Genomic DNA, 576,716 nt, shown 5'->3' on the forward strand with positions numbered 1-576,716 from the left:
TGCTAAACCAACAATAACACTGTCAGCTCTTGTCTGCATAAAATATAAGTACAACAAGCTCTACTTGCTTTTGAGAAAGGACAGAACTTTACCTGTCATGAAACCTACTGAAAAAATCCCTAGTACAATGAAAATTGTCACTGCATGTTCAATACCTGACCAACTGGTTCTCAACACACTTGCCAGATGCTTACCATCTCTGCTCAGCTAACTTGGATTTAATTCACAGCTACTTAGGCAATGCAAGATACTATTTAAAATTCCTTTGTTAAAAGTAGGATCTAAGAAGGAAAAATAAAACTCTTTGTTTGTCTTGAATACAAAACATAAGTAGGCACTAAATATCTAGATATTAGTTTTTAAAAGCCAAAAGGAATCTGCAACATATTTCACAATTGCAAACAATTTGATTGCTATGAGGGAAATACTTAGGGAGCATGGAAACCTACAAATTGTACATTTTTTAGTGCTTATTGGTTTCATCTTCCTGTGTTTAATAGAGAAATATTCTCTAACAAGATCTAAAACTGTCTTGATGTTCAAAAATACACTATTTCTAATTTCCTTGCTTGCCAAAATCAGTAAGAACATTGTCTGTAGAGTACACAGTATAGCTGAAGTGTATCACAGTCTGATGGCTTTTCTAGTTTGCAGCTGAACATTAAGCCATTTTTTTTACATCAGCATATTTTTTAGATGCTCCTATAGTTATCTTAAGTTGGACTTTTTTTACAAGACTATAACATAATTTAAGGTATCTGATCCTGACAAGATCACAACAGCTCCTTTGAAGACAGAAGAAGATACTTTTCCAGATTCCAATTAGAGGATTGACTGACTGTAATATGGTTTCCTAGTGAGATTTATACACAACGGTAAACAAGGATTGATTATTCTGCCATATTAGCATGGTGATATAACTAATCAAGCACTGAAGCTAATTTGCTTACTTTGTTGACTTTGACACGGACCGTATTTCACTATTAGTTATTACAAATTTTTCTAGCTCAGTTGAATAATGGGAGCTACTTAGTTTTAGTGACAAACTTTCTTGTTTTAGTGAAGATTGATAACCTGGAAGTTCTAAACAGAAGCTGATGTTTGCTTGTTTTTTGGAAGGCAGCATGTATCCATGTCTTCTGCCTGTGAATACCCAGGATAGATAGCAAGTGGTTGGCCTGACATTCTGAGCCTGCTAACGAGTTTGTTTCTCACTCCATGCTAACAGGAAAGCATCCAGCACACTAATCACACTGTTTTTTTCAGTAGCAGCTATTTTTTTCACAATCCTGCCTCTGGCTTTTATTTGAGTGCCTCTGAAGGGAAGGAGACAGGAAAGAAATAAGGAACATTTTCTCCTCAGAAAAGCTCATCCAAGATACTCTGAGCAGCAGCACTATTTTTAGAAGGGTAAAAAGCCCCCCAAAGAAAACACAAGCTATAGTATGTAATATCACAGTTCCCCATTATTTTTTTCTACCATAAATGTCACAAGACTGACCAACACTAGTACAAAATAAATTCATTTGAAAGAGCAATGATAATAACATTGCTCTAGATGATCTCAACTGATTTTCTGTGCAATAGCTCCAGAATCTTCCTTAACGCCATGGGTTACCATCCAGGTAAAAATTGTATTTTCAAGGTCTACCACTAGTGCCTGGGCTACAGCAATGCCACAGCTACGCCAATGATCCCTGGTAGATTTGCCATGTTGGGAGGGGGTAGGGAGAAGTCAAACCTTTGAACAACCTCTGGAACTCCATTTTGCCTCACTCAAGGTGACAACAGACAAGGAGCATTTTTCTGTATGACACTTGTACTCACTCGAGTAATTCCACTACACAAATTATCTGAAACATTTGGCACTTTTTTGTGCATTATTTCAGCTTGGCACCCTAATCACAGTCAGACCCTCACCCTTATGCATCCTTGGCAGGATCTGAAGAATGCTGCTTCCCAGAGCACCACTAGCCCTTCAGACAGGGTGAGTGTCAGGTTTGTTTCACGAAAAGCTCTGAGGGAAACCAGCTGTCTCTCAACAAGGATTACTTCTCAGGTGGAAATTTTCTGTATATCTATAAAGTAGCTGACCAAGGAAATGGATTTAATCTTATATAAGGCATATCAGGAGTCACAAAAAGAAAATTAGCTGCTATTCAAAACCTCCATATATAATCTTCTACATGGTATCCACATGATGCAAATGTGTGATTGTCATTGCATCCTTCAATTGTGAGGAGAGCAGCAATGCAATAAGCTTCTTTTCAAATCTGTACTCATTGGCACAGAGTAACCAAATCTTTATATAGGGAAAGTCTTAAAATTTTCATTCAAGCCTTGAGAACATGGGAAAACACAAACAGCAACCTAACAACCCTTTAAAAATAAATACAAACTAATTAGCTACTTACTGAGGTAGCCAATCTGCTATTTACATAATTCTCGTTTGAATAATTGTGACAGAAATGTCTGGTGGCACTACAAACTCTTTAAGACAAAATATTACATTCACATTTACTATAACCAATAAAGTTAGGACTTGTTTCTTCCCATGTGATTAGGGATAGGTCTTTAATAGCAGTAGCTAATTTGTAAGGAAATGAGGAAACATAACATTTTACAGCCTGAAAATGTTGCAAACATGTCCTCTTTCAGGACAAATCATACAGTGTCTCCCTTTACCCTGTGTCTGCAGGTACAGTGAGAAGAGCCAACTACATGTCTGGCATTTCATGGGAGAACAGGGCAGAGACCAAGGAAAGAGTCTCTTCCTTCACCTTCCAGTGCACTACACACTGCTGCTTTTCAGGCTAACATCACAGTGCTTTGTGTCCCAGGTACTCACTGTGGTTATTAATCCCTAAAACTCTCACTTGAGGGGGAAAGAGGAAAGACAGCCAAGCTGAATATGAAGAACTAGTTTTCATGCGCAGGTCTCTCCTCTCCTGCATATCCATGGGGCTCTCCCTCTGAACATGCCAGTCTGCTTTCATTACCAGCACTTTTCAAGAGCAAGAGAACAAATATTAAGAGAAAGAAAAGGGTAGAAAACATGGTTTAACATGTCATTTTTAGCTATCTCTGGAGTATGAATGCTCTGTTGAAGTCCTAGAGAGAAACTCCTACTTTTTTTAATGGAATGAAATTTTTATTTCATGAACATAGGTGATCTTTAACAAGTTAAAGATCCTACTGATTCATGCACAGTGGGAAAGACCTCTACATATGCCCCTGCCTACACACATATTATTACACATCAGAAAATCAAGTCTGAGGGTTTTGGAGGAGGTGGCAGGGAAACTGAAATGTGAAATATTGTTAATCAAATGCTGACAATGGGAAAATATAATTACAGAGCATTGCACTAATGAAGACAAATAATTCAAATGCACTTACAGCTAACAAATGCATTGTCTCCTGTTTTATTTCAACTAAACTGATTTTCAGCAGTGTCAGAGAAAAACAAACTCACATCCATACAGCATAGCTATGGAAGGATGATATGCTGCAATATTTAAAAGCAGCCCTGCTAAAAAAGAACAGAATGGTTACACATGACCATCTACAATAAAATGAAGACCTCAAAATTCAAGGTTGATTAGTGTTACCTGTCTTTGACATGCTGATATACCATATTAAAAATACCTTATTGACCTTTTTGGAGGCATATTGACTCAGTAACTGAAGAAATCTTTCAAATATTGAGTGGGTTAATTTTTTGCTCATCAGAGAACCTTAAAAGACTCCCATTACTTAAATACCTCCCACTAGAGCTTTTTTTTTTTTATTTTTTTGGTGGACTTTTGACTTTCATTCTATTTCAGAGACACAAAGCCTCTCAGATTAAATCACAGCACCAAGCAGTAAATGGTCCTTCAGTGAAAAGCCCTCTCAGGCTAGTCACAAGAATAAAGCAGGCTTGAGAACACTACATAGTGTTTGTAGGTTTTTTTAACAGTACTAGATGTAGATGAGGAAATTACAGTGTTGGATTATATGAGAATGCACTGTGGCTTTCCTGCAGCATTCATTTGCTGTGTGACTGACAGCTCCTGTATAGCTGGGAGGTGGCAGGAGAGGTGGGAAGTGAGGAAACCACAAACTAATGAGAGCCTTGTGGCTGTGGCACGTAGCAGGAGAAGCCATGAGGATAACTATCAGCCAGAGAATAGTGCTGCCTATACTAACAGCTATTTTACTATCAAATGAGACACTAGTTATAAAACAGATGTAATAGAAAACTCAGAATGTAGAAACCCAGACATAATGATAAGCATAAAAGACAGTTCCTCTGAAAAAGAGGGGATTTTAATTAGTACCAAGAGGAAGGACAGATTAATTTAATTTGTGAGTAGGTGGAAATAGCACAGAATTGTGCTGAGGAAGTAGTTTGATTCAAGTGAGAGAGACTTGAAAGATGTATGCCATATTTGACATGAATACGGGGGTATTAATTGGAAACAAATAGTAGCCTCTTCCTTCAATGGAACACTTCAAGAAAAGTAACCTGAAATATTGTATCAGAAGACATGAAAATAGATAATAGGTCAATCCTATACATTGTTTGAAAAAACAAATTCTACTTTACTAGCCTGTCCAGCAAACACAATTTAAAAGCAAAACCCATATAATAATACATTAATTTATTGGAAGCATGCACTGAAAAACTCTGTTGATCTGCCTTTGAGGAAAGAAATATCAACAGCAAAACTTTTCAAAATAACCATTAAGTAAGACAACTGTTTTAAGAATCAGAATCCACAAAACAATGTTGCCTATCATTGATTACTCAAATACAGAACCAATGATTAACCTCATGCAGCACAACTGGCACTCTCAGGGGCCACTAGGAAACATACTTGAAATTTCTATAGCTACCAGTTTTGTTATTAAAAATGAATTTTGCATTTAAACATACTGGTTACATTTTTCCTATGCAGTATCTTTGACCTGACCTGTTTTAAAGGAACACATTGATCCAGTGAATTTCATTTTCACAGAGCTTTGTTTTTAAACAGTACAGTTATTCCAAATAATGTGACTCAAAAATGAAAACTGAAAACCAATACCATCTACTGATAGCTTTATCTCACACTTCCAGCAAAAGAAGTTTTGTGGCTTAAGTACACAGTACTAGGTTATTTTGGTTTGGGGTCCACACTGGGGAAAACTGGGGAAATACGAAAGAGAGCAAAAGAGGACTGCAGAACTGCTGTTTTGCAGATTAAGAAGTTTAATCTATTCAGCCTATCAAAGTGAAGACTGAGAAGTAATTTGATCACTGTGTGCCAGTGCTTTCACTTGGTGAAAATGTTTAATGGCAGGGGACTTGATGACTGTGTTAATGATAATGTAAGAAAATTAAATTTGCTGTATGCTAGAGCTAAGTACATGGAAGCCTGAAAGATGATGCAGTCCCCCAGCAGCCAGGGCAATTGAACACTTCAATCAGGGATGCAACATCACAGGTTTTGATGCATAGCTGTGAAATTTTCATATTTTGTCCCATTTCAGTTCAAGACTTAAAATATCCTTTTGATTTCAGAAATTGCTCAAATCGATTTTAATTTTGAGCTGCAGTAATGCCATTGATCAAAGTTATATGTTTGTAAATGGGGCAGATTTACCACACCATAGTGGGAGAAAAGTTATTCTGCTTTAAAGGAAGAAAACACAACAGAACCAAGCTTTTGTAGGAAACCAGGCTGAGAGTATAAGGCAAGGAAACCTGCATCATCTCACTCATATTCTTGTGTCCTCATTAAGACCATAACACTAATAAAACATTAGTTTCTGTGCTTTAAACTGGCAACTCTGAGATTCAGGGGGAAAACTTTCCTTCAGGGAAGATGGTCAGCTTCTTGGAGAGCTGTGTGATCTTTCTTATTTTAGGCTCATTTATGCTTCCTTAGCAGAAGTAGAGCTCTGTCTGTCATCAGTCCTTGTCATAGAGCTCAGCTGTCTTGAGAGCTGAAGGATTTGCCAAAACAAAAATATTTGACTAAAAAAGGACCAGCTAAGGGAAAAAAAAAAAAAAAAAAAAAAAAAAGATTAAGGCAGTACAGCCCAAATTTGACAGTTTCCACATCTACCAGTTTTCATTACTTCCTTCCCCAGCAACAACACAATATGCTTCACAACACATGTAAACACCTACTATCTCCTTCCCTCCTGTGCCCACTGTGGGAGTTCAGACAGTTTCAAATGTATATCTGCTCTTACACAGCTTAATAACAGCAGCAAGACGTCTGCTCTCAATCAGACATTTTCTTGCATTCGTGAACCACACAAGCTGGAGACCTTCATTGTTGGTCTCTTGGATGATCAACAAAATCTTGGCTATTTTGGCTGGTTGAGAGACACTTTCTCCCCTGCAGCTGGGAAATATAAACAGGTGACCTAAAAATATCCTGAAAGTACACACTCTATTTCTTAGTCTATGATACCACTTTTGAGGGTGTGCCAGGATATGTCAAATTACCTGGTGAATATTTGCAAAATATAAGTTCATTTGTCAGCATCTTTACTGGTGGAAGCAAGGACTGAAAATCGTTTTCTGGGAGAAAAGTAAGTCTTGTATTCTCTTTGGTCTTATGTAATACTCATTGAGTTTGCAAGAAAATATGTATTCATCATCTCCTCAAATATTTTTTTACAGTTAACTGAACTAACTCTAATGAATAATGTTGAAACTGTGCATGCTCTGCTGCTCAAACTGATTTCAGGTGGCTTTTTTAAAAAAACTATCCACATACTGAGGATTGCTTCCCAAGTTAATGCCTCATTAACTCAAGGCATAAAAACCCCAAACAACAACAACAAATTCATGGTAAATACAAGATCCATAATTGCATAGGTTTCGTACACTACATTTAACTGATCTGTGAGAAAATACAACCTTAAAATGTTTTCATGAACTATCCCTTCCCTTTAGCTGTTCTTTATACATACACACACAGTTTTGGTTAAATTATTTTTGAATGGATATGAATGAACCAGACATTTGAAAATGTAGTTAGTTATCTGGGCTCAGGATAAACAAACAGAGGTCTAGCTACATTATGCAGGCAAAGCCTGAATAGTGCCAAACTCCATACAAAAATACATCATTTGTCCCCAGCACAAACTGAATAAGAGGGCCTCCAGTAATGTTTGAAGACTGGTCTGTAGTTTAATGACACTGAAGCTTATAGGATATGAAAAGACTACTTCTTATTTGGTTAGATGAGATGTGAACTACTCTTGTTGCATTTGTCAAGTGTTGGGAGTATTGTAGCCAGAATCAATTAACAGCAGAAAATAGATTTGGGAATGGTGCTGAACAGACACAATGGTGGGTGAGGCAGCCTGTGGGAAATATCAAGGGCTAGGACATGCCTCTGCATTGACAGGCTGGAAGGAAAGACACATCCAAAGAAACAGAGCATTTCCTAACTTCATAACTGAGATGACCACATGGAAATCGCAGAAAAGAGCAACCCATGTTTCCCAATGGAAAACAAATTCATCAAACTGCTTGGCATTTTCTTCTTTCTATTCTGTCACACATGCACATGAAGTAAACTAATAACTCCTTTCTCATCTCCTAGCTCGGCTCCCCAGTGAGAGGAGCCTAGCAAGGCTGGAAGAAACATGCCCACCTGGAGCACGTCCTTTGGCCAAACCCCAATTTCCACAAACCTACACGTCTTTGCATTCCTGAGCCAAAGCATGCTCAGGGCAGGGCAGGCACCAGTGTTGTGCTATTTGCAGCATGACTGGGGATGGCAGCTACAAGGAGAGCAGCAATGCCAAGAGACATCTCCACGCCTGACAAGAACAATGAGCACCCTGCAGTAAAGCACAATGACAACAAGAAAAGGAAAATAAATCTGTGCTAGACAGTGCTCTTATAATGTTCATAGATCAGGTAAAGCCCACAGGGGCTTTGGAAGAAGGGAGAAAGATAACCTGAGAAATTATTTCAGGGTCTGTGCATCTGGTCCCAGGAATAACAGAGATGGCATAGAATAGCTATATGCTAACAGATTCTCTTACTTCTTAGGCTTTTCTGCTTCCAGGCAAACTGGGAATGACAGTCTCCCTTTATACTACTCTGTTCCCATTTCCTGCCAAAATCAGGAAGTAGAGAAAATGATTTATTTCTTTGGAAACATCCAAGAAAACAAACAGAACCAACAAACCCCCAAATTAACTGTTGATTCTGTTTCAGCTTTTTATCCCAAAACAACCTTACAATTCTTTACATAAAAATAAAACATATTTACTTCACTTGGTTTTTATGTGCCTTGAGTGAAAATAAACAAACAAAAAGCATTCCAGGGACAGCAAAACCAAGGAAGTGACTATTCCAAGAGATGAATATTTCTGAGTGGCTATCCTCATGTTTGCTAACAGATGAATGCTGACTCCTTGTCCTCCATAAGAATGTTAACAGGGTTTCTCTCCATCACCCAGCTGTCAGTTTCTGTGCCATTTGCAGGAATGTTATTGTTTTCAAGACCTTTGCCCCTCTGCCAAATGCCACTGGAATTGACCAGTGGTTCAGAAGTTAAATGCAGCAATCAGACAGACATACAGAGAGGTAACAAAAGCCTCATTTCCTTAGGAAAATAAACAAAAACCCACTTAATTTTAATTTAGATACTCGAGGATAAATATACAATCTTGTGTAAAAGAAGACTAGGAACAAAACAAAAAAAGATTTCAAGAGTAATTCATGTTTAGCCTGGTAGCTGAAATGGACACACAACTGTAAGCCTAATAAATAATCTCTTTCACCTCAAAACAAGAAGTTTGCACCTCTGAGAGCTGCTTCCCCACCAACATAAGAAAGTATTGCTGGTTATTGATTCCATTAACCACAAATCCAGATTGTGAATAAAATGTCATATTGATGTGATGGCAGCTACTACTGAGCTTTGAAAAAGAGGGTTTAGAGGGAGACTTCAATCATGATAATGTAAGAACTGTATCAAGGACAACATGCAAGTACGGCCAGTGCTGAACTAAACTGCAAAATATGTCTCATGCTAGGAAATAGCTCCATCTCCTGTTCCACATACAGAAGTCCTCAAAATCCTAATTTAAACAAATAAGTAAGAAAAATCCTCTCCACAGCTGCTCTTTAAAAGTCTTCAAAGAGAAAATAAAATTGAAGCTTATGTCTACAAAACTAAATCCCTCTCATATACACATTTAAATACCCCTTTTATCTTGCTGGAATGAAGCATTAGCAAAAAAGATTTAAGTAACTGCTAAGAGCAAGATGTTTCTATTTGTCAAAGCATCTTAAGAAATGATGTGTGATGGCCTCAGCTCCCCCCCTAAAACGTGTCATGTAGTTGGAACATAAATCTGTCCTATGTACTGAGCACAGGTTTTGTTCACAATTTTGGAGCGTGTTTTAAAGCTTTTGCTCCACAATGTGGCCAAACTTGTTTGCTTTTCCAACCTCTCCAGTGACACAGCTATCCCACTGGATGCCTAGATGAAGTCAATAGGAGTGTTGTCATAAATCTTACTGCAAAGTTTTCCCTTGAAGTCAAGCAAAAAAAAGCTGGGCAACTAGGGTGTAATACTTACTCTCTTCCCAATATATATTTTTATACTAGCAAGTAGGGAGAGCTCTGCTACCCACCAAGCAGCCCGTGCTATATCAGTAACAAAATTGGCACAGAAGCCATGCAGGACAGCATCATTTCATTCTTCTACCAATTCAGCCCTCTAAGAGGACTTGTCCTGCCACAGAGAGCAGTGGGGAAATTCTCCTTCTACCCATGCAGGAAGGCAGAAAGGAGTCTCTATCCACAGCTCCAGCAAAGATAAAACAAGCATGTTTAGGCAAGACTAATTGACAGTCTACTTCCAGGAGTGGGAAGGTGAGAATCAAATCACATGCAGAATTCAAGACACTGATAGGAAACTGAGATTATACCAAAGGAACAAAGGGGCTCAAGTATATATTACAGAATGGCATGGCAACTGAGTTGGCTCAGAAGGATTCAGGTAGTCACTTGCACACCCATTAAGAAATTTTAAAGATGCACCCTTCCTTGAACAAGACAGTATTTTGCAGTGCTGCAAATGCAAGTGGAGAAGAAAAACCTCAATCTTTCCTATATTTCTGTGCTGTGGAGCCATCAGATTTATCATTCTTTGCAGTGCAGGAATTTGCAAGGAATTGTGAGCCTGTTCCTGTTCAGTACAAACTCTGCACTCCGCTGGGGCCTGTGAGACATCTTCACTTTCAGAGCATTAGGTAACAACTGTGACCTATGTTTCAAATATTGGCAGAAGCAAATTTACACAAGCAGGCTTTTATTGAAGTCTATTGATAAAGAAAAAGCTGCTTTGTCTCTGTACCTCATCACTTATTTTTGTCTACTTATTGAGAAAAAGTAAGAGTAAATACAACTTCCTCTAAGTGTGTAGGACCAAGCATAGACTTTCCTCCAGCTAACACCTAACCACAGAGGAGCACAAGCCCCAGCAGATACTTGACTTCCAAGATCACAGTGAAAGGTTTCACAGCTGTTGAATAGCTCTTTTTGCTACTTATTTATTAACTACCTTTATTTTTTGCCATTTACAGTCTCCTTGGATGTCTTTAAATCAACCTTTAACCTATACCAGAAGAACCTAGCATTCAAATAGAAGGCAGCTGACTTATGAATGGGAGAAGTTGGCAGAGGCTGGCAGAAAGAAAAAGAGCCCTAAAGGCTTAATTTATTTTTCCATAAATTGCAATGGAGATGGAGGCATTCCAGTCATTCTGCACCACTCCATCAGCCTGCTGGCAGAGGCAAGAAAACTTATGCTGAGCATCTTAAATCTTTCAAGAGAGGCAGGTGGTGCACTGCTTGGACTTGAATATTGGCAACCAAATATTCCCCTGCTGGGAGTTCATACCCTCTTGAGGAACTGTCTCAAGATACAGTCTGCTTGCTGGAGAAGAGGTAGACTTCTCATCTCCTCCTGGGAGTAATGCAGGCTGCAATCCTGCTTGCACCCTTACAGTACTCATACTGAAGTTCTGTATGTAGCATGGGATCACATATATATATATATATATATATATATGTGTGTATATATATGTGTATATATATGTATAGATATGTGTATGTATGTATATATGTATGTATGTATACATGTGGGAGACAACGAGTCTGTTCTGTACCTTTCTGTAAGGCTCAGCACCAGTGTCAGTCTGTTGTTTCATTTCAGATGAGTTAGCAAGGCAAAGATTCAACTCTGCAGAGCTAGGAGGTATGCAATCTTCATATATCATACAATTCAGTATTCAAACTTTGACACTGAAAATAGTTAAGATTATTTCATAGTCTGTGAAGGTAAAATACACTGTCGTCTACTTTTAAATCCCCAGCACCCAGCATAAGGATCTGCACCCAGCTGGTGGATCTGGAGTGAGAATATGTGGAAACCCAGAGCACCAGGAATATTTCTCTGTCTACTCTGGGGTGCCCTGACACCCAGGGGGCACTGACTTTGACCCTCATTCATGAAGAAAGTTTCCTAGACTTCAAGATAGACTAGAATCCACAGAAGTGTGAAGTAGATTATAGAGAGTAGTGTGGGTGTATCACTTGGTGAGAAATTTAAGTTTTGGGATTTTTAGTATTTAGTGGATGGAAGCAAGATGGAGGGCACAGGGTGTCGTCCTGGGTTTCTGCTTCATGCTGCTTCTTCCTTCTTCATGGGTTTGGGTGGCATTTTGTAATTGGGCAGAGAAGTCCTCATTGTAGCTCTTTGGGATCAGCTATTGGGTTAAAAGGGAAAATAATCTAGGTGTCAGTTCTTAATTGGATAGTTTAGTTTTAAAAGAGTTTGTAACAAGAGATTGTTGGCCATTTTGTGCCTTCTAATGAAAAGCTGCTGAACTCACAGTAGTGAGACTGTTTTACTTATAAGAAATAATAAACACCTGAGTCTGAATATGAACTACCATCGCAAGTTACTTCAATCCAGACCCAGAGAAACCAACGACTGGTACCCCCATAAGCATCAGTCAAGTATGTGCCCTCTGAAAACGTATGAAAACCCAGCAGTTTTGATCATCCACCTGTAAAACTGCAGTATTGCTTGATTGTATTCCACTGCAGAATGTAACATTTCTCCTCACTTTCTTTCTTTCTTTCTCAGCTAAGAGCTCCTCAGCAAGGAAATCAGAGCAGGACGACAGCAGTTTATGAGCTGTTGCAGGTTTTCCTGCAGGCTTGTGAAGGCAACACCCTGACAAGTGCTGCCTGCCTTAGCCTGTGCCATTCCAGATGTTACAGGGCCAGCAGGATATCTCCACACTGGGAGCTAGTCTCAGCGCAAATATCACTGCCCAAGATCTCTGGGAGCAAAAGAGTTTTAAGGACTGGATTTAGAGTGGATTAAAGGAGAAGGAAATATTTGCAGCTCCTGACAGCTTCCTCTAAGAGCGCTATAATAAAACAAATAGCTGTCTGAGAATTCCTTCAAACAAAAAGCATTGCAGCACATAAAGCAGAAGAATACATAAAATTAAGCCTGTTTAGAACAGCAGTGTGGCCTGTCTGGACTCCTTTCTGTTGAGGCATTGGTTTTCACATAATTTTGATGTCTCTTTTTGAAGACAGCAAGGCCAAACAAAGGCCAGTCAGGAATAAATCCAGGGAGAGGGGAAAGAAAAGGGCTGCAGCTGCATTGCTTGCTAATATTTCCCAGAGCAGCACAGAGAGATGTATTGCAGGAGAAGGAGGTCTATCTCCTGCGTGGTACAGCCCATGCCAAGGCAGAATAGGCAGATGTCAGGCTGAGCATCATCACATTGAGCTCGAACTAGCTTTCTTCTAGCACCTCCAAGCTCTGTAGTGTCATGGTCTTGTCCAAGGGGCTCATCCCACCTCTCCCATGTTGACTGTACTGCAATGTGTTATACTGATCCAAAATGAATGCTGAGCTTTTGTCAGAGACACTAACCCAAGATTCAACAGCTTGAGCTATAATTCCTAGTTCACATGCTTCCTACGAGATTTTGGGTAAATCACTTCATGCCTTTGGCTTTATCCTCTACTGTGATTATTTGCATTTCCTTTCTCTGCCCAAAAACTGCCCAAGCAGCAAGCATTCCTGACCTCTGTGACTGCTGCTGCCTCACAGCATGCACAGCACCAAACTGGCCCTGCACAAAGTGACAGTGTGCTCCTTATATCAATCCTGTAACAACACCCCTCCCTGCTGATTATCTATGCCTCTTCCTGGGCAGATCACTCAATTCTAGCAGGTGAAGCCTTCACTGTACACCAGTTATTCTCTTGCAGGTGAGATTTTGGAAGAGCTGCTATTAAGAGATGGTGCACAAAGCAGAGCAAGAGAAGAGATCACTTTGAATGACAGATGGGAACACACTGGGGTACAGCCCTATCCCAAAAGTGTGGTGAAAATGTTCTCACCTACAGAAATAACAATTCTTGCAGCTTCAGGTTTTTAAATATGAAATATATATATTAGAAGTAGAGTTGGTTAAGTAGTTCAAATAGCTAAACTCTCCAGTGTACAAAGCTATCATTTTAGATAATGAGACATTTCTCCATTTTCCAAAAGGTTAAAGACAGACTCTATAAATTCTGCATCTAGCAGCCCAGGGAGGCTTCTCCTAATGGCCCCCACAGATATAATTTCGTTGTCTGGAATGCATCAGGATCAGTTAATGCTGATGAAGTGCAAGGCTTTGTGTTCAGAATAAAAGTATGAGCAGGTAAAGCTTCATGACTTGAAACTGCAGAACAGCTTTTCTGCAAATAAACTGCATGAGGGGAGAAGAAATTAACTCTCACTAACTACAATGACACCAGAAAACAACTACTGCAAAAAAGTCACAGAGAGAGGAATGTACAAGGTCATCTTCGTACTCTGCACTGCATAAAAGTTGGTATCTGCAAACCAGACTCCCTGGGCCAACCTGTGTTTCACAGAGCAGGTGGCAGTGCTGCCCTTTAGGTACCAGCAAGCCAGAGGACGTGTCCCTCAGCCATCTGGAACTCTGTCAGCACACAGTCATGCTGGAAACAAAATGCACAAAGATTTGCATGACTGATTTTCTGCTCCATGCTCTGGTGAGGACAGCAGAGATGAGCAGCCTTGACCTGCTGACCACTTGTGACAAGAATTTACTTGGCAAACAGAGACCCTCAGGTAGCCAGATGAAACCAGCCATCTGTCTGCTGTGAATCTGCAGCCAGCCACTGCATGAAGAGATAAAAATCAAAAGGGAGGAAAAAAAAAAGAAAAAAAAATACAAAAGAAAAGGAGTCAAAGAAAGGACAGAGAAAGAACAGTACTAGCTGTGCTGCAGATATTTATTTTTCCTTACAACAACAGAGGGCGGCAATCCTCCATGCTGTCCACAGTCCTGGCCTGCTTCAAGCCCAATGTGATACCCTGGAGGTGCTCAGCTCTCCCTTCAGCAAAAAGCAGCAATTTTACTTCTAGGGAGCAACACATTTTTATGTGTTCTGACTTACCAGAAGCAAGAGGCAAGAGGACTAATGGTGGCTTCAGGCAGTAAAACAGACACCACTTCTCCCTTGTTAAATGATGAATTTTTGCAGATGGAAATGCAGAACTATTTTTACAGTGGCATACATTCACAGGAAAGCAATTTAAAAAAAGAACCCACTCCAGCCCTCTAAGCGGGCTTTGAGGTCTGCTGGAGTAGCAATCTTCTACCTTGGGACACGGAGGCTCTTTCAGCTCCCCTCCCTCTGGGCACTGAGCCCCTCCAGAGCCCCCTGCATGCTCCCTGCAGGAGGGACCTGCTTCTGCCAGGAGCACCAGGCACAGAGTCAGCCCTGGAGCACGGAAATTCCACACTGCTATAGCTGATCATCTCTATCTCAAATCCAGCTGGGCCCCCTAAGGGGAACCCAAGCACTGGCCTCAAGATGCCATCAGGATGGAACAAGGGAAAAGACACTATATTCTGAAAGTCTTTAGGGCTTATAAAAGGAGGTAAGACTTGGACATTCATGGTGCAGTGTTGGCACACAGCCCACCTTGAAGCCTTATTTCCTCATCTGGAAACAAAACCATCACCAGATCATGCACTGGAAGTTGCATGTAGTGTTGATGAAAAAAAAAGGGGAGAAGGGCAATAAATACAGACAGATCTCCTGCAGCCCCTCTGTTTAGAGGCACTCTGACACAAGTATGAGCACCTCCTACAATGCAGATCAGGCTATCTGTCCTCTGTAAGATGCACCTGGGGCCAGGAAGCAGAAAAGAAACAATCCTATGAAGTGCAGAAGGGCAGTGTGTATTGCCACATGTGCCATGTAAAGCCAGAGTCCACCTAAACAATCAGTGCAACAAAATAGCCATGTCAGACAGTCCCACTGGAGAGGTGGGTCTTCATATTCATTATGTAAAGGCTGTGGAGATCATGTAACTTGTCCAAAACCACAAGGTAAGTCCAGGACAACACCACAAACAAAACCTGCGCCCCCAGAGTCCCTGGAGTTAATGCCATACTGACACATCCACTGTCCAAGAGCTTCACCTCTGAGCCATGAAAGGATAATCAAACATTTCCTGCTCAAAGCATAGGCCACAATTCAGAGAATTTTTGTGGCTCAGATCTCCATATGGCCATTTCTGCCCCCCAAAAATTGACTCTGAATGACAGATTCATTAAAAAAGAGTGCTATACGTTAGTTCATGTTAGCCCCCCAGCTCAGATATTCAGGAAAATATTAAAAGACAACAGTCTGGATCTCAGTTTCAGCAACATTCACGTTTCCTCTGTGAGCTCCAGAAAATAGTCACAAATGCAGTCGAGCCTTGTCACTGTCAGGTGCTCAAGTTCTAGCTCAAGGGAAACAGGTTAAACACATACTCCTTGGAAAAGAAGAAACTTTGATTCAAAGTGGCTGAGGGACTGAGACTCACAATGAGCTCAGAATAGAAAAACACAACTCATGATCCTGTGTTGCATAAAGAGATCAGTAGCTGCTGAATTATACATATATAATTTATGCTGCTGAATCAGCCATGTACCAAATTTGCAGTTTTAACTATTAATGCAAATGCAAAAAACCCCCCCCACATTTAAACTACATGCATATATCTACAAACTATACCAGTCACTGAGTAAACAAATCACTTTGGCAAAGCTCTGAAATGGTCAGAATTATTAGGTCCTATATTTAATTTTTTTTTTCTGACAGAAATTGTATTTGAAATCAGCCAAAGTCTTGTTGAAATAACTGTCGTAGCTGTTTTCATTTTTCAGTTAGCAATCTAGTTATGAATAAATAATGAAGGTTCCATTTATTTAAAAACATATTCAGCAACTCCCCCTTGGAAGCCCCACAGGGTCAACATACAGCTCTACTTGTCTGTTCACCTTGCACTCAAAAACATGGTGCCAGAATATTAAGATTGGAGTGGTGAGTACATCTATACCCTCCCACCCCACCTTCCCCCTGCCAAAGACTTACCATGGCAACAGAAACTACCATTTATTCACATTGCCTTCACAAGATTAAGTGTGCTGAAACTTTCAATGTTGAAATCAAGCAACTACACAGAAAACATGATTTTTTTTTTCCCCAATCAAGTCTGCACCTTTGGATTTTGTTGACTCTAGGTTTTCAATGAACATGCAAGAAATGCTTTTGTAAGGAAAAAGTGTGCATCTTTTTTTTTATTACCTATTTGAAGAGAAAAATTCTGCCTATCTGTGCCAGACAAGGGGTGCCAATGCAGTGTGTCCATGTTTGCAGCTGGCCAATCTGGTTGCACAGCATGGCAGACATGACCCAAATGCTTCCTTTCTTGGTATTTCAAGACATTAGAGGAAATTACCATTACAGCTGTTCACAACCACTGCCTGATCTGAGCACTGTGTACTCTGTACATCATGGGAGGGGAGCAGATAGGAGCAGGAGAGCATCAGTTGTTTTCCTGGAAGCCACACAAGGGCCTTTGCAAGTAGTCTGACACACCTGAAGAATCAGATATGGCATCTTTTTATTTCTGCTCCCCATATCAGCTGATGCAGAAGCTAAATCTGACCATTGTATCAATGCAGAAAAGCAAAATCTGGAGTCTTCCTGTTCAACCTTGCTTTTAACCACGAATTACCACACAACATTGATTAGAACAGCAAAATAATATATTTGAAAATTATGCCCATATTTATACACAGAGAAAAATATTTTAAGGAAATGTATTTTCATACAGAGGGCATAACCTTATAATTAAGGTTGAGATTTCCCCTCATAAACAATTTTTTAAACGAGTTGTTTGAAGACGTTGCATAGTTTATTTCTGTACACCAGAGTCTGGCCCTCCTATAAGCAAGTCCAGGGCAGTTTTTGAAGCTGGCTGTGCCTGTTTCTGTGCACCTCACAAACCAGATTAGTGAGGACTACAGTATTCAGTTTCTACAATCCACAGGCTTTGCAAAAGCTTGTTATGCTAGTCTGGCAAAACTCTCTAGCAGCTCAGGATATATCCTGATCAGAAGGATAGAGACTGTTTGAAAACAACATCCAGGTTGAGGCCCTGTTCTTTGTGTCAAGGAAAGATATTCCCAAATTACAAAATAAGTAGGAGGGGCCATTAAAGGCCACCCAGTGATGTCACTGGAGAGAAGGACTGAAAGTTTAACTTAAGTGCTATTATCGTTATTATTACCACAATATCAAACTAATTTGTGGCCTTGTCACATAAATTGGAGAGTGCCAAAGCAGTCTGGGGGACAAAATAAATATATCAGGAGCAGGCACACCCATAGCTTCTAAAACCAGTGGAACTGAGGTAGAAAAGCACTCTGAGTGCAGGAGTGGCAGGACATCCCTGACAGCAGGAGGATCCCTGGAGCAGGAGGGGACAGCTCCTACCCAGGGACACAGAGAGTCACACCTGCCTGCCAGCGATCCTGTTAACTGCAGGGACAAGGAGAGATGGGCAAAAGCCTCGACCCACCCTAATTTTAGGAAATGTACATTCTCCTAAGCAAACAGCCGTGTGGAATCGATGAAAGCCTCTTTTGAAGATGGGATACTTCATTTCAGGATATAATACCAAATAATATTTTTACAGAATAACATCTTTGCTTCCATATGATTTTTTAATGGCTTTTCATTTATTTATTTTAAATTTGAAACAGATTTTGTTTCTTAAGGTCAAAAACACTCAGTTTACTCAGCTATTTTTAGCCGTGCTGGACAGATTCATTGAATTATTCTGCGAATTATTCATAGTGCCAAGAAACAACTTGGGCATTCCTGTGATATTGGAAGACAATGACAGCTTCTCACATTTTTTGCTGTGCAACTGCAAATCCAGGCTCCAGCAAGAGTCTCACAGGTTTGTCAAGGGAGGCCAGAATTAAGCCTGTGTGTTTTCCCCTGTGCTCAAGTGCTGGTAACATAGTGAAAATCAGTAAGGCCTATTACAATGAAGACAAAATATCCTGTTGCAGGGGCTTTTTAATTTTACTATGATTTACTGTGTCACTCTTACCTGACACTAGTTTTTATTTTTGTGGTTTCTGGGCTTAAAATAAAGCCACAGCTACCAAAACTGACAAAAGGTCCTCAGAGCAGAGAAAGGAATAGCAGAGAGGAAATTGCTGCTGATTGTTCTGGAAATATCCTCCACCCAACTTACTAATTACACACTCCGTTGATCACGTATAATTATGATCTGAAAAGAAATTCTACACCCTAGCAATTTAGCTGGTGTTTCTTTTTTAAAGTCAACCATTTCCACTCTAATGAACCTCAGTATGAAGCAGTAAAACCTTGGAGGGAAAGGCTACAGACATGAAAATGAGTGCTTGCTGTCTCATTAACATTTTACTTGCTTGGCTAGGAGTCCTTTTGTTACAGGAAGCTAAGTGGTTTTATGGCCAACTCTCCTGAATCTGTAATAATATCCAATATGTGTGTAAGTGATTTCTGCTTTTAAGCCACTGAGCCTCTAAATAATCTCCACTAAAGCTAATGTATCCACAGTCAATGTGCAGCTCTTGCTAAAATTCAAGTAATTGCTGCCTTGGCCAGCTCCACAGTACAACTCTAAACCTGTCATTTGGCAGCTGTTAATATTTATAAATGGATGGACCCAACCTGCCACATATGGTCTTCCTGAAAGCAAGTATATGTCTGGAGCTAAAATTTTCTTTCCAGTCAGTAAAAAGTTAATGCCAGGCTGAGATGCCCCAGCACAGATCTAAGTCCACAGGAACCACAGAAGAGAGATTCCCTGCATATATAGAACAAAAGATACCCATGACACACATTTCTGCTCTTTTCTTCAAGAAAACTAGTGCCTGGATTCAACACATCCTTTAAAGAAGAGTTGTAGGGGACCATAAGAAGTACTAAGCACTAAAACCTATATTTAATACAATTCTGCAAAATTAATATAGCAGATATTTAACTGAAATAAATTACAGTTAAAACTCCTAGTGCAGTGGGATCCTTCGTGACTGCAGAACCAGCCAAAACTGCTGCTTCATGGCACTAGAAATAATTCATGATATAAAACCAGGTCAAATATGAAAATGAAAAGAGAACTACCTCTCAGTGAACAACTATGTGTGAGAAATGTGCTTCTCCTGAGCCTGCTCTCACCTTGTCAGTGGGCAATCAGTTCTGAACAAGAACAGATTAAATGAGGGTGAAGAGTGTTGAAGAAAAATGGGGCTACCAATCCTCTTCCACTGCTGATGAAAGCTGTAAAGCAGGTGTATGAATAAAAACTATCAGTAGCAAGGACTCAGCCTTCTTCTGAAACTAAGACAAAGCAAAGACAAGCACAGAAGTTAAAACTATATAAGCCTATTCAAGCACAGAAGTTAAAACTATATAAGTAATTAATATTTCTAATTAGGACTGTTAGTTGTTATTTCTGTCCTTCCACAGAAACCAAGGCCAGTTTGTTTTTTAAAAGCTCTTTCAGCAGGCATTATTAGATTTCACAGACAAAAGCAGCATGGGACACATCTCTACAATGGATGCCTTTGGGCCACCTCCTCAGAGACCAGGGCTAGTCATGCTCAGAGCTCCTAAGAGGGTGAGGGCTATCCACTACAAGAATCTCTTAAAAAATTTCCTACCACCTTCAATGGTACTGAAAGCCACGTTTTCCTTAGAAAGATTTAATTTCTGATTTATTCTAAGACAGGAGTAAAAGATTTTGCAGTAGAGAATAATTTTTGCTCACATTAATGTACATTAGTTTATCTCATTTCCACCACTCCTTATGTTACTACCCCTTTGAAATCTTATTTCTTCTTCAGTTGTATTTATTCTTCATAGTCTCAAGACTCTGGTGTTTGAAAGTGTGATGTTTTATGGAAACACAACAGGAGACTGCCTGTCATAGATTCTTAACTGCTCAACTCAAACTTGCCTTATGAGCCTTGGGTTGAAGTGGATATTGATAGGCTACTAACACAAAAATATTGTCACTGTGAAAATTTATTTTGCTCAATAAAACCTTATTCAAATAACAGAGACTAGGTACCAGCTTGGTTCCATGTTCATTTCCCATAGGCCAGCCATTTGAAACATTGAATGGCATTGCGTGCATTGCTTCCAACAACAGCTGGGAAAACAAATAGTCTCACAGAGACCAAAGAAAAGACTAACTAGGAGCCTGGGATTGTTTCCAGCAGTAGCAAGTAGCAGAAGCTGGGAGAAAAGGTAAAAAACTGATGATAGAGAGCCAATTTGAGAAAGAAACATACCAGTCTGTGGCAGGGTTTTGAGAGCATTGGATGTTCAGAAAGGTTGAAAGATTTGTATAAAAAAGCAAATTTAATTTTCACTGTTTGAAAATTATGTCTCAAAGTGTAAGTCTCATTTGTTATCAAATTTTCAGTTTACTTTGTTTTACAAAAGTAAAAAATTAATGAGAAGCATTTTTCAAAATTTTGATTTTAGACATGCACAGGAACCTTGGCATTGTGGACAAAGTCATGCTGAGTCAAATGCAGAAGTGATGGCAAACATCATGCTGAAAAACACTCTTCCTCTATGAATGTTAGTGCATCTCTTTTCCAGTCTTAAACTGAGCCAAACACTCTTTTTATCATCCAGATAGTTTTCTAAAGTCTCTCCACATCTTCAAAAACAACTCTTAGATATTTCTCCAAGACAGACTGAGTAAGGCTCTCCTTCTGTATCTTGGCCATCTCAAGAGTGAGATGAGATCTCAAGAGATATGCCTTGTTGCTAGGGTGGGACAAGAGTCTCTCTTGAGGCCCACCTGCCATAGCTAGACTAGAGTTTTGAAATTTTTTTGCCAGATTATCCAGACCTTGGATTGTAGTTCAAGCAAACAGGTCTGAAGTTGTAAAAGAGTCCAGCTCTACAGAACAAGAGTGGAAAGGATTTTCAAGGAGTAGAATGCAGTCTTTGTTATTTGATTTCAGCTGTTTCCCTGACACATTAGGCAGCATTACATGAATATGACCTTACAAACACTGCATGAGAATATAATTCTAATTCACCCTGTGTCTGTTGGGAGCCAGGAACCTCAATTTCAAAAGCCTGACCACATAAAATTGTGCAGAAATCAATAAACACATCCAGAGCAGTTCTGATATGAGGTTTTATCAGAGGCCAAAAATTTGTCATTCACAGCCTATTGTCACATAGATCACATAGGAAGGGTCCCAATGCTGAAAGACCTTCTGTCACAGACATCCTACTACAGCATCCCAAGTGGTTCCAGCAGTTACATGCTGTAATAGAAACATTTGCGTCATTATTTGTTACTGATACTGACTAATTTCAGATTTGTCTTTGGCCTATCTTTCAGAAAACAACTTCTTGTTTAATCTGTTGTGGTTCAAACCACAAAAAATGTTGCAAAACTTAATCCTTCCCAGAGTGAAATCCATAACTGGGAGAAAATACATTAGCTTCCCTACACCATAGGGGTAGTCTCTTATCCCAGAATGATGGAGATGCTGGTATGCAATAGAAGGCTAGTCAGAGGAAATGCCGAGTACAGAGCCACACCTACATCTCTGAGAGCAGACAATTAGTCACCTCTGGCTTTTGATGATCCATAACCCCATGTTTATCAGGGGAGAATCATTCCCCTACAGGTACAAGTCAGTGTCTTTTCTGTGGAAGAGCTATGGAGGACTCAGCCTTTTTCTGAAATGAATGCAAGAGTGGTAATAACTGGCTTTTAAATCAGCTCACTGACAGAGCACCCACATGGTGCACCCACATGAAAATTCAAGTTTAAATCCATCCAGGGAGCAGAGAACAGAGGAGGTTCATATTCACAGCAATATTTTCATCTTTAAAATATGTGCCCAACACTGGTGTATATGAGGACCTATATTCCATTTTGTTTTCTCACTCCCTAGCATCTCAATTCTTGAATTGTTTCCTGCAGAGTGACAAAGTTTCAGAAACTTTTCCTTCTCCTTTATGTACCTCTTTTATGTACCTTACGTCTCTTTTTTTTTGTCAGAAACAAAGAAACCATTAAAGAATAGATACCACTGCCTCTAAAAGTATATAGAAGGACATATTTAGTGTTCTCTAGCTAAAAATCAAATGAGAACTCTTAAACACATCTAGTGATAAGAAATTCATTAAGTGTGTCATGTCCTCTGAAGTATTTCATCATTAACTTTGCTAAGATTTGCTATTTCTACCTTTTTTGTGCCATACACAAATAAAATGTGGTGACCCACAAGAGAATCCAAGCCTACTTTTCTGCTAAGACAATCAGCTTAATGAATAATTAGTAGAAGAATATTAGTAACATTAATGCTTAATGAGTGAAACCTTCTTTGCATCATATCCTCTAGTTTCCCCAGCTTACTAAATAAAAGTTTATTGTCCTAAATTAAAGGACATTTGTGAAATGAAAGATAATAAAATTGCAAAGAAGAAAAAGTTAATCAATATAATTAAAATGAAAAATTGTTAGAATCATTCACTTTCACCTGCATTTGCAGTATAGTTGGACTAAGTTTCTAATTAAATGAGAAAGTATGTGAAGTGCAGTTCAGCTGATTTGCATTTATGGAACTGGAAGAAAATATTACCTTATTAAAGTGAATTTCAGAGGAAATGTCATAGCACAGAGGTTGGCCTGACTTGACTTTCTAGTAGATTATGCAGTCCTTTATAAATTTGACTGCTTCACAGAGCCAGCTCCTCTGTGGCTCTAAATCAGCATGGTCTCACTGAAGTTAATGAAGCCACATCAATTTATACCAGGTAAGCATTTGCCCACTAACACTTTGAGTGTGTATGTTGCTGCACAGAGCAAAATTCAGCTACATCTACCGCTGTGTACACCTGAGAAGGGTGCCAATGAAAGGTGGTGTAATGCTGCTGTGCCCAAATAATCAATTTAACCAAATTCTGCTGCTTGGACAAGGGCTGTAGCACACTGTCTGCCTCTGAGGATAAATTCCTGCAGACACATACATGAAAACAAGCTAGGTGATATTTGCTGGCCTCGACCACCGCTGCTCACAGTGCTGTACACAGCACTTGTTAGAACTACCAATGACTCCAATTTGTGACAGACCTGAATCTGAGCTGGCCTCATATGCTCACAGCTGGGAAGGAGAAGGAGATTTTATTACCACTGCATAGTGTGATGCATGTTCTCCTTCATGGTGAGATCTCTGTGCTCTTCTACCTGCACTCCCAACAGTGAGGTTAACAGAACTGTGTGGTTGCAGTTAAAACAGGGAAACCAAGCCCTCTCTCTCTCTGTCAGGAAACAACAACTTGTTATTGCTTTAAAAAAGTAATGTAGCCTACGGCTAACCCTGTAATGCCCTTCTGCCTGTGTACATACTCCTGATGTAATACAATTGAGGGTATTCAAGATATTTCAATCTGATTAGGTTAATGTAAGACAAATCTCATATTTTCAATTCCTGAGGCAGGAGAAAAAATTTCAAGATTCTAATAATGTATTTCCTCTCACAGATGGAGCCAAGAAGAATTCTAACTATGGGCATCTGCTGCAACATCACAACTACATGTAGATTATAAAAAAGTAGTACTTGACATCAGTAGAGAATTTACCGTGTCTCTTTAAGAAACCAGGATTCAGTCTATTGAAGAATCAAATGCTATTTCAGCTATTTACACTTACATTCTCTACAAAAGAAAATGACCACTTCTGCCATCACTTTGCTGGGGAAACCACAGCTGGTTTTGGGATGCATTCTCTGGTCAATGATTCAGCTGTCAAGGTTGTGTTACATCAGAGACAAAAAACACCTGCTGGCAGAGATAATAAGTCAAGCCAATAGACGAGTAGCTTCAGAGAGAGAAGGCTCATTTCCAGCACTGCTTAATTCATTGCTGCTACAGGCCTGAATCACCCTTGCAACATTGTCAGGAAAACTTATCAGACCAAGCATGAAATTAATTCTACAAACTCACTGTTGGTGATGATCCCTAATGGTGATGACAAGAAATATTCATGGCGTTCAGTTCACCCGCCAAGTTGATTGCTCAGACCAGAAAAACAGCAACAGTTTTGTGGAGCAGTTTCAGCTGGTAAACCCAAATTACAGCTCCATCATAGCACCATATCAAACAATGCAGTCACACTTATTAGGGGCTGTTCAACCCAGGCTTTTTCTCAGCTGCCAGGGGTCAGCAGATAGCTAAATGGCCTAGAACCCTCACTGTTAAACACGTGTCACCAGCTCAAACGACCTTCTGGTCCTACTTGATTCCAAGTTCATTAATTTGGCTTCCTTTTATTTGTATTTTAAATAATAGGAGTTTAATTTGAGTTATTGTTAACTATGGAATTATATATGTATTTGGAAAACCCATTTTATAAAAACTATTTTTCTTTGATATTACGTATGCAAAACCTATAGTTGACTTCTCTGCTACTTGCCACAGGAATTCTTTTAAATGCTTTGAGCAACCTTGTTAAGATCAAAGATAATATTCAGTGCTACCAAACAGACTAATTACAAATAACATGCAGCAACTACCACAAAAATTATTTACTAAAGTGAAGATGGCAAAGAAACTCACAAGGCAGGTCACTTAGAAGCCATTCACCCCCAAAAATTAAGGAAGTTAGGCTGATAATTCTCCTTTTATCTGGCCAGCTGTATCACTGCTGTGCAGCAGCACTGCAAAGGTGTGGAGAGGAGAAAAGATAAACAACAAGAAGCAAGAAAAAGAGGCCAAGGAAGACACAGCACCTGGGCTGGGAACACATGTCTTGTCTTCGTCAGTGTCTCATTGTGTTACACAGGTTGCAGTTGACACAGAATGTACCAGCACAGAGAAATTGTTATAGGAGGAGATCAGCACAGGACACTTTTGGAGTTGTACTGGAGTTGGTAGTGAGGTGCTTGGCAGAGTGAGGAGGGGAGGAAGAAGTGAGAGATACAGCCCTATGAGCCTGGAGGAGATGCCACAGGCCACGGCTTCCTAAGGACTTGTCACCAGGATCGACACATCTGGGGATGCCAGAGGTGCACAACACACGTCTCCAGACATTGGAATGGGTGCTTGAAGATGGAGGTCAAGAGAAAGATTTGTCATCAGGGCTAGAGAAACTTTTTATCAGGTGGCAATTTTTTATTCATGTAGATTTGCACAGGTGGCCATTAAATCTGTGATTACAGTGCTTTGACAGCATCTTTCCATTTGCCCCAAGTGTTTATCAAAGCCACATGAAATGACTGCTACTATCACCGCTAAAAGAAGAAAAAGCACCAAAAAGCCTCAATTTCCTAAAGGTCCCAGGACCTGAGGTACTCAAACTTGTTGTTCTTGGAAAACCAACATCATATCAAAATCAGCTGAAACCTAGAAAGCGCACTGGAAATTGATATTACTATAAATGTGTATGCATACACTGAAATAAAATTATACCCACAGGAAGATGTTGAAGGAAGAGGATTCCTACAAGGAAAAAAATAAAAAAAGAGGAAGAATAAGAAAATGCTATATACACAGAAACAGGCAGAGCTGAAAAAAAAAATTCCATTCTTTACCCAAGATTGAAGTATCTTCTTTAAAATACAGTGCATTATCTTTTTCTAGTCTCCCCAGAGATGTTAAAAGAAAAGATATCTTGAGACCCTTTGTAGCATCATTCTCTATGAAACAAAGAGCCATTCTCCAAAAATGCACGTTATTTGGGTGTGTTCAGTCTGTGGAGAGGCTGGAAGGTAGTAGGATGCAAGCTGATTATGCATGGCCTTGGAGGCATGCAGAGAAGCCAAGAGGGCCAAGTTTAGCCTGTATTATTTAATCATGCAACCTCCCATTTGTGATCACCTGACAAGACGTGCTTCAACTATTTGATCATACCTAGTTATCCTTCTAGCTGCACCTCTAATGCTTTTCAACTGGCTTCACACAGCAGCACGATTCTTTAAAACTTATAGCACATTGTCATGCAGCCTGCTATGAAATGGAGGAGTTGGAAGAGGGAGGAGGTATAAACATATTCTTTCCTTGGCTTTTCTGTACTTCTCTAATCTATGATGATTACAAAACATTATGGCAATCTCTAAAAAAGACTTACTACTGAAAGACCATCATGCTGAAATGGGTGCTATATTCACAGCTGTGAGCTCAGGAGGGTTTTGTTTTTTTTTTTTTAAATCTCTTAAAGCATCAAGAAAACTGTACTATGGATCAGATTTAGTGAACTTCTAATTTTTACTGGAAATGGTTATTGCATAATTTAATCCTAAATGTAAGATTAAGGAAATCTGCAGTAAATTACTTAGTGTCAGGATTACATAAATCAATGGAATACTGCAGCACTTTAATAACTGTACTTAGTTTTGCTCTTGTTTTTTTTTTTTTTTTTCTTCTCTTACACAGACTCTGCTTTGGTTTCCCAGGGCATGTATCCAAATGTACATGAACTACACTGAATTTCCTTCTTCCAGAGACATCAGATGTTCATTCTCTTTCCCATCCCTTTTCAGTAGTTCAGCATTATGTGCTTGATCTTTTTATTTTACTCTTGTAAATACAATAGCAATGAAGGTAAAATTTGAATACAAGTAGGAAATATTCTGTTTCTAGTGTCTGATATTTCAGTGTGATTCATCTGAATGCACTTAGGTATGTACCTGTCTGTCAAGGAAAAGTTCTGTTGACAGGGTGCTACTTCTCATTTCTGAGCATTATCTGTTGAAGTTGAGTTTTAGCAGGACAAAGAAATAGACTTGATTCTATATCTACAAATGCAAGGCATGAGAAAGCAAGAAGAGGGGATTAGTTATATACACAAAGCAAATGCTATTAAGAGAACTTTTAGGGTGTCTTTTGGAAATAGCTTCCTGTTGGAAAGACACGTGGATGAAAAATAGAGATGTGGTCAAAAAAACCCCATCATTATAAAGGAATGTCTAGATAGAGACACATTATCCAACCCTGTTTTTAAAAGCCTTGCCAGGGATAATACTGCACTGATCACCAAGGTAGCTGGAAGGTTAGACACTTCCAGCCTCTGTTTAAAAGGTTCTGTGCTCTATTGCTGCTAAAAGCAACAGAAAAACATGCAGTGATGTCTTCTATGTGTCAGGGAGGCTGACTCTAGAAGGTAGGGGTGGTGGAAAGAAAACCTTCCAGCTGCAAGATCACATTGACAATTGTGAAGTCCAAGCCTTTGCATCACAATTCCAACCCCTCAGCTCTGCTGACGCCACTGTTTATGGATCCATGCTGGGAATCAGGTGGGGAAATCAGACTGTTCCTGGAGTGTAATGAAAATGCAGCTTTTCTGCATCACTCTGATCTTTTTCATTTGCCACAGGGAGGAAGAGAAAACTGCAGGGCAAAATATTGCAATGACAAGTTGAAAAAGAGCAGCAGGGAAAGATGGAAACTCTGAAAGATATCACCAAAAGTAGTCACATGGAAATTAGTGGAAAAATTGGAGGAGAGAGAAAAAAGGCATATAGATGGGGTGAGATAGATGTATGGATGCTTGTAACAACAAAGACAGAAAGATAACTGAAAAAAAAAAGATATTTAAAAAGAAACTTGAGACAATAGTGAGTAGATATGAAGGACACGAATGGACAAAATGTCCATGGACCTAGAATAAGGCTGGTGAGAGCTGAAATGAACCAGCAAAATTAAAATAAAAGGACATCCTGGAAATGGTTGAAGTAAATGATGTTATATATGTGTCTTCTATTGCACTAGGACATATCTTACGTGTACCACTATTTATTAAAATGAAAGTGTTAAAAGTCCTTATTCTTCAAACTGGTCCCTCTCTCCTCTGAACCTCTCTTTCTCTTCTGATTAGCTCTTTTAGATTATCTGTTCTTTGTTGTGCTCCAAGTCTTAGCATTTAATCCTGGTTTTAACAATAAATCATCTTTATTTGTTGTGGTCATCCGTGAAATTCTGAATTGTGGCTTAAAGTTTTGCCATCCAGCTATTTTGTGAAATACCTATATATGCTTATATATCAAATATATCAATGGTTCTAGGAAATTCTGAAAAGTCTAATGTTTGTGAATACTTACTGGTGGAAAAACACTGGCTAGAACTTCTTCCTTCTATCCACTACTCTCTGGTGGATTTCATCTTTATGAATGCCCATGGATAAATTATCATAACTGTCCAGGCAAATGGGAAATTATATTGAAACAGCCATAATACATTGAGTTGGCTGGAGTGCTGCAGCCAGGAAATTCAATCAGTACATGGCCTCTTGCTCACCATGAAAATATCATTGTAAATGCAGTAGCAGAAACACCTAACAGGATGGAATATGCTCCTAGAGACAACTTGTTAAATAAATTTGAATACCAGTGTCTTCAAACCAGAAGCATGTGCATCATCCAGACATTTAAAAAAACAGACCCAAAACCACCTTTGTCAGGTAAAGTTTGCATTAGGTGTCTGGCTCATGGAGGTTTCATTATGCTGTAGAGTTCAAAGGCTTACAGATTTAGCAAGATGCTAAAACTTCCTGAAGCAGCACCTAGTTCTTCCTAAGTGTCAAAAAGCCATAAAAGGAAGGTGTGGGAAAAACTCAGAAATCTGGCTATATCATGCTAATTACAGATTGAAGAGAGGTTAATGCTGGAGGTTTTTATTTAGTTCAAAACTTTGTTTCTAGCTCTGTGCTCAAGAGTACATTGACTTGAATAAAAATAAACTACAGTGTCCTAAAGGACAATAGGAGTTTAGGTGAGGCTGCCTGATCCTTCCTCAGAGATAAGAGACAGAAATAGCATGCAGGTACTCTACTCCTGTAAATCCAGGTCAGTCTGAAAGTGTTGAGAATTAGCATGTGCATCTTGATGAACTGAAAATTTGCAGGGAAAGTTGATGCTGCAAATGCCAACTTCTGAGAAAAAGCTCTTTGCAGATCCACCTAGGAGGGTGTGGGCAGCTAAGAAACAATCCACAGCTTATCTCCCAGATCCCCGCCCTGGTATCTTTCTACAACATTTATTTTGGTTGCAGAAAGAAACCCATCACTTCAAACATAGTAAAACCACCTAGAATTAAAAGATCACCTATCCTCAAAATCAAACTTTAGTACTAGTATAGAGTCTAGAATCACAAGTAGGGATGCATTTATGGAAGTTTGACAGTTTGAGCTAGTGATGCACCTGTTTCACCCTTTTTAATAAAATTTCATCATGTTGAACAAGAACATTTACATTTTCACCTAGGAAAACCTACATTGGCTGACTCCATGTGACAGCAGACCTTACCTAAAATTAATACTATCCCTATATGACCTCATAACCTGGTAAATGCTGTTGATATAATCTCCCTTGCTCAAATTAATTTACTCATTCTGAAGTAAGAGTACCTGTTGAGGTGGTTTTATCAACTGAAATTGCAGGAGAACATAATTAGCCAGGCTTTTCGTGGCAGTTTTTTATTGCCTTTGGAGACAGTGTTTCATTCTTTTTATGACTACCAACACAACATATCTTACATGACTGCCCTATTTGGTAATTGTCTGAGCAAATTGATTTCTTACTAGCAGTACTGCTCAAATGACACAGTTCTGAAGGATACTAAACAAAAACAAAACAAATCAAGACAGTTATTACACCAGCAGTGTAATTTGTTTATTATTCTTCCCACTTCCCCAATAGAAATAACATTCTTTTTTTTACAGACCAGTATGACTGCAGATAAGTGATTTTATATGCCAATTGATCAATTCTATTTTTTCTTACAATGTAAATAAAGAATAAAAGCTTTTGATATAAATACAGACCATGAAGAGAATGTGGTTCACAATATAAAAGAAGTCATACATGACAAAAGGTGCTGGATAACTGATGCTTAAGTTCCAGTTGACTGAAAAAGCAAAAAGCTGTTAGCATATTCCACAATAAACAGCAGGCAAAAGGACGAGAGCATTTACAAGGGAAAACAAGGTCATACTTGAGGCAAAAGAACTTGGTTAATTCTCAGGTTTTTAAATACCTAGATAAGCCTCAACGATCTTCAAATTGGTTAATTCAGTTGACTTTGTGGTGCCTCAAACATATAACCTTGCCCACTATCTCTAGCATATGACTCCAAATATATCTGTGAAATACACTGAAAAATTCCAAAACTTATTTCTGAGAATGAATGCATTTCCACACCACTGGGTTGATGGAAATACATTGGGAAGGCTGGACGTGGTCTTAAATGTTTCATAATCTGTATTTTTTTCTGAAAGAAATAGTTTCTAGGCAGTCATTCAGGGACTTCACAATGTACCATCAGATGAGCCATATAAATCAAGCAAAGTTTAAGATCTAAACCCTCAGAAATAAAATACAGTTCGAGCCATAAGAAGTGGCAGGACATCTTTCAAGTACTGATACGTTGTGTCTCAATTGTACTGAAGGATGATAACACATAATGGTGCAGGAATAATATAATTCATTAGCGTCGATACACACTAGTAGGTAATGAAATTATTCAGAGCTGCAGTGTCATTAATCTCTGCCAAGTGACACAAATGAAACCAAACATCTGAAGACAATATTGCAGGAAAAACCTAAATGGAGAGCATCCTGAAGAATATGATCTGCATGCAAAACACATTGTTGTTAGTCCCCTCAGCCAAGTAATACTGTCATTTTAATCATGGCACAGCATAGGTTTGTAAGCCAGTTTTATGAAGAAAAGGCTATAAATCCCACTGTAGCTGCCATTTAATCTTTTTCCATCTGAATTCCTCTAGAGGCAGGAAAGCACAAATGTGGTCAGATGAGCAGAGAGCAAGAGGTCACATTTCTCAGGTACAGGGATGCAATATTTGGAGCTTCAGTGAGTCCTGGGCAAAATTCTGCTTAGGCAGTGTCTGCTGGTGGTGAGCACAGAAGAAGAGCTGGTGGATGGGGTAGATTTCACCTTGGAAAGGTGGATCCATACAGAAACAGGTTTAGGTGTAAATGGGAAATATCAAAACAAGCTGGAAACTGGGAAGTGGAGAGTTGAGGTGGATCCATACTGATCTGCTGTGTGACAGAGATAGCAGGAGGACAAAAAGGGCAGAAAAACAGCACAAAAAGCATAAAATAAAAAAAAAACATAATAAGGTATCCAGAGAAAGAAAAGAGCAAGCAGAAACTACGTTCCAATTATACAGCATTGGGACCTCAAAGGGTAAATGGGCTTTTATTTCAACATGCCAAAATTTATTCTGTTGGCAGCAAAGAGATTAGCAACACAAAAGATAAATGTTAGACTGTCATTAGACTTTTGGAACTCATTGCACACATTCCTGCTGTCATATTTCAGCATCCCATTAGAAATCACTGGTATTAAAGGCCATTTCAAAGTGGGACCTTCCTGAAAGTGTTTTAGAGCAGTACTGATCTTTCATGATGACAGGGGAAAAACCTCAATTCGCTCAGGAGACTGCTCCTGCTTCAGCTTCTAAATTAATCTGGGACCAAATGCCCAGACAGACACACACTGCTAATGACAGAAGCCTCTTGCTTGTAAGAAACAGCATTTTTTTTTCTAATTAAAAAGAAATCTTGCACATGATATAAGGGAGAGTCTGATTACCTAAGAGACTGGCTCAATAGCTAGAGTTGTTGTTGTAGCAGCCATGGGATTCCCAGAAGTGATGCTGCAATGAACCCCAGTTCAGCATTGATTACTGTACACAGAAACACAGCTATACTACCATCCATCCCAGAAAGGGGAGCCTTAGCCAAGGAAATATCAGAAACTGGGATTTGATCACAATGACCATCACTCTTACTTTTGGTAAAAAGGTAAGTTCTGAAACCTGACTCCGTCTGGTTAGCTTCAAAAAGAACAGGAAAAAAGTGCTTTAGCAGAAAAAAAGTGATGAAGCACTCGCTACATTTGCACAATCTATGAACTCAAAAGTGATACTGAAAATGTGGATGTCCTATGCTTTTCTTCAGTGTTTTACATATCAATAAAATAGAAAACTATTGCTTTGGAAATTAGAAGCTATCTTTGACACAGAGTATGATCCAGTGACTTAAAGTGTCAGACTGACTGAGGCTTCTGGGCCTCCTCCAAATTCCTGACCCTTATATGACTGTAGGTCTGTTTCGTGATGGTGTTTATCCCAGGCATAAGGATGCATAGCAAAGTAGCTTCTATGCCTGTAAACCATGCAAGAAAGCACATCTGAACCTCAGTATTCTTCTTTGGAGATGCTGAATCAAGCAAGCATGGAGCCTGCCAGACAAGAAACATTAGTAATTATTTTCATTCCATAGTTGTGTTCAGACATTAAAAATGCCCTTTTTTTTTTTTTTTTTTTTTTTTTAAGTCTGCTTCCAGTGGAAATATCCTTTAAAACTTTTGTTGTGATGGGGTGATCCCAGTTTCAACTTCTTGTAGTTTCCCAATGCATAATCACTCTTCTGAATGTCTAAATTCCCACTACCATGAATGGGGCCAAGAGAGTCTGAAAGGTTCATTCAGTACTGGAGGTTGAACTGTGTGACTTTGTCAGTTCCGTTGGAAGTTATCTCACCAAACCCTTTCATTCTATTTCCTAGAATGCTGTCACTACTTTCTCCCAGAAGATTTATGTGCCCTTTAGGCGCTGCTCTTGGTAGAGATTTCAATTCCAGCCTGTGCACAGAGCTAGCACAAGCTCATGTACTGCATGAGTTTTAATTTCTAGGCAACCAAGGAGACTTACAGTACCCTCTCTACTATAGACTTATTTCTTCTTGGCAGCAAGAGACTATTTCCATTATTACACCCACCATTAGGGCATGAATACAGTTTCTAGGAAAGCACACTGGGCTCAGCCTTACATGGAATACTCTAGTATTTAACTACATAATCACTCTTGCTTAATAAAAACTGACATATTAAATTCTATTTCTGCTGAAGTACACTACAGTGATTCTCCTGGAGATTATTTGATTGTAATGTCAATAAATCAGTCACCAGGTTAGAAAAACCAAACAACAAATCCCCAACAAAACAATTAGTGTGAGAAAGCGTAGGAACCGTAACATAGGGAGGAAAGAAGCACATCAAAAGGCCTGGAAGGTAAGGTGTTGAGCCTTGTTTAGTAATGATTGCGCTCTTACTCTCATTTGCTCAACAACAACAAAGCAAGCCAACCTCTCCCACTACCAATCAAGACAAATATACCGGAAGGCATATTCCCACCCAGCAAGACACAAAACACCAAAGATTTTCAGCTGGTATAAAATCGCAAGTGACATACACCACTTTGTAGACTATTACAGCCAGGAAAGAAGCAGCCCTTTTCCCCCTGTGTTAGTGGCTTGCTGGCTTTCTGAGCTGCAGTTGCTACAATGGTGTATCAGGGTGAAGATGGATGAGACCCAGTCTTTGAAAGAAGACAAAATGTGTGTGAAGGATGTTGCCCCTTTAATTAGCAAAGGGTTAACCCTCTGTGGTTGCAGAGCAGAATTAAGTAATCAGACAACTCCAGGCTTTCTTCACAGTACAGAGCTACAAGATGAGAGCTTGGACTTGAGGTCAGTCTTGAGAGAAAGAACTCAGATTTCCCAAACTTGCAGCAAAATGATAATTTTTTCTGGAGTGTAATGGGAAATCTAATACTGTAATAATAGTCTATGCAAAAGAAGTGTTGATAAGAGGGCAAAGAAGAGCTATGATCAGGCCTCTGATCTTATATCTTCTAATGAGAAAATGAAGGGCACACATATGAGTAACCTACCTTGACCACACGCATCCCTGTAGTTTGAAGGAAAAATAAGGTCAAAAAATTTAAGACAAGGAAAAGACTTTCACAGAACCCAATTGTTATTCAGTTTCTCTTCAAATGGAAAGTTGCAGCTTTCAGTTTAGCAAAGATAAAGTATATTGTTTGTATGAAGGATTTTAATGCACAGCTACTCAAAGAAATTTATTTGGCCCCTGAGTAGAGCCCGATTTCCATCCACCAAGATTGCAGAAGAGCACTTAAAGCACTCAAGGTCAAGCAGAAGATGGAAACTCAAAGATGACAGTGAAAGGCTAAACAAAGCCTTCTTTCACCACCCAGTTGCTTTTTGTGTTGGGCTACAGATATGAACCAGTCTCACCAAGCATTGCCAGTCACACTAAATCCCCTGCAAGGAAGGGAGTTGACTCAGCTGTATTTTGTCTGGTCTAGCACATCACATCCTCCCAGAGTTTTCTAGCTGAAAATGCCACCACGGCACTTTTCCACTCTGAGCCTAAAGCCCACCTGGAACCACCTTGCACCATCTCATCCTGCCCTCATTGATGGCACGATCTAGTTCTGATTCTGCAGCTTCAAGGCCACTAAGCTGAGAGGGCAGCCACTCAAATAAATTTTCCCACAGCAGCCACCTTGTTACCCTAAGCCAAGTGGGACAATTGTCTGGGGTTCTACAGCAATATTTCCTATAGTCAGGAACATATGTTGTTCTGCAGCAACATTTGCTATGTTCAGATTTGTACTTGTCAGTCAAGAAAGTTTGCTTTGCAATCTTTGCTTTTGCTTAATAGCTGTTTTCTCAGAACCATCAAGACTTCCTCTAGGAACAAACCTGCAGCAGGTGCCACATCTGGCTCGCTCATTTATTTAATGCTTTAGTTCTAGTTTCTCTTTCCTGACAAATTCCAGTAGTGTAGTTTCTCCTTCCAAACATATATAACTGTCAACTGGCCTTTCTCAGCTTTCTTCTCCTCAAGAAGCATCATCTTACTAACAACTTCATCCAATGCACTCCTGTAGGTATTGCCTTGGCCTTCAGCTGAAACCTCAACAATAAAAGACTCCTGCACAGCCTTTACGACATCTTATTCACCTATTTCCCTTGCAGTAGACAACAAAATTATGTTTTAGACCAAGGGAAATAAAAAAACAAGTAGTCTTTCCCCGAGATCCATTTAATAATGTAGTACCAAACAGCATTTGGACAAGTCACTCACAGCACAGCAGGACACTTTCTGTACATCTACAGAAACAGCAGCCACCCTGCTTTGCAATGATGTTTGTTGACAGCTGGCTACTTCTCCTATGTCATCACGATTAACATATTCCCCAGTACTGTATGCCACTAGCTCTCCTTCTGCTGGATATCTTGCTGTACCTGGGGACTCACTGCAACACCCATCACATTTACAGCGTGGAGCTAAGGTTCCTCTGCCTTGGCTCTTAATGCCTCCTTCAATTATTGACTGTTGGCCATTTAGAGCTTGTTCATGAGGAAATATTGCAGGGACTACAGGAGCTTAAGACACATAGGCCACAAGAAACCACACAGATTGAGAAGTCTTGCTTGATCAGTGTCCTTGGTGCAGTCATCCTAAAGGAAAAGAGCCGGTTCAGCAATTTATGGTGACAGATGGTTATTAAGTTTTGCAACTTTACACCAAACTTCTGGTACAACCCCAAATTTCAGTGATCATATTTCTTCAGGTTCAACTTATGGGAAAATAACTTCTAGTACAACCCCAAATTTCAGTGATCATATTACATCAGGTTCAGCATTTGTCTAGCAATTTGTTCCTCTGATAGGGTGTTGGAACCACCTTTACAGATGCGTCTGTGATCTGTCACAAAAGCTCTCCAGACCCTCTCAAAAGCCTGACTGCTGCTTTGCAGACAACTTTATGCATCCCAGATGCACAGCAGACTATTTCTGTACCCTAGACAAATATCTGTCTGTTAGGGTTGTACTTTTGCCACTTCTGGTATGAAATCCATCCTTTTTGGTACAAGGGCAATGGTCTCTGAACTGCTTTTCATTGCATAAGCAAGCCCTGAAGAGATTTGTCCTCAGGACCTTTTCCCAGTAACAAACAGTATTTTAATGACAAAGCCTGAATAATTTAATGAATGTATTTTTATTTAATGACAATGACAATATTTTAATGACAAAGCTTGGCAAAATGAGGCTGGAAATAGTCATGCAGATAAGCCAACACTTTTTCTGAAGAAATTTAATGTGCAAGAGATTGAGACCAGTGAAGTATCAGACTGGTTATAACCCAGTAACAGAGGCTTGACACTGGCAGTCCCACCACTTGTCCATATGACAGAAATGAGCTGGCAGCTCCTATGACTGGGCTGCAATAGCATGCTCTGGATCTGGCTGGTTTTGAGTGCAACTTCCAGGGAGAGGGACAGCAGCACACATATACCTGCATTTCATATGGAAATAAGATGAAGCAAAAGATCTGCCTGCCCAAAACTCCTTGTGAAGAAAGAGCCTGAGAGCCTCTGTCAAACCTGATAAGTCTCTAAATTTTCCTCAGGAAGAATTGGTATAATTATTTAACTACATCCTTAAGTATGACATCAATGAACATGGAAAAGCCTGATCAGATAATAAGGCACTCTAAAACCTACGAGGAGGACAAGGAAAATCTCAAGACACCTTTAACTGTTTTGCATTAAAAAGGGCCTAGATAATTCTTAGGAAGGGAAAAACCTTTTTCATACAAGATCTGATAAGCTACACAGCTATCAGCCCATGGGAGAAGTGAGGTAATACAGCTTAACTATACACTCTTCCTTTGCAATTTAGGCAATAATAAATTACTTCACATTTCCTGGTGACCACAAGTGCACGTACAGAGAGTTGCAGTTATAACTCAGGCTGTACACACCAAGTGTTTAGTTAGAGCCCAGATGTCATTTGATATCTTAAGATGTTATGGACAGTGTGACATGCCCAAGAGCATTGAAAATCTCTTGCCATAAAGGGTGGCTCCTTTCCTTAGAACTTGCCCCATCTCCAGACAGGCAAATTTAAACCTCCCCTCGCCCTGAAACAAAAACCCCACAAGAAACCCAAAAAACCACACACACACACAAACCCAACCCAAAACCAAACAAAAACAAAATTAAACCAAAAAACCTGAAACTTTCTGTCTTCAAGAACAGATTTGGTAGCTTGCTCAGCATTATAAGCCTTACTTAAATCCTTTGCAAGCAGAAAATTTAATTCTCAAGCCAGTTATGCTGAAGCCATCAGTAATATTGGCCAGTGTGTGCATCATCACAAGCTAGCTTAAACTATAGCTGTGACACTTGGAAAGATAAGCAGGTTTGCACAAAGGAATGCTAATACATTTCTAAACCTGTGAGGGAAAAAAAAGGGAAGCAGAGCACCATCCTTTTCCAGTGGTTTTAAGAAAAAAATAAAAACAGAGCCTTTCAATATTTTTCCTTACTTTGTGTTCTGTAAGGTTTCTTTATTTTTCCAGGCATTAGATTTAACTCTAAGTTACCTCTAATTTTCTTTATGTAAGTGTGAAATAAGTGTTTCCATCTTATGAACACTCAAGATAAACATATTATAACAATTCATCATACTGTAATGTATGTTCCATAAATTCCAGGAAATACCATCATCTTAAATGCACTTTTCATTCAAGATCCCAGCTCATTTCCAACATAGGGAAAAAAAAAAAAAGATGAAATCATAAGAACTAATAATCAAAGACACTTTTATGAGTCTCAGTGCTCCTGACTCTCCAAGTTCTGTAACAACAATAGAAACTCACTTAGAGAATAATGATGTTCTCAATATTTTTTTCCTGTGGCTGCCATTTATACAGTCCTAAGGGTGCTGTCTGAGAAAATAACAAGAGCTACTACAGAACAGCTTGTTGTCAGCATTGAACATCAGCCTAAGTGAAATAGAGATCAACATGAAGTGCACTTTAAAAAGTTTATCTTCAGACCTCAGGTATATGCCTAATGGCAGAAATTCTTCAAACAGCTGGAGACATCCCATCCTTCCTGCTCCCACACCACCCCCTGCTTTCTGCAAACTGAATTGAGGCAGCAACACTTCAAGCAGGTGCTGCATCTGAACCATTAACACTTTCTTTACCTCTTTCTTTCTGATATTTGGAAGATGCAGAATTATTTTTAGAGATACCATGGCTAGAAGAGTAAGTGGGTAGTGGACACCTGTACCATAAGGCATCCTAGGTGAATGGGGAGATGATTTTTTTTTTCTCACGTCAGAGAAGTCAGACAACTTCACATTATATCTACTGTGTGGGAAGCTTTGTTGAGCATGTCAAGAAATAAGTATCCTGTCACTTCTTTTATTCAGATAAAACAGTTAAGTTTAGGGATATAGTAAAATTGCAGCACTGTACAACTGATACAATGGGAGGAAAAACATCCATTGTATGCTGCCATTGACCTGCTAACCACATGTAGTTAACAGCTATAATCACTATTATTCTGGGACATCTAATTCAGCTTTCCAAAATCCTGAAGTGAGCCTGCAAGAAAGGGAGAGAGACACTTGTCTGTCTTGGCACTACATGCTAGGACAAGCAAGAATGGGTTCAAACTGATAGTAGGATTAGGTTAGATATTTTGAAGAAATTCTTTACTGTAAGGGTGGTAAGGCACTGGAATAGGCTGTCCAAAGAATTTTGGATGCCCCATCCCTGGAAATGTTCAAGGCCAGGCTGGAGGAGGCTTTGAGTAAACTGGTCTACTGGAAGGTGTCCCTGCTCGTGGCAGAGGTATTGGAACTAGATTATCCTTTATGTCTCTTCCAACTCAAACCATTCCACGATTCCATTATTATTTTACAAGTGGTGTGATTTTTTTCTTCCACAGTCAACAAAGTGATATATTTCCCTGTGATAGGTATAACTCACCTGGCTTCAGACCTACAGATTTTTGTACAGTAAATGGGGGAAGCTGCTTACTACCACCAGGGGTATATTTTGGAGAACAAGCTGTTCTGCTATTCAGGAAGTGAGGTAAAAACAAAAAAGCCATTCCATTGAATCCCACCCCACAGCCCTCTCTACACAGAGGCAATGAATTGTTGCGCATGCCAGAGTCATTCTGATACTGCTCTGGCTTAATCGCTTGGGCACTTTCTGAAACTCTACATTAACCTTCAGGGGTCAGTTCATTTAATGAGTTGGATAAACTGTTTCATCAATTTGCTTTCAATTGATGAAAATACAAAAATAATCCTTGTGAATTCACGAGTCCTTCTGTGTTCCTCTTTATAAGCTGTAAAATAGATAATTTATGATGCACTTGATATGATAAGTTCCAGAATTGTTAAGGTACTGGATTGCTAAAGCACTAAGAAGGGAGGTGGATAAGCACAGAGGTGTGGACACAGCATTTTCAGGCAGTGCATTTTCCTCATGAAGAAAAAAGATAATAAAAAGACACAATCTCTGAAGAGCAATACAAGTAACTCCTATTGGCTTGTCTCCAGGGGAAATAATACCTCTCTTGACTGCAGTATTTACTCCTATAATTTGTGATTTAACTTTTCATCATCCAAGTGCTAGATGGGTTTTTTTGAGTTATAAACAATTCTGCTTGCATCTCATCTCTTCAATTCTGTCTTAAATTGTAATTCTTTCCAGTTAAATAGGACATCACTTTAAAGTGTACTGTTTCTGTTCCAAAGGTAATCACAGCCATCAGATCCACTAAAACTTAAAGATGTATATATATATAAAAATCAACTTTTCTGCCATTTCCACTTGACCAAAGTTCATCCACATAGACTTTTCTCTAGTACTCAATTATAGCCTTTTCTCTAGTACTCAAATGAGAAGTTTCCAGACAATTATCCTCTTTCATCATTAGCAGTGCAGTAAATTAAGATAAAACTATCACAGAATCAGAGAAAATGCTGAGTGGAAAGGACGCACAAGGATCAGCCAAGTCCAATGCCTCACCCTGCACAGGACAGCCCCAAGAATCACACCATGCACCTGAGAGCATTGTCCAAACACTTCTTGAACTTGTCAGGCTTAGAGCTGTGACCACATCCCTTGGGAGCCTGTTCCAGTGCCTGACACCCTCTGGGTGAAAAACTTTTTAAAATATCCAACCTAAATGTCTCCTGACACAATTTTAGGCCATTCCCTCAGGTCTGTCTTTCCTCCAGGTTTACTATGTTTCACTGTCTCAAGAAGACTGAATAAATTTCAGTTGAGTACTTCCAGTACATGCATTTCATGCTTGCTGCAAAAAATTGGAATGAAAAATTCATGTAAAACAACGGAACCCTTGAGTTCACTTGAAGTATAATATGAATACGACCTAAGATACCCCTAAAGAATTTTCCCATGCAGAATTTGTCACCTTAAACCTGTGGGCTACTATGGCATCCCATCTTAAGATAGGAACATGGAGCATGCACTGGTGTCATTTATTTATCTGTGTAAAACAGTGTTTACAGCCAAGCTACTGCCCAGACAGTCATTGGGCTGCATTAACACTCAGTAAAGAGTTTTATTTATTGCCTGACCAGAAGATGGCCCTATACAGCCATGTCTGGAGGACAGCGGCACTTTTTTCTTCATTCAAAATTAAGCAGGGACAAGAAGTACACCTAGGGACAAAAAAGTGCAAGAAGCAAGAAGTTTCCTCACTTCCCTCCTCCCGATGCCTTAATTAAATATTGCTTTCATGAATTGCAAACTCTGAAAGCTGAAGGTCTCTCCAAGGAGAAAACAGCAGAGGCTTCTCCCCAAACGTGGTCATGGAAAACATTACCTAAAACAATATCTGAAATTTTGCAACTAACATGGATCCTAACTAGAGAGATGGGTGAAACTAAAGATAACTTGCAGAACCATTTTACTATCAAACCTGCCTTTTTCCCATTGGCCTCTGCCTGCAGACCTAAGTTTTGTCAATTTTGCCTTACAGCAAATTAAATTTGTTCTTCTGTAGAACTAAGAAGTTGGTCCATTAATATGTTGTTACAAAAGAGCTGGTACCAACCACAGGACCTGAGGGAGGTCCCTGTTCCCAGGAAGGGCAGTCCATACAGAGGCTGGATTCACCATTCACACATTTCACAAACATCAAGAACGTGCCATGGCTCTTTCACTGAGCAGTTGCCGACCAGTTTGTGCTCTGAGATGTCTGAAAATTGGTATGGGCCAATGTTATTAGCCAGGCCATTGTTGATAGCAGCAGGTTATCATCAGAGTCCTTTAAGGAACTCCTTTGAATTGAGGACCTTTGCAAATCCTGGCTTCAGAAGCTGACTTGGCAAAGACAGGGAACTCTAAGAGAAGCACATCTGCATTAACATCTGGCTGGATTTTTTTTCCTCAAAGCAAGTCAATTGCCATTACACACGTTCAAAGTATTTGGGTGGAGTAAAGCTCTAAGCTGGGACACAGGTGCTACACAACACCTAGATGGGACTCAATTCCTAATTTAGTGCAACCTTGGGACAGCTTGTTCCTTTTGGCTTTCTTCTACAGCCATGGCCCAAACAAAAGTTTTCTTCTCCCCACCACATTCCATTTCAGATTAATGCTTTAAGTTTATGGCTTTATGTCTTACCTGCTTCCCGGGAGAAGAGAACTGTAGGAAGCATTGTACTCTCATGGGTCTCAACACAAAGGACAAGCCATAAACACATGCACACCACGTTCCACACAGGTTGAAACAAGCCATAATCAACAGGTCTTATGTGCTTTTCCAAAACATGAACATCATTGAGTCTACTACCACTAGCAGTTTGTTGGGATGGGGCAGAAGGGCTTCTATTGTGGAAACACTTATGCCTGCATTTTTTTATTAACAAAATAAAAGTAATGAAATCACCGTTATCAATGGGTTTCTAAACTTTACATTTGCTAGTCCACATGAATGCACCAAATCTAAGGACAATCTAACTTCTATTTCCATCATTTTCCCATTCCTTATAGAGTATTCTTTAAGCTTCTACAAAGGGTACTTTTCACACTTAAAGGCAATATTTCTTATAACAGTCAGAAGAAGAGAGGAGGCAGGAGAGCTCACATATTTCTTCAAAGATCATAACAAGAGGGAATAAAAAAAATCCTTCAGCTCCATTAAATACATAGCATATAAAAAAATAGCTAAGTTGGAAATGTCTGCCAATTACATGGCCAAATTAAATACATAGATAATTGGTACAAGATAATTGGCACTAAGTTAAACTCACATCTAAAGGATTGTGAAATCGCAGATGGGAGAAGTGAAATGAGGAGGTGCTGTAAAGTTAGCCCTGATTACACCTTGTTTGACTTGACCATTTGCACAGCTAATCCTTTGCTAACATATCTGTTCTCAGAGATATGAACTCATTTTTATAAGGCTGAATCAAGTTTTGTCTAATGTCATATGAAGGATGGTTTTGATTTGATCTCAGGTTTGGGAGGTGGTGGCAGGTTGTTTTACTGTGCTTCAGAATAATGAATCTTTAATCACATTGATGAGGAAAAGTTAATAGAAAAATTAATGAAAACACAACATCAGTGTCTGTGATGTGTAATGAATAATAATAAAGAGAACAACAGATGCAGTCTGGTTGATGGCCCAATTTAAAATACTTCATGCCCAATTACAGACACACTCATTTTCTATAAGGCAGACAGTTGGATAAGAAATAGACTATAATTTTCTGCTTTATGACTGCTGTATAGAATACCTAAGGTCATAACACGGATGATTCACAGAATGCAACACTTCTTATAGGTCAGAGGTGTGACATGGAGCTCCAGTTCTCACCAGACCTGGAAAGGTACAACCAGGAGAAACACTAGGGTAGCCTTGTGAAAGAAAAACTGCAAAAGTGGATCTACTTTTCTGAAAATCACCAAAACCAGAAGAGTTTGTCCTTGAACTGCATCACCCAGATACAGATTTCCTGGCTAAGAAAGAAGGTTGGGATACAACCATGTCCTGCTCAACTACAAACTCCACGTTTTTCACTCTTTCTTCCCATCCATGTCAACTATATCTGTCTTTGCTTCACCTTCACTGCTTTGCTTGCACAAGAGAAACTTATTGCCATAGAAGAGCCAGCAGAATGCCCTTAATTTTGGTGACATCCTCTCTGATCTCCTTGATAGCTATTCCTTTTCCCCAGGCAGAAATACAGGTCTCTTTTACCCAAAGAACTCAAAAAATCTACATTTTGTGTCTCCTTCACAAACCCCCTCTGATTTAAATATGAAAAAATAATCCACCCCAAAAGAGATCTGCACCAGTAGGAAAATCAAAAAAGTAATAAAATTAGTAATGACCGAAAAACCCCAACCACCTCATAATAAAAGGTCCAGACCAATTTGTTCAGTTCAAAATAGCTAAGTACAACGTTGTGATTTCAACTTCCTCAATCATAAGCCACACTTTGAAGGCCACATGTATCTGAAGACAAAATTCTGCGTGTTCCTAACTCCCATTTTCATAGGACTCTGTTGAGGCTTCGGAAGGATGGTTGTGGTGTTTGTTTTGGGGGTTTTATTGATCCTACTCAAACTGGGGCTTAGTTCAACCTCTGATTAATTGGTGTTTTTGAATGAGAGAAGAGTCTGTTGGGAAATTTCTGGCTGGATAGACTTCATAAAATCGTTTCAGTTGGAAAAGGCCTTTAAAGGTTATCAGGTTCAACCATTAACCTAACACTGCCAAGTCCACCAGCAAACCACATCCCTAAGTGCCACATCTACGCATCTTTTACTTGAGGCCTTTGCAAACCTGAAGTTCAATATTACTTTGGAAGTGATTTATGACAGGCTGAATGCTTTAAAACAAGTCCAAAAAATGGCAAAGATCCTACATATTAGTTTCATCCAGGACAAACTTGTATAAAGATGAGTTCAGATTGGCTCCTAGTATGTACTCCTTCTGCCTGTTGTGGTCACAGGTTCAAAACACCTTGGAGAAACAGTTGCTTGACTTATTAAACCCATCTGGATGGTACTGAAGTGCAAGGTCAGTTTTAACAGGATCTTGTTTAGTGATTCTGTCTCTTATTGATTTGGGTAGAACATAAAGGCTGGGAGTGAAGCTTAAAAAAAAGGCAATATGAAGTTAAACTAAATTACTTTTGTTTGCTGCCCAGGGCAAAGATACAGTGAGGTCTGAAATAAGTCCTATTTTATCAGTGGTTGCCTTAATTGGTCTGGATGTATAAAGATAACCATCCCTTATAGTTATTTTATCTAAGCTAAATATTCTGTATTATTGGGAAGATAATTTTCATATTCATGAACTTGTAAATAAACACTTTTGAAAGGACCAGGTTAAAAAGGGGGTTTCATATCTTTTTACTAGGTGTCCTACAGATACAGAAAATAAAAATAATAAAGTCTCAAAATTATACATTATCAAAAATAGGAGCATATCAAGAATCTTCTCATATTATCACACCTAGAACAAAGATCATACTGACAGTTAAACAATTATCTCCAGAGACCAAAGGAGAAAATAGGCTGTAGTGAATCAGAGCAAACTCAGTCCAGCATTTAGTTCATTCTCTGACTGAGCCCAAAAAGAAACATTTTAGGAAGAGTCTAAGACAGGGAAAACATATCCTGGTCTTTCCCCATGATACTCCTCAAGCCCCTTAGGATCTAAGGCTCAGAGGACTTTTCAAGCCAGAGACAATGCCTTTAGCTAAATATTATAAAATTTTTCTTCCAGAATTTTGCCTATAAATTGGGGCCATCAAAGGGAGCATATGGCAAAGAACGCCAGAATTTCAATTAATATGATCTTAAAAAAAAAAAAAAATCTTTCTGGACCAAACCAGAAATAAACTAAGCAAGTAACCCCCAAAAATTATTCCTAGACAGGAAGCTGTTTCCCATCCATGTCCCACTACATCATTGAGCTATGGAATTTCCTGCTGTGAAAAGCAATTACTAATTGCAAAGAGAAGACAATATTAACAAAAACATTGCCAAAATACCTCCTATTTGTGGGTTCTTGATATCTTTTACTGGTACTTGCCTGTAAGACACTGTGAAACATGCAGGGCTTGCATAATCAATCCTTAGATGCATAGCAGCAGAACATGCCATCCCATGCCACAATAGCACATGTGCAAGAAATAAGTGAATATAGATTTGCAGTCTCAATCTTGTAACCCTTCATGAATTCTAATGCATACAGGAACCAGTCAGCTATCTCAAGCAATATTATTTCAGCTGCTCCTGGGTGAGATGCCATCTCTGACATTAGCTTTGCACTGCTTCACTGCAGAAGCTTGTGCCCATCAGAAAAAGCTGAGATTCTCCAACAGTAGAGGCATGAGCTAGCAGGGCATAGGTGACAGGATGGCACTTGGTATGCCAAAGAGCAGCACAATTACTGTGAGGTCTTTATCAATAACAGAAGTGGGGCAGTGGTTGATGAGGAACACCCTACTTTCAGATGGAAGTGAACTCTTGTGTCATGGACAACACATTAAATTGAAATGATAAAAGTACAGCACAGAAAACAAACCCACAAGGTTTATTTGATCCCGATAATCTTTCCAACACTCTATCAGACAGGGCAGGGTGTACAACTGGCATACAGCCACTGCAGCATTCACTAAGCCATCTCAAGCAACAGCAGAGCTTTCCTACACTTAAAGGAAATATTTCTGCTTTCCCATGCTGCTCTTAAGGGAAGCAATACTTCCCTGAGCTAACATTACATTTAAGTGGTCTTGTTGAAGAAACAATGGTAAAGAAGTATTAATAATTTTTGTGTTGCCAAGTCTCTCAAAGCTACAGCATATTTACCCTCTGTGCAGATTTCATCAACCTTCTGCAGTGGGCTCTTCTGCCAAGCAGCTGGACTGAGGCAATACAAACGAGAGCAAGCACGTGGGGTGTGTATGAGGCAAGGACTTCAGTTTGTCACAGCTCAAGGCCTCAGGAAAGGAGCTGATCTGAGATTCAGGCTACACAGAAGTAGGGCTAGAACCTCTGTATTGAGGTGGCATGAAAATGTAATAGGAGGACTGGAGACCTGGGAGAAGGACGCAGGGGCACAACTTTGGGGAGATGCATAGAGGAACTTTGCAATATGCAGGAACTTCGTACCACTACTGCTCACACTTTGGTCTCCCCAGCACACATGTTATGCCCTTCAAAGCATTTCAGAACATTTATGAATAGATTTATGCATTTCCCCTGTTCATTGCAGTAGGAAATACATACCTCTGTTCACCAACATGGAAACCAATCCAAAAAAATCACCACTTCTCAGATACCAGAACTACATCATGCAGTAACAAGTAGAATTGGTACCAGAACTACATCATGCAGTAACAAGTAGAATTGGTACTCATCAGTAGTGACTCCCAGCAGTCTTTGCCCACCATTTTTTTCTTCCCAAGGAAGAAATGCAAGCCATCGGGAAGATCAATTATACTCAGCTGACCCAGCACTACCACCAATGACTGTAAGTAATTCACAGCTGGTTTTTAACAAAGCCAAGACTTAGTGAGAGAATATCATACCCCAGCCCCCCTGAATTAATAGCAAAACCCTTATGGATGTTTGTGGAATACAGGCTCTTTCTTTGTTTATTAGGGTTTATCTGTGAGGTACATCTGATCAAATTCTGGTTAGTGACCAAAAGCATGACAATAGAATAAGAAGTTTGCCCATCTCTTTTTTATTTTTGAGCATTCCTGTAGGACTGGACTGACAGTGACAGGCACACTGACACATTTGCTGCCAGCTAAATCTTTGTTCCCTCCCTTAGAACCCTGCAGAAGTGTTTGTGGAGCAGAAACCATTGAGAAAGCAACAGAGTGCTGCATAGAGGTCAGCTTTCAGCTTGGGAAAGGGGTTGTGACTTCTGGAAAGATCAAATACAGTGAATTTGGACAAACAAAACCATATGAAATAACTACAGGTTCCTGACCCTTTTTCAAGCCTCAAACTTGCCAGCTCAGTTACGAAAAAATGGTCTCTTCTAAGTAACTGAAATGCCCCCCACGAATCAGAAAAACAAATCTGGATCAATCCCTGTTGCTACAGGGGCCCCACGATGGGTGTATGATACCAGCCCAAATCTCTCCATGCTACAGTCACCTCAGAAAATCCTGCCAGGGGGTCTCAAGGGCCTTGATGGGCATAGCTCCAAAACATGCACACAGGGACAGGAGGACAATATTTCTATATAGTTTCACAGTCATCCATGAATGAAAACAACAGGCTGACACAGTTCTTTGAACACAGTTCCTTGACATGGAAGGTCCCTTTTGGGCTGTATTTCCTCTGTTTTCATGCTTAGGTTGGTTTTTACACAAGAAAACACTGATGCATCACGATGCTTAGCTATTCCACCTGCTTAAAATGTCCCTCAAGGACATTGACTTTGGTCACAAGCCCACAGAGACATTGAATGTGTGTGTCCAGGTGGGAGCACCATGGAAAGGTAAGATGAATGAGTTTTCAAAGACTGGCTTTAGCATAGAGGAAATCCCAGTGAGCCCACTCTCATGCTGGTAAACTACAGCAAACTGAGAACAGGATTCTCAAATACAGCCTCCCCAGGAGACTTCATGTGCTTTATGTTCTTCAAATCTTGCCTTGTTGAGGAAATTTAATTTCATGGTAGGTCTGATGCCAAGAGGAGTGGGGAAGAAACCTGAGATTTTTTATCCCTTCCTCAGGAGTCTACATTCATGTAACATCCTTGTTGGTCCTTTCCTTCCAGAGTGGAGTGCACTACATCTGGGCTCACAAACATGGAGTTATTTTGCTATGTCTTGCAAGAACCTGGCCAAAAATTGCCCTGTTTATGGTACGTCTATGAAAATCTCCACACTTGGTACAGGTAAAGCAGGAAACCTTGTTTCATTTTTAAGCCTGTTAAGTGACTATCTGCTTTTTTTACTCTGCAAAACTAGGAACCCGGGCAGCAGCTGCTGCTGACATGAACATTGGGGCATACAGAGAAAAAGTTATTGAGTCATGGACTTGGATCCACCAGCTCTTATCCCATTCCCCAGCAGCCATATAAGGGGTAGCAAGTCCTTCTTTGGAAATATGTCTTAGCACTATACTGTCTCTTGCCAACACTCAACCTTTTCCTTTAGCAAGCAAACCCTGATCAATGTTTAACATTTGTGTAATGGAACATCCACACTGGTTTAAAATGGAGCCACGCGCTCACCTAGGCTGGATTAGCTCCTCTGCTAGCATTAGTACCTCTTACCTCACTGCCCAGCATGTGCTCCTGTGCTCCAGCCATACCTGTCCAAAATACCAGTCCTGCTGCTCTAAAAATTATCACCAGCTGACATAGTTACTACATAGTAACTAACATAGTTACACTCCCCTACAGGGACGTCTCTTTCTCTCTTTTGTCTTATGTGAAGGGAAAGGAAGGCAAAAGAGCCTGCAACATGTACCATGCTGCATTTAAGCAGAAACATAAGAACAAACTCTCTGGAGGAGAGTCCCTTTCCAATGAAAGACATTGTCATTCTGCTTTCTGCATGTCATGTCTCAACTTACCACATATTTCAGAACTTCATAAATTCAGAATTCCTGTGATTTCATGGGAGCCAGGAGACCTAAAATTTGCTCCTATCCCTGCCACTGAACCAAGGCAGGTGGTTTGTTTCTTTTCTCTTTCTTCTCCTCTTTCCCTTTCTTTCTACGATTAAAATCCTTTTGAGGAGTAATTTCACAAATCAGCTCCTCTGCTGATTGGAACCACCATTCTCCCTTGCCTTACCCAAAAAAAAAAAAATATCTGTAAAGCTGTGAGCAAATTATGGTATTGACCAGGTTCAAAAGAATGAGACTTTTTTCTGGTTTTGGGACTACTAAGGGATAGTGCTGGGAGCAAGTAAGAGGGAGTGCTGGGAGAAGTAATAACAAGAGCAGAGGGAAAAAGACAGAAAGCTTGTCCTGCCCCTTGAAGTGTGTGAAAGGACATCTCACATATATGATCTGTAGAAAGAAGCAGCCTCCTAAGCTGCCTATTCTGAGCTGCTCTCAAACTGGCAAGAGCCCTGCACTCCCTGATTTATATGTGATGCACTCTCAGAAAAATTAAGGAGCCACATCTGTGTTCAGGATCCACCCTGAAAACATACCCTTACCCCATAATTTCTGGTGCCTTTCTAAATCCAGTCAGCAGCTGGAGAAAGCTGGCAGGCTGTTGAGGTACATAACACCCTCCCATCCTCCCCATTCACTGAAGCACTGTTGAAGAGGAGGATTCTGAACAAGCATAGGGCAAACATTCTAAAATTGGACAAACCCAAGGCATACTTCAAAGCCTTCACAATGCCAGACAGAAGCAGTACAATTCAGATGTATTTAACATCATGTTTCTACTCAGCCTTATACTCTAATGAGATGCAGTGTGACATTATTTATTCATTCTAAAATAATTTATTTCTGTGATGGTGAGACTGAACTATGGCTTCAGCAGAATATTATTTTTCTTACCAGCTGTAATGAAGTTGGTTTCATAGGAGCACTCTCCCTGTTGTAATGAGCTGCCTGTCTCCTGCCACTACAATCCAGTGAGAGAAATAAGACCAGCTGAGAAATACTTTATACTTTGATCTGTCTCAACAAATCAGTTCAAGAGCTCTAAAACAGAAACCCCAGGGAGACGGAAGGGAAGAGGAAAAGTTCAAGCAGGGAAGTTTTAAAGCTGTATTTGATTTGTTTCACTTGAGCTGTGGTAGTTAAAAAAAAATTCAAATCTGTCCATTTCTTCTTTGAGATTTGCCAGCTCTCTCAGGCCCTCTACACTACCAACTTTGGACAACTTTATTTCAGTGATAACCAAAAGAATATATATATATATATATAAGCCTCTGACACCTTGAAAAGTCAGATTCTATAATTCTATAATCTGCCCACATTGGATTTCTCCTGTTGCCAATATATCAACCACTTGTTATCCACCTCTTACGAGAAAAAATGAATTGAGGGAGAAAGAACAGTAGGAGGAGGCAGGAGTGGAACCACAGAGGTTTTACTCCTTGCCTTTGAAGTTAAGCTGCTCTGAATAAGCAAGGCATGAATCCTACCTCTGGGACTCATCCTGAACCTCCCTTTGCAACACTGGGGATAAGGAATTCATTACAGCCTTGAGTATTACCATGCTGATGTCTCCTAGTTTTAACGTCAGCTACATGGAGGAACTTTGTGTTTCTCTTGAACTCTTGTACTCTTTTTGTCTTCTGGTTGTTTTTTCTTTTGCTGTCTGCTAGCTTCCTGCATGATCTTGGTCAAACCCCTTCGCCCAAGTGGCTCCATCTGCTAAGAAATGATGAGGCTAATCTCCTCACACAGGGAGCATACAATGAAGCATCTGGGGAAAATTATTATCAAGAGTTTGGTACTACTGGAGAGGCTTTCCTAAAGGATCAGCATTTCCCTTGAAAGAGGGTAGAAACGTTAAGACTTTTAATGCGAGGGAACAGGAAAAAGCATATTTCAGTCAAGAAGCTCTACATTATCAACATCTGAAACTATCCTCATTTTCCTGTATATCATTGCCACCACTGCTATTTCTAGATACCAGCAGGCACTAGAGGTTGAATCTGTGCATATGGATGGTGACAGAAGTGCAAACTGGTGACAACTTAGTGCAAGTTCATGGCTCTGGCATCCACTAGAGCTACCTTGGGTAAAGGTAGTGGTTTAGATACTAGTGTTTTACCTTGGATAAAATAGGCAATTGTAAGGGCTTTGGAAATCTAGTCCCTGAGATCACGGTTTTCCTGCCCACCTGGGTTTTGTCATGTGTCAGTTTCTCTGGATCTGGATTGAAGGCACTTGAGGCAGTAATTCATGTTTGGATCAGCTGTTTATTATTTCTTATCAGTAAAACAGTCTCACTACTGTGAGTTCAGCAGCTTTTCATTAGAAGGCACAAAAAGGCCAACAATCTCCTGTTACAAGGTCTTTTAAGACTAAACTATCCAATTAAGAACTGACACCTAGATTATTTTCCCATTTAACCCAATAACAGATCCCAAAGAGCTGCAATGCAGACTTTTCTGCCCAATTACAAAATGCCACCCAAACCCATGAAGAAGAAGGAAGAAGAAATATGAAGAAGAAACCCAGGACAACACCCTGTGCCCTCCATCTTGCTTCCATCCACAACACACTAAAAATCCCAAAACCTAAATTCTCACCAAGTGATACACCCACACTACTCTCTATAATCTACTTCACACTTCTGTGGATTCTAGTCTATTTTGAGCTCTAGGAAATGTATGAGGGTCAAAGTCAGTTCTCCCTGGGGTCAGGGCTCCCCAGAGCAGACAGAGAAATATTCCCAGTGCCCTGGGTTTACATAGTCATGGGCAGCTCCACTGCACACATTCCACCAGAATGTTCTCTCCAAGAGAGGTGCCAGTTAAAGTCACATTTGGTGTCTTGTGTATTTAACCCAAAAGCTAGACACAGTGCTAACAGCAGGTGAGATAACCTATTTTATGGAAAAATATATTTTTCAGCATATTGGCTGCTTCTATACACTTAACAAGACGTTCTGTTTCCAAGAGCATTTTGTAGCTATGAAGACTGTTTCAAAAAAAAAAAAAAAATTAGGTTTAGGAGATTATGAATCTAAAATATAGAAAATTTAAGACAAAGGTCAGAGACAGTGTCAATGCTTAAAAAAATAAATCATTCCTTCTCTTCTAATCAATGTGCAATGCTGAACGGCATTTTAAGAAAAATACAGAACTGTGAAAGCACTAAGAAGGAACAAATAAAAAAGAGTGAATAACTAAAAAGCATTCAAATACACCACTAAATTAGCTGATTAATTACACTTTTCCACGTTGCTTTTGGTGTTTGCCACTCTCTCATGTGGTAGCAGAGACAACAAAATCAGAACACATAGCTAATTTTAATTAGCTATGTTGGCATAAACCAACCTCTATGTGTCCTACCTCTTTCTATAGAATTGTTATGGAAATTACAAGGATAAAAAATTATGCTACATCATAGATAGCAGAATGTGCTATCTATGGGGTACCATAGATATATGGTATATAGATATACACCACTGGTATATAGATATATACCAGTGCATTAAATTGAACCATATTCCAGCACCACTCTTACCCCCCAAACTCACAGTCTAACATTTCTGAGGGGAAATAAAGTTAGTGTTCTCTGAAAGGTGGACTGAGATTATGTTTAAGAGCAAAGAGAGGCATGACTGGACTCCATCCATTTTAGGATGCTGCTCCAGTTTCCAGGAGAGCACACATTTTTGGGGAGAATGTATCTACCCTGACTGAGATTGGGAAAAACCTGCTGGCTTAGTTGGCTGTCCATTCCCTGGAGTGCTCTTCCTCTCCTAAAAGCTGAGCATGTGCAATATTTATACAGGTCATATCGGCCCATTTCAGCGCCGGGCTTTGCCCAGCAGTTTTGAGTGCTGGCTGGGAGGAGACAGCACTGCTGCCTTGTGAAGCCCAGCTCCAGATTCCAGTGCCACTGACGCAGGGCGCTCTAAACGCCACTTTGGCTGCTGTAAGTCAGCAAGGAACAAATGCAGGATTAAGTGTGGCAGCCGATTGCTGGGCGGGATGCCTGTTTTACCGTGACTCTGAGCTTCACTGACACCAGCATGACTTGGTCCACACAAGTGGCCAGAAGGTCACATAGCTGCATGTCTGGGGCCATGGGCATTAGGCACAATTTGCAAGCTAAATGTGGATGTGAATCAAAGCTGACTGACAGGAATGTGCATCTGGTGAGGCAGTTGGGCCAACAGATGATATTTGTCATTATCTGAAAGCCACCAACAATGTGGATCTCTGCTGTGAGGGTTTTAACTCCTGCAGGACCCAGCTTCTCTTACAAGCTGACAGCCACCATTTCAATCTCAAATGCACCAGCTGAGAAGCCAGACACAGATAAATGACTTTTATAAGGAAATACAGTGGGTAACAGGCTGAGAGACAGAGCAGTTGTGACTCTTGGTTTTATGGGTCTCACGAACACACAGTGCTGAATGGAGAGCCCTTGCTCCGATATCTGTCAGCAGCAAAGATCACACCCCAGAACCTCCCTTCAGTCTTCCCTCAGCTCAAGATGTTACTATTTCTGGAGAAATAACTATTTCTGTGAGAGAGTATCCCATACCTCCAGGCCTTTTCTCCAGCTACTACCCATGACACACATTTCACAGATTCATTTCAGAAAGGCTGTGCTCCAGCTGGTGGTGGCAGTGTGTGTTCTAATGACAGCCATCACAGGGCACTGGCAATCCAGTAGTTGCTGTTGGTGTACCTGGAATGATTTCTGTGCCCTGGGTATCATTTTTCCCACATCCTGCTGTCTAGAAGCTAGAAGTCAAGCTGCACTAATTACCTTGGCTCCCCTAGAGAGAGGAATGGGAACTTGCACAGAGCAATTCATGCCACCCCAGAACATTGCATCCTCACAGATCTCTGTAAAGGATATGTCTTTATCACGAAAAACTGAGGATAATGGCTCTTCTTTTAAATGAAAGCAGCATCAGCAAAACGAATATTCTTTGCTGCTAGCACAGTTTGAGAATCTCAAATGGTGCCTTTTCTGCCTGCATTTCTCTGTGAGCTCAAAAGATCAGTTCTCTCCCACAGAACCAGTCCTGTAGTGTGGTTATTAGCATCTGTTTCATCTCCCCTCTGGATCTCAAGGGTGCCAGAGCATTATGCATCCTTTTTTTACTGATATTATACATATTGCTGATGTTAGAAATGCCTTCCCTGGCACCTTGTGTATGGCCACAGATGGCTTTTTCATGCTTCTGCTGTTCAAAGACCACTATCACACTGTCCATAATATGCACAGGGAACAGGCAGCCATGGAATGACTTCATTTGCAAGCCACGTTGGCATCAGGTCACACACATCTCTCACGCTGGTGCTGATGCACCCTCACAAACCATCACGAGTGCAGGCCCCTCATTTTGGCCAGCAGCTTCAGAGATTTTGCCATGCTAATATCCAGGGCCTCAGCTCATATTCCTGAAGCACACAGCAGCATTTTATCAGCTCTGAACCTCCTCATGGGCTCCCAAAAAACAGCTGCCATCACACCTCTCTCACCAAATCTGCAAGCCATTTGTTTCCTTTGTAAAATGTTTCAGAGACCACACCCTGCTCCCAGCAGTATGAGCTTATTTATCCAGAATAAAATTGGGCACGAAAAAAAAAAAGAAAGGAAAAAGAGAAATAAAATGCAGTAAAAATTCTGTTTCAGACACTGGTACCTGGCTCACAGCATCACACAGAGCTAAGTAAAATGGCCCTACCACTGCAGCTTGCTGTCAGCTATTTCTGATGTTTTTTAACGCAGAAGAACTTAGCAGTTCTCAAAAAAAAAAACAAACAAACAAAACAACCCAACAAAAAAGACTTATTTATTTGCACAAAAATATGTTTAAAAACCAGTGGAACCTTTGTAGTTAAACAACACCCCCTCTTTTATAAAAACCCCATGCTTTATAGATGAGAGGATGCTATACCAGCAGGGTCCTCTATTGGATGAGTGGTTTTAAAAAACTGCAGCTTCCCTTTACATACCTGTACTTGGACAATGCTTCTCTGACTAACAGACATTTTTTTGCTAAAGAGATTCTTATATCTGTGCAGAAAATTCACCTTTCCACTAAAAAAAAAACGAAACAAAACCCAAAACAAAACAATCAAACCAAAAGCCCAGAAAAACCAAGCAAACCAAAAATTGAGCCAAACACCAGGTTTTTCCTTAAGCAAAGAGGGGCAATGCTCCTAGCCCTGACCCATAGAACATCTGCTGTAGTGCAAGACAGCTTTCTAAAAAATGCAGCCCCAGTCCAGGGGAGCACAGAAGCGCATGAATAAATAATAGAACAACACTCAGATAGAATATTTTCCTGTGCTGTATGAATGCTTCATGTCCAGAGCTCATTCCACTGCTGTGTGACAGCTCTGATGTCTGCAACATCTTTATTCACACATCAGCAGTAACTCCTTCCACCACATGCCAACTGCATACAGTCTTCAATCCCAGTGGACTGGGAAGATATTATATGTACAAGAAATACTTAAACCAGTATTTTTTTTTATTCTCCTTTCTATCTCTATGACAGCACGAAAGATCCAGATTTATCCATGCATCCAGATTTACCCAAGTGTTTTCCATATAATTTGGACCCCTTTGTAGTTTCTGAAACACTCCCTGATAATTTCAGCTTCATGAAAGATGACAGCAAGCCCCATGCCATGTGGTTTTCTGATACCCATGCCAATAAAAGAAGCATCCAGCTGTGCCTAGCCCATAGTCATGGGAGCGTGTTGCCCAACAGGCTCAGGCACCCAGTAGGAAGCAGGAGAGTGGATGCCTGGAGCAGTTCTGAATTACAGCGTGCTGTCTGTCTCAGTGTTTCATCTGCAGAGATGAAACAAAATGAAAGGGTGGCCATCAGCACACACATGAGCTCGGTTCAAGTGCCACATGTGAGATTCATGCAAATGCAGCTCTGCCTGCTTCCCGTGAGAGGAGCCTTGCCTTAAGCTGAAGTGTAGCCAAGACTTGACCCTCACTGAATATTTGGGCCAGGGAGATTCTGGGTGCTTGCTGGCCTCCATTTTACTTACTGTTAATGAGATTAGCTGAGAATGTATGTGCAAATTGCTCTAAACTGTTATTTATAGGAAAGTTAAAAATATCCAGCACTTTGCTTTAAGGTCTCACCTCCTGGTCTTTACAATAGGCATTGAGACATTGAAAGCTTTTCTTTTTTTCCCCCTGTGGAGATATTCTCTAATGTGTTTTAGAAGGTTTTATCTCAAAGGCAAAATTTGTCCAGATTTTCCAATTAAGGCTTGATCTCAGTGTCAATTTGTTTCCTCCTCGATTCCTAGATAAGATCATTTTTTCCTGCCAGCATCTGCACGAAATGTCACATATCAAAGGACTACACTGTAACCACTCACCTCCTGACATTGTGTCCCATGTTTAATCATATCCTCAAAGAATCAATAACACTTAGCTTGGAAGACAGGAGTACAGTTCATGAGAAATTTTTTAAAATCTTGTTTCAATTGAAAGGCCTTAGAAAAATTCAAACAATTCATTTTTCTTAATCACAAAAATTTTTACTCACATGCACATACATGCACAGAATCCCTTTTTCCCTACAAGCTTCACTGGACATAGGAACCTGGTGAGATCAAAGTTAATGGGAACTAAGTAGAAAATTTCCTGTCTTGTCTACTATCAATTCACTTGTTCTTCCAGTCATACTGAGAAGACACTGCCTAAGAAGGAAAAAAAAAATACTAAAGAAGTTCATGTACATCTGTTTTCCATGCATATGAAAGCAGTTTTTCATGGTGGCAGAGATGATCTGGCACAAATTTGCATGCAAAGCCTAGCTATGGTGAGTGTTTTGATTCACACCCATATGATTTATCCTTAGGGTTAAAAAACCCATGTAGCCTTGGGTTTTTTTTAAAAACCCATGTAGCCTGTGAAACCTGCTTTTTATCTGAAGGAACACAGTACTCTTTGAGGGGATATTTTTCTAACATTTCTTTAGGGATATATTTAGTAGAGTTCAATGGGTATACTGTGCCATACATAGTTTTACATTTCCATTTCACAAATGCCTTTTGTAAAACTGTACCCATAGCATAAAAGGCAACTTTTTTTTTTGACCTATTTTCTAAAACTATTTCTTAACAACAACAAGGATAAACTGGAACATAGTGCTTCATTATGTGTAGTTTTGCAGCTGATCTCTGCAAATAAAAACCAAGGAAGAATTTAATATTGCTTTTCAACAAGATGTCCATAAGTCTGCCCTGAACACCTGCTATTCTTCAGTTTGAAAGCTAATCACAGTTCCTCTCTTCCAGTTTTTTCCTGTAATTCCTACATCAATTAAGCCCCTTTAAGTCAATGAAAAAATACTGTCAAACCCATTCTTAGTAGCAATTATACCTGATGCTCAGGAAAGCCAAGACTTTTGACATGAAATAAGAGATTATATACCAAAAGCCACCTAAAAAAATTCAATTATTACCAAGTGAAGCAAATCACTCTTAGCACAAAAGCATTGCTTGTAAATAATTAACCTTTACAACGGTAATGAACAAGTATATGCTACAAAGAAGAAATGAAAGATGAGGAAAAAACCATGAGGTGCTTCCCCCTGTAAGCTTTATTTCACTGTCAGTGCAGTAACACATCCTGCTCTGAATAGCAGAACAAAACAACTGTGTAAGGCCAGTCACAGTCACTCATGCAGTCAGGGCCATATGACACTAAACAAACTGAAGAAAATTAACCCAAGATTAGTCTCACCCCCTCCCTCTGTTCCTTTATTTTGTTACAGGATGGATTCTGAAGGGTGACACAACTGTTATTATTATTATTATTATTATTATTATTATTATTATTATTATTATTATTATTATTATTATTATTATTATTATTATTATTATTATTATTATTATTATTATTATTTTAAAAATACTGCTTTATGGAACTGCACTTTCCACCAGGTCAAAGCTTCATTCCCAATCCAATACTCATCTCTGACCGTGTCTGGAGAAAGGATTTATAGATGGGGCAATGATATGGTGACATTTCTCTGGGTTGTTTTCTGCCTCTGTGGACTAAACACTGGCTGGCTGTATTAAGCAGATTTCATTCTGTACAACATTCTTTTCTGACCATGTCCATCCATCTCTGAAATGGCACCTAGCATCCTGCTGCAAGGAATGCCACAGGTTGCCTAAATACTCTGTGTGGAAAAAAAGATTTCTCATGTTTCCTTTGTTTGGAGAGTTCTGGTTTAATAGGCAAAATTCCTCTTATGTCCCCTAGTCCTTTTATCAGGAGAGATAATGAGGAGTCATCCCCTTCCACAGCTGGTGAGATATTGTAAAAAGAGCCAGAAGCCTGGGGGTGGATTCCCCCTTCTGATGTGCACTGGAAAGGTGAATTTTCAGGAGTGTGTAATCCAGGGTCTGTAAAACATACAGGAGTATATCAATAGTTCACATCCCTCTCTGAATGCAGGGCCAACTGTCCTCAGGAACATTCCCTGGCATTAAATACTTAACCATCAATCCACTGCCCCAAAGGGTCATTATAAGCACTTTTCTTAAGAGTGAAAGGAACCAGCAGGGAAGGCAGTATATTCCTAAAGCAAACCAGGGGCAGAAATCCAGCTGGAAATGGTCTTCTTTTACCCTGATTTGGGAGCAGACACAGCCCAAAATGCTGCATCACCCATACTGTGTTAGATGCAGACAATGAGCATTAATTGAGGCTTTTTCTGCTCCAAAACACTGAAGGCATTTCTATATCCTGCTACAGAGATATGAATCATAGGATCATCAAGGTTGGAAAAGACCTTGAAGATCATTGAGTGCAACCATTAATCTAGCAGCAGCATATTCACCTCTAAACCCTATTCCTAAGTGCCATGTCCATATGCCTTTTGAATACTTTCAGGGATGATGTTTCCCCCAGTTCCATGGGCTGCCAATTTTAATGTCTGACCACCCTTTCAGTGAAGAAATTTCTCCTAATATCCACTCTAAACTTCGGTGCAATTTGAAGCCATTCCCTCTTGTCCTGCAGATTGTTACCTTGGAAAAGAGATTGACCCCCATCTCACTACCACCCCCTTGAAGCCTGTAGGGTTGCTGCTGAAGCACCAGTCTGAGCTTCCCTCATTGTTTTCCCAAAACTGGCCACTGCCCAAAAGGATGCTGATGCCCTACACCAGAAATGTGGTTTTAGGCAACCTGAGCTTAGCAGGTATTGAAGCTGTGAGCATTTCTGAAGCACGGTCCCTGGGCTAAGCATGAGTGGGACACTTTTGAGGGCTAAGGACTTCTCCCCCACCATTCAAGAGGAACTCTGAGGGACAGCATGCCAAAACCCCAAGCCTGGACTGGGAAGCATCTTCCATCAGAGCCTCTCCACTGAGCATTAAGGGAGAAAACTGTTTTGTCTGCTGTTGGCCCAAAGGGGAAACATGGGCCACAACTCAACAGACAGCTGAACAGAGGGGCTGAAAGGACACTGACCTGTGCACATTTCAGGGACACCAAGTGAAATATTTGTATTGAAACATTAAGTGGCCACATCAGGGCACATCCTCATGCTACAGAGCAGCTAAGAGGGCAGAAAGTAAGATTCTCTGGCTACTCTACATCCCCCTTGCACATTCTCATTCCTTGCTGCTGGGATAATTTGTGCAGCCTTGCCTCAGTACAGGAAGCTTTCCACCCAGAGTTAAACAGAAACATAAGGGAATACAGTTTTGGAAGGAAATCATTGACTTCTTGGGCAGCACAAAGGGCAAAACAATAGCAAATGGCATCTGGTTTCTGTCAGGATGTACAGTGTCTGCAAATTACAGCCCAAATGAATAAGAGCCATCCAAAAGGCTGATCAGTGTCATCTAACAGAGTCAGCTTAATTCAGGATATGCCTCTTTGGTTCTTCAGTGCAATACAAATTAGAAAAAAAGAGTGGCAAATTAAATATGTATGGGGCCTAGGCAGAACTTTCCATCAGCTATAGAATATAAAAAAGGAGGAGAAAGGAATATACAATTAACAAGGTGAATATGCAGTAGGCCAAGGAAAAATGCAACAAACAGTTCCTAGTACTACAATAGGGCTGCCACAGAGCAGCTGCCTGAGTCTGCCAAATTCCCATGGAAGACTAGAGAAAAACAAGCCCACAGGGACAGAGCATCCCCACAGGAGAGGCACACGTCCTGTAAACAATTTCACTGCTGTAAGCGCGACTCTGAACTCATAGTGACCAGTTCCTGAGTTGCTAAGTCTGGCCATGTGAATCCAACACCACTCTTTTTACAGAGATTACTTACAAATATTTCAAAGGACTGAGGAAAAAGCACTGAGATCCACCTATGCATTTTTGCTATATGTATTCACATCACTTCTTTTTTCCTCCTCATTCCCCTCCCCTTCTGATAATGCTGAAACATCTCTTTTTTAATAGCAGAAAAGGTGCTAAGCAATGCAGCTCAGGATATTTTTACTAATGAACAAAAAACAGGAAAAAGACTTGAAAATATAGTATAATTGAAAATTAGAGGATTTTTTTTTTGCTTCACTTGATATAGAAAATAACCTAATTGTCTTCAAATACAAATTCTTTCAGCATAAAGCAAATACAATGCACCACCACATGAGATGTCTCCCCCATGTGCATAATACTGTAATAATTGGGGCATTCTCCATAGCTGAGGGAGAACAGATTCAGTTTCCTCATATGCCTGTCACCGTCATATTTTCTGGAAAAATCCCTTTGCCAGGATTTTGCTCCTGGGAAGCTGGGAAGCCTCAGAGAAAAAGGAAAACAATAATTATCTGATTTGCTTCTCCTGTGTTTTGCTGCTTTGGAATGTGTTTGGACATTGTTTACCAACAGGTGATTTCACTGGTTTCATGTGAATTGTTTTGACTTAATGATCAATCAGGGTCAAGCTGTGTTGGGACTCTGGAAAGAGTCATGAGTTTTCGTTATTAATCTTTCTTCTTTCTAGCCTTCTGTAAGTATCCTTTCTGTATTCTTTAGTATAGTTTAGTATAGTATTCTTTAATATAATATAGTATCATAAATTAATAAATTAGAATTCTAAGAATGTGGAGTCAGGTGCATAATTCCATCCTTTTTCTGGGAACCCTGCAAAGACAAGATATGCCTAAGGAGATTCAAACTTTTTGGAGAGTGAGACAATTAGAGGATGTAGGCTATTTTGGGTGGGTGGCTGTGACTGTCTACCAAAACTGTAAATTAAATTTCACAGAAAAAGTCCAAGTCTCCTATCAGCAGGAAGGCACATTAACACGCAGGTACTCTGCCACCAGGCTGAGAGAAGTCAGTCAGTGGGATCCCTGCTCCCACAGCTCAGTGGGTGTTTTCCACCAGGTGGTCATTGTGCTAGCAGACAGGTAACACGGGGAAAGCATGGCCATGGTCACGCATGGGATATGCTGTCTGCCAAGAGGACATGACCTAGAGCAGCCTAAGGACATGAGGAAATCCTGTCTACAGAAGCAAGATTCCTAGGCTCTCCTTTTTGAGTCCCTGCCCCATTTCTACTGAGAGCACCTACAGCCCAGCTTGCCCTTGATCTATGACGCTGAGGGCAGATTTTTGTTTTACCAGGAAATTCATTCACTGTTTCCTGACAAGAGGGAAGATTTATAAGGTAACAGTAGTGCTTCAGAGATGAAATGGGTCTTAAATATAGTGATGACCAAAGGGTCTCTTTATTTCAGACACTGGGTTCATAGAGATTGCCCTTCCCTCCCCTCTCCTTCTGCCTGGGCACACAACCTGTCCCATACAAGACTTTTGACATGAAATTAGAGATTATATGCCAAAAAGTACCTAAAAAAATTCAATTATTACCAAGTGAAGCAAACCACTCTTAGCACAAAAGCATTGCTTGTGTCATGGGCTGGACAAGGTTCTTCCTGCTGGACTGTGGAGCCTTGACAGAGGACACCCATTCGTTCAGCTGTCAGTGATGCCACAGCAGCAAACACAGCATCAATTTTGTAATTACATCCATGCTAGGACAGAAACCTCTGTTGTATATGAAACTCTTAAAGGAAAAAAAAAACATAAAATGCAGGGAATCTGAAATGAGAGCTCAGGGTCACAGGCAAAATTCAAATGAAGTATCTTGATTTGAAAAAAAAAAAGAAAGAAAAAAATCAATCAGCAGTCTCTCCCAAGGCATTTCACCTCTAATTGAAGAGTGAATTGTGTTTACTTAACTGCTCATGCTCTTGACTGTCTCTCAGCAAATGAATCGTGATTACACTACATAAAATTCAGTATTTGGCTTTCCTATGATCCCACAGGACTGGATTCTACACTTTAAGACACATATGTAAAAAAAGAACTGAACTCTGAAAGATATCTTTTCATTTCATAGAAAATAAAAATGTTTCCTTCAAATACAGATTTGAAGCCACTCCAGCTCCTGTTTCCACAGCTGAAGTGGAAACCATAGGAAAGGCCACATATGCCAAAGGTAAAATTAAAGCTGTTTCACATTCAGATTACCATTGGTCAAGGGCTATGTAGGCTGCTGTAATCGTGGATACCTAAAATCATATTATGTCATAAACAGATTTTACACACAGATGGATCTTTGTTTTTTTCATTATGTGTATGCATTATTCTGGAGTGCTTAACTATTGTAAAGGTGCTCAAAATTTATCAAAAGTGAAGTTTAAGTGAAAAATTACTCAGACTTTTGTCTCAAATGTTGTCATCTGAAGCAAAATGAGGAACTACATGTAGCATTTATGAATCAAGAACAACTTATCAGAACAAGCTGGGAATTTGAGTTAAGACAGACATAATAATAAAACACCACCACAGGAACTGAAAAAAGCTCTAAAACTTTCTGGCAAACCACTATGTTTTAAAAGCCAACCTCCCATACAGACTGTTAATCCCCACTTACTTGAAAATGACAGATCTGATTTGTGGGTCATCTTCTTTTGTCAAAATGGCTTTACAGCTGGTGCACCAGTTACTGGGTAGAGCATCTCTATGTAGCAGGATTGCTGGGTACTGTGGTTGGCACATCAGTATTAACTGATGTTCCATCCAATGGATGGAATATCATGGGACAACTATGTCTTCTCATGTACTTCCTGGGTGGCTACACTACAATTCCAAAGTGGTCTTAGCTGTTATGGTACCTCATGCTGAGACACAGCTGTGTTGCCTTCTCATCAAACTCCTCTAAGCCCATTAAGCACCATTCCCCCATTAGCTTCACTTGATAAAAGACAATGCAGAAACTAAAGGAAATTCACTCAGAAACAGAGGAGATCAAGCAGGTGGTAGAAACATGACCTTCCTTCATGAGGTCAAATAGCTTTATTGTGATTAAGCACTACAATACAGTATATATCCATAAAAAAACTCTATAGTGTATATAAATTATTCCTTCCATTCAGTAATTCTCTTTTTGTTTTCAATTTTTTTTCATTTCCATTACAGCTTTGGTACAATGTGATTTTATTATATTTTTAAATACTTTTAGCTTCACAAACTCAACACAAAGTACAAAACTAATCCGAATCGGGGATATTACAATCTACACAGTGGTGTTCAGTGGTAGGAAAAAATCTTACCTCAATGAATTCATGTCACTAGCTAAGCTATAAAGGCATACCTAGCAGACATGACAAAAATATGCACCATTAACCAGCAAACATTTTTTTTCAAAATTTATTTTAGTTTTCTTTTTTTTTTTTTACAGGTTTTTCCAGCAGCAAATCACTTGAGCATTGTCAGTACTCGTGTCCTCAACTGATTATTCTGTTGTGTTCCTCTTCATTTGAAGGCCATGATTTATTTGTCAAATAATGCACCTCTATCCTCATAAATCTAAGCCACAGTGTCAGTACTTGACCTGCCACCCTGCATTGTTGATGCTTGCACAGTTTGTCCTGCAGCTGGCAGAAATAACTGGAACGTTATTGGAGGGGCAGTGTGGGGCAATCAACCGGAGGTTGTTCTGTGGGGCAGGAGGTATGACATTACAGTAGACAGGCATTCCAGTGGCTGTAAGTGTTCCTTGACCTGATTGATTAGGTAGCATGAGTGGTTGTTGATATGATTGTTGCGGCAATCCTTGAGAACCCTGGGTCATTGGCACCTGGGTAGGAATACGGAAAGACGTAGGGGGAAAAAAAGACAGCAATTACTAAGCAAGTTAAAGTAGGCTCCCAGTATCCCTACATTCCTTCTAGCTGAACTTGAGTATACTGTATGTTCTGCCAAAATGTGCTATTATCTGCTGCTCGGAACTGTTCTCATCTCTGAGGATTTTTTTGTTACAGAAGGTTTTAAAGAGAATTCCCTCTGCTTTTAGGCCTAGAAAGTGTCTCTGTCCTGACCTAGCAGAATATGAATTACTGTGATATGGGATCAGTGCAAACAGAAGACTCGACCCTGGTATATCTAGGCCATCTAAAAGGTCTAAACCTTTAACTTGATCATTAACCTTTAAAACACGTTTTCCAAATAGTAATTCTGAAGATGTAAGGGGAAAATTTTACCCATAAGCAATTCCCCCATTTCCATCTGTGTCGCTGAAGCATTTTCAAAGAAGCTGAGGGAAAAGGGGAATGGCTGCTCAATCAGTGCAATCTATTAAAAAGAATGAGATGTCATTTAGTTTCTTAACTTTCCAGAGGGACCAGTAGGAAGTGTAAGCACAGGCCACCTCTCACATGCGCTTGGCATATCTCACGGAAACTAGGTACAAAGGTTGGGAAATAAGTCTGGGTAACTTACGGACTTGGTAAAAATCAAGCCACTGCCTTCCCTCTCCCCAGAACCCAATAAACAATAATCCATCTGGCTACAGCTTGTTATAGAAGACATGGTGAGATCCTTGGCAGGAGTCTCCACAGATGAGTAATTTTTAACTGGATCAGGCAAAGCCCTCAACTTCATTACAGGAAACAGTACTGCACTGGCAAAAAAGAGAAGAAATGAACAATGTTCTTATATTTTTTAAAATTAATTTTCTTCACAGGAAGAAGTCTAATTCCTTCGTTCTTTGTGACATTACCCTCACTTCAGGCTGTAATAAATAGTTCATTTGAAGCATTCCGAAATCAGAACGAAAATCAGGAGTACTAAAACATGTAAATAGGAAGCAAAGAAACTGACTTAGAAGCGTTTTCATCAGAAGGCTTCCTGCCACACGCTACCCAAATGAAGTTATAAAGGCACTGTGTGATGCAAAAACTTAATTCAATTAAGCATTCTCCAAGAAAAAACATATTTCCTTACAGCTCCTAAATACCTGATAAGACGACATGGCTGGATACTGCACCATCATGCCTTGCACCTGATTCCCCTGTTGATTATTCATCAGGTTCTGGCTTTGGGGCGGCTGCTGCATTCCCATGAGACCCTGGAACCCCTGCTGCTGGTTCGGCAGGACAGGCTGGTAACCTGGAAGAGGAAAGGCATCTTCAAATACCCTCTTGCTTGTAGGGGCAAAATTGCAACAGTTCTAAGGTACAGCAAATGATCCTATCATTTATACCCAGTTAGTTAAAGCGTTACTCATTCCTGTAGAAATGTTGCTGGAAATGAAAACTAAAGTGCAATAAACAAGTGCCATGAGCTGGCAGCCCTAGCAAGCTGGCCTGAGTGGGCACCACACTTTCTTTATGCTTTTTGACACTGTGGCAGAGACCACCTGGAGGAGTGTCTGACTGCAGCACAGGGCTGTAAAGCCCTCAAGAGGCACAGGGTGCTACTGTCTTTTGGCTACTTCCTCAGAGGCAAAACTCCCAACAACATCAAGGACACCAGCATTTGGCCTTCATGGTCTAGCCTGACAATTTCTTTCAGGTCACATTTCTTACCTTATACTCTTACCTTCCTTGTAATGCAGCTCCCTATCTTAATATAAACAGAGAAGCCTTTATTTAATCAAGAAGAACACCTCTATACACACTGGCTCTCGCTTGCAAGATTTTTTTATCCAATTAGAATGTATTAAGGGTAATAATCCACCATGCTATTTTCACGTGCGTCAAAGTAAGGAAAAAAATTAGGGAGTATCCTCCCCATTGCTTGTTAGGAACACTGCACAAGGATGAGAAGCTGATGCTTCTGTTTTAACCTGTGATTAACTCTGTGGTCAAAGTGACCACAATATTGCAGATTTTCTGCTGGGATGGCTCCTCTAGGACTGACAGAGAAATGGGCAAAGATGGGATGATCTAGAGAGCCAAGTCGCTGATGAGGCAGCGGTGCGGATGGGAAGGCAAGCACAAATAAAAAATTGCTCAGCAGCAATGCAAATTTGCCTGGGAATGAGCCTAGACAGATGGAACTGGGCTGGTTGGGTGATGGTGATATTTAGCAATTAAGAACTTCACAGAAAAAGCAGGAAAGGAACGGACTATGCAGAAAGATACTGCCCTTGAAAAATGTGACCAGACATAGGTATTATAAATCTATGAATAATTTCTCCTTAACACATTTTGCATTCTTTAGCACTCATATTTTTAACATGCAGTTATGCAGTGCACTATTAACTCTGTAGTGATGCTTTTACAATATACATATTTCAGACAAAGAACTACCAGAAGGAACGACACTGTGTCATCTTTCTATGAAAAAAATTGTGTCTCATCTACTCAATTTATATTCATAAATACAGTACCTAGTTCAATATACTTCACAAGTGAAAACCATCATCTGGATATTTCTTCATTATGTAAGAGAAATAATGTAACAAATGTCTGTTTCTGCTGGTCTATTGTCAGTTGGTTGATAGCTTTCCTTCTAAGTCTGTTCTTATGCCAGGAAAACGTTGAGATTTCTGGTCAAGTATTTGGCATTAAAGATGCTATTCCAGAGATTAATGTCTCCAGTCAACTGAGCAAAATTAAAAAAAAAAATTCCATGAGCGATTAACTTGGCTGAGATATAGCATTAAACATCTCCCAAACTCACCAGATTATTATACATTCAGATTTGCTCTTTTCCTATGCCCAAACACTGTGTCAGCATATTTTTAGTCATAAAAATTACCAACATCAGGACTGCTGCAACTGAGTTTACAGAAGGCTTATACAGCAATAATAAAACTGCAAGTTCTCTTCTGCTCCCGTTCACCAATTATGGGGGGGAGGAGATAGAGGATAGAAATAAAAAATTTAGCATTGCTCTTCTGGTATTTGCAGGACTAGAAGTTAAGTAGAGGGGTGTCAACTGACAGCAGAAACAGTAACACAAAATTCATCTCCTCCCACCTCCAGTTGTTAAAGTTAAATCCCAGCAGTGTAAAGAACCATAGATGGATAGTGAGCCAGGGATCAAGTGACACTTTTGTGGAATGTAATCCAACACTGGATTTGGGCTCAGAGAACTGAATTGTAATGCACCAGCACAGGGTGGCAGACTGGTGCGCTGCAGAGACAGACAGACAGACACCACTGGGGCCAAGTAGAAAGCAGCTCTTCTGTTATCTCTAGTGGATATGATGGCATAAACATTACTTTTGTGAGCCTACTGCAAATGCCCTGCTGTGTGTTTAAATACACAGCTCTCTCTTCACCTCAGCTTTGTGTTCCATATTCTGCAAATATGACAGATTTATGACCCAGCGCAGACATGACTATCAAACTGAAACAAAAAATCATGGAAAAGCTGAAGTAGCTACCTGTATGATGAATGTATAGGCATGATCTCCTGGGGATATTACAAAAACAGAGTCATAGAATGGGCTTGGTTGGAAGGGACCTTAAAGACCATCTAGTTCCAATGACACACACACACATATAAACACCTAACCCTGAAAAAAAAATCTCCTCTGTACTGGGAAGCACTGCTTAGTACATAGCAAAAACACTCCAGGTTTTAGGTGCAGAAATATGAAAAGGAGACAGGCTGAAGAGCTGAGGTCCACTGGGCTATGCATTAATATTTCAACAATCTTATTCCAACACTCTTCAAAGACTTTAGTGATTTCTCCTGACCACAGGACATGTGCCTCCTCACCCCTGGCCCAACCTGCAGAGTACATCCCTGAAAGTGAGAATAAGACCTTTTTCCTACTCCTTGTCTAAGCCTTTTGCAATGCAGAAAAGCCCCAATACAAATACTTCACATGCACTCTAACATACTTCCATTTTGATTAGATAGGAACAAATAGGTTGTATCCTGAATCCTCTTAGAATTTACGAGAATGTAAGTCCCTTCTTTGTCCAGAAGGAGGTACTCTTGCATATTTAATACCCTGACGTGTGAGTAGAAATGGGGATGTTTTAGAAGGTTAATGGCCTGTGTGTATCTTTGCAAAGATGCTGATTGTCATCTCTTTACTTAATATTCATGGACTTTTTTTTTTCTAATGATCAGCACTGTCTGGAATTAAATGAAGCTATGGATATCAGACTGTGCTGTAGAACCCAGTATAGCATTTAGTCAAAACCCAGCATCTTCTATAAGGTTCTGCACCTCAATAAAGCCACTTCATTTTACCTGAAAGCCCTTTATTATGTTAAATACATGAGGCAACATGCAGGTTTGTCCATTCATTTGAACCTAAAAACATGACAAGGTACAAAAGTATAAAAGTATATTCCAACATTACAGAGGAGATAGAGAATATTAAAAAGTGGATCATTTTTTTTATCTACAACAAGCTTTATAAGCAAGAAAAAATGCTGTGACAAAATAAAAAAAATAATATCTGTTCTGCTATATGGCTTCTGTTTCAGCACAAATGGAAGTAGAACAATTGGCAGTCTAAGTGGCAATCCATTAGGAGAAGAAGTTGTTAATATCAGAAACCAGCTGTTCTGAATTTCCTATCAGTGCAGCCCACATTCTCCATGTAATATTTGAAACAGGTCCTCCACTCTTTACTGGATGTCAATATCTTTGTATGTTTTTGCACTCTGGCCAGGAAAAATAATGGAGGTGGGAGAATTGAGACTAACATCAACCTTTTAGCACTGTTTGTGAAACTATATACTTTTTTTTTTTCTTTTTCCTCAGGGACAGACTACCAGAGAATGCCATTCCAACAAAATTACTTACTTTGTACTCACACAGCACAGTCTTAAACTACACCATGATTTTCACGTGCTATTTACTTTTCAGTGACATGGAAATAATACTGTATTCTCAAAAGTCTTGAAAACTGACTGCAGTGCATGAGAAACCAGGCATTACTGGGCAGAGGTGGATATTTTGGAGCTACACAGGTATAAGAAAAGTGAGAACAGGAAGTGGCAACATGCTTATGCAGCAATAGTTCTCTTTGCACTTGCTCTTTTGCTCATTAGCTTTCATACTCCATGAAGAGTAATCCTTAAAAGCCTCTTTACAGTCCCCTGAGAACATACATACGTGGGTTATTTTCTAATGGCAGTACACATCAGATGAACCATCCTATTACTGCCAGCTCTAGGGCCTCTTTACAGCAATTATATCATCCTGCTCTATGTTATCTCTGCTACAAAGGAGGATTTTTTTAAATCAGGGCAAACATGAGAGACATTGTTAAACAACCAGGGGAACAAATCGTGCACAGAATTTCAACTAATGCCTCAGAGGAAAGGCGAGCCTTGGATTCCAGCTGAAATGGAAGAGGCCGTCATATCATCAAGGTCATTCTCTCAACCTTTCAGCCTGCCTCACCATGCTAAAAGTCATCTAACTTAAACATCCCAGGGGAGAAAGACTGCATGAAAGACCCACAAATGTTTCACTTTCCTAATGAGGCTATGCAGCTCAAAAGACAAAATGCAGTAGTTTTACACCTTTTCTGGTAGTGTCACCCAGAGCTGCAATTAAAGCATGTTTGGTGCTCTCCTGGCCTCAGCATACACCCTTCATAAATGGCACATTCATGTTGGGAGGGACTGCTTCATTGCTCATTTCAGATTTGAAGCATGTCTTACCAACGTTGGGAACATGTGTATCAGCAGTGTGGGTAAAGCGTGTGAGTCCCTGAACTGCAAATCTTATTGTACTCTTTCCATTTGAACAGCCTCCTTGCATCCATGCCCATCCAATGCAAACACATACACTCATAGTGCTTTTGATGTACATTATCTGAGAGCTCACCTGCTCCCTTCTTGCTTTACTCAGTGTAGTAACACCTGAAATTCAGATACCTCAGGAACACACTGCAATGGCTTAGGCAAGCAAAGTCCAAAAGAAGGTTAAAAGAGAAACCTCAAACAGAGGTAAGTGGGCTGGGTGGAATGCTGCACAGAATCTGGTCATGTTCCTGTCTGCTCTGCAACTAGTGCAGTGCCTTTCTGGTGCCCTATGCCATCCTCCCTTTCCTTTCTCCTCAATCCCCCTGTACAGACCAGTTCAGCCCCTGCAACAACTGCCAGGAGCACTGGGAATTTGAGCTCACATGAAAAAGCCAAGGAGAACAAGCACCAACTCTTGGTGTGGACCCTGTGAAGCACCTGAAAATATTTTAACAGCAAATTCTGCACACAGAAGGTGCTTACATTTGCAGAAGGCTCCTCAAAACTGATAAGAGCTGAGAACCAAGCTGAAAACATAATTCTTCTGGTCAGGAAGCACACCTCTTTTTGAAAGGCTTAATGAGCTCACTCTGCTCAACTTATTCAAAAGAAAAAGAAGTACCTGCAAATAGATAGTTGTGCTGGTTTTGGCCAGGGTAGAATTAATTTCCTTTCAAGTAGCTAGTATGGGATGAAGTTTTGGCTTTGTGCTGAAAAGGGGGTTGATAATTCAGGGATGTTTTAGTTACTGCTGAGTGGTGCTTACTCAGTCTCTCTGCTTCTCACACCATCCCATCAGCAAAGAGACTGGGAGTGAACAAAGAATTTGGGAGGAGACACAGGTGAACAAAGGAATATCCCATGCCATATGACAACATGCTCAGCATACAAAGCTGAGGCAAGGAGGGAGGGGGGAATGCTCAGAGTGTACATTTTTCTTCCTGAATAATTCTTAGGTGCGAAGGGTGCTGCTTTCCTGGGGGTGGCTGAACACCTGTCGGCCCATGGGAAGTGGTGAATGGTTTCTTTGTTTTGCTTTGCTTGCACACACAGCTTTTTGTTTCCCTATTAAACTGTCTTTATCTCAAGCCATGAGGTTTGCTCATTTTTAATTTTCTGATTCTCTTCTCTGTACAGCTGGGGAGTATGAATAAACAACTGCATGGAGCTGAGTTGTTGGCTGAGGTTAAACCATAACAATAGTTCTTGAACAGACCAGGAAATGGTCTAATAAAATTACTTGTCTTGAAGATAAACCTAGAACTTTATGGATTAGAAAAAAACCTCAAAGTTGCATCAGACCCTATAATTAACAAGGAGGCAACTTGCTGAGAGTGGAAGAACTTTTGTATCACTTAAAACCTCTAAAATGAGGATGGACATTTTGCTGGAAGATATTCATCAGTTTAATAAGTAGTTCTGGTAATAAAAATGATCAGAATGTGCTCATTGTCCAGTATTAGTCAGACCATTAAATTACACATTCCATATTTGAAATACTTAGGAAAATGTTAGCCAGTTAGCTCTTAACATTATTCCTGCCTCCTAAGCAGAAGGACTGATCTTTTGCATAGGAGAAATTATCTCCTCCCCAGCCTCTCCTCCCTTTAATCACAGGCTGGCAATGCCACACAGTTCATTCTTCCACAGGCAGAGTTCACCTGTGTATATTCTAAGGGATATTTCTGGCCTATTTATTTTACTTTGCCTGGGCTGAATTAGAGCTCAGTAGACTTTGTAAACTGTAAGAAGAACATAAAGAATATGGTTGGTATCTATTCCCACAATTTTACTAAGCTACATTCTCCTTTATTTTTGAAATAAGCTATGGGCAAAGTATTAAAAGTGGATGGATGTAGCTTTTACTTTCTAATAATACAAATTTACAATGCCCATGATTAAGTTATAATCAGAGAAGAAAAAATGTCATTGTAGAACTACAATTCACTCATAGATACATCAGTACATTTGGTAAAGTTTTTGACAGCTTTCTTTTTTACCAAAAGCTCTGAGCTGGTCCATTCCAAAGTATTTGCAGAACTGGAAGGAGGAAAAAACTGAAGTAAGGTGTTCAGCAAGACTGAACACTGTCTTAGAATCACAGAATGGAATCAGAGAATTGAATCACAGAATTGCTTAGGGTGGAAAAGACCTCTAAAATCATCAAGTCCACCCATTGCTCTAACACTGCCACATCCACCACCAAACCACACCCCTAGACATCCCAAAGAACCTTTGGATTCTTAAATAGACCCTAAAGGTTATCTGTAAAACAGGAGGAAAGCCAGCCTAGTTGGGGAATCTTGCATAGGACAGTTGGCCATGTTGTGGGAGCCATATAAGGAGCACAAGTGAGAGCAAGAATTCCAGGCAAGTGTTTTTGGTGGCCAGAACAAAGCCCTTCTTGTTTCAGAGGTCCATCAGTCCCTCCAGACTTTGTGTGAGATACTCAAGTACTGGACTGCATCCAGGTGTTTCACCTCCTACGAGGACATTGTAACACCATCCCTACGCACTGCTTCCTCTAGAGCAGGGCTGCTCCAAGGCACTGTGTTCTTGCTGCCTTCTCATGTCCAGGTGTGATGTGTTAGCATTGGGCGCCCAATCACCTGAGGAAAGGGTCTGGGGTTTTTTTCCCATTATGCAGTTGACCATTATCTGTTAAGTTTCACTGCAAATGATGGACTGAACTGCCGTGGAATGTAAAATTAATCTTTAAATTTAAGCTAATTTTGATTTTAGCCTCACTCTAAAGTGTCTGCAGTTTGGAAGACTCACACAGAAGACACATTAATTAAGGTCTACTCCTGGTGTTATTTTCTGTGTGAGTCTGAAGATTTAAACTGCATCTTGTGCAGCTGAAATTCAAACCACTTTGTAAATTGGTTTTCGTAGTTTAAGCCTGGATCTAGAATCCAAAGCACACTGCAAAGCAAATAGGCTGCAGTTGGTCTATCCATTCCTACTGTGCTTTTTCTCTGGAATACACAAAAAAATGTCTTGACCTAGTAAGATATTTCAGCTTTATATTCTACTTGAAGACATCACAGGTAATTTCTGAGTGTGAACTGGACACCATGTGAGCTAGAGGACAAGTACCTCATAGCTGAATGCTAAAATTCCATCCCTTTCCCCTCAAAACACAAGACCATGCAATTATTTTACTTAGTTTTCACACATATACAAAGAATACCTAGGCCTGAAGTAAGGAAGTCTTAAGAAGCAACAGAAAAGGTACAGAGGTACGAGGTAGCACATAAAACAGCACATGTCAAAAACAGCAGCAGACAGACTCATCTTGCCCATGGCACTTGGCAAGTTCAGACCCTCCAAAAACAAGAGAAGGCTTTTAACACAAGTTTGGCTTCTTTCATTTCAGGTAAAAGCACATCCCACTCCAACAGTACAGCTTGCAGGGGAAACCATGGGTTATTGTGTTAGATTTGTTTTCAAAATTTTATAATAATGAAATGGATTCTTTCAAGTTTGTGAGATCAAAACAATTTTTAGCTAATGGCACTCCAGCTACACTCACTGGAAACACATAATGCAGCAAATGTATTCCTAAAGTGATTACAATGACAGCGACTCAAATAATTCTCTGCAGACCTGAGGTTATAAAACTGCAGGATGTTGAACTTTGAGTCTTGAAACATAATTGCTGCCAGAACAGCAGCTCTGAGTCCCTAAATTGGCCATAGCTTTGCAAAAACACATTCATGCTTCCCAAACCTGGTAACAGACCAAGAGCCACATTTGTTGTCAGGCTCACACACAAAGAGCCATATTCAGCTGCATTAAGAAACTCAACAAGATGTATATACATCAAAGATATGAGCCAGTAAGATTTATTATCACAAGAACAAAAATCCTGGATAAAAGAAGTTGGACTGTCTCCCCCCCACTTCTTTCTCTCTCTAGTTTACAAAGCTAAAAATCCCCCAAAGGCAATAGGGCAAGAATGTAGTGATCCAGCTTCAGAAGAAGAAATAAAACTGCAGAAATAAATTTCCTGCAATTTCGAATTATTCCAGAGCAACCTATTTGTTGGATTTAGTAAAAACTGCTGATGAAAATACTGTGGTACAGTAGGTTGTTGGTTTGTTGGGTTTTTGGGTTTTTTTTGGGTTTTTTCCCTGTTTTTTGGTGGGTAACAGCTCTGAAATCACCCACATGGCAAGTTCTTCTAGGAACTAGCCAGATGAACTGCCCCTCCTTGTCCTCTTGCTTTATTCTTCCTCAAAAAGCTCTATGAAATCTTGGTTTTACTTGTTTTGCAGCCCCAGGGGCTGGAAGAAGCCCAAAGCACAGAGCATCTGATGCATTGATAGTTTCATGCGCTACTCAAGACAATGCTGCCAACTGGGGGCATTTCTCCACTGCTAACAAAACGGAAAAAAAAAATGTTAGGGAAATAACACAACTTCCCCAGCCAACCAAACCCTCCTGGTCCAAAAGATGGGCAGGTTCAGAGCCTCAAAAACATACTTTTTAACTCTGCTTTTCCTATATAAACTAAAAAAGGTACATTTTTACAAAAGCCAAGATAGAATGCTTTTTGCACAGTCTTTTTCTTGAGACTAGTCACTGAATAAAACAAATGAGTTCACCTGGGAGGTAGAAACCCTCCTGTTGTGGTGATTTAGACTATGGCAATGAGAAATGATGGAAATAACAACACATATCACAATGTAAGATTTAGCACTTCTTATATGTCAAAGAAATATCCATTACCTTTTACCCATTCTTTTACCTTTTTTCTATGATGCTAAGTTCCAACCTCAAAATGAGGAATAGCATTATCTTTTAAAAAACATTTATATGCATGCTCGCTGTCCCAAGGGTGAAAAAATTGGTTGCAAAGAGTGCTGAACTTTAATTTAGTGCCTTCTACTCCATAATCCAAGCAACTACCTTCAGGGCAAACACGCAAAATTGTGTGTAAATTGAATTTATGAATTACTTAGAGATGCATATCCACCCCTCAGTTACCTTTCCACACCTGAACAGAGTTGGTTTAAAACTCTGTGACTTCACTGCTGAGTAAAAAGGTCCAGACAAGTAAGAGGTATGATTAAATACTTTCATTATATACCTAATGAAATCACATACTGTAACATCTTCTGAGACTAAAATTTTAATTAAGGCAGGCTGGCATTTTGGGTTTCTTAGTCCCCCTTATATTCCAGGGGAACAGCAGGTAAGGTCAAAGAAAAAGCTTATGTGATAAAATTGTGTGAGAGTGCTCCTGGGAGACCTGGCATTATTAACGAGAACATGAAGAAGGGCACAGTTGAACAGTTCAAAGATAAATTACTGCATTCAGTTTACTTTTTGCTATAAACTGGAGAACCTGAGAGAGCTGTTATTTGACAAGACATGTATATAAACAGGCATCAAAAAGAGCTTGAATGGATACAAATACAGGAGACTTGAGGCTGGAGAAATGTTTTTGTCAGTTTAAAATCTGTATCTATTCCTATATTTCTCTATACAAAGGATTTTCAAATTATAGGGACAGCTTTAAGAAGAACTTGCTACTAGTAAGTGGCTTGATGCTGAAATAAACCTGTTCTTTCTGAAAATCTATAATTCATATAATTATATGACACTTTATTCACTTATTTTATTTCCTTTCCAATACACATTTATTTTATGTTTTGAGACCTTTTAGCACTCTTCCTGCTCTTCAAAAACTATGAAAAATATTTCTTGCTCTTCTCCTTAAAGATAAATTTAAACAGAGGGGCACATCCTACAGACATGGTATATTACTCAAAGCTTCTGAAAGATTCTGAAAATTCTATTTTTAAGACAAATCCTTTTATCTCACTTCAGTGAAAAAAATACAGGGAACAGCCAGCTGCAATCCAAAATAATTGCAACACAATAATGCAGGGCTCCATTACAGCAGCCTAATTCCGGTAAAGCAGCTGATCCAGGATCTTGGCACTTGCCCAGGCCCTGGAGCCTGACTTAAATGCATTAACCCAAAGCATGTGCAGCTGTTTTTGTAATCTGAGCCTTCTGCATTTTACTGGAGACCAAGAAAGAAGGGGGGGAAAAAAAAAAGAAAAAAGAAGTCACCAGCTAGCAAATGACAGGCTCAAAGGCTCACAAGCTTTGGATAGCATTTCCCCTTGGCCAGTACCACAAGCAAGGGTTTGCCAAAAATGCCCAAAGATGCCCAAAGCCAGCTGAGGTTCCTGCAGGGAGGCTACTACAGGACCTGGGAGGACACTATGTTATTCTGAGAAGGGTGAAATCTTCTCATCCCAACAGGGCTAAGCCTCTGGAGGCATGTATTGCAAGCTGGTGCACAGTGCTCACAACAGGGAGGTCCAAAATAGTGCTAAGGATTATCCAGGAATAATCCTGCTCTCAGCCCCTGCCCACCAATCCAAACAACCTTAAGGAGAGTCAACTGAGACCCATGGGCCGGCAAATAGATAATTTTGGAGAAAATATAGGATGCTCTTAATGGAGATTTACAGCTTAAAGACCAAAACAGATGCAAATCTGGTACTAGCCCTTACTGTAGACACAGTTACATTGATGAGGTCTGCTGCAATTCCTCTTTAGGAGATTTCTGAATAGCTAATGAACAACTAAAACATCATTGTGAGAACCCATTAGTGTTTACAGAATCCTTTGGCAGATGACATGCTCATTAGATGAAGAGCAATACTGCCCATATGTACCTGTGTCTATGTCTGCATTGTGCTACATAAAACAATTCATGGCCATAGAATAACTGTTACATGAAATATCTATTGACTTTGTTAGTAAATCTCCAAAGAACTGTGTGGGGGGACAGCTAATTACCAAAACAAAATTCAGTATGATTCAAAAAAAGCACAAATACAAGACTAGCAGGATCAGATTTTCCATGCCAGCTGCAAACCACAGATTCAGATTGACTGAATTTCAACAGATTCATTTCTTCTGGTTTGATTTTCTGGATTGACCCCTAATAAATAATGGCAGGTCAGAGTAAAAAAAATGTTAAGCCCTGTGTATTGATCTATCTATAACTTTGTTTGTTATCTTGGCATCAGCTCTTGATACTGATGAAATATCTACAAGCACAAGCCCAGAGTGAACCTCTGTGCCAGACACTGTGCAAACTTCAAGGAATAGCTGCAGTCACTACAGTGAAGATGATGCATTCCTGAAAAGACAACTGCAGGTAGAAAAATAAGCAGCCAAGCAAAATAATTTGCCCAGAGAAAAGGACAAGAACCACACGAACACTCTTCTGGAAGTACACCAAAATACGTGTGGAGTGCTTAGACCCCTATTCTGAGCAGGGACTGCTTGGGCAGGCTGCTTCTCACCAGCAGGGCTGTGGACATGGAAGGTCCCTGGGCTCTGGCTGCCCCTGCCAGGCTGTTGTTTTCCACACCACTCCAGGTACAGGTTCCTGCCCTGCCCACATCCTCTCCATTAAAGAAGACTGCAGTGTTCTGGTGATACCATTCACTGTACCGTATTCCATTTTACTGTGGGCAGACTGGGGTAAACAACTGCTAGCAGCATATCACTAACAAACCCTGCTTTTTCACCTTCACAAGCTGGGTTCTGCTCTGTGTCAGCCTCAGGAAGAGCTCTCATAAACACAACATCAACTGTAAATACTGCCAGCAACAAAGACACAGCCACTGCCTGATGGCACTCTTCCTCCCCACGGCTTCTGCATGCACCAAGAGGTACCAAATCACAGAAAGCTGTGAGTTTTGTTTGTTTACCTATAACATAAGGACACAGCAAGCTGCAGACTACAGCCCTCAGCTCGATGCAAACAGGCACAGGGACGTTACTGAAGCCAACAGGACTTTGATGGAGCATATGTCTGTCCATATGGGTCCAACTGCAAAAATCTCATCTTTTCCAAGTTCACCCATGCAGAATGCAATCCAAAGACTACTGGGGTTAGCAATCAACCTTAACCAGCTCTGTACCATATTAGAAGCACTTGCCTGCAACACAGTGATTACTCTGGCCCCTATGCAGCAGAGCCCTTGAGAATTTGCCTTACTTTTAAGCATATAAGGTAATTTCTTGATTTCAGAGCAATGATTTTCAGGCTTGAATACACTTCTGTACCAGGGAACTCAACCTTTTGAAGGAGAGGCTCTCCAGTGGGAAAGACACAGGCACATTTATTCACACTACATCCTCATCATTGCTTTAACAGGTTTCTGAGAAACTTGACCAGGCAGGTAGCAATCAAATAAAGGAGAGGTCCTGTTCCAATAAAATTCAGTTCTATAATATATTAAACAAATTAATTTCTCAAATCCTTCTGCGTAACCATTGCTTAACCCACAAGAGAAAAATTAGGGCAAGGTGGGACTGAGCCTGCATTAATGCATGGCCCTTGCACCTGTTCGTGCCTGTATGAAAGAGCCACCAGACCAAGCAGTGGCAATGTAGCAAGAGATACTGGCAAATAATAAACCAAATGGCACTCAGGGACGAGTCTACCTTACTTCACTTCTGTGGCACAGACACAGGGAGCTCCTACTCATGTCTGCTTTGCCATTACCAACTCTTCTAGTTTACTGCAGACACTAGTTACATTTCCTGTTTTTCTTGACTAAACATGCCTTAATGAAACTGGGTTAAGCCTTTGCTAAAGCAATTGCTGACATTGAGACCCTCCCTTCCCTTTAGCCCTTGAAGTATGAAGTAAAATACCTGTAAAGTGCCTATAAGTACTTTGTATCGGTGTATTCTGGGCATCCCCTCCATTCCATATCACTGCAGAAATATATAAACACTCGCTGCGATTCTGACATAGGTACAAAAGCAATACATTCAATTACTGCACCACAACTGGGCTGTATCTTCCAGCTAAAGCTTTTTCTCTGAAGGAGGGGAAGAGTGGAATCTATAGGTGTGGTCATCCCAGTGCCCGGTTAGCTTCACCTGCAGCCAAACTGTGCATCTTACAAAGAAAGGAATAAATTTTTAAAAGAAAAAAACTCTGGAAAAGGCAAAAACATTCCCCTTTGAGACCCCAAATAGAACACCACCAATTTCCAAAACTCTTTTTTTTTTTTTTTTTTTGTTGTTTGATTTAGTATCTACAGGCAGTTTCATTTTATATTTTAGTTTGCCTTGGGTGTAGAGGATGTGTGGGGTATGAGTCTCATTTCAGAGGAATTTGAGTTTTTGTTTCAATTGTCCAAGGAGTGTGCAAAATAACTCGTTCATACAGTTTTACAAACTCTTTTGATTAATCGGGCACCTAAATTCACAATGCCTGCCTATCCCCACATTACAGGCAAATGCATTCTCAACTCTTGCAGAATAATATAAACATCAAAAAAAAAAAAAAGGAAAAAAAAGAAAACAGGGAATTCATTGTGAAAGTAAACTTTCACCTTTGACTTTTCTAACAAGGGTTTAGTGTCACTTTTGAAAACAAGAGGATTAACACCTGGACTCACAAATTCTTTGCATAATTCACAAAAGAATTTGATAGAAATGACACTCAGCAGCAAGCTTTCCTGAACATCTGTGCCAAGAAATCTTGGCTCAAAGAGAGCTGAAGAAAGAGTAAAGGAGAGGGAGGATGAAGCTGACTTTATCAGTTATTTTCTGCATTGATTCCCAAGTCTCTACCAAGCTGGACAACAGGCTGACAGCAGTGCCTGGGAAAGGGGCAGGCATCACTGCCCCAGTCCCTGCCTCACTCATGCTAGGGGCACTCGTTCTGCAGGCTTGAAAAAGCTTGGAACCAGGCCCCTGGTCAACAGATGTCATAATGGCCAGCCAGAACATGGTTCAATTCAGCTCCACGAACCAAAACCTCCCCTCTATCCCCAGCTTCCACTGCACAGCACGTTAGCTGGAAAACTCCCACCACAGCTGGTCCAGTGTTATTGCTGAGAAGAGGACGTTGGTTAACTCCACCCGTGCAACAGCCTGAGAGGGCTGATCTGCCAAGCAAGAGCATTTTATGCAGACTTCTTCTGCAAAACCCACAGGATCAGTCCTGGTCCCCTTTATCTCCTCGCAAGGTATCTGCAACTGCGCAACTGTAAATAATGCAAAATATACTTTCATTAGCAAAATCCCCCATAGCATAGCACAAATTTAAATGTAGGAGAGTCCTCTGAATATTTGTGCTTTGTCTGCTGTGGGTCTCTCCAGGGTGAAGTGCGCCCTCAGAAATCACTGGGACAGACCTGCCATAGCGCATTTGCTGCCACACAGCACACTTAATATTTTGCAACCCCAGCAAGGCTGTGTTTACAATCTTCATGGCCAAAAGTATTTGCAAAGTCTGAATTCCTGATGGATGCCAGCTAAGCAATCAGAGTGATGGAAAATGCACAATAAAGACCATAAACATATGGAGTCCTCAACTCAGCATAAATACTGAAGATCAACCTGGGTGTGTTGTCAAGGTAGATTTGAGAGCCAGCAGCAGCAGAACTTTTTTTCCTTGCATACATCATAAATTTTGATAGCTTTTTTTTCTTGCCTGGGACCTAGTACACTCTGAGTGCATTACTTCTTTCTGCTTATTAGTTTTCTCATCTGTAAAATAAGGTTTTGAGGAGTGGCATCTTCGTAAAACATTTTGAAATCCAGCAGTGCTGAAAAGTGCTATATGTTCAATTTATAAAGTCAATGGAAAAATATCTGATATTCAATATAATCTATAATAAGGAGAGATCTTTAAGTGCTGAATTAACTAAGAGTTACACACAGAGCTCTGCAAAATTTACAGTTAGATGAAAAATGCTTCTTTGACCCCAAAAAAAGTCTGTTTTTTTTTATTTTTTTCTGGCAGTGCCTGCGGGGGTAGGGCCACATTCCCAGAGCTCTGAGTCTGTCAATACTGGCAGGAAGGTGAGGAAGAGGGCATAGTAAGAGTCAGCTGCCAAAGCAAAATCTTAACTACAGGTCTCTGTGAATCAGAAATTTGTCAGCAAAGCAATACAAATGGATGTTTCCAAATTAAACTGGAAGGGTTTACAGAGGCTTTACAATGCTTGCTAAAAGCATCTGCCAGCTCCCCAGGCTCAGCTAAGGTGGGACAGATGTTTTCTCTGGGAAAAACGGGTTTCTTTGTGCTTTTTGTTTTTCACATAAATTGGGACTATCCTCCACCCTTAGTTCCTCTCATCCTATGAAACAATCTATGTATCTGGGCAGAATAATATACAAATTATATATCAATTCCTCCATGTGCAATCATTGAATTTCATACAGTACCATCCCCCAAATCATCCTTAGGCTAAAATCCTTGTTTCTTGCTTACGTGGTCTGGATGGGGTAACTGATTTCACATACCCTTTCTGGGGTTGCTCAAAGTCAAAGCACAAAGCAGCTGCCAAAAATGTCTCTTCATGTAAAATTTACAACATGCATTTCTGAAGTGGTAGCTGATGTGCCTAGTCAATCTGCTGAAAATGTTTGTGTAGCTAAAATTTTTGAAAAGAGAAAATCACAGGATCTGCAAATACATCTGCAGAACATTCTTTAGCAACCACTGCTCATTCTGAGTGCAAACCTTGAGAATAAACACTAACTTCTGTAAAAGGACAAACCTAAGTCATACCTTTAGATTACTGCCCATGACAAAGAACTTGATCTACACCTAAAAAATTCCATCAGAGATACTGCTCATTTTTAAACAATTAGCATATCTTTTTCACATTAAAAAAACAGAGGACTGCAATCTTCACATTTTAGCAAATATATCGGCTGCAAATAAATAATTTTCTAATTATAAAACTGACTACTTTATAGACCTTATTCTCATATTCTGGAATGAGCTATTGCATCAATTAAAAAAAAAACAAACATACTTTTTTTTTCCCATCACAGGAAAAGCCATGGCAAATTGGTTCATAAATATTCACTGGTATTTTAAGCATGGCTGTAAAAAAAGGAGATATTTGACTGTTCTTGAAACAGTGCATTTGATGTCAGAGCATCTCTGAGAAAGAAGAGCTGAGGAGAGTCTCTTATTGCAGTGAAGTCCTAAACCAGCCACAGGTGCCACTCACAAGCAGATGTCAATCTATGGCAGAAGAAGTCAAACCTGATGGACGAGCCTGCAGCTGTGCAGAGTTTCAGTGGCGCTGGCAGAGGCTGCCTGCTGGGGAGGCTGGGCTGGCAGATGGGAGCAGCCCCGCTCCGCACGCCCGCCCGGGGCAGGGATGGGGCAGGCACAGCTGGTCCCTGCCCAGGTGGGTGGCTCTGGCTGCTGAGGCACAAGTGTCCCGCTGCCCAGCCCTGCCTGAGCCCGGCACAGCTCTGAGTCTCAGTTCTCAGGCTGCTCATGCTCCCAGCTGCTCGCTGCGGCTCAGGGGAAGCACTCCCAGATGAAGGCACTCACTACGCCCTAGGCACAAATAACTACTCGTGACCTCCCTGCTACACCATCCTTGAGCTCTCTCTCCCTGAGTTCTTGCCTGCAAGTGCTTTCTGGATTTCACAAGGCTTTTTATTTTAAATCCACACAATTGATTAATTTGGTGGATATTCTGCACAGATAGCAAATAAAATCTATGAGGCAATGAGGCTCCTCCTCCCCATCTCCAACTCCATGGCTCATGACTGCCATGTAGCTGCTCTTCCTGCTACACAGCAGAGTAGGAGAGGAAATGAGCTGCAAAAACAAAGCTGCCCCAGCTGCATGAACTTAGAAGAATGAAAATTAACAAATAGAAAGCAAACTGCTAGAGATCTTAGAGCTAATTAGTAATAAAAAGTAATAATTAAAACTATAAAGCATGTCCCATAAAAATGCTCTTCTTTACAGTGTTTCCATGTAAAAAATAGAATAATAATAAAAAACCTGGGGCTGCTCCAATTTGTTTGATAACATAAGTCATGATGCATTACAATTTAGACAAACAGAAGTTCAGAATAGTACCAAGGCTATAAAGCATGAGCATAACATATTGTTCTGGCAAGTGATAAAACTGCTCACAATGACAGCTGTGATTTATGGAAGCAATTCAAATACACTTTGAAAGTATATTAGCTTTGCCTCTGCCCACAAAGGGTGCATATTAGCAGGGTAGGCCACGCTGGTGATAAATTACATACCAGCAAGAAGTGAAGGCAATTGGCAACATCAGATGCCCAAAGGCCCTAAGTAACTGTGATAATGTGGTTTTCAGGATAATACCTCACATGCCATGGCATCTGAGCACCAAAAGAAACACATCAAAGCTGTATTTTCATTGGCTCTTTGGAAGATAATGTTACAATGGTGAGAGTTGACTGGGACTTCCCAGCTAAAACTGACATACAAAGCATTTACAAATTGGCTCTGGAGCAAAGTCTGCCTCAGAGGGTCACAATTTAGATGCCACCTCTTGGGTGGAAGCTGGAAAATAACTGCCTCCTGCTTCCAGGCTGTAGGACTGAAGCAAGCTGCAGGCTGTGGACCTAGAGCACACCTACTGCATGGCTTCAGCACGGTGGGCAAAGGGACCCAAGAGCTGCTGTGGTTTAGCTCTGCAAACACCCAGAATGGGATGGGGACGCTGCAACCCCACCTGCAGCACCCCTTCTGCGAGGGAATCAAGTTTCTGGGCACTCTTGTTCACGGCTCACAGCAGCTCAATCTTGCAGAAAAAGCCACGCTCTTCCCAGGGCTCAGAGCAGCACTGGCAAAGGAGCACACAAAAAGCATGATGACAATGCCTTAACCCACAGCAGGGTTTTGCTAACATAAAGCACTGAAAAATTATTTTAAGACACTTTGGGCTAAATTCTGCCCTCTGATGTACCAGCATAGATGAACACTGACTTCAGAGTCAACCTGGACTTCAGGGGGTGTCCTTTGAAGAGCACACAGCCCTGGGCAGTGCTGTGGAGAGCCATGTCTCAGGCTCTTCTCATATTACTAGGGGAAAGTTTAATAAATTATATCTGCCTCCAATTATTGCAGTCCTCCCATTCTGACACACTGGCAAGCTCATCTTTGTGTCCTGAATTAATGGCTGGGCCAAAGCAGTTACATCTTGCCATAGATCAAAAGAAGTTTATCAGCAGTTATACTGTAATGAGCTCATCTGCAAAAAATAAAGCACATTTAACAAAGACTTCCTGCCTGGTGGGAATTTTTAACTTATTTAATCCAAAACACTCCCTTGGGAAGTGATAATGAGTATCTATCCTATTTCTATGATACCCATTACTGCATAACCTGAGGACCTCAGGCATATGGCATGCTAACAGAATGAGTCTGTGAGTAACTTTTTAGTGGAAGTTGGCCATTTCTGGAGTTTTTCTGTATTTATTGGCTCTGAATGAAAAATGGCCCAGTGACACCGTAACTGAAAGGATATAAAACACCTATACATAGATTGATACTTTAAAAGTAAATGAGCTAAATGCTTTCCCTACAGGTGGGGGCTTGGAGAAAATGCAAAAGTGATAAAACTGATTTTCCTAATTTTCCTAAAACATATAGGAAAAAAGAGCTCAGTACCTCTTTGAACCTTTCACCTCCGTACTTCTAATCTAACAGAAGAAAAAATATTTTTTCTTGAATTGAAATTTTAGGTAGCACTAATACTACAGCACATTTCAGGGTATTCCATTTATTTACAGCTCTGCAGCACCACGCTTCTGTAGAAACATTTGCAGGAATTGAACTGATTGTGTGTTATGCCTTAGCCTTAATAGCTTTTTCATTGCTTGCTAATGGAAATATGGATTCAACATTATTTTAAACTTAATTCAGCGTAGAAGAATTAGCTTCATACAGTGCAATTACAATTTTTTTCTACAGCACTTCATAGAAATACAAGGCATAAATAGATTACTTCAAGCAAGGGAAAGAAATGAGAGCATTTTTGTTCCTTCAACAACAACTTGGATATGGAAACTGGAACAAGGAATGCACTCCCCCCTTTCTTTTTCTAGTCTATACATTTCAGATTCATGTTTTTCACTTTAAATAAAGGAATGTCCACAGCATTCCTCAAATTCTACTTTACCAAAAAACCAGAAATATTCTGCTAAACTTTACCTCTGAGCAGGGGAGGGATAATCCCCCTCTACTGCAAATTGGGTAGGAGGCAGCAGTCATTGCTATAGCCTGTTGTCTTTATTTAGAAGAAACAGCAGTACCCCTCCCTGTTCCATCACCTCCTTGTGACTTGATCTCCTGAAGCAATGAAATAACCCTCACAGCATTCCAGCAGTCACAGTAAAAGTGACCAGAAAATGTTTATTTATACTCCTCCCACATACTCTAACCCAGAAAACATTCACTTTATCCCCTGTTCCCTGAAGATTTCACTCTTAAATACGTTCCAAATCCACCTTCTTCCCAAAACCCCATTTCTGCACTGCAGGCTTTGAAATGTCTTTCAGGACACTTCCCTGGAAGGATAACTTCTCTTTATGGGCACAGATGTTATTTTGTCTAAAGAGCCAAAATTACTGGAAACCTATTGCTCCATCTCCAGCTCCTCTGACAGCTTCCCAGCCTCCCTGGCCACAGCAGCCAGCCAAGCTGCTGCAGCTGCAGCTCATTTTTCTTCCCAAGGGAGAGCAGGAATGGTGTCCTGGGCCTCTGAGATTTCATTACAGAACAAAACCCAGCATCTTTTAATAGTGTGATGGACTTATGATTTCATTATTCTCTTTGCAAGGGAAGATTCCACAGAAAGCACCATCAAAAGGAAAGCAGAAAATGTGGTCTCTGAAACTTGCTGAGGTATATTGTCCCCACCACTCCCTTCATTTATACTAGGTATTCAATAATATCCTAGCCATGACATTACATGTGGGCTCAGCAACACAAACAAATTAACACAAAAACTAGAAATGCTCCATACATGTCAGGTCCCTTAGGTCTACAAGAAAATAGCAGCAGGATTCCCAGGCCTAAGACTTTGTTCTGGAAAGCTGTCATGGAAGGTAAATATAGTATAAAAGCTGAGAGTATTTAGCCACATGCTTTTACAGCCTAGTAACTAAAAAGAATGTTTTTGCAGTGCTGTCCTTCAAATGAAAGGAAAATTCCCCACTACATTATGTTCAATTTTTCAGTTTCTGTTATGTCAATATTACAATCTTTTGTAACAAGAAGACAAAAGCTTCTTCATCTTCTTGAAATCAATATTACTTCTCAGGCAAGGGCAACTGGTGTCTCTTTGCTAAGGCTCTATTTTAACATACTGCCAAAATACAAATGCAATTCTTACTCAATAGATAATAATCTGCTTTTCAAGACCAAAGGTTGAAGTACCCAGGATGAAAAGCCTGCACATATTTTAGTATGCAGCACCATTCTTTCCCAACCCTGCAAGCAAATCAGAATTCTGATGGTGCAGGATGGTCTGTGCAGATGCACCTGTCCAAATGTCAGCTCACACCAGCAGAAGGTTAAGGTCCAAACTAAAGAGAAATCTTACACTCCCCAAGATTCCCTTCATGCCAGCCCTGCTCTTCCAAAGTGTCATCACAGCAGCTTCACTACTGAAGGACACTTCAGCAGAGAACTGCATCATTCCTAAAGTTAGGGATGCATGAATGTAAGAAAAAGCTTGATGAATAAATCTGCATCAAACCACACACACTGACAACTATACAGAGACAAACAGATCCCTGAAATGAAAAGCAAGCACTGAAAACTGGAAGAAATTTGTCATTGCTTGGTTATAGCTGCAATCTCTTTAGAGGTCATATTTCCAGCTTTCAAAAATGGGAATACAGGTCGATGCATTTGTGTCTGAATGGCCTTGGAGAGCACCAGGGAGCAGGGTTAAGCATTTAGAAATCAGAAAAAAGGCAATGCAAAAGTAGTCCCTACAACCTTAATTCCAGTGACATAGGCACATATGAATGAGATCCAGTATTTAATTACCTAACAATCATGTATACTACAACAGAATTTGCCCTAAAAATTGCTGAAGAATTGGAATTAATGTGAGAAATGCTTCAGCAGAATTTCTAATCTTTACATTTCCTATGCGAACCCCAGGAGGACTGATTCAAAACAGTATTCAGCATGACAGCTTATAAAGACTTTACCTCAGCCCTTACACAGGTCTAGACATTCAAGAGCACAGATGGATTGGTAAACATTGCTTAGCAGTTTTCTCCAGATGGATCCTTTGTGAGCTGTGGGAAAAATCCTGTGAGAAGTTGGCTGAGTAGGCAAAGTGAATTTCAAAAGATCAAGCCTCGATGAAATCTGCATCTGCTTTTGCTGGTGCTCTTCAAAAGGGCAAACATCTTGTCAAATGTTAACCTCCTGCCCCGGGGAGAGTGGTGCTGGAAGCCACAATTTTTCTTTTCCCCTTGTTTAGTCACATGGGGGAGAACAGACGTACCTAAGCACGTTCTCCTCTTTCTCAGAAGACACACATGTAGGGCTTTTGTGAATTTTGTAAAGAGGTTCATCTTTGGAAAGAAACAGATGGACACAAGGCAGACTAAAGAAAAAAAAAAAGGAACAAACTCCACACAAACTTGTCTTGGGGTCATTACAAAGTATTTGTATTAAAGGTGTTAAAAAACCAGGTGCTGGCCAGTCAGGATCCAAGAAGAATTCACTGTTCCTAAGGAAACACACAGTTCTGCCCAGGAAGACCCCAACATTCATGCAACAAAGGACAGCTCTTGGGCCCGACACAAATCTTCCCAAGGACACCAGCAGTCCACAGGCTGTGTTCCTAGTAGGACAGATACAGTGAGTTGTAGAAATTACGGGTGTTCAGATAAACTAGGTTTTAAAAAGACAGATTCAGCATCTTAATTCAGTCCTTCTTGAGACACTAGAAAGCAAGAGAAAATGCTTGGATAGCCAATTTCTGAGCAAAGGTAAACATTCAGCTAATACACTGAATCCGTGCTTTTACTATCTTCATTGTACATCAAGATTAAGGGAGTTTCTTAAGCAATTCATAGGCATATTTGGAAAATTAATCTAAAGTTATACCTAGCTTCAAAACCACTAGAAAGATGCGACACCTGACCTTTTCCTAAGGAACTGAATAACAATTTTGATTATGGCTTTTCCTCATTTACAGCACAACCTAATTATGAAACTACATGCATGACCTCACCTAACTGCTGGACTTTTTGGATTCATGCCAACAAGCTAGTTCTTCAGATTTTGGAAAGTCCTGCAAATTAAGCAGGTGGTTTTCTGACGGCTGATTCCTGCCATGGACACTCAAACTCTCCCCCCTTTTCCACATCCAGAAAGCTTCCACCTTCCCTGAATATTCTTTAATCATTAAGCTCTATGGACCTTACCCTAAATGAAGGATAGCTGGGAGTTCTTTGACTTTTAGGTATTATAAAGTGACTTTAATTCCCAAACTGTTGAACAAGAAGATGAATGACATATTCTTGCATCTACTAAAGAAAAATCAGAAATCGACCATCTGCATGGCAGATCCACCAACATCCACCCCTGCTCCATGGCCAGCACAGTGTGCAGTGCAAGCCCTACCTCTCAGCATTACAGATCTCTCACAGCACAAAACAGACATAAACCAAGTGAAATCACATTTACAGTTAACAAAACTTACTGAGATTTTCAGATTACTAGAGTATAGCATAAAAACTAGGCTACCACTTGTTTCATCTCCAGATCAAACATCTCCACACCTAAAGCTTTTGAAAGCACTGTGACAAAGCTGCTTTAAACCAGACAATCAACAGAAGTTTTTGACATTTACTTTTGTGCTTAGTGAGCTCAGCATGATTAGAGCTCCCTAAGTAACTACTGATAGACTTGCACACCACAACACAATGAAAAGAAGATGAAAGAAAAGGTGTGAGGCCACTTCAGGGGAAATCAGAGAAAGCTTTTGGTTTATCAGCCCATTTTCTGTGCCATTGTTCACCTTCTTGGTCTGCAGCAGCCACCAGAAGTATATTAAAATTTAAAAAAACCTATAAAAATAAGAAATTCAGGATTTGTTTTCGAAGCCAATTTTGCAGTCACTCAGCAAAGCACCCTGCTGGGATTCTTTCTAAGAAATACAACTGCTTTGCTAACGGGAGACTCAGGCTGTTTCCCCCTCATTCTCTCAGTTTCAATTTGATGGATGTCCTCAGTCTGTTTACCTACAGGAGGAAACTCAGGAAAAGACTTCTTGCTGATTAATTATGGCCTACTTGGAATCAACATTTTTCTAGTCATCTAGAAATAACTCTCTAAGACAAATTGGTTTTCCATGTGCCCACACCTGTTTCTCCAATAAATCATACCTTTCTAAATACACAATGGGCCACATTATAGCAAAAAAAGCAGTCTAATGCATTCCAAACACCACCCTAAACTTATGCAATGTAGCAATCAGGACCAAGCAGACTGAGCAGACAGATACTGAACTAAATGTCCCCTTCCTCTGGGTTTCAAATTGGTCAGACAACTGATTTAAGACCACACACAGCCTTAAATAAAAAATGGTTAGCTTTGCACTTCTACACTTTTCCTTATAATGTAACAAATAAATACATCAAAGGGGGGGAAAGTGTGTGTGTGGGTGAAGGTATCTAGTTCCATATCTTCTATTCCATACCTTCTTCAATTTCATAAATTTGACATACCACATCAGCCTTTGTAGCTATTTGGTTGGTCTCAAATTTCCAGAGAAGAAATTATGAGTGTATGAGCAACTGTACATCCCATTTATTTAAATTTTATAAAAGAAAGAAATCTTCAGTTTAGTTTGTAAGTGCTCCACAGCACACTATCAACATCTAGAAGAAATGGGTGAAACTAGATGAGTCTTAATCACTGTGACGTGTCCACCAGGGAAGTACAAATATGGTTCACTCCAGACATACATTATCTCCATGAAATTAGGGTGCAGACTCAACAGTGTCCCACAAACCCACTGCCATTGCTAGCTGTGTTTTCTAGGAACAAACTTCTTGTTCCTCATACTGCAAAGACAGATTTCTGGGAAACAGAGATGAACAATTCAAAGAAAAGCAGAATAATATTTGCTTTATTATATTTAGGAATACTTTCTTCCTGAACAGAAACCGACATAAACTCATGGCTTCCCATTTTTATGGAATGAGCCTGGGGCTTGAATAGATCCTGCCTATTGCTCTAGTGGAGCAGTATGCTGAGGCAGGGTTCTGCACTAAAAAGATACAGCTCTTTTTACTCCTGCATTTATTTTTTTCCTCACATCCTTTGCCTCTCCTTCCCAGAGTATCCTGTGCACTGCTCCATGACATGAACTGCTGACCCATTCACACATGCTTCATTGATCCTTTCACTGGCCAGCTTCCACTGACTTGGCTGCAAAGTCCCAAGGTGAAGCGAGGTTAACAACACTGCTTTGGGACCTGCAAGGCATGCATGGGAGCTCTGAGGAATGGCACTGTGGGCAGCAGAGAAGCTCAGGATGAAGCAGCTCTCTGTTGTATCCCCAGTCTCCTAAGCAGCACTCCACAGTGGAACAGAAACTTTATATGAAGGGACCCACTGAAAATTTTGTGGAAGGCAGTACTGACAATAGGGAGCCCTTAGTGAAGAGCAGGAAACTCTTTGACAGATGTTAATGCACCCATGCACCTTGGACATTACCTTCTCCCTCTGTTAAACATATCCTCTCATCAGAGGCTCTATGTGAGCTATAGCTGAGAGAGCACAAGAGCATTTGCCTATGTCAACATTGCAATATAAATCATCTTGTGTTAGCTTGGGTATAAAATCCACTCTGTAAAACCCCAGCTCCACTCTCTTATGCACAAATCACAATCAAATTCATACTCTTCTGGAACAAAGAACATCAGGAAACCTAATTCAAGTTTCTTATTCCTGCATTAGATGATAATTCTATTTCCCCAAATTACTTTTGCCTTGCGACATAGCTGCATTTATAATTATTTATTGCCCAGCTCAAGGTTAAGTGAAGGAACAGCTTCACTGAGATCCTGTAGAAGCCCTTATTTTTCACAATGTGCTACAGAAGATTAATTGCTTTCTATTTCTCCAATTGAGAGAGAATGAAAATTGCCATTTGATACAAACTATTAATCCAGCAATAATTTTGAAGCTGCACATTGCTCCTTATAATTTAATACATTTCCTCTCTTTTTCTTATTCTATAAAGTAGTGCTTGGGAACCTTAAAAATTCAATTTGTGGAGGTTCATTTGTAGGACCTGTAAAAAGGTCTGCACTCCTGCAGACTCAGTACCTGATGAAGGTAGCTCTCAACAAAGAGAAAGCTGGAAATGCAGCAATGTTGAGCAGATGCTATTGAAGATGTTCTGTTTTACCAGCATGCTACTTGGAAGCCCTGAGGACAGTGCTGAAGCACATAGCAAAATGTTTTGATAATGCAGAGTGACAGAAAGAGAAGGAATACATACATACATACATATATATATACACACACACACATACACATAGCCTAAATATTTGCTTGCTCGGAAATGGCTGGGGTTTTTTTTTTTCCTTCTTTTTTTTCCCTTAAGCAATGCCACAGGGCCAAGATCCTTCAGAAAGAGATTATTTGCTACAAGAAAAAAACTGCTGGTGTTTTCAGGCAAAGTCCACTGCCCATGTCTCATGACGGCTGTGGGTTTTCATTCTGTGAGCAAATCTAAGGAACACCAAGAATGAAGACAGTGAGAAACTCAAACAGCAGCAAATCCACAAATTACTCCAAACACTAACATTTAGGAAAACACACTTGGGGACTCTATATGTACAATATAAAAAATATGCTTCCTGTCTTCAGCACTCATTAGGAGCTTTGGATGCCCAACTTTTTACAGGTGTGAATGAATAAACAGTTGCCACAGTAAAAGCTTTTTCTTTCTTTTTCTGATTTACCTAAGCTAAGGAACATTTTTGAGAGATGGAAAACAGCCCTGAACTGGATGGCCACCATAGCAGATGCCTTAACATTCTTTCAGCCTGGATTGCAAGCTCTCTGCCTGGTCCCACGAGTGAAAAAGAAAATTTCTTCATATTTGTATTTCTTCATACCTAGTTCTTAGTTAAAAGGTGTCTTAAGATTTGCTGTAGCTCCTTGGTATGACTATGGCATTGGTATGACATTGTTGCACAGGATGGCTTCTTTTTCTTTCCTTGTCCTTAAGCACTTACATGACAGTAATCAAAAGATCATTTGTAATCAAAAGACCACATTTGTAACCAACACACTAGGATCCTGGGAAGTGCATTGAAAAGAAAAGTTAAATTAAATATGTAAAAATGCAGAATGAAAATCTGTGTTGAAGCACTTTTAATCTCAGCTCTTCTCAGAAAAACTGGGATAAAAGCTTATCTAACTTCCCATTACTTGCTGCACTAGGGATTAAAACTTCTCAAAAAGGCACTGTGGAACAAGGAACTGCAGTTCAACATATTGAGTAGTGTTGCTTGTTTGTCTCTCCATCCTGAAAATAACATTCCTGATCGGGTCATAGTCATGTCTTGCCACCAACACATAAGCAGAAGCAGAAATAGCAGCTTTATTTTTCCATTCTGGAGTGAATTAACATAAAATTAGTCTCATTTACAGCAAAGTTCTAGGATTGGCAACCAAGGCCAAATAAAGAAGCATCTCTTTCCTTCCTCAATCTACATCCCATCAGACATGAAAGAACCCTCACCAGGGTCTGCAGCAAGAAAACCTGTGTTTATCCTTATCATTCATCATGACAAATGCCAGAGATACCCACTGGAAGTGAAACCTCAGCAGGGGCTATGTATTACTAGTAATAACAGAAATAATCAAGCTGTTGTTAGAGCCAGACACTCAGACAGCAAATTCAATTTTTTTTTTTATTTTCTGTTCAATACCAATGACAGCCACCAGCCATCATGCACTACAATTAGCTCATGCTGCAGGAATGCTTTCTTCTCTGGTGCATAACGAGTGAGCTGCAACAGAGAGCAGGACCTGGGGAAGAGGCGAAGAACTTTTTGGAGGGGTATCACATATCCTTGCCAGCTGCTAAGGAAACCAGCTGCTTTCTTTGGGAAGACTCAAGGGCTGCCTCTTTTACACAGCCATACTATGAGCATCATTTCACTTGCAAACTAACAGAGGAGAACTTTCAAAAAATGCTCATTTGCTATATAAATTCATACATTCTATATAACTACCATTGGTGAGTGCAAATAAAAATGTCCTTGCATTTGCAGAGGGATGCTGTTCCTGTGGGTAGTTTAGGTAAACAATAAGAGCCTCTGACAAAGGCTGAACAAAATTCAGGTAAAGACACTGTGACTTTATAATATATCAGGACTGGTTAGCAGAGCACTGCTTCAGTTACTGTGACATCATTCTTGAGCTCCTCTGCCCTAACTCTGAACACACACTGTGACCCCTTCCTCCAGCATACTCACACATGATTCTTTTACTGCCTCCCAATCTAAATATGTGTCCTGTTCTATGGAGTTTTACAACTGCAAAGTGTGCTTCAATTCTTAAACCCTCAATCAATAGCAACTGTGAGGCAAAAGCTCTCCCTGCTCTTCCTTCCCGCAGTGCAGATCTCTGCTGTACATTCAGAGTTTTTCCATTATTAGCTGAGACCCATAAGCCCTCCACTTCTGCATTCCACTGCATGCTTTCATCTGCAGAATAGCTACAGAGAAGTGAGCCCTAAAGTCTACAGACCCCCTGTGTGCAGCGTGCCTGAAGCAGAGCTGGAGATGGCCTCTGTCCCTGCAGAAAGGCTTTCTAGCATGTCTGTCAATGGTGGGGCTCCACTAGTTCTGCCAATGGCAGGATGGTATCAGAACACGAAAAAAAAAAAAAAGATGAAATCTGCCTTTGCTCTCAAGGACTACAATATAAACCTCTCAATTATTCAGTGCTGGAAAATTCCACCGCAAGAAGTGGGAGCGCTGCACATTGATCCAACACAGAATTAGCAGCAGAGATGATGTATGACTCTTTTTGGCAAAGAAAAGCCAGAAATACAAAGATTCTTTGTAGACATTGTTGAATACCTTAGTGTGTTATTTTCATTATCTCTGTAATTTTTATAAAGGCTATTTGAAGTTCTGTCTACTGTACAACACTGTTAGAAATATTCCTCTCTCTCTGTTGCTCCTGTGTATTAACTAACATGAGACTAACACATTCTCTACAACAAAATTAAAATTAAAAAAAATTTGTATTTTACTTTGAAACACTAGAAATGCTGTCAGAAATGGCTTAAACTCCAATTAGCATTAGAGAAGTTGAATACAACTTGTGATGCCTTGAAAGAAAACCAGAAATAAGTGCCTGTCTTAAGACCATTGTAGCTGCTGAACCTACCAGTGTTCTCTTCACTCAATACTTCCCCTCTCCTGGTGTGAATGCTGAATAATTAAACAAGTCATTTGAGGACTAACAAAGCTTTCTGACAAAAGTAATTTCATCTTTTAATTTTCAGAGTCAGGTATGCTGTAGGAAGTGTGATAGTATTAATTCTGCTATTAATTTAAATTACAGATATTCTATAAAGTTGAATGCTGGTTCAGTACTGGTGCAGCATTATTGCATAAAGTCAGGAAGACAAAAGGATTAGTGGTTTTAAGATTAGAAATTGAAAAAAATTTAAGCCTGAATCCTGACTCATTCAGGAACCTTCTGAAAAAGTCTTGAATGAACTATTTGTTCACAGCATCCTCCTCAGGCAGTAAGAAGAATGAAATCCAGAGCACAAAATTTCAGGTAGCATGGGCTACCTGACATCCTCCCAGGATGAGACATCCTGTCTAAATGGAAGCATGCTTGTAGGTAAAGCTCTAAGCTTCTGGATAATTTAAACATAAAATACTTGAACAGAAACTAATAACATCAGTGTGGATCACTTCAAGATCACAATTTTTAACTTAGTCCAACTGAAATTGCTCCAAACTCCTTCTTGATCTGGTCATACTATTTCACTAAATTCTTATAAATTTCAAAGCCTTCCATCAACATTAATGAGCACAGCACTACATTTATGTATCTAGAACAGTAGGACTCTGTGCCTCCTATTCCTGTCAAGCCTCTGTGAAAATGAGATTCACCCCCCTTGTGATTCACTGCTTTTTAGGAGCAGCAGTATCTGCTGAAAAGAATAGCACTGAACACAGATGGACACCTTCCCCACAAATCCATTTCAATAACACAGTGAGCAATTACTGTTAGAGAAACAGTTTCTTCAGATAATTAGATACTTAAAAATTGAAGTTGTTTATGTTTATATAAGCAGTGAAATTATAGACAGAATTATGCAAACAAATCCATCATGGACCATGAGCTCCTGTCAGGTTGCTAATGAAGGTAGAAAGCAGCAATCTTTCTTTATAAGGTTCTCTAGTGACCATGATAACAAACCAATTTTGTTTTTAGTGCTGCACATTTCCCTTCCCCCATTTTTTTTTCCCACTAAGTATCAGCTTATAGTGACAAATGCTTTCAGAAGACAAAGAGGATAAAAGAGGCTTGAAGTTAACACTCTTCAATTATGCTGACACTGAAATGATTAAATTAAGCAAAAATTCAGTATTTCATTGTCTATTTGACTCTGATGCCTACCTAAAAAAATTTATGGACTCTGTTAAGTATATTTTGTCTTAAAATTTGTTTCAGAGGTGCATTTAAGCGACAATTACCTCTTCTACTTTACTGGAAGCTGTAAAGGCTTTTAATACTGCTCTCCATCAGGAACCTTTTCTTCAAGACAAACACTTGCTGTTTACAGAAAATCCATGAACACTGGTTAAGAAAGGACTGTACACCCAAACAATGTTCAGATATATATTTTTCTCATATTAGGACTTTCTTTGCCTACTGTACACAAGCAAATGTGTTGCTTTTAGGAAAAAAATAGAGAGATTTCCTATTCTCTCTGAGTCTTTTCCTGATATTGGGGACCTGAAACAGGTTATAATGGCATTATTTGTTGATCCTTGAATATATGAGAAATCCTAACATCATTACATTAATCGCCAGAAATTACAGAAAAAAAAATTATGTCAAATACCATCTTATTTTGTTTGCAAATATTATAGTGTAAGGTTTTGGCAGGAAAACTTATTATCAAAGTACTATAGCTACATAAAGATCTACTAAAAATCTCAGTTTTAATCTCCTCAAAAGATTATTTCATTGCTGATGCAAAACACACTCCACAGACATTTACCTTACAAGTGCATGATGAATCAAGCTTACAGCCTCTTAGAACTAGGCCCAAGCAAGAAGATAAATATTATTTTATCCATAAAATTTCTGTTGCACTCTGAAATTATCTGGAACATGAGGCAAACACACAACAATGAACTAGAGAAGGAAAAAAATAATGTAATTTGTTGCAGCTTGTTCATTTGTGAACAGCAATAAGAGTTGCATATCCGAAGATAATACTCATGTATTTATCCAGCTCATACTTATGAAGCACTTCAGAGATGAAAAATCCTCCAAGTGCTCAGCATTTGCTAAAATAGGAGAAAATAGAGACACAGATATAAAATAAAACATTGCTGACTTCTTCTGTCATGACAAAATAGAAATAATTACTGATTTATCATCAATACATCTCTATTTTTCTACTCAGACAGTAACTAGGATCAGTCTATCAAAATAGAGATAATTACTGAAGAATGAAATACTGATGATGCCAGACATGCAATTTACAGAGCACTGCTAGATGCAAATACAGAAATAATATTTTCTTCCATGTGCTCCCAAAACTGGGCTCTTCACAGTATCACCTGTTACAGAGGGCAGAAAGGGTTTAAACAGCAACATACCCAAATGGTTTGAAAAATGAGCATACTGTTTTTGGGAATACCTGCCTGAACACACCTTAAGAATCCACCTATCACATCGTACGTATGACATGGTGTGACAGACACCAGCTCAAACCTGGCCCCACCCAAATGGCAACACTTTGCACTGACCAGTTCAGAACATGAAAATGGTGCAGAAAAAGCATAACGAAGAAGAGCAGCAATGGCATGAGTGAAACAAAAGTATTTCTGTTTACACTGATACCACATTTTGGCTCAAACAGAAATGAACATAATTCAAATGGCGGACATTTGCACAAAAATCTTCATGGAGGACACTGTGCTAGGCTGCTGCCAGAAATGGGTCACTCAGGTTCTCACGTAAGCCAGCACTTAGGCAAATAAAAATAAAAAGGGTAAATAAACACACAAAATGTTTTCAGCCTTCTCTCCAAATGATTTATTGCTGCCAGAGCTCTAATCTAATTTTAGGTGAGCTCATCCTTTTTTCTGCCCTGGAGCCATTTTAACTCAATATTGCTCTTCTTCCAGAGCCACGAGAGAGTACAGGCTCCCTCAGGCACCATAGATGCTGTGCAGATATTTTGCTTTAGCTGTCTGTTGTAAAAGTCATCAATATCGCTTCATCCTGAAGAGACCTTTTCTAACAAAAATGAAAACAAATCGCTAACATTAGATGAAACTTTGACCTCTGCATCCCAAAGTAGGGGAAGTAAGATCTGAACTCCTTGTTGTTGCTTTGAAAGCTTCCACAAGCTCCTCCAAGCAGGCAAATTTTTAATTTTAATAAAGTATTTCCTGAGCTGTCAGGCTGAGGTTGCCTCCTTGCTCGCCCTGCATAGGAGCCATGCGGCAGGTCCAGCTGGGCTCCCCTGGGCCTGCCTGCACCGCAGCCATCCTCTCTCCAAAGCAGCAGCAAGTGATGTGAGGTCTTTGGGGAAACCATCTCAGAAATCATCGTTTCATCTGCCTCCTTCCCATCTGTTCACCCTTCCCATCCTGAGTATTCCCATACTACACTCTGTTTCACAAACACTATTTTCCATCATAGCTTCTTGTTCGGGCCCCTCGCTATCCCTGGCTCCTCATGTGCTGATCTGAAGCTAAGTCTGTGTGGGAAGGAAAATGGAAGTCTGAAACACTTGCTTGTGGATTGCTATTTTCTGGTCATACACAGCTATTTGTTTCCCAAATACCAAGAGATGCAGTAAATCTGAACGATTCTTACACCACCTCCAAAACAAGACCTGTAGAGAACTGCAATCTGCTTCCTGTCACACTTACCACACGCTGGGACCGTGACTAGGGAAAAGGATGTATCAGAGGCCAAAGGGATGAACTAGTGTGCAAAATTGTTCTCAGATATGTCTCAAGATCTGAGAATAGCTAAACACTTAAAATCATCACCACAGCAGGGAGTCTAAACTGTAGACACAATGTTTTCATTTTTAAACAAGAGATAAAAATAATACTTCCAACTGAGCAGGCAGCTCAAAGAGCAGATTGCAGGGAAAGACCGATGCGCTAGAGATTTTACACAAACTCCTTGACTCGTGTTTTCCAAACATGTAAGGAAAACAATGCAGTAAACACTGAAACAAAATTAGCATTTGCATCTCTGCATTTGTCTGCACTCAACAGCTCCTGTGCTACAGTATATCTTTAAAACTAGGATTTTCACACAGCTGGATCTTCTCCGGAACATCACTCATACGTCAGACCATCTCTTGTGCATATCACTTACCATATTCTCCACTAGGCTATAGATGTAGCATTAAACTGATAAATATGGTTTTATAACAACACAGTAGATCTAGATAATGTCATCTAAGTTGATTTGCACTTTGTTTCAAGGATCTACTATATAGAGATAATAAATATGGTACCAGACTGTCAGGCAGGAGAAGCTAGAAGAGACAGATGACCTTTGTGCAATACTTCACCCTCTTCTCTCTCAGGAATGTATAATATAAAGGTATGAAAGCAGACACAGTCAGTCAACACTGACACTGACCAAAATGTCACCAATTTTATTAGAACACAGAACAGCATTAAAAAAAAGTAATGAATTGCTTAGTTATAGCTGTGTTTGCCATGTCTTTGTCTCCCTGAGTGCCTGAGAGAGTGGAACAAAATTGCCAGCAGTCACATTACGGAGATAGGTAGACAAGCTGGATGACCCCATAAGTCTTGTTCACATCTCATGTCTGGGCTCTTGACTTGCATCTTAAATGACTTCCATATCAAGGATATTGCAGGGAATCTGCTTTGCCATTCTAAAGGGTTTCTGCCAAACTGAGATGGAATGATGAATGCTTTGTTCTACCTGGCACATCTGGAAAAACAAAACCCACCCCTCCACCTCCTCCCCTTATGCCTGGAGTTACTGTTTGAGACACCCTATGAGGGAAGGTGTGCACTAAAGAAACAGACAGGAAATAAATAAATTTAAAAAATCTCCAACACCAGAACTGTTTATTCCCTTGACATGCGACGACTCCTTGACAACCACAATTCCTGCTCTCTCCCAGCACGTGCCAGCCCAGCTCCCCCTCTGTCCCTGTCACTCTGGAGCGATGCGGGGTGGCGTGACACAGCAGGAAAAGAGACCGGTTCACTGTGAGACCTGCTACTCACTCTCTTACAGTGTAACGGCCCCCCTTCCAGCCGCACTGCTGCGGGCAGCCGCTCCCCGCGGCGCCAACCGCGCACAGCCCTGCCGCTCCTTGGCACAGGCACAGCACAGGCTGTGGAGAACCACCGGCCCCTTCTGCCTCACTGCAGGCCTGCCCACCTCAAAGGGCAGTACAGACACTTGAGGAGCTCCCGTGGCAGAGGGCAAGCACAATGGGTGGCTTGAAGGTGCATTGTGACTGCTCACATCAGCTCCCTCTCAGCTCTCTCTGTGTCCAGCACTTGGAGCATGGACACTGAGGACACTGCATGCAGGGCAGCAGGGATGGAGGATGCAACCCCTGCTCTTCCATTGCTCGGGATGTCCAAGCAAAAGGTTTCTCAATTTCTAATTTCCACTGTATTTTCAAACAGAACAGCAATCAGGTTTCTCCTCTGCTGTTCAGTTAGAGCACAACCAACAGGTTTCACCTGCAAAGGCACTGTGAGCAGCTGAAGAAATGAGTACCAGATGTACATACCTGCTTGCTGGGCAGTCTGGGGGATCTGTTGACTCCGCTGTGCGTTGTACTGAACTGAGGCAATGGGTCTGTACTGCTGAGTTGTTGAGGTAGGGTACTGACCAGATGGGTAATAATACACTGGCATCTGCAAAGAAAGAGAACAGTTAACTCTAGAGATCAAAGATTCATAAAGTAAAACAAAACAGGGAGGGGGAGCAGAAATTCAAATCAAGCATATTAGTGGTAATGGCATTCAAGAGAAGAGGTTTGCCTCCTGTCTCTTCAAGAATTGCTGCTTGCTTTCAGCTGTGCTAGGAAAAGGACTAGAAGTGCCCACATTTATTTTCAGATACTTTAAGAAATAAAAAAAAAAAAAAAAAAGAATGCTAATTTAAAGAGAAAAAAACATAGGATTCATAAAAAACTACATATATATACACCAAAGAAAAAAATATCACAGTAACATTTTATCATAGTAACATACCGAAAGCTGCAGAAAAATAGATGCAAACAACACCTTCCATATCAACATAACATATACAGACAGCATGTTGAACCATTAAAGGAACCCCGGAGAAAATGGTCCAATCAAAGCAAGGAATGGCTTGGAGCACAAATACATAGAAACATGGTGGAGAGCAAGATGGAGTGTGTGCGCCCCTAACACTTGTAAGGAAATGATCAGATTGATGCTTCTGTTTAACATGTACATCCCTCCTTACATGAACATTTCCCTCTAAAGCCTTTCTTGCTCTTGTTGTGAAAACAATCACAGTTCAAAAAATAATCATAGCTGTTTTCTTGCAGGAGCTGAGGATAGGCATTAAGTCAGGAAGTTCTGCTAAATGGACATCTTTTTTCTTCTATTATTACTGTCATTACAGAGAAACAGGTACTACATCTCCTTATCACACAGGTGAGATGATGGTGACTGCAGGAAAAGATTTTTTCCTATATATGCCACACCACTGTTACAGAAACATTTGAGTTAAACAGCTTCCAATTGACCCTTCACAAGTTCCAACTGACTCTTCACAAGTTCAAAGCACTCAAAATTTTTCATTTTCAGCTGTCAGGGATACTTTAGACATCTGATAGAGTTTGGCAATATATGGTATGAACAGACTGCAGAGGGATACAGGCTTGGGAGAACATTGCTTCTCTCTCAACTCATGCCACAGCAGTCAGCATTTCTTAATAAAATTTTTTTCTCACTTTGTGCATAGCATTTATCCTACATAGACATATGCACAGAGTCAGACCAAGTGCTTTTATTTTTTTCATGCAAAACCAAGAACTATTTTTGCCACTTTTATCTGCATGGAAGAAATATTCCTGATACAGATCATTCAATTTGATCATCCATAAAGTTAGCAGAGTAAAGAAAACGACTGCTAGAACATCTTAAGAGAGATCAGAAATTCTCCTTGGAAAATATCCAGTCTCAGATGAGGAAAAAAAATGGCATAGACACAAAAGACTAGACAAGAATAGGCTATGGATTGCTATTTGGGCAAATAGAAGCCTACTGAATGGGTAACTGTGGTGGGAGAAGGGTTAGGATTAACAAAGCTGGACTGGGCGGTGTCAGTGAAGTTAACCCCGCAGACCAAGTGACAGTCAACAGCATCTGTCAATCAAGAGGCTGAACACCCATCCATTCTTCAAGGATGGGTGTTAATTTCTTTTTCTATTAATTTTCTTTTCAAACAATTGATTTTTTCCCCCCCTCTCTCTGCTTATATCAGCCAAGTCAAACAAGTATGAGAAAAACAAGGTTTTGACTGGCAAATGCTGTAAGCTACCCTCCCTCCAGACAATACCAAGTGACACCTAATGGATAGTGCCTGCCATTTGTTTTGTCAGTGACTAATGTAACAAAACCAAAATGCCTTTGTAGAATGGACACCACCATTAAGAATTTGTTTCTCTGCAAAGAAAAGCCACAAGGAATAGGAAGGTGGGCCCACACATTTAAGGCACAAAATCATTCTTTAAGCAGCATAAACTGTGGATCAGAAAAGTTTAGTGTGATAAACTCATCTCGTGGACAGCTGATTGCTCTCAGCAACACTCTGCTACAAGAGGCTTAAAAGAAATGAGGAGACCCACTCTAAGTCAAGTCAATGCAGATATTTGATCCAGCCTTGGAGCAGGGGAACAGAACAGATATTCTTTCAAATATTCTTTATTTTCTATTAACATATTCTACAAACCAAAGAATATTAAACCCCTGTGGAAATGCTCTCACTTATCCTGCCAGCAGCTTAATATCACTTAAAGGATTTATTTTATCTACCCTCCACTTCCTCATTTCCAGTGCAGACAAGCCCCTAGATATTTGAAACAACATGAGCATTTGGCAACAATAAGAATTATCTCTTTGGAAATGATTCAGTTGGTATTAACCTTAAAACATAACCTGAAGAGTCTAAGTTTTGAAGTCAGGTTTATAGTTGAACCAGCTGAGCAAAAAAATATATATACTGAAGCATACACTCCTTTATTTTTACCTCAGCATTAGTCAAAAGGTTCTTTCCCTTGCTCTCATTTTCTCGATTCATTGGAGTACATTTGTTATGCAACCCACTTAAAAGTTTATGAGAGCACAATCTATCAGCATGAAAAAAATGTTAGTAGTAGAAGGGTAAAAACAAAAATTTCACTTATAAAGATTAATTAAAGAATTGGACAGTAGTTATGCACACATGACATGGAAACAAGAGGTTTGGCTTTTGATGGGATTTGTTCTTTTGGTTTTGTGTCTATGTGTGTTTTGTTGTTGTTTTTGCTTTTGTTAGCTTCGTTTTTGTTGGGTGAGGGGGCAGGTTTGTTTTTTAAAAGCTCACACATTAAAAGAAGGGCTTGGTGTAAAATACAGACATGATCTAAAATAGGTCTTTTATGCTTGAGGGGCTTGGAAGGATCCATTCTCATTTATCTTGAGTACATCTCTGTGTCAGTAGTTGAAATGTCATTTTTCCTTTCTGATTCTACTTTGGTGAACAGTGGAATTAGAGGGATCAGAGATAACAAGTATCACTTACATCATCTGCTCTGATCCTCTTGAATTTTTTACCTTCTCATCACATCAGTGTTACTAAAACATTTACTTATGTGCTCTTCAACAAAAAACATTACATTTCTGTAGCAGCCAGCCAACATGCCAAATTATACTTGAGTTGAATTCCCATGTGAAATGCACAATCCAACCTTCAACCTTTTGCTTGTAAAACATTTTATTTACAGAACCAGAAGGTTTCCATGGCACTAACAAGCATGCCAGTGAAGCTGTATGGTTACCCTAAAACTAAAATAAATTTACCAAAAAAATGCACTTCTAAGACTATAACTGAAATAAATGCCACCTCTTTTAGTCTAAAAGCACAAATTTTGGTCTTAACCCTAGACACTGTGAAAAATAATTTTTAGTATGATTTTTAATAATTACCTTGTTTGTAGGCTGACCATTCCCCTGCATTCTAGTTTTTCTTTCCTATACAACACTTTAACTTAAATTGCAACAGGACTGGGCGTGTCATTTCAGAGACACTCATGAAATGGCACAGTCAGACATTACTTTCTCCTCTTTCTAATGCGCTTAGTCCCTAGATGACGTGCAGAGACTCAGTGCAGCATTGGTTTCCTGCTTTGTTCTGTCCATACAGAACAGCCTGGAGCCATTATGGGGCTGGGTGTCTCCCTGGCTGCTCTCCAGCAGCGCCCATGAAATTCACCGGTACTCTGTTTATTTTTTGTTTATTTCCTCATGGCAGGGTCAGGAGTCTAGACACACTTCAGGATGATTTTACTTTCATAAACTGCCCCTCTACTGGCTTACAGTTCGATTCAGCCACTGGACTGGTACTCTACCCTCTCTTAACAGTGCTGATATCCAGACAGGTCTGGACTAGCACCTCCACCCAGCTGCTGACACCATAGCTAATGCCACTGATACAGCCACACAAATGGGAGTGAAGAAAAGAGAAACCCCAGTGATGCACGGATACATGAAGGTGCCATTTCTTCCCAATATCTAACTGACAGGGATCAGTCATTCTTCAAGGTCTTTTCCCTTCCTCCCTGCACCCTCCATAATAATTACAGTAGCAGGTAACAAAAAAAAAAAAAAAAAAAAAAAAAGCCTTGTAAGATGTTCTCCATTATAATTTTCAAAGATCATCAAGGAAAGCCCTGCTCATTTGCAGTGACTCCCCAACCTTCTTCATAACAAGTTTCCTAGAGGAGATATGCTATGAATACAGATTTTGTCTTCGGGTCATTACAGACTCTCAAGGAGAAGGCTTCTGCAAAGAGTCAGATGATTAAAGATGACACAAAATTAATGATGACACAAAACTAATTCAAGTGAAAAATCCTTCAACATGTTAATTACATCTCCAGGCCTCTCCAAGAATTCCTGCCATCTGACTTTTGGATATCATTTTGCCAGTATACCTTCCAGAATGAGTCAGAGGTGAAAATAACTTTTCAGGGAGGATATCCCTTTTCCATTGACATAATATTCATATTTTTTTCCACTTCTTCATTTGCAGAGGCGAAGACAGGCACCATTGATAAAGTACTACAAAGCAGAATGTGGACCCTTGTTAAAGTATTTGGTCCATAAGTGCTACAGAAAAACTATCAGGAAGAGAAGAAAACTGAAAATAAAGAATGACAGAAAGCAAACTGGCATTTGCTGCTAAAAATCCCTTTCAGAAAACCCTGGGTAATATTTGGGATTTGGGTTGGTTTCTTTGTTGTTGTTGGGGGGTTTTTTTGGGTTTTTTTTGGTCTTTTTTTTTTGTTTTTTTTTTTTTTTTGTTTTTTTTTTCCTAATTGGCTGAACAAGCAGAAATCCTTATTTTCAGTTTATTAAATGATGACTTTGTTGTCAAGCTGGGGGATACCTGTGATGAAATAAGAAGCAAAAAAGAAACCCAAAGGCTTAAAGGCTTCTTTCACCACTTCTTAGGCAGGTCATTTTAAATGCAGTCTGCTTCTGCTTTAATACAGACTGCGAGAAAGAATCTTGGGGAGCAGCTGTAGACCCACATTTAACTGAACTTTAATAGAAAAGCTACTAATTTAAATTAGTACTATTGGATGTGTAGGCTTGAAGCATTTTTTTCTCCTCCTTTCAGCTCCCACAGGAAATTATCACACTCACAGAATCTCCACCCAAATTTTCACTGCTATTTTCCAACAGCATTCAGGGTATCACAGCCAACCTTATCAGCAGAGCATTTACAGGAACTAATTAGCCATTAAAGTCATGCCACTTTTATACTGGTATAAATTCAATAGCAACATTTAAGATATAAAAGTGCTTTTACATTGATTGCATTGCATTGATTAATGCATCATATAATGTTTTGCTTCCATTACCGTCTTTAATGCTTTCTTTTTTCTCAGAGCCTGCCTCAGACCACCTGCTATGGTGTCTGAGAGCAGCCTTGCTATTGCATCTAAGCCCCAAAGAGTAACAAAGCTGACTCAGACTGACAAAGCCACTGCCACAGAGAAGCTGTGCCACGGGCAGGACGAGGATTTGGGATCTATCTGCCCATGTACAGAAAGCTAAGCTCCCAGGGCAGAAGATCTACTATTTCCCAGGGATTCCCTCTTATTTTTTTATAGGATGGATTCCCTATTTGCCCTACATGTACTTAATGTGTATCCAAACCACCTTCTAGGACTGAAGTGAATGAATAAAAAGTTGAAATGCGAATCAGAAGCTCCCATCTGTGCATGCAGATGCAGAGAGTTGTTGCCCTCTCTCCCTTCTGGCAGAACAAGGCCACTGTGCTTTCAAGGGATAGGGGCATGGGCAGCAGACACTAAACCCTGCCATGCCCTCCTCCACAGGGATGTGACAAGGATTTTTTGAAACGGCAACAAGCTGGAGATGGATGTTATCTGCAGAACTAGAGGAACCTGACAGCACTGAATTTCTCACCTTTCTACACTTCCCCCCGAGGACAAACCATTCCACAGTGAAATAACTGAAGCTGTTGCAAAGCCAAAAGATATTTTTCTCCTGTCAATTAACTTTCCACTGTGTTAAACTATAGGAGGAAAACAGCTGGAGAATGGACAGAGACATGGTGACCATTAGACACACCAGCACTGGTCCTAGAGCAGCCTGCACATGAAAAGGCACCTCCGCATCACTTGGCCTGTGGAAAAGTTAATCTGCCTCTAAGTAACACCAGTATAAGGATTAATTTGGTAAAGAGCTTCACCAAGTAACACTGCACTGTGCTGAGTGAAAACCCTGTGCCCTGCTGTGCGTGCAGGGGTGAAACACAGTGCTCCCACAGCAAGGCTCAGCCAGGGGCAGGAGCAGGGGGCAAACCCACCCAAAGCAGCCTATGCAAGGCCAGCCAAGGCAGGTCTAGCAGAGACCCCAGGGTGAACTGGGGGGGTCACCTGAGGGGGTGAGGAGCTGCTGTGGTGTCCCTGTCAGGACAGGCAGCACCATCCTGCAGCCCACTCCACTCCACAGCAATCCCTGGCTGGCAGAGCTGGGAAACATCAATGCCTGCTGTGGTGGCAGCCTGTAACATGGAGGTGCTCACAGTGACCTGGTTCACTGGAAGTGTCCTGAGGCTGGATTAAATGATGCTGGAAAACACTGAGGGCACCTGGGGGTTGTACATGAGGACTAAAGCCTGGACAGGCTATACTTAGGACACACAATGTAGATGGATTCATTAGAAAATTTTGCTCTTTAGGTCATGTATTTCTCCCAAATTTTAAAAAAACCACCAAACCTGCTACATTTGGCAAACTGTGAAATATTTTCCTCATGATATTTTTCTAGCAGTATTTTCAATTTTTTGTAAAAGAAATCACATTATATTGAACTTCATCTCCTTCAAACTTGTTTTTGCCAAGCCTTCTTTCAGAAAAAATAGCTGCACATTTTTTAACCACAGAAATTATGGATTGCACAGTCAGCATCCAATAGTCCTCAGATTTCTTTTACTGTTAATTAGTGATCTAATTAACTAGATCCTTAGCCCACTTAAAACACTGTAACAGTAAAAATTCTTCATTCCTATGTCAATATCAAATTACATTAATAAACATAAGTGGAAATTTTCAGTGAGAAGCAGTAAGCAAAAACCAACCAACCAACTAACCACTTCCAAGAAGGTTTATAATGAAGTTACATTAAAAGAAATGGTGAAGTTTTTTACTTCATTTTTACATTTTTTCTTCCAAAGGATAATATGAAAACAAGAGAAATGCTATTAATACCATTTAAAGTAGAATTTAAATGAAGTTATTTATAATTGGATAAAGAAATTTGTCTTTTTAATGTGTATGCCTTGAAAATTGGCCAGAAAGTCATCTGTGCATTTTACTTCTTGACAGTAATCACTTTCAATATTCTGTAAGGGTACCCAGGAGACAAGCAGAGATGTTTGGTAGTGAACAGTAAAACATAATCAGTCTTCAGGAAGACAGTTAAAATTACTGATCTGTGACACCTCACATGTTCAAGTCAATTAAATATGATTAACAACTACCTGGGCTGATGTGCATTTTGCTCTTTTGGTACCTGCACAGGGAAGGAGGAGTGTGGGCATTTACTCACCCTCCTCCTTCACATTCATGTGCAGATGTGTCACGGACTACGAACATATGCTCAGAAAGCGTTTTGCAGAGAGGGAAGGAAACGATGGAACCCAGGAAACAACAGAGTCCCCTGCTGCCTCAAGATCTGCTAAACTTTTAGCAGGGGAAAAATAGGAAACGATCTGTAATTTCTGTTCCCTCCCTGGTGCTGTGAAGGGCAGGGTTCCCCGGGGCAGCGGGGCTTTGCCTACCTGAGCAGGTGGCGGTGGCTGCTGCACGAAGCCCTGCGGCGGCGGCTGCAGCACCTGCTGGGACACCGGAGCTCCTGATCCCGTGAAGCCGCCGGGGGGAAGCTGCTGGCTCGGGGAGGCCATGATGTAGCCCGTCTGCTGGGCAGGCTGCTGCAGCATGGGCGAGGGGTACACGGGGCCGGAGGGCGACTCGGGGTTGTCTCCCGACGACTGACGGCTCAAGCTCATCTGGCCAAACTGCGCTGTCATGTCATCGCGCTGCGGGGCACAAGGCAGGAGAAGGGGACACAGATGTGATGCCTGCAGCAGGCACATGAGTTAGCAAAACAAAATAGGCTCAGAGAGTGAGGGGGGGAAGCAATCGCTCGGCTCCGACCCATGCCAAACTTTGCAAGAACCTCAGCAAAAATGGAGGCAATTAAAATGAAAATCACTCTAAATGCTTTGACGAAGACTTCCAGACTGCAAGGTGAATGGCATCATTTGGCAAAAAAGCCAATTATTTTGGCTCTTTCCCCCTGCCACCCTCACCTTTAATTCCAAAATGACAAGTGAACTTTACAGTGTTCAAAAGAAGACATTTTAAATGTAAAGGGCATGGAAATAACATTATGGATACCTCTATCCTCAAATACAGAATTTGTCAGCCAAACACATGCTGGTAATTTCATCTGTGTTTCAAACTGATCCCAAGAGGAATTCAGTAGAATTCAGCTGCAGATCTTTCCCTTTTTGGACTGCTTTGAAAAGCCAAGGTTGTAAACATAGAGAAAGTTAAAAGAAAAGCTAAGCCTAATGTTACTGTTTCAAGGCTTTTTATTCAGTGTTGAAGAGAAACAAGTTCTACTATTTGATTGAAGGGGAAAAGAAAAAAAAAAATCTGTGGTAGGATAAACGTACCATAGAAAGTTAATGGACCTAAGCTTCATTACATGCTAGTAATAATACATGCATTCTGAACTGTATCTGTTCATTCTTGCAAAAAGATTAATACTATTCTATGCTCTCAAGTTCATTCTGTGAAGGTCAAAGATTTACAAGTGTGGGTGTGGTTCTAGGCATCTTTTGTGCCCATATCATAAGACTCAAGTCAAACTCCATTGTGTATTAATATGCCAATTACAGATAGGAAATAAGCACCACAAAAATGCTCTTTTTTCAAAAGAAACCTCTTAATATCATTAGCAGCCCTGTGATATTTATTCTCCAAAACCATCCTGCACATGCATTTAATGTCTGGATATGTCAAAATGTGTTAAAAACAAAACAAACAAAATAAAAAATTTGCTTGTGGAAAGCACTTCTGGGACTCACCCTCACACAGAGAGACTCACACTCACAACTGAGAGCAGATGTCATGGATCAATGTTTAAAACACTACTGACAGATCATCAGGTGGTCTATGGAAGTAATGCCGTTAACTTTTCTGTCATTCTACATTCATACTCAGACACACGAGTTGTCTCTGTGAAGTTGTTCCTTTAGAAAGCTAGGATATTCATTATCAGAATGACAAATGACTGCACACAGATTCTGCAAGAGACCTCATTGAGCCAGGAATGCCTCTAGATTGTCACAAAAGAGAAAAACACCTTCAAACACATATAATCTATGTAGCGTTTGTAATGTGTATTGAAGATAGTCATTCAGATGAAGCTTCCCTATTAAATTAACCAATAAAAATATTAGCTTTCTTGTGACTGTAACTAGGGCAACCTGATATTCCTGCAACACACTTTTCAAGAGAATTAGCGCTAAGATATGCAACTTTTGTTCAGCATGGAATATTTCTTTTCCTTCAAATGATATCACTAGTTATTTGTAACATTATTTTATCTGCAAGGACCCATTCAGCTTTGTTTACGTATCTTACTATAACTATGTGATATTGGGAGGAAAAAAAAATCAATCTTAAACAAGATTACTAGACAAAGAGTGAAAAACCACAGAAAAAAATCTTGTGGTGCCTCTTTAAAAGGTCAGTTTCATTTCAGAACAGTATAATCTTAGCCCTGTAAGCACCAAGCCAGAATCAGACTCCAGAAGAACACTCTATTTATTTTCATTATACATGTCCATTGGTGCATTGTCATGATGTACAGCACACCACACCTTCTGCAGCTGGTTCAGTGCTACTCTCCTTCCCAAGTCCTCTGATATCACCAAGGAATAAATCCAGGCAGTGGATTTAGTATATGGGTAAAAGAATATAAAATAAAAATAAGTGTTTTCTTGAGGTCTCTTCTCCTGTCTTTGCGGACACAAAAGAGGAATAACTCAAATCTCAACTATTCAAGTTAGCAATTTAAGGTCACTTGGCATTAAGTGAGGAGACATAAGCTCCTACCAGCAGGCAGAACAAAATATTTTTCTGGAGGGTCTGCTAAGCAGGTAGAGAGCCTTGCTGTAGCATCACCCTTCGGGTTAGGGAACCAGAACCAGTGGGAATGCTCGTACAAAATGCCTGTCAGTACCCAAGCATAAAGGTGAGCAGCTATTTAGACAGGGCTGTCATGTGGGGCACCTGTTGCAGTGCTCCCCAGAGGCTCTTGGACACACATACTCACACCTCCAACTTCAAAGAAAAAAAAAAGAAGTAAGAAATATTTAGTACCACAGAAAACTGCTGTGTTGGAGAGACTGGCAGGAGATGCTGGGGAGGATAAGAAACTGCTGGATATTGGACTGACTGAGAAGATGGCTGCATTGTCTGAACAGGCTGCAAAACAAGCAAAGGGAAAGAGAATAAATTCCACCAGAGAAAGATAACAAGCACCATCATCACCACCTTTGTTATTGAGAACAAAGACCTCAAACACAGCTCTGAAAATACAGGTGACTCATCACCAGCCTGAGTACAAGAGGTCAAGTACTGAGATTTTAGTCTTCATTTTAGCCTTATACCAAACAACTATTTATTACTGATATTTCTGCCTCTTTTTGTGGATTTGGTGGCTGTTAGATTAAATATAGCCAGAGCTATCCCCTCTTACTCGTAATATGAGGCAAAGCCAAATTATGATTCCACGTTTGATTTGCAGAGATAAAAATGGAAAGCAGCATAGCATAAGTGTCTATTTGAATTTCGCTGTTAGTGACTGATTTAACTCCAAGTGTGTCACAGGCAAAGGAATAATGATTGTAAAGCTGCTTTGGGAGAACACAAGAGTTTAAAAAATGACAAAGAACAGACTGTGAATTACCAACAGACAGGCCATCAGCTTGGAGCAGATGTTTATCTAAGCGAAAAAAACAATTTTCCACAGCACTATTACCTTGGAATAGCTTTAGTATTCCTGTCATTTTAACCTTTCATATAACTTCTTACAGGTTTGCTACTATCTCTGTCTTCTAAAACTGTGAAGACCAGATCAAGAAATAAGAGCCATAACCATATAAGTCCAAACCCAGTAAAATCAAAGCAACTTCACTGAATTTAAACACTGTATTTCTGCACAAGCTGGGATGAAGCTGTGCCAAATTATAAAGCTACACAAGAACCAAAGTAGATCTTGGCTGCTCTGTGACTAATCAGGATATAGGATTCTTGCTGGAGTAGTTCCCTCTGCCTGCTCTGCCCTGGGAGAACAGGCATGCAATCCACAAAATTAAGTTTGAACCAGACCCAAACCCTGCTGCCCATGCTCAGCCATGTCTGGTCATGTGCCACAGCCAGCACAGGGACCAGAGAACCAACATTGCACCGTGCTCAAACAAAATTGCTCTTCCTGCTGCAGCTTCACAACTTCTAGCTGAGAGCAGGATCACAGCCAGAATATTGGTGCAGGCAGAAAACCACCAAACTGGAGCAAAAGTGCTTGGAGAGCACCCATAGACTGGGCCCAAGACAACTGGGCATGAAAGGGTTTGTAGAGCTCTTGTACCTTATTCTTTGACTCAACTCATTGCTGTCAAAGGAGAAATGTCCCTAGATCTTTGGAGAGAATTACAGACTGCACTTGTTTTGAGAATGAATGGTTCAGCTTCCACTAATGGGTGAATTTTTCAAACTAATTTTATGTAGACATGCACCAACACGCTTAACAGTACTTTTGGAAATGAAATTATCCTTCAGATAAAATTGAAGATGTAATCTTCCCTCTCCATCTGCTTTATCCACGTTGAAAAGAACATCCTGACATTTGGTTTAGCTGTATTCCTCCCTTCTTTCCTCTAGATCATTCTTCATATCCCCAAGAGCTCCTTCTTTTTTCCAGTGACACCACACCTACCTGTGTGACAAGGTGACTTGCCATTTGCTGCTGTGGCTGTTGAACCTGCTGAGGCTGCTGGGGTGAAGGCTGCTGCTGAGACTGTCCCACCACCTGGCTCCTCATTGTCTGCTGGCCACTGGGAGGATTGTATATTGCCGGCGTCCCATCAGGATTTACAAACGGTTGACCTGAAACAAAACGCCCGGCTCTTGCTGGACACTTTTAAGAAAATACTGTTTGCTGTGTGAAAGCAAACAATCTTGCTTTAACTAATCGCTTTTTAGCTGACCTGCTACGGGAGTAAAGGGTTCATCACTCACAATATCTCATTACAGTAATTACAGAATCAGACAGCTTTTATTTTTTTTTCAGGCAAGACTGCAGATATTTGTTTCAGCAGCATGATTTTCCAAGGAATGGGTGGAAAGTTACCATGGCTATAAGATGATTCAGATGCTATGGTTACTTGAAATCATTCAGTGATGAATCAATTAACATTAAAATTGAACTTTGGAGCAAACACTGAAAGTAGAGAACATTCCCTTACATTTTCATCTAACACAACAGCAGTCAAATGTACACAACTACTTCTGAAACAATACGGTTTGTAGGAAAGGGGAAAAAACCAAACCCACTCTTGTTACTGATTTACTTACACATGCTAATAACACAGAGCTGTGCCTTATGCTTAGAGGAGTTAGCACTCCAGTTTTCAAGGAAGCAACACTTATGGTGTATTTAAGAATCTCTTATATACAAGACAAATTCTTTTCAGAGTTCTACTAAAGCTATTGAACTCATTTTGCTTCAGGTAATTAAGCTGGGGGGAATAATCTTGCAAAAACAATGTTTGTTTAAAAGAAAAATTTTACCCAAGTCATTGCCTTGAAAACAAAAAAGAAATGGTATTTCTCAGTAGGAAAAATGTTTTCCATTGCCTCAGTTCTCTTCTTACTTCCATCATAAATCTGTAAATCAAAGGAATTATGAATACTTCCAAGAGGAAAAAAAAAAAGTAATTTTAGCAATGATGTTATAATCTTTGAAGTAGGTAACTAATGTATGAATATCTGAGATAAAAAGAGAGATCTGGAGGAGTTCAGTAACTTGGAGTAATAGTAATGAACTTCTGATTTGTATCCTACAAAGCATCTCTATCTGCCCTATCTACTCCTCAGCCTTCTAGTTTCTCCTTCCAATGAATCATGGTCAGAGATGCATTAGAGCACCAGCCAAAGAACCTTGCTTTCTGTCTCTCTAAAGCATCAAGTTTCTGGATGAACCCAACACCACATTCATGCTGAGAAAGGTCATGAGTGAGTGGAAAAGAAGCATGGCTAGTTCTGTTTACTGATTTCCTGATTCTTGCTGTGAACCCCCTGGGTGACTATGGCATGGACTTCAAGCTTTGGGAATCTCAAGCCCCAGAAGTACTTCAGAAGACAGAGTAAGCAGGATAACACAATCCCAAAGCCTGTGTCAGATGCTCAAGGGAAGCTAATAAAGAGCATTTCCTGTGGCTTAATGAAAGATGGCAGAACTGAGAGTCTAAAGTCCCAGCAACACTTTTAAAGATAAAAAAAAAAAAAAAGAGGAGACTTCTCATGAAGAAATCTTGAAATCAGAAATGAAAAGGAGACATCAGAAGGTAACAGGGAAGACATTTGTAAGTTATGAACTGTGGCCCTGATAGAAGGGCGAAGATTGCAATGTCACTTCAAGGAGTACCAATGAAAAGAAAATGCTCTTAAATTGTCAGAGGGGTTAAGGAAGAATGTGTCAAGAAGAATCCTTTAAAGGGTAAAGCAGGTTGGTGAAGTAAGTGAAATGGAGAGCACAGCCACATAAATGGCTCTTTCCCAAAGCAAGTAAGAAGCTTGACTATCTGGGGAAGGAGAAGGGTAAAGCAGAGGAGAGAAAATAAAGGAAACTGCAGATATGGAAAAGAAAGTGTGTATTCCCAACATCTGGTAAGGAGCAGAGTTATCCTCAGAGCAGGAAGAAATTGACTGCAGCTCTGGATGCCATTAGAGGCTTGCACAGTCAATGACTATGTAGTGTGAAAGGAAGGAAAGATCTTTGAAGGACATGGTGTTATGATCAAAAAGAGAGAAAAAGACTGGAAGTAGCCACTCTGCAAGAGGAGAAGAAAGAGCTAAAGAACGGTATGACACAGGGAAAGAAAATCTATTCATTACAGGAAACAAAGATCTTTTTTCCTTTTCTTTCAACTGTCTTCTCTTCATCTCTGTTTCTGACAGCATCCATCACTTTGATAGTCGATCACAGCATCCAGCAATCTAAATTTCCTCCCCATGGAGCTCCTTTTGTAATGTTTCCCTAATAAGATGCAAAGATTCTGAGCCCAAAGAGTGACAATTCTGCAGCATGTATTTTGCTGCATGTGAAAAACACAGCAGATGCCGAAGTACAGTCTGACTTCCAGCACAAAGTATCAGCATGAAGCTAGGAGTGTGAGACAAGAATTTCAGGTTTTTAAAGAAATCTGCTCTCTCCATTACTTTATTATGTATATATTTACATGGGAGCTGCAGAAACGGAACACAAGGTTTGAAAGAAACACAAAATAATACGTACACAAAAATACTTGCTCCCTGAATGTTAACCATACAAACATGCATGGGTTTCCCAATGATGCACCTGCAGACAGAGGCACACAGGGAGGGAAGATAAGGTGCTCTGGTCTAGAGACAGTATTGAAATGCATTATATCTATAGCAGAAAAAAAAAAAAGACTCCCTGTGTACCAAGCAAAAATCTGAACTAGCTGCTGCGATTTGCTAAATTGACAAGATAGATGTAGGAGATGTTCCTCTTACAGGGCTCTTTCAAGTGTGGTGAACTCCAGTCTCTGTCCCTGCCAAAGAACAATCCTGGCCAGGAACAAGCAGCATCTCTCAGCTGTTTGAGGGCTCCATGCAGCAAAATTTCCTTTCATTTGTTTCTCAGTCCTGTCACCTGAATTACAGTTGACTCCTGCCTAGGCCTGATGAGTTTTGTATGGAAATGGACCATATGGTGGAACAAAAAATGCTGTCATCTGTATTGACCAAGAAATTTCAGTGCTGCAGACAGAACTGTCATCTACCAGAACAGGAATGAGTAGATGAATATAATGATGGATGTTTTCCTTGCTGACTGTATTAGGCTGTCATGTCAATATTGGTTTGGAAAAAAGTACTCTTAAAGAGTAAAGGCTCTGAAAGAGTAAAGGTTGTGCAAGTTACTAAGTCACCTCTCTGGACAGAACTTATCAAACTTACAACATTCAAATCTAAACAAACAAGAACTCCTCTTTGATTTTAAATACGCTGATACATATTGATCAGCCCCAGACATCACCACCTATAAATATCTGTGGTAAAACTGGCTGAAGAATTTACCAAGGCTGCATTTTGCTTAAAGGCTGCAACTTTCTTGACTGAACTATGGCCAAAAATTGATTCTTGGTAGTGGGCACACAAGTAAGCTTTAGGCATTTCCACCAAAATAGTGGAACATAGGGATGTAATACACAAAATACAAGTTATAAACAAAAATCCCCAAAGAAGAAGTTCCTGAATGTTCTTTTAGGGACTTAGAAAAAAATATTTTGGAGTTTAACCCTCAGCTCTCAGTATAATGGAAGCTACATTTCACTACAAGCTTTCTTGTCTTAAACCCAGCATAACTCAGCTAAGGCTGACAGCACAGCTAGCCGTGGTCACTGGAAGAGTCTAAATTACCAAGGAAGCACCACACCCTCAAACTCCCTGAACCTTCTTAACACTGATAGTACAATATGGTGGGGAGCAACAGCATAACATGATCCAGACTTCATCCAGACCAAGGAGGTAACAAATTGCCTTAAGCTTTCATCAAGCACTCAAGTTCAAACTGAAGAGTTTCTGAAATGCCCACAGCACTTTGGTGCTTGCAAGTGCCTCGTTTGTGAGCTGCAATGATGAAACTATCAGGAATTTAAGAGTTACATCTTTGTCTTATCACAAACTTCACAATTTAAATACAATTGCTAATCATATAGCTCACATAAAATTAATTCTGAAGTGCAGATTCAAATGCAGCCTTTAAGCCTTTTGAAGTTCTGCTGTTAAGCAAAATCTCTAAGAGTGTGACTTTATATTTTGGTTGCACCATATCTCAGCATGCTTGATATAGAAGAGCATTTGTCCTTATTGATGCTAACAGGATCTTAGAGGATTCACTGAGAGCCAGGGAGCACCAGGACTGCTGAATGATGAATATCCTGTCTGGGATGGAGCAAGAGTGTTTTGTATCATTTCCCACCAGCTAAGCCACAACAGCCTCAGAAATCAAATCTAGCTCTGCCTGTACATTTGAAAACAACAATTTGCCAAACATCATTTCAATGTATATTTGCTCATAAAGTGCCTCCAGAAAAACATGTTTGGAAGCAAGACACCTGCCGATTCACGAGCTGACATCAGAAACCCCAAAGGGCAGAATCAGGCACGAGGGAGCTGTACTGACCTGTGTGAGGGTTGAGAAGGATACTGCCAGGAGGGATCCCTGCAGCTTCAAGTGGAAGAATGATATAGCTGGTGTTGCTGGGGGCCACCTGGCCACTCATCCCGTTCTCAGGGTAGGACACGCTGCCTGAAGAATTGGCTGTCACCCCAGGGACGAGAGATGCACTTTGGAGAGGCTGATGTATTCGTGACAGGGATCCTGAGGAGCCAGCACTGCTGGAAGACTCTGAGCCTAACAGGGAGACACAAGCACAGCAGGAATGGGGGGTTATAAGGGACAGGCATGCACCACTCCATGCCCAGCTGGTAGGAACAGGATTTTCACTCCCTACCGAACCCAGTAGCCAGTGGTAATTTTCACAACTCAAAAACCCACTTTCCTCATGCAACATCAGCTTCCACCCAGTCAATGAACAGATTTACCAAAGAGGAAGACAAAATCCTCAGCATGTACTTATAATACCAAGGTATCAGTTCATAAGGCATAAAAACTAAACACAGTGTTTATAAATGAAAAAAAAAAAAAACCCAAAAATGGAACACAAAAAAAAAAATCACCTAACATTCTCTGCAAAGCAACAGCAACTGAGTTATCGGTCCTGTCACGAGGTAGCTGTGTAATATCCATATTAACTTAAAGCTACCTAAGATACTACCTAAGACTTTTGCCACTTTAGTTTTTCAGCATCAAACCTATTAAAACTGAACAATCAAGATAAATCAACTGTGCTAAAGCACATTTGTGCCTGGAAGAATGGGAAGACACATTGTTTTAACCCCCCAAAATAATATTCAGACTTCTGAGATACTACTTGATTAGACTGTAATTTGCTACACATAAAAAAAAGACAAGAATTTCTGAGAGCATCAGGTGATCAGCTTCCTTAAAGTAGGATGGTATGGATGCTTACTCCACAGAGCAAAGTATGTTTTAATAGCAATTTCTTTCCTTTTACTTGAGCCCACTGTCTATGCATCTAACCTCCACAGTGTTTATCTGCAGGTATAGACTAAAAGCAAGGACAGAATTCAGACTTCAGTTTAGCAAACCTCTTTGAGGCAAATTATATCCTTTCAGATATGGGATACAGCAGGTGGACCCTGTAATGGACTGCTTAGAGGTTCAAATTAATTTTCAGTCATATGTCCTTGAAATTAATTTATTTTCTCATATTTAGAGAAACAAGAGCATAAGAGGTTTCTTCTGAAGAAATCACACCACCATCCTGTTACTTAACAGAGGATTTTTTCCACAGATTACTGCAGGTTGCTATGTAACACATATTTTTTTATCCATCTTCTTCAAACTTTGGGTCCATACAGCAATCACTACAGACACAGTTCTCTCTATGAGCAGTGCACTATTTGCCATAAGTAGGACCCTACATCTGCTTCTCTGGTATATAATCAAGAAAGTAATAGAGATTTCCAAATAATTTTTTCATTTCATTAAATAAGTCTTTCAATAAAACATCAAAGTTGTACTAGTTGCTATATTTTTCCTTTCCTCGCAGACTGAGTTTAGAAATTTAGAAATATTATTCCTGCAGAAATAGTTTTATTTCATTTCAGATTCCTGTGTTTCTACAAATTGCAGTTATTCCTGGAGGCCATCCTCATCAAGATGCAAGTAGTATTTGGCATCTTCCTTGCATCTGCAAACGCAACTGCTGGAGTTCAATTTTCCTTCCACATCAGTTACAAGGTCCTTTGCTGTATTTCCCTGGCCTTCCTACATGCACTTCATGTTGTTTCGCTGAGTTCTCTCTTTACTTTCTCCTCTTTTCCTTCACCTTTTGAATTCACTGGGTCAGGAAGCTGCCTGGAGATGGTAGTGGTGATGAGATTTCTTAAACCTCTCATTACTTCTAAGCGTGTGTGTGAGTAGTACCAAGCCTGAGTTCAGACTCTCTCCGCTTTTTGTGCCATTCCAATGAAACGCTGTCGGCACAAAAGAAGATTGCAGCTCTGACATTCAATTGTTTTGGTTTTTTCTTTCCTCCCTTTCTGCTGTTCTTATGGCAGAATTATGTATTGATCTACACCGGCTTCTGAATGATAAAAGCCAGAGGACTGCAATGAATTCAGGTGTACTCATCACATGGCATGGAAGCAGTGGAAAACACTTTGAGGCTATCCCCACACATTGGTCAAGCTCATAGCTTTGAAATGTCTGCCTTAGAAGATGCAAGATCTGCTCTCCCATGTCAGCAGATCAAGTTAGTGATTTTGAAATAACACAAATAAGTCACAAAACCATATCAAGAATTTTCTGAATTTAAAAAAGAAAAAAAAAATCCAGAAATTACTGCTGCATCAATTTCCCCCCATTTACACCATATAAGAATGATCTACTTTATTTAGATCCATTATTGTAACTTATTTCCTATCATTTTAAGTCTAGACCTATTAAGCCAAGTAAATTCCAACGTTAATATTTGGAATTAACACCAATTAATCTTGTCTTTGTAGCTCTGATTAGCTGTTTTCACGCTGCCTGAATTTGGAATGGGAAATCACTTTATAATGAATTCAGTACTGTAAAAAGGGGAAAAAAATAAACTATCTGACTTTATTCAGATTCATATTAAAAGATGTCTTGCAAAAGACTTCTGAAAGGAACTTGGACTAAATGAGATTTTTGCCCCCATTACATAATCTAACCTCTTTTTTCAGCATGTAATGATGGATAGTTCTTCTAGATTATTCTATAATTTTCTTGCTGCTTCACAGTTGAGATAATAATAACCTTCACATTTTCATCACTTCCCATTAATATATTTTTAAATATTCTGAGAGATACAGAAGTTCAAAGAGCTGTAAAGAAAAAGAGACAGAAAAACCACCAAAAATGCTTAATAGCTTAGAGGGTTTGCAGAGGGAGAGCATGGAAATACCATTGATTTTCTAATATTCTAAGCAAAAGTGAATGATGCAACATGTCCTGCTCTATATTCCTTGGATCAGCATTCAGTATCTGATGACTTTGAACATCTCTGCTCATCTCAACTTTCAAGTCCAAGGCAAATTTCTCCTTTCTTATCAACTACACTCTCAAATCTATCCACTATCACTGCTTACTCGAGACCATCATCATTTTCAGGATGGTGAAAATGATGATGCTCTAGAGGAAGCAGTGGAATGGAATACTGGAAGTATTTTTGTCTTGGATATAGATTCCTGGATTAGAAATATTTACTTGCTACTTCTGTAAGTCACTTGCCTTTCTCTATGCAACAATGTATTTTGTGATCTTTTAATGAAATGGCACGTGCTCATGTGAACATGACTATTTCTCTCTAAGCTGCACTTCTAAAAATAAAACTGATGCTTCAGCACTGTCAGTGGGGAAGATTATGACTGGAAGCAGTTGGCTCGTGACCTGCTGCCCATACATCAATATTCTGACAGTTTCTGCTGGACTTACAAGATTCATCAGGCTAATGCCTAATTCAAGTAAATTATAAAGAAGGAAAAATCCAGTTCCAAAACTCAAGAGGAAAAATATAATATACAGGACACTTTATTTAAGAAACCCCAAAGCCTAAACAACAAACCAACCAAACGAACCAGCAAAGGAAGGTTAAGGTATTAAAATGCCTGCAGTAATGTATTGAAATGCCTTTCTCAACAGGAGTAGCAATGAGCACCTAACAGGAGAGATTAGACTGGGTCTCAGATTACTTGGAGCCCTGCCAAGGAAGCTAATGATCCCTACAGATCTGTATCAACACAGCTAATACCCCAATGCAACCAGCTTTTTGCAGCTAAAGGGGAAAGAAATACACTCTGACAGATGTGCATTCCACTGAATGGAAAATGCATTAAGAGAAGCTAAAGGTGCAATAGCTACAACTTTTAAGCCTCCCAACAATTATCTAACTAGAGATGTAGATACACATAGAACATTTATGTGAAACACATATTTTCTCATGATGTTAAAACCTGTTGCAATGTCAGTGACAATAACATGGTAGTTGATAGGCTGGATTTTGTCTTTTTGGGTGTTACAGGGTGAACATGTACATCATTGTGCCCCTACAGTGACAATCATTTCACTTACCACTCATAGACAACCCTGGAAAGTTTACTGTATTACTAGAAAGCTAAACAAATTTCAATTGGATTGCCTTCCTACTATTTAGGACATTTTGCATGATGCCCTAAATAGTAGGAAGGCAATCCAATTGAAATTTGTTAAATTATTAGCTTCCCATTTGATATTGAATTATAGCTTAGAACATCTCCTTGTACCTACAGAACTACAGAATAACAGAGAAAGAAATTTTATTTGCATTGTACAATCTGTGCTTTTCAGTAGAACAGGGTTTTCTAAACGATCAACAGGTGCATGAAAATAACCATCAGAACCAATAGGACAACCATGCAATGGTTTTCAAACACCCCCTTTTGTGAAGTTTGCAAAAATAAAGTAACATAATTCCTTTGCTAAGCTCCAATTCCTGTGCAGCTGAAAACAATAAAGTCTAAGACTAATTGACACTACTGGACTCAACAGCAGAGAACAGCATGCTCTGTGATCTCTCTGTGAGCCTGAGGGGAAGCTAACATCTTTGTGAGCTTCAGCTCCTGCTTGTTTGCTGTGTACCAATAATTACTGATTTATCACAGGTTAGGGGCAGAACATTTAATTTTGGTGACAATACGAAAAGCGATCCAGAAAGGCTACCATGTTAATACTGCATCACTGTGTCTGTTGAAGGCAGCTGGAAGCCTTCTGTAAAAATCCTGAAAATTTTATTACTCCTATGCTCAGGAAGAGTGTTTAACAATGCTTCTGGATGACTGCCATATATATCGAGAATAATTTTCACATTTGAAGAGACCATAAATATTTTCCATCATTTAGCCAATGAAGAACATTTTGACCAACTAATGATTTCACACTGATTCAATACAAATTTTATGCAAGACAAAAATATTTTAAATTTATTACTGTGAACCATAAAGCTCTTCAGAGAAAAGTCTTTCTGTAGGAGAACTGGGACAGAATTGGTGCCTAGCAGACTCTGGCATGCTACCAGGACAGCATGTCTAATGTGGGTAGCAACACCTCTGCAATTCCATTTCAACTACTGTAGTGAACACAAGGGAAAAAAACCCAAAACAAAACAAAATCACCCAAAATAAAAACATGATCAACCTTTAAATGTTTACTGAACTACAGAACACCAGGGCTGCCTATGGCAAAAGTAGAAAGTAATGAAGATAGTATGCAAAACATTCACTATCAAGTATCACTTGGTACCTAACACACCTTAGAAAATGCAAGTATCACATTGACTACTGTATGAATGCACTTAGCATTTTTTTGGTGAAGGGGAAACATTTTACCAAGACATATTTCCCCATTGTTTTTTGAATTGTTATTCTTTTCTGCTTTAATGCCATTCAATAGCATTTCAGAGAGAAGGACAGAAATAGTGATTAGGATAGTAGTTCTTATGACTTTTTTCAGGCTGACTGTTTGACTTCGTGTCCTGGCTTTGAAGTTTTGTTTTGATATCCAGCCTTGCTCCTCTTCCCCATTTCTTCCTTTTATCTTGCTTCTCTTTTATTCTTTTTGTGCCTTGGCTAGCTTTCCAGTTAAATGCATTCCTTAAAAAAGTCAAAGCATTTAAAAAAGAACATGGAATTTTAATATCACTGATGTTTTAAAAATGTATTATAAGAGCTTTCATTTGAAAGCAATTTGGGGTTTGGCGTCTACAGGGTGCAGATGCATTTACAAGTATTGGCATGCTTCACAAGTCTCTTCTTTAATACATTTCCTGAGTGCATCCTTTTTACTGTGCTTGATTTTAACACTAAAATGGCTTCTTAAAAATATTGCCCTTGCAATTAGATGTCTCCTCCAAACTGGATTTCCCTGACACCATTTTAAATGCTCTGCACTTCTGCAACACAATGTTGCGGAGAAATACATTTACCTGCACTTTACTTAAGGTAGAATGATTAAAAAAAAAGTATAGCAGGATTTTGTGCCTCCTCCTTAATTCTTGCACAACAAATTAAGTTTTGATGCTATTCAAATATTCATGGGAGGCAAAGAAATCTGGAAGTGAAACCATGCTCTATTCCCTAATTCAAGCCCCACTGTATGGGCTATTTAGTCTATATTCAAATAAAAAACACACTGGAGTGTAGTTTCAGAACTACATACACACTGAAATTGCACCTTGCCTTCCTGGGGCACATCCCATAGGCAGACAGAACATATGACAGGAAGGATTCTGTCATCTCTCCATCTGGCTGAACACAGGGATGAAGAGACAGGGGGCAATGGCAGCACAGCACAGCAGGCAGGTCTCCTGTGTGATTATCTCACTGTCTCAGGGGCCCTGGGATAACAGCTGTGAGCCTCTGCAAGTGGAACCAAACAGCAGCAAGGATGGCGGTTCACTTGGCTGGAGGTTAATTCAGATTGCTCCCCGCATCGAAATTGCTTCCATAGAGAAAAAAGGATGGGTCATGGGAGACTCGCTTCTGGAGGGAACAGAACACCCAATTTGCTGATTAGACTCATTTCTTGCGGTTGTCCTCTGCCTCCTCAGTGACAGAGTTAAAGATATGAAAATAAAACTTTTCACTCTGACACAGCTCTCACTTCATTACTGATTTTTCAGTTAGGTACCAATGAAATCCCAAGAAGATGTCTGTGGGCAATCAAGAGACTTCAAGGCCTTGGGATGACTGATTAAGGTATCAGGAGAAAAAGTAGTGCTCTCCTCTGCCCTTCCAGTTGCAGGGATTGAGGAAGGAAGAGACAGCAGATTAAGAACACACTCTGAGCATGCTGTCATTGACAGAACTTTTGGGGTTTTAACCACAGGTTGGTTTATAGAATACCAAGCCTAGACAGACAGGTTACACCTGTCTGTCAAAAGGGGAGAAAGTATCTTTGCAGAGGAGTTATCAGGTCTTTAAACTAGATTTGAAAAGCAAAAGGGATGTTATGCAGCATGCCAGTGTTTAAGGGACGGTGTTCCAGTAAGGTTCTTTGTTCTGACATCCCAGTGGAGGCAGGGGATGGAGATTCATGAGGCAGTGAAGACACAAAGGTTACTGATATGTTAGAAATTAAAGAAGTGCCTGAGAACGATCACTAGGAATTACAGCTTCTTCCCACAAAAAGGGGGCAGGATCAGTAACTCAATTTAAGGGCATCTACAGCAATGCACACAGCATGGGTAACAAAAGAGGAGGAGGTGGAAGTACCTGCATTGCAGGATAGCTGTGACACAGCTACCATCCTAGGGTGGGATGACTCCCACAAGGGGAGGGCTACAGAGGATGGCTGGAAATGCCTCTGAAGGCATACACAAGGAAGGACAGATGGTGGGATACACCTTTTATGTTAAGAGAGTGCTTTGATTGTCTAGAGCTTGACAGTGGTGATGAAAGGGTTGAGTGTTTATGAGTAGAAATCAGACAAAATGCCAACAAAGTAGGTGTCAGGGTGGGAGTTTGTTATAGACCAGCCAAGCAAGATGAAGAAGCAGATGCAATATTCTAAGGGCAGACAGGAGAAGTCTCACAATCACTGGCCCTTGCTCTTACACATGACTTTGACTTACCAGACAACTGCTGGAAATCGGACACCGTTTAAGACGTTCCTGGAGTGTGTGGAAGATAACTTCCAGGCACAGCTGGTGAGGGACCCAGCTAGGGAAGGTGCCCCAGTGGGCCCGTTTTTGTGAACAAAGGACTTTTGGGTGATGTGATGGCAGGACGTTTTATTGGGCACAGTGATCACAAAAAAGACAGTTTTCAATTCTCAGAGAAGTAGGGAGAGGGGTCTGCAGATTGGCTACCTTGGACTTTCAGAGGGAGATTTTGGCCTTGGGAGGAAGTCCTGATAGACAAATGAGTCGAGGAAGACTGGACATTCTGCAAGAAGGATGTCTTAATAGCAGGAGTAGGTTGTAACCATGTGCTAAAAGACAACCCAGCATGGAACACAGCCACCCTGGCTCAGGGTAAAAAATGGCTATGAAGGGAGAAAATTAGAAAGACCAAAGCTCAGCTAGAATTTAATCTGGCTACTGCTGTAAAAGACAACAAGAAATGTTTTTATAAACATATTAGCAACAAAAGGAAGGGTAACTATGATCTCCATCCTTCATTGGTTGGAGGGGGAAACAGTCACAAAGATTAAGAAAAAGGCTAAGGTACTTAATCCTCCTTTGCCTCAGTCTGTAATATCCAGACCTGTTCTCTGGGTACCCAGAGCCAGAAGACAGAGACAGGGAGCAGAACAAGGCCCCCAAAATCCAAGGACAAAGGTAGTGATGTGCTGTATCACTTAGACCCACACAAGTCCGTGAGGTCAGATGGGATCCACCAAGGGTTCCGAGGGAGAGGATGGAAGTGCTCACTGAGCCACTTTCATTACCTATCAGCAGTCCCACTGGCATCTCCCAGCTAAGTGGAAGCTAGAAAATGTGGCACCCACCCACAAGAAAAGCCACAAGGAGCATGTGGGGAACTGAAGGCCTATCAGTCTGACTTTGGTGTAAGAAAACTTACAGAGCAAATCCTCTTCAGTGCCATTATGTGGCATGTTCAGGACAGTCAGGCAACAGGGCCCAGCCAGCATGAGTTTATGAAAGGCAGGTCCTACTTAACCAACCCAATCTCCTATGACAAGGTGACCCACTTAGTGGATGAGGGAAAGGCTATGGTTGCTGTCTACCTGGACTTCAGAAAAGCCATTTTTCAACACTGTTTTTCACAGCAGTCTCCTGAAAAATCTAGCTGTTCACTGCCAGGATGGGTGTACAGTTCCCCCTGGCTGATGGCCAGGTCTAGAGTGGTTGTGAATGGAGTTACACATAGCTGGAAGCTGATCACAGGTGGAATTCCCTAGGGTTGGTGCTGTTTAATGTCTTTATCTATAATCTGGACGAAGGGATCAAATGTATCCTCTCAGGAAATCTTCAGATGATACCAAGCTGGGAGGGAGCGTTGATCTGCTGCAGGTAAGACAGTTTTACAGAAGGATCTGAGCAAGCTGGAGCAATGGGTTGAGGCTAATTTTGTCATTCAATGAGACAAAGTGCCAGATCCTGCCCTTGGGTCATAACAACCCTATGCAGTGCTACAGGCTTGGGAAAGAATGGCCAGTGGAAAACGACCTGAAGGTGTTGGTCATCAGCCAGGGAACAAGTGACAGGATGAGAGGTAATGGCCTCAAGTTTCTAGAGGTGACGTTTAGGCTGGATACCAGGAAAAAATGTTTTCACTGAAAAAATTGTCAAGCATTCTAACAGACTGTCCAGGGAAGTGGCTGAGTCACCATCCCTGGAGGTACTTAAAACACATGTAAGTGTGACCCTTGGGAGCATGATTTAGGGGTGCACTTGACCATGTTATGTTAATTCTTGGACTTGATTACCTTAAAGGTCTTTTCAACTCAAGTGACTTTATGACTGACTAAAATTTTAAACTATGTTCAACATCCAGAGATTAAAATGTAATTACTATGTCAATGGCTTTATTTATTTATTCTAAAAACTCCATTCCCCAGCATCCTGAACCACACAAAAGCTACTGCAAGATTTGGGGGATAGGAGTGAAATTTGACCAAGTCAGGTTTGATAAACTGGGTGTAAATTAAGTACCATCCATAAAACACGCTCAAGCTGAAAGAGCACTAAGTGCTACATATTGATTACCATTTGTCCTGTACTATAGGTATCAAATGAACCAATCTGATGGAATCATCTGATGGCCTCGTTATTTATTATGCACTTTCAACCTCAAGTATAATAGAATAGCTTAATGGCATAGCTTGAAATTACTTAGATCCAGACCCTGCGACTCACTCATATGTTAATGTACTTGTAAAGTTAATGCAAATAAATCCAGAATTCCCACCAGATTCATAGTCCCCTTAAAGGATGTTTTTGTTTAATGGGAACTAAAGAAGAAAATGGAGAGATTGTGGGACCTCTGTGAGTCCATGGCCTCAACTGGCACCACCAAGGCAGAAGCTGTACTGTAAAATACAGATGGGGTGCACTTTAGGAATGACAACAAAATGTTCTTCTATTTCTCCTCGGATATCTGACATTTAATTATTCACAACTCATAAATATTAATAAAAAGGTAAAATCTGTGCTTTCTCTGGAAGGAGAACCACCTTTCCAGGCTACAAGTGCAGTACGTGTATGGTGTGTGCACATTATACCCCAGGGAAAGCCTACCTCTCCTATGATTTGCAAACCTCACGCACTGCATTTTTTCTTGATTCCTAAAAACTCAGGAGCAGGCACCCACATACCAGCATCCACAGAGGGACATACACATTTCCTTTGTACAGGAAACACAACTGTTGATGTATTTTTCCATCTACAGAACCAACCATGAGGGTCAGACTACCTGGTGTCTGAAGGTCCCTTCCGACCCAAACCATCGTGTGACAGACCATACTCAGACAAGCACCAGCACAGACATTTATCACCACACAGCAAGAGACACTGTGAATCCAATACAGTACTAGCTACCTGTTTTAGACAGTTTGCCGGTACTTCTGTTGCTTGATGAGCTATCTCCTCTTGTCAGGACGGTTATCCCACCAAAACTGGCTGTCTTTGTTATGGCTGGCTTCAAATTTCGGTTTGAGCTGTCCGAGTCTGTGCTGCTCCATGGCCTCTGGTGGTCTGCCCACTTCAATTCGTTCTCTGTACTGCTCTGTCGACTGCCAGATGTCTTCCCAATGCTGTCTCTGTTGCCCCTGCAGATATCATGAAACAAAGATTTATACACAAATAAAACCATGTCAAGGCAAAGTCTATCTTCAGGTACCCTGCAGCAACCCAAATAATGAAAAAGGAGATACTCTGCCTTCACAAAAGCAGGTCTGAAATGGAATTTGACCCCTAGACTTATCTGCCTTCAGCATGTAAACACTGCTATAACCTTTTTACATCCATGGCACTTACCACCCTCCCCTTTTGGATGTCTCCAAAGAGCACTTTACCAGATGGGGCTGACACAGCAGTCTTATGCAGCACTGGTGCAGCATTTCTGTGCCCATTGAGTGTTCTCTTCCCTCAGTAAGCCCCTCACCACTTCTCACTTTGCTGTCCATCCACTGTGATGTTTTTGTCACCAACTTCACCTGCACTCTACCTTATTTCTATAGGAGCTTGCCCCCAGCCATTATCAGCTTTGTGAGCTCACCCAAAGCCTTTCCTAAACATGTGTCCTCTCAGTGTGACCCCAATCTCTTCACTGTTAGTGCTTCACTCATAGACCCACAAGTCAGTTTACTTTGTTTCCACTCTGCACAAAATAATACTAAAATTTCCTGGGTAGAAATGCTGCCTGTCCTTGAACAGTTGCAGAGCACCCAGTGTACTGTGAGTAATAACACAGTAAATCCTGTGATCAGAATTTGGCTTATTTATGGTAAACTACCTGCACTGTGCTGCTAAAATGACAGAACCAAAATGCGTACCACGGCTTAGCGCACCATGACCGTTATCCCAAGTGGTGCTCATAACACTGTATTTGGAAGGATTTTAAAAGACTCCTTTTAAAATTTCCACTCCTCTGTCGTATATTACAGTATAATAGCTTGCAGGCTCAAAACTCTTTCTACAGATCAAAATGATGGGACTGTATCAATTTAATTTTTTTTGGTCCCCTTTTTCCTTGTGAACTTGGCTCCTGCTTTTTATTTGGAGAACCTGCTGAGCTGTGTCACTTGGGACATGAAGGAGGCAGCGTGTCAAAGATGGGATCAGGCTGTTGCATTCCTCGCCTGTAACAGAGCCTCTCTCAGATGTGATCAGCAGTATAAACCTGTTGACCTTTGCTAGACCCACAAAGGGGGAAAGCATCAAGAGAAACAGCACAGAAGCAACAACACAAAAAAGGGGAAAGGATTTTAAAAATAAATAATCCTTTAAGATTTAATCAGAAAGAAAAAAACCCCGAAGTATATTATTTACAGACTCTTTTGTACTCTTGTGCTTAGAAATTAACAATTCCCTTCCATTTATATGCTAGAGAAAAGGAGGGATAGAAACAGAATGCTATTGTATCCCCATTATCTGTGGCTTTGGGTTACAAAAAAATCTCTTTTAGCTCCCCAAACTCAGACATGAGTTATTAAGAGCGTGTGTGCAGACACCTCCTAAGTCCTGCATGCCCAATCCAAGACTCTCAGGTCATCAAGGCTAACCCAAAGCAAGAAGGAAGCTTTTTTGTGCCTGCTGCCTGTGGTCATGGGGCGCAGAAGCAGATGCTCCAGCACTGCTCCTCATCTGGTGCAATCTCTCCATCTCCTCTGTGGCTGCTGTGATGGCATGCAGACTCAGCAACCACACATCAAATTTTCTCCTCACACATCCATTTCTCCTCACAGTGAAAAATTATGTAATATAAATGATATAGGTTTGAAGTGACATATGCAAACCCCAATGCACACAGACATCTAGTGAATATCTGCCTTGCTGTCCATGTGCCTTAATAGATGAAGGGCACACTTCTGAAAGCACCCATTTCTTCTGCCTCCTCTGCTTAAGACTTGTGGCAGCTGACTGACTCTTAAAGGAGCCTGGCTGATGTGAACTGAATGTGTGAGAGCTCATGGTGGGTGAAGACAACCTTTCTAAAACTCTCAGAGAAACACTGTCATCACCAGTTTCAGACTTCCACTGATTCAGTGTGTCAATTGGTAGAACTGCTCTCCATGAAAATAGGGACTGAATTTTAATGATTTCCTGTTGGCCTGGGATGCTCTTTGGGATATGGAATGCATCTGAATGTGTGGAAGGAATTGGAGTTGAGAAAACAAAGTTAACAGAAAAAAGTTTCAAAACAGATACTTCAGATAAGAGAGCTTCAATCGTTTTTGCCTCAATGCACTTTTACTTCAGCTTTTAACAAACCAACAAAAGGAAAAAAGGTCAGTCTGGGCACCAGTCTATGAAACGTGCCTGTCATATATGTTCCAGGAAAAATGGAGCCTCTCCAGTCTCTCCCAAACAGTCACAGTCTGAACAGCCAGGCAGCCAAAAATCTCATGGGGTTCCTGAGGCAGTTACCCAAAGAAAAGGGTCCTCTTGTTACCTCTTCATTCAGAGAACATGGGAAGAGTGGGGTCGGAGTCTGTTCTCCATGCTCCTTTCCAACCAGCAAACCGACATACCCACACATGTCAAGGTGTGCCTTGGCAAGGACACAGACAGAATCACAAGTGGGATACACTGGGAAATAAACATTAAATAAAATTCATACAAACCTAAACAGCTGTCTCTTCTTATGCATATCATTGCATATGCTACTGTCTTCCAACAGCCTACTGAAAAATGAAAAGAAAGATTATGCTAAAAAACATGGTAATTCAAATTTATCCGATCTGCAAAGTTTTATTTGATTTCTAGATACCTTTTTCAATTTGTGCTAGATTCAGTTTAAAGAACCAAGGCTAAAAATGCCCCCTCCTCCCTCTCCCTTAGCTGTACACAGTCAACTGAACATAAAAAATATCATCCAGCGAGGCTGAGGGCCAATTTAGCATTTCCTGTTACTGAGAAAGGTAATTCTCAGAAGCTAAGGAATCATTCCATCCAAAGGAAAATTCATAAAAATATCACTTAATAAGAACATAAAAAAAAATGCAAGCCAGCAAAATACTGCATATGTAATTTTAAGTACTTGCTAAGTCGCTTGGAAGTCTTTGCAGCTCAGAGAAAGGCTCAGATCCTCTGACAAAAAAGAAAGGCAAAGCACTTAAACACACACCTAACTTCCAACACAGCAAATCAACAGGATTGCTCATGTGCACGGAGCTAAGTATAAGTTTAAGTGCTTCACCTAATCAAAGGCTGCAGGGAATGCAGCAAGAAAAGAAGGCAGCTGAAGTCTGCCTCAGGACAGCAACAGTGCAGGCTGTGCAATTCCCATGCTGGCCTTTTAGTGGTCCCCACTTGGGTGTGCATCCTCACACTGGGCTGGTCAGTCAGCTCCCAGGTTCAAGGACAGCAAACCACGTGTAAATACCAGGGCTGCCCACATTCTCTGGCACACAGGTGTGGGATAGGGTGCATAAACCAGGGGAGGCCGGGCCATGGAGTCCATGGTTTATCCCATAAAGGTACCCACCCTACCCTTGGCAGTACAGCCTCTGAGTGCTTTCCAAGCTGACTTGGAAGTGTCAACAACTGTGTCATCCTTGTTGCCCCAATCTCCCGACAGGAAAAAACAGGTTTAAGGGAGCGTCTGCTTTTGGCTTTACGGGTTCCTTTGCTGGAATTTTGATTTGTTTTGATAAAACGTATCTCCATTGTCACGACACAGAAGCAGCAGCTGAGGAAATACCCTTGGCCCTCAGAACATGAGGTGGTTAGATGACAGTGGCCATGATCTCCTGAGGGCCTTCCCTCATTCCACTTACAGAAGTGTCCACTGGAAAAGCTGGTTTGTACCATTACTGTGGAGTCATTTTCTATGGGAACAGCTTCACCCATAAACGCATCTGACAGATGTCAGGATGGACAGAGAATAAAATACTGTGAGAGAGAGCCTCCCCTTATTCAAGGGCGGGTGATAAACAGTTTTTAAACCTGTGCAGGACAGACTTGGGTCAGCACTGCTCAAACACTCACCAATTAAATTCCCCCCTTTTGGTTAAAATCCTTATCTGCCATAAAGATGCACAATTTTTTCAGATTTTCAACACAGTTAAGCTACTTTACGGCTGTTATGGAGCCAACATTTCATATTCAACATTTCAAACACAGTTTACTCTTCCCTTTTGTTTTGAGTAGGTAACAAAAATAACATTCACAAGGACTATCATGCAGTAATGCAAAGTAACAGTGAGCTCAAATATCACCAACTCACTACTACACTGCAGCAATAAAGCAGGAACTTGTGTGGAACTTGTGAGCCTTCACAAGCAACAAGTGATGCCAATGCTGCTGCTCAGTCCCGCGGGAGAGCAGGTTAAACAACAGACACCCAAGCCTGGTGTTTCATAAATGCTGTCATCCAGCCACCGCTAGAGTGCTTTTTAAAGATCAATAAGTTAAATCCTAAGAGCACTCCAGAGACAGAATGGTCACTTGAAATGAAAGCTTAGGTGCCCCCCCCCCCACCCTCTCTCCCACAATCTGCTTTTTAAACTGAAATGCAAAAGCCCCAGGGAAGCAGCAGTAATACTTTATCTCCTCAGATACCATAGTGCAAGGCAAGCTCCATTACCCCTCTTAAAGCACAAAACCAATGCAGATAATACAGACTGCAAATTTGCTCAACAGTCTTCACATTAGGAAAAATAACTATAGAACTACAGATAGACAATAAGAGAAACAGCTAAGTTTAGCACACACACACAAAATAAAGCTATTTTTTACCTGTTTTCCACAAAAAGGTTTTCCTGGGAGCAAACTGACTGAAAAATAAAAAAGGCATTGTATCAGACGTTCTAGATATGCTCTGCTGTTCCAATTTCTTCCTTGATTTTAGAATTACCTCCCCTGCTCAGGCTTAAGGGGATTTTAATTCATGCATCATTTGCATTTGCAGAAGACAAGAGGGGAAAAAAGGTCAAGAATAAGGTCAGGCCAGTAAAATAAATTCCATGCATTACAACACATTGCCAATAAGGTGTCTCAGTTTGGGAACAAACTGAAACTTCTCAGTTAAGAGATCTGAAGAAGGCACTATGTGCAAAATACTGGCAATTTGAAGGGAAAAAAAATGTTTTTTCTGCATAATATAAGGTTCCACTGGTCTGGCCTACCACCTCAAAATAAAACTGCAGGATGGCATAGAGTTCTAGGTAGGAAGGACAAACAGAAGGAAAGCATGCAGAATTTACAAAGTTCCTCAAAGGGAGAGAAGATACTGCAGTTCTTAGAAATAGTGTGTGACTTCACATTTTACGGCTGGAGAGGGAATACTGAGATATAAAATGATAATAACCTTCTTAATGATAATATTAACAACAATCATAGCAACAAGGCTCTCTGCTGGAGCACTTAGATCCCAAAAAAGGTGAAGGGCTCAGAAGAAATAAATCCTATGGACAAGTGTATATCTCTTTCAGAATTACTTAATTTTTTATGCAGAGAAATGAAGCTGTGCTCAATTTCCCATGAATAATTCTCCCTCTTTGATTTTTTCATTTCCCTCCTATTTCATGTTCGCTACACAAAAAGCCTCATAGCTGTCACTGGATTATATCTTGATGAGGTGCAGAAGAAAGAATAGTCAGCATTTGCACTGAATTTAAACAAAAGGCAGGTAAAGGAAGGACAACACCAGAGATTATGGCCATTAGTTCTGTAGCAATAGGGCTCAGCCCAAAGAATCATAAAATGCCATCATTAATTGTGTCAAATTCTAACAGTATGGAATGTTAGAGCACAGATTTTGGATGTCTGTGTTTTGTAAAGGGTGAGCCAAGACTCAAAAGAGTCTTGGCCAGCACCAGAAGCAACACCCTGCTCATTCTTAATGCTCCAGCTGATGCCTGGACGAAATTTTTCCTTGACACCACAGCTAGTGCTGCCCCATCAACCTACAAAAGGAAGAAATTTATCCCTCAGATGGCACTACAATTTCTCATTAGAGTGTAATTCACGCACCCAGAATCCACACTAGGGAACATTTGACAGTTCTGTGGGCTTCCCAAGTGAGCTCCCACCCTGCACTCCTGCTAAATTTGCAAGGCACTGGGCTGCATCAGGGGCAATCGGTTTCTCCTTAGCATGAAGCCTCAGGAGATCAGAAACAAGTTCTCCATTGCCAGGAATCAGATTCCCACCAGCTACAGCAGACCCAGGCCTTCACCTCAGGCTAAGAGAAGGTACAAACTGCTTCACCTAAAACCAGTGGGATCCTTTGTACAACTACAACACTGTGTCTTCTCTCATTTTATGTATCTTACTCGGGCACCAGGTTTCATTAAAAAAATGTGCAAAATTCAGCACAGTCTAACTATGCTGAAGCAAAAAGCCCCAGAAAAGCATACTGAAATCACCCCACGGGCTTGTACAACCTCAGCTGTGGGGTCATCATCTCGAACTTCATGATGGACATCTGTGCATTGACTTCTGTGCAGTCACATTCCAAAGCACAGGATTACAGCTATTCTTACAGAAAAACCTTGGCTCAGACCAGAGTACTGGACGGTGTACCCACCAAGTTACAAAAGCAAAGGGGCCTGTAATGCACTTGTCTGTATTTATTTTATTTTATTAAAGTTTTTTAAGAGACTGGGGCATAAAGCAGAATAAATATCTGGGATTTATATTTTATCAAGCAAGCAGAAAGGTCTGCTTCCTTCTCAGTGTCTTGATGGGAACCACTATCAAGTGTATTACAGACTTTAAGCAGAGTCCATAATAACTCAATTTGTCTTCTTGGTTGATGATGTTAGCACAGTGCCACACTGTGCCAACACATTTCCAATCCCTGGAAATTATTCTTCAATACAGGTGTGAGGCTGAGAGGCAGAGAAGACAGGCACTTTTGTATTATTTTATTCTTACTGTTAAAAATCAAGTGGCTAAGCAGCTCTGGATAGAAATTTAGCTACTACAAGGTCAGGACTCACCTTCCTGATGTATTGCACTTAAAGCACCAGGAAAGCTTAAATACCCAGCACAGATGTTGTCAAAAAAATCCTTAGAACACTTGACTCTTGTTTACCCTTTAAACAGACGGGCAACAAACCTATCAGATAAAAAAATTATGTAAGATTATCTACAAGTTAGTGTCCTTGGAGATCTCTGCGTGCAAGATTTCCATTAGGATGCTCTGTATGACTGATTGTTATTTATGAACTGAGTATTTCACTTTTCCGATTTCCAAGAACCTTTTAAAGTCTCAACTGGAAAATGTGCATCAGTTCTGCCAGTGTACTAGATACACTGGGAGCTGCTGCTCTTGTTTTTAATTACATTAGCAAACAGAGATAACTATTAACATGCAGCAATATCCTGCAATGGGTACTATCAGGTAATAATTTTCATGTCAGTTAACAAGATGTGATAGATCTCAGGCTTCCAACTAATGCTTGCTATTTCATCCTCAGCCACAAAGAAAGTCTCTGTACACCAGTACAGGAGTTTGAGTACCTACAGGTTTATGGTGGCAAGAATGAGGTGTGCCTTTGATTTGTTTTTATTAATTTTAAGCCCTCTTCTTCCTAATCTTTTCACACTAGAGGGGTAGAACAGGCTGAAGACAGGTCTACAGGTATTTCTTTTGTTCCTCTCTTTCATCAGAGACTGATAAAGATCCTCTGAGTTTTCTTAAGTAGAGGAATTGTGACCAACTGTACCTAAAGGATCTGGTTCTTTAGAATACACTCCTTGGTGAAAAACAGCCACTACAGCTGACAACAGAAAATAAAGAGCATGGTGTATTTCCTTTAATAAGTTCCATGTGTATCATGGGCAATTCTAGCATTTGTGTAAGTAAGAAAACATCTACATTTTTTTAGTGAATTAGAATGATTCCCAGAGAATGCATTTATGAGCACTGAATGGTCCTAGCGTGACTCTGGCTCATGAGGTTATACATTGCACTAACCTTGAAGGATGAAATTTCCCCCATGTAATTTGATTGCTGGTCTTTACAGTCAATTTTCTGCATGCTTCAAAGCCAAACATCATGTATTATTTATGCAAGCATTTGGGATTCTCTACATACAGGGAAATAACATTTTTTTTATTCCTGTATGTTGTTCTTTGTCCTTCTTGGACAATAACTCTTCAACTTCCCAAATGCAACTAAAGCAGTTCAGACAAGGAACTTCTCTGCAAGACCCAGACAGTGCAGGTCCTCTGCTCCAGTGTGTGTGGCTGTAAAATTCACACTTTGTTTTAAAACTAAGTTTCCAATAAAATAAGTTTTGCAATAAAAAAAAAAACAAACTTGAAATAGTTTTGAGCATAACAGAGCTCAAACTGTGCTTTTTAAACTTTTTTTAGCAGCCTGAAAAATTGGAGGTGCACTTTGCAGTTCTTGTTTCAGAGAGCTGGAATGATAATGGTTTTAGCTATTTATTTCTTCACCAATCCTTTTATTAAAATATCAAACTAACATGCTTCTCAATCTTGCTGAGACAGAAGTCATTAAAGCTTCCAGCTCTCCTTGTCAAAATTTGTGATAGCCAACACAGCAGATGGAAAACTTGCCAGAAAGTATAATTTAAACTGACTAATACTAGAGTAATCATCATAAGGACTATCATAGACATGGCATTACTCATGAACATACTTATTTTGTTAAAACCTTCCCATTTGGAAGTGAAGAGATCTGGTGCACTAGAGTTCTGCAAGATCAAAGGAAGAACAGAAAGGCTTTATATGGTTATGTGGGGTTCAGGTTAAGACATTTTTCACAGCACTCAAAACATGCATGGAATTTTTTGGCCCTGCAACCAGACTGCCTTTTCCTTATGAATTTCATTTAAAGTTCTGACTCTTGGGCTGTTATCTAAAGGGTTTGGGTGTCTCAAACATCTTTGGCGGGGGGGGGGGTGCTGCTGGATGCAACAAGTTATAGCAGTACTCTTGACCTTCATGGCTGCGCTTTGAAGACTTCCCATGCAAGATCTCTTCATGCATACTCTAACTAGAAGAGATGTATCTGTGATCCATTTGTTAAGATTCACAAGCAAGGCATTCATAAAGGCTTGACTACAACAGTGTAAACAGTACAGAGGTAATAAAAATACCACATCAGTAATCCATCTTTGACTCTCTGTATCTGTAATTTGCAGAGTAACAAGGCTTAGGTACCTACCTCACACAAACCTGGGGAGAATTGGATTAATTAATGACTGCAGAGGGCCTTAAAACTTCACAGTCTTACATGCAGTAAGTGACTATCTATAACAGGAAGCCATTTCTCTCTTTCCTAAAATTGAAAAAATACATTGTCCACCACCACAACCACTGACATCATCCTAAAAACACCTTGTATCTGGCAAGGAACGCTCCACCCAAAAAAGCTCAGATAAAACACAGATTGCCTTTGACATTAAACATACAGCTTGCTGAAATTCACTGCACTATGATGCTCACTAACACCTGCAATAGCTGTGAGAGAGAGAGCAAAGGAGTGGATATGAGAGAGAGAGGGAGAGATATCTAATATTGCTGATCTTTAAAAATGCTCCCTCCCAATTCCATTTAAAATGTCTGCCAAAAAGCACACTTTTACTTAGGTCCTGCCACTTGAAAATGCCAACCCAATGAACCACAACAGCCTCCTGCTGTGGGCAATTCAAATGCTCTCCACTTGCCTGTTTTTAGAACTCAAATATCTATAGGTAACAGCAGCAATACACTATGGAGCCACTTTAAGCACACTTTTCCAGCCATCTCTTTCCCAAACAGGCACTTCTAGCTGCAGCTTGTGATAGAAACTGGACTATTTTGGAAATAACTTCCCATTTGGTAATTTTTAGCATTTTGCCTCATCTGAATTCTGCATCAAAACCCAAAGATTTTTTTGGTTTTGCACAAGCTCTTTTGTAATGTGTCAAAACCTCCTATATTTCATATAAGAAACTTGTTGCAAAGTGGCTTTTGCAGCTCTTGAACAACTTGGCAATTCCACCATGTGTAGCCTGGAACAGTATTTATATCCAGGCCAACATGCTGAAAGCAAAACAGAAACTGAAGGGCCTCTGCTTTTCCTGGAATCATCTCAGCCAGGGAAAAGTGAAGCTAAAAATATTTAGATGTAGCTAGCTATTTACTAAGAAGCGAGACAACACATACCTTAAAACTATACAGTGTATTCTGCCAAAATAACCCAGCTTGGACATGTGCAATTCCTAGCAGTACTATTAGCCCTGCAACATATGAACAGCTTTAATTTAAAAGGACACTGCCCAATATGATTTTCAAAAATAGATTTAATTAGATTTATTCCCATATTTCTCATAAATGGCAGAACTCCCACTGAGATATGAAATAAAGCATTAAAATGCTTTTTTCTTTTTTTTTTTTTTTCTTTTATTACATCATCATTACAGTATTATAGCAAATTGTGATTTTTTTTTTTTTCAGGAGCATCAGGTATTGCTCACAGATGTTTCAGATTTAAGTATTTTCCTTAGCAATATACCTTGTCTTGAAAGTTCTGATTTTTCGGTAAGGGCAAGAATTTTAATGTCTTCTTCATTTTATTCCTTTCAGAATATAATCATCAACAGCATGACTGACTCTTTCTGATGGTAGAAGCACAGTTCTTTAATCAGTCATTTAAAAAGAATGATGCAACTCCATGATTACCTCTGCCCTTTTTTTGCTCTCAGTGTCTTGATGTTACAGCATTGGCCCAAAAAACAAAAACCCATAGGGAGTCTCTGCAGAAGGACACTTATAAAGATTTGATCCACTTTGAAAAAAATATAAAATAACACAGCCATTTGAAATTATTGAGAGTGTCCACTTAAATCACTGCTCTTTGGCTAGCAGAAGGAAAAAGGAAATAAACCTAGGCCATGTGAACACGAACATTCAAAGAAACAGGACAGGCACTCCCCAGACAACATGCTGGGCCTGATCTCTCCTCTACCCTTCTCCCTGCAACTCTCATCACCTCACCCTGCAGCAGCCAAGCTCCACACCTCTAAAGCTCCTCTGAGACCCTCTGAGCCAATCTGCTTTCCCTGTCACCTCCAGCCCCACAGGGCAAGCCCAGCTGCAGTGTTGTTGTAGGAGGGGGGCAAAACTGTCTGACTACCGGCGAAGGTATGGCACTAAAGAGGCAATTAAAATAACTACTCACATCTTGTGCAAATATTCTCTCCCTCACTCTCTGATACTCCTCTTCTCTCTCTTCAATTGATTTACTTCGTCTGTCATCTCTAAATGGAAGAATTCTGTTTTGCTGAGCAGAAAGAAAACCAGGAGGGTTATATAAGTTGAGCTGTTAAAAACTGCCATTAAGTAACTGTCAGCTGAGAATAATGAATGTTCACTTAAACAAATGAAGCACGAAAATGATAGCTGTCGCTCCTGCACAAAGAACCCTGTGAGACTGGCTCTCAAAGATTTCCAGTTAGATGCTGCACATGGGTTCATCGAGCAGGTGGCCAAAACAAGGCTTTCTGCACAGCTTTTGTGGACCCACCATCCTAAAATTGGGTGTCCTCAGCCCAGGTCTAAGTGCCATTGTTCTCAACTGCTAACATTTCTTGGTTCTCCTACCAGCTGTGAGGAGCAGGAGGGCAGGCAGCGGTGGGCTACCTAAGAAATCAAGGAAGAAAGAGGGTAACTAGGCTGCTGGAGCTGAACTGTAAACCCTAGAAGAAACCCACAAAGTCTGTGTGTGGAAGGAGAAGTCCCAGATACTCAGCACAACAGTTTTAATGATTTTCAAACTGTATGGAACCCTCTACTGAATTCTGGCTGGAAAAGGAAGGGCCATTTTTGCCTCTTGGCACACCACAGTGTGGGAAATGGCTGTGCCATGGGAAGGAGGAGAGGAGATGAGCCCCATCAGGAAATGCTTCACTGACAAATGGGTTTCAAGGACTGGTCCTTCTCCCCCTGCATCCCAGCACCAGGTGGGATAAGGTCATGCTGCTTTCCTTTGAGTGATCCCCACAGTCACCACACCCTGAAATTGCTTGGGGTTTGTTTTCAAAGCCAGCTTGTATGCAGCACAACTGGCAAGGCTGCCAAGTACAACTAAAAGTCAAGGAAAAAAGGGTGAAAAAAGGAAGGAAAAAAAAATGGTCCTTTACTGAAAACATGAAGGGAAGTGGCAACAAGAGAATCACTGGTTGGTTCCTCCGCAAACGTAGCCCTAGCAAAGAAACATATGCTGTCCTCTTACCTGTGAGAATTTTCTCATAAAATCAAATCACAACAGAACCATTTCAGATAGATTTTTTTTTTTTTTTTTGTTAATCTATTCCACATATACAGCTTGCACTGGATTGAAACAGCACAACACCCGCTTTTAAAGGCAGCACAAACACACACATTTCCCTGGCACTCCCCTACTCATCAAGCTCACCTAAGTTAAGGTAGTGTTATGGCACAGGCAACATATGGGGGAACGTCTGCCACAGTACATGCACAAGCAAGTAAATTACAAAGACAGTAAAAGGTGGTGAGGGCACAGGAGGAGGAAGGGAAGTAAAAGACAGACCTAATTTATTTTTGGTCAAAATGTAATTTAGGATGGTTTTTAAAAAAAACAAAAATCAACCTGGCCTCACCATCACATCTTTGGGACTTTTTTTTTTTTTTACACTTTTTTTTCCCTCTCTCCTTTTTGGGCTACATCAGTTCATCACTGGTCCACACTGAAATCCAACTCTGAACAGGTACAACGGAAGAAGGAAGCTACAGGGAGCGTAACAACTGCCATAGTTAGGCCAGACATTGAGGAATGCGACTGACACAGCCTCCCACGCAGCCCAGAGCCACTGGCATTCCCCCCCCACTGTGGGCATGCAGCAAGTCCTGCGCCAAGCAAACCACCCATGCAGACCCACACAGTGCCACGGCTGAAGCGGCCACGCTGGGGCTCGGAGCCACCCACGGTGGTTCGTGGGCCGGAGGAGGCGGGGAGGGGCAGCAGGGCAGGGGAGGAGGAGAGCAACAACAAAAGAACAACAATAACATCAGTCAGCCCACCTTCAAAAACAGAACAAATTTCAGCAACTCTCGAACCGAGAACCAACCTGATTGTCTTCTTTATCAATACTAGAGTTATCTCGCTTCAAGATAAATCGCTTCTGGGATTCTTCACCTTTTTCATCTTTTAAATGTTCAGAAAACCTTTGCTCTGGTCTGCCAGCAAAGTAAAACATAGCAATAAAAAAATCTTTCTTTTGGTTTTGCTTTGATCTTTATTTCTCAGTGCTCTTTGTTTTCACAGAGGCATTCAGTGCAAAAGCAGTTAACATTTGTGAGATGCTGCCTATAGCTGTCTGAGGCTGCTGTATCGCTGCTAACTGTTATTGCTATAAATAGCTTTTGTTGTTGTTGTTGTTTAGCAAGGAATGGGAATCCAAAGTCTCAGTCACTGAAATATTTAGACTCTCCTCACTGTGACTGAAGGACAGGGAAAACAAATTACCATACTGTATGTTAATTTGCTTCCTTCAGTAGCTGAGATCTCTGGCAACACTGCCGCTTAGTAAGGTCTATCCATCTTGAAAAGCAAGGAAAAAACTGGTAGGAATCTTCAAAAACACAAAATCAAAACCAGACACTCAAGAGTTCCCTCATTCCTGGTAAGCAAAACCAGTAAAGGGAGGGACTGATGATGTTTTGCTTAAACAAAATTTTATCTCATCACCACTAAGTGGGAAGAATACTCCAGAACAATCATAGAGCATCAATTAGTTCACCGATTCAAACTCATTTAATTATTTAGTTATTTATTTATAAAGTCAAACATCAGAGTTTTGGCTCAATGTTTTCAGGTTTATAAGATATTATGATGCCATTCCATGTTCTCACCTTGTGCAAAAAGCAGTATCTGATATCACCCCGTCTTGTGCAAAAAGAGAACTTTAAGAAGGAACTTTTGTGGCCAAGTTGGTCACAAAAGGCAATGCTTCGTAGCTTCTCCAGCCTGCACCATTCCCAGAGTGGTGTTTGAGCCTGTTTTAAGCCTGCAGTGTTTAAACCTGCAGAGTCTTAAGCCCAACCCCATCAAGAGGGTCACCAATGGTCTCAAGAACTGAGGTCACATTCCTATGCTGCCATCACCTGAGTGGCTATAACTGCACAAACTGTGTTTTAAAAGCAGCAATACACCATGAGATTTGTCAGGGAACACAAGCCTTGTGCTCAGTGCTGAAAGAGCTGCCAACTGCAGCGGTGGCAGGGGATGCTCATGTCTAGATACCCACACAAACAAGACATGAAGCTTCTGCTGACATCAATACAAGCAATGGTGAAGAAATCAAAAGGCAGAATTTAAAGAAGTAAGGGCTTTTGCAAATAAGAGTCCTCTACAACCTTTAAAAAAACCTCTCATCTTCATCTTATTTCAAAACAGAAAATTAAACCAGAAGCATAAATCAGCAACCATTTTGTTGTTACAGTGTTATGGATTTCAAATCAAAATACAGCACACATTCACGCCATAATTGCAGTCCATAACAATTCATTGTCACATATACAGGAAACAGTTGTAATAAAATGTAAGAAATTCAATAGTAAGGCACACCAGCTATCCTGCCTCTCTTTCTTTATGAATTTTGAGCACTTCCACATCTGCCCACAATTTGCCATTTTTGTGACAAAGCAACAAAACACGCAAAGCAACAAATCCCAATTTCCACAGATTTTGACAAATAAAGAAACCTCTGACCACCATCCATAGCTATAGGGCCCAAGTCACTAGATCCTCTGGTTGCCCTACTAGCCTTATTTAGGAAAAGCCCAGAGGATCCTGGCTCTCTGCATAGTAGTTTCATAATCTCATGAGTCATTCATTATGTTTCCTCATAAACAGAAAGGCTACAATGCCCCATTATTGGATTGCTACGTGGGTTGTTCTCCCTTTGCTCCCATCAATAAGCGCTATGCCTGTGCAGCCAGAAATGAAGATTCCTTCACTCATATATTTTGCTTTCACAGGACTATCTGAGAATTGTTATTTTTCTGGTTTTACATCCTGAAGCACAAACAAAATTTCTATACCATCAGTGTAAAATTTAGAGCTGTAAACTATCAACTGAATATCTATCATTTGCAAAGAAAAAGAAATTAATTAGATTATAAAATTCAGGGAAAAAGTCATTAGAAAAAAATCAGAGAAAAAAACCTTGAAAAGATTTTGAAAAAAATGTCTCCTCCAATTACTAACTTATTTAAGCAATAACATTCTTTTCATATTTCATAGCACTATTTTAAATTTTAAATCCCATTTTCAATTCATTTACTATTTATAGAATGTTTTTCATAAGAGAAAAATATATGATCAAACCACAAGTCAAAATTAATGATTCAGTAGGTGCCTGTTAATAAAATTAATCTGCAAGCTCAGTAGGTGATCAATCTCCAGTCGTCAAAAGAAATTTGCATGAGCAGAGAGACTCTGCAAATGTGCAGAGCACTCTGGAGCACCAGGGTACCTTCAGCACCATGAGAAGGTCCACTCCTCTCAGCCACCTCTGCAGCTCTGGGCCACTGCGACCAGCAAGGTCACAAAGAGCATGATCAGCTCAGTGTGGCATTCACATTCTCTGCAAAAATCTCTTAATCCAGGATTTTTCTCCTGGGAAGCTGAGAAGCCTCAGAGAAAAGGAAAACAATTCTTATCTCATTTTCTTCTCCTCTGTTTTGCTCATGTGGAACGTGTTTGGAGATTGTTTACCCAGAGATGATTGTTTCATTGGATTCTGGTGTGAGTTGTTTTGGCTCTTTGGCCAGTCAGGGCCAAGCTGTGCCGACATTCTGGAAAGAGTCATGAGTTTTCATTATTATCTTTTTAGCATTTAGGAAGTATCCTTTATGTATTCTTCAGTTTAGTATAGTATTCTTTAATATATAATACAATATTATAAAGTAACAAACTAGGCTTCTGAGAACATGGAGTCAGATTCATCATTCCTGCCTTTGTCGGGCATTCCCAGCAAATACAATAGCTCAGTTCATAGGGATGCAAAGCCTGAGGGAAGACTGTCATGTGAGATCTAGGATATCCCACCAGCAACTGTCTCCAGGCACACCAACGTGCAGGCCTTCCTCAAGCACCGAAAATCATCAGTATAAAGAAATGTAGACTATTTTAAAGAAGATATTCACACATGTGCTTGTTTTTCTCTTTAATACTGGCTACTGCATTTTCTTTTTCAACATCTATTGTACAAATAAATTATTAGTAGGATACAGATGGCAAACAATGTTTAAAACCAGTAAGTGAAACCAAATGTTCTGAATCACTTGGGTAGAGAACAGGTTGACTGAAATGGTTTTGGCCTGTTCCATGGATGGAAGCCAGGGTAAATTCCACATTCCCAGTTATAAAGTTCCCTGTAACAGCATAATGCATTTGCTGTAAGGAACCAGAGACATTGTGGTTATTCTGGGGAAATCTGTTACATTAGTTTAGGAATTTGCAGGGGAATCAACTGCTTAAAAACAAGGAAAATAATGCACAATTTTGTGTAAGATGTAGTGTAGTGTCATACAGTATATAATTACAATAATACAGCATATGAAGCGAATTAATGTGAGTCCTAAATTAATAACAATCATATTTACTCTTCTGAGCTTTTTTTGCTGATACTGCCACTAGTAGTCAGCACAATTTATCAGACTGTGTTCATGCATTTAAGGGAGTGAATTTATCAAGATTATTTTTAATATGGCATGAACTAAGTTCTTGCTGTCATCAAAGCAAGGTTTACAATTATTATTATTACTACAAACCCATAAAAAATCAGGAATTTCTTCACTATTACCACACTGGATACCTAAATTTTGTCATCAAGTCCTAAAAAAAAAAAAAAAAAATCATGTAATGCACAGCCTTTTTGAAGAGACATTGAGAACTTCAGAAGGCATCATCACTAACTCAACTACTCATCACTGTTTAGGGATCTTAAAAAAAAATTAAAAATCACATAACAAAACAACCTACAATACCTGTACTATACTGGTGGGTTGACCATGGATAACAGTACATCCATCTATTTGATAAGAGCCATGTGCAGGACAAAAGATATGCAAATATTTGCCTAAAAGCAGTGCTATCTACCTGTAAGACAGGATTTCATTTAGCCCTTTCAGTATTTAATTTACCCCCCATGGAATTCATGTACCACTTGAGAATCTCAAAGCCTACTAGTACTCCAGAAAAAGAAGTTTAAGGAAGAAGTACCTTTTAAATCAATGGGATTTTTGTAATTTGAGGACTATACTGAGAAAGCCAAAAAGTATGACCCAGTTATACCTTAAAGGCTCAGAAACCAACATAAAGGGAGAGGGAAAGCACACAGGCTAAAAAGATGTAAAGTCTGCTGTGTTTTTTCATTTGTTTTGCTTCTCTTTAATATAACCTTTTGATCACTCAAATTTTTATTACTTGACGATATGGGTGGAAGCAAAACATCTGTGCCCTGAAAATGCAACTTCACAAGACCACAACTGCATATGAATTCATTTCATATCTCTTAACAGTTCTCAGGTAGCTTACTCACCTTTCTGGCAATATGGTTCTGAACAAAATGCAGAACTATTTCTTCCTTCCCGGCAAAGCTTTTGATCAGGCACTACAAATGTTTAACAGAGACTGGACCTGAGAGTAACTCAGCAAATCCTCAGGGACAGTCCCCTTGTCACTCCCAGATCTGGCAGAAAGCACAGGCCCTTTGAGCAGCCAAGACAGCCTCTCCTCCCCATCCTGCCCAGAAAGGTAGCACCATGACATTCAGGTAGGTGCCACCAGCATATCTCCAGGTTGCCAGCTTCAGTAGGTGTCCTGCAGCACCCAAACATTTCACTATTAAAAGCTTTCCAAAACTCTCTGTGCATCTGTAAACTTCTGCAAAGTCTGCTCTCATCACCTTAGACTTTTCCTAATCTCTAATTTTTTTCCCCACAGTAAAAAGAGATCACTTTTTGTCAAGTGATCAGTTTAACCCAAGGCCAGACACAATATGTAATAGGCATCATTAACCCTACTACCCAGTGTTTTTCCCTGGCTCAGGAGCAGTTCTACATGCTTGTGTGCAATATCAGGTCCAGACCTGGGGGGAGTAGGCAGGTAGAATCTCATGGCAGTACTGTGTCCCCCTTTCTTGTGACTGTGCTCCTTCCCAGGCAGCCAAATCTTGATCATGCCAAATCTTTCAGCCTCACTTTGGTGTTGGCAGAATACTGTAATGGCCACTTCAAGGTAAGTTTCTTATTTCTGGGCTTGGAATTGTTTCATTGTGAGGGTGACCAAACACTGTCACAGGCTGCCCAGACAGGGGGTGGAGTCTCCATCCTAGGCATGGTCCTGGACATCATCTTGGGCAACTGCTCCAGGCAGTGCTGCTTGACCAGGAATTGGACAAGAGGACTTCCAGAATCCTTCCATCCTTAACCATGCTGTCATTTTGTGAAACACTTAATCAGTTGTACAGTAAAAAAGTCCATAGCAGAGCAAACCTCCATCAGTACCTTTTAGATGGTTTTTGTGTCTGTTCTTTCTTTTATAAGTTGGCCGTTTTCCTTTCTGATGTTATAGTTCCTTAAAAGCTGTGGGCAGTCCTTACTAAAGCAGGGCCCCAAAGGTCCTTTTCTGGACTCATTCCTTACAATTAAGTTTGTATTTTGGAAATGGTAAAGCTGGAGTAAGCAGCAAAGTATTTCTGTGTTTCAGGAAGGAAAAGAAAAGAAGATTTTGATGGCATTAGATGATTTTTTTACTCTTCTATCATTATGGTGATTTTAATGTGAGCTACTTCCATTCACTTCAGTAGAAGAGTTCCTCTCAATTTATCTCTGGATGACAGAAAACAGAGTTCATCCCTCAAGCATATTTTTCACACGGACTCTTTAAGGAGAATTCCTCATTACATGCTCATTTAATGCTTTTGATTCTGAGTCAGCCCTTGTAAGTGGTAATGAAAAAACCCCAAGCTCTAACTACCTTAACCAGGTATTCACTATTTAATCAAATTACCGATTTTAATAACATATTGCAGAATGGTAATAGCTATTATGATACACAGACTAAGGAAGTAGCAGGGCATTTCCTTGAGTCTGCCAAGCAAACTAATGCAGTTTCATAGACCTCTATTTGCACAGGAGATAAGAAATTAAATACTAGGGGGGAAAAAAGCCTGCACTCATTTAAAATAAGTTAATTAGCTCTGAAATAACTGTCTAAGAGTCAGGAAGCACAGACTCCACACCAAAAGGACAAATGGAAAGAGACAAGCAAGAGCTTTGAATGTTACAATTCTGAAGGCTTAGTCACTGCATCAGCACAGCTCACAAACAGTCTGGTATTGTCAGGGCTGACTTCTATACAGCATATAAATCTTTATTATGAGGCATATGTTTCTGACAGCCCCACAGCACACAGGCTGTTGCAAGATGCCTTTCAAAAGAAGCAGCAGCCTCACCATGTGTGGAAAAGATGGGTTTGCCATTACAGTGCCTGATGCAGTTAAAAAGTCTCGCAAGCACTTAGTGTATGTCATCTGCAAAAGCCTCACAGGTAATAGCCAGGCAGCTGTCTGAAAGAACTCCACACAGGAATGCAAGTTCAAAAGGGGAGATCACTAAGATGGGCAGGAGCCCAAAAAAATTGAACTTTGTATTTGCAATGCAATGTTAATTTAATGCATATTACATAGGGCAGCAGGTTAATATTCCTCTCCTGAATGAATGGCAACAAAAACCAAAAAATAGGTATGGTAATGGGGCTAGGAGTGGGAAAAACACCACCTGGGGTACTCTCAGAATCACCATCTGGCAAACAAAATGAATAACTGACCAAAAGGATCTTACAGAAGGATGCCATGAGGAAAGCCACAGAGCAGCAAGAGCTGATTCAAAGAAGTTGTGAAGATTTGGGGCACTCTTATGCAGGTGCTCTGATGGTTCAACAGTGTTTTCCTGTTATTTACACTTGTCTTTAATTAAATGGATTGCTCAGTCCAACATCACGTTGGCCTCTATTTTGAAGGCATGCTGTGACACAGTATGGTGACCTTCCCTGCTGTGCTAGTTTGTGAATATCTACTATATCTGCCTGCTGTGTGGTTTCTTTTTGGTTTTAGGCTGAAGGCTCTCCTAGGGTTCTGCATTACCACCATAGTAAAACTATGCAAGCATTACTGTCTCTTTGCTTTGCACCCTGAGGGGCAAAACCCTATTCTATCTGCAGTACAAATGCCTGTTTTGATCATGGAGGCACAGGAACATAATCTGAGAGTTAGAGAATTCACAGACCATGGAAGCAAATATAATCACTGTCAAAAGGTTCATCACCCAACTTAGTGAAAAAGGCAGAATTCCAGCCCATCAGTTTAAATTAGTGGATTAAATTCTATCAGAACAACATTTTTCAAGAACGAGGGCCTGAAATTGCACCCTTCAAATACGTTTCATGTGTTTAGGGTCTGATGGATGCTAAAACATGGTTTCAAAAAGCTAGAATGGGAATTTAAATAGAGATAATTGTTAAAGTACATTGCAGTTATATTATCACAACTTAAAACCACTCAAGATGGCATTGCAAGCATTTGAAGGTAAATGCCTCATTAACAGATTGCTGCTTTTATCATATGAGTCACTAAGAACTTCTGTTATGATGGTAAAAGCACATAAAAAGCTATAAAAGAAAAATCAATCCTGTACAAGATGGTTCTTCAAGGTGCTGCCTTCTCTGTGGAACGAAGGGGGAAATCTACAGAATCCAAATGCTCTACTTTCCCAGAATAAGACCATATATTCTTTATAATTTTTTTCAGAACAGCAGCTGGCCTCTAAACATGTTCAGCAATTATTAAACAGGGATGTAGAAAATCACAAGTTATTTTCACAGGCATTCTTCCCCTCTAATTGGGGTTGCTAATAAGTCTGGAAGGACTGAAAAAAGGAGGCAGGAATGCATCATGGAAGCATTTTTCCTTCAGTGCCTATGAGGTTTTATTATGTCACCTTTGCCCATCCATCAAGATGCTACAGAAATCTTTTTCATGCCAAATTACGTTGTGTGTGGAACAAACAGGGGGTCAGATTCTGAGGGATGTCAAAGATACAATCTAATGTTGAGGCATCACTGCACAATTCATGACCCTCACAAGCTTTCCTAAAACTTATTTCCAGAAAATCATCCTGGTTTAAGATATGGATGCAAAACCAGTACTTGGCTCCCTGAGCATCTGCTGGAGTGCAAACTTCAATATTTTGCCCAGTATCCTTGGGCCAGGACACAGGCTTTGAACACATGGGAGAAAGCCTGCAGGCCAAGGGAACATGGAAATACCAGCTCTTCTGACAGACAGGGCAGAAGCACAACGTCCTCTCTCAGGCAGAGACCATTTTAGGAGCTTCAAAATGCTCTGTTGTCCTCCTGTGATCAAACTAAGATTATTTCTTTACTGAGGGACGGGCTTCTGCTGCTTTCTCCCCTGTTGGATTTAATTCTTGATATTCAGGGTGTCTATTGAGACTGAACATCTTGCATAGTGCCAATTTATTTCCAGCTAATAGAGGCTCAAAAGTGGTAGCACAGTTTATTATGGAATTCATTAATATCTGATTTTAAGGATGTGGCATATTCTGTAAGTGGGTGAAAATTACAGTGTTGCATAACTGCTGTGATCTATTTAAAATTATACTTTTCTATTTCAGAAGTTCAAAAATTAACACGTAAGAGAGAGAGAAAAAGGAAGCAAAATCAAGATTTGAAGACTGCTGAATATTTGAAGATGGTTCACCAAAATCCAGCAGACTAACAAAGAAACTATCAGTCCTCTGGAAATGCCTCACAAATACACATTAATACCATAACAAAATTCTTTTTCTGACTTCTGCTTCATGCCACGAACATTTTTGCCAACTCTAGCAGGAAGACTCGTGGATCAGAAGGCATACTCTGAACAATCATTGGCCTGAAGAAGAGGGCCTGTTTCTAATAAACTGTCAGAGACAGCCTCACAAGGCTATCCTGGAAACAGCAAGCTGAAACAATGGACAAAGACTTCTCTAAACTCGTAATACTTTTTACATTTCTATGAGTCCTATTTCCGGTGTTAAAAAATGTGGCAGGCTACAGAATATTGCAAAAGACAATTATATAATAAATCTAAACCACCTCTAAAATTTACTTGCTCAAATTTCAATGCCTTATTTCTGAAATGCTCAGACATAAAACCATTACTTCACCTACTATGGATGCACTGTTAGCACTGAGGAAAGCACAGGGGTCATCTCAGATTTCCAGATCTCTCCCCAGTGATATGAAAGTGTAAGTGACCAAACAGCATCTTGATTAATGAGCACTTTCTTACTACAGCGTGAAGGAGCATAAGGATTAATTACTCATGCAAGAATGAGCTTCCTTCAACCAAATTACCTACTTGCTATTCCACAGCACTCCCTTCCTGGGCAACCTTCCATCTACCCACACAAAGCAGGTGACAGTAACCTTCTAGGTTTAATAAAACTTATACTATTAAGTAGAGTGGATTAAAAAGATTAAAAGGAAAAAAAATAGAAGAAGATATAACATAGATATCTTCTGATTAACACTTGACCAGTGTTTCATCACAGCATAGAACAGCTGTAAAAAGCACATGTCCACCTTCATTATAAACAATTTAGTTTTAATAAATTACATTAGATGAAAATTTAATATGGGGGCTATTAGAACTGGTTCATTAACCCTAACATCTCATTTAGAGAATAAGTAAATTCTTATGGGTCCAATATACAGTTTACACTGAAGAAAGAATGAAGGCAGTATTAAAGGGTCAAATTCAACTCAACTTCAAGTGTTCTACATATCTATGTTTTTTCATCTGTATCTTTCATGCAAAAGAGAAATATGACTCAAATAACAGAATGCTTGCTGAAAATAAAAAGGTCTCCTAATTCAACTATTATTAACAAAATAAACATTTTTTTCCTAATCATGTTAATAATTGAATCTCTGACTGAAGTAAACTGATAATTTTTATAATAAAAAACCCTCAAATCTATGAAAACGAATGTGATCTGTTACTTAAATGCTACACATGTTACAGTGTAGCTGCAAATTAAGTTTTATTATACATTATTCTTTTACTGATGTTCTCATTGAATTATTAGTCACATTACATATTAGTTAATCTTAATCTAAAATGTGTCAGCCAATTACAGTGTTATTTCTCAGCTACAGTTTCTTTGTTTTAGTTGCATACATCTACTGTGCACCCTTTTATTTCTCTACAGATTTGTAGCAGAGAACATGGTAATACTGACTGAGCAACAGAAATTGTATACAGAGGGGACATCTGGATATCTCCAGTTTCTGTTTATTTCTTAATAGTCAAGGAGTAACTCTTCTGCAGCAAAGATGGAAAAGAGGTAAGTACAACAGGAAAACAAGGTCCTCTGACTCCATAGCCCCTCTAAGAGAAAACAATGCAATGCCAGACTCCAATGAAAATAATGAAACCAGAAACAAGGGTGTTCGTGTATGCTTTCATGCATCATGTGGCTCATAAAAGCAATTCTGCTCCCATGAGATCATTCCTCTCAGTACATATATGATAATTAAGAATAGCATAAGGTGCTTAAATGCAGATGGAATTTAAGCAAACCATTTGCAAGGTAACCATTCTGGTTTACAATAGGGAAGGTAACAAAACTGTTATTCAAATGCTCTGGCAAACATCAAACTGCTTTGACTGAGATTTCACAAAAAAGGTATTCACTTTCAGGTATATATTTGTCACTACTCCCATATTGCTAAAATGTCCCATCCGAACAATAGCTTAGAAAGAAATTAAAGTCATTTACATTGAATACCTTACTCAGTCAAGGGGAAAGGCGTACTTTTCTGCATGCTCCAAAGGCTCTAACACTTGGTATCTCAAGAAAGCCTTCTTGGCACTTCAGCCTTGTGTAAAAGAAATTCTAGAATCAATTCTGCATTGAAATTGCCATGTTTAGTGAATGCCATTTTACTGACATGCCTGTAGGATCCTGTAAAAAAGTTCAGACTCTGAAGATAGTGAAATTGTTACAGTGCACCTCTACTAATATAGATGTTATCTACAGCAAAATCACTCAGTGAATACACAATACAAACCAAACAAGAACTTTTCTTTTTTGCTTTTGATTCAAACCACTCTTACACAGAGGAGGAAGAATAACATAGATTGTATGCCTAATTACAAAAGCCTTGCAGGTTATTCAAAGTACAACTTGAACATTAAGTCTCCTTTTGCTGATATAGTTCATTTCTAGATTAAAAGGAACCCCTGTAATGCACAAAACAGCTTAATATTTCTTAAAGTTTTTGAAGCATCTCAAAGGCAACAAAACACAGCCCAACTGAGCCAGCATAGTATTAACAGAGTAGGAAAAAACCCATGCATCACAAGGATTATAACTCACAATACTCCTGAAAAACAAAATAGTCAGAACTGAGGATGTGAGCATCGGTATGAAGTTCATAATAGCTATAAACACCCTCAGAATATATGAAAATGTCTAAACACAGCATTATATATCATAAGCATCCCACCTTCTCGATTCTGATGGGCCCTGCCACTCACATGTCTATAAAACAAGTACATGAATGCATGTGTGGGCTGTGGTACAGACATGCTTGTCACATGGCTGATGATCTCAACCAAATGAAAACCCTTTCAATTTACCAAGCACACCAAACATGTTTCCCCTACATTTCTCCACCTAGCTACAGATAACCCAATCAATGAATCTGATTGAACTAATACAGTTCACAATATGAATGGGTCTGCAAAAAACCTCGAAGTACTTCCAGTTGTTTGATAGGAATTACGAGGAATACGCAGAACAGAAGGTGGCACGTACACATTTTTTGCCCCCAAAAAGGGGATGCCCCAACATATTGCCTCAATTCCAAACTTCTCTTTATATCAAATTTCACTTTCTTAAGTTCCCCATACATTTCTGTGTATCTTTAGATAGATGACAGGCAGACACAGATGATAGACAAATATACATTAGAACGGTGACACAAGAGCAGTTTCATACTGAGCAAGGCAGACTTCCCATTTTAAGTAGTATTTGAGTTCTTTGACTATGGAAACAATATAACAACAAAATCCTCCTTGATTTTCTAATCAATTTTTCTCATATATACTGCTGAGAATAAGATTTCAAAAATTGGTTGATTTAGTTAGGCAGGACTTTGTAAGCACTTCATATGAAAGGAAAATTGGTTTTGAAAATCCACTATTCTCTAATGAAAGCTGGAATACAGAGACTTAACTTTATTAAGGTCAATAAACACTTAGGTGGTTGAGGTCCTCATTGTCTTTTAACATTTCATTTCTTAAAAAAAAAGCACTGAAAACAGCAGGCTTCATTCACATTCCAATAAAATTAAAGAAAAAAAAAAAGATATCTTAGATTCTTAGAGTAAGCTCTTCATTATAAATACTCTTCAGCCTGAAAAATTGCCATTATTGTCTGACTGCATTTTTAAGAGAGACTTCACCGAGAGTTCATGAAAGCTGCAGGATTGCACTCCCAGAGATTCAGATCCTAATGAATTTTTACCATCTTTTTTTTCCCCCTCTTTGTAAAGCAGCACGGATGAACAGGAGAAGTCGCAGCTCTCCCTCCAGCTATGACTTCTTCAATAAACACTTTCTCATGTTCCAAACCTCTGTAAAGTAGGTACTTTACAGGCATAGGTACATAAAAGTGGATGCACATTGCCCTAGGACAGCCAGTTGATGAAAGCCAGGAAATGCCCTGATCTGCTTCATTCATATGCTCATCCCCTGACTGACACACACTACGCCTTTCCAAGGCACCCATAAGGAACACTGATACCAGAGTTTTCCAACCAGCTCTTTCATCTCAAAACCATTAACTCTTTTGGCACTTGCACCTCCAAGCACCTGCAGGCAGCGAGCATGGGAGGTCTCTGCTGAGCAGAAATATTGCACCTCACTGCCAGGGGCCAGGGAAGAACTCATCACCTGCAACCAGGGAAGAACTCATCGCCTGCAAGTGGGAGCAGAGATGTGACATGAACTCTCACTCAGCCAAAGAAATAAACACAAGGTGCTTATTCAAGCCCACAGGGCGACACTGCAGAGTCATACGCTCCTCTCAAACAGGCAGAGAAGTCACAGCCAGTGCAGAATTTATGAATTCCTGAGTATGCAAGAATATTCTTCTCTCTACACAGCAGTAGCTAAAGTAGTTTGGTAACAACATGCCATAAAGAGATAATTTATTGCCCAAATGTAAATCTTCAGAGCATCTGTCTGTGGGGCCTCTCCATAAATTCACATGAAGCCATCAAGGCTCAGGCTTACAGCACAACATAACCACGTTGAACAGCGTTTCAGACGCTCTTCAGATTCTCTGGTATTCTGGATACTGTCCAAGCAGTAATTAATAGAGTCAACACATTCCCAGTATTTGGTGTTGATTTGAAACTGCACAAAACTGTCTCCTCTGAGAGCAGTGAAATGCAGAACATATGAAATCACATTAGACGCTTTCAGATGTGGAACTTACACAATATTTGCTGAGGATAATAAAATCTCATCAGCCCTTATTCATGGCAGATAATATAACAAACTATTTTCTGTCAGAGCCAAGGACGTTTTAAAAAAAATGCCATCTCCTCTAGTTATGAAAAGAAACAGCCACTTCACAAAAGCTTTATTTTATGGTAATATCAAAATAATGTAAATAACACACTGGAAGAAGCACAAGGCAATATAGGCTTCACATAATCCAGTTACCTACCACCAAATTACTGAAGAGGGAAGAAAGCAGCAGCTTGTGGCTTGTGTGGTGCTTGCAAAACAGCTGTAGTTACAGTCAACAGAGGGGCAAACCCCTATGTTTATTTCTGGAATATCTAGACAGGAATGGTGCCAGCACCAATCTTCAACGGCCTCACCTCCAGTCTGCAAGAGCACAGCTGAAAAGGCCATTTGATCTGTTATATCCCTACAAGATCCTGCCTGCTGAGCTTGCAAGAAGGGCAGTTCGTACCTAGCAAATGGCCTTGCTTGCTCTCTCCCACCATGCATGAAGCCACAGCTTCACCAGAGCACTCAGATAAAGCCCTGACTGTTGAAGAAGGCTTCAGTGTCCTCTCCAGAAGCATTTCCAACAGTGCTTCCAGTGCTACCTGTCTGTGAGATGAAAGCCACACAACAGAGCAAGGCATTTACAGATATTAATGTGTTAGTGTTATTCCATTACCAAGTCAACCAGGAGAAGGCAATGCTGCAAGGAAAGATCTGTAGCAGTTGGTGCACTACACCAGTGACAAGGATGTGAAGGGAAAAGGGAGGACTGTAAAAGAGAGAGGAATGCCTAAAGAGCACTCAAATATGATTGATCGTGTTCTGTTTAAGAGGGGACTCGTTTTCAGCTCAAAACTGAACACCAGATTGCTGCATACCAAGCTTTTTCTTACTCAAAACCAAAAACAGCCCTTGTAGGGGGCAGGTATTATCAGACCCTGAGGCTAAGCCTTTGCAGCCTGGGTGTTTTATTGAGCTACTCTAATTCTCTTGATTTCTGAAAATCAAACTGTGAGTGCATGCCCTACTCAAACCTTTAAAAATATTAATGCCCAAATGCTGTTTCACAGATATCCAAGTATCTCAGGGACAGCCCAGGAAAAGGATCTAAAATAAACTGCCCATTATCTTAAATTTCAGATAGAAGACTTTCAGGTTTCAGTGAAATAGCAAATACCAATGTATATTGATCTTGCAGAATTTGGTAGTGACAGAATCAGAATAAGCTGAGTTGGAAAGGACTCATGAGGATCACTGAATCCAACTCCCAGCCCTGCACAGCACCATTCCCAAGTCCTTCCACCCTTCTACAGGAGAAGCTAACAACATTAGAAAATGCTTTCTGCAACTGGATATAAATAAATCACCTAGCTACTGGATATATAAATAAAACAAATGTTTAGATTTCTCCTACTAATTGAATACAGGAAGTACACAATTTTCAAATGGGGCTTTCCTGTTCCAATACCAGATACCAAAACTTCATTACCCAGCTGTAATTACTTCCTCTTCATTATGTAGCTCATAGGTAGAGAGGGACAGGAAGGCTATGTTTAACACACGTGGCACTTGGCAGGATAAGTGATGGTGATTAGGCATGGATCCATCACTGCAGCTCATATCGAGTTTTGGTTAGCTTGATACAGTTTTGCCTTACAGAGCTTTAACCAGTCCATGGAGAAGCACAGAACTTACATCAGAACAGGTTTAACCTGCCAGGAATTCTGCAATGCATTTCAACCATCAGAAGGAATTTGTATTTCACAGAAACACTGTAGTCAAACAGTGAGATTTGAAGGGAAAATAAAGTGGAATCAAGATGGGAGGAGAAGAAAAGGGAAGGAATCACCATTTACCTCCACCAGGCAGTGGAGGGAAACCAAATCCTAAATAATCAGGCTGGGCAGAAAATGACTCTTGAAGCAGGCAGAGCCAGAACAAGGAAAGAGGCAATCTTCCAAATACATTTGGGCTATTTGTGATGTATCTGTGTGGCATCAGGTGGTGACTTCCAAAGCAAAGAGCTCACTTCTGTAGCAAAGTGATGGCACTAAGAAATCAGGAAAAGTGACATTCCAAGATACCTTGCTTTCTTGCAAGAAACCAGTTAGGTTGATTTCTCCTCATGTAACTTTATCGCCTTAGATAACCTCACCATGAGAACCCTGTCCTCCCTTCCCAATCTAGAAAACAATAAACAGCACTCACTGCTGCCACAAAAACAAACAAAAATTTATATATATATATAAATTACACCACATAGTCATGGTACAAACCAGCTCCTGTCTTGAGAAAGGGAACAAAGAAAAACACAACAGCATTGTTACTTACATTCTTGTATTGCTGGTCTTGTTGATAATCACAGATTTTCCAGTCTGATCCACATTGTGATCCATTCCAAAGTAAGCTGCCACTCTGTGCACTAGCATCCTCTGATAGGACGACATCTGAGGGAACTTTTTATAGTGATTACTATAAACAAAAGAAATTAATAGCATTGATAATTAGATTTCCCTCTAAGCCATAAATAAATGAAAACAGCAATACATTTGACAATTCAGTGAACAAAAATCTCACTGAAAACTTCTCTGTGATGCATTTACATATAAATGTTTGCTACAGAAAGGCTGAAAGAAAAAAAAAAAAAGGAATTAATCCTAGAATTTCTAATAAGTACATTTCCATGTGCAACCCTGGGACAAACAAAGCTCACGCTTCATGGTGCCTAGTCAGAGTTCTGAGTGCTGGGAGGAACTCATCCCCCAATCCCCCACACACACTCATGCTCCCTGCACAACCAATCCTACAGATTTGCTGAGACACTGGCAACACTTTCTGCCTTTCTCCCAAAGGTCAGATGCAGGGCAATTCTGGAAAGATCTAGTTTGGTAAACACCCCTTTTTTCCCTCTATTACTGACAAAATGGTTATTTCCTGGCAGCATAATTTTTTCCTCTGCTGCTATTCTGACTCTGCTGCTATTCTGACTCTCTAATTTTAAAGCTGCAGGAATATTTTATTATAAAGACAACACAGTAGCAAGAATCCCTCCACCTAAGCTCAGTTTTATTTTCCAATGCATTAGAATAACACAGCACAAAGGAAAAGCCATGAGATAACATATTTGATTATCCTCCACACTCAACGCTTTAATTACATTTTTGGATCTAAATGAGCAGAGCCGGTGCAATTACAACACAATGAAAAGCAAAAGGTTTTCATTTACATCTACTTTATTTCAAGCAGTTCCACCACGTGGCAGGAAACAGAAGCCTGCTCCTGCAGCGTGCCAGCCACAGCCCTCAGGAGCACTGCGGTCCACACGAGCGTGTCCCTCGCACAACCCACGCTGCGGCACGCGCACGGGACTCAACAAACCAAGCGTGGAACTCAACTTACTTGTTGTCACTAATAAAATCAATAATTTCCTGTTCCATTTTCAAGAGGATCATTCTGTCCCTGTCAAAAAGAAACGCAAGGATTTGCACCATCAACTACGAGCAGACATTTCGGAGGAAAATATTCATATAACGGTGTTAGCAAGGCTATTTTGCAAGTGTTATCAGTCATCTTGATTATAAATCAAACCTGCTTTTTTTTTTACCCTGGATCATCTGCAAACGACTAAAGCCTGCTTTTCTGCACATTCACTGACATACAGATTTCACTCCTCTATGAGCTCAGCTATGGTTTGAGAGTGCTTTCAGCCACAACAGGCTGCAATCAATGCATTGCACAGAAAGACTCTCACTGCTATGGATAGCTTTGGTCTTTTTTCAACCTTTTTTGATAGAAAATGAGATTTCCACCTAAGCCCAATCTTTTACAAGAAGAGCTGCTAACAACAGAAATTTTAAACATTTTTCCTGAGACATACTGGAATTCCAGAAGGCATTGATTTGCTGCAAAAAAGCTGGACACATCCAATCTAGTTAGAGAGCACAATGAAGAACATCACGTTTGAGCTCCGATTCCCAGGAGGCAATGCCACAGTATTTCTCAGGCAAAATGCTCTGGTTTTCACTGGAAGGTCTCAGATGTTCCTTTTCCCTCCCCTCCCTTGTCAAAAAACATTCAAAACGTCCCCAGCATATTTCCACACATTTCTATGCTGGAGAGAGTTCCATCATTCCTTAGTTCTTTTGAACTTTCTCATTTTGCACAGATAAAGCTATTGAAGGGCCTTCCATCATCTGTGCAAGGAGTTATGCAAGCTGTTAGGTACCCAGTTATTCCCAGTTCTCCTGGGAATAATTGCAGAATTACATGGCACCTATTTAACACATCCAGCTGAAATGAACATTGAAAATCACAATGTATAACAATGTTACAAATCTTTCCTTGGATGTTTAGAGGCGAATTTAACAATGAGATGGGCTTGTAGCTCCAAATGAAAACTATGGGAATACTGAGAGCAAAATTTGGCACCGAGCACAGGATTTTAATTGTGTGCAGCATTGCTAGAAGAAAGCTACTTTACATTCATATACAAATCTCCAACCGCAATAGTTATAATGTATTATTGCAATCACCACTTAGAGCCGTATAAAAGAAGGTAAGGAGAAAGACCAGATGTTACTGAAAGTGAAATTAAGCAATAGGTGATGACTTTTTATACCATTGCTCTCAGTTAACAGCCTACCTCCTTTACATTTTCCCTCAAAACCATCTCCAGAACAAATAAAACACAGTGTATAGCTATGAGAAGTCAAAGACTGCCAGCTACAGTTTCAGGAATGTCAGCTCTAATGCATGAAATACCTACCTGGGGTTATTCTTTAATGTGTTAATGAGAAACTCATGCAAATCTATGCCTGTTGAGTCTGTATACTCTTGACTGCAATCTGAAAAATAAAAACAAACAACCTCCACTCATTTATTTCATTTCAACAGTTCCAATTAACTATGCTATAAATCAAAATCCATTTTCCAGAAACAATCTGAAAGAATATGCTCTGAAACAAAAGCAATTTGGAGTTTATCCAAGAAAGATATACATTCTCAAGCACCAGGCGGATATTCACTGTTCCTCTGTACAACTCCAAGGAGAACACGGCACCAATTGCATCAATGACCAGAAAGTGCTGGTCATTTAATAACACAGAAAACCTTCAATGCCATTTAAGATCCTGCCAAGTTCTTCCTTTAAACAACTAAAAAAAACATTTTAAAATGAGGAAAGAAAAGTTTTATTCATCAATGTCTCTTTGCGTCACTTAATAAATGCTGTACACTCAGCAAATGAGGAATCATGCCAGTGGGAACTCTATTTGCATTAAAAGCCTGAAATCCAATGACACCTGGGAGTAGGCAGGTAATAGGGATGCGTGACAGTAGCCAGAATTAATTTTTCAGCATTATCTCCTGACTCAAATGTACACACACATCCTCAAGTTGGCGTGAACTGTGAGAACTCCATTGAAGCCAAATGACAATTCACACCGGCTGCAGATCCACACCCAGGTAGGCAATGATTATTTTTGGGAGATTACAATGCAACTTTATACCATGGAGTAATAAAAGGATTTTAAAAAGCAATGCCAAATTTAGCTAAAATGTCTTTCCTGAAGAAGTCTAGGTAGGTGATAATAGAAGATGGCAATGCGGGTTAAATGTCATGGATGAATTTCCTTGCACCATTTAAGATAAATTCTCCAGGAGAGACAAACAATAATGAAGAGGATTACCCTCTACTGCCTACACTGCACAAGTTACATGCCAATATATTATCATTATTCTAGATAAAAGAGTATTAATGTCTTATGCACTATATACACTTATCATGCAATCACAGATATATTTATATACTTAAGTGTTCATACCAACACAGTTAAGCATTCAAAAGATTGATTTTACATTAGAAAATAAATAAAATCCAACCTGATATTTGTTTGAAAAACATTCTTACACATATACACTTTAGGTTCTGAATTTTCTCAGTGTGTGAAAACACTTTTACTGTGTACATACACACAAATAAAGAAATACATCCATACAAAAATGTACAATCTTTTCTGCAGTGGTAATTAGAATAATTCAAATATTTTTTAAGTTCACCTTTTGATAACATTCTGATCTTGCTTTTTTCACTGTTTTTATCTTTATTTTTATCCTTCTCTTTTTCTTTCTCGGAGTCATCTTTACTAGATTTATCTTCTTCTTGAAAGCTAGGAAAACTTGAAAGCTGCAGTTGGATTGATTCCTGTTGGGGAAAAAAGATAGATAAATTATGGGCAAGATCCAGTATGCTTCCCATGGCTTCCAACCTGCAGATATCAGCATTAAACTATGTGTAGCTAGAAAAGTTGAAGCCAGATACATTTCTTTCCTATTTGAAACATGGCACTTTTTAGCCAGGTGAATGATGATATCTTAGAGGCCAAATTCTAGTGGTAAGTAGGCACTACTTCTCTAATATTTTGAATATTATAAAATTTAGGCTACTTCTATTAAGGGGGACTATATTATTCTGAACTTCAGTAGCTCTCCCTTATGGCTTTTCATTTCATATGGCCTTTCTTAATTATATCATTTAATACTGCATATGTTCTGTGATGATCAATGGCTAGATATCTGAAAAAGAAAACTTTTTTCCTTTCACTAGAAAGTCTGCAGATTGATATGAATTGTTTTGTACACATAAGTGCAGTATCAGGTAGATGGAGTTTTTTGGCTCTAATAGTAAAAGAGTGCCACCAAATTCCATACTCCATTGTATACAAGAGGGCTTGCTAACTTACCAGGTAATTCATATTTAAATACATATGCAGATGTGTCTTCTGCAAAAGGGGGGAAATGTGCCCTGTGATTTTTCAAGGACATTTTAGTAAGTGAACTTCTCTAAAGCATCACAAGTCCAGTATTTCAGAGACTATGAGTTCCTTTGAAACATACTTCAGCTTTAAAAAGTTATTTTTTAAGCAGTTTGAGAATTCAAGCTGGTTTGCATTTTCTAATTTCTTTAAAGAACTTGCATTCCCTGCTCACAACATTACTTTATACTGGTTTTGTTTCAACAAAATCCAAATTGTTTTCTTTTTAAGTTACCATGGCATAATTTATGTATTTCAAGAAATCCTACTCTGGTTGGACAAAATTGAAGGAAGCATACTTCTGTATTTTATTATTTTTAAGAAAAAAAGCCACCCCAGAAAACTATATGCTTTAAGTAGTGTAAAAAAGCAAATTTGAAGAAAGCTGTCATAAAACTCCCTGGTAAAAGAGTTTTCTTTAATAGAAGAAAATCACGCGTGCTTGATAATTTTTTTCAAATCATGTTAATGAAAACCTAATTCACCAATACTTGAGATTTTCAGATTTTCTTGAATGCTAGTGAATTCCCTTCCTTCACTATTTTTCTAAGAATACTAGCATACCAAAAGATCAATAGAAAACTTTAAAGTAAGGGGGGTGCTTTTAAGGAACCATTATGAATTTAAAAGATGTTTCCAGTAATTATTACAAATTTTACATTTCTGAATTCTTTAAAGAACTACGAATCAGCCATCACAAGACAAGACAAGATCCTAACGAAACAAGGCATGAGCATAAACATGCCACAGTAAGACAGAAATTGGTAACTTCTCAGTTTAATCATTACTGACTATTTGTGAAATTTGAATGTGGCACAAAAGACTTGAGATGAAAAGCATTGTAAAAGAGCAACAAAGACCTGGGCCCAAAATTTAACCTGACCTACCACCCTTCATCCCTACTTCTGTTTAGTCATGGCTGACAGTCTTACACAAAACCTGAGCCTACAGAGGCAGAGTGGGAATTCCTGGTCATTTGAGATAAGCATATATTGAGAAATGTTTTCTCAATTGCTCAGTTGTGCTCAGAGAACTAATGCTGTGCCTGCTTTCTTTCACTTCAAATGGCAGTTTGATTTCTCATTCAAACAAACTTTGGATCAACTATTTCCAAATAACCCCAAAGGATAAACTTGATTCCCTGCCCTGCCCAGAGCAGAGTGACTGTGGTGCTATCTTTTCAACAGGAGAAAAATGTAACTGGCCACGTTGTTCCCAGGATATTAATCCTAAACTTCACAGTGGTTCTTCAAAATGCACTGATGAAAATGACAGACTTTACAGAAAAGCACATATATGAACATACAGTAAATACTATTTTACATGTAACATAATACTGATTTATCTGCACTAGAAAAAACACACAAAAGGGCTGTAGAGTCGTGAAAGCAAGCTACTGTGTATTTTCTCAGATTTTTATTGATTTTTCTCAATAATAAAATACAATGTTAATAAATACATTGATACAAGTATAGTGAACAACAAAATAGATTTTCAAATTGCAATAATAATACACTTCTTGGTCTATAGTATAACATTAAAGGCAACATTTCTTTTAAGTAAGGACATAGTGAACCATTGGATAAGCACTCAAGATCAAGTAATACAGGTAAACAAGTTTTTTCCCTATACAGGAAAATGAAGGCAAGTATTCAAATATAAGTACAAACATCAAGTCTGCAGTACAATCCATACTCAGTGGTTCTGGCAAGGTACCGTACATTCTCTGATAATTAATTCCCTGTGGTTTATAAACCATTAAGATAAAATAAATATTAATTTTAAAAAATCCAAACCAAAAATAAGCTACTTCTCCTGTAAAGTGAAAGCAAAACAATTTGGTTGGCACAAAACTTCCTGTATCCTTCAGCCAGCCCGGGGAGGAGCTGCAGGTCCAGCTTTCCATAGCAAAGTTGAGCCACATTCATAAGTAAAAGGTCAGCAAAATGGTAATTCCTATCAAATTAATGACATCAAGCCAATTGCTTCCTTAGCAAACACGATGGGGTCAAGGGAGACATTTCATCTCTCATAAATATTTTAAGATGGTCAAAGAAATCCTTGCTGAGGCTGGTGAGTCAGGTAAGACCAAAGGCTGTGAGAAACAGGAACCCCCCCTCTGCCTGGTGTAAGGATAGGGATTTAGCCTCAACACCTGCCAGTCTCTCTCTAGTTTAGTACAGGTCCTGTGCAGTACATTGTAAACTACCAGCAATGCTTAATACAATCTCTTTATACTGTTCTCCTTCTCATTCTCCATTAAACAATAGAAAATACAAACAAAATTGGAACAAAAGCCACGCATTTTGAGTAATGCAAGTCAAGCAAAAAGCGTCTACCTACAACAGAACAACTGATAAAATAACCTGCCCATCTACTGCATAAGCATCATTGTAGAGCAGAAGAACCTGCAAATGTCCTGCTGCTAAACAACTTGGTTTTTGGTCTTTCAATAAAATTAAAAAAATAGAAAAACCTCTCCTTACTCATGAGCTAAGAAGAGAGACAGATTTGTTTCATTTCAAGTCAATAGAGGAAACAGTGAGAAAGTACACTTAAATGTCATTTTTATTTTTGTGCTAAGCTCACAAGAAGCCACTTACTCAAGCTCTCTCGATGGCTGATTTCAGTTGCACATAAACATCTCATAAATTATAGGCAGTGTTCGTCATATTTTGGGTTTTAGTTAGCTGGGTTTTTTTAAGCCTAGCTCTTACTAGGCAAGCAAAGAGGAGTAATTGAGGCTTAACTTTTGCTTTTTGGTGTACATTCTGGAGTTAGACTGCAAAGATTGTCATCAGTATTATTGTCTGAGGTGAGGAGTGCAGAGGACAGAACTCTACCAGCTGCTGGGAATACAACACCACCCGTACAGATAAACTCAAATACACGCTTTTTGATATAGTTTAATTTACACCAAGAGTTTAAAAAATGAATGCCACTCAGTAGGAGGCATCCTTGGCTCTACCAAGGTATTTTAGAGAATGAAGGATCTTTGAATTTTATGTGAAGGGGGACACTAATATGAACTGAAGTCTTAGAGGAACCACAAATCAGAGCATATTCAAAACTGTATTTGGTGCAGCCTCGAAAGAGATAGCCTTAGAGAAAAGAACATATTAATATTCTTTTTGATTGTTACTATTTATTTAAATTTTAAAATCTGAATTCTTTTGAATTCTTTTCCATTTGCTGAAATTTTCAGGGGGTCTGGAAAAAAAAGCAAACAACACCCTGTGATATAGTATAAAACTAGTATTTCAAATTAAAGTTCACGCTAAACCGATAAGAACCATAAAAAACACGTTCATTGTTGGATGTAATTTTTTCCCCCAAGAAAGACACTGTTAAATGCCCAATTAGGTAACACAATCATGCAACTGGAGATGGAGGTCAACCATGCAGCTAACAGCAATGATTGCAAGGGTACCTGGTTGTCATGAAGATTTTCTGCTCCCGGGCGAGGGGTTGACTCTTCACACACAGCAAGACTCCGCACGAGTTTTCCCTTAGCTCCTGACTGAATGAGAGAGAGAGAGAGAACAAAACAGAAAACACTACTACTGACCCCAAGTCATATCAGCTGTTCCCAGATAACTATTACCCACCCAGTCTAAAAAAATGGATATGCCTGGATACAACATGGATAAAAAAGAATTCTAAGCAGCAAGACATTTGCCACACAGGGAAGGTGGTGGGCTTCTTTTTGCCTTTATCATTTCAGCTACAGTTCACTCACTACCACCAAAAATTGTAACAGCAAAGAACACATAGTCCAATACTGAAAGCCATTTAACATAAACTCAAGGGTTCCTTTTGTCATTTGGTTTGGGGTTTTTTTGTTTGTTCTGGGAGTCCCTACCCTTCTTCAAGTACTATATATCCAAGAAATATGGACAATAAAATATGCGTGTATTACAGATCTGCACTTGAAAAACTAAAAGAATGTTTTTAGGGTTTTATTTTTTCTAGAAGCTCCTTTTCACACCTGCCCCCACCCATTCCCCCCTTAGGGAGCTAGTCAATCTCTGTTTCTTTAAGTCAAGATTATTCCATTAAAATAAAATTCCAACAGAAACATTAATTACTAAAGCAAAAGGGGTGAACGTTTTCCTTTTCCAGTGGTGCATAGAAGCACACATGCTGTCTAACACAAGGACACAGCAAGCCCAGCGGCATAAAATTATGATGGATAAAGGGAAGCTTGACACATTATATCTGGAGGCAGTTCTCTGCCTTTGTGTAAAAGGATATAAGTAGGGGGCAAGAAAAAACCTGCAACACTAACAAAAAGCTCAACCAGAGCTTTCTACAATTTTGATTGTAGAAAGACATTTAACTGAAATTCTTCATCCCACTGTGGCATGCAACTCCAAACAGAGATGGACCCTTACCTTGGATCTCTTTTTCTGATTTGCTCCTCGTTTCTGGGTATAGCAAAAAAAGAGAAGCAATTATCACTTCAGTGGACAGTGGGCATGATGAAAACATTACCAATAAACAGACTAAATCACTTCTATCTGATGTTTTAAATCAGTTGCTGACTGCAAAAGCAACTTCCCCAAACCCAGTTTAGAAAGCAGGGAAAACCAAGAATCATCTCTGTTCATTTTCATTCGTTTTACAAACAGGTAAAACACTAAACAAGAGAAAACACTACACTGTGTTCTGTAATTTTGCATATAATAAAAATGTAAGAAAAGGTATACTTAAGTTAATGCTCCCCCTCTCCAAATTCCTCTTAAATTGTGGTCTCCCCCTTTATTTTTTTATTCGATTGAGCAAAAAGGATTAAAAACCCCTCATCCGATAAAGTCTTCTTATCAAATTACCTTCTTAGGCTTTGCATTACAACTTTTTGTTGGCAGTAACACCTACAAACCAAACCACACATTAAGTAATTATTCATTAGTATTACCTGTAAATTCATGAGATCAAGGTAGTTTTCTAAATCCCCAAAGAGGGAAAACAGTCAAATGTCTCACCAAGCTTTAAAACAGATGTCTAGAAATTAACTTCTCAGAAAAAGTAATAGCATGGACAGCAGCCTAAAGAGCTTGAAAGGTATAATAAATAACAGCATTTATTTTATAGTGAAATAAAAGAACACAAAATAAATTAATAAATTAAAAATTTAAAAAGGAAAAAATAGAAATAGTCTCAAAATCATAAGAAAAATAGGGGAAGTGTGGGCAATGAAAGAATTCACAGAAATGGAAAAGCAATGGTAACACATTGATATTTAACACGCCCATTCACTATTCCTGTCTTACCTGCAGCTCTGTCTTGGAATCACTGAGCTTCTCCTCCTCTATTTCTGAACTTTCAGATTTATTGAGAACACAGTTGTCCGGGTTGGCTTCAGAGATGGCAGTCTCCTGCTCTTTTGCAGCTTCTTCTGCTGTCTCTTGGTTCAATTTACCTTGCTCAGACATTCTTCCAGACAGAAATTAAAATAACAAGATTTGGTGACCTGAAAGGTCAAGATACCACAACACAAACACACACACACAAAAAAATTTGGGGTGAAATTTATTTTTTTCTTTTAAGTCCTAATTTCAGTTCCTTTGATAAACAAACCAAAATGTGCAGCTCAGAAGTGGAAAACTATGTACGTCCCAGCTGAAGAGATGCACTGAATCAACAACACTGGTTAACAGAATTGTGTCAGGTTAAGCAAGCAGATATGAACAGTCTTTGTGGAGAGCAAATTTAAGGCAATGTTCTGTGACTCCCCAGCCCAGCCCCAGGACTTCCAAGGTTCAGGCAGGGACAGTGAAGGATTCTCTACTACAAAGCTCAATGGTACCAGGCAAAAAGGATCCATTCTAGGTCTCTGGCATCTCGATGCTCCTCTCCTCTTACATTTTTTTAATATTTTCTTTAGCCAAGCAAACAGAAATAAAAACCAAGCATGGGCAACAACACTGGTTTTAGTATTCAGCCATGGGTTTTATGCATAGCAGAAGCCATGGTGCTCACTACCACTATAAATATATATTTATCTTTTTTTTAAGAGGTAATAATTCAAGATAAGTATGAACTCTAAATTTGACAATGAAGCTCTCAGGGTCAACATTTTCAGGGATCAAACCAACAGCTCCATTATTAAAACCTTGAGCCTCTTCCCAAAACCTATGCACTCTTCAGTACTAGGAAAATTGTACAGAAAGCCCTTGGCAGGTACTTCTAATGAAGAAATCTCAACAGAACTGCATTTACTCTCAGCTTACAATAGGGTTGTTGTACAGAAGTTTAAAGGCTTTTCAGAGTTAAAGCCTATTATTTTCTCTCTCTTTCTCTGCCCCCAGCTCCCTCCTGAACACTCCCCCACTGATCAATTGTCAAAGAAGACTCATGAATAATTTAACTTTTCTTTCCCCATCCACTTGTCTTAGGAAGCATCTTCAAGAAAAACAACTGTATTTGAAATGTGAAGTTATTTCAGGAAGGGTCTTTTGCAACATATTGCCACTTCTCAACAGTGAAACGGCAGCTATGAAGCAAAATCACACTTTGCCATCTTTCTTTTTAAAGTTTGAAATTAAACATTCAACAGAACCAGTATAACTTACCTTTATTTTTTTTAAGCCATGCTTTAAGTGAAAAAATCTAAACCATACTGAGTTATAAGCACTTACTTCTCTCACTTTTTGCTTTTGTTTTCACATTGTAAGCAAATACAATTTTCTGTATAATCTTCCAGTTTGAGAAGGACTGTGAACTTCACAAGAAATCAAGCTATAACGTTCATAAACAAATTGAATGGAATATGAAACTAACCTGATGTTTGATTTGCCTTTCTGTGAGCTAATTTGTGATTTTCCTGTCTCCCACCGCTCTCCCCAAGAAGGCCAATGATTTTGGCTATTCCGCAGTTACAACTGAAACTTGAACTGCTTTGATGAAAATTCTAAACATGAGTGGCGAGACCTTTAACTGGTCTGTTAAATAACCCTTAATTTGATAAGGATTCTCATCAAGAAATGCACATGCATGCACAAGCTCCTCATGGGCAGATGAACCTGCAGCTCATCCACACCCTTTACACAGTGCTCACAAAAACAATTACACTGGAATCAGCTGCACCAAAGAAGCCGTTTACCTGAAAAACTGCTATAATTCCAACTGCCTTTCCAGAGTCTTCTGTTGGTCTTTGCTGGTTAAGTCCACACAAATGATCAACGGCAACGTGAGTCCCATGTCCCCATTAGCAGTCCAGAGTGCCAATCTCCATGCTGGTCCTTCGCAGAGCTTGACGCACCATAGTCAACCTGGAAAAGACGAGAAATAAATAACACCGGCAGTGACCACGGCACAAGGGAGGGGTAAAATGGACAGGACCAGATTTCTAACGCTAATGACCAGTTTCCAGCAAGTCACTTTCACAGCTTGATCCAGCTCCACCTGTCTCAAAACTGCCTGCTTCTTCTCTAATGAAGGCTAGAGCCGGCTGTTCAAGTCATAACAGCTCCTACGCAAGAAGCTAAAATTAACAATTGCATTATGCACCGAAGATTACTCATTTCAATTCTAACCTTTTTTAGCGAATTCCAGCACTTTTCATTAAAAAAAAAAGCATATATACATATTTATATATAAGCTCATCTGTTTGCTTCAACAGAAATCAATGAGGGAATGAGGAGAAAAGATTTGCCTGCTTTTTAGCTATGGCTTCTGCTTCAATTAAAACTTCAACAGTCAAGCACTATTGAAAGAATAGCTAGGTGGGTGCTTTTAGAAAGTGACCTGCTTTACCAGGGTAGTGAATTGAGATGTTCATTTAATAAGCTGAATAAAATTTGAAACTATCCAGAATGGGAGGAGGAAGAGGAGGAGAAGGAAGAAATCCTATTCCCTGAATAACATCTGCCAAAAGAAATTCTTCTGAAGTATTTTGTGAGGAGGAAAAATGAGATTTCCAGGTTATGGCTTGAGAAATAAACCTAAAGAAAGAGTTGCCTCAGCAATGCAACTTTTACTGTTCATCAGGATTGTGTTTGCCAGCTGAATAGCTGATTTAACAGAAAAACGATCATTTTAGGATGAGCTGGACTCATTTGCAGGCCATGGCCATGTGCTGAACTGTCTTGATACAACAGGCAGCTCTTCTCAAGACTTGCATGTGAGTCAGGGTTTAACAGTCAGTGCAGACACACAAAACCAGCAAACAGAAAGCACATATTCTGCTGGGGAGGGGGGAGGAAGCCAATCAAGAATAACGGGAGATGACTTTCAGGTTTTTTGATTTTATCAGACTCCCAGTTTCTGCAGCACATTTTACATTGTGCACGGCTGCAATTGCCACACAGCACGTGTCAGCACACTGCAACTTGCCATGTGAAAAGAGCTGATATTGCTGCACCAGAAGTGGAGTTTAGCCTCTCACAATATTCCAGTCCTGCTCCCTCTGGGAGCTCTGGCATACAGAGGAGATCAGCAGGCAGCTCTGTAAACTATCACCGCCATCCTGCAAATTTATAAACACAACTATTTCTTTTCCTCAAACCATTTCATAATTTGTAGAGAGTAACAGAAAATAAGCATTCCCATTAGGTTTTTGGCATTTCTTGCAGGATATTTTTAGAAATTCTAGCTCATTAGAAACGTAGGCTCACAATGGGAGTGGAAGAACACCATGGAAAACTATGCCCAAGTACTCAAGCACATGCCAATGTATCCCATGGAGCCAATACTCAGCAAGCAAAGAGTGAATAAACCACTGACTCAAAATCCTTTCCTCACACCCATCTTCCAATGACTGTTTCCCCCACACTTCCAAAAGAGAGATGGGGGAGGGGTTAGGAGAGGGAATCAACCAAAATCAATCACAAACCAAAAATCCCAAGGAAGTACAATGCATGGAGGTTTCACCTGGAAAGCAGCCATCCAGGAAATAGACTGCTGTAATCAAAACCTTCCAAAACCAACAGAGACACAGATATCTGTACCAAAATCAGAACACACACAAATTTTTTTTCAGAACTGCCCAGTGTGACCATTTGTTGGGAATTAACTATTCATAAGACAGACAAACAGAGCAAAACAAAAACGAGACAACAAACCAACCAACCAAAGGGTATCATATGCAGCAAGGGAACAGATCTGCCAAGACTTGGTCTTGTGCACAGATGCTCAATATCATCTTATCATGTTTTACCCAAGGCAAATTTCATTATAAAATGCGTTCCCCATATTGCTACATTTAAGATTTCTGAAGACAACATCATTTTTCCCTGGCAATGTACAAGAAGACCACAGAATCTTAAATTAAAACAAAAAAACCTGTACATAAATTTCCCCAAGAAAACACAAGCAAGTGGAAAATAATCTTACAATGTACAGCTACCTTCCTCAGACCCAGAAGAACAATGTCTGTTAGGATGATTTTTTTTAAAGAAATCCTTCATAATTATCTTCTGGGAAACGAAAAGAAGGCAAGAAGAAGTGAGACATATAGCAATCAATTCCAGCTCTTCACCTTCCCTGAATATAGATTCCTCCTCCTTTATTAAGCAATTTAGAGGTGATGACTAATCATTTACATACTACAATACGTAAAATACACTTCTGGTTGTTTGGGTGGGCTTTCAGAGGGACTCAGGTTTCCATAAAATATTTCAATGAGAGTATAAATAGCGAAAAGGAATCAGTCAGAAAATAGCCGTTAAAAGGGAGACATTTTTGTTGGAAGTGTGTCTCTGTTTCTCTTATGTTTCCAGGATATCTCGTTATTCAGTGATGAATGTACTTTTTACTATTGTCAGTGCTGCAATGACAGCACTGCTATGGAAAAACACACTGGATTATTCTCTTTCTTGCGCATCAACAGAAATGTCAGGGATGATTTGACTGTCAAAACCTCCAGTACCGAAGTGACGCAAAAGGCTGAACAAATGCACTTCTGTTTTTGATCCTCAGGTAGAAACCACAAAGCTTGTTGCTAGGCAAAAACCACCTTCTTGATATGCAAGGGAGCAAAATCTCATCGGGTGTTGGGATCTTAGCAGTCTATAGGAGCTTGCGGCAAAATTTCAGCCCCTAAATCCTTAAAGCAACTTGAGTATTGCACACAGCAATATGACAGAAAATACAGGGACCCACCATGCCACTTGTAGGTCCACTTTAATGGAAATATGATCTGTTTGTATAGAATTTATAAGCACCAGCTGCTCAGCATACACTGTGGGATGGGAATGATGAGAGGTTTTTTCTTAAATTCTTTTCCTTTTAACAAGATTTTCATTTTAGAAGCTGAAGGTACTACTGAGCTTGAACAACTACAGTCAGAGCTTGAAGAGAAAGGATGGAAGAAGGCGTGGATGGTCACATACATTCATACAACACATACCACGCAAATTCCAAGAAAAGTCTGTGGGAAGGAATACAATTAATTTAATGCAAGAGTTTAAAAACTATACCCAGAAGAACTGTCAAAAAAAAAAAAAATGGAACAGAAAAGCAAGCAAAGGTGTTAGAAAGCCCTATGCAACGAGCACCTGAGAGCTCACCATCAACTGAAATTCAGGAGAGACAACTGAAAAAACCCTCAGAGGCCACTACAGGTGAGCAAGCCCCTTTTGTATTATGTATGAGGTGTTTTGATGGCCTCATAGTTATGCATGGTGAAGCAGGCATTTCAAGATCATTACACTCCCAGTATCACACATGTCCTCTCTCAGGGAGGAGATGAGCAGGCTTTAAGGCCAAAGAGCATACTCTTAACCACGAGCAGGCAGCAGCAGGCAGGACAGAACTCTGATAGAGTGAAATCCAAGGGCTTTTCTTCAAATAAACCTGCCAAGCATAGAGGTTAAAGTCATTCCAAAGCCTGAATACTGCCTGCTACTGAAAACTTGCTGACACTGGCCAGATCTGTGAGCTAAGATCCTTCTCATTCCATCATGATTCTCCATTCTCATGAATGGTTTGCAGGTATGACTCCACAGGCTGGCAGCACAGTTGTCAGTTTCCACTGTGTGATGCAAACCTCACCCATATGTATCAAGAGAGGTTTGACTCATTATTGCCAAACCACTCATCAGATTCCTGGAAGCTAATGGAAATGGTCTCTAGCATTATCTTAAGATTATCAGTAGGCACAACCCTCAATTGTGCCAGATTCTCGTGTCTTAAACAATAAAATTCATGTTATTTGACACTTAAATATTCTTGTTTCTACCATGAAAAAATCAAATAAAATCTCAGGTTTCATAATGAAAACAAAAGCTTCAACTCTTTGGTGTCTTCAAAGAAAACATTCATGACATAAAATGTATTGTTAAAAAAAAAAAAAAAATAAAAAAACCCAACAAAAACCCCAACAACAAAACCCCAAACAACACCTCCAGCAAACATAAAAAAGGCAAGTAAAATAAATCCTGCAGTTTTAGATCAAACACACTACTACCCAGTTGTCCATCTCCCAGTCTTTAGGACTAGTCCTAGTCCTAGTCTTTGCACCACTAGAATGTGTGCTCCTTTTCACTGTTTTTCCACATTTCCCAAAGAAAAACACAAATGCACTTGGAAGTCAGTGCATTAGCATAGCAGGATAATAACCTATACCAGCTCTCATATCAAAATGCTTTATTATGAAAAAAAAAGTCACCAAGCTTAAAGCTGTGAAATGCATGGAATCCGACAAGTTCACCAATTGTTAAAAGACTGAAGACTACATCTTAAACAAATAATTTTGCATTGTTTTTAATTGAAGTGTTTGATGTTGTATTTTATTTCCCACCTCCTCCTCCTCCTCATACTGTCCCCTCTTCATCATCACTAAAAACTAAATAGTGCGATTGCCTACATTTTCTGCTCCTACATGCCACGGACCTTTGCAAATGAAAGGTTATTTAGACTCATTTACTGATGGCACTTTACCAGAGACTGTCAGCAGATGCTATTTTTTCCCCATGAGTTGAAAAAACATGAGCATCTGCATACAAGCAACAGCGCAGAGGCCCCTGACCCAGCTTAAACAGGCCAGAAATCAACCATCAGTGGCAGGGGCAGCCAAATTTTGACGAAAACAGGGCAGACTGAAACACACTGAACTAGATTTCAAATCCTATACAAAAAACAGTTGTCTCTGAAAAGAGGCAATTGGAAAATATGCAGCAGCCTCCCAGATGAAACATCTATCCTGGAATGGCACTGGCTCTCCTCCCAATCTGCATGTGAAACCCAGTATTTACAAATAACAGCAAGGATTCTCGAGTTTAACAACCAAGGAAAAATCCCAGAAGCAAATCAACTTTTTGTGGCTTACACCTGATTCTTTTTTTTCAAAGAGATCCTCTTGTTACTAACAGATTGCCACCAATATTTTTCCACTTTAATCCCCTGTCAGACGACCTCATGTCAATGTCATCATCTTCAGACAAGTAATAATGATGTTCCCTCCAGCTTGTTATATTTCTGCAAAGCTAGAAGCTTTACTCAGAAAAATAAATATAGATGGCCTATAGGGAGACTCTGCTTTGTTTTAATACTTAAGATAAGGCTGGAAAAAAAACCCAACTCTTTTATCTGTCACAATGATCATTTGAAGTCTTCCAGGATCAGCATGAAAAGATAGGAGGCTGAGTGATCTAGCTAATAAATGTCAATCACACAACTTTTGTAGGAACTGAGTAACACCCAAACTTTTAACAAGCTAATCAGATGTACAAATCAGCACTCCTGGAATGAGTTGTTTGCTTTAGAACAGCCTTCAACACCACCTCATGCATTTCAAACACATATGCCAAATTTTCTCTCATTCCCTTACAAAACCTGACAAATTTCCCTAAAATCAAAGTCATTAAATTAACTGGTCTCACTGTTAGGTGGTGGAAAACAGCACAAGACTCATGAGTCCAAAGAGAGAGAAGTGAGGTTCCAAGCCATCCTCAATGCATGCACATCTCCTTGAAACACACAAAAGTCATTTTCCTTAAATCCTGTAATGGAAACAATAGCCACCGTGAGCAAATACACAATTCAAATGGAAAGAGGGAGCAAAACTCATCTTCCCAGATAATCAGGTCTATTTCTCAGCTGCTGAAGATAATTATATCACAAAGTCCTCTTTAGAGACCAATAGCTTTATTTTATGACTAGAGGATGTCCAGGGAGGATGCTTTAGTAATTTTGCTGTGAGGATATTCAAGAATCTCACAGCTTTGCCAGGACATCATCTCCATTACCCCACCGTACACATCAAATACTTTACACATTTTTCTTACTGTGCCAGTAATTGCCCTCCAGTTTAATTAGCTTTCTTGATTTCACAATAGTTTTGTCTTTCTGTGGGAATTAACTGCATATCACCTCATCATTTGTTGTTAGGTTTAAAGAAGCCCATTCCTTTTAGTTGCCAGCTAAACGGGTCTGCATTGTTTCCATCACCATCCACCTCTAGTCTGTATTTTTATTTTTTTTTTTGCCAATCAACAGTCTGCTTCATCATTTCCTCCCTTGTCACCAAGACTACACTCTGGACACGTGTTCCTCCACCCATCAACACACAGTGGTGAATGCACAAGAGGAGCTCTGTTTCCACAAAATCTAAAACCAGTTTAAGGACAATGAATAACACAAGGACATCCCAGAAGGAATCATTTCATATCATTTCAATATGAAACCCTGATCAACAGCACAGCCTAAATGAACCTGGGCTCCCTGCAGAGGGGTCTCAGCAGCGCTGAGGGCAAATCAGAGCTACTGTAAACAGCCAGAGTGTGGGAGCCACCACTGAATTGAACTGAATTGATGAGGCTACAGATACCCAGCACAAGCTCAGTGAGATAATTAAAGCTGCTGGTGTGATGTCATGACACACTTCTATGCATAATGAAATCTGGTGGAATATACAGTTTACACCAATTTTAATTTTTAAAGAATATAAGCATATGTATGAGTTTAACACAGAAGTTCTTGAAACATTTCTTTTTCTACAAGTCAAACCATCCCTACTCTTTCTTCTTTCAATGCCTTCTCTTTGCCATTTCAATCAGGTAGCTACAGATTATGACCATTTTGCTTTACACACAGAACTACAAGATCAACTTATTTCTTTACTCAGCTCCTCCTAAAGCTTAAGGATTTTGCTAGAAGACCTAAGCACTGTGCCTCTGCATTTTGAGCATAGATGCCTTTGAAGAATTCAGTCGAAGCAGACTGCAGGTAATGAATGAGTAGCCAGCTAAGCCATCCTTCATCATTCACTAATAACCAAACAAAAAGCAGTTGAGTCAAAGGAGGGGAAAAAAGCCCACAATATCCCTAAAGAAAAGAAACAAAACAATTTCGTACACTACTAGCACAGTATTTTAAAATATATAACAGTGAATAGATGGCCCATAAATTAAGAGCAATTGCTTTACATTTCTTCCAACATCACCAGGGGATGGAAGCATAAACTGATGAAAATACATCATGAACTGACCAAGTATCACTGAGTTTCACATGTGCTTGTCCTGATCTCTTTCTTTCCCAATTTATATAATAGCCCCTATATTTCATCCTGCCATTTCTTGACAAATTAGGTGCATTTTCACTAGCACTAGCTTAATTGGCAAATCCTGAAAGAAAATAATTGCTAAGAGCAAAGCAGCATTACACTGATGAAACAGACCTGAGCTTAACAACTAGAATTGCCTTGGCACACAAACACTGACTGCAAAACAGCAAAAAGCTTTCATATAAGAATTGACAGAAAAAAAATTACTTTATTTTCCTCCAAAAGTCTCTTTTGATTACCAGAATTAAACATAGCAGCTAATCCTGTTTTCCTAAGGCCATTTTCTGAAACAAAACCAGCCTGCAGCTGAAGTAAAATTCTTCATTCCAGAAAAAAAAAACAAAACAACAAAACCAAAAGCAATAAAGATTAAAAAACAAAATCAAAAAAACACCACCATACACTATGAGACAACCCTTCACATACTCTGCTGCTCAGAAAGGGCAATTATACTTTCCAAATTCAAAGACAACTCATATCAAGCTTGTTTCAATGCTAAGTTTTCTAAGCTCATATTCCAGCCAAGTCTCCTCTATCAAAACCCACAAAGGCTAGATAGATCCTTTGAGAGTTCCCCATACCAGATGGTTTTATACTTTTTAATATATAATTTTATTAGTTTTTCTTTATCAACAACGGAACAGTCCTAAAATTTCTTTGATTGTGTTTATCAGAAAATATACAGGCATACAAATGCTCTGTTGATTACTACTTTTGTACAGTTTGTAGACTTGGGAGAGCAACACTGACTGAGAACAGTTTACATGGACAAAGTCTTATCAAGTACACTCATTCTGCTACAAACTGCTCTTCTGTCTAAAATCTTGCAAGATTTGGACAAGATTTTCACAGTTTTCAATCAAGTCTGGAGATGGTCTGTTTTTAACTCGGACTATCTAAAGAATGGTTCTTTTTTTAACATCAGATCAACATGCCTTTTTTCTCATTATTTGAATATTTCTCATTATTGGTTCTTCTTATTCTGAAGAAAAAGAAAACTAAGGCAGAGGCATTATTTTTTGGCTCTAATACTACAGAGAAACTATAAACAGATATAATAGATATAAAAAGCTGTAGGAAAATACATTTTAATGTATTTAATATATATATTTACATTTGAATATAGGCTATTTGTACTTTATGAAAACACAAAAATCCCATTTGTTGGTTGCAATTTTGTCTGGTCTCAGGCAATGCAGTTAAATAATAAATACAATACATTACAAAAAGAAGCCTTAAGTATGCTATGGATTTTATTCAATACTCTGTTGCCATGGTTTCAAAAGGAAATTAAGAAAAATGCCAATTATAAGTATAAATTAGAAGTCAAAAGGCCTAATGATTAACTGCATGTTACAAAAGCCAATGAAAGCATTAGACATTTTTGCATAATGCTTCAAGCACTGGAGTGCCAAAGAACTTCAAGTTATGCTCACTTGTAGAAATAAAAGACAAATTGAGCCTTATAACTTTTGTCACTTCCCTTGTCATGGCAAAAAGAGATTAAAACCCATCCTAAAATATGTATTTTCCTCCTTAGCAGCTTCAAGACAATGTGTTACACATTGCAATCATCTGCTGAACAAACAAAGGAAGACATTCAACGATGAAATACCAGCCAGGTATTTTCAATGTCACCCCCATGGCCAGCAAGAGGAAGAAATCCTCTTCAGAAATTGTTACAATAGTCAAGAGAAAAAAGGCAGAAGCTCAGGTTCACAGAACAGGCAATGCCAGTTCACAGATCTGCAGCTCTGGCTTCTGAAAAGATCTTGCCAGAAACCCTGTGGTTTCCACATTATGTTTGCCTTTTCCAGTGGGTAATTCCAGGCTCCCTGTGATATTGTGAACAAAAGAAAAAGCAGAAAAAGTATTTCAATGCCTGATTGTGTTTTTCAGGAAAGAAATTATGATATATTTATGAGAGAGATAAGCAGTTTTGTAAAAAGCATAATTGGCTACTGCACATACACCCAGCCAGAAAGCTTCATGACACATGAACTAATAAAAGAGCAATGAATACCCAAAAGAAATCAAATATTTAAGCCAATGTCTCCAAGGAATATGTTCTATTAAATTCAAACTAGGAAAAATATATATATTTAATCCAAAAGGACATTCAAAAAACAATCAGAAAAACAGTGAGCTTTTCCAGTACTTTAAATCTTGTTATACAGATTGAAGCCTCCAGAAGTTCAAATATGATTTAAAAAAAAAACCTCCTATAATATCAAAAATTGTGTTTACCTGCAGTGAAACAATCTGTCTTACTTGGCACTAGAAACCACTAACTACATCAATGATCTAAAAATACTGAGATTTAAATTACAGGAGAGAGGTGTGGGACCAAAGCTCTACAGCCTGCAATACATTTGATTTCCACTGCAGAATGGCCATATCATCACATTTTTTTCATTGCTGTGCTCAGTAACAGGGAAAACAAAAATATCATTATCAAGCACAACACCAAAATCACAGGGGAGAAGTTATTGCATGAAATTGACGAAGAAAAATGTAGGTGGTAGGAATTTATTATGATATATATTAGAGACAGCTCTATGCTAAACAATCTTTAAAGTAAAGATGCATTTCCAGGCTTGAGTTGCAGTCTGGCCCTTAAATGAGACTGTTAAATGGGACTTTCATTTTAAAGTTTTTTTGGGGAAACAAAGTTCATAATTCAAGAAGGTATCTCTAAGATTTCAGAATTTAATGAGTACTTTGAAACTTCAGTTGCCCTAATTTAGCTAAAATTTCATATTGGCTGTTATGGTGGAATTCAGCATAATCCAGGTTACTCTCTTTTTTCTCCTTTAAACATTTTGTAAAATTCACCTGTGAATTACGGTTTTTTCACCTATGTACCCATATTTAGAGTCGAGGCTGACCTTGCCCTTTCAAGAACTGAAACCATCCTGTTGTGTAGAGCACAAAGTCTCTTTGGTTAATTAGTTCTTTGCATGTAACGCTATGCCATTTGAGCCTCAGGATTTATTTTGATACCTTCAAGATTTTCAAAGGCTGATGAAACATGACACAACCATGAGAAAGGGCAAGTCAATAACCACTTCTGTCACAGTAATCCCAGTTCTCCTCAGATTTGTGATCCTTCTTGCAAATCAACCTTCCTAAAGGAAAAAACAAAAAACTTTATCCTCTGCATCCTTTATTGTAACATGCCAAAGTGCAATGGCAAAGATTTATGACTTTTTCTTCTGATGCTAAAACTTACGCGCCTGAGAACTTTATGCAAAAGACAATATAAGTAATCTACTGTGTGCTTTGCTTAATTCATGACACACTCTACAGCAAAACAAATCTCCTGATCAAATACCGATTAAAATCCCTTATCTGCTGTTGAATTTGAGACACTGAGAAGAGGGAAAGAGAACTGCAGTTTCATCCAGAAAAATAAAGCAATTATACTATTCAAAAGACAGTCAGTTTGCTACAGTAAGTTTAGTAAGTAGTACAATATCTCAAAATCATAAAATTATGACATCCAGTTTATAAGTATTACTTTAAATTAATAAATAAATATAAGATCAAGCACACCCTCTCCTTCCCCCTCTGCCCCAAATCCCTAGTAAATATGCTCTGTTTCAAAATGGGGTTAAAACACCCAGGGGCTTGTTATGTATAGGTGCTGACTATAAGTAAGCTCACCAATATTCCAAATTTTAGCAGATGCCATCAGAAGCAAGTGTAAATAACCACACCTTAGCAACTCTGCTAGAGAATCACTGAACTTTCAATAATGCATGACTTTAAAAAAATCCACATGATTGAGTGAAAATTTACAGTCCATTACAGAAATGGAAAAATCCCAGTCAAAAATATAAAAAATATTCATTACTATAAGAAATATCTCTTTTTGACTGAGTAATCACCTGACAGTATAAGTTATGGGCATATTGTAAAAAAATTGAGAGGATTTGAAAAACTAATTTTACAACAAAATATATTTGATAATAACTTCAGCTGCCAGGTAGTTTAGCTATTTTCCAAAATAATTCAATTAAAATAGCTGTATGTTTGAGCAACCTTCTCTCTCTTCTCCTTAAAACCTCATATTTCAACTGTCAGCTGATTTTCAGTACACTGATCAGAATTAACTGGGCTGAAGTTTTTTCCTTTTGCTATTGCCTAGCCTTCTATGCTGCACAGGTGATTTTTCACTGCTCTCAGAGATGAGCACTGGCTTTTATACACATGCACCATATACACATAATAATCTGACAAGTTTCATTTTCTTCCCCTGGAAATCCAAAAGAAAAGAAAACTAATAAATCTGTTGCATGCCTTAAAAATAAAGTATCTAGCAGTAAGTTCAGTTCTGGAATTTACTTTTAATTGGATTCATAGTTGTCTCCAGTCTGAGAAGCTGTGGGTACACTACAGGCTGTCTTCTAAATAGCAAAGTAACACCTTCAGAAAATATCCATTATTTAGGAAGGACCAAGCATAGGTCCATCAGCAACTCCTACAATTACCCATGCAGTCCAATATGTTAAAGGCTCAACAGCACCCAAAAAACTAGGCTGGATTCAAGTTGAGAAGTGGGGCACAAGAGCCCTGATCCTCAGAAGCTCCTGCATGCATGGAGACCTGAACCAACCTCAAGCCTGTGATCTCATTGTTACACCTAAGGGATACTTCTTGCATCAGACAAAAGTGAAATGGATAAACCCCCAATGAATAGCAATATTTCTCTCTTCTTTCTACCCCTCTTCTGAATCTTGGTTCTCCTGAAAGAGCTTCAGAGTTAGACAGCCAGCTCATGGAAAACAAATGCACAAGTTAGTACCTCTATGCTAGTACAGGACCATAAAAATAGTTGGGTTTATCAACAGTAAACCCCACCCTGACCTATAAACAAGGAGTCTTGAAGCTGTGTGAGTCAGAGCTACTCACACAGCACACTTTCCAACACCAATTCAAGATTGTCAGCAGCTGCAAAGATAACACCTCTGAAGCCACATAAAGCTGTAACTATTTTTAAAGCATTTCAGATAGCACTGTGCTTCTAAGGTTTAATTTGCCATTTTAACTAGAATTAAAAAATTAAATAGACTGCATCCTGTTTGATGAGAGAAATACTTTTTAAACTGTGTTTATCCAGAATCCTCCACATTTTTACAGGAGCTGCCTGGGGCTACCATGATACAGGAAGCAAATCCACCAAAATGAGACAAGAATGTGGTAAGGATATTTAGGGAGAAAGTCCAGTCTTGACTAAAAACATAAAATACCTATCATGATTATGTTCATCAAAATATAGGATAGAGAATAACACCAAATATAAGGACATTTAAACATTCATAAACTTCCAAGGACAGCTGGAAACCAAATATCACAGACCCTTACCGAAATTCCAGTTTCTTATCATAATAGGATAAAACCAAACAGAATTTCTGCACGTGAACTCCAATTATAGCAAGTTAAACAAAATCATTGTAAATGCAATACCCAACTGTCAGTTATAAATGATCCTGCTGCTCCATACAAATTCCTCTTGATTTAAATGGAGGTCATAAGAGAAGGAGGATGGTGGAACACCTGAAGAATAACAGTAATGTTAACACTGAAAATGAATCTATCTTCTTGAACTAAGAAATAATCAAACTCTCTCAAGGCCAGTATCAGATCAGCCTTCCTGGTCCTGCAAGTTACATATGAAGCCTTCATTGTCTGAAAGCTAAAACATTCAAACATTAGAATCAAATCAAACAGGTTAAAGGAAGGATGACTCTGAAAGCAGACTAAAAGGAGTCCCAGCACTAGCAAACAGAGCAAGACTTGCTGTGCTGCCACAGCAGCTTGCAGAGGTTAGCTTCAGCAATCACTGAGAGTTCACTTCTGCTCAGGTCAGGGCTTCAGTAACATTCCTGATACCTACGTGGTGCAGCCCTGGCACAGGAAACGTTAATTGCACAGCAGTACAAAAACCAAGGGCTTGCTAGATTACAAAATGGCGTGACACGAGTCAGCAGAATACAAATGCAATTTAAGTATCCCTTTAGTTGTCTGTAAGCCAAGGAAGTAATATTTCAACCTGTTTTTCTAAAACATTCATCCAAGATAATTTAAAAGACTGTACCGAGATGTGATGTGGCTGTAATGGAACTCACTGTTTAGCCTTCTCATTTCACTGCATAATGTAATTTATTTCTCCTTGTAACAGTTTTCATTAAATAAAGAAGAAGGACTGATTGCTATGCATTTTTCACAGGGATATCAGGGTGGCATTCACGAGCTGGTTTTTATCACCAGTGGACACAGAAAAAAAAATTTCACGCAAAAGGAAAAAAAATAAGAAACATTAATGCTAAATTTCAAAAGACATTTTAAAAACACAGAAGTCAAGATTTTCAAAGTGATTGCTCCCACAGCATACATAATGTGTCATAAGAAATATTCCATATTCTATGTTTTATGCAATTTAGCCTAGTTATTATGGTTGTGGGAACCATAAGCAGCCATCCTGACAATTTCATTCTCAACTGCAATGTTGCACTAAGGGAGTTTTGGTACTTAATTTCCCTGTTTGTTTCGAAAATGAGGAAGGAAATTAAAAGGAGGAAAAAGATACAAGGAAATAGCACAGGAAAAAGGAGGAAGAACATTGTAATTTCTTTGTGTTCTAATTATATAAGTCCGTGGTGAATTTGGTACTTAAAAAGAGCTGAGAGAATGGAGTATTAGGAAAACCAGTGCTTTCACTAATCCACTTTCAACACAGCCTGCAGGCAAATCTGTTATCCCTGGAATGCATTACCCTGCTATCACAGGCAGTGACACCAACACCATTAGATCCCCTTTTTGCACCCCCTGTTACGAGTGCAGCCGGCCAAGAAAAGGAATGTGTCTCTTGGCCATATGAAGGACCTTATACTTCCCATTAACAGCCACCAGATCTTCAATAGCTAGAAGGAAATTCGCCAGTCTACAACAATATGATCTCCCAAAAAAATACCAAGTGGCAGTGGGGTCTGAAGATGGACAAGTCCTGTGCACGGCCAGGAGCTGGGCCAAATGATCCTTGTGGGTCCCTTCTAACTCAGCTTATTCTGTGATTCTGGGAAATTCAGTACAAAGGGAAGAAATGCTCCCTCTTTCTTTATCCCCAGGAGAGAGATAAGAGCTCTGTGGCCTAACCCACCTTCCTAAAACATACAAAACCAATTATCTTATAATTCTTGCAACATTTGCTGCTGTGTGTTATTTTTTCAGCTCGCATGTTTATTACTTCCCCATTCCCATTTCACCTTCTCAAAATAGGCAAAGCCTGAGAAACTACACAACAATTAAACCAGCAGGACTAGACCAACCCTTTTAAATACCACTACAGCCCTGTGTACTAATCATTGTAACTTCCAGCTTTAGAGGTCTTTCTCATAACAAAAGCAAGCAAATCCCCAAAAACTCACCTCTGCCCACACACTTCTTGTTTAAAGAGCATTGTATTTACATATTTAATTTTATCTCCTAACCCTGAGTTTCTCACCCATTTAAAGACAGAGCAATTATTAAAAAGCAAAAAATTCTTGCCACTGGACAAGTCTTTCTTTGCCTGTTTTCTCCAGCAAAAGTACCCAAATACACTATTGCTCCTGAAAATTCAAATTTCAAAGCCACAAGAGGATAAATAGAACTCTGATTTTTTTTAGAAGTGTACTTAAAGAACAAGAAATAGAGAGGGAGTTTACTGCTTTTTCATTTTTTTCCTTAATCTGGCTTTTTTCAATCCTTATCTGAACCATTACCACCTTAAACTCAGACAAATTTTATCCTGCTTCTAGTCTGATGAGATACAGAAGAATAAAAGAATCGGAGACTGTTTACATTTGTATGCGACTGTAGCCAAAGACAGGTGCAAAGGCTGCCAACTGCAATTGCTCACATATTACCTTATGCCTAATGTTAATTTTTTTATTCCACCAAAGGCTAGAATTTGAAAGATTAATGGTCTTCTAAATGGTATTATCTGACAGAACTGCCCAAATTTCAACTGCTAGGTTCAACAAAGGGTCTCCTTTCTTGGAAATCTTCATTCTGGGAAACATTAAGACCTCACTGAATCAAAATACCAAGGCACTGACAGAATTTAAAAAATACTGAGATAAACAAGCAGCCTCCAGCATTCATACTGGTGGCTTGACAACTCAGAATGGAACAATGGGGCAGGACTTGAGTGCCAGCTGAATGAAACCTGCTCCAGTCATCCTACTCTTCCGAAACCACCATCCCCTGAAATATACTCCTTTGACTAATAATAAAACTTCTACTTCTAGAAAAGCAACATGTCCCAAAGTATTTCTACCTAACCAAAAATATTTACAGAATCAAGCTTCATTCACTGCCAGAGGCTTGTCACCAATTTTAAAAAGAATCAAAGGAAGAACAGCTAGAGCAGAAGAAAGTCAATGATGGATTTTTTCAACAATGGCCTTAAAACCAACAGTGAAAGAGAAGCCCAATACTTGTAAATCTTCTGTCTGCTGTGTGCAAATCTGCTCTACACTCCTTCAAGTTGCTGAGAGCAGAAGGTCACAGTGAAAATTTCCATGCGTAATCAGGACTGGCCATCTCGTCTACCCAAAAATCTTACATCTCTCATGTTCTAGTCACAATCAGAGCATGACAAGAATATTACTTTTTTGAAGGCTCTGGCAAACAGATATTTTCATACTTAGCCTAAGAAATGAAGTTTGTTGACATTCCAGTCCATTGCACATGCACATACAGGACACATTAGTTTGCTATTTGTATGGCTGCCTAAAGACAGTCATGATATGGACAACTAAGAGTATTGACAAGAATACTGGGAAGTATTAAAAGCACAAACCAGGAAAGAAAACACAAAGTAAAACAGGCATTTGAAAGGCATTCTTAATCCTGTAACTTTCTGAAAAATCAATGAACTATGTTTAGGTTTATCAATACCATAACAAAGGTATTGATATCCTAATAACTGTATGTGGCAATACTTTCTCATGCACAGTTCGGAAGAATATCACTTACCTTCTTGAAACAATAAAACCCATAAAATACCAAGACATGTCTCACATGCTCTGTTTGGCTGCATGAATGTGGATCTCTGCCTCTATTTCTCAATTTGCCTCCCACCTATGCCTGTTCAGTGTAAAGGATCCTTTTTTCAGTGTGTGGGACTAAGAAGGGAAGACTTGAATCTTGCTGTAAAGTCTAAGCACAACTGCAAAATATAACCCTTATGGATATTTCATAAGGGAGGCTAGAATAAGTATTTTAAAACTATTTGCAACACTTGTTTTCCTCCTCAAGAGGCTTTTCAGCATAAAAAACTTTTGGAGCATGAAGTCAAAGAGCAGGGATAATTAAGACAGTCAGTTCCCCTGTTTTTGGCAAGTACCACCACTAGCACTGTAACAACTAATAGGCTAATCCCTGGAAAATGACAATGCACTTGGCTGTCCAAAGAGCACTGCATGCCATTGGTAAAAAACAAGCTGCTAGAAGACCTCCTCTTGAGGATATTCTTTCCCTTCCATTCATTATCAACATGCCTCACCATTATCCTCTGACCTGCAAAAAATATTTCCCAAGTGTTTAACTTCTAGATAGTCACTTTTTTAAGGATCGCCAAGGGTTCAAATGCAATAGGAGAAACTTGCTTCAATTTCAGGGGAAGTAATTTCCTCGGTATGCGAACATTTAGTATCTTGCAACAATTGATTCAAATATCAGACTGCACCGCCTCCTTGCCACAGCAGAATTATCAGTATTCCAGCTGAAGCTGCGATTGCCAAAGCTAGGGATGCACCCCTCCCACTCCAAGTGCTGTGTGGCTGCGGGCTGTAATTCCACCCATGTATTACACACATTGTTTCAGGGGCCTCGAGATCAGCTTACCTCCTTCTAGTCTGAAAATGCTCTGCCTTCCTCTACTGAAATCAAAGCTCTTCTCATTTCAATACAAACACTTTAGATTTTACATGAGTGACCTGATAAAACTAACCAAAATAAGACAAAGCATTTTAACAACTTTTTTGAATTATCTCAAAGTAAAAATGTCCACATAATTTTCCTTTACGCCTACTTCTTCAGCTTTTATAATCCCTTATGAAAAAGGCTTGTTGGCTTCATATGGCAAATAGATGTATCAGTCCAAGCACATGAACCAGTACAAGAACAAATTTCATAAACTTAGCTGGAATCTCTGGCAATTCACAATAGGGAGGGAAAAAAATTATATAGTAATACAGACCTTGAGGTCTGAAGGGATAATTTAAGTACATTAAATTTATTTCTGTTTCAAGAGACACAACATAAAACTTCTTTCAATGGTCTTTAGTTCTTCTGCCAAGCACTTCTCTGAGCATGTTCCAAACTCAAAATTACCTCCCAGGAGAGTATCTCAGGTTGGAGCTTTCTTCCATTGTTTCTGGGTTTGCTCCTATATTATAGATTATAGATTCCAGATGTGAACTGGGAATGGTAAAAAAAACTTACAACCACCACATTTTTGTTTTTTTTTGTCCTTTAGAAGATTCTATAGGAACTGAAGGGAGTTAATTAGTTTTTCATCTATACAGTCTCAGGGAAGCCTGATCACAAAGATGTACCATAAAACTTACAGATCTCTTTCTCTCCCAAAATGTGGACACTTTTAACTGTCCCAGCTTTGCGAAATCACAGAATGTTTACAACAGAACCTGATGGGACCCTTCTTTTTAAATGAAAAATGGTATTTCAACACTCATTTTTTGGGGGGTTGTTTTTTTCAGTAAACACCTACCAATAATACATGTGTGCAACTTGTGCGTACACATATTTTGTTAAGAAATAGAAATGCTACTAGTTTACTTGGTTAAATTTAACCTAATCATTTTTATGGCTTCCTTTTCTCTGCACTCCATTTTACTACTTGTGACCACAAAGAATGCAAAAATTTAATTGCAGGAAAGTACAGCTAAGCTTACTTGTGTAAACATACTTGTGTATCTATAAAAGAAACCTGAGTATGAGTAAAACAAGGTAAAACAACTTTTATTTTTTCTTAGACTGTAGTGGCATCTATTTTCACATGGTTTTGTGGAAGCTAAGGTCAGCTGAGTATCAGCCTACTGGGGTAAATGGGTAGTGACATCCTCTGAGCACTGACAACACATGTAATTCAACACTTAAACATTCACAGCTGTTTTAACAGATCAGACTGAATTTTTTTTTTTTTTTTTGCAGTGTGAAGTCTCAAAGAAACACTTGTGCTGACTGCTAGTGACACACATTGAAGAGTGTTGGTGCTTCTGACACACTGTATGTATAAATTTACTGAATGCAGGTTTACTTTCAATTGTTCAGACAATGAATATATGTTCTTGTCAGACATTCAGAAATCCAACACAATAGTCTGTAGCTCAATCTATACCATAGTAGGAAAAAATTGTCTTTCAGCTCTTCTGGCTGATGTAAAGGATTTTCTCAGGAATTCTTCCCTCTCAAAGAGCAAAGTAATGGTAAATACATTAATGTATTACTGCTGCCATAGCCTTATTTTACTTAAAAAATCTTTGAAATTCATGCTTCTGGTCAATTTGTTTTTTCAAAATTCAAAATGCATTACACATTTTCCACAACATAAGGAACTACTAAAGATGTGAACAAAGAAACCTGTGTATCCAGAAAGCTGCTCTTGTGCAGAGAGGGAAGACATAACAGGTATAAGGATGCTCCCTGGTTCATAAAGGTATGAGAAATGGGTAATCACATGATATCAAAAGTATCAGAAAATTCAAAGGGACTCAGGAACAGATAAACAGGGCATTACTGAAAACAAGAAAGAGAAAGACTGGCTGGAGCTAGCTGCAGCTAGAAGAAACCAAAAAGTTTCCAGTAGTAAAAGAAAATTTGGAGATCAGAGAAGCACAGTGCTCCGGGGGAACTGGAAAAGAAAAAGGACAACTTAAGTTTCAAATTAAACCATTCTTTTATGCTGAGCACAAAATTGGAAAAAAAAAATTAACACACTTGTCCCAGCCATTCATCCAAGGCTGGTGCCTCCTTGGACAGGCAGGCAAATGGGATGCAAATTCTGGCACAAAGGAGAGTACCTCTTGTACAGGTACTCCTCAAAATGAACCTAGAGCAGTGCTGAGAAAGATTGTAAAAAAGCCTGAAACTTACAGCGTGGAGCAGTTATAGAAAAACCAGTTATAGCAGTTACAGAAAAACCTTAGTAAGGAGAAAGCAAAATTAAATCTCTATCTAAAATTAACTGATTTAAGCAAAAGCTATGTGTGCATGTAAAACTGGTTGTTTCAGTCACAAACTTCAGTGATGTCCAGGCAACACCCAAGAGTGAAACTGTGATGTCATAGTGGAAGCCAGTGGAAGGCTGAAAAGCAAAAGCCAGGACCTCTCACATACACAGGGCCCAGCAAACCAGACAACACCTGGTTTTATGTCACTTCTGTATTCCAGCCTCCTGAAAAACCCTGTCAAGTGAAAAACAATAGCTTCTAATACAAAGTAATAATCTCAAAATAAAAGTTACAAAGTCCACACACAGATGCAGAAGGCAATTAAATTCTTATACATGCCTACACAATCATTACAATATACATTTTCATGACATTCTGAAAAGGCTGTTGCAAAAAATATTTACAGTCCAAAAATAAAACAGATAAATAAAGACTCCAATTTCAATACTGATTATTTTAGAATCACAGCTGTATCAGAAGAGCTAGTTGTTTATAAAGATTGAAGGGAACTTATCACAGAGGATTATTGCTTAATAAAAGGGGGTGACCTATTATACATTCTACACAAAATTTAAAAAAAAGGCACTAGAGAGGGATTCACATGCCTAGAAAAAAAACAGGTCATGTCTACTTCGTAACATTTTCAAAAACTTCCCCCTCAAAATGTTTTGCCTATTGAACTTTCACCTGCAAAATAAAAAGCTGCCTTTTCACCTGCAAAATAAAAAGCTACATAGGTGACAGATGTTTGCAATGCTTAAATCCGGTGGTTTTGGATGTGCTCTAATTACTTGCACTTATCATCAGGTCTAAACAATGGTGGGTATTGTTTTTCTGTTTTTTTTTTTTTTTTTTTTAAATCTATCCTGGCTAGAACCAACCCTAAATATATAATAAATATTAACACATGTTTCTAGACTTGAAATATGAAATCAATCAGTTGAAAGAAATAAAGAAATCTCTTAATTCTTTCAAATTCTGTCTCTTAAATTTTCACATGGTTGAGACTTTATTTTTCAAATTATCTTTATTTACACCTGTTTAAATTCTTCAACATTATCACCTGCTGAAAGAGAAACATGCTATCACATTATTTGTCTGGAAGAAGAAAGAACCAGTAAGTAAAGTCTGTAATATCCAACAGTGACAGCAGAGGGTAACTGCAGCCAAAGGAAAGCAAGGGTCTTCAAATTTGCTAAAGATTCCAGGGCTGCACACAAAGAACTGTGACTTAGCTAACTTATGAAGGTGTCATGACTTGATTGTGTATGCCAATATAAGCCCAACAGAGGCAAAGTGAATATTCCTACTGCATCTCTTTACAATAAAAGGCTCTAAAATGCCATCATCTCTAATTAATGGGGGGGGGGGGGGGGAAAAGATCCAAGGGAAAGTAAGTACAAAAAGTCAGTATTTCCTTCCAGGTGAGGACACTGAGTAATGCAGAGGCTAAATAAATAATGAAGTTGGTCAAAATAAGAGCCAGATGGGCAACCAGCACCCCCTTTCCCAGATACATGGCCATCATACTCCAGCACTTTGCATTCTCCACTGCTCCCTTTGTAGCAGACGCTACTGTGGCAGGCAGTGAATGCTTGTGCATGAAAATGAGCCACCAGCAAAACTGAAGGGTATTTTAAAAAATGATTTTGCCTTTATACATGAAGAAGCAGGGCACGTAATAAGAAACCTTGGGCATCAGCATTTTTAACAAGAGTCATAACAACCAGGAAAAACTTTCTATGCTTCTTTCATATTGACCTCCTGAAGCATTTTAGAATTGGAATGCAGCCTCTAGAGGAAAGTGTTTCAGGAACTACTAATACAAGACAGTAGGTAGGAAAGTGAAAGAGCAATGAAAGACAAATGCTTTTATTTATGCAAAACTCTGCCTATAGGATCCATTTTGTTATAAGTCTAACTAGACTGAGACAGCACTTACAAGCCTTTTATAATGATGGCTCAGACTCACTACCTCCTTAAGAGAAATGAATTAAGAAATAAGCAGCATGCAAGCCTGCATCATAAAACTGGCCATAAAGATGGGGAAAACCAGGTAACCACACCAGCATCTAAACAGTAAACTGATGGCGTTTTAGTTTTTTACAGCAAATGCAGTATTGAAAGTGGACTGCTATTTTTCACGTTTCTTCTACTAGCCTGATTAGCAGCAGCTACATGCCTGAAACCATCTCTTCATGGCTCCTCACAAGCAGGGGTAATTCCCTGGGGTACCTTGAGGACCTCAGCCACAGCCCCACTGTGTTATGGGGTATCAGTGGGGACATTATGGGATATCAGTGGGGACATAATGGGGTTTCAATGCAAGCTGAACATGGCAATCAGGAAGGGCAAGCAGTTCAATTTCCCCCCAAGCCTGCTTTCCTTACCCAACTTAGAATTCACTCCAGGTGCTTTCCAAAGCCTTGCTGGGACTACTCATTTATAACGTGGGTTTTATCTTCACTGCCTAACACATATACAGCTGCCAGCACACTGTACAGACATATTTTGGGTCAGCACAGTTAAAGGTTGGACAGCTTAGTTTTCATTGAGCACTGCAAATGGTGACAAAAGTGTATCTTTTGTTTAAAAACAGTTCCTTTTTGTACTGTTTTCTTCCTCTATTCACTTCCCAAATTCATCTTCCTTACAAAGTTTCACAGTGATGAGAAATGGCAAGCTGCCTATTCTCCTTCCAGAGGGACATTCATGCTTTCTAAAGCTGAACGTGAGGAAGGGAAATTCAGTGCTGGATTGCTGGACTAAGTTTGGAAGATTGGAAGAAAACAAAGCAAAAACAAAAATAAACTCAAAAAACCCCAAAAAACCCCCAACCAAACAAAAAAAAAACAAAAAAAAAAACAAAAAAACAAAAAAACCAAAACCACCAAACTCTTGAACAAAGGGAATTTTCATTGTTCTCACATCTTTCTCCAACTTACTGTCTCATGGCAGACCACTCTCCTCTTGGAAAAGCTTCATGCTTCTCACTCACAACCCCCCCCATATATCTGCTTTTACTACTGGAAAATGTATTTTTGGAGAAAGCTGCTGGGTTTTCTGATGACATTATTATGCTATAGAACTTGTCAACTTATATTATCTGTAGCACTTGAATTTGTAGCTATTCCCACTATTAGAAAGGCCTCTTTTAATGACATAAAGATTATTAAAAGCCTTCAGTGAAAAAGAATAACCTTAAATTATCCAAATAACCTCAGAAAGACATTTGGAAGTACTGAAAATCTGCCCCTTCCTGAAATAAAACCCAACAAAACCCCACCAAACACGTCATAGTATTTCACTGACACTACCACAAAATACTTCAAAAGGCAGCAGTCCCGTTTCTCCACTTGGAACTCAGTGAACACATCCTCTCTTGGCAGACCAATTTATAAAAGGGTCTCCTTTTGCTTCTTGAAATAAACAGGCATTTTATGACCACCACACCCATCACCTACAGCCAGCCCATGCAGGGCTGAGAGGAACAGGTCTCCACTGGCCCCTGATCCCTCCCAGCCCATTTCCACATGCACACACTTCACAGCCAGGCATCAGCAGCAGCCCAGTGTCATCCTCCTCATCTTAAGCTTGAGAATTTTTTTGTTGGTTTTTCCCATTTCTTGCTTTTACAGAAATGCCAGGAAAAAAATAAGTTTTCAGCAATAAAGTTTTTCTTCATTGACACTAGTGAGCACAAGAGTGGGGGTGGTCAAGACTGCATCTTGCATCTGCAGTCATTCTACTGGGCTAAAGGACAAACTTTAAACACAATTAACATTACTTTTCTAGCACCTTTCCATACCATGTATCAGGAGTTCACCCACTTCAATGTCTGACTTTAGCAGAAAGATGAAAAAAAATGTTATGCCTCTCTGTCTTCCAAATCCAATCCTGTTGTTTCCTATCCACTGCACTGGAAGGGCAGTTGAGCAGCCGACTGATAATGCAGTCATTTGGGGAAAATTCCAACTTAGTTTGCTCAGTAATACAAATGCTAAATCTTGAACTTTTGAGCCCACAAAATATGGAGATGCACATTTTGGAAGAATTTTCTGCCATACCTGCTTCCTGCTACAGAAACAGGTTCCTGCTGCATATTTGACTGAGTTGCATCAATAGGGTTATATGGGCTAATATTTTCATGCATTTATTTACAAGGATTAAGATTATAGAATCAAGTCAATAAAAACAAGAGTCAGTCAAATTAAACCTAGGCTATGTGAAAAAAAGAAGTCCCTCTCACTGCATTCCAAGTCTGTGGTACTACAGCCATTTTCACTCACGCTTTTAAAAATCACAAATCATCTCCTTGGCAAACAACTGAATTCAAGAATTAAATTACCACCAAGGACACTGAGAAAAGCATTATTTGTGGAATAAACAGCTTATTAACATGACATCCCTCTAAAAAAGTAGAATGACTCCACACAACAGAATTTTGTGCTTGAAAGCTAAGAAATTTCTTCAACTCATGCTACTTGAGAGATAACCGAGTTGACTGACCACCAGTCTGGAAATTAACCCATTAAAAGAAACAAAAAATCAGTTCATAACTACTATGCCTCATCTGTTCAGACTGCTGCCATAATTTCTTTATTAGGTTTCATTTCAGAATGTTACTTGCATAATAAACTGACAGAGTACAGTGAACAATTAGTGATCTAGGCACTAATGGCAATCAGATTACTGAAAAACAAATAACTGAATTGAATCTGTAATTGGCAGCTGAATACAGGCAACTCTCCTGCTATATCTCAGCAGCAAAAAAAAAAAAAAGGAACAAAATATAGGAGAAAATACATTTCAGCTTTCAGATGATGGCAGCAAACCATGTTCCTTCAAACACAAGAGTGAGACATTTCCACCAGCAGTTCCTTTACTTCTGTCTTTAGGAGGAGCTACTATATATGCATTTCACAAAAATATATATGGATCATGTATTTAGTATAGGTCCTCAAATGTGGACAGCTAGCTGCCTCAGTTGGTAACAATCTCTACAATCAATCAGTTTCCTCCAGTTTTGACCAGGATCTGTGGCCATGACATCATAATACTCAGAGGTACAAGAAGAATATATAGTGTTCAGCTTTTGATGCAGTTTCCAAGCTTATTCAACAATTGTACAGACATGAAATACAAAATTCACCATACATAAGAACTCTGGTAATTTTCCCCTTCTTACATTGTACAACCCAGTAACACAGCAAACTGCATCCAACATACTGTTTTAGGTGCTATGGTGCTCACAACATAGACAGAAGTCCATCTGAAAGGTCAGAGAGCCAACACATAAGTCTTTGACAACAAAAAACACTGTTAAAGGTATTTACTCTGAGTCATTCCCATTACACTTTATTTTCTAGGCAACAGAGAACAAAATTATTGAAAATAATGCTAATCCCAGAAAACCAAAATAATCTAAATAAATAGATAGAGAGTACAGAACACAACATTTTCCAGGAGCATCAAATACACACACAATTCTATGGAGCTTACTGAATTTGGATGGAGGCCCCAAAGGGACCCAGATATACCAAGAGGAGTTCCATATATGAAGTTCAAAAGCACAGGGTCTTCTGGCTTTCACCATAAAAATTTTGTTTCACAAATGCAATCAGACCTGGTGGCATCTCTCCTTAAGAGATACCAGAACAAAACCCAAGAGATTTGGGAACTGGGAAATCCTGAATAATAATAGTATGTTTTATATAACATGCATATCTATAAACTAAATGTTAAAAAATCTACCAAGAAAGGTTGTTTTAAAAATTGCAGTACTCTATGACTATTAAATCAAAGGTTTCAACTCATTCAAACAGGGGCAAATACCTGACATAGAAGAAGGCAAGTAAAAAAAAAAAGCTGTGAAAATGTGAACAAATGATGAAAACCCAAGAAAAGCCAGAAGGGTCAGTTTAACAAAGTAAAGTTTGCATAAGGGGCACAATTTAGAAAAAAAGCAAAGGCTCAGGATGAAGAATGGCCAGAGAGTATATGGAGCAGAATAGAGACAACTGATGAAAGTGTCAAAACAGCCAAAAAATGAGGCAGAGACATCCATGCCAGTGACTGCTTGAAATTCAGTGTCAAGAAGCAGAACAAGAGAAGAGCTTATATTGGGACTGGGGTGAATTCCTCCAATATTTCTCTTACTGCACTTCCAGCAAGCTTCAAATCAGGGCTATGGACCAATTTTTAGGAAAATCCCTTTTTTGTGTTACACCTAGGGACATAGTAAGTCTCCTAACTTCAGTATGCTTTACTTCACACATTCAGCTTTGACAAAATAATATAACATTAGCTACCCTCCATATTTTGTATTTTCTCTGCTGAGGTGGCAAACCTACTTGAAATTATCTGTGTTTTTTGGATTTTATAATACAATAGTATGTCAAGTTACTGGTCCCAAAATAAACCATGTTAGGTCAGGAACAGAGCCCCCGAATTCCTTTTATTAAAATCATCTGTCTGGCAGTGAATAGACATTGAAATTGCTCGTACATGCAGCTGATGTTCCGAGGACCACTGGTATGTTACATCATATGCCAGCCTCATTCCAACTACTGAGTATGGGTAAAAAAATGACAGATTCCAGGAGAATATTCAACTATGCACCAGAAATACGAGGGTCACTTACGCTCCTCTTTTGTTACGATCTCAGTCAATGCAAACCGAGCAAACATATTTCCATGCCATGGAATTTTCTCGTAATATACCACTAAATTGCTCAGTCTGCTGTCATTTTATAGGCAAGCCAAAGACTCAGGGCTCACTGGAATTGCTCTCAAAGTCCTGAAATAATTAGAACTGATTTCATTTTTCCACATATTGAAGTTGTGCCGTTTAATCAATAAAAAAGTTTCGTTATGAAGCATCGATATTTTACTGTCACATTTTCTGACATGCTCTTCTCCTGATGCAGTTTTATTACAGATGGCTTTGACGTGCCTGACAACATTAATAAAGACACAAGTGTATGTCATCAAACAAATACAAACAGGAACAGGCGCCAAAAAAAAAATCTACATTTCAGCACTCACTGCCTGGACATTGAACATAATTGTAGCACAGAAAATAGTTAGCAGCAGTTCTTTGAACACACAGCTCTCCAAGAAAAGATTTGTAGAGGAAAAATTGTAATTAGCCTTCGTGAGTACGAATGATGTTCTGTGGTCTACTTCCTGGGGAAAAAAAAAAAAAAAACAACAAAAAAAACCAAACCAAACCCTGAGGAGTAACAAACACATCAAAGAAATCCGTGGGCTTTGAGAGAGGTAGGTGCCTGCCGCATCTTCCTCCCGCATTGCGGAAACCAAAGCGACAACGAGCGAGTGGACAGGGTGGCTGTGGAACCACAGACCATCCCCACAGGGCTACCGGCAGCACAACCACAGGCAGCTGAGGTGCTGCACTGAGATTTGTGTCTCAATCTGCTCTTTCCTACCAACCCTTCCCCATCATCAGAAAGCCCTCTATGGAAAGGTGGGGATTTATGAAGTCACAGGGCACATTACACTATTCCAGCAAATACCTGACTAACTTATGAGGTACTGCCATGCCAAGAGAAGAGGTACCAAGGATAGAAACCAATTTATTTTCTGAGAAGAACTGGCTATGTACCACAGAACCCAGGATCCTGCTTGTCTCCCCAAGACTCACCCACCAGTTTCTTTCACTGACATTAAGCCAAGCTAAGAAGTCCCATTTTAGCCCACACTGTCACAGAGCTGCCCTCAGACCTTGGCAACAATTTTGTTATCTTCCTTTCTCTCCTGCCAGATAGGTGGCAGAGACGAGCAATTCTGAAACAGCAAAAATCAGAAGATGTAGATCATTTACAGCCCCTGTAACCTCAGATTTAGTGAGATTAGGTGTGATTGCAGAGGAGTAGTCATTTTGTCCTGATCCTCTACACAAAGATGCACATCACAATGCATGCATAAGGAGTTTTATTTTTTTTTTAATCAGAAAACAAATGATACTGAAAAGAAGCTACAAATCTATGTATTTTCTCTGCATTATCCAAAATTACAGTTACTTAATCTTCAGGGAATCTGTCCTCAAAGTTCTATTTCCCTTTGCTGTCCTCCTACTTCTCATGCCCCTTAACCTGACTTCACATCACAAGCACACTACTAGGGCTAATCCTCCACTACGCCCTCACCCCACCACTCCCTTATCTCAGCCACTGATTTTGAGAGGGTTACTTTAAGAAGCAGGTCATTCAAGGACTTCTTTCAAATGCAGTCTTTTTCAACAGTACACAGATTAAACAAAAGTTGCATTATCCCTCAGTAATAATTCATCGTCTTCCGTATCTAACGGGATTCTTATGCTGCTTGCCATAGCTCTCAGTCCATTTTGCTGCTCTGTTGCAGAACAGACTGCTACACTGTAGTGGAAAAGTGTACTGAGACACACAAACCTAGTAAATACATTATGATTTTCAACTTAAGCTTATTTTTGATGAATCAGTTTCCCCAAAAACCATACCTGGATCAAACATAGTTTCATTGGCATTTCCAGATGCTCACAGTACCATGCATTTTGAAATACGGCACTTTAGGATGCCCTAAGTCACTCATTAGGCTTTCCTTACAGATCAATGGTCAGAATTTCCCTTGTTTTTTATACTTTGTAGAAGAAAGCTCTGAATTTTTCCTAAAGGAACAAAACCTGAAAGCATGAAAGTCAGACTTTCTCACTTCGGATTTCATGGTTTATAAAGTACACAAATTATAAAGCTATCAGACATTTCCCGGGCTTACATTAAAATCTGTAGTGAACCTTTAGAGTGGACCAATTTATTTGATGTGTTTCCCTCAAAGCTTTTATGACACCATAAACATTTCTGACTCCATGACAAATACTTTACAATGTATTAAGCAGCATCATTTAAACTGTCCTAAATGTTTTGCCAACGGCAAAGTATCTGAAAACAGAATAGTGACTTGAAAATGGAAAAACCTCAAGGTATAGTTTGTACCACCACAATTTATGATTTACTTTCAGGAACGTCAAGTAAAGTTCAATGGCACAAACAGCCAAAAAGCACAAAGTAGGCATCTTCTTCAGAAGACCATCATGCTGTACCTATTTCACATGAGAGTATCAACACCACTGAAGTTTGCTCCCCAGCAAAACCTCTCATTGAATCAAATATATAGTTGAACATTCCATACTAATTAATAATAATTTAATTGTATTGCTAAAATGCTTCTAATCACTGCAGTTTATCTTCATTGGCTTCAATCTACTGAGAAGCCTTGCCATCCCTCTTTACACAGGAACAAATTGTGATAACTCTCTTCACAAGAAAAAAGCATTACACCACGAGAAGCTCTGCAGGTCACCAAACCCAAGATGCATGCACTCCCTGTGAGGAAAAGCAGCACATTCTGATTGGTATTTAATTATGAAAACTTACAAAGTATTTTCTGTATTGAAAGCACAGGAAGACTACAACTCATGAGGCAATAAAAACACAAATACTGCAACAGGATTCATTACTCACGAAATTATTAGCTGTTCAGGCATGCTTTTGATGACAGAGTTCAAATCCTAGAACATAAAACTGGATCTGATGATTTTATGAATCCAGTAAAAATTATTGCTGCATGGCTGTAAAAATTGGGATAAACAGAAGCTTGAAAGGAGGTGATTTGTATATATTTGCTTTTTATGTTTTAGCAGAGATTGCTAAATTTTGGGAAATCAAAAAACGGGGCATTTAATTGTGGGGGAGGGAGGGTGGGAGTATTTGCAGGGGTTTTTCTTAATTGCTATTTTTTTGTCACACCATTCTGCCAACCATTTAAGTTTTCCTTTGACTTGAAGGCATCCAATTTTGGAAAAAGGCAGTTTTATCAGTTGGAAGTTGTTACCAAGCTTCTAGAATTTTAACACAAGTGCTGTATAAACAGCTCATAAATAAATTATAGTATTGTCCAAGACTAAATTATGAATATGGCAGAAAGCATTCAATTACAAAAACACTTTTATAGGACTTTGCTTTCTCATGGTACTACTCTTCGTAATCTGTGACTCTTGGCCTTAAAAGATCAAGATCAGACATCTGACCTGATCCCTAAGTGTCCCAATTTCCCTGTGAACATTTTCTTTCACTTATAAAAATGCACTTCTCACCTTACATACTTCAGCATATGCTATGCGAATGTCTGTCCTAAAAACATCCTTACATGGTTACTGCCTCCACACACTGCCAGTAACTAGAAAGTACTCTAAACTCCTGCTTCACAGAGTCATTGGATATCCAAATCACAAATTTCAAATTCCCAGCTGTCACTGCCTAACTATGGCACCTGCATTTCAGCTTAGTCATGATATACGACATGATCGCTCTCTCGCGCTTCACATCCTCCCTCAGCACTAACCCAGCCACCTACTCAGTGCTTCCATCGACCACGTTTACCACAGCTGCAATTAGCTCATGTAAACAGTCGTCGTGAGCCCACTCTTGTAAAAAGCAATTGCACTCACTTCTTGTTTATGTATTTCTCTCTGTGTTTGGTCTTCTTTTTCCTCTCGCTAACAGGGAATTTACGTGTAATAGCCAGAGAAAAAAAGGACAAAAAAACTGACGTATCATTTTCATATAACAGCTCATTACCTGTTCTGGACTCTAGAATGATCAAACACAGATTAAAGATCCCACCATGTGACTAAAAAATTTGAATGAAAGGAGACCTCTTCCACAACAACTTTTTCCAAGGAACCAAAAAGAAGTGTACTGGTGGTGCATTACCTGAAAGCCTGGAAACTACAATAGTGAAAAAGGAAAAAGTAGTAAATGCCAGCTACTTTTTTTACTACCAGGTGGAAGAGGGCGGCTGTGGCAGGACATTAAGGAAGTGTTTGCTTGTGGCATTTTCCTGAAAGGTGACAGAGAGCTCCAGTGCTCCTCCCCTGGCATCAATCCAATTCCTAACTTTGGACTGTCTATGTCACACATTAAGCGTTAATGCAGATTATTTATGTGCTCTCATAAACTAAGGTAAGCTAAGGAATCTCAATTTACCCAATCATACAGCTTGCCTACTATAAAACCAACATATGAGAAAACATGAAGCCTGAAACTAGAGTAACTTCAAACATCTAAGCAGCTCTGAAGTCCTCCAACTAAGCAGTCTGCACCTTCAGCGACGAATGAGGAATTGGCTAGAATCCATCATAGATGTTATTTACTAAAAAAAATTAGTTTTGATTAAAACGGAAAGTATTGTAGTTTTATGGTGTATTGTCTTTTTCATTTCTCTAATAAGGTGTGTGTCTGGATGTGTGAGAACACCAGCATACTCATGCAAGCCATAGTGGCTGTTCCTCTGATTTGGGTTTTAGCCTCCTTCTTAAGAAAAATACATTCTGTCCACGAACAACAAGCAGTATGTCTACACGAATTTATAGGCAGGTTAAATTTATTTTTTAAAAAAACAAACAACCAAACCAGAAATGAGTCATTATTTGCACTTGTTCTGAAGTTTCTTCCTTGTTTAGAAGGGCTTACCATTAAATTACTATGTAAAAATAAAGTACTTTGATAGTTACAAACAAACATGTAAACTTATTTACATCTACATGTTTTTGAAAATCAGTATTTCATGTATCAAGTAGAAAAATAAGAAAACTAAACAAACACCAGCAATTAATCAGGGAAACTTACAATCCAGGGGTGACCCAGTTACAAGCCTGGAGACCAGAACAGGTCTCACTTGATGACTGTCAAAACCTAGATGCATGACCTCACATGGTTTGCATAATTTATCTGCAATTCAATTTACCCAACTCGAATTAGGGAAAATCTAACTTACCTGGAGTGCAGTTTGTCATCAAAATAGAATGTATCCTAGAAATGCATGATACCACACAGATATTCATACACAGTATTTTAAATCTTCAGAACCGAGTGCTCTCCATTGGAACGCACAGAGACTTTGCCATGTATTACTTGTTTGATGAATGTTTCAATCTTCTAGAAGAAAAAGGGACCCATTTGCTTGACTTACTACCTGCTAAGAACATTAATACAGAACTTCAAATCTAATAAATGAATAAGCAGGGGACAAATGGATTTTGCAAGTTTATTGCATGGTAGTTACATTACTTCTCAACTGGCCAATCTGTAAAGATATTTTTGAAAAGAGATTACTTAACATCAATAGCATTTCCTTTAAATAATCATGGAGCTTACACACATGTATCTTTGAAACTTATCAAGGAAATTAGGCTGGGAGCACTCACAGGACCAAGCCGCTCATTCGTGAGTAGTCCCTATAAACAAGGATTTGCCAGTCTGCCAAAATAATTTTCCTACTCTGAAATTAATGCCAACAAAATTGGTAATACTGTTCAATACAAGCTACAGATTTTGTATGTTATAAGCAGAGAAGTGTTATCATCAGCTGGTGCAAGTCTACACTGTTCTTAAGACCAAAGAAACTACATCAATTTTCAGCTGCTGAAAATTTGTCCGGGTGTCTGTCTTTAGCACTGATTAAACCATGGAGCCAATTTTAAAGCTCCCACTGACTGCAGCGAGACCAATGCCTACAGGACACAAGACAGACCGTAAGTAAGCCATCCTAGAATTAGTACACTTTTCCTCCCCCTATTCATTCCAAGTTACTTATTCAAAATCATAACCTGTGAGGAAGTCAAGAACACAGCAGATTTTAAAACTTCTCAGGTTTCTTTTATGTACTCTCTGAAATTCTGTTTAATAACAGTGATTTATCAGGCCAAGTCTAGTTACTGTAATCATGCAAATAACTCCAGTAAAGCCCACAGGAAAAGCAGCACCATCAGGAAAACGATTTGGCCCACAGTTTTCCTCCAACAGAATGAAGTTTCAAAGTTACTTTTGCACTTTCTTCCTGTCTGAGAACTATAATTACACCTGTATTAAAAATCTCTTTGCATTTCCTCTATCACCGTTATGTAATTTTTCCTTCATGGGTACGATGTGGTGCAACACTCGTCTGAGCAATCCTCTCTTGCACACTTAGCCCAGGGGCAGTCAAAATTACTAGCACATAGCAAAAACAAATAATTGCTTGGAAAAAGGATTTTGCAGGAGGGGTACTCAGCTGTTTCTTAGACCACCATCCTGTAAAACTGCAGACAACAGAAAGAAAATACAGTTGTTTTACAGAAGACATCTTTAATCGAGGCGAGTTTCTCTACATGATTCTAAGTGAGTGGATTCTTTCAAATAGCTGATAAACACATTTCTGACTACAAGTACACAGAACATAACAGGGCAGTTTTCAAAGGTATCTCTCCATGGTTCTCGCCAAGTGGTATACACTGTATTTATCTATAGGTATTTTCCTTTACACTTCACAAGAGATTTACAGCCGCTTGCATTCTGTGAGCATTGCATGCAACAATGATTTTTAATATCAACTGAATTAAGTTTCAACTGCAAGGAATAAAAACTCAAAACTCCCACTTTAGGAGGCTACCAATAAGCATGTAAATAGAGCTAATCATTCAAACTGGTTATCACAAGAAAAAAATTAAATATTCAAGATGTTCCTCAGTGCTACTCCACTGTAAGATGCTTCACTATTAAAAAATAAATAAAATGGAATATTCTTCAACTTAAGCTTGCCCACATAGAATAAGAGCAATACCACAAAATAATCTATCCAGTTTGCTCCATGCAACTTTTTAAAAGAACTTAAAAAAAAAAAAAAGCATCCCAGACACCACAAAACTCTTCAGCTTAAAATGAGCTAATCAATCCCCTTTCTGCACAGCTGCATTTTCTTTCATTAATGTAATAGAAATATTTGAGGGATTTCCGTTTTTACCTTTGCATTTTTCCTTTTCCAGTATCCATAACCAATCATCGCTCTGCTCTTCCATTATGCTTCGTATATTGCAGAGTGAGAAGCATCTTCATTAAATAGTATTAAAAATAGAACACACCCGATCTCCCCACCGGAGCATGCTCTGACAGTGCTGATACCACAGCTCTCAAGGTAACCATGCCCAGCTGGGAGCTGAGAGGCAAAGTCAGTGCGAGATTAGCAATTTGCAAGCCCAATTGTGCACACAAACTTGCCTCGATCCGTGACGAAGACTGCTAAAACAAAATCAGCGTGCAGTTAAATTATGCGACTGAAAAAGTTGCAGATCAGTTTACAGCGCGGTTTTGGTTCGGTTGTTTTTGTTTTTGTGTTTTTTTTTACCCCCTCCCCATCACCCTCAGCCTCAATTGCTTTGTACTTGCCTAAAATGTGCATATGCCATTTAGAAGAACGCGCACCGGGCATGCATCTGGCTCAGCATTGCAATGGCAGAGAAGTCAAACAGGTGATGCACAGACACTCGTGTGGCTCTCTAATGCTTTTGTTTCCCCCTCCCGGCACATTTACAGCGATGTCACACGGCGGCGGGATGAGTTTTAAGCAAAACCGCACACACCTGGAAGCGCAGAGACACACCTAGCACGTAAAAATGCACCCGGAACCCGAGCGGTTTGCCCCCGCCGGCTGACGCGGTGAATGAAGGCAAAATAAATAACAGCAATTAAACAAGGCTGCGCAATGGCTGCGCTAGATGGGCACGTCGGGGTTAGATTTACAAGCGATATCGTTCGAGACAAGTAGGCAGAACACACCAAACGGAGTAACGCGAACTGCTTTTTGTGAAAACGGGACACCCAACAATACGGCCCTAACACCTGGACCGTGATCCTCCTCCACCGCATGCAAAAAGAGATGCCCAGGAAGCATCAAGTATATCTGTTGCCCTCACATCGCCACCCTTAAGAACAATGCCAGTCCAAGCAGCCCAAGCTTGCCCTCCAGCAAACACGGCTTTGAAAGCGGATGCCGCGATGCCGCTCACAAACCAGCGAGTAAAAGTTGAGATTTTCCTAAAGAGTTTGATCCATTTCAGCTACAATGACGGCCAGGAGGAGGGCGATCTCCCCCCGCAGACCCCCCTCTCCCTGGCGCTCGCTGCCCCAGCCCGGCTCCCGGCCACCTCACCTCCGCGCCCGACCCCGACCCGCCTGCGCTCCCGCCGGCAGCGCCTCTGGCGAGCGGCGCCGGCCGCCCCAAACTTTGGGAAGCCGCCGCCCTCCGCGCCGAGCCCTTCCCGCCCTACCTGGCCGTCAGCACCGCCACGCTGCCGCTCCGCAGTCCCGTGCGAGGCGCCGGCTCCAGCACCGAGAGCATCCTGCCCCGCCGCACTACGAGCGACACCCTTTTTTCCTTTTCTCTTCCCTCCCCCTCTAGTAAATACCACATCTTAGAGCCGGAATCCTGCAGCCGCTATTAATAATTGCCCATCGCACGCAATAAAGGCAAGCCCCGGTTCCATACACAGCTCCTGTTTCCCTCTCTCTCCACTCCACATGCTCCAGCCGCCCTGACCTCAAAAATTAAAAGATCACGGGGAGGGGTGGCAGGGGGGGTGGCGGGGGGATGGGGCGAATGACTCCAACGAAATGACAGAAAACACATGCTGGAAGAAAAAAAATAGACAAGAAAAAAATCGCGACAACAAAGAACATCACGCCACACAAATGTCGACAGATTCTGCTTTGGCTTCCTTGGGTTTTGTTTTTGGATTTTTTCGTTCCTTTTTTCTTTTTTTTTTTTTTTTTTTTTTTACCTTGCCTGCAAACGGGATCTGCCCCCAGCGTCTTGGCGGCTCGGGCTATTTTTGTTTGTTTGGTATTTTTGGTTGGCCGGTTTGTTTATTTTGCTGCGGATACGCTGCTGTTACAGTACAGTGACTGTCTTCCTGAAAGACATGGTCTCTTCCTCCGCCTCCGCCGCGGGAGGAGATCCGCCGCCGCCGCGCCGCGCTGCTGCCCGGGCGCGGTGGCCGCGGCGGCACCGCCCGACCCGCCGGCCGCCTCCTCTGCTGTCCCGGCCCGCTCCGCCCGTCCGCTCCCGGCGCCCGCCTGGCTCCCCTTCCGGCTCGCTCCTCTCTCCCTGTCCTCCGTCCTTTATCTGCCGCGCTCCCGGGCTCTACTGTCTGTCTGCGAGTCTCTCCCTCTGCCTTTCTCTCTCTCCCCGCCCACGCAGCGTGGTGCGCCCCGGACCGCAGGCAGCGCCGCGCTCCGGCTCCGCCGCTCGCCGGCTCCGCGCTCGCTGCGCTCAGCGCCGCTGCCCCGGCTGCCGCACGGCACCCGCCGGCCCCGGCGCCATTGCGCTGCCCGCCCTCAGCCCACCACACCCAGCCCCGCGCACGGCCCGAGATGCCCGCCCGGGCCGCTGGCTGTCTGTCTGTCTGTGGGGCGGCTCTGTCTGTCTGTCTGTCCGCCCGCCCGCACGGCTGCGGCCTCCCGCACGCCGTCCCCTCCAGTCACATTGTTCCCCCCCCCTTCCCTCAAGCCCTCCCCCGTCAGCCCATCCTCAGCCAGGAGCACAGAGACAAAGCACCCGAGCGGGGCTAATAAGGAGAGAGCTCGTTAATCCCCTCCGATTCCTTGTTATTTGCTCCCACCCACTCCCTGTCGCCCCCGACACGCGACCCCCAAGAAAAATAAAGAGGGAAGGAAATGGGCCTTGACTCCAGAGGACATCTTTAAGTGAAAGGTCTGGGGAGGGTGGTTTTAATTATTATTTTTGCTGGTGCAACCTGACAGCCTTCAGGCTGATCAGCCAAGCTGCTAAAAGGGGTAAAAAAAAAAAAAAAAAAAATTGGGGAAAAAAAAAAAAAAAGACTGCAGCAGCTTTTGGGTGGTAGCAGATGAGCCACTAAAAATGGGGCACATGATCCCCTTCCCCCTCCCCTGCCCAGCATGTCTCTATCTAGGATCTGGCTTGATGATGTTTCCCTCGGAGCCTTGCTGCACACCATCAAGGCAGAGGGAAACAGGCAATTCACCAGCACACGCGTTTCCGACACATGAAACCGCTGCTATGCTTTTAAAACCCGGGCCTCGTTTTACCCAATTGAATACATCCAGGCATTCATCCTGCACCCAGCCGAGAAAAGGGCATTTACCTCTTTGCTAGGTGGCTATTAATATGCAGTAAAATTATAGCTGTACAACGCCAAATGTAATTGCCATAGATCATTTAGAGCAGATCCAGCAATTCAGCTGCTGGAAATGCATGTCTGTGAATAACCATGCATCTGGTACAATGCCCTCTACTACAATAACCTGAAAGGAGACAGAAGTGTCTGGTACTAGCTGCAATTAGTAATCCTATGGATGAAAAATAAACAGTCAATAGGTACAAAGCAGCAAGGTCCTATGAAATACAGAGATCATTTCTGTCTACAGTGATACAAATAACCCAACTCCCACAGACAGACAATTCTTATTTAAAATACACAGTTAAAAATGTACTCCTTTCATGATGTGCTTTCAGAGAGCCCTAGTTAGAGAAGACAGTTTGCCATGGTTAATGAATGTAGCAGAATTTGCGTACCAGTAAATATGGACAAATATACAGGAGGCCAGGGCAGTGTTGCAGGAAAATGCTTGCTTTAGTAGGTATTATCCTTGCACCCCTGGAACCCCTCTTTCCCCTTAGAAGCAAACACCTGCTTTTACTGGGGACTGCTGAATGGAATCAGACTGGAAGAATACGGTGAGTGATGAGCCACAACAGGGTGTGCATTAGCTGGCTCTTGGTGCACACTTCAAGTGATCAGAGGCATTCAGCCAGGCACACCAAAACCTGTTCTGCTAATGCACCTCCTGATGTGGATTCCTCCTAGGATGGTTGTGTGTGCCTCCATCTACTTTTAATTTCATTCTTTAGCATATTCCCTTTAATGCTGTGCTGTAGGTTCCAGCTGAAAGGAAAGAGACCAGCAGAGAGTCTATAAATAGCCCTGGTGACAGGGCAAGGACCAGGTCTTTGCTTTTTGCCATTTGATGTTGCAGCCATCTCAACAATGGACCAAAGTTAATTTTCGAAGATGGTAATCAAAACTATAGTGAACCTACAGTGAAATGGAGAGGGCCTCACCTGGCTGCTGCCCATCATTCCATTATTCCCATGCAGGGTACCCAGAGAAGGGAGAGAAATGCACAAAAGTGCACTTTTGTGTCCTGCACCAGGACACAAAAGCAGTACTCACTCATGCCTTCAGTAAATGCCTTGCAGCTCACCTCCAGAAGGGAAGGGGATGAGAGTAGTGAAGGTTTGGGAGCCTTGCTGCAGTCAGTAGACACCATGCACGTGTCAAACAGCCACGTGTCCACAGCTTGTCTCCCAGCGTTGAGATACTGGAGTGTCTTCAGAGTGGGAAGAGCCAAAACTTATACATCAGATCTGTAAGAAGATAAAAATTAATCCAAGCTGTAGTCTGGCAGTTCATTCCACCCTCTCCTACGAGGCTGGATGTGCCTGGAGCAAGTTACCAAATGCTAAAAGATGCCAGCTACAGCAACACCAGTGGAAATAATCAGGAGAAAAGCCCAGTATCACTCCAGTATCACGTAATGTAGTTTTTCAACTCAGAATGCTGAGTAGCATCAAACACAGCATGTGAAAATAAGTGAAATTGCCTTCCTTTGTTAAGAAGTCACCTCAGACCTTCTCAGTCAGATAATAATCTGACAGAATACGCAGCCTACATCCCTTTCTTCAGGACTTTGTAGAAAGAAAAATCACAATCATTGCACAAGCGTAATATTGAAGAGGTGACAAACCATGGCAATGACTTGCTGCTGCCTGTCCTGATCTGTAAACATGGGCAGGGATAATTGTCCATTTAATCTTCATGAAAGTCAGCACTTTGATGAGCACAGCAGAAGCTGTGTTTTTAAGCAGAAACAGAGCTAGATCAACTCTTCAGACTCCTGACACCTTTTTCTGTCTGTACGTGACCAAATTTTGAGGGGTAATGGGGGAAAAAACAAAAAGACACAAGACCTATTTCACCAAGTACTTTCTTGAGCAAAACATCTAACCAATTAACCAGCAGCACATTCTTTCCAGGATTCTGGTACTGCCAAGTGCCCTTGTGCAATAGAAGCAACATATAGATGTGGAGCACACATGAATGTGCACACACAAACGCCTCAGCTCAAGGTATTTCCAAAGCATAACAACAGATCATATTACTTGTTCACTGCAAGCATACCTTCTAGCTATGCTATTTCAATTTCACTTAGAAGAAAAAAAAAAACACCTTACTGGGCTCTCAAAACCCAGTATCAGACTGGAAGTATGAGATGTCAGAAAAATAAACAGAGCTTCTTGCAGTTCTGCAATCACAGATTCCTGGGAGAGAAGGCACGCAGTGTTACTAAATACCTTAATAAAATCTTGCACAACTGGTTGCACATTTCTGCTGCTTCTGGTCATTTCTTAGTGGGAAAAAACCCTCTAACATATAAAGTCTCTTGTGTTTTGGAGTTATGGAATGATTCAGTTTGAGGCACAACAGTATGATAAGCTAACTGTTGATGTATTTTATCGTAATCTTATGTGAAAGAGATCAGTTTTAGGGGGTTTAATTTATTTTTAAACTTCTTTCCACTTTCATGTCCTTACATGTTACAAACAAATTAATCATGCATAATTTGCAGATGGACTTAAAAATATAGCACGTCTGTTTAAAATGGCACTTTACAATATGTAAATATAGCCAAATTACTCCAGTTTTAAATACTTCTTAGGAAGAGCTAACATATTTTTCAGCTGCAACATCTCAAGTAAAGGAAAATTACCCAAGCAATTTGTGTAAATCATACACTGGTATCTCAGACTTGACAAAAAAAATGAAGCTTTATGCTCTTTCCAATCAACTCAGTAAGAATTTTGCAATGGATTTCATTAGGATTAAGATCAGGTACCTAAATCTCAGATTCTTTCTTTGGACAAAGATCAATGAACAATTCTTTAAAAATATAATCTGTTGCTAGAGGGGCTGAGGCAGCTTTTTTTTCCCCCCCACCAAAAGCAAAGAATCATTTCTTTGTATTTGACATTTCAAATCCCCTCTTAGTTTCTTTTGGAAATCCCGTCGTGTTTGATATGCCATATCTGTGTATCTTGAAAAGGAGATTACAGAGTGGAGTTCCTCACCCCACACACAAAAAAAGTTGCCTGATCCCTCCTAAGACCAGAGCCTGTAGCACTGCAGAGCTGTGACTTTCAGAGGAAGATGAGCAGGAATTTGAACTCTGTCTTTGACAGCTAGCATTTGTGCATATTGTCTCGCCTGCTGTAGCCTTTTCTTCAATTCATGTTTACAGGCAGGAGGACCAGTGAACCTTCAGGTCAGAGTGTAGGAAGACCAGTGGCCTGTTTCATGGGCTGATGAGTGGCTGGCAGCTCAAAAAAGGATGTTCTAAAGTCACCACAAAAAGGACTCATCAGCAGCTCTCAGTTGCACTGGACAGAAACGCATCTCTGATATACAAACTTAGCATAATAGTACTTTTTATAATATGTATGGCATGCACAACGGGACAAAGCTACAAAACATGCAGTGGTGAGTAAGAGAAAGAGTAGTATGAAGAGAGTCAACTAGAGTGTTGTGAACTGTGGTGTTGGAACGGGCCAGAGAGAAAATGGTGAGAAAAAGAGGAGGAGGGAGAGTCCCAGGCAGGGAATGCAGTGAGCTGGTTATCTTGAGATCTGTGATTCATTGTGGAGAATGTGCACTACCTCCACATATTAGAGTACTGTAGGGAAGAAATCAGGCTGAGGAAATTCCAAACACTTTCAATAGGATTTATGAGCTTTAATAATCCAATGGCTCAGGGTCACCTAAGAGCCCAGGAACTGCTTGGCTCACAAATATGAGTGGCTCTAAGGAGACATATGACAGACACAGCATCTGTGAGAGAGAGAGTGAGTAGTTGCAGCCCTTGGTGTAGGAGCCACAAGAGTCACAAACAACTTCTACTGGCACAAAGCAGCTTCCCATCGGGATCTTACCAATAAAAGCCTTTATTGCTGCCCTTTGTCTAAAGCAAAGTTTGTAAAAGCATTGGTTACCTCCCAGCACACCTGGCCAGCAGACAAGCTTTGGTGACAATTCTCAGCTACCACAATAAGATGTGGGTAATAGAGGCTTTCAACACAGGTGCATGGTGTCTTTCTCACTGCCAAAACATTACAGGCTACATCTGCCCTTAGGGTTCCCCGGAAGAAGGGAAGCTGAAGGACCAGGGAACTTCACAGGAAAGCAAGTGGATCCAGTAATGATAGAGAGGGGAAAAGCAGGAAAAAACAATTTTGACAGGAAACCCCACTTAACTTACAGAAACCCTACCAGAGCAATATTAAGAATAGCAGTAAAACATGCTTATGGAGCTGTAGGTTTGGTTTAACTCTCAAAACCATGTATATTTTAGAGAAGACCATCACCCCAGCTGCCATATGAAAACCTAGAGCATGAAGTTGGCAAAGGATTTGGAGGTGAAAAAACAACAATTTGCTGTGCCAATCAGCCCATGTAACTCTGAATACTCACTAACATCAACTTCTCTGTTTGAAATTCCCCTGAACATGGTGCCCTCTTAACCTTTCCTTCTAGAAGGTCTATGTTGTTATCATATTTCTAGAGTCCCATACGTTGTGGGTGGTTTTCTCACACACAGCTCTTCACAGCAGTGTTGTTCCTGCTTCCTCTTCAGGACCCCTCCAAGGCTCTCCCTGACCAGCCAACCCACCCCCTTTTATCCCAGTTATCTTCATTAGCCACAGCTGCCACCAAATTAAGGGCATCACAGTTGCAGCCCATTTAGAACAACTAGGATTGGGGCAAGGCCACTTATACAATACATACTGAGACTCATTAGCCACTTATACAATACATATATTTCACTATGGCTCAAAGGCCAACTATACAATACATACTAAGATTCAATGGCCACCTATAGGTCTAGTCTTCTCTGAAATGCCTGTTTTAAATTTAAGAATTTAAAAGAAGGGTCCCCATTTATATGAGGCCAGGACCTACCTTGCAGGTACTTTTCACAAGTACTCTTCAACCACATACCATTTTTCAGTTATCCTTTAAAATTTTTAAGAATAATATTTATTTTCTCCCATCAGAATCTCTAGAAAGAATCCTGGCCACAGTGTCTGTGTAACCTGGATGTGTTGGTTTCCTACTGCCCACCCTACCTCACTGCAGTGTATGCTCTGAGGCTCCCACTCGCTTTATTAACTCAACCAGTGAAAGAAGCAGCAAACAACAAGGATTGACTATGAACCTTTTTCAAGAGGAGATGAGGGTACCCTCCACATTAGAGTCAGGAGAGTAACAGAATTTTCTGGCAGATCAATTCCCCTCACAATGAAATTAAGTACTTGCCCCCTTTAAGGCCATGCAAAACTGTGTGCAGATGTGCCAAAGAACAGGAGCGACCAGGATAAAAACCTAAACAAAGTAAATCAAACTGAACAAAAAAAGCCTAACCAGTGCTAAATCACACTTTTGCAAAACAGCCCTCTACAAACTACTGGAGGCAACCTCTTTTCACAGCTTGTGTATCATCACACTGGTTTTGTTCATCCTCAGTAGAAATGACCAGAAAAGGCACATATGTAACCACAATTTGGTACAGTCACTGTGAACACAGTCACTTTGAACCATCCTACTCAAAGAACCCAAAAGTAGCAGCAGCCCCCCAGTATGCAGAGAATAATTCTTGCTATGTCATCTAAAAAACCTTTCAAGTTCTGTCAGTGGTGAAAAAATGTGGCCTTTGTCATAGAATTGGAAGTCCTAGAGGTTTTTCAAGGAGCATGGGTTAAAATCCTACTGAAGTAATCACCCTTACCTGTCCACTTTCACTCATTTGGACCAGTGTTCCTTTTCTTAAAACTGTCAATCAAATATGAGATTAATTAGCATTAATTTAGCAATTTTCGCAACACTTCGAATCAACTTTTGTGTTGGCTGTTGGGCTGAATCCCCCAACACTGTACTTCATGGACAGAACACAAAGACAGATATTTAACGTTTCAGCATTTTGAGGTCTTGGGCCTTCCAGGTCTTGGAGTCTTAAGCATAGTTATTTCTAAGTCACTTCCCTTAAAATAATACTGTTCCCTCAAATTTTCTCCAGCTGCCTTCTTTTTGTTTCGCCTTGCCTTATCCACTAGACATATTTAAATTTTCCTTTGTTTGGAATCTACATTTTTTCACGCCCTAAAATTATAGCCTTTGCAATGTGCAATAACTGTAGAAAGTCCCTTCATTGAAAGAGCAGTACATGGTACAATTTTAGCATCATATAATTTCCTGCATAATTGTTAAATCATTTTCTTCCTTTTCTCCCTCCCCCTCTCTTTTTCTTTTTCTTTTTTTTTTTTAATATAAAGGAGAGAAAGATTCGAAGTGCATATCCAGAAAGAGAGACAGACAGAAAACTTCATGCCACATAATATTGTGCTACACTGCAACTCAACTTTATTGCAACAACAGTCTTGTATCAGTGGCAAGACTTTCCCTATATATTGCTTCAGCACTGGACTCGGTACTCGAAGGCCCTATTGGTTCACAAATGTAAACCTCCTTGTGTGTTTGTGACATTGGATCCCCAAATATCACATCATAAAAATATTAAAACAAAACTGTTCATAACATTTTCCTGTGTACCATCTGGGCCTTGCAAGAAAGCTGACATTATCTGTCAAACTAAAGATAACCACATTTTCTCTCTTTTGTATCGTTAATGTTTGTCATCGCAAATTTCACTTTAATGCTCCAATTACATTATGACATTCTTAGAAACTGAATGGCACTAATGACTTTCATTATTATTTACACACTTCCTTAATTATAAGGCTCTCCCTCTCATTCACAACATGTTCTCCCTCATAACACTCGCTCCGATATAAAGCTAATGAATTTTAAACTTTCTATTACATAAAAGCCCGTGATTAATTACCCAGCTTCCCAATCTCTTTATGATGCACAATGCAGAGCTCTCCTGCAGTGATTCAGGAAAGGGGGGGGAAGTGTGGAACTTTATTCCCTCCTTAGTGAAAGCAAATAGAGAGATAAATAAAGTATCTTTCTCTTTAAAATGGCATATGCAAATTTAATTGAAAACAAATATACATCAAACCGTTCCTCAGGAGAAAGCTAAATATCTCTACATCAGCTGCATGTAGTAAACAGCATAATAATGGCTATTCTTATAATCTTTAATTTTTCATGATGAGAATTTTTTAATATAGTTCAAGCCAATGAGAGGGTAGAAGTAAAAATGTATGGTTTTTACATAAGTCATTTAGTGTGGTATGCTGTATCACCAAGATCAACTACTTATGGGGTTTTAATTATTCACAATACTGGACTCCCTCACTGATAAAAAAAAGACAAGACAAAAAAACCCAAGGTTGTACCAGCACCACACCAGTTGAAGGGCAGTTGTGACAAATACAAATTACTGCACTTCAGACTGCCAAAGGTAATACAATAAACCAGAGCCTAGAATCCTTTGAAAGACACTGTGGGGGCACTGAACAGTCTAGCAATGAAATTCAGAGCTCACTAAGTACTGATACGGGCTGCAGTCTGCACAAGCCGTACATGTCTCAATGCCTGTGCTGCCAAAAGAAATTGGATTCTGGCAGCCAAACGTAAATTTTCTGACAGCCACGGGAGAAAGAATGGGTTCGTTAAAAGGTGTGGCAACTCTTACTCCATTTGCTGGCTAGCAAACCTGACCTTAAGTTTGGGGGGAACCTGTACATATAAAAAATTTATTTCCTGCCATTCCAGGGAAGTTCCCTTTTGTGCTTCTCCCAAGTTAGTGAAGCAGGAGTCTGTATGGATGCAAGTACATACAAGGAATATACTTCCTCCTGGGACAAATGCCCATCCTATAATGAATGAATTGATGGATTTCCAGCTATGAATGACATATTCAATTAAAGCAAGCATGAGACACCTAGAATGATGAAGATTAGCTTGTGAGAGCCCTTTACCTATGTGTTGTCTTTATATTAACTCCTACTGCTGATCTGCTGCAGATAAGAAAATTTGCTTTGTTCTGAGAAAAGCCTTTTCCAAATTTGGTTTGTTTTCTTTTTAATACCATCGACTTTAAATGTCTAATCAGTTTCCAGTGTCATGGAAAACCCAGGAAGCAATATTGCATTAAATAATGCCATGGAAGTTCAGTACAATACAACCCTACAATGTAACTTCAGCCTTTTGAGAACTAGGAGGGATGGTAACTATACTTTGGTCTGTATGGTCCTACACAGCAAATAACTTGAAATTTTCTCGGGGCCTGATCCAAGGTCCACAGAGTAAGCCTCATAATCATCCTACTATCTTCATTTAAGCTCTCATTTCAAGACTGCTACTCATCAGCAATTTGAATTATGAAGCTCTCTAACATCAGAGAATGTCCTGTAGTTTAAAAACAAAAAACAAACTCAGATTAATTGAAAATCAGTTATTCCATTCTCTTTAATGTTGTTTTGCATGCTGTGTATGTTACAAAAAATTATTAGGAGTACATTATGAAGCAAAAACTATAAACCACTCCTATTATTTCTTTAAATCCATAGCCAGAAGCCGAGCTTTAGAGGGCAGGCAGGCTCCTGGCAGATATTTAACAAGTATCAGATGTGGAAGAAAAAGACACAGATGCAGAAGGAGAGTAGGTCTCAGAATAAAATTAGTTTTCTGATTCTAATAAAGTTACTTTGTTTAGCAATCAGAAAAAAGGCAGCTAGTCCAGCTTTAATCAACATGTGATTCAGGGATTCACCATTTTTTCTCAGATATTGTACAGCTGCTCTGTGTAAATAGAGTCCTCCTGAAATCTGTTTTTCTCAAGATTCATCTGCTTTCTGTGGCTATTGCAGTTCATCTTCTTTTGCTGACTCTGGGGTCAAGAGCCTTGGACTAAGATATCTATAGGATATGTCTTTTATTTTCAAAGCCTCCTGATATTTTGGGCAGAGAATGTGAGGCTGTCACAAAGGCCCAGATTGTGATCCTCAGTCACCTTTACATGCCCACAAAAAAATTTCAAAATACACTCAAAAAGTCCTTGATTGGCATAAGAGATGTCCTGTATACTCTTGAAAAATTGGATTATGACATTAACTTGTGTTTTATTTGTTGGGTTTTTATAGTGCAGATAATTTTCCTTAAATTTTAGTGATTTGTGAACTTCAGTAGCTGCTAATCTTGATGCTAATCTTCCATATAAAATAGTTTCTATGCTAGACACCTTCATAGTTTTCCAATGCTTTAGGGGAATAATTGGACTCTAAAGAAAAGAGCGTAGTCCTTGGACTCCTTCATGTACTGACTATTAGTAATAGCAGTCAGACAAAAGAAATGAGACATCATGGAGTAAGACACAAACATAATAAAACAGCTAGGCTAATCTTTATACAAAGATATTAAAACAACTGCATAATGTTCATAATCATGTCAGAACAGGTGAAATTAGTCACAACTGTGACTAATGGGACACCTAATTTTACCTATTAAGTGGCACGAGGATTTGCAGTTACAATCTTATGATCCATTCTTAATGCAGACCAGACTTGTGATAAATTTACAGCCCACAGGATCTACCCATTAATATAACAATTAAGATAAATATATTTTAATGGCATATGGCATTATCCTTATGCTGTGTGGCTTTCAACAGTATTTTTCTTGTAATATTTGTGTCATGAAATTCTAGTTGTTTAAGATAATTAAATGTGTTTTTATCACCATATTCCCCCAAAGATGAATTAGACATAGGCCTTCAAGATTTTTTATGAAGAAGAAAAGATTTATTAAATAATTTGAAAATGAGACAGGCATGGCAAACAGAAATATTTTTTCAAATCTGCAACTGTGTTACCTGGCCCTGTGATCCTGTGCTTATATGAGCATGTGAGGCATGAAGCCTTCTCCCCATTTGCCTTTTCTAAGTCAGGAGAGCTTCACAGTTTACAGAAGAGAGCAAAGTGACAGAGAGCAAAGTGCTTCAGAAGAGTGGGGATAGGGCAGAGAGAAAGTCAAGATGCCACTGTGAAAGCTAATTAGTGGTGGTGGGGAGTAATCTGCTGAAGCTTGTTCTTACAATTGATTTTGTTGTTGCATGCTGTATAAGATCTCTCTCTCTCTCTCTCTATGAGCCCACGGAAGATGAGCTGTGCATCACCTGGGAGAGCTGCATGTGAAGCAACATCATTAGGCAGAAACCAGGTCTTGACTTCAAATATCAGGGCTCTGATCCTGATTCTACCTTTTATCGAATTGATCATTTTGAGAAATTCAACCCGTTTCCTCGTGCCTTTGTTTGTTCTTCACAGCTGCTTCTTCTGATCTTTCTTCTGGCTATTGTAATTCTGGGGAAAGTACTATCTGTCATGATGAGCTTCTGTCATGGCAGTCTGCAAAAATGTAACCTCCTACATCCCAGTCTGAAAACAGTCTCATTGAAGACGATGGGAGTTTTGCATTGATCTTGGCAGCAATCTTGTTTGCCAATAATATCATCTGTATGTATTCTTTTGAAATGTTTCGTATTGATTAAGACAGTTTTTAAAAGAACAAACAATAAATTATTCATTTTGATTTATAAAGTAGTTATAGTAAGTGTTTATTGCAGGGAGAGTATTTTCATACAAATCAGAATACTTAGAAAATAAGCCAAAAAAACCCCCAAACAAATCAGCATTTCCCTGTAATATAAATGTAATATCTTTTCTATAAACATAAATAAAACTAGGAAGCTCTTTCCTGAAATGTCTCAGAAAGGAATTACTCCAGCAAGCCAGGAAAGCCAGTGAACATCATAAAAGACACTGCCTTTATGGAGAACATGTTACTTTCAGCTCCCCTTCATTGAAGGCACAAGCACCTCTGACTTTTCATCGTATGAGTATATTGAACAAATTGTAATAAATCTGCAGCAGTAAAATTACAAAGCTCACCAATTTTTGATAGAATTGCACATCACTTGAGGACCTAGATTAATTTGATACAGGACAAATCAAGATAGATCCAGTCATTTGGAAATACTGCAAATCATGCCCTGCTATGGAGAATAGCACACATGAATTAAATTAAAAAAAAAAAAAAAGAAGAAACAGTGCTACAGTAAAATCTTAGCTGCACTTAGGTGCATCTCTCATTCTTATTGTTTGTACAATAGTTGGTACAGTAAACTGTATTTTCTGTGTAGTGCCTGCCTCCTACTAGGAGCTGCCGGCTTTTAAGCTTGACTGCAAGGATGGGGCAGGTAGTCAGGCTTGCATACCTGAGTAGCACAGCAAAAAGTGGTGTGCTAATTTCCAAAACAGCAGCAGGGGAGTCATAGTAGGGCTGCCAGTAAAAGCATCAGAAACTCCTAAATAGCAGAGATCTTTCCTTTTAATTGCAGTGCCTAGCAATTTTTTCAATAGTGAGCATTTGTCCAGTGTTCCCTGTAGGCCTTTTGTCAGCTTCTGTGCTCTGTTTATTTTGCTGATGCTCCTTAGCACACATGTTGATAGCTGGTAAAGCCATATGTATCTACACATCCATTTGAGCAAACGCACAGAATTAAAAGCAGAGAATGTTTCAACACCAGTCTTCTCCAAGACTTTCAGTGAACACCTGTCAGGAGGTCGCCAACAGCTGCCTCATTTCTAGGGCAAGATGTCATGCAAGGAGTGTAAGAAAAATTAGATTTTCCAGTGATACAGGACTTCACTTACAAAGTAAGATGGTAGCACACCTTGTGGGTCCCCGAGATCCATGATTTATGCTGTTTCACTCTTCGCCATTGCCCTTTACCTCTAAAAAATAAACTGTTTCAGACTTTCTTTGCCCTTCTATTCCTCCGTGTTCTTACTGTTCTGTGTCCCGTGCACTCTCCTTTCTCATTTTCCTTTCCCTCTCTCCATATTCATGCCGGAGGGTATATCATGATGAGGTTCTCTAATCAATCGTCTGACTCATTGCCTTATGGCAGAATATTGCCATGGCTAATGACTAATATGACTGCAGGATTTCCAAATGTCATCTTATAAGATCTTACAGACTGCCTATTAACTATTTTTTAGCCTTGCCAGGATTAGCTGTGTAGCAAAATAAAACAGAATGATTTAGCATAGGAAACTCATTTCTCAGCAGCTGATTTCTATTTATAGGTATAGCCTAAATAAAACAGTATAGGACAAAGTATTTCTAAACTGAGAAATGCTCCATTTATGAACAGCTTTTCCTATGATATGCAAAGTGTTTATTTGCACAGTGAGTGACCAAAAATAGTAGCTGAAACTTTCTACTTTTTGGAAGATTGCAATTGATATTTACATTCAAGTTATGATTCATTATAAAAGAAGAAATGTGTGAAACTTCCTAGACAAATAGTCGGATGCACTGTGTTTGTTGATTTTTATTTATGCATACAAAATACTTTTTCCTCCACATGATAATTTTGTGATGAGCTAAGGAATGGAAGAGTGCATTTTCTCTCTGCAAATCCCATGTCCCTGAAAATGAAGCTAATATTTGTCCTTTAGTTAAATACAGTTATTCTATAATAGCAAATTCATTTTACTTTAAATTGACTCTAAAACAACACACTTACTTTCAATAAGAGGAACTTTTTACACTGATAAGAATTACCACAAAAAGCAGTAAGAACGTAGGATGGACAAGGAGAATTGTTGATGATTTTAATGTCTGACAAGATACAGAGGATGCTTTGCTGCAAGCCTAATGATGCTAGTCCAGTATTATTTAAAGACACATAGGTTAATTCTATTTTTTTCTTCCTGCCATGCTCATGGAACCACAGAAAATCTCACCCATCTGCCTGTTTCAAATTCCTGCACATGAACATGTAACTAGCTAATCACAGGAGGCTGATACTTCCTCTGAGCAATCAACTATTACACTCCCAGTTTGGCCATTCCTAAAAACAATAGTAGTATTCAACCATCTCTCTTGCACAAAACTTATTTCAGGATTGATAAATTTCCTAGATATCCATCTAGATATACTTACTGACACCTCCTTGATCAACTCATCTGGTCACCTTGCCACTGATGGTAAAATGACATTGATGTGAAACAAACATCCTCGGTGATACTGTAACACTGCTGAAGTGTGGGAGACTGATAATTCTCTGCTGATGATTGCCAATGAATTAGCAAGAAGCATTATCTTGGGTATAAAAGAACAGAGAGGGAGAAACAACATCAAATTGGTAGGTGTACTGTAAAGTTTGGTGTTAGAAAACTAATGAATAACATCATAAGATCTTAAACCAGCTGTTCTCATTGAGACATCTTGTTAGATCATCAGATTGCTTAGATGAGAAACCTGCTCCCATTGCTTGCGTGTTTGTGGTGTCAAACCCAATTAGTATTTCTCCAGATGAATTTTCATTCATTAGCGTTGCAGAGCCAAGTAGAAAAAAACACAGTGGAACTGAATTTGTTTCTCCTTCACAAGCGGAGTTTTCTCTGCGCGTAGGTGTCACAAGTATGAGAAGCACGCACTGAGATTGGCTCTAGTGGCTGTCACAGCTCTGTCCCTTCCCCACAGCCCTGCAAGCTTTGCTTCCTCTAACACCCAGCCTCCAGTGCAGAAACAGTAAGGAGTTCCACCATATTAACCTGAAAAATCCCGTACAGCAGGAAAAACTCCAGCTCTCTACTCAACCTGTGCTAATTTGCTGACAGCCCTCATGTCAGCCAAAACAGGGTATGTCCTCCATCTATGCCTATGTTTCTTATTCATTCTGTGTATGAGGCTTTTTTTCCCCTCAGAGTTCAATATGCCAAGATAAACCACTGCCGACTCCATCCTGTGGTTCCACTTCAGCATGTTCACGTCAGGTTACCCTATCTTAAAGTACAATTAGAGTCACTTCCCTACTAATATTTCCTCTAAGCCCAGGATCTGGCTGAAGAAAGTAGGATTTTGGCAGCAGGGATGAAATCAATGCTCTGCTGAATTCATGGCACTGATTTCATCTAAGCTTAATTTTTACAAGTCATCTTTATAATAATGAAGGTTATACAACAGTGGCTAAATTTTGAAGTTACTTATTTCCTGTTATGTACTGTCAAAACCTCATGCAGTGTACCTAACACACTGACTTAGAAAACTGTTGAAATATTAAGGCTATGTGGTTGTCTCAGTTTTTAAGGGCAAATATTGCAGTATTTTTTTTAATCAAGTCCAAGACTTTCAAGGTGTTGAATTTGTAGTGACATTTGCAATGTTCCTGAAGCATTATAAGGGGAATCTGTGAATTTTAAGTAGAGATGATCAATAAGGTTTGAGAAATATTATATTAAAATTTATATCCCAAGCCCATGATCCTGACAAAGCTGACACTTAGTACATACTCAGTCATCATAATTTTTATCATTTTTCTCATTTTGTGAAAACACTACTGATCTTATTTTGACCGTCAACTATAAAAGCAAACTATTAAACTCCACATTTAATAAGATAGTCATTTTATAATGGGATTTAAAATTCTAGGTGCAACAAAGTCAACATCAAACACTGGCTTAAATCTCTTGCACTAGAATTCATAGTTGTCATCAGAAGGGGGTAAAAGGTCTTTTTTTATTTTTAAAGCATCTGTGGTTCATGACAGCAAAGGTTGTCTATCCAGGAACATGCTTTAAATTAACTTGGGGTGCTGTTAAAGAAACCTACTCCCCACAGCCAAACTGAAATTAGATTGCTTCCTTTCAGTTTTTCGAACAGACAGACAATCTGAATGTTCAGTTTTGCATCTGCATTATACAATTGTTTCTTTATTCTGAGTCATTTGGTAACCTCCAAAAATAGTTCGCTCTTCCTGAATTAGCTGCAGAGTGTTATAGATCATGCAGACAGGAGAGCCCATCTCCTTGCTCCTGCCCAGCCAGAGCGCCCCAGGGCTCCCGCATCAGCTGGGTGGCCGCAGCGTGTCTTAACTCCAGCAGATGCTTCTGCCGCCCTCGCTCAGAGCCAGAAGGGAAAATAAAAGAGAGAGAAGCAATGGATCACAGGCCGCAACAATTGCTCGGTTCCAGCAATAAAACACTATGTCCATGGAGGCGGGCTGGGGAGAAAAGAAAATGTTTGTTTTTTTCAGATCAGTACCCAACGGCTAGAATAGGGGTTGATATCAATTTTACAATAGAGGAGCTGTCTGTTTTGCACACAAAACCCAGATTTTGATGGAGTCAGAAACATAGTCCCAGCGATGTCCTGCAAACAGGAGTCCAGGAATGAAGAAATTAATTTATTTTCCTTTTCTGAAGTGCTATTATATTATTTGGTAATCGTTCTTCCAGGATTATTTGCTCAGGTGAATTAGATTCTCTTTGCTTTGCTTTTTAACTATGTGATAGGTGTTGAGAGAATTCATTTCCAATAAAAAGTAGCCTCAGCTGGCTGGTGAGACAAGAATGGCCATTGGAAAAATTAAGGAAGTCCAAATTAAAGTATGTTTTAAAACATAATTTAAACACTCATATAATTTAATCAAAGACAAAAAAAAATCAATCATGAAATTCGAAAGGACTTCGAGGTGAATGATAAGTTACTGTTGTCAATCCCCGATTTGCTTAGGGAAAAAACCAAATTGAGAATAAAAACAGAGCAATGTGTTAAATTTCTTGTATACCCTATAAGCACTCTATGCAATCAATGTAACAGATGAAAAAATAATACTTTTTGTTGCTGCTACTTGTGGAAAATCCTAGCATTTTCTATGTAATTTTGCAGAAAAAAGAAATATATGTGTCTCACATTCTTCTTTCTAATGTTCTAGGAGGGTCACAATATTAATGGCATATAATACTATACATTTTTTGTTAAGAAGAAATACAGGTTATTTTCCTCATGTGTCTCAGGCCTTTCTGAAAGTATTTGTTGTTATTGTTTGATATCAGTTGCCCTAAGAAGGCTTTACCCTATCTGTTCATTTTTGCGAGGGCCCTGCCGTCAACTTTCATCTCCTTTTTTTTTTTTTCTATTTATCTTTCCAAAGAAACTGGGAAATAGAAGGACTCATATCCACTTCCATCACTAAAACCAGGAAGCCCTTTTCTGCTGGGCTGGAAGCAAGGATGGCTTTGTCCTGGAGTAAATTAGCTGCTTCCCTCCAGGACAAAGCTCAGCTATGCATTTCCTGACAAGTTTCATCTCCCACTAGATAAACGCCTACAAAAATAAGCTCTGTCCTGAGGCTTACTCTGTGAGGGTTCAAGTGATGGAATTATTTTTTCATTTTACTGCACTTAAATTTCCTGTGAAGGTGGGGCCATTTGAGAAATGTGCACAAATACCAACGTGTAGAAGTCAGTGGAGTGGATCTGAATCTACCAGAAGCCCACTTCTGATCCTGAAGTGCACTAAATAAATACTGAAATAATTCTTTATAAGCCCTTTCCTAGCACTAAACTAGAGATATTTTTCTTTATCCATACCAATGACCAAGATTCAAGTGTATGAATTTTGCTAACAATACCCCATAGAATCTTGATGCCATGGTGAGGAGTATTCATTTTCTAGTGTTAAACATCCCCATTTAAATTCCACCATTGTTGCAATAAAGACTCAACTCTTTGCCACCACTCACTGTTTTTTTGTTCTTTTATGTCAACTCTGAATCTTCTTATTTCTAAGGTAATCAATTTTCACTTCATATGAGAGCTATCCTATGCTTTTATTCACTGTCATCATTCTTTTCTGAAATACCCTCTCACCCCATAGAATACTCTCTAAAATAAAGTGACCTACAGTTCTACACAGGTCACTCCAGGTGAAAAAGTGTTTGTGAGTCACATAACAACATGTCAACACTTGTCTTTACTGTTCATAAGAACCTAATGTCATGATTCCTAATTCATGACATTCCTAATTAATATTTTTAGCCATAAAAGCACCTTATCTGCATAAGAATAAGAATAAACCTGCATATTGATGTCCCTTTTGCCATCTTACTGGTATTGATGCAAAAATTCTCTGAGGTCTGTCTAGGAAGCAAGAGACATTTTTTGAAAGAATGCCAACATTTCAATATTCTACTTCAAAACAAGGTTCTCAAATATTTCAAGAAAAATTTAAAAATAGACATGAGAGAAGGTGTGCTCAGACTACACCAAAAAAATTGACTGCTCTCCTTGGGACCTTCACATTGGCACGTAGCTCACTTGTGGAGGATCATAGCCTGAATCTAGCAAAGCCCTCTGATTTCCTCTCCCTCCCTCTTCTGTGGTAAAGCCTAGCAGATAATCAAGATGAAATTTTATTTTCCAAGAACAGCTCAACTCCTTTTGCAGACCTTCTACTATTATGAGGCATATATAATGTAATTTCAACTTGAACATTTGGAACAAATGTTTTCTTTGTCTGTATAACCATGTATATCAAACAGAGGAAAGTCCATAATGCAGTAAGATTTGAAAAAAACACAAAACACAATTTTAAGTGAAAAAGCCAAAATGGCCTTTTCTTGAAATAGTTTGTTTTGAATATCCAGAAATCAGTGACATTCTTAACCTGAAGTCAATACCCTTCCCCATAATCTGGCTGTATGCTCTGTTCTTCACTTTGTAACTTTTTCACATTTCAGCTTTTACAGTTATTTTTCAATTTTTCGTTTCATTCTGTAAAGCAAAAGATGGAAGGAAAATGAACTCATGGCAAAGACTGAGCTCTAGTGAAGCAGTTGATTGTCTCTGGAGAGTGTTAGTGAGAAAGCTCTGCTAGCTTTCAATTGTTTTGTAAAAACTAATTGTTGCTAAATGACACTGAAATCTTGCATGTGCAGTCGTATGTATTAGGTAACCTTGATTTAAGGCTGGAGGAACATGAGAAACAGTGTAGGAGAAAAACTTGGCATGGATCTGTACTCATTTATATGATCAATTTTATGATTTGCCGTAACATATTCTTCAGCTAAGGCAGTTGGTAATACAAGTAGGAACTCAGTGGAGCTCTTGTAGGTACGTCTAAAAGTTGGCACCTCCTAAAAGGATGCTCAGAGCACCAGAATGAGAGCACTTCAAACAACCTCATCATGTAGTGATAAAGGAATGCCTCTTGGTTTACTTTCTGATTTTCATGCTTTTTTGGCACAGGAGCACTTTGATAGGCTTATAAATATGTTTAGGTGTGCATACATACCTGCAAACACAGGCACGAACATGAGTTAAATCTCCCCCTTCTTTTCTTGCATAATCCTATAATTCCATGCAGACCTCTGGCAGCACAGCACAGCACAGCCCAGCACATAATACAGGAGTGATGTTATCTTTTCCATCCAGAAAGAAGCCCTGGCTCTGCAGATCCCTGAGCACAGTGAGCGCAGAACCGCGACTCCTGTTCATGGCTGGTGCCTCCAACACAGGGCTGTGCAATGTCTCTGAGACACGAAACATGCTGTACTGAGTGGTGCTAACAGGCAGGCAGCAGCCCTCCTAAACTCCCTGTAAATCTCTGCTAACACTGTCAGCCCGAGATCTTGTCATACATGTCGCGAAATCTGGTTTTCTATCTCCCGCCTGGAACATTTTATTTCCTTTTTCAATGGAAAGTAATCCACAGGCTTATGTAGGGTAGCACATGTTGATGTATCAGACACAGAATGAGATTTAGGAGCATGAGTCATGCTGATGGGAAGTATTTCTGGGCCTGCTTTTTGAAAGCCTCCTCTTTTCTTATCTATCTTTTAAAGAAAAAATTCGCCATTTGTGAAAGTTTACCAGAGCTTTAGTTTTTATGATTTGCAAGAAGTCCAACTCATCAGAAACATTAAAGATAATGACAACAGGTTTTCATATCTTCTAAATTAGCTTCTTTGTCTTTAAACAATCTTCTGTCAAAAAACATTTCCTGTACTTTCCAGAATTAAAATGTGTTCAGATTTCTGAATTAAAAGTATGCAATCTGACTTGATGCTTTGATGTTTTCCTATGTCCAACACAACTATGATAGATAGTCATGTGCATATATTTTCAGTTAAATTCCAACTATTTTTTTTAACAATTGTGAAAAGCTGGAAAATATATTCATACCAAAATCTGCCACAAAAAATGGCAGAGCCAGGAGTTGATAAGTTGATGAGATATTCTATATTTTAAACTTATAACACATGTCTCTGGGTTGTTTCCTGAAAAATGCAGAAAGGCTCTCTGAAACTGTGCATCTCAGCTGGGTTTTTCCCCTCTTTCATTTTGCTTTGTGAGAGCAAAACCATATAAAGAAGCTCTATTCAAGGATGCTGCTGAGTTATTGAACTGTCAGTTAACTTGTATAACACATAACCTTAGAAAATAAATCTATCAATATTTTGGCCTGCAGTAGTAAGGCTGAAGTGCGTCCAGCATTGTATCATAATGACTGATTGATGATTTCTTTAACAACAAAACTGTAGACTTCAATACACAGTTGGCCACAGAGATACACAAAGAATAGACTTTACAAAAAAATGCTACTGTGTTCTTCAACTTCCACTTCTGGCTTAAAAATTATATCAAATAAAGGCTCAATTTAAAATAGAATATAAAACTGGACACCTGAACTAATAATTTCCATTACCTTACAGATAAGACATTAAAATTTGTAATCCTGCTGATATCAGGATTTCTCTTCAGGCATTTATTCAGTACTTATTATGTCCACCATTTAGTTTTATTATTTACTTAAGTCTCCCTGGAAATTTGGCTACCTTCTTTTCTTTTTTCCCAGCTGATCAAATTTCTTTGCAAGCCTTTACTATCCATTTTTTTTCAATTGCTCATTGTTAGTGATGTTTTCTTAGTCACAGCTTTTTTTCAGTTTGTGCCAAATTCCTTTTATTTGCCTAAATGGGCTTACTACACTGGCCAGATGCTAAAATATCAACACCCTCAATTAGGAACACCTACAAAATATTTTTTAATGTTGGAAATCACTATCCTGGCATAATGAAAAGCAAACTTAGGGGTCAAAACCACACAGATACACAGAAAGGGATGCATACAAATAAATGTGGTGAAATGGTAACTGTACATTGAAGGGCAATCAGGTATTTTAAAGATTCCACAGTATATTGCCATCACAGATACACCTCTTCTTCTGTCACAACCTTTTCAGAAAATAGATGTTGCATCTAGAAGAGACCTATGGAGCAAGACAGCCGTGAGAAGGGAGCAGCTGTATGAGCCCAGCTGTTCTGTAGGTGCCACGTGTTGGGTGTGGAAAGAGGGATCACAGCTCAGAGGGGCTGAGGTTCCCATCCCTGGCTGTGCAGCTGGGACACGGTGGAGCAACGCGTGAAAAACACCAGCAGCGAACAAAGCTTTAAAGATCTGTCTGAGGGAGGTTTCACTGAGAATCCTGGAGTCCCTGTGCTGAAGGAGGAGCCCCACTGTGTGTCTGTTGAGTTAGGGGGAAAGGGCCAGGCAACTTTTCTTGGCATCCTCCATGCATTTGAAGTGGAGGAGGGACAGCTTGATTGCCAGAGACACAGAGAGGCGACTAACAACAGAAGGAGAGAGCAAGATGCATGTACACCTCATAATTTTCCTCAACGATTTTAGTGCTAGGCTTTTGCCAAAACACCCAAATTCATAATTTGATCGTAAAAACATGTTTTTCACCTTTCTATTGTACCACTTAAGTAAAATATTACTCCTCAAAAAATGACCGCTTTTTATTTATTTCTATCTTTTTGTGCTGAAATGACACCTCCCACACACATATACACACAGTCTCTTGCTTTAGATATAGCATGCCCTAAAATGTTAATTAATACTGCAAAACTGGTTTGCCTCCCTGAGCAACTGAAAAGCATCTTCAGATGAGATACTCTTTCTTTCTTTCTTGTTCTTACTTGTAAGCCTGTCTTTTTATTTGTGACTAACTTAAGCTTGCAACTCCATTACATGACCTTTCCAGTTCCAGTTAAACTCCTAATTGATGGAGGTGGCTCTCAAAGCATTATACACAAGAAAAATGAAGCAGAGAGATCACTGTGAATAGCAGTAGTAGCATACAACTGCAGCACTTAATTTCCAGCTTACCAACCAAGTATATCCATATATTTTTACTTCTTGTCTTGACCTCTCAATTTCCAGTGTAATTTTCTTTCAAAATTTACTGATCAGTATTATGTGCCATATTGTAGCACAATGACAATGAGAAATTCCACTTGCTACATGAATTATGTATGGCTGGTTTCAAAACCCCAAGGAAAAAGACAGGAACAGCAAAAAATGTGTCTCCAGTGGTGATCTAAAGGTTGCTTGATGTGGCTCACCAGCCTTTCCAAGAAGAGTAAGCCCCATGGGAAAGGAGTATTGATACCAGTGGACAGAAAGCATTAAAGATGCTCTGGAACAGAACAGCCTCCCTGAATGCTGTTCCAGCACAAAAGAGGGAAAAACTTGCTAGACATGAATTGCACTGCCAAGTGTCAGAGAATGTCCAAGAAAGTTACAAATTATCTGAATTGTGAAAAAAGAAAGAGTGAAAGATGATTTCACATAGATTGTTGCTCTAAACTGGCTCAGTGCCTTGCAGAATGCCCTTGACTGCCTAAATACAACCAGTAGCTGACAAGCAAGGCCTAGAAAAACTAACAGATCATAATTGCTCTCTCTGTCTCACACTGCTGTGATGGTGTTCACAGGGGTCTTAGGATGAGGGAAGAGAATGTTGACTCCATGTTTCAGAAGGCTTGATTTATTATTTTATGATACATATTATATTAAAACTATACTAAAAGAATAGAAGACAGGATTTAATCAGAAGGCTAGCTAAGAACAGAAAAAGAATGATAACAAAGGCTTGTGACTGACCAAGACATTCCAGACAGCTGACTGTGACTGGCCATTAATTAGAAACAACCACATAAGACCAATCACAGATCCACCTGTTGCATTCCACAGCAGCAGATAATCATTGTTTACATTTTGTTCCTGAGGCCTCTCAGCTTCTCAGGAGAAAAAGTCCTAAGGAAAGGATTTTTCATAAAACATGTCTGTGACACACTGCTACTTTGGGAAGCCAAAGCTGTCTTCCATACAGGCTGGATTTTCTAGTGGAGTTCCCAAGTAATGCCGTGCAGAGACCTAATCTGGGGCTGGCAGAGAAGGGTGGGACAACTCAAAAGGAGTGGAAAGGAGCCAAATTTTGTGGTCTGCCATTGATAGCATCCTCTGTGACTGTGAAGTCAGAGAAATGAGAGATCCTAGACTATCCTGAGGTTTTGATAAGGACTTATTGCTGAAGGCCAGTTTTTAAAGATATTTAACAGAAAATCCAAATCCTATTACATCCTTTGCAGTATGAGATTCCTGCTGTTAAAAAGCACTGCTTCCAATCACACAAAGAGTCTCTCATAGAGGCGCTGAAAGACCAGATTTCAAACCAGGCTTGGTTGTGAACGTGACCCCCCTGATGAGAGATGCTGGATTCTGTTATGGTGGTAAACAATTCAGGTCCACTGAAAGTGGGACTTCTCTAAATTACTCAGAGATTTAACTGGAATGGAAAAGTAACTGGTTGGTTGTTTTCCTGTTTTTACTTTGCTCATGTTAGTATCATTAAGATACAAAAATACACTAGAAAAAAACAAGAAGTGTATCTTATAAACTGGTCAGTTTCAAACTTTTGCATGCATTCTCCCTTAGTTCCAAGATAAATGAGTACTACAAAGTTCAAGGAGCATCTGGACATTGCTCTTTGGGATATGGTTTAGTTTTAGGTAGTCCTTCAAGGAGAAGGGAGTTGGACTCAATGATCCTTGTGGGTCCTTTCCAACTCAGGATTGTCTATAACCACAATGTGATTGCAATTGACTTTTAAACATAATTAAAATGCAACCATATTAATGAAAAATTGTACTATGTGCAATAGCAGACAACCAGAGAGAGTGTAAGATAGCTGAACCTTCTAGACTACCAAATCTTAGGCAAAAAAATAGTTTCTCAGAAGAGGTGCTAATTGAAAATAAAACAACTTAATTTTAACAAGTACTTTTTTAATACATACTCCTTGTGAAACCCTTTTTTCCCTTAAGTGTTTTCAGTTGCCAGAAAAATTCATTGCAAAACCCTGGCTCTGCCTTTCTTTGGCTTGGCTCCTCAAACATCCTTCATATGACCAAAGATAGCTTTCTGTATCATGAGAAAAGACAGTTATTGCGGGGGGCCAACCACCTAGAGGCAGCTTTGGCTTACCAGTGACACCCATATAATTCCTGCTGTTTCTTGTTGACTGGTTTGTTTCTCCCTGTTATCACTAGACCCAGTGGCAGAAAATACTCTGGTGGTCCTGGCTGGGAATTAAATCAAACTTATATCTCACTTGCAGGATAATACCCCTCAAGGCTCTTTAACTAAAGGGGACAGGCTGAGACATCAACCTCTGCTTTTCTTGTCTCGCCAGATCACGAACAAACTTGGAATGCTAGTAGCCTTTTTATGAAGTTCAGACACATTTCCACAAAAGAAATTAGAGAGGATTCAGAACCTTTATGTAAAAATACAAAATAACTTTGTTCGCTGATTTGTATTGTGTTTGGATTTACTGTTTGGTGGGAAAAAAACTCTTAGATTACTCTAGTTATTGAGTGATCTAGACATCTGGTTGTATGAATTCAGCATTCTGAGTACCAATATGCTTTCTGTTGTTTAATAAAAGCAGAGGGCCCTTCAGAGTTCAAAGGGGCTAAACAAGATTTTGAGCTTATACTGGGAGACAAGCTGTCATGGTTTCACCCCAGCCAGCAACGCAGCCCCACACAGCCATTCACTCACTCCCCTTTCCCAGCCACAGGGTCAGGGAGAGGATTAGAGGAGTAAAAGTCAGAAAACTCATGGATTGAAATAAATAATTTTTTATAGTGAAAGAAAAAAGCTGTGCGCACAAGCAAAGCAAAACCGGGGATTGATTCAGTGCTTCTCATGGGCAGGCAGGAGTTCAGCCGTCTCCAGCAGAGCAGGGCCTCATCACACACAGCAGTGACTTGAACAGACAAATACCATCTCTCCAAACATCCCCCTCTTCCTCCTTCTTCCCTCCAGTTTATACACTGAGCATGATGTCACATGGTCTGGAATGTCCCTATGGTCAGTTTGGGTCACCTGTCCTGGTTCCATCTCCTCCCAGTCTCCCTGACCAGTGTTGCAGTAGGAAAAGTAGAAAAGGTCTCAGCTCTGAGCTCAGCTCAGCAATAACAAAACCTCTCTATATTATCAACCCTGTGCTCAGCACAAATCCAAAACACAGCCCCACACCAGCCACTGTGAAGAAAATTAGCTCTACTTCAGCTTAAGCACTTCATAAATTTATTAATCTATTTTTCTGGCTACTCTTCAGCCAGCAGCAGACCCTCCAAGACTGTCTCCTTAATTCTGACTTGACATAGGAGATAAGGGAGAACCTCCACTTTGCACATCTGCTCCATTTTATGCTGTTTAGTTTTCATCATGAATTTTTCTTTCTCCAACATGCCACATGTTCTTTGTGTTGCCCCCCAAACGGAACTCCAAAATCAAATTAACAAACCCACACCATAGATAAATTACTCAGCTATTTCTAATGAGTACCAGCTGATCAGCATATCCAAGTAACTAAAAGAAAGTATATATGGTGTTCTTGCCAAAAGTGTGGTTCAGGGAAAGACAAAGTAAGGGAAAGAAAGAGGCAGAGGTATCAGTCACTGCTCACAGTGCAGCATGATTATGCACTTTTATCATGGACAGCAAGACTACTTGTAATTAAAACACTTTATTACAAAACTGCCTCCAGCAGAGATGGAACAGATCCTAATCTTCGTGTTTAGAAGAAAGGTAAATTTGTAATATTTCACTTCCAAATATAACAGTAAATTTCATTTAGAAAAAAATGAGTGATGCTGAGAAGAAACACATTAAAAATTCTCCGTTAAGAGTCACAATTAACAAAACACCAATAAACAAGACAAATTGTGGTCATTCTTATAAGAAAGGAAACTTGTTCTTATGGAAAAATCTTCTGCAATTACAGAAAATTCTGCATGATGAAAGCCATGCAATAAACTTCAGTGCGTTGTGGATAGCACACTCAACTCCATCCTAGTGCTCCCTTCACTCTCAAGGCTACTCCTAAGCTCTTGCTTTCTTGGCCTGTGCAGCTGCAATTTACTCCCTTCATGAGGATGCATTAGCATAGGAATTTTTAAGCACATGGTCTGCTTTGCAGATTCCTCAAAACATACAGCACCAGGGATGGGTGGTACCCATGCTATGAGAAGCTGCTCAGTGTTCCATTTCTCATCAGTGCTAATGGTTTGGCTTCACACTTTACACCTTGCTCTGAACAATTTACTTACAGACATTTTGGCACATATCACTAAAGCATTCAAGCAGCTGTTGAAATGCTACTTTTTATTTTCAAACATCTGTGGGGTTAAAAAGCAATACTAACTCCATTTTAAATTACAAGAATTAAGGATCAGATTTGGAAAAAAAAAGCATAGGCTAAAGAGACATTCTACTTGCTTTTAGAGTTAAAATGTATCTGGTATTCAATGGCATCATTTATGTCCAAAGTACATCTCTCACAGATTTCATTTGATGCTGAGTCCTTCAAATGCTCACAGAGATCAGACCCTCAAATTTCTGTTGAAATGCACCTTTCACTCCCAGTTGAAAGAATGGTTTCAGGTGCTGATGCAGTTGAATTTGACAGTCTTCCTGCCTCCCCCCTCCCAGTTACTGCAGCTGACATGGAAGTCACTGCACCTTCAGCAGAGAGGGAGTAAGTGACCACATGTTCTGGACAAGGTAGAAAAGGCTCTCTGAATCCATTAGAGAAGCAACCAGGGTCACAGTACTGTAACTTTCACATGGTCAGTGACTGCATCTCTGCTAAGGGGACATTTAGTGTAACATGTTGTGGAGCTGTTCAGGTGGGACTTGTAAAAGCTCCAGTGCCTTTCTCTGGTTTTAATATTGCATCAAAACAACATGGCAGGAGTAAGGAAACAAAGCCTTCAGGAAAACATTTCACTATGATAATTTTCTACCTCTATTTTCAGTTCCTCTGTACAATGCCTAATTTCCCAACTGGTGAGGCAGGACATCTGTAGATATACAGCATCCTTAACTGCACAGTTTGTATTTGTTGCTGTATCAGAACTGCTCTTTGCAATGAACAAAGCATGAGTCCAGAGGGAAAAATTTCATCATGCAGTTATAGTCTGTTTTGCAAAGAGTAAATTATTTATGTGCAGAGCAGGGAGAGGCAAATTAAAGTGACACAGGCAAAACTAATTCTGTCACTTCCTAGTGGAGGTCTCATACGTTACTACTATGAAGGTGCAACAACACTAAAAGGGATTAAACACATACTTGGCTGGAATGGGAGAAACTTCACAGAAGTTTCAAAAAGCAAAGCTTGTATCCAAGGTCCTTCAAGAGCCTCTTCAGGTTTTGGAAATAGTGCATGTGCATGAATTCAAGTGTCATGCTTTTTTGAAAGCTCCTGACTGTGATCTTGACTTCCTTCTCATCCAGTTGGGCTCCCTGTTCCATGTTTGTTCTCCCTGCACAGCTAATCACAGCCTCCAAACATGAGACTTATCACAGATCCATTGCTCTTCCTTAGCATCCAAATGTTCATCAAAACCCAAGTGTAGCAAGCTTATCCTGACAACCCTTAAGGTACACACAGCAATATCATTAATATATTTATTCACGGCCTTTTCCTGTTTTCTCTAGATCTCCTTTTCCGGTTTGCCTGCAGCCTGATTTCTCATCATCCAGACTGTTCCCTTACTGTCTCCCTTTTTTTCAGTGGTAGTGATTCAGAGAATTCCACTTGGCTCCCCTCACACCTTTACCAGGGTGGGACTGAAACCCACCTTCCTCATCATTGCTTCCAGAAACAGAACTCCAGTCAGTTAGGGCAGAGGCCTGTATATATCAGACTCATCTTCTGCTGAGCAAAAAACAGAATAAATGGCTTTTTCTTTAATAGAGGGATCAAAGTAAATTGGTCAAACAAAGTACCAGCGGAAGTAAACACAGCTGTTTGCTTGTCAGTGACTTGACTGATCAACTATTTCAACCAAATTAAGACCAACTGCAAATCTCTACAGATAATTAAATTTGCTATAGGCAGCACCACATGATAAAGAGCTGATAAAACACACATATCATGTTCTTGAGAAAGCTGTGACCTGTAAAAGGTCCTCATGAGAAATGGGGCACGTATGATCTGTGTATATCAGATAGTGTCAGATATTAACATTGTGAGCCAAAACATCTGTGCAGCGTATTATGACATAAAAAACCCAAAAACCAAGCAAAAAAACAACCAAACAAAAAAACAACCAAACAAAAACCCCAAAAAACCAAAAAACAAAAACCAAACAACCAGATTGCAAGGAGCAGAAAATCAATAATCCATTGGTATTTCCTAAACAGATCCACAACACTGCCAGGACTGGCTCCTTGAACTCACTGTACAGCTGCAGCTTCAGACAATTAAATTTTTTAGAGAATTTTAAAAATATTGTGAAAACATGAGAAAAAATATTTTTACGACCGTACTAAAATTAAAGGAAATCTCTTCTGCACATGTCTGAGCAGTAGTTACAAAATGTGTAATCTTGGTGGAGTCTCATGGGAAGAATAAAAATACACATCTCTAAAACAATGGCTATTTTCAAAGATCTGATTCAGGTCTTCAGGGAAATGAGTCTTTAAAGGAAAGTCTGTAAGAATGGTTCTTCTACTTGCTTGGTTTTGGTAAAGGAAAGCCAGACAATACTATTGCCTAGGTTTGTTCTTAGAAACAGCTGGATGGCATTGAATGAAATTTCAATGAAATTTTGCCCAAAGCATAGACTTTGGAAAGTCTCTATATAGACAGAATGACAGACAATTAGGCAGAACGATAAATAAGTGGAATGAGAGTGGGTTTTATTTATGGTTGCTGCTGTTCTTTACAGGGTGTTGTCTGGCTGTGCTACCTGCTCCACCTACAGCAGTATCTGTCTGGATGCCAGTGGCCATGCATCTGCTTTAGGGGTTGTCTTCCTCATGGTGCAGGAAATGTAGGTTCTGAAGAAATGCTGTCACCCTTTGAAGCCAGTGCTTTGGAACCTGTGCTAGAGAAGGTACTGCAGATATTAAAAGTTTGATTTCTGCTCTCTTTTTCTGTTTGCTGTCAGAAGAAGGTGATGCAAATATAAACACATTCACCCCTTATAGTCCATGAGTTTGTGTATAAACAACAATCTTGTGCAGGGATGTAGAAGTCTTTCTACTAGCCTTGCTTCCATCCTGCTACATTCTTGATCTATCTCAAGCACTGTCTAAAGATACATTTTTTTCAAAAAGGCAGTGAAATCCAAAGCCTCATATTCTGCAACCTTCCAGAATTCGCTGAATTAGAAAGCAATTGCACCTGAATACTTAATATGATGTTCGAAACTCAATAATTTAGCATTGTTCTTCAGCCTTGAGGGTTGCAAACAGGTGCTTTTAATCTTAACAGAATGAAACATCAGTAGCCCTTGTGTTCCATGACTGCATGCTCCTCCCCAGGCGGGACGGTGATGCTGCTGGCCAGTGTGATGGGGTGGCATACTGGCTCCAGTCCCATTAACTGGTTTTCTCCCCAGAATAGTTAATGGAGCAAGATTTTTTCCCCTGCAGCTTTGCTGTCTGACTAACTACAGAACTGCAATATAGGTTCGTTTGAGATGTCAGCCTGAACATCAAATACTTTTGAAAATTTGGCTCACAGCATATTTGCACTGTAATATGCCAACACTGGATATTTACAGTGCTCTTAAAACCCTTATTTTTGTTCCTGTTTGAAGTAATGATAGTAAACCATACAAGCTCTGTACATATTAATGAATAAATATTGTAAAATAGCTGCTCATACCTATCAGGAAACTCCATTTAACTTCAGAGGCCATAACAATGCCAGGTTAGTACTTTACCTTGAATGGTGCAGTGATAGCACAAAACTTTCCTAACCAGTTATCTAGGGTGAGCCTTAATGGTACCATAAAATTTCCTCAACACAAGGCAATTTTTGCTTCCTGAGGGCTTTGTAAGTTTGCTGTAAGTGCATTTATACATCTGAGTATCTAATGAAAATAAATTAGAAATACATACTTGCCCATATGTAATGCAAAACCTTAAATTACTTACTAGTCTAATAAAACACTCTCAATTCAAATAAGCATTTTAGAATAGAGGAATGAATGCATGAAATGCCAGAATAGACCACTAGTATATGTTAGGCAAATATATATTTATATGTATAGATTATGTATATGTCCCCTTGAACTGACTGGACATACAGTTTGAACAGTTTGAAGTGGCCCTTGGTGGTCCAGCCAGATTTAATTACATTGCCATGTAAGAAGGACAGTGCTTGGCCTCTTAATGTTGATGCACTTGCACTTTCAGAACATAATTGGTATTTCCATGTGTTTACAAGTAAATTAGTTAATTAGTTTCTAAATGAATATATAATTTGAAATGGACCCTTTAGTCAACTTAGCACCTCACAATTGCCTGTTGCCTTGTCCCAAGTGATTTTGATAATGTAACAATGGGCAGGCTTTGTATTTCCTACATAATTAATACCCAGATGCCTTCTGCTGTGTCTACCTGACCAGTAGGCAACGGTCATTTTCTTTCCATTACTCTCCATTTCTAAGGTTTTATTTTTCACCGTGAGACTACTAAAAGGCACAATAACAGTTATTTCAGTCTCTCTAGATTGACACAGAAAGCAATGGCCACTTTGTAATGGGTATCTTAATACAGGATAATGACAGCATGTTAGCTGAGGACAATCTGGTTAAGAACAGTGGAAGGAATGTGCTATGGTGAAAACAGGAGCTTCTCTCAAGCTTTCAGAGGAGAGAGAAACACAAGATAGATATTTGGCTGCCTGTGGAAAAGATTCTTTAAATATTTTATTGTTAAATCTTTGTTATAAAAATAAAACTGCTGATGACAAGATTTTATACTTTTGTAAAAATTATATGCAAGGACAGCCTTGCACTGTACTGCAGTCTAGTGTCCATGAATATAGGAGCCTTTAATATCTTCATCTATCTCCCTTTCAGTATTTCCTTAAATGAACTTGTCTTTTATCAAGTGGACGGATGGTGCAATGAGTCTGTGACTAGAGTTCTGCTTTGATACAATTGCTGGCAGTCACAATTTAAAAACCTACCAATGATCCTAAAAACCTGCAAAAGCTCTTTTTCTCTCTAGAATAGTATCCTCTGCTACCTGCACAAAGAAAAGATCTCAGTAGGAGCAGTGGTAGACTTTCACTTTTCAGAAAATACACTGAAGACCAAATTAAATGATTCCTCTGCCACTTGTCTCTGTAAACAAATGGACATTAAGAAGTTCATAATTTCATAATGGCTGAAACATAATGAGGAGATGAGAATGGCACATGCAGTAAAAGGAAATGGGTGCCCTCCCAACAGTAGGTAGCTTTTATTTCTGTTACCAATACAGGTGTTTCAGCCACCACAGTTCTTACTGAAGATATGGCCTCACTTTAATCTCCATAGTGCTGGGACACTTGAATGTAACAAAAGCAGGAACTATTATTTTAGGAATCTATGGTGGAAGATGTCTTTGTATTTATACAGAGAACACTGGAGATGCTAACAAGATGAAGCATGAAGAATTTTCCAGATATTTGACTATTAGCTCTGTCTCTTTCTTTGGTAAAAAAAAAAAAAAAAAAAAAAAAAAAAAAAAAAAAAGTTGGGAGTAATTAAATTTTAAATTCCCTTTTTTCTCCCATCACTGAAAGAAAAAATTATTAAATTAAACACTAATTCCCATCACTCATAATTCAGAAAAAAAAAAGAAGGTTAAGAGGAACAGAAGTAGAGTTACAAGCTTACATGAACAGTTAGGACTCATGGGCTTTCCAGCTGACATATAATCCACCTAAATACCCTCAAATACTAAGCAGCTTCAGAGGAGTCAGGGTTGAGCTGAGAGCTCACAACGTTTAAGCCACAAAGCCATCTCTGGGACCACAGGTCCACTTGATGCTCTCCAGCACACTGCAAATTCCATCAAATGAAGCTTCCAACTAGAATTTCTGAGGTTGGATTGAGATAATTCAGAGAGGCCAAGTTCACCATTCTGTGGATGCTCTTTGTAGCTCTAATCCCTTCAAACCAATCTGAGCTCATTTTCAATTTCATGGATCCAATTGGCTCATGCAGCTGAGCTTTAGGAAAGTCTGTGAAGTTGAAAATTGCCATTCTGCTGAATGCCTGCAAGTATAATGATACACGTATATTCCTACCTTTCTGCAGAGAGATGTTACTCACGCATATTCTTTGCATATCAGCCAACCTCTAAACCATAAACAATGAATTTTTTGTTCCAAGGAACTCATGCTTCTGGGGTTTTCATTTTTTTTTTGTTTGGTTGGTTTTTTTGTTTTTTATTTTCTATCTCATATTTAGATATAACTCCAACATTAAGTTCTGCAATAAATAGAAGCAAACATTCAGTAAGCAAAAAATCAAATATGAGGCTGAAAACAAAACAATATAATTAATTTTTTATTGCTTATTCATATATCTCTAACCCTCTGTTATTCCATCACTAACTTTTTCTTATCAGTTGATAAGTCTCCAAATAAAAGTTTACTTCTTCTTTTATTCATATGAAAGCCCACTGACTAGCAATGATATTTCCCTCTGTTTAGCATTTAGACAGTGCTATAAACATTCTGTTACATATGACATTAACAAATTTAAAATAGCTTCTTTTCAAACTGAAGGCCAAACTTCTCTTTCAGTGTACATGTGAGACTAGCTCGATAAAGTGATGGTACTTCCTGCATGCTACCTAGGGACATTCCCTTTCCTCTCTTTACTCCCCCATAATTGAGGAATTCCTCCTGCCCACTGGTACAGAGCTCTCATGAGGATTTTTAGGGTCCTACAAATTGTATAGACACGGGCAGATAGGCAGATCCCAAGATACTGCTTTTATTGAGGCAAACACAGGTAAAAGTTGTCAGTCATCTCAGTCCCAAAGCCACCACTTAGAGACAACTGGAAAATATACAACCTGCCTTCAGGTACACATTGGCCTAATTTCTGTGCCTCTTCCTGCCTTGTCATGGCCCAGGCAAGCCTGCACTAGTTGCTCCAGTGATCAGTCTCAGCTTAGTCTTCAAAGTACCAGTCTTTGACACAGTACCTTCTGCAAGCATGCCAGGGTTTCTTTATTATTTATTATGTGATATTCTTATTTTAATTTTAACATTATTTTGCCTGCAGACAGGCAATACACACTTCAGTGGATCTATTTATCTACGCATTTATGGAAGAATAACTTATCCTGGGAAATAAAGTTCCCTACTTTTTGTTTTGCTTGACAGCTCCCAGGTTAAGCTAAGTGTAAGGTTAGCTTACAATTCATGAGTGAAGATACAAAAATTCATATTTGTCAAAACTCAGGGGCTTAAAATTTAGTTGCAAGTAAAACAAGTAAACATCTTTTAAAATTAGTCTTATTACAACCAAAGCAAAAAAAAAAAAAAAGCTTTTTTTTAGGAAATAAAACCCCAACTAATAAAGACAACAGAGAAAAGTCAATTAATTTTAATACTCTTCTTGAATTTCAAAGGGAATCCTTTCCAACTGAGGTCAGAACAGGAGAGAAGGCCAATGTCTTATATGATACTTCTAATATTTTTAGTGGATCTTTATGACTTAGGCTATTACAATTGATTTTGAAAATCATCTTTTCGTTCTGACAGACAAGTTAAAACTTGAAGGGAAGCCAATAACTTTGACACGAGCTTATCACAGGATATCTCTCATATCACACTGTCAATATTATTATTTTATACAAACTGTCATAGAAGTGGAAGAAGAAGGTCATATGAGAGAAGAATATGAGTTCAAATATTAAAGAATAAACTCTAGTAGCTGTAAAAGGTTTGAATAAAAAATGCTGAGGAGAATCTTCCATGTGCTGATAGGAAAATCAAACTTTCTAAGAGGCAAATACAGCTTCCTTCTAGTCATAATCTATAACAGCCTTACACCCACTCCCAGTGGATTATTGTGTATTTTCATGTTTGCACACAGTTTGCAGACCAGCAGAGCAGAACAGGTCAACACTCAGACTCTTCTGTTGGTAAGAAATTCTCAATGTCTTTGTTTCAGTCTTCTTAAGAGGAAAATTTTTTGTGTTAAAATAAAATCGAGGGAATAGAAGCTTGAATCTCCTAATTTTATTTTTTAAATCATGAATTTGTTACCAGTTCCCATGGGTTTCTTCAAAAATCGATTCTAGTTATTACTATGTTGTAATATTACATTGTGGGACGATAACAGAATTTTTTTTCTATTTTTGAATCTTTAAAGCCAGTCAGTACTTAGTGCCAATCCTAACACTTTTTATTCTTTTTCTGTTTCAAAATGTTTTCAGTCTGTATATTAATGAAGCATGTTATCTACGACAAAGCAACCAACATGGAACTGCAAGGTAAACGTCTGGAATTCTTAAAGAGAACTTGACCATGTCATCAGGCCTGGACATACAATAAAAAAACATTGTCACAATGGAATGAAAACCAAAACCACTATAAAATGGTATTTGAAATAGCAGTATTAGAATGGACAGAGTTCACAAAAAATCAGAGGGGGTGGTAATAATCTAAAAATTGCCATATGTGCTGCTGTCTCTGTATTTTCAAGAGAAGTTAGTGATTCATTGATTTTGGATTTATTGTCCACACCTCAGCCACTTTCCTATGGGAGCCCCAAGTTTGCTGCTTGTAAGAAGAGGTGTAAGGGACAATACTTTGCAGTCAGTGTGGGCAGACCTGCCTGTCTGAGGCAGTTGGTAGGAACAGAGTGGGCACCCAGCTCTGTGCCAGGACTGCCATGGACCTGGCTCTACAGCCAGGCAAAACCCAAATGTACCAACAGTGGCAAGGCCACTGGAGCTTCCTGCATGTCACTGGGCTGCTGGTTTGTGCCTCTTTCAGAGTGGTTTGACAAACATTTTTCCTCTGTGACAATCCTCTCCTCGCAAGTTAGAGGCATGCTGTTCTCTCCTAATTCACCGATGATGAATTAGTGCCTCAAGTTCCCCTCGTAAACCACCCAGTCACAGCAATTCATTAACTGCTGACCAGATCACCTCTTCCTGTGCTCCACCTCTAAAACATAAACTCTCTTGATGGGTTTTATTACATATTGTAAACTTGACCAATTTTCATTTTCCCCCTGTGCTCAGTGTTCTGCAGCATTTCACCTTTCTAGGGGAGGGAAGAACGGGGAGCACAGTTTAATGTGGTTTGATTTAAATTATTACCCTGGTGCACACTTTCTTTGAGATGCTATTTTTCCTGCCTGTTCTAACTGCTGAGCACAATCACTAGAGCTCAATTATTAAAGACATTCTAAAAATAGTGCCATGCAAGGCTGTCTACAAAGAAAAATCATTCAAACACAAAAAGAGACATGTCCTGGGCAGTGAGATTTCACTGTTATTAGCTTCTTAATTCTTTCTTTTTTTTTTCTTCCATCTTTTGCTCTCTTGCCTCTTCCTTTCCATTCTTTCCTTCAGCAGCAATAAGGAAGAGAGACTTTCAGGACATTCTCTCCACTACCCTAGAAAACTGCATTAGCTCATACACACATTGGCACAGGAAAACATTTCCTTTTTAGTAAATGCCAACATTCTCCAACTTTCCTTTCAAGAAGACCATGAACTTGTGTTCATGGGAATATAACCAAAATAAAATAAATAAATAAATGTAAGCCCTAGTATTTCTGGCTGTGAGTCTTTTCGTGCACTCCTCAGTGGAGTTGAAAACAAGGGCATGGTTAACCATCTGGAAGCCTCAGAACTAACGTTCCCCTGCCAGGGATTTTTACAAGTCTGTGATTCACTTGATGATTCCTGTTTGGAAAAGTGTTTAAGGCTATGGTTAAATCTCTAATTAAGTGCAGGTAAGCTCTTCCCTCCAGAAAAGTCTCTCCTATTTTGAGACACTAGTTAGGAGGGTAGCTAGGAGGAAAGGTGACTAGGATATTTGAGAAGATTCACCTTATAGTCAGTTTGGGCATCCTAAATCCTGGCTACTCTTTCTAGAAGATATCTTTAAGGATAAATAAAGAAAGTAAGGCTGATACAAGACTGCAATATGCTAAGCTTCTTTTTTTCCTTAAGTTTCACAAATTGTTTCAAAACAAACAATAGCAATTACATCTAGACCTAGAGTTGCAGGAGAGAGGGAAGGCACAAGAGGAGAGAGAAATAGGAGGGAAAAACTAAAGTCTTTTTGCCCCTGCTGCAAAGCCTGGATGAATACACACGTGTATGTGTGTCCCTTGCTCCAAGGCAGGGGTCACATCACTGTTTCTGCCAGCCCCAGCAGGAGCCTTTTAAGCAGGAGACTGATGGGATCGCACCAATTTCACCTGGCTACAGGCATCTGTGTTTGGAAAGAAAATACCTTCCTCCCCCTCCCCTCCTACATCAGTTCCACATCCATTAACATTCAGACTAAATCTGCAGTTACAATCCCTTGATCAGGCTACATCTTGCAGGAACGGCTCCGCCACCAAAGCTGTGAGGACTGCAGAAGTGTCAAGGGACTTAGCCTGAAAATTAAAATCAGGAGGCTATCAGCTTAGAGGTTGCATGGTGTGTGCAGGACATAACAGCAAGGAATTAATATAAATCTTGTAGTACTGACAGCTCTGAACCATTTCACTCTGCTTTTCACAGAGAGCTTAGGTGACCACACACCTCTTTCACATGGCCTGTCATACACAAGAAAGGTGTTAACTGCTAATGCCAGCAGTGAGAAGCTGTTCAGAATTTTTCTACCAGCTTTTGCAACCTATTTAAGGAGCATACAATCCTGGAGACTGTGCCTCTTGATGTCTCTAAAGAGCACACAAACTGATGAATTGTCACACACATCTTGCAGGAAATTAATGTCCATGGTCATTCTCAGCTAGACACTTACAACTGAATGCATACGTCTCCAAAGCAAAATACAGAGAAATATGAGCCCTTTGAAAGTTGCTCAGGTACCATCCCTGGGTCTTTTCTAGGTTTTAACACCAATTTCAGCCATCCAGACTAAGATAAAAACCACATGAAGAACAACCATTTACTGGAACAAAATATATTTCTCAGTCAAACTGGCCATTTGGGATATACGTCTTGCTGACATGAAGAATGTCTGAGTTCACCACATAGCTAAATTTTAGAAATAAAAAGAACAACTGAAAAGTATTTTTTTTCCTATGGGCAATGATACAAGTTATTTTTACCTAAATACTATACAATGACACCTAACTACTCAGGTAATAGAAATAACCACTAATGAGAAAAGAAGCTGGGTAGTAAACTAAGTTTCTAAATTACCTCTATGATTTAAGTTCAGCAGGTGACTTACACAACAGAAGAAGCAAAGCATTGAAACTAAAGCACAAGAACTTAAATTTACATTCTCTGAAGAGTGTCTGGAGTAACTTGTACAACACTGTCACAAGCACCAGTATGAAATGAACAGTGTCCCTGTCAGTTTGACTGAGTCTTAAAGCCTGATGAAAATATTTCACTCAATTAGTGCACCTTGAAGTAAGGGAAAAAATATGCAGAAGAGCAGTAAGAACAATTCAAAATATAACATCTGTGAAGTACTGCTGATTAATAAAAATAATAAAAGTCAGATATAAAGTATGACATCCCTTTGTTAATTATAGATTGCTCTCTTTAATTAAAACACCATAACTAATTATTGGCACTTCCTTTAAAAAGGCAGAGTTTGCCAGAGGCACAATAAATACTAATAATTCACTCTACAATTACTAATAATTCCCTTCTATGGAGCTTTTCATCCATCTAATCCACACAAAAATAGAAATAAGGGTTGGGAATGCCATTTGGTGCTTGCTGCAAGCAGAGAGAGGGAGCTGGTGGCAGGGTTTGGATTTGACCAAGGCTGCAAGGAGAGCTGGTGGCAGGGTGGGGAGGGGGCAGAGGCAGGCAGGGCAGGCAAGGATGGGTTATTCCTCGTCACCAGGAGTGAGGAGACATTGATGTTGGTTGTGCTGCAGATACACAAAGAGCCAAACACATTTTCAGCCTGAATGGCTTCAGTGGCATCAGGGAAGGGGAAAATGCTCCACAAAGAGGGAGCGTGGTGGGTAGCACAACGTGCAGCATCCACAGGAGCAGGCTCCAAGAATTTGCTGCCAACCCCTTCAGAGATGCTGAAGCTCCATGGCATTTGAAAGGTTCAGGGCAGGCAGCAGAACTGGGTTCAAGACATCTCCCTCGTATTTCCATAGATAATACATAGCTGAGTAGCAGCACCAGCTTCCCTCTCCTGGCCTGCCACTCAAGACCGGCCATTAGGCGCTGAATGAACGAAGAGCCACTAATCTGCTGTACTTTTCACATGGCATAATTTAATATGAGCTATTGGAAGTGGCCTTCTTTGACAGCCTCATTTACTGCAGAGCCATAGTGCCTTTCAAATATTTATTGTGAGTGATGGAGCAGCGCAGGGGCATCAGCCTTTGCTGATTTTATTATTGCACTGCCGGAGGAACACAGATGTATCCTTCAGGTTTTATGAAACCTACAATGTTCTTCACAGTTTAAGGATGAAAAACCTAAACCAGTGACATGCCAGCTGGGCACTTTATACCTGATCTATTCCATTTCTCATACTTTCTTTGGAGGCTAAGTTTGAAAGTAAAACAAACCTGGGGATCAATCTCAGAGGGAAAAGCAATCATGGTAAATGCACACACACAATACAGATCTTGATGTTCTGCCCCCATCCCAGTCCACAACCATGACAAACTGCGCCCCAAATTCCCAGTGGTTCATTTTCAGGGTTGGTTTTTTGGAGACCATTTTCTATGAGTTTTTTTGTTCTTTTTTTTTCTTTTTACACTTATCATTAATTTTAAAGGAAAATTAGCTATGAAAAGGCTTTGTTTGACTTTTTGACAGCTATTACAGGCTGCTCTGTGGAAGGCAGAGCATGAGGAGACAAACATGAAGATTGTTGCCTGCGCCTGGAAACAGTTTCGTCACAGAGAGCTGGATTCTTCTCCTGATCAAGTGTGAAACACCTGTGTGGGACCCCTGATGGAGGAGAGAAACTTTGCCAGTAAAAAACTCCAGGCTGCTGGGATCACACTTCACCTGCCAAAATTTGAGGGAGTTGTGCCTGCTCCGCAGGCAGTGTGGAGGTGGGAGCATCAGCCTCCACACCTGCCCTTCCTGAACTCCACTGCAGTTCCCAGGATGTTTCCTATATAGGTTGAGTAATGCAGCTTTACTCCCTTAAGAAATAATACAGAGAAAGACACCCCCCAAAATACTTTTTTTTTGTCAATAGCTCATCTTCCAGTTTGCAGCCTTAGAGTTCATTCTCACAATACAGTCAGCAGAGGAATTTCAAATTGTAGCTTCACTGGATAACGGAGTAAAATCCCCCATCCCCCCCAAAAAAAGAAAAAATGCCCCTCAAATTAGTCACCATTAGCTAATGGCTGTGGTATTTTAGGGTGAACAAACTGTGTTGGCTGCTTTTGCATACAATACCACTGACACTATTTGACAACAATGAGGGCACTGGGGGCACTTTAGGCAAAAAAGTAACCACAGCCTCCATGCTTCGAATATCTAATGTAACATGGCTGAGGACGTGGCTGTTTGTCAAATCAGAGAATTAAAGGCTTCTCTATGGATCTTGGAATTAATTCATCCTGGCTTCAGCATCAGGGATTAATTATATATGTGAACTTTGCACATATTTGGTAAACTGGAACTCCAAAGTCTCTACTTGAATTTAATATAATGCATGTTCTCAGTTTCCTAGACTATTTATGTTAAAAGGGGAAAAAATTAAAAGCATACAGACAACTTAAAGTGTGAATTTTTCTCTCTTTCACCCTCTCCCTTATTTTTTATTCCAATAGATAACATCTAGTTTAAATTATCTATTCCAAAACTATGATCAGCAAATACAATGAAACTCTGACTCAGACAGGCTCATGCCAAATGGCAAACTGCCCCATAAAAAGACACTTTTATTCTCTTTCTATTTATCTCCCTCTGCCTTGAAGTATTCAGTAGTATAGAGCAGAGAGATTTTGGGACAGCTGGGTAGCATGCTGGGAAAAAGGAGCAAAAGGACTATTTCATTTTCTTGGCAAATCCTAGCTACAAACTGGTTTCCTACAATAGAAGACCAAATGAGCAACTTTAAAAGAAAAGGGGTGGCTAAAGTATTATATAATGGACTATTTATGTCTGAACAAACTTCAAACTAATGTAAAAGCATCACCTGAAATAAAAAGTGAGGGGAATTTAAGACAAAAAAAAAATTATTTCCTGATGTTAATACTTATCATGTCACTCAAACCAACTTGCTTCCTGGTGGTATTTTACTGCAATATTCCCAGCTATGGAAAAACTGCTGTTTCATTTTAATGATGATTGCTGATTCTTTTCTTTGTAACGCTACACCTGCCAGCTGAGTGCTGGGTAAGCTCAGGTTAGGATTCTAAGCTTACAAAACAAAACGAGCTTTTTACCAGCAGATCTTTTCCCATGAGGTTGAAACACCTTCTGCTCATGGGGATGTTGGTGGTGTTCCCACTGATGGCCTTTCCTCCAGACTCCAGAGATCACTTCTTGTGATTTTTGCTTGGTCTGACATACAGGCATGGGCTGAATTGCAGGGTGAGAGGTTGCCAGAGCATTGCTTGCCTGAGGCAACTGGGGTTTGTCATCACTGGGTCATCTGATGCTTCTTTCTTACTGTAGCTGGCATGCCTTCACATGGGACTCTTTACCCCATGCATGTTCTCATTCATGCCCACTTGAGTCAGGACAAATGACGGAGACTGCTATAAATCTTCACTGCTTTTGCTATAATATCCTTTGCTGCTCTGGAAACCCTGGCTTTTTCAGACATCCAGCCTCCTGCTGCAGGGCGGACTGCTGCCTTTGACCATGGAGCTTTAGTGACTGTGGTGACAGCTCATGGCCACAGCCCTGCCAGCTTCAGTGCCTCCTGCAGGGCTCCAAGCACCACATTCGCTACAGTCTCATAAACCCCATACGGCTCTTTTTCAAACCATGTGTTTATCAATGCCTAGAAATGTCCCTCTTAGGCTGAGAAGGAGCCCAACAGTTGGCCTCTTTCCTTCTCTGTCAGAGAGGTTTTGGGTTTTATGCTGAGTTTAGTCCTATTTCTACCCAGCAGTGAAAGTACTCTTGCCCTTCAGCTGTGATAATCTCCAAATAATCCAAACTGTCCTGTGGTTTTATCATCTGTCTGCATATGCCCATTTGCCTCAGAGTGATTCTCTTGACCATTACAAGTATCTAGTAGCTCTTCCACATTACCCAGAGCTGCTCCAGGCAGTGATTGGTTTGCCCATCAGTCACATTGCCCCCTTTCCTTGGGATTACACCCACCAGCCCAAAATACTGTGCCTCACGTATCCCATAATCACATACAGCTTGGCAAGACTCAACATCTCTCAAACCAAATGGTTTCCCAGAGTTCTCTTCAAACTCTGAGATCCTTTTACCGAGATACACATATGCTATGCTCAGCTCCCAGCTGTAAAAGTGGGTTTTTTTGGGAATCTGTCATGTTCTTAACACTTTTCCAGTCTCCAGACTGGCAGATGCCCATGATCACAGATTAATGAAGGCGAAACAGGGACCTGGAGGCTGGAAGGTAGTTCTTGGATTTCATTTGACTGTGCTTTGTAACTAATCATGAAAATATGTCACAAGGGTGCTGGAAAAACACATTTTTCCTTGCATAACATATGTTACTTAGATAAAATAAATAGATAACAACCCCCATGTTGCTGCATACCAACAACTCCCATTATATGAATGTGACTCAGGGAGCCAAATGTTTAAAGCTAATATGCCAGTAAAGAACATCAATCGGGACTGAAGGGAAGCTGCTGGCTGGATGATAAAACCAGGCACGACCCTTTCTTCAAACTCAGCATGGCCCTTGAGTGTTGCAGTGAAATCTTTGCCTTCACATGATGAAATCCTGAGCCTGGGTGGGCAGAGAGGGGGGGAAGGGATTGGGAGGAACAGCAGTGCCCTGGAGTACTGCTAAAGACATTAAAGAGCCATCAGCAGCTCACCAGCAGAACCCTGCATTTATTACAGCATGGCAAATTTTCAGAGATGAGCTCCTTTCATTTAGGTCTGCAGCTGCTTCTGACATCTCCCAGCTGAAAAGGGCTGAGCATTCTCACAATATTAAAAACTCAGCTTCTTTTCCTCTTGAAACTGTAGAGGGGAAGAGCAATAAAAAAAAAATGAAATAAAATAAATAGTCTGCTGTATCCTGCCTGTTTACTTTCAGGCATAGGAGGACTGTATCAAATTTAACATGACTGAAAAACTGGAGCCAAAAGGCTTGTTTTTAGAATCTGTGCTCTAGATGAAAGTATGTAAGCCATATAAAATTGAATGTGTGACTCTGATCTTTATAGTGATGCTGTGAGTCATCAGCTAATGGTCAGTCTCCCCTGGCTGGAACTCATTATGGGGTGAATCTCATTATAAATAAATCCTTTTATCAGAAGTATTTAAATTCCCACTGCTTGTTCCAGGTGCCTAAACAACCAGAGTCTAATTAACTAATGATGCTGACCAAACTGCAAATACAATTTGTTTACCAGATGATGATACCATACATATATGCAACATTCTCTGGCAGCAAACTGGGCAGTACATATACACAAGATCACAGCTTTAAAAGCTCATTTTCCTTAGGCACAAGTCAGAGATGACAAGGGCACCTCATTTGTCATACAGCCAGCGAGTAAATGACAGCACTGTACAGCAACCTAGGTGTGCACACAAAGTATGTATTAGTGGATCAAAAGATGGCTCTTGCCTCTAATTCATGTCACTCTGCTTTCACTGGGGTGGGTGTGCTGTTTGGCTCTCTGAGCGCCTTGTTTACCCACACTTGTTGCCTTCACAGTGTTAATGCCACAGAAAGATGAAACTGAAGAAAGCAACAACACTTTATCACAGAAAATCATTAATATCTCTCAACTGGAAGCAAATTGCTCAAGGGTTCTGCCTGATGCCTCCAAGTTGAATGAAACCAGTCAAGATATGCGTTTAAATAAATGTTTGATGCTGGATTATATGGTCTAACATAACAATGCCATGCAAATTAAGAAAAGAGTCTGCTTTATTTTTAAAAAATATTAATTCAAAAGTATGGTATCTAGATAACTACAAAAAAGATTAAGCCAAGTGAAAAGCACTTTCAACTAGAATTTGAAAAAGAAACCCTGTGATCTACAAGAAATGTTTAGATGTGCTAGTCAACACCGAGTAGCAGCTGCTCTTAACGTTTAAAAAAAGAATCATCGATTAAAATAAGTATTTCAGCTATTGCAAACAAGACCAAATGAAAGATGAAAACCAGCACTGTGTTCTATTGACATACCAGAGGAAAATACAGAAAATAAATTCAGAACTGAAAAGCCAGTAAAATAGGACATTAAGTGAATTTTTGGAATTCTGTGCCTTGAGAAAGTCAAGAGCATTTTAGCTCCCAGTGCAGAATCAAAACAACACTTCAGCATTTTCTCTAAAATAAATGTAGAACTGTTTCCCCCCCACACACTGTGCATCTGTGTTAACAAAGGTGAACAAATAGACCTGAGGAAACAAATCACTGTCTTCTCTTCTGCCTAGAGGAGGCAGAGAGGGAAAACCCAAAAGGTTTTTATGGTCCTTGCTACACCTGACCCATGGGTGAGTCCAGAGAGGCACTGTGCCCCCATTCCTGCTGGGCATGGTGAGGGAACAGGCTTGCTGGAAGACAGCAGTGAGGATGGACAACAGGTTACAGAGAAATCACTGCACATGCACTCCCTTTCACAAACCCAGTGCCCCCTGCTCTGGAGATTCCCCCACTGTATGGAGGTTTGTGGGTGAAGGGAAAGAGCATCTGAGTCTTTGGCATCAGTCTCTCCTTCAACGCAAGAACTGAATGACACGAACATACCAGGCAGGGCAGATCCTGACACTGGTGTCTTAAAAGCCACTCTCCTTCTGCGAGCTGAATCAAAATGTATTTACTATATATAATCAGGCAAGAGTTAGGAAGGAGCCATGCCAAGAAGAAAAACATGCCATAATCTTCCTGGTTCAGCTCTGACCAAAAGAAACAGACTCCCAACTCAAAGAGGCGGATGGACAGACACGTCTCACTAAAGCTGTGCTGCAGTTACAAGTGGTTTTGCCAAGAAGCAAGAAAAGGGTTGGTGTTTGTCAGTCAGCTTCATATACTCCTCTTTAGGAGTAGTCTAAGAAATGAAAGAATTTTTCTTCTTTTTTTTTTTTTAACAAAGCAACTGAACTTTGCAACAGCAGCTTGTCTTTCTCTCAACTCCTTAGTTGATTAAAAGAGAAGAATCAGAAAAAAATATTTTGACTTTCTTGTCTGTTTAAAACCCTTCCTTACTGGCATGCTATTCAATTTCTGAAACACTAAAACAACAATACAACACATTTTTCTTATTAAAACAACAAATATATAATTTTTTATCACCGAATTATTTTGACACTTAACTATAGCACATTCACAGCCATTTTATCTCTCCTACCACATAGTGAATTTCAATGTACTTTCTCATGTCAAAAAAATTTCCTTAATATTTATGAATTATCCGGCTGAAATGGCAGTTTTTCATGATATGCCCTTTCTGTTTTAACACCAGAACTCCTACTGCTATAGATAATATCTCTGTGATGAGAAGAGCTGGCACACACTGGCTCAAGCCACTCGATGAAGCATTTTTTGAGAGGATTTGGCATTGGTTTAGGCAATTTTCAGTGAACATTCAACATAATTTAAAATGTCTAACTGAAATTTGCTTTTAATTTCAAAGCTTCATTTTCCAAATCAAAGTGACTTTTCATTTCAAAATGGATGCTAATGGGTAGCAAAAATAAATTTTCCTGGAGTAAAATGAAAACTAGAATCTATTACTTGAGCTCACAAAGGTTTCTTCCTCTCCTACCTGTAGCTTTTGTTTATTATTCAATCGATGCAATATTGGAAATTATTCAAGCAGTGCAATATTTGAAAAAAACTATAGTGGAAAAAAATAAATTATAAATATCAACATATCTACGTTACCTAAATTAACTCTCAATTTTTGTAAACTGAGAGTTTGTAATTTTTGCAAACATGACCCAATTTTCCCTGCCTGCTCTGTGGGCCAGCACAGCCACACCTTTTGCCAAGCAGAAGAGGATCTTGGACACTTGGAAACATCTCTCCTAAACCACCAAAGAGAATAAAAGCCCCAGTGCTCCTTTTTTCCTTGTTTGTTTCAAAGCAGATCAAAACCATTCGGATCTCCCAAACAGATGGCATGATTTTAAATGAGGACCACATGGTCCATGTGTGTCCTGTACACTTTACAGATTATTCCACAGAAGCTCTCGCTGGTGATGGACCTAGCAGCACATTGGGCCTTTGTTGTCTGCTCCTTGGCACTTCCATAAATGCTTCCCCTTTGGAGTAGTAAAAGCTTTCTGTTGCATCTATGTCAGTGGCAAGTGTGAAGCCCTGACATGTTTTAATGATATAAATATGGAGGAAGAGCATAGCAAAGAGAATAACTAACAAGGACATGCTCTCTCCCTGTTGCCACTGCTAAAGCACTTTTTATTCTAACTGAGGAGCACCTGCTAGAAAGGTCATCTGAGGCATGGGAGATTTGAAATTATGATTTTTATTATTATTTTAAGGCATTGCTTACACTCAGCATCTGTTTTGGGAAGCAGATGTTTCACACTGTGGGATCCCTGCCCACCCACTGGAATATCTGACTGGAGTTCACATCAAGGCACCACCACAAACCGGGTCCTCCACGGTGGCTGAGTGGGCACAGCTTCCAAAAGCTAAACTAAAGGGATGCAGTCTGTCCAAAGTAATACCCTAGGTGTGCGGTTTTTGATCTCTAAGTGTGATTTGGGCTAATTGCAAATAGCAGCTTTGATGCTCCTAAAATCTCTTTTCTGTTTTTCTTTTTGTGAATGTTCATTAAAGTTAAATAAATTCTGGGGAAGTCTCTCCACTTAGCACATGTCTCTGAATGAGCAAAGGTACTCTTGCCTGCAGGCAGGGAGACTGTCCTTCTTCCTTGGAAGTGGCCTCTCTCTGATAGCAGGGTGACAGTCATCTGGCAACAAGAACAACATTGCAACTTGAGGAATTAAATTTCCCTCCCTACTTCATAACCCACTGACACAAAATGAAGAATAAAATCCCTTACGAACCTAAAGCTTTCTGGATGAGTGTTTTGCAAGCAGAAAACACAAGGCAGAAATTGTCAGATAAATCGTTTGAGGAGTTCAGCCAGCGCCTTTCCCTGGCTCCATAGCTCTCTTTAGAGAAAAATGCTAAGATTAAGTTATTAAGGGTAGATTACCATTAACTTTATCAACCATGTCTGAATCATACTATCACCCCCACAGCTCTAAAGTAACTCAGAGCACTGCAATCAATGGAGGTTGGATGCTTTACACCAGCAGAGAAGTCTTCCTATGCCTTCACCAACAGCTATGGAAAAAAAATCCTAAGTGGATTTATTCATGGGTGAGGGAATGAGGGTGGAAACAGTTTCTCGGAAAATCTAAAATCCTGGCCAAGGATCCAGAAGAGGATTATTATTACAGTATCCCTCTTTATGAGCTGTGCTGAGCTGAGCTTGTTAGAAAGGTGTTAACTTTCCTCTGCCAAGAGCACTTTGCAGTAATCAGTTTATGAAAAATTCAATTTGGCAGCAAACTCTTGGCAGTCTCAAATCAACTGCACCTATTATACCCCAGTCACAAGTGGATGGGCAAAGGTGGCTCAGTGCATCAGTCTCTCCTCCCCCTCCTCCGCAGCCTTGAAATTTGCTCAGCGATTCTGGAGGAGGAAAAAACAGTGTTGTGTAACTCATCTACAAAGGACAAGGAGGAGGGGGGGAAAAAAAGAAGTCAGAAAAAAAAAAAGACATCCAGCTGCAAAGCTTCTGGCAGGAGCTTACAGGTAGAAAGTCTGTTTGTGTGGGCATCCCAGGACAAAGGAAACAGCCTGTGCCCTGTGACTACAAAATATTCACCCGACTGGGAGAAATGTAAATGATGCTGAAGTGATAATGAGCACTCGAGTGGATTTCTTCCTGAAATGAGTCACAGCTGCTGTCAAAGCTCCATCAGTTTGCTGTAGCAGGCTGAGGAGAAAACTCTTAGGAATGCCACCCGAAAGCCTTTGCTGAGGAAGAGGAATCCCACCCAGCCCAGGCAGGAGCCCAGCAGCACAGTGCCCTATGAACATCTTCCCCATCCAGCTGGGAACAGGGCTTCCAGCTGCCTCCTCCAGTGAGGAACCCTACACACAAAGAAACCATGGCATTATGGTGCATTGCTGTGTGTCCTGTTGTTGGCTTCACGAGTGTTTTTCCACGAGAAGATATCGCTGGAACTGGGGGAAGTAGGCTGTAGAGGAAACAGATGGTATTTTCTCTCTAATTTTGGTGTTTGAGAACAGAATTTTGCACAGTTTGTTCCTCGGTCAACCCTTACTTTCAGGATAAAAAACTGTTACCTGCCAGAATATGAATGGTTTTGAAATGTGCAATAAAAAAAAAAAATGAAGCATGCGGAGGGGGAGCTTTCATCTTAAAGAGCTACCAAATTTGCATTCCTGAGGTCTGATGCTATGGTTATCAATCAGATGCTTTGGGGATAGTAAAGACACTCTCTCACTTATATCAAAAGTGAACACCCTTTCTTCCTCAAGATTTCCCAATAGATCTTTAAAGTCTTGAAGTTCCTTTTATTCTTAATACTCACTGTGATTATGTTGTATCTGCAGAAGTCTTCTTTATACCTAGAGTTTAATATTTTCCACTCTCCAGCAGACCTCCTTTTAGCTAGGGTCCATTTCAGGTAACTGCTATCTAAAAGCTAATATGCCCATTTATATTAATACATGCCCTCAGAAGAATAGGATTTGGAGGCTCAGTCTGATATGTGCTGTGCCCCTGGCCTGGTAACTTGCATGGCATTATCTTGTCATGGGAATCTGCAGCCTAGGTAAATGCCCCAGCTGCAATTTATTGAAATCTCCTGCTCCATCTGATGTGTCCAAATGACTTCATGTTGCTCTTTCCCATCTTCCCATCTGTACTGAGAAACAGGCAAGGAGCAGATGAGTGTTGTGAGATGCATGGGCAAGCCCTGTGCAGAATTAGACTCATCACCCTCCTTGGTAGAACAAGCTGATTCCCATCCACCGGGGCCTTTTCAGGGAAGAATGCTGCAGAGACAGCATGAAGTACTTTGCTGACAAAGTGACAGAAGAAGGAATTTCCACAAGACCTTTGGAAATGGTCAGTGTCATTTTGTGTATGCGGAGCAGAAGCTCTGGGTAAATCATGTTTCCTCAAGGAGGATTGATGCCACAGCAGCAGTGGAACAGAAACCTCTGGTCTGCTCAGGCCATGTTCCTCTGACTCTCCCTTTTGAGCACACAGGCACATACATCCATCTTAATTAAGTCTCCAAAATCCAAATTCAAAGCATTTCCCTTTTCCCACCTCTCTTCCACCAGGCACCACTCACTCTGCTGAAGGTGTAAATAGGTCAGATATTTCCATGGCCACAGTGAACCAAATAAGCAGCTGGGGTTCAGCGTGTAATGTGGGGTTTTTAATTGTTCCAGTGCTGGGTAGCGCGAGGCGTGTGACACCACGCTGGCAGTACCTGACTTTCTCCTCTGGCTCATCAGTGACACAAGTGCTGGCACTGGCCCCTTCTCCCCCTGAAACTGTTATCTCCTGTGAGCTTCAACAGGCAGCTCCTCTCATGGGGTGGCACTGATGAAAAGTACATTTCACACAGAAAATGTCTCTTTGCGAGTACTAATTGCTGGTTCCAGCCAGGCATTGAACCTATTCACACAAGGTGTAATTAAGCCGTGACTCACTGCCACAGGATGCTGCAGAGGCCATAAAGAATAAAATAAGCCTGTGCCAGGACCAGACAAATTTATGAGCGATGTATCTAACAAACAGGAAGGTTGGGATGCCACACCATTCAGGAAGTCCCTCCTAGACTACTCAATGCCTGAAGGCAAAGAGCAGTAGAAGGGAAAGGAGGGTTTGGTCCTTGCTAATCTGCAGGAACCCAAGCCAGATGAATATCTAGTCTCCCACCTCCTCTCCATAACAAACATATGGCTGTGGAGCTGGTGGTTCTGAGTCTGAGCAGTGCAGAGATGCCTCTGACCGCAGTTAACCATCTTGAGAAGAATACCCAGGACACCAATGGGATCAGCCCTGTGCTGCATTTGACCATTTGACAGAAGGCATTTTCCCTGTGTGGTGAGTCATCCAGCTGCTACGGCACAGATCAGTTTTCACTCAGTGAAAAGCACCATATCCTTTCACTTGTCACACAATGAGGTATTTGTCAATAAAATTGCTCATTTAAGACTTATTTATCACCCTTTCTGGGAGCCAAATCTGGAGGTGTCTACTTTGGCTCATGCTGTTCATGAAAGCGAAAGTAGACATCTCCAGATTTCATTGACATCTCCATGAAAGCCTTCTCTGGCTGGAAGATTTTGTCCCATAATCTACCATTCAAAACCATCTTTGTCTCATAATCTGCCATTCAAAACCATCCTTGTCTCAGCTGTGATGAAGCCTCCTTGCAATGCAGAAGGCGGCTTTATGAGGAGGAGTCAGATTAAAACTTGGTGATCAGCCTGCCTGGGGAAGTTGTTTATCCATCCGGTGAAACAGGCAAAACAAACTCTTTTGCAATTTGTCAAGAATATGGTGTAAATAATGCTACAAAATTAAAAGTAGTAATAGAAGCATTATTAATTCAAATATGCTGCATGATCCTGGAATTTGAGTTCTGGGTCTAACAGCCTGTGGTTGAAACAGCGCAGTTTCTCAGGGCCCTTCCTCATCTCCTGGGCCAGCAAAGGAAAAGAAGGGTCCATGCCAAGATCTCCTCTCTCTCCTGCAATCAAGCTCAGCTCAGACATCCACAGAGGACCCTGAGCTTTCATGACAGACCATAAGCTTACTCAGACATATCCTTCTCTAAAAACTCATTTCAGCTACACTTCTCACCTTTTGGCAGCCTGGTTTACCAAAGGACTTATGGCTGTATTTGCCTGGGTCACAGTGAAGCCAGTGGTGGTGCCTGGCCATGCCTGTTCACTCATCTCAGCAAGATGGGCATTGCCTCCTGCCAACACCATCACCACAACCAACCACTGCCAACCAAAGCAGCAGCTCTTTCCCCTCCACGTGTTGTCTTTTCACACAACCACTGGGGCTTTAAATTCAGGGTGTTCTGGAGGCCTTGGCAAGCATTTGGGAAGGTAATGAACAGCTCAGTTCCCTGCCCTTCTGAAACTTACTGACTTGACATTGCTTTTATATTCCCAATGTCTGGAAGTGTAAAAAGGGAAACAGATTCTAATTTCAAGGCAAAATTCCTCAACCTTAATTACTATGTGAGACTTTGTATTTTTTCCAGAGTCTCTCTCAGAAGCCTGATAAACATACATTCCCAGCTTGAAAATATTCTTTTTTTTCCTCTTCAGTATTTATTTCCTATGCGAAACAAAAATCAGTAGAGATTTTCTTGTTTAACAACACAAGATCTAGTGTAATACACAAGTATCACCTTGTCACAACAAATAAATTTTACTCAGTCACTGGCATTAGCAATGTCCACACAGCCCTGGGAATAATGTCTTGTTTCAGCTCTTTACTGCAGTGTCAGCAAAAAGAGAGCAGTGGGGCTGAAATCCAACCCCCAGACGTGTATGTGCTGCTCAGAGCCGGCAATGGGTGGCTGTAAAAATGTTCTTCAGAAAGTCAAAGAGGACACAGCATGGCTGGCAACTGGTGCTGCCCTCTAACTCTTTCTCATTTTCAAGAAATTGGATTCCTCCTCTGTAAAGTGGGGATAACCACTTTATAGACAGCTATTCTGTAAAGTATATGAAACCTACAAATAAAAAGAGCAGCCAGATAAAACCACTGTTGTTAGTTATCTGTCTTCTAGGGAAACTTTATCTCTCAAACATATTCTTATAATTAAGATAAACATGATGTTGGAACCAATCTGTGTTGTATATAATTATCAACTCCATGCATATTTTCTCCCCCCACTATTTTTCACCTATGCAAAACCATGTAGTCTTTTTTACCAAATAGGTTTGACCCTATTAGAGTTATCTGTAATAGAACAATTATTTGTTCATTAAAAATGCAGGGTTTAGGGAACTTTGGATTAATGAGGAGAGAATGCAATGCAGTGCTATGGAAACTATATTGCAGGATTTAATATTGTATACTCCAGTGGCTAGAAAGTTCTGCCTTATAATCCTGTGGTGTCAATGCTGTACTGAAGAGCAAGTAATCCTAAAATCCAGTTAACACAGGCTTAGTCTACTGCAGAAGCACAGGAAAGAGCAAGAATCTATCCAGTCACTTTGAGTTACCATAGTTCAGGGATAGGTTTGGGAAAAAATTCTTCATTTTGTTTTGCAGATCTCACTTTCCAATGCTGGTGCTCACTAGGTCTATACAGCAACTGTTGGGTCTTTGCCTGATATTCAGATCATAGGTCACATGCCTATTCCAAAATAGTTCTCCCTCCCTGCCAAGTCCTAAGTCCCAGAAATCCTTATCACAGATGAGAAAAACAGGAGATATGCAATCAGGTGCACAGGAAGGCATTGAAATGACAAAGCTTCTAAAATTATAAATGTATGAAAAAACCACACATACTATGTCATTTAACTTCAGTGCTGGTTTTCTAAACTCTCACTCTCTTGAACAGTCCTAGAACCACTGGAGACACCAGCACCATATCTGGGAGGGACCTCAAATGCTCTTCTGGTCCTTATTCACTAACTAATTACCAATGGCTTACAAAAACTCATACTTTCAGCAGGGTTATCTCTGGAAACTAGAACTCAACGGCATAAAATGGAATTTTTGTGAGGTAATTTTTTCAGTTTATTTTTTCAACAGCAGGAAGGTTGTTCTTTAAACATGGATGGCAGGATAACTGACATTGCATGAAGATTCTCGAGGGGGAGAAAGCCACCAAAAATTCACCACAAAGTATTCTGAAATGTATCATACGAGACCTTAAACATTGCTGCTGGGCAGGTAATTTCAGTACTCTCATTCCTTTGCTCCTCACTAACCCTCAGACACATGCTAAAAGAAAATAAAGTTCAACATAAAATTTCTTATGCATTCCTTAGATGTTTATAAAGAAAAATAAAAGAGCGGGAACCTTGTTTCACTGGTTTCAGGGAGTTGAGGGCAAGACTGTTGAAGCTAGCTCAAAATGTTAAGAATACACACAGTGTAGTCCCTCCATTCCTGTTTTTAAAAAAAAACCCCAAGAGATGTCTTTTGAATGTTAAGACAGTTAAGCAATTATTAGATTTCACAATCAAACTATTTATTAATTGGCAGTGCTGCATCCAGGTAGTATTTATCTACCTAGAAAAAACTAGCACGGAGAACTTACTTAATGGACCACTGCAGCAGCAGTAATAGAGGTCTGGTTTTGTTATTCAAATAAAAATGAACAAGAGAGGAAAATCTGTACCAAGAAAACCTGCCAACCAAACAAACAAAGCCCAAGGAACAATCTTCTACAACAGAGAAAAAGCTATTGTAAATAATAAACCATAATACCTGGAAATTTCAGGGGAGAAGTTGAGTCTGTATCCCTGTATGTATTATCACGTATCACATATAATGAGTCAATGCCTAGGGCAAACTGTCTGATTGTTCCAGTCCTGGTGGCAGCCCTGATAACATGTGCAAGAAAAGACGATGCTTTAACCATGGGTACAGTAGTGGGGCCTCAGCTCCAGACAGTGACATTAGACAAGCTGTGAGGGAAGTTGTTTTGTAACCTTAACTATGACAACTGAGAACTTACAGCAATTCTTGGCTTGGATCTGCATCAGCCTTAGATTACACTGACTGTATGCAGCAAACACGGTTTTATTCTTGCCTGGCTATTACAAATAAGAGTCCTTGCCTCTGTACCTTTTTTTTTTTCCTTAGAGAAAGAAAATCAGAAACTATTTTTGCTCCAGCATTGCCTGTAGGACCTATAGCAACATAATCTTATTTATTACCCGTCACTTCACTATGCAAACATTTCCTACTGTGTCAGGCCAACCATTTATTATACCATTTCCCTCTGAGGTCTCAACACCATCCATCACTGGTAGTCACCTGCCCTGCTCCTGCTCTGGGCCTTTGCACTGCACAGGGATCCACCATTTCAGGGGCCAGGGGCCTGGGCTGCCGCTGTTTTCCATTTTGTCATTCTTCCATTAACACTTGACCTGCCTGGAGCAGCCAGCACGTTGATAAGGATTGACTGGGCACCTTCTTTATGAGCCTTTCCTGTAACCTCCTCCTAATATAGGAGAAGCCAACTTGCCTGCATGTCTCATGAACAACTCACCTCCTTCTCCTTTGAAGGAGAAATGGATGGAGGTTTCCTTCCCTGTGAATAATTGTGGTGCCTGCCTGCTCTCTCCTGCATGCTCACATATGGATGTCTTTAGCCTAAGGATACACAAATTTTCACCTAACCTTTCTTAATTGCTGCAGGGAAGAGATGAAGGAGTAAATAAGGATGCAGTTCCCATCATAGCAACAAGGGAGAAGTGGCTGAACTTGCCAGGAAAGTAACAGAGGAAAACCATAATTAGACAGATCTGAGACAGATCTAGATTCAAGACAAAAGACATCTAAGTGTAATCATGATTAGTGAGAACATGTTAACATTACCCTGGTTTTCTAGTGGAGTTTGTCAATAACAAGTCAGACAAGAACAGGACAGCAACAGACTCAGCTCCACAGGGGTAAATCCTCCTCAGACCTTCCCAAGAGATGGGTCATGTAGTTCACTGATGTACCCCTGCAGCCTCCAGGAAGATTGTTCATGCATCCTTTTTCTGTGTTTCAAGTAATTTTCCTTCTCTCTTTTGATTTTAGGAGGTAGGATTTTCTCAATGATACACAATTCTAGCTGTAGGCAAACCTGTCTGCATATTGTCTTTGCTCTGAAGAGCATCATCTAGTAGAAATTGTCCCATTCTTCTCTTCCCAATTGCTCTGCCAAACATCCTTTCTCCCTTGCTCTTTGTCTCTCTTTGTCACTGAGGAGGGAACGGGCCATCATCACATTTTCTGTGCTAAATGTAGAAGAGAGCGTTCCTTTATAAATTCACAGAAGAGCAACATTGTCAGTCTATTACCAAGAGATACCTTGCTTGCATGCTCAGCTATCATCAGCTTCACCAACAGTGCTATAAGAACCCTAAAAATGTCAATTTTTGGAGTATTTAGCACAGATTCTTTATATTATAGAAATTATATTCTCAAATGCATATATGTGCATACACTCCTAGGGCATAGGAAAAGGCAGATGTTTGTGGTAGTTAAAAAAGTAAAAGGGATGGTTTTTCTCACCACCTAGACTTGTCTGTCATTGGAGTATATTCTTGTGTTTCCTGAACAGAAAATTAAAATAAATCTGACCAGGTAATGTGTCTACAGTAGAAGAGAGGATTCCCACAATGCTTATAAATATAACTGAGTTTTCTTGTAATATGTTGTAGCAAAATTACAAGCTAAATTTCCAAGAAATTAGTAGAATGATGGGAGGGTAAGTTATGATAATGATGTACTACTACATAATGTAATACAGGAGCCCATAAACCCATAATGTCAGTTTCCTTTGAAAATGATGCATAATTTTAATTAAAAATATATAAACAATTTCTAGATACAGCAATGACGGCATGACCTCCTTGGTTATAAAAGATTAATTGCAAAATTCACTTGGATATGCCCTCTAACTTCTCTCCAAGATCACCAATTTGTGTACAAGTGGGATAATAATTTTATTCTTCTCAAACTTTTGTAACTCTGAGCATTTTATTGTAGCGGTTAAAAAACAAATAACATTTTTACTAACGTGCTGTTCTGTACCCATCACTGCTGGAGATCCACATGTCCATTTATGCTTTCCTACCTGGATAATACAAGATCTTTAGCAGGGCGACAGATCTGGCTCTCCCGTGACGCGGACTGCTGCACCGCTCCTGAGGGACTCAGAGCTCCAGATTTTAGTGGCAGCAAAATCCACTTTCATCGTGCACTTAAAAACTGGCATCAAATTTGCAAATGGCTTCTCTTTGAGCTGCTTATGGAGGCACTTTCAAAGTCACAAATCAACGCCTTTCAAAGGGAGATAGTCTTGTATCTCCCCTGTGCCTTGGCACACGTCCCTTCAGCACAACACCAACCCTCGGCGCTGGCCCATCCCTGTGGGAGCTCCTGCTCAGGCATGGCTGAAGCACCAGCTTGAGGTGCAGCAAACTGTGCTTCACATATCAAAACAGGAGGAATAGAAACCAGTGTGGGTGGGCGGTGGGAAATAGAGAGGGAGCTGGAGAAAGGTTTCTCTGGAAGCATGAGTCAAGGCACTGCGAGATGTGCGGGGTTGTCATAGTTTACATAGTGTCCTCATTGCCAAGCAGCCACGTCAAACCCCAGGGCAGTGCTGCCTGTGCAGAGGCCAGGAGCTGCAGGGCAGTAGTAATGTTACAGTAGAAGTGTCCTCAGCCAGAGGCACTGGCCCAGGAAGGATCTCACAATCCCCTAAGACATAATGGTTCCCACAGCAAAGAACCTCCTCTTTGAGGCACAACCCCACATACAGCACTGAGAAAAGGTATTTTCTCTCTTTCCTGTCAAAACAATGCCTAAATTTTAATGGTTTCAATCAAAAACCTCTCCTGGAAGGAACTTAAACCTAAACTATGCATAGAGACACCTGACACTTATGAAGTTGAACCTTTCTCATCAGTTCCCTATTGTACTTGTTTGGCCCACATAGCACTTATTTATTCCACAACTCCTAAAAAAGTTGTTTCACAGCTACACATAGAAATAGAAATAGTGAGGACTGTGCTGACCCAAATCCTACTATAGTTAAGGGAGAGATTCCCACTGATTTCAGTCCCTTGCATCAATCTGATTCTCCAGGACCATTACTTCAGGCTGACCTACTGCCCTGGGTCGTGACCAATTCAGAGCAGAAATTGCTGAATGTAGAGATGAGCCCCTCTTTTATTTTTGCTTTTTTCCTTAACTTAGAAGCAGCAGCAGCAATGGTATCTGTTTTCCAGCACACAGCAGTCTGCCACACTGCAGCCAGAGCCTGCTCGAGTCCCTGAGCAAGCCTGCCTGGCTCCCTCTCTGATCATGCACGTAGGCAGAGCAGCACAGCTCACACAAGTGACACTGTGGCACACAGATCCATGCTGACCTGTCTTACAGCCCTGCCTTTCTTCACACAGCCAACAGAGAGGGGTCACATTAAGGGAACAGGACACTAGAAGTGATCCTGTAAAACCTTATAAACCTTTTTGCTCCCCCTTTCTCTCTCTAACATTTAGGCTACGTAAACACCACCTAGATATTTTGTTGTTCTTACCAAAAGAAGCTATTATGACTTAAGAAAACAAAAGGAAAAAAAAAAAGAAAAATTATAAAAAAAGAGATGGGAGGCCTTAAGATATCACGCCAGAGCAGACAGATCAGATAATTTTAGAGGACAGCAATAGCACTTCTTCCCCTCCCCAGAAGCACAGCCAGCACATTTGATTTCTTTTTCAGTATCTGTCCCATGTTTATTATTAAAACACGTCATCACCATCTAATCACCATTGGAATTGAAAGTAACTTTTCACAGGAGCATTCTAAAATTAGAGAGTGCCAATTAAAATTAATGCAAGCCCAAAGTACTGCGCTATAAAGAAACTACGGCCAACACGATGAGCAAACGCAACCCGTATTCGCTCATTTCAGAGCGCTGATACTCGATTTTTAGTACTTATTCGCTTGTGCTTCCCTCCTCTAAGAGCAACGCCACAAAACCACGGGCCTGGGGCTCTGCAGAAACCTCCTCCTTACCCCGCAGCCACAGCTGGGAGCGCCATCCAGGAGCCTCCCGTCTCGCCGCTCCGGAGGAATCCCGGCGCGCTTGTCCCGCAGCAGCCTCTCCCTGGGCGCTCCCTGGCCGCCCGGCTCCACGGCCCGCAGACAGCTGGGGCCAGCCTGGGCTGCCGGGGCACCGCGGCCACGGGACATGGCCCTTGCTGATATAATGGGAAGGCTGGTGCCAGCGCCGGCATCGGGCCGGGCGGGATTCCAGCTCGGCGGCCGGCCCGCACCTGTTGCAGGGAGGGCACCAAGCGGGACCATCAGCTGTGGGGCTAATATTAACCAGCCGTGCTGCCAGCACCGGGGACTGCAGCGTGATTCAGGCTCAGAGAAACTCACAGGGAAATAACTGTCCCCCTTTGCCTTTAGTTAATAGGAGAACAAACCAAAAAAGAGCAGTGAATGTCCCACCAGACAGATAACCGACACTGAAGTCCCAGAATTGCTCACAGTCCTTTCCTGTTCATTACATTAGCCTGCTTTTGGCTCCAGCAGTGGTTTAGGGCCTTTCAGCAGGAAAAGGTGCATTTGTATTTATTGTCCCTGCTTCCTTGGCACTGATAACCTCAGGTCCTCCAACAGCCAGAGGAGAAACACCAGGCTGAGGCTCAGCTGTGCTGAGGGTGACAGTCACACGATCACTCTGCTTAGTGCCAGGCTTTGATTTGTGGCTACTGGGAAAGCAGCATGACAGACAGTGCTGTTGCACACAGCATGAAGATAAAATAAACTATGCAGTAAGTGACTCATAAAAATCAAAATAAAAAAAAAAACCTTCCTGCCCAGCATAACCTGCAATGATAACATAGCATGTTAATGTCCTGCTTAAAATAAAACACCCACAGAATGGGGCCATTTTTTTTTTTATTTTTTTTTTTTGAGATGATTTTTGCAATGCTTGATTCCCTCTTCTCCCTGGATATTGCAGATGTCTCCAGGCACCAGGGGACACAATGAAGGCACTGCAGAAGTGGTAAGCACCAGAGGGCAGCTTAAATGCCGACGTGAGCTCCAACCAGAATTTCTCTGACTGAGCTGTTTACAGCAGACCTCCCACATTCCTAGCTGTAAGCTTCTCTAGTGCATCCATTTTGTGTCCATAAAATGACTATGTTCAAGATTAAATGGATGGAAAGCAAGAGCTGTGAGACCTTGCTTTCTGCAAGACCACTCTGGAGGGAACAGGATCTGATGGTGACAGTGTCTGTGGAGAAATATAGGTGGGGAAGCTCTCATACTGGGTTGTGAAAGGTGTAAAGTACTTCTGCTGATGTGTCCTGGCTAGATTGTTATTTTAAACTATATCAGGGACCAGATGGTGCCTTAAAAAAAAAAAAAAAAAAAAGTGATTATAAGCTAAAATGTAAAAATACACTAGAAGCGTTTGCGAAACTGTAGGAGAATTAAAGGGACAAACACCAAAAGTAAATGCAGTGTGACCTTGGCTTCCAAAGAAGAGAGCTGCTGCAGTCTGAGAAAGATAAAATGAAACTGGATGTTTCCACTTTGCAAAACGTGGGAGGCTCCCTAGACAGCTCAATTAGAGAGAAAATGTGACACAGCTGAATCCCTACATTTTTCCTGCATCCTCTGAGTAACCTCTTTGGTCCCTGGAGAAAAGAAACTTCATTAATTTCCACAGCCAACTCTCTCTTGTGATAGTAATATATCAACCTGGCCGAGAACTGGGCAGCTTCCTCTTTCCCTACTAGCTGTATTGTTCCCTGCTAGCTGACCAAATCAGGATGGGCTCACCAAATTGCAATAACCAAATAATGTCTGTTCATTCCCTGACCAATCATTCAAGTAGTTCAGTTTAAACATATTTCAATTTAAGAAGAAAATCCATTTTTTAACTAAATCTTAAAAAAAAATTAAATAAAATTTACATTTGCATCTTTCAAATGGCATTATTGCTAGATATGGAAATTTTTCTTGGTATATTACAGCCTTTCAGAGAAAAGATGTCAGGTGATGAAAGCTACATAATCCAGCCTGCTAGAGAAAGGAACATTTCTCTTAAGGAATGTGGATTCAGATCCATGTCTTCCAGTCTTTATAATGCCTGCCAAACTGGAACATGGGAAGTCTGCTTTGTCTTTATCTGACACAAGCTGTTAAGTGACTATGAGCAGCCACCTATATAAACAAATTACTTAAATTAGTTTTTGCTTTGTTCAGTTTCTGTCAAAGGCATTAAACTTGCCATGGAAGAAAACTACAGCTTTCCTTAAAAGAGGAAAGCACCAGACATCGGTTTAGTGAGGAATCTTTGTGGCTGAGGCATGTGTTGTATATCCATTTCAGGAAATGTGTGTCCTCAGCCAGAATTCTCATGACAGATAATTCAAGCTAAATGAAAGCCAAATCGAGCTGCAAAGCTTGAGTGCAGGTAGGAGACCATCTCACCTCTGAGAGCACTGGGATGTGACTGCCTCCTTCAAGCCTCTACTGCATATGGGGCAACCTGCCAGCACATACCCCTAGAAGGTAAGCATATCAGCACAAAAACTTGACATGCAAAGCCATATTCTCCAAGAGAGTTATAGTGAAAACTAGAGAGACTCAGGAAACTACTTATTTCTCAGCCTCAGCTCCCAACCCTCTGCTTTTCAGTCTAGCAGCAAGCCAATCATTCCTGCAGGCTCAGTGTGTCCCCTGATGGCCACCATCCTTGGAGCTGTAATTCAAGAACCTGAGCACAGCTGGTGTCATCACTCAATATTGTGCAAGCCCTTAGAACACAAAACAAGCTGTTCAGGTGCTGGCAGGAGGCTGGTGTTGGAGTTGGATATGCCTGCATGCAATTCCCACAAGAGATTTTACCCTACTATCGAGTTGTCTCATGTATATGCTGATTTTGTTTTATATGGTGCTGTAGAACTTCTAGGGAGTGTATGGTCTCCCATGATGTTGTTGACCTAGCTTGCTATGCATTATCAGAAGAATCAAAATTACAATAATGAAAAGAAAAGCATTTTTTTAGTCCAACCCCTCTAACCCCTGTGTTTTTAAATGTATTCCCAAGGATATTAGAGGACAAGAATAGATACAATCAGATCCACAAGAGCTGGATGCTCAGAAGAAACACTTGGCTTCTGCCTTGTTGTGGAGATGCCTCTAGTTTTCAATACAACTGTTCCAAATATATGCAATTGAATTAACTCATTTGTACTTTGTGACAGCAAAACTGAAGAGCTTAATCTGTAGGTTATATCCAAGATTAGGCCAATCAAAGTGGTACCTTTTTTTTTTTTCCAAAACACCTGGTGGTTAGAGCTGTGACAGGGTATTTGAAAGAAATAAATTGTCCCTTTCCCCATCTACAAGAAACTACCCACCCAGCTAAAGCTACAAAACTCTGAGGGAGATGTCTGCAATTTAAAACTGTTGCTATTTTAGTTGATAAAGTAGAATAAATTCTTTAGGATAAAAGCAATATGCAAGTTTCCAGCTAGGCTGTATATACAAGGGAATATTCACGTATTTCTGCAACAGGACTTTAACTTGGCAGAATGCCTTGATCTCTAGACTGGAGCCTTATTTTTGAACTCTGTCAACCACCCTTTCATTACCCAAACAAAAATTTGAATGTTTTGATGCACATGGATCTGGATCTACTCTTATCTTTGGTTACTAATAATCATTAAATTTTCATTCTGTTTCAGTTTTAAGTATATCAGTTCATCTGAAGAATAGCAATAGACATGCAGTGTGCAGAACAGTCTGTGTGATGTGCAGGGCTGTGTTGTGGGAGATAAGGAGGAGCAGCAGCTCCTCTGCACTGCTCCTTAAGTGTGATTTCCAGAACATCCTAGCTCCATTCCTACAGAAGTCTGTAATTTTGCAGTCTCTACCACACTGGGGAAGGGTGGATTGATCATCAAGTTACTCCAGTATTAATTCCAGGCCAAGCCTTATGTGACAGATTGGTTTAATATTTTTCCAAAATAAGTTCTGAGGACTTTACTGCACGTACTCTCAGAGAAGCAGTCCCTCACCATGTCAGAGTGCAGTGCTGCACCAGGGGTAGGACTGTGAACACACAAAAGCAGGGATCTGTCAGCATCCTCCTACTCCCCTCATTAGGACTCAACATCTACAGCAGTAGAGGTCAAGGCAGGGACTGAATCCACACAGTTACATGGACCTGTCACTGAGATACCTTAAAGAAATTCTGATACCACAAATTGAAGCAACTGACAGAGTCATGGAAGGAAGTCAATCATACCCAAAGCTCCACTGTATTTACCTGCAGATGAAATCACATCTCCCAAACAGCACAGACGTAAAAAGCTCCAATGCTTTTTGCTTGCAAGCACAAATAGAAAAGGCATCTCAGAGCCATGCAAAAATATAGTGAAAAAAATAATTTAACTCAGAAAATGAGTTTAGGGAAGTGCGAGGCATCTCATCAAAGGAAATCTGTGTCATGCTATGCAGACTATATTCAGCTCCTAGACCAGGAACATAATACACTTTCAATTTTTATATACTTCTTGACAGGCCATCAATAGCACATCAGTAGCAGCAGCAATATTGGCAAAAACAACCCCTGATTCAGCCCTGTACTGGGTACTGCTTTGCAGCAGCTTGTGTAACTCCCTCACCCGGGCTTGACAAAATCTTTCCTGGGCACAAACTTGTGCTGACCACAGTAAAGTCTCTAAAATTTCCTAGCCATTCATGGGATCCAAATTAACAGAATTGCTGATACATAAAGACAGGGAAATGAAGATTCAGAGGCAAAGAATAGATATCAGAAGTGACATAAAATTTGGGGCATGCAAGACAGGAAAGGGAATGGGAGTTGAGGAGGTAATGCTGGATTATGAGCTAATTTGTCAATTGTGCTGCAGCATGAGAGAGAAAATGATCCTGTGACCTCACATCTTTGCTTTTCCAGACCAGCACAGCTTCACCAATTGCATCTCAGCCACCAGGGACTTGTGCAACTTCTGCTGTTTGACAAGAACCTAGCTGTGCCGATGAGCTGACAAATCCAAAATGCCTCCCGCCCCCAGTCCCTGCTGTGTGCCAAATTGCTATGTGTGCGCTTGTGCACCACTTAGAATCCATCTTCAGTGCTTGCCAAGAGTGACCCCCTCCCAGCCTCTCCTGCAGAAAGAAGCCCGGAGAGGGAAGTGGGGGGAGATAGAGAGGCAGAGAGAGAGGGAGTATGCTGTGCACTTAGAAAGCCAACTTTTATTTTTAGAGATGTGAAGTAGTGCTCAAACACAGCTTGCTTTCCCCCCAAACAGAAAAGATTAAACATTAGTTTAAAAAAAATAAAAATCAGATGGCAGCTTGGCATTAAGCAGGTACCCAAAAATGCCCCTGGATGATGCAAGAAGCAAAATTAAAAATTCCTAATGAGCAGAGATGAGGACACACAAGTCCCCTTGCAGGCACCTAAGTGGATGTTCCTGTGCACACACACACCCTGCCCACATCCAACCTGCCTGTTCTGTACCAGCCCATTCACAAAGCAGCTCACCCAGCAAACAGGCTGGCTGGCTGCTGTGGCAGAGGTTTTAGGAGAGACCACTTGGTTTAACCCCCTGCAGGCACTGTGATGCTATCCCAGATTGGACCTGGATTTAGGCCTACCAGAAGGAGGAAGAGGTGTGTTAACTGCACCATCTGAGGAGAAGAGAAAGCAGAGATGAGCAGAAAGAACAAGCTCAGTGCAAGATGCTGGCCTCAACACTTGACCTATGCAAGCTGCTAGCAAAGCCAGATTGTCAAAGGATGGGACACCAATGATTAGAGATAAACTAGAAAAGGTACATCTAAAACATGCCTGGGAGGAAACAAGATTGTGTCATCATTGTCTGAGTACAGTTATCTGTCTCTTTTTTTTTTTTTTTTTGCTTTTACTTACACATATTCTTGACACAAGGGAACATGCAAAAAAAGCTATTCTGACTGAGATAAAAACAACTTCAAACCAAGTGTAGTTCAACCCTAGTTAATTCTCCATCTCTCAGAGAAACATGTTTGAGTTGTTTCAAAGATGATTTGGGGGAATGTTGAGACTTTTTTGTCTCACCCTAAAAGATCATGGTCTGGAAAACAACACTAAAAAAAGGAATACATATATCTCCAGTTGCTTTTCAGATGTCACATACTGCAATAGCCTCCAGTTTTGGTAACACAGAATGAGTTTCTGTAAATCATGAGGGGCAAGGTGACACTGAAGTCTAGCAAGATAGCAAAAAACAAGGTTCCACTGCAGAGGTGGTGCCCCTGCACACCATGGATCATTTGGCAGAATGTGCAGGTGAAATGGCATCCATCTCTGACTTGGGGGTGCAGCTCTGAAAGACAACTTTAATTTCCAACACCCACCTTAAACTGCTGCCTGGCACAAATGAAGTAGGAGCTTATTAAAGATGGTTCACTAGATGCATCATTATAGCTAGTACAGCAATTCCTGTCTTTATAAGAAAGATTATTTGCCTAAAATAGTCCTTTTTTTTTTTTTTTTTTTTTTTTTTTGTTTAATTCTCAATTCTAAGCAGAAGAAAAGGAAGATCTGCAATGAAATTAACAAAACCATGTTTGGATGGCAAGTCAGACTGGCTACACTTTTTCACTGACAGGAACCTTAAAAAGACCCAGGGTTCATGTTTCCAGAAATCATTTTAACCTCTCATTTGTGAAATGACACTGCCCACAAGTTTATCACTTTCAGAAGCTATTAGCAAGCACAAATATCCTCCAGATGAAAAGTCTTTATATTTTCTCTTAACAAATGCCAATGGTTTTATATTTGTAGTGTTCACATTTGTGTGCTGATTAGCAACACATTTCCAGCTGCACTGAAAATGTCTTCACAATATAGGGAGGAGAGCAACTTCAAGGCAGCATTACCAGCTAGGAAAGCATAATTATATTTCACTCACTCAAGCTCCCTCTTCCACCCCCAAATTATATGAGGCTCATCCCATTCTGTTGCCAATTCCTTCCTTAGCATCACTTACCAAGGCCAACTCACATTCTACCACCAAGTTCCCCTGTTAGAAAGCTTCCTATTTGCAAGCAAATTCCAGAGCAAAGATTAGTACTAACTCCAATCCCTGCTTCTGATGTATCACAATCATCTCCCACTCATTAGCGTGACTGCCTCCAGTTTTGGATGAAATAAGACATTCTTATCTCTCTGGAAAAAAATCAGTTTTCCCAATTCATGGTGTTTATTCTGTCATATGTTTATTTTTAGACTTATTTGTTATAGTGGATAACAAATCACTCCCTTATCCTTATCTATATCTGTCACTAATCTTTTTAACTTGCAAGACTAACACCTAACTGGACAAACACATATTATTCTCCTGATTAGTCTCCACCCTGGAATACATCACTGCTGTCACTCTGGTATTCATTTCTCATGGCCAGTGATTTCTTACATGGAATCAGACCATCTATTCAAATAGTCCTCTATTCTCCTGGAAGCTGACAGGATAAATATAATAAAGTTCATTGTCATCCTCCTGCTGAAGCTGGTTTTCTTAGTGACTATTTCTATGAAAATCCTGCCTGAAGATTTAACCACTGAAATCACAACAAAAAGGAGAAACATGAAGAGTAGTTTACTGACCATGGTCTCTCTCAGATATTATTAGTTTCTAGACCTTCTGAGCTTTCTCAACAACACTGCATAATATTTTGAGATTGGCATTGCACAAAAGAATTTCCCAAAATATTGGTTTAAGTATGTAAATGCCTTTATTTTTAATGCTGACTGTCAAAAACACAGTTCTAAAGATTTTCAGAAGAGTGAAAAGTGAAGGGAGGTTGCACTTTTGGTCTCTATCCCCAGAGTTCCCAAGATCAGACACAAGTGTTGCATTGTCTGCTCTCAACAGTAGAAACCCATCTGGCAAGTCAGCCTGGCTTGCTAAAACAAAATCTTGGACCATATTGTGTCATTGCTTTTTATGCAACCCCACCCACCATCTAAATTTCAGTGGCAATGGGAAGGGAGTTCAGCTCTAAAACTGATAGCAGGTTACAGCCTGTGGGGTTCTCCATAATGTCTGAAGGTCATACAGAATGGGATACATTCAAACAAATTGATGAGGAAACTGGCAACGCAGATAAGGTTTTATTTCCTAGTGCATGACTAGATATTTTAGAAAGTGCTAGGGATTAAAAAATGTTTAAAAAAAGAAGAAAGCTAAACACAAAAACCAAAACATAATCTCCACCCACCTTATCCCCCAAAGTGTCCTTCCCCTACAAACTCAGGCACTGGTATAGTTGATGAGTCAGGGAAAGGGACACTTTAAGGCCAACAGTATGTCCTGACCCACTTTTTGTCTTCTTACACTTTTTGAGACATGAATGAGATATGCCCATCATAGACTGGACAGGAGTATATATTGTTCTGCCTCTTTCTTTCGAGACTTCTCTGAGCTGAACTGAGGCACACTCTTGCATGTTTCAATAAATAAAGACAAAAACTTAGGGCTGACACGAAGAACTGGAGTAGTCTCTTTTGCATGCATGTGACAGGCTGGAGCTGGGGTAGTGTCCCTGAGAAGTCACAATCCCCTCGCAGCCCCAGTGGAGGCAACAAGCTGTAGGTATTATGTAAGCACATTTCGGCAAGTCAGACATGATCCTTGCACTCTGCACAACAGCTGAGCCACGTTTAAGAAAGTAACTGCAATGCAAACCAGCTTCCACTTGTAATGGTGCCACTAGAAATACAGCAAAGCACCAGCCAGAGGGGAGGGGAATAGAGCGAGGCAGCCTGGAATGCCATGATGAAAACAGCCAGAGAGGTAGCCAGGCTCCCCTCGAATGCTGCCATCAGCTGCCTGGCCAACACTGTGCCTTGAGTTTCTGGCTGAACATTCAGAAAGCAAGAGGCCCATTACAATTCCTGACAGTGACTGCTTAGCAGAACCACCATGAAGACCTGAGATGGACACCATACTGATGTGCTGGAAGCAAATAGCAAACTCTTTATTAGAGGAACACTTACTGTATAAGAGAACTAATAGATCATGGGCCTACTGGCGAGCAAAACCAGCTCAACTTTTAAATTAGATACTCTGAGAGACAATCACTCTTCCCTGTATTAGACTTCCTTGGTCTTTAAATGTCAGTAATAAAGCACTACAGTTGTAGTTGCTGAGCATTATCAATGTAATGATATATATTTGTACTCTTTAATACTTTTTAAATACTACAGTATCAATTTATTTGACATCTTCTCATGGCAGAAGCACAAATGGATGAACTTTTAGTTCAAAATGGATGATAATGGGGGAAGAGAACAGAATGCAAAACATGAGGCAATTGTGTAACCTGACAATTTATAACACTACCTGCCTTCTGCTGCCCGGTTATTTATGTCTGGGTGGGGAGATAAAGAAAAGAAAGATAGTTTCAGGGAGGACAGCTTAATTTAAAACACTGTCACTTGCACCAGCTAAAGTCAGGAGTCAGGTTCTCAATATATGGAACAGGTGCACTGCCGCTGAGCAGATCCACTAATAACAAAATCAATTTAAAATAAAGTCTTCCTAAAACAAAGATGAATGAAAAGGGAACAAAAAAGGCCCAAATCAGAATGCTTTTTAAGTGTAGGCTGTGACATTTCAGCTGTTTTCTACCGGCCATCAAGACAGAAATTATAAACACCCCCAGCTCCCAGCCTCTGGCAGAGCAGGGGTTTTGTATCTGGGCTCTCCTCAGTGTCCTTGCACTGTCTAACTTCGCATGTCAAAAGTCTGTGCCCAGCATTAAGGGTTCATATTCCCTACCTGGAGTCAGATCTAGGCTTCAGCCTACTGGGTCTGCCTCAAAACCTGTCCACCAACACAAGCAAGAGCAGCTGGAGGCAGCAGGATGCTTCCAGCATCACCAGCAGACAGGCAGCATGGCCAGTCACAGATCACCTCTCTCTGAGATTTACAACACACCAAGGCAAAATGCCTCCAATGACAGAAAGCAATTACACCTTAAGCCCAGGGGTTAGAGAGAATAAAGGCATATCATTGTTTGGATTAAATTATGTGAAATACAGATCTCCCAGGCTGGCTTTTTTATCTTTTCCTGTCCTTTCCTCTCCACACCCACTCAATGATTCTTGCACAAGGCAGGTAGGTGTCACATTGCCCTTGGCTATAATAGTTTGCAAAGTGCTTTAATACTCTAAATATGAATGTTTAAGTATCGTCCACCCACAAATGCACAGAAGCAGATCCAAACTGACATTTATTATGAATCAAACATGGGTAAATATCATTTTCATTTCAGACAAAAATGCAGTACCTTCCCTGGCTATGTGCTGTCTTCATGAATAAGAACTCACAAAATCGGCTTACATTAGCATAAAAAAAAATAAAGGATGTAGAAGAAATATGCGAAATATCTACTGAAAGCAGGCAGATTTTGCTCAATTTTTCATTGGCATTAATATCAGTCAGGTTCAGCTGGGCTGAAGCAAGCAGAATTGCACAAATATACAAAGAAAAGCAGTCCCCTCACTTTTAACTAGTCACACAGCCATCTATCTACTGGGAAGAAAAGGGAATGGGCACTAAGTCACAGTCCTCCAGACTGTTATAAAAGTAATAACAGTTCTGCAAGCTCAAAACTAGAATTCATAAAATCCACCATGCATGTACATTTGGAGCTTTCAGTTTCACATCAAATCTCAACAAAAATGGAGAATGCCAGAGCATCAGTACGATTTGCCATGAGAACAGAAAGCTTCTAAAAATCCCAAAGTGTTCCTACCAAGCACATTGTCACGACACTGAGTAGTAAAGAGACACCATGCATCCACTGTCATCAAAAATGTTCTCATCAAAAATGAAGCATAGCAGCAAATTAATTTGCAGGTCAAAGATTATCATTAGATTGGGTAACGTTACTGCGTGACTCTGTCCTGATGACAAGGGTTACAACAAGAACAGAAAATTATGTGGGTGATACCCATGTGAACAGCATCACCGGCTGAAGAAAGAATTATTTCTGCAACTGGGGAAAGACAGCAAAGCAGCATTTTGCTGATTTATTAGTGCAGAACAATAATGGGGTGATACTCTTATCCTATGACATCCTTATTGTAATAGTGACAGATCTTTTGCTGACCAAAAAAGCATTTTGACAGGAAATGAAAACTCTCAACATTCTTGGACTGTTGTGGTTTCTTTTATATTTTTTTTTTGTTCCTCTATTTTGCTGAGGTAATCACCACCCTAAACAAGAAAAAAGCATAATTGAAATATTTTTAGTTTTGTCTTCCTTTCCATTGCGAATTTAAATACTTGCTTCCTATCCTTTCTCTCAAATTTTATTGGAACTGGTTTTTCTATCTGTGATTGGAGTTACTAACACCCTGTTAGCAGTAACTCACCCAAAGCAGCACAGCCCTTCTCAGAGGGCTCTGCTGCTGATTCATTTTGCTGTCAGCTACCACCCATGCCTTACTATGCACCTGCAACCAAAGGAGGCTGCAAGTAAGCTGCATCTGCTATAGGACCCTGAAACTCTTCTTTCTATATTGACTATGAATCGAAATAAACAGAGATGCCTCTCTTCTCTAAATTTGAGCCATCTTTTACTTCTGCCATGCTCTCCTCTCTATCTCTGCCCTGCTCCTCTCTATTTTTTTGGAATAATTTTCTTTCTCACTAAATGTCTCCTCCACCACTCTGTTCAACAGTACCACTCAACACATTTGTAGGATCTCACTTCAATTTTACAACAGTACGCTTGACAGGATAGTCCCAAATTATGTTCATAGCTGGTAGTCCAAACACCTTGTAAATGTGGCAAATCCATCTATCAGCAAACCAGGGACCCAGGACCCAAAATGCCCTTGTCAACATTTAAGCAAGAAAACCACCATAGACATAGTGGAATAGCATGTCAGATGGGAGCCCAAGGGGTTAAAAGAAGAAAATCTCAACTATTTCAGTACATCTTCCTATAAACTGCATGAACACCTTCCCTTTTTTTTTTTTTTTTTTTTTTTTTTTTTTTTTTTTTTGACACTTGTCTTTTAAAAATATATTTCTGTTTTGACATCCTGGTTCTGAACATATTTCACTCCTGCCAACCCACTGTTTGTGTTTTGAATAACTTGGAACAGATGAAGTGCTGGTCCAGAGACAAGAAATCCTCCGAACATCTGTCAACCGCTTCAGCACCGAGAGCTGCAAGCAAGCTCTGCCAGTAGCTCTGCCCGTCCTGCTGCACTCAGAGGCTGTGGGAGTTGTTAGGATGCCTTCACAGCCAGGCAGGCAGCGGAGGATGAAGGAAGAAGCAGCATGACTCGAAGCTGCAGTGCTAGAGCGGTGGTCTGACGCTCCCTGGGATGTGTGGAATGAGGTAGGGGGAATGTTGTGAATAAGGGAAAAAACCCTACAGTGGCACTGAAAAGCAGGAGTAGTGCCTCCTTTGTCACAGGGAGAGAAAGGAGAATGAATTTTCCTTCCTTTCTCTCGCAGAAAGCACACCTGTGATTTTAATGAGATGAAAACCTTCGTGCTGGCAAACTCCAGAGATCCTTTACCATGACCCTTCAGGGGTCTTAATCCCTCCTAACCAAGCCCTAAGCCCTCATGGGGCAAAAAAAGGGCTTGGCAAAAATAGCAGCTAAAGAACTAATGAGGAAAGAGAAATTTTTCAACACTAAATTCTACCTGGATGATGGGAAGATCACCTTGGCATGTCCCATGCTCATCTTCAGGGAGCTGGTGGACCCTGCCCAGCAGTGGCTGTGCCTGGGAAAGGGAATGAGGAGGAAGGGAAAGCTGGACTCCTTATGTCTCCTCTCAGGCTGCCTCCTCCTGGTGCCCTGGATGGCCAGGGTGGGCAGGGCCTGGAGGAGCTGGAGAGGGAGGTTCTGTGGCTTGATGAGCCCACGGGCACACAGTGTTTTCACAAGAACGAGTTCCTGAGCTGTGAAACTGCAGGCAGGGACTCATGTTTAGGGATCTGAACATGGCACCACAATCAAATATAATGCTCATTCACAGGTTTTTATACCCATTTCTGTAGCCCAAGATCCTCCATACTTTCTGAGGTTATGCTCAAAGACAGAACCCTGCTGGCAGGGCTGACAGGGCAGATGTGCAACTCAGGTGCACTCTCATTCTTAGATGTGCAAAATCACTGGTGACGTCTGGAGCCCCTCATTTCCAAAAAGCCAAGAAGCAATGCTCAGTGTCAAGATTCAACTGGATACCTCTGAAGTTTTGTCATACTCTTCATTTAAATCGGCCCTGTGCAGCAGCAAATCTGTTTAGCATCTAGAACTTATGGATATCAGCTTAAGAATCACAACTAAGCTGTTTTTGTGGTTGACTCAATAGTAGTCCCATCATTGATCAACTCCTTTCCTCATGCCCTTTTCCAACGTCAAAACTTCTCAGCGACATCAACAGGGGCCAACCCTACCCTCAAAGTCTTACATTCTCACACACACACACAGAGGCTTCAAAAAAGTCCACCCTTAAGTATTAATGTAATACGCCTTGTACGTATCATTAACCTTCCCTCGTGCACATCCAAGCTGAGAAACCACATCCAAAGATCAGGAGATATACAGACATTTGGGGAAGGCATAGTTTTCTAAGGATGAGGTGAAGACAGTGTCATGTTACACAGTGCCTGTGTTGGAGGGTTGGCACAGCAGACAGGAATCTTGAGCTGAACTCATCAAATGGCATTTCCTACCAAAAATGTGTGGACAGCAGTGGTCTGCCAACAAAATGGAATTTGCTTTCTTTTCCATGCATTGCATTATAACATCAACTCTCCATGAGGAGAAAAGCCTCCAGAAGGTTTCCTGGCATCTCAGGAGATACTGAGAGTTAAGCAAATTTAGAGTTTGCTGTGAATGAAAGGTACAGTCTACATAATCAAAAAGCTGTGAAAGACAATTTAGAGTCACAGCCTTGAAAAAAATACAGTAAGCAGGATAGAGAATGTTCTTCATGAAGGTAAAGTGATTCCCAAGTACTTCAGCTACATTAGTTTGCTTGTTTGCTCACAAGAACAGCTAAAGTGTCTCACTGAGTGAAGCACATTTTGTCCCTGAAAATAGTGGCACTATCTGATCCCTGTTGCTTAAGAAGTGAGACAGCAGAGAGCAGCAGGAGACACAGATAAAATCATGACACTCGATATTTAAATTCATCAGAAATCTGAAATTAATGAGCAATGCTCCAACCACATTAGGCTTGGAAAGAAGAGACAGACTTTGACTTTTATCATCTCTAACTAACACCGTTTTATCTGCATCTTAGTTATCATAGAAACTTTCCCAAAATCTTCACAGAAATTAACCAATTAAATGGTATTTCTGTGTGCAAAGGAGTTCAGTTAGTTAGGACAATTAAAATAACTTGAAAGGCAAGTAGCAGAGCTTCATACCTTCATGAAGCAAAAACCTAAACTTTGATAAAAGCAAATATAACATTCACTACTGAAGTTAAACTAAGGGAAACACAAACAATTAAAGCCTGAAAAGAGATCCTTAGATTTAATGCCTATTTTAAAAGGCAGCAATAGTTAGAAGGCTGTTTTGCTTGGTTTCTTAAATTAAGTAAACATGTCTCAATCTCGGTGAAAAAAAATGTGAATTAAAATGTAGCTAGTTAAAATAATTTAACAATTAACAACAAAGAAAAGGGTTGGGGGCTGGGGTGTCAGCATGACTCTGAACCAGATGCATTTTGGGAAGAAGCAACAATCCAGTGTAAAGAATCATGAAGATTGGAAAAGACCTCCAAGATCATTGAGTCCAACCATTTACCCAGCAGCATTGTATTCACCACTAAACTATATCCTCAGGTGCTGCATTCACATACTTTTTGAACACTTCCAGGGATTGCTATTCCACTGTTTCCCTGAGCAGCTTGTTCCAATGCCTGACTACTCTTTCAGTGAGGAAAATTTTCCTAATATCTAATCTAAACCTTCAGGCAATTTCCTCTCATCCTGTCACTTGTTACTTGGGAGATAACTCTCAGCTCACTACAGCCTTCTTCTAGGAATCTGTAGAGATCAATAAGGTCCCACTTCAACTTCCTTTTCTCCAGGATAAACAACCACAGCTCACTCAGCTGCTCCTCATCACCTGTAGGGTGCTATTGACCCTATATCATGATAAGGAAGGAACTGAATACTACTCTTAATTCTATCACAGACTCACTGTCAGTCCTTAAATACGACTTATTTTTTTGTGACTCAGTTTCTCCAGCTGTGCAGTAGGAAATATAGACCTATTCTGTAAACGGTCCAGGCTTATGAATGCATATTTTGATGTTAAGCTTAACACTTCCTGCACCCAAAGAACCTCTGCTCTCCAAAGTGGAAGCTGTTGGCATGTGGAAGAGTACAGCACTGGCCTCTGAAAGAGCAATGTGAGCTCCCATTCAGTTTCCATGCACCCTCTGCTCCAGTAACCAGTGTGCAAGCTCCTCCATCCCATATTTCATGAACAGAGATTACTATTATTTTTCAAGTAAGTTTTTTTCTTCTCACTGAAAGAGCCAGTGGCTTTTCCTTCTAAGTACCAGTGCTTTGGTCCTCTTCTGCTTTGGAGATTTAGCTTTCCATGTGTGGTTTGAATTCAAAGCTGTGGTCTAGAGGAGCAAACTGTATTCAAGACAGTGGTTTGACTGCTGTAGCTTGTTGAGGACCCAAAATGCAGATCGGCCACGTGGCTTATCACAGCTTGCAATGTTCTCTGGTATTTAAAGACAGAACAGGAGAGTTTCTCAAAGTGTTGTTTGAGGACATGGCTGAGTAATTACCTTCATCCTTGCAGATGTCAGTGGGTATGTCACACTAGACAGACATACAGACCAGAGGAAGCTTAGTTGTCTGTTTTCTAAGGCATAAGAAATGATTTAAAATATTCCTAAATTCAAGGCCTCTCACAGGCACGGATCTCAATTTTGATCACAAGGAAAGTGGAGGACAAACAGTGTACCTGCACAGAATCCTCTCTCTTTACCCTGGGAAGGAAGATACACTGAACTGTGGTGATCTCCTTGGGTAGAGCTGATTGAAATGTTTAAGTCACCAAAACACACTGATTTAAGCATGAGAGGCCAGGACCGATGTTGCAAGAGACTACCCAGCAGTCAACAATGCGGCAGAAATTCTTATTTTTAAACACTTTGTATCTTTCCAGACCCACTGACGTTGCACAGCAACTCGCCCGTGGAGGAATATTTATCATCCAAGTTCTTTTGTCGTCCCTGCTTTTTCTTGCCCAGTTACTACTTTGCTTTCATCAGCTGCAGTGTTTGAGACCTCTCAGAGGCTCATTGCTGCATGCACCTGTCAGCTCTCTAAACTGTCTTTGTTTTGACATATTCTAAGAGAGACTTCATGTGGGCATCTGGATAAATATAATTCTTTCCACACCTCTGGGAAAATGGGAGTCTTCTGTGGGAAATGAAGGGTGCATGGGTTTTCAAGCAGAAGAGGAGTGTACGTGTAAAGCACACTCCAGGAAGTGGGAAGGCTAGAAATATTCTTCCAGTGGCACTAGAAGTACATACATTTATGCATACAATCAGTTTGCAGGACCATTAAATTATTCCCTGCAATATTTTTTATGTGAAACTTCTGTGTTACATATTATGCTCTATATTCCTGAAAGTAGTTTATGATAGGACAAGAATTACTTTAGGCAAACACTCAGCAGGAAGAGCAGAAAACATACCATTGTTTCAGATCTTGATTATGCAGATTGGCTTCTCTAGTAAAGAAATTAACTCTATGCCACAGCTGTGGGGACTAAAATTACAGAACAATCGATATTTTGAAAACTTTGAAAATCTGCCAAAGGAGAAAATCACACGATTGAACAACAGCTTTTATAAAATCAAAATTAAATATTTCACTAATGAATTTGTTCAGTGTTCTGTTTAAAAATTTAGTCATTGACTTTGTGATATACCCAACAATTTGTCCAACCACATATTGTTTAGAAATTCCTGTTAAAAACAAAAAAGAACAAAAAAGTCATTCTTCACTTTCTAGACCTAGCACACAAAGCAACTTCTTACCCCACAATTTAAAATGTTGTTTTAAATTCTTTCCTTATCATTTTGAGTTCTGTAATACATTTTTTTCTGGGAAAAAAACAAAAAAAAACCCCAAAAGATAACAAACACAAGACCACACACAAGGAGAAAACGGAGGAACTTTAGCAAAAAGTAGAACCAAAAGTGTAAAAACTACTTTGAAAATTTTTGAAGTATTTGGGATCCTTACAGATTCCATCTCTTATAAAAATGACTGTTACTAATAGCCCCAGGATTTTACCTTGGTATGGAAAGAAATTCCTATGCTTCAAATCCTTGAAAAGGATGGCAGCAAGATGGGATGACTAATGGTGAGCAGTTAGAGCAGAGCAGGCAGATGAAAAGCAGCCTGTAAGCCCATCCCCAGACACCCTGGGGACTGAGCAATCACCAGCAACCCAGAAGCTACAGAGACACAACTTGATAAAGAGTTTTGGTAAACTGGCTTCCAGATATCAAATCTGCTGATATGCGGGGTATGATTCACACCCATTATACTTGAGTTATTCTGAGCCACTCCAAACTGCAGTCTCAAATGTCATTTCTGTCAGCTTGGTCACTCATTTTTAGCGTTATTCCTTCCCTTCCTCCGAGCCCAACAACACAAAGAAATAAATGTGCTGCATCCCGCGTATTCAGGTTACAAAAGTAACTGATGCCAGCAAGGTCAGTCGCAGAAATTCACTGCAAGATTGCTTTGGAAGAGACTCATACTAAAATATTCAATGGCTAGATAATCACCTTGTGCCAGTAAAGGGAAAAGAGAAGGAAATAATTATTTCGTTTTCTATCACCACTTCTCTCTTATTTGTGGGAGGAAGATAGGAAGTTTTTGCTGTTCCCAGTAACACAGAAATTAAGCAAAAATAGTGTTATGTTTTATAAAGCAGAGCTGTTGTCAACTCGTATCATTTATTCATTCATTACTGCAGCTACCATAACCAGAAACCAGCACTATACAATCTAGGACAGCTGTGCTCTCCTTGCTGCTAATACTACAGGCAGTGCCTCATGCCATAAACCCATCATTCATTACAGGGAACAACTGACAGATTCCTCCCCTAAGGAGGCCAAGATTACTTAAATCTGAAATGCCATACCCTGTCAACATAGGTGTACAAGAGAGAAGCTCATTTACTGTCAGGCTGGGTAATACATAAAAATAGTCACTACCCAAAGTTGATAATCAGTTAAAAAAAAACAAACACAAAAAAAAACAAACAAAGTTTGCTGCTCAGTTGATGAAAAATTTAATAACAATTCTCCATTTGTTTCATGAAGGCTATGCTATTTAAGTCCTTCAGAAGATAAATTGCCTTGTGCATAGCTTGCAGACCATTTAGCATGTGGGCTCTACAGCCACAGAAAAGCATTTGTAGGAGGCTCTTGCTGTGCTGTTGCCAGTCTCTCCTCCAGTGATTGAAACACAGCACTTGGCACAGAGATGCAGGGAGGCAGGAGGTCCAACATACAGCAAGCATCTGGAATGACTGACTTCCTCTGTACAGAGGTTTCACCTACCACTGAACTCAGACTAATTATGTACATTTATTCTTCATACTAACAGATCCCTTTAGCATTGAACCTTTCAAGTGTTGGTGTCAAGCACATAATTTAAGACAGAATTTGCTGAAAGGCAAGCAGGTTTGTTTTATAATGCCTCTCTGTACAATGGAGAAGTGAGGCTGGAACTGGAAATATCTGCAGTGCTGTATACTGCATTTTGTCCTGATTCAAGGACTTCTTTTTTTTTACCCCTCTTTTCCCCACTTAGAGAAATACAAAAAAATTTACAGGAGACCTGTTTAGTTACTTGCACTTTGTCCATTTTAAGTCGAAGCAGAAAAACACTTGCTGACCCAGACATATAAATTACACCATTATCTAATGAACTGTTGCAGAACACATTTGGATGTAGCTGACTTTGTGAGGAGCATGAATCTTCCAGTCATTTAGACAAGAGTTGTTCAGGATAGACAATATTAATTTAGGAATGAGTCATTATGTTCAGTACCAGTCTGATGGTACTGAACTAATGATTTGATTCAAATTAATTTAAATCACTGGGGAGAAAAAAAAATACTAAAATGACACATATAGAAGAATATCAAAACAATCTTTCCCAAGACCCAAAGCATTTATAGGCTGTCATTGCTAGGCTGAAATTTCCTTTTTCACATCACACTGTATGTGCACAGTCTTGCTCAAGTGCAGTGGTGCAGAATTCATTGGCTAGAGCATCCCCATTGCTCCTCTGAGACAGAGAGGTCTGGGGTTCAGAAAGCTTTAAAGCTGCATAGAGAAAGATTTCTGCCACTCCCTGATGCAGGTGATAATTTAGAGTAGGCAAAAAGAAGGAAAGGACTGGCAGAAAGTCAAATGTCTAGCTGAGCCCTGATATTAGAGAAGGGAGGATTGAAGGTAATAAAAAAAGGATGAGAGGTTGCTTTGGTTCTTCGGATTTTTTGGTTTTTTTTTTTTTTTTAGGCTAACACGACAGACAATTTCTTTTAACATTTCACTACAGAAACATGATAGCCTTGGATTGTCTTCACATCCATCAGGCCAAACAGAGCTGGAATTTCCCACTCAGATATATTTGCTCCATTTACACATTTGTGGAGAACTCATTAGGAAGCTTGAAAGTGAGGTAAAACTTTCCATGCTTGAAAGCTGAACTAAAATCAGCAGATTATTTATTTGCAGAGGTAGCCCTGTAGTGGGTAAAAGGACAGAAATTGCTGGGTTATACTTCTTTGTAATGTTTTTTTCACTGTATCTTCATCTGTGGTGTTAGGGCAAAGTCAGCCATGTGTTGGCATCCAGCAAACCAGGGAGCAGAGCAGAATCAAAGCAGTGCATTGGGTTTGTACAACATTCTGGGCAAGGGTTGATCTAACCCTTCTGAAACAACTACAAGGAGCCATGTCATGGGATGCTCACCTATAGCAAATGTTCATAACACAGCCTGTTTTTGAGAAGCTGTCTCGTGGATGCTTTGAGCCTAAGCTGCTGAAGAACACTTCATTCTCCTCTCCTTCAGAATGCCTTGGGAAAGGATTACTTCTCTGTTTAGCTCTTAAGAGATCATTGATAATAATTTAGATGGAGGTGCAACAGGGAAATTCTTTACGGTTCTGCTTTTGCAAATTATAAAGGAGCCTTTAATTACAAGCTTGCTCACTTGCATTTTAACTACAGGATTAAATTAACTCAGTGAACTTTGCATGCTGAGCCCCACAGACTGCCACATTCCTGGATTCTGTAGTGGCTGGTGACCTGTTGATACAAGAGATAAAGCCTTTGCTCCCCATGCTATAGCAAACTGGACTCAAACCCCAAAATAATAAAATTAGGGGACTAAAATGACCTGTAGTTATATAAACTGGACTGTAGAAAGCAACTCAGGATTGTGATCAACAGATTTGCTTTTGTTGCTGATTCTGTCCACCAGTTGGGAAGTGAGGGCAATTACTAACTCAGTCACTTTCCTGCATCTCTGCTTCACCCTGTGTAAACTGAAGTTCATGATATTAATTTATTTTGCAAAACACTGATAAGAAATGCCATGTAAAATCTTCTCTGGCTACATGTACAGAAGAGACATAATTTAAGATTAGCCCATATTCAAGCTAACTGGTGGCCAAATACAGTATTTTAACAAAAGTCTCCAAAGATAAACATCCACAAAATAAAATTAATGCAGCATATATTCCCCTCCAAAAAGCTGACTTTGAGATGCTTGCTTACACTTCACTGACTGCACTGGCTCCTTCACTTGGGAAATTTGATTTTTGACACTAGCTCCTCTGCATGACTTTGAACCCTTCAGGTTCCTCCTTTGCTGCAAGCTGGCCATCACGTCCAGCCTTAGTCTGTGTGGTGTGCAGATGGTTTGCATGCCTCACTGTGCTCACTGAGGCTTCACAGCTCTGATTGCAGCCATTTCCCGGGAAAAGAAGAACTGCCTAAGCCTGAAACTCTGGGTCTGTCCACCTCCTCAGAAAAAGTACTACTGCACAAACACTGTCAGTGGCTGCATGATCCACGGCAGTCAGTGCAAGAGATTTCATAACCATCTGACTTCTGTTTTCAGTAGCCCATATCCAATTCATTAGAAGAAGCTGGTAAATGTCAGCTCTACAAACAGGACAAAAAAAAAATGATTCAGTCTTCTCTGTATAATCTGTCTAATAAATTCAATAGGTGTCACTTTTGTGGAAGGGTCTATATACCTCAGCAGTAATTTGTCACCATGAAACAGTTTCAGGGCGTTTCACAGTTGTGTGTCAGTGTTCATTTCAGGCCTTATCTTCAATGAACATTTCTTGCTAAGAGCAATTAATTCCTTGCATCTGTCACTATAGGAACAAAGAAAATGCACTTTATGCAGAAGGCCCATTATTCAGTACATTAGGCACTGATATGACAGTTCTCCTCATCCCACAGTCACATACAACAATAAGTCACCTTACTTATCACTAAAATTTTCAAAATTTCATATTATGAGGATATGCATTTTCTTTCTTTCTTTTTTAAATTTTATTTTGGTTATATTAAAAAAATATAACCCTAATTAAATTAAAAAAAAAAAAGTCCCACTCCTTCAGTAAATGCTGCATCAGCATTTAAATTCAGGCAAATTTGAAATGAAATACTGAGATTTAAAAAATAAAAGCACATAAGGGGAGAAAACTTCTAAACTACACTGAAGTGTACTGGAAATTATTTGAAATTAGCAGATTTGTCTGCAGCATGACTTTTGCTCCACTCTGACCTCTCAGTCCTAGCCTGCCCTCAAATATAATGGCCTGAATATATTCCAAAATCAATATAGGTGGTTGTGGACTTTTCAAATAAATGAGTTAATATCAAAAGTTCAGTTATAACACCTCAAGATATCATTCAGAACAGAGGAAAGAAAGGAAATACTAGAAATGCCATGAATAAAAAGCAGACAATTATTTGCCCATTTGATGTTTGCTGCAATGAAGAAGAACCAGGGAGATTCACATACAGAATATTTTCAATCAACTGGAGGAAAATGAAAAATGGAGGAGAAAAAAAACTATATTTATTCTTTGTGATGTAAGTTGCTGGTTTCCTGAAATATTACCATACTGTACAAACTGCCAGGGGATGAAATTAAACAACCACAATAGCTACATAATACACCCTGAATATTTGGAAAAAATATGTATGCACAGAGCAGTCATTGAAGTAAAAGAGGCAGTTTATTCAAGCTGCATTCATTTTTCTTAGTGACGCCAGAAAATATATTAATTCTTAAAACCTGCTTGCTAATCATTTAAAGCAAACACTGGAGAAAACTCAATTGGGATGCATTTAAGCAGGCACCACAGGAAGCTCATTCTGGGACAAGCTCACAAACAGTTGGAGTTATTTTCATCTGGTTTGAGACAGAAAAAACAACACATGACGCAAAAGTCCAGTCAGAGGCAACCAACATAACATAAACTGCAGATCATCACAGTGTGACAGACCTCCTTTGCCATAAAGATACCAGCTGCTAACCCTGGAAATGTGATGCAGGACAAGCCATTCCACACACCTCAGAGGTGTGGTGTACACACCACATTAAGGATGCTGGTTTTCTTGCAGGTTTGTGCCATACATTTGAGGTGCTGCTACAAACTCACCTTAACAGCTGAAACCGGTCTTTCATGCCTCCTGCTCCATGGTTATACATTCCTCCTTTCCCTCCTCCCTGTCCTGTAAACCCTGTGTTGCTCCCTAGATCTCTCCTACATCTCTCAGCTAAGGATTATGCTTCAATATATGATGTTATGACCAGATTCAGGCTTCTCTTGTGTGTGGTAGGCATAATGGTTAAGGCTTGTTTCCTTTTTATATTAGGCACTAATGAGACTTTTCTCTTTTCTTAGCATCAAGTTTCACTCAATATGTAGGAAACCATGCTTTTGACACATCCCTATGTTTATTAAAGGCAGTGAAAGTTTTAAAGAGCTTCAGAAAAAAACCCAATGGTTCTAATTGGAAAATCATACAAAACAGAGCTATGAAACCATAACTGATCTACAGCTATTTCTAACTAAATTCTTGGATCAAAATAGGAAGATATAGTCAGTGAAAATTGATCTTGTCATTAATTTAATCTCAGTATCTGCAACCAGGCTGAGCACACATGCATACAACTTAAACTGTTGCAAATTTTCATGAATTAAACTGGCTTGTTTTTCCTTCCATACAAGGAAAAGAGCCCAGAAGAGCCTAGACTTTGTTCTGCAGCCTGGGATGAATTCAGGTGCCCTGCACCACAGCCCTCCCAGCAGCTGCTCCCCAGGGCCACACAGAGCTTCACCTCGAGTGTTTACATGCACACAGTCTTCAGATACCTCCGCTCACCTGCTTTAAACCAGAGAAACAGTGTCAAGCAGCCCTAACCCCCTTTGAGAAAAACAAACCATTTGGAAATGTTGGGTTTTCATCAGTAATATTCCACTCATTTAGGAGAAATTTACTAGTTAAATGTAACTGTTTATTAGCTGCAACTGCAGGGGGTGGTTGTGTAATTTTTTCAATAACAGAACTCTGCCCTGAATTAGCAAAAACCACTGAATTTTTTCTTTAATGACTAGCATTTAATCCCTGAAGCACTGTGCTGGTGTTTTTCTCCATCCTATTTAAGTCTCTAAAATATTTGAACGCTAAATGGAGGAATTGCTGTAGGGTTTGCTGAATTTCCACTGGTTTTTAGCTGCCTCTATTTCTTTAGCTAGCTCTTGAGTCACTCCAGAAATATCCCTTATCAGGGGTCTTTTGGACCCCACGATCACATCTGCAAAGTGAAATGTTTTTTCCATTTTCAGAGAAGTTTCATGCATTCCAGGTTCAGGAAGTGCTGTTATTTCCTCTTTGCCTTTATTATTTCTCATACATTCCTACATGCTTCTCAGTCCTTTGCCTCTCCAGTGCCATAATTCCATGAGTTCTTCAGCACAGGCTGCCTCACATTTTGGGCATGAGCCTCTTGGAATCACCAAGGAATCAACTCAGCTGGCATCTCTAGGTGTTACTGCCATGGACACCACCCAAAGGAGCATGGATGCAGAAGTGCAGCCACCATCATTTAGAGGAGAGCTTCTTAAGGGCACAGAGAATACGGTGGCATTTCAGCTGCTTGGAAACCAACATATTTTTAGCTTAATTTAATTGGAATTTTCTGTTAAATGAATATGCTAGCTTCCAAGTGTCTGAAAGAAAAGGATTATTTTCCAAGCCAGTCAGAATGTTTCTATTCATCACATTAATTCATGTTTTCTTTGCTGAGTTAATATCTTGTGATTCTTAAATGTTCTAAAGTTTAAAAATCATTTGTCCCCCACTTCAACTGCTGCTAAATGAGATTTCTAGGAGCTTTAAAAGCCAGAAAAGGGTTGTTGTTTCACCAGTACTTTACCGTCTGTTGTTTAAATCCAATTATTTAGTATTCCTGGAACAAAGATAATAGATTTACACATATAGTAGTTGCTTTATGTTTATCTCCTTAAACCTATTTTCATTATCGCCTTAGCATTAAATAGTCACTGTAAAGCCATTATCCAGTCACAGGTTCACAACACATAATTTGATTAAACATATTACAAAATTAGAGAGAGGGTTTTTTCCATCGTGCTTTAGCAGAACCATGAAGAGATGCCATGCACAACAATTCCCTCCTCAAAACAATTCGCACAGACACGTTCTTTGTTTGCAAAGCTTCTTTGTCCTGTGATGCTTAATTAAGGGTATAATGGAGAATATTATAGTCATTTTAGAATCATTTGGAAGTAATGATGCCTGAGGCCAGGCATGGAGCTCTGTTTAACTCAGCTAAATGTAGAAGTGTTGGCAATGGCCATTAAAAATGGACTCTATTGCTATCTCAGTTTTCAGAAATAACTTGCTGTTCCCTTTCCTCCCCTCTCCCCTCGTAGCTACAATTTTTAATTTCTTGGGTGCCATGCCTCTCAGCAGCATAAAGTTGCATTTTGTAAGAGCTTATCTTTCTCCTTTATTAAACAGCATGCCTTGAAATCATTTCATGCTAGCACAAAGTTCCCAGAGGCACGTAACTCCCATCGCAGGTTGTAGCTGCATCTATCGAGTTAGTCACGTGCATCACAGAGGCACCATAGCTGTTTATGCTAACAGAAAGATCTAGAGGTGAACAGCTAATTTCCATGAACACTTACTGTAGTTCTGTGGGTTTTCAAGAGGAGCTCTCACCAGCTCAGTCTAGTATCTAAGGAAGATAAGGGAGGAGTTGTGACACCTCAAGCTCTTGTGAGACTAAGAGGAATTATTTTTGATATGCACGGTCTTACTATAAAGTTTTCCAAAACATTCATGCTTTCATAAACGGTATTTGGACTGTAGGAAAATAATGATTTTTCATGAGTATTTTACAGAGACACTATGCACCACAGAATAACGTGTGGAAAATAATGTGCTTCTTCTAATGGAGATTTTGAATTTGTCTCAAAATCAGTTTTTTCAATCTTCTTAACAATGCATGGAATCAGAATAAAAACTTGAAGTATGGAAGTCTGTTCCCACAGGAGGAGTAGTCCTGGACTATGGCAAGCCAGGTTAGATCCTGGAGCAATGAAAGACAGTCCACACTCCAAAATATTTGCTTAAACCCAAGGGAGATCTCTCCAGTGCAGCTCAATGTTTCACACTCATTTAACTTCTCTATTGAAACTGGTAAATTTTCATGCATAAATCTGTGCACTGTGAGCTGGACTGTTGCCTTAAGCTCCCATTCCCCAAGGCAAGGCTGCCAGGCATAGAACAGCAAGTGTCACTCTCTTTTTTTCTACTCCAGGAGTTGGTACCTCTTGAAATCTTTTGCTAGGGAAACAGTAGATGCAATGGACCCATTTGAAACTAAATCTAGAGAGACAGGGGAGTTGGAAAACTTCCCCTAAGTATTTTCCACAGATAGGACAGTACATTAAAATTATCAGCACCTCAGTTAAACCAGCAGGAAAACGTCCAGAAGTCTTTTTTTTCAGGTAAGTCCTTAAAACTCTCAACATTTTGTGCTGTGCAAAAGTGACAATATGTTATTTATCTGTCACTCCCAAACACAAGTTTCTAAATGAATATCCCCAGCCTTCTGGATGTGCCAATGTGAGGTGTGCTTCTGCCCAGCACAGCTAAGGTGTAAAGCAAATGATGCAAGAGGAACGAATTTCATCATAACTCTGTTCATGATGCAAAAAGAACAAATTTCACCATAACTCTGGCTGGTATATATTTTTCTACCTGCCCTTACTTAACAGCTTTGAAGTAGTCTCCCTCAAAGCCACGTATTCATTTCAATTTTATATTTTATCTTTTTCTTTTTTTCCCCACAGACTGGAATACTTCTTCTTAGGCTAAAGAAATAACAAAAAAAAAAAAATTAATTTTGGAGCCATGCACTCCAGGACACTTCACATTAAATTGTAGACACTACAGGCAACTAGATAACACTAATAGCACCTGAGGCAATTTCCCTTCCTATGTTTCTTCTCAGTTGCCAGCTGGAGTCTGAGCTAAAAATAGCCCTGTCATGACAGAATAATGAATCCCAGCCATAAGTGCATTTCACAGAAATGCAGTGAGGTCATTATCTGAGCGTTAATGGATGAACAGGGTGGGAAAGAGAGGGAAGGAGTTATTGGGTGGCACAATAAAAATGCAGAATGAATGAAAGAAATGTGAACAAACGTTACTCAAAAGGCTCTGGAAATCATAGCCTGCTTTCCTGTTTATGTTAGTGTAGGAATAATTTACATGACATTAAAAATTGAAAATACTCATAAGAAATTCTTAGCTGGCAATTTGTCTGCATAAACAATTACTGCTTCCCAGGGTCTATGAAATTATTCTGTTTTATCTATAGGACATTTCAATAATTGTACCATATATCTGTTAGTTACAGTACCACTAATAATAAGGGAAACATATTCCAAAGATAATCTACTTAAAAAACCCCAAACCAATCAACCACTAAGTCATCCAAATCCAAGACCTCTGAACCAGTTGCTGCCTGAACTATTTTACCCCTTAAAAGTACAAGTAAATAAACAAAGAACAGTATATCTACATTCTCATTATTATGATCTGTGTTGAAGCATTAAATCTGCAGCTAGTTACAGCTGACTTAGGGCATGAATTTAGGCTAAGATTGCTTAATGAAAAAAAGAAATCTTATTTCTGCTGTAATACCTAATATTACTATGCCCCCAAAAAATCTGTCTTTTTGCCTCCCAGACTGCCTCCTTGATATTATTTGCCCACTGGCAGTTTCAGGATTTCGTCTCTTCAGAAACCATCTGATTGTATTTTTCTTCATTGTCTTTAAAGTCAGCTCTAAGTCAGAGAAAGTACATTTTAATACTCATATTTTAAGCCAATTCTCCTTTCTCTTCATTGAGAAGGGAGCAGAGAGGTTTCCACTTAGGAAAAACACCCTCCTTCCACCTGAGAGACACGTTGCGTGACACTGCCTGAGAGAGATGGGATGTGTAGATAAACTATACACCCCAAAGACCAAGAAAGTTGCTGAGAGTTGGTAATGAATAATATAATATAGTTATTCCAGCAGGTAGAGGAGGGGAACTTGCACCAGAGCATTCACAGGGAGGCCTTGATCAAGAAAACCACAAAACCTGCTAAGTTTGAATTGAACTGCCTGCTTGGGCCCAGCAGCAAAGCTTAATTGCTTATTGTGCAACACCATCAGAATGCAGATTTGCTTGGTTAGAGCATTTAATACAGCACAGCTTAATGTTCTGGACTCCCTTGCATTAGGAGAGAAAAGCACAGCAATAGGTCTTGTACAAAAGTTTGATACGTGAAAAGCAAAATAAAAATACTTTTGAGGCAGACCAATTATCAGTAACACACTATGTAATGACAACACTTCAGACTAAAGAACAGAGACAGCCTCTGATTCTGCAAGCCTTTATTGGCCTGCACTTCCCTATCATGATTTCTTCAGGATTCCATGAGGCTGCATAATAGAAAAATTAAACCACGTATCATCATTTCAAAAGCACACGTCTGAAACAAATGCCATCTACAGTCTCCAGTCTATTTGCTGAGCAGAGGAGAGAAAAGAAGGAAAAAAATAAAGTGCAAAACTCCTCTCACAAAGGTCTTGCTTTTCTCTACAGCTGAGGAGAAAAGAAGACATTATCACCAGAAAAATTGCACAAATGTTAACAGTCCAGTGGTCACAACATTTTCAAGTTGAAGAGGTCAGGATCGATGGACCTAATAGAACTGGTAGGTCCAGACATCCTGTGTTGTCTCAGTTCACTTTCTTTCCAGGGAGGCCAGGACACTGAGCCTTGTTACATGAGTCCCAAAGGTAAACCCCTAAAATGGACCCGAATCACAGCATTTCTGTACACACAATGGCTCCTTGCAGCTTCTACAGTCTGGTTTCAAGTACGACTATTTAAGTCTGTATTTACATCTCCTATTGCTGATATCTACTCCAAATCTGGGTTTGGGTTTTTTTCCTTGCTTTTTTTATTTATTTTTTTTAGAGAAAATTCCTTCTGCATATTTTTTACAAGTAAAGAGTTTGCCCCACACAAACTGATAGAGCAGGCTGTAATCTTTCTGTCCATCTACACTGTGCTGGTGCTGGTGCTTCAGGAGACATGACTGGGGTCAGATGGGGGCTCAGACTGGGGTCGTGGCAAGTCTGCCAGTATCTCAGAGACAGCAACCACAGGGAGGACGATGGATATGGCCACAAGCTCTGCCCCTCACTTTGGATGTGCCATTTCAAGAGACACAGAGACTACGAAACAGAATGCACAGGCAGTGCCCAGCACTGTCAGAGGTGCCTAAGAAAGGAATGGCTGGAGGTTTAGATATGAAGTGGATTGGCAATATATATGAATCTTTTCAAATTCTAGGTGTACACTAATTTGGTAGTTCCACAGCCAGGATTCTCAAGTCTTCCCAGCCTTCCTGGCTAAGACAGGATTTTAATGTTGCTTTTTCCTCTGTGATCTCAGTGCTTTTATCCACTCCTTTTTTTCTCCTGCACTTTTGGGTTGCTAAATATGTTATGGTGAGAATGGAAGCACCAGTGGTGAACAAGAGCAATTACTAAAACTTGATGGCTAAGGAGTTTCTTCTTATACAGAAGACAAGTTTTCAAATAGTTGGTACAGTTGTAAGGGATGACCTGCCCACACGTTGCAGCCACAATGTCGGGAGGGACAGATCACCAGCACACAATGTAAACACATATCTATAAATTGCACTATAAACAAGATCTGAGATGCAAACCTTTAACAGCAGAAATATTAATTAATTTTTCATGCATTTAAGCATTAATTAATATTTATTAACTCTTTCCAAATATTTGTTCAGTACTTTCAAACCAGCACCAATTTTTACATTTTAAAATAAGTAGCAAAATACAAATTAAAAGAATTTGCTGGCAAGCTAAACAAACCCCTCAAAGATATTAATGCTCAAACATTCTTTCTTCAAATAATTTGGGGACAAAAAAACCCCCAACAACCTAGATTTAATTTTAGTATTTTCTAGGCAAATGTTTTAAGTAACAACAATACAGTTTGGAACTGGAGAACAGCTGCTGGAAAGAAAGAAAAAGTTTTGAATTCATAACAGCTGAGAAGTGGTTAAGTAGAAATTTACTGAAACACAATTGAATTGATGCTGTGCACAATGCAGCATGAAATAAGGGACTGAGAGGAAGGAAGCATATTAAGGAATTAAGAGTTTCCATTACAGGCTCATATCAGCACATATCAAAGATTTATCTTCCTACAGAAATTTTGCTCCCAAGCAACTCCCAACTGTTTAGTATGAAAACAAAACAAAACAAACAGACAAATCCTTCTTCAAAAATACTTATTAACATTTTCTCTCCCATATGTATCTCATGCAGTAGTAGATATGATCAAGTTACATAGTCTAGAACAGCAAACATATTACATATAGAACTGTCATTGCTGCTAAGTACCAGAGATGTAGGATCATGCATTAGCATTATTAAACAGAAAGATACTTTCAATACTTCCTTTCCTAACACTCCTTCAGAGTGCAGCTGCCACTTCCCAACTTTGTTTTCTGGCATCCACATGTCTCCTCTACTCTCTGTTCTACATGTAAAATAGTTTCAGGGTTGGCTCTGGACCAAGATACATGCCAGGCCATCTCTCCACTATCTCAGATAATAAATACAGGCTCCTTTATCTTAGTTTCTCCAGCAACAACATAGAAACAGAAAGAAGCAAGAATACTAGCATTGGGCTAGGCAACATTAATTATAAGGTACAAAACCTGCTGAGAGGAAGGAAGCACATTCCAGAAAGAACCCACATATGCTTCATAACTGCAATAAACACAGCGTAACCCAAAGCTACTTGAAAATGGAGCCAAATCTGAACACAAAAAATACATCCATTCAGCAGCATGCAATTTCTCTTTCAATTTAAGGATTGTGTCCTTGCTGATGAAATTTTCTAATTCAAGCTACTTGATTAAAATTCTGTGACTAATACATGCTTAGATTAGCAGCTCAACTGCATGCAAGGTGTTCTTCAAAGCAGATTTGGATATTTCATTTTAGATGCTGTTGCCAGACAGTAGCAATAGCTCCCATTTTGAGCTTGTGCGTCACTCAAGCGCTTATTAAAAGGTGAGACCGTTTGGGGGATTTTTCTTCAGTGACAACAAACCAGTGCACTTTCAATTTCCCCAAATAGGTTTATTTTCCCAGTTAAACCGTGTGACTTTATTGCTTCAGAAAATATAATATTCTCCAGTGTCTCTCCCAAAGATAGCACATATCCCACCTGCTCCCACAGGTACTGAAGGCTGATGTACAGAGCAACAGAAAAATGTCAGGAAAGCAAGACAAACTGAAGAGACTTCACATCACCTGATATGTTGCCTATATCAAAAAAGGTACATGTGGCAACTGCTGGTGTGGCTTCCCTGCAGTACCAAACCCTAACGGTTACAGAAAGGCACAGGTAAAGCACAGTCAGACACACAGACGCTCAGAAGCATACCCAGATCTTATCATGAGGGTAGATGGATGAGATGAAAACCTGCACAAATAGATTCATTTCCCTTGTATTGCATGTACACAAATTTCTTTCTTCCCTCCTAAACTGGCATAAGGCACAGAAATTAGAGCAGTCCTGGAGACAGAGCATTTTCTGACACAAAGCTTCATGTAGCAGACACAAGTAATCCTCTCTCACCGGCAGGCTCTCATCCAGTTTAGCTCACCATGTATTTCTGAAAGAGGTGCATTACCACTTGCTGAGAGAGACCACTCACAGGGGCATTTTTCCTCACAGTCTGTGTAAATTGTGATGTAAAACTGGATAAATCATCATGACATTGAGTTGTGACAGCTGCTCCAACATTCTTTTGTATACCATCAAAATGCTTTGAAGCAAGAGCCCCTGGTCTGATCTGAAGACAGTGCCACACAGCTTTCAAAAACTATACCAGACTCACAATAACCCTGACTCAACTTTTGTCTCACATACCTTGTGCTCAGGGTCTGCTACTGCAAACACAACCAGTGACATCCTGCTTGTAATCTGCTTCTTAGGTAAACATTAATGTGCAAAAAAAGACACATAGCACATGGAAGAAACTTTTGCCTGTAAGATTGAATTTTTTTTTTTAAATACGAAGAAAGAGAAAGAACGTAAGAGAGTGTGACTTGTAGCATCAGCTGAGCTGATCTAATCCAAATCTACTGTCATTTTTGAGAATATCTGATTAAAATCAAGAAGTCTATAATAGCAGTCATTACTTCAATGTGGAAATTAGGGGTATTGTTAATTCTTTTCATCATGTATCAGCTCCCTTCTAATTGGATCTATATTCATTACTGAAACTGAAATTAAAGAACAGCTATGAAAGGCTTTTGATGTCAGCTGTATATATCATGCCCTGAATTAAGTTACAAAAATGGTTAATACATTAATACTCTTCAAGCACCTATTTAATTCCATTTAGCTGCACAGGTCCTGAGTACTGGCTGAGGCGCTGCACTAACACAGCAAACTTTTAGGATGGGTAAAAGAACCCATTCCATTTGAATTGCTGAAAAATGTATGGATCATGGCACCAAACCTCCCTGAAGTCTGTTGGTTTACAATTGATTTGTCTGCCAGATGCAGGATCTGCTCAATAAATGAGGTGTAGGACAGGGAGGAAATAGACCCTTTCAGTTACTTCCCACCAGAAATGCCAGAAGAATACCAAGTAAAAGCTGTCTGAACTTGAGTAAATGTACTATGCCATGGCCACTGCAAACATTTTTTTTTCCCTAAATAAACTGTGGAAGAAAAGAAGAAGAGAGGAACAGTTTGTGCTGAGTTTCAGAACTTTTTTTTTCAGAACTTCCCCTTCTGTCTCACACAGCTTAATTTTTCTCTTTTATTTTGCACTGGATCAAAAGGAAGGAAAAAAAAAAAAAGTGTATTGTACCAGTCCCTTAGACTGTTAAAGCTTCCTTTCTCCTATTTTTTGCCAGAAATGAGTAGTACATTTATTCTCATGCCTTCAAAACCTAAATCCCATACCACTCTTCCTGCTTGTTCTGCGTGGCACAAAATCATGTGGGAATGGTTTTCTTTACCTTAACTAATCCAGACTGGAGAGGCAGAAGAGGGAAGAACAGGTTGCCCTAACACTTTGATTTGCTCTCTTTTGAATGCAGTCCTGTTTTCCAGGTACCAACTACAAATGTTTCAACTAACTAGAGAAAAGGGATGAGCTCTTTGTAGCTCATTAAGATAGATAACATAAGGAAAGACAATGCAGCAGCTGCTACAGGATGCAAGTTTGCTGCACTCTGAGCTGTAACAGAGCAAAAGCTGGCAGGAAAACAGGGGGTGAAGTCCAGAAATCTGCTTCTATCATTGGGTTGTAAACCAGTATTTCCCAGTAGAGACAGACCAAAGAGCTCCTACTCAAATGAATACTCCTTTTTCTTTAGGCCAGGGTCTTTAGCTAGTGCTTACAGGTCTCTGAGAGAGGCTCTTAGGAGCTTTATAAGGATACTAAAGTATGTTAAAACATGTTACACTTTAATTTCTGAATGTGGAATTACTAGACAAGGCAACCTCTCTGGAAAGGGCTGCTAAGGTCCATAATCAAAAGAGCATTTATTTTGTGCAGATGCATTCTCAGAGAAGGCTGGGGCAAACCAGCCTTCACTGGACTTTAAAACAGTAATACACTTCTTCCAAACAATTTATTTATAAAATGAAAATCTGCACTCCCCCAGCAAGCCTGAACTATCCACTAGTAAAAAACTAACATAATTTCCAAAATGAGCATAATTTCCTTCCAGAAAGCTCTGTCCCCTTTTCTGTGGGAATTCTACCTGTCCTTATCTGGACTGCTGCAGGTTTAACCTTTCTGCCTTCTCAAAACAGCACACCTGACATTTGCTCAGCCTTTCAGAAAAGAAGCAGACAAGCCACTCAAATTTTATTTGACCAGAACAAAACCCTGAAGTAATTAATGTAAAGTAGAGTAAGGGATACCTGGCTAAAGAAGAGGTATATTCCATTTATTCCAATTATCTTGGCTATAGTTCACCAGTTTGCAGTGATAAGAAGCCATTAATGAGCTTTGTCACTGATAGCATTACTTTCTAATCTTAATTCTTTTAGGATTATTAGCTTTAAAGGCACTTGAAAGAAGATAAGTTAATTTATACTAAAATGAAATTGAAAAGTAATGCTTAGATGCAGCAGTATCTACACAATAAAGCAGCTTTACAAACATTCACTTGAATAAACACCACTAATTCACTTGTTGTTATCCACAAAGCCTTAAAAAAATTGTGAGGAAACAAATTCTGAATAAATCACAGTGACACATATGGAAGTAAAAAAACACATAAAAGTTTATCACATGCCCCAATTTTTTGTTGAGTTTGATGCTTGTCCAAGCTCTCTTTGCTTTCTCTATCCTACTGAGCATTTTTGCTTGGTTAGTCATTGCGTTTCTCAGGACAGTTTTTAGAAATTCCTCTTCCTAACTCAGCAGGCCCTCTTGGGTTAGGCATTTGCATGGGGGAAATAACCCAAACCACTTTTTTTTTCTCCAAGAAACTCATGACAGAAATAATTCTAATAGAGAATTGTTTAGAGATATAATTGAGACCATGAAGCAAGTAGCTGCTGGAGGCACTAGTGCAGGACATTTAAGTGACTTGTTTTGTTGGTTTTTTTGTTGGCTGCTAGTTGAATATTTTTATTAAATGAGAAGTGTCATCACTCCTAGCAACAGGGGCTTCTCTGGGGTATACCTTATGAGCTTGAGGGATCCTGGTATCCTTATTAGCAGCAGAAATAGTTACCACTAAAGGGTCTATCCAAGAAAGGCATGAGTGAGTTTCTCACCAACCCCACAGTAAATTAGACTTTAGACCACTGAAGCAAAATCCAGAACAGAGATAGAAACCTCCACAGTGGGATCCATATGCTTATATTTAAGGACACACCATCATTTTAGACATCCCTAGGCTTGAGAGGCATCCATACATAGTCAGTAGATATAAAAGGTGAGCTGTACTTGGCAAGATTCTTTAAGTAATTGCATTATTTTGGGTATCTTAAGACAACCCATAAGTCCACCTACATTTACACTCTTGGTTTTTGTTCTCTCCCACCTCCTTGCTTACTACACATAGTGAATTAGATATCTAAGAATAAGATTCAAACCACATAAACTGCATAGAGAGATTTTTAGTACCCCCTGCTCCCAAAAAAGGTCAATACAGGGAAGAACAGAAACAAGCAGCTTAACCAGGCTTTAAGCTTTACATACATGTATTAATAAGCATCTTTGCTTGGGATTTACGTGGATGCTGGGTTCACAGAGAAGATTTTCACATTCCTGTAGGGTTTCTTGGCTTTAAGTCAAAGACAGTCGTTCTCCACCCCTTGCTTTCTTGTAGAAGTACACACATGGCTCCTGCTGTGTTGTGGGACCAGCTTTAACTTGTTATTCACTCAGGGGCTGCCTCCCACATCAAGCTCCCTATGATCCTGCAACCTGGCAGGACATCCCCAATCAGTGCTTGGTCACAGCAAGCCTGGGAACATTCACATTAAACATGAGGGGCTTGGAGACTTCAAGCACATTCAAAATTACATGGTATCATTGCAGGAGAGATGGCAGTGAAAATGTCTTGCTAAACTAATTAGGGAAATTATTTATGTTAGAAAGATCTGCTTGGAAACTTCTCTGCTGCAAGGAAAGTGAGGACTTGTAAAGTAAGAACACAAGAAATAGTCTTTCTACCCCCTCCCTACCAAAAAAAAAAAAAAAAAAAAAAAAAAAAAAAAAAAAGACAGAGAGAGAGAGAAATGCAGAAATGCAATAACAACACATGTAATGCTGACCAGGATCCTAGCTGGACTGGCTGGCACAATTTCTCACTTTCACAGCTGGAAGCGCAGGTGCTGTGGATATATGTTGAGAGAAAAGGGGGAGATAGAAATGGGTTGAGCAGCCAGGTGGTTCCTTTGCTAGCACATCATCTGGAGCCCATGTACTCCAGCAGAAAAGAAAGAGCTGTCTTCAGGTCCTTGTTCCCCTGCAGTACATATACTCCTAACTCACAGATGAGCACTTAATTCATGATATTGCAGAAGGTTTCACTGGCCATGTCAGAAGAGCCCTGCTGGTTCCAGGCACCACTGCAGAGGCACAGCCCCCTTCTAAAGGCAGTGCATCTGGATAATAGAGAGGGATTGCAAATTCTGCCCAAAAGAATCACTATCAATCTTTTGCTGTTAGTTATGTTTAATAACTTGCAGAGAAAAATGGATCTGGGGACTGGAGGAATTTTCCTAGGCAAATGTCTTGAGGCTTTTTGCTTGTTTATATTCAATACCGAAAAAGAATCAAGTATTAATAAGTGGATTAAAGGGGAAATGGGTATATTTCCTGCCCATATGTCTTGATCAACAAATCACTCCCACAGTGAGAGCTACAGGTCCAGTTCCCTCTACTTTCCAGGGGCAGAAATCCTATGATCCTTCAAAGATATAGACTGAAATAAAACCAGGAGATGTTAAAGCCTTAGTCAGGATTAGGGAAATATTCAGAACTCTATCCACCTGGGTTTTGCTGTAGTATATTCTTAGAGCTTCTGGCCAGAAGAATTTCACTGCTTCCTTCTATACACATACGGGTAAAACAGGGCTGCTGATAAGGTATGGGGTTTTCAAGACTGTCCAGTTCAGCTACAGCCTTTGGCATCAGCAACCTTTCCTAGCTGTTAGAGGGAGCAGAGCTGGGGCAGTGCTAAGCACTTCTGCAATTCCCATCTGCTCAGGAGAGGCCATGGAAACAGGAAGGGATGAGAGGATTGACCCCTCTGTCAGGAAATAAGGGATTTCAGGCTCCAGAAATGTCAGGTAGAAAGTCTACCAAATTTGCCTCTTAAAGACCAGGGAAGGAAAGAAAAGTCCCTTTAAAAGTTTGTAGCTACATGAGGGATGATGCTAGATGCAAGGGAGCTCTTTTTTAATGTATATTAAAAGTGTGTAATTAAAAGCCCTTTAGACTCATCATTTATCTAAAAAATGTTCAAAACAAAACACCACAACACAGAAAATAATGAAAAACAAAACCCCTACTATAGAAATGGAAATATTTGTTATTCTGTATTGTACTTTGTAATTATGGGTAATGATTTGTTTTTCATATTTATGAGATTACAATGCTGCATCAGGCTGTTCAGCTTTGCTTTTATCTTTCTCTGGACATAGAAGATATGGTTTGATCACAAACTTTGTACAAAATCTACAGGAAATACTGAAAATTCTTTCTTTTCTCAAATTTCTTGTCATAATTAAATAGAAAGTTCAGGTACAAATTAATTTTGGACAAAAAGTATAATTAATTAAATCAGTACTTTTAGTTGCCTAGTTTCCCCTCTACTTTTTTTGGACCTTCATAAATCTCTGTCTGCTCTTCTCTAACTCGATGCAAATTTGACAAAGTAGCACAAATCATAACAATAGTTATGTTCCTGAAAATTTCATTCAAATCATGTCTGGATGGATTGAGAAGAGAGCCAAGTGAGTTTTTCCCAGGAGGAAAAGGACTTCAGCATGAACTGAGCCCCATCTGTAGTGTGTGACCTCCCAGTACCCACACAGCAATTTACCCACTAAGTGACTTGTCAGCACATGCACCTCTCAGCTCTGATCCCTGTACCTACAGCTTTTCTTGCTCAATGGGTGGTCAGGGGACGTGAGAATGAACCAAGAGAGAGCAGAGCCGTGAGAAGCCGGGGAGGAGCCCCTGCAGTGGGTAGGAGCACAGGGGTTAGTGTGCAAAAGCACAGAAAGTTGGCATTCCCAGTTTTGCTCCTCAGGAACTGACCTGACTGTCGTTTGGGAGGTTTTTCCTGCTGCTTAAAAAGACTTTTCTGTCCTATTTGAGGGCTCTCACTCCTTTCTAAGTAAGTGGTTTGCAGTACACTGGGATTTGTGTACATGTGTGCCATTCATTGGCTGTTCAACACAGTGGGAAAAATAAAACATTTGCTTCTGTGCAGAGGTTACATGTTGTTTACACAAACCCTACCATTGGGACTACCCCAAAGTGTTTAAAAAATAGCAGCCTGAGAATGACAGATATGGCTTTAGTGGAGAGCACTCAACAACAGTGGTTAGTCCTGTTTCTCTAACAGGGGCTCAGGTCTTCTGTACAACCAGGAAAACAGATCTAGGAAACATCATGTGCCAGGGTTGCATCTGCCCTACAAGTAAACAGAGAAATTTAACTCTAGAGACATCAACAACTTGGCAATTTTCCCTAAACTTTAGCTCAAGATAAATCTTTTGGCTAGAAACTTGGCTGGAAAATGAAAGCAAATGCACTTTGATTCAAAGCTGAACAGTCTCTTCAGTCAGCAGCATCAGAGCTTTTTCTTCTCTCTGGCCACAGAACAAACCTGAAACTGCACAAAGATTATTTTCTTTTCCTTGAGGGAAGAAGCCTAAGATTAAGTAATAATCAATAGCAGACAGTAAATAAACCAATCTCTTAATGGATTGCAAAGGGACCTCAGAGGTTTTTGTGCTGCATGGCAGCCACTACCAAAAGAGCAGGCAATCATCTTTAAAGAGTGGAGACAAACTGTCTGTGCCAAAGAAAGGTCACACTCAACAACAAGAATACATGCTAAACCTTAGAAAGCCTAAAAGCAGCTGAGGTAGGATGGATCATTCTCTCTCTAACTGGACAATGCATCTTGAAGAATGTTTGCCACTGCTCTGCTGTACCAAAAACATTGTAATTCCCAAAGTCAGACCTAAAGAAAGTAACAGCCATCAACAATAATACAGAGATCCATATGCTGCAGCTTAACATTTTTTAAGATCCTAGAGGGTTCAGAAATAAACTTTTTGCTGGTGAAAAGCAGTCTCAGGCAATGCTGATGATCTGACACAATGCAGATTTGTCTGTATTTGCAGAATAGAAACAGTTGTCACAGAAACAAAAGATTAGTGACCAATTGCATCAAAACATAATCACAAATGTCTAATATTCATAGCACTAACATTCTTAAAATTGTATCCCAGTCAGGTCAGATCACAAAATTTGCTACCCCTTGTATCCTCTTTTTACACCTTTGTTCCCTCCCAAGCCCTTCTCTCTTGCCACCTTCACTCCCTTTCTAATAAACAGCCAGTGTCTCCTTGCACTTTCCAATGGGCCCAGTTTGTCTGATTTTACTCTTATCTCATGTTTGTGACATGGTAGTGTTACAGTAATTTCAGTCTTGGTCAGCAGTTCTGTTGTAAGCTGCTACCCCACATTTTGTTTTACTTGCAATGTCCCTCTTGGCTTTTGCTTCTCGGTAACTGGAAGCCATGTCAGGACTTTTGTCAGCACAACTCAACAACTTCTGTGATTTAGTTCCTTATTTGTTCAATGAATGTTTCTTTTCTAATGCCATTTTCTTGCCTTGTACTTTCAGACTAATGGACAGTGGACATCCCTTCATTTAAGCACCTGATTTCAGATGAAGGCATTCAAGTAATGCTGATGTAAAATTGGGCAAGCAGACAAATAGCAGCATAACCACACACCCTCTCTAAACACTTCTCTTAACCTTTGTCTCCCTACCAAAACACAGCTGGAAAGTGGAGTTCCTGTTATGCCCCAAAGTGAAATAGAGAATAAATCTCAATATTATTACCCCATTCAGTTATACTCTTTCTCAACTTACTGCATCAATTTCTTCTTCTTAGAAAGTCCCTACTTTTCACATTCCCAGACTATTTAGTCAAAAATAAACTGAGACAAAGATAGCTGGAGTCCACAAGACACAAAAAGTGTAGTCCTATCCCCTATATTCTTATAATAGTTTTGCTGTTGTGGTTCCAGGGAAAACATCCATGTGGTTCCTGTGGCTGCCTATATTCATGTAACAACATTCAGCAGCTGCTGTCCACCTGTGCCAAATACCCAATGTAACCACACCTTCTTGGAAACAGAAAATGCATTCAAGAAGAGAAGCAGCAGTAGGTCCCATCTCTGGACCTGGACTGAAGAGTTGCAAGAAGATGTAATAGTTTGCAAGCCAATAACCTATAAAGGCATTTTGGCTAAGTTTCATTTTCTCCTTGCAATGGTCCACCTGAAGCAAACAACTGTTTTTCTTGATTAAACTAGAGTAGCTGAGTTTTCATTGGTGAGTACCTATCTCATGCCCTAAATAGACTGTCATTCAAGCCTGGAGGTTTTATTCTGATGAATTACACTATGGATGTGAAAAATGGAAAGTAGCAGTCAGGAGCTGCTTTCCCACTATATCTTGTTGAGCTGCACTGATTGGTTGCTCAAAAGCAAAACCTGTTTAAGAAATCAAAACAAAATAGTGCAAATTAAATAATCTGAGGAGAGACAAGAGGAGCTTAAAATTCACAGTCTATCCATTCTGAATACTTTGGATTCAAACGTTAAAAGAAATAAAAACCACTTCTGGCTACAAGTGATACATGACTGAGATGTGCTCTAAATTAAAAGCTTTGGATTTGATAAACTGCATAACGATGTCATGAATATTTAGAAGTACTACCACTTTTAGCAGGGGGAAGAAATCTCCATGATTGCATGCCCTTCAGCTCTCATGGTGCTAAAGCAAAAAAATCATGGATTATAAAACTATTCATTAAGCTTAGGATAAAACTGAAATCTCTAAGTCAGGCACTTTTTCTTTTGTGGTGTTTTGGGGGTTTTTTTGTTGTTTTTAGGGGTGTTTTGTTTTATTTTGGATTTTTTTTGCTGATGTTCTGCTCCATTACCTGTCTGAGAAAGTAGCAGATGGTTGTAAAAGATTCAGATAAGTATCTTGCTAGGGAGAGAGTAAATCCAGCTGTGTGATTTTAGCATCTGTACAGCTTCCAAGAATACAGAGAAATGCAGTGAAGTGGTTAAAAAAAAGGAGCTGGAAGGTTGGAACAAGGGCAGGCATGGTATGGAGCAAGTCCATTTGAAAGCAGCCTGGAGATCAGCTGAAATTCCTCACGTTATTCTGGATTCCTGAAAATTTCTTCATGTTTCTTCTTTCTGACTCCATTTCTTTTCTAGATTTACTGGTAGGATAGTCCTTTTGGTGATACTGGTGCCCTAGGGCTTTGCTTCTACATGCCATTTAGAGCCTTATCACCAGTGTGAGTTCTTTGAATTTTAATGCAGACACCAAACTTTCTTAGAGCAACATACAGCTTTAGGACATAATGTAAAATGTGACAAGCACATGGGAAGCTAAAAGTTGAAGACTAAAGTTGATGTAGCAATGTGTTTTAATGTGTGAATTACTTTGTAATGCTTTAGGTTTAAAACCAGAAGCATTTTATTTCTTTTAGCATGAATATTGAATCTGATAAGGTTAAATCAATTAAGTTACCAGTGCTGAAGGATTGCCACTAAAAGCTAACTCATAGGTCTAATAGGGAAGTTGGAGGCTGAGTTTGCCTGACCTTCAGAAGCAGTGAAAGACACTGAGAAATGCGGAGGTCAGATCCACCAAAGCCAACTGATCTGCTCAGAAGCACTAGGGTGTCAGGGCATATTAAACAGGCAAACAGAAAGCACAGTGGATGGATATATTAGCAAAAGAAAACAAATTTTGACAGGAAAGTTCTGGTTCATAAAAGGTAAAGACAGCAGGGGGGCTGCAGTTTAAAAAGCAGGCAAGAAAGTCAGCATTAATTAAAGTCTGTTGAATAGGCTTCAGAAATGTGATGAGAGCAGTCAGGAGGCCATGGACTGAGCTGGTGGAGGGAAGACAGAGGAGAGCTGTAAATCCAGTCTTCTGCAGTAGGGAGGGAGACTTCATGAGGACAAAGTGGGTATGACTTCAGGTGGCTGGAATCCTCCCTGGAGCTGCCATTCCTCTCACTCATTTACATTTATTGCTTTTACTGATACTCCTTTCCTTGCTCTCCTGTTGATTTCTACCATAATGTTCTCATTTGTGACTTGCTGATTTAAACACTTGTGAGTTCTGGGAGGACAAAAGAAGATGTATTGATGAGACCCCCTGCTTCAGAAGGAGAAGAAATATACATGAAAATGACAGTTCACTTATGATGACTTAAAGCTTTCTAAGTGCATGCAAATCTGCAAATGGTGGGCAAAGGCTCTCTGTCTTTCTGCTATAGGAGGCACAGTACATGAACATTAAGAGAGGAACCACTTAGAAGTCACATCCTTTGAGACTACTGAGAAACAGCTGGGAGAACGAAGAATATGACAAAAATTTATTGCGTAAAACTACACAATAAATCAACAGGAAGTAGCAGTCAGGCGAGAAATAAGCCATGACAAATGCAGGTATGAGAAATAAAGTCATACAGAACAGAGACAGACATCTGGTGTGTATCTCAGCAGGTTCTTTTACAGAATAAAGAGCAAAGAAATACAAATAAATAGCTCATTTGTGATCTAGTTTAACAAATAAAAAGCATAATAACAATGAAATTTCCAGATGCCAGTAACAAGCAGCTTAAGTCAGGAAACTAGCTTTCCATCTATAAGCAGCTTCTTTTATATGACTGTTATTTTTAAAATATTATTCAATTGATTTTCATGGGGGTTAATTTTAACTTTTCCCTAAAAAGTAATTGTGTTTGGTATTTGGATGGCACAGTTCTTGCTCTCTGAATACAAGGAAATAAGAAAAGAGAAATTACAGTTAGGTCATTGGGCCTTTGATTTGCCTTCAGTGAAAACAAAAATGGTCTGTGCTCTTGAAGATGAAAATCAGAAATCTGTACATCTTATGCCATGTCTTTTCTGTGTTCCTAGAACTAGGCATTTCATCAGAAGACTGTTGTTAAAATAATACACAGAATATATGAAAAGATGTTTGTTTCCTTTTGGAAAGAGGAGTTCATGGTCTCAGGGGCTTACTCTGCTGAGATTTAGGTATAGAAAGAAGAGCAGCCAGTGAGGGAGAGTAATGACAACTCTGAACATGAGGTCCCTTCTGTGAGCAGGCAATGGGACAGACTCATTTCATTCAACTAACACAGCACCCATACTCCAAACCCTGTAGGATAAGCTCCATGAGAAGCAGGCATGTTGTATTTCCATCCATAATCCTTAAAAACCCACCCAACTATACAGATGCCAGAAGAACCCTAGAAGCAATGAGGAAGACCTGAAAAGATTGGACTGCTCTAGGAGTGAGTGAGCTACTTCCTGAGTGAGGTTCTTCCTTCCTGTCTCCCCTAAAATGGGATTCCCTGTGGAACTGGCAGCTCCCCAGATTTTGTCAGCTGTTAGGCTCAGGATCTTCACAGGGACTGCTGTGCAGGATGTTGGCTGCTGAACAGAGCCATCTGTTTAACCTGCTGACATGGGCCTTAAGTCAAAGAGCCTCTCTGGGGGACTCTGAACAGCCCACTGATCATTCCTGTCCTGCAAGAAGGGAGTCAACTGGCAGGAGCATCAGCATGTGCTTTAAGCAATGATGAGTATCAAATATGGACATTTTGAAAGAGCCCAGGCTGAAGAACTGCACAGAGACCACCAGCCTGTCTGGCAGAGTCATGTCTGATAGGGATTGACTTATCCAAGGTACACTGTGGCCTCTCCTTACTCATGGGAGTTATCAAAGCAATAAATACGTATCTCTTAATTTGGATAATTATTTTGGCATGCACGAAATCTCTGTTGATATCATATTGCCAAAGTCAGAAGAACAGGTGGAAGCTTTTTGTTGTAGAGTGCAGTAATCAGTAACTAGAAAGAGACATGCATCTTTAGTTTAAATATCGAAGGAGAAACATTATTTGATCTTCTATCCTATACAGAATTGTTCTTACATCAGGATTACAGAATTTCCTAATGAAATTAATTGCATCCACATTTGAATGATGCATATGTTTTGGGTTTTTTTTTTTATTTCCTGACTAACAGATTCTCAAGAAATGAGAAGCCTGAGCAGTGGCAGGAGCAGATAAATAAAATACCTCCTGATAAACTATCAGTTGATTTTAGGTTTCATCCTTAGGTATGACAGCTGGAAGAGTTTTCTATCTTGAAATTGAATATAGACTCACAGCAGAGGATTGTCAGCACCTTCTACAAGCAGGAAGAGAAAAGTAAGAGAAATAGAACAGATAGAATTCAAGAACACGTATTTCTGAGTTGCATTCGAAACTGTCCTGTTTTGAATGTATCTAGAGACCCTCACGTAACTGATTTCCCCAGGCATGTAGTGTACCATAAAAAAAATTACTAGTACATGCATCTCTGGAAATTAATATTTCTTGAAAGTGTTTGCCTCTGGTTTCCTCTTGCAAAAATCTATTAAACTCATGTTTTTTACTACTTCCCCCCTCACTGTTGCAAACTGGGGTTCCCAGATTTCCTCTCTCTCCCTCCAAACCCTCTTGAAAACAACAGCCAGAGGAAGAAATAGAGTGACCTATATGGAGGACCTATATGGATAGAAACATTTCTTGGTAGTTTTTGCTCCAACCTGTCTCCCCTTTTTTGTTCTAGAAAGACAGAGCCATGAACACTTTTTTATCAAGTCATCTATACAATGGTTTCAGCCCTCCTTCCTGGTTGTAAATGATCCATGGATTCCTTTTGATTTGCATTAATTTGGTGGATATTCAAATAAACCAAATGAATGGTTTATGCAAATTTGACTATTGCTTTGAGAGATTTCTCATTATTCATGCTGTGTGATTGATTGTCAAAGTCTCAGGGTATTATTTCTATTCCAGGAGTGGAGAAGTCCTACAACCAAAAGGAAATTTCAAGATGGCCAAATACCATCAGGGCTGTTCTTCATAAAAACGTCAATTACCAGCATCTAAAATATTTCCCCTTTCTGCAAAAGAAAAAATTACATATAAACGAATTCAAGGCTTTTGACATGCAAAGCAAAGGGGAAAGGATAATTTAATAAGCCTGCTACTTCTCCCCTGTAGAAATTATCATAATTATGTGGCACTCACCCAGGAACAATCTTTGAAATGATCTGGCAATCATTTGCAAATACATAAAAATAATTTGTCATATAGGAGATCTTCAGAGGAAATGTCTTTAAGATTTGGTTAGTGATTTTGCTCAGCTGATAAGCTAAGCTACCATAAATTCATGTTCTTTTGTAGGTGATTTCCTTTATAAACAAGTTTATATTGGTATTGTTCACCTGGTATTGACAGTGGCATGCACTGAAATCAGAAGCTCTTGAGAAAAAGTGGTCAGAACAACCAAGTGTATCTTTTATGAAGTCCACTTCTTAAACTCAAGATCATATCTAAGGGATCTGGATGCTGGATGGGAGGCACTTCAGCCTGCTCTTCCTCACTGTTCCCTCTTAAGCTTTACAAACTTGCTGCACTTGTATAGGTCTTCTGTAAAAAAAAAAAAAAAAAAGGAAAAGTGCCTAAAGCCCATTTTATCACGCAGATTAATAGAAAAAGAAATAATTCATGAGGGGAGAGAGTATTCTATAGATTAGTATGTATAAAGTCCTGGGTTGGACAAACCCCTTAGCACGCTCTATAAAGGAATTCTTTTGGTTCACTCTGTGTTTTCCTCTGTAACGGTGATTTAGGGTATTTTCCTTTCACAGCTTTTCTTTCTTTAAATACCATATGTGATTCTTTAAATGCTACACCCATCTCTTTATACAAGGCCCTTACATTATACTATAGCCAACATGACAGCACAGGAGAACAATCTCAAGCAACACAGCTCCCAGAAATCTGGTATTTCCCAGTCTTCTATCACTTAGCCCTTTTTTCCACTCCAAATAATGATCAGCAAGTGCTGATAAAATACTCTTATAGTCAAATGCACTGAAGGTCCTCTTAAAGGTATGTGGATACTGCCCTTCAGCAGGAGACTTGGCCTTCCCATTACCTCTGTTCTGCCCTGTTTTTGAACTCTTCCTGCCCTTTTATCACAAACCCAAAAAGTCACCTTGTCACACCCTTCTGCAGTCCCTCTCTGCATCAGCTGGCCCTTACTAATTTGTCTTGAAGCTTCCTTTGTTGTTTTTCCCTGCTTCAAAATCATTTTTATGCTCTGCTGCCTTTATAGGAAAATATATTGATTCGAATAGAAAATCCATGTTGTTACTTCCTCCCTCCAACCTCTGTTTATTGAGGATATTTGGAGGGATGGGAACTTGGTATATCTGGAAAGCACCTGCAGCAGAGGTTCACTGCAACAAAATCTCCACAGGAAAACAAGAGACCTGCATAGTGTTTCAAGAAAATATTCTGGTTTCTGTGAGCCAGCACTGCACCTTCAACAGCAATTTCACTCTTTCTCTAACAGAAAATTTTCAACCTCATGTGTGAAATGTGTTTCCTCCTGTACACTGAATAACCTTGGTCTTTAATCTTTAGTCTAGATCTGAAAATGCTGTATCTGTGGCACCACAGCTCTTTACTTCACCTAATGACTGAACTTTCTGGTCTCAGACATTTAATCTCTGTGTGTAAGCATGTCAAGCTGGCTCGGAAAATGAGAATTGCAAATCACATTCTCCAGAAGAGAAGTAAAATTCTCCCACTATATGAGCAACATTATTGTTTTATCTAAAAGGAGACATACAAAGCAACATCTAAAGATATGACACCAATTAATATTGCTCCCTAATTTCTCAAAAGAAAATTAGTGCACATAATTCTTCACACATTTACCCAAAAAAGGTCAGATCATTACCTGGTATTTTCTGGCACAATCCAGTTAAGAAATTAGGGCCATGCTGATTTATACCAGCTAAGGATTTTGATCCCATGTTTGCTAACACTGCTCTGGTATTTTTCTTCTGTCTGTTGACTTTTTCATTAGTTAACTAATGTCTGTTTTATTTTGATGAATAGGACAATTGTCCTCAATTTGCTTTTGTAATTAAGATACATGACCTACCACTTGTTATTCAAAAGTATGTTGAACTGTTAAGGTCTGTTTAAAGAAAAAAAATAAAAAGTTACTTTACCTCTACAGCAACATGTAGAGTCATTGAAAAAGCTGGAGAGATCTAGAGAAAAACAATTCTGAAGTCCTTACAAGCTAAGTACTTTGCACAGACACATTATAGAGCTCTTTTCCATTTCTCAACAAGAACAATGACTTTGTAATAGAAATAAAAGCATAAAAACATAAAGTTATGGTGGCCATGGAGGACACATTCACTGCACAAATATGCCCTATATTAATTGAAATGTATTGGCTGTAAAAATATTAACCCTATTCTAAGGTAGGTAGAGAGTAGGATGCTGAATTAAGTTACACTAATGATTTATTTCTTTTACAGGTATATTGCATTTTATTCCCACTGAATTCCAACCTGCATGAATAACTAAAATCCTCACATATCAAAGGCAGGCTGCTTTTTTTTCCACCTAGGTCTCTAGCAGGAGAGATTACCTCATGAGGGAGCTGTTCCTAAGTATACTGCAGGTAGATAAGATATTCAGGAGACTCATCTCTGTTCCTGAACTTCTCTGTGCTTCACTCTACTGCAGTAGCTTCCAAACTTTATATTGCATTGTTATATTACAGCAGCACAAGGAGAATGGCCTTGGCGTGTATGTGATAAGTTTTCTTTCAGATATGGGCAAAAGATAATCAAAGATATACCAGGGTTTACCCTGCCCAAATATTTATGGGAAAGAGCAAACTCTTTAAAAGGCCAATGTAAATAACAGGAGAAAATTGTTGTTTACATTTTTATCTTGTGAGATAAACCATGAAAGAATTCGGCAAATTGCTTAGAGACCTGATTCTTGATCTGATGCTACTTGCCACCAGACATGTGCTTTAATCAGTGTTAACTCACAACTTCCTTGTGAAGCTCAGTCTTTTCTTTCTCATTCTTTCACTAGAAAGCATTGAGAGAAGCGACTGGAAAATTTGCAACAAAAAAGCATCGAGAGCCCATTTCAAAAAGGCCAAGTTATCCATGACAGTGATCTTCACTGTACTGACACTATTTGCTAAAATCTTATTGAAAGAACAAGTGTTCTTCATTTAAAAAGGAAAAAAATATAATTCTTCTATGGTGGAAAAAGATGGGAAAAATTTGCAGCTTCCAAATCGTGAGGTTCTGGCCCACAGTGAAAAGCATACCAGGCACATACACAAAAAGTTCTAGAACAAATACTTTCAGTAGAGGAGCTTGCATGAGCAGCAGGAGCCACAGGAAAGCACAAACTAGAGATAAAGTGAAGGTAATGGACTGAAAAAGGAGTGCAGCTCTGAAGAATAGCCTAGAAAGAGAACCATCTGGGCAGAATTATGTCTAAAATATGTTGGCAAGCAAATATGCCCTATTCCATTCCTTGTGGGTTTAGGAAAATGGGATTTTTTTATTTTTTAAAATAAAGACCTTTTTTGCATTTTTGTTCTCCACCAATCAGCAGAACCTCAAATCTGACTTTTCTAAAAGGGGATAATGGTTCCTGTTTACTAGACAAGCATGGCTTGTTTATGTCATAAACTTGTAAAAATACATGCTGTAAAGTTTTTTACATGATTTTAGATAGATTTTTAAAAGTATGGAGAAGTGGTGATAAATTTTGGCCTAAATTTGAAACTGCAGAAGATCAAAATTCAGGTATTAGACATATATGAAAACAGGTAAATGAGCTGAGTCATTTAGGAATAACTCAGCACCATTTCTAATTTAAGATACTTTTAAATGTTTAACATGGAGCTCTGACGTCTAAAATGTCAGAGTTTCCTTCCTCAAGAAAGAATATTCTTTTCAAGGAGAGACGTATCTTTGGTAGACTCACTGTTAGAGTTGTGCCAGGACTTTCTGGCTCAATATGAATGTCCTGGTATGAAAGCAAGTTCACTCACAGGGCCATTCCAGACTGGCATTCAGATCACCTGAGGAATGGTATGGAAGATGCAAACACCTTGAGATATTGGATAATACTGATCTTGCATATCAGATTTGCTACCCTAATATTGGCTAGGACATTTTCTAAGTACACTGATCTCAGCCTTCAAAAGATTTTTCCAGCTTAATTTTCAGGGTTTAGTGAGGCTGGGTAAGGCCTCGATTACTTGAGGTGCACCTTTGAAGAAGTACAAATCTACTCAAACTCAAAAGCAGTACCGATTTAATATCTCATTCCCTTTAAAGAATTTATTAAATAAAGGCCAGACTAAGACTATTACCATTGACTCAGAGCAGCAGGAAATATGGATTCCCTCCATCAAAACTAAAACCAGTATGTTTCTTTTCTACTTGACACAAACAATATCTCACAAGCCCATTCCTAAAACCTTACATTATTAGTTTGGAACCACCCAGGTTTACCTTCAGCTTATCACTCACAAATATTCATAGATCTTTGATGTCCAAAGTAAAGAACCTGTCTTCCATTTTTACCCCTTGCTCACTTTGAAGTCATCAGCAAAACTCAGATAATGCCCACTTGATAATGTTAAGGACATAACCTCTCTCCAAATAAATTTCCATAACCATCCACTTCCTGCTATCATCTTTTCCCTTACTGTCAATCCTTTCATATGCTTTCTCTCATACCTTTAATTAGTTCCTTTTTTCTACTTTCAATGTTTGTTTGTTTTTTTTTAATTTTGCTCATTTCTCTTTATTGCTGAATGCTTTGCACTGTTTCCCCTCTACATTTTTGTTCGTTGTTTTTTCTTCAGTCTTTCAAAGTATTTCAGCCATCTTTCAAATGGCCTTTTATCCTAGTCCTAGCTCATTTTTAGACTCTGTTCCTTTCAACTTATTTTCTTCTGTTTTGTTACCGATTTTCTTTAGATTTCTTTTCAACAGATCTGACTTTCTCAAAATGTTTCCTTGGAAATACCTCTGACATACTGGCAATGTTTGAACCAGGATGATTTCCTCTCCATAGGTGAAAATAGCATGAAAGAATGGACTTGACATCAAAGGCCCCAAAAGACACAGTCTCTGTTAATAGCCCATCTAAATGTCCAGAGGAATTCCTAATTAAAATAAGAACTGGTAGAATTGACTTTTTGCACATATAGTGCTGTGCCCTGTTAATATATGTTATGCTGACTGTGAGAAATGAAATGCAACATTAGACAGAAGTAGAAATACTCCAGGGAAAAACAATTTGGGAGACTATCTGGACTGATGTTTTCCACAGATTTGAATACAAAATACCATATGAGCATCAAAGTACAGTCCTACTGAAGGAAAAAATGGATAAACCCAGTGCTAATAATGCCTAAATTTTGAATTTCTTCAGCACTTCCAGAAAAATAGCAGTTTTATTGTGAAAACAACAGTGGGTATCTATGCATGCATATAAGTTAGGCCTGGCTCTTATGGAATACAATATTCAATGGTCCAAAGGAGGCATGGTGTACATGTTGTACCAATTACACTTTGAAGGCATCCTCTCTGCTTTCTGTCAGGAGCACAGAATGCAGCATGTGCATATTGTTCCCTACAATTTCTTTGTTCAATACATGGGCTTTTAAGCCAGGAGGTCTCTAATTCAGCACGGGCAGGCAGTCCTTCTGCTTGCAAATGTGGGATTCAATATTGTCAATAGTGGCTTTTAAAAGATACAATAATAATAGTAATATGGAAATTGACGTACCTTTTTGTGGGTCGTGTGAACTGCAGGACTCTTCACCTCAGTCATAATTAACGTGTGTGGAAAACCTTCAGTCTGGCTTAACCTGGCTTGAAAACATCTTGGCAGAGCGTTTAGCCACTGGCTTAAGTTTAGCTGCCTGAAGACCCCTCTAGATCTGGGTGTGAAAGGCTACCTCCAACATCATGACCTCACCTTGTTCTGCTCACCTCACCTTGTCTCCTCACCTTGTTCTGCTCTTTGTTGCTGTTTATCCCTTACAGCCACCTCAGCTTTTCCTCTTCAGAACTGCAGAGCCTCCAATAGGATGGCAGTGAGTGGCCAAACCACAGGAAAAGTGCAGGGTCACTGATCTCAGCTCCAGTTTGGGAGAGTGTTTCAGCACAAGCTTAATCCTGATAAGGTGACTTTGCTAGACAAGAGAAAAATGTGACCATTAATTGCTCCTACTGATTCTGATAGACTCATATTTTTAGAAAATGTATATCTTAAAACTATGACAAACGTGTTCTGAGAATAATATTAGCGGAAATGGGTTAAGATACGGGATGTCTAAACTCTTTGGGATTTCTCTGAGTAGGCCTTTTAACTGGCAATGCATCATAACTCACATGCATGGTGAGATATCCTCATGAGATAGATATAACAGGCTAAAGAAAACTATGTTTTTCTTAAGTGTGCTTAAGACCAGCACACACTTTATGCAGCCAAGAGGAAAGGAAGTGCAACCTATTTTCTAGAAAACCTGAAGTAGCTTCACATTAAACAAAGAGAGAAATAATTGATCCATGTTTAGAGGTCCAGTGATGTGCAATTCTGTGCTAGCAAACAATGATATTTTCACCTCTTTCTTCATGCTGCTTCTCTCTTAGGAATAGCTAGCACTTATTGATTACTATTAGAGAGCACTGAAGGAACACATGGCTAAAAGAGCAACATTAGCAACAGGCAATGCTTTGACTTATTTTTTTCCTTAAAGACTCTAAAAACAGTGCAGGAAGGGTCAGCTGTGGAAACAATTAAAAAGGTCAGAAACAAGAAACTGTGTCCACAACTCAAGCTCCTCTCCCATCAATGTAGTAAAGGTTCTTTAAAATAAATCCTTGATGAGGAGCTTGTAAAGATATAATGTTTTGTCAGTTGAGTGTTGGATGAAATGTTAGAGATCTTAAAAAACTAAGCAAAAACAAACACTAACAAAAAGCCAAACTGTTTGAACATCTTGTAACTTTATAAACCTTAGTAATTTTGGAGCCTATTTTACCCACTAAATAAGTAAAAACTTCTTCCAGCTTTGCCTCAATGTGATTTAAGGGTGGTTTCAAGGTAGCTAGTGGACAGAATGGGCATTGGCCTCTACAGTAGCATGAACTGTAAAACTAAAATAAAACTTTTACTGGGTGCTCAGCATCCAAATACTTCTCTCAAGATACAACCCGTGTACATTAAAGCAAAAAACACACACAGAAAAGAGTGTTCCTCTATAACATTTGCTGGTTCAGAGCTTGGTTAAGTTAGGAAGAAGAGTGTGCATGGAACCTGAAGGGCCAGCTCTCAAGTTTCTGAGAGAGATGCAGTTTCTTCTATTTGTGCTGCTCTTTGCCTCCTCAACTCATGTTCCATTTCTGAATTTACTCACAAAAACTCTGAAAACATATTAGAAATTCTTGTGATTATTTCAGATAAAGAAAATAAGTTGCAGAAATTATGAACGGTATTCTTTCAGCTAATATTGTGTCTTATTTTGAAGACAAAATCAGAATAATAACGATATTTAAAAAGGTATTTTGCTTGGTCTATCCAAGTAGTTTTGAATGTTTACATTAGAAAAGCAGCAATCATCAACTTAGGACAGCGTGGCACTCTCTACTGCAGAGTGATGACTGCAAAGTTAGCTAAATTAGATATGATCAACCAGCCTGAAGCTTTCAGTGAGTTCATTTAAGCACACCATGCAAAACCCAGCGTAGCCAGAAGAGCTGATGTGGCTGGGAAAAAACAAAACAAAACAACAACAACAACAACAACAACAACAAAAAAAAAAAAAAAAAAAAAAAAAACCAAACAACAAAAAACCCCCAAAAAAACCACAAAAAAAAAATACACATAGCTAGTTCAGCTTGACCAGAAACAAAAGTCTGTTAGGATTAAATCTGTTTTGGGCACATCTGGAAACCTGGACCTTTCTGTCCATATCCTTTAGCTGCACAGCATGAGAAGCTGGAAGAAAACACAGAGAAACAGGAGCTTGAAGCCACTTTAAGGGATCAGAGGCAATTCAGTGCTAAAAAGCATCTGAATACAAGCACAAGAGCCAGCTGCAATTGGGGAGACAGGGAAAAGCAGCTGGAACAAGACGGCAAAAAGGAAGCCAAGCAAGGGCTGCTGAAGAGGCAGAGGCAGGATCCAATATCCCAGGTTCTGCTTGCTCACCACACTTTACACCCTTGGGAGCCGTGTACCTTCTCTAAGAGATCTCTTTTCCTGTGGAGACTCTCATGTGTTACATACTAACAGAAGTAGCAGAAAAAACATTACATGTCCATTCTGATTTTTAAGTATGAATGAGGAGGACAGGAGGGAGTATGCTAGTTATTCTCAGGATTCCATGTCCAGATGTTGTGACAGATGTCTGAAGAATCACTGTTGTTAAAATTTCAACAGATTTATCTGAAAGCAACAGTTTTTGAAAAATGTACTCTGAAAAGAGAGGGGATAAATAATGAAGATACAAGAAGAAAACACCAAAATGCCTAAACAGAGACTGTGAATTTTTCAACTAAATGGTTTCTCTGTGATTCACTGATTCACAGAAATGAAACTTTTCACAGCAGAGTGTTTCTAATCATTTCTCAGGCAGAGGCCCACAGGCACGGTGCAGACCTCCTGAGCTGACAAGAGAAAGACTCATTGCACACAACTTAGTATTGCAGGCTGAAAAATTACTTAAGTTCAGCTCATTTGCTCTGGGCTTATATTTCTTATTAAATACTCTCACCAGCAGACTACACAGCAAGAATTTTGCCACTGTCTTTTCTTACAAAGTCTATATGTGTGCATAGACACACACACACACAGACAGGAAAACCCTGAGAATATCTAATATTTTCCTTGTGTGGCATAGGAATCCTCTTCTTAAATTCCAAGCACTTCAGAGGCTGAGGCAACCATTTGCTAACCTGCTTTACTAATAAGTTAAATAAAAATCATAGTCATATCTATTAAATGCTAAACACCTATTTGTTTCTTCCAGCTAACTGGTCCGGTAACAGATCTAAATTATAGATGGCTAGTGCAAATGTATTAATTCAATAGCAGCAATATGAACATCCTTGTAAATCAGAGCTGATCAGGTTCCAAGCGAGCTTGAAGATGTTTTACAGCTTTCACCTTTGCTTTGCTCAAGTTAGTGTGAAAAAGAGAACTCATATCTTTGACCTTATGAAGCAGCTTTCATCCATAAATGTGAAGATTTCTAAGCAGAGACAATAATCTTCACTAAGATGAATTTGCTACTGATGGTATAAAAAATTCATCATATGGGTATTTCCTCAAGGGTGAAATATATTTTTAAACAGCGTGCATCAAAGAAAAACACTTGTAGATCTTCCCGTTTGGCATGGAAAACGGGGCTTCTACATCCAAATGGAAAAAATATAATGGTGTGAAAATATTTGAAGAACTATATGTATTTTAACAGACTTCTCACCCATACCTCCAAAAGCTTTTAAGAAGTAAGAGTCATATTTTCATGACATTTTATAAGTGTATCTACTGAGAAAAAGCAACACATTTCATATTTGGTTTTACATTTCTAGAAAAAAAACAACAAAAATATCTCTGAAATTACAGAAGCTTGAACAAGATCAACGTCCTAACACTGAAAACAGAATTCCTATGTTTACAGGAAAAAAAATAACCTTATTGTTTATTTTGTGTCTCCTTTGCATCTTAGGGAAGCTCATAGTTGTTTTTTCTTCCCACTCAATGACAAAAGGAGGTATCATATAATGACTTAGGATATTTAATCTAAGCTTAACAACTTATCTTGTATTTGTAATATTGGTAATCAGTTGCTTGTCAGGTAGTGGGAAAATATCTTTACAATTAGAGGCTGGACTTGAACTTATCTTTCATCTGTAATAGGTTGTAGATCTGCATTGTAATTAATGGCGTTATGGGTAAAATTTGGGTAAGAGAAAGTTGAGGTGAAATGTAGCCAGATTGTTAGAAGGAAGGGAAATACACCAGTAGTAGAACAATTCAGTTTTCAGTAAGTCATTTTAATGCTCACTTTGACAAAAACAGAAGTCCTTGGATGTTGTAAAGTGGCTGAAACTGAATCATGAGAAAATTAGCTTAAGCCCATACAGAATCTGGAAAGGAAAGGTAATTCTTTACATTACAAATCCAACCATGTGGAGAGAAGCCTAAATACAAACAGATGTATATAGCACAACACTGTTATCCATCATATTCTTCTTCAGAAAAGACTGAGGACACTTACATGAATGTCTTCATGTCTCAAAGAAAATAATTCATATCCCTAAATCCTTTCATTTTCTTAAATGTGCTGCTTCTAGAGCAAGCTGAAAATTTCCAGGTCAGGCCTCACCAATACTTGAGTCCTGAAATCATACTTTGTTCCTTTCTCCTCTTTTAGTCATTGCTTATGAACATTCACACTTGTAATTTTTTGTTTGCACATATGCTTAGAGAACATCTGTTCCTTGTTCCCATCTGGTTGAGATTATCTATGTATCTATGCATGAAGAAGGCAACTGCTTATCTGCTACTGTCACTTATTTTTGTCTAACTTTATAAGCCAGAGGGAGTAGGGATGGAATAAAGCAGGAGGAGAACCTCTGCTTTGCATTAATTGCTGAAATGCATGACATTCACATAACTCATATCCTCAGCAAGCAAATATCAAGGCACTTTATTGGAGGCCAGTATCATTATCATCAACTTGGAAAGAGAAAAAAAAGATAAAGAAAGGCCACCTGACTTGGCAGAGGTCACCAGATCAGTGGAGGATCTTTACATAAGCACCAGTTCTCCTGCATCCTACTTCATGTCTCTCCCGTTTGCTGTACACCATCTTCTTATAATAGGGTTGTAAAACAATTTTTTTTTCATATAAATAGTTAGAAACAAGTAGAGATAATAAGAAGAGGGTTATTCACAATGGCAAAAATTATATTGGATGCCCTTGGGGCAGCAAATACTTTTATCAGTACAACCTAAGTAGATGAGTTCTTTTGAACGATGATTGATAAAGAAATTTGGACATCAGTCAACATACAGAACCCTGCACCTGTTACATTTCTTTTTTCCATCCTTGAAGATGGCATTATTTCTTACAGGTTTAGTGTTTCAAAAAGACAGAATTTGGCTTCAATAATATATTCTTTAAAACTGTGCGAGTTCCCACAGATGCCCATCATAAGTGAACTACACTATACTTGGTAATAACATTTATTGGCTACAAGTCATGTCTGTGATTACCTCTCCTGTCAGGCATAGTGTAAGAACATGTTTAGCTACAGATTTGGTGTAGGCAGACAGGCTTCTATAACGAAGGGGTTTTTTAGTTCTGAAACCCTGTTTTTCAAACTGTCTGATATTTTACAGCAGAAGCAATTGTGGCAGAATGAAAGTTCCTGCTTTTTATCCCCATTTCTATTTACCTATCTGCAAAACAATCTAAATTTTCACTGCAATTCTCCTTGACATTTCCCTTATCTATTTTCCTTTCTCATTAGTCTGCCTCATGAGAAAATATGGGTGCAGAATACTAAATCAACTTTATGGTCAACACATCTGGTGCATATTGACAGACAGATTGTCCCAACATGAAAGTCTTGGGCTTGAGGGTTTTTTTATCAGAAGCATAAGAACGTGTTCTTCTTGAACTGGAATATATTCAAGAAAAACCCTTGCAAATAAAAGTCTGTTATTCACCTAAAGGAAGCAGGTGGCATCATTATAAGGAAGCAATGCAAGCGTACAAATGAGAGGAGAAAGATGTGTTTTCTGTCCTTTGTCTGAAGATTTGGCTGGTTCATTTGGTTTACCTTTATATATATGAAAAAATTTTCATTAAGAGGCATTCCAGGAGGAACTGCTCTATGTCCAAGCACTTGCAATTTTTATTTTAATCTTGACAAGGCAGAATACAGTATTGCCAGGGGTGAAGACCAAAATATATTTCATTTCCTAGGGACTGATTCCCTTGATCATTGTGTTCAGTAGGATGGGATTCTGATCTCAGCTGCAGGTCACAGGCATTTCCATGATACAAATAAACAAAATATTAAATTGAATGTATTGACACAGTGTGTTTCACTAAGGGTCTTCACGACCCACCTGTGGGGCAGAGATGTTTAGCTCCTCATTTGTCATCTGCAGAACAGAAACCATGTGACTTGTCAGTAGACACACAGAAGGTAAGAAATAAAGGACAGGACAGCCCTTTCCCTACTGTAGATACTCAGCCAACCCTTGGCTTTGACAAGAGCATAATTTCTCTTCCAACAGAAGATTCAACAAAAATTGGTGGCACCCATCAAATATGACTGCTGCTTCTCCACTGCTGGCAGTTTGCTGCAAGTGCAGTGTGATGTGTTGGATCACTTTTCAAAGTTTCTGCTAACCACCAGCAAAAAGTATTTTTGCAAAAAATGCATTACAGGCCCTTAGGTTTTCAAAATTCATCTGTAAATAGGATGTAATGGGAGAATCCAGACAGCAGCAATAAAACTATTGAAAAAATGAGATAAGGGGAAAGAAGGCAGAGCAACTTAGTGTTTCTAATACTCTATAATGTTTTTATTTAGCATCAGCGAGTCGGAAGTTTTAGTTAACTCTCTCCAAAAACTTACAAATACAAACATGGCATGAGATACTAGTAAGTGAATATGGGTATCCTAACTAGATCCTGCTCTTCTCCCACTCGTAAAGGCCTCACGCAATTATTATAACACTATGGAAAATCCACACAAAAGCAAAAAATGTCTGAGGTTGGAAGGGAACTCTCGAGGCCACCTTGTCCAACACCTGGCCTAAGCAGGATCACCTAGAATTTGGTGGCTCAGGACCAAGCCCAAGTAGCTTTTTAAATATGAGATGGAGATGCCCTCAGAGTAAAAGTGTATATTCTAATGCTCAGAGGGATCTGCCTGTGTTTCAGTGTGTGTCCATCACCTCTGGTCCTGCCATTGGTACCACTGGCAAGAGCCTGGCTCCATCCCTTGTGCATCCTCCCCTTCAGGTATTTAGACACATTAATGAGGCCCCTGTGAGACTTCCCCAGGCTGCAGAGGCCCATCTCTCTCAGTCTTTCCTCACAGGAAAGCTGGTCCAGACCCTTAAACATCTTTCTGACCCTTTGCTGGACCTCAGTGCATCCATCTCTCTCTTGTACTGGGGGGTCCAAAACTGGACACAGCTTTCCAGAGGAGTGACCTCACCGGGTCTGAAAAAAGGGGAAGGATCATCTCCTATCTGTTGGTAGCACCCCAACACTCCTAATGCAGCCCCAGACACCATTTCTCTTATTTTTTGTGATGTAACTTTGCTGGTTCATGTTTAATTTGGTGTCTTCTGGGACACCCAAGAGTAAATCTAGGCTTCAAATCTAAACTTAGTAGAAAATCTACACTCTAATATAATCAGCATTTCAGAAACAAATATTGACTTAATTTGCCTGACATCATCCAAAATTTAGATATCCATTTATTTTAATACGTCCAAAGACTCTAGAAAGATATTTATTATGCTACATATTCTTTGTTCCACAAAAATACTGATTTGTCAAGATTCAAAGATGAAAAATATTACCTTCAGTTTAATTTGGTAGGACACAGATTAAATAGTTTAATTTCAGCATTTTTGTGCACAATTTTCTTATTCAAGACCAGAAACATACTCAGTCATCGCCTGCAACTCTCTAAAAAGAGTCTTTTGTACAAGACTGCTAAAACAATTTGTTGATTTTTTCTAGCAGTGGACAAAAAATTCTGATCCCAAGACTTGCCTTCCATGATTTTAATCTGGCTGTGAAATTTCACAGGAATGTCCACACATTTCCTTTCCCACCCACAAAGTGAAACCCTCAGTCCCTTCTCCTCTGGTCCCCGTGATGCTATTGATACCATTTCATGGTCTTGCTTCACTTCCAAATCTGATGCAAAACACTAGGAAGCACTGAAAGAGTTCAGAAGCCAAGCTGTAGTTATCTGTCATCTCAGCAGCCTCTTTCTCACTCTAAAATCCATCTTTGGTTGGATGTAACTTACTGTGCAAGCAGTAATCACAGCCTCCTTTCAGTGTTTACTGCTGGCTGCGACTCGCTGTGGAGCCAGATTGAGAAATAGAAGAATGCCAGGGAAGTATGCTGGAAGAATGTAAAACAGAAGAGGAGAGGAAAACATGCATTTATTATTAAATACGTTTTTTTAAACTAAAGTCAAACACAACCAAAAATCACCTGCCTTTTTTATTTCCTACCAAGAGTACACCAAAGTTCACAGGCTTTTTTTAAAAACAAACAAATGCAAAGCCACCTACAGATGCATTATGATTTAAATGTGACAGATCTACTGGACCTGATAAAAGTGTCATTTCTTACATCACCCTGAATAGGACTGGAAGGGGGTTTTGGGTGACTTCCCAATACCCTGTGTGTCTTCTTCAACACTGATGGGATTAGGTAATGCTAGCAACTTGGGAGAGATGCTCAGCACTTTGCAGACTTTGAGACTTTGCAGACACTGAAAAGCCAATGTCTAAAATATACATTCCTCAGTGTGATTTGTATAGGTGCTCTCAGAACATGTCAGAGCTGTACAGAATCTCACTGCTCTGAGTTAATGCAGTTGTTCGGAGTATGGAAATGGGTCTGGGTTTAGCATACAAGTGGGCGTGTCCTAGCAGCACAAGAGTGGAACGGAAAAGAATGAGAGGATGAGGTTAAGGAAGATGGGGAAATGTGGTATTTTCTGGGTCCCCGGGATGAAGGAGGAATTGAGAATCTGAGTCCGTGTTCTTAGAAAGCTAATTGATTATGATATGATATGATATGATATGATATGATATGATATGATACTAAAACGATACTAAAGAATAGAGAAAGGATACTTACAGAAGGCTTAACAAGATACTAATTAAAAACTTGTGACTCTCTCTTCCAGAGTCCCGACACAGCCTGACTGTGACTAGTCATTAAGTAAAAACAATTCACATGTTGGATAAACAATCTCCAACCACATTCCAAAGCAGCAAAACACAGGAGAAGCAATCAGATAATTATTGTTTTCATTTTTCTCTGAGGCTTCTCAGCTTCCCAGGAAAAGAAATCCTGGTGAAAGGATTTTTCCAGAAAATATGATGGCGATAGAAAAAGAGGAGAAGAAGGAGAAAGAAAAGAGCAAAAGAATATTCTCATGGGCTCAAACAGAAAATATGCAGAAGATGCAAAGATGAAGATAAAGAGAAAAAATATATAATTGTATAATGGCATCTTTGTAAGACCATGAATATATACCAACAACAACACTGCAAGCTAACATGCTTCTTTTTTAAGCCAAATCTTACAAACCATACTAAGGCAAAAATTATATTACCTTAAATACTGAGTAGGATTTCCAGATTTCACCATTTCCTACCAGAATTTATAGTTATTATTCTCTTCTGCTTTTCACTGACACTGAAATTATATATGAAATCCTAGTTTCATTGAAATTAATGTCAAAACTCTCTTTTACTCTAATGGACTCAACATTTCTTCATCATTAGGTACTACTACATTTACAAACGTATAATTTATTACACTGGAGACATATTTTCAGTGGTCACAGTAAAAGAGCACAAGGTCAAAGAAAACACAAGACTTTTATAATTATCCTAGTTAACAAAACTATACCATATTTTCATGCACACTTTTGAGATGGTGCAGGTTCTGCTGCCCAAAAGAAATCAACTTAACCACTTCTAGTGGACAGTTTCTAATGTGAATTTGTTCTCTAAATCAACTTGCTGAATAAACTTATGATGAAGAGAAAGGAGAGAGATGAGAAACACAGAGTCAGGAATGAATATCTGCTGCTCTCCTGAGGGATAGATCTCTTCAAGCCTCTATGATGTTCAGGCCCCCACTGTGGAGGCAGACACAAGTTTGCCCTGCCCAAGCAACTCCAAGTCTCTGACTGTAGATATTTATGAAGCAGAAGCATGTAGCTCCCTCCAGCCTTGCAAGCACCAAATGTACATCTAAACAAAAAATATATTAGCTCCTAATCCGCTTGTGACACAGGTGGAGTGTGCTTATGTCTGCCTGCAAAAGGCAGTGCAAACCTAGTCCTCTCTCTTTCTTCTGTCACTCATCATTGATCTGGTTTATTTGCACTGGTAGATCTTCTCAGAGCAACATTCTCTTACTCCAGCTCTTGTTTGAATCTCTCAGTTCAGCAGAGCACCAGCAAGAGTTCTCCACTGTTTGCTCTCGTGAAAGAAGTTTTAATCTGATGTGTTTGAATAAGCCTGCACTGCAAACTGCAGGCAGCAGGTAATTCCCTCTCCATCAGCAGATTTAATTCCCAGTTTCCAGGGAGTGGCAGCTGAGGGTGAAAGCCATAGCAGGTAGGAAGAAGGAGTGCTGCTAATTATGAACTGAGTGGGGGGCACAGATTTTCTTGTACTCAGTACTACACAACACCGTATTTTCTATGAATCAGATTCAAATGGAAAAGCACAATGATGTCTCTGGTGATTCCAATGGAGACAGGAGATCCCAAAGAACATTTCAGTAGAGCTCCATTGATTTCAACAGGCTACAGAAAGAGCTGCAGAAGTTCACCCACTGAGAAAGTAATAATGGATAGGGCTCCCTTTTACACCACTTCCTATTCTACCTGCTCTTAAGTTACTTACATACAGATAAGAAGGTGTGCATAAAAGAGAAAGAGAAAAATTGAGATTTGGAGGGGAAAAAAAAGTGGGGGAGTTAAAAGAAAACTAGGAGCTAGCAAATGAAATCTGGCCCTGATTATCTCATGCTTCTAATGATCTGAGAAGCAGAGTTGAAAGAACAAAAAAGAGAATAAGGAGCTTAGAGTAATGAATTAATTCATTGTTTAGCTTGTCTTCTATTCTTCAGCACAGAAAAAGAAATCAAGATTAAAAACAAAAATGAAAGTTATTAGAATAATTAAGACATAATTATGATGCTGTACTGATTTGGTTTTGTTCTAATTATGAAAAAAAAGCCAAATGGATCCTATTTCCTAAAGTTATATTATCTCAAAACCAATAAAGTTCTTATTTTTTCAAAGTAAAAGCTTTTGAAGTGTGCAATTAAATACCTTTTGAAAAATACAGGAGTATTGTACTCAAACTGAAGAGATCAGCAGAAAATATATATTTTATATCATGCTAAGACATTATGAAAGTCTACTCAGTTTGGACTGTTCTATGCATTGCACAGTAAGGGACACCTCTCTTTCCTCTCATAGCCCCTGTAAGAAAGTGCTCTCCTAAACATGTTTCTGGTGCAAAATTGGAAACATGGCATGCATCTTAATTTCCCAAAGCTAAAATCTACTTCTCTTGAAGGGTTAACGCTTCCAGTGTGTGATCATGGAGAGCCTCTGCTCTGGATGACCTCTGCCAGTGCAGCTCCTCCAGTGCAAGAAGTGAGAAGTGTGTGGCTCCAGCCCACCTCGGCACAATCCCTCTGGACAATGCAGCAGCAGATCTGTTTCAGCTGCATCCTGCTGAAGGAGCAGAAGGGCAAAACAGTGATGGCCCCAGCTGACTTGGGAACCCCAGACTGCTTCTCCTCACCAGCCCCCTGCTGGGGGCCAAGCTGTCAGGGACTGCAGGTGGAGATCCACGCAGGAGCTGATCCTGACAGGGAAACTGCTCATGTGCAGCCTTGGACAGTTCTAAACCTGCTAGTGACTCTGAGGGAGGTTACCCCTGGGCCTTGCAGTGATTTGACAGCATGTGCAATATGCATAATGTATGTGACTAGCACAGAAACAGGCAGCATGCAGTAAACAAATGAGTGCTGTAGTGGTAAATATATGCATCAGTTTGACTTGTCGAAATTAAAAACACACTGGAGCCGCTGCTGAACACACAATATGCTGAGCTCCCTCGGCAGCAGCTCAGAGGTGCGGGATTTAGGGCAACAGCTAATTCTCTGAAATACAAAGTGAGCAAACTTGTGAGGATAAAAATACTGTGGCCAGCCTGGCTAGCACAACCCAAAGAGAGCAGCAATATTATCAAATGAGGTTGATGTCTGCTAATGCAGTGATCAGCCCCACAAAAGTCCTATACTGGCCGTCTGGAATACACAGGATTTTGTTTATTACATCTGGTTACATTACTTCTTTTAATGTCTTGTTATTTTTGTTGTTCTTTTGGCTATGTTACTTATAAATAAAATAAAATAAAATAAAATAAAATAAAATAAAATAAAATAAAATAAAATAAAATAAAATAAAATAAAATAAAATAAAATAAAATAAAATAAAATAAAATAAAATAAAAATAATTATTATTACTACTACTACTACTACTACTACTACTGTTATAATTATCAATAGGATCATCATATACCTCTACAGCCCCTGCAAATACTGAAGCTGATAAAATGTCCACTTTCAGAAACGCTTTTAGAAAAAGTTGTTCATCTGAATCGTTGTTAAATTTTGGTCTTTTAGTCTTTCTTATATGAAACTTACCATATGGAAATTTTTTTCTCACAGTAATCCTGATTGTTGGATATTTCATGTCGTCAACAGACTACTCACTTGCCTAGGCTGCATTTTCCAGCACTGTGTCAAATTTGACTTGATGTGAGGATTTCAAGGAAATGGAAAAAGACTTGAAAGGAAAGACTTGAAAGGACACCAGCTGAATGATACGACGTATGATACGATCGGCCAAGATTTCAGATGATGCAAATAGTCACAGTTTTGCCAAAACTAGCAGACCTGTACTGGAGGGTAAGAGAATACCTTATTAGACAGAAAGAGTATTTAAGGGGAACTTTGATTTTCCAAATAATCTATCCTAGTTAACTTGTTTCGGGGATTTGAGACCTGGGAGAAATATTTGAGAGACTTCAGAAGCAGAAAAAAAGGAAAAGGGAAAAAAGGAAGAAAGAAAAAAATAAAGGAAAAAACCCAACCCAAAATAGATGCTATATCATGGGAGTTTATGATCGTTAGTAGACTTGGTACATATTAAAAGTTGTTCCATAATGCAGTCATTTTCATTTCAGCTATTCCTCTGCACTCTTCAATTATTAAAGTTTAATGCACAGAAATCCTCAGGGACTTTCACATTTATTAACAAAGCATTTTATGTGCTAACAGAAAATCCCAAAATTAGGCAAAATCATTTACAAGCAGACAACAGCTGTTACAGCATTAAAACTTTAATTGGCACCCCCTAACTGATCGTTGGGGTTTTTCAGTCATTCTCTTAAGGATGTGATAATCCTTACGATACTCAGAAAGAGAACAATTTGTAAGAACAGGGCTGCACATTAGCAAAGATTGAGTGTGTATGCAGATGCAAATATATATCTGTCCAAAACAAATGGTACCCTGAGAAGACACTATGTGTGAGTCAGGCACCTGAATTCCACCATTTATCCCTGATTTTATAAAAACTATTTCCCTAACTTGCTTCCCTACCCATTTCTTGCCAGTACATCTTAAAAATTCTTCAGAACCTGGGTCAATTGTCACTATTCCTCCCATTAGACAGAACTTTTCAGTATCTTGATAATGACATTAATGAAAATAGTGGGTATGATTTGTTAGCACACAAGAATACAAGAAGATGATTACTTGAGTGATGTGCAAGGGAGAAAGATGATTTCTGCTTAATATCTAGCACTTGCAATCTGTACCAAAACAAATAAATCAGTCCTAACAATGCATCCAAACTCTTCTATTGTGAAAACAAATATTTGAACAATTAGGTTAGTCACTGAGAGACAGAGAACTTCATTGATGAAACTATTAGTGGTCTGGCTCAATGGCACATTTGGAAAAAAAAATTACCAGAGTAATTGGTAGAGTGAATTATCTCTGTATTTAAACGTGCATTTATCTAAAACCTGTACTGGAAAACAGTACAGGAATGAAACTGAAAACTCTTGTTGTGCTTCTCCTGAGGGAATTTTTTCCATCTGTGAACAACATTCTTACAAAGTTTTCTCTGTTTCCTTCATTCCCAAGCACCCTAAATAAAACAGTAAATGAGAATTCCAAAGATGATTAAAAGCGGTATTTAAAAAAATGCCTTGGGATGGGTTTTCATCTCATAAGCAGCTGCTTAAGTGTTTTGTTGATCTTGAGTCTTAGAGGAAGGTTTTCTCCAGTGGTAGGAAATAAATAATGGTTTCACAACTTAGCCACACTAACAAAATATATCAAATGCTTTCTTCACAGCATAATTAAGAAGATACTTCCTAATGTTCCTGAAGGTTTGACTTTGAAAATTATGTGGCAAACAGAAGGCTAAACCATAATTATTATCAGAATAGCAACTCAAATATTTAAAGCTGTTTCAATTAACTTCAAATTTAAGCATGAAAAAAAAAAAGCAGTGATTCAACTGAGATTTCAAATTGTTGATTCTAACTAAAAAAAAATGTAATAAAGTGTAAACAGAGGTAAGAAAAACCTATTTGTAAAGACTTGTCCTTATCTTGCCTTCATGGGCAACCCTCTTATTAAGTTGTGTGGTGTTATTTCACTATTGTATGTTTTTTGTGGTCAGAGCTAGTTTCCAGCTTCTGGCCAAAGAAAATACCCAGTTTATCTTGCAAAGCATAAATGCTAAAGGACTGAATTTGGACAAATTAGACCTGATTTAGCTCTAAGCAAGATCTACACTGAGGAAGTTTTGACTCCACAGAGTGATTGTAACAGTCTTCCACATATCTCTTGACAGTCTATTCTGAATAGAGGAAAATCCTTCCTAAATTCCAGTCATCCCTTTCTAACCTGTACACAGTGACACAGTACACTCTCAGGTCAGTTTTTCCAATATCCTTCAATTTTTTAAAAATAAAATATCTGGATTATGAAAACTGCTCCTTGTAATCATCTTAAATAAGTTAAGGAATTCATGTACACCTGGATGCAAAAGGAGATCTTTCACCCAAAGAACACAGTTACAAATAACTGACACCTGTTTTTCTGCATTGTTAAGGAGATGCTGCAGAGAAATTTGTATTTGGTGTCACTCTCACAGCTACTACTCGTCTGTGCTTATCAACTGCAAAACAAGTCCATCAAGAATTGCTCAGAGGGGAAAGCTGACAAGAAAGGAAAAGGTATATCAAAACATGAGTGACAATCCAATTGGCTTAGCCTCAATCACTCTTAACACACTTTATTGTATATATGTGTATATATATATATGTATATATGTTTATATGTATATATGTATATATGTATATATACATATATACATATAACACATATATATGTATATATATGTATATATGCATATATATACATATATATACATATATACATATATATATAACACACACATATATACATATATGTGTGTGTGTTATATATATATATACATTACACATATATATACATATACATACATATACATACACACACACACACACACATATATATATATATATATGCCTGGAACAGTGTTTGCACTTCAATAAGAAAACAGGCAGGACCAATAATACCTATTCAGTTTAGACACAGAACAAATTATATTGTAAGAGTTTGTATTGTGTAAGACCATAGTACTCCAAAACTAGTATTGAGCATACATGGCAATCAATACCATAGACTGCAGATTATAACTCTTGTTTTACAAAGTTTCTTCTGGCTTTCTGTATGCATTTATGTACATGCTGCAGTTCATCTTCAGTATCATTTTAACAGTTTAGATGACATTACACAAATGCCATAACCACATAACCCGAACCTCATCAACCTGCACATTTTTAATAAGAAATGCTCCCTGATTCAGGTGGCACTACTTGGCAATCCCTCTCACACCTGTCTCTGCCAGGTGAAAGTAAGAAAGACTAAGAAGTAAGGGTTCAGCATTTGGATGTATTTGGAAGGACCACACCATTGCTTCACATTTACCTGACAACAAGGCAAGGAGCCAGACAGTCTCATGCCAAAGCTTGCAGAGGTATTAATGAAAATAATGTGGATTAAACACATAAATTCGCATAGTGGAAAGGCTTACTTGCTGGATCTCCAATATGAATAAATGCCAAAGAAGAAGTAATCTAAATGGTTATTAGCATAATTTGAGTGCTGAGTGCTGTTCTGCTCCAGCTACAAATGTGATTGAGACATATGCTTGCTCTGATGGAGGAAATTAGCAGAGGATTACCGTTTTCCCTAAGAAGATTAAACTAAGAAGAAAAAATAATTTGCTTTCCATTGCACTGCTATACCACTGCTACCATTAAAAGAAAGCAGACCCCATTAAAAAGGACCATCAGTTTAATGGAAAGATTATTCTGACAGTTGCCAGCTTTACAGCCTGTTTAGTCATGTAAGTCGAGCCCACATATGAAGCCACAGCAGAAGCTGTTGCCTTAGCCCAGACAGTAGAAATGCAAAGAATTCCTAATGACATCATTAAACAAAATTAGGAGATCAAGAGTTTGTTTTAGATTCCTGCCTTGTCAACATCATAGCATTATCCTATGATCCCACCCCATCCCAACAGAGGAAACTATTCAAAACTGCCAGTTATGGGAACTGAGGACATGGACAAGAACAATCATACTCCTCTTTACCCTAACTCTGCCCAAGTCTTCAAGACATATTACAGAGTTCAATATCTATGTGTTCTGATTGAAAGTTGAAGTATGTAGGAATAGTGTAAAACAGTCCCTCTTAGTATCCTCAAATCCATATTTCATGTGCCATACATCATATGCCAGTAATGGGAAATGGCGCCGGCTGCATGGTCCAAGGACACTGCTAATGAAAATAAAGGCAGTGGCACAGCCAAAAGTCAAAGAACGTGGCAACGTTAACACAATGTGTCATAACACCTTTCCTCATTACATGACAAAAGACACCCTGTCCACTCACATGATTGCACAATGTTCTGTTAACAGTGCAGACAGAGAAAATGTATGAGTTTTGCAGGTATTTTTAACTGTTTCACCAGCAGGATTTATAGTTTCCCCCTTTTCTGCAATAGCCATAGCTGAATAAAGATAAGCAGTAACCTTCTTGTATCCAAATGTTTCTTAGAACTACCTGGGTATTTATTTGAACAGAAAGATTGGGACTAGAAATACCACTGATACATCCTACTCATACCCTATGCACAGTGTTTCCCAGTGCCTCATTCAAGCCCTTCAAGACACGGGAAATAACAAACATTCGGCCCTGGAGCTTACCTGGAGTTTTGGTCTGGTGACTCTGAACCCATTTCCCAGCTCTCTAAAGTGCCACAGTTTAGACACTGATTTATGATGCCTGTTTGTATTAATTCCTGCATTTCAGTTCAGTTGAAGCAGTCAACTGTACTTAACCTTAGTCTACAATTAAAAGCAGTCAAATCTAAACCAGTTGAATTACTACTGCCATGTTAAGGAAAATCCTCTTCACCTTGCCTTACACAGCCCACACATTTGTGAGGCACATAAAAGGAAGCATTAGGAGGCAAATATGCACTAAAGTTAGTCTTGGGCCAGTCCCAAGCACAAACACAGGTTGCATGGAGAATGGATGTGAGAGGCGCCCTAAGGAGAAGGACTAGGGGGTGTTTGTGGACAAGAAGCTTGACAGGACTCAGCAACGTGTGCTCACAGACCAGAGTGCTAACTGTATCCTGGGTTGCTTCAAAAGAGAGGATTCTTCTCCTCTGCTCTCATGAGACCCACCTGGTGCACTGCATCCAGTTCTGGGGTCTCCAACGTGAGCAGGACATAGACCAGCTGCAGTGAGTCCAAAGGAGGGCTATGAAGATTTTTAGAGGACTGGAGCCCATTTCCTATGAAAACAGGCTGAAGGAGTTTGGGTTGAGAAGAGCCTAGAGAAAAGAAGGCCCTGGGAAGACCTTAGAGCAGACTTCTGGTACCTAACAGGGGCCTACAAGAAAACTGGGCAGGGATTTTCGCAAGGACATGTAGTGACAGGACAAGTGGAAGTGATTTGAAACTGAAAGAGTTTAGATTATACATTAGGTTTAGATTAGACACTGGGATGAAATTCTTTACTGTGAGGGTGATGAGACACTGAAACAGGTTGACCAGAGAAGCGAGAATGTCCCATCCATGGAAGCGTTCAGTTCCAGGTTGGATGAGGCTTTGAGCAACCCGATCCAGTGTAAGGTGCTTCTGCCCACAGCACGTGGCTTGGAACTAAATCTGTAAGATCCCTTCCAACCCAAATCACTCTGTGATTTTAGTCACAGCTCTTAAAAAGTGCTAGAAAAAACAAACCCCTAAACGCTTCTCCATAATGGCATTGGCAGGGCGGATCCAGGAGGCGTTGTGATTCAGACACTCATGGCTGAGTCACCATTCTCCTGTGCTTCCTCACTGCTCTTGCCTGACAGTAGTTTATGGATGGTACAATTATTAGGCATCCCCTTTGCTTACCCTGTACCAGATTAGCTGTTCTTCCAGCTGAGTGCTGACAAAGGGAATGATCTGAACATGTTGAACGATTCACTTCAATATTTCTGGATTACACACAGGGGAATTTTCCTTCCCTCTGAGCCTGTTTTTTGGATATGCAACTCAAAACAAAAGATGGCCAGTTGCCACTTCATAAGTTCAGTGCAGAATCACAAAAAGCAAACAAAAGGCAAGTCTTATCCCCACCTCAGTAATGTAAATATCTGGTCTTGTTAGGCAGGTGTAAGACAAATGTTTGTGTTTAATTAATAGAATGTATCTAACAAATTGATATTTTGAAGGCAAATGGGGGAGATACCTTTTGCAGCAGGAATATGTCCTTTTCTTAAGGACAAAAAGAACTACCTGCATTACATTCTCAGAATGGTCTGGTTTACCCAATAAATGCTTTGTCTTGTTCCAGTTTCAGCCTTTGTATAAGAGTTCAGTACTGTCTTACTGGCTATCTATGTTTTCTCTTAATACTAATCTTTTACCTGTCAGTGTGCTGTCCATTGAATGCCGGCTAGGTTCCAGTGGCAATGCTAAGGAGCACAGGGCAAGGTCAGGGGACAGGCCAAGACAGATTGCCCTCTGACTGAGGAAGTATTCATCATCTACAGACAGCATAAAATAAAAAGGCTCCTGAGAAAAGCGAATCATTTGCTAGAGGTGACATTTAGCAGCTACTTTAATCCCAGTTCTGATTTTAGCAGTCAGTTCCTCCAAGCACAATCAAATTGTCCATAGCAAAATGGCCATTATATCACTAAAATGAAGTTTCCTCTCCAGACTGAAGATTTGGGTGCTGCAGGTACCCAAGACATGTGACACACTGAGGGAATGCCAGGGTTCAGGACTGCCTGTTTGGATTCAGGAAAGGAACTGCCTATATAAACAGATGAAGATCATCACCGATCCAAGTCCTGCAAAGAAGGGGGAAACTGCAAGGGCACCCATCTCTTGCATGGATGGCTGTTTTGGACGTAGTACAATGTGCATTGAGACAAGACTACATCAGGGAGATGACAATGATTTTGTTAATGAAACTGTAATTGTCATGACTATAAACTGAAATCTCCCAGTAACAAACAAAAATTTTAAAAAGAATAATTGAAGCTACCTGAGAGATTTACAACTCTACACATTGAAAATAAACAATACTTTGTTAGCAATCTCCTTCTTCTGATTTCTCCTACCATGAGTTTAAATTGACTACAGTTATTTGCTTCTTGATAACTACTTCTCAGAACAGCATGGTATCAACTTTTCCAGTGCCAAAACAAACTCTGACATAAGCAAACTAGATTTTGCTTTCAGAAAGGAATACCATTAGATTTACACTACTTAGGATGATTTTTTACCCAAACACAACTCAGACTTAAGTAGTAGGTCTTTGCCTTTCTGATCTGATGAAATGAAACAAAAGCAATCAAGGAGTCATTTTTACAACACGAAAGGCACTTTTTACATTGCTTTCAGCTCTGCCAATATGGATGTCCTCTTGATCCCATGGCCATTTTATTCTTGGTCTGTCTGGGTTTTTTTCCAACAATTCTCCTCACCCTCTTCTGAAGGAATTCCATGATGGGGACACAGGTGTTTCAGTCCATTCAGGCTGAGGCAGTCCCTTCATGCTGTCTAGACTTTGTGACTGTGGATGCTGGATGATTTCAATAGTAAGTGCCATCTCTCCAGCAGGCAAGCGAACCCACCCATGACTGATCTCAGCCTGTACAGCTCACAACCTATGAAACAGCTGGTGTTCTCAGTCCTCAAGTCTCTGAGTAAAGACCACAGGGCAGAGAAACATTCAGCTTCTCCTTGCATGTTTATCAACCCAAATGTCTGAAGCAAGACTAATTAGAGAAAGAACAGTCATTCACTATGTCTGGACAGAATACCATTCCAATATGCTCCAACAGCAGCTTATATGACACAGGGGAAGCTGCCAGTCTGGATCTCAGCCAGGAGTACATCTCCTTCTGCTCTTTAAATCAACAGGGATCCAGGCACTGGCTGCAGTGGGAACAAGAATAAACCCTCGGTGCTGCTGTGCTTGCAGCAGTGCTCTCCATGCCACCCGCTCTCTCTCTGCTTCCTCATTAACATCTCCTAATTGCACTGGCTGTTTCGGGCTGGTTTACACTGCCCAAGGCAAATGAGAAAATGCCCACCTTTCCACCAGAGGGTCATCTGCATAAACAATTAATGAAGAGTTGCTGCCCTCAGCTAATGTCCTGTCTGTCAGGTTGATATAACCTAGGGCTACTTAGATGTTCTGAACAATGATCAGTTGCTGTTAATGCTCCACTAGACTATTAAACTCCTGTTGGCAGGCTAAAGCATCAAGCAAACGCAGTGGGCTTCTTTATTAAAATATTGAAAAGACTGCATCCTGCTGTCAATAATGGTTTTGATCTCCTAAAAGAAGAAAAATACCTTGTGGCAGAAATGTAATTACAAGAGAAACACTGTACTTCCCTGATTTAGAGCAGATGGAGTAAAGGTCAGCTATCAATTAAGACATAGGATAAAATATTCTCATATAAGGATAAGAAGAGAATGAATAAAATAAACTCCCCGGTACAAGAATAAATGTGTTTTCTGATTCACTTATACTACAAGAAGGTGCCTACACAAATTTAGAAGGAAAACTTCTAACAGCCCCATGACAACATTTTAAGATGGTGACAAAATCACAGAAGTTTAACGATGGGGGTATGGAATCACCCCTAAATCTGTGCAGTGACTGGCCCAGGTAGCACAGAGAGGACAACAAAATTTGTCATAGGCAGGTGGATCCCAGAAACAGAAGGATAGGCACACATTAGATGAAGTAGTTGCTTTTAAATCACCAGGCTAGATTTGCCCTTGGTGCAAGTCAGAGTATGCTTGGCTTATTGAAGTAGGACAGGAAAAAATCACCTACTATAACATACATGTGATTTTCTTTTTTCCCAAATGAACCACACACTTTTGGTTTCATTCCACATAGTCTATAAAACCTGAGACCTATATTTAAACAAGACCTGTCCTGTACAAGGTTGCATTTTTGGTTTTCTTTCAGCACTACCTCAATTTAAAATACTGAGTTTTTTTTTCTTTCTGGCAGAAAGGATACTTCTTGAACCATTATTATTATTAAGCCTGTCATTTTATGTTTAAAGTTTGATGTTGTTATTAGACAGAGTTGGGTCAAAGACAAGGAAACTCCTTGTGATGAAGGCTAATTGGAGGAAAAGAGTATGATTTTAGCTGAACAATTTCAAAAGCACCAAATATTTCAAGAATTGTTCATTAAAATAAACAGTAGTTAGTTTAGTTTGGCTCTCATTAAAACTGCCTTTAAATGTCATTTTTCTTGACCTAATTTTTTGAAAGACCACATTACAGGAAAGAAGGAACAATTTTTACATTTTTACCCCTTTTCTATATATATGGAGAGATCCTGTCCTGAAATTTTCACGCTGAAATAAGGCCTCTGCCTTAGATATATCCAAGTTCATTTAAATACCAACTAGAAATTACCATTGTAAAAGTATTCTTAATCTTTACTCATTAATAAACTCTTCGAAGTAAAATCATTTTTATGTTCTCATGAAATAATCTCATGAGATTACAAGTTTCATTTAGAAATATTTTTAACAGATGTTCTGGGCATCTTATACATTATAAACATGCATGTACAGCATGAGCCATGCAGAATTAGTAAATAATAAAAAATCTTCTTCAGGGTTCACCATTTTGCTTTTCTTTTGTTCCTGGACATTTATCCTTGTGAGATTATTATAAAATATAATAATAATAATAATAATAATAATAATAATAATAATAATAATAATAATAATAATAATAATAATAATAATAATAGTAGTAGTAGTAGTAGTAGTAGTAAAGAATCAACTAGACAGTTCATTACTGATTAATGGCAGATTAACTGCCATAAAAACCTGTCATTTTATATGACTAAAAATTAAAGTCATATATTTTCTTGAAGTCTTCATATAGTTATCTCCAACTTCTACCATATTTATCCCCTTCACTTCTCACCCAATATCTTTGATGGGTCAAAAAAATGCCTAAGACTCAGAAATACATCAGTGCCAAGCTGATGACTGGTATGACTGGTATGCACAGATAGGGCTGAACTCCTTTGTGTCATTAAGCTAAAATATCACCAATAGCAAAGTTTAAGTACAGATAATTCTCAAGGGGAAAGAAATTAGGAAATGTGTCCACACTTTGAGGACATTAATTTCTGTCTTTGCTCTGTGAGCTAAATCTAATTCAGATCTTAACATATAGCTGGGCTCTATTTGTTTTGAAATAAAGCCTCTCTTTTCCCTGGTTTCAGTGGAATATGAATAGATATTAATTGTTGTCAAAACATCAGAGTTGCAGAAGATCATTTTCCTGTTGCTTGTGCCGTGATTCAATAAGCTTGTAAGCTTTTGCTGATTTAATTTCACACATGCCAATCACTTTCAAGATTTTGACTCAAGAAGTTAAAACCATGGTCCATCAATGCCTGCAAGCTGCTGAGAAATCAACTTGCAGCTACTACATGGTACATTCAGCACACAACAGACTTCTGCTTACTCTAAAGAAACATAAATGGTAACAGAAAGTGTACATCCCTAAAAAGGGTCTGAAAAAGTAACATATACGAAAAGATGGAAAACTCTCCTTTTCCCATTTCCAAGAATATTTCTTGTGTAAATAAGAGAATTTTTTTTTCTTTAGTGATACAAACTAGAAATTTAGTTTTAGGCTCTTTTTTTAATAAAAAATATATAAGGCGTCCAGCTTGAAAACAGTGCTGAATATTATGATCTTTGACCTATAATGGATTTCACTCTATCCTCCTCAACCACTGCCCAGTTTCTTCACAAAACAGCAGTGAATTAGATTTAAGATTTCCTTTTACATTGCCTAATAAACTTTTTAAAAATATTAACTGCTAAATGTGACAGTAAATCCACTTTCAAAGCTATTTCCTAGCCTTCATAAATTCAAGTTTAACACTTTGAGGTAAATTTACACATAAAAAATAGTCAAAGCTATTCTACTAAATTCTAAATCTACACATAGTGGATGGAGGATATCCTACATTTTGGGCACCATTGATATTTACACTGCAGAGGTTGACTTATTCCATAGACTGTATTAATACCAAACATTTTAAAACTCTCATCTCAATTTCTGAGATACTAGATCTCTAAATTCCAGCCCCATCAGTGCAGTCCTTAAAATACAAGACTGTATTTTAAATTAAGATAGCTTCATTTTTTATAGTACAGAATGAACATAACAAAAAATTCAAACCAATTGTAGCAGGGATGAATAAAATGCTCACAAGGAGAACAATATCTGAAACAGTTAATCAGGTTTACCTGGCAGAAATTACCAACACTTATTTGATAGCATTCTACTACTCATGATAAACCAGCACAGTTTATAATGCTGTATCTCTCACAATTGTTTAGATCTGCTATTGTTTGGTGACTTAAGTGTCTTGTTTTGCATATGTTTCTGAGCAGATGGAGGGTGAATTCTGATTTTTGTACTTAGTAGATGGGTCATTGAAAATAATTTTTAGTTAGTTCATATAGTAGATCTTGAAAAATAGAGGCCTAATGAACTAATTTACATATAATTATTAATAATCATAACGGCATTATTCTGAGTAGGCAAGTTGCATAACTCATGTACTCAGCAGAGGGGTACATACAGCTCTAGTAATGAAAAGCTCTTGCTTTATTCAGTAGAGAAAGAATCACCTACGTGTAGCAAATGCCAGCTTGTTCCTTCTGAAACAGCTTTGTATTTCAAGATGCAAAAATATTAAAAAAGAGAGTCATATTCTGTCATTCTCAGATCAGAAAGCTCCACTTTAAATGGAGCAGAAAGCTGTCAAAGGTCAGGAATCATTAGCAGAACTAAGAGCAGACCCTGTATGCCTGAGCTCAGCCCAGCCCAGGTCTCACATTGCAGGATCAAGCCGTAATAAGAAACCTTCGAGGTCACAGGCTATCAGCCCTGGCTCACAACAATAACTGTTCAGCCATGGTAAGGGGTGAAGATACATCTTTCTACTTATCCATTTTCATTCCTTCCTCTCTCTTTTCCTTCCTTCAACTCTGCTTTGTCCAAGACAGACTACTGGGCTTTCCCCGCTCTACTAAACTCACCTACAGGAGGAAGAGGAAGGGGGAGAGGGGGAGGAACCAAAACAACAAAGCAAAAATCTGCAAATAATCCATAACTTACCAAAGCATCATTACACTTTATTCCAGAGCTGTGAACTATAGAGACAATGAAAAAGAATCAGCCTTTCATCATTCATCGTTGCATCAGTTCCTCACTGCTTAGTGCAGGTCAGGGTAATCTAGACATGTTGGAGCTGCTCTAAATGATTCTTTGGACCTGGATCATTCCTTATAGCACTTAGGGCTATAGCAAGAGGTCACTTTTTCCTCAATCGCTTGTGGGTACTATGGGTCTAACACACCTGAGGACCATGAAGAAAATCTCCAGGAAGGGTCAAAGAACTCTAAGCATCATAGAGGAAAAGTAATTCAGAGGTGATCAGAGGGCTGGGAAGTCTCTGAACCAGGGTGGTGGTTTTGCCTGTTTTAAAGATGGATTTAGTTTCTGACAACCAGAAAATGTCCTTCAGTTTGGGTTATTTCTTGGGGTCTAATTAAATTATCCTGGGTGTCTTTCTCTCTGTAATGCTCATCAGGAGGCTGACAGATTTGTTTCCTGCATCTCAGGAAAAATTGCATGCATATGTCAGTGGACAAATCACAGTCTTCAGTCATGGTTTCTAGCAGTATAATATAAATAAATGAAATCACGTAACTGTTTTCTGTGAGATCTCTCTCTTTCCTCCCTCTCATGTTTACAGATTCCTCACTGGGCATGAGGCCTATGCAAATGTAAAAAGTGACTTTAGGGATACAAAGTGCATCCTGCTTGCTCTGAGGTTTTCAGACTGTCTTGAACAGATTATTCATGATTGTATGAAAGCCAAGAGAACAATATGGAAAGCAGATTGGCTATGCACCTACAGCCCAATGCCAACTTGGCTCTGTGTTTAGAGGCTGACATCATTTCTTCAAAGAGCTGGAGCTGCAAGTCAGTGTAGTTTGAAGAGGACACTCCATGAAGCTGGGGGCAGATCACATCACAGAATGCTCAGGCTTCATGGCCCATTATTAAATACCTATGATCTGCAGCTGTGGGGAGTTTACCTTCAAACCATTGATATTACTTTGGCATCAAATGTATTCTGTGCTAGACAGCTGGTATTAACTCAAAGTCTAAAGCATCCATTTAGAGAAGACAGACGAAATACAGCAAACAAACAAAACTACAGAAAAGGGCTCCCACATGGAAAATGCTTTTTAAAATCAAAACCACTGAGATTTAGGATCTCAATATATTCTTTTTTTTTTTTTCCAAAAAATCATTTTTCTGAGGAGCAAAAGTGAAGTTAAAATCCTGGAAACTTATAGGAAGTATTCCTATAGTTAAACAGTTGACAACTGCAGCAATGTATTTTAAGAAATATTCAAGATTCCCCCATTTTTTCCTCTCTTGCTTTAAAAAACTGAAAAGAAATAAGAGAAAAGAAGAGTGAGTGAAGAAGCAAACTGTATTAATTCAGCACTCTGAAGCTGTTGAGGATATAATTTCTGAGTATTAGGGATTCAGCCTCATGAAAAGGTTCATTATGGGATTCCAGGACTTGAGGAGTTCAGAGAAACCTTGGGGATGCTTTTGGACCCTGGAGTCCACGATGCCATTCCTACTGAAACCTGAGGTGGACTTTGAATGCTCATAGATATAGTGAGAGATAAGGTTGCTACACAGCCTGCCCACAGTGATTTCACAGAGCCATAGAATTGCTTAGGTTGAAAAAGACCTCTAAGATTATTGAGTTAGCTCTAAATTTAACAGTGCCTAGTCCACCACAAAACCATGTCCCCAGGTGTCACATCTACACATCTGTTAAATACCTGCAGGCATGGTGACCCAACTCCTTCACTGGCAGCCTGTTCCAATGCTTGGCAACCCTTTCAGGGAAGTCTTTTCTTCCAGTAGCCAGTCTAAAGCTCCCCTGGCACAACTTGAGGTTGTTTCTTCTCATCATGTCATGAGGTTGTTTCTTCCTGGGAGAAGAGACTGACCCCCGCTGGCTACAGCCTTACTTCAGGGGGTTGTAGAGAGCAATAAGATCCCTCCTGAGCCTCCTTTTCTCCAGGCTAAATACACCCAGCTCCTTCAGCCTCTCCTCATCAGCCTTGAGTTCCAGACCCTTCCCCAGCTCTCTTGCCTTTCTCTGGACACGCTCCAGCCCCTCAATGTCTCTCTTGCAGAGAGGGGCCCAAAACTGAACACAGTGTTTAAGGTGCAGTCTCACCAGTGCCAAGCACAGATGGATGGTCACTGCCCTGGTCCTGCTGGCCACACTATTGCTGACACAAGTCAGGATGCCATTGACCTCTGTGGCCACCTGGGCACACACTGGCTCTTGTCCAGCCAGCTGTCAACCAGCAGGCCTGATCCTTTTCCACCAGGCAGCTTTCCAGCCACAGCTGTTAGTGAGAATCCATTAAAGAACGACTAGTTCACGTAACCAAAGAACAACAACCTATACTTAGTAATAGAGTGACGAAGACATTGACCTAATTGAGCAATCAACTAACGTATGCCAGGAGAAGCCAAAGATTCTTAGGCACTTGGATTTCTCTTCTCATTCTCAATGTTTCATTCACCTTTCATGCGTAGGATGATGGGCCAAGCACTGGTCTGCCACGTGCTGAAGCTCTCATCCCACTAAATTCCATAACAAAATTCCTGTTGGCTTGTTGGATCAAGTTTTCACTATCAAACTGAAATGACACATCACTTTTAGACCTGTCCTTGTCTTTCCTCTGAGGAGAAAAGAGTTTGTTCTGCTTACCCACAGCTTCTGTAGTGCAACAAATCTGAAGGTAATATTACAAATGTCATTAAAACAAGAACGAGTTACCTTTGAAGTATCTCACACAGCTATTATTTTGACTCCACTTCTTCTTGCAGATTCAGTACTAAGTTGGGACAATCTAGTTTCAAGGAGATCAGTCTGCAATGCCATCCATAGGTACTGACTGCACTGATTTCTTGTGTCTTGCACTGAGCTGTGTGCTGGGACTTTTGGGGCAGATATGATGGAACTGAATGACATGAGCTCCCCATGAATCCTCTCCTAGCCTGTTGAAGCAGAATTTGATAGAACTAATGGGTATAAATAATCTTGAACCAGCATCTCTTTTACACAAAACACTTTCATGTTCAGATATTTCAGGTTTCAATGCTGTGACTTTGTTTTTGGTGGGAAGGTGCAGTTGCAGTCCAGACCCATGAAGCAAATCAATTATTAGCACAGAGGAAGGGAAGAAAAATTCACAGTGACTTTCTCCTGTGGCTGGATAATAAGAGAAAATAGAGACATTCTTTCCTGCAGAGATCCCACATGCTGGCATGGAGAGATATATGGGGAGAATGTTTACAGAAGTGCTGATAGATACGAAAATTATTTATTCTGGGATTGCACAACAAACAGAAGAGTACCAAGACCACCTTATCTCAGGCCAACTAGCAACAAAGTCAGATCTGTGTGAGGAAGATCTCCCATTTTGGGGGTCTGTGAGGAATATGCTGGTGCAGACGTAGCTCTACAAGAGGGTGAGCCTCCTGACCTCACTCCTGTCAAGGCACATGAAAGCAAGAAGCATTAATAGATTTCTACACATCTGTAATAATGCTGCTGAATCAAAAGTACAGCAGTCAACACCACAGAAACTCACCAGAAAGGTAACACTGAGCAAAAGAGAACGAACTTTATCTTTAACTAAGGACCTTTTTAGTCCTTCTAGAGCTGCAAAAAGGGTGCCCTACAAAGTACAGGTAGATGAGCTGTTTCATAAAAATCGCAAATAATTTCTATCCACCAGTCCAAATTGCATATATTAAAATGCATATCAGAACTAAAAAATCACAAGTACTTTTGCTTCCTTTTTTCTTTTTTAATGTGATATCCTATTGTGAGTCATATCAGAAATCTCAGTAAATACAAATTATATGCAATTTTCAAATAATCCAAATTTCTAAAATACCTAAAAAAGGCATTTATATGATAGGAAATAAAGCAGTAAATGCCATCTGATACTTACTTTAGCTGTAACTGGCAACATAAATGCATATCATATATGCATACACACGAACACATGCACACCTCTCAACTTTCCATCTCAGAGTTTATTATAGATTCTATGTAAGACACAGCCCTGTGTAACATATAAACAGCTGTGTTTCAGCACTATTTACAGTGAAGCTTTTATTTAAACTAAAATGATCTATCAGGGTCCATGTCACAGTTAATACAACAAAAGTAACAGGAAGTACCGTTCTCAATTTAGGACAAATACATATTTGTGAGTTGGTACATATTTCCCCAATAAACACCTGAACAGAACCGTGTGTTCTTCCAAGCTGGATACAAACCTCAAATCTACTTAGACACAGCTGTTGGGGTGAACTGACTCTCCTTGCTTCAAAAACAATAATAATAAGGAAATTGAGTAAAACATGTGCATCAAGTTGGAGACGTTCATGCTACGGCACACCCTAGTACAGAAAAGCAAAAATCATTCCAGAGGGAAATCATTGCAGATTCCAGCAACAAGGAAATTTTGACCCTGAAGCTGCTCTTCTACTACTTTTAAAAGGGAAAAGCGTGTTGCAACCTGTCTGTTGCCATCTTGCACTTTTGAACCCACAGGGAATTGAATTGTTTGATTTTCTCCAAGTTCAGAAAGCTGTTGTGTAGCTGCAGCTAAATAGAAGTTTGAATAAATAAATTTCTGAGTCATCAATCAACCTCTCATTTACTCATTTGGTGGGAGGGCGAATGTCTTTTATGAGTCTGGTGGAGCAGCACGGAGGTTAGGAACAAGCTCCATCTGTTTGCTGGCTGCTCAGCAGCGCTTCCCGGCGCAGGGAAGGGAGGAGATTCCTGCCCTGAGCACGGAGGGAGTGTGCCAGCTTTCCACTAGCGCGGCTCCGTTTGACCCCTCGCATCCCCGCTCTCGCAGCCTCCGAGCGGTGCCTGCCAATCACACCGAGCTGCAGAGTGGGTTTGCAACAGTCCATAATATCAGCACATTTCAAATGGCAGCTGGAGACATTTCTTTGTCAGCACAGCGAGCTGAGAGGGTTCTGGTATAAGCAGAAGTGATATAACACGCCTCCCTGTAAACTGCAACTCACAGGAAGCAATCAAACACTCAGGACCAGATTCTCATCTCCCTGAAATGAACCACTTTCCTTAAAAATGAACAGACTTACTGAAGCTAACAACACATTTTATGGATTACACTGGGAGCAGGCGTAGATCCAAACATGCTAATCCACATTTGAATTTAGGAATTTGTGCTGACTTTGATTGCGTGTAGGCAGAAGATGGCCTCTTACCACTTACATTAGGTCTCAGTAGCTCAAAACCAGCAATGCAAAACAAGTGTCGTGACCGTAATTTACTTCTTAGGAAAGGGAATTTTCAAACAAGATTAAAGGAAAAAAAGGCATCCATCTGTCAGACGTAGGCTTCTCATCTCTTGAAAGAAGAAATAAAACGATGAACTGAAAGGGAAAGGAAGCATAAAGAGCAAGGTGAAGCCTTCCTTCACTGCTGCTTAGTATAGCTTCTTTGAAACTACAGCATCCGTGTTGGTGTGCAGCACTTGAAAGGGACAGAGCAGGATGAAGGGGAAAAAAACCAACCCAGATGGTTCAATGGATATCCTGAGATAACAGATGTTTCCGTGCCTTCTTCACTGACTAAAATACAAGTCTGCATGTTGTAATGGTCTTAAAAACTACTGAGGATTGCAAATAGCAACAAAATATTTTCTTGTTATTATGAGCAATTTCAATGTTCTTTGACCAGTAGGGTACCACAGAGTGCCTACCTACAACACTCAGATGCATAATGAACAGCTATAAATGCCTTTATTTTTTCAAATTATTAATTAAGCTTGGACAAGTGATACCTAGATCATTCAGGATCCCTCTAATATACTGTACTGCATCCTTTTCTCTGAACAAAACTAATACAAAAATGTGAAGTTAGTAAATCAGAAAAAAAAAAAAAAAAAGGAAAAAAAATCTATCTGTAATTCCAATATGTTAATTATTTGCAATACCAACCAGAGTGGTAAAATCTCCCCTTGCAAAAGTTCTAGGTGCAGAAAGTTAGTTTGTATCCATATGCACTGTAGCTTTCAAGATTCAACTCTTATGCCCAGAAAAGTTGCTTGAAACCTCTGTGTCCACTCTCTAGTCTTGGAGTCCTTTGGCAAACAGTTTAGAGAATAAGATCACTGAAGCTGAGGAGTGGTAATGCCTAGCAGAATATAGCCCCAGATATATTTTCTGCTTTTATATAGCATAATGACATAGAGATACAGTAAAGTGCCAATCAAAAAAATGAGGAATTATCAGGCCCTGGTTTTAAAATCATTCAACATACAATTAATTCTTGCATTTGTATATTAAATAGGAAATACAAATATATTTAGAAATTACATTTATACTTCTATTATAGAAAGATTAATAATCTGTTTTCAACAAGTATGTGAAATGTTAATTGGGAGAATGTGTGAAAGTAAAGATCTGGTTTCTAAAAGCATTTTGGAGACTGGGGGACCACTGGATTTTAAGGAGAGAAAACCACTCCATTTTCTGTAAGAGTTTTGTGATTTTTCAAATAGCCAAGTGAAATGAACATCTAAATTCTACTTAAAATATGTATTGACAGTTTCTCTCACCCAACAGATTTGGTTTTTGAAAAGGATAATGGACTTCTAATACTACATGTAACATATTCCCTGATATGTTACTCAGTCGTATTTTTGGGAGCTGTAAAAATTACTTCCCATATCTTTTTAAAAAATAATTTTGCATCCTATTATTTTAGATTGTACTATCAGAGATAAATGTCTTCACATCTATTTTCTCTGAATAGTAAGCTATACAAAAAAAATTCTCATAAAAAAATTTTAACTTCTTCTAATTGACGGAGAGAAAACTGAGAAAATGCTAGATTTGCCTGTCTAGATAAAAATCTGGAGGACAAAACAGTATAGTGCCTGTAACAGTGTAGTGCCTGTCTAATACTGATTGCCCTGAGGTCCCTGAAGATTTCAGAACGTTTGACACATAATTGCATTTCCATGCACTCTAGAATGAATGCAATGTCAATTTCGTTCTGTCAAACAAATCTGACATGAATTGCTCAGAAGTGAGGTCACAAAACTTCCTAGCTGCAACATTTTAATTGAAATATCCACTGTATTTCAGACAGTGCAAAACAACGAGCTGAATCATCATGGAAGATCGTATTGGCATATCTATTCTGCTAAAAAAGACAAGAAGTTGTACCATGTGTGCAGCTGATGTTATCAGTCTCAGTGTCAGAAAGCATGGAATTAAAAGAAAATATTTCTTTTAGAATGAGATATACAATGCAGGTTGATACATGGGACATTAGGATGAGCACTACAGAAAAAGAAAAACCAGAATCTGATAGGTCTAGGACAATACACCAGTTTCATTTAGAAGCAATAGCAACAATGAAAGAGTTGAATCAAAGAGTAGCAGATCACCAGGATTTTGGAAGCCAATTTTTTGGCTCCACTCAGGCCAGTAGCAAAATTTTCATTAACTTTTATAGTATCAGAATTTCACCCATTACTAACAAAGGAAACATAGCAACTACCATTTATGAAAAATCTAATCTCTTGCCCCTGTTCCTGTCAGTAACTCCTCTCTGATGCCTAGAATCTAAAATATAAATGGGAAAATAACATGATATAGCAGTTAATTTTTAATTATGTTTGTGTAATAAATGACTGACACTTCTGTTTCCCTTTTTTTTTCATCAATTACAAGCTATTTGCTAAGCTTTTTTTTGCTTTACTACCAAGTTGAAGCTTGAGACTGTGGACATAGGTGATCCCATGGGGGAATCTAAAAACAACCCAAAAAGCCATGGAGACCATGGCAGACGTGCTCTGGCTGCATTCTCAGAGCAGTTTCCTGCATGTACAGGCATAACTGCCATTATTTCTTTTAATCCTCAGCCTTTACCTCAGAGCATCTGGAATTAATACACAACGGTTAGTTTTAGCTCCTAGTATATTTTGTAGCCTGGTTTGATCTTTCCTCACCACAGTTTTTAACTCCAAGGATATGTCTTCATGGCTGAGTTAATTCACACCAGTTAGTGTAGATCAAGGTGAAGGCATAATGTGACATAAATCTTGAGCAGCACAAGGCAACCAGATGACCACACAAAAAGATCAGATTTGTGTGGGGAGTATAAATATGTCAGGATCTGCTGAGCTTTAGCCTAGACTTGTATTAAAAAATCCTCAGCTCACAGCTGAAGGGGTATTTGTGTGGATTTCTGATATGAATGGTCTTTAGTGAGTGACAGCACTTGAGTTATAACTTGAGTTATATGCTGTAAGCTCACTGATCCCATACATTATTTGCCCATGATGACAAAAGAAAGGCATGTCTGGGCTCTTCTCTCTGTGAGACTGTGGATTGGAAATACCTCTTCCCCTTATGTCTCACCTGGGTCCAGAAGACATCCCAGCCCACCTCTGCTGCCTTCCATCTCAAGGCATAAAGATACTTCTCCTTCTATTAGATATCATGATCTATAGTGCTCATTTGCAACCAAAATTTGTGTTCCCTCTTTATTTGTAATTGTTCAGCTCAGCACTGCAATTTTAAATCTGCAGCTTCTGATAATCAAAGCAGTGAAGTATGGAACTTGCTGTCACATCTTTTACGCTGCAGTCTAGATGAACACCAGATCACATCAGGGATCTGGCAGGTGCCATGCCTTAGCTGGCTTCTGATCCATCTGTCTTAGTCGCCTCCCATGGAATCTGGGGAGAAAGAGCACCAGGGAGGGAAAATGCTTGTGTTCTGCTCAAGGTGCCATGCTAGCACAAAATATTGATGCAGATGGAGCACAAACATGAACCTGACAGCTGGATAATTCACCCAGCAGCTTTGGGAACCTTACGGAATCACAAAACCAGCTGCCTCTTTTTTTTTTTTTTTTCCAGGAATTGCCAGTTTGTGGACAGCTAAATTTAGGACAGAACCATTTTGATTTTGAGGACATTTTGTTTTGGTGCATTCTGGGAATGCGTGGTTTTGATTACCAATTTTCAAACCAAATTTTCATCTCAATTTCCATTTCCTTTAATATATCACACGAAAAAAATAAATCGGGAAAAAACACCGTGCACAAGCTCCTCTCTACCCAGCTCTCCATCTAAAATTTCATTTCTTTAGCTTCTCACCACTTTTTCCATCCATTCTCTCTGGGATTTTTAAGGGGAAAAGACAAAAAATAAGCTCCCAAAATTGGATTCATATACATTTGGATATAAAAATAAGCAGTTCCCACCCATCTCTTCTTAAAAAGAGACTGCAGATACATTATTGCATAAGAGACCCTCACACAATTTTTTAATCTTCTATAACTCAGTTTTCACTGTGGGGGCTTTTTTCTGTGCGTTTTTGAGTTCCCTGACTGAAGCATGTCACACATTGTAAACCCCAGCGCCATGTGCCTGAGCTTTGACAGGCTTTGCAGTGCTGTAGGTTTCACTTCTTTTTGACATCCTAGCAATCCTTGCTGATGGTGACAGGAGAGGCCAGAGTGGAATATGAAAAGCAGCTGGGACCACACGAGTAAGGAGTCACTGAAGGCTTGTCCAGGCTCACTGATTTTGGTTTCAGATTGAGGCCAGCCTTTGATCAACTCATGGCTGTAATTTTCAAAAGAACATATGCATTTTTATTCAGGATTTTATTTTATTGTCAGATCTTTGGTATTTAAATTCCTCCCTGATTTTCTGGTCTCTGGTAAGGAGGGAACAGGCCAAGAGAAAAGAAAGCTGACCTGCTTCACTAGATACTCTGCTCTGTTGTGGCAGATGAGGAGGCAGGACTGGTGCCAGTGGTATAAGGAACCAGCTTTATTTAGTATCCAGGCTACTGTATCACTCAGGCAGTAATTTGAGCTTCTTCAAGACACCTGCCCCAAGTCTTGCAGGACTCAAATGTCAGCAAGCAGGGGCAGAGAATAAATGCCTCCACAGTTTTTCTATTTGGTGAGCTATTCTTCAACTCCCTTCTTGCTTTTCAGGTCATACAGGTATGTTCCTTGAAGGCAGGAAGGGTCTTGGACAAAGGAATATACAATAATAGATTGCAAGATGGAAAGACAAGTATCTTCAGGGGCCTGAGTAAGGAAGTGTGCAGCAAACACTAGAGGAAAGCTGGAATGATGCTGGCAGCACTGCTGTCTCTGACAGACCACTGCAAACCAGAGATGAGTCATGGGGAGTAAGTGTGCAATTCACACAGTCTGAACTGCTCCAGCAAACAACACACAAAAAATCAAAACCTTTTCCTGCACCTTGGGTATAGAGAGGCAGAGTGAAAGCATGTAGTAATGGACCTGGCAGTACTCTGCAAATGGAAAGGCTATTTAAAAGGGGATGCATGATCTAAACAATCAGAGAGAAGAAAATGAAGTTCAATTCCTCCACAAAAGTAAAGCAAGTCTAGATCAGTCACTGTTAACCCCACTGAGAAGAACAGCTCAACTACACAGAATATGGTGGGCAAGATCTCTGACCTTGTGCAGCGAGGCAAGTGCCTCTGTCTCTCTGTCCAAAAGAATTATAATCTCACTTAAAGCTGGTGAATAATTTCTGCTGATCCATAAGGAGACACTTCCTAATTCCACTGGCATGAAAGGTGAGCTCCTGACTTAAATATTGCAAAGGAAGCTTACAATTAGTTCAGGCTGTCAGCAATCCCCCAGGAAACACACATTATTGCTGCAGGTTCTTTAATAGGAAGCGCATCTAAAATGTGCAAGGGAGTGTTGCATTGATCCATGGAAATTAGCTCAGTATTGGAGTAGTATGTGTGAATTTCCTCATGGACTCAGAGACAAGAAGAGAAGGAACATGGAGAGAAAAAGGGATTCCCCTATGTCCAATGCAATAGGGACTCACCAGTAGGGTAGACTCCAGACACTATTCCCAAACTACCTTTACCAGTCTGAGAGGTGTTTTGCCTCTTTGGTACGACATGCAATCCTTCCACAGGAAAGAAAATATATACAAGGGTATTATCATTCAAGAATTAAAGGCAAAACTACATTCCATTTCTGGATACAAATTAGTGTTCCTGGGTAATGGTAGGGAAATGCTATAAAAATGGTTGTTTGAGGCACCAGACTTCTGCATAACACAAAGCTGGAATGAAGCTGGACCCTGTGACTGCTCAACAAGAATAAAGGGAAGAAGTAGTATCAAAATTTTAAACAGATCTCTTTCTCAGGAAAACACTTTCTCTAGGTGGACTTTTAGTTGTGAAAATCCTCTCTTGCATATTTTGGCAAAAACACTAATGCTGTCCTGCTTCAAACACCAAATGAGAATTTACTTATGTTTTTCTGTACCATTACATTCTGGGAATTACCGGAATAAAATCTATTGGTTTGGATCAATATTTCACTTTACATCCATGAGAGTCACAATACTGTTTAGGAGAGCTGCAGTCCCTGGATTCCCATGCCCCTGTTGATTTACTTTCTTGGCAAACTACACCTTGCTCAATTCATTAATATTTCAGTAGACGTTTCACTTCCTATTCTGTGACTAGTTTTAAGATACAGACACTTCCTACAGATTTGAGATGATCTCTGCCCTCCATCTCTTCACACTGTAATGAAAGAGGTGGTGTGGAAATTATTCAATAAGCTCCTCTATCCTTCCAAAATCCTACACATGGAATAAATTACTGCAGAGGAAAGATACCACGTGGCCTAAAGACTATCTATAGTCTGACACTATAACAGTGCTTCTGAATAGCTCATTCCAGCAAATAGCAAAACATACATTAGCAGAGGAAATCTTCCCTTCCCTTGCAATAAGCAGGCAAACATTAGATACAAAAACTTTAAATTGGGTGCTTTTTTCTCTCTCTTTCTGAAAGGTTTGGTGTTCTTTAGGTTTCTGTTATTGTTTCCTACACTAAAGTATGTCTCTAAATTATGCTAGAGCCTTTCTCTATGGAGTCTTCATTCCAAAAACCATTCAATTCTCCCTTAATTAACTAAAATGGCAGTTATGACTCCTGTTCCTTCCTAATCCAGATATTCATTCCTCACCCCTAAGGACTGCTGCTCTTTATTTCTTGCCAGATGCCATTCTTGTCTGTGTTCCTTTCCTGGGCTGGAGGCCATTAAGGCCAACACCCTCACCCAGCAGATTCATTTTTCCCATTAATTTTATCCTCCCTCAAATACAATCCATAGGCAAAGTAATTTCTGTAGTCTGAGATGGCCATCTTTGGAGGGAAAGATATGGTTTCAGTTTATTCTGTATTATTATATGATTTACCAACAAAAGCGAGCAAAAATCAAGGACTTTGACTTCTTTCCATCTCATGTAGCCTTTGCTTAGAAGAGAGGCATACTCCCACACAGTGAGAGAAATTGCCTAAGGCCCTCACATATCCCATAAGTACTAGATTTTGTGTATAAGAAGTGGCAAGGGTGACTAACTTTGGAAGCACTGTTAAATGTAAGCAATCATGAATGTAATAAAAAGTCCCCTTGGGGCCTTTTGGGGGAGTTAGCAATAAATACAGCAGATGTTAGCAGCTATCAGTAGACTCAGATTTTCTGTTGTAGCTGTAGACTGTTGGATATCATGTTTTAGTCTACAGCCAGGCATGCTTTTCTTAGTCCCCCTTTGCCAAGAGTTGGAAGTAATTGGCAGAGGTCACCAGAGATCCCTACTCACACTCTTGAAACTCCTCACTGCTGGCTTTCTTTCCTGACACATACTTAGCACAGGTAAAGCAGAAACTCCAAATTGTGTCCTTTAGGGAATTGTCTGATTGGCCAATCTCAGATGGCCTCCATCACACATAGCTGAGTTCCCCTTCTCTTCCTATGGTTAGGAGGACAGATGCTGCAGTGCAGCTCTAGCCCTGCACCTGGGCACACACATTAAGCAGAAGGAAATGCGTTGGACACCACACAAAATAATCCTCAAATTGTCCTTTCTGGGCAAGACACATTTGAGGCAGCATCACCAATGTCATTGTCAGTGCCACATTACAGACCTCTCTGTATTCCCTTGGAAATGACTTCATGGCTTCTGTTTGACATTCAGAGTAACTCATGCCCATCACTCTTGATGTTTGGGGCCTCCACTTGATTTGTCCCACCACTGCTTTACTTTACTTCCTTCAGGTCCTATTTCATAAGACATTAGCTTCACAAAGAACCTCCTTCCACTAAGATTTCTGCTGTTCCACTTGCCTGACTGCTTAGGCTGGCAGAATACCTGCTACAACATGTACCACATGAACACAGTGCTGAGCAGCCTCTCTCTTTGTAGGGTGCTCAATAAGCTACCTGCTCCCCACAGATCAGCAGTACAGATCCAGGCTGCAAGGTCAGGGCAACACAACCCACATGACCATTCCCTTAATCTAGATGGTTTTAGTAATAATAATCTAATTACCATTATGTCTACAGCAACCTCCTTTCTAATCTCATGATTTTAACTGTGGCTGGCTTAACATCACACAATAATTAATTAAACCTTCTGCATAGAGGTATAAGATCACCAACACAAATGCTACCATAAATCAGTTCACCAAATACAACTGAAGAAATGGGAAGTAGAAAGTTAGAAACATCTTTACAGGTGATCCACAACATTACACATCTCCTCTGTAGTACTGTAGACCATATGTGTTAGAAATGTGCTCTTTCAAACTCCAGAAAAGAGGAGTTTTTTCATGGGCTGAGCAACAGCAGGAAAGTGGCAAAACAAACAAATGAAGGAGATAAGAAGTGAAAAATGAAATTCTGAAAATCAGGACAAAGAAGGGAAAGTGTTAAAAGGTTATGCAGTTTATTAATGAGTATTAATGAGTATAATTTTACCTCAGTCTCCTGTGTCTTACTGCTTTGCAAGTGTGTGGCCATAAACAAGCCAGGGAGCAGTAGCACTCTTATTTCTGCTTGTGGGGCTGTCACCTCCAGGTAGGTGAAAAGGACAAACACCTGGGCACAGGTACTCGTGCTAATAGTGCCGCCAAAAGTTTTACAAGAACTGGTTACCAGGCAACTGTTTATGACAATAATTTAAACAGCATCCTCTTGCTACTCAGATCTGAGAAGAGTCAACCTGCACTGCTGGTGTCAGCCCACTCGGGAGAGCGTGGCTGCTGCCACAAACCGGTTTGCAGCAGCCACCCTCTGCTTCTCCTGAAGTTACCCATTCTTCAGCTGTAAATTGTGTGTACTAAGAAGGCAAAATGTGGATCACAGTGCATTAACTAACTAGGTGAATCTTTAAGGGGGCTTCTGTATCCCTTCCCATTACCTTGATGCTTATTTAATGGATTAGGTACTCTCACACAATAGTGATAAGTGGCATTTATGGAGATGAGAGAGAAATAGTGCTCCAGCTGGGCTGGTAGGAAGCAAACAGGGGCAATCCTATAATGCTTTTGAGAGCAGTGCTCCTCATGCTGCTGCTTTATCAAGTACAAATTCTTCTTTTTTTTTTCCTCCAGATAACTTTACTATGAAAATAATGGTTTTATTCTGGCACCTTTGTTTGGTTTGGTTTTTTGGTGGGTTTTTTTTGTTTGTTTGTTTGTTTTTAGTTTCCAGTGATAGAACACAATAAATATGCATATATATATTAACATACAGAGATTTATACACACAAGATATTTTTAAGTATTGGCTTAAGATTTTAAGGATACCACAGAGGGCAGGGTTCAGGCCACAAAATAAAAGACAACATGTTGGCCTCTCTTGATAACCAGCAGCAACAGCAGTAAAAATGCATTAATCCCACACTCCATGAAGCTTCAAAGCATCCAACTAGATGTGCTGTTTCTAAGTCTTATTCATCTTCTGACCCCACCACATGCAGAGTATTTGGCACTGTGTACGTGGGGAACATGGAGAAGAGACAGAGATGGAGGCTTCCCAGGTCTGCCACCACCTTGAGTGATGACAGTTGGAAGAAATATGCCCAGAACTTTGTTTTGATTTTGTTATGAGAAGGATGCAACCTCAGGGATGCAAAATTTGCTTTAGAAGATTTCTTAAAAAACTGATTAGGCAGATAGATCTGTGTGACTTCAAATGCTTTTGAGAGCTTTATTCACCCCCTCCTTCATTTCACCTTATTTAAAATTAACTTACATTCTCACCTATACTTAAGCAGAAACCGTTGCCATGGTAACACTGGAGGTCGTCTAAATCCAGCATATGATGTAAGCAACACAAACGAGTCCCTATAGGAAGGGAAACTTGCACCACACACAGACAGCTCCGCAAAGATTTCATGTGGGGGGAGCAGAGGTGGGAGCAGCCCCTGTGCCACCGCCCTAGGAGGCACCACAGCTCTCGACTGCAAGGCACCCCTCGTCCTTCTCCCTTTTCAGGCACACAAGGAGCTGAAAACACAGAGACCAAAGCTCTGTAATGAGCTGGGGAAAGCGTGCCCTCAGAGCTGACCCCAGCGCTGATGTGTCTGAAAATCCCAGCGGCAGCACAGGCCCTGTTAGCTCGCTGGCAGCATGAGGTGAAAGAGGGAGCGTGGATCACATCACCTTCCCCCATCTCTGCATTTGCTGCCAGTTTGGAATGCCTGTCCCCTCCCCATTACTCCCACACTGCTGCTGTCCCACTGCCAGCTTGCTGCCTGCCATGGGCAGAGCTGTGACTCAAGGGCCAAGGCCGCACCATCGTGACTTGCACAGAGTTGGTCATACCCAGACCCAGAGGTGCTCTCAGGTTCAAGCAGGATTTGCTATCATCACTTATCATCCCATGATTTTGATGTTTCTGGGACGTACCAAATTGTCAACCCTCTTGGCTAAAATACCCAAGTCACCCACATAAGAGCTGTAGTACTGATCCATTCAGCTCTTACACTCCTCCTGACTCTGCCTGTGCCTCTTAGCCCTGAAATGCAGGGTAAGAGGAGGTTCAGTCTTCACCATTACCTCCACCATTTCCTTTGTTTGATGAGTTCATTACTGGTTTCATGTAATGAAAAACTATTCATAAGACTAGAGTGAGAGCTCCACATCATTTCCCACAGACCACTTAGCTGCTATCAGAATAGCAACAATTGCTGATTTGAGCTGGAGCTGAAACAAAGAGACCATTCCTTCACTTATTGCCCAATGCATCTGATGAAAATTATTCCACATGGCACCCTCACTGACAGAAATCCTCTTTAAAAACACTTATTTCCCTTCCATCTATGTGACTTGCCTATGTATTCACAGGCTTTCCAGGATTTTAATTCTCCTCCCTGACTCTGAATCCCAGGTTTCGTGGAATTTCTGTGTTCATAAATCCCTACAAAGATTTGATTTAACCGTGGAAACAAGATTAGATCTGAAAAGAGGGAATTTAAATAATAGATACTAACCTGCCATTATCCTACAAAATAAGGTGAGGTTTTTACAGCTGATAAGGCCAAAATAAAGGCTGTATTTTTCTGTCCTTTTCCTTTTCATATAGAGAAGTCTTACAGTCTGCTACATCGACAGTCCCAGAGTTTACAGTGCAGCTTTTATGACGAGGGTATCAGAATCTAGCATAGGAATTTAAGGAGGGCAGAAGCTATTTCTGTACAGCTGTCATTTGATCTTCTTGGACTATTTCTATCTGAGTATTGTGAGGATACATATAGCAACATATAGCCTTTTTGACAAGAGCTCCTCCACTTCCTATGTTGAAAATTTGCTGGTAGTTTTGACTAAGCAAATAATCAAGGAATGGACTAAATAAAGCATTGTTGTTGACATTTAAATAAATGAATAAAATAAAAAAAAGCAACAACAGCTACCAAAAAAAAAAAAAAATTGCCTACTAGTGATGATTTTCCAGCTTTTGCAGCTCTCATTTCAACTGTACTTGCCTCCTCCAGATATTTTTAAAATCCATATAGATGCACATATTGGACCAGATATTCTCCTACTTGTGATCTCTGGAGATTTCAGCTCTGTGGAGGCTCAAAAAACTTAATGCTTCTGCTCACCTCCTGTTAGCTTGGCAAACTAAATCACACCAGAATTATGCTTTTCACTTAAATTTCTCATATTTTAACATTTTTATCTAGCTAAGCAATTAGTGACAATGTACAATAGTTAATGGTGGTCTTCTAAATTTCAAAGTTTCTTCTTAATATTCCTAACTCCCTTGATATTCCTACCTCTACACATGAACCTGAAGTTGATTCACAGTGAAGTAAGTTAGACACGGTGACTTTTGAAAGTGTTCCTACTGTGCATGGTAGCAGGCAGTGATGGGCATAGTCAGACACACGGTTTCCAATTCTCCACTGTCTCAAACCTTATATAATTTCATTAAAACCAGCAGAAATCAAATAAAAATTGGACCAAATCAGAATGCCACACCTTTCCAACTGCTTTATCCTGGTGTGAGTGACTGCATCATATGCTAGTCAATGGGAAATCAGCTTTACATTTTTACAGCTTAAGAGGAGATTTGAGCAATCCTGTGGGCTCCTGTTGAAATGGCCCACATAGGAGCACAGAAGGAGAATGCAACTTTCTGCCTGTGATTCAGGGCTTGCATTTTGCTTATTTTAGCTTGGTTTTTTGAGATTTAACCAATATTCTCTATCTAGAAAGTCTAGGAGCCATCAGAAAAAATTAACCTTTGGCCAGAGACAGTTCTGCTATCAGGGAGAAGCTGGAGTAGGAGAGAAGGTCATGGGATGCTGCCAAGTATGTTCAAGCTGTACTCAACAATTCTGTGACGCAAACGTCATCCCGTGCCCTTGTCAGACAGCATTCCTACCTGCACAAACAGATGCAGGAGCTCTGCTTTTGGGCTCTGTGCAATCATGCATCCTAATCCCAAATGGGTGCCCAACATGCCATCATTTCTCATCATCCTACAGTCTTTAAAAGTGTCTCTATCAATTTAGTCTCCAGCATGTTTTGCTGGCAATAACAAACCAAGGAATTAACTTGTTTGGAAACTGCCTTTCTCCTTAACAACTAGGTAGCTGCAAGAAGTTCAGTAGTCAGGGGAGGAAATCAGAACTCCTTATCCATAATGGCAAACATATTCAAACCCCTTAGAGCCCAAATGCCACACCCAATCAAAAAAGCCTGCTTTGTTACTGTCTGTACATTATGTCTTCTACAGATAAAAGAGTCAAATTTCCATATATCCATCAAATTCAGGAGAACTAAGCTTTTATTCACACACAGAAAAAAAATGAAAAAAGCAGTGTGAAAGACTAGTGAGGGGAGACTCAGAATAGTGTACACAAAAAATACAGCATTCTAACCCCTGCTCCAGAATGTGTTTCTTTCACATATCACATTCACTTACCACCGTACGCCTATTTAAATGTATATATTTACATATGAATGATGCATGCATATATGTGTACATATATATGAATATATTTCTTCCAAAATAAACAGCACAATATAAGAAGTAGGATTACCTGCAACTGGGAGAGATCAGAGTTTGTGGAAGATGGAAGAGCCTGCATGCGAATGAAAGTAGTTGAGACCTTGCCTAGCAGCTGAGCCACATAAACCCCAATAATGAGTATGCTGTGAACCACATCAAGAGAGAAGACATTCTGCTCCTGAGCTCAGATGAAATGCATGCATGCAATCAGTTTAAGAGACCAGCTTTACTCTGCAACTGGTCAGTAAGTGAATGTGACCAATTACCACACATCAGAGGAGAAGAAATAAATTGAGAAGCACAGGTCACTCCGTCACCTTTGCCCATTCATCCATAGGCTAAATGAAGGAACTGACCATGCTTCTTACCAACCAACCTCCTTTCCTAAAATGGCCAGCTATGAAAAAAAATTGGGTGCAATTTTTTTAATCAGATGCAATGTTTACCTTGCTTATTTATAGAACCAGGCATGTCTCATTTAACTCCTAGCCTTAGCAGGTATGTCAAATAGGGTGAGACATGATGAATGGCAATTCTGGCAAAACCTGAAGCATGTTGCTAGACAAGATGATTTCTTTACTGAAAAAGTGAACAATAACTGATGAGGCTAAAAGTGGTCAAAGTACAGTTTGCATTTTATTGGTATAGTACCCATGTGATGATTTTTCCAGGCACTTTACTGAACAAAGCTCTATGGGAAGCAAGATGGGGAGCTTCAAGGTGTGTGGCATACTGTACAACAAGGCTAAAAGACTGGGCTGAAAATAGCTGGGAGGTCCCTACTTACTCCCTCTGTGCAGGTGTAGTTGAATGCCAATGCAGAGGTCATGTAGGAGATTCTTGAAATCACCTAAGGAGCTGGTAAAAGAAAGTGGGACTTGTTTAATGAGCTATTAAATAAGATAAAGGCTTCCACTGAATATTGATCTGACAAGGTGGCTGCAGTTACTAGGAAGATGTGCACAGAGGCTGCTAAAGTGAGTCTATCTGGGTCTAGCTATAGACCTTCTTTGCCATTTAGGTGGTATTTGAAGTGAGACAGGAATAAAAGCAGCTTCTAAGGCATTTAAAAGCATATTTCTGACACTTCAGGTCAACTGTCATTTTATTTCCAGGGCAGACATATAACTACTCTGTGTGGAATTTATTTAGTATAAAGCAAGTCCCGGACAGGGTATCCATGGCTGGTTTCTCACACAGCCTCCATCAGAATAGCATTGCCATTTTCAAGCCACATGGATAATTTCTTACCAGTGGTCTGGTCTCAGCTGCCTGAACTCCACTGGGAAGACAAAAAACAGGGAGCAAATTAACTGCCAATTATTTCTGAAACTAGCTGCAGTACTTTTATGAGGAATATAATTTTTTCTTGGCCCAGAACACTTGAAATTAGCAATTTTTCCTTTTCAGTTTATGGCATTGAAAAAAAAGGCTGTTCTTGAGGGAATGTTAAACTTCCTTACATATTCCAACAATGTCTCCAAAGGAGCACACAAAACCTATGGCAAAACCTAGACCTGAAGTCCTATTCCATGAAACTTTATCCAACATCTACAGTATACAACCAAACCCTACCAAACTCTTCAGGAAATGATGGTATATTGATAATATTTCTTTTTCCTTTATTTCTTATGGCTTTTTTTCCAGGCCTTAAGTACACTGAGACTGTCAGTAAGTTTTGAGAAAGGAGCACAAGGCAATATTACTTATTGGTCAACTGTTTCAATAAGAGTATAAATTATTTCTCAAGAAGACCACCATGTCAAATATTATTTACATCTCCAGGCGCATACCTCCCCATTTCTTTAGTACACTGAATGAAAGAAAAAACAGAAGATGTAGTGTGAATATTAGAAAAAGCCTAGCTATCTACAAGGTTGTGAAATAAATTCCCTGGGAGAATATTACAGGTCTCTCACTGGAACATCTAAGGAGTAGCAGGGAATGCATTAACAGAGGAGCAACAGAAAAATATCTTAATCTCACAGATGGGCCAGATGACCTAAAAAGGTTTTAACCTCTAATACATAGGATTCTGTGTTATATGGTTTTTTTCCCAGTATTCGTCTTCTCTGCCTGGTTGCAAATCCCATTGAAATGCACATTTCTCCTGCATAATGCAACCTATAAAATGGCACTCACCAATTATCTTAGCCATTTAATACCTACAGAGTCTGTCCTTTTGGAATAGTATAAGCCTATTTTTTCTCTGGATATGTCATTAGGATGGATTTGTCACTATGCTTCTCATGACTTGCACAAAATAAGAAGATAGGACTGATTGGAAATGTGTTAATTATATTTTAACTTTGCAATGCAAGTCTGAAAATATTAATAAGACTGAAATTTCAATTATTAATTACATAACTAGTAACATAATGCAGTTTTACAGTCTAATTCAGACACATTCCTGAATAATTTAATTCTGAAAATGGTGTGACACAAAGGGCTTGGTTCAGAGTGAAATCAAGCAGTAGTGGGAATGTAATAGTCTCAGGGCTAAAAAATCAAAATTATTTTCTCTCCCCCACCTACCAATTCAAATGTTCTTCCATGATAAAAATTATATTGGAAAACATAATCTCAGCATAATATCTCATCAAAGAATAGGGCACCAACCAGTTATTTCTTACATTCATAGCGATGGCTAAAACCTGCATGCCAAAAATGTGTAGTTCCAAGTGTTTGACTGATGATGTTTGTTTCCTGATTATTCATCATGGGGTTTATCTGCTCTCTGCTAGATCTTTCTTCACAATACCTGTTTATGTAAATGGTCATATTTGCTATTAGGGTATAGGATAGTTCACTGGGTTAAGATGTGAAATAAGTTGTGGAATAAAGAAAGTCTTAAGGGTTTTTTTACTGTAATGAAGTGAAAAATAGACATATTTCAAAAATATTTGTGAACAAAATTGTTTCCCATTCCTCCCTCCCCACCCCCCCCAGTCCAAATGCACATATGCCTAGATTTTACTGAAAATCTGACAGACAAAGAATTGAAGGAAATACTCCCACGCCTGAAAAGATCACATGCTGGCTACTGCAAGGTGAAGGAATGTGATCTCAGATACCAGCCCCTGTTGTCTGTCACCTTTTAATCTCTCTGTCTGCCCCCTCATCAGGCTCCTTTCACTGCCCTCTGCATCTTAAAGCACCTTGCACACGAAGGGCTGAACTGCACTTCTGCAAAGCCTCACAGTTTTGGCAAACTGGCATTTTCTGACAGCAGCGAGCACCCACGTATCTCTTCATTCGACACCCTGTCAGGGGCTGTGAGGATGGGTGGAAGGGTGCAGGGAGCCTAACCAGGGAACATTTTGATAAGGCTTCTTATCAGTTTTCAGTCGGCTGCCACATCCTTGCAAGCACATTTCAAGGCAAGGAGCTGAAAGGGTGACCCTGGCGCCACCCACACATCAGAGTATGAAACGGAAGGAAAACGTGGTGACCATTATTCCTTTGTTGAAATCTATCCTGGATTTGTGCTGCCATGAGAAGGAGTACAGATACAGGAGCCAGATGGAGCAAACACTGGTGTCTTTCAAATGCCACTACCACAGGGAAAGGCGTGCATGCACTCGCACTCACAAATAAAGGGAGGGAGCAGCAGCCTGAAGTGAGAAGAAATAAGGTTGCTGTGGGCAGGAGGGCTGGGGAAGGGAACAGATTGCTGCTCTGCTTCTCGCACCTGAGCGCCCTGCCAAATTGTCACTCAGGCCAGAAGTGGCAGCAGAGCTGCAGCCAGTTAATCCCTGCCAAGCCGTCCCCAGCCAGCCTGAAGGGAGCCAACGTGACCTCCCGCTCACCTCGCATGCCGGCCAGCTTCCAGGTAGCCAATGCCATCAGGAGAGGATTGCTTCTCTGCATGTGCCTTTGTCTTTCTGGCTGAAATATGCCTCTGTGTGTCAGTGACGCAGGCTGAGCCATGGGGATTCAAACACTGGTACTGCAGGTTTTTCAGTTGTTGTTGCTTCTGACTGCAAAAAATAACACTCACTCCTTTTAGAGGATAAAGTAAGTTTTCCAACGCTGGTGAGAAATCTTGCAATGCACATTGAATGAATACTGAAAAAATGGGTGGTGTTATTTCCTTAGCCAGATAACTGTATTCTTTTCAGCTCCCTCCTACCTGCACACTTCCACACTGCATAAAGAAATGCTCATTCTCAAGCTCTGAGGGAGAAGAAGCCACGAGAATTGGCACAAATGTCCGCCCCCATGGGTGTCTGCTGACAAAGCCATCTTTGTGAAAGCACATTCTGGGTGCAAGCTACAGAATGCCAACAGAATGCAATGTGGAGCCATCTAGTCACACGCACCAAGTTGTTTATTATGGTTAACTTTATGGTTATGAGGTTTTTTTATTCTAATTATGCTTATTTGGGCAAAGTCGAAGTGCTTAGCTTGGGAAGCACGCACTGAGGTTGAGATTGCACTGTGTGAGATGAACATATCTTCTTGCTCCCTTGTGGAACACCACTAGATCCCTGCACGATAAACAGCAACAGAAATGACTGCACAGAAAAATGGAAGATTCCTGTAATAGCAACACTGAAAGCAAGATATGCCTATGCTTATGCTTGTGGAAAATAAATTCCACTGGCACAATTTGCACCTCTCTTGGCTCTGTTGCTTGCATGGCCTAAAAACCCTCCTTCTGCGCCTCCTTCTCTTCCCCTACATTTTGCCCTGTAACTCGATGAAAGCAGCACTTATTCAGTTGGTATTTCTTTGACACCATATGTGCAATTTGCACCAAAAAAGGTTTTGGCTAAAAACAGAGACATTTACTTCATACTTCTTTCACAGGCAGAAGCATAGACTTAGATTTCTTTAAAAAAAATAAAAATCCCCAAACTATGTATCTTCCTTTCCCAGAATGAATCCTAGAGATAATTTTTCATTTAAATCTTTAGCTTACACTAAACTATATCTTGGTAATGCCACATATAATGGCATTCTAAAGCAAATGTTTTCTTGCTTCACAGTGCCTTTTAAAAAATGATAATTTGATGCACAGAGGCAAAACTGGGGTGGGATGGGGAGAGAGATTGCTGGCTCAAGTTTTACAGAGTTAGAAAAATTCCAACATTGCCAAGCAAAAGAGTGAGAGGAGAGGATTAGTGCCAAATGCAGAGGACTATCTTTCAGAACCACGAGCACAGCTCTGGTGACTGCAGAGCAAGCCTGCATTGTTCTGGGAAAATGCATTCGACACAAAGGAAATTTTCTCTCAGAAGAGCAGCAGGTTTTCTTTTCCTTACTCTTCCCCACCTCTTCTTTTTTTAAAGGACCTTATTTTCAAATGTCATGAAATACTGGGCAATGGCAACTTTCCTTCATTGACAGACAGTGAAAAACTACTATAGCTGCATTATTTTGCAGTATTATATAGAAATACTGGAAGAGCTGTGTTATCAAGTGTTGTACAATGAACACATTTCTTCAAATCCACATAATTAATAATGGGCCTGGCTGAGTAGAAACACAGCTTTTTATTTAAAAAAAAAGAATGCTTTGAACATAGGTTTGGCAAAGTAAATTTCTTTACTACTTCTAACCAAACCATCATTAAGATTTTTCATGTCATTTAGGGGACCTCAGTACTGAGTGTTTATGTTGGAAGCTGTTTTCTTCCACACATCACTAGACTCAGTGCAGTCTAAGCAGATACTAGGATTTCATAGAATTAAACACAGAATAATTTCTAGAATTATTTGTGTTGGAAGGGATGTTAAAGGTCATTTAGTTCCCACTCCCCTGTCATGGGTAAGGACATCTTTCAGTAGATCAGGTTGCTTGAAGCTCCATTCAGCCTGACTTATAACTCTTCCAAGGATGGGGCATCCTGGAGCAAAAGCTACAGATATTGCCTTTGTTTACAAAGTTTAAGGAAAAGGATGTAGTGATTTTTCCAGTGACAATATCTATGCATTAACTGATTCTATGATAGAGTAATCCAAGTAAACGTTCAATTTTGAAGGACTGCATCTTATTTATTCTTGCAACTTAACAAGTGCTTGATCACTATAAGCAAAGAGGTGGCTATTCATCCTCCTTTCCTGACATGCAGAAACCAATGCAGAGGAATCAGCTCACAATACCAGTTATTATGGTTATTATTCTGTAAACAGTTGTATATTTGTGCCTTAATAAGTGATATTCATGCAGGAGACAAAGCAACACCACGGTGCAAGGACATAACCTCATATCATTGAAGACACTGAGAATTCTGTAAAGCAGTGAAACAGTTCTTAAGTGGTGGGTGAGCACATGAAAGACAGGAACCTGAATCCATTGTTTGAAGGAGGAACTGAAGTGTATTTCTTAACAGAGTGGGAGGAGTGAAGAGAAACATTTTGTCCCTTCACAGAAAAAGGCTTCACTTAGTTAAGATCTCACTGAATTTAGAGGCATCTTGTATCACCATGCAAAAATATCCTTATTGCTGAAGTCTTTGTCCCTACTTCAGTTAGTCCAATATGGTCCTCCCTAGATAACCTACTTCTCAGAAACTCTTCCCTCAGCTCTTAGTTCTCACTTTCACCCACAGACATCCTGCAAATCTAGAGCTGGGCAAGAATTGGAAACTGTAGCTTGAGGGAAAACACTTATTTCCAAAAATACTGTTGTATCATTTGAAACTGCATTTCAGAAATGTAAGAGCTTGCACACAGGGGAAATCTATAGAAATATGCACACACACACATTTATATATGCATATAGATACATACATATGTGCGTGTGTGTGTTTAATAATTATTCTAGAAGACAGGAAATTGAATCATTCCAAACAGCACTCCAAACTTTTTTGCTTCACAGTTCTCCAATTGACCTCAGGCCTGGCAGCAAAACAGTAAGTTTTCCTAAGTAGAGTAAACACTCTCTGGAAATCTGCTTAACATGTATGCCCTCCTTCATCAAAACTCTGACAGTTCTGAAGCAGCAAATTGTTAACAAGAACGACACCTGCAAAAAAGGAAAACCTGCATTTCAATCCAGGACCATATTTAATTCATCAGTCCATTTATAGCCATCTCATTCTCTATTTCTTCTTCCTCCAGTGTGGTTCAGAAAATAGCATACTGACAGTTGTGTCAGCGGTTTGACTCTTATTAGTTTTACTGCTGAGTAAAACAGCAGTTGTGATCCCTTCATGATCCCATCCCTAGCTCACCTTGGCCTAGTTTAGCTTGCCAGCATTAAGTCTGGTGTAAGCCCCAGCAAGGTAATTAACTTCACACTTAACTTGGCTGTATGCTTTATATCCCAGCTCTTACAGGATTATGTTCCAAAGCTGGGTGCCATATTACGTCCTAAGTGTCCCCAGGTGAAAACTGTACAACGCAAAAAAGTGCCCCAAGGACACACAAGTCCTTGTTTTTCCTGCCACACAGCAATGCACACTCAAAACTGAGCACCTGCATGGTGATACACATACCAAAGTGTGTCAAAGGCTGCTCAGAGAGAGAGAGAGGTACAGTAATCACACTGACGTATAATTAGCGAGCTTAAGGCTGTTATATATTGCATCTTTCTTTTATCTTTGACAGGCTATAAATTCATATGCCGCGGGACTAATGCTCACTTCCCAACCCACACTTCCCAGGAGACCAAGATATGCTATGAAACAACTTCCCCAAGACACATTTTTCCTCCCCCTATGTGAAAATCCATATTCTACTCCCACAAAAATACAAATCTAGTCATGCACAAGGCTGATATCTTGCAAGGCCCTGGGCTGGACCCTCTGCCCTCTGTTCAGGCAGAAGGGGGGTGGCCACAGCTTCCCAGTGGGAATCAAACAGGAGCTGTAACTTCTGAAGTCATTCACAAAATAAACTCATATTCAGTTGCATTGAGAAATCCTCAGTGAGGGAGGTGTTTATTCATGACAGCAGAAAGGAATGCAAGAAGCAATATCAATATTATTACATCTGTTTGCACACACTGCAGCTGTGGAAAATCCTTGAGCCCTGAGGTTTTAAGGCTAGATGGGACTATGGAGAGCCACTTGTATGACCTCTGCATCACATTGATTTTCACCCTGTACTTCTTGAAATCAAGCCCAAAGCTTCATGGTTACAGCACAAAAAATAATAAGGGTCTGTAACTTCGATAAAACTTTTTCTAAAGTATGCATTTCTTGGTAATCTGTACCCCTGAAAAATTGCCTTTGGTTTTGGTTTTTTTCGTGCTTTACTTGCAACTGCATTTTTGGTGCTCCTTTTGTAGATAGGAATAGACATAAATTTGAGTTGCCCTTTTTACCCTGTCTTTGAACAACAGGAACAATTTCACAGGTGCTATATAACAAAGGGAATATCACCTCCACAGTCCTGTTCATGACTCCATTTCTCAACAGATAACGGACTATACACATGTTTTATACATAGACTGAATATTTGGGGCAGAATGGTGTGTTGCTACCATGTACATGTTATGGGAGGCACTATCACAGACCACCCAAACCATTATTAAATCCAATCTTTCTGCATATGGTGTTGCACTGTGCTTCATGTGCATCTCTTTGCTCACAGTCAGAGGCACACATTTCACAAATTTGGTTCAGTACATATGGTGTACATGTGTTTCTTCCTAACTTTGTGGTCTTTCAGCTGGCTGCATTAAAAAAACACAGTATTTGATTGGAACCACATGACTCAAGTATTCCAGATTTTCATGTGTGTGTCATATAGATAAACCCTTCAAACACTGTGAACCTGCCTGATACAAGCAATACAAGAGGTTATTCCAGATTTGCCAGCTTTTGTAGTTATTAGTTTTTAGGAAATCAGACTAACATTGAGAAAAACTACAGTCAGCTTCTACTTGAATTATGCTGGTTATGGAAAGTTTGTGATACTAGTGATTATACAAATTATTAGCTTTGGGACCAAGCAAAATCAAAATACTTAGAGCCTCATTTTTTATATAAAACTATTCGAAGATGAAGCTGCCTGAATATAACCATTTTGGTTAAATTCTCTCCTGTGCTGCATTGCAGAGTTAAATGTGTTTAATAGTACAGCTGAAAAGAGACACAAGCACTGCAATATGCAGCATTGCCTGAGAGCTGTGCAGCCACTTATGGGACCTCAGAGCTCCAACAGCCATTTCATGACATTTAGAAAAAGCATTCCGCCACACACGCAGTGTGTTGGGAATGCCAGTGCACTCAAAAAGATTAGGTGGTCCTTTGTACCTCGCGTCTCTACTCATGCTCCACAAGGCTGACTGACATTGAACCTCACAAGCAAAAGCTGATGAGGAAACAAAGTGCTCTTTAGGAGGCTGTTCCTTCTGCCATGGGTGAATCTGGACTAAGTGTGCATAAATACATGCTCGGAACATGTAAGAGGTCAAACTGCCTACAGGTGCTTGGGAAAAAAAATCTCCCTCATCTTTCACTGTTTAAGATGAGCTTCATTCCATTGTCCTACTATGAATAAAACCTCCAAATTTCCTACTGTCCTTGCCCTAAAGAATTAGAAAATATTTTAATTTTTCCTTGTTCTGCCTGTATACTCAAAAGAGTTTGTAGTCACCTGTCAGTCAAGTGGGTATTGTTCCCTGGCTATCCACTCTTTTGCTGATCTCATTATCAGTTTGATAGACAAGACAGTGCACTCTGTTTATGGCTGTTATGGAGAGTTGCAATTGCTATTAAAATTCCAAAAACAAAGTTCATCTTTTTTCCCTAACGTTCCTGAGACATTTAAACAATAGCAGTGATTAATTTAAACTGAAAAAGACATTGTGGTTCCTTGTAAATCCAAATGTTCCATTCTCCCATTTAAAGCCATTAATTATCTCAGTGACTTTTGAATTCCTTACTGAGCCTGGACTATTATGATCAACCTGTTGCTATTGAGAGAAGTTGTCTGTTTTCCCAGCCATTTCCTTGTGTCAAACTCATCTCACACTGATTGCAGCGCAGACCACGCCCCTTGGCCAAGGAAAAACTACTTTCATTCTTCAGCAGTCAACATATCCCACAGGTCAATAGGTTTTCAAATTCTGCTATGTATAACCATTTAAAAATCAGTCATTATTATTCTGATCCCACCCATCAGAACCAGTTAGTTGCAAGTGTATGTCCTACTTGCAAATACTCACATAGGGAGGCCACTAGAAGGATGATTTTTTTATCCAGGGAGAAGAAAGCATGAGTTGTTCCAGCATCTATCTCCTTGTGATTTCTGACACCACTTGCCAGGTTGATGAAATTTGCACATTGTTCAATGCATCTATCTCTTAGAAGTAAAAATAATAAAAAACCCCACCTGATTATTTGTCCAAGTGGACTACAAGAAAGAAAAGCTTTTATAAATACATGTTCAAATGGTGATGGTGGTGGTGTTCTGTGATATGAATTTCAAAAGCAATGTACCTCATTCTAATATATTGAAAAAAAGTTGTTTTCACAAGGCAAATTAAATTGATCGGTCAAAGACAAAAAGATATATAAGGATAAAAGATATGAAACAAAAGTTACTTCCAAATCAAGATCAGATTATGCTTTTGGTTGCATTCCCCAGGTGGACAAGGAGTCCAATGGCATCCTGGCTGGTATCAGGAATAGTGGCCAGCAGTGTTAGGGCAGGGATCATCTGGCTGTACTCAGCCACACCCCAAGTGCCGTGTTCAGTTTGGGCTCCTCCCCACAAAAAATACCTTGAGGTGCTGGACCGTGTCCAGAGAAGGGCCACAAACCTGGCTAAGGGTCTGGAGCACCAGTTTTAGGAGGAATGATGGAAGCAGTGGTGAGGAGGAGGCTCAGGGAGGACCTTATCATTCTGTACAACAACCCAAAAAAGGGTTGTAGCGAGGCAAGTGTCGGTCTCTTCTCTCAGGTAACAAGTAACAAAAGAGGAAATGGCTTCGAGTTGCAACAGAGGAAGTTTAGATTAGATATAAGAAAAATGTCTTCATTTAAAGGGTTGTTAAGCATTGGAACAAGCTTCCTAGGAAAATGGTAGAATCACAATCAGTGAAAGTAGTAAAAAAAAATATGTAGATGTGGCACTTGGGGATATAGTTTAGAATTGAATATGAATGGTTCCATGATTCTATATAAAGAAAAGACATTTAGCTATCCTGGAGACTGGCAGAAAGTCTCCCGTAAACTGTAGACTGATAGAAAATCGTCCCGCACTAGAAGTAGTGCAGTAATATGTGAAAAATTTTATCATGTGTTTATCTTTGTGATATTGTCCCACCTCTGGGTGGGACAGACTTAAGTGGCCAGACTTAAACTAAAGGAGAGGAGTAGTTAAATTCTCTGGAAAAAAAAAAAAAAAAGACAAATTAGAATAAAAAGGCAAGGATAAAACACCTCAGGTGAACAACTTCAAAGATTTATCTTCAAAGGATTTGTCTGGGCCACCAGTTTGGAAAAATCTGTCTACCTAGATATGAAAATGGTTTTCTATTATTAAGCACAGTATGAGAAGTTATTTAACAGTTACAGAGCCTCAAGCCAGAGAAGAGAGTAAGTTACCAACAAGAATGTCAATTGACAACAGTGAGTCATGCTGTAAGAGATGGGGAAAAGAGAGAAAAAGAAGGTTCAGCAAGAAATTCTACTCAATTTATACTAGAGATGGAGGTCAGCAGGCTATATATTGCACCAAATCTTTCAGGATAAGAATAAATATATAGAAAGGATTTTATTATTGTAACTTCATAATATATATGCTTCCTAACTCTAGAGAAATGAAAACACACTATATTAATTCTAACAAGCCTGTTGTGTACCTAATCTCTCTAACTGCTAACCCCACTTTTCCCAGAGAACAAGGATTTTCAGACTCCATACGCATCTATAACTGCTGCAGGCAGACATGTTAGAGCATGGAGAACACCACCATCTGCCTCACCCTCAAGAGATCCAACCTAGTGTACTTGAACCAGGGGCTTCATCACCAAGAGTGATGAAAAGAAATTCGGGGTTATCTCCAAAGTGCATATTCAGGAATAGTTAAAAGGGGCGCAACATTGGCGGTTTGCTTTGTGAATGTGACACCAAGACAGTATGTATTAAGGCAGAAAGTATGTTAGACACTGCCTCTCAACATCCAGAGAGAGTTCTTTCCTGCTGACATCACGAGCCTACCTCAATGAAAAATGTGAGAAAAGTGTGTGAGGCGTGAGGCCCACGCCATGCTTGCAAGCTCTGTTTGTCCTAATTTATGCATTTCTGTGAGGTCACTGTTTTGTAGATGTCTACAGCAAATCTCTTGTAGGCATCTTTTCATGGAATCAGATGGTCAACACAAGCAAGGCAGGCTGTCAGGCACATGCTTGCCTATTTTTTTATTTTGGTGCAGGTCTAATAATAAGATCATACCTCGCCTGTAAGCCTTTTCTTATTTCTTTGGGGTTAAAAGGCATTGTTGGCCTTCCTGCTTTGTGATGATGTCGTAAAGAAGCTGCACAAAGCTGTTGGAATGAGGGAATCTGCCTAGAGGGAAAATTACTCCTCTTTGAGAGACTAAGGCTGTCATTAAAGCAGGAGTATAGGCCATTACAGAATGCCTGCACCTTATAAAAGGAGAAGGCTATATAAAGTGGGGTGGGTATAAAGACTTTTTCTCCCTAAAGTGCAGCAGTGGATAAAATTCTGCTTACAAATATATGTAAAACATCCATATAAAACTTTTCTTACCGAGATGAATGACAAAAACTAAATTCCTTGGAGTCTGACTCATTCATTACCCACTGTGCCATGCGAGTGCACATGTGTTGGAGGTATTAGCATGCTTTCACATCTGTTCTGCCATGGAGCTCAATATGTTCTTCAGAGAGGCTTTAACAGTTAAAAAAATATGTCAAAACTGTGCAGACCCAAACTTTCATACTGCCTTCCAAATTTCCCCATTAGAGATGAAAACGAGATTAAAAAAATAATAAAAGCTCTCAGTGTTTGCCATCTCCACTGGCTGAGTTCTCCCATATGAAGAACAACAAGTTCATCTTTCATCAGTTTCAATAAGTGGATAGTAGCACTGGCCACAAGACCCAGATTAGAAGATACTGGCTGTCAGGTTTCATTGCATTAGCCAGGCAGTCACTAATTATGGAGGATGATTTTCATGTCTTCCAGCATCCTCACAAAAGTGTGTTTTGTTTACCCTGGTTTTGCCAACCACACATTCTGAATGAGCTATCGTGCTCTTAAATCAACAAATTATATACACACCCTGAGAGATGGAAAAAAAGAAATACTGGAGGGGAAGCAATAAAAAGAGTATGTCAGAGACTACTTCAGCATGGTTGTAGGAGTATAGCTAGCGGACAAATGCTACACGTGAGGTAAGCAGAATGCTGAGGGCTTGGGCCTGGAGCCAGAAAAAGACTTGCTGGATGTATCCTTTTTCAATAATGAACTCCCACCAGAGCCTACACTTTATGAGCCTGACACATCTAAATTACGTTCAGCAACATTTAAATGCTGAAATAATAGGATAAATTCAAACCAATTAGAGAGCATATGGAATATTGCCTTCCTAATGGTATGCATAAGCATCTCCTGTCAGATTTATCAGATTAAAGACCCCAACTGCTGGCAGTGATCAGATCCACGGTGATAAACGGGCACAAGGGTATGAGCGAAGTTGCATGTGATCTTTGAGGTGGGTCTAACCCAGGAGAAGGAATCTGCATTGCAGTTGAAGGCTTCTCCCTTTGTTTCAAGGAAGCAGAGAAATCACACTGAATTCTCAGCCCAATCAAAGGCCATTGTTTTGCCAGGTTGGTGCCTTGGATAAAACACATTTTTCTTTTGTCATCTGGGTATTGCTGTCCCAAGATGAATGCCCCAAAGAACACACCAATTAACCTTCAAATGACAGTGAAAGGCTTTCCTTTGATTCTTTCAGATCAAAATAGTAACAGTCCAAAAATTCTAAGATTTAAGCAGAACCATAAGTGTTAAAACCCAAGAATAAAAAAAGGTATATAAAGCTCCTTTAAACATCATAAGGCAGAAAACAAAGTACCAGAAATACCATCAAATCATCAGTCTAAGGCAGACACCAAGCACAAAAAAATGTTTGCCCAACTTTCTGAAGCTTGGTAAAATTACAAGCAAATTACAAGAAACTGAAAAAAAGGGATGAGTTGCCACCATTGCGTTTGATAATGACAGATATAAAATAAACCATGTCAGGTGCAAAAGTTTTTTGTACACTTTGATCCAGGAATTTATTGCTACTGTTTTGTGCATGTTACATCAACCCGAGGCTTCTAAGACTCTTAAATGAGATTTGAGATGGTCAGTTTGGAGCTTCAACCTGAAGGATTGCAGGTCAGCCTGTAGATGCCCAGCTGAGGATCTGGTGTCTACAACTGATTTATCCAGTTGAAAATGCCCTCCCACATCTACAGCTTCGACTGAAGATGCACTGTGCCAAATGAAAAGCTTCCAGGTGTTCTTTGAGTCTCTCCTGTTGCCCGCCTGCTGACACACTCAGCAGCATACTGAGCTGCTGGCCTGGGTATGGTGTCGGCATTATCTCAGACCCAAAGCCCATCTGGTGAAAAGGAGCACCCCAGAGAAAAGGACCTTGTTCTCTGGAGACCCTTAGCTGGAGGAATATCCCCTAATGCTCCAGTAGCCCTCTGCTCGATTGGTCCAGCCCTGGGGAAGCTGAATATCTTCCAGCAGCATGGACCATAAAGTATTCCAAGTTAGGCGTGCAGACCTGTCAAGAAACCATGCATCCTTTCCTCACTAGTGGCAGTAGCAGAACAACTGCTAACAAATATTTAGGATCCTGGCATGGGATATGACACAAGACTATTTAACCTGCCCACAAATCACTTTAAAGCCAGCCAGTACTAAGAGTGCAATTTCCTGCTAATCTTCAGTTTCCTTTTACAATATACTTTTCACCGCTGTACCTTCAACTGCCTTTGTACTTCTCATCACTTTCAGAATGTTCAAATTCCAAAAGGCAATTCAGAACCAGGAATTTAAGCATATGCAGGATGGAGACTAAGAACAATAGATTTTGTCACATCAGACATGGCATTTTCTTTCTGTTCCTGGAGGCATCAAATTAAATGATCCATTCAGTTTGAATTTAAACACATTAACCTAACCAGTTTTTGAAAATCTTATAAGTGGCAGGAGCCTGACTTTTCAACATCCACGATCACCATTGTTCTACAATATTACCTGGGGTAAAAATGAAAATTTAAAAATACTTAATGAAACTTATTTTTCCTGCAGCCTATATATTTTACAAGTATCATTACATCTGTTTCAAGTTGTGAGAAGCAACAATACAGTGTTATTGAATACTGGCCCATTTCAATTCCCCGACCAACACAAAATCCATATTCTATTTACATATTTCATATGACTTCCTCACTTAACCAAAGATTAAGTGTACAATCAGCCATGTAACTTTCCTTCCTGTTGTTTTGTCAATGCCTCACTATTTCATGCCGCACACATTTGGTCCAATAGCAATCTTCTATTTTTCCAAAGCCTCACTCCCACTTATGGCAAGAGGGTCTAAGCACAAAGTTGTGACACAAAATTTCTGCAGCAGGCAGAGCAACTAGGTTCCTAAAATACCACTGAACTGATGTCACGATACTCAGCTCTTTAAATATTCTTTTTTCCTAAAATTAGAAGGTGATTATTAAATTCCCTGATGACTGGTCACAACACAATGTAATGCAAGCAATAAAGTAGTTTCTCTTCATAGCTTTAATTTCAGTACCCAACAAAAAAATTCAGTGAGTCAAAAAACTTTAAGCAAAGCTTAGTCCTTTTGATCAAATTATAATACTGCTCTCATAAAAGACTTTGATGTTAGAGTGACCCATCTCTTCCTTCCTCAGGTATTCGTATGAATTCAAGGTTATGTTGCTTGCATTTATTTTATGCTTTGGTTGGAGGAACAGGACAGGGATTTCCAACCTCAGGATATAGTTATCAGACAAAAATCAGATAAAAAGCAAAATGTCTTTTTCAGGAAAATGAGTGGGGACAGATGAAAAATGTGTAGATTCACTTAAAAGAGCAAAATTAATAATTATCACACTATTTCCTTTAATCTCTCCATGTTGAAAAGCAAACAGAGCATGTTATTTTCACACATCAGAATTTGTTTTTACTGCAACTACCAACAACAGTTGTTGATGGAAAAGGGGGCAAAATAAGGTGACTTTAAAAGCATTCCTTCCTAAAGAACCATTCAAAAGTTCTCAGGGCATAAAAACGAAATAGTGGTCTGCCATAAACTCTACCTTCAAATTTGATAGTAAAGTTTGATGAGAGTAATACATCTGCATTCTAAAGCAGCAGAGTTCAGTCCCTTTGTTTTCACTCACTCAGAAAAAAAGAAAACAAACCCTGTATCTTAGCTGTGCTGGTACCTTCTGCCACGTGAAAGTGAAATTTCAGTAGATCAGGACGACTGTATAGCCACGTGGACAGCAAAATCACTAACTTCTTCATATCAGTTGCCCAAATAGCAAGAGAGTAAATTAAACTTTTGTCTCTTCTTCCTTTCATTCAAATTTCATGGCCACTATGTGGCCACACACTGTGGAGTCTCACCTGTCTCTCTTTGTGTGTGCATCAGCAAAAGCTACTGCCACAGAAATATGCTGCAAGCACTCACCTCCTCAGACACTCTTGTTTTTCTCTGAGACACACTAATCTGCCAAAAGGAAAATGCAAACAATGGTGCTGTGCCAGCCAGCCCTGAGCACAGCTGGCATGGGGCGCTGGACAGATAGACAGCCTCAGAGAGCAGGGCAGCAGATCCACAGGGTCAGCATGACTGAACTGCTGTCCCTGCCCTTAAATTGCTCTCTTTGCACTGCAGCCTTGCAGGAAGTAGGATGTGTGGAACCCATAGAAGCACACGTTTTGTTCAGCACCTTATATCAGCATGCCAGGGGTCACAGTCTTAGAGGTGGAGCAGCTAAAGCAAGCATAAATAAAGTAAGCTGCAGAATCGCTAGTGGGAAACAAAGCAGTCCCCAAAGTCAGAGGTCTGACCCCAGAAACTGCAGCTGTGTGTTTACTTTTGCATTACCCTACTTTTGAGCACTCGCTCAGAGCAACTCTGTGGTGGGAGAGGTGACAGCAGGGTGGCCAGGGTGTCACACAGCCTGCTGGAGGTCTGCTCCTCCAAACCTCTGGAAGCAGGGACTGTGCAGTGCAAGCATGGTTCTCTACACAGAATTTGGGCCGACCATGCTTGACATTTGCCGTGTGGCTGGCAGAGCTGAGGCGTACATCTTGGAGAAAATATGCAGAAGATCCTTTGAGAAAGCAGTGGCCCAGTGAATTAAGGAGATTTAATCATGCAGCTGCTCCCAGTTTGACTCTTCTCACTTTTAGCTGGCTGCTACACGGCGCCCCTGGGCAGTCCTCTCCCCTGCCGTTCCAGCACCTGAGATCCACACTTGCCAGGGAAAGGGGCCCTAGAGACCTGACCCCTCCTCTCCGGGAAAGGAGCTGGGCCACTGTGCAGGCTGCCAGCTCCACCTCCGTCCCTGTGGGGGCAGGGACGGCATTTGCACCATTTTGCAAAGCTGTCACACCGTGTTGTTAGCATTACAATGTGCAACCATCAAACAGTTTGTTCAATTCCTTCTTGATTAAATTCAGCTTCATTAAACCTAAGTAATGTCTCTGTTTGGTTTTAACAGCAACTATATTTCCATCCTAAGCATCTTTCTGAATATCTTATTCCCCTTTTAGACCTTTCTGTAACCTCAGAGTGTATTCATGTCTCATTCCATTTTTTATTTCCTTTCTCAATCTTTTTCTTTCCATGCAAGCAGCTTCCTCCCTATGAACTTTGTTGAAGCATCTCTCTGGTTCCTGCCTTTCAGTATCTCCAGGGGTCTGATTGTGCATGCAGCCCTTGAAGCTGAATCAAACAGGCACCTTTGTCCTGAAACGAAGGAAAGTTAGCTGCTTTGATTCCTGTTGCTATTGCATGCAGCGGATAAAAGTGGCAATGCTTAGACAAATCAGGCATTTTCCTGGTGATTGTATAACTCTGCTCAGGTTCCATTTTTACACAAACATGATCTTTCTGCACAGACAACCTACCATCACCTAATTATCATTCCGTCAATACATTAATTTGCATTTAGCATACAGTGTGCACACTAACAAGCTGCAGTGCAAATGAGAGGGAAGGGATGTCAAAAGAAAAACCTACAGGTACCTGAAATAGGCAGAGGAAGCCAGAGTAAATGCAGCTTCATCTCTCCTCACCAAATCGACAAGCTGAGCACAAAGGTGTACTGGCAGCAGTACCTGCCTAATTGCCCCTCAGGGATTACTGCAGCCTCTCCATGCGCCTTGCTCCTGTAACCTGAGCAAGATAGCCCATATGAAAAATGGCTGCTTTTAAATACCTAAATACCTAATGCTTTTAAATACCTAAAGACTTTAGTAAGGAAACATATTTTCAGTGAAAAGACCGCTGCCAGAACAGGAAAGAATATTGGAGTAAATGATAAACAAAGGCGTGGTGGAATACAACGTGCTGGTTATGCAGGTATGCAGAGACTGAAGCAGGGGAGCTCTGCCCTCCTTTTCACTCATCAGCACATCTTTTCTTTCCTTCTCTCTTAGCAAATGTCCTTGAATTCTTCTTACAGGTACGTTTGTACCATGGGAGAACAAGGAAGTTTACTTTAAAGCTGTTTTAAAAGCTTTTATTTTAATGACGCTTTGAGCCAACAGGGGTCTGCTTTCTGTTTTGGTTGCATGTATAATCTGAAGGGGATTAATGTGGTGCTGATTACTAGGCTAAACTGGATCAAAAAATTTTAAAGCATAATGTACCCTCTCTAATGTTTAATAATAGCTGTAGTCGTTGTTACTCCTGTCATTTTAGACTCTTTATTCATTTTGGTAGCAATATAATCATTCAGGGTTACAATTGCTCCTACGTTACCTTGGATGACTTTTGGAAAAGCAGGAGCTTTTGTAACAATATGTTGTCAGTCTCCAAAGTGAGGAACTGGAAAGACTTAAAGCAAATTTTGACCGGAGCTGAGAGGGCTGCTGCTCTGTACAATTTCCTTACGCTGGAATTTCATACACTGGAATAATTTTGTTGCAAGCATTGAGGGTTTTATTCATAGGTGAAATGAAGAAAATCACTTTGTTTGGTGAACAGTTATTATAGAATCTGCAGGGAAAGCAGAGGGAAGATATTTTTTTCACAAAGCCAGATCATTCCATGAGTTGGCTTACAGCACATCTCCTCAAGACTATATTAGTAAAGAGACAGGGAGAGCAATCTGGCAGGGGCCCGAGGGGGGAAGTCTATCAACCAGTGAGTGAGTGGGTGGGAACTTCTTAAACTCAAATTGCACTTGATCAAAAAATGTCTTGCAGTTACCCCAGAGGTGAGTATAACTGATACAGCTGAGAAGCTAGGAAGCACAAGCCAAAATGAGGGGGAATCTAAACATTTTTTTTTAATCATGCCTGATCAAATAGCTTTAATCATTATGTTTCAGCCTGACATAATAGCAAAGAGAAAATGTGAAGAGCAAGTATTTACCATTGAAAAGTCAATTCCTCTGTCGCTAGCTCTGGCAATAGTATCACTATAATTATGAGTTTAATATCTGAAATTCGTTGATTTCATATTTGCATGCATGTATGCTAACTAAAATTAATTAATTTTAATTGCATACACCAATTACAACATCAGGCTCATTTTCCAACATATTATTCCTCGCTGATTACATATCCTCTAAGATTGCTTTAATTTTTCATTTTGTGCTTTAAAGTCAAAGAATAATATGTATTTCTAATTAAGCTCACTTACATATCTCACTGCTGATTAAATCACTATTTAATATTTTATAACACAAGCCACCTTTAATTTCCCCCACTGAGAGCAAAAGCCTTGCAAACTCTTTTCTTTCTCTCTCTGTCTCACCGACCTTGCCACTGGTGTGTCGCTACAGGCAGATTTCTTCCATCTTCACAGCAGAATGCCAATGAACCACCTTGTTGACAGACATTCATCCTTGGAGGGGGAGGCAAGCACCTTTCTGACCACAGGACCTGCTTTGAAGAGATCAGCAGCCTGCCGCCATCACTGGCAGAAAAGAAGCAGACACCCAGGAGGGATTTTTAGCAGTGTCTTAGGGGACTGCAGGTCTTGCTGGAAGTCTCTGGAGCTGACACATATCAAACCTTTTAGGGGAACCTGGAAGTCCCCCGTTGGAGCCTACCAAAGGCTGAATGTTGAAAAATGAAGAGGAAAGGGGGATTCTTTTCTCTTTCCCAACCAGCACTGCAGAATGAATCTTGCCAATCTGTCCCCTGCATTAAATCCAATGTCTTAACAGAAACTGACAGAAAATATTAAGTACCAAAGTTGCTCCTATACAGCCATGGGTGTTATGCAATTTGGGCTGTACTATCTAAACAGTCTCATTTTTACCATATCATTCTTGCAGTAGCAGAGAAGAAGAAGAAGCTGAACCAGATGAAATTCTTAACAAATATGACTTCATAGCAACCAAAAGAAGAAATTAACTCAGTCTTGACCCAAGCTTCACTGAAATTAATGGGAAAGTGCTGATCATGTTGTTAGAAGTATGATTAATTCTATGCACAATGGATACAGGCATTTATGTCAGCAGCATAAATTTAGGAAGACCTGTGCTGACTTGGTCTCTGAATGAAAAGAGAGCATTCCCAGTGTTTTTATGCACGGCACTTCCCCCCTGCTGCCTGCTCCCTGTTATTCAGAAAAGGTAATCCTTACCTGAAATACTTGTGAAACTCTACCTGTGCAACAGTTAACTCTTTGTTAGCATCTAATTAATTGGCTAGAGCCTCACTGGCCCAGAATCATCACACCTCTCTGCTGGCATGTCAGCAAAGCCCTGTCTCCTTCCCATGGGGAGGGAGAAGGAGAGCAGAGTCTTCAGAGCATGGCTGATCCTCTAAAAGCTCTGTGTTCTGCTCTCCACTGACTAGCAGACCTTTAGCTGTTTCTCTGCCATCTAAAACTAGTTAAGTGTGTCATTGTGATAATATGAGGTCAGCAAAGAAAGACAAATCACTATGGGATGCTGCAAATGAAAACTTTTTTCTTGAAACTACTGAATCAACAGGGAGAAAAATCACAACCAGAATACTCAGCACACTATGTTTCTTACTGAAAAACTAAAAAGTAGATAGTGATGCAAATTCTTGGCAGTGCCAAAACAGGAAGAAAAAAATCAAAGGAAAAATACACTGTCCAAATCCTTAAAATATTATGTTCAGGGGAAAAGAGAAGATATAAGGAAGAAAATTTTGGACAGAAATAAGAAGAGAGGGAAACTTCTCACCCAAAAGAACCCAGGAGGAAAGAACAACACATTTTTAAAAACATCCCTGTGTCTCATCTCTCAAAAGTAAAGAAGTAATTCCTATCACCTTTTCTTCTCAGAACTGGCTGATTATTCAGGCAACATTCAAGACGTACATAAATGCTGCTGCTGTGTCCAATAGGATAGTGCAATTCTTCCAAGAAAAAAATGCTCTCTCTCTGAACTAAGACTGATGAGCCAGCAGACTTTCACAAACAATAAATAGAAAAACAAAAGGGGTCTGGTGTGTGAAGCTATATTGTGGGAAATCAGCTGAAGTTTCTACTACCAGTCCTTCTAAGTTAATTCAATTTTTCATCATCTAAAAATAGTGAAATTGAATCAGAAAGGAGCCTAAATTCAGGCATTACTTGGCCTGTCACACTTTGTCACCTGTGAAATGGGGATCATATCCCTTTACTTCCTCCAGACTAAAATCATATATATTAAATATATGTGTCAGCTCAAGTAACATAGTAAAGGAGACAACATGGCTTTTAAAGTAGAGAGAAATAATAGAACAAATCATTCAGATTTCCTCAGGATTAATTTCCTTCTAGATATTGAGTCCAGAGATAGAAAGATAGATATATAGGTAGATAGACAGATAGACAGACTGTTAGATATTTTATTTATATGTTTATCTTTACATGCCAGAGTCAATACAATCTGTGTGTTTTGGCATACCATTTTTTTAAGTGCATGGTTTAATTTTGAGCCTTTTTGTTTTGGTTTACCATTCATGACACCTTGCATGTTGCCTAGGCCTGTGTACTATCTCGGAAGACAGTGTTGAATAGGATGAACTTAATCTTTCTTTGGTTTAAAAAGTAAGCCCCTACACACAGCTAGCTGACCAGACTGCTTATGTTGGCAGTGGAAAGCGATGTTCCAGTGGACAATTTATCTTCTGTGTCTCAGACAAACATCTACAAATGCCCATTGAGAGGTCTCCTCCATGGACTACAGTAGGCCCAGATTTTTTGACTAAACACTTAAGGTTTCAATGCTAAAGTTAGTCAAAATTAGTCCCATGCTCCTGGGAAAAGAAAATGACCAGGTCATCCAGAGTGCAATCTTGAGGAGACAAGAGTGGAATATTTCATGGATGAGACAGCATCCAAGCAGAATACAGGAACATCTTAAGGTGCTGATGACTGAGCTTCCATCGACTGAGATCAATGACAATGCCAATGGCTGAATTTATTTTTTAATCTGAAAAATAAAATTCTTCCCAATGAACTGAAAAGTGACTGTTAAAAATGATCCATCATAATTTATAGCAGGAGATAGCAAACCGTTTGGGCAAGGCAGAAGCTGGTTTCTGCTGTTTATATTTCTGTTTCATACGTAGAATCAATATTTGAGCTGGGAGCATCATAGCTGATCCTGTGATCATATCCTATATGCAAGGGAGGCTCACAGCAACAAAAGGACTGTTAATAACCAATATTGATTCACCTTTCCCTAATGTATGGACAAAAATGTCATCAGCAAGCTGGTCAACAGCCTGAAGCAATGAGCCCTATAATAGCCTACTAAGCAAAGAATAACACCGAGCTCATTTATTTATTCCAACATCACATCAATTGCATTCAATCCCCTGAGAGACGAATGCATTGAGAGTAACAGATTTACAGGACAGCTTCTTTTGTGGGTGTCACACATGTGTTGTGCCCCAACATTGTGCTGGCTTTAGAAGTCACTGAGCTGGCTTAACCTGATTCTCCACCTCCACCCATCTCTGTTGTTCTGTTCTCTGTTCAGTCACAAGAACTAGCATTTCAGTTTTATTATTTCTCTTTTACCAGGCTATTAAAATAGTATATCACAGCAATTATGAAAGGTTTTTGGGTTTTGCTGCATCAAGGATGATACAAATGCAGAAAAGTATTTTGAGATAGAAACAATTCACCTAAGAGCCTTTCCCACCATGTTTATTTCTCTCATTAAAATAAGTGATCATCCAGGGAGTGAACAAGAGCTACCCACAAAAGCCTATAGATCTCTCCTAGGTGAAAACTTTACTAACAGCAGCTAGATAACACTTGTAAATTAAATGGTGCATAAAGGCAAAGCAAGCAGAAAATATGAAAATACTGTAATAACTCATTTCTAAAACTGCATTCAACTGAATAATATGGCATAAGTCTAGTCCTATGAACCTTCCAATGTAATTGCTATATGTTTAATCTACTAAAGATTCCAAATGTACTGCATTGAGAGGTTGAAGAGCTTTGGAGAAGAGGTGAAATGCTTTTTCCTTTTTTTCTTAATTTTAATCCCATTATAGGTTTTCTCTTCTATACAATATTAATTACCGTGGTTTCCAAGCTTGTGAGCATCACAATAATGTTTTTATGATTAAATGTTTTTCATTTTCCTAGTGAGGAACTTATGCTCTGTTGAAGCCGGGAAATTTGAATTGAGAGCAAGCATTCAAATATCAACCCATGGTAAATTACAGAATTTTAGTTAATCCCCATGAGAAAACTTAAGGGCTTTGATGTAACTTGGATCTAAAGGGAAATAAAGCTTGTGTTTTGAACCTTTCCTATCCATCTTAAATAAAAAGCTGTTTTTTAGAGCTGTTTTTTTCTCCATAAAACTTCAGACATCAATGAAGGTGACAGAGGCATGTCCATTTCATGGAATATGCATGGCTGTATAAATAATAAATATAAGCTCAGCAGCATGGCATACATGAGTCATATACACAAAGAAGTCTCACTAGCAAGCTAAAAATAATATCCTGCAACAGTTCTGAACAGAAATTGATTAAAGGATAGCTTCCTTCACATTTCTCAGGTACATAAGGCCGAAAAAACACAAATCAAGAAACTTTAAAATTATCTCACTGTCATAGAATCCTAGAATCATTTAGGTTAGAAAAGAACTTTAAGGTCATTGAGTCCAGTCATTAACCCAGCACTGCCAGCCCTAAACCATGTCCCCAAGTCCCAAACCTACATAAGTTTTAAATACCTCCAGGGACTGTGACTCCATCACTTCCTGGGCAGCCTATTCCAACGTTTGACAACCCTTTACATAAAGAAATTTTTCCTAACATCCAATCAAAACCTCCCCTGGTGCAGCTTTCCACTGGCCAAGAGGCTGTTTCCTCTTGTTCTGTCGCTTGTTACTAGGGAGGAGAGACCAACTCCCAGCTGGCTACAGCCTCCTTCCAGGAAATTCCAGCAGGGAGCTGGGCCTCCTCTTCTCCCGAGTGCACAACGCCAGCTCCTGCAGCCCCTCCTCAGCAGACTTGTCCTCTAGACTCTCCACCCTCTCTGTTGTCCTTCTTTGGACACACTCCACTGCTTGGGAATCCAAAGAATTACTCTAAGAAAAGCAGTCCTGTAAAAATGACACGATGGAGTTCAGAAGTTAATGTCTCTCTGAAATTTCCAATCAAATCTGTTTTAGAGATGGGCAATTTTCTTCCCAGATCCTCTCCCAGTAGTAATTCTAAAAAATTACTGTGCACTAGAAGTCGGCCTGGATCTTCCCTCTCTGCTACATGACCATCAGTAAATAATGTATGTGCAGAACTAATTAGATCTGCAATCACATCTCAGTAATTCCACTTCCATCTATGTATATACTGAACTAGCACAACATCCCTGGGTCGGATACAGTCTCTTGAGGCTATCTGATGTATCCTTTAATTAAAACTCAGAAAGCACTTTTAATGACAAATATACACAGAAAGGAGCAGAATCAAGATCTCTTCATGGAGCTGTGCCACTTCTGGAGGATGAACATGAGTAAAACAAGCATTAGAGACATATATTTGCCACGGGAGTCAGCAGATAAGACTCTGAATACATATGGAACAGACCTGATAAGGTAAAAGGTGACACTTTAGTATTGTCACTTTTCAGAATGGAATCGAACTTTCAGAGCGTATCCCCTAAGTTGTTTTCAATAAATATTTATTTCAATAATTATTCTGGCTAACAAATTCATTTTGTATTAGAAATGTCCGGCAAGTGCTGTAGGATAGTCAGGGTTACTTAGGTCATTTTGAAGGTATTCTTTTTATATTGTTTACCACTTAAATAAGAAAGAGAGAAAAGGAAATAATTCAATTTTGTACTATGGTAAATGTATGGAGTCGATCTCTTCTTTTCCAGTCTTGTTAAATTTTTGTAAGAACTACCAAAGAGGTCAAACAAAAATGGCATCTACAAAGCTATATGCTCTAGTAGAAACCCACAGAAATGCCAATTAAGTGTAAAAGATCTTCAGAACCACCTGAAAATTGGAGGACCCAAGGACATTTAGTTGCCTATTCCTTTTTTCTATTCTTACATTTTCTATCAGTGGGATATTAAAAACCATCTTGTTTTGTCCTTTTCTGTTATGATAGAGGTGTCTGTGTTAAAATAAAAATTCAGAAGCATGTTTTGATTTCAACCAAAACTATAACATGAAGCTAGCCATACTCAGTCAGATGAACGTTCTATCTTAATCATTCTCTGACACTGGACAGTAGTGCACGAGCAGGTGAAAATATAGAAAGTAATACAATTATGGAATGATATTTTCCTAGCATAATCAAAAAATTATAATTGTCTTTAGCATCTTAACCTTCTTAACTTCTGGAGATGGGATCTGAAAGCAACATACCCTAACACAGCAATATTAGCAGAAAATTGAATAAGTCAGTTGACTTTGTGGTTTTTCTTTTTTTAATCTGGAAAATTCAGAGACTGCAAAGATCTCAGGCATATTCCAACATATGCCAAAAGCTCCCTTTCCTTGGCAAGACAAAAAAGATCTTTCCTTTGCCACCCTGTTTTCCCTCCAGACATGCACAGATGTTTTGTTAGCAGCTACCAGTACCAGTAGGACTACTTACATGCAAGGTTTAGTTCTCTCCCTCTCTCAAAAAAAAAAAAAAAAAAAAATTATATATATATATATATATATATATATATATATATATATATATATAACCACCACAGCAGTTATTGAACCCAGGCTTCAGTGAAAATTCCCAGAGGAAACATTGCAAAGATCAAAGGCAGGTAAGCCTTATATTTAGTGATGGACAGTTTGATTAACTGAGTTCTCACATGGCACTATTCCTTTTCATTATTCTAAGAGAGAACTATTTCAACACTGCACTCAAATGCCACTGTCATTTCTTTTCCAGGAATACCTTTGCCCAGCATTGTTCATCCTCTCTGATAATCCTCTGAGTCCCAATGCATTACTATTTAACACATAACCTCTCATTTAGATTGCCATAAGCAAGTACATTTGGTTTCCTGGTTAACCACCATCTTAACTGTTTTCAGTGTTTGGCTTACACAGTTAGATACAGAGGTACTTGAATCCCTTTTTCCCTCTTTGGACTGAGAACATCACAATTAAAAGAGTTCACCAACTGTTAAGTGATCACCAACTCATAACTGATCTATGCCTGAGACTCTTAAAGGCAATTGTAAAAATACATACTTAGTTGCCACTAAAAAGAGGAAGATATTTACTTAGATGGAGATTTCCAAAACATCATCCTTTCCAACACAGAAAAGGCCAGAGATTGTTGTTACGAGGGGTTGTTACTGGATTTTTGGAAAAGACCTATTCAATCTGAACACCTTTAACCTGTTACAATAATAGTTTACCCATTGAACTACATACAAATGTCAATGTATAACACGTTTACCTTTACACTAGATATTCTCAGATGTGACATTCACTTCCTGAAGCATTTTCAAAATCATTACCAATTCCTCCCACAAGAACCTTTTTAAAATACTTGGAGAAAGTCAGACAGGTTTGACCTTGATGAAAACACAGCGGAATTTTGTTTTTTAGGGATTTCCATATCACAGCTTATTATTGTATAGAGTGGGTTCTCTAGAAAGATATTTGTTCCATAAAATACAGTTTACAGTTTCTAGTCTTTTTATCTCTTTCAAGGGACAAGTTTATTTCCTGATATATTTTTCAAAAGATTCATTAAGGGGAGCTCTGTGTGGCTCTGTGGGGCTCAGAATGGTGATTCTGAAACTTCAAGCAACAAGAAAAGATTTTTTTTTCCTGTCATTTGTATCATTTTAATAATTTAAGAAAAAGAATGAAAGAAGCTGAGGCTTCATATTTACAATACAGGGATTAGATAATTATGTCTCATCAGATCCTATACATTAATGTTGGAGGGGGTCCTAACAGCAATTTGGCAGGAGTAACACAAGTCATATTAGAACTCAGTAATTATATTTTCTTTGAAACTACTGCCTCAGAAACAACAAGGGATAACTAAAGTCTTGTCAACTTCTTTTGGATAAATGAGAAAATTTAATATCTGGCAAGGAAAGGGAGACTTGCCATTTTCTGTAAAAGTGGAGTATATTAAGTGTAGCCTCAAAATTTAGCATTTTTTTCCTCCCTACAAAGTATTAAACAATTCCACGAGCTTTGTTTAATTGGAATACTGTAGTACCTATCTAGTAGGCTACCTTTCCCTAGAAATCAATTTATCATGGTAGCTACTATAATAGAATCCATTAGAACCAACACAAAGGAAATACGCTTGTATGAAAGTTAATCAACATTGGTGAAACAAAAGGGTCGTCGTTTGTTCATTTGTTTGCTTGTTTTGAAAACTAAAAAATAAGAACTTGAGATGTCTCTAGTCAGGAGAAAAGGAAAAAATATTATCCTTGTATTCAAACTCTGCTAGAGTTTAAGCACCCTTCTTCTTCTCCATGGTCTTTGGATGGTCTATATACCATGGTCTCTATACAAACATCCAGAACTAGGATGATGTTTGGATCCTTTGCTGCGCTGCCCAGAACCGAACTGCACACAAGCAGCTGCTCCACGTGCAGCCTTTGTGCACACAAGTGCTGCCTTTGTCTGGACTGCTCGGCTCGCTGCTAGTGTGACAAAATGGGAGGCAACAGGATGAAATTTAACGTATTCTCAGAAGTCATATCTTGTGCTTTGCATAATACTCAGTTCTGAAATAATCCAGCATAGGGAAGAAGCCACACTAAAAAAAAATAACAAAAGACAGACTTTTAGAAGCAGCAAACAGAAATGTCAAATACAGACACGAAAACTATTTCTACTTCCTAGTTGAAGGTGCTCCATGCTTACAATTTCCTGCCCAAACTTAGAATTTATTACAGCAGACTGATATGGAAAACTTACAAGACTTGGGGTTTGGTTTGGACAGATTTAAAATTTAATCTTAAAATCAGATTTTAAGGCTTGTGACTTTATGAGGCTTCTACTGCCAGTCTCAACTGAAACAAGGAAAAGAAAGCTGAGGGAAAAATACTTGAGTAGAAAACATGCAAAAAAGAACATTTCACCTTCTGCAAAATATATGGTCCAAGTTTCTTTTGAAAAAAAAATCAGAGATCATAGAAGTAAACTATTTTTTTCCCCCAGCTCTAGCACTAAAGTGAGACAACTTAGGAAGAGATATTTTATTTAAATAAACAAATCTACAGGAATGAATCATGCGTAACACAATTTAAAATGACAACACATTCCTTCAAAAGGATACTATTGAGCCACACAAAATCCTGATGCAAAAAAGTCAGATCATTTGTAGATTCATAAACTGCCTGCAAATAACAAAAATAATCATGTTCTGATAAGTCAGCATCAGGATCAATACATAGTTCTTTGACACAGAAAAATACCACAGCTATGATATGGAAATTCTTGAAGAGCTACTGGAATTTGCTTGAAGGAGTGGGTGCTGCAGCCCAGTTGCAAGGCAATAAAGAGAAGATGTCACCAGTTTTCTTAATGTAATAAAACTGTGTTTACTAAATGTTGCCCAATATATATATGCAGTTGTTCACAGTTTCTTTTCAATGTAGGACTCTGTCCCATGTTACCATATTCATGTAAAATAACATGGGCTGCTTGTGCCCAAATCAATGCTGAAGTTAAAGAAGTCTTCTGGAAGTAAGGAAAGCAACACCAGAAGCCTAGAAAGCCATCCCTGAAGTCACTGAAAAGGATTGGTACCCTGCCAATCAGTGTCTTCTTTAATCAACACTCTGTCTCAGGCCAGTGGAGGCCTGCATCTATCAGTGTGCTTTACTCATTTATGGTTGGAGCAGGAAAAAGTGAAAAGTAAGTGAGAGAGAACCTCAGCACTAACTACAGAATCATAGAATTCTGTAACAGAAGTCACATCATGTGCCCAAGAGCATTGTCTGAATGCTCTTGAGCTCTGTCAGGATTGGTGCTGTGATGTCTGACTGGGGGAGTCTGTTCCAGTGCCCAGCCACTCACTGGGTGAAAAACCTTCTCCTCATACCCAACATAAACCTCCCCTGACTCTGCTTCATGCAGTTCCTTCACGTTCTGTCACTGGTCCCAAGAGTGAAGAGATCAGTGTTCACCCTTTCTCTTCTCCTCTTGAGGATGTTCAAGATGACAATGAGATCTCCCCTCAGCCTCCAGGCTGAACAGACCAAGAGACCTCAGCGACACCTCATATGGCTTCCCCTCAGGGCCCTTCACAATCTTAGTTGCCCTCCTTTGGACATTCTCCAATAACTTAGCATCTTTCTTACATGGCAGCGACCAAAACTGCACACAGTGTTCAAGGAGACAATTCAAGGTAATTCTCCATCTGAAAAATCCTTCAACTGAAAACCATGGATTACAAAAAGCTAAGATTTATAAAATATCCATTTTTTTCTATGTTATCATTTGAATGAGAACCCAATAGAGCAGTGGCTGGGTGAATGGCACAAATTACCACAACCTTGAAGAAAGAGCTTACCTTTGGTTCAGCATTTAGGGATCTAGACCAGTCTTTAATGCGCAGATGAAGATCCCTCATGCTTAACAACAATTTACATGATGAGATCATCAGCTTCAATGCTCACAGCATTAATGTTTTGAAGTGGTGAAAGTTTACTGCTTTAAGCATAATGGGGAAACAAATCAGTATCCTAAATAGCTTTCCTGGTTAAAACTGGAGTGTTTTAATAAATTCATACAAGGCCACGCTGTCTCTTGAGAGCCATTATCTCTGGATAGCCTAACACCCTAAGCAATCTGAAATCATCCAGGTGTTAGATGACTCAGGGATACAAAGCTTTCTCAGGATTCATAGCTTTCTGAGAAAGATGGGCAGCAGTCTCATATGTATTTTACTGAGGGTCTGAGTTAAGTAGTGACACAGCCGACCTAACCTCACTCTAAAAATTGTTCTGACACTGACATGTCTTGTCACTGACGTGTCATCTTAAGAGTTGAACAATGTGGAGTTCAGGGGTTAATGCTATTCTGCCATCATAATTGTTGATTTATTTCTGTACAAAATGTTATTGTTGTCCAGAATAAGACAGAGCATCATGATCTGAAAAGGCTGCAAACAAAAACGTTTTTGTCTAAAATTTCTTTTTAATGACCTAGGAAAACCAACTGAGTACCATATAGGTCAGCATTACATTGTTTGGCATTAATGTTAAATGTGACTAAAAAAATCCCATGGAAACAAGAATCAAAGTTATTTTGCAAGCAGTGCATTTTTCTTACTGAAGACATAATAGCCGTCCTTAGGGTTTGGATATTTTAGTTGATTTAGAAAAGAAAAAGCAAAAAGAATAAAGAGAGAAAGAGAGAGTCAGTTATGCTTTGACCTTAAAGAACAAGATTAATGAGGTGCAGTGAACAATGAAATGAAAACATTCCGTTTGGGCCAAAAAGTTACTTATTAACTAGCAGAGTTAGGCAAAGGTGTGATCATTTTTAAGATTTCAAACAGGATGGAGAGAGAAAGTATCCAATATTTTCAATGGGGTTTTTTCCCCTTTGTTTTGGATTAACTAAGGCATTTTATCTTGGTATTTTCACATGTTTACATAAGAATCTGCTTGGTTTATTGTAAGACAATTTTAAAATTAAAATGCTTTAGAGATTCCTACTTCTTCCTTTCCATAGACCTGTCACTTCATTTTCAATTTTTAAAATATAAGGTGAGACACTTCATCTATCTAAAAACAACTTGTTTTTTCTTAAAATGACAAGAGATTTTTGCAGAAGAGTTACTCTTTTTTAAAGTTGAGCGGCAAGAAAATACTTTTTAAGTAGAAAAACTATAGTCAAAGAGTTTTCAAGGAACTTTTTAGTAGATTATGACAAAAATAAGCCACATGCTATCCCAATAATTTATATCGTTGACTACATAAAAACATTCTAAATAATACAACATTATTAGTGCCTCAATGTATCATTTAATGGCTGATTTAAAAAATATTTCCACTTATTGTTTAGATTCATTGCAGTCTTTTGCAAATCCAGATGCATTACACTATTTTTTTGCCTATTCTCCCTCTTTCCTAAAGTTCTTGCAAAGGAGAGAAAGAAAGTTCTTCTGATGGAATTTATATTTTCCATGCTTTCTACTGAGAGAGGAAAAATATTTGAATCCTGTCTGTACATCAAATTTCTCTTTGCTATTTGTGGGTGTACTGCCACCTATTAGTATAGCCAGTTATTTTTTGAGGAGGAAAAAAGAACAGTAAACTTTGTAAAGTTACTTCACTAATTTGAAAACCATTCATAGGAGGATTTTCATTCTGAATAGGAACTTAAGACTAACAAGAACTTTGTAAATATCTTTGTATACACTTCCAGCTCAAGATAAAAGGGCATCTAGATTAACAATGGCTGTAGACAACAGGTCAAGGATTCCCCTTCAATCATGTTCTGCTGAAAAGCAGATGCCCAAGAAAGCACAGAACACCTAGAATCTTAGAATGGTTTGGGTTGGAGGGGACATTAAAGATCATCCAACCCCCCTGTCACAGACACCCCCCTTGCACTAGATCAGGTTGCTCAGAGTCCCATCCAGCCTGGCCTTGAGCACTGCCAGGAATGTGGCATTCACAGCTTCTCTGGACAATCTGTTCCAGCCTCACCACCTCCACAGTAAAGAATTTCTGCCTAGTGTTGGATCTGAACCTTCACTCTCTCAGCTTGAATCCATTCCCCCTTGTCCTGTCACTACATGCCCTTGCAAAAAGTCTCTCATCACCTTTCTTGTGGGCTCCCTTCAGGTAATGAAAGGCCACAATTAGGTTACCCTGGAGCTGTCTCTTTTTCAGACTGAACAATCCCAACTCTCTCAACCTTTCCTCATAGGAGAGGGATTCCATTCCTCTAATCATCTTGCTAGCCCTCCTCTGAAATTGCTCCAACAGGTCCATGTCTGTAGATGAAACATTCGCTGAATACTATTTCAGATTTGAGTAATTTAAAGATTGGAATTTTGGGGTTTTCTCTATTTGGTTTTTTAATCCTTACAGCTCTCATCCTGAAATTTCTAATCTCTAAAGGTCATCTCAGAACAAGTAATTTATATGTAAAGTTTGGATTCTGTTTCCCCCACACATGGCTTTACACTTACATTGAATTTCACCAGCCATTTTACCCCAGCCACACAGCCTCATAAGGCTCTCCTGCAATTTTCTCAACAAACTTTTTTTTTGTTGTTGTTGCCTTGTTTACTTTAGTGTAATTAGAAAAATGAATTGTAATATTGTTCAGTACCTTTTCTGGGTCATTTATATATGTGCTCAATAGCACAGTTCCCTACAGAACATCATCAGCAACTTCTCTATGCCAGGAAGCAGTGATTGACACCTATTGTCTTTTCTACCTTCTGGCAATTTATATAAAGACACTCATTGTTATAGCTTATTAATTCCCTTTTTCTTTTTTTTTTTTTTTGATGATGAACCTCACAAACTGCCTTTTAGAAATGCAAGTATTATGCTACAGTGGAGTAGTGGAGTTTATCAACTGGAACTGCTTGTCCCCATTGCTGCTGATGAGAGTTTGTGAGGTGGACCTTTTTTAATTATTTGTATTTTAAACTAAAGCCTAGTTCATGGCTCCATGGCTCCCCTCTCTTACTTCTATAAGTTTCCTATTCTTTTTTCCTTTTCTGTTGGCTACAGACAGATTTACATTTATCTCTCAAGATTAACATCCTGTAGTTCCCATGCTCTCGTCTGGAGCCCTTTAAAAGTGCTTAAAAACTGTTAAAAGCCTGGTGTCACATTTGGCATCTTCCAGGCTTCCAGCATTCTTAGACAAGAGCCACCATACCACAGCTCACAGTTCTCACAATTGCACTGCTTTACCCCTAACTTCAATTACAGTGTTGGGTCACCACTAACTACAACTATTTGTTCCATAACCTCTTCTTATAAACATTTCAATTCCATAAAACAGTGTCTGATGTGTTCCTGACCAAGATTATTTGGGCTCTGAGCTCTCTGCCTCCCCTCATGCTGGAGGTGAATGCATGGTTTTAGCCTGCCTATGTCTTTAAAGTATGGTTTCCCAGGGATCTATGTAAGCTGGAAAAGATCCCATTGAAATCAGGGCAAGCTGATATGTACACCCACACACCAAGATCCAGTTTGGCCTCTAGAGCTGTGGTGTTTGCTGCTCCCAAGCTATATAGGGTTGCAGTATTGCCTGAGAGTTTGTGTCCCTATAGATCACACCACGACTCCCACACACAGCACCGACCCCATCTGCTCCAGGCGTGACAGGATCTAAATGGAGCAGAGAGACATGGAAAGGGAGAGAAGACAAAGAGGGATAATCACTAATATTGTGTAACTCCAGGTATTTTTAGCAGCTATATAGATATCAAAACCCCTTTTGAAACTTTTTGAGCTCTTGACCTCCTTGACTTGCAGTGCCAATGAATTCTTCAGATCACATCTTGAATGAAAATGCGACTGGTGGCCAGAAACATTACTAAGCAGAACAGTCCCATCAGTTATAATTCAATAGGTACAGTCCTGCTGCTTAACCATTGACATCTCTATTTCTTTTATAAAAGTATTTGGCAGAAACATTTCTCTGGAGCAAGGCTAAAATACAAAGGACAGGCTTTTGAACATTTGACTTCTTAGGGTATTTAGCTGGAAATCCCTCATTCCTTATGGTACCTGCAGATCTCAGCATTCCTTTTTACTTTCAGATTTTTTTCCTAAATCCAACTTTGCCTTCCCACAGGTGAAACATTTCATCTTAGTTTTATTCATTCTGCATTTTTACAATCCATTAGCTTGCTTTCTATCAATTATCAACAGGCTTTTTACATCTCTTAGTGCACAAATCAGTGCAGAGGAAATGTCACCAAAATTTCTAGAATAGGGAGACATCTAAAGGAATGAACAGATTCTCTAAGGAAAAGAGCCATTTGAGGAATGCTTTTAGAAAGACCAGAATGTGACCAAGCTGATAATATAATATAGGTACAGCTGCTAGCTTGTGACTTTTAATACAGAAATGAGAACATGAATTAATTTCCTTCATCATACTGTTTCAATCTAAGGAAACCTGCAATAATTTACATAATTCCCATCTCCTCTCTTTCTGTAGGCAATTTAGGACAATGTGTAATGCTTTTAATCAGTCTTTTATTAGTATCCTAAAAATGAAATCTTCCAAAAACAGGTTGTGAAGCAATATAAACTCATGTACAATTAGCTCAGTTTAAAAATGTTTTCTCCTAATGGGATTATGTTCTGTAAATGATCTTGTTTCTATGGCAACTGCCACAAAAACCACACTGTGTTTTCAGTTCAATAGCAACTACTGCACCTGTATACCAACCTTTCTTTCTGTGGTTTTTGTTTTTTGCTTCTCAGACAGTGGTGTGGAAGCAAAAAAAAAATATCTGTGACCTACAAAAGTTCGTGCATTGTTTCAGCTGCACTTGCAGGTACTATTGTTAGCTATACTTCTCTCCTATTTTCTTGGAATTAAGTTCAAATTATCTGTATTCACCAAGCAGAAAAAAAACACCCCAAAACTATTGATAGAAGCATGTGTGCATGTGTCTGCAGGGAAATAGAAAAACCCACTACTTAGTTTGCATGGCACCCTAGAAAAATGGGCAGATAATTTGTACAACGATAAAAAATGAACTTAGAAGGCTGTGACCCATATCAGTAAAAGGCAGCAATGACCAATTCTGTGTGGCCACATGGCTGTCTATAAAAACAGTCATATGAAAAGCCTTTTTCAAGCTTCTCCTTTCCACTCAAGCCAAAGAGAAATCAGAGGCATCATTTCCATATATTTTCTTGAGAATGGATGCTGGAAACACAAGAGAATGAGAAATTATTTTTAATGTTATCTAAAGTAAGGTGAGGTAAAAATAGCTCCTTTTTATTTTTAAATGTGTGGCTGAGTCTCATTTGGAGTCAGTTGCACTGACTTAAGTGATAGAAGTGATTGTCAAGCTCAAGAAGGAAATGTTGATGAGGAGAAAAAAAAAGCTACCTGGCAAAAGTGGAATTTATCACTAGAAAAGATCACGCAGGTACCCCCAGAAAAGTGTAAATCCAATTCCCTACCTAACCTTTCCATTATACTCTCTGAAAAATAAAAAAAAAAATCCAACAACTTCAAATTCCCTCCTGAAGGAAGAGGTGATGCTGCATTTATCATTTTGAGGGGCAGTCAGACACAACAGTGATGGATGCTGAGTTTGAACACCAATAAGATTGAGTTCTGTCCCTCTAACACCCATTACCATTTCTGCCTTACCAAAAGCTTATTATTCCTACACTGTCTCAACAGCAAAATTATGCCCTTTGTTTTTGCAGGAAAGTAAACATAAATCAACATGCTATTTGCAGACTGAAATCCCTAAACAAGGTGTACAACAATTTCTTCAAAAGACATCCTAGGCAAAAGAAGGTCAAAAACAGCCAACTTTGCTGGAATAGAAGAATGTCTAGCTTGTTCAGAGAAGAATAGGGACAAAGGGAATTGCCAGATGTTACTCAGTGGAATACTGCATGATGCACTGTATTGAAGAGAAGAGATGCATTCAAAACAGCTAAAAGAGACATTTTATCTAGCAGTCTTGAGAGCCTGAAAGTGAAATTCTGTTACCAATGTGACCTCTCAGCAATAGCTACATCTCAAAAAATCCCTTCAAATTCCTTTCTTCATACACAATATACTCCTTGCACCATCTCCCTAGTCACCACTGAGGCACCAGGAGTGTGAAGAATTTGTTCTTATGCATGAATTTATAAACAGCAGCCATCCTTCCCTTTCTGGTGTATAATTCAGATTCTTCTGCTTAGTTACACAGAATACATTCTCTTTGTCATAGACTGACAAACCACTTTCACTCAAGTAACAAGCCATAGGACAAAAGTCCCTCAACCTGAGTACAGAGAATTAAGCCCTACCACTAAAAAGGAAGAGAGAAGTAGAAATACAAGAATAACTAATTTTTTTGGTTCCTTTCTGTTCTCCTAAAGCTATTGCAAAAGATGCTTCCTGTTACCTGGAGTATTATCTATTTTTTCTCACTACATGTGAAAAGGAAAACATAGAATGGTCCTAAATGATAACCTCAGACTTGAATAACCTGAGCTCACTATAGCTTTTCATCTGCTGACTGAGGCCCAGTGTTAAAGTGTTAAAAAAAATAATGATTGCTGTGAAATGACAAGTAAAACATCTTCAAGTAGCCATCCACTTTGACTTACTAGTCAGGTGCAGGCCAAATTTCCAAATGACACTATAAAGGGTGTGATCAGCTTTTTTCACATACACGAATCCTATTGATTAACTTACACTAATAGAAAACAATTGCATGAGATAGCAAATTATTCTGGCAATCCACTAATAGATGAGCAATGGTCATCATCTCTATGGTGACATTCGTTAAGACAGAAAATGATTTGCTGCCAGGGATTACTGCTCAGCTGTCCCAATATTTTTAGACAATGGCAAATGGGGGACATTGTTTGCCAAAGAAATGAAAGAGAAAAAAAGACAAAGACACAGGACAAAGTGAAATTCTGCATGCTGGGGTCATTAAGTTTTCATTCTGTGCATTAAACATTTATGAATAAACTAGAATGTAAACAGTGATGAATAAAAGAAGGACTGTTTTGTTTTTACCATTTTTATTTAACTCAGACAAGATATTTTGTTTCTGAAATATTTAATTTAGAGGTTCTTGATAGTCTCTTCAGTTATAAAATACCAAATTGTAATTAGATCATGAGATTTAGCTAGCTGGACAGAAATGCCAAAAGAATAAAGGTTATTTAATCATCAGAGTAATAACAGTTCCACTCTGAAGAGGGCTCTTGTATAGTTTGCTCAAGCCAAATCAAACTGTAGTTATTCTTGAATACAAAACACTGCAGGATCAATATTCACAGTCATGCAACTATCAGAAAACCTGGGCTTTACTCAAAGCATTTTCCAGCACATATGAGAAAACCCTGAGTTCATTGCTTGGTTCTGACCAGCTCCCATCTTTGTATGTGTTAAGGAACATACATTGGTGCATGTTCCTTAACAAATACAAAAAATCTAAACCTCTAATCTCTAAATCTCTCCATGGAAGAGATGATTTTCCAACATCCCACAAGCAGCACTGTCCCTGCTGCCTCTCAGAAATCTGCCCACAGCCTGCTTGTGCCCGGGAGCTGGAGACAGCACCATGCTCGCACAGAAAGCTGTCCTTGGAAATAAATTACTTATGGCACAACACAATTGAATCTGTTTCTGAGGTTAATCCACAATGACACAAATGGCTGGTTTTGCCTGGGAACTCACTGTGTTAAGCAAGTGCTGATCTTCCTGGGAGAGGGAAGTGAATCTTGCTGACTCACCAATGCAAGCGTGGGGTTGGAAGGAAGATTGGGAATGACCCTGAAAAATGAAAGCCTAGGCAGAACAGCCCTCAAGGATGCAAACTCAGGGACATATCTGGAGGCAAAATTTGGTTCGTAATAATTATAAATGTCTTTGTAATTGAAGAGTCACTCCATAATAAGATTAGTTCTGACAATATGAAAAACATGTTGGCTATATTAAGAGCAGTCTGAGAACAATCCCAGGCAGGTGTCTATAAGCCATCAGTATCTATCTAGAAGGCACTAATAATTCAAAATGAGCCCAGAAGGTAACAATATCATTTGGAGACTGCAGACAATCAGAGAAGATAGCATAGAAGTGTGAGAAATAGGCTTCATAAGCCTTACAAGGTCTGCACTGACCCCTCTGACAGCTATTCATTCAGCTTGCTCTAAATTCAAATTATTGATTTCCACATAATCAAATATATATTATAATTATTTATAAATTAAGTTTCCATCAGAGGAAAGCTATTCTTACTTCCCAGCCGTATGAACAAAAAAATCCCAAACCTGTAAGATGTGCCAAAGAGATAAGCTGAACTTGCATGAAGCATTTCTTCCACAGGAACTACATCATGTGCAATCTGATCAGAAAACCAAGATCCTGATGTTATTGTGCACAGTTGTAATTGACCCCAGCTGTATGCTCTTTAAAGACATAAAAACAATAATAAAGTATTGTATAGTATTTCCATGTGTATTTTCAGTTCAGAAGCACTGGAATGTAAGAACAGTTTTCTCTATAGACAGACCAATACCGTGCCCATTTCCTGCACTGTGACCTTCCTTTTTGATATCAGGATCAACTCTAAACTCCTCTTTTTTAGACAAAGTTACCATGAATTTTATTAAAATAAAAAGTACAACTGACATTTTCAAAATAATAATTTAAAAAAATGTTCTCACAGTGCCTCAGAGAAATCCAGAAGACTTACACAGTTTGTCTTGAAAACCAGAGGCAAATGTAGGCATACACCTGAGCTCTACTTTTCTAATCGCCAGCTGGAAGTCTGAACTTCAAAATCCATAACAAAACCAAATGCCAGGCTGTTGACAGTTCTGTGATTGATCTGTCAGTCTTGGCTATGTAGAAAACATTGACTATTTATACCCAGTGGAACAGATTATTCCACTGGGTGCAATCCAGTGGTGGTGGTTCTGGCCTGGGACATAGGAAAGTGTTTCTAATCTTCTGTCCCAGTGACACTATAGTTCCTTACATGAAGTAGAAAAGTTTGCAGACTATTCTGTATTTGCCTATGACGCCTCCATTCTTTCCCATCTACTCCCCTTCAGTCAAAACTTTCCCACACCCTTACTTCTATCTGGAAGAAGCTCCTTAGAAGCAATTGTAAGGACATTCCCATTAAAAAAAAAATCAATTTAATGATCTGGTTTTCCATCAGGAGCCCATGTAGTCAGAAAAATTTTTACTATCTATAAAAATGGTCCCCAGACACCTAGTTACAATTCTCCCAGGAGAGAATCATCAGCATCAGCAAAATCTCAGCTCTGTCCAGCCCTGACTTTTGAGAAATGTGGACTCTGGATCTTCTCAAGCAATGAATAGTAAGCAGAGACAAACAACTGACAGGCACACATTCCCTCAAAAAAAAAAAAAAAAAAAAGGAAGAAAGCCTCAGAAAGTTTATTTATCTCTCTGCATCTCTGATGCAGTACCTGCATGTGCTGCACACTGCCACCCCACCACCTCTGCAATGTGTCAGGGAGGACTCGGGTCCTCTGTGACGGACGGCAGCACACATCCCGCCAAGCGCCTGACAGCGCGATCTGCGCGAGCCGCTCGTGATTGACGCCAACCTGCTACAAGTCATTTGTCTCCAACAAACTGTTCCTAACAGTGTGTTTGATGCATTTGATAGGAACTGGGAGGGGAAAATAATAATTTAATAATGCAACATGTCAGAGCTAACTGTTTTATTCAGTAGGAAAGCTGTGCTTTTGTCATATATGTCGCTGGATTGAGCTAAAACAGCTAAAGCTCTGGTCTAGAGCAATGCTTCAGCAACGGATTAAGTGGTTCCAGTTGTGTTGAGAAGGGAAAACACAAAGGATTATTTCTTTTGCTGCATAAATCTAAGACCAACCTGTCCTTCCTATCACGTTGATGCACTGGCAAGCAGGGCAGTACCTCGTGCAGGACAGCTGCTCTCAGCACTGGCTGAAATCCTGCCAGGACAGTGAAGAAGGCCATTTGCCCAGTGGTAATTTCATCACAGCTAAGACACTGCAGGAGCCTGGACCCCCTGCTTGGGTAGAAGTGCTTTATGCAACTGATGAGAGATACAGTGGTCAGTGCCAGGCTATGTGCTGCCAGCACCATATGGAATTGTGCTTCCTTGATTGCTCTGACCTTCTTCATGAAGGGAAGACGTCACATGCTCACCTTGGCACCTTGTTTGGCATGTAAAAGAGTGAGGAGCTGGTGAAGGAGGCCATAGCCCCAGCACCTGAAGCAGTCCACCTCCCTGTCAGTTGCTGCTGCTCCCTGTCCATCTAGCAAAAGAAAACCAAAAACCAAACAAGACTCAAGAGAGAAGGGATTGTTTGTAAGTTTCACTGATGGAAAAGTCTGAAATATTAACCCTATTTTTAACAATTTTTAGAACTCTAAAACATCCCAAAATCCCATCAAGGACAACATTACAAACTAACAGATGACACGAAAGTATTTTTCCATTTGAAAGTCATAAAGCGGTATTTAGGTGATGGACATCCACATCTGGTGGCACCTGTTTATCCCAATAGCTCAAACTCCATTAAAATGTAAATTGTTAATGAATAGACTTCTGAAGGTTCTCCACCTGAGTACCTCTGTCATTTTGTCTTGGGTAGGAGAAGGAAGTGAAACCCAAGTTTTCAAGAACCCCTTCAAGATAACCACTCCATCCTGCCAATGAACAGCAACAAACACTAAACTGTCACCAAGTCATAAGAACTGAAAAGCCCTGGCCGCAGCCGCAACTTCTCAGAGAACTGTACTGTGGGTAAGAAGCTGATTTTTCTCAAGCTGATTCAACAAACTCAGCTGTACCCATGCTGCAACATGAGTCCACCATAGGCTACAGAAACCACTCAAAAGCTGGGAAAATACATAAATGGTTATGTCTGCAACCTGCTCTGCACTGCTGCAGCTACACTGACATCAACTCTTTTGGTACTTAAAAGAGTTTGATATTTTGGTATTCTCATACTCATTTAAAGTTGGTTGAGCCAAGAATCACAGTCCCATTTTCAGCTGCTTCAATTTTAGCCATTTAATCTTTCCAAACACCTTTCTCCTGTTTTGGGGAGATTTTTTTTTCACAAGGATTTTAGTTTTTTTTGTTGTTTTTTTTTTAAACATCCATACTTTCTGGAAGTTAAATTTGTCATTTTACTTCTCTGGGTTTGTAACTGTAGGGTAAGTAACACTCAGGAAAAGAGAGGTGCTCAGTTCAATGTTCCCAGGCTGAGAATGCCTTGGCTCCTCCAAACAAAGAAAGCTTCTTCTGGAGGTGGAGCATTTAATGGGCCATTGTCTGAAATTATTAACCACCAACAAATACCACCTCATTCTCCTCCCAGTTTCAAAGTTATAATCTAGTACATTCAAGACCTGGAAGTTAGATATCTCTGCTGACAATTTGTACAGCAAGAGAAATAGTATATGACAGGCAATTGTGAATTCTAACTCCCTAACCATACTCACGAGGACTCAGAAATATCTCATGAGACAGAATCTCAAGTAGCTATTATTTAAAGCATCTTTTATTTTCTAAATGCCACTGAAGCAAGCAAGGATTCTCATAATAGCAATAGATCCAGGGTGAATTTTTTCTATGGGGTAGAAGAGGATGATCTACATTAAATTCCAGTAAACTCAGAGGAACAGTTGCTCTAAGACACAACAGATTGAGGAACTGTGCAGCATGACACAAGATCAGTAAATACCAAGATTTGGGGTCAGGCTGTATTTGCTAGAATGCCTACCTGAGGATGAACACATGTTCATCCTATCAGTAAATCTAGAACAGTTTTCCCAGGAAATATTAAGGAGGTTTCTTCAGAAATGAAACCCTTGCTGTGGGAGATTATATGCTAAGCTAGAACAGCTAGTGGTTTTCTAGACATTTTCAAAGTGACAGTTTTGTGGCCACAGGTGATGTTTATCCCTCTGTTTCATGTAAATATCAACTGTCTCTTGCACCTGTGTAGGCTTTTACTCATAACCAAACTGAGTTCTGCAGCTCAAGAAATGCCACATCTCTTTTTTGGCACTTCTACAATCAAATATTGTAATTCACTTTATTCCCCTTCTTTGTGGACTATCAGAAAAGGAAAAATTAACCACAAAAAACACCCTGGTATTCACATGCTACAAACTAAGCATCTAACTAAACCATCTAAGAGTTAGGGAGCTACTCAAATTTAGTCAGACAAGCTCTTTCTACTGTCAAAAGGAAGAAACAGGTACATAAGACCACTCTTTCCCCCTTAAGACAACATAAAACATAACTGGGCTGAAGATAACTTTCCTATCACAAGTGCTCTGGACTTCATTGCTTTTGTCCAGAGAAAATAAGCAATACTGAATTTTCAGTATGCAAGAGTACTAATTTCAAGGTTCTCCTCACTTTGTTGAGTAAGTTGTTCTAATTTATCTAGCTGCCACAAGATCCTGCTGTTGAAGTGCAAGTTACCCTCCAGGTTTTTAATACATCACAGACCATGCCGTTCTAAAAGCCAAGAAAAGCACTGCTTTCAACCATTTCCCTACTAAATTATGCATTTATTGTAAATGAATAACTTTTGGGGAACTTGACAAAATACTGTGGGTTTTTTCTACCACTGAGGCAAGGTTATACCTTTCAATTATTATATAAGGAAAATGAAAATGTTCAGTTCCTGTGTGTCTGTCAGACTCAAATTAAAAAGCTATCTCTTGACTATTACAGCTGCTGGTACTTCATATGCTCAGGCATACTTAGAGAAGCACCTGAAAGAAATCCATTCGGTAGCAATCTTGTTTTCTGAGTATAAAAGGACCATCTCTCAAGAAAGTACTCCTATATTCCCAGACTACCTATTTCACAGGAAATAAAAAATGCAAAGCCCCAATCCCTTCCACTTAGTGGCACATTTGTATTACAAGAATCACACTCATGGTAAACAGCTTCTAACAAGAGTAGTTACAACTCCTCCCTGGAGAAGGAGGATGAAATAGGACAAGAGAATGAAGATCAACATGAGGCTCAAGAACTGGAACTAGGAGAAAGATTTCAGATTTCCAATCCCCAGAAAGTATTCAAAGGCATAGGACCCTTCTTGACAGGTGGATAATTCCCTGAGTATGTGGCATATCTGACCTTTAGGACTCAAGCCTGGTGTGACTGATGAGACAAGTGTGAGGCTTAGAGGAAAGGTGGCAAGAACAAAAGACATTTGACTTATAATCTTCGTGGCTAGTCTAAGTGTGTGGAAAAGAAATACGATTAACAAGGCTGCAGCAACACAAGACCAGCAGACAGCAAAAAGAGGAAAATTAAGGGACATGGAAACTCTATAAGCATGGAAATTATTCAAAGAGCATATTAGAAAGTGCAGTTAAAATTGGACAGGCCAGATAATTGCCTAGAAATTAATAACCTAAATTATAGATCTAGTAGCAAATATTTCATGTCTTTTGAGTTCATGATAGTAGATGAAAACCAACATATTTAGACTTTTTAAGTGAATAAGTGAAAAGTTGTTTTGGCCTTCTAGTCTGCCTGCAAAGATAGAAAAGACTGAAACAAGTTTTGAAGTTAAAAAAACAATTAAAATATATGCTAAATGAAAAAGGAAATGTAGCAGTATATGGTGTAGACTGCATCCAACTATTATCACTTTTGCTAATGAATCTGATTTTTTAAATGAAAGAAATGCTATAGGTCTCATTTATCTGGACTTAATTAAAGCATCTTGCAGGGACATAAGGAAAATTATTAAACTAGAGAAAATTGGTAGTAGTAAAAATATTATAATGCCTATAAAAATAGTTTATAGACAAGACAAGAATACCAGTAGGGGAGAAGGGATCTTTGGCAACAGTATTTCACATTTTCATTAACAACTCAGCCATAATAGGTAGGAGCATACTGGTGAAATCTCAGAATGATGTAAGGCTGGGAAGCAACTCAAAGTGGCAAGGACTCTAGCATTGTCTTGGAAGAGTGGGAAGACTGAGACATAGATGTAACTAGGGGTTGAAAATAACTACTTTTACGTGCAAAGTCACAGCTTTCAGGACAAATATCAGTAATTTCAGTTGGGGATTAGGAGTAAGAATTCATCCTGTAAGATGAAAAGAGAAAGAAAGAAAGAAACCTAGCCGTTTGTTTCAGGATGAACTACAAGCCACCAATGTACTGTTGCTGGGAGAAATGCAATCTTATGTAAGATGCCTGACACAAGGCACTTCCTTGGGAGTTAAGGAAATGATAACAGTTGTGCTGAAACATCACATGAAACACAGCTCTGGCCATGCACGCTTACAAAGTCAATTCAAACTGGAATGTGCATGAGGAAGAATGACTAGAAAGGTCATCATTAGAATGAAAAATTTCACTTCTGAAAAGAAAGGTAAACAATTTGGCTCATTCAGTGTAACATATCTTACACTGTGGTGGGGCAAGTACAGGAAATTGGGGAAAATGCAAGTTGTATGAAGTTGTCACAGGCACAGACGGGAAGCCAGCAAGGCTGGCATGATTAATACAGTCTCTGTTATCAGCCAGCACAGGCTCTGTCAGCTGTTTGATTACCTTTGGATTCCCAGCACAGATTATCAGGTGTTTGAAAGGAAGGAGAAGCTTCTCTCAAAGTGAGAAAGAATATCATGCTTTTGGAGTGACAGACAATTTCCCACTCTCCTACAAGAGTCCACCTAAGCACAAAACCGCCTCCGCAGCAGCTTCATGATGAGGTTTCTATTCAGAAATCTATTCTCTCTCCAGCTGTTCCCCCTCTTGTCCATTGCCTCCAGCTGCTGCTTGTAAATCCAGTCAGGATTATTAAAAAGGTATCAAGATCAGAAAAACAAATTTTAATGCTTAAGGTTTTTCTTCTTAATCTTAAGGTTTACAAAGAAACAAAACTAAAAAACTTCTATGTTTTCTAACACCAGTAGATCTTGTTGGATTTTGTTCTGAATAAGTGTATATATACAATATATTTTAAGAAGCAGGTTAAATCTCCAAAGAACGGCCTGAGAGGAATTAGCCTCAATATATACCTCATTCATGTTGTACCTTTGCTTAACTAGTTATAATCTTACATTCTCTCGAATGGCAGCTGTCAAAAAGAAACCAAAATAATCATATGCCTGTTCACAATAGGCAAGTAAAAGCAAATACTCATCTCTGTGTGGGATTACTTCTGGTTAGATTCCACTAGAACATGCTGTAAAAACTGTGTCATTACTAATTAGACAATCAGGAAGATGACTGAGAGTGCCATTCTCCAACCCAGATAACCAGGAAATAAACATCAAAACAGAAATAAAATGACACTCATCTCCAGAAACTGAATACAGCCTAACAACGCATATAAAGGAAAGCACAGGCTCTCACTGAGCTTTCCAGCACACCCTTAAGGCTCTAGGCTGAGATCCAAAATTGCCCTTCAGGAATGACAGTGGTGGCAGGAATCAGAGGGACTTTGGCATATTTGACCCAGTTTGGTGACCCTCTCACTTGACCCTTTGCTGCTGCTGCTTTTGTACTGCAATGCACTCAGCGCATCGGTGGGCAAATAAAACAACATCAGCCCACATTCCAGCAGACTGCAGGGAAATTAAAGAACTAATTTTGAATCACCATGTTTACAAACAGTGGCCCAGTTTACAGAGCTCTTCAGGGAGCTGAACTTTTAACAACAGTTTTAAATACAGTGAAATAGGTTTCATAAGGAAAAGCAATAGTTGTCCAGAGACTGTACGGTGTGGGTGGGAGCAAATGGCACTCCCATAAAGAATGGAGCAGCTGCTTCCAGTTCAGCATAGTTATGCAGTATTTAGCATATTTCACCCCTGAGGATGATTATCTTTCTGTCATGAGCATAAAACACAGATAACTCATGAGCCAGTTGAATCTCTTTCTCATAAGTGGTAGGGAGGTAATGCACTGATAACTCTTTGGAGGTTAAATATATTTATTCTACTGGAACAGGCTTTTATTATTATGGCATTTGAAAGGGACAGATATTGTCTGAAATCCTGATTTTTCATTTCTCTGTCTGTTTGGGTTAGGCTTTTTATTATATCTGCATTATGCTTGCCACAGTAGAATATAAGAGTAATCCAGAAAAGACAATGAAAAGGAATATTGGATAAGCATACACATTTCTTCATTAGGCTTCAAGGTGAAAGTACATGCAGCTGTTTTCTTTGGGTAACCTGCCCAAAAAGGAGATCAGTCATACAGACCATTATTAGGAGCTCTGTGTTTTGTTCCTGTGGTAAAACAACAACAAATAAGAAATTCTGAGGAGGAAACCATGAAATGGTGCAGATTCTCTAAATCCCTCAAAATTCTCATTCTCTTCCTCCCCCCATTTCATAGTAATGTAGATTTCTAAAAGGAGCAGCAGAGACAGTTTATCATGAGACCCTAACCATTCCACTGAGCAAGAAAAACAGCCCAGCAGGACCAATTCTAGGGCAAATAATTGCTCCAGGAGATACTTGATTTAGGAGAAAGTGATTATTTACAAAATTCTCAAAAGCCTTGGTCCCGAGTGATTTTTTTTTTTTCTTCTGCAGCTCTGAGGCAACCCTTCATTTGTTAAGCTAAAGCAACATCTTTCAACAGATTGGCAAGGTACATCATCAGGGAATTAGTATCAGGGATGTTCATTTCAGACTCTTTGGCATAACTCCATGGCTAAGTTTAAAACAAATTCCAAGAGAAGCACCTATGCACAGCAACACTGCAGCTAAGAAAGACAGCTACAAGCACCAATGGGACATTTTCCTGTTTACAGGAGCCTCTTTCAGTTTGGCTCCTACTTTGAAGGGACTGTTCCCTTTCTCTTTTAGGCCAGACCAGGGGATTTTAGACTCCTGGAGTCTGAGTTGGATGGTAAAAGTTGAAAAGGAATGTAGCAGTAACCCTCCTGTTCAGAAAGGTAGTTTTGTGTCATCATAAGAAGGATCTGTCCATTAATTATTCACGATTTTTTGGTTGTCAGCCTAATCTAAAAATAAATTTTGAAAGAATAAAAGAATAAAATAGAAATACAGAGTTCCTTTACTCATTGTGTCTTCCATAACCTTCATAAGCTAAGTCAATTCGGCCCTGAATATAACCAACATGTTGAAAAAATTTTTTTAAAAATCTCCAGAATTATTTTTCACAGAAATTACCTGACAACTGCATTTAAGTAGAGGGCAAAGAGAATATAGACAAAGAACTCCACCTTCAATTCTTTCCTTATGCTTGATAAATGGCTTTATATAGAGCAACACTAAATTTTTTAAAAGAAGATTGCTTGTATGTTGAGCTGAAAAAAACCTGCTTAAAATTCTGATAGAGACTGATTATTCTAACTGCTGAACAGCTTTTCCATCTACGAGGCTCAGAAAGATTCATCTGTACAATGCACCACTGTCACTCAATCAAAGAAGTTTTATAATCCACTTTTGAAAGCGATAATTTCCTAAATTCTGTGAAAAGATCAGTCTTTTTCCTCTCAGAGGTTATAAATTATCCCTATTTCAGCTCTTTTTTTTTTTTTTTTTTTTTTTTTACTGTTAAAGCACAGCTAACTTTATTATTGGGAAAGCAGGTTGAATGGTATCAGAGAAGACAAGTAAAACAAAATGCATCTGAGAGATGTTCTGAATGCCTTGCTGCAGCTGTGGGGGAAAAGCACCTTCTCACCATCTACAGGCAGGTAAAGCCTGAGAGGGTGCTCTCCAGAAAACTGGGATAACGTGCTCTTTGGGACTCAGCTTTCATGATCAAATACATGTGCCTCGATAGCTCACATTTCTATTATTTTTTTCAAATTTCGTTAATAAGCACATAAATAGAAACTTCTCAGGAAATAAAAAAAAAAAAAGAGACAAATCACTTGTTTCATCGGTGCCTTTTTTGAGTTCTATCCTTTGCTGCTTCTGTTACAGTTTTTATCTAATTCACTCAAGGTTTTCACTGTTTTGTGATGCATAGTCTAGTACAGTGATGGCTGATGATAGACCAGGTCTGCATCTGGGAAATGGGGGTAGCAACCTTTCCTTTTTCTGCTTTTAGGCTGGTATTTGATGACAAAGCACTCAAGGAAAAGGGTGTTTCTTACTATTTACGTACATAGTAGTTAGGAATTTGTCTTGTCTTAATGCTCTGTTTCTCCCTGTCATTTCAGAGAACTTTGATACTCAAAGCTCTGTGTCTTTTTTTTTCTTTTTTTCTTTTTCCAGAGAGAATTTGTCAAGGCTCTTCATAACAAGACATTAATATTTATTTTTCTATGAAGCTGACAAAAATAGAAAGAAAAAAATCAACCCCTCGATCCCCTCACCAAACTCTGCATTCAAAATCAGTTGAAAGAAAATCTACAGAAATTTACTTTCATTTATTTTAGGCAGTGCATCTCCTTGCTTCAGTAGCTGGACCCCACCAGTGTAAAATCAGGAGGTGAGTAGGGCTGCTTTATAACACTTATTCAGGCTAGGCACATTTAGCTTGCAAGACTCTTCAAGGCATGAGTCAAAGCAAAAGAGGGTGGATAAGAGGGATAATAGGTTAGCGCTCCAATAGGGCAAGAAGCAGCACTGAAAAGGGGAAATGTGCAACAGCTAAAGTTTCTACCTGTCTCAGGTGACAAGAAAATTGTCTAACTTCTAATGTAGCAGAGACATTTAAAGAGATCTATCATGTGCATGGTACCTCTCTTGGGAATCAAGACGTTTGCACACAGTTTAAAATCTGATGCAGAAAGGTTTTCTGTTCAAGCAGATGCTTAAGATAAGCTTAACAAGACAGAAACTAACCAGTTAAAAAAAAATAAAGGAAAAAATGGTTTTGCAATTTTTTTCTTTCTATTTTCTCCAGGAAATATTTTCTTTGACTGAAATATTTTGATTTATTAATCAAATATTTAAATATCAAAGCAGATTGACATAAGACAGCACAGAGTCTCAAGGTTCTCTCCTTATCTATAGTCCAGACTCACTTGGCTTCGCTCCAGCCAAGATAATGAGGTGTTCCACAAAAAGTCTCCAACCACAAGCACAGATAAGAGAGATGAAATCTAGCAATGGAGCCTCATCCTGAGATGGGAAACAGCATTTGCAGGAGGCAGGATGATAACTCACCACACAAGTTTCCAGGCTGAATTCAGTGCTGAATGTTAATGTGTTAAATGAAACATTTCTAAACATTCTGTGCAGCATTTACTTCAGCACTGAGTTTCTTAAAATCTTATTAAGACTGTTAACAAACTCTAAAAAATAAAAAAACACCAAAGAAACTTGCCCACAGATCAAAAATTCTAATATATATACTTTTTCACTTAATAAAATTTCTTGCCTCTCAGCTTCTGAAGATTTGAACATATACTTTGAGGCTGGCTAAATCAGAAGATAGTCCTCTTACGTGTCTGCAGATTGTGTATTATTCCAGTCCCTATGAGATGAAAACCATTATCAAATATTTTTTTTTAATTCACTTACAGCAGTATAGCTTTCCTACATTCTACTGCACTGTCTGAATCAGGACAGCAGACACCAGAAAAAATTTTGTACTTAACCACTGAATTTTTGTACTTCTGGATATTTATTTTGATCTTACTCAAACTACTTTGAACCTTCTCAACACAAAAAGCTCAAAGAATTTAGGAGTCTAGGAATTTAGACTTTTACAACTCCTTAAGTTTCTTTCATATTTACAATTTATTCTGTTACAAAAACTGTGAGTGAACCACTTTTTCTCCATCAATTCCTGCTGTTACCAGGGCAAAAGTAGAGGTGAGTAAATAAATTGAGCCATTTGAAAAATTTAAAATATTTTTCTCATTTTAACTGAAAAATTTGCTTTTAATAAAATAATGTTGATGAATCACAGAAAGGGTTTATACCATCGTAGGGTCAAACAATACCTTTACAATTCCCCTAAACCATTTTCTAGCATTTTCAGAGCATTTCAGTGCTGAATATTTTAGAAACTCTTAAGCGCCAAATCACCACACCATCCCCTACATATTTAAAGTGTCCTTCCCATTCAGCAGTACTTACACATCAAATGAGATTTGTATCAAAGTACCCATTTCACTGCCACCTTCTGCATTCAGCCCTGTTTGGGACAACTGCATTTCTCTTTGTGATCTTATGCAATGGAAAGGATTGTGAGAACATGAAGACTCTATTGTGTTTGGTGGATCCAGGCTAAAGAAGAATACTCAGCAATTGCAAGACCAGCAAAATGTTTGACTTTGACTCAGGATTAATTTCCTGAACCATAATCTGCCTTGCTTTCCACCTCCAAAGGTGGTACCAACAAAAAGCTTCAGTCATAGGGGTTGAAGAAAAGGGAATGAAAGCAAAGTTAACTAACTTCCCATGAAAGGGAAATTAAATTATGTAAGTAGCTCAACTGCAAAAACCAAAAAACCAGATCCTCATGTAGTTCTAGACAAACTGATATTTCTCAGCAGTAGCAGACCCTCTCTCTCCTTCTCTCACATAAAGACTATGGGTTGTCTACACAGAGACCATACTGAACATGAATATAAATATTTATGATGACTATATATATTAGATCAGAGTGGTTTCTCTGATTTGGAAGTGAATCAAACAAAAGCAAATTAGGGTGGTTTTTTTGGTTTTTTTTTCCCAAAATGAGGAAGGCTTTGCATGACTTTAATGTGGTTTAATTAATCCAACTTACATCAATTAGCCTGGATTAATTTCCCAGAGAAGACAAGTACAAAAATCAGGTTTCACTGAATCAGCATTTGTATTAGCACAATAAAAGTAGTTGATTTTAAGTATATAGACTATGATGATAAACCCAGTAACATTCATTATGACTGTACCCATACCTGAAGAAAGACATGGATTTAAGTGCTTACAATAAAGCAAAAGCATGAGGGGATAAAAAAGGATTTTCAAAATGGGTAGTCTAAAGGAACATAAAATAGAATTGCCATCAGACAAATGAAATATCAATATTGCTTTGTAAAGTAAGTGTTTCTTTATGGCAAGATGGATCAGTTCCATTAACATATGAATAGGTTTTCATAACATTACACTGTTTAAATAGAAACAGTCAAACCAGTGGAACATATACTCCTTTTAAAACTGATCCACATTGCTTCAATTTGCATCATCTGTCAGCTCATGTGCAGGTGTTCCCTTTCACACCCAAGCTGGCTGGTCAGAAAAGTACTTGTCCCAGTTGGAGGTCACCTTCTCCCAGGGAGCATGGGACATCTGACAGAAATTGAGGGGTGTCTGCTTTAAGGGTGCTTAGTTTGCTTGAGGCAGATCTGGCCTTTACCTGAAACACTTAAATCACACAGCTAGTGCAAGTCATTTTGTCCAAAAGCAGATTAGGGCACATTTCCACAAACCTCCTGCTAGGAAAGAGATAAAAGAATCTTTGGGCAGAAGATTTTCTACCATCCCCATGGGACCCAGAAAACCACACAGTCAGCCAGGGCTACATGAGTGTATGGAATGAAAACCAGATTGAGGCTTCTGAGACAGTGGATGATAAAGGGCAAGAAGCAGCAAGTCAAGAAAGATACTGACATTATTTTGATGTGTCTCATCCTAGCTGTGCTCAGAAAGATCACAGCTCCCTCCTGCTACTGGATTGCCTTATCACTGACCTGTGTTAGAGAACAGAAAATTTTGCCAGACCTACCAGTCTATGGCATAATAGCCTTTTCCAGTCCAGGTCATCCTGACTGAATCAAATTACACCAACAGAACTCAGCAGTAAGTGGAGGTTAATCAGCAGAGTCTGGAGGGAACAATGTCTTCACTTGGCCAGCGCCAGTGAAACAGGATGCCAGACCACAGCCTAGCCAAGCAAGGGTAAGCCAGAAATTGACATAAAATCAGACAAAAGGTTGCACAAGTGTTTCTGGTTTGTCCAAGAAGCGAGCACAGAAACTACAAGATTATGAGCAGACAAAGCATGCAACACAAAGGTGATTTACAAAGGCATAGTGCAGAATTATGTATGTTTTAGTGAACCCAGACAGACCTGCTCCTTCCACCTGCTTCTCTCCTTCTGTCTTTTTTGTCCCCCACAGTGTGGGAAAGAGCTTCTGCCAGCTGTTTCTCTGGTGGCCAAAAAACATCTGCCTTTTTGTCCCCTCAACATTTCACTTGGCCTGACTGAGGCAAATAGCACCAGTACCAGCTAAAGTCAGTTCCTTCTAGGTTTTTCCTCCTGGGGTTTTCCATAGAACACCAACTTTAGAATAAGATAGGCAGTGAGAAGGGCAGCACTTTAGGCAAAGGGAAACACCTTTCCAGCTTGTAATACTTGACAGGTTTCTGCTAGTACAAAGGATTTGTCTTTTCCATATCAGTTCCCCTTAACCACAAGGCAAATATGATCCAATGACAAAATGAGAGAAAGAGCAAGCTGAAGATGCTAAAGAGTCTGTGGAGGGAGGAAAGACAAACTCCTGAGAGCTGAGGACAGCAGTTCCAACATGATTAATACATGCATGGTCTTGAATGTAAGCACTAATGGCATGCAATGAAATTGAGCTGTCTGGGGAAATCAAGCAGGGCACAATTTGCAGCACCACAGCCTTCCTCTCGAGTTTAATTTTCGTGTTTACCACTAACAAAATCTTTTCTCAGGTCTCAGCACTTTCCTTTGGTTTTCTCACAGTTAGTCCTGCAGCTCAGGTGAGACAAATCCAGGAACCTGCTTACTGAATATGGATGTAGCTCCACAGAAACCACAGTTACTTCGGCTTGCACAAACACTACATGATAGAAGAGAAGTTAGGAGCATCTTTTACTGTCTTGCTTACCCATGCAAATATGGGCTGTACTTTTGTCCTGCCTGACCTCTGCAATTTAGCTCTTGGGAAAAGGAGACATTTTAGAAAAGCATTATGGTTTATGCAGCATTCCTTTGTGACTCAAACTTTAGTATACCAACAAAATTGCACTTTTGAATAAAGGTGATGAAAAATTTTAGGAGTCTTGGTGATTGATTGCTTGCATGTAGAAGCTTTAAATTTTCCACATTTATTCATGAGAGGGAGGTTGTCATTCCAAAAGATACAAAGCTCCCTCCCCTCAAATAAACAAAAATTAAACTGGTTTTTTTTTTTTTTTTTGCTATCAAGTGGCAAAACCACCTAGCAGAACACTCACTAAAACCTCTTAAGGTATCACCATTTACAAACAGTTCCAATTTATTTCCTTTGTGAGCTAGTTTATGTTTAATAGAATTTGACACTCCTAAATGCTCTGCTGAAACACTATCAAGGTACAAAACTAATAAAGATAATTACTCTTGCAATGTGGAAAGCACTTCTGAATGGACTCATTGAACCAGGCTATATCTGTTGCAGAAGACTTTTTTCAAACACAAACAAAATTGTTAGAGAATGCAGGCTATTAGGAAAAAATACAGTATAATCCTTTGTCATTTGCATCTTCCACATTACAATTTAGTCCAGGGGTTGAGAATGCAGTATTGAGTATGATTCAAATAGTTACAAAAGTTTAAATATAATAGGCCATGTATATCTACATAAGAAAAGAAGGGAAGGAAAAAAGAGTGCATCAACTTGCTTTCTAAATAACTCTAAATAAGAGAAAAGTACATATCAGTGTCTTGCACATTGCCCTGGCACATCAGAGAAAACTGCCATGGGCTGATTTGCAAGCCATTAAAAATGACCTCTGTTAGTCACATAATGCAAAGAGATGCCATCACCTGCCCACCAATTCCTGTCAGGGTTGAACTCATTCATTCTTCCTACCTCCCTGACAGGTTGTGTTTTTCTTCTAATAGCAGGCACTAAGCATGACAGATGTCCTCACCCTCCTTGCTTTGTCACTCATCCTCTGCCTGAACTGAAGTTTGCCACATGGGAGGAGCAAGCCCAGCCTGATGACTGGCACATTTAACATAGGTGGTGGTCAAAAGATCTGCAGCTGGAATGAGCTGCTTTAACCTCACAATGTTAATGGAACTAAAACATTTTCAATGCAAGCTAGGTACTTGATAACTGACCCATCTTCTCTGTAATTATTCAAAGCAGTCAGATCTGTAAAGAGCAGTAAACTATTTTGCTGGACCAGCTGAGTTTGATAAATTGGACAAAAAACCTAAGCCATCCAAAAATTTGTTCATATTTGATTGTTTGTTTTTGTATGTTTGCTTATACAGCTTGTGATTTTGAACTACACTGGCCTATGTTGATACTCAAATTGACTCAGCTAGTCCCTGTGGATGAGGTTTACACCACTTCTATAAGGGTGTACCCATAGAAGTGTAACTTGCACCCATACTGAGCAGAATCCCTTTCCCCAGAGCTGCTGGCTGCACCCTTGCCTGTGCAGCCTGTTGTGTCCCAGGCCTTGTTGACTGCAAGGGATGCACTGCTGACTCTTGGTGAACTCTCCCACCAGAACCACATCTTCATTCAAAGCTCCTTTGCTGTTGCAGCTGGCTCATGGCTTCCTCTACAGCATGGGATTGTTTTGTCTCAGGTCAGGATTTTGTTGTCTTGAAATTCATGGGGCTTCTATCACCTCATTTCTCCAGCCTGTCCATTTCCCCCTGAAGAGCAACTCTCCCTGCCAAAATACTGACTGCTCCCATCAAACTGGTACTGTCCCCCAAACCTGATAGGAGTCCACTCTCTCCCATCATCTAGATAATTAATAAAAACACTCATTAACATTGGCCCTAGTACTGATCTTTGAGGGACAGCACTGGCAACAAGCTGCCAGCTGGGGCTTTGTTTTGCTGCTGATAGTTCAGCCAATTTTCCAGGCACCCTATTATCTGATTATCTACTCTACATATCATCACTTTGGCTGTTTGGAGATTAGCAGACCATTTCAAGAGACCTTCTAAAATCAAGGTATGCACAGCACCCATGGATCTCATCTTATCTACAGAGCATTCCTTCATCATAGAAGGTTGTCAGTTTGCTCCTGCATGATTTGTACTTTTAAATCCATTCTTCCCATCCTTAGTCAGATTTGTCTCTTTCATACACCTGGAATTGGCTTCCAATAAGGACTTGCTCCATGATCACAACAGGGTAAAGGTAAAGCTGACTTGCCTTTAGTTTCCTACCTCTTGCCCTTCTTGAAGATGAGTGTGATGCCTGTATTTTTGTTAATAAACCCTTCTAAGTTGCCATCATCTTTTAAATGTGTTAGACAGTGGCCTTAAAATTATATTGGTGAGCTCCCAAAATGCATTTTATCTGGTCCCATAGGTTTGCTTACAGTCAATTAGTTGACTCCTTACTTTACCTTCTTGTAGTGTGGATAAGACTTCACTTAGGCCCTGCTAATAAAACCAGGAACTTGATGGCCAGTGGACAGAGCATGTAAATTAAAAAAAAAAATCAAATCTAGGACTGAGCATCTTTTCCCTGTCTTTTGTCATTATGTGTCCTGGTCCATGGAGTAGCAGGTTCACACATTTCCTAGTTTATATTTTGGTACAGAAGTACTGGGGAATTTTTTGTCAGCCTTCACAATACTTGCTAGTTTAATCTCCAGCAAATCTTATTCCATCAGAGTACATTGGGGTGGGTTTTTATTTTGAGATTAAAGGACACGAGAGCACGCATGTATCTTTGAATCAGTGTTTAAGTTCTGTTAGTTCAAAAAAGGAAAGATTTTCTTTATTTTTCACTTGTAGTTAAGAAAAGCTCTTCCACCTGCCCACTGCTATTAGACCTTGGTTTTCTCTGTGCTTTTTCAGCTTCCTTTTTGACCAGCCCAGTAGAAAGGTGAAAATGGAAAGAAAAACTCCCTCAAGAGATGTAAAAACAGTGGCTGCTTCCAAACATATATCATCATTGTGTACAACAGGGAATCAAACGACTACCACTTATTTCTTCATTTAAATGATATGTTCACTCATCTTCTTATTGATTTCTTTCTTTTACAGTAGGAAAAATCTAAAGAAATAAGATGATAATACAATGTGCTCCTGCACACATACACTTCACATCAATGCTTGACGTCCTGCATTATCCAAAGCTATTAAGTAGAAGCCTGAAACTGTAGTCAGTCTTGCATAGAGTTAGAAATGCTGTACTCTTTTTAAAATCAATTTACCACTGTGCTCACCATGGTCCCTGGAGAGAGACATTAGGCCAGCCTCAGAAAAGGTTATTGAATCATTGTTTCTTCAACAATGGTTTTCAATTACAAAAAAAGGCTCCATTTTGCAAATCCTTGCTTGTGGTCTATACACGCATGCACTACTGCACAGAGGATGAATGGAAGGGATTACCAAATAATGCATGAGGTCCTGTTGACTTCACACGGGTCAAGCACTTGACTGAACTTTCAGGTTTCCAGGCTATGACCTTCAGCAAGCAGAAGGAAAAGACTGAGAATTGAATCTTTGTGACCAAAATAAACCAATGAATCAAATTGTAATGTAGTCTTAAGAGTGTTTAGGAAAGAACACTTCACACTCTACAATGGATTTGCTTAGAAGAGTCGACTCACTGGCTTTTTTGAAAACGAAGAGTAACTATGTGGTTTGTATAGCTGGGGGTAATAAGACCCATTCAACAGCCGAAGCGTAGTCTCATGTTCATTATTATTGTATCATATTCTTCTGGTGCCTAGAAGGTGCATGGCCCTTCACAGAAAAGTGAAAACAATTTTGAAAGATGCAGAGGGTCTAAATTAAACTCCCACAGTGGATAGGAGCACAAAAACTCCTATTGCAAATACTGTTATTTAGGCAGGTTTGTGTGCTTCAGAAAGCAATAAAAGGGAATGAGCACTGTCCTCATCTGTTTGCCAGGGATATCTGTACAAGAAATAAGCAAGGAACTGTCTGTGGAAAAAAAGACCTCGGGGACAAGGAGCAATTTATGACAGATAATATGTAGCAGCAGCATAAGAGTGTCCTTGAAACTTTATGACCTTTGAGGTCACTTTCAACCCAAACCATTCTGTGACTCTATGGTAAGTCTTTTGATGAGGCTTTCACATATAAGGAATGTTAAGGAAACTTCCCTGTCTGACCATTCAGGAGGCACTCTGGAAGTCACACTCCCACTACTGGATACTTTCACTGCAAAGACTGAAGCCCCTTTGCAGTGGGTGGCTCCAGTGAGCTGATGGGTGTCCTACCTGACTCCTACACACCCCACTCTCAGTCAGTCAGACCAGGCTTCCTCACTGATTTGACCCCAGGCTTCCCACCGCAGAGCCTAAAACCCCTGGATCCCTAAAGCAATTTATTAACGGTGTAATAACACAGTAACAGCTCAAGTGTTCATCCGTGCAAAGTCTGGGGTCTTCCTGCTGAGCCAGCAGCTCCTGCCATGTCTCTGGAGCTGCTGTCGTGTCTCCTGGCTGGGGACACAGGTCCCCAAGCCCTTTGTTGTGCAAAGAGACAGCAGCTCAATCTGCAGCTTGTACACCTGGCTGCCTGCACTCTATGTATTCCTCAGCTAGGAGAAAGGTCAAAGCAGGAACTACCGACAAGGGAGTTTTAGCAGGGTATTACAGAAGTGTCAGGGCTGGAGGGCAAGGGGAGACACTAAAGACCAGGTAACAGCTCTAAAGGACCATGGGAACAAGATGTAAAACCTGCAGAACCTTATCTCTACCAGACTTTATGATTTAACTAAAGGTTTGTTGGGCAAGACTCTTCCTTTTAGATGAAAAAAGGGTGACACAGCACAGGGACACCTATCCCATGACAGTCAGCAGAGGCAACAATCAGGGAGGCAGGTCTGGAGGACTCTCAAAGACTTTAACACAAATAATGGAATATATCAGCTAAAAGAAGACAGGTATGCAGCACTATTCCCTTTCTGAGTGTCCAGCTGGTATTGAAAACAAGATTCAGAAGGGAGTGTCACAGTGAGGGTAATCACAGAGAGAAATTTTGTTCCTTCAAAAGGCAGAGGAACTATGGCACAGATTAAACACTGATTCTGAAATTCCCCTCAAACAAAAAAAAAAAAAAAAACTACAGGAATTTTGTTCTCAGTCTCACATACTGCACACATAGATATGTGAAAAGAAAGAAAAGAAGGGACAATGCAAGGTAGTAAGGTGGCTCTTTTGCAGTATCTGACCTCAGCACAGAAGTGCAAAAGAATATAGGATGTCACAACTCATGTGGTCATGAATATGTTATAAGGGGGACACTTTCATTAGAGAAAATCAAATCTAGAGCTTTCCTCAGAGACTTCTTAGATGGAAGAAAAAAACTGTCATAAAATACTTTAATAAACAAACTCATAATGAAATTATATTGTTCCATCCCTCTATGGAGTGTATTAATGTCAAGCCCATTCCAGGGACAATGGAAAGGTTCACTTCAACATTTCATGAGCCTTACAGAATAACAAAATCAGTCCAAAAACTTCCACTGGTAATTTAAAAAGGATTTGGGGGGGAAGGAGTTGTAGGAGAAAGAGTCTTGAAACTGTAATATGTTAAACAAATAGATGCATCCTACACTCCGTTAGGACTCTACTGGAAGTTGCCTGTATGGTTTAATTAACAATAACCATCCACCCCCTGTTTTGCTGCTAATGTAATCTCAAAAGCACTACACTAATTCCACTTGCAGATTTTATGGTAACATTTAAATTAAAATACTCTGAGTACACTTAACTACACATTCAATGCAGATTTAATAAGGTGGTTATAGGTTCATTAAGTAGAAATTGATTATTAACTCTTTGCTGGCCTACAGATGTGAATATTTGGTAAAGAATGGTGTATTATAGAATAGACAGTCTACTTAATAAGCTAACTTCTTAGCTGGCTCCTTAACTCATCAGGCTAAACAATTTTTGTGCACTCAGTAGTGATCACAGGGTTCAAAGCTGTGGCAAAATGCCCATCATCTTCACTATTAGCAAATGTTTTATAATGTGATGGTTTGGTAGCAAAAACAGATTTTTTAGCAAGTGGATTTTGTCCTCACTAGGAAAACTATTGCTAAATTAAAATATATTGGTAGTAATAACATTACATTTTCTTCCATTTTATTGATCTTGTGAACACAGCTGCAAAGACCCTCTCTAACTCATGTGCTCCAAAAAGTGGTTCAGGAAGCAGAAATCTGATGGGAGGGCAATAGAATATTTGATAGCACAACTCAGCCCCCAGCAGACAAGAGCAGCGCTCTGCCTACACTCATCTACTCAACCCAGGGTGGGTTTCCACACTTAGGGACAAATGACAGGGGAAGCACTTCTTTAAGATCAGGAAGATACCAAGGCACACTCAGAAGTGGGGCCCATTATGCAAAGTGCATTACCACCCATAACATTCTCATGTTATCTGAGTTTCAAAAAACACACAAAAAACTGTTCACTTTGTTATTAATTAGTTATTAATAATTCTACTTTGCGTGTCTTTGGACTCCTTTACTATTGCCACTGAGCTGGGAAGCATCACTTATATGCCAATTCTCAATATTTTTCATGAAGAGGGTTTGGAGAATTCCAGTTTCATCATTCAGACTCAACAACACTTCAGGTAATTTCTTCACTATTGTGTGATATTAAAGTTTACCAGGCTTCAAGGCTGATAGAATCTATTTTAACTCAAAGTGGCAAAATTTTAAGAGCATTTCCCAGACCAAAAAAAGCATTCACCTGACCTTTTAGCAAGTTATTTACATAACAAGTAGGTGGTACTGTTTAGCGTTTCACCTTACAGATAACACTGTAAGCTTGAGCAGCTTATTACCAGCACCCATTGTGCTCTGCAGCGATATAGAAAATACTGTTTTCTAAATCTTGTTTCAAGAGCTGAATAAAAAAGAAGAAAACAACCAAAAGCCAATTGCACTGAAAAGAACATGCTATAACTCCCAAACCCTGCTGTATATTCCCCAGGCCTGACACATTCAGAGACAGCTGAGAGACATGTAGGGTTTCTACCAAGTAATTGAATGGCTTCCCTCTAAATTTCCTAAGAACAAACTCTATTGATTACTGGTTCAGCCAGAACAGCACCAATTTATTTTGTCCCATTTCATAAAAATGGAAACAAAAGCCTTCCTCTTACCCAGGTGAAGAGGTGCACAGGACAGGAGCTTCACAGCTTCGTCCTCATAACCTGCTTGCTCCAGTCCACAGATCTGAACTCAGGCTGTGTTGTGCTACTAATGGAATAATCAGGCCCCTCACACCTAATAAAGTACAACTTTATTAACTTAATTCAAGTAATTCCCTTGTGCATGTGCAATTCTTGAGCTCAGTTATAATGACTTTAATGAAGAAAGCAAATCTTTTGCTAGTTAAATGCCAAACGTGCTTTTTCCTTCAAGTTTTTCTTCTACTTTCATTAACAAGTTCCCTTTCCAAATAGCTGTGTGCATGTAAACAGTGAACCCAGATCCACATATCCAATTAACCCACGCCATACAATCACAGCACGCCTTGGGATCAGCAGCTCAGACATGCTTTTTGAGATTACCAGTGTAAAGGCTAGTTCCCTCCTCTGAAACTGAAAAAAAGAGAACATTTTACATTCCAGATAAATTAACTCATTGCCAGAATATCCTTGTTAATTGTTCCAATGATAACAAGCAGGACAGACATCCTAACATGCTAAGAGACTGCAAAAATATAACCCATTCTTTACATTATACTTACTACGTTTGCTAAACTATACAACACTTGTAAATATTAATTGTTAAAAAAGGCCTGGAAGTAATAATGGAATTTAGGATCCAAATCCAGGCCTAAGTTTCATGGCTAGCTGCAGTCAAAACTGTAGGTTAAACTAAAAGTGTCATCCCTGTTCTAACAGTCAGTAGGTTTTCTGTGTCCCAATGAAAGAAAATATTTTTTAAAAAAGCATTATTTATGAACAGAAAAAAGACACTCAAACACAACAACAAAGAAAAGAAATAGCCAGCCACCATTTCAAATATATTTTATCCAAATAGATGTCCTGAATTTACCCATGCTTGATGAAAGAAGCCATTAGTCTTTTTCTATCCTTTCTTCTTGGAAATAAAATCTGGTGTTTTATCTCATCTGACAAAGAAAGAAGACTGAAAACACCCTTATTCTGTTCCTGGCTTTATTTTATGCTTTGTGGACACACAATTAACATCCCAAAAAACTTCTTTGCGTCACACTTCAATGAACTCGAGATCTGTAATAAATCTTAAATTATACTTTACTTCTATTAAAACATTTTTCTCCTCTCTGGATCACATCTGCCAAACTCATAGATCAGCATAGGCAATATGTCTACTCTGCTATAAACAGTAAATGGAATTGGTAAACACTCACCTAATCATAGTTGTACATTTCTGTTTACGTCAAGACACATACTGCTTATTGAGTACCTCAAAGAAAAGCACTTAAACAGATGAAGAAACCTCCTCTTTATTTGTTTTAGGCATTAGCTTAACTGAAAATCCTTCAGAAATCACTTTTCAGCCTGATATTCTACAGTAGCTCCCCTGAACTCCAGAGGCCACGTCCTCAGCTCATGTGGATCACCACTGTTTCACTGACATCAGCTGAGCTTAGCAAACATGCAGAAGTGGAGGAGCTCACCCCGGCGTTGCTGTGCTATCAATTAGGGCGCTTACTAGCAATGCAAAATAAAAATAAGAGGGCTTTACTTCAGTCTTCTGTGTCGCAGACATTTCTCCATAGAAATCCTTTGTTTCGGATTTCTGCGTCTTCTGGAGGCCAGAAGCTTCAGAAGACAAGGTAAACAATTATTATCAGCTGCTGTGGAATGCAACAGGAGCACCTATTTTGATTGGTGATTGGTTCATGTTTTATTTTTATAATTAAGGGCCAATCACCAGTGCAAGCCAGGGGACTGAGTCCTTGGCCACAGCTTTGTTGTAGATTCTTTTCTATCTATTCTTAGCTAGCCTAGCTGCTCTGCAAACCTCTCTCTATATTCTATTTAGTATAGTAATAATGTATTATATATAATATCTTAATAAATCAGCCTTCTGATCAAGATACAAGATTCACCGTCTCTCTCTCACCAGCTGCGACCCACTCAGGCGCGGTAATACTTCTGCATATTTTTTTCAGAGTTGAAAAGGTGTTTGAAAGGCCTCACCTTGTCAATGAGCAGATTTTATTAGAATCATAACATGGCTTGGATTGAAAAGGATCTTAAAGATCTACTTCTAACCCCCCCAGTCTATTCTCTAATATATGATCCAAACCTACTCTCAGTTTGAATCCATTCTCCCTCATCCTGTCCCTACCTGCCATTGTAAAAAGTCCCTCTTCATCCTTCCTGCAGGCTCCCTTCAGGTGCTGGAAGGCTGCAATTAGGTCACCCCTTAGACTTTTTTATTCCAGGCAGAACAAACCCAATCCCCTCAGCCTTTCCTCACACGAGAGAGCTCTCCACCCCTCTAAGTGTCTTGGTAGGCCAACTCCAGACTCATTCCAACAGGCCAAAGATCCTTCTAGGCTGGGGACCCCAGAACTGGATGCAGGTGGCTGAGGTGACCATGCTGCTTTTGACGCAGCCCAGGATAAATTTGGCTTTCTGTGCTGACAGTGCCAGCTCCTGTCCAGCCTCTCATCCCGTCCACCACCCCCAAGTCCTTCTGGGCAGTTTCAAGACTTCTTTAACCACTGTGAGCCCTTCAGCAGTATGAATTACTGTCCTTTTAAAATGTAGTAAATAAATAAACTGTAATAAATAAATCAAGACAAATTATAAAAAAAACCAAACACTTTTTCCTTTTTGAGCCAAGTGAAAGTTTTTTCTTCCCTCCATGCAGAATTTCTTCCCTTCTCTAACATCAACAAGTTTAGAGTTTAGTCTTCCACTAACTCATCATGGTAAAACTGAGATTTCAGTACCAAAGCATTTCAGTGGGTGACAAAATGAGTGGCATCCATCAGAGAGGGGTGTTTAAAGGTATGGCAGTGAGTATTAAAGATCCCATTGACATCCATTGGGATGATCTGCCTCATTTTGTAAACAGGCTCATCCCTCACAAATGAAGCAAATGTTCCAACTGCATGCCAGCATTTGCACAGCACTGCCTCAGCCTACAGTACTTCACATGATGCTGAAAGAAATATGTTGTGTCTGAGAAAGACAGCAATCAAAAATGCAGGATTTAACTTAGCTCCCTAGTGTGCACGTGCTGTGACATAGCTTTTATTTACCTGATTCTCCTCCCCTGAAACTCTTCACTCAGAAGGCATGGGAGGGAAATCATTAAGGGAAAAGCACATGTGACTAATAGGGTCCCTAACTTGTTTTATTCAGAAGATGGATATGCCTAGGGCAAGTGTTCTGTACCAAATGATCATATGCAGTAGGAACAGCTCTAATGATAATTTCTGATACAAAAACTATATACATTGTTCTAAGAAAATGGATGAAATGTGATCATGAGAGAGCTTTCCAACAGAAATGGTGAACATGATTGCACAGAGAATCATTGAAACCTTAAAAATTGGACTTTCCCTTGATTACCCAAACTCAGAAAGATGAGTCTATTACCAGAAGAGGTGCAGTGAAAGTCTTCTAGTACAACCAGAGAAACGAGGAACCCTTTTTTTTACATAAGAAAACTAAAAAACTTGGCTAACCTAGTCAGAGAAAGGCTAAGGGGCATATGATTCCTACTTAAAAATATAACAGGGAATGAGAAGGAATAGTAAGAAATTAAAGAATTAATCAAAATAAGTACATTTGTTCAAGAACTAATAGGCATAAAATTGCCAAAATAGGTTTAGACTGAAGAATATAATAATTTGTCCAGCCTCCTGAGCTATGAGATTTTTAAATAGTAACAAAGGCAGAATAATGAATCATTTTCTAAAGTGGAGCTTGAGAGGTTTCTGTGTAATGTAATGCTACAGAGCAGATTCTGGGGCTCTGAAAACCACTATTTGGGCAACTAAATGGGATTGCTCATAGTCACAGGTGTCTGGGGGTAGCTGAAAAGTCAACTTCTTTTCCTCACTCACCTTGGAGATCTCTTCCCCTTTTACTCTCGGATTGCTTTGTGTTATTAACTTGCAAGAAATAGACAAAGTTACATATTAGTGGCACACCTGTATTTGTGTGCTCTTGAATTGAGAACAACACAAGAACAGGTGAAGATGCAAATGCAAAAGATAGTCAGAAATCATAGACAAAGAAAGCTTGCTGACACTGCAACACTCAAAATTCAAGAATGGATCAAAGCCATCAGCCTCTGGAAGGAAATCATACTGGTAATGTTCCCATTCAATCAGACAATGGATATATTTCCAGCTCAATTTGTTAAGTTTGAGTAAGAAGAAAAATAACAAAGACTAATGTTCCTGAACAAGGGAAATTATGCCTAAACTTCTCTGCAGAGGCACACAGTAGGGAAAAAAAGCCACAAGCCTTGCTCTGAATGCTGCATTCCAGCCATCCTTATAAAAACTTTACATTTCTCCTGACCTTAAAAGAAGCATTTTCCTCAGGAGAAAGGAGCAGATGGAGTCAGGCTTTCCACAGCAATAGGTTTTACCAAGAAAACAGTGGGCAGAAGGCCCTCAGGGGAATCCCTCTGCAAGCATAAAGCAACACCTCTCCTGTTGGGACATGGAAGCCCTGGAATCTTCTACAGCATGGCTTAAGCCCCAGGAATATTCTATAGCGTGGCTTAATGGTGTGTTGCTCCACAAGTACAACAGTCATTAAATTTAAACTGGAGCTTCTCTTAAGTTATTTGAATGTTGCATTAGGATGACAGCATCACAAGCACTGCTGATAACAGGGCAGAGGGGGGCTCTGTGCCACACAATTATCTTGGATGCAGAGCCATTCACTTTTGGCACATTCAGAGGAAGACAGATACAGAAAGGTTAAAGCAGAGCAGGGGGAAACAATCCTTGCTGCTCTTTCCTCTTTGTTTCCAAAAGTTAGTCTTGTACTTGCATGCACAAGTCTGCAGATGTTGTTGTGGTACACACCTCCCTCTCTGCCTTACACTGCATATTACCAACTAAGACTGAGGATTCAAATGAATCCAAAACCTGAAATTTAGGAGTTTACAAAACAGAACGAATGTTAGAGCTAAGAAGTAACCTTATGTGCCCCATAACCTACAGACTGCTGAGCAGGCACTGCTGATGCTAAAATGTTTATTAACACGCTCTGCCAGGATATCAAGTAGGTATCTTCTCTATTCCTGAGGTCACATTCTTTTTGACTGTGCTGTCAGACAACAAGATTAGCTGAAAAGCCTGTAGGTATCATGTCTGAGTTCATAGGCTCAAATATCTTACAGATGAGGATTTCAAGAGCAGGTGGTCAGCTCATTAAATCCTGACTCACGTCAGCAGACCCTCTCCTTCTTTGAGATGTTTCTTCCCCTTCCCTCCTCTCCAGCTCTCTGGGCTGGGCATGAGTGTGCCTACCCATTTGAAAGCATACCAAATGCACTCTTCAATGTGTTTGGTCCAGTCTCTCAGCACAAAAATCTGCAGCTGTTGCAGAGATGATAAGGCAGGCTTAGGGCAGAGACTAGCCAGATCTGAAACTGTTGTCATCTTGATATACAGGGCCTTAATGCCTACATGCAATACCAAAGGAATACAGGTGGAAGAGTTAAACAATTTTAAAAGCAGGGGCAAAGTGGCATCAAAAACCCCAGTATTTTCTCCTTTATTTTTTAATTTGATGTTTTTCCCAAAGTGTTTGGGATTGGCCATAGTAACTGATGGTGTTCTATGAATAAGACTGTGCTGAAATTACAATGGTTGGCCCTTTTAGATAGCAATTAACAGCAAATTGTCATTACAGAGCCCTCTGTGACAGAACTTTGTGTAAGTGGCCAAAACCACAGGATACATTTCATAATGATCCTGGCCATTAGATGAAAATAGTTTTGGCATTGAAAACATGAACAAATAGAAAAAAATAGCAACTGATTCTTAATTTTTTTGTACGCTTTGGTTGGCTGTTTTTGCCTTTGTTTCCTCCCTTCTTCTCCCCATGCAGTGAGGTAGCATTTTATTTATGGGGCTGAATGTCCAATTTTTATTAACATGGTCTGCTTTGAATTCAAGTTTGAAAGTAACACACACCACTATTTTTTTTTTCTAAGCCTGCAAACCTTCCTCTCTCATCTCTTCTCCCATTCCTGAGGAAAAGAAAGTAGCATAGAGAAAGTTTCCTTCCTTCCTGATCCCCCTATAGGGTCACACAATTCTTGCCAACAGCTCATTGTTAAAAAAGCCTTTGCTCCCTCTGCTGGCTATTCTACCCTGACATAGCATCAAAATTAGGAGTACCTGTGATATCAGTGACAAAGTTTCAATGAAACAAACATAGCTAAATACAAAACCCACAGTCATCCTCTACATAGCCTTCGAGTAAATCCAATTTGCATGTAAATAATCTGGCAGAATCACTTTATTCTCATTAACTTTACTGAATATGCCTTTGTCTCTAAAAAGATGTAGCAACAATATTGCTTCATATTTAAAATTCACTCTGTTTGTTCGCATTGTTTTTGATATTTATGCCTGAAAACAAGTTCTGGGCACGTACAGTTGGAACACCTATGTGTGCTTGTCCAGAGGATGCATTGAGCACAGCTGGATGTGGGCTGTGGTATGTATCAAGGTCCCACCACAGGGCCCAGCTTCCCTTTCAACTGTGTCACAACAAAATAAACCTGGAGAACTTTTCCCTGCTTACAGCAAGGATCATAGTTGCTCTATGAACTAAAGTTTGGAGGGAGAATTTGCTGGCAGTAATGAACAGGATTTGCAACAAAGACATTCTTTTGGCTTTTATCAGTTGCAAGGAAAAAAGTAATTGCAGTAGCATCCCATGGAAAAAATAATAACAGTAGAATTGCTCAAAAATGTTCTGCTACAAGGTGCAACTGTGTTGATATTTTTTTCCAAAACCATATCAAACTTATTATATCATGATATGTGCATGCTTTTATCCTGGTATCCAGTTTCACCTGGCATCTCAAATTTTTGAACCCATTAGTTATTATTCCTCTTATTCATGAGGAGAATAAGAATCTGCATCCAGTAATAACATTTTTGGTCTGAAGACAGTGTGACTTTGGAACCTGCTTCTATGCCCCCAAATGAGTCTGCACCCCTGTAACCACTGAAGTTGCACTAGGGGTTGTGTCAGAAGTTGTACAAGTTTCTGAAAGATGCCAGTGTGGGGGGAGTAAGGCAGAAAGAGAAGAGAGGCCTCAAAGCAAAACATTTCATCGTCTTCCAGAGGCAAATTCATCTACATAGGACTCAACAAAATATAAATTAAGTCTTAAAAACTTTCTTTTCCATAGAGGGGAAAAACCCTCTTAGTCTCCTAGGACATAAAGTATTAACAGAGTTCCTCTTGATCTGACAATCATCACTAGAAGGAAGTGTCAGCACCAGTTCAGATTTATGTTTCTGAATCTAAAATAATCACTGTTCAATCACCACTAGTCTTCCCACCTCCTTCAGGTTGAAAATATACTTGGCTTTTGTCCACAGACCCATCTGTTTTACTGGTAAGAGGTTCAAGTACAAACAAAAACCAGTAAGTGTTGTCATCGTATTGCAGGGATTCCATACTGTTGTCTCCTTCTCACAAAAGCTTCATACACTCTTGGTGTTTCTCATGGACAGCTCCTCAGAGCACTGACTCTTTCTTCTTCACAAAGTAACCAACTGACTGCAGTTCCCTTCTCAAGCAGCCACCCCACTCTGTTATAGCACTCTGCTTCTCAATGGTTACAGCTGGGGCCTGTTAAAGTCAGGCCTGTTCCCAATCTTTGCTAATTGGCCCAGCTGCAGCTCCTTAGGGGTAAGATTACTTTCTACACTATATTTTCCTTATATTCTACCCCCTACAAATAAGGCCTTAAATAGATTTTTTAAAACTCTAACCATCAACAAAGTGACAAAAAGTGCATGCTCACTTGAAAAGGAAAAAGATGGTCCAGCAAGATTTTCCCCAGGGCACTGACAGGAGCTGAGTTCCTCACGACTGCCTGTACATCACAGCAAAGTCGTAGGATATTTCAGCTGAAGATGAAAAAAGCCCCAGTCACTTCTCCCAGGCTTCCCTCAGACCTCTCCCCTCACTGAGGGAAGCCAAACTGGATCCCACAGCACACTGCTAAACTTCTGCTGGAGCCGCAGTGTGGGCATGCTTGAGCCCCACCCCAGCACAGAGGAAAAAACAAAGGGAGAGAATTCGGGCTTTTACCTCCTGAGCAGCTCATCCACATGCGTGTGCTGTGGTTTGCCGCACTGCTGGCAAACAGCAAGGTTGGTCTGACCACAGGCCCTGGGCCCTGCCACCTTGCAAACTCTGTGGTGCACATGCCTAACAGCAAAGCTGTACTTCAGGAGATTTTAAACAAAGGATACATACATATGCATTAATACACATGCATGTATATGCATTCATTCATACATATAGATACAATATATATTCACGCACACATATATTTTTATATATGCATATACACACACGTATAACTCCTAGAACGTAAATTTTAATGATGTGTATTACAAGACTGGCTGGTCCTGAAAGCTGAACAGAAAATATTGAAATAAATCCCAGAAAAGGTAGAGTCTAGAGTCAATAGCAAAGATAAATGATGCAGTCACAGGATTACAATAGATCTATTTCTTCTCAGGTACACTTTTTCTCTCATGTCGCACCCACATAATAAACAATTTATATGTGTCACAGCTATATAACCTTGTCCATAGCAAAAGAAAACACTGGCACATAATGTGACAGACTAAAAATGAGCCTGAAAAATCCCATATACAACTGAAACAAGATTTTCCTCATGAAAAAGTAGGGAGAATTTTGAAAAGCTTGAGAAATGCAATGACCCATGATCTAACACACTCTCTTTCTACAGGAGGTGAACTGAAATCTTTGCTGATTCCATGTCATCAGAGCCCTGCTCTTAAAACAACCTGAAGGAGTTTAGATCATGCTGTGTTTTAGCAAGGTCTGTGTTCCTTTCCAACTGTACTGACTCCTGCAGACTGCAGATCAGTGATATTAGCAAGTCCTTTAGGTATCCCTCGTACCTCGGTGTCATACCAAAAGATATGCTATTTAACACATTATGCATACAAGTACTCCCAAAGACAAAAGCTTTACCTCCCCTACACTTCTATTTAGCCTTAATGTTTCTCATGACAAATGTTATTAGTTCAGCCTGTTGATGATGAGAAACAATTCTAACTTGAGACTTTACCACTGAACTGTTTCTGAAGACTTTTTTTTTTGATACATAGGAAGCCATGCACAGCTTTCTAACATGAAATTCCATCTTAGAGCAAGGACTACATGTGCACAGAGAAAATCCACATTTTGAAACACACCACCTACAAAACAGCACCAACATCTAAGTCAAATAAAACCATGATCCATGATCAGGAGTGAATGTAGGGGCTCAGACAGAGGTTGCCTCCTGTGGATGTAAACGTTCCATTAGCTTCATTAGCAACAGCATTTAAGCACGTCTTCAAGAAGTATTTCTGTATCAGGGTATTATCTATCTCTCCACTTGCCAAGTATGCTGCAGGCCATTCTCTGAAAGCATCCACATCCATATTTAAAGGAGGTTTAAACTGAGCCAAGCCTGTGGGGTCAACATGTACAAACTGACACTGTGCCAACTTTTCTTTTCTTTTTTTGGTGAAATTATACAGATTCAGAGCAGATGGAGCTGGGGTCTCTTGACTTTAATTGGAGCTTATATTCACTCTTTGAATGTTTTGGTCATGCCTTTGGCTGAATGTAGTCCACACTCACTGGTGTAGCCCAGCGGAGATAACATTACTACTGCAGTATCAACTTTTGTACCCCTTGAATAGTTTTGGGGTTAATACTGCAACTAGCTTGTCACATTTCTGACTTAAAGAGATACATTAATGGGCTAAAAGTCCACACATCCTAATCTGAGCATGCATGAAATCCACAGAATTAATTAAAATTCTAAAACTGATGTATTTTTTAAAATGTCTTTCAAATAACTGAACAGAAGTCTTTCTGATATCCAGCAATCACATATGCTCCCTTACTTTACTCCAAAGACATTTCTGCAGAGAAATGCCTGCTAGTTTGCAGGAAATTCTCCCCTAGCAGGGAGTCAGATGCTTGCTAATTGTGCATCAATCCATTGACCAACACTTGCTCAGTGAAACAGACATCTGGGTGGAACTCAATACTTCCTTATTACTTCAGTGTTTGAGCCATGTCAGGACATGCACATGTATACACACAGGAAATCACCAGCAAATTTAAGGGCAATTTTCCAACAGGCTGAAGAAATAGCTTGTGAACTCCTTTACCTGATCAGCAGGTCAGACTCTGAGTCCTCATTACATCCCTGCAGGGAAGGGCTGAGTTTAAAACGTGGTGAGGTCAATATCTCATACTGCTCCAGTTCCCCTAAAAAAAAAAAAATAGGTTTTTACCATGCTGGATACAGCTGGATCAAATTTTGGATCATACCCTGAAAAGTGTTCTTCTAGAAGAAATAAAGTGCTAATGTTTCAGACATTCATTCCAGAAAAATAAAAAAAAACACTGAAAATATCCCTCTAGTCATAAAATTTCCTCCTAATTTTAATTCAAACTCAGTTTTCAGCCATATAATACTATATGTATTTGAGCTATTATTTACATTTCTATTTCCTTACAGTTTATTTGAACATCAATTTTAAATTGCAAAAATAATGGTTTGTAATGCACTCAACCAAAATTTACTTTTTACCTTGCTAATGCAGTAAACAGGAAAGTTGTTCATTTCACCCACATACAATTTTTTATAGTACTTAGAATGATTGTGAACTGAAAAATTAATTACTTCCAGAAAGTTGGGCTAAGTGTCCACAGAAAGTGCCAAACAAGAAAAATCAGTTGCTGCCTCAAAGAGTTTGTAATAAATTGCAGAACAGGTGGAAGAAAAGAAACACTATTCTCTTGGCATTACAGCTGGCTGGAACTAAGCTCAGAATGATTTACTGAGCTGACCAAAGTCACACTGCAAAGTAGTGTTACAGACGAGAACTTCAAACAGTTTTGCTTTTTCCCAGACAAAAATGTTCACTGCACACTTTTTATTCTTTATAACTATCAAGACACTTTGGTTTTGAATTTATAAATATGGGAATATTCTCCATTTTGCTCTTAAGGGCAAGGAAATAAATAAATAATAAGGAAAGAAAGCTTGCAGCTGGTCATGGCTTACATCTCAGTCCTGAGCAAGACTTTCTGATTAGGTATGATGCCCTAGAACATTCAGCAACTGCAGCCACACAAGGGCTGCTCCTGCAGAAAGCAGCCTTAGCTGTGGCTGGAGTTGATTAAAAATGAGCAGGAGTTCAAGGAGACATTTTATATTCAGCGGTTCCACAGTTTCTGACAAATTTTTGGGTTTTCATTAAAAACTACCAATTGGGAAATTTCTTAGAAAGAATGAAATTTATTTCTGCTTAGCAAAGAATGAGTTACAGAAAGAAACATATGGCACAAGGGGTGAGGTTTCTATGAGCCCTCTGCACAGCTATCACCACAAGAAACAGGAGCAGTTTAATATCAACTAAAGCTGTACAAATACATTGGTTTCCTCTTGCTGCCTGAGTTTGGTTTCAGGTTACCCAAAAGGAAAAAATGTCATTTCTCATTTCTTGTGAAAATGAGAGCATTGTTAAGCAAACATCTGCGGTTATGTCAATATTCTCAAACCACCCCATTATGTTTCTGAGTTAGAGAAGCACTGGTCTTTTCAAAACCAAAACAATTTTCTTTAAAATCAAAGTATAGATTTAAGGATTTTTTTTTTCAATGAAACATTCAAATTCTTTTTTATTTTTTTCTGGGTGAATGTTGGATAGGGAATCAAAGTATATTTGCGTTCATAAATAGATGAAGTTAACCCAGATCTGTACTTTTCAATAAATAAAACATGTAAGAATAAAATGTGCCCCATTCCTGTGTCTTTTTCATTCCAATATTTATTCTCCATGTATTGCATCCAGAGTTATGGGAGAAGTCCCTTCTGTGAACCATCAGTAGAAAGGGAACAAGATCACAGAACCTTTCCTTTCTGGCTTACAACACAACCAAAAGAATGAAGGAGTGAGTAGTACTGAACAGCCAAAAGTACAAATTTATCCATCCAAAGATGAATAAATGTAAATGTACTTTGAATGTAAATACTTCAAGATATAAATCTGGGACTGGGCTCATCAGCTGGAGGCTTTAAGGAAATGCCCATCATTTACTACAGCTGTGAGAAAATGAATGTGGGTTTAGGATGTTCTCATAAAGCAAAATATTTGTAAGAACTAAAGCATTTCATACAGTAACAGTGTCTGAAATAAGATGTTGCTGTCTTTGGGATAGTTATGGTTATGAAAGTAAATTTACACTTCAGCAGATAAAGAAAAGGTATAATGCCCAGTTATGGGAATAGCCATGATGCAAAAGATCTAACATGAAGTTACATGAACAAATTGGCAAATTTATTCAAAGGCTGACAAGTTATATGCTAATTCCTTAATAACATGCTGTAGGGGTAAATATGAAAACAGCAGCAAAGTGTAACCAAAAGACAATAACTAGACTGTGCTGTGGAGGTTAATGAATACAGGAAACTTCTAATCATATGGAGAGTGATGAAATTATTAAGAGTCATCGGGAGAAGGGATCAATGCCATTTGAAGATGTGAGTTTTCTAAATTCATGAAAGGGACTGTTTACAAAATCCCAGCAATGAGAAATTAATTTTATAATTTGAGTCCTTGGTACCTGATGTGCTGATGACTTAAGTGCCTCAGAGGAGATTCAATCATCTTTTGTTTGCATCATTTTTACAAGCAATTATGCTTGAACCTTCTACCAATTACCGGGAAAAAAGCCCTTCCACAACTAGTTTCTGCTGTTTGTATTTCACTTCCCAGTGCAGCAGTGGAGCATGCCACAGCTAGACAGAAAACACCAGGCTATGTAAACTGGCTTGCCAAACCCACAAAATTCTTTTTAGGCAACGAATGGCATTCATAGGCTTAGGAAACAGGCAGATATCAGTTTATGTAAGAATTTTCCCTACAGTCAGATTTGGATCAATTAAACAACCACAGTGGAGGGGGTTGGACTTTATTATCCCTTACAACTCAAACCATTCCATGATTCTATACGTAAGGACTGTTTTCCGGTCCATTGGTGTACCCTCAGTTTCCTAAAATCATCTGAGAATTTTACCCAGTAGACTTCTTATGTAGATTATAGACCTTATCCATAGCCTTGATCTCTTCTGCAGCATATCCCATTTGTGGCATTAGTTTGAGAGCTAGGAAGAATTTACCATCCACAGTGAGTCCAGGATGATTCCTCCTTGATCCCTCTGCAAGCCTTGATTTACCTGTCCTGTGCTCCCTCCACTCTCCAGCTCACCATTTTCCTGAAGGTGTTTTTTTTTTTTTTTTAAGGTAAAGAAGTATATAGAGAATTTTTACCTGATTAAACCAACTTACATAGACTATACATGATAATTTAGATGTGGACATTTTTCATTACTATGGTAATATATTTTCTAGTAGTCCTAATACTGTAAAAATGACAAAACTACTTTCTGAGTGAGTTGTTCATGGTTTTGGTTTTGTTTTTTTTTTTTTTTTTCCTTAGGTGAGAAATCTTCTGGCAACAAAACCTTAGCATGAGGGCCATTTCACTCCTCTGATCCCCTTGCAGAAGTTTTGCTGAATTTGCAGTTCTATAACTCAGGATACATTTTTCACTCCTATGACAGGTGGCTCCACACAGGTGTGCTGGGACTGTGAAGCAGTCTATCAGCCTGTCAGCTGCTACAGTCATCCCACTAATAGACTGCCAGGTCTCCTTTGTTATCCTGGAAACCTCTCTTTTCATTTTCCTTTTTTTTTTTTTTTTTTTTTTTTTTGAGGGGTTGTACTCCTATTGTGAGCAAAACTGTTGAAATTCAAGTTTCATTATTAATTCTTCAGCAAGTCTGTATAGGCAGTCCAGTCTGCTTTAAAATATCTGTGCCTCCTCATAAAATACCCCACAACTCCTGCCTGGACATAAGTGGTGCTCTACACATGCTCAAAACCCCAATCTTGCCTTGCTTAGTGAAATGAATTTTGTCATTGCAGTTTTGGCCATTAAAGGTTCTTCCTTTCCCTGGAATTTTAAGGACATTATTTAGAGACAACATTCTTGTTCTCCAAAAGAAATCACAAGAACAAAAGAAAATACTAAAAGAGCAAAAAGCATCTATGTTTTTGTTTTGTGCTGCTCTCTGAAGATATGCTTTAGCTACAGAGATTGCAGACAGAAAACCTGCATAGGTAAGTTCAGTATATGACCTTAGCCTGGCTTATTTTGACTTGCTGCATTCACGTCAATGATTTCATAAAAGCGCACATTGCATTCCAGGCCAGTCTAAAAAAATTAGGCCTGAGCTGACAATAAACAGCATAACATGAAAGCAGAGATGCGCCCTCAGCCAAGTCCCTGGTCCAGAATTCCTAAAATAATTTACTGTTTAAAACACTGAAAAGTGAAAGTATGACTAATCTAAAAATCACTGTAACCCCAACTGAGCTTGTTTATCTGTTGCCCCTCTGACACAGAAAGATTTAAGTTACTCTTACAGCTTAGCTTATAAGCCAACTCCATGGCATTAGTTTTGTCAATCAGTAGTTCTGTTACAGTTAACACAGTGCTCCAATACCACTGCAAGGGGGAAAAGCCAGCAAGAGCTCCGAGCAAAAAACCAAAGCCGATTAGCTCCATGGAGACTTGTTTCCACATCAGACTGCATGGCTTATTGCTTCTCAAAAAGACTGCAGTGTCAGGCATGCCAGGCTGGTGACACTGAAATTACACAGACACACACACAAAAATCAATTTGTGAGCAAAACCAGCTGAAGACTGTGTGTGAAATATGCCCAAAGCATATGGGGGGAAGTGGAGGGGAGGGGGCATTTACATTGCTATGTACTCAACTCTGGTCTCAAATCTTTGCAATGCAGACAGAGGTGGACATTTTTGGTATCTCTCATCATTGTATTCAAGCAGCTCCCTCTTAAGGTCCTGACTTTATAAACTTTCCTCGTTCAGCAGACACTTAAGCATCTCTTTCAACCTGTTCAAGTGGCACATAAGCAGGTCCTAAAGTGCTTTGATGAATAGCATGGATCAAAGTATGTGCTTAAATGTTTTGCTAAATAATTAAAAATTGGCTTGAGAGCTGGCATAAAGACACTCACTGAAAAGCTTTATGAAGCTCACCAAGCTTTATGAAAATTAAATGAAGCAATTAAGCTTAGCTTTCCTATCTATTCTTCCAGACAGGCCTATTAAGTCCAGCTTTTCAGCCACACAGGCTCTGGTTGTTGGAAGTGTCAGGATTGGTAAGTCTAGGGTTAGTTAAAACAAAGCCTTTTTATAGAAAGGCCTTGATATGTACAAGGTGCTTTGTATACCTCTTAGATCAAGGTAAACCCTGAAGAAAGGCCTTAGAGAAACAGCTTTACAACACAAAATAAAAATTATTTATACTTTCATCTTCCTTAGGATTACATCTTGCAACAGGCAACTACAAAAATTCCAGGCTCTTGTTGAGGCAAGGCTGATATCCCTACTTTCATTGCACTCATTCCCTTTTGCGCTGCTTCTTCAAAGTCTCTGAGAATTTCACTTTCCCTGACCCTTCCTACACTTAGGTTAATCCCCAAACTCTAATCTTTCTAAACTTGCATAAAACTGGTTTGTCTACACCGGACTTGTTATTCAGGCAGCAAAGCTAAAACCAAAAAAGGATGAATAGGCAAAGTCTACAGGGAGAGGAGTCAAGAGACAAGTCTGTTCCCTATGCAAGGGCCTGCTAAGTATTACATTGCTTAAAAAGATCTGCAGAAACATTTGAATTCCAGAAAAATGTTGCCAGCTGAAGTGAGAGTTTATTTTAATTTGTGAAAAGCTAAGTTCATCTTGTGAACTTATTTCAATGTGTTTTGCTCAGTTGTCCTTTACCATCAGCACTAAGATCCAGAAAAGTTTGTGTTTTCCTGTGTAAAACCACATCAAAATCACGTGGTAAGAGAGTCCTTCATACTGAAAAAGCAAAACCATACATGGAAGAGACAAACACTAGGAAAGTGTTAAGAAATTTTTATGGTATCCCTCGAAATGAATTAAGAACACGTTTGTACTTGAACATAAAAGAAAAATGTGATAAACAATGCATTGGGCAGAGTCCTAATACACTATTCAGTTCAAATGTGGAGTCTGAAAGGATGTGGCACAAGCAGATTTCTTATATACTCTTGGACCAACACCCATCCTGAGAGCTCTGGCGCTGGGCACCCCATCCCAGCCCTGGCTCTACTGCCCAAAGGTGGCCCCTGAGCACTTGCAATCCACAATGGCCACAAGACAATGCTGAGGCTGGCTTTTCTCTCACAACCAAGGGAAATTTTCCACCCTTGCAAGGAATCTCTTCTGCCTCCTGCTTTCAGCCAATTTAACCCTTCTTGTAGTTGGGCCTTCTTGCCCTGTGTGCCAGACTGTTCCTCAGTCAAGTTACCACTGCCAATTATAATCTCCCCTTCATCAGAAATCAATGCCAGCAGGCAAGACTTACCTAAAATTGTACACCCAATTAGAAGCAAGATTAGGAGTAATACCAAGATCTCATCACTGCTGGAATGTCATCTGCTAGGCTAAGAGCTAATGACTGCAGGACAGCTCTCACTTGGAAAGTACATGCACCTTGTTAAGACAGTTATTCATTACAAAACTATTTAAAGAAGATGGAGAAAAAGAGTACATGGAAATATGGAGAAATGGAAGTTATGAATAGAGCAGCATAGGAAAGTCAGGAAAAAGTTTTATCATCATACAGGATGACACACAAAAGCAGAGGTTAAAATCAAGGCTAGAAATGCTGGCCTAAGTTATCACAAAGACATTCAGAGCAAATGTAATGCTCTGAAGTCTATGGAGTTCACATGAAATGTCCTCTACAGATGAGGTTTAAAAAAATCACAACCTCTTTAAAGTGAGAAGGCATAGATCAAATGACTACTGCTGGGCTCCTGAAATTCAACTTTCAGAGCCATGCAGTCTTGTAATATACATAACTAAAATTTACCTTTGCAGCCTGTCTGGAGTCAGATATCCGATTGCTTTTGCCAACAGGGAGTCTGACCTCTTGAAGCAATGCACATCCATATCTGCCAACCCACACCCATGAGGCAATGAACTAAACCCCACAAACTTGTTTCTTCCTCTGTCTCTCATTTTATTTTTAACAAAATGCTCCTGTGAACAATAAATATTTAATTTTCAGAATTAAAAAAGGGCTTTGGGTTTAGTAGATGGCCTCAGTCTAGTTATAGCATCAGCAGTTTTTCCCTCTAGGGAGTAATTAAGGGAAAGCTCTGGCCACAATGCTAAACTGTGATAATGACAGAATTTAAAATCATTTTCATACCACATGCTGCATTGCAGTTCATTTCCATATGCTCTGCCTTCAACAAAGGTGTCAAGCTTATAAAGTCTCCTGGGCAAAAGGATGACCAAAGTCCCAATGCCTGCAAGGAAGCTCAGGGGAAAGACACACATTGTCAGACTATATGTGATAAGGTCTCCACATTATGAAGTTGGCAGGCAGGAAGTAAGGCGGCCCTGGAGATTTTGACTATATTTGTCTCTGTCGCACAGCTAGCACATGAGATTGGCGATGTTTTGTTGGAGACTCACCTGGGCTATAAATTATTTGTTGATAGTGGACATTTAGTACACAGCTCCTGCACTCACCCTAAAGTAGGTGAATAGTTATGGTGAAGCAAATTCCCATGCTCCACACTTTGCAACGCATTATAGCTGAGACTATCCCTCATTCCAATGCTATATGGAGAAAAAAATAGCATTATAGCCACATTACTTAGTAGGTCACTGTTAACTTGGGTGCAGCATTGCCTTGACAGTTACATTGACTCTAATTTCAGCTCTGCCTTTTTCAGCAGAAATGAAAAGACCCTTAGGGGAAGGTCATTTGCCAGACATCCCATCTTGGGCTGGGGAACAAAACTATTCACAAGAGAAATGGGGGCACCAAGAGCAGCCTCCACATAATATTTATATATGAAAATGATACAACTAAAGAAATACTCTAAGGGGAAAAAATCCCAACAACAATAAATCAAATTGAAAAAAAATGAAAACAAAACCAAAAACCACCCAAAAAACCAAAACAAACAAACAAACAAACAAAACAACCCAAAACCACAAAACAACCAAGCAACCAGCTTCTGAGAAGTATCAAATATCTTTGCATAATACATACAATTTTTGTCCCTTATTTTGATCACCTTCAAGTTCACAAAAAACAGACCCAGCTATGTAAGGTGGCAGAAGAAAAAATATTTATCACACACATAATTGGTGAGCATACTTGGGAGATCTCCCTAGTGGAGGTAATAAATAAGAGCAGGGAAGGAAGCTGACAAGAGAACTGGGAATCAGAAACATGTTTAGTGTGGTAGGTGGAAGTGGCGAGAAAGGGACACATCTCACAAGAGGAAGGAGTGAAGTGGGAGCAGGAATTTGGTGACGGCATGGGGAGCAACTCATGGATTGCCAGAAGTGAAACCTCAAGACTCATAGGAGCAAGGCAAGGTTAAAGAGAAAGGTATTTAGCAGTGAAAACCACCTACTGAAGAGTTGAAAATGGGTCTCTTGTATACAGCTAGGCCAAAAGGATGCACCAGAGGAAGTGTGGCCAGCAGGTCAAAGCTGATTTTCACCTTCTCATTCCCTCTCATGAGACCCCCATGGAGTGCTGCATCCAGCTGTGGGAACCCCAATGTAAAACAAACATAGACCCACTGAAGCAAGTCCAGACAAACCCACAAAGATGGTCAGAAGGATGGAACACCTCTTCTAGAGAGGTTAGAGAGTTGGTGTTGCTCAGTCTAGAAAAGAAAAGGCTTCAGGGAGCACATTCCAGTGCAAAACAGAGGCCTAGAAGAAGGCTGGAAAGGAACTCTTAACAAGGGTGTACAGTGACAAAACAAGGGGAATGGCTTTAAACTGAAAGAGGGTGAGTTTAAATAAAACATTAGGAATAAATTATTTCCTGAAAGGGTGGTAAAGCATTGGCAGAAGTTGCCTAGAGTAGTTATGCATGCCTCATCCCCGGAAGTATTCAAGGTCACATTGGATGGAGTTTTGAGCATCTTCCATTGTTCCAGTGAGGAAGCTGTTCCTGCCCAGAACAAGGGTTTAGAACTAGATGATCTTGAAGGTTCCTTCCAATGCAAATCATTCTATAATGAAGAATAAAAAGGACTCAGACAACCCAGAAGCACAAGGGATTGTAGAGGTATTGTGTAGAGGAAATGAGCAAAAAGGCAGGTGACACATTCCTCCTCAGCCTGGATCAGAGTAAGAGAGTCCTGAAGCTCACCTCTCCAAGTCACCCACAGATCTTCACAACATAGAAAATGTTTCACTCCCTTTTTGGGTGCTCATTCACACAGAGAACAAAGATCTGACCAGGCACTACCTTTGTTCTGGTACCGGGCTTTGGAGCCAGGAGTCTGAGGAGCCTATTTCTCTTGATGGTTTTTATAGCTGTCTGTGTGATGGTATAGTACAAAAGCAAAATGAGGGAAGAGAAGAGATTACTGTTCTAAGCAGCTTAAAAACACCTCTTAAACAACAAGTACTCTTAAAATAGCATTATTGAGGTTAAAAAATTAATTCCTCATAACTTAGAAAATCCAAAATTTTGGTAATTTCCAATTCTGAAATGCTCAATTCTGAAGTGCTCCAATACTGAATTCTTGTTTTGATGTATCATTATGGTAGCATTATCTGTGTATGGTAACTGTGCATGTTGCTCCTGTGATATCATATTTCTTACTATTTTCCACCTCCTAGGGTAGGAAGAAAAATGAGAGGGGGGGGCAGGAGATGAAACAGCAAAATTTTGAAGAATAATGTTTATGTATATGTCTCCCAAAGGTAGGAAGTTTTGAACATACTCATTTTAAATTGGAAAATTATTTATTCAGTTGTATAGGCTCAGAATGTTTACTTCCAGGACAAACCTAGAAAGATACTGTAACTTTTTCACCTTGGCTAAAACTTATATCTCAATAATTCTTTGAGGTTCCTCCGTTTCATCTCAAATAATTCATCTATTCATCTCTAAACACAGCAAAACCTGTCACAAAGGCTTGAAAACTTATTTCCTTTGGGTTTTTGTTTGCTCAACATAGACTGTCAAGGAATCAATACCTATTCTCATATGCACACAAAGACAGGTAATCTTAAGCATGCATATGAATAAAAGACAAGCAATAGATTTTATGCAATTGGGACACTGCATAATGTAAGTTTTTAAACCCCTTCAAAGACCTTTATAGAACTAATTAAAAAGGTAGAAAAATATCTATCTCAGTTAGGACCATACTTGCTTATGTAATGTTTTTGGGCAAATGTGGCAACAAGATAAATTTTGAACTCTGTGTGAAACCAATATATTGGGAAAGAAATAAAATGTTCTATGTGCAGTGCTTCAGGAAAGGGCTGGACATTCAGGACTGAAAAAGTGGTTGACAATTTTTTCAAATCCTCTATTTGTTTCTGTTATCCAGAAGGATAGATTAAAATTCCCAGTGGCATTCTTAAGACATTGCACTGATTACAAGTATTCTGATAATATAGTCAGGAAATGGGAAAAACAGTATGTGATTTGTTGCTACCCCTAAATGAGAGATCAAAATTCAATAACTACATTTCAAATACTTGCAATCAGCATTATAACAAAAGATTTCAAACACACAACCTCAAATAAAAAAAGAAAAAGCACTTCTATAACTGTAAAGATTACATTTATTGAGCAAATTTTTGCATGCTATTATTCACCAAAACCTACCTTATTTAGTAGAAATTATTTGTTTGTATCTTCTTTATAAATTTTGCATTGAAACCCAAGTTCATGCACATTATGATAACCAATATCTTCTTTCTACCCTTGGAAGAGAGACTCCATAATTATACCATTAGCACAGCGAGCACCATTTTTCTCCAAGAGCAATACTGCATCCATAAGAGAAAAGTCTGGCTTTACTTCCAGAATCTCAAGAGCGTCTCTGGACAAGAAGGCTTCTCACCACAAATGCAAGAGAAGTAAAGATTATACAGAGATAGGGTGAGCTACACTAAGGTTAGGCTAAATGATTTCCTGCCAGCAGAGTAGACAAAGAAACAGAAACAAATGGTGAGAATTTTCAGCAATAGACTTTGTTGGCTTAAGAGGATCTAGATGTTCTATACATATAAATTATATCCACTTATTCATGGTGTGTTACTGGTCAACAATTGCATGAATATTCTCAGCAGAGCTGGGGCCTTCTGCATGTCTTGCTATAATAAATGTTCAGTTTATGAAACAGTTGGGTATGAAATGAAACAAACATACAACTATTTCTCTCTTGGGGGCCAAGAGAAAATTTTGTTTCATTTTGATCTTAACACAAAGGCATGACCCATGTGAATCAAACAAGGGGAAAAGTTTACATGAACTGGAGAACCGAGAAGTGCTGATGTTTTGCATAAATTTTATAAATTAGCCTCCTTTTTGTGCTCCTTGATAACAAATTATGGTCTGGACAGCTTCTGCAGTGGATCAGTGGTTTGGACTGTGAATTACTCTGGTGACCCACAGGTCAGCAAAAAGCCTTTGTTCTCTATTAGAAATGTTTTTCTGAGACATTCGGCACATTTCCAGAAAGAAGTAAATAAAGCTATAATTCAACTACCTTCACCTTAGACCACGAAGAGCCACTGATCAGGATAAAAGACATCAGGTTGGCATTTTATGTCATACCCAGATGCAAGCAGCCCCTGAAGTGACAGGCACCTGAACCAGATGCCACATAGGCAGCACATAGTGGTACACCACAGTTGTTAATCAAGGAGGAGACAGAGAGATAGAGACAGGAATGAAAAGACCTAAGTGCACTTATACATCACCAGCAGAATAAAAGGGGAGTGCAGCAGCCAGTTCCCTAAATTACCAGCATTTTCATCATTTTAATTTGAAGGAGTGGATTCTGCTGCCAGAGTTTTGATCCAACCTGTTTTCATGTTTAAAAGAGTGGGAAAGTTATACTGAGTTTCTTGTAGCATAGCACTGAAAGTTAATTTGTGGCAAATGGCCTCAGCAAGTGCCAGAAATCAATGGCTTGAGTATGGCTCAATGTATTTTCTCTCATCAAGGGTGAGTCCCAGAGCCCAGGTGAATATTTATTTTTGGCAAATACTTCATTTAGCAATGACAACATTAAAGCATGTCCTTTTTATTATTCCCTTGCCTCTATGGTCTTTCCTTTCCTGTAACTCATTAAAAAAAAAAAATCAAAGCCACAAACACATTTCCGCACAAAATTTTCCAAGAGTCCATACTCTGAACGAAGGTCATCTTTCACATTTGCAAGGTTTCAAAGCAAATGTTCAATCTATACAGTCCTTTTATACCAGAAAAAACTTAGACTTCAGTGAGTGTAAGTCACACAGCATCTTTCTGTCGATATTACACATGCCCTTTGGGTACAAACACAGCCATCAAACTAAAAATGTATGGAAACTTGAACCTTGCTGCTCTTTGGGCCAGGTGAACTTTTTAGCTTATGTCCTGCTGAAACTCAGTCTTCTAGTCCCTAAAATCCCCAAAACTATCATCAATAACTTGAAATTTAGCTTGAAAGGCCTATTTTAATCAAACTCATCAGAAGAAGTCAAAGTTTTTAATTAAGAAAAAGACAAACAGATTTTAAAAGTCTATAAGATCACAAGTGTGTAAGAACCATTTCCATAGACTTCATAATCTAGTGTTAGTTTAGAGAAACTGCTTTGAAATTATACTTTGAAACGGCTGCTTGAAAGCCATGCCTTCTAATTTTTAATATTTAGGAAACATAAGCAAAACCCAGTGCAAGCCAATGCAAGTGATAAGCCTACCAAATTTTTTAAGCATTATGCACAGCTTTATACGATAAGGCCACCCACTCACCAGCTGCAGCTGAACAAGCCATGTGCTAGCAGAGACAAATAGATACACAATAAGATACAAGTATGTCATCCAATAATCAACAACTACACCAAAAATTTTAAACCAAAAAGTTTCATAAGTCTTAAAGCAAAGTTTTAAAGGGTGGGGAATTATTTTAGCCGTCCTCCTCTTGGGATATAGGGTCACATTGAGCCTTACTTTTGCAGAGAGATTGCCCTTTGAATAGAAAACCATTTGTCAGCAGCTGAAACTTCACAGCATTGCTATCTAGGGTTTGGCACATCAGTAGGATACTGAAAACTGAGGCATCAGAGGCACTGGGAAACAGCAGGAATACTGATTATGGCACAGTTGCGCATGGAAAAAGGGTAAGAATTCCAGCCCATGGAGAATTTTATGGAAGCTGTATTCTGCTGGACCAACCTTTTATTAATGATGTAGCCACAGGGGCTCATTAGGCATCTGCAAACTACAAGGATTTTATTTATAGCCCAAACAACAGGTAAATTGTAGCACATATTTTTGTATTGGGAAACTGGAACTAATTCCACAACTCACTGAAAACTCAGGCTGCCAACGCATTCTTTGACCTCTGTTCCTTTGACCACAGCCATGAATAAGCCCTGCCTCTTTCTCTGGCAACTTTCCATTCAACCTAAGTGCCATTCATTACAACTAAGATTCAGCACCTAAACCAAGAAGTGAGGCTTTTAGACTTTAACCATAGTCTGCAAAATTTAACAGAACCTATCTATTTTCTGGCAGTAACTGGCTGCAATTGTCATTGCTAAGTTGAATCCCACTTATAAAACAGCTGAACAAGGGAATAATTAACAAAACAGTGATGAAAATATGATGGCATGTTATTGGCAAAGGAACATGGAGAATTTCATGGTGGGTCATAATGGAAATATTAGTCAGTATGGGAGTTCTTCACTGTTTAGGAGGCATGTCCCATTAAGAGATCCATGATTTATTTCATGTTTTGATTGTCTTCTAACCTATGACTTTTGACTTGCCATATCAAGTACACTGTCAGATAACAGAGAGGAACCAGAAGAGTTAATTGAACAGCCAAGTGATAAAGACTAATAAATCCCTGGATTTCTATCTGGTGAGTACATTTTAATAGGTAAGGGGAAGTAAGTAAAAGCCAGGCAGGGTGACTCATCAGTTCTAGCAATGTAAGAAAATTAGATTTTAAGTGGAAAAAGATGTTTCCTAGGAAACTGCATGATCTGCTTGTGGAACATCAAACAAGAGCAATTTCCTAACAACAGCCATGGCTAAATTGATCTACTGCACCTCAAACAGCTTTATCAGTGAGAGAGAGATTGAGTCTCTTTTATACTTTCTTAGTTACCATCATCAATTTGTCTATTATTTGACTCCTTCAGCTGTTACCTTTCTCACCTTCCACAAGTACAAGTATGATATTTGCCATTATCTAATTGGAAAGCACATTTTGCATTCCCTCATCTTTTCTGTCTTTTTTTTTTTTTTTTGCAGAAAGCTCTAGATTCCACTATTGCTGCTGCCACTGAGCCAGAAAGGTGTGAGCATGTATCATGGTATGACACAGGCATAAGCTCAAGGAAGTGTTCTGTTTAAAACCCTCCACTTTGCAGCAATGGAAAGTGAGCTGCAACATAAGCAACCTCCAGGGTTCCCTGCTCTGAGATGTTCAGAGCACATTCAGCACAATATACAGTACATTCAGCCCACCTATACATTTACACTGGATCAAAACCAATGTCTTTTCCCTTTACACAGTCTACCTTTTCATTCCAACAAATTAAAACCCTCACATTTCTGTGAAAGCATATAACACTTTGCATTTGGCACAAAAGAGATCAAGTATTTCAGATGCTAGGGTGGAGAACATTTGTTCTCCTTGATAATTTCCAATGCAGATTGTTCAATATGCATAAGTTAAAAATGGTGCAAAGCAGAGACTGTCTTCAGAGCATGACCATGGATTTCTGAGCATAAATCAGTGCATGTGCTGACTGTGCGCGGTCAGACAGGGAATTCTAGTACCAGGCAGCTCCTTGGCACTCATACTACACACACAGCTCACACGTGTCCTGTGACACTGAGCAGCAAAGGCACATCTGCTCAGCAAAGATGCTCTCAGAGCACTTGGTTTTTTGGCCATGCTTCTGTGCATCTAATATGTGCATGCACATTTTAAATGAACAGAATCCCTGAATCCCAGGTATCACAAAACAAGCAAATTTACTCTAGGTGTGCACATAAAGATGCATTCTACCCTAAAGCCAAGGCATTCAAATTACTCCTAGACAAAATTTCCTGGCAGAAAGGTAAGATATGTCTGAGGAAGCCCAAATGCCTGGTAGTTCTCATCCTGGCCACTCTTGAGCTATAACAATGGATGAAGACAATTGCCAATTTTAAGAGCCAAAATTTAAATAGGCTGCCAAATTCAGCAGTACTGAAACATTTTCAAGTACACTGATTGCACAGAATTGCAAATGCAGAAAGATACATAAGACCAAATCTGTTCATGCTTACAAAGTTGTCTACTGTGCAACTTGTGGGGAAATAAGAAACAGAGACGTTTTAGGTCTCTTCCACATCAGTGTTGCTCTCGTCAAAATGAACTAACAAATATCTACTATAAGCCCATGTAACCAAGGTTTTATTATTACTACTGCTACTAATTTGGAGATTATGATGCAGACAGAAATTATGAAATCCAAAATTCAGGAAATCTGACCTAGAACTTGTAATGTCCAAAATAAAGCAACCTGTTCTAGAAAATTTACTATGTCTGATTCCACAGCCAGTGAAAGCTGTCCTTCAATGTGAATTTCTCCACTGTGAGCTGTGCATCAACAAGTCACACATGGAACAGAAAACCATGTGAAAGCCAGAAAAAGTGAGAGAAGAGACTTTGTGTTATGGATTTGTGGCTCAAGAGTCCTGTAAAGAGATAGCACAGAGATAGTTATCCCACTGTAACTGATTCTTTGGATTTGCATCAATGATTTTACTGTCACCAAAACAAAGCTGGAAAGTCTATCCCTTTTCCAGCCTACTAAACAGAATAAAAGTCCCCAGATCATGGTGAAGCCAATGGCAAACTGTTTAATATCAAGAATTACACACCCGCTAGCACCATTACCATTCTCAAAAATCTCACATAAAATCTTCTCAACAAAACTCTAATTCCTGAAGTGTTTTCCCCAACCTGCATAAAAAGAACCCACCTTCTTCCTTCTTCTCCTTTCTCTCACAGTTTACAGCTTCATTCTTGGCTTAAGACATATTTAGGATTAATGCTTTTATTTTAAAGGAGTAAGATTAAGTATTTTTAGCCCCTGTGAAACAAGATGATGCATGTTGCAATTGTCAAGTCCCTGTTAAATTGCATGTAGCACATTCTGTAGCTCATAAATATTTAAGATGACTTAATAATTATCCTAGACTCCTCAACTTGCCTTTCTTTATTAGTTCCATGGGGAACAAGGAAAGCATTTGCTCTTCTTCAGCCATACAGACAATTATATTGCAAAATAACCTCTTGTTGGTGATGCTGCTATATGATTTTCTCCTATTGTGGTGTGAGAGAATTAGCCTCTTTCAGAGGACAGAAGAGCCCTCACTTCTTCAACAGATCAATCCAGCAAGCCTGGCAACTTTTCCAAAATACCTCAATCAAAGCTAACCCCACTTTTAGTTCCTCCTTTAGCCTCCTGTTTCCAGTAGCAGAGGGTAAGAGCACCCAGAATTTTACAGAATTCAGTGTGTCAAGCAGGGAAGCGTGTCTTTGCTTGGAGCAGTTCAGTGGGGAAGTGACGGGGCCTAATTGATGCAGGTGCTCCTATTTAAAGCAGTAGCTGTAAGGACTTGGGGGAAGAGGAGGGTGAGCCAGTAGCCCTCTCACCGTGGAAGAGCATTGAACAGAATTTTTACTGTTGCCTTACAGCTTATTCTCCTCTCCGCGTGTTTTCAATGCAGCCATATGGCAGCAAGCAGACACTCACAACCTAATAGCAGATGAAGAGCCCGCTCACTCTCACAGGCAGCAGACCATGCCCCAGCAGCCGGAGTGGCAACTCCCACCAGCGCGGCCAAGGAAAAGGAGCTGCCTCCCAGATGGCTGGGATGCAGAGCTTTGTCTCAGAGCCTGAGCTTCTTGCTCCTGCAGCTGTCAGATCTGTCACCATGGTTCGCTACCCGCTGCCACCACCTCCCACTCCGGCAGGGCAAGAGGAGCGGAGCAGGAGCGCAGCACCGACCCTCAGAGAGTATCCTGCCTTTGGGGTGCTCTTGTCGTGCTGTGCTGGGATTAACTTGCCTTGGAATGCCAACGTGAAAGAGGGTGCATGGCATCAAGTCAAAATAGCCCGAGCAGTTCCTTTAATGTGCATCTGCGCTGAACAGAAACCTACAATTGTCTAGAAAAAGCTTGATGGCAGAGATCTGCCACTGCTCTCTGTTAAGAATTTGGCTTAGTCACAGTGCCTAGATACTGAGGAAGATGAGATGTGTAAGAGCTGTTTCTAGCCTTATTTGCTTTTTTCACATTCCCCTTCATTTTAAAATTCAAAATAATGAAAACAATAATGCAGTTGGTACAGTTCTGTGTGGGGGACAACTGAGAAGTTAAGGAGGCTAAAGGCGTGAAATTAGCATGGAGAAACCAAAGCGTGTTACAGACCTATGGGAATGCTCTCATTCAGAAATAAATTGGCTTAAAGTTCACTGTGGCTTAATACTCCCTCAAAGATCCTTATTTCCAGCAACTAGGAAAACTAACATGTAAACCAGCATGTTTTAGGGTGCAGTTTGACAAGATTGCAAAGTCTGTGTAGTTTTTCTGCTACCAAAATAGGTACAGGAACAAGCAGGTGCCTCCATTTCTCCCCTCCCTGTCACACTTTGCTTCTCTTCCTTTGGTTCTGGCTCTACACTTCTTTGACCATTGATGGGCCTGTACAATTAGCTAATCCAGCAGAAAACTAATAAAAAGGAAGAAAAAGAGAAGATGCAATAACTTCAAACTAATTTTGTAGTCAAAATGGGAAGCTTTCTAAAAGTTTTATAAACTTTTGCTGGATATGTTTACCCCCCTGCTGGGGGGGAAAAAAAAAGGGAGAAACAAAAACCAAAACCAACCCCTACATGTCCACCAGGAAAGCAATACCTGCAAAATGTTAGTATTTAGTAAAACTACATCAGTAAAAAATGGCATGAAGTTGTGCTAGAACAGTCTGCTTCTCTTTGTCTGGGTGGTAGCACTACAAGGAGGATTCTGTCAATGTGGTTGCAATGCGGGAGCAGCGGGAGACAAATCTTTGCCGTCCTCACTGTTAATTTCCCATGGAATAAATACGCCCAAAAAAACCCAACCAACCCCAAAAATCCACAAAGACAAAACAACAAAAAAACCAAAGGGAAAGAAAAAGCTCCTCACAGAAAATTCAAGCTTATGAGCTAAGTTCAGTGAAATATATGACACATACTATTCAGAAAGTTCTAGAACTAAGAAAAAACAAGTTCAAAGTAACGTCTAAAATTAATGCGATAAAAAACACTCCCTTTACAGCTGTTGCTAAAAAATGGGAGGAAAGCAGCAACAGTAACAAGGAAATCATTTGACAATGAATGAGGATTTACAGTGACACTATTCAGATATATATTTATGAAAGGGAGTATAATTACTGGTGCAGCTGCCATATAGAGGGCAAATATTTCACATTCCCCTCATCAGTATTGCTGTCCTTGTGCTCAGATTAAGCAAGCCAGGACAGATCAATAGGCAAAGTTTGAAACTGCAGTATGTAGTGCATAGAGCAAAGAATTGCAGGGAGGAAAGATTTCTGACAGCACCTTTGAAAATGTCAAACTTCTACATCGTACCTTTTGTTCTGAATCTAGCATAGATTGAAGAAAAAAATGAGCAAAGCTTAATCCAGATAAACGTGAGATTGAGGATTTGAATCAATCATATCATTTGTACAAAAGCAGGAATAATTTTCTATACAACAGTATTACCCCTGCTTAGGAAAGCTTTTAACACCATATAAATCATTGGAAACTGAGAAATTATCTGGGGAAATGAGGTGAGGAAGAACAACAATTACTGTATGTTTGCCTTTGTACTTGTGGTTTTTACTGAGGCACTGCTACTGACCACCACTGGAGACAGGATCATGGGCATATTGCCTGACCTTGGCAGTGCTGTTCTTAATTTCTCCATGTTGTAGCTGCCTCCATCATTGTGCTAGGCAAACAGAAGTGGTGGAAGTCTTTAAAACATGGGATAGAAGAAGCACTTCAATAAGGCAAGTTCTCCTTTTGCACAGATGTGTCAATCATATAATCCCTGGAGAGAAATATCTGGGTGGATTTAGTGTCTTTGGATTGCCAGTGACACTTTTTCAAAGCAAACAACCCATTGATGATGGAGATTTTGATCAAGTTGTTCTGTTTGACTATAAAATGTACTTTCATGAAGAGCACTGTCTTGAAAGATTGCACCATGTGTCACAAATTACATAAACTGAAGATTTGCTGCTGCCAGCTAGGAATTGTTTATGCTGTAGAGCACTTACTGTTGATAATAAAGGGCCAAAATTAAAATATATTTTTTGTCAGCAGTTTTGTGTTAAGGTAGGCTGTTTCAGCTCAGACCCTGCAAAAGTCCAGCTCTGTTAATTATTTTCCTGAAGAAGTTAGGTCAGCACACACAAAACATACAAATGACATCAAGCTGGAATGCTATTACAGTAAAAGAAAGAAAAAATAATCCAATGTCACCAATGAGAAAAATGTGCAAAGACAAATGCGAAGAACTGCATTTATTAAGGCTAAATCAAATGCAAAACTGAGAAACTAGTGTAGGCAACTCTTGTGAAGAAAAGGATTTGAAGTGTTAGAGGAGCACAGACCATTGACTCATTCCTAGGATGATACATTAAAGGCAGCCATCACTTTGAGATGCATTAACAGAAATACCCTATGCAAGAAAAGGATGACAATTATTTATTCTGTTCAATACTGTCGAGATTTCAGTTGCAATGCTGCATTCAGATTTGAGAAGGATGAAGCCAAATGAGAGAGCAGAAGGGAGCTACAGGAAATAAAAGATCTGTGAGGGGAAAAAAAAGGAAACTAAAGAGGATCACAGGAGAGGAGATATGATGACAGAATGTAAAGGGTTGCTTTGAAGAGAAAGGTAACCAGTCATTCCCATGTCTAGTGGGGAGACAGAACAATAAAAGATTAGCCAAATTTCAAGCAGATAAGGTTTAGGTTAGCTACTGGAAAAAAGCTTTTTAGCTGCAAGGATTACAAAGGATTAAAAAAAAATACTTAGGCCTCTACAAATTTTTACCTACAGGGATTTTGAGAATAGATTTAACAAATCTTTGCCAAGGTGGTGTCAATTCTAAACACAACTGGTAGTTCCAGAAAATTCCAGAAATTTCGCATGGCTAGAAATCTTTAAATACCATGTTTGCCCTGCTGGGTTGATGGAAAATTCTGTATTTAGACATTTGGAATTTTTAAGTAGAAAATGAACTAATAAAGCAAGCTTCCAATGTACATAGGAAATATGTCACTCATTCACAAGAACAATTTCAAAAAAGATGCTGAGAAATAAACATAAATGTGAGGCACATTATTTATGACAATCTAATTTGGTCTCCTGTGGATGATATGAGTCATCTGAGTGGGCTAGAGGAGTAATTTTAGGTAAACTCACAGCAATTTAGTCTGCAAAATAATGTTCACCAATATAATATTTACAGCTAGGTGAAAAGAGATGATATCATGCTTTTTCATTTCTGATACTGGATAGCTATATAAGCAGAATTATATTTTAAATACCAAGCATAAAAAAACATTTGGTATTAATATGTTATAGGAAAAGTCAAGGCTTCCTAGTGAATGAAAAAGAGGGTACAGTGAGAGTTTTCTTTCTTTCTTTCTAAAATTCAATCTTAGCCAGAAAATGCAAAGTGAGTTCTTCCACTCAAAATTGGTTATAAAATGAGATATCATCCTTAGACTGACTACTCTCCCTTACAGGATAGCCTGGCTTCCATGTAGATTTGTTTTTCTAATACCAGAAGGGTAGAAACAATCTCGGATCCCACAGTCAACTTGGCCTCAATCATACTTCTCATTTTTCTAGAAGCTGTAGAACATAGTTATAATACAAACCAAAAACTCTATTTCTGAAGTTCAGAAGTCAAGCCAAGTTGTTATATAAGCCCATGTCTTGCTGTCCCTCTAATTCAAATCTTTGTTTCACACAGAACTAATTATTAGGAGAGAAGATAGACTTAGGGAGAGGAAAATGCTCATTACCACATCCTCTAGATTAATTGATAGCTGCAGCTATGTCTGAAGCAAGTGGAGAAATGTCAACACATTGTCAAGAATGCCAAAGAAAGGTTCTTTGGAAAACAACAAAACATAATGATCTCTTTGGCATCTGCATATTCACAAATAATCTGTGAAGAACTGAAAGAAGTCACTACTGACACTCAGGTGAGCAAATTCAGGTTCATAAGTAAAAAAAGAAAAGAAGGCTATTCAAAATAAAAATAATCATTTTTTTAAAAAGCATTTTTCTTTATTCCTGTCAAAGAGTTTCCTTAGTGACTGCATGCACAGTTTTGAGATTGTCCCAAGGCATTCCAAGTGAATCATTTATAATAAGAAGGGTTAGAAATGTTCATATTCAAAAATAACCACAAGCTGTGTATTTGTTTAGAGCTAAGTCCCCCTTGTGGATAAGTCAGGGGAATACAGACACGGATCAAAGGCAAAAAAAGGGTTTCTTTAAACATCACGTAAAGGCTGGTTCCTTCCATACAGAAGTCCCTCTGCAAATTCATAGCAACTTGTGTAGTGGGAAATACAAGCTCAATTCTACTTTGTAAGAAGTGTTGCATTCTCAAAATTGTGTTTTTCTCTAGTGTGGAAAGAAATTATTATTCTTAAAATAAAAAAAGAATACATGATCAATAATAATAATAAAGGCAAGGTACACTCACACCAGGGATTCCACCAGTCAGATATAATACAATTCAAGACAGGGTCCCCAAGAGCCACAGGCCAACAGAATCACTTGCTTCTCCCAATATTAGGGTTAAATCACAGGGTTTAACCCCATGCTAACCTCTTCAATTTTATTCCCACTTTTAGAGATATGACCCCATCCTACAATTTCAGGTCCTCCTGAGGGACATCAGAGAGTTCAAAACGTCATGCTGAATTTCCCTGCAGTTTGTTACACATCAAATCTAAAACAGGTAAAGCCTACATGACATACATGAGACATACTCGTGTGACAAGGAAAGGGGAAAAAAACAAACCTTGAAACATCCAAGCCCTCTGCCCACAGATAACCTGCTCTTCAGAAAGAGAACATTGATGGAGACAAACAGCCACAGATTTCTCTAATGCCATCTCAATGCACCCTCAGGAAAATTCTCCCCCAACAGTAACTACACTAAGTACAGACATGTTACTTGGACAAAATTATGTTCCTGTTCACAGCAGAAAGATAAATTTACCTTTTTGACAAAACTACCTTGTAAACAACCTGATTTACCCGGCTGCATATCAGATGAAGCAAGACAACAACCCAGTGTTTACACGTTACTGCCCTTGCTACAGCACTTTTGAGCAGTAGCAAAACAATATTGTGCATCTAGAAATGCCTGGGTTTTATATTTCTTGTATTTAATTTTTACAATCAGATACCACCATATAAGCAAGAGCACTCTTACCTTGATCAGAGTTGTTATGAGCCATTTTGCACTATTCAAACAACTTCTCCCAAATAAGTATTGATGATTGGACCAGTTTCATGCTATGACATTCAATTTGAAAGAGCATGGTAGTATTTGTGCCTCGTTAAGTATTTCTTGAATGCAAATGGATGATGATGATAATAATAATAATGGATTTTATAACTACAGTTATCAATTGCATATAAAATCACTGTATATTTCCCAAAAAATATGAGAGATTTATGGGCTTTTTAATCTGTTTTTTTCTTTTTTATACATTCTACTTTACATTATATCTTGATTCAACAAAATTAAGTACAAAGTACAGTACATCTAGAACAGAAATTCTAGAGAGGGACAGATTGCTGTGAAGATGCTACTTGCATTTAGATCCTTCTGAAAAGGCCTGAGCATACATACTTCTATAGTTACAGTTCCACCTTTCCAACATTTATTAAGACTCTCTCTGGAGCAAGAACTTTTAAGCAGCATTTTACCTTGCAAAATGAATCAGAAAAGCTCCCATGCTCAACTGTGCTGACGTATCAGCACAAATTCACAGGTAGAGGCTCCAAGACCAATGTCAGACTCTAGGATCTAGACAAACAGAAAATACATGCACTTGTAGAGAGTTAGCAACCCCTGAGTGGGTCAGCAGCCATGAGGGGACAGCAAACATGGCCAAATGTCCCAGTCCTGGGGTCACTTCAGAGCAGCTCCATTGCTCTCTGCAAGGAGGTTGTAGCCAGGTGGGGGTCGGTCCCTTCTCCCAAGGAACAAGTGATAGGGCAAGAGGAAATGGTATCAAATTGCACCAGAGGATGCTTAGATTGAATATTATGAACCATTTCTTTGTGGAAAGGGTTGCCAAGCATTGAAACAGGCTGCCCAGAGAAGGGATTATGTTGCCATCCCTAGAGGTATTTGAAAGTCACGTAGATGTGATGGTTTGGTGGTGGACAGGGCAGTTCTGGGTTAACTGTTATTCTTGATCTAAGAGATCTCTTCCAACCTAAAAGATTGTAGGATTTTATGTCTATCCTGCATTGCTTGAAACAAGCAACACCCCACGGTCATTATGTGCAAGGTGGACTATTTTTAGAAAGGTACAGAGGTGAAAAGTCTTTAATCCACTATACTCCATCTCTCAGAATCTTTCTGCACAACAACTTATTTGCTAAAACTACTCCAAACTCAAGGAAAAAAGCAGGAGAGTTTTTAAAAGTTTTTTGTATTTTATGTCTTTAGCTTTTTCGAAATGTTATTGTTTCTAGATCTAATCCAGAACTTCTCACTCTTTGGTTCAATCAAATTCCAAATACACATAGAAAAGCAGAAGAAAAAGATCTCTCACAAAAATGATACTGCTGTTATTTATTTGATTGCTGCTCCCTTTTGCACAGCAGTGTGATGCAAACTTCAACAACCTTCACCTAACTTCTGGGGTTTCTTTTTATAAAAAGAAAACAGTATTTCTAGCAGTTTCTACCAAAACTTGTCTCTCCACCAACAAAACAGTTCCAGAAATCCCCTACAAGAAGAAAACTCTGCTTGGACTACCACCCTCTCTATTTTGTGCTATTGCTATATAAATACAAAATGCCATCTTATTATATATATAATAAGATATATGTACATGCATCTATGTAGATAGGAATATCTGAACACAGGGGAATATGGCTATCATTTGGTCATTAGCAGAATTTTTGACACTTTCTCTATAATATTTTTATATTATGTGATTAAAACGAAAACAGGTTAAACAAAACTGTTATAAATATATACATATAAAGCTACATGAGAGAAAACTATTCTAAATAATTATCAGTGGCTCAGCATTAAAACAAAGTATTGCAAGATGAAACTCCACAATAGTCTTCTGCCCATACCACTGAAAATCACAACTAATCATATTTGTATGATGATGCAATAAGAAGTATTCTAATTATACAGGCAAGTGACCTCAATGTAGCGGTGATTTAAGCATGTTTGAATCATTGTTACAGTTCACAAATATTGGAAAGCTGGAATTTAAAAACAAAAGATACTAATTAATAAAGACAACTTCCTACAAAAATAAGCATACTCTGCAAACATAGGAAAAGTGATTTATCAACTGTTTTGCAGAAGGGATAGAGAAAATGTCAGTGATTATTAATTACAAGCTAGGAAAAGGCAAGAATGTTGTACTTTTAAGAAAAAGACAAATACTATCTTGACATGCATAAATAAAACTATTGTTGGCAAGTCATACTCAGTAATCATCTTGCTTATTGTGCGAGCTAGTAAGATCTCTATTATATGTTCTGGTCGGACAAAGTCCAGAACAGATCAATGAGAGATCTGCAAAATATGATTTATATGGAAAAAGGGAAGGAATGGTAGTTATCTAATCTAGACAAGAGAAGGCTGAAAAGTGGGATAATATAATAAGCATAGCAGAAAGGAAAGAAAAATTGGTTTTCTTGTCCTAATTGCAGAAGGGGTAAGTGAAGAGTTTAAATTACAGTGAAAGAAAGGGGAAATAAAAAAAAAAAAGAAAAACAAAAAGAAAAAAAAAGACCTTTGTAGCAGTAAGGGTGGTTACAGATTTTACAGATTGTTTAAGACTTTATGGAATATCTAGCTGGAAGGGTTTTTGCTCATAAAAAAAAAGATCAGATAAAATTCATTCAGGAATTATTTTAAATGGTCTTGGTGGACTTTGGGGATAAAGGGATGAATTAGGTGACCTTTTTAAGGTTTTCTCAGTTCTTTGATTCTCCTTACATTGTTGTTGTGCTGCCTTTTGAAACTTAAGGTGAGTCAGAACGGGCAATTTCACGCTACAGTTGCAGCTAAAAATTCTAGTAGATAAGCAGTTGATTTTTCATCACTTTTACATGGCTGTTTCATAGACACATAGGAAAATGGTGCCTGTGAACTTTTGGCTGCCTTCAAGGCCATCTCTTTAGATCCTCATTCTCCCTTCATATTTTCCCCAGAAAGAGTCATGCTGGGTTATCATGCTATGTACCATTACGATCTGTTTACTCTTTATAATTTCCAGTTAATTTCATCAGTTGCACATCACTTGAAATAGTACTTCAGTTTGTCCTTGAAGTGTTCTCTTCTCCTCAAACACATGCTTTGTTCTTCAGTTTATCATACCACAGCTTCCTCAACATCCAGCTATTTTCCATTCAGCATGCATAACTGGCCCAAACAAATGAGTAACTACAAAGTTTTGCATCCTAGCAGAATAGAAAGGCATCATCTTCCTGTCAATCTTGACTAAATGTACGAACAGCACTAGTAAGTTTTCTGCCCCAAGGAAATTCTCAACTTAAAAAAAATAAGTTTACATACCAACACTTATTCACAGGAACTAAAATGCTTTTTCTTCAAATTTTGTGTGAATGTTATGCATATTTAATAATGAAGTCAGTCCAGAAGGGTATAGGTTTTCTTCCTACATGATAGAGAAGTAAAAATATAGTATGTTACACTAGAAATACAATTATAAACACATTTTTTCAGTCAAGTTTCCCATTCAAATTATTGGCATCAGATCTTTTTGATGTGACATAATACAATTTATCACATTGGAGTCATATTGATACATAAACAGCCAGATTACCAGATGTATTTATTATGTTTGGGACTTACAGAGAGATGCTGAAAGGAGGACAATGTAGCTTTCTTACCAACTTGTTCCAACAAAGAATGAGGTCTGTAAAGTTAACCCTCTGTCCCGGTTATAAGATACAGCACAATAAATGCCTAAATTACTGGCAGCTGAAACAATTTTTAGGAAATGTACTACTAGCAGAACATGCTTAAAAATGTATTTTAACTTTAAGGAGCTAAAGTTGCATATCCATATTTTCTTCTCAATAGGAAAGTGACAGTTCATGATATATTTAAAACTATATCCAGTTCATCAGGTTTATTTGCAGATTCTGATTCTCCTCTAGGGATTTGCACATGGCTGGGGTTAAAAGTGGAGCATTTGTGATGCATGGATGACAATGGGATATGGATGTTGAAGAACAGATTATTCCAGCAGCAGATATTTAAGACATTAAGGAGGGGCTTGGACAAACATAGCATAGATTTGCCTTCAGGAGTGTGTGAAATAAACTCGCTTCACATTCATCCTCATACCCGGTCACTTCTCCAGGGTGCAAAACCTGATGTAACTGCATTTTTTAGAATGACAGCAGGAGGTCTACAGTATGTCATGACTAATTCTGACAATCACAGCCTACCTGTGGTTGTCATAGAAGTTAATGATGGATTGTTAGAAACCACTTCAGCCTCAGGCAAAGCCCTGGGAAGTTAACTACTAGGACAACCTCTAATAAGCTGCAAAAACCAGTTTATGGGCTATTTTGGGGATTAAATTTAATTTTTCTAATAAAGAGAAACTTTAGTAAGATATCCTCCAGTCCTAAAACCAGGCACAAGAAGTTTGAGTCAGATATCAGTGCATTTCCACTCATCACATAATTATGACACATATCTAGAACACATAGGAAACATGTAACAATTCATATTTATAGTTATCTTGAATTTATTTAAATTGCTATAAATAGCAGGTAACTTTGTCAGAAGATTTTAGTGAAGGTCATATACAAATACCACTTCACCTCACTATACTATGACTCCTTACTGGAAACCAGCTCTGCACTAATGACTCTAACATCATTAACTCTTACTGGAGACGATAACTCTGCCTCTAATCACAAAACAGAGGACCCTGGCTTAAGTCATGATTGTTTTCTCTGACTTTAAGTGTTGCCAGTCACTCATTATAGCCAAAACTCAGTTCACATTTTTTAGCTTGCCCAAGCTATGAAATTCTTTACTGCTCTAACATATTCAGTATTTACACTGTAAAAATGCCTTTGATCCTCAATGAAGACAAGCAGCCAGTTGTGCAGATGCTGTTGAATAGCCTGTGAATGCACAGTATTTTCATAAGGGCATATAGTTCACAGCTTGTTGAATAAGGCAGAAAATCCCTAAACCCTATGATAGTGACTTCAAAGTCAGTCATTTATATTGTTTACCTCAGTTGGTACAGGGGTCATCTGACAGTAAATGTGCAAAAAGCCAGTGTTTCTCAGAGCTGCCAGCACTGGGCTGCCATGCAGCTTGCTTTCCTTCTTTCTTTGAAAACAGGCTCAGCGCTATGAAGTTATTTGCTTGCGACTCACTCCTGTAGTTTTTCATCTCCAACCAATTCTATAACCTAACCTGCAGAATATGTCCCCCCTCAAGGAAAAAGGCCTGAAAACTAATAGTAACTCAAGATGGCAAGAAACTCATGATCCGAGCTGCAAGAGCAGCGCAGAGACACTCATCTGTTATGAGGAAGGATGCCCTGCTTCTGATAGTGAATAGAAGAAAATTAAAAAATAAAAAACAAAAAGCCTAGAAAAAGAGGACTACCCATGGCTTGTGTTTGATTTGGGGTTTTTGTGAGCTTGGTTTTGTTTTTATTGGAAAACCCTTATTACTCTTCTAAAAGCCTAAGTGCAGCAATCCAAACATAAAAATTATTTGAAGGATCCAAGTTTATCTGGCATCAAACCAGATTTACATGCAGAGTAAAAGTCAGGTCCTCTTCTCTGCATGGAAGCAGGAAGAATATCTCAGTATATATGTTATTAAACTGCCATTCTGCAGATCTGGGCTAATTTCAAAGTTCACTCACTGGGTATGGAACAAGAAAAACTCATTCTGGCTGAAAGCTCAATCTAATCACTGTTCATAAAAAAAGCTAGTGTAAACTGAAGTGCAGTTAATAAGTATTTAGTGAGCCAATTAAAAAATAATCTAATCTTGCAAGAAAGTACTTTTGAAGAGCTCAAAAGCAGTGCGCCATAATTTACTTTCAATTCTTTGTGATATTGCATTACTGGACAAATATTCTAAGAAATCAAGGGAGTTATTTTGGACTCATGTTGATAGAACCAAGAAAAGACTTTAATTCTTTATTAACATTCTGTTCAAATATTAATAGGTTTAATCTTATTAAATCAGATTATCCATATTTTTGAAGACCAAGAAACATATAAAAAATGAATTAAGCCAGAAGTTCATAACTGAGATAAAATTTCAAGAAGTTCTAGTTGCACACTCCACAACAACAGAAAGACTAATTCCTTTTTTTTTTCTCTATTTTCTCATATGTTTCCTTTCCTTTCACATTCCACACTCAGTCTACACTGTTATGAACTTCAAAGCTGAGTGGAAACAAAGAGGAACAAACCTGAATTACTTGTCTTTGACACTCTCTTTATGATTGGAAGATCTGTCAAAGGCAAATAAAAGGGGGGGAAAAAGCACAGGTCTTTCCTTTTTTCAAAAGGTTTAATCAAAGAATAATTTAAGCTGGAAAAAGACCTGTAAGATTGAATAAAACTATAAACCTAACACTTCAAGTCCACCATTAAATCATGTCCTTAAGTGACACATCTACATGCTTTTTATTGTAATTTACAGAAAGATTCAGTGAGTCAGACCTACATTTGGCTGAGAGATTACCATAAGCAACATTTGAACAGATTTTGCCATGAGCATCACTAGGCACTCAATGGAAGTACCAATTAAAGTAGTAGAAATATCTTTGAGATTTACCTACACAGTAAAACAGAATTAGGAAATGACCAGCACAAGATTCCCATCATCACCCTGCACAGTATACTTAACTTTGGGTTTTCAAGGCATCCCCAGTTACAGCACTGAAGCCTGACAAGGAAAAATGTAATATTAAAAGATCAATCCATTTCCTATCACACATGCCTTTTTCCAGGGATCAGGTCAGGTATTGAAACAGGCTGCCTAGGAACACAGTGGAGTCACCATCCCTGGAAGAGCTCAAGAAACTACTCAATGTAGTAGCACTATGTATAGGTTGACACGGTGGCGTTTGGTAAAAAGTTGGGCTCAATAGTCTTGGAGGTCTTTTCCAACCTCAATGATTACATGTGGCCCAGGGGGATAACCTGGTACATCACATGAATGAATCCTCGTGTACCAACACCTAGGCATTGAAGAATATCAGATTAACCAAAAGGTAGATCAGACTGCTAAGTGGCTCAGATATACCATAAATGCGAGCTATTTTTAGCTCAGTGGGCCCATCACACCTTGGGCCATAGAGAAGGGATGTCACCCACAGATGGCTCATGACTGAGGGGTGGTCACAACTTATCCATGGACACTCTCACAAAGGTTATCCATGAATGTGAAACATGAGCTGCAATCAAGCAGGACAAGCTGGTTGGAGGATGGTGTGTGCAGTGCAACCATGGCAGGTTGGTGTAACACACTCCCACCAACCCTCCAGGGCCAGGGCTGTGTGCTGACAGTGGTGGAAGCAGCCACTGGATGGCCAGGCACAGATCCTGTGTCCCAAGCCAGTGTCCAGGACACTGCCCTGGGCCTTGAAAAGCAAGGCTTATGGTGACATGGTACTCCAGAAAAAAGAGAGACAATGGGACTCATTTCTGAAAGAACTTCATGGAGGCCTGCCTAAAGAACAGGGCATAGAGTGGGTGTGTCCCACACACCAAACTCCAGGGAAATCTAATGAAATGATGGATTGCTAAAGATGAAACTGAGAGCAATCAGTGGAAGGAGTTTTAAACATTGAGATACATATTTAACAAATGTCATTTGATTAGTCAACAATACAGGATCTGCCAATCTGGCTGACACAGCCCAATCAAGACTTTCATATACTGCAGGAGAGGATAAGGCTTCATAACATAAACAAAAATTTGCTGGGTTATTCATCCCTCAGGCAAAGACTGCCCATCCAATGGGATTGCTTTTTCTTGGGGGCCTCAGTTAACTGTGTGGGTAATGTGGGAGAACAGGATTCTGATGTCTACCTCAAGGGGATTTGATTTTGGATGAAAACAACCAATAAATTATATTATAATTTATTAACTCCTATATAACGCCACATGTTACCACTTTTATGGCAGCTAGCTGCCCATCACCACACTGAGCATGGTACCTGTCTCAGATAGAGCATGAAGTCAAGGACTGCATGAACTTAATGAAGTTTTGCAAGAATGGTACATAAACTAAGAGTGTGTCTATGAACTGAAGGACAGGAAAGGTGATGGTGTACTGGAAAGCACAGAACTTGGCATGACACAAGTGGTATTGAATAAGAGGTGGATACTGTTGTGGTTTTGTCTGTGATAGAGTCTACTTTTTTCTTAGTAGCTGATACAGGGCTGTGTTCTGGATTTAGGATGGGAATAATGTGTTGATAACACATTGATGATTTGGTTGTTCCCAAGCAGTGCTTACCTTAAGACAAGGATTTTGCAGCTTCCCATACTCTTCCAGAGAGCAGGTGCAAAGAAGCTTGGAGGGAGTGTGGCCAGGACAGCTGACCTGTACTAGTCAAAGGGACATTCCATAGCATAAAATGTTTGCTCAGTATAAAAACTGAGGGCGGTGCCAGACTCTGCTGTGGTGAGGGCTGAGCATCCCCCAGTGGGTAGTAAGCAATTGCACTGGTCATCACTTTTTTCTAGGATTTTCATCATGTCTCTTCCTGTACTTTTCATTAAAATTATTATATTTTACTTCCCCCCTCCCCCCCCCCCCCCAATTACTAAACTATTCTTATCTCAATCTGCAAGTTTTACATATTTCTCATTCTGTTCCACATCCCAGGGAAGGGTGGGGAGAGAGGTGTGGGGAGCAAGCAAGCACCTGTGTGGTGCCTAGCTGCTGGCTGGGTTAAATCACAATGGTCAGATAAAGCGTGCATTTTTGTGTCTGACCTATTTTGAACCCATATAGGGAACACAAGAGAAATAAAATCTATAGTCCAGGAACTTGCTGTAAAGCTATTTCTTCCTTAGCAGTTCTGTTCTTCAGCATTCTCTTTCCCTTGCAATTCCCTGTGGTTTAATCCTTTTTTTATTTCCTTCCTTTTCCAAAAATACCCTCCCATGTTGCCAACAGTTGCCAAAGGCCAATTGTGCTGAAAATAGAGGCTATTACTCTCAGAGGGAAAAACGAAAGGAGTTGTTTTATCTAACACTGCTAAATTAGCCACGTTTTTCTAAACTGTTTGACAGATTTCATTCTCAGTACATGACACTGAACTTCAATCACTGAGTCTCCAATAGGGTAAAAATAGCAGTCAAAGGAAGTTCAGGCCCCTTGGGGTCATCTGTCGTTCATGTTATGGAGGAGTCTAGATGAGTTTAGAGGAATGAAACAAATAAGGTTCCAAGGAATTTACCCCATAATCAAGGTAAAACTGGAAAGCAATAACTTTTGATTGGAGAACTAGAGAAAACTTTTTGGTGGCACTTTAAAAGTGCTTTAGCATTTTACAAGATTCTACATTGCATTTTATGATGCTTTTCCATAACAATGTAATCACAATAGAAAACTTATCCTTTTACATAACAAAAGAGGCTTCTCTGCCCCTCAGAGCTTGCTTACTGAAGACTGAGACTGCTGCAGATTGCTTTTCAAACTCAGAAATTAGTCTCAAACCATCTATCTCCATCCCCCACTTGCAATCTTGAGTAGAAGCATTTTGACAAAACAAACTCTGAGTACAGTGTCAACATTTGCTAGTTCAGTTCACAGGAAGGACAAGTTATGACAAAATTAAAAGCTCACTGAAGTGTGTTGTCAGAGGCAAAGATTTGTCTCCTATTGCCAAATTGCCCCTAACACCCAGTATATGCCCCTAATACCAAGTCCCATTTCCATATCTGAAAACCTCTCTTCTAAAAGCTCTGATAACTACTTTGTGAAAGGCAGACAGGTAGAAGCTTGCTAACTCCTTGTTATAGTATGGTTTTCTCCCAGAGCTTTACCTACCATGCTTATCAAGTTTTCTTTCAAATATCATCTTGTATCTAGTGACAGACTTCAGGGTGGATTCATTGAAATAATAGTCATCTTCACTTGTAACCACATCTGCCACTTTCAACAAAAAAGCAATAAGAAGCACACTCCTTGCCCTAGTATTCCTGCATCTCCAAAGCCTTCATTCCTTAGCACCACAGCATCCACTCATTTCACAGCAGTCAGGATGCTTACACCTGACAATCAATATGACTTCACAGATCGAACGTATGATGAAGCCACTGAGAAGTTTTTCTTACTTCAATGCTAGAAAAAGAGGGAACCTTATAAAAACAACAATCACGACACAAAACCAAAACAAACCTCCGATGCTTAAACCAATGGATATAATTATAATCTTGCTGTTATCTCCTGTAGATATTACAGAAGAGAGTGGGTTACAGAAATAACACACAGTCCCATTGGTACCAATCCTATATTTAGTGTGGGTCCAAAAGTCTCATGCAAGTCAGTAGTGAAGCTATGGAAAACCAGCAGAATTGGTTCCAGAGAGCTTTCTCCAAAGGTAGGATTCCCTACCCCTTCTCACATAAATGAATACATAACCTGTTATATCATAAAATCACCTGCAAAGGAAGCACCGTTGGTAGGAACAGCAGCATTTATCAAGATGGCCTTCACTGAACCAAAACTTAATGAGTTCCAACAGAGGATATTTTCCATTATAATTTCTTTGTGGGGTTCTTAAATACTACAATGATTCTGCACAAAAATTAAATATCCATCAATATATTTTTTTAACTGATATGTCTGGGTTGGATAGCTTTAGGTGCTACCCTTTAGTTCTTAAGGAGCTTTTCTAACTCTGAAAATAAACCTAATTTTTATACCTATATGAAACCCACCTCTTGTTTTCTTCCTGAAGACTTTTGTAAAGGCTTCCGCAAATTTTTCACTAGGTTGATTAGTAGTAACAGTTCAGAGTTCATTCAATGGTGTTGCTGAAACATGACTCAAGGTGGTTAAAGAAAATTCAGTCCAGGAACAATTAAATTCTATTCACAATTTTTATGCAGAGGAAAGCTGTTGAACATTCCCTGCTACTTGATTATACATTACTTCAATGATCCCATTGATTAGGTGACTTTTTCAATCAAGTAAGTATGTCCATTTTCAACTGTACTTTTCTGCACTTGATGATTCTTTCTGTGCTCTGATGCATTTATTTTATTTTAATTGAAGAGGAAGGTTGTTAAAATTCTGGGAAAGTATTTAGACTATATGAATCTTTAACAATGGTCAGTGATTAGCAAGGCCTTTTACATATTTAATGATGCAGTTTCTGGCAATGATACCCTGTTCACCATGCACACTGAATGTTGAAGTGATTACCTGCGTCTAATATTGTTTTCCTGGTGAATTCAGAGTGATTTGTGCGGTGAGTGGGCGCGACAAAACTCAACAATCAGGCTTGCTTTGAGTGACTATTGAAAGTACTGAGACAACTCAGAATCACAGAACAATTTTAGGTTCAAAGGGACATCTGGGAGACACCCAGCTCAACCTTCTGCTCAAAGCAAGGCCAGCTTCAATTTTAGATTTGTTTGCTCAGTCTGTGGTCTAGTCAAGTTCTGTCAGAACTTCAGGAGGAAGATTCTGCAATCACTTTGGGCCCTGCTCCAGTACTTGGAGACAGTAATGGAGAATTATTTTCTTTTTAATCCAGATGACAAGCAGTTAGGCCTTGAAACACTAGCACTCCACTGAAGCTGGCAAGCCAGCCAGTTTCTCAGCCACCAATGTAATCCACACTTACATGTCTCCCTGGTTTAACTAAAAGAGTACTGTGAGGAACCAAAACAAAAGTCTTGTTATGCTATACAACTTTCATTGCTCTTGCCTTGCTTGCAAGAGAGACGGTCCAATCCCCCCACAGAAATCAGACATGTCAGTCAGGTATAATTGGCCATTGTAACATTGATGATAGACGTCCCCAGTCAGTCCACTGTGTACCCAGATGTGGCTTCTCTAAGGACATAACATTTCATAGCATAAAGGTGAGGCTATCTGGGTTGTTGTCATTCTTGCCTTTGCTGAAGATGGGAGGAACATGCATCTTTTCCCTGACATAATGGTCTCTTATTTGATCTGGAATGCTTTTTTATTTCCCAGCTCAGAAGAATTCTGAAGAGCTCTTTCCTCCTCACTGCACTCTGCCTCTATTTGTAAATTGCTATTGAAAGAAAAGCAGTGTCTTTTTTTCCACTCCAGTCTCTTTTTTTTTTTTTTTTTTTGCTTCATGTTACCTATTGTCTATCACCTATTTTATTTCCTTAAAACCGCAAAGATGGTCTTGTCTTCCCACTAGCTAATTTCTTTCTTCAGTCCATATTTATCAGGAACAAAACTGCAGTGTTTTCTGTGTGATAGAAGGGCACATTCAGTAAATGTGTGGGATCTTGGGACAGAATGGAAATCTCAGAATCACAGTAATCAAGCCAAACTGTTTGCTCTCTGATAAAGCCTAGCCTGCTGAAAACCTAATAGACATACAAAATATCACCCATAGCCTAAAATAAAAATGGAAATACAAAGCAGCACAGTGTCTATCAATGCTATTTCAGTGCTCAACTTACAGAAATAAAAGAAAATCAAAATCTTCAGATAATTTTCTAACAATGAACTAGTGAAACACTTAGCATATTATGTATTTAAATCTAGTGCAAAAGAACAGCAGTCTGCTGACTTCTTTCTGTGGCAGCCCCTAGAAAAGAATAAAACATGATAGTTTTCACCAGCAAGTCAGTACTTTGGGGAAAGCATGTGTCATGCCCGGATAAATGACTTTTTTCCAGATGAATAATCTCCTTTCACATAATAAGACTTATTATGTGAAAGTCCCCCTGAAAGTCTAGAAGCCCCCCTCACCTATACTAAGACATTGGAGAAAGTTCTCTATTTTCACAACCAGCTTTCAGATGAATCACATCTGCCTTCCTTGCTATAAGTGCTGTCACCTTCTCAAGGATTATCATTCTTTTAAGTCTTAAAAAGTGTTATGCTTTTATAAAGACCAAATTTTTATTTTAATAAAGAAGATTCATGCCACAATAATGTCCTATTTGAAAACATAACATTTGAAATGCATAATTCAAATATATTGAAGGTTGTCTCCTGCGGCTTACATTAAAATATCTGACTAATGTTCTATCCTTGATATCTAATAATCCCTTCAATGGTCAGAAGCTAAACATATTTATTACGTGCCACTGAAATAAAGTCTCTGATTAGAATGGCTTTTTTCTATGGGTTTCAAAGTAAGCAAACAAGGACAGTTATTTCTTGGTGAATCCTTTCCATGGAAAGAAAAATTCAAACAAACCTCTCACTATGTAATCTCAAATTATACTAATTACCTAGTATAACCTATGAAAATATAATTCAGGAAAGACTACAAGTCTATTGCCAAAACTGTTATGAAGGAAAACTCTTGAAGGAATAACTTGACACAGGGAAATGATAAGGTTCATTAACTGAGAGAGAGGATTAGGCTGTCTTGGACAGAGGGGACTTAATTATTTAAGAGGTTATAAAAAGAGCTCAATCTCTATTATACCCAATTTGCCCCTCTTTAAATTTGCCAGAAGGTATGACAAAGAAAAGATATTGAAACTTATAGAAGGAAAGGTCCAGGTCCTAACCCATGGGGAGAAGACTATTCTTCATATTCACAAGAGAAAGACTAAGAGTAACAGTGAAATAACGTACATATATCTAGGGAAATTTTTCTCCCAGAATCTTTCAAAACGTAGAAAGCTTGTCATTGTATTATCAATAGACAGCATAAACAATATGGCACAAATTAAAATTAAAATTTATAAGAATCATAAACATTAAAACATTACATATGCACAGATCACAAAAAAACTCCTTATTTTTAGTAACCATGATCTGTAGTAAGTGTGAACACAGCACCCTATCCTTGGATAACCTCTCTGAATTTCTCACATGAAATCTGGTCAAGACTTTCATAAATCTGTTCTTCATTCCTTCTTCTGATATCAATGCAACCCCAGTTCCTTAAAATATCATACAAAGCAGAATTTACTGTGCTGCCTTTAAGGTCTTTCCACTATCTAATTTTTTACTTAACTGTTTCCTAATCTCAGATTTAATTGTATACTTTGCTGTATTCATCTTCAGTGCAAGAGTTCCATCTGTCTCAACATCACATCTGTACAACTTACACGGCATATTCCACAATGTCCCCCCACACCTTGTGCAGTCATGCATGCAGGCACCACGTGGAGCATCTGACACTTTCCAATTCCATTCCCAGATTCATTACTCCTTTCCACACCAGGATTCTCAGCTCCATAATCTCCCATTCCCTCATATACCCAGAAAAACACTTCTCTTCGTGTTTTGCTCTACTATCAGTAATTTAGGAATCCAGTCTCATAAGAAACAATGAGACTAAGCACCCAATCCACCTAATGAAAGTCAATTAGGAAAACAATAGTTGAGCTCCCTGAAAAGATTTTAAACATGCATGCTAATCACCCTACTGCAAGCAGTGTGACACTTTTATAACTACTGAGAGCTATGAAGCATTGTACTGAATAACACAGACTTCCTGAACATCTTCTGTATCTGTAAAGAAAAATGAAAATCTTTACTGTTTTTCTAAGCAATTTATAGTCCTTTCTTCAATCCCCTTTTGTTAAAAAATGAATTTATTGAATCTTTTTTAGTTAAGTGTAGTGCACACAAAAGGATAACGTCACAAACACCTGACTGCTACGCTGAAATGCCAGCATTTCTAATATTCATACACAGGCAGAAAACCAAATCTAAACTCCCAGGAGCTTCTGTCAACTAACACTGCAATTGTATTTTCAGCAAGTCCTTGTATATGTGCTCATACATGAATATGTGCCAATATACACTTACATAAATCCTTCCTTAGTGAAGAGGGAGAGTGTCTAAAAATTTTCCTTCAGTTTTTCTCTGCCAGCTGGCTGGGTGAGCTGAGGACAGCAAGGAACATACAAGGATTTTAATATTTTAAGGACCTGTCATTTCAAGGATAAACTTTTCATTGCAGTATTCCAAGAGCCAAAAATGAGATTGGCCCTCATGCACCCAGCAGTCAGAGCAGCAGCACCTCAGCAGAACAGCCTGATCCCTGGCCTGTCCCATAGTTCCAACAGCCACAGTGTTACCCCAGTAAATCCTGATCCTTCAAAGAGACTTGAAAACTTTTCCCCATGTATTTGTTTGCCTGCACAGTCATGGTTAGTTGTAGATTAAAATGAGGAAGTTTATGAGAACTCATGGATTAAGTTTACTACTATTCCTTTTAAAGTATAGTTAAGCCCATAGGTCTGCCATTAACAAAAGGTCTTATCCTGATCACAGGACACACTTAAACTGCAAATTGAGATCATAACATGGCCAGTGGAGCTAGTTCAGATCACTCTAGCACCTACTCGCTCCTAAAACAATGCAATAGTACCCTTGTGGTACAATGGCCAAGGAAAGATGTACTGCTAAAAGGTAACATGAAAAGATAGATATCCCTATTTCAGGATCATTTTGGAATCTGGCAGGTCACTGCTTGGATGCACAAGGATTTTGCTGCTTTGGTTTGATCCATCTCAGGTACCCCTGCATGATCCCCACTTGCATAGTGCAGACAATCTGAAAAAAAAGCTGCTGTGTAAAACACTGAAAGAATTAAAGCTCAGAGAGCTGGGATGACTGCTGGGTGTAGATTTCAATCCTAACCAGGATCCTAACTGACTAGTTTGAGACCACTTCTAAGAAAGGCATCCACCTTTTGGAAGGCAGTGGGTGACAGCTGAAAGAGATTGACTGACTCGAAGTCAGAAGGTCAGTAGTTCGGATGAGACCACTGTTAAATGAGGTAAAACTCCAGGCTGTTTGTTAAATTAATTTTAAATTGTTCTAAAGGTTTTTCTCATTTAATCAGATGGTTTTCAAATAGCTTTCAGTGAATCCTTCAGTGAAAAAATTCATATCCACTGGTAAAGCAAACCATTTGCATTTTTCATTAAAGATTTACTTATGTTCCCTTGTGCTGAGCAGTTATCAATTCTGATTAAAAAATCCTTTACTTTTAGTGACATGATGAAATGAAGTCTCAACAGACCATCTGCTCAAAAGGACAGCATTACAGCTTCTGACTTTCTAGCAGAAACTTCAGGGAAGCTCTAACCCCAGATTATGCAACACATGAGACAGCAGCCTGTCTCAGAAAGATTGCCACACTGGAATATTTGAAGCAGCTTTAGATCAACACAGGAAACTGGAAGGTTACAGCCATCGAGCACTCTTTCTTCATGAAAATCTGATTTTAATATTTGAGTTTGTTTTGAAGCAGCTCAGTATCCCTGAATGAAAACTGAGGGTTTTTTTTGAAGGGTCTGGATTTAGAACTCACTCCTGCAAATCCATTTAAATAATTTACTGTGACTTGCTATTTAGAAGGAGACATCTTAGAAGTTGGCGTTTTCCAGAACCTAGGTGCAGGCTACCAGGAACCTGCTGGGGGCACCTCAAAGCCAGCAGACATCTACAAACCAGACATCCCACATCTGGACATGTACTGTAACCACTGCATTATGGTATAGTAAAGTACAAACCTGCCTTCAGAAACCTTTTAAACAAATGGCTCAACCTACTTGTATATTTTAAAACCCACATCTTTTCTATAATATATTTTATGGATCTGGCTGAATGGTGTTGCACACAGAGACTCAAAGTTCAAAACATTCATTCCTTGTTCTACAGAGCATAGACAAACAGGTACCACCACTCTAGTGCTTGATAAAACTTCAGAATATATTATTTCCAGAGTACACAGTCTCAGGTAATCACCCAAATGAATGTATGGTTCTATTCAGTAATCTCAGCTGTGTTAGAAAAACATTGTTGAAAATTTCCACGAAAAGACAGCCAGAAAGGTGTTGCTACCTTCCTGCTAGTCCAACCTGAGAAAAATAGGGCTGTATAAGGTTGGTCTGAAAAAAGCTACAGTGGGATGACAATATCTGTTTCATTACTACAAAAATTTCTTTCATGTTTGGGGTTTGTTTGCTTGTTTTGCAGAAAACACAATAATTTAATGATAAAAACCAACAGGATTTTGCCCCAAGGAAGACAATACCTGAGTACAGTGAATGAAAAAAATGCAGGTCAGACCCATAATTTCTGTCACTCCACTTATATTGTAAACTATTTACATATTTATCGCCTATTTTATTATTTTCCCAGGAATTTATTCCCGCTGCCAAGGTAGTTGTCAGAGTCATGGGATCAATAGTGTCAAACACCAAAAAAACCCACATTTAATTTCTGGGTCTCTGCATGTATGACAATGTACACAGAGTTGCACAAACACCTTTCAACTGTATATCAAGCGTTTACTTTTGAAAATCCTGCTTATAAATTAGAAGACCACAAGTCACCAAATTAGCAAAAGGCATGAAGGGCATTGTAGGAGAGAGGGAATCTTTGTTACTCCTAGGCAACTGCTAATAAAACAAAGGATTAGCAACAAAGCCAGGCGTTTCTTTGCTTATTCCCTCTACACAAGCACTTGTTACTTAGAGGAAATTAAAAGGAAATCTTACATGCTGCAGAGTTTGTTCAATATACTTGCGAACATCTAACATCAGACCCACTGTTCCTATCCATGGTGGTAAAGTAAATCTCTTCTAAAAGTCAAGAGCAGGCTGGTGACAGAGAGCTGCTGTTTCCTGGTTCTGTGAAAGGATTTTGAGAGGCTAAATATATTTGTGGGTTTTGAAGCGGGGCGGGATCTACAGATGGGAGCTTTCACGTTATAGTGTATCTAGGCAAAGACTGACACCCATTGTTCAGGAAACAGAGGAGAGCTGAGAAAAATAGATTAAAATATACTTTTAAAATTTTTCTGAAAGCACGTCATTCCTATAAGACCTCTATTGCTTTGTTCCTTTTTGTCTGCTTTCTGCTTGTTGCATTAATTCACAGTGTCTAGCCTTCGCTGCTTTCTCTCAGTCCATGGTACCGAGGATTACCTGGTTTCTGTTTTTATCTTCTGTAGTTTTGAAATATAATCAAAGCAGAGACACTTTGTTTCAACAGCATCAACATGATTTACCCCGCAGTATTTGTCCCCCAAGATAGGTATTCAGACTCCCAAACCTCCTGCAGCCAGGCAGATCAAAAGAGGAAAGGGGAAGAAGGGGGAAGGTATGAGAAAAGTAGGTAATTTTGTTCAAAATTTGGAACCAAAGAAAAAAACAATCTCAAAAAAGTGACAGATTTTATAAATACCTTTAACTTTGCAACTGCAACATTAGCTGGCAGAGTTGTTTTCTAAGCAAGACTGTTTCAAGATTTCAGCAGAGTTTTACAACAGATAATGAAAATGACAACTAAAAAAAACCTATTCCACGCATGTGGGAAAGACAATTAGAATATATTAACTTTAAAACAAATTGGAAGTTTTTTGGGGTTTTCTTATAAGAAGACAATAACATATCCTCCCCATTAAATAGGAAATAAAGTTTAATTCTTTTCAATCATGATAAGTACATAAGCACTCAAGTAAAATTCCAGCCCAGAAAAATAAATCTTGTAGAGAATTCGCCTTCCTAGAGAAAAAATTTTCATTCAGTACATTTCCACTTGCTTCCCTATCCTTGTACTCTGCACAATCATCTTCATTCTCAGTAGACAGTTAAATCTCAACTACATGCTCATCAATGGTACAAGGAATCAGCTAGAAAAATTTGAGGACAAAAATGTCAATGCACTATGCTTTGATTTCTCCCCAGGGTAGCTAAACATTCACAGATTTCTTCAGTAGCTGCCTCAGCCCCATAGTAACAAAATTAAAACTAAAAAATGGTCTTCAAATTCCAAAGTCTAGTTTATATTTTTTTTTTTTCAGCAGCAGGCTAGCCTTTGCTGCATGATTAATAAAAAAGGCTCCAGGTTTTTTTTTTATTCTTCTTTGTGGTGCTGGTCATTGGCTGGTTGGTTGATTTTAGGGAGGGATGCTTGCATTTTGCAAAAACTCTTAACATTTCCTACACACCAAGTTCCTTACCAGTCAGCCTAAGCTTTCCTCCAAAGTGGTGGGTTTGTTTCTTGGTTTAAGTTCTAATGCCAAGTACTTGAAAATGTGGAAGTCATTAGCCAGACACACCTTTTCTTGATATGTGCAGTTTGGCAAGTAAGGCATTCCTTCACTTCCATTTGAGCCATGCTCATCTTCATATCAATTTAAAGAACAAAGGTACAGAAATCTGCTAAGCCAGTACAGGCAAATGCAGAGAAGAAAGAACTACACTTAAAATGTGTGCAACATATGGAAGAATGCAATCAGACGTCTCAGCTGCTCTCTCTTGATCAAACATGGCCAGTAACTCAACAGCCCCCATCTGACCTGCACGATCCTGACGCCTTGAGAGGCTGCCTAGAGCAGAGGCTGGACAGTGTTAAAGGAATTAAGCAGGTATTTAATAAAATGTCCTTTGAAGGATGCACCCTGGGCAGTGCAAGAGCCTAGGCATGGCTCTGACCAAGATGGACCCAAGATGGAATCTGAGTCACAAGTTTTCACACTTTTGTAAGTTTTGGTCAATTTACATATTGGGGTTAATTGTCCAATAACAGCTTCAGGTTATGAAATCACATCCTCCCAGGTTGCTCTCCTCAATTCAACCTTGTTTAAAATTTTTGGGCCTGAAGCTGCAATGGTGTCCCTGGTTCTCAGGCTGGAAGAGGATTGTTTTGTCCAATTGAACTGTGAAGAGAACTTGCTAACACTTTATAAGAAGTTCAGAGTTATACACTAATGCAGTACAGAATCTGGAAAATATGAAGGCTAAAACTTAGGGCATCATGCCTGCTTACCCCCCAGAGTTAGAGCAGTTACTTCTGCAGCTCAACCTGTGGAGATCCATGCTGCAATATTAAAAATGCAGAGCTCAAGATCATCTTCTGAAGGAAGATTTCAAGGAAAGGGCACCGATTACACAGTGAGAAAGGTAAAAACAAGTGTATGATGTTCTAACTCCCATAGGCATAAATTATATCTGAAAGCTAAGTTAAAGTAATATTGCAGCTGTAAAATCAGGGGTAAAAAATTAGTAATTATCCATACTAAACCTTTGCCCCTTATAACCATGGTCCATGGTTATAAGGGTAGTTATAACTGTAGTTCCATGATCACACATCATTTTCCTGTCATAGTAACGGATTCATACAAAACCCCTGTTCAGCCCCCAGCCACAAATCTCCTGTTTTGTAACTTTCAGGTACTTAGTTTCATAACCCACGTAAGGCTTCTTTATCACACTGCCTGCTCACAAGCACATTTCCATTGCCAGGCTGGAGGTGCATTAGGGACAGCAGCTCAGCACACCTACACAAAGGGAGCATGCTTACATACTTGGAGCAGCCATATGGGAGTCAATGTGTTTGATTTTAAATGCATGAAATATTGACACGCTTGGCTCCTCCAGCACCTGCTGCTGCCTGAGCCACGCACAAGCAGGGCCACAGGAGCTGCCCTCTCAAGAGTAAGTAACGTATGATGACAACTCAGCAGTCGCCAGCCAAAGAAAGGAGTGAGATGAGCAAGGGGACTAAGAAGGACAATTACTTCAGCCAGAAAAATAAGCAGAGCAAGAAAAAAAAAAAAAAAAGGAAGACATGCAAAACTTGTTTTTCAGGCACCAAAAAAGCTCTGTGTGTACTGCAAACGCCTTTTTTGAGCTCTGAGAGTTAGACTCACAGAATACATAAATCCATTGATGAAACCAAAGATGTTGGGGAGGGGACAGGAGGGGAGGGAGGGTGTGGAGCAAGGAACAACAGGAGAGGGATTATACTGTGCTCACCCATTCCCAACAGCACAAACCACAGAACTTTCCCGAATAAACACTTCTACCTGAATTCCTTGTACTATATTTCACAATAAGGTGTTTAGGAGCCTATGTCATTCCTATTTTTACTACCTAACATTGCTTCTACTTCTCTAATTTATAGCATAGTGCTTCATGAATTAAGCAAACAGCTGATTAAAAATTTAAAAAGTACTAAGTTTGAGTACTGAAACACAAACAAACAAAATAGTTTATACAGATACTTCATCAATTTTCACATAGTCCCCCTTTTAGAGTAGAGTTCATGCCCTATCTGAATTCCTGGTCTACCAAGAAAGGCATTTATTCTTTTTAAAATTATATATATTTACCTTGACTTGCAAGTAATATATTCTTCACAAGGTTTTGAAAGCAACATTTGCTTCTCATTCCCATGGCTCACACTTGATTGTACTGGCAGGAAGTCAAAACTCACAAAGCAGCCTCCTGTCTAATCAAAATTAATATACAGTAATAATTGGAAGGGCACTGGAACAAAACACTGAATAGTGCCAATAAGTAGCAAACATCACACTGAGTGCAATGTGTATGTTTTAGAAAGGGCTGGGGAATGCAGCTTTTTTCTCTGTGACAGAGCAGCAGGCTTCTTTTCAGAACAGGAGCAAGAGAAATGGCTGTAATGCCTGTCCTTCCATGGCAGACTGCTGACTCACAGGAGAGGGTGTCAGTGAGGCAGGCAGCAAACACATATGGGGGGCCTGGGGCAGTGAGAAAATGCAAAATGCAAAGTGCAAAAATGCGCTCCGTGCGCATGTGAGCGTGCATGTGTAATGAAGTGCTCTGAGGAATAAAACTAGAATAATTGTCTGCTGCTTTAAGGATTGGTTGGACTATTTTTTGCATGCATGACATAGGCTAGAACGACAGCTCCCAACACTGAGCAGCTCTGTCTCTCCAAAGAGGAAGGTCAAATCCAGCTGAAGAGGTGGAGAGGTGGTCCATGGCAGAAGAGGTGGTGCCAAAGGCAGTAGCACCACCAGTGTGCGTCAGCCTTGATCTTGAGGAACTCCTACCCACAGCTTAATAAAGAATTAGCACCTCGACTGAAAAAGAAAAAAAAGGCTCTTCTCCTGATTGCTGAAAAGACGGGAAAGGTGCCTCCAATTTTCCAATAGGCTACATCTGAAATGACTTAGTGTTTTACATTGACACAACTTTGTAAGAATGCTTATGAAAATCCTTCTCCTTTCTCAAGGGTGTGAGTCCTCTCAGGGTGCTAATGATGTAACACAATTTTATTAAAAGTGATAGAATTAATGCAGTGGTAACTGCTATTCAGATAGAACACTCCTCCATGAAAAAGGACAAACAAACAAAACAAAACCCAACCCAAGATGGAGACTATTAATAAAACATTCCACTCTCCATGAAGGTGCCAAACCTGCTTTGTTTTGTTTTGCTTGCTTGCTTTTTATTTTCCAGGAAAAATTAAATGAGCTATTTTGAAGTTCTGGATAGAGACTTAGAAAATATTTCAAGAGTTGATTAATCAAACACTCCAGTCAGTTCTATAGCCTGTATCAAATAACTCACTTCAGAAAACCTTGCCAAGTCACCAGTGAGACATTTGCACCAAGCACAAGGCTGCAGTGCACAGCTGTGAGTTTGGGAGCAGGACAGATGAAGGAACGAAACCTGGTGACAAAGAAATAAATATAGCAATGTGCATGAAGTACAGTTGTCCATTTTCTTACACGTGTTTCATTACAAGCGGGAAAGTATTCAGAGAGATCACTCCAGAAAAAGAAAAATTGAATGAACAAACATACATGTAAAGAAAAAAAAAAAAACCAACCAAAAAACCACCCGAAAAAAACCCTAAAAAAAACCAAACAAAACCCCCAACAAACCACAGTAATTTATCGCTAAACCTGCTGACAAACACTTGGTATTTCTATTTCAGAATGTTTAAAAAACATTGATAAATGTTTTATTCATTAAATATCACTTTATCTTCTTCAAATGCACAAAATCAGAGGCAGACTTTTACTGGGACCTTGCAACTCCTATCAGGTGAAGATGAGCTTGTTCATTACCAAACCACATATCCACCAGCCCTGAAGAGTAATGACTCTAACAACACACAAGGAGACTAAAAACATGCAACTAGTCAAGCAACACAGCACTTCAAGATATATTTCAGCTTCGAGATATATCAGCTTTTACTGCCAAAATAACGCTGAGGTTTTAGCAGTGTGTCTTTAATCAAACTGTGCTTATTTAATCATGTGATACACTGCATACATGCACTGTCTCTTTTCTCCCTTTGTCACTGACTTTGGAACCCCTGAACCTCTATTTTTAATAAAGCAGTCATTGTCTCAGAGATATTGAGTTTCTTCACACTTTTTGAAAACAAGCAAGCAGATAAATGACAAGCATTATTACAACCCTTGCCCAAGGTAAGACTGAAGAGAGAGCACAACTTATTTTCCACTGGAGAATTCTTACAAGAAAGATCACGAGTCACCTAGCTCCAGGAACTGCAAGTTCCCTTTCTGTTGAAACTACAGAGAGACTCCAATCACAACCCAAAAAGGAAATCCAAAAGAAATTTGACTTTCTTAGTTCGTTTTCTCAGCAAAAGTTTTATTTCCAGGTAGCACAGCCCTTGAAGGAGCAATATACTCATAATTGTCAAAGAGCTTGTCAACTTGCCCATCATTTTTCCACCCACCCACCAAAATCCCTCAGCTCTCAGTCAGGCTTCTGAATTTTCAACCACTATGTACATGCTAATCATCTTAGGAAGAAAAAAAAAAAAAAAGAAATAAAAGAAAACAAAAACTGTCCCTTTTTGAAATCACTTGCCACAGGATATTCTCAAATAGCAAAAAACTTCCAAATCATTATTTTGTCTGAGTGATAACAGGAACATGTTGGTAGCAGCCTGTGAAGTCAAGGAAATGGGCTGATCTCTCTCAATATTATTCTCAAAAAAATTAGTAATTTATTTCAGTTATAATGAAACTTCTTCAGTTAAAGCTGCTGCATCTGTTTCCAGGGAGATTTCACTACATGGGAGGGTACAAAGCATGAAAAGGAACATTTTTGACCCATTCTTTGGCAAAAAAATATTAAAATCCAAAATGAAAAGGGTTTTTTTTATCTTAATTTTAATTTAAATTATATTCCTAGAGCAATTTGATATCTCCAACTTTGCCAAAATGTCTTCCATTGATTAATTTTTCTCTCCAAACCAAGATTTTGGGGTCCCTTAAAGTAAAGGTTTTAAATTACAGAATCTGCCTGCAATATTATCTATGGAAGGGCTAGTTTAATAATATTATAACACTAATTAGTTTGTAACCTTTAGCTAATGCTTTCAGTTATCCATTAATTCAAGTTCTGATTAACTAACAGATGTTCCACCATAACAAAAAATATTATTAGCTCTTATGTGTTCAAATGTTAAATGCAAACTCCGACTGCAGCTATTTGCAAACCTCACTTAGATAAAAATTACATTTTTATTCTCCATTCCTCTTTCTCAGAATATTCAAGCCATTTTGGCAATGCAAAACTCCCCAAGATACTGCAGTTAACAGAGCTGATAAGACCACAGCTGGTATGTAGAGTACATGATCCACTGAGTGTCAGAAAAATGTGTCTGGAACACACAAAGGTACCTCCTTGCTTTTCCAGTGGCTTTGAATGACTTAATCAGGACCAAAGTTCCAACATGGCAGGGAAGAAATGAAGATTACAGGTAAGGCTCTATCTCACGGTCAACTCTGATCATCATTCAGTTACATTATTATGTGATCTAGCTGCACTGAAACAAGTTTTGTGCAATATCTGTGTCTCCTCTTTAAATATTCTCAATTTAGTAATAAATAAATAAATGAGGGGTGGTAGAAGATGTAGGGCATGTAGCAATTACAGCAGCAACAAGTAGGTATAGGCACTGCAACTGCAAGGAAAAACATACTACTCAGTTCTCAATTACCATTCTAATTAAACAATATAAGTGAATACAACAGGACATGATGCACTAATTAAATGACTTGTATGCTATGTTGACCTCAAGCAAATACACTAGCATTGTTCATAAATAATTAGGATTTAATATTATTTTGAAGGATTATTAAGACTTTTAGATGAGCCTCATTACACTTAATGAGGGCACCGTGCAAGGGACAGTGCTCCCTAAATTAGTATTGTTCCACAGCACTGTCAATTCTGGAAAAAAGCACAACCCCAACCTAAAAATGCTGTCATGTAGAAACACACTCACACAAAAATACTCCATTTTAAAGTAAAAACATTTAGCCCTCTATCACAGAATTTGGACTCCAGTTCTGTAAGCCTTTGTAAGGCATTGTTAGTATTTAAGCATTTTCACTTAAAATTGAAACTTTATTATTTATTAAAACAAGGTTACAAAACAAAACAAAAGTTTTAAAATTTGAATTAGATCAAGAGTTCCTAGAGGGGAAAAGAGTTTGGTTTATTTTTCCCCATTTAATAATTAACTACTCTTTCAGTTCTGAATTTCTAAAAGAAATATCCGATTTTCCTTTCAGATTGTTTCAATTAGTTCTCACAAGTTTCTCCCAGCTGCACTAAGTCAATTTGAATTCCATAAGCCAGTATAAAAAGATGCCTACTAGAACAAGAGGGAAATTTCAGGACACAGCTATAAAATGAGAGCCCAAAGACTGATTTTTAATAGATTTGCCGTATCATAATAAACTCAATCATTTGTTTTTAGGAAATATTCTTCTTATATGGGATAAAATAAAATGTTAGAATATATATTAGTATATCAGTAATACTTCCAGCAAGAGCAACATTTTGAATTCAACATTTTATCTCTCTTTCAAATCTCATATCCTGGGAAATTTAAACACTGCTGTATTTGTTGGGAAACAGTAACATGAAGGCCTTCAAATCCAATCTTAAGAGCCATAAGAGCTTTGGAAACTTTGGTGAAGGAACAGAATAGGAAGGTCTGGACAAGTTTAATGGTTCACAGTTGCTCAGAGTGGCATTTCATTTCTCTGCTAGGCTTCCTCTCAAGTTTTCAGGACTCCAGAAGGAGAGGAGGAAACCAGTAAGGCTGCAAGGAGCCACACATCATCTCACTTGCTGTACTCCCATTGTTATGTCCAGCTGGCTCCACTGGCCAGGTGTTAAGATGAACCTGCTCAATATATAGAAGAGACATTTTGGATAAATGCTCACCAAAGCCCTGTCTCCAGACCTTTACAGAGCTAAAAATTCTGCTCATTACTTTGCCTCATTATTTCTGTTCTTGCTTGTGACTATGCAAGAACTATCCCTTCCAAGTTTCTAATTTTATGTGTGCGGGAAAGCATTTGCAAGCTCAGGATGATGGCTAGAACAGGAGAGTTCATCCAGGTCAAATACGAACAGATACTAAATCCAATGGTGGTTTTATTTCATGATAAAATATGAGGAAAAAAATATTGCATAGGAGTAGACCTCTGTGTAGAAAAAAAGAGTTGCACAGTGGCACTGATAAGCACAACAGTGTATGACTCTTGGAATGCAGTCTGTGCCTGTCCCTAGAAATGTGACATCTAAAGTAGGCAACATAACTTTACATCCAAAACAAACAGCATAAGAAGATAAAGATCTAATCCCTGAGAAGAGCATGATGCTCTTTCATCATTTAAATCAGAAGTAATTTTATGGAGGCTTAAAAAACACTCACAGGCTTCCTGGAAAACATGTTTTGAAACTGATTCCAGACTGTGGTTATTTGAGAAGAAAAAACCAAACAAACAGCTCAGATATTCCAATTTCAGATACATCCATCCCCATGAGAATCAAAACACAAGGTGCTCACAGGTAATTCAATTATTGGTGCAGGAGACCGGGAGAAAAACACAAGCTGAATTATTCCCAGAATCTGAGCAACAAAAGGTAACCTTCTCATAAAAATAGAGAAGACCTGGGCCTTCTCACTGTTAAAAAAGAATTCATTATGAGATTCAGGAAGGGCAACTGGAATCCAATACGACACTAGCCTAAATTTTCAAGGCAATTAGGCATTAAAGTTCCTAACAGTGAATAAAATAAATTCACTCAATTTAAAGAACAAAGATATCAAAATAACAGGGAATTTTTAACATATGTTAAATTTAACATAAAAAAAGCATAATCCAAATGTACTTTGTTGGTGAGATTTAAACTGGAATGCTTGAGCACTGGGAAAGAATTACAATGCATGGAGAAGACAAAAAAACATAGGAAAAGCAGGGAGTACAAATCAGCTGTACTCTTACAAAGATGGCACAGCACCTCCAAGAAGACATTGGAAAGATGAAGCCATGGTAAAAAAGCCATGCTGAGAAAACACCCACATGTTCTCTCCTGTAATCAGAGGATGATGGCAGGAAACAGTATGCATCTATTGCAGGTAAATATTTTTATCATCGAGAAATGGGAAATTAAGTGATATATAGCAAAACTAGCCAAAGAAAGTCCAAATACCTTTGAATGCTGTGTTCAAAATGTTTATGAAGAAAATAAAAACAAATAAAAGAGAAGACAAACCCAGTCAACTTCCTTGATCCCCTCCTGTCTCCCCCTTACTCGTCTTCATGTATTTCACAGTTTGTTCTCATGGGGTTGGTCACTTTCCTTGTGTTTTCAAATGACCCTTTTCACACTGCAAAAGAATAGTTATCTCAGTTTTGGATTTGCATTTATTCTTCATCTTTATTAATGCATTTAGGTCAAGAAAGACATATTGTGACTACTTTTTAAAATTTATTATTACATTTTCATTTGTGAGAGAACTTTTTATTCAGGAAATTAAAGCCAACCTCAAAAGGGGCAAATTAACATCCCACACCAGTTACAACTAGGGGGCAAATGGCAAATTATAGTTCTAATGTCAAGGACCTCTTATCCAGAGCTGAGTGAAACACTGAGCAAGAGCCACAGATTCACTTCTGCTTGATGTCTATTGGGTCATTAAACAAAGGAGAAAATTGGCAGCTACATATGATGAACTCTTGCAATTCACACAGCAAGAAAGTGTTCCACCTCTGTCCCAACTCATCTGTCAAAGTCCCTGTGTGCAGCTTCTGTTTCCAAAGGGAGTTTTGTTGAAAATTCCTCCTTTCCTTGCAGATACCTAAGTGGTCCCTTTTTGAGTGTTTACAAGGCATTGAGTTTTCTCCATTTCAAATGGAAAGAAATAAAGGAAAACCTTGCTTGTCAACCCACACAAAGTACTGAACTGGATGGGGACCTGAAAAGTCTAAGCTATTAAAAAGAGAAACTCTTCCTCACCTGCTGCAGCTGTATGCTCAGCTTTTATCGTCCTACCTATGTTTAAGTCCTACAATTCCAGCACTGCTGATCTCTTGAGGGCTTGTCCTCTCCAGAGCTGGTCTCACATATCATCTTGTTCAGTAGCCAGAGCATGATTTGATCTGGGAAGACTCATTTTGAGACTTTATCTTGTCTTACCAAGGGTCCCATATAATATTCAGAAATCATTCTGAAAAATTAATCTGAGCCTACTAAGACACTCTTCAACAAAGCAATTCATCATAACTCCTCTTCAGCCTTATGCAATTAGCACAAGGTAGATTTTCAGACAGAGCATAAAGCACAGTACTCAGCGAGGTGTGCAGATCACTCCTCTCAATTCTGACTGCTGAGGGAAAGAGTCTAGAGCTAATTTCTGGGGAGAGTGAGAAAATAAAAAAAAATCACATTAAATCAGGTACGGATAATCAAAACACCAGTTAATTTAAGGCACTAGGGAAAAAGTGATTGCTTAAATAACCAGATGGAAATAGTGAGCATCATTACAGGAAAAGGTAACAGATAGTAGACAAATCTTTTAACATCTGGTGGTAGCTGGTCAATTATAATTTCTTGTATGAATTGATATGGCCCAAATTTTAAGCAATATCAATATTTTCGTCCTCCCTCCTCCAAAACAGACTAATGTCATCAACTCATAAACAATGCAAGGCAACTCTTGTTAGATCTGGTCTGCTCCTCCAGAGAAGAAATCACTCAAATCCTAACTCAAGAACAGCTTATTTGATACCCAAGAGCACCAAACTTGTCTTGCCTTTCACAATAAATTTTTTACCTTCTTGCTCAGACTCAAGACTCAGTAAAAACTGAGACTTTTATAATATTCAGAACTTCCAGTTCAATGGTGTGGATCAAAAAACTTCCAACAGTGTTTGGAGAGCATCCAAACATTTGGTTACCAAACTAAGAAAGTTGGGGGTAGACTTGGGTGACTACTACATTGCAAATTTCTGGCAAGTTGAGACAGAATTATCCTTTTTCTTTGCTTTTATTAAATAATAAGTATTTTTTAATTTAGGATTTAGAGTTATTAAGTGGGTAAGAAATAGATAATCCATGCCTTAGCAGTACCATTCATAATGGCCTACACTCTTTGGGCACTCTTTATGCTGCTGACACTCCTGTAATCAATGCATCTGTGCAAATTTATGTTGGCAGAGCCTGGCCCAACATTGTAGATAAGCCTTAGTCAGAATCACACTTTTAAGTGTCTTTGGGAAGGGCAAAATTAATGCAACATTTACACCTGTAATTAACCTCTAGGATTTATACAGAGTGAGATAAACTTCAGGTTCTCTCTAATCAGTTCAGAATAAAGCTATTTCCCTCCAATATACTGCCGCTGTTGTTTCCAAAACAAAACTACTTTTGTTAACATTTATTTCATTTTAAAAGACTTGCTCAATTTTAAGCAAATTCCAGCTTTGTAGCCTGAAGACAGAAAGGAATAGAAGAGAAAAATCAGTGCAATATTATTGAGTCATTATCTTTGAATATTCTGGCTTTGTTTACAGTTCTTAATTTATTTTGATCACACACAAGATGGATGGGAATGTCACAAACTATCTATAACAAGTATTTCAAGCCTTCTAAAAAACAGTTGCCTTCAAAAGAGATTTCAAAGGATATTTCACTAAACTCTGCTCAGTTCCAACAGGCTGATACTTCAGGCTGCTGTATTACCTACTGATCTCTCACAAGTCAATGAGAGATGCAGGTGCTAAAACACCTCAAGACCTAACCCAACAAAGAATCCACAAAATGTGGTTAAAAGACCACCACCACCACCCATTGTTTTCTCACAATGAGGGAAAACTTCAACTGGCATAGCAGTTTTGCTCAAACTAGAAAGAAGCTGTTAGTTTGTATACCTCTATGATCAATGTCAATCCTCTGAATATCTACCCAGTCAAAAACTTGTATTCAATTTTTATTTTTAAAATACAACACTGTGCCATTTAGAAATACATTTTAGATTAAAAGAAGTCACAAATGTTTCCCTAATTGAAAATGCATGATTAGCCTCATGCCCGCAGTTAATTTTGTACTAAAGAAATCGTGACAAGACATCATGTAGTGAAGCTTGAAGCTGCAATTTTCAAAGACAACTGCAAAAGTATCACTTAAATTATGATTATATGTAAACTGATATAGTCCAAATTTAGCTCAGACACCCATCACACCCCTCCAAAAAAATCATGCTGCTTCATATTTCTTTAAACCTACTGTTGTCTGAAATATTTGAAATTTTTTTCAGCATCTGATTTCTATAACAAATTTGCTAAGGAGATATATATATTTATTGCAGAAGCATGTTCACAGCATCTACAAAGATCTTCCTTATTAAAGTATATCTGAAATGAAGAGAGGCATTCATATTGCATGTATTTGCCCTAGAATGCCTTGCTTTTAGAGGCCCTGTGGGGAGATTATTACGCAAGTATGATATGTGGCATTTGGAGCTGTAGGATTCAAGATCTTTTGTGTATCATAATTGTGTAGAGATAAAAACATTTCATTGGCATGGGCTCATGTAGAAACAGTATTTATCTTCACACATACAAATAAAGCTCATTTTACCTTTCAATAATAAGATAAATCAGAATTAATACAAATACTAAGATGAACACTAATAGCATGGTAACTAAGACATGAGTCTTTCTCTCACATCAGACCATTAGTTCAGATGTTACCCATGTCTAAAACTGAGGAGATTTATTTTGCCAAATGAGGGAATACCAATTGCTTTTGCAGAAATGGCAAATTTAACATACCCAACAGAGCGCTGTGTGAAAGATCACTCTTACACCTCTCCTAAATGCAAGTAATGTTAATTGAAACTTAACTTTTAGGATATTCTCATGATAAAAACTGGGCAAAAAGGCGATACCATGCTCTAAAAGGTTGCCCTGTATTCCTCTTCACATAAACAGTTTGTACAAGTGCTTGATAGTCAGTCACTGCTACAAAGAAAACAAATATCAAGCTACAATCTGTAGCTTCCTGAAGTTAATCAGAATTCCATTTGTGCTTGGTTCATGTTGCAGGATTGCCATTACCTACAATTCAGTATCTTTACATCTAATAAAATAAAAAAAAATTTAAAAAAGGATTTCTATTTACAGCCACAGAAACACACACATAAACTAATAAAAAATTAACAAAAGAAAAGGAAGGGCCCATTCCTGATTTGGAGAGCCCCAGTTGAGCTGGTAAGAGAGGTTGCAAATTGAACCAAATCATAGCATCTTCTTTTTACCCTTCTTTTCATCTCGCTTCTCAAAATAGAGCACCAGCTGCAGGGCTAGGATGCAGCACAGAACTACATCTACTTTATATAGCACAATAAGCAGTGGGAATGAGGGGGCAGGGAAGAGAGAAAGAACAGAAGCTTTTGTTCATTGAGCTAAAGGGAAACACTTCTCTTTCCCAGCATTGTTTTCAGAAAGCTCCCCAGCAGCTGGTTAAGAGCTCTGAAACTTAAGTCCTTTCTTTTTCTTACTCCTCCCATCTTTCCCTCCTATAATATGGAAGGGTGGAAAGGCTCATTTTATCCTCACCAAGTGCCCAAATGATCTCCTGAAACAGAACTCAGGACCCCAAAGCTATTTCCATGTCTCCCTAACACTTTCACCCTTGGCTGAAAATTGGAAGGATCTGTGGCTCCCTAAAGGGTTTTCCCTTGGTCCCCTGCACCTGTCTAAACTGAGCAATGCTGGTAGGTACATCAGGACATAAAACCAAGCAAGGAAGCCCCAAGAAGGGTAACTCCACTGTTTGATGTCCCAGGCCAGGCAGTGCAAAGAGGACAGAATCTATTGCCCAAACCCATGAGGAAGGCAGATCATGTCCCACACTGGACCACTTCACAAGTGTTAAAAGGAAAAACAAACTTCAAGAAAGGCAATCCTATAAAAAGATAACTAGGGAGGAACTAGAGAGGAGTAGAAACAGCCAAAATAGGCTGAAGCTTTTGGTTTTGTTTTGGCAGAAGCTTTTTTTAATTGTATTTCTCCATTTTTCAGACTTCTCGATGATTATTTGCTCATCTCTGTTTATTAGCTGTGCAGCATCTTAATTCATTTCTATTTTAGATTTTGCCAATTACTTGATCATTCTCTACTGCTCACCACTGTCTCCCTCACCTCCAATGCTTTATTTTCCTTTAAAATATATCCCCTCCTAATTAAACTATTTTTCTCAGAGCATCTTAATTTTCTGCCATTTAGCAACATGCTACAGACTTCATGGTGTATTAAGTGTCTGCAACTTTGTCCTTTTAGGTGGTCAAGTGCAACAACTATTCCTTAGGCACTACTCTCAAACACCATAAAAACAAATGTCATCCACAGGGCTCTCCTAACAAGCATTGTATTTAAAACAGCCTTTGACATGCTGACAGTAGAGTAACTCTGAAAACTCCCTATTTTCTTGCATCATATTTGACTAACTGAGCTGCTCTTGATGAAGAATGACATTTTGAGTGATGGAACCAAAGCTACCAGGGAATTCAGTTATTTCTAAAGATCTCTAAACAAATTGTTTAACTTGCCAGAAGCATTTTTCTTCAACATTTTTAACATGAAAAAAAGAAATATTTTGAAAGGAAACTGTCTTGAAAAAAAAAAAAAGAGGTTATGACAAAATGGTTAAACAACTGCAGAATAAAATGTTTCACTTCATCAGGCAAAGGATTTCAACTCAGTCCAAATTGGCCTGGGGGAGGAGACAGGAAGTCAGGCAAGCGAGCAGAGTGTGCAATATCAAGTGAGAGAAGGTGAGACACTCACTTTAGAAGACATTCCTTTAGATGATTCTTAATTTATAAGGAAAAAAAATCATCATAGCATTTAAATGAGCAAACCGGAGTGGCTGTTATAAATGTAGTGGATGTTATCAACACTTGATTGACTTGTCACTTCCATGTGGCTATCTGGTCTTACATTCACACTTCTTTTTCTTTGCTGACATCTCTGGAGAGCTCTCTAGATCTGTTATCCAGGGACAACTGGCTTTGCCCCCATAACAATTCAGGTCTCCATAATACAAATCTTCTACATCAGTTAGATGCTGCCCTCGATATCCTGCTTATCTATTATCCTCTAAATACCAAAGGCTTTGGGAAGGAGATGACGGAAGTTCACAGCTGCGGCTTATCTCTAAAGGCAGTTTCAGATGCCAGTTCAAGGTCTTGACTTTAATCTTCAAAGCAATTAACAGATGAGCCCCTGGTGCACTGGGGACCAAATTCCTATCTGCACATTTCCTAAACAGTTGTGCTTCTTTGGGACAATACTGATCACAAAACCCAGACCAAGCTTCACAAGAGCTGAAGCAAAACATTTTCTATCATAGGAATAGGCTATGAAACAAGGCTCCATGGGAGAATTCAGAGCTTCACTCCACTCTCTTTTGTGCCACTTTAAGCCTTCTGCTACAGAAACATTAATATATTTTCCCCTATCCTATCTCCAAATTAACTGGGGAAAAAAAAAAAAAAACAACAAAACAAAACATGGAAAGTGTTTTTTTCAAATGGAAAATAGCAGAGAATTTTTAAAGCATCCAGGAGAGTTTTAGTTAGTATTATTGTCATAGGAAAAGGTACAGGCAACAATGTGAGCTAGTCAGGGTTGTATGGTATGCATTCACATGAGCCAGTAACTTTGTGTTAGCCTTGCAAACCACAGTTTGGAAAACACTGCACCAAGAAGCGCAATCATGAAACAAACACACTGCAACTAAATTTTCTCATCAAAACTGAGGCAGCCTACCTCAGGAGAAATAATACATTTTACATGGCCGCTCTATCACCACTTCAAAAACATCTTCTGTCCTATGCCAAACTCATATACATAATCAAAATTATTAAACCTGAAAAATATGCCTTTGAAACATTAGGTTCTGTTTCTCTTGATACACAGTCCAACAGGGCACAGAAAGTTAAACAGCTGCAGTCATTGCAAAAATGAGCTGAAATAATGAGCATGAACAGGCAGGAGAAAACTGTGTGTCAGTGCATGGGTGAATGCCCAAAACTAACCTCCTGAACTCTCAAGTAGATGTCTGATACTTGCTAGCTGCAACCAGTATGGACTGCTAATAAAGAAACATGAGATCAACCCTCCAATTAAGAGGCTGCTCCTCTGTTGTGCTTCTGCACATATTCCAATTAGAATGGATAAACTGGGAGGTTATTCCCAGCTAAAAAGATAAGACATGGAGCCTTAAAATGAAAATATGGCATCAGGAAGGTGAAGATACTGGCCCAGGGAGAGGTTTACAGAAAAATAAAAGTGTTGATGTTGGAAACAATGGAAATATGGAGACCAGTGCCACCCATGAAGCTGGGACAATGGTACTCAAGACCAGTAACTAAAAAAAGCATCAGAGCAGAAAACACAGTTTTCTGTCCAACCTTCCCAGGTAAGCTGTGCCCCCCCTTCAGAGAAGGGAGGTCAGACCATAGGAACGAAACACTAGGGCTGTAACAGACACAAAGAATGAACACAAAATAAATGAAAAATTCCCACTGAAGTTTTTGCAGAGGTGATACTCCCTGCCTACTCAAGGATTCTGGATGAACCTTAGAAAGAGTGCTATGGGATGAAAAGGAAGCAGGGAGGAAGAAGTGCTGCTGTTAATTTGGCATTCATTTAAAGGAGCTGAATGGGAGCCAGAAGTAGTACAGATGGCATCTCAATTCCCCTTTCTTTAGAAAAAAATTATTTTTAATACAGTAACTTTATGGTTCTGTGAAGGCATTTTTAGCTGTGAAGTAAGGACAGTTAAGAGCAGTAGTTAAAACTTCAGCTTTTAGACGACAGTTCTGAAAGCCATTTCACAAAGTGATGGTTAATGATGTGCACACAAAGTTTCTTCAGAGTCAAAAAAAGCTGCTGGGTAGCAGGGATGCAGAGTTGTTGTCAGGCATCCTAGGGAAGGACACTAAGCAACACAAAAGAGACAATACTGTTGTCTTTGCACAGGGCAGGAGGGAAGTGTGAAGTTTATGAAAAATGATACATTCTGCTTTGTTCTTTGTACTGAATACTAACTCTAAGGCTCCTCTGCTACGCAGCATTCCAGCCAGCTGCCTGGTTTTCAGACACCTGAACACGAGTCAATCTGACAGCCATCAAGGCTTCGGATCTGGAATTTTGACTGCATCTCAAACAATGATTCATCTCATGAAATCATCAGCACAAGGACCTGCAAGGGACACAGGTGGAAAGAAAACTGTGGTTTTGGAGTTTGTCACCTTGCACAGAAATTCAGTCTGCGTTTAAGAGCAACATTTTTTTCTGACTAGGAAAATTAGTCAAACCCATAAGCAAAGATTTGCAAGAACAACTAGCAAGAAAAATTGGGTATGAAAAGTGACTCGGCACAAAATACTGCTGGAACACTGCCACATTAAAAAGGTCTCGTTCAGATAAGATATGAGAACCTCAAGGCATGTTAAAAAGCTGGAATTTGAGTTCCTATGGTAAGATACTCTTTCTAAAACTGCAGTACTCAATTCCTTTGCATTATGTTAATTTACTTTGATTCCCAGCGGCTAAATCCTAGGACACCACAAGAGAATGGAATGCAAATGTCTTGGGGGGGGGAAGGTGAAGAGGGAAAGGAAGTAAGTCTCAAAACACAGCAGGCATTAATCTAAATAATTTATTATAACAGACTAAGCATTTGGGCTCAGTGCATACCCACGATAGAATGTGGCTGACTGGTGTAGTCCAACAGGAGAAGGGCCTAGACAGTTTAAGAGATTAAACTTTCTCAGAGCTGGAAAGACGTAGAAACTCCGCCAAAGCCCAGTGGGTCCTGAAGCAGAAACTGGCAGTACTGCACTGCTTTATCAAGACCCTGTTTCTCTCAGCTTCCATGTTAGGTTTCCTAAGATACACCACTTTGTCTTGGGCCAAATCTGCTTATTCCCAACTCTGCTGCAGTCTATAGCAGGATCAAACAAAGAACAGCACGAATTTGACACCAGTCTGATGACACTTGGCAACAAAAGCGTTAGTTCTACCTGCTAGAACAGAGGCTTCCATCTTCTCCCTCCCTTCCTCTGTGAGGAAGAATCGTCCAAGGAACAATGATCCCAGAATCACAGAATATTCTGTATTGGAAGGGACATACAAGGATCTTTGAGTCTAGCTCTTAAATGCATGGCCTATAAGGAGATCAAATCCACATCCTTGGTGTTATTAGCACCCTGTTCTAACAGAGTGCTGTTGGAGCCAATCAGAGATAACTCTTGATGTTCTTAAAAAAACACACACACACACACAAAAAAACCCAAAAAACAAGGCTGAAACACATTACACACATTGTTGAATAATTTCTTTTTCTGCATGCCTCACGTCCTAACGAAGTTCATATTGACACAGTAATCTCTCGCCCTATGACTGTGTGACATAACCATCTCTTACCCACCCATAGCTGCAGTGAGGAGGCAAGAGTGCCAACAGAAATGCATATCCATCATGAGTATGATTGACATGTCAATGAGTGACAAGTTTAGTAAAATAGTTTGGGTGGTACTGTACCAGCACAAGTTGTTCCAGATTCATCTGAACTTTCTGACTTTCATCAATTTCCCTCAGCTCCTATTAATTTCAATGGCAAGCAGTGCTTCATAAATGAGGTCTGTAAGACCATAAATTGCCATTCCAGTTAATTACCAGTTCTACCAAGAGCAACAGCTGATATTACCAATCTATATGTGAAATTATTATAGTTGTTATGCTGCTTTTTGATGGCTTTGGCTACGGTTGGGATATGTAACTTTGGACGTAGGGAGAGGGATAAAGTTCCAGAATTATTCCTTTAATTTCACTTGGTGTGCATCATTGCAGCTGACCAGTAACAGTCAAGCCTGCATATAGACACTGAGCACTCAGATATTTCACTTGCCCAAGATTACAGAACTGCTGACATTGCAAACGCCTGTAGTTAAAAGCCAGCTGCAGCATACAAGGTAGGGAAGAGTAGTATGACAGCCTCTACAGACAATTTATAAGGTGGACAACTGAAAACCAGAGGAGCTACAGGAGACAGGGATTTTCTTTTATTCTCTTCAGGATTTATTAAATCCCTATCTTTATTATTTATTTGCACTCCATGTGCAGTTCATGAGTTCTATCAGGCAGTCACACCCCAGTATCTCTCTCCTATTTTTAAACACAGTTGTGAATAGATACCTGAGTCAGCCTAAACTCTCATGGCAAAACAGAAGTGAATAAACACCCTATGATACAGTCAGAGAATTTGAATGCTAATTGGTAACTACACATACTGTTGGAATAAGAGCTCCTAAAAATCCTTGTTTGTGTTATCTAGACAGAAATCTAATAATCCAAACATAAGAATATATAGAACATGAACCTCTGTCTTATTCTATAAAAAATTGTTTCAGCTATCAGAGTAAAAAACAGACCAAAATTCTGAAATTCTACTTGTGGGAAACTTCAAAACAAAATTTTCATTTGTATGAATGCATGAAATGGCAGTTCTGAACAGAAAACTGTGCTATCTTTCAGAACCTCCAATTATTTCTTCCACATTTGGCAGGGATTCCCATTATTTCTCATCAAATAAGTAGTACTGTATAATTATATATTACTATTATTGATGCCAATACATGGATGTTCCATTATTTTCAACATTCTCTAGGGCAATTTGTAATTAGTACTGTTTGAAGAATCTCAATTTTTTTTTTCCTATTAAATTCATTGACACAAAAGAATGTAAAATAATATTCCCATATCTAGAGCAGCAGACAATACACTAAGAACTAAAAAAAAAGAATTAAGATGTTTCAGAAGTTTGTCAGTTTTTGTTTGGAAAGTTTCATGGGTTTGTTTTATTTCCTGTAATCCATAATTAACACACACAAAATGTTGTCAGGAAAATTAATATCAACAAAATAAACGTTTGTTTAGACAAGGCTGATACCTAAAAAAATCCAGCAGCTGTATACACCAGTCAGCAGTGAAAGCAGAGATGCAATCACAGCAAACACAAGTGAGACATCTCAGCAGATGCTAATAACCACTGGGCAGAAGGAATTCTCAGGCACTTTACAAATCAGGGGGAATACATCAATTCCACATGCCTGTTCCAAGACCTCCCCTCCTTCCATTAACCACTTGTGCAGCCAGACTCATCTCCAAAATACTAAAGGAAGATAAATTCTGAAACTATATGCCACTAAATGTCTTCCTAGTTATATGCAAGCTGCCACCTACTCAACTTATTCAAAAACACATTCACAAGAACAGTGCAGTACATAGGACTGGGTGAATTACCATCAGTGCTGAGGTACAACTTCTGTTCATGTTAAAGGTTTAAGCAGCAAAGGTATAAAAGCCCAGAGCTTAGATCTTTAGCCAAAGTCTATGCTCGATTTGCACAACACTGTCTCAGCACAAACTAAAATCCCACCTTCTCCCTGGACGCTGCTCTGCAAATGAGGCACAAAAAGCAGAGGTAGTTAATGAATATGATGCATTATTTTCTGCCCAGAATCAGCACAATGTTGCTTGGCACAGGTGCACATTAACAATGATGAATCTGAAAAGTTCACATTGATTAATTACTTGGATTTTCACGTTCACTACCTCATACAAAGGGAAGGCAGATGACAACGTTGGAAATATTTCTCCCTTTACCCCCTGGATATTCTGTGCTACCTTTTTCTTTAAAGGAAACCAACAAACAATGAAGCCCTGTTTCTCAACATCTATTTTTAGCTGTAACGTTTTGGGGCTTAGAAGAGGAATAGGATTATCTTAAAACATAGCTTCAAGGAAGGCAAAGAAGAATTAGGAAAGCTTCTGAAACACTCAAGCCACTGTGAAAAGAAAACCACTTCCTTATCTAGCAGGGATGTGTAAACACAATTATTGCCAACAGCCTTAATATTCCTCACAGAAGTAGACATTTTTCAGGTCTCAGGCCAAGAGTATGAGGAGTAGGTGATAAGCATTTATACTGGAACACTTAAACACATTTTTACCAGAAGCCAAAGGCTTGAAAGGTGTCCTTAACGGGCTTGGATTCCAAGGAACTCCGCGTCAGATCTGATCCACCATGGTTTCACATGACCCTGAGTGATATCAAGTTCAAAATTGTAGCATGTGCTATCATAGTTTCTACAAAATAAGGTTTTCAGTATGTAAGCTAATAATTTTGAAGCTGCTATCAAAACCGAGACCTGCAAATCCGTGGCCTACACAACACAGATTGAGTCTAGAAATCAGACCTTTCCACTCACCTGTTTCTAAATTCAAGGTCATCTACATCTGGGTCCAAGGTCACACTGTCACCCTCTATAAAATGAAGAAACATTTCCATTGTTCATGGAACACTACACAACAATGGCTACTCAGCTACCACTCTGAAGTTCAAAATAAACAATCCACCAGAGTAAGACAAATGTGACTTTAAACATAAATAAAAACACAGATGGAAAGCATGCTTGCTTGAACATTACCAGCATCAACTAAGTACCCTTAAATAAATAAATATGGCTTTCTCATACTTTGTGCCATCCAAGCCAGCCAACAGTCATCAATTCAACCACAGGAAGCTGTAAAACTGACAGTACCATTTTTATTAGCAAAGTTGCTAAGCTACCAGTACCAGAGCGCCCTTGCTGTTGAGTCACATCAGGTCCATCTTGAGATTTTAGAGGGTGATGTATTTTTTTTTCCATCATCAGCAGAAGGGAAAGCGAGCTAGACACAACTAAATTATTTTCCAAAATTGCAGGAGGAATTGCATAGAATATATGACACCATGTAAACAGTATCACCCAGGAAATCCATATACTTCTCTCTAATTAGCTTCTTTGGAGCAGATTGCTTTCAATAGGCTCAGGAAAATTGAGCTTGATTCACTGGAGACAGTTGTGGGTTCAGTTATTAACCTTTTAGCCCTTATACAGGGAAAGGTCTTTAAAGCACACATTAACAAGTATACTTGTCAGTAGAAAGCAAGGTAGTATCAAGATGTGAATTTTATTTATTTACTTCTAAGTAATAAAACAACTAAAAAACAAAAAGTACATATTTTGTCACTGATTAACAAATTCAGTCATAATCTACCTGGAAAAGCCTGGAGCACAGATATCAAGTTTTAGAGTGTTGCAGCAGTTCCTAAATTTGGATTAAATTGACAATACTATTAAACAAGTGCAAGGTTTATCCCGAGGCCCCAGGGATACTGCTGGCCAGCACTTGGCAGGGGAGGGAGGTAAGAGAGACAGGCATCCCAGGCCAGCTGATGTGATTAGGGCTGGTCAGCCTGCCCACTCCTGCCGAGGCTGCATCTGCTCCTGAGAGCAGTTGCCTTAACACATGGAGTCATGTCCCTGCTTACCAGCTCCAAGCTCCTTTCTAGTTGAGGTGAGCCAAGTCCGGATAATTCTCAAGCATCTCCAGCGTTGCCTCAAATGACACTAGAAATAGGGAGAATGTGCCTCTTCTAGAGATCAGAGCCTGTAGAACCATGTACAGATTTAACAAATTGTTTGAACAGTTGCAGAACTGTGTTTCTATTTTCCTTTGGAATCAACTTTTATGGTATGACACAGGAAAAACGCAAATGGGAAACTGAAAAGTTCTGCTGACTCAGATGCATTTATGATGTTTTAAATTTCCCTTTAGGAAACTTTGATCTCCCTTACTATCAGTTCAACACAAAATATAAAAACAAAGTTATCAAAAGAATCAAAATATTTCCAATATAAAATTTTAATCTTAATATAGGGAACTATAGATAAAATAAATGTAAACTACATTATGAAAACAACTACCCAATGCTGCAAATATATATATATATATATATATATATATATATATACACTTTGCAGTTTTCATCTGATACAATGAAACTGACTTATATTTTTTCTTTCTTATGCTCAAGTAGCATAGCCTTTTTAGTCTCCCAAGGTCCACACAGGGTATAATGAACTATTAAAATCAATGTTACAGCCTTCTATTACTTAGCCAATAACAGTCACAAGCAATTATCTAAGGTAAGGCATGTAGATCATAAAGGGGGAAGTAAAATCCTATCTCTGATTAGATGCTAACAAACTGGATTTAAAAATGCACACTGGCAAAGATAAAGACAAAGGGAAAAAACCCAACCCAAATAAAAATAAAAGAAAAAAAAACCACCAAAACAAACAACATCAAAAAGAGAGCACCTTAGTTTTTGTGCTGGTTTTGGCTGGGATGGAGGTCATTTTCTACATAGTAGATAGTATGGTGTCCCGTTCTCAGCTGTTTTTGATGGCCTGGAAAGGCTCAGGATGGCCTTGGAGCCCGGGCTCCAAAGGACGAAAAGAGTCTTCAGGTTTTTTCTCGGTCTTCAGTGTTTATTAGTTTTTATCTACAAGATTTTCTCTCGGCCTGACAGAGGTCTGCACAGCACGCCAGCCATGAGCACACTGCAAGTCCCTGGGGCGGTCACTTATCTTTCTACCCAAAACTATGTATAAGATATTTACCTATTTTCCCCAATACCTTTCACCCTTATTGACCAGTGCACTTTTAGTAAGAACCAATCCCAAAGTGCCAACATCACCACAGAAGATGGAGGCCAAGAAGAAGAAGGACAGGACACGCCCCAATTCCTCCATCTTACTTCTCTAGACCCCCCTGTACCGAAATTCTAAAACTTGTGTTTCACACTCTAATTAACTTATCCCTTCACCATTTATCCCAGTGAGATCCTCCCATCCTCATACAGGTGTCGTCTCCTGTGCAGGATCAAAGTCCAGCTACCAGACACTTCTGGCAACATTCCAGGACCTCTGAGCCCCCCAAGGGTGGTCTCGGTGTCTCTGCACGTCAGGACTGATGTGCTGAGATCCCACAGTATGGGGCTAAGTTTTGTTTTGCTTTTGGGCCAGAAACAGGGTTGATAACACAGGAATCATTTTGTTATTGATAACCAAGACTTACACATGGCCAAGGCTTTTTCTGCTTCTCACAGAGCCCTGCCAGTGAGGGGGCTGGGGGACACACAGGAAACTGGGAGGGGACACAGCCCAGGGGACAGCTGATCCCAGCTGGCATCATGCTCAGCATGCAAAGCTGGGGAGAAAGAAGGAACTGACAGACATATTTGGATGATGGCATTTGCCTTCCCAAGTAACATGTGATGGAGCCCTGCTTTCCTGGGGATGGCTGAGCACCTGCTGGCCCATGGGAAGGGGTGAATGGATCCCTTGTTTTGCTCTGTTTGCACCCACAGCCATTTCTTCGCCCGTTGAACTGTCTATCTCAAGGATATCTCACTTTTGCCATTTAAATTCTCCCCCATCCCACTGGAGAGAAAGAACAAGCAGCTGTGTGGCGCTGAGGTGGCAGCTGGGGTTAAACCAGGACGCAGTTGCTAATGGAAAAAATGCCATTATCTCTGTTACACATAGAGAGATGGAAAAGATTTGGAAGGAGTATGCATCTACTACTTTTCCTATTGGACAATTATTCATGACTCTTAACGCTTTTATAGCTGTGTGGAAAAGAATTCACCTCATCAATCCAACAGGAAACTAACCCAACACATGCAATGACCATATTTCTTCTGACTTATTGTGTTCAATTAGCTTATGGTAAAGCCATAAAAGAGCCAGATAAAAGAATTCATGTTACAAGGAATACCCAAGACTACCTCAGCCCAGAGTAGGGCCCGAGGAAAGAGAAAGGGTAGAAAAGAATAAAAAAAGGAATAGAAATGCCCCACTTCAATGGCTTCAACCCACTGCATCATTTCAGCTAAACTGTTTTACCACTGCTACAATTTCACATTCAGCAAACACAGAGAAAGAAGATCAGCTTTCTCTCAAGAAGATTTAATGCCATAGGAGAACACAAAAAATATTGTGGAGTCCAGTCAGCCCGAACAAAATACAGACCAGAAAAAAACATTTGACCAGAGACTCACTACAGAAGGTCCCACAGTGAAGATCAAGACAGCCCCATAATTCCTGTCAATAGTTGTCTTCTGGATCTGATACAATTGTATCATAATGCAGAAAAAGAGAATTAAGAAAAAAGTTTCAACTTGGTAATTGAGATGCTTGTCTAATGGAAATCCATACACATCCTATAATAAAGTTTCAGTAGCTACTTAAGTGCCATGCTCTTAAGCATGGCACTTAAAATTATACTTTTATACTTTGTGGGATTATGCGAGCCCATTCTTAGCACATAAGGAAATAGCTCACCTTGACATATGAGTAAGAAGGTACCACACAACAGTAGGAGCAAGAGACAAAATAGGTGAGTCATTTACAAGCAATTTAAATGGATTAGGAGCTCTAGACTACTTCTCTCATGTAATCACCAAAACAGACCTCTCAATCAAGAGCTGTGACATGAGTCACAATAAGCACATAATCTGAAAGGCAAGAAGAGGGGGTTGCAGCAAAACAGTCTTTCAAAGTAACACTGATCTATCCAGATCTGGAAAGGATGCAGATGTGCAGCTTCAAACAGGAAAGTTCATCTACCTTCTATATTGGAATTCTTTTCAATCCTTTAAGTACATTATCTTGATCATTTTTCCAAATATACTGGTGAGAGGCAGGGGGAAAAGATTCTTGATAATTGACAGCTTGCAAACAGTAAAGTAATAGGCAGTAACAGGTACTAAAGATGAAAGATTCTTTGGGAAAGCAAAAAAGAAGAGGGTTTACTTCTTGTTAGGGAAGCTGTAGGTGGGGTTTGGTTTGGGCTTTTATTTTTTTATATCTTGTTTTATCTCTTACTTCCAGCTTTAGTGTTTTTAAGACAGTTTGCTTCCTTTAGACAGTAAATTGCCTACTAGAAGCACCACCTTTGTATTTCAGCCTGATTTGTCAAGCAGAAAGCATTCACATTGCAGTAAACATAAGGTAGATTCTTTAATAATCTATCCAAAACACAAATTTAGAAAAGCAAAAAGCCTTAGAATGACCTTTAAAGGCAGAAAGTTTTAGCTACACAGAAATAAGTAAATAAAAAATAAAGCTCTGCTACTTCACTAACCCAATGCATGACGTTGATATATGACTTGATATTTGTCACACCTTGTGCATTCCTACCCTCAACAGTTCTCTTCCCAGTTATCTAGAAAAAGTAGGTAAATTGATATTATACTAAGATAGTTATCTTTCTCCCCCAACTTCTGCTCACTTATGAAACTTTCACTGTGCATTAATAGGAGTTTCCAGTTTAATATTGTGTAAGTGAAAACTGTCATGAATGAAACACTATTATCTAAGAGAAGATGTCAAAGACCTTGGTCCAAGCTCTGGCAGAGCACCCTCTCAAGACAGGTGGAACTTCAAATACATGAAAAGGATCTAGGTCTCTGATCCACACTTGTCTTTGGCAGTGCAGGACACTAGAGCAGTTCACTATGTCTGTAGAAGGCTGCCACACTGCCTGCATAGTCAGCAAGAGGGAATGGATTCTCAATTCTCCCACCCCAGTGCAAACCCTGACAACTTGCTCTACACTTCTGAGGGGTTGGAGCAGGGCTGCCAGACTCGTGCTGAACAGCCTGAGGCTCACAGACACATTCTGTCTCTCCAGCTCTCCTCACAGGAAGGATGGACACCTGAGAGAAGCAACTTCAGCTGCTGCTGCTCATCTGTCAACACCTTGGTGGGATGACATGCACAATTATTCTACTTTGAAATGAGGATAAGTTAAGAGTATATGACTGCAACTTTAGTGGGATGCTTGTTTTAATTATGCAACTTGACCATTAACATACCCAAATAAAAAAAAAAATACATAGAAAAGCATCCTTCTTTGAGGTAGATTCAAGAATGATTGGAGGAAAATCAGAGTTTTGAGTGGCTTACTACAAGGCCAGAGATTACAGAAAATATTCTAGAACATAATTTAACCTGCCTTTAAAAAATGGAAAACATTTGTTTTCAAAAAAAAAAAACCTTACAAATTTAAGAGAGGTTGTCACGTTGCAGCCAGCTCAAGAACGATAGGGACTCAGTCCTCCTCAACCTAGGGGGCTGGTAAACTCCAAAACTTGACAAACAATTTACTTAAAATCTGACCAACAATAGAAAGTTACATGCCCATCTGTGCAGGCTAGCCAGTGTTGAATATCACTGTGATGACTTCTAAAAAGAAACCTAGAAGTTGAACATTACATGTTTGGAATCAATGGAAGTGGGAAAAACACGTATCAAGGCCCACAAAGCACATTACTAGAAATGAAAATCTCCTCCTTAGGGGACCACTGCTTGGCAAACCCTCAGGATCCTTCCAAAACCCATGATATCTCTTTCCAGCACTGACTAGTAGGCCGGAGCAGCTACAGATTATGTATCAATTCATAGTGATTTATTTTTCATTTGGCACAAAAGCTCCTTCTGCGTGGACATTACGGTACTTTAGGTCCCACTTCAATCCAGGAAAAACCATCCCTATAGGCATCTTAACTGAAACTCAAAGTGCTCAGACTGCTTGTAGACTTCAGCATGTGAATTTAAATATGAAATATCTTCACAGAAATTAATATGGGATTTTGAGCCATTCCTCCCACTCTCACGGTACTGTAGGAACCAGGAGCAAAACTTGGTGGAAAACTGGTGGAACAAGTAAGCAGGCAGATTGTGTGCTCACATGCCAGGGTCCCTCCTTCCAGTGGGAGTCACCTTGTGGCATTGTGCACAGGTTTACAGGGACTCTTCTCAAGCACCTGAGCAGTGCTTTGGGAATAAAGCAGTGCTACTACCCTGGTATATGTTATTTCTGCAGAGACTGGTATGGCAATTCAATGAAAGCCTCCTTCCCACTTTAAATTTCTTAGCACAGATTAACTCTACAGGTAAAGTTTTTCACTAAAATCCTGTAGCTCAATTTCCTGCATCTACACATGCCTTGACCTTATTTCCAGGAAGCAAGTAAAATCCAGTTCAGCCTTTTCTTATTAATTTAGATTCAAACGCTAAACAAAACTAGTGAGGATGACCCTGATAAAAGCATCAGTGAACTGCCTGGCTTCCATGTGTGAAATTCAGGCTTGATCCAGAAATGAAACAACTATTCATTGAACTCAATAAAATTAATTATGTTGTTAGGTGATGTTCCTGTTCTTTCATTATCAATTCATTGACCTGTACTAATGCTATATGCTTTTTTGCCCAATCTATTAAGTAAGATCCAGAAACCAGTTCTTGATTACTTCTGACTGAAATTTCTGGCAGGCAGCAAGTGACATAATACGAGGTGATTAATTCCAGTGAAAGTAGGAAGGTATAGGCCTTATAGGTAAAAGAGAAACTCTGAGATAAGGAAAAAATGACAGCTCAAATATAATTTTTCAAGATTGCATCCAAGAACCACCAAGGACTAGAAAGCCTTTGTAAACTGCAGTAGATTGGATCATGCATAACACGCTCAACTATGAAGCATCTCTCTACAAATGCAAATTCCTTCAAGGGCAAATACAAAACAGAAAATAGGCATGTCTGTGTAGGAGTTGGACTCATCTTCCAAACCATCCCATTTGACTTCTGTCAAATGAAATAACTTCCAGTTCTTTTAGTGACAATCAATACTGCCTGCTTCAATTAATCTGAAGCTAAATCAAATTAGAAACAGTGTTACTGGTGTAATGACTGACAACTGATCACTTCAGTATTACTCTGATGCTCCATAGTGGAAACTATATCCAAAAAAGCCAAATGTTTCTTCAATTTTTTGTATGCTTTGGGTTGAGATTTTCTACTTGCTTTTTTAAGATTTCTCCAAAATTAATTCTTTTAATAGAATTATATTCATTACCTAAGAACAATCATTTTAATGTCATTCACAAGAACCAGAATAATGTCACATATAACTTGACAAAATGAAAACATTTGAAATCCAAATACATCGGGAAATTCACTAAAGAAAGGCAATTCCAGCAAAATCTCAAATTTTATTAAAGTCATAAAAACAGAGAGGGGCCGAGCATCAAATATTACATCTTCACAAAGTGATTTATCATGCAGCATTTCAAATGACAAGATAAATGATAACTGAGATTGAAGAAGGTGTGTCCTTACAAGTTCATCCTGTCTTGTTAGAGTTTATCTCTAGGGGGTTCAAGATGGTAGGAGTAGAGGACAGCTCTGAAAATTTTTCAAAACAGAAGATTTTGAGTGCATTTTTTAATCATGATTTGTGTTCGAAGCTGTTGTGGTTTAACCCCAGCAAGCAACCAAGCCCCACACAGTCACTCTCTCACTCTCCCACCAGCGGGACTGGGAAGAGAATCAGACATGTAAGAGACAGAAATCTTGTGGATTGAGAAAAAGACAATTTAATAGGGAAAGAAAAAGCCATGCACACAAGCAAATCACAACAAGGAATTGATTCAGTGCTTCCCGTGGGCAGGCAGGTGTTCAGCCATCTCCAGCAGAGCAGGGCCCCACCACACACAGCAGTGACTTGGGAATACAAAAGCCATCACCCCAAACATCCTGCTCTTCCTCCTTCTCCCCTCCAGTTTATATACTGGGCATGATGTCACGTGGTCTGCAATGTCCCTTTGGTCAGTTTGGGTCACCTGTCCTGGCTGCGTCTCCTCCCAGTGTCCCATTCACCCCCAGCTTCCTGGCCAGCATGGCAGTAGGAAAAGCAGAAAAGGTCTCAGCTCTGTGTGAGCTCTGCTCAGCAATAACAGAACCTCTCTATATGACCAAAGATGTGTTCAGCACAAATCCAGAACACAGCCCCACACCAGCCACTGTGTAGGAAACGAACTCTACCTGAGCCAGAACCAGCACACAAGCATACCTCAATTTAGTTCCTGACTTAAGCAAACCTAAGAGCATCCATGCCATTCAACTACATTCTGGCTCTTAAGAGTGACCATCTGCTTCATTAATATATGAGACTTTATAAAAAGAAAAAAAAAATCCCAAAAGAATAAGAGTGACTTTATTATCTTCCCACATTATTACTACAGGTCCAACTCCATTTAGAGTTGAACAAAGCAAATGAAGGATGACAGCTTAAATTCATTTGGAATATCAGTAAAAAGAGAACTTATTTCAGTTTAAGACAGTATATGTTTATCCTACTTCTAGCTAAATTTTTGGTGAAGTAAGGTAAATAAATTTATGCAGATTTGAGGTGCATGCTGTAGAATTTCTGCCTCTCAGACAAGGGATAAACAATGGAAGACAGTTGTAATTATGCATATGCAACTTAGGTTATTTTATTTTATTATAGAGAACAGGTATAAGCTAGATTGCAACAAATCCCTGTTATTCAAAATGAATGTTCTTTCAGCTTTTTGCACAGATTACTCTGCCAAATATCACAGTAGCCACGTAATGAATTGGACACTTGACACCAAATAACACTTGCCCCAAGAACCTTTATGATAACAAGACACATCAATCAGCAAAGGACTTTGGAGTTCTTGCTTTGTTTTCTGGGACCCAAAGCCCTTTTCTGATCTAATGTATGAAAGCCCTCACCCTTGTTGGTAAGTGGTTTCACAATGAACATTCCCTCCTGAGGGCAACAAAACATAGCTCTGCTGGGACAAGGCGCTGCTTGGTTGGAGAAGCAGCAGCAGAGCTCAAATCTGTGATAAAACAGAAGGAGTACTCTCTCATGAAAACACCTGGGACTGAAGCTTTCTCTTATGCCGTATTTATTGGGTTCAAACCCATGTTGTTGTAAGCACAGGGAGAAATATAACCCCAAAAAGAGAGATTAATTTTTCAGTAAACCTCCTTTAGGATCTCTGATGGACTAACCTTCTCCGTTCCTCTCCCACCTCTCAAAAATCTATTTATTGTGCATGATGTGCTGAATTTAAGAGAAGAAAAACAATCCACCACAAAAACTGAAGTGGTTCAGAACACTGATGGGCTCTTTTCCTCCTGTTGGGGAAGCTGTGGCCAATTTCCATCTGACAAGTGGCTTGTAGACGACCATTGGACTATGGCTGTTTTGGTGGCAGATACACAGATTCAACATTACCAGAGCACTGATGGCCAAGGCATTTAGCCCCCACAATGAGCCTCCATATTTTTCCTGGACTTTGTCTGCTGAGAGCAAATATTGACGAGAGGCTCCTCCACACAGTCAACCAACAAACAACACCACCTAATTTAGGGTTCTTTTGAAATTGAGTTCATGAAGCATTCAACTTTTTCATAAAATATTTCAAGCTTTACTTTGGACCTAGTAAAATACTGTGGAAAAATTCAATGAAGAGCAATGAAAATCATTAAAAAATATTTGATCTGCTAGAAATGAAAATCTGCTTATTTAACTGAGAAGACTAACTTCTAACTATCTGCAAGAAACCTACAGTTGGAGGTTCTCAATCCAGCAAACAAGTATAGAGCAAGATCTAAGAGCAAGAAATAGTGTTGAAACCATTTCAGAAAAAGAATAAAACCCAAATGTTAAAAGAAGATCATTTGTCATTGGGACACTTTACTAGAGTTTATGAACACTTTAAAACAAAACTGGAAATTTTTGGGTCCCACATCCCTGGTAACCTTAAAAAGCTTACATCTGTCCTTCTGGTATGCAATTCCTTGCCTGGACAAGTGTGGGGTGCAGTGCATAGACAGATAAGCATCAGGATATCTTGAGCCTCGTAGAGGTTTCCTTTTATCACAACAAAATTACAACAAACAAAGCATCATCATAAATAAAGCTCTGGATAGAGAATACATTTGCATATGTATTCCTTTCTAAGTATTTTTGAGCAAGTTATCTGTAGGAAAAGCCTAAATCTCCCTGCAAATTTTGATTGGATTTTTATTGCCTGTGCACATCATCACAATCATTGACATTAGGGTCCGCCCGCATATTTCAGATTACAATAGTAGGATTTCTGGTTTTGTCTAAATTAAACATGACTCTACATCACTCCTTTTGGCACTGGGTTATTATGTTTTTATTGTTGTGTATTTTTATACCCACTTGTGTCTGCTACTATCTTGCCCTCCCCCTGCTTCTGGTAGAAAGACAGAACAATACATATTCACTGACAAAGAATTGAAAATTTTTGTGTCTTCAAAACAGTATTAATGCAATTTTCTTTGGAATGTTGCAATGCCAAAGAAAAGCTCACCATTCTGGTAAATACAGAAGGAAAAGGCATTTTAACAGCTGACTTTTGCTTTTGTGGGTTTTTCTCCCCAGTTTTGAATTTTCACTTCGAGCAGTGCTCTGGTGTTTGCATTTAGCATCAGGCACCAGCAATTAACCTGAATGAAAATACCTTCCCTCTGGTGGAAGAGATGATGAGAATCATTTCATGTCAGTGGAACCAAACATTTGGAGAACTGCTTCTAATCAAGATCGATACTTATAATGAGAAAAGGGCTTAAAACCTAGCAAAGCAATAATGCACATATTAGTTTTTTGATTGAACATGCTGATAACCTCAGAAACAAACATTGCACCAGTCAACCTGCAACAAACATAATGGGACTGCCACTCTCACAGGGGGTTTGATTCAATCAGTCCCAAATCTTCACAAAGGCAGACACCAAAATACTGTGCACCCCCAGCTACATCACTGCTCTTTTATCTAACACATTTCAGCAGAGGCTTAGTCTCAAAAGACATTGCTAAATATTTTTCTCCTCCTTATTTGAGGTATAATTGACTTTTCTAAACAATATACAGTTATGCTAACTATTTCGTTTTGTAGGCAAGAGAATAACTACTGTGTTTTCATTTTAATGTATAATTCCAGTCCAATAATCCTACAGGGAAGGTTTTTAATAAGATATGAAATTTCAGAGGAAGAGAAAGCAGTAGCATGAATGGCCTCTTCCTATTCATTCTACAGTACTTGTTTTCAGTATCTGAGGTAAGAGACATTTAATGCCCTTTGGGTTTTATAATTTATTTTACAATTTTCTACTAATGAGTATCAAGGAATGCAGCACTGTCCAGATATAGTGCTAATTAACAGGGCTACTTATACAGCCAAATTTGGTCTGGATCTTAACACAGTTTTCTCCCAAGACATAATTCAGTTCTCAAACTCATGATGGCTCTGTATAAGTGCAGATAATCCAAATTTTTCCCCTCAGTTTCTTGGTCACATAGAATTTGTACAGTGGGAAATCCTTCCTGGCTCAAACTGGGGAGAAAAGAAAATACTACAGTTTTTGTGGTCTAACCTTTCATGCCCTGAAGATGTGCAAATGGAAACAAGGTGTTCCAACAATCTGCTGCCCAAAACTTTCAACGAAACGGGCAATTTCCCAGGAAGTGTTTTGATTTTCTTAAGTGAAAAAACATTCAGCTGGAAAATATGCAACCAGCTCTATTAAATACCATGAAAACCATTAAAACATTGATAATTGTCTGCAGCAGTTTGCTAATCAGCACCAAAGACAGTCTGGGTAACTCAGCACTGACAATGAACTACAACTGTATGATAGAAGACATCCACACAGTGTCTGAGGAATTTGAGATAGAATGCAGATCACAACTCAAGCTCCCCTTTCTTCCCCATAGTCACTCTTGCATGCTTCAACTCTTTTCCTTCCCTCTCACTTTCTACTTTCCCAAAGTCAGCACAAAGTTATATCAGTACTTCTACTTCTGGAGGTACTTTTAAACTGCGCTTTCCCCTCCATGCACACATCTGAGCTCAAAACCACATTGTTTCCAATCAAGCAAGCACTTTTCAAGGAGTAAACGTTTCACCTTGAGCAACAATGCTGTAATAATTAAGATTTTCACAGTTTTCACAAGACCTCTGGAAGCCTAGTTTAAAAGTGTTACGAATGCAACGAGGACAGACAAGTTCATCTGGGAAGAGCATCTGAGCTGAGCTCTGTGGAGGCAGCCCATGTCTCAACTGCTCCCACACCCTCTAAACTTGAGGAGACAGCAGTGGCAGCTCAACAAAGTCAGATTTCATGGGGAGCAGGCATTAGGCAGGTCTGACTCAAGAGTGCTCAGTGCCAGAAGAGAGGCATGAAATAATGTCCTCAGCACCACACTGCCGCTCAGCTCTGCTTGATGCAGTGTCTGCACAGGGCTCAAGGGGTTAGGCTGGGTTTTGACTCCATGAAAGCCCCCTTCCTTTCACCCCAGTCCACAGCATAAAGGGAGACTGAAGTCAACGACAAACAAAAGTAGAAGTTTCGCCAGGAGTCCCAAAACAGACACCTAACAGATCAGTAGTCTGAACAGATATCAAAATTTTCTTTTAAAAAATATACTCTTAATAATTTAGCTTGCACAGGTTACTTTGTAATCATTTCAGGAACCAGCCGTCTAAAGAACCTCGTTATAAATTGTATAATACACTTAATTTGGTAAGGAATTCAACGGGTTAGCAGTATAGCAATATCATATTCAGTTTGCCTAGAAATATAAAGAATCAAAAGTATCTAATATTATTTTAGGTCTATAGAAATGTGAGTTCTACTTACAGACAGAGGTCTAAATGGTTCAAGATCATTACTATAAACTTCATAGCAGCAGTTCCATAACAAGTTTAATTTTTCTTCTCAAGTTGTATATGAATTTCACTGAAATGGGCAAAGAAATGGCACAAACACAAAAGCAGAGATGAAATTGGCTTCTATTGACTTTGTGGTATTTATTGCATTAAGAGGTAAATATTGACAATGATTAAGACAGATTAGAAAAAGGTTAGCAAGTCAATATGTGCCTTGAAGGAAGAGAACACTTGATATTTATTAAAGTCACGGTATATTAACTAGAGAAGATCTTCCTTTGCTTTTTTAAAGGCAAAGAATGTTGGCTTGCAAAGGACCATTCATTGCTATCTAGCAGCTCATTTCACTTTAACCAGTGTTTTCCTGTGTTTTGAAAAATCCCAAATATTCTCCCTCTGGATGCTTGCAGAACACTATTTCCTTCTTGCCTTTGAGCCAAACAGCATGTGCTCCTGTGTCTGTATTTGTACTGGCACTGTTGCTATCACAAACACTGAGAAATTTCTACTCAGGTTTAGGCACATGATGCTGTCCATAACCAGCAAAGCATTTCAGTATACATCTGCCTGCAAGAATAATATTTTCATTCTTTGCTGAAAGAAGATAAACTGGGAGATAAAAGTCATAAAAAATTACGGTTTTGAGGGGAAAAAAGAGCCACGTTTCTCTCCATTTCCTTCAGCGAAGGTCTTGCAAGTACTAGATTCACTTTCAGGTCCAAGTTTACCAGTAATATAGGGTTTTTCACTTGAAACCATTTTTCCATGTTTTAACAATTTAAAGCTGGGTTTAAAAAGCTGGAGTGCTATGGGTTACCAATGATGGCCAAAACCAGATCAAAAAGTAGGAGTTTTACATTAAGGTTTGCGTTTGGCCTCCCAGTTTTAAAGCCACCCTGCAAACACGAATAAAACCTTGAAAGGAGAATTTATGAACATTTGCATATTCAGAGACTAAAAAGAAGGTCACTCATTACATAATAGATATTCAGAGGCTTCAAAGTATCTTGTCATCAAGATACTGTATGTGGCACAAATGAGTCAGATTACCAGAGATGAGGTCAGACCAGTATATATGAAACCCAAGTCACAGAATGGGTCAGGCTGGAAGGGACCTCAGTGGATCATTGCTCCAACCTCCCTGCTCAAGCAAGGCCATCCTAGAGCACCTGGGACAGGATTCTGTCAAAACACCTCCTGAATATCTCTGGTGAGGGAGACTCCACAACTCCTATGGGTAATCTGCTCTGGTTCATGGTCCCTCACACAGTAAAGTTCTTCCTCACGTTTAGAAAGCTATGCTTCAAAATTATGTCCCTGATGTTCAAAGGGAAATCAACAACATTTGACCTAACCTTTAGCTTCTGCTCAACATCATAGATTTTGGCTAAGAACAGCACTCATTATGGGGAGCTGCCACTCCTAAAAGGAATTCTTGAGCTATTCTTGAGGAACATCAGTGTTACAACAGAATGCTGTAAAACAGGTAAATTAATTTCTTGTAAAGAAAATATTATAGCCTCAAGTTTCAACAGCTTCTTGTGAGCAAAGAGCAACAAGTATCTATTTTAAAATAATATTAAAACAAAAAACCTTCTCCCACTTGAAGTTTAACAACAGCAACAAGAAGTCTAAAGTGCTCTTTGATATTTTTAGGGGTTTTTTTTGCAATACCTCCAGAATAGATCCCAGAGAAGTGTAGTGAAATCCAGTATGCATGGGCAAGATACAAACAATCTTTCTGTATACTGAGATATTGTTTGGGGCAGAAAAAGACAGTTCTGCTGCCCCAGAAGGGATTGACTAACTTCTTGTGTTCATGTTCCTTTTTCTGGTTTGGTTTATGACATTTTATTAACCTGTCATTTAGCTTCTAACTGGGTTTCTGCTTTTCCCTGGCTGTTCTCTCCAGCTGACTCATTTGGCCTAGTTGTCCAAGTGACAGAGAACTGAAAACAAGAGTGTCCTCATCAAGAAACTGGTATACAGAAAGGAAACAATACAGCACGCTGAAGATGCAAAAAAACCTCCAAGTAAATGCTGTAAAATAGTTTCTTGTAAATGTGCAGTTGTACAGAACCTTTTTGTTTTAGGATCCATGTTTGATCATATACCAATATGTCCAATACAAAGCACCACAGTTCTAGTGCCAACAGTATATCTTCCTAAATTTCTTTCACCAAGCTGCAAAGCCCAAGGGGGAATTCTAGGACAGGCTTGCTTTTCAAAAGTGCAGGTCAACAGTATCCTATGTTCAGAGCTCTATAACAAATTGTCACAAATGGTGCCTGTTATCTTCAGTACTATATTCTCAATGTATCTTATAGTAACAAAGTACTACATGTATTCCTAAAGCTGGGATGATTATCTAGGATATTTCAATCTACTTTTGAGTTTTTATGAAACTGTTTTCATCCTGCAAAGTAACATGTCTCTTTTACTGATAAACATACACAAGAGCCTTCATTGAAAACTTTTTACTGTATTTAATCAAATGTCATTTTATATTCTTGAAGTTGCTCAAGCAGCAAATTAAGAGCTCACAATGAAACATCCCAGTTGTAAACTTCAGCATGTGTTCCAAAAGCAGTAAGTGAAGGAAGCTTTTTGCTAAAGCACATATTCAAGGCTGCTCAAAGAATTTGCTCCTACAGTGGCCAGATCACAGAAGTTGTTCAAATAGCTCTGCAAAATCATTCTGCATGTTGAAACAGAACAAGAGCTCACTCAAATTGCAGAAATTTAGTTCATAAAGAGTGGGTATAAATCTTACATGCTCTAACAGAATCATCAAAGGACTCTGTGATAACCCTGCTTGTCCTGCACTTCTTTCCTATTTATACACACTGCTGACTTATCCACACCACCACAACAGGCTGTATACTCCTACTATTCTCCATGGAAGAAAACTCATCCCTGTTAGTACAGTCCTGCTTTGGCAGCCTTCCCTCCTACCCCAGGCCATACAACTGCCGGTTCACAGCTCCTCTGGTCTCAGCTCAGCCCCCAAACCACCGGCCAAGCTGGAAGGCCTGAGCAGCTTCCAAAAGATTTCCTTTTCCTCCTTGCTCTCTGCCTGGGCCCTGCATGCTGAAGAGGCAGCTAGCAGCTAGCCACCAGCAATCAGCTGTGCACCACCTGCTCCTCTGATCGCCTGACCGTCTTCCCTGGATTAAGGAGAAACTTGATTCACCCATCAGCAGGAGAATGAAAGGCTGCTGGAGACACCACACAGGGATAAAACAGACCACCACAGCTCATGCACATATGAATATGCAGGCCTGGCAAAGCTGTCAGGTTTCCTCTTCAGAAAACTCTCTTCTCCATGCCAGAGACTCCCTGAAACTTCAAGCACAATACGCAGAATGAGCTGGGACTTCAACTTCCCTGGAGGCTGTAGATTTACCAGCTGAGTTCACGGTTCTCTAAAATAGGATACAGCCATATTCAGCAACAGGGTTTAATTCCATTAAGTAATTATTTCACCTGTGGTCTAGGGTATTAATTTTGTTAGAGTCTTATAAAAGAAAGTCATTACAGATGCCTTAAAGGTGAACACCTACAAAGTGAATGACAGCTATAAATCCATCACTATCTAATTGTTGCAGTTCGTATTCCAATATATTTTCTCACTCTGTCTTCTCCTTCCTTCTTTTTCTCAGTCAAAGATTTATTTTTCCCAATAATTAAATTAAATTAGATAAATTTGAGCCTAACTGAAACTAATTTTATATAATATCCCAAACCATTTGCATAAGGCTTCTAAAAATCTCCAAGCTATTTCTCTAGGCAGTGGGGTAGCTAATTATCTACCTCTCCAAGCAGCCTTCAAGGCATCACAGATCATATGTTTAGAAGACAGGATAATTTCATTCCTTTGCAAAAAAAAAAGTGTCCATTGCAATCCTAATGCATCATGAAAATTCCATGTTTCCACAGAGACTAAATAATTCACCCTCCATGGAATATATTTGATCATATAATAACAGGCAGACATGATCATTATGCCCTGAATATCACCATTTAGGAAATCAATTCCTGAACTTTTGGGATATGCAAATCCAATTGATTCTTGAACTGTGGAACTCTCAAAATGAACTGAGACTTTTGGCAGTGTGCAAATATTCACCATCCCTTCAGGCTGGGCCAATGTATCTGGCATCCTCTCCCACATACAACAGATTCCATCTCAACCCAGTAGGATATCCTTCCCTGCAACAACTTGGTTTACAAAAGCTAAACTACACTACAGAAGTATTGTAATTATGATTCTTGCTTATCAAGGATAAATTATTAGAAACAAAGGGAATTAAATATGAAAATGCTACTCACAGGCATTGTCTCTCTGTGCATTCTTAGAATACAGAGTTCATTTTTCAAACAAAAATCAGTCCTTCGGCCACAACCCCTCAGTGACACAGTGAACATCTGACTGGGGCTGACTCACAACCTGTTGTTTTGAGCCATGGATGGGCTGAGCTCTTGTTTGACTAATATAAGAATCTGGTAGGACTCACCAAGATCCAAAATATCCAGATCTCTCACGACTCTTTCATAGTGGCAATTTTCAACTCAACAACAACAGAATTAAAGTGGTTTGTCACTAAAGCAAGACAAGCAAACACATAACAGCACAATTCTTTTTTTTCCCAAGCATCTAAATATAAAGCTATTCATACTCCAGGCCTAAGACTACAGCTCTTATTGAACTTAAATTTTTTCTCTTTAAATTCTAGGTGATCCGTTTTTTTCTGGAATCTACATGCAAGGAAAACTCCTTTTGAAATTAATATGTTCCAAGCATTAAAAACATTTTAATTCCACAGGTCACCAAGCCAGTGCTGAAGACACCCCAAGGCAGAGTGCTCAGCAGAAGCCCATTCATAACAGAGGCATGAGGGATTCACATGAAGAAGTTACAATGCCAATTTTCTGTCCCAGCCTGTTTTAGGAAGAGCTTAAGCCCTAAACAATTCACCAAGGAACGTCTATCACATTACATTTACAACCATAACAACAACACTTCTAGGTCCCTGGAGGGCTCAGTTATAATCCCACATTTAAGTTACAACCTGAGTCTCACGTCCCATCTGTCTGAATGACTTGCTGCGGCTAGCACAAGTCAACAGCAAACTCTCTGGTGCCACGCTCAACCCTCTTCCCTTGGTGTTCCAACCATCTAAAACACAAATATTAAGAGACTCAAACACAATCTGCTGCAGTGCAAAGGCACATTATAAATTATTTTTCTGAAGTTTTGAAAACCCTGAGTGCATTTTCACCCAAGTGAAGCAAATCCTTTGCGCCCTTGAGAGTGCACACAGGAAAAGGACTAACAGATGCTTCTGAATACTCCTCATCCACTTTATGACTAGGGCCTAAAACCTATTATTTCTTTCACAGAAGAAGACTAAAGTTTTTTTTTGTTTTTATGCAAATCTTTTTTTATTTTGAGGATGGAGAAGTACTTTATCCTAACTCTTGAATATTACAATTGAGACTTCAATTCTTTTCAACAGTGTGCATTACAGTCCTTTTCCTCCCATTACGCACAAGTCTGCTGAGGCCATGAGTAATCTGGACTAGGAGGGAGTATGCTCCTCTTCCCCATTCCATGAAGCTAAAAAAATTCACAGTCAACAACAGCTGCAGTAACAGAAATCATTTAAAATCTCATTACCAAGGTGCTGATAGGAAGAGATAGGATGCATTTAGGGCACAGAGACTGGAGAGAGGAGTCAGTGCATTATCCCAGTACCTGGGAGTCCTGTTCTGCCAAGGACTTCCAAGTCATCCTAGGTAAATCACAGCATTTCTCCAAAACCAGGCACCCCAAACTGTCAGTTTCTCTGCTATCTATTTCTCCAGTATCCTCTAGTATCAATTGATAGAACTGTTGTTCTTTTCCCCACAGGTTCTGATAGTACACAATATGCAATACTGAAGTTCAGTGGTCACAGGAGTTGAAATAAGTACCCTCAAATCAAAATATGGACTTGTATTTCTTAACCTGAACAACCTCAGCATGCTTAAAGCATTGTAAAATCAAAATTCTTGTTCAAACTCACTGATGGAAATTGAAAAAAATGCCTAATAACCAGAGCAGGCTTTGGTAAAAATACAATATTAATGAAAATATATATGCATATCTAGATTTCTTTGAACTACTTTGATCTGGAAAGTAGGTTGTATGGTTCTTGTTGTCATGCTTTTTAATGAGGTTTCTAATAGCTCACAAAAATAGCAGAAACTGCAAATACAAAAACCACTTCTAACTCTTAGTACATTCAGTACTAATATACTCTAATTTATATAGAGGATATGTTTATAAATGAACTTTAAAACAATGCAGTGCTTATTAGTCTGAAAGCACATCCAGAAATTATGTAGAATAAAAATAATTCCAATCATAAATAAAGTGGAGGACAGATAATAACTACAGCAATGTCCATACATGAAAACACTGAGAAAAGATACAACATGAAGAAAATAATAATACTACGCACCTGTGTCTTTATGGGTATAAAGAAACAAACAGGCTGAAATACCAATTTGATTGACAGAAAAAATCAAGAGATTTTGTTAGAATTTGGGAGTGATCATAAAAGATACACTTTACATTAGGAAACAAGGAATCATTTAGAATATGAGATTTCAGGTAGTAAATTGCCAAGTAGAAAGCTTATTTAGAAGCAGTAAAATAAAGGTAGTAATTAAAATAACATTTGAAATTATATTTTCTGAACTATTTTAACAACAAAAAAAATGCATAATTTACTTGCACTGAATATTTTTTGCAATGCAGCTGCCAGATTCGTGCCACACTGAATTTATTCACTATGCTTTTTTTAAAAAAACTAGACTGATACATTTTCCATGAAGTTATTTAAATACCACCCCAAGATGCCAAGTTGGCTCTGTGACTGCAATATATTTTTTAAAGAGTGTGAAATAATTCATTAACATATTCATGAGGGAGTAGAAGAACTGCAGACTTCAGGTGAAACAGTAGCTTAAGTATCACCAGAGCTAAATTGCATCAAAAGGTGCTAAATCCTGTGAACGTGCTTGCTATAGCACCACTGAGACTTCTACCAAAACAGCCAAGTGTTCATGCAAGTCCCTGGGAGGTTCACAACAAAGAGGAGAAATTTGATTTAAATAAGGACACTGGCACAAAAAAGTCACCATAACAGGAGGAAAAAAAAAAAAAAGCCTGAGGAAGAAATAAGGGGGAAAAAAGGAACAGGGGCATTTCCAATCGGAAAGTAACATTCTGGCAAAAAAGAGGGAAAAGTTGGTTTACAAGCTGCATAGAAACTAGAAACTTTGCTTCCAATCTTATCTTTTAAAATAGAGTGTGAAATTCCAGAACAGATTTGTGTGACCAAGTACTGTACATGCTAGCTAGAAAAGCAGTGTTGCCTGTACAACGTTTCCTGCAGTGGAGACAGGACATCCAGATTAAAAGCATGGGAAAGAGCAGTGAGTCATCATTACATTAGGACCTGTCTAATTTATTCTTATTCCTTTAACTAGTGTTTCCCACATTTAGAAAACAATCACTGGAGCTGCAATCTCCCAGTCTTCTTACTGTCTAATGTTCCATGTTGGTTGGGAGCAGAGAACAGGATTAAGTGATTATCCTCTTTTCTTTGCAAATATTGCCTCTCCTTCAATTTTGATGCCTTTGTTAACATCTCCCTCAATTCATGACTGTACATGTGATTTCTCTTTAATGGACTCTTGTTGGCTTGTCTGCAGTTTCTTTATCTTCTGTTAAACACATGCAAAAAGAAATTGGCCTATTAGCAGCGATTCAATAGTGCCAATTTGGTAAACAGTAACACAGTTTATTACTGTAAGCAGCAATACAGAACAATTAATACTGAACAATTCCACTACAATTAAAGAAACAGATTTAAAATAAACTGATTGTAGTTTTCCAGGAAGCAGAGATTAAGAACCGCTGTTTAGGAAGAGCTTCCATCATCCTCAGGACTGTTTTGATTCAGGACAACTGCATTTCTCAATTAGTTTGCCTGGGCTTGTATTTGTGTTTTCTTTCTTTCTTCTTTTTTGCCTTTTTCTTAAAGTAACTACCTCAAAACAACCCATGTGCCCCAAATAAAACAGCAGGTCTGCACAAACCTCTTGCATCCTCCCTTCCCATGCATTAAGTGTGTTGCAGTGTCCATTTTAAGGTGGTGCAGTGGAAGACAAACAGATCCATGCAATCCATCACTTGCTTTCCATCCTTACACGTGAATTCACCCATCATCTGACATTTATCAATGTTTGTTCTCCTTGGTCCTTGTCTCCCTCCAGTGGTGGGAGGATCAGACCTCTCTACACTTCAAACAAGATACATGGTCACCCTCTGACCATATTATACAGCTAAGCCTTCCACAAATTTTTTTGTTACTCCACTGAATGAGCAATGCCAGAAATACTTGTTATTTTTCCTCCAAACATGCAACTTCTTGTTATTTTAATACTAATTCCTTTCCATCTCCAATTCATCACTATTCAAGGTCAATCCCGGTCTCTTATGTAGGTTCAACTTCAAGCCATTAGCAAATTTCATTAGCACATTCTTGTTTTTATCCTACTTTTTGGTAATTAGCGAAAATAATAAATAAGATCAATGTCAAAGCCACTCCCTGAGGAACTCCACTAATAACCTCCCTCCAGCCTTATAGCTTCTTTCAACACAGTTTCTTGTTATCTCCTTCAGTCACTCCCAAAGCATTTGTACTAACAACCATCTCCTCCAGTTTAGATAGCATTTTTCCCACACAGCACCATATGGAGTGCTCTTTTGGGGTTTGGGCAGATTAAATCTTTCCTTTGCTCTCAAGGTGAGTGACATGGCTATGAGAGAGACAGAGGGCACACTGCAAGAGGTGTTGTCAGGGAGAAAATTAAAAAGCCATCATATTTGGCCCTGATGAGATCCTATCTGGAAAATTATGCATAACTTTTCCATCTAACAATATTAAAAAAAAAAAAAAAGCCTTGAAGGAGAGCAATTAAAAAGGCACTTGTGGAAGCCAAATAGAAGGGCCTACTTTTGTAGCTTAGCAAAAGGATTTGCCTTGTGTGGCAAGGTTTGGGTATCAAGGGGACTACAGGGGTGGCTTCCATGAAAAGGCCAAGCTCTTCAGTGGTGGCAGCAGCACCACTGGGATAACATATTTAAGAAGGGGGAAAAAAACCCTGCACAATTACAGCTGGAGAGGGAAGTGAGAATGTGAGAGCAACAACTACACAGACACCAAGGTCAGTGAAGAAGAATGAGGAGGAGGAGGCAGAGGTCCTCCACCCCCAGAACAGAGATTCCTGTGCAGGCTGTGGTACAGACCATGGTGAAGCAGCTGTGCCCCTGCAACCCATGGAGGTTAAAAATGGAGCAAATAGCCTCCTGAAGCCCATGGAAGACCCCACACCGAAGCAGGTGTGACCCAGCAGGATGCCTGTGCTGTGTTAGACTCCTGGCAGGACCTGTGGGCCCACTGAGAGAGGAGCCCATGCTAGAACAGGTGTTCTGGCAGGACCTGTGAGCCCGTGGGAGACCCATGCTGGAGGAGTTTGCTTCTGAAGGACTGCACCCTGTGGAAGGGACCCATGGGGAGCAGCTCCTCAGGACTCACACTGGAGAAATTAGTGAAAAACTGTCTCACACAGGAGGGACCCCATGCAGGAGCAGGAGAAGAGTGGGAGGACTCCTCCCCCAGGGAGAAAGGAACAGCAGGGACAACATGTGACAAATGGACCTCAATCCTCTTTCCCTATCCCCCTGCACCTCTGAGGGGGAGGAGTTAGATAAAATCAGGAGTAAAGTTAAGCACAGAAAGAAGTATGGGGCAGTGGTACTTTAGGTTTCAGTTTTCTTTGTCATCATTCTACTCTGATTTGTTTCATAATAAATTGAACTAATTTCCTCAATTCTAGTCTGTTTCTATCCATGGTGGCAACCAGTGAGTGATATCTCCCTGTCCTTAACTCAAAATCTTTTCATTATATTTTCCTCTCTTTTGTCCACTGAGGACCGAGAGAGATAGAGAGATTTTGGTGGGCAACTGACTTCCAGACATGGTCAACTCACCACATCATCTCAACAGTAAATGCCAGAGACAGAGAGAAAAAACTGTTTAAAAGCAATGGAACAATGATAAAAATTCCCACAGACACATTCTGTCTGGCATTCATAAAAGCTTCAGATCACAAAAGGCATAACATTTGTAACTAGACTTGCACATATGAGGAGAAAATCAAGAAATGGTTCCTTTTGAAACAGTCTCTTTTATGAGATCTACAACATGGGTACTGGCACTATCTGAAAGTAGCAAGCTTGATAACCCATTAAGTTCCTTCTGCTACCTCCGTATTTTTCCCTTTCCAAAGGTCCTCACTGTTGGCTTCATTGTCTCCAGTGCAAGGCAGAAGAAAGAGACACAAACTCACACCCAGCATTTTTCAAAACCATCACTCTCAAAGTCAGATCCCAAAGGATAATGTGCAACTATAATTGAAGATACTGGACATTTCACCTGCATAAACATTCCTAGACCATTGCTGCCTTTAGCTCTTTACTTACATCTCTGACTGTGTAGCTTCACTGACCAGCTTAATTCCCTCTTTGTCCAAGAAGGACATGCTCAGAATTTTCTTTCAACAGCCTCAACAACATACGAGCTCTCAGGCTGATCACAAGCTCAAATTGATGCTGGAATACAGAGTGCCAGAGCTAGTTTATTAGTTTTACTATCTCTGTCTGCTCACAGGTCTAAACAGAAGTTTTAGCCCAAAAGGGATGGCAAGATGTAGTGGTTTGGTATTTTACTGCAGATATGTCAATGAAGAAAGGGGAGGAAAGGGAGGGAGGAGGCTGAAGCAGGGTGGGAAGGGATATTTTGGGATGTCAAAGTCTGTTATATTGTCATTTGCATGAACCAATATTGTATTTAAAGCTAGAAGATCTCATAACTTACTGTGAAGAACCAGATGGTTTAAAATCAATATTACTGCTGACATTTATGAGCCCCCTTGAGAGGTACAGCATTCAGTTTGCAGGGGGGAGGGTGTTGGCATTTTTTTTTATCATTTTGGGATGATTTATCATTTTGGCCCTGGATGATTTACCTCTTTAATTCCCTCCCCAATCATTCTTAATCCCTCCCCAGTAAGTACTCTATGTATTAAACTATGTGTAAATACATATTAAACTATGTATCAATTCAATCACTCAAAAATAACATTAAAAATAATTTACTTTACCCCACTATAAATACTCTATTGTTATTGTTCTATTGACCTTTACTCTTTTAGCTTTTTTCCCAATAATGACTACTAAAAGGAGAGAAGGGATGAAGCTTAGTCTATGTCAATACACCCAGCTGTGACTCCTTTCTGCACACCAATATTTGTATTAGCACATAGTTATGGCTGTCATCAGCACAGTGAATTTGCTCAGTTCTGAACTAGAAGCATGCAGTGCTTCAACAACCTGTGTGCAATTCCTACAGACACTTCACAAGCCCCCTCTGCTCGACTTAAAATGAAGTAACAAACAGAACGTGAGAACAAAAGAGGTTTTCCATCCTGCAGATTAAAAAAAATCCCATTGCTTAGTATTCATATGAAATCAAGTGTGTCAGAAAAACAGATTTGTGTCAGAACGATCAAAGAATGAAGAGAAGAAATAAAACAAAACCAAAACAGCTGACTCCTCCTTTCAGATGGACAACTTGACTTGCTCACTATTGCAATATTCACTCAGGATTTGGGGCCAGCCATGCCCCAGAGCCATGCTGCAATCCCTGCATTACCTGACTGAGCACAGGCTCAGTGTTCAAGGAAGCATCCTAACTACCAGGTAAGAGACTGATAGGAAACAGCTCTGGGAATATTTAGTTCTTCACATAAGTGTAAAGCAGACACACAGCTGAACAGCCAAGAGCATTTGTCTCAGTTGTGAATGATTATTGTTCCAACTGGTGGCCCAGTTAAGGCTAGAAGAGTGTGTTAAATGACTGGGTTTATTGTCTTCTCTGCCTCTTTCTCATTGTTACTTTGGCTCAAAAAACCCCTCACATTTCCCAGCAAGACTTTCATTAAGATACCTCTCAAGGTATAATTTCCCAATGGGAGTTACAATTCACACAAGTGTTGTGGATCAAATCCATTAAATTACACCAGAACGAACAGCTAAAAGGCTAAAGCAAAAATGAAATTTAAATCTTAGTTATAGACTATTGTTTTCATATAAGTGATTGCTAAAAACCATCTTGGAGACTGCAGAAATGAGTTGGAGCACACAGGCATTTTTCACACCTTTTAGTCTTCATGTAACTATAAAGACAAAAGACAGTTCTGGTTTTAACTGGGACTCCAGCATTGAACTTGATAGCATTACTCTAAATACAACAACCTTATCACTAACGAGTGAAAGTCCATCAGTAGCTAATCCACAGATGTAAAGACCTAAAATAATGTAGCACTTGGTAAGTCAGCTTTATTCAATAAACCACTCAAGAAGAACAGCACTTGTCAGTAAGCAAGAGGCATCAAGAGTTCTGGAGTCACCACTCACATAATATAGGCTTTCCAAAATAGCCTAATTTTTCCCCAGAATATACATAATTTTCGCCACAGTATCAGCGAGTACTTTCACAGTACAAGTGTAGCTTCAGCCTTGAAAGGCACTGAAGCAACACTACACGAAGAAGTCTGGGGGAATGGTTGGTCATGTGCCACTTGCTCAAAGCCAGCAAGTGTGAATTTTTTGATAGAATCAAGCAACATGTCCTAGTAAAGAACAATTTATTTGTTCTCTCCTCACAAGCAGAGAATATCTGACCGCAAAATAGGCACTTCCCTCCTCCATTGTCAAGTCAGAAGATCATCTAGAATCTAGAAATTTGAATACCTGTGTTTTCTTGAAATACAGAAGATGACAAGACAGGGACTTGCTTCACTACACAGGATAAACCGAGTCAGTTTAACTACTCAATCTATATTTGTATTTACACTTGTAAAATACTTCCTTTCCTGCATTATTAGGCCAAGTGTATCATAAGGATCAATATACAGATCCACCCTACTTTTTAAATAATGATGCTTATGAAATAATTAAGTACATAATTGCCACATGGGAGCCAAGTAGTTCAACTACCTTTGCCCTCAATTCATGGTGTAAGTTTCCAGAAGAGTAGCAGTTTGCTTCTCCCATCAGTCTAGCACAGTTAATCAATCTTAAAAAAAAAAATCCTTAAAAAGTGAGTACTTACCCTGCTTTTTCCATTCTCTGTAAAAAATGATTGATTGGGAAGGGACACACAAAGGAAATGCTACTGAAATGTCAGGCTCTAATTTTTTTTACAAAATATCATTTAAAAATGTTATTTTAGTCCATGCATTTGTCACTCACTGCAACATGTTCATGAGCAAAGCTTACAAAACAGACCGTAAAAAAATTAAATCTTGCAACAACTATCAAGAGAAAAAGAACAATGAATTTAAGTCCTATTTGTTTCTTCTCCAAGTCAAATTTCATTGGTGTTAGTGTCATGAAATGAAAGCAAGGAAGTTCATGACTGAAAACAGCTTTCTGGTTGGGAGCAGCCTAGATGCTAAAGCAGACCTTGACTCAGTTCAAGGTGTCTTTTCTTTCCCCTTCTACTTTCTGATATGTCACGCAGGAAATGAATTTTTTGGTGTTGGGGCAGAAATGCAAAAAAGCAAAGACTTGTTGGGTCCCATGTGCCACTGTTTCATATTCCCAGAGCTTATAAAATGAGGATAATTAAATACATGAACCCCCCAAGAGTATTGTGAATAGTAATTAGACAACAAATTTAGAGCACTTTGAGAATGAGAAGCACTCCGTGTCAGTATTTAGTGCTATCTTTATTCATATTGAAAAACCCCAAAATATTATTTTTTACATTTATGGGAGTAAATGCATTCAGATGCTCAAACGCAAAGTAGGAACTTTTCAGAATTATTTCAAGAAACTAAAACTGTAGACTGTCCGTACAGCCTTTATAGAAGATTGAACTCTTGAGCTCAGATATTAAGTACAAGAGCTGTTAAAAATAGTGAAAGAAGTCAAACTACATTTGGAATAATAATGGGCAAACTTTTCTGGATCTATAAAGAAACCAAATTTATCAGCTCTCTATCTAGGATAGCACAAATTATTCAATAGAAATAAAATTCAGCATATTCAACTCTGAAATGGACAAATTAAACTATAAAAATTCCTGTTTGCTGACTGGACATCATTTCTGTGTGCACAAAATGGCCATGAGCAGATCAGGTCCTTCAACTATTTCACTATTTAAAACACAGAATCATGGAACTGTAATGGTAGGAAAGGACTTCGGGAGATGTTCTAGTCAAACCTCTCTGGCTTAGAGGCGTCAAAGACAGCAGGCTGCTCAGGCCTGTCTGGATTTTCAGTAACTCCAAGGATGGAGATGGTACAGACTCCCTCTCTGGACAGTCCATCTAACAGACAGCCTGCCCAACTTGTGTCTTCTCTTCTTTGCTGTGCTTAGAAGCAGATTTCAGGAGAATTTGCTCTCTTTCCCAGGGGTCAAGGTGAAGGTGACTGGCCTGTAGTTTGCCTTATCCTCCAGCTTGCCCTTCTTGAAGATGGGAGATCACCGTAACTTCATCTCAAATGCCACAACTTTCCAAAGGCCACCAAATGTAGCCCCATGATACAAGCCAGCTCCCTCAGTCCTCATGGGTGCATTCCCATCAGGTCCCATCTACTGTGTATGTGTATGTTCACTTTAAGTGTCCCCTAACCTGAGCTCCTCCACCAAAGACAAGACTTCCCTGCTCCAGGCTTTCCCATTACTCTCAGGGGACTGGGACTCCTGAAGGCAGATCTTCCCAGTAATGACCAGGGCAGAAAAGGCAACAATAACCTCGGCCTTTCCAATGCTCTTTGTCATCATGGCATCACATTCAGTACCAGATCCACATTTTCCGTAGTTTTCCTTTTGTAGACATCCATCTCAGTCTCCCTGATATCATTCGCCAGATTCAACTCCCTGCACACTTTGGCTCTTGTAATCTCATTTCTGCACTCAGTTATTTTGTATTCCTCCTAGGTCTACACATATTCTTACATTTTATATTTGTGTTCTGTCAGGAGAATCTTGTTGATCTGTGCAGACCTCCTGACACCCTTGCCTGTTTCCTAAAGATAAGAATGGATTATTCTTGAGATTGGAGCCGGTCATTCCTGAAAATCATCCAGACCGTCTAGATTCCCTCTTCTCTCCAGAACTGTAACTCATGGTAACTCATGCTTGTGCCCTGCTGTTGCCCATCTAGCACAGATAGGGGTCCCACAGCATGTGAACATGAGGCTTCTTCCAGATGTCTGAATGCCTTAATTATATCTGTTTCTTGATGCAACACTCACCATATCATCCTCATTGGTCCATCTGCTAATTCCAACCCTGGCTCGTCCATAACAAGCTAAGCTGGCTCATCCAGAACAAGACAGCTCTGTGTTTTCCTCCTACCTTCTCACATAAAGGTCAGCTCCCCCACCTCCCTGTCCTGGCTTGTTCTTCCTAAAGGTCTTATTACCACACATAGCAACACATCTCCTTTTGAGCTGTCCTACCACATCTCTAATACCCCTGAGATTACACAGAAGGACACTGTTTCCCCTGCATCAAGCATTAGTGTACAGGCACTTGAGAGAGGTGCTGATTCCCCAATGGATGGATGAACATTTCTTCCATCATGCTATAATCTCACTAATCCCTTATTTGTGCGCACACATTTGAAATGGGCCCACTTTCTCCCTGTTTTGTTGATTAGGTCTCTCTTATCCTCATTTGTACATAGGTTGACATCTCACTTGTCTGTCATTCCTAGTTTAAAGCTCTCCTACTGGAACAGCAAGCCTGGTCTAGCAACCCTTGGTCTTCACAGAGCATCCCACTGTTGTGAAAGTACATCATACTTAAGGCATTTCCTATGAAAGAAGTCTTGGGTGCATTCAGCCATTCCACAACACACACTTTTCTTCAGGAAATAACTATCACTTCCCCCACAGAGAAAGGAATTCAATCTTGAAGAGACCAACCCCCCCCATCTGAAAAAAGGAGCACAGTCTTCACATTTTGATAATAGCAGAGTTGTTATTAATTTCACTTCCTTCTGATTGATTTCATCTCTACCATAATTCTGTTGTTTCCTGGAACCTGACCTTTGACTTCAGAAATTTGAAGCTTCAAGTTTAATGATTAAATGGATACTTATACATTTAAGAAAAACAAATTCAAGAAATCCAGTTACCTAATCAACTAAAGAAAACTAATCTATAAAATATAAGCAAAAGATACAGATTTTATTTAATACACTCTCCTTTTGGGATACTCATCCTTCTGCCCACAAAGTACCTCTAAAAAAATATTCTGATGTAATATTTCCAAGCCCAGCCCAGAGATCTATAATTATATTACTTATTTTCAGAGATGAGTTATGCAGCCTTGTTGATTTCAAAGAACATTTGGACTCAACTAATTTGCAAAAATGAGGCTGAGATGCATTTGCAAGTTTCCTCTTTGAGTATTAAAGGAGACCAAGGATTTGAGACATCCAGCAGTTGCAAATCTAACTAAAATATTTATTTAGAATATTTCACAAGAAAGTTTTTATCTTGAAATGAACAGACTAAAGCTGGATAGGGACCAAATAACCAACCTACCGTTGCAATTAAACAGCTCCTTACCACCAAGAAAACCCCTAATTCTTTATTTCAGTGAATATTCATTTGATGCCTTTGTCTTACTTCAGAACTCTCCTCATTAGACTTGTCCCTCAACGGAATGGCATCTGCACACCAAGATCCATTTTTGCAAATGCCAAGCCAATTCATTTCTTTTTCTAGGATTGCCTTTCATAAATCAGGAATCATTGAAATTACACACATAATGGAGAGTAAGGGCAGAGAGAAATCCCTGAGCAAGCAATTTGACAGGCAAAGATCCAATATCAGTTGAATTGGAACAGTCAATCCAAATTTAGAGACAATGTGCCCTTAAGATGCTCAGCCCTGAGTACAATAGTATCCAACCTGAGCCAGTTACAAACCTGCAACTACCAACTATTCCTGTACAAACAGCCACATGCCTTTGCAAAGAAATCACTTGGCAAAAATTATGTGATTCACGTTTAAGACCAAATTAAGGTCCACAAATAGTACTAGTAATTTTTAAAAAAAACCTTCCTCTGTTGCAGAAAAAAAAAAGATGCCATTATGAACTTTAGCAATGTCAACAACAGCATTGTGTGCTGAATAGAAGCTTGATTGGAGAATGTTCTAAGAAAACCAGGTTGATTTAATCATTCCACACCAGTGCTGGATTTTTTTCAGCACAATATACGCAGTGGGTAACTGACACGATAAAATCTCCAGTTTCTAGGAGTTCAAGGCATTTCAGGTCGGTTTTGTGTCAAAGGAATGCATTTATAGAAGCTATGTTTGCTAGAAATCGTGATGCCTAGTATTCTGAGCCCACTGGAAATTTCTAAATGGATTTCTTTTTATTTGAACAACACTTCCTTGCAATGGGATAGCCACAAAGCTTCATTTGGTAGTATAGCTTTTTACTCTTGCATCTTTGGTAGTATGCTCCTATAAACAATATTTTAACCTGTGTGTGTCTTAAGAACACTGAGTAGGGCTGCTTGGCTGGAAATTGTTATGCATCATAAGGAACTCTCTGACTCCCAGCAGCACCAACTTCCACTGTGTCAAGCACTGGGAAAACCATTCAGTCTCCCAACTGCACACTTGCATTTAGAGCCCACGGTAACAACCACCCATAAGAAAAAGGCAAAGGGACAGAGAAGCAAAATAATTTGGTTTTGTTTAGATGAGCCACCAGAGTCAGAAACTATGCCAAAACCATACTTCAAAGGCAACACCTTTTCTCCTAGAGCAGGGGAAGTAATTTCCTGAGGACTACCATTGTCTGCATTTCTTAGTTTAAGTGACAAAAAGAAAAATTCCTAAGCCTGATTAGTGACAGGTTTCTCCCCCTTCCATTCCTTCCCCTCTCCCTCCTTCCCTTTTCTCCAAAAGGTACTTTGCATACTACCAAATCTATCTTGTGCAAAATTGTCACCATAGCTCTGTCAGGTTACAGAGAAACAAACTGACAAAACAAAAATGGTGATTAAATAACAATCACTCACAGACTTAAAGAAGTGTTCAACTAGAATTTGGGGATGCAGACTATCAATGTTTTAAAGAGGCATATGAACCACAGCATGTACATTCAAATACCCACCTTTCAAAGAAAAAAGATTAAAAGATAATTAAAAATGAAATCGAATTTTTAGCCTGTGGAAACAGCAGTTATGGTTACACCTATCCCCATATATGCAGAGGTCACAATTATGTGCACCGGACCACACTGTGGCACACACTGGGTGCCACAGTTTAACCACAGGGGAGAGGACACACCTCCACTGACTACACCTATCCAATATCTGCCAGTAAGCCACAAAGAGATTTATCTTCTTTCCAAGACAGTGAGGAGCTGCAAGACTGTGGTCAATAGAGCATATAACTCAAACTAATAAGGACTAATGAGTTAAAAACATGTTGCTATGGACTGCTTCTAGGCAGAAATAAACTTCTAGGTTAGGCCTGTTCATCCAAAGAGCAGATTGCTCCCAAGTGAGATGCAAGAAAGATCAAAAATCCAGATACAACAAAATTTCTATCTGATCTTTATTACATCATAAAACTGCAATTTGTCAAATGTTAGCATTTCATGGAAACACTTTCTTTTGACAGAACACAGAGGCAGGCTGGAAACCTGCTGTTTTGTAGCTGTTTATTTACCTGTCTCCTCAGCAATAAAGAGCTGGATGTGAAGACTTGCAGGTTTCAGGGCCACCTGAGCTCCCAGCTGCTTTACTCTGTGACTCCCTGGATAGCCTTCCACTCACCAGGGAAGCCAGGGAGCCCATGAAGCTGCTGAATAAGACTGCTATAATCCCTTTAGTTTCACTAGAAAACCCCAGCAGCAAAACAGTCAAACCCTGTCAGCTTCACCCAGCAGCAGGCAGGGATCCTGCAGAGCACACCAGTTTCATAAGCAAAGCATTGTGGTATTTTAATATCATGATATGGAGGAGGATTACAGCTTCTTATTCCAGTTCAGAATTTTCACTGTTTTGGATAAAAACTGGTGAATAAAAATTTGGTTTCAAAGCTAGCTCTGCCAGAACCAAGTGAAGTGCTCCTATTTGGATATCTCATGACTTCTAGCAAACTACAGTGCTGTTTTCCTGTAGGTTACAGGTCTGATTCAAGACGCACATGCCTGCATAGGAGTATGCTATAATCCTTTCTCTATCCTTTCTACCACAAAAGAGGAACTAGCAATGATTTATATCCATATTCAGAAGTTTGCCAATATAAACAGTTCAACCAGAAAGGCAGCCTAAGTCAGAAAATTATCTGCTAAAATCTAAAAAGCATTCACTCTATCAAACAGATAATCTGGTCCCTGCACTGGAGGAGCTGAGGGGACCCAGCTGTAATTCATTACAAAAATCGTTCCCATACACTGCTGGAGAACACATGTGACAGAAGGACGGCAGGACATCATCTTACTGCCTCTTTTCTCATCAGCTCTTTTCATGCAGCTTTGATCTTGACTGGATTTCTCAATACAAAGAGATATTATAGTTTTAAGAAAGGTCCCAAACCATAGTAATTTAGTAATCCAGATACACATGGGAGCAAAGTATACACCATTTTTATAACCTTAAGGTTTTTGCAAGACAGGAAAAATGGACAAGACATTAGGAAACCATTATGAGAGACAATACTTAAAATATTATTTTTACAATAATTTTCTCTGTGTATGAATAGCATTTTCTAAGAAACAGAGGTTGATTAGAGACTGCTCTGAAGCAGTGCATTACCATTGTATGTTGTCATGTTTGCTCTAGCTCTGTAGAAAACTGGCCAAAAAAAGAAAAGCCTAGTCTTATGGCTAACACAGGCATGGCTAAGGGCTTGTTTTACAAAGTGCTGAGATTTCACAGTTGTGGTTAAAGGCCTGGAGTGCTCTTGAAATTAACTTGAGACAGAGACAGCAAGGTATGTTCCCCGCAGCTGGAACAAATTACAGTCTCAATGGAGTTAATCATCAATTAAAATCTCACATAGTATTTTCCCTCCTCTGCAAAGTAATCTCAAATTCCTGTCTCTCACTCCACCAGCTTCCTCACAAACCCACACAAATCATTCTTGTAGAGACCTCCAAACTGCCCAGGATTACAGCTTAAGTCAGACACTCACCTTGCCTGACTTTTCTTCCTCAGACTCAGGTTTCACTTATTGGAGATGTCAGCCTGAGACAATTAAGGAGTAGGTCTTTGCCAATTTTCTTTAAACCAATTTATGACATTATATGAATTTTTTTCCACAGAAAGGTACAATAGATATAGCCAATATGCATAAGGAGCTGCACATTTTGCTTGACAGAACTTGGAGATGATGCCAACAAGCTGCTGCTTTCAAGGATATAAGCCACAGCTGAGCCTATTGCAGAGCTCTGTACCCACCAGGGCTCTGCAAAGGCCAGCAGCCATTGCCAGCCCCAGCTCTGTGATTCCATGATTTCTATCCATTTTGACAACATGGAGCTTCTGCTGGCATTGTCCATACTGAGCACAGAAAAAGCAACATTTTTTTCCTAAATTAACTGTAAACAAACCTAAATCTTTTGTGATGGCTAGCCTGGGAAGCCAGCTTAGGTGCTGCAAAGGTGAAGTTCTACCTTTCCACCATGAAAATTTTTCCTCTGCATAAAACCCCTCCATATTTCAGTGCAGTATCTCAGAAAGACAGCAAAAAAAGCAGTTTCCTGAAAGATGATTTTCTTTGTTCTTGAATGAGCTATTATAAAAGACCTACAAGTTTTTTAATACCTTCAGTCACAACCCTTATGAGTACCCTTTCTTAACTACAAGGTGAAAGAAGTCTTTAAGCCAACTGTCCTCAAGTTTTAAGGCTGTGAGAGTTTATTCTCCTCTCCTTTCCCCTACACCTTTTTGTCTCTCACCTTGAAAAACTAAAAATAACATTAATTATATCTGTTTGCTGCACTGAAAAGTCTCACAATTTCATTTAAAAGGTGATGTCTATCTATGGTAAATAGCATCTTGTACCACATTTCAACGCTTATTATTAATAGGGTTTAACAAATGTAAGCCAAAGATAAAGAGGTTAAAGGGGAAATGATAAATCATTTGAACCCTCATTTCACTCTGAGCCACTTTTACCTACATTTTCATGTCATGCATGGCACACTGATGATTCCTTAAAAGAGTAAGAGCATACTGCTGGCCCTTTCCTTTAGACTATTGCAAGATCAGCTATCACAAACAGTTTTTACCACTGAAATTTCCAGATAAAAGAAAACCAATACCAAAACTCCTCACAAATAAACAAGCACAACAAGGAAAAAAAAAAAAGAAAAAAAAAAAAAAGAAAAAAAGACAAGCAGCAACACTACATACACAAAACCAAACCAAAAATGAAAAAAAATGCTAATGTTTCCAAGCTTTATGATTAGGGCTGGGAAGAAGAATGAAAGGCTTAGTCCTTTCACAGAAAAATGTACAGAACACACTTTTTAATCATAGGATGGTTTCATTCCAGCTTTCTCTGGAACATGGCCATTGCCATGGGAGTATGCCCATGATATGGAACATTGTATAGTGCAACATATGCAAGATATAACAAATAACTACATATAGCCAAAATATATAAATACAACCAAATCATATGTTGTTAAGACTTTATCTGAGTAGAACCATAGCTTTGCTGAGGTCCCATGTCATTTCAAAATTGCAGACAAGGAGAGTTTCATAGCATGCACAGCCACTAAACACTAACAAAACTAGATCTCCCAGGCTTCATTTAAAGGGAATTATGGATTTTTGGCAACGTTTACAGAAAAGGAAATATTGGGATCAGAAGCCACCCAAGTTTTGTTAGCCAAAAGGAAATAACTAACAGACACATTCAGAGATACATAATTCTGTCCAAAACATTAGAAAACAAGTGGCTACTGGTAAGTTTCTTCATCTGTATTTAGGAGCTGACTTTCTAACACCACTGTTAGAAAAAGTAAATTCTGTGCAATACAGCTGAAATAAAAGCCTTTAGTGTTGTGGCAACATCTTCCCCCCAAACAATATTGAAAGGTGCAGGTCTGCAATTAGAGGTCTAATTTTGGACTCCCAGAATTAAGAGCAGAACAGTGACAATCATTGAATAACACTGCCAGCTGAAACTGCTTGACTGAGTCTTTCAACTGATATTGTAGCTTTTCTCACAGACAATTTTTTTTAATAGACTTGTTCTTTCTCATAGATTGTAGAAGAATCAGCATTATTCCAAATAAAATAAATTTTAAAATTCTGTTTTTCAGCAGAAACAAGCCATCACCAAAAGGTTCAAACTTACTGTTTTCCAAATACCATTTACTTCTGCTTGCATTGCAAAAACACTGAGAACAAACAAAACAAGATCAAAGACAGAGTCCACATTGCAGAAAATCCTGAAATAGCAACAGAAATCACAGAAGCAAGAAAGAAAAGCCAAACAATAGACAGAAACAAGGACAGAACTCGGAACAAGTCTACAAATGAGGCTTTATGTGTATCAGCACAAATATCTTACTTGTGTTTTCCCCCAGTAACATTATTCCAGCTCATGCTGAAATGAGCCAGGATTCAAAGCAGCTCACATCAGGTGCATCAAAACATCCAGAAGAGAAGGGAAAAAGGAAAGCTGTTTTGATGGCATTGTGATCAGGAGTCTTATAGCTATAACACACTGCTTTGTTCATTTTTATATCAGAAGTTAATTCAATTGTTACTATTCAGGAGAAAGCATTGTGAGATAACTCCCTTCCCTTCTCCCTACCCCTGTTAACTAGCAATCTCTGCAGGCCCTCAGCACAGATTTCTTTATAAAAAGTTGTGCAGAGAGTTAGAAAGGAGCTGGGTTACCTTCAGCAGGCAGGTTTCCAAGAGAGAGCCCTGAACAAGCCTGTGTTTTGAGGTATCCCAGCTGAGAGGGGCCAGGCAGAAGGAGCCCCAGCTCCCTCAGACCTGGTGGGCAGGGCAGGCACCCCAACACTCCCCCACCTGTTTCAGGCAGCAGATTAAAGCCACCTGTTAGGGTTTTAAATCTGGCCTATTCATTTCGACCTGGGGGAGGGCACACTTGCGTCAGCCACAGCCCGACCATTAGAAACAGGAATTGGTGGAGATGGGAAATAAGCTGGGGATCAATAAAATCTATCAATAGCTTTTTAAGTGAGGGGTACATCTCTCAACAATAGGACAAAAGGCCAAAGCAGCTGTAAACACACAGCTCAGACAAAGGCCTTGGGCATACATTGGTCACTCAGTAAAATTAAGATACAGGTGACTCCAGCAAAGAAGCTCAGGGTCTCTAGTGCCCAGTGCTGGAGCACGCACATAGAGCCCGAGACCATTACATGAAGGATGAAGGATTTGTCTGCACAAATAAGCTTTGCAGTCCAAACACTCTTCAGACCCACAGCCCAGAATGAAAGGAGCTGGGCAGAAAAAAAGAAGATGGAGAACACAGGAGTTTCAATTATGAAAATAAAAACAACCCAGTGGTAGTGACTAAGACAAGCCCTTGTCTCTTTGAGTGAATATGGTGAAGGATAAGCAGCAGCTCAGTAGCTACAGCCATGGGTCTGCTGGTTAAAGCCAGGAGTTTTTGTCTGTGCCCTGGAGCCCCATCAGCCTTTGTGCTGATTGGGATACAGAACGAGAGAGCTGAGAACCTGTACTGCAGTTGTGTGGGAAATGCATGACAACACAGCAGTCATTAAAGGTTTAAACGCACAAGGAAAGTGCACAGAAATTAAAATTGTTGGTCCCAGGAGGGTGGCACACACCCCCTAGAAACCTTCAGCCTCTTCTGCAGCCAAATACCAAATGGCCACCTTCAATTTTATTATCTTTTAGTTAGAAAGGAAAGACAGTTCACAGACACTAAGAGCAACACCTTTAAAGCTCTGTTTAATTTTCTATGTCTGAACAGTTCCATGGCCCACTTTTAAATTGCTGCATCTAATGGAGGTGGGAAGGTAGATGAAAAATGCCAAGCTTTATGAGACAGTAAAGCTTTTTCAGTTCTCTACTGTTTTGCTATTTATTTCCAGAGTGGAATGTCGTAATTTGTGGTGCTCTACCCTGACATGTGCATTCAGAATAGTTTTCTTTAATAGACCACTCTTAAGATTATAGACTCATCGTGCATTATAAAACTCTGTTCACTGCTTTTTCATTAGGTTCCCTTGCAAGGCTGGAAATCTGAAATCCAGCAACAGCTGGACCTAATCCTGCCCCACAGAACAATGTGACAAACCTCTCAGATTCCTCTAGAAATTCCTTACAGCAGAAAGAGCCTGGCCATTGATTTCTTGTATGCTCTATTACAGAGTACAGCTAATTTGCTTTTCAGGGACCAGTGCAAATTAGCCTGGATAGAATTTTGAGACATTAAAACAGGAGAAAAAGGAGTAACAAAATTTATATTGTAAAAGGAGTGACTACCTCTTGTCTTTCATAAAACAAAACAGTAATTTAGGTGTCAGACAAAGAATGTACAGGACAAGGTTCCTGCAAGCACGGGAATGATACAAGAACACAAGTCCCACAGGTCAGCTCTGCAGCTAATGTGTACAGGGACTGCTGACATGTACGCATGTGGAACTACATTTAAACTAGGTAGCTAAGCAAATTTTGGACATTATGCACATTATGGCAGCAATTTCAGTGGTCACTTTTTCCACAGGTGATGACCACAGATGCTGTCGCTGACTTGTGCTTCACTATTTGACAGCAGAATAAGTAAGGGATCCTTTTCTTTCCCCAACAGATGGGTATTGCCTTCATACCAGCCAAGTTCAGCTATGTGCAGAAAACTCCATGCAGATCTCAGCATCCAAGACTGCATTCCCTCCAGGAAGGGAAAATAAGCATTCTCCCCTTTCAAAAGGCTGAGAATACAGGTTTTAATTTTCATGTGTAAAAATTCATACAAATACATGTTTTTCATCAAAGGCATTTCATTCTAGACTAGAAAAGGCATCTGGGACCAGGTTCAGAATAGATTTTATGGCTGTAAAGCCAGACCTCAGTAGAGTTCAGATTTATTCCACCAAAATCACAGTTTGGGATAAAGGAAGAACCCTGCTCATCTCTACCTTGGTTATTTGCACTATCATGAAATTTTGCACATCTTGAAATTACAATTATGCTTTATGATATGGTGAATCAGAAGATAAATTAGTTGATCTTTTGAGAGAACTGAATACCAAAATTACCAGGGAAATATTTTAATTATTAGTGCAAAGGGTGGGTTCTCCCTTGGTTCTATTTGGTCTCATGGATCTCTTCTCATTGGAAGCACCTCTCTAATAAAAACAACCCAACCCAGAGCACTAAAAGAACTAAAGAGTGCCATTCTCAGCAAAACAGGTAGTTTTCAGCTCTCTCAGACAGGCAAGAAAACCAAATTGATATCTTTCACATCCTGACAAAATACTCAAATTCTTTGTACAGGCAACAATGGCCAGCATCTTCCCCTCATTTTCCATATTTTGGAAGAAAGACAAACAGGTATTTCCTTCAGCTTTTCACCCACCATACTGTTTTTTTCAGAGAGCTTGAGATGTGCCATTCTGGCACACTACAAAATGTGTTAACACACACAGCCCAGAGCTGTGCATCTTCTGTGCCCATTACTTACATAGCAAACTCCTCCCTAAGCAATATCCCTTAACATCCTAATTTCCCGCTAATTTCTATAACCTTGCATTTCCAGTCTCCCCTCAGAGCAAGAGGTGTTTCCTGTGTTTCTCTTGCAGAGGTTAACTGCAAGGTAAAGCACAGCACTGCAGGGGGGGAAACAACAAGAACAAATGAAAATAAGAGCTGGGAATAAGAGGAAATCCCTTAATCTAGTTTAGCTTGTTTCATCTTTTCTCTTGCTGCCCATGAAGAAAGTGATCACCTTGGGGGGAAAAAATAATAGTTCAATAATCCCAGTTTATTCCTGGGACAGAGAATGAGTCCCTAAACTATTTCTTCTCAATTGGATGCCATTAGAGCACTGCCAGGCAACCTGTGACTAATGCAAGGAAACGCAGGTGCAGCAATCATCAGCCAGCAGGCACCAAGGCAAGATGGCCTTGTTGCTCCTGAAAGACCCTGCAGAAAAACGTGGGCATCATTTCATTCAGCAGGATGCTGGGGGAAAAACAGACTGCATGAAACTGACAGTCACCCTTTCCATATCTTGACAGGTCCTGATCTCTAGGGAGACTGTGCTCTCCCCTTCCTGTCACCTTTATTTATGGAGTCTGAACATTTGCTTGAAGTTATCTTTATGTGTAGAGACTCTACTCTGGTCATTTAGTTTAATCTCTGAGCCCAGAGCTTTGGGATTTTATGTTCATATGCATGTCACCCAATAAAACCCAACTGAAAATGATGAGGTTTAAGAGCATAAGAGACTCTGTTTCTGCCAACAAAAATTGTGAAATCAATCCTAATGTGATTTCTTGAAATATTTAGACTTATGTATACCAGCTGCTGAGATCTTACTTTAAAACTAGTGAACTATCCTGGTAATGTAGGGAGGACACTGCATTTACACATTTTAGGTAACTTTTTACCTGTTCATGCTCACAGTGTTGTTTCTCCCAGTGCTTTCTTTAGTGTCGTTGCTGTTCTTTTATATAAGGGATGTTGCTCCCCTGCCACAACACCTTGCAAAACATCTGTAGCTTATTCTGGATCAGTAGTATATCCCAGGAAAGTATTTCCAATGTTGATAAAGTACTAGGATTAAAAATCATATTCTTCTATCACAGAAAAATAGGATTTTTTTCATCCATCTCCTCATTCTTTAATGCATCAAGACTACTGAAGTTTTTTCCCCTATAGGTTTGAGGGTAGAATCTCTTTTGCTTTTATTCTTGAAGGCAAGGTTGTCACCATTACATACAGATCTAGAGTAGTAAGGAAAATGTTACTGGGGTACTAAAAGAATCAGTATAAAAATTGCCTCCATCTTCTTTGCGTTTCCCTCAGTGTCACCAATGAGATTTTAGTATTTGTAGTTAGTTTATGGCCCCAGTCTTGGACTCTCCTTGCCAACTATGAACCAAGACCACAAAGCCATGAGGGAAAAGCCACCAATGGGATGCAGAAGGTCTGACATATATTTATTATTCTGACAATAATAAATGCAAGACTAAACTCATAATCTATACCTGTTGCAACCATTGTTCATTGAATTGCATTCTATTCCCTGGGTAGTGACAGGGACCCATCAAGATTATTTAACCATCATTATTTTAGCATTTCAATTGTTTGATTTTAAAGGACCTCCATACTCAGAAAATCTGCCTGTAGAGAAAGCCACATACACATATTTATATATGTGTGTCTGTATATATATGTACACATGCATCCACCATAGTTTATCAAACATGAATGTTATAAAACTTCTCAAAACACAGCAGAAGCCTGTCAGTCAAATAGCTGGAAAAGACAGATTTTGATATTTCCCCCTCACTAAATATGAATACATTACTTTGAGACAAAAATAATAATGCCTTGCTTGGTTCATGTTTTATGCAAAAATCAGTTTTGGTAGATGAGAGAGTTTCATCTAAGTAGATTTAGTGAAATAGCTAAATTCTCTTCCTACCTTGTAGACCTTAAATAGCCTTGTACAAATCACTTATCCTCTCTGTAGCTCTCTTAAAATACCAGAGGGGAAAAAAATATATTAAAACAAAATCTACTTTTAGAGACTTCCAGAATAGTTCAGGTAGGAAAACTACATATTTATTTGAAATTCAGTGTGATGTAACTGGTATTAACAGGTCACGTGTGGACTTTGGAAACTGTTGGTTACTTCCATTACAGTTGTGCCTCTAAATGAATGCCCTGATGGCTCCTCACATCCCATCCATGCCATCCAGCAGTGATTTATATCCAGGCAGAGGACTTTGCACTGAAGTAAATTAGGAGTCCACATCACTGCAGCTGTGCTCCAGGGACAAGAGCAGGTAGGCAACAATTGCTACAGATGTTGCTCAGTTCTCATGGGGCCCTGCCCTTTGGCCAGATACAAAACATGCTACACTAGGAAGGAAGCATTTCCTCCTTTTTTCAATGTCAGCGTTCATGAATACTTAATAGGAAAGACTTTGCATCTTTTTACACCATTAAGCAAGGATTAATGTTTTTTATGCATATTCACTTCCACTGGGAGGGAAAAAACATTTAAAAATCATTCTCTTCCATTAACATAAGCCTTTTTAGTACGTTTTCACACCATTTGGGATTCTTTTTCAAAAAGCACTCTGACTATATAGCTGGCTTGCCTGAAACAAACCCCTGCTGTGAGCTTTTTTACATAAGAAGTTGAGAATTTTTGAATTCTCTGTCCTATGTCCTTTACACACACATGTGAAGAAACCACAGCTGCCAAAGTACATGAGAATCCTTCCCTAAACACCCTGCTGCTGACCCAGGAAGAAGTGACCAAGCTGCTCTCTTCATTTAAAAAGAAGCCGAACCTCTGTTGCTATTTCTCATCCCCAGCTGACTTCTTGTGTATGCTCAGAACTGAACCTCACCACTTCCATGGGAGCCAAATGCCACTCTGCATTTCAGAGAGCTACTAGCAGAAGGACAAAACGGTGCAGTAACCAGGCAATATAAATATAAAAACATATCCAGACTGTGGAACATCTCTGAGTTTCAGGAATGTGTGGTATTTTGCAGAGAAGGGCTGAGTACCCCATGAAAGTGCATTCTAGTAATATCTAAAATAAGGTTTTACACATAACAGCAAGACAAAGAATAAGCTCTCAGCATATTTTGCTTCTGTGTCAGAATATACAAGTAACAATAGATAGCATGAGTCTGAACTTTTTAAAAAGATAACTGGTTTAATTACACTCATATTTTCTAATCTTTCTGAAGAACAAGACACACAATTACTTTCATTACTATAAAACGCTCTATTACTTGTCCCCTACTACAATATATCAAAGTCAAGGACAACATAAGACAAAATCCCAATTCTCCTTATTCCTCATCCTTTAAAGCTAAAACTGATTGCCATCAGGTCCTGATGTAAACATTTCAGTATCAAATGAGCACAGAGAAAAAAATTCTCATTGTAAGAATTTTCACTTTTTCTGCTCTTTTTTTTATGGCTTCCTGCTGGAAAATAAAACTTGCTGCCTCCTTACCAAAATATGATAGTGGCTTCATGTAATTTCTTGTTCCTTTTCTTAAATATTTCACACTGTAAGATGACAAAGAAAAACCAAGTTCAACATGCTGCCTGCACGGTAATTCTGAGACAAGTGCTGCACGGGTTCTGAACCTGGCATGCACTCAAAGGCCAAGCTTTTCACACAGCTTTCAATTCCAAATGAACTGACTCTAAATAATTAGGTCATCATAGTAAACAAGTAGAAATCTACCCAAACCAACCCTGTTGGTGCTCACTGTCCCTGGAATTCCACAGAATCTTTTAAAGTCACTCACACCCCACAGTAGAAGTTAAAATGGCTTAAAATGAGAGGGCATTCTCTTTGCCTTTCTTTGATGAAACAGTGATTTCTTTTCAAAATATCTAATAATGTAATTAAACTTCAAAGGCATGAAAGAGATACCCTTTCACCTTTATAATCACAGAAATAAAACCAGCATCTTCTTCCCTCCAGGATTCCTCAAACTATCTTCTTTCATTTTTAGCCTTACACAAAAACAAACAGCGAGAGAGCTTGAAAGTCTAAATGCAAGAGTTCAGAGTTCTCCTGAGAGAAGGAGGAGGATGGAGTCAAGGTGTTTGGCACAGTTCACGCGTCCTGCTAGGTGACAGTGACAGAAGGCAGCCCTGCCTGAGCCAGTAGCAGGCCACTGCATCCTCCCTCCTCAGAAGCAGCAGCAGCACTGAGACATCATGGGACGTGTCTGGGCAAGAATGGGAATTGTGCAGAAAAAAATCAGTTTTGATGTGTATGAATTGTGGGAAAGTGCAATAAGAGGAAAGAATATTGAATGAAATGGGAAACATCCATTTGTAGTCAAAGTGGAAAGTTACAATAGATATTAAAGGGTTTTTTTGGCATTATGTGGCCATCTTGCATATTGCTTTCCTCCACGTTCTACCTAAGTCAAGTTTTTTTAGAAAGGCAAAATCTATTTTAAAGTAAAAATTTGAAAATACTTTAAAAATCACCATTAATGGGAAATTAATTGATTAATCTTTACTAAATAAGTAATTTTAAGATTTCTAATACATGCATCTTTTTTCTTCACCATAACCATTTGCTGGTTTTGACCCAATTTCCCAAATAACATCTGTTACTTCTGAAATTCAAGTACTGAGTGCATTTACCCTTCATCAGACTAATTTTGAAGGGTATCATCTAGAGATGTGGATGTCCACAATTCCCAAGGACCATTCCCTTAGTTTTGGAGACAGGGCAATTTCTGTGGAAACAGAGGCAAACTCTTGGCCCAGCTAGCCTGAGCTGCACCACAAGTACCCTGCCCCGTCCAAACTCCAGCAGATCCTGATATGTTTTGTGTTCCCAAGCAGATTTCTTGTGCCAAGTGTGTTAATAGCTAGGTACCTTTGCAAAAGGTTCAAAACTTGAACAGAGAAATCAAGGTCGAGTCATAAAAAACCCTCCACCACACAGATGAAGAACTTAAGAGCAGTAGCTGAAAAGTCTCAAAAGACAAAGAGAGCACACAAGGAGATGACCCCAGAGCTCTCCTTAGTCCTCACAATTGTTAAACAAGCATCACTAAGCCTAGAGAAAGCACTTTGGGTTTGTTGTTGTTTGACTTCTAGCTGGTTTGTGTCTGTGCATTTGTTAGTTTTCAGGGTTTTTTTCCAAACACACCTGTGCTTTATCTGCTTTTCTTGCTTCACAGCAACTAATGGAGTCCACTCTGGCACACAACAGGGCTTTCTGCTTTGAAACAAAAGCATTTTTTCTGACTCTACCATGATTTTGTGTGTGTGTGTCATGGCAAATCTCTGCCCAGATCCTCTGATGTGTCCTTGGCAAAGTGCTCAGCTCTACAGGAGCCATGCCTGAGTGTCTCTTGCACAGCAATGGTTTCGCAACACAGCAGCTCGTTGGGCAAATGCACTGGATCCTACTTGTTTCTGCTTTTACCAAATGTTAACACAGTCAGAAAGAAGGAAGAGACTGGATCAAAGTGAAAACAACGTAGGGTGCTATGCCATGTGTAGCTTAAGCAATCAAGAAGTTAGAAAACAGAGCACTTGCTTCAGAAATTCAATACATGGCACCCTGCTTATCTCTCCAGACCTAAAAAACACAGGTGAGAGGGAGAAGGGTGTTGAAAATCATCTGTCTCATCAAACAAAATTATGTTCCTGAAACAAGGGCCAAGAAAACAGAGCATTGAAATTGGCCGCAAAACTCACAGAATTGTGACAGCTTGCACCCATCAAAAATTTTGTCACAGATTGTTTCTGACTTGCCACACCTCTGCCTGCAGAGAAGCCTCTGCTGCAATATGCATGATGAATACATATCATCACAGGATGGGCAGAAATCCAGTCACCCAGCATTGGACAAGGCAGTGAGAAAAAGAACATTTTCAATTCTTGAATGTTTGTTGCCTTTGAAAATATTTGAATTGAAATAATTATAGTTTTATTTAATACTGTAGCTTCATAATTACAACTTTTAAAACAATGTACATATTCTCCAGAGAAGCAGAGAAATGTTCATGTGCATTCCACATTTATAGAATATTCAATCACATGTCTGAAAAGGCAAGCAGAGGGATTTGAGGATTTTTTCTGAAATGCTTTGTACAGGAGCAGCAAAAAATCATTTATGTACTTTGTGTAGTAATAATAATAGTAATAATAATAATAGTAATAATAATAACAATAGGTCTTATGTAATGCAACATGAAAATTGTGAGTGGCTGCTGGCACAGCAAATTAGCTAGAGGTCTTTGGGGGCCAGCTGAGCTAAAGATCCAGAGATGCAAAGACTCTAAAAAGTCAGAAATGCTCTATAACTACCTCTACAAAGCAGGACTTCTGGTGTGAGGCTGATGGGAATGCCCTAGCCTCTAGGAAGAAAAATCCAGGTGTGTGAACCTGGGGATATCCCCTGTGTCACTCACCATTTCCAGAGGGGACGAAGACTGCCGACCTATAGAGATATTTCTCCCTCGTGCACATTTTAAAAGTAATAAATAATTGTTTCTGTTCTGATGCTGGCAGTAAAATCACACATTACTTCACCTCTGACTACTCCCATGCTTTTCCTGGTCAAGAGGCAGAATTTACCAGAAAATTCATGAACATTCAACAACATGCTCTGATCGATCTGGAGGTGGCTGGAATCATCAGAGCGTGGGCACTCGGGCTCACTGATTCAAAGGTAATCTTTGCACTTCATCACATTCCAGCCAGCTGAGCAGTGGTGTGGTGCTCAGACCAGCCTGGCTCTCTCCAAGCTCATGGCAGAAAACAAAAGCCATGCTAATAGTAGCAGGGATCTTTTTTCACATGCCAATTTGTATTTTTTGTCACCTTAGCTCAGCACCTATGCCTATGCATAACCCAAAACTCAAAAGAAAAGCATAGATATGCCTACAGTTTTTTAGTCTATGACTGAATCACTAAACTACTGCCAGTTTACTTTCGTGCACCATGACATGGCAAGCTTGTCATTTGAAAGCAATTTGGGCACTCAGTGAACCACAGCACACTTTCTGCCAGCTCATGCATAGCACACGCATTGTGTCAAATTATACATTACAACTAAGCATGGTACCTCTCATTTAGAACATCACATCACATTATGTCAGGTTACATTGTGTCGAGCCACATCATTTTCTATAAAGGAAACCCTGTCAGACCCATTGCAATGAAAGCTTCCATTCTTTTTTATTTAATTTAATAGGAATGGCCCATCTACAGCAACACCGGTGACCTCTCCCTTCCACTTCCGTCTCTGAGGACCTCGCAGAGATTTCTTTTTCTTTATACAAATGCTAGAATCAAATGTGTAATTTCTCATCTCAAAAGGCATGCTGCCAGTTTAATAATGTCCCTGTCATCCAGTCCCTCGGGAATTTCCTCCTGAAAGAGGAGGAATTCAAAAACATACTTTATTATTTCAAATCAATAATATTAATAATTCTTGTTGCACAGTGCATCCACATCTCATCCAAGTGTATTGCAGCACTTGGCAAACATTAGCTTTTCAAGAGACCAGCCTGAAAAAAGGTGTGTTGGGGCAGCTGCCTTGCTTTACTGAATTTGCTCTAGAGCAATACAGAATACATGCACACTGCCTGAAGCCACAAGAAGTGTGGATTTGCTGGAGGATCTGATAACTCCTTCATGACACCCCTGCATACTGCAATTTTCCACTTTAGTTACCTGCTAATCTTTTCCTACACCTTGTTTGTCAGGACATGGAATAAGGGACCGGTTTTACACTGGACATCTGGCAAAATGAGGTGGAATCTCACCTCTGGCACACTGTAATACACCAAATTTGTGTTGCTGGAGGTACCAGACCACAAGTATGTGTGTGTTTATGAGCACAGCTGGATAGAAGCATCTGCCCCACAATTAACCATGCACATAATCTGCTTTTTCCTCCATTTTTGTTATAGAAGCTACACCTGCAGCCAGGCTGCAGCTCTCCTTAAACTGAGGGCCTCATTGTTGTAAAACATTAGAAGAGGAAGCATGGCTCCAATACAGTTTTCTCCTTCTCCAGAAGAATAAGAAATCACCTTGAAACCCTGTGGTGAGCTTCTTAATAAAAGATACAACCACTCATTCCAAAAAGGTTCGACAGACCTGTGCAAAAAGCAGTTGCTGCCACCACGAATGGGAACCCCAAAGGTGCAATGAGGGCTCAGCAGGTGGAATCCCTCATCTTCCATGTGGCACACATCCTAGCCAGAGCACCTGGGCATTCTGCTAGCGAGTGTGAGGGAGAAATCCAAGAGAAAGTGGGAGCAAGTGCCATCAACTTCAAGTATTCAAGATAACTATCACCTTAATTTTCAGTAAGGTCTTGCACGGAGCTTTGCTACATTAATTTCATACATAATTGGAAAAAGCCTCAGACTTTATGCTCAGTATGCTTATTATACTGACAACTCAATAAATTTTCTACTTGTAATATTTTCCAGTAATACATAAATTTTATCTCTTATGAAATCACACTGTGAAGAATCAGAGATTACTGCTGTTTTTATCTAACTCTAATAGGACACAGCATTCAAGTAAAAAATATGGTTTATTACAGCTCAAATATTAAATAGTTTCATTGTTTAAAAGGAATGTATTTTCTGTACAAATCTAATTCTATAACCCTCATTCTTTAATTAAGGCCCTGATGCTTGTTCATCCAACCAATATGATAATTTATCTTAGAATACTAAAAATGGCATTCCTGCTGACTGAATTACAGGGAAAAAAGCTAAAGAAAAGTCAAAGAAACATGCCAGTTTTGCTTAAATAGTACAATAGAGATAATGTACATGCTACCAGTTTTTACCACCTCTCACTTGACCCTAGTAGATTAAATGCATTCCCTATTCATAGAAATCACTTCTCACCTAAGAGAGTCCAAGAGTCAGAAAAGAGGAAAACTTAAAACTTATTTTCAGTGCTTCAACCAATGAATATTTGGGCCCAAAAGCTACCTTCACCTTTTTAAAAAAAAAGGATGAAATGTAACTTCCATTATATGTTTTCTTAGATATACTTACATAAATGACTATATGTTTTCTTAGATATACATACATAAATGACTATATATATATGTGTATGCACCTAGAGATACCACTGCAGTCAAGACCACAGAACATAAATAATTTGGAGAACCTCACCATACAGTGCAAATTTGAAATTTCAGTACCCCAAAACAAGGCCTATGCCTTTGAATTCTTTTCAGAAAGATTCGATGTGAAAGTTTATTGTAAATCTGGAACTGCATATTTCTTTGTTCATCCAAAAGGCTTTTTTTTTTCCTACAGAACTGCAGTAAGGATAGGTTTACAAGCAGCAAGCTTACAAAACAAGAGATTAACTCTTCTCCAACTGTCTTCTCCAACTGTAGAAGACTTCAAGTAAATAATACAGAAATAAGAGGACAATATTTCTAGATAAGAGATTTTCAAAATGAATCATACACCCAGCATTTGGAGATACTTGCTATATACCATGTCTGAACAGATGCCTCACTAGGAAACCACGTGCCTGTAAAAACTACATTCACCTGTGGGGGGGAATGAGTCTGAATTTACATCTACTTTGCACCTGCCAAAGCATTTCCATGTGATGCTGGCCACATTGCTCAAAGAGTTGGCTAGTGTCAGTACCTACATGATCATTGTATTTTTATTCTGGGTACCCATTTTAGTATCTCAGTAGATTTGCAGAACCCATAATCAGCCAGGTCTGAAATTAACTAATTATCAATAATAATAATAGGACACATTTCTATAAAGTCTACAATGCAAACACTGAGTCTGGACTTTCAAGATTGGTATCTCACATTAGCATATACTTTAAAAGACATAGTACAATATTTTGTATTGAAGACATTAAAATGCCCTCTTATTTAGGCCTCTGTTCTCCAGCACAAGGCAGAGGCACTACCTCACCTCTCCAGACGTTCACGAGCAGCAACTCAAAAGCATTTAGACACAAACCTGAAAGCCCCTGACACGTCCTGGGGAAGAAGCAGCCATGGCACATTGGGAGCAGGGCTGGGCAGCCCTGAACACAGCCCTGCAGCCATGTCTGGGTCTGACTGGAAGGAAATACTGAAAAAGCAGCTATTTGGTGAGCAAGGCCTGTGGAAAAGGATTTCTACCCAAACAATTCCTATTTATAAAGGCTGAAAATGGGATCTCATAGGTCTTGAGTGATTAACCCTGCAGCCTTAACATTTTTTAACAGGTGCCTCCTTAGCTGTTTAGGGAAGTTCCCTCAGTACCACAGCCAGTGGCACAGAGGGCTGGGCATGAGCCCCTCCACAGCCCAGCGCTGTGGGGAGCAAAGCACCTATGGGACCCACTGAGGCTTATTTGTGCCACCAGGGATTTTGGCTTTTAAATCAGAGAGCTGGGGGAAAGGAGAAGGTGTTCTGGGGCAAAGCAATGTGTTTCCTCCAAATTGCATTCTGTGGCTGTTTCACCTTCGTCTGCTGCATTCCTCATAAAAGCATTAAGCCCGAGGCAGCACTGAAAATTTAAGCCTGAAGGGCTAAAATCATAAGCAGTGGACAACAGAGTCTGAAAATAGGAAGTCTTTAGCCAAACATCAAAAACAGTTGCTTTTGTAGCATTAAAAAAAATTTAAAAAAGGGGAATAGTCTCATTTCTGTGAGAAGGGTTATGCAAAATAACATATTTCACACCATCACACTGCTAAACAAACCCTGTTCCAATTCTGATTAGAGCAGTGTGGCTTTGATGTAATGCCACTGCGCCTGATTTATTTCAGTCCAAGGGAAAAATGAATCCACCTATGTGTGTCTGGGCCTTTTTGTTATTGAACTCTATCAGAAAATACACCAAAACACCGGGACCATATCAGCCAGTCAGCTTTCTTCTCAAAAGTCAGAACGATGCCTAAACTCGCAAAAAACCTACAGCTCAACAAAATTTTCTTTTTATTTTTTTTTTCCAGGGCTTGTCTCTGTCCTGATCCTCTCAGCAGCATGCATGGTAAACCCCACTTTGTGTGTGGTTGCTGCTTGTACCAATAAAACCAGCTTTAAGACTGGAGTCCCCCAGTCCCACATTCCCAAGAGGCAGCAAGGGAGGCAGGCAGAGGAAATGTTTGCCTGTGGCTACTCACATCTCCCAGCTGCTGCCTCCCTCAAGCCTCTCCAGCAGAAATCATCATGGGACAGCACTCACTCCATAAAGCCCTCCTGGCAAAACCTGGATCATTTCTCCCTCAAGCTGAAAGGGATTTGTTTATCACAAAGTAGCTTTGCAGTGGCCATTCCCTCACTCTTCAGCACCACCAAACTTGCAGCACAGCTCCCTTCTTTGCAGAAAGGAGAGGGCCCATTCTTTTTTCTTTTTTATAATTTTCTGTGTATAAATAAAGTTTTAGTTTGAGCTATCTGAAGGGCAAAGCTAGCAAGGAAGAGTCCAGACTGTGTCTGAAATAGAGCAAGAACACTGCTATGAATCTATAAGAGCCTTTAGCTTGTTAGATTTTTCCTGTTGTGGGTTTTTTTTAATTGTCAGACACATTAACTTTTTATATCTTTTATAAAAGTGCACTAAAATTAAAATTCCAATACAAAGAAATACAAGTGGGTTACCTTCCTAATATTGGATTTACTCTGCAGCAACATACATACACACTTAGCACCCCAAACACCCTTTTGCCTTTAAAGGTCATTTTGACTTTGAGACTTCAAAATAAAATGAAAAAGTATTATATAGTATTATCTACTAATGCTTTTCTTCTGTGATATTAAACCTTTTCTTACTATGATCTATATATGGATGCAGGTTTCTCTATAATGAGCTGGAATCTCAGCAGACTTAAAATAGGCATAGTCCACCAAGTTGAACTGAACTGTGCCAATTTATGCCTACTGAAGTTCTGGAGCACTATTCATAGCCCTTTCAGCAATTTCTAACTAGCTTGATACAATCTTTCTCTGTTAATCTCCATTTCTGTAATGAGCAGCACACCAGAAAAGGTTGAAACTCCATTCAACTGCACCACATATTCCCTGGAATTCTTAGCCAGGTAGAATAATAGCACGAGCCCAGGGCATCCTTGCTCTGCCTTGGGTCTAATGGCTCGTGCTATGTGGTTACTTATAATGTGGAACTTGTTGAAAGGCTACAGCCCACATCTGACACTATCTCTGACTTTCAGCCTGGTCACATTCTGGGAATTTGCACAACTTAGTGGGATATTTCATACATTACTGGCAAGCTCACGCTTTTCACTAGAAGAGGTAAGCTGGAGAACTGCTCCAGAGACTCTGCTCTGAAAAACTACTTTTATGTTACCAAAACCCGATGTTTTGTTATGCTTGTCTTCCTGAAACATTAGCTATTCTGGCCTTACCAGAAGTGTATTTGAGCCTATACTTTGCATGACTGCTTGTTTATATTTTGGCGTGGACCTAACTCTGTAATATGCATACATTTCAGCCTTGCCACATACCATACAAAACATAAGAAGTTATCTTAAGTCTGGGTATACTTGCCAGAGTTGATACATTCACCCATATTGTTAGGTCAACATTCATAATAACAATTTTTATTATATTTCATATCTGTTATTATAAGATTATGATCTATCAGTGCCTGGAAGTCTCAGAAGTAGCTGGCTCATCATGCACATTATACTCCTGGAGAAACCATCCAAAATGAATTTGGGTTATTTAAGCAGCTGCAGTGTACTTTCTAATTTCAGCCTCTGGACTTGCACCAGACGTCATTTGGAGACAGAGAGTGTGAAATGGCAGAAGACCATTTCCCAACAGTGATATTAGCTCGTGTTTCTAAAGTAATTCTTAGTGCCTCCCAGACTAAATGTCTTTAATAGCTGTCCCAGGAAAATGAATGGACCATGAGCAGAAATAAGACAGGTTTCAAGTGAACAAGGAAATCGTAAGTGAGCTTGAAGTCATTTGAGACCCAGATGGAGCTGAGGGCTTAGGAATATGCCTCTGATCCATGTTTGTAGTTGCATAATTGAAACTGTAATTCTGCTGGGTTTCAGCACTCTGTTGTCATCTACATTTAATCTCACCCTCCAGGGTGCTCCCAATAGTGCTAAAAATCCTTACTAATAGGAGACTTTACAGACAATACACTATAGCTCAGTGAGAGACCCCAGAGCTGAAACCACAGAGAATTTTTGGAGAAAGAAAGAGAGCAACAGAGAAGCTTGTGATACAGCTATACCACTCCCTGAATTCTGCAAAAGATGTGGTCTGCCTTTCTCCCCAAACTGAATAGATGCTGCCCTGTTCTTCATATTTATCCCATTGATATTGTAGATACAAAATGTCAGAATCAGACATGCAAGTGTAAGAAAGCAGTATTTTAATGTCTTTAACACAGCCGATATTTACTACAACTACAAAAATGAAAATCCTTTCTCCTTTTGCCTCTGATGCTAGAGCACAACAGCAGGCTTTATATGGATATTATTTTATTAGGTTTCTATGGGGATTAGAAAAATATTAAGATTATATATACATGTGACAGTTATATAAGAATAGGCTAATAGTGGAGACTAATAATAGATTAGAACATAATTCTGCATGGAAAATCTTCCAGCTATATCAGCGCCATTTTCATACTACATAACTGCTGCTGCATGTGTACAGTTGATGTACACATGTAGTACCCACTGGTAGATGGCTCCTTGCTCCATCCTTCCCACAATTCAGGGCCACAGAAATGACTGAAAGCGTGCCTTTCTTTCCATGACATTTAGCCTTTTTGTCCTGCTCAGCCTTTGACCTCTGCTCAAAACCTCCTGCCTCATTTATTGAGAACATCCACATTATGAGTAGCACAAAAAACAGTGCCGTGTGTATGCACTCTACACTGCATATGAAAATATTTTTCTGCTACTGAAGGAATAGGCAGACCAGCCTGCAGACAGCAACATGGGAGAAAGACAACCATCCAGAGAAAAATGTCCAGTGAGTGCTAAGGAACAACTTCTATACAGTGGTTTCACTCAATAAAGGTGTTAGCATACTAAGAGAAAGTTTTGTGCTAGTGCAGAAGTGAATCTAAACTATTGATTTTTTTTGTAAAATGTCTTCCCATAAGCAATCTCTCAACAGAAATCCCCAGAGGTGTTATGAATCTGTGCTTAAAATGAAAACTTTAATAATCTTGTGTAAGGCTTTCCTTGATTTCAGCTGTGGCAGAGAGCAGCACAACCTTCCACAGCCACTGCTCCTCTCTACACCCTTAACAAGACCTCAGTCAAACCTGGCAACTATCTCACTTGCTCAAGGCACTTTTAGACACTCTTAGGAGCGACAAAAAGCCTTGGTAATGAAACTGCTGAGTTGAAGGCAGATTGATCAGCTCAGTAAGTGCAAGAAATGTATGTGTGTGTCTGGAAGGTTTAAAAGAAAATTAACAGATGCAGACGTGTTCTTTAAATCTGAGTATTTCTTTCAGGTAGGAAACCAGTATAAGATACAAGTAGTAATTTGCCCTTACTAGCTTTATATTTCCCTACCTACTACTAAGCCCTTCACATGCCCAAGTGTGCACAGACATCTGAGGAGTGAGTCCTCAGTCTAGTCTTAATTATATCTTGTTTTGCATTTAACAGCTTAGAAACATTATTATGGGCTATTCAGAGATTCCAGGAACTGCATTCTGAAGGAGAGATTAGAGCCCTGCTGAAGCCAAAGGGAGTTTTGCCATGAGCTCCTGTATCTCAGCCAGGGCACTCATGTGGGCTAAACTGAGCCTGCTGTTATTGCCCTGGCAATTTGTAACTGCAGAAAAGATAGCTGGTGGCTAAAATGGAGTAGTAGGTGCCAAAACTCACAATTTCAGTTGTTTCTCAGCTATGTCATGCCACTCTAAATATCCTTCTAAGAGACACTGAATTACCAAAGTCATTAACAAGTCATTTTATTTCCATTATCTCCACATTTTCATCCAGAAACAGAGGAGAAAGTTAATCAGATGTCTTGCTCACCTACACACATTGAATGTTAATGGTTGCTTTCTTAATGCTACACAAAACACCCTGGAACTTACAAACAGCATATACTAGACCCACATCAATTGTACACACGTGGAAACACAAACCTAGCCTGAATTTACTCTGCTTTGATTTGAGGGAAATCAGTCTCAGTGCAGATCTCTGGGTCAGGTCCTCTATTTACCTGCTTACACTGTGTTAAGGAAACATTCTTGGCATCTTGGAGCCACCTCCAGAACTAAACCTGCTGGTCAAAGTTGCCCGAAGTAATGTGAAATTTGCTTGAAGCATTTACTCAAGATCAGGTTCCAAAAGGAGAAAGTGGGTAGGTTGAAAAAGTTGCTAAAAGAATTTGCTGTCCTGGAGCTGATGCAGTCTGGTGTCAGCTTGCAGTTTGCAGGGTCTACTCAGCTGCAACTCAGACTGCAGATAGAGGCACTCACTTTGCATGCACTAAGAAGTCAATATAACTCTTTAAATAGTATTTTCACTTTTTTTTTTTTTTCTTGCATATGACTTAAGCCTCACTAATGTCCTCTTGACTATATCATGTGACTGGCCCAGTTTAAACTTCCCATCCCTTGGGACAGAGGTATAAAGTCTCTGTAGCAGGAATAATTTTCTGAAAGTGCTGTGTCTGCTCAGTGCATTATGAACCAGCAAGTTCAAAACTCAAATCTGGAGCTATTCCAAGCACTAGTCACCTCAGACATGTTTTTCTCCTTCTCTTGATCAGACAGATTCACACTGTCACAGCCAAATGCACAGGTGGCATAGCCTAATCAAAAATATTTCTGAGTATCACATGAATGACAAATAGAACCTGATACACAGCAACATAAAAGATATGCAGTTAATTAACTTAATGCTTGATAGACTGGCCCTAGCCTTGGCCCAATACAGGGGATCAGCCACATGAACACAAAAGAAACATCCAGGTATGAGAGCACAATCATTTAAAAGAACAGTTTTGTGTGATAAGAGAAATTATATACTTGCTTCCACTTTATGTCTTTGTACATCTCTTTTAAGCCCCATACAAAGTAAATACAAAGTGTCTGTGAGACATAGCCACCTATCTAAGGCAAATTGCACCATTAACTATGGAGAGCACAATTTATTGAACTTCTGGCTGGTCACACTTCAGAACTCTAGGTATTTTTCAATGAAAAGAGTTTGCTTTCTGTGAAAATACACTGTTTCTGGAAAACACTGCAACTGGAAACCCACCAGTTTATAAGAGGAGCAAAGTTCTTATCTCCAGTTCCAGCTGGTCCCTGTGGAACACAGAGACTTGGCACATTATACCCACATCCTCCTCTCTGTAGCACCATGGAAAAGCCCCTTGCTAATGAAACATATGCTTAACCTGCTCATACACCTCTTGTCTTCTCCATGTAATTTATTTAGCCTACACTTCCCTTTTAATAGATTTAAAATACTGCCTGAGGAATCAAGCTGCAGCTGAGCTGTAGCCAGAGGTTAGTGCCTTCTTTTTTATTAGGAAGGAATCGTAATACAGAAGTATGAAACTGCTATCATCACAAGGAGGCAGATTTGAGTCTAACACTCTGCCAGGGCCCCCTTCCCAGCAGAAATTTGAATAAGGAATATGTAGTAAATAAATAAACTCACTTAGGAATTTACCAGAGCATTCTAAGTGATTTTGGCAGTGTAAGGACAAAGGCTAACCACCACGGAGCAAGCCAAGTGATGTACTTTTAGTATCAGCCACAATAATAGCTGCACTATATGTGCACCTTTACAACCCACATAATTAATTGCTACAATAAGTGATGTTATCTACACTGTGGAACAAATTTTCTAGCCAGATGCCAGCTGATGTCTGCCAGGGTCACATTCAGACTCCATCTCATCCTAAGATGAGACCCCATCTCTTTCATATCTAGCTGGAAGCTGAGCATATGGGTTGGTGCAAATCCAGCAGGTGCCAGCCTGGCCCCTGAACTCCCTTGTTTCAGAAACCAGAAGATCACCTTTTGATGTGCCCTGTAGAACCAGACTCTGACACTCTTTCCCTGCTTACTTGCACGTGGTTCAGATTATCCTCCCAAGTCTTTTACTTTTATAGTTAGACCTGTCTCAAGAGATTGTTGTTGTATCCCAGGTGCTGAAACAGCTGCAGAGGAGCTGGTTTTGCATAGCATGATTTCATTAACATTCAGGATCAAAACTACAAATAAAAATAGATGTAAATAGTCAAAGAAAATAATCTTTAATTTTTTTTACTGCAGTCTTCATAGAAATCCAGTTAAATAGTTTTTGCTTTACCAGATTTCCCAATAGAAACCCAGCAGGAGCCAGCAGTAAGCAAAGATGATGTTGTTCAGCTGATTTGTATTGTCTTGTAACAGATAAGGCTGGGGATCCAAAAATTCCAAAGAGTCACCAGGTCTTCCCTCTCAAAAAAAGAGCCAACCAATGCTACCTTTCATAAATACCTGTCTACAGATTTTGTGGACTTAGTTCCCAGCACTACATTGCTCTTGCTGATTGTCATTAAAAATTTGCCTGCTTTCTGCCACCTTACATGGATAGCTGACCCCACTGCTACATATCTGTAGAGCTCTGACTCACTGTATCAGTAAACAGAAATATTCCAGATTCCATCTGAAGTTTTCTAGCCTTCCTGAAGCCATCTGAAGTTTGCTGCCTTTCCAGCCTTGGGATGCCACACACATTTACCAGTGTAACCATGCAACAGGAGATTGTTTGGTAACACATTCCCAAGGAGCCAGGAACTACAAGGATGAAAATCATTGCAAGTTCTGTCTGAAACACCTAGACACCCAGGATTTGAATCACAAGTCAAGTGGATACAAAACTTCTGGGATTGCTTTTGCTCTCAATCTGTCAGTCTTTTAAAATGATTTTTTTTTAACTGTTCAGAGCAGAATACTCAGGGGAAGCTGAATTCTAATTCATTACTGAGACATCTAGCATTCGACTGACAGTGATGAAGGCATGCCTAAATACTTAGAAGACAGAAAAGGAGAAGACATTTTCCTAACTGCTTTTTTTTCACACTCCTATTATGCTCAGTGGAACAGATAAAACTAGAACAGTCACTGGGGTGGGACTTGCTGCTGCAGAAAAATGCTATAAGATTTTTGGTGTAGCCACACACTGGAGTGGATATTTCTAACTTGTTGTTTCTTCTCACATCACTAATACAAAAACCACTACAGGCAAGTGAAAGACTCTGACTAATGGGATTTGTAACTGTCCTAAATGTACTCATCCCCCACAAAGATTTCTGTTGGGAAATCAGGGTGGGTGTAGATGGGAGTCCACAGACAATTTAGAGCCACTGTGATGAGTGAAGTCCTGCAGCTAAGGAGTTATTTCCACTTTTGTTGAAGGACAAATCTTGTGGTAAAGAAAAAATGCTAAATTCTTTTCATTCATCTTCTGGATGGGGAATGTTTTAAATCGCGTTTTTAGGATTTTCCCCCATTATTTTAGTTCTTTCCTATGCAATCTGAGATTTTTCTCTAATAGCACCAAGGATTAGTGGAAAATAGGACATATCTTTAGACTTTCAGTAAAAGATAAGAGCTAACAAAAATGTAGTCATCACTGAGAAAACCTTAAGGACGTCCTTTACCTTCCCATTTGCATGCAGCACTTGCCAATCTCACAATATTCTTAATATGTAAGTCTTTAGTGCATGTGGTTCCTCTTGAATAGCTAACATTTGTATCTTTCAGGCAGCTGGTATAACATAAATCCATGGAGTTCAAGATATTGCTCATTTAGATTTCCTTATTTGGCAGCTGAGCCTCACGCCTCTGTCATTTCTCCTGGCACATCTTACAGTGCTAATAACTCTCAGTGGCTTGGTTTAACACAAGGTCCATACCTGACTAACTTCTATCCCCTCTATCTGTAATTCCCTAGTCAAGATTCTAATCTGAATTGTGAAGAAGCCTTCTAGACCCAAATTCTGCTGGGCTTTTTTGGCAGAACAAAGTCACTAAACAAGTGAATATTATATTTCAGTACCATATTCAGTGCATGGTTGTAGGCATAGATAGTTCCTTCAAAAGCACTGGCAGTTGCAAATCTTCTGTGACACTTCACAACATTATTTCTCCCCAAATTACTTTAATTCTGAATTTACAGCTGCAGGCACAAAGATGGGAATATTTTGTGGTGATTTCTTCTGTCCTCAGTTAATTAGCATGTGGAAAGACTGGCATCCCTGGAGCATGGATGGCGGGTGTCTGGAAGGCAATCAGATTTTCTAAACAAGTCCAGCTGCAGATGGGCCAGATTAATTTTTCTCTGAGTTCAAATAGGGAAAAAAAATACATGAGTCATGGAGCTGCTGTGTTTACAGATGGTCCAAATGTGAAAATCCATAGTGCTTCCAATAGTGTGGCTATAGAACATAAGCTCATCCAGGGGTGACTGCATCTTAATGACTTTAAAGTGCATTAATATCTATGAGCAGTGTTATTGACAGGCATTCAGCCATCAATTCTGTGAAATTATTGCCAGGCAAGAGCAGAGTGCAAATAGTACAGGATCACTTTTCTAAACAAAGGCAAATAATAACAACAGTGCACAAGGAAGGTGCCTAACGCCGCCCGTGCCCTGATGTTACAAATTCCTATTTCTAGGATAGATATAGGAAAGATGTAATATGGCAAATATTTCTCCCCATGAACATAAGTATTCAAAAGAGAAAGAAAATATCCCTGGAGAATGGTTATCTGGTAAGGAGCATTTTGCTGGAAAACATGTGTCTGTAGATCCAGGCTTTTGTAGGCCATGGAGATTGACTTCAACTTGTCCATGATCCACTTAGGGTTCCTGTAAAAGTGGTTCATATCCCTGCTACTGCCATCCCAAGAGGCTTAGCACTTGGGAGCCTAATCAGCTTACAGATGGGAGACTAATGCTGCTCAGAGAAACAACTTACGTCTTGCTGTGTGCCATGTGCCTCACTGCCCTCGGAGGTGACTGCTTCCAACGCACAATCAACACTGAATTCCAGGAACCATCACACACTCCGTGTTCCCCACGTTGGAGGCCAGGAACGAGCCAAAATTAACATATTTTGAAACTATGTGTGCATAATTACATGCACAAACAAGAAGGCGATCCTTGGAATTTGCAGATCCCCAACACAGCTGTTCTCAGGCACTCACTTATTTACACTGGAATGAGCTTTTCCAGGCAAGGGCAAGGCTGCAGGACTCTGATATATGATGTTGATGGTGCACTTGTCCAAGCCTGGGCTGGAATCTCAGTACAGCACCAGGTCTGAGACCTGCTGTGCCAGGGTTGTCCCAAGCCAGCTCAACTCCTGATGGTAGAGCTCGACCTAGCAGGAGCCTCAGACCCTGAGCATCTCTACCAGAACACATCCCTCTCAGCTGCCCACCGAGTTTGCCTCCCAGGCCAGCACTGGAAGTGGTTTGTTGCAAGAGGTGCCCAGAGGAGGAGTCAAATGCACTGTTACAAATATGTAAGCCTGCCATAAATGCAGCTCAGTCTCATTTGTTTCCACTCCCACAGCTTCCCCTTCCCACGAAGAACACAGAGCCAAACCCTGGTTCATTCAACACAGCACCAGCAGAACACAGCTGGATGCCACAGTCATAGGCTGTTTATTGGGATGCCCAGTTAAATATTAACCTACAAACTAGACCTGACAGATGCATATTGGTGTAAGCAAACCCACTAATGAAGTGTTGCCTTCTTGTTACCTGCTGGATGGCTCTTACACTCACAGGCATTGTCTGATAGCATGGGACCAAGAGAGACGGGACACCTGCTCCTACCCTGCCTTTGGTCTGTCTGTGACTCCAGGCAAGTAGCTTTGCTAAAATGCTTCTTGTTCCTCTAGTTCCTCCTCTTACCATATTTTTTTCCACATTCAGATGTAAGTTTTTCTGTGAATGACACAACTGTAGTATGAATTAGAGCAGTACCCAAGTTCTACGCCAATGACTTTGGCAGCAATTAACAAAAATCCTAAAATAGTGACAGTCCACCCAGGATTTTGAACTTTTCCCACAACAAATGTGTTTTGGATTATGTGCAAAATTCAACCACTTCTTTCACTTAGTTAAAAAATGACAAAAGAAGAAAATAATCACTATTATTGTACTAACTTTCCTTTTGTTTACACTAGTTCTACCAATTCTTGAGTTCAGTAGAGCTGTACCTGATTTACAAGTTTTAAGTGAAAAGGATCTCTGTCTCTAGAAGCAATCCAGCCACAGAACTGGATAATGGCCTGAAATTTCTATGGCAACAAGGAGAAAATTGTTCAGCCTACTGTCTGGGTATTTTCACTCTGTGTATACAAGGGAGTGCTATGTCACAGACAGGGAGAGAGAGAATATTTAACACATAATCAATTAAATTTCACCTTTGATCCACTCAGTTGTTTAGAAACATTATCTTGGCATTAGTGAATGATTTTTCTCATGGGCTGACAAGGTGCCTGTTTATTTTCTGTAAGGAATTATTAAGTTAGACATCCCTTTTCTTCCTATGAATGAATGATGAAAAATGGATTTGGTATTGATTGGCCCACTTCCTAATGCTTCTGGATCTCTGTGCCTTAGCTCTTTGTGAAACTGTAGCCCTGGAGAACATCATCCCCATGCCTGACCTAGCAACATTTTTCTGTCAGGCCCAACACCACATTTTGCCTGGTCTCCATGTGACTACTTAAGGAAGAAGCAGAAGGAGGGGCCATGGAAACTTTCACAACCTTTAACAGCTCTCATGTGAGGAGAAACACACTCTGTGCTCTCCCTACTGCAAAGGCAGTGCTGTCTCATCCTGTCCCCTTCAGCACCTCAGTAGAGTTCAGGAAATTATTTCTCATGTGCAGCAGATAAACTATTAAACCAGATATCCCTCCTTTACATGCACTAAGGAAGCAACAAACAAATTCCTCAAAGTATAGTGCTACCAGCTTCCCCTTCTGAGAAGACAGAAGGTCAGGCCTGTGGCATGGCCAGACCTATGCCTTAGTTGAAAAGCTCAGTTAGAAGCTGAGTAGATGCTTACCAAATCCACTGAGTGGGTCAGACAGCTCCAACACATTCTGTGAGGTTTGCAACAGGCTCACAGTATTGATTAGGGCTCTAACACCACATGAATTTAAGGGCTGATTGATACCACAACTCTGTGGCTCAAGAGCCAACCTAAACCTAAGCACGTGCCACATTTGCACACACCATGCTGTTGTCTCCTTATCACAAAAGTTCCATACCTTCTTGGCATTTTCTCATGGGCATTTCCTCAGAGCACTGACTCTTTCTTCTTCACAAAGTAACCAACTGACTGCAGTTCCCTTCTCAAGCAGCCACCCCACTCTGTTATAGCACTCTGCTTCTCAATGCTTACAGCTGTGGCCTGGTAAAACCAGGCCTGTTGCTAATCTTTGATAATTGGACCACCTGCAACTCCTTAGGGGTAAGATTACTTTCTACACTATCTTTCTTTTTTTATATTCTATCCCCCACACCATACAGACCTATATCTTCCTATTGAACAAATATGACATTTCACAGTATATGGAACTGAAATTAAAATTTGTCTCTGTAGAGAGAAAACCAGTTTGGTAATATCCAGATCTTTTGACAGTTCACCCAGTGCAACAATTCCTTAAAATGTGGCTGAATCTGACAATGTTGTGTTTCAAAACTGCATACTGGTAAAAGGAAAGTGACTACATTATGTATGGATGCTTTATAAAACCATTTTTATTTTAAAGAGAATAGTTTATGCAAAACAAGAGATTCAACATTTTGTGGCATTGTCACTTGCATGTTATTTTGCTGGACAGTATCACCTAGACTGTGCAGGATCGGGCTAATTTGGAGACACAACCTAGAACTTGTAACCTGTCAGACACAGAAATGTGTGTAAAAACCCCTCTTTTTGTTGCCATGCAATCAGCAGTGACAGAAAACGCTATAATCCCCCTAGAATAGCATTGCAATGTAATACAATCAAGTACTTGGCATTACTAGCACCTATGCTTCTGTATATGGTTTTAGGCATCCTAATTATGTGATGTAAATTACCTCTGTGCAAACTTGCAGTGCTTTACAAAAGATTTTCAATAAATACTAATAATGCTGCTGAGAATATTGATAGCTTGCTATTGAGACAGAGCAAACATCTCCTAGCCCCAGTTCTTATCCTAATAGCAATGCAGCAACATCTATTTTTCCATATATATATTACAGCCTTATAAACAAGCTTTGTTTCTGCTAGCCTAGAATGCCCACTGGTCTAAATCAGTGAATCTAGAGCTATGAAATGACACCTGAACAAGATCTATAGTTATTCAGTCATTTCTGGAATCAAAATTTCTCCAAATTCTGAATCAAGTGTCCACCAGCAATGCTCTGGAGTGAAGGGAACTATAACATGATTAAAGTAAATAAATAAAGTGAACAAGCCAACATACATTTCACTTTAAATAATAATAATCAACATCAGGGTCTGACAAACCAAGCTGAATATCTGCTTGAGAGCCAAAAATTCCCGTAGTTTAATTGCAGTCTTCTTGGACAGTTTCCTTTACCTCCTCTACCTTGCTTTTTAGTTTCTCAATTTCTTTTGTAAATTATTTCAAACGATATAACAGCAATTTAACACAGGGCTATTACTCTCCTGAAAGCTGTGTAAAGTGTTGCCACATGCCTATGTGGCATTTTTGGTGCAGCTTCCTTCATCTATAGCTTTCCTCAGTGTACCTCTGCACAACAGTAAAATCTGCTTTCAGTGAGACAGTGAGGCTCTGCCTCATGGTAGCACCTGGACCACGCTGGGACAATGCTGTCAAGGATCAGGTTGTCACCACGTGTGGCACTATGTAGCCCATGGCTGAAGCCCTGTTGTGGGGAGATAAATAAGATAAATAGTATCTGTCCTTCTGTACAGGAAGGAATGTACAGAAGGAATTGGAATTGGTAAGCCCTGGTGGGAAAGCAATTGTTTGAGTGCTGGCTGGTGAGGGAAGAGGCAACTTGATGTTATTGGGATTTTTTTCCTGGTTCACACAATCAAAACAGAGAAAGCAGAGTTCTGCTCTAAAATTCACAAATGCTCTTCCTGCAGAGTCTCTAAACAAGGCTGAGAGGAAGGAGGCTGCTTACTGAGTGCTGCTCTTTCCTTATGCATAGTACAGAAAATATTAGATTTAAGCAGACTCAAATTGCAGGCTGTAATTCAGACAGCTGTCAGTCTTCACAAGGAGAACTCACTGACTGTGAAGCTGTAACAAACACAAATGTTGGACAAGTCAAGATCTGATGCTGAATGTGAAGGATACACAAAAGTGCTACACACTGGCACCACATTTTCTCAGTTCTTTACAGGACAAATATCAGGTGAAGAGTTTCAAAATCACTCACTGAAACAGAGCTGCCTTGGCCTTACCTCAGCACCTATTTGAGCAATTTCATTTGCAAAATTATCAAGTATTCAGTACCCTGGCTGATTCCATTAAATAGGAAAGAAATATGGATGCTCAGTTGCTCTGAAAGAATCATGATATTTATTACTGATTAGGCAGAATGTGAGTTTACATAACAATTTGCAAATATTAAACTTAATTTTGCACTGCCACAAAAGCAAGCATGTTTAAGGCACAACCATTTCAACTGATTATGGTTACTCCACATGAAATGTAACAGTATGATCCTTAAAGGCAGAGTGATATACATTTCCTCATCCGTAAGATGATTAGCGCAGCTTGTTAGATCATGGTGCTTATAACATCAAGGCTGTGGGTTCAATCACTGTATGGGTCACTCACTTAAGAGTTGAACTTGATGATCCTTGTGGGTTCCTTTCAACTCAGAAGATTCAGTGATTCTGCAATGTCTTTGAAGATTATCATTACTGTGCTGCATCTTGGATGCCTTTCTGAGCACCTGAGCATACCAGAAGTCCGTGCATAAGGGGTACTAATAGGCAGACTTTGAAAAGCCTTCTTCCTTTATTTCAGTTAGCACAAGAAATGTACAGATTTATTAAAATAAATGGAAGTGTGATAGAGATCTGATCACATCACATTCTTGGTGTTCAGCAGCTGAACAAATCCCATGCAAGTAAATTCATCAGAGTCCACATTTCTTGCACAAGTCTGTCTCTGCTGACCATGTTCCAGCTGTCTCACTAATGCAGTTACTCGGGATTCACTTACATTTCAGATTGCTTCTGGACAAATAGCCCTTGACCAAGAAGTTCTCTGGCTCCTCTCTTAGAATTTGATACAACGAAAGACTGAGCATGCTGAGGCTGAATCCTGCAAAGTGTTTGTCATAAGGTGTTTGTTTTATTTAGCATGTCAGAGGAGAAAGCCCCACTCACAGTCACCTTCTGTAGCAGTGACAAGCTCTTACTTATTCTACAAGACAGCAGTTTCCACTAAAGCCAATGCTAGTTCCACCTTCTCCACAGACACCGAACATGGGAGGTCAAGATCTATGAATAGCTCAGATCACAGCATCTCCCTGAGAACTGAGAATTTCAAATCAGTGGCAGCATTAATATTTGACTCTGAGTCTGCAAGCAAAGAACCTGGGCCCAGGAGCACAGTAACACAAGCAATCCTGTTCACTGTAAATTAACTTCTTCCTGATTCAGTATCACCCAGCCAGCCCTAAACTGCCACCACAAGCACAAAGGAGTCATACACATTTGCCTTCCCATTTGTGGGAAAGTTTATTACAGCACCTTGTGTGCGCTTGCACAAAGGAAATATTATTCTCTACAGTCCTGTCCAGATTTTAATAAGTTCTGCGACTAATTTTGCAGTATTTACTTTTTTAATATAGTCAGCATCCGACAAGCCTTGTTTTGTTTGTATTTGCATATATTTTCCTTTGATTGGTAGCATCCTGTGGCCCTTTCTAGGGGCCAGAACATGGAGTAAATCCTCCCAAGAAGAAAGGACCTCACAACCTGCACTTTTAACCACACCAATGAATTTATTTGCTTTGTGCATGGCATAATAGTTTTCTAGAGTAATTTCTTGATCCTGTTATCATAAGAACACCTCCAAAAGCTTTAATCCAGATGCCAGAAATGAAACCCAAATGAATTTCAATCCTGTTTTTTCATCTGTTTAAAGCAAGATTCTATTAGCCAACGCTAACACGCATTCATAAATTTCGATGGGCCAAAATTTCATCATCAGTGTTTATGTACTTTTTCACATCACAAAAGACTCTGACTGTTCAAATTCTAAAGCATTCATTTATGTTCTATCCTTAATTTGCCAATGCTACTGAGCAATGTAATTATCCAAGATCAAAAACTGTTTTGCTTTCTTTGAAAACTGAGCAGGGTGAGAAGTCATTCAAAAAATAATCAGTAATTTAAGGCACACAATACAGGCAAAACAAATTTGTCTACTTGCAGCATAAACAATTTTTTCATAGCTCTATCTGTATACTTGGAAAAATAAAATATCCCTGACCTGGTTTTCGCCTCTCCCTGGTACAACAAGTTATTGAAATGTTAGATGTCTTCACAGCTCCCTCTAAAGTGAAGCCTTTAACCTTTAAAGTGTTCTTTCTTATGTCCATTCTTGACCTCATGCAGTAAACCAGAACTAAATCAATCTCTATTCCTTCTAAAAAATTTTAATAGAATTAAATGTATAGGTCTTTTATTACTCATCTATTTCAAGAATCAATGAACTATTCCTAGGAAGCTATTTGTTTGTAACTTTCATAATGCTTAAACAGAGCTTGACTACAGAAGCCACAAATGGGAGCAAACTTACCTGGGTAATAGATGAGATACAAGAAAATCAGTGAGCCCCATTGAAAACAAAAAAGTCAGGAGGAATTGAAAATGTAGATAAGTTAAAGTTCTTTGAGATGAAGTAGTTCTTTTTGTAGATAAAATTCTTTGAGTGCCTTCAAAGTCTGCAAGTTCTTAATTTCTCCATGTTATTTTAAAACTAGAAGGCATAGAATGTTTGTTTCAATCTGTATTGTTTATGTAAAACTACAGCTGTAGAAAGTAAATGTCATTATAAGAAACAAAATGGGAGAAGACCAAACACCCTAAGAGCACAAAACAACAAGGTTAGCTGAATTTCTCAAAATTCTGGCTTTCGTGTAGGGGGAAAAAAAGACTCAAAGTTCCCTGACTTTCCAACCTCCCCCCCTTTTTTTTTTAGTTTAAATTACTTGTGGCACCTTACAGTTGACCCAAAGTTTTCAGCCTCTGGGAGGGAAAAAAAGGCAACATTTCTAAAGCAAAACATTATTTTCTTTCCTGTACAAACTCCTATGCTCTATATTATTGAACTGTTTAGCTAAATTATCATGAGCTGCTGTTCAAGACACAGTGGAGAATGGTATCTTTGTATTGAGCCAAAATAAAGAACCTAATTTCACCACAAGTCACAGATTTTGCTTTAGCTGCTACTAGCCAATGCTCTGGCTCCTGGTACTGATGCCATGGTTGTGAACGTGGATGCTGCTCTTGCTGAGGCACTGTTTAAAATTGTGCCTTTCTGCAAGACCCCCTTTGTAACTCGAGCACTCTGCTTTGGCTGGTTCCTCACCCAGCCTCCTCTCCGGGGTTTAGAACCTAATGCAGTTGTCAACAGACAGGCCCACCTGCCTGAAGCAATCAGACAAAAATCAAGGGAAACACAGAGTAAGGTGAACCAGACAGGGCCATTTTGGGGAGCAATAGGGGCAGCCCCAGTGGACAGCTTTTTGTTTGGTTTCATTAGGGCTTCATTTGATGGTCATATTTGCAGAGAAAAAAGCACTGAATTCACAGCCATCAGGCTCAGCCTTCTGAGATGCACCCTTTGGCCCAGTGAGAGAGATGCAGGCAGTTCAGGGAAAACTGTTGTGTCTTCTCAGGGAAGGGGAAAAGGGATACTATTCAAATGAGAACTGCTTTTATAATTAATTTAGGAGATTTTTCCCCCCTTTCCTTTTCTCCTCAACAGTAGTTAGTTGCTATTTTCACCACCACCTAATTACTTAGTACTGGTTTGTGGGAGGATTCAGCTTCACACGGCATCCCACACAGGTTGTCATTTTGTCAAGAATTCCTTCATTAACAAGCTGTCAGTACCCTGCCAACAGCCACCATTTGGTTTGTTAAGGGACTGGGGGCTCTGGAGTGAAGAGTTGGCTCTGTACCCTTTCCTTTTTGTAAAAAAAAAATAAATAAATAAAGCAAGAGGCAGATGTCTGCCAGTCTGTTCCTTTGTGACACATTGCAGCCTTTTCCCTTCTTCTTTTTTTTTTTTTTTTTTTTTTTTCCTTGCTGAAAGAGCAAGGCAGTAAAGGAGGGAGAGGAAAATCACACAGACTGCGTAGGTTGCAGCTCAAGCTCCTGCCTCCCTTTCAGGCTGCTTCCTTGGGAAGCTGTCTGGGTGCCCTTTGCCCCATGCTACCTCCCAGCCCCACATGCCCTCTTACATGCCCCAGCTTCAGCATGTTAAAGGAAAGATCTAAAGGGACACAAGCACCATTTTACCTGCAACCTTTAAAACAATCATCCTAATGAAATAGGAAGACAGCCTGCCCATCACATAGGTGCTTTCAGAGGAATTTGTCCTTTCCAGCTAATTAACTGGATTAACACAGATGCTGACAGGCTTTGCCAGGTACTCCTATCACTACTCTTCTGAGATACTGATGATTAAGGATGGCTTTGTGCATCTTCCCCCTTGAAAGCCCAACCATATTTGCACAGTCATCTTTTTTTTTTTATCCTATTAGCTCCCAAGACCAAATCTCAGTTTGATTTCACTGATTAGTTTTTGATTGCACTGTGCCTACCAGGTAGAGTTTCAAGGTTAGCACAGATGCTGAGAGAATTGGAGCATCTGTCCATTGTCTTGGGCATTTCCAAGAACCTGCTGTTGCAACCAAGTTTCAGCTATGTCAAGCCGGAATTTAGCTGGGTTGGCACAGATGACTGCAAATTAAAAGGCAGACAGTGGGACAGGGAGCAAAGAGCAGTAGAGGTCTCTGTGGTATCCAGAAATGACAAAAATAAAGGATTGTTCAGAATGACAGAGGATGAAGTAAGTGTTGTCTCTGGAGGTCTCTCTGGCAGGTTTTTGGTCCTTACAGGCCAGTGAGGCTGTCATTATGTTCAGAAGGCACTCAAAGGAATTTAGGGGAATCAGACATTTTTTTTTTCTCCTTTTCTTCCTTTCTAACAATTATGCCTTAAATGTCTGGTAGACCCTCCTGACAGCTGTAAAATCATGTTTGCAAGAGTCATATCTGTACACAGAACAGATATGCCAACAGCCTTGTGCACATTCAGTTACCTACAAATACAGGTTTAAAATGCACCCACATAAACATTTCAGTTTATTTTAAAAAAAAGTGCAAAGGTGTTTATGCCCTATAATTCTCAGAAACAGAGAATTGTGACAAGGATCAGTCACAATTATACAACTTACACAATCACAATGATACAAAAAGGATCTCTGAAAGTTGTGTTTGTTATGCTCATAGATACCTTTTGCATGAAAGTGTCTGGATCATGAAGGAGGCTTTGTAATATTCAAGTGCAGTGTTAACACAGTTATCTGGATAGGAAAAACGCTCCCCTTGTCAATTCCAAATAGATCCCAAACATAATTTCCAAGGAATCCACATACGAGGAGTCAGAGAATAAGTAGAAATTAAGAGAAAGAGGTTGGATGCAATTTGTGCAAGTTATCCTCTCTGGTTATACTCTGTCTTTTATCCTCTCCTCCCATCTTCTTTTCTCTCTTTTGTTCTTTTCTTATTTAAATGTTTTGGTTTTGTTGTTATCTTGGTTGGGTTTTTTTCTGACAGTTCATACATGCTTTGATAGCCAGATGGTATGCACCTTGAAAAACGTGTGTATAGAGATAGATAGATAGATAGATAGATAGATAGATAGATAGATAGATAGAGAGAGAGAGAGAGAGAGAGAGAGAGAGAGAGAGAGAGAGAGAGAGAGAGAGAGAGAGATGCACACCTTCACCTGTATTTAATCTCTTTGGGCCCCTTCAAGCTGTCACCTCCACTGGATTAGCTCAAAGCTGAGCACTGGTGATCCCACTGCCCTCCCTGGTGACAGAAGTCATCCAGGTTCAGCCAAAGGTACATGTGACAGGGGTCTCTCTACAGCTCTGAAAACCTGCAAGAAGTATTCACTCTTTATTTTAACCCAAGTTCTCTATTTTCCCTGGGTTTTTTTTCTTTACTTGTTCCCACATTAGAGAAACTAGACTTGGGACCATCCCATGTCATAACCAAGGGATTTTGTCCTTGTGCTTCAAAAGGGATAAGGTCTTTCTGAAATTTGATTAGCAATTCTTATCACTCTCTACAACTTCCTGAAGGGTGGCTGTGGTGAGCTGGGGGTCGGTCTCTTTCTCCGGGCAACAACAGATAGAACAAGAGGACACAGTCTCAAGCTGCGTCAAGGGAGATGTAAGTTAGAAGGAAATATTTCACAGAAAGAGTGGTCAGATACTGGAATCATCTACCCAGTGAGGTGGTGGAGTCATCATCCCTCAAAGAGTTTAAAAAAAGACTGGATGTGGCACTTGCTGCCATGATCTAGTTGAACTGTTAGAATATGGGTTGGACTTGATGATCTTACAGGACTCTTCCAGCCTAGAATTTCTGTGATTCTGTGAAATGTTCCCATTATAAATATGTTTCCTTGGACACCTGAGAAAATAGGGACTGAGAAAGAGAAGTTACTGGCAGGACTGAGACCCTGGCAGACCACAATGCTGCTGCACAGCAAGTACTACCATCAAACACTGATGTTATTGAAGCATGGGCAGGGCTGGAAATAAAGTAAAATACCTGTTCTCATCTTTCAAAGCACTATTAGGAATGAGTTGATCCTTCTGATACTGAAAGATGTAGTATTACTCCTCTAAAATAAAAATAAAATTGAAATAAAATAAAAATAAAATGTGAAAATTGAAAGAAAATAAAATTAAAATAGTAATTAAAAAATAAAATAAAAATTAAAAAATAAAACAAAAAATAAAAAATAAAATAAATATAAAAATTTTAAAAGTAAAAATATAAAATAAAATAAAAATAAAATAAATAAAATAAAATTTAAAAATAAAATAGAAATTAAATAAAAATTAAAATAGAATAAAAAATAAAAATAAAAATAAAAATAATTAAAAAAAAAACAAAATGAAATAAAATAACAAAAAATAATAAAAAATTTAAAATAAAATAAAAATAAAATTAAAAAATAAAATAAAAATAAATAAAATTTTAAAAATAAATAAAATAAAAATTAATAAAATACAAAAATTCAAATAAAAATTTTAACATTACAAAAATTAAAATTTAAAAAAAGATAAAATGAAATAAAATAAATAATATAAATTAAAAAATAATATTTGCCATTACATTCTGGATATTTCAAAGCCTCAAATGTAGGGATTTTCGTATAGGGTTCATTGAGCTCATTATTTGTGCCTTAAAACATCTATGATTCCTAAATATCTATGTGGACATTGAATGACAACATGCTAAAATTTTGAGAACATCTCAAAACAGTTTCTTTGTACTGCATTGAGCATCCAGTGCCCAAGAATATCTCAGGGTATTGGTGAAGAAAAAATCCCCAAAACTTAGCATAGACTCCCAACTTGATGACTGTTTACTTCTTCTTGAAGGCTTTCTGGTTTATGAAAACTCCTGGTTTCTGACTCCTGTTTTTAGGATGCCAGCCATGTTAAATCACATTTTCAAAACTAGACAAGAGCAAACTCTTCTACTAAGGCAAATCTGCCCCCGTGAGCTATAATAAAGCAATGCCAACTTATGTAGGTTTTAATTGTGGGCTCAAGGGACTTATTTCATTCATATCTGTATTTGTACAGTATCTGTCTAAATGACAATACAACAAAATCCTCGTAACAAACTTAGCCCTGGAAAAAGAAGCTGAATTATCTTTCAAGTTTAAATATTTGCTGCATTTAAAATGTTTTTTAAAATAAATTATAAATATGAAAGGTTTCAAGAGTTAGCCTAGTTTCTGAGGAGAGCAGTTAAACAATGACTCTGATGAGATTTGAAGCCTACATAATTAAGTTTTGCATACATGAGCCTGGAGTTAATTTTTTATGCACCCTAATGCTTCTGTAGAGCGCTTCATTTTATATTGGCTAGCTGTGATGCTTTAGCTGCACTCTTCCCTTGCTCACACAATAACAAAATGTACTGTACCTACCAAAGTAAGACCCTGTCCTGGCACTGGTTCTGAAGCAGCTTTGCTTTCACAGCACCAGTTGTATTGGTCTCCAGAACCAACCCACACAGGGTTTTGGATTAGGAATCAAAATACACAAGAACTAACATGCTTTAAGAGTCTCAGAGAAGTCTTCACAAGACCACCTTCAGCCAAGGGAAGTGATTCTTCCTCAGTTCCCTCTGGAGGACAGAGGCAGACTTCTTTGGGAGCAACTCATATCAGCTAAGTCTCAGTGTCTCCCTCAGGTGCCTTAAAGTTTTTAGAGATTTCAGTGTCAGTGCTGTCAAGTCTAAGCAGCTTAAGGACAAATCTAGATGCTTGGATCCTCCAAAATTATAGATAAATGCCTTAGAAGACTGCTAAATGTCTCTGACCAGTTTGGTGTCTCCCTGCCATTGATCCCAAGGGTTTCAGTCCCTTCTTTGTGCATGCACCAGACTTTCTTTTCAGTTTTTCAGACCAGAAAATTTACAGTATGATCTGAAAAAATAAATAACTTAGACTGCAAGTCAGATTCCAGGTTTCTGCATTTGAAACAATTTAAAGTGAAGTAAAAGCTTAATTAAGTTTTGACTTAGAGGTTAAGGTAACTAGCTTTGCACTTCTAAAACAGCTTTCACTAATGGCAACTCTCTGTCTTTAGTTACATAATACTTTTAAATACTGCTCCTTATCCAAAAAAGAATTTACAGAAAAAGAGATACTGGGTGATACTTAGACTTTAGTATGTGGAAACCATTATCCAAAAAGAGAATCCAGACAGAGGGGAAATAGTGTGTTTATTTTAAATACAGATGTTTGAGGCATTTCTTAGGGCTTTCATACTGGTATTTCAGCCAGCATTTATTTTAACAGCCACAGGAAATCCAAATGATAAAAATTCAGCACTCAAGCAGTGCTTCAGCAGCTAAACTGAGGGAGCAAGACCTTCCACATAATTTTTCCTCAGAACAAACCAAACAAAAGGAGACTTCACAGTTACCACACTTATCTCTCTTCTTCCCTTCATTTATATACTGTGCAAAAGCATTGCCATCATAGGTCCTAGCACTGGGCTAGGATGCAATTCAGTTATAACAATTCTCATTGCAATTCAGTAATAACAATTTCTTTGCCCGCTTTGTCTGTCTCCTTCAAGCCCTGGTGTGCACCCCAGTTGCTGGGCAGTGAAGCCACCTGCAAGGCTCCTCTCTTGGTGTGACCACAGAATGATGTGAGATTTGATATATGGCAAACTGAATAGGATCACAGCACTTTTGGACTAGATCTAGATGTGCAAATCAACATGTGGCAGGACTTTACAAGTCTGCTGATATATAATTCCCACTGATATTTTAGTATTTGGGGTGATTTTAAATCCCAGATTACTGCCATCTACATTTTTAGGCACCTAGGCCTTGTTCTGGTGTAAACTTTCTTTTGAAACAAGAACCTCAGAGAGGAATTGAACTTCACCACAATTTATTTTGTCTAACTGGATGCTGACATAAATATGTGTGATATTTTATGATCATGCATGCACACACACATATATATGTATATATAAATTTGTATGTGCACCTGTGCAAGACATCACATATCATTTTCAGTGGTCCCTAAAGCCACAAACACATAGGAGAAGGGAAGTGCAGATCACACAGACAGACTGTGCTGACAGGCTGAAAGAAGAGACAACACGGCACGCAGGAGAGCAGGAATTTGAAACATGAGAAATTCAGTCCAGGTTCAGTCACAGGAAAGCCCACTGATTTCAGTGCAGGCCCAGTACACTGGCAGAAGCTGCATCACTTATCTGCCACCTTTTGAAGCCAGGGCATCTTGGCTTATCAAAGAAATGTGTGATTTATATCCTTTGGGCTCCTGAAGATGTAAAAAACTACCAAAAATAGAAACTTTTGAATTCCAGTCTTTCAATTGGAAACCTAATCATGGCTGTGGGACTGTAAATTGTTCTGAATTTAGCTGCTACATGCTAGGTCAAAATCTATTTTCATTAGTCTATAGCTTAGTTGGTTTTCATCTCAAGGTTAGTTTTTCAAAAAGAAAACCTTTCACCAACACTAACAAATGGATTCCGTTTATCACTTGCCAAATTGATGGTGTCTTCCTGTTTAAATGCCATTATTTCAGTTTAACTATTTATTCCAATCTGATTGTCATGGCTATTAACAGTTTACCAGCAAAGGCTGCTTTCGTTTTTCTTTTTAGATGATGTAATGCTGCCTGAGAACATGGAGTTTGCAGCCACTTTTATTTATATGTGTGTGTGTGTGTGTGTGTGTGTATGTATATGTGTGTATGTGTGTGTGTGTGTGTGTGTGTGTGTGTGTGTGTGTGTGTGTGTGTGTGTGAGAGAGAGAGAGAGAATCCATGATTAGAGACAATCCATGATTTTTAAACAGAACAGGCTCTTCTCAGCTCCCTGATGTGGTCAAAATACTGGTATGGAGTTTGACTGTCCACTTCTTGTACATTGCACTACTGTATCATGCAGATTTGTAGTTAGGCAAACTCAGCAAAAATTAATGTCAATAATAGAGAACACAGAATTTTTGCAGCCATTTACACTGTTTAGATATTAATATTTTCTACTTACCTTCCATATTTGCAAATGACTACAAGCAGCTGAGAATCGAGATATTTATCTTGGTGATTGATGTCAATGAAAAAGAAATTAAATATTTTAATCATCTGTTAAAAAACTGTTCATCCTTGCTAAGTCTGTGAGTGCATTCTTTCAAGGCTACTCCAAGGAAAAGAACAATAGCTTAAAGCTTCACTGCTCCAACTGTTCTGCCATTCCTACAACTAGCAACTGTTGAGATTGAAAACTGTCATCTGGAAGTTTTTCCTGTAAAAAAATGAGATTGTGTCAAGAACAAGATTTGGCTAAGAAATGCTATTTCAGCAGTTTCTTTTTTTTTTTTTTAACAGGCTATCTTATATAAAATTAAATAAGCCTTCTGGTTTCAGTGGATTTCAAGATTCTCATGACTTGTCATTCTATTTTCTTCTTTTGTAACTATAATCATTTGAGTGAACAGAACTGATTTTTTTCCTATCTTCTGAATCATCAGCAAGACTGAAAAGACAGAGTAACAAAAGGAGAAATACGTTTTAAAAACCTACTCAAAAATCTAACTTTCAAAAAGTTGCATCCCATAACTGGAAAGAGTAAACATTTTTAAACGAAAAAAAGAGATAAAAAGTTAAAAAAAAACTTAAATGCTACTCATATTGTTAGTCTCAGTGACAGAAAAAGGGGGGTAGAATTTATATAACAATTTGTCCATAATAGACTCCAAAACAAATTAAAAAATAAAAGTAAGAAAACATTCTATTTTAAAGCCCGAATATGAGATTCTTAATAAGCATGTATAGCCACACAGGTAGAACTTGTCCACACCTACCTCATAGTCATATTGTTAAAGCATTCAGATTTGTGGCACTCCAATAAAATAAGGAATTACAACTACTTTTCTAGTATCAGGGGAATCATAATGATGTAGCAGTTTTGTGTGAATTAGAACTGCAGAATGTGCCTTAAAATTAGAAAAAGAATTTATTTTAATTCTGTTTTCAAAAGGACTGAGTATTAATATGTTTCCTCCTTAGAGAATTAGTTATGACTAGAATTTCTTCAGTTTGGCACATCTATGGAATTCTAATGATAGTTATTTCTTCATCAGCAAGGATAGACTCAAACTCTTCATTATTTGCCCTGTACTCCCAGCTCCTTTGACAAACTGTGACTCACCACTGTACCTTTAGGATTTTACAATCCTAAATTGAGCTAATTCTATTTATTTCTGTGAATACAGTCTTCAATTCTGCTAGGTGTTGTCCATATCAGGCGTTATCACCTTGGTTTTGGTGATGTCAGCAATGCAAGGAAGTGGTTTAACATGATGGAAATAGCTCTTTAATCATTTATGAAAACCATGCAGGTCATCTTCTGACATTGTATGAGTACAGTGGCTAAATGTAACAGCAGGCTGTTGGAAAACAAGATTTCCTAAGCATACTATGAAAAACTCTGTTTCTGACAATCTCCTGAGGACCCCACTGCATTCGTAGTGGACAGCCAGGCTCACCTAGGAAACTAGAGGCTAGAGTGCTTTGTTTGGGTAAAACCTTGCTAAACAAACCTGCTTGTGTAAAGAGGAGAATGTCTGTGGCAGATTCACAGAAAAGGTGCCTGATGAGGAGCAAGAAGCAAGACCTTGCTGAAGGGTTTGAAGTAGGCAGTTTTTCCTCCTTTCCCAGAGTGAATGGTTTAAAGCACTGAGGATGTAGGTGAAGACTTTTTCTTACCTCACAACCTCATTTTCTTAAATGCAGGTTTGATAATGATTGCTTCAGTTTAGCTAGGAAATCTATCACTGACAAATCCATTTGCTTCTCCTGTGGAGGAGATGGGAACAGATCCCACCACCGAGGCTGTGACTGAAGCTGAGGCACAGTAACTGGGACTCAGCCTGATGTTGGGAGAATATAGGGGAAAAACCGGGAAGTCTGTGGGAACAGGAAAGAAAGGAAGAAAAAAACAACCAAAAATACAGAGCAAGGATTGCCCCGCCCTGCAGCCACATAGCCATGACAGCAGTTGTCTGAAATGAGAGAAGGTTTTGCTCATCTCTGTTCTAATCAAACCCAGAAACAAAACAAAACAAAACAAATTCCTTTTCGTCTAGCATCTCCTGTTAAGGGGTTGCAGGTTTTTCCATAGCTGATTTAGCAAGTAGCTCTCCATTAAAATTCATTTTGCACTCAGCTAAAACTTGAAATAAATATGCACAGGGCTACTCTAAGACTGACATGAGACATAAATGACATTCACTTTAGGAGCCCTGGGAGAAGCACTGGCCTTAGCCTGTGACCTGCAGTGCTCTAAGTCTACTGCTGACCATTAGTACTGCTCTCTTATCACCTCCTTTTTAGCAGACACTAATGCAGATTTAAGGACAATGAAATTTTTCCCCTTGCCTTGAGGTTTTTGGGGTTTTAATGTGTCATGCCTTTCCCCCCCCACCCCACCCCCACCCCGAGAAATAAAAACTTTTTGCTAGAAAATCTTTTGTCTTGGATTAGATGCAGTTGGTGATGCCAAAAATAATACAACTTTTAGATTAACAATATTTTTCAAAGAGTGAGTCAGATGACTGATATCTTCATTTAATAGCCTCTGTTAGCTACTTCTGCTTATGAGAGGACATAATTTGCCTCACTCTCTCTCATTTTATTTTTGGGAAGTTTAGCAGTGCAAGAATTCTCCCTTAGGATCACAAAGCAAAGTTGGAAACGAGAGATGCAGAAGGAGTATTTGTTAAAAAGTATATAATTGCAAGTGCCAGTTTTTCTATAAAAAGGAAGCTGAGAAGCATGCTATGAATGTTCATTTGCAAAGTCTCAAGCTGTGACTGCGTAGCTGTGAATCTCATTCCGCTATTGTCAAAGCACCGCATTGGTAATTGGCAAGAATGGATGGCTGGCCACATACAAAGTAACAAAAGTTACAAGATCAGCAGCAACTAAATATACTTTCTTCTTCTCCAAAGTGTATAATCTCCTTTTGTTCTTTTTCCTCTGAGAGCTGCATGATAGGTGATGAAGGATGAAGTTGGGGAATAAAGGGAAAGCGCAATTCCCGTGGCAAAGCTGGAATCCAAGCCCTCCGCTTGCTTTCCCCTCCTCTCTGCCCTGGAGCAGAGTGCAGTGCTGTGAGAGGGGCCCAAGTGACAGCAGCATCCAGGGAGCACTCCTCAGGGTCACTCAGCAAACCCTCCAGGGACCACCAGGTGCCTGGATGTATTAAACCTCACAGTTGTATCCGCAGCCGGCCCTCCCCAGGGGAATAGCATCACCAGCTGGGAGAGAGAATGTGGAAGGAAGTCCTTATTAATATTGTGTGTCACAGTAGGACGTAAAGTGACACAACACACAACGTGATGGAATGCGACTTGGTACAGCACCAGCTTTCTAAGGGGTAGGAATTTCACCTCAGCAGCAACCCAGACTGAAAATGTCTGCTATAAATTCCTGTAATGTAGGAAAGATGCCATAAAAAGATTGTGCCTCTTTTTCTGCAACAGCTGTGAATAATTTGACATTTAGGCGACTGTGTAATAAAAATAATAAATAATAATTTAGCCAGAGCCTGTTGGATCCTTTAATAGATGCAGCACTCGAGCTGCTGGAGTCTCTTGAGCATTTCTGAAATGTTATCGGAAAACACAGGTAAAAGAAGATCCCATTGGTAGCTCTGAATGTCCCCTAATGATTCCCTATCCAGATAATTTGCTTAGACTCATCACCTTTACTATCATAAATCAAACTCTGATGTGATTTTAAGTCCCTCAGCTACCCACAGAGAAAAGATATTGTATTAGATTGTTTTCTGTTGCCTTTTATCCTCTCCTGTTCCAGGAAGTTTGGTAAATATCAAGGTAAGTTTTGAAATTATAGGGAATTTGAAAGTGTTTGGGTTGGTGTTTTTTTCTTGCTCAGTTTTGTCCTTTAGTTTGATGGAGTCTCCGAAAGAAAATTTTTACCTTTTTGTGAAGGAGGAGGACCTGATTTTGTGGTGTATGAAAACTGAGAGAGTTGGGTGGAGGCTTAAGGTTTACAGAAATGTTTTCTCTGGAATAAAATGGGAAATGCTTTAATTCAATTTCTGGTTGCTTTACACAAAATTAACTTTTGAAGACATGAGCTGTGCCACCCCAGCTGTGGTTCTGGAACAGTAAATTGGGTGGTAGCACCATGACTGGGTGAAAGTCACCACAAAAAGTTATGTAGAAGTACATTTCAGAATACCCCAACTTAAAATGGGTGCTGCTAAAAGAAGTAGGAAGCAGGAGTATTCAGAATATGAAAGAAGGTTCATTATGCAAAGGAATGTGGATATTTCAAGCCTTGTTTTATTTTGAACCTGCCAAAACCAAAACTAGTTTAAGCCATCAATGAATGAAAATTATATATCCATGCTCTGAAAAAATTACCTTGTCTCAAAGCTGAAATTCTGCACCTTCTCTTTAGCCTTTCTAAACTCTCTAAAATCACAAAAGAAGTATAGTGCAAAACCACTGGTTTAACCTGACTGGTTTTCTTTCTGATGGAATACTAAACTAAACCAAACTGAAACAATTCCTGCATATGGCTCAGGTTCCATTTTAACATCAGAACCACATCTCCCAGTGGATTACATTCACTGCCAAGCCCTTGTAGCTCACGGTCTTGGTGTGGCCATATGGAGGGCAATATGGCAGGAACAGGGACTCTTACTCAGGAAAGGGGCCAAGAGGTGTTTTGAAAAGGATTGCAGGAACAGGGAGACATCCAAGAGCTGTGCAAAAGACTACGGAAGCACTGATTAAAAGGGCTGTCATGGGGAAATGACTAGAAATTGAAGTGATTGTTGTAGGCAGACTGGGAGAGAAGCAAACCTGAAGCAGCAGATAGAAAACCTTGGGAAAGGTGCTGGCTTTAAAGAACAGGGGCATGGCATGATTCTGATGGGGATATTTGTTACCAATTGAAGTGTTAGGATCAAAACAAGGTGGTTACTAGGTGGTATTAAAGCAGAATTTTTTCAGTATAGTGAAGGTCAGAATATTTTCAAAGACTTTCCAAGACAAATTTTCAAGTTGTGTGATTCAACAGACTGCATTTTGTCCATAAGGGGAATGGGTTAAACCTGAAGTTGAAAGGCAAGAAGTCCTGTGGAAAAAAAATGGGACACTTGCCTTCATCCATCTGAACTGGAGGTAAATGAGCCATCTGGAACTGAGCAGAGAAGGATGAACAGCTTCTCTGAAGAGAATGTGGAAGCAGCATCCTCTCTGAGCACTGCTTTCCAACGTGGAGCTCAGTTTGGCCAGAGGGGTCCTGTGAATGTAGCAGCCTGTGAGGCAGAGATGTGGTGGATAAGTGTGAGTGAGAGAGACATTGATAAATGTTTTGAGGTTTGACAAAGTGAGCTTGAGCAGATGTGCTGCTCTCTGCCCAAGAAGGATGCTGTGGGGCAGAGCCACTACCCAAGCAATGCGCTCAGCAGGTTGACCAAGAAATGTCAATTTGCTTTAAAAAGACTATTTGGCTTTGCAAAAACTACTTTTGGCTGTCTATGCTCCCTATGAAGAGCTAAGTCCCCATTTCAGAGCAGCTCTAGGCCACTCTGTGAGGGCAGGCAAGAGGCACAGGGATCCAGGAGCAGGCTTACACGTGCTGCAGTCCCAAAAACCCACCCACACTGCTTAGCAAATTCCAGCTGCATCAGAATTAACAAGAACTCATGAGTCCATGCCTCAAGACTCTCAAGGTACCAGGGACCTGCTCTCAGTATAAAATAACTCCTCTGCACAACAAACATCCTCCATGAGGCCAAGCAGGAAGGGGATGGATGCAAACTTTCCCCTCACCTTTGAACAAATCTGGGAGTGCAGCTGTGGTGTTTGGTGTAGTGCAGGCAGTTTGAAGGGCTCTCAACTATCTTTGCTAAAAACACAGGTTCATATATCATACATGGATCAGCCATCCCTTTTTCCTCCTCTGCAAAAATCTGTTTAACCAGTTAATGACCTCCTTGGCAGCATTGCCAATCCTGAGAATGTCTTGGGAGGAAGCCCTGGGAATATCACCTACATCACAGTTCATCACTGTTTTCTTCTTCCCTCATTTCTCCCCATCAAACAAATGTTCTTTCCTAAAGCCTTTCTGTTGCTTTTTAGTTAGATTTTCCTTCTTTGTTGCACTGAACTCATCTATTCAAAGACAAAACCCCTATATAGTTAAACAGTAATTATGGAAAAGGCCAGGGAACGTGGACCTACACCCACAGCAGCACAGTCATAAAATAGTTCTGCCCCAGATCCATAAGCACTGCACAGTCTATTTTGAACATTCTCCTGATGATTTTGTGAGTTTTTCAGGGCAACATAAGGTTAGGCAGGCCTTTAGTAGATCATGGTGAGTAGCAGCAAGCTGTCACTGACAGACAGAAAAGGCTGCATTTCTTCAGCACTAATGTGTGGACACTGCAGAACACGTCTCTTTTAAACAATAAATATCATAAGGGAAAGTCCAACAGCCTTTGGAAAGAGCTGGGAAACATACTGGGAGATTTTATTGTAATTCTTTGCTTATTATAGATGTGCATGTTTCTGTGCTGCCTAGCTGCTGTCTGGGGCTCTGGTTTGGGAACTGCATGGAGCAAGACAAAGCTGAGGAGCTGACAAATGGGCAAGCAGGCTGGCACAGGGCACAGCAGTAACTAAACCTCTCCCTACAGCTGGTCCCCCTGGACCAGCCACTTCTTTCATCATAGCCCACAGTGCTTCACAGTGCATACAGGATAATCTGGTTATTGGTTTACCTCAGATACCCACCTCCATCAAAGCCCGTGGCAAAACCACACACATCTTGTGTTACCCTGTAAGAAATATCAAAACATAAGGAGGCCAATTCATTCCTTTAACTCAATTTCCAGTTTCTCTCTCTTTAGTAAGTGTGTGCATGCTCTCAATAATATTTCCTTAGTTCTCTACCAGGACTTGGTCCTTTTCTTTTTTGCCTTTAAAGCAGAAAAAATTATACTATTGGAGTTGGTTTCATTTCACTTTCAGAAAAGTGAAGCATGCTGCAGCAAATATATGCAGTTGGACTTGTGAGGCTGGAACTCCCACACACACAGACCATTTCTCTTGGGAACTGAAACACTTTTACCATGTGTTGGGTGACAAAACACATTAGTATGTTCCTTATATAGAAACGCCATATACCGCTGTGTTTTAAGCATAATTGGGTAGGAACCTTGTAGCATGAGCTCTAAAGAGTTGGACTCAGATGAGTGAGTATTAATCGTTCCCAAGGAAAGGACTGAGATGAGATTTGGCTCCTGTGTTATGTTCTAGTGGATATGTAGCAGGCAGCTTGTATTTGCTTTGGGAAGTTTGGCATACTCCATCGCAAGTCATTTGATAGAGAAACACATGTATCCTGCATAAACATCAAGGAAATCTGTATTTAATGAAAGCAAAGCTGCATGTGCACATATACAGAGGAAAAAAAAGAGGAAAAAAGAGGCAGCACTGCAACTGTACTCACAATCAGGCTGCAGGTGAGCCCTGAGACAGATAAGCACTCACCAGATGTCATCTTCACCCTCTAAATTCACATGTCTTGATTCCCTCACCTACTGGGGAAGCAAGAGAAATGTCTCCTGTTTTATAGGGCAGTGGATGTGGGTACCACTTGATAAGAATATGCCTTGTGTTCCCATACAAAATTCGTGTAATGACCACGTTGTTTTACAGGTCAGAGATAGAAGACTTGGAAGTAGACCTTTATGCTTGGATTGTGATTTTTTTCCTTTTCTCACCTCTGAATTGACCTTTAAAAAAATAAAGCACTTAATTCCCAGTACTTCTAATTGCAACGAAAACCTAAAAGCATTAGTTTCTCGAGCCCAGTCCTGCAGGTGGCTCTGGAAGCAGCCTTGTTTAAATTCAGGGTAACAGAATTACCAAATGTGGAGCTGGGCTCTGAGCAGGTACGGGGATGCTGGAAATTACTTGTGCCAGGAAATTGGCATTTGTAAAGCTTGACCTGTCCTGTGTGAAATGATGAGGCCTGTGAAAGCTAAATCGGTCTTCAAGGAATAGCACTAATATCAGTGCATCACTCCAGCTCTGCAATAACCAGACATGGAAGACTTAGTGCCTTAATAGCTTGTTTATGGGTCAGCCTGGGCTCCTGTGCCCTGCACACACGCCCTCGGTCTGCAGTCTTGTGAGGAAACATCCCAGTCTGTTCAGTTTGCTTTTCTTACCTACAAAAGAGGTTTCTGGAGAGGCTTTAAAAAAACCACAGCAGCAGGAGAAAGAATCAGAATGATTTTTGGAGTTGCCTTTCTAGAAACACCTCTCCCTGCTGCCTGCGCTCCTGCTTTGACAGCAAATCTGCTCTGGAACCACTGATTTATTCTTGTCTTTTGTGAGGTGTCGGGGAGATCTGGGCATAAAATCCAGGGCACGACTGTGCATTAAGCAGCACCATTTTCACCTCTCTATAGCCCTCTGTGCTGCAGCAGATTCTCTCTTCATCATTGCTTTAAGTTAAAGGAGAAACTCCTTAACTATTTCTCCTGACATTTGGCTTAAAAGATTTTTTTTTTAACAGCTATTGCTATATATGCTTCGCTTTTCTGTCTGTTCTGTTCCCTTTCTCCCAATTATTTTGAAAATATTTGCCATACCCACATTCACTTTATATTTTTGGCATTTTGGGATTTCAAACTTGAAAATATGTCTCAAATACCGGCATGAGTTTCAGACAATGAAATCATTAGCTTGAAAGAAAAAGCCTAAGCTGTCCATCACTAGTAATGTTGACTATGTGACAGAATGCATACAGCTTGTTATCCAGGAAAGGAATTTTTTTTTTTTTTAATGCAGGAAATAACCAGAATGGCATTTATTAAAAAGATAAGAAAAGGAAGTAATAAAATGTAGTTGTTGGAGCATTCTAGGTAGAGTGATGGGCCAATGAAATGTTTTCAGTGTTTTGATAAAGAATAATGTAAGGTGTTCAGGGTGTAAAGGTAAAACAGCTCAGGGGATATTTGTCCAAGAAAGTATTTACTTTGGAGATAGTATTTCTGAAAGTCTGGTTAGTGTTATAATTGCTTTAAGCTTCTAATTATTTTATAGCTTAAGTGAAATTACTTCTACAGAGGAAAATATTGGGGGTTTTTATATCTATACTGTGGTGTAATTTAAGAACAAGTAAAACTGAGCATCAAATAAAAATTTAACACAATTAGATTCTGATCCACAGCAGTATTCAAACCTAGCTTTTTATATCTGAGCAATTTCATTATCTCTGTTGGCAGTGCCATCTCAGCTGTGTTCTTTATGTTACCTATATACTACTATTGCACATCAAAACAGATTATTAATATCATATTATGAAAAAGAAAAAAAACTTGATTTTTACACAATGAAAAAAAAATCTTAAATAATAAAAACATTCCCAACTTTTCTCTGGATATGAGTCTATACACAATTGCTATGGCATACAAGAGCATCTCAATCTGTGCTGCTGCAGTAAAGAAAAATCAGAGCAGTGCTTTTCCTTATTGTCTAAGTTTAGAGACAGTTGTGACTACCTCATCCTCCTTCATTTCATATAATTTTCCTTCAGGAGAAGAAGCAAGGAGGGGTGGCACACCTGTTGCTCAAACAGACAGATGTCTCTGCTATTATTACAAGCTTAATCCTAATTCAGTTTCTCCCGGTGTGACTGTCTCTTGTGCTGGATCTTATGAAGCTGCAGATACATTGAAAGGAAGCAGGAAAAAATATTAACTATGTTTTGCAGATCAGTTGGTGTTAATAAATATCCAGATTTTTTTTTTTATATGGATGAGCCAATTTAATGTATCCTTTTATTAAATGCCAGAAGCAAAGGACACTCTGAGTGCAAAATATTGTAAACTGTGAAAGAAAAAGGTGACTTGGCTGTATGGGTAGTTTCCTCAAGCCACTCATTATTAGCCCTGTGCTCCTTGTGACCTTGCCTAGCCCTCTCTTGAGCAGAGATGTGCCTACAGCAGGAGGTCAGATGCTTCCTTAGTACTCTTTGTCTGAACTCGAATGCTTATTTTTGGCTGTAGAGCAAGTCATTTTGGGAAGGAAGAATTTTTATGTTAGAAAGCAATCATTAAGGAAAAATTAAGTAGGCTGCACCATTGTGTAGGGTATAAGGATCTGGATGAATATAGTACAGTCTCTTGGCAGCTGAGATGCTGTATCTGCTTTTAAAATTTGCCTGCTGCAGATTTTTAAAGCTTTGATTACAAAATCTCAGGTACAGGGGAGCAGAGGATGCTCCACGGGGATCTAACGATCTTTTGAGAAATGTGCTGAGGGGATATGGCCCCCTTTAAAATACATTTTTGCCAAAATACACTCGCACTTCTTATGCCACGACCCCACTCTTTTGGGAATGACTGTGCACGACAGAAAACTGTGCTTTAGTCATACACAGAGACACACAGACGTGGTAGGTGGGCTGGGATGATTGCCCTCCTTCCTGAACAGTGATGTCTCTTCCTGCCTGGTACAGCCAGACCTGCCCACTGCTGCTCTGCTGTGTGTGCACATGAAGCCCTTTGTGATAAAGAATCTCTTTTTCCTGTTCTTCTGCATAGCAGCCAACCCTCTGCTGGGATGTTAGGTGGTGCAAAGACTTATGTTTTCTAGATCTGATGGGAATGGATCCATAGCCTTGGTGTAATCACACAGAGGTCTGAGTTGTTGAAATGCTGAATTATGGATGAATTATTGCAAGTCAAGAGAGAAAGGCATTGCAGATCATCTGGGAAAGACTGTGACTGGCAGGAAGCCACTGGATTTGTAAACTGGATAGGGTTCACAGGCTGGAGGTATATCCTCCTAACACTAGGCATTCAGGCAGAAAGCTTTAAAGCAACTTAGTGAAAACAGTGGATGACATCATCAAATAACTCCTAAGATTTACAGAAAACATTTGTCATTTTTAGAATAAAAAGAAGAGATTTGCACATTACTGGCCAAAGCAAGTGAACTATTGCTGCCATCCTGCCCTTCCCTTTTCTTACTGCATTCATCTCCTTTGTCTTCTATTTAACTAGAGCCCATAGCTACATATTTCTGTTAAAATGAGAATAAGATAGAAGTTCCAGTGAATTTAGTAGAGGCTTAGAAAGAACTTTGGAGCAAGAAGCAAGATCAGGATTTTGAAAGATCTGCAAATAAATATATCCTGGCACATAAATCCAACTTCTTTCCACTGAGAAATGGTCACTTTCCCATTGTCCTTCTTGCACTAATCAAGGCAATGCTTGTGAAGGATAACTGCTAAATTCATCTCAATTTTGTAAAGCTTAACTGTGTCTTGGTGCTTCTCCTCCCTAAAAGTCTCTATGGTAGCTTTGTACTGACTATGAAAGGAAAAGTCACTTAAGGCAAGCTGGATAGGGAGCAACAGAACAAACTGCACATATATGGCTTAGCTGTATTTTTTACCATTATCATCTCTTGTTGCTATGGAGAGACAGATTTTATATATGTGCCAGCAAAATCAGGTTATTCAGTGCCAAGCGACCAACTATTGCAGAGATTTCAAAAATGGGTGGCAGAAGTTTCTCTCCTAAATGGGGGGTTCTGAAGGACAGAAGACATTCATCTCCATTTGTCAATTAAAGGTTTTCTCAGTCATTTGAAACCACTAGATTTTTGGCACACCTAACATAATTAACTCTGCCTGGAATAATTATAATGAAATCTCAACACAGAACTCTCAAGTTCTGTTCTCGATAATGTAGCTATTGTGGTGCTGATCTTCTTTTAATTTGATAACATATTTCAGGAGATGCCAAAAGTTAGACCTCTTCTTTTCTCTCTTTTGGCACTGTTTAAGAAAATAGAAACAACAACAACAACAACAAAAAGGCAACATGGAAGATTACCACGGAAAAGAGTAAAAGAACACCTAAGTTAAGTTACAGGGTATTAAGAGGCCACAGATCACATCCTCTGATCTGATACAATTTTATGTGGCATTTCTTAAAATGTGGGTTTCAGCCTTAAGGTTCATACTTTAAAACTTCCTTCACACCTTTAGAGTAGAAGAGGTCATTTCTGAAAAATAATCTTCCTCAAAGAGATACACAGAGCAGAAAGAAAAAAAATAAATTTAAAAATACCTTAAGCACTACTAGCCCCCCAAGAGTTATAGTAGCTGGCAACCCTCCTGCCAGAATAGCTTTTAAAGATGAAGCACCTGGCAAATAACATCAACAGAAACAAAATGTGGTGTTAATACAGATCCAGTGGCAAGTATTCCCTGGATTTCATGAGTCTGGCAAGAAATGAACTCAGGTGCACTGGACTTTGTGGAGAGAACAGACTGCCAGAAGCACACAAGCCTGTTTTGTAAGCAGTGTTAATTTAAAAGATGTTAGCAAAAGCAGAGAATAGCACATTCTACCTTGTTCTCTGCCTCAACCATAAAATGCATTTATTCTTAACCACATTTCCCTTTATCAATACAGCTCTGACTTGGGATCAGTTAGGAAAAATGCTTTTAGCAAGGGGCACAAGGAATGTTATTCAGCATTTCAGCAAGCAGCACAGTGATCTAATCTCCTCCCAGAGTCCAGCTCCAACAAAGCCACCCAGTTCACAGCCTTCTCTCTTCCAGCCCTGCATCTTGTGATCCCATCTGCTATCAGCCTGAGCCACACCATAGCTTGCTAAAAGCTCATGCTGGCCCAATGAGCACACCTAGAGCTCTCTAGAATGCAGAAGAAATCCTACCAAGCACATAGCACTGTTTGTTAAGCACAAAGGAGTTCAGCTACCTGCATCATATCCACTAAAGCTCCACCAAGATCCTTGCAAGTCTGAGTGGCTGGAGTGAAGCACTGCTGCTGCACCAGGACAGATGAAATATCCACAGCAGTTCCTTGCTTATCAAAACTAAAATTCACCTTTTCTTTTTCCTTATATTTTGTCTTGATCTCACTCCTTGTTTTCTCCAAAGCAAACACCCCTCCCAGGGAAGAGCTGGTATCACCAGAAGAAAGCAGGGAGCAATTGACAGCAAAGGAAGCTTGCTCATTCCTTTTTTTCCAGAAAAGATGGCAATCACCATTTTGGCTAATACCGAGGCTGAAGCAAGACATTTTAATAAAAAACCTTGATTTGGAGCAAAGACAGACCTGAAACCAGATGTAGGGGTGTGAAGTATGCTCTTGCTCAAATTAAAGAGGTATATTACTCTTATCCATTTATCCGACTGACTACCGAGTTAAATATACCTGTTGTTTTCTGACATTTGTGTGAGCCGTCATCTTAGATGTGTCTTTCAGTAGAATTACTAGCTCAATATTCAGAGCTGCTTTACTACAGTGTGCATCTGAAGGCATACTTGAATTCTAAACAAGTAAACGTTTAATAAAAACATCTCCACCATAAGAAGTAGAATGACAGCAAATAAAAAAACGAGAATCAAATCCCTGAGCTGTTCTCATACATCCCCTAAAGCTCTATAATGACCTGGTGGGTGATCAGTGGTCGTGTGACATGCATTCGACAGCTCAATCTAGCTCCTGCTGGACCACACTTCTTCAAGTAGATTCCCACTCCCTCCACAACTGTGGCTTCCCATCTTTGTGCAACTGCAGGGACTCTTGCACCCCCAGCACACCCCCAGAGCATTGAGCATTGTCTAGATCCTTGCATCACAATCCAGAGGTCTGCAGTCCTCTGCTCCTCAGGGAGCTGCTTCCACCCTGAGCCCCACAGCACCGAGGACTACCTGAAGGCAGGGGGAGCAGGGCGTTGTAGCTGCTCTCCTCTGGAGGGACATCCACTGCACACAACACAATCCCACAACGGGAAATAAAGCACAAATGCAGAGCACACACAAAAGATTGTCTAGTTCAGACAAATTACAGGCTTGGTGCAGGAATCTGTGGGTGAAATTCTATGTTCTGTGTTATGCAGGAGCTCAGGCAAGATAAATGATTGCCTCTGGCACTTTTATCTGTCAGTCTGTAATTGGGCACTTTGCTGGTGATACAGAACCCTCCTGTAGCAAAATCTCAAGATCTCTCTTCCTTTTGGAAGAGAAGTCTTGTGCAAGAGCAAAGGCATCCTGGAATTACCAGAGGACATATTTTCATGGGTAAAGAAAAGACTCCAAGTCAAGAGTATGTTTGATATTTCCTATGGGAATTCCTCCATCCCATTCCCTGCTTCCACCATGTTTATCCAAGGCATAATTAGAGGAAGTGATACATATTGGATTGAATTGGTATCTCCATGGGAACCAAATGACTCTGAAGATCAGAACCTTTTGTATGACAACATTTTTGTATTTTGTATGAGAATTTTGTGCACTAAAAGTTAATTTTTCATTACCCAGTGGGACAGGAACATTAGCTATAAAATTCTTCTGTGGATGTGGCTAAGAGAGAACCCTATTTTAAAGCCTTTGAAGTACGTGAACACATCTCCTCAAGAAACCCATTTATACTTGTTCCATTGTGCAAAAGTAACCAATTGTACTATAGGGCCCGAAGATCCCCTTGAGATTTGGCTGACTGAGAAAATATGCATCTTTATACATGATCTGTTTGGGATACCTCTCTAGGGGATCAAAAAATCAAGACCCACTGTGTAATTCTATGTCTAATTTCAGGACTCATTGGGTCCACATCCGTCAGGCTCGGCATTGTGGAATTCCTCACACCCACCACACATTAAAGAACACTCCAATGTCTGGGACTCACAGGGTGGGGGCAGTGGCTAATGAGAGTGGGGTTGATAATTGCAATTGGATTTGCATTTTTAATGATTGAGGTAGCTGTTGATAGCTGTATATTCTTGTTTTTTTATTGTTTCTGCTATTTCGGTCTTTTCTCCTGCTGTCCACTATCTTCACCACCTCAGTGGACAACCCATGTGAACTGGTGGAAAATCCCTGGAAAGCACCTTTTGTGCCACTACATGGCGTCAGGACCCCAAGATCACAGTTGTCTGTCTCAAGCATTGCTACCAGAGAAGGATTTTGCCATGAGAGAAGCACAGAATGGAGCAACAAAATGGCACTGGCTCCAGGCTTGGCAAGGTCTGGCACATCCTGGGCAATGCATCCAGGCAAGGATTCCCGCTGTGACAAGTTATGTGGGATGACAATTTTTCATATGCTTATCATTGGTCAAACAGAGACCATCCCAGGTTTTTGTCCACGTGTCATCTCAGCCCTAGGGGGAGGTAAACAAAGCTGGGGGAGAAGAATGTATTGCTGAAAATGGACATGAGCACTCCATAAGGAAAGCCAACTCAGCAACTGTGCTGAAGTCAGCTCAGGCTGGATGAAACTCTGGCACCAACTCACAACCCACCCACTCAAAAGAAAAGAAAGACTGAGCATGGACCTAAACAGTACTAGAAGCAAGGGAATAATTTAACCAACAGAATAGGAGAACTGTATAGCCAAGAAGCATTAATTCCTTTGTTTGTAAAAATGTACATATAATGAAAAGTATTGAACAATCCCAGGACTTCCACCACCAAGAACACCAAGAAATCCAAGGTGAAGAAGGACTAACAGGAGGCTACTGGGTCCATGGGTGGTGACTGTCTCTCTCCTTCCCTCTCTCCCTCCACTCTTTTCTATTTTTTTCTATCTCTCTACCTCACATTCACTGTTAAATAGAATTTGTACTCTTCACTTCAGCATATGATGTCATTTGCACCTTAATTTGGGCAGAGCCATCTCTCAATAATCAGATGTTAACTCCTTCTCTGGGCTGCACACCCCGATAACTGACTAGCAATTGAGCCATAGGATGGATAACTCTGAAAATCCCACCTGGTTGCTTTAAATGAGCCCCCCAGGCTGCAAAGCACATGCAATGTGGCTCAAAAAACCCAGAATGAACACAACATGCTCAGTTAGTTTTTACCTCTCTCTTCTCTGACACAAAGCTCTGCTGAATACTTTGGGAGAGACAAGTGGCTATATAGCATCTGAGGTTCTCTCTTACAGGCCTGACTAACACCTTTACAGCAGATAAACCAGTTTCAGAGCAAGTCAGAAATGTGGCCATATCTCTCCACTTGGCCTTGGCTCCCTCCTGGCTGCCAAGCTCACTCAGGAACACTGAAAGAGACGCTGGCAAGGGAAGGGAGCAGCAGCAGCAATGTGGAAGGGAAGTCTGCTGCTCTTCCTCGTTGTCAGGGGAGGCTGTGCAAGCATGAAGCTCTGGAAAGGAGGTTTTTATGATTCACTCCACTCCTAAATGCATTTTCAGACATGGCTGGGTTAAACTGCCCTGGAAGCAATGTCCTGAAATCGGGCAGAGTAAAGGAGGAGTTACAGTTGATGGGAGCATGAAAGGTAGAGGAAAAAAGGAAAGCATTTCTTTCATTGAAGTGTAAGTCTTCCTATCAGATATACAAGCACTATCATTGAAAAAATCACA

The 576,716-nt window shown here is 39.4% G+C and overlaps 1 protein-coding gene and 1 long non-coding RNA gene across 27 annotated transcripts; one reads left to right on the top strand and one right to left on the bottom strand.

Annotated features, from left to right (window-relative positions):
• Nucleotides 1–63,116: 63,116 nt before the first annotated feature.
• Nucleotides 63,117–424,352, bottom strand: ARPP21 (cAMP regulated phosphoprotein 21). 26 transcript variants are annotated; one of them, XM_063157213.1, is made up of 23 exons: nucleotides 424,336–424,352; nucleotides 205,145–205,307; nucleotides 167,387–167,555; nucleotides 165,555–165,754; nucleotides 165,114–165,155; nucleotides 164,676–164,708; nucleotides 163,712–163,801; nucleotides 159,527–159,671; nucleotides 158,235–158,313; nucleotides 156,869–156,928; nucleotides 155,801–155,941; nucleotides 139,934–140,042; nucleotides 138,025–138,126; nucleotides 131,622–131,659; nucleotides 129,506–129,565; nucleotides 126,756–126,988; nucleotides 116,231–116,461; nucleotides 111,737–111,906; nucleotides 110,119–110,223; nucleotides 107,505–107,762; nucleotides 99,682–99,808; nucleotides 65,095–65,246; nucleotides 63,117–63,936 (listed from the first exon to the last, which is right to left on the bottom strand). In XM_063157213.1, the coding sequence occupies exons 4-23, from the start codon at nucleotides 165,714–165,716 to the stop codon at nucleotides 63,679–63,681; spliced, it is 2,595 nt and encodes an 864-aa protein (XP_063013283.1). In that variant the 5' UTR covers nucleotides 165,717–165,754; nucleotides 167,387–167,555; nucleotides 205,145–205,307; nucleotides 424,336–424,352; the 3' UTR covers nucleotides 63,117–63,678. The 26 variants fall into 26 exon arrangements, with proteins under 26 accessions (XP_063013283.1, XP_063013271.1, XP_063013262.1 ...); XM_063157201.1 differs by lacking the exon at nucleotides 424,336–424,352 and adding an exon at nucleotides 260,102–260,241; XM_063157192.1 differs by lacking the exon at nucleotides 424,336–424,352 and adding an exon at nucleotides 258,156–258,466.
• LOC134418710 (uncharacterized) lies at nucleotides 260,803–272,339 on the top strand. Its single transcript, XR_010027847.1, has 3 exons — nucleotides 260,803–260,868; nucleotides 261,060–261,104; nucleotides 272,250–272,339. It is a non-coding gene; the product is annotated as an uncharacterized LOC134418710 (long non-coding RNA).
• Nucleotides 424,353–576,716: the final 152,364 nt, after the last annotated feature.

This window comes from Melospiza melodia, chromosome 1 (assembly GCF_035770615.1).
Source record: "Melospiza melodia melodia isolate bMelMel2 chromosome 1, bMelMel2.pri, whole genome shotgun sequence".
In the NCBI taxonomy this organism is placed as follows: domain Eukaryota; kingdom Metazoa; phylum Chordata; class Aves; order Passeriformes; family Passerellidae; genus Melospiza; species Melospiza melodia.

What these genes read in the sequence shown, in the direction of transcription:
- ARPP21 (XM_063157213.1), bottom strand. Translation starts at nt 165,716, where the DNA reads ATGTCTGAGCAAGGTAAATTGAACCAAGAGACAGCAGAAGAAGCTGCA. An exon ending in AAAATCTTCATGACAACCAG is followed by an intron (nt 159,672 to 163,711) that starts GTACCCTTGCAA and finishes TTTCCCCAACAG; the next exon opens with GAATCAATCCAACTGCAGCT. An exon ending in CAAGTCACCTTGTCACACAG is followed by an intron (nt 110,224 to 111,736) that starts GTAGGTGTGGTG and finishes CTTGTTTTGCAG; the next exon opens with CCTGTTCAGACAATGCAGCC.